This window comes from Dryobates pubescens, chromosome Z (assembly GCF_014839835.1).
Source record: "Dryobates pubescens isolate bDryPub1 chromosome Z, bDryPub1.pri, whole genome shotgun sequence".
NCBI lineage: Eukaryota > Metazoa > Chordata > Aves > Piciformes > Picidae > Dryobates > Dryobates pubescens.
The window spans coordinates 131,734,265-132,310,980 of NC_071657.1; the positions used below are offsets into that span (position 1 = coordinate 131,734,265).

The window sequence follows — 576,716 nt, forward strand, 5'->3', positions numbered from 1 at the left end:
AACGCCACTACTTAAAGCAACATTCAAGTATACACTTTTAGAGGATCCTGTAGGCTCAGCTGGGCATTCTTAAATGATTTGATATGTGATATTTTAAGGTTTAATGAAATGAAATTAGATTACATTTTTATACCTTCAGTGTTATTGTCCTCTGTAGTATTTCTTTTGTAGAATAGGATAGGATAGGGTAGGATAGGATAGGATAGGATAGGATAGGATAGGATAGGATAGGATAGGATAGGATAGGATAGGATAGAATAGACCAGGTTGGAAGAGACCTTCAATACCATCGCGTCCAACCTATCACCCAACACTATCTAATCAACTAAACCATGGCACCAAGCGCCACATCCAGTCTCTTCCTAAATATCTCCAGTGATGGTGACTCCACCACCTCCCTGGGCAGCACATTCCAATGGCAAATCACTGTTTCTGTGAAGAATGTTTTTCTAACACCCAGCCTAAACCTCCCCTGGTGCAGCTTGAGACTCTGTCCTCTTGTTCGGTCATAGGTTTTCTGGGAGAAGAGACCAGCCCCCACTTGGCTACAACCTCCCTTCAGGTAGTTGTAGACAGCAATAAGGACTCCTCTGAGCCTCCTCGTCTCCAGGCATTTTGGATAAGTGAGAATAAGATGTGCTTCTGGAATCTCCTGATTTTGATTTTCATCACTTTAAAATAACTTCAATAAATGTATTTGGTTTAATGAAAAGGTTTAATAAATTGGTTTAAGAAATTCTTCATAGAGAGAATGATTGCCCATTGGAATGGGCTGCCCAGAGAGGTGGTGGAGTCACCATCACTGGAGGTGTTTAGGAAGAGACTTGATGGGGTGCTTGGTGCCATGGTTTAGTTGATTAGATGGTGTTGAATGATGGGTTCGACATGATGATCTCAAAGGTCTCTTCCAACCTGGTTTATGCTATTCTATTCTATTCTATTCTATTCTATTCTATTCTAGGTTGTTTTTTTTTTTAATGCAATAGCAATTCCACTTTGCAATGCATCTCACTTTCAAAATAATTAACTTTGCAAACATGTTGTCATGTGGAATTAGTCAGGAATAGCTAATTTCTTGTGTTATCACGCTCTGATGTAGTTTCACAGCTCCCATAAGGCACAGGGAATATTATCACCTTTGCACAGATGGTGAATTTGTAGGAAAAAAACAAGGGAAGATAAAGTCATTGACATGACTTGAATTAGGGCTCCAGATACTCATACATACACACTTGTGATCAACTATCCCACTTCTCTCCCTTTTAGGTATACAGTCTACCACTGAGGAAAGTGATGAAAAACATCAACCAACCAAAAAACCCTAAATATCAAAAATCATGTGACTGAAATTAAAAGATTTCCCATCAGTAGAAAATTGTCCAATTGTTATATCACACTAGACCCTACCAAATTTAGTTATTGGCTATTTCTAACCAAAAAGAGTTTCCTATTTGGAGCAATTGTTGCTTTACACACAGAAAATTCAATAATGCATAAAGATTCTGATTTGGATTGGCATCACAGATGTATACATTTCTGAAGACAAGAAACCAGTGGTGGTTGCTAACATATGTAGCTACATATTCTTACCACATACAAAATTAATAGTCACACCATAATCATGCTGTGGGGAGAGTAGCTTCCCACAAAATCACAGAAATAGTCAGGTTGAAAAAGACCCTCAGGATCACCAAGTCCAACCAATAACCTTTCTCTACAATGTTCACCCTTAAACCATATCCCCAAGCACCACATCTGAACACAGAGAGACTTGTTAGCCGTTGGAGTCACCGTCCCTGGAGGTGTTCAAGAGGGGATTGGACGTGGCACTTGAAGCCATGGTTTAGTAGTCATGAGGTGTTGGGTGACAGGTTGGACTTGATGATCTTTGAGGTCTTTTCCAACCTTATTGATTCTATGATTCTAAACGCCCTAGGGGGCTAAGCCAGGGTCAATTCTGAGTATGTATATATGTCCTTTTGTCTTGGTACCATTTGTATTTGATTTGCTTTTGTAAATAGCATTTCTATTTAACCTCCAATTCTTTGCAAGTGTTTTTTCTTTACTCCTTTGGGGTACATTCATTCTGTCCTCAGTCCGTAGCTCTTTCAGCTCAAACCAAAGACGTGAAACTTATCTATGTAAAAAGAGTAATCATAAAAGATGTCAAAGTGTTTTACAAATACTTTTGACATATAATAATAAATAAAAACACATTTATGTAAATAGAGGTCAGTAAATATTAGAATAAAGGCAAATATTTATGCTAAACAAATAACTTTATTAGAACAAAGGTTTATTACATGCTAATGTCTCTCTAGGATTAACAATTTATTGTATTTTTTTCTTTCCATAATTCAACAAATTCTTAACCTCAAATGTGGGGAAATATCACAAATTTCTTTAATCTCATTGATATTATTTTTTTTTCTGGTTTTAGTTAGAATTAAATCTAAGTATGGGTGTCCTCTTTATTCAGATGGCAGTTACTGTACTAGAGCAAGATCAACAACTTCATCAGAGCAGACAGTACAGCAGTTTCACTGGCACCATGCAGTACTCTGAGTGCTAAACCTCAAATTCCTTAAAACAGTGCATAACAAATCCATTTTGCACAGTAACATCCTTTTGTGTTCATTGGGATTGCTTATATCATTAAGTGATATGATGAGTGAATAAGGAATCAAAAATCTGGCCTTAAGAAACCTCATTAAGGCTTTCAGAAGGGAGAATGGGTGGGAAAACATAATGAAGCATCTCTGTGTCCATACACACAAACAAACATTAACTTCCCTGTCTGCACAAACTACAAGACATTTGTCCATACTGTGGGAGCAAATCCTTTGTAGTTCACTCCACAGAATTCATTGATTGCTTGAGACTGCATTATTACATGAATGGTAAGTAATACTAAGCCATGTGAATGGAGTCACTGATTATCTAATTGTATCTTGTTTCCTTGGGTAACTGAGGGGTTGAAGATATTCTTTGGCACCTGCTACTAGTAGTCTAACCTTTCACCCCTGAAAAGATGAATTCAAGTCAAGCTGAGACTGGCTTTTGTCCCTGTGCCCAACAACACAGTTTGGCACACAGATTTATAAAACTTGTGCAGAGCAGGACAAGGTATGCTAGCCTTGCCCTGAGGAAATAAATGGCAGCTCTCCTTTTGCTTTCACTGGCCAGGCTTTCCCCTAAGGCAAAGAATATAAAAGCATCACAAAAGATCTGCCTGAACTTTAGCTTCCTCTTTGGCTCACTCACATCCTGGCAACGTTTCCATTTTTCTTGGCCAGCTCTCCAAAACACCAGAAAAGAGAGGACAAAAACACAAAACCAATATTTCAGGATGCTGCTTGCTCCTTAAGTTGCATCTGATTTGATCTATTCTTTCTTGAACCAGCCAGAATAATCCCTTTGGGACATTCTCCTGGCTCAAGAGCCCAGAAAATTTTGGGCCCCTTTCCCTTCAGACCTGGCAAATCCTCTACACCAAAGGGCCAGCAGGAAGTGACCTACATTCAGTAGTACTATTGTTATGCCACCCAGAGGTTTACCTATTTAGCGGGAATATTGGTACAGGGTCATTTAAATGGCTATATACTTCCCAGGTGGTTTTAGAGAGAACTGTGAGAGAACTGCAAGAGAACACATCAGAAACCTTGTTAAATAATCTCAGGGTTCATTCTCATTAGATCTCAGCCTAGCTGTTGGCATTTAGCTGTTGTTTGCAAGTGGAAGTAAAATCAAGTATCTGTGTCCTTTGTCACATTCCAACCTATTCCTGAAGGTAAATAATCCTTATCTTTCAATTCCTTCCCCTCATACCCAGGAGTGTGTATATTGTTTCACAGCCTGTCTAAATCGTGTTAAACTTGTGTGTTATGGAAACTCCTTGAGATCACCCTGTGTGGACTGGCATCACGTTGATGTATTGGGTTGCTTCTAGAAACAGTGAAACTGCACTGGTGCCATACTTGGCCAAGAAGGCCAATGGCATCCTGGCATTCATCAAGAACAGTGTGGCCAGCAGGAGCAGGAAAGTCATTGTGCCTCTGTACTCAGCACTGGTTAGGCTATACCTTGAGTACTGTGTCCAGTTCTGGGTCCCTCAATTTAAGAAGGACATTGAGACTCTTGAACATGTCCAGAGAAGGCCAATGAGGCTGGGGAGAAGCCTCGAGCATAAGCCCTACGAGGAGAGGTTGAGGGAGCTGGGGTTGCTTAGCCTGGAGAAGAGGAGGCTCAGGGGAGACCTTATTGCTGTCCAGAAGACATTCTGTCCTGCAATTAAAAATTGAGGCAAAGAAGGTGTTAAGTACCTCTTCCTTTTCCTCATCTTTTGTTACAACATTCCCCTCCGTGTCCACTAAGGAGTGGAGGTTGTCCTTGCCCCTCCTCTTGCTATTAATACATTTATAGAAGGATTTTTTGTTGTCCTTCACAGCAGAGGCCAGTCTAAGCTCTAAATGTGCTTTTGCCGCCCTAATTTTCTTCCTACATGACCTAGCAACATCCTTAAACATTCCATGGGTTGCCTGTATTATTCCCTGTCAGATTTTTGTGGCCTCTCTGATCACACTTGCGACTGAGCACTTAAATTCTTCCCTACCTCTCCACTCAGCTTTTGGGGTTTTTTGATCCAGAGTCCAGTAATAAAGCCTTACCATGAGGGAATACTTCAGCTTGGTATTTCTAGTCGTACAGATGAAACTTTGATAAGAGAAGGGAATTAAAATGGAGAAAAAACAAATATTGAGGAAAGAGATTTACATGACTGAAATAAATTCAGCAGAGTAACTAAATCTATGATATCAGGAATGGTAGGAAAGTATCAGGTACAAAACAGGTCACAGTTACAGCTGTGGAGACATTCATTTGTGCTCACTCAGGGCTTACATGTGGTTTGGCTCGGCACAGAGACAGAGAGGGCTAGACCAGAACAGAGAGACTTGGCAGCATAGGCTTGGCCAGAAACATAGAATCATAGAGTCATAAAATCATAGAATCATAGAATCATAGAATGGTCTGGGTTGGAAGGGACCTCTGAAGGTCAACTAGTCCAACTCCCACTGCAGTAAGCAGCAGCATCCTCAACTAGATCAGGCTGTCCAGAGCCCTGTTGGGCCTCACTTTGCATATCTCCATCCTAGAACAGATCCCACAGGAGAGCAAAAATTTCATCATAAAGAGGGAGGAAACATTTCTAAAAAGACTGTACCAAAAAAAGATGACAGTCACCCATCATCTCATGCAAAGTTAAAGGCTAATTTCAAATTAGTGAAGTTTATAAGCCATCCATGAAAAATTAAACCAATCATCAATGTCAAAATGATACCTAGATTTGTTCTACCCTCCTCAAAAAAAAAAAAAGGTCTAAAAATAATGCACATCATTAGTAACTGCTCAGCCTAGAGCACAGGGAATGGGAAAACATATAGAGAAGTTGTACTTTCATGGGAGAAATTCTGTTCTTATTTGTACATGGTTGATGCCATTTATCCAGGAAGAATTTTATGTAATGCTTTTAGAAATAAATAGAAAGCAGTCAATTTTCTTTGCCATTTTCCCTTAGCATGGCATACCAACTAAGCATTCTGGAAAACTGAGAGTCTCTTTAGCATTTGCTTACTTGTCCAAGCATTACTCTTAAAGAACTGTCAGTGTTCTTTCTTTCATTTTCCTGTTGTCAAGGGCAAACTGCATGGATTCCTCTTCTGAACTTCCTCTTAAGATCGGACTTGTATTGCCAGGCACACATCATGCTCTGTACTTGGTTTCATTGCCTGTAGGATTTTGTCCTATGATCTCCAAGAAGTGCTAATGACTGACTGAAGGGGAATTCTCTGCTGCCAGTGGATGCTCCTATCTCTGCACAAAGCAAATGCTGTTTCCACTCAATGAAAGGTGCAGTGCTGTGTGATCTCAATTTGTCATCACAGTATGCAATCAGTGACAAGATAAAGATATACTCTTGGAAAAAAAAAAGGGAGCAGAATTTCAGAGGGAAAACTCTACCCTCGTTGAGCATGCAGTCAGTGTGATTTGTAATAAAGAACACAATGGTACTCTTTCTTTGCATAAATAATTTAAATGCAGCAACTGCTGTAGCAGCCACACAGAATATAAATTGCTAATTCCAGAGAATAAATCCCCTGATTTCAATATCAAACTGTTAAGAGGTTATATTAGGCAGACCACAGCCAGCGCTTACACGGCAGAACTCAGAGAAACTAATACCCATTCTGCATTCAAAAGGTAATTACAAGGAGTAGAAAACCAACCCCTCCTTAAATCGTTACCTAAAAATGTTCACTTTTCTCATAAATAAATAAAACAGCCGCATTTTTAAGGCAGCACTTTTGAACTGCCTGTACAACTAGAGCTAACCATTTTGCGTGGACATTGTGAAACATTCCTCTGCGCTCTGCCAAATCCACTCGTTGGAGCAGACAGGTCACTGCGGTTTACAAGAGTCAGATCTCCCTGAAGAGACATTTCTGCCTCCTCACAATGGCTGAAGGTTGGTCTCCAGATGAATCTGATGCAGTAGGGAAGGACATGAAAACATACCCACGACAAAACTATTTTTTGGAATTAAAGGTTTGTTGAAAATAAAATATGCACGTGTGGAAGAGTCCAATGACGTGGAAAAATGCTAAGTCTTCCTGAAAATTGCTGGTGCAAATGGAACTATCAGCTCTGGTTTTTCTGTATGTACAGTAGCTTTTAATTTTTTTTAAAAAAATATCTTATTTGATCAGTTCCTTTTAAAGCAAAACTTCTGACAGCACACTGTCTACTCAGCTGGTTATCTGTCCATCCCGAGTGAGGATTGCTTTGTCTTTTTCAGCCATATAGAATACATAGAATAAACCATGTTGGAAGGGACCTTCAAGATCATCGTGTCCAACCCATCAACCAATCCAACACCACCCAAACAACTAACCCATGGCACCAAGCACCCCATCAAGTCTTCTCCTGAAAACCTCCAGTGATGGCGACTCCACCACCTCCCCAGGCAGCCCATTCCAATGTGCAATCACTCTTTCTGTATAGAACTTTTTCCTAACATCTAGCCTGAACCTCCCTTGGCGCAGCCTGAGACTGTGTCCTCTTGTCCTGGTACTGGCCACCTGGGAGAAGAGACCAACATCTGTCTGTCTATGACCTCCCTTCAGGTAGTTGTAGAGAGTGATAAGTCACCCCTGAGTCTCCTCTTCTCCAGGCTAAGCAACCCCAGCTCCCTCAGCCTCTCCTCATAGGGCTTGTGTTCCAAACCCCTCACCAACTTTGTTGCTCTTCTCTGGACTCGTTCCAGCAAGTCAACATCCTTCCTAAACTGAGGGGCCCAGAACTGGACACAGTACTCGATATGCAGCAGAATAGGCTTGGTTAGCTCCACTGCTCACTATTCTATGCAATTTTATTTCCTTTTTAATGCCAGTTGGAAAAAAACTCATAAAGTACCACCAAGATACCTTTCCAATATCAACCCCTTACATACACAGAGAGTTTACTTTTAAAAAGACTTTTCATGCTTGTACTGGATGCAGCCTATAAGGAACAACAACAAAAATTAAACTCCCAGCTTGAAGGAATATTACTTCCACTTGAAAGCAACTCTTTCCAAACAGTCTGGAAGGAAGGTTTTTGTCATTCAAGCACGTGAGAGCACTGAGAAAGAATTTTCTTGGATCTAACTAAATCTATTTTGGGGTGGGTTTTTGTTGCAGGAAATCCAAATATCTCCATATATTTGCATTTAGCATCAAGAATGAGATATAGAAATATTCTGCATCCTCAGTGGGAACAGGGTACTCTAAGTCTTAGCATTTCGTAGTAACATTTACAAGAGACTGCTACATTAGAGTGACTTCCACAGATGATTATACACCTGTGTGCAAAAATGAAGCACCAGAAAATCTTTATCCTGCATACTTCTGAAGCACAGAATCATTAAAGCTGGAAAAGACTGGCTTAGCAAGGATCAAAGGCTGTTGATGTTCACAGACATTGTGGCCCTGATTACTTTCCATTTGAAAAAATGCAATAGTTCGATCCACTTAAAATTCATCTAAAAGTTGTTTGGATATGGGGTTTGGTTGGGGGTTGGTTGGTTGGGGTTTTTTTTTGGGTGGTGGTGGTTGTTTGTTTGCTTGTTTTCTTCTTTTCCCTGAAGGATCTGGGTTTTATGTTTAGGAAAAGCCAAGCAGCTTTGTGTGTCTGTCTTTATTTGACACTTGGCATTATGAGATGGGTGGCAGAACTGATATGGATTTGAGTAATCGTAAACAGTAGCTAGTGACAAAGTCCTCACTTAAGAAACAGCATCTCCACAATACTCTATAGAAAATATAAGTATCTGTAACAAAACAATGCATTAGATGGGAAGACACAGTCATTACTAGATTAAGCAGCTTAATAGGCTAAGATACTGTCTCCATTGTACAACTCATTATACAAACTCCATTGTTCCTGATCAGGGAAACAATTTTTGGACCATACAAACTGATAAAATCATTCTCCAGCTGGCAAATTGAGCAATCAAAAATAGATGTGTCCCTAATCTACATTATATTCCCAGGAAAACTTGAAAGAAGCAGCTCTTCAGAATGGTAAGTGGGTGTAGACTGTTTACACTGGAATAAATCATCTTCTTTTATAGAATGATAAACATTCCTTGACCACTCTGGCTTTTGCATCTGAAAGTGAATAATGTGCACAGCTTCCCTTCACTCCAAATGTATTTGGTCACATTACAGCTGTACAACATTTTAATACTCATTTCTATCCATCCATCTCAAAACCAACTAAAGAGAAGACAGAACAAGGAAAAAGATCCTCATCTGAGAAAAGCTCCAAACCAAAACACAAAACCCCACAGTATTAAAACCCAGCTTCTGCTATATCCATTTTCACTGAGTGTTGCTTTTATGCATGTCTGGAGCCTACAGTGCATGTTTTTTTAACTGTTTTAGTTACTAATCTATGTTTTTAAACTACATTAAAAACTATTACTCTTGTAAGTTAAAACAAGTGAAGCTGATATTTATCCCTGTGATGGGAATTCCATAGTTACACCAAGGCTATATTCCCCTTATTTCTGTATTTTTCCATGTCTCATCTTTCTTTTTATTTCTATTATGAGATACATAGAGTAAACAGCATAAAGATTTCTGTGCTGTCATATTCAGGACAATTGCAGATTCTCATTCACGTGTACTAAATCCTTGGAAAATGAGATCTACATTCGTATAAAGGCATTTGTTGGTTTACTGCTGAAATTCAGTCTGTCAGTTTCATTGCCTGTTAATAGGAAAAGAGAATAGAAACAAAATGGGGGAAAGTATATCATCTGCTCTTGACAGGTGTTTTAGCATATTTTAACAACCTGAGTAGATAGTTCTCTTTCAGCTGCTTTAAGTAATGAAAACGACTAAAAAATTCTCACACAATAGGTTTTCAACTGCCTCTAAGCCACCCCACCCTCCAAGAAAAAAACCCAAAGAAAGCCAAATCTTAGGTGGAGTTGAGCTAGAAACTGTCCAAATGATCAGAGAAGTAAAGTAAATGGAAGTGGGATTCTGTTGCAGTAAATGGGCAGATGAGGAAGATAAGGAATCACAGTATCACAGTATCGCTAAGGTTGGAAGAGACCTCAAAAATCATTGAATCCAGCCTGTCACCAGAGACCTCATGACTAGACCATGGCACCAAAGGAAGTGAAGACAATGCACAAGGTGGGGAAAGGAAATGCATAAGAAGATAATACAAACTCAGGATGTCATAAGAGACATTTCTTTTGGAAGAAGCAGGATGTGCTGATCCTTGAGGTCTCTTCCATCCTTGGTGATTCTGTGATTCAATGCATGGGTAGCTATGGAGTCCATCTACTGGTTTTCTGAAATAAAAGGCTACCAAAAAAGTCCAACATTATAACTAATATAGAGCATTAATGTATAGACGTTTTTAGCATCTAAATCACTTAGAAAACAAGTCTTTTATGCGTAAAAGTTCTTATTATTTTAGTTGTAGTCACCTGAAAGGTGGTTGTAGCCAGGAAGGGGTTGGTCTCTTCTCCCAGGCAACCAGCACCAGAACAAGGGGACACAGTCTCAAGCTGCACCAGGGGAAGTTTAGGCTTGAGGTGAGGAAAAAGTTCTTCACCGAGCAAGTCATTCATCATTGGAATGGGCTGCCCAGGGAGGTGGTAGAATCACCATCCCTGGACGTGTTCAAGAGGAGATTGGACATGGCACTTGGTGCCATGGTCTAGCCATGAGGTCTGTGGTGACAGGTTGGACTCGATGATCTTTGAGGTCTCTTCCAACCTTAGTGATACTGTGATACTGTGATACTGCAAAGTATATTAAATGGGATTGCAGACTTATTTTTTTGCTAAACAGCAGCAGCAAATTGCTAGCAGCTCCCTGCTCTGCACCATTTACATAGTCTGAAAGATCTCCCATGCCTTTAAATAATACACAAACACTATTTGGAAGCTACCTAACTGAAATTATTAGAAATTAAATAACCACAAAAAATAAAGACTTTTTATCCTTCCTATTTGAGCTGTTTTTTTTCATGCCTATTTGCTCATTACAACTCTGGTTTTGCAAACCAGGTAATATATTGCTTGGAAGCAGCTTGCATGCATTCATCATTTTTGGTAATTCACATTCATTAATCTCAAAACAGGGAAACAGACTGAACTGAAAAAAAAAGAAAAAAAGAATGAGATTCTAAAATTGCTACAGGGACTTGAGGGGATTTTTTTTTTTTTCAGTAAAATAGTTAAGTAATTTCAGAAGTGCCCTCACCAGTTTCCTTTGCAATGCTCTAGCAGCATAAAATGAAACTCCAACACAAGGCTAATTAACCCAACACCTACAGTCATGAATAGAATAGAATAGAATAGAATACGAAAGAATTAACCCAGTTGGAAGAGACCTTCGAGATCATCAAGTCCAACCTTATCATCCAACACCATGATGTTAGGAAGAAGTTCTTCACAGAAAGAGTGATTGGTCATTGGAATGTGCTGCCCAGGTATGTGGTGGAGTCACCATCACTGGAGGTGTTTAAGAAGAGACTGGATGAGGCACTTGGTGCCATGGTTTAGTTGATTAGATTGTGTTGGGTGATGGGTTGGACTTGATGATCTCAAAGGTCTCTTCCAACCTGGCTTATCCTCCCTTCCCTTCCCTTCCCTTCCCTTCCCTTCCCTTCCCTTCCCTTCCCTTCCCTTCCCTTCCCTTCCCTTCCCTTCCCTTCCCTTCCCTTCCCTTCCCTTCCCTTCCCTTCCCTTCCCTTCCCTTCCCTTCCCTTCCCTTCCCTTCCCTTCCCTTCCCTTCCCTTCCCTTCCCTTCCCTTCCCTTCCCTTCCCTTCCCTTCCCTTCCCTTCCCTTCCCTTCCCTTCCCTTCCCTTCCCTTCCCTTCCCTTCCCTTCCCTTCATCATGCAGCTCTCAGCACTCAGTGTACTAGTGTGTGCTTCAAAGCATGCTTGTACCTACTTTGGGAACTACTTTGGTTTAAGCCTTTGCAGCTCAAGACAGGACATAGAATTCACCCCAAAGGAGTAAATAAAAACACTCGCACAGAACTGGAAGTTCAATAGAAATAACATTTACAAAAGTAAATATAGTACAAAAGGCACCAAGGTAAAAGGTCCTCAGCTAGGTCTCAATTAGACCCTGAGCTAGGCCTCAATGAGGCAGCAGAAAATATCCCCCAGCCAGCCAAACCTCCCCCATGCTGCAAATGATGGCAAAAGAAATATGTCTGGAGAGAGAGAGAGAGCGCTGACCAGAAAGTCTGCTCCTTATATAGGGAGATACAGGAAAAGAGAATAGAATAACAAATTACAATATCCTGTGCCACCCTCTGGGACTTTCTAATCCCCTGGAGGACTGTTATCTTTATAGTTTTACAATTAATCCTTAACCTACAACAGGAACTTATTGATATCAGTAGTGACAGCACACTGGTTCAGAAATCTTTCAGGAAAACTGGAGTCTACTCAATTTGCTCTCTAATACTACCAGTTCCTGCTGGAGGCTCCAAAACTGGAGTTCATTATTAAGATCTTTGAAAAGCACAACAATCAGGGTAAATGTCACTTTCATTGATCACCTTCCTAAATAGACAAAGCAAATATTATGACTGTATTAACTCTGATTTCCTGAGAAAACTTTGCAGATTATGAAGATCAACACCACATCTGATTGATTGCTAAACAAGAAAGAAATATGCACTCACAAGAAACACTGTGTGAGGTATGGGTAACTTACTTCACCACACCTCTGATAACCCTAGAGGATCAAGTAATAAGCAAAAAGGTAGGAAGAAAAATTACATATTCTATTTCACATAAAAAAGCTGAAAGTATCTTTGCTTTCATATCATGTGCATGAGATGTAAAAATCAGAGTTCATCAAGAAGTTTAGCCAAGTAAATATGCACCAAAATAGTCCAGGAAACAGGCTGGCTCATGCATTTCAGGGAAGTATAAACAGACAGTGTTCTCAGTGTAACCTGGTCTCCAAAATGGTTGAAATTGCAAGAGAAGAGTGAGCTGTCAGCAACTAGGCACAGCAGCTGGCAAAGCCAAGTTACACATCCCTTTATATAATTTTGGAATAGAATAGAATAGAATAGAATAGAATACAATACAATACAATACAATACAATACAATACAATACAATACAATACAATACAACAGAATAGAATTAACCAGGTTGGAAAAGACCTCAGAGATCATCGAGTCTAACCTATTATCCAACACTATCTGATCAGCTAAACCATGGCACCAAGCACCCCATCCAGTCTCTTCCTGAACACCTCCAGTAGCAAAGGAGTGCTTGGAAATAAGCACCAATCTGTACTTTATGGAAGAACAGCAGTGTAGTTCTGATAACTGATGTGGGAAGAAGGACTGAAAAACAGGGTGCTTCACTGAATCATCATTAGCTGCTCAACAGTCTCTGATTTTGTCACAAAAGTATTTCCTTCTCTTGAAGCACATCCATACCAAAGGTAGGGAACTGAGATCCCTGTATGGTAAACAGAAAGCAGGTGATCATCCCACTAGTTTGAGTAATGGAGAAATCTACAGCAGACTTTTACTCTTTGACAAAGTGCGTGGAGAATGATTCCTCTGTCTAACCACCAACACAAAGCACAAAAATTGCCTATTTCATTAATGGGAAAAAAGTTTTGGGTGTTGATGTCTTCCGATGAATTTTTCTGCCTGCTGAGAAGAAACCCCTCAGTCTCCTGGTATTGCTTACTATCTAACACCTCAACACACTTAGAAAAGGCAGTTTCTATATGATAAATTGTGGTAGATCACAGAATCAGAGAATGTTAGGGGTTGGAAGGGACCTTGAGAGATCATCTAGTCCAATATAATCTGTCACATTTCACAGCAGCACTGGGAGAAATCTGAATGATAACGTGAGAAAATGTTAAGCAGCAGCTTCAGTAAACCACACTGACAGTAGATGCTTAGAACATCATTACTTTGATTGACAGAAATATAGATCTTTGTGCATATGTGCATGTGCTGAACCTCATGTACCTGTTCTGTCTTCAAAACAGTAGGAAGCAGGCAATGCATGCATAGCAGAATTAGAATTTTCACTGGAGTTTCCAGAACTATCCACATTGATGTTCTCAAGCTTCAGATACTTTTAATGGCACACAAACCCTCACATTTCAATCACTCAGACCCTCTGTAATGTGGATTCTGAATGTGAACAGCAGAAATAACCTTTCCTCTCTGCAAATAAAATCCACACATTAATTATGCGGTGCACATTAGTTCAATTCAGATAAGAGGCAAGCAAAATGTTAGCAGAAAGGCAGAGGGAGAGAGGGGAGGGATGTTTAAGGTATGAGTGGCCAGACCATGCTGGTCTCCATGGGCTTTTCAAGAATGCAGGGAATAATGATTTCTTGCAAGCAGCACAGAAGCAATACTGTTAAGGTGAATAAATTAAAAGTGTGTCAGATATGATGAAGCATCAATTCTTTGGCCCATGTAATTGTAACCTTAGAAGCTTTACAGTAAATGAAAGTGAAGACTACTGGTTTCAGTGCTAGTGCAATGATATTGACTTATGTTAATGCTGATTGTTGCACTACAAATAAAGCAGTGCATACTATACACATGAAAGTAGTCAGGGTCCCAAACAGTACTCCCAGGGGCTATGCAATGTGATGAAGTAACCAGCAGACATGAAAATATCAACACACAGTGCTGTAAAAATAGCTTACATTCAAGTAAAGGAAAAACGACTCCGAGAGCCTCACATTTTCTCCTTGGCCAAGATGAACAAGTCAAAGCAGAGGGGTTTATGGCTGTGTCAGCTATGCAGCCTGCTTCATGCTAGTCTGCTTTTCACTGAATCAAAATTTGCCTCTGAACTGCTAAATTCTCACAAACTATGATGTGTTTCAATGCTTTCACTTTATTCATAACCCATTTACCATAACAGAGGGGACTGAAGAATTCCAATCAAACGCCTCTTTGCTTTCTATGCTGATTAAAAATCCAAAGTTGCAGTTATTTACTTGGCACTTTTGTGACAAGCTTGTAAGGTCAGCCAGGAAAGATGATCAGGGTCCAGCTGAACATGACCACTGTCAGCTTAGTGGCACGGAAGAATGCTCATCCTCCCTTTCTCCTGGTGTGTGATATGCACACATGGGATTGCTTTTTACTATTCCTACTCTCCTTTGGCTTGCCTGATGTGATTTCTAGTTCTGTCTTCCCTAAATACATTTCATCTTCATTTTGCAAATGATTTCTTCTGAAAACAACCCAAAAGTTATTTTCTTATTATTATTGCAAACTTCATCACTACAACCCCAGGGCTGTAAAGGAAGGACTTAAAGAACTTACAAAGCAGCAGCTGCTGAATCCAGCATCTTTTCGCCCATGGTTTTCCTACGTCATTTATCCTCTCATCCTCCTGCTATTGTTAATTCTTTTAAGACTATCCTGAAATCATGATGATTGTTAGAATAGAATAGAATAGAATAGAATAGAATAGAATAGAATAGAAATACAATAGAATAGACTAGAAATACAATAGAATAGAATAAACCAGGTTGGAAGAGACCTTCGAGATCATCATGTCCAACCTATCATCCAACACCATCTAATCAACTAAACCATGGCACCAACCACCCCATCAAGTCTCCTCCTAAACACCTCCAGTGATGGCATCTCCACCACCTCCCTGGGCAGCACATTCCAATGGCCAATCACTCTTTCTATGAAGAATTGCTTCCTAACATCCAGCCTAAACCTCCCCTGGCACAGCTTGAGACTGTGTCCTCTTGTTCTGGTGCTGGTTTCCTGGGAGAAGAAACCAACCCCCACCTGGCTACAACCTCCCTTCAGGTAGTTGTAGAGAGGAATAAGCTCTCCCCTGAGCCTCCTCTTCTCCAGGCTGAAATGTTGATGTGTTTGATTTCCTTTTCAGCATTTTTTCCACACATCTTAACATATGAATCTCTAGTTCTCCTTTTCCTCTGTCTCCCCTTCCCTCCTCCCCTCCTTCCTTTTATTTTTTTTCCCCAGGTAGAGGAAAGTATAATAAATGCAATATATGAATTATACCTCTAGAATACCCACGGGGGTCTTCAAAGTACAAACAAATGTTATTTTCCACTTCGTGCAAATAAACTTGCTGTGGTGGAAATAGATCATTTATTTTCCCAGGGAAGTATTGATTTAAACTGAAATAAGTTACAATGGTATTGGAAAAAAAAGAAAAAAAGAAATACCATCTGGCTGCACTAACAGATGCATTCCTTACCCAGCTGAAAGTTTACAAAAAGTATTTTTAGTTCTTCCCACAGCATTTTCTGACCTGTGGAGCGATGTAGTTTTGAAACAAATAACTGATGATGCTCTCTATAACTTCAATGTTCTCCCTTCTGCTGCCCAGGGAGGTGGTGGAGTCACCATCCCTGGAGGTGTTCAAGAGGGGATTGGACGTGGCACTTGGTGCCACGGTCTAGTCATGAGGTCTGGGGTGACAGGTTGGACTCGATGATCTTTGAGGTCTCTTCCAACCTCAGTGATACTGTGATACAACCCATTTTTGGGACACAGTAAAAACATTTCTACACTGCAAGCTCTGAGATAGCTTAGTGTTAGTCCACTTAGGGAAAAAAAATAAATTAGATTTGCTTCTTAAAAGGGCAAGAAAAGACTTTAGAGATTCCTGATCTGCACTAAACCCCTTTTGTTTCTCCAACCTATAAATAGCCAGTAGACAGCTGTGTATGAAATCCAGGCTCTGCTCCTAAGTCTTTATTCAGCAACCCTAATCCATTTACTTGAACTGTTCTGCTTTCCATAAATAATTAAATCTCCTTTGGAGTACAAAGAATAAGATGAAACCAAGGATTTTAATCAAGGTCTGCCACATCCTGCCTAACCACTGGACCAGTCAGGAATTTTCCTCGACAAGAAACTCCAGACAGATTTTTTCAATTTTTATTTGCAGTTATACAATTCTAGTAAAAATATTAGCCTTGACACACCAGCATTTTGGGGAAGTATTTGCTCAAAGATTCCTGACCAGATTCTCCCAGAAAGGTGAACATCCATTATTAGCTGTTTTGGAGCTCTGAAGTACTGTCCCAAACTATATTGTGGGACCAGTGACCACCTGTGGGATCAGAACCCTCCAGTAGAGGCAGACCCACAGGGAAGCCTCAGAGCTGTGAACAAACAACATTTTGGTTTGGATTTGGCCAGACTTGATTTTGCCTATATAACTCTAGTCTAGAAGTTTGCTAGCTTTTCATGTCATTATGTCTCTGTCCAGAGAGGGAAAGAGACTCAGTTCTTTTGAATGTTCTTGTGTTATGAAATTAGAGGCACAAACAAGACCAAAACATCAACAGTGAGGCTATTTATTAACAGAATAAAGTGGATGGATCAGGAGAGAGAGAGAAGAGGAAAGGAATTATATTACCACGTCCCTCACCCCCCAAGACAGTTTGTGTCTGTGGAGGAATGGTGCTGTCACTTTGGCATGGAGGAGATATTGGGTCTGTGGAGGAAGGCTGTTGCAGCTTCGGCATGGAGGAGAGACCATCCTTGTTAGCTGTGCTGTCCTCCAGTGGAGGAGGGGAGGAAGAGATTCCCAAGTCCAAGTCCAAGCCCTTTTCTGAGCAGCCTCTTCAGCTCCATGAGTTGCAGCAGGCAGAACATAGGACACGGAGAGCATGGTGATGTCTCTGTCCTTTTCTCTCCTGTTATTTTCTCCAGAGTGGCATTGCCCAGGTGTTTTCCTTCTCTCCAGCTAGTATTTGTTCAGATCTTTTATACAGTTTTTAGGTATGTGTGCAGGTGGAATATGCATATTCCAGAGAGTATGGATAGCAGTGGCCTCTGCCCATTATTTCCAGGGCAGCTGCAGTCTGGTGAGCAATCTTTATCTGTGCACATTCCAGAGAGTCGTTGTCCAATGGTGTCTCCCCAATACCCATCAACTATTGTCTGGGCCAGCAGCAAGGGTGATTTTACCTTTGTTGAGTCACATCAAGAGAGACAAGATTTAGTCTCTCACACACTATTATCTTTAAGGCAAACATAAGATCATTTGCTCTTGAAATACCATTCTGAAGCAAAACTTGATCTTGAAGCAAACCTCGAAACAATTAAGTTTTAAACTGACAAAATAAAACTATTAAAAAAATATTTCGGGGTTTTTATTATTGTTGTTGTTGTTATTACTACTATTAGTCATGAGATTAAGCATAAATCCTTAGAAGTTTTTCCCTTTGACCAATGTCCACGTAGTGATTTGCACATCTAGCAGAGTATTTGCTCATGGAAAAACAGTGTAGCTGTTGGCATTACAGGAAAATATTATGCAAAACTATTGACAAGATTCAAAGAACCTGCCCATCTGAAGTTCAAATGTGGACAATTCTTCTTCCTGCTGAATTAAAATGTGACCAGGCTGTAACTTTCCAATGTCATTAAACTTGGGCCACCTTCCACTGCAGCATTTAGGGCCTGGCAGCAATAGCAAAGCATCATTCCACTAAAATATCTGCTAGGAACCCTTAAATAGTGCCTTCCGTGGTAAGATCTGGGATGTGCTAGGAGGTTTTTATTTTCTTTCATACAACAAATTTCTTGCTGAACTAGGTGCTTTAGAAGGAGGTTTTATGGGCACAATTCTGCACTTGAAATAAATGTAGCACCAATTGCATTGACACATTCTCAATGCTTAGTTAGATATACAAATGCTGACATTTGCCCTAACAATTAGCTTGTGGAGATAAAGCTGTAATCACAGAGCAGCACACTGGCTTATACTCACTTTAGCAATTAACATCACAGCATCCCAAAACTCCTTAATTCCTGGCTAGAACCACTCTTTCTGCACAATCTCCTGACAAGCACAGGAAGTCAATTAGTCCTCCTTCTAGGCTGCAAGATTTAATACATCCTAAGTGTCTGAACTGTTTCATCGCATCGTACACCTCGAATAATAACTGGATTTATGCAATGTTTTTTTTGGCCTGCAGTTGAGTTGCAGATGTGGAAGCAAGTACAAAGGGCCCAACTGGGGCTAATCTGTACTAGTCTTGCTCCTTAAAGTGCTTGTTCACTGAATGATTACTCGTTCAGTGAACATCCCTGCAGAAGCTGTAGGAGTCAACAAGATCAGCTCATTAGCTGCCAGTTCTGCTTACCTCCATTCTGGGAAAAGCCTCAACCATCCCATCCGACAGTGCCATTTTCAGCATTCACTAGTGAGCAATATGCTACATTTCTGATAATAGCATATCTGAAATGACAAGTATAAATATATATACACACACACACACATACAAAAAGGCAAGTATAGACTTTATTCACATGCAATAGAGTATTAGTTCCTCAGTGTGAACCATAACATTAGGCATCCTGCAGAATTTCATTTAGTTTAATTTAATTTAGTGTGATTTAATTTAATTAAGTTAAAGCTTTAGACCAAAGTTTCTCTGGAAAGAATTGCTTCAGTCAGCAATTAGCTAAACTGTTTCACTCATTTTCATGTCATTAAAATGCAGGTTTACTATCTAAGAAAGCAGAATACAATACTAAAATTGCATTTTACTTTTCTCTGAGCTTTGTATTTAGTTGCATTTATGACAGGTGATTTCATTTTTTTCCTAAATATTTGGTAGTTATTCTTCTTAATTAATTTAAAACTGCAATATAGTTATGGGATGAACACACACACACACACCCCTCCCCCCCCCCCCATGTAGTATAGGGGAGGTTTAGACTGGATATTAGGAAGAAATTCTTCATAGAGAGAGCGATTGCCCATTGGAATGGGCTGCCCAGGGAGGTCCATCACTGGGGGTGTTTAGAAGGAGACTTGGTGCCATGGTTTAGTTGATTAGATGGTGTTGGACGATGGGTTGGATGCGATTATCTCGAAGGTCTTTTCCAACCTGGTCTATTCTATTCTATTCTATTCTATTCTATTCTATTCTATTCTATTCTATTCTATTCTATTCTATTCTCTACATATTCAAACTGCAATAGTTTAAAAAGTAGAAGTCCATAAAGAAAACCAAACATCATATTTTCGATGTAAATTGTGTGTCTAGTTCTAGAAACTAACAGGAGGGAGGCTGCCATAGCACTCTATCACAGTCTTACAGAGAGATGACAAAGGACAAGAGGAGAAAAGTCAGATATGTTTCAAGAATGAGAGGAAAGAAGGATAAGGCGTAACACAGACATGCAATGAAATCTCTCTTTTCCATTTAATTCTAGCTATGCTGCCATTCACAGAATCACAGAACACATCTGGTTGGAAGAGACCTTCAAGATCATCCCATCCAACCTTTGACTCAGCACTGAGCAGTCAACACTAAACCATGTCCCTAAGCACCAGGTCCACACACCACTTGAACACCCCACGGGGATGGTGATTCCACCACTGCCCTGGGCAGACCATTCCAATGTTTGAGAACCCTTCCAGTGAAGAAGTATTTCCTAATAACTAGCATGAATCTCCCTGGTGCAGCTTGTAACCATTTCCTCTAGTCCTGTCACTTGTCAGCAAAGCAAAGAGGGTGGCTCCCTCCTCGCTTCAATCTCCCTTTAGGTAGTACCAAACAGGTGGGTTTTTTTCCTACTTTACCACCACCATTATTCAAACTCCAGGTTGCTGCTGACACTAAAATCATTTCATATTTAATCTCATTACTGTGAACTGTACAATGCATATGACATCTGAAATCATATGCTCCAGTCAGACTAACCTCTTGAGCCTGGGAGTTTATAAGGTGGCAAAATAATTGCATTTTCTTTGCTGGACTGCTTTCATCATTTCAGACTCTAAATTTTCAACTTCATGTCACATACTCAGGAGTTATAAAGGAAAAAAGTCTCCTTTTTTCTTTTAGAATACATAGAATAAACCAGGTTGGAAGAGACCTTCAAGATCATCACGTCCAACCCATGAACACATTTTCCTTTTTCTCTTTTTCTTTCTTTTTTACTTTTTCTCTTTTCCTTTTTTTTTCACTTTTCCTTTTCCTTTTTTTCCTTCTTTTTTTTTCCTTTTTCTATTTTCCTATTCCTTTTTCTTTTTCTATTTTCTTTTCCTTTTCCTTTTTCTCTTTTCCTTTTCCTTTTCCTTTTTTCCTTTTTTTCTTTTTCTCTTTTTCTCTCGTTTTTCTTCTTTTTATCTTTTTCTCTCCTTTTTCTTCTTTTTCTTTTTCTTTTCTTTTTCTTTTCCTATTTATTTTTCTAATTTATTTTCCTTTTCATTTTCCTATTCTTTTTCTCTTTTCCTTTTCTTTTTCCTATTCCTTTTTATTTTTCTCTTTTTCTTTTTCTCATTATTTTTCTTTTTCTCATTATTTTTCTCTTTTACTTTTCCTTCTTTTTTTAATTAATTTATGGTGGACCAAAGCTAAGGAGTTTTCTCCTGCATTCTCCAACTCTGTAATCCCTCTAATTTTATCCTTCAAATAAAAAGCAATAGAAAGCAAGAAGAGTGTACCAGGATAAACTGAAGAGCTGTCTAGGCTGTCACCCTGCTGTCAACAGTAGCCGTATATGCTTATCTAGCTGTTATAAGAGCAAATGATACCTCTCCATAGCACTTAAAACTCCAATCATTTTGAAGCTGTGGGCATACTGATCTAGAATGAGGTTCCTATGTACATAGTAACTCTCAATATTTCTTTTTGCATGTCTTTTTTGAACTTAAGACTGTCCCTTTTTGAGCACCAGCTAAACTTTAAGCATCCACATTACTCTTGGTAAGAGTCCTGCTGTTCTGAGCCCATTGTCATCACTTTTCTTTGATCTGCCCTTCAGTCTTGTGGTAAAGAGAATTAAATCAGTGGAGCCCCTGCATGCCACTAAGGGGTCTATAAATGTGTATTATTTCCCCTCCCCTCCATCAAGTGTATCTTTTCCAGACTGATGACTGCTAATGTTGTTGCTCCTCATGCAGAAGTCATTTCATAGTCTTGATGGTCTTTGTTTGCCAGATCTGGGTTCAGATCAGAATGACAGAGTGGTTCATTTAGAAGCTTTCTGCAAACCTTCAGTGACATTACTTGCATTTGCTGTCATCAATCATGTATCCATACTGTGAAACAATAATTTAGAAAACTGAGAAGCGGTGTCACTCTGATGAGAGCCTAGGAAATAACTCATTTAAATGATGTCATGAGTGTGAGGGATTCAAAACTTAATGAGACAGGCAACTGGATTGCAACATTTTTGGTCTGCAAGGTTGAATAGTTGCTTGCTGTGTATTGTAAGGGCCATGAGAGCATTTCCTGATCCTGGAGGTTTCACTGCTGGGGCTCAGGGACACCATGGCAACAGCAGAGCCAAGAGTTGCCCCATCCTGGCTGAGACCTCTCATTCCTGGCACTACCCTGCATGAATCCCCACCAGTCTTGGCAAGATGGGGAAAGAAAGGAACACAAAATAAGTCAGTGGAGGTGATGGGAAGGACTTGCCTCAGAGGGAAATTGTTTCCATCTCATGGAAAAAGAATAAAATAGTTTAAGTACTAATGGATAGTAGCGTGGGAAAACATAATTACATACAGAAGAATAATCTGGGCTAAAAAATGTAAGCTAGATGGTAATTTTCATTTGGCTCTGTTCATTTTTCCCTCACCTTTGCAGAGTCAACAACAGCCAATGACTTCATATAGCATGAATTATACTTGCAGAAGAGATTGTATGCAGGAATTGCATGTAACACATAGATTTACTAAGGATCATGGGGCTGTGGTGACTGCCTAGAAGAGCAGACCAAGGAAAGAGTTTAGCAGACACAAATCCAAGCACTGTTTGTCTAAATATTAGGCTTATACACGTGTTTACACGTGTTTGCTTATTTAAGACTTCTGTCACTACTGCTCTGGAAAACACCACATTTATCTGTGCCTACAGCATTGTTTGGAAGAAATTTATACTTGTCCTTAAATGAGTTTTAGGGACAGTACTTATCAGGGACAGGAGATAAAAAAGTTCATCCTCACCTGAGTTTTAAAGCCCCAAGAATCAATAGGTATCACTTTCCTCTTTGTGCTGAGCATGGTGGCAGACTGCCAACATTGAGCCTGGCACTGCTGGGATGTGCAGGGGAGCAATCTGGATGGTGCTGGGGGCAGGGAGGGAGGCTTCACAGGCAAAAAAGCTCCTGATGGGCTGTATGCCTTGAATATACAAGAGGGGGAATTATTTTGTTGGCTTTGCCAGGGTCTTTTATTATCCATATTGCTGACTTAAAACATTAACATTACTATTAAGAAAAATGAAATAAATTTTAAAAAGACGTTTTCTAGACTCCTGCTCAAAAAAATAAATCAAAGCAAAGCTACCTCATCCTGCATCTGATATTGCTTACAAGCCTTTCTTGAGTGCTGCCCAGTATTGCCTCTGCCCAAACAATTCTCTCTCCAAAAAGGAATCAGTTTTAAAGGTATCTTGTTTGCTTCTTCCTTTACCCCAAAAGCACATAGCTCCTTTCAAAAGAAGGGCACAATATCAATCTTCTGGCTGTGACTCAAAAAGGAGAAAAGGCTAAGAAATTCTCCATAGCACCATGGAACAGATGCTCATTCAGAAAACTCCAGGTGTAGTTTGTTCTCTTCATTCCTTCACATCACACTTCAGGTATTTGGCAGCTTCCCAGGGGCCATGCTGAGTGGTTTGGATGACATGCTGAAGAACTTGACTCTTCCTGTGCATTCATTATGGAGACTGAGCACATGAGATGGAGTTCTTCTATACACTGCCTTGATCAGCCAATTTTCCCTCTACACAATGTGGCCTGAGCAAGATCTAGGCATAGATGAAATTATGCGAGACCATAAAGAGGCTGAAAAGAAGAGGGGGGGAAAAATAACAAAGCAAACACACACACACACAAACAAACAAAACAAAACAACCCAAACCCAAGTTTATCCAGGGCACATAATTCACAAGGAAAAACCCACAGCAATGAAAAATTGGCTTGGTTTTAGAAAGTGATAAAATAACATTGAGGTACAAGCCTCTCAGTTACTGCATGAGATGATTCAGACCTCAAAATTGGTGATATTCAGTATAACATTAATTTTGCTGGAAATTTCACAAAAATGGAAGTAGCCCAATGAGCAAATGACAGCTCCTTAAAATTAAGAGCAAAGACAATGCTCTGTAAAATCAATCTGTCCTAAAGATACACAGGAAAGAAAAGAAACTACAATGAGTTGCTGGATAATCAGAAGGATATAGTCTCAAGCTGCACCAGGGGAGGTTTAGACTGGATGTTAGGAAGAAATTCTTCATAGAAAGAGTGATTGGCCATTGGAATGTGCTGCCCGGGGAGGTGGTGGAGTCACCATCACTGGAGGTGTTTAGGAGGAGACTTAATAGGGTGCTTGGTGCCATGGTTTAGTTGATTAGATGGTGTTGGATGATGGGTTGGACATGATGATCTCGAAGGTCTCTTCCAACCTGGTCTATTCTATTCTATTCTATTCTATTCTATTCTATTCTATTCTATTCTATTCTATTCTATTCTATTCTATTCTATTCTATTCTATTCTGTTCTGTTCTATTCTATTCTATTCTATTCTATTCTATTCTATTCTATTCTATTCCTGTTCTATTCTATTCTATTCTACTCCTATTCTATTCTATTCCATTCCATTCCATTCCATTCCATTCCATTCCAAATAAGAAACTACACTGAGTTGTTGGATAATCAGAATACCTTTTCATATCCTAATGTGAAAGACAATATTTACAACAAACAGACTAGAATGAAATTAAGGAGCATTAATGTGAACATTGTGCCTTTGTTTTTGTCTCACTGCCCATTAAATCAAGCTTAGTCTTGTAAGCTGCAACAAGAGAGAATAGCAGCGTGAAAAGGACAAACTGGGAATGTACAACTCATCAATGAGAAGTAGATTTCACCAGACTGTTGGCAAATACAGCATGCTTTTGTTAAATGAAGATGAATTCCTGGTTTCCTTTTTGTGCTTTTTCTTCACCCTTCTAATCTGTCTGTAGGGCATGGTTTGTTTTTCCTGACAGTTTGAGATTTCTGAGCTACTGCAATACAGTGCCAACACACACTGTGCACAGTAAGTGAAGAAGAAACAATCTGGCTGTTGTTTCTTGCTTTGCAAATAGCAATTTGCTTCTCATGCCTGTATATTAGATCCTGGTACCAGAGGCTGGCTTTTGAAAACCTAAATGCTTCTGCCCCACTTTTGTGTGTTTATTGCAAACATTATCCTGATGCAAAATGAAGTGAAGATAACAAAACCAAACCAAAAAACCCTACCAAAACCAAGCATATAAAATACTAAACTATGCAATAAAACTGCTGTAATTACAGAATTAAATTAGAGTTAAAGTAACTGTTTCTACTTACTAGTGGTCGTGGTTTCCTGAGGACCCAGGCTTCCAACATTGAAGGGCTTCATCAAAGTGAACAGAGCATTAGCAGCTCATTCAACTAAATTTCAATCCAGAAGAAATTTTAAAGCCTTAATTTTTATAAATTGTTGTGGCAGTTTGAGGCTGTGGCTGCCTTTAAAAAACACAAAGTTACAGACCTTCAGAGGCTAGAGAGGTCCAGGAGGTGGACCAGAAGGGATTTCATACCCATAAGTCCTGCTTCGCTATAAAACCCACTGCAAAATCAATTTTCTTCCCTTTTCCCTCCTTCTCTCCTCCCGGGAAGGACGCCCAGGCTCTTATCTCTCTTGGCGGAGGAATGAAGCCTGGTGTCAGCCTTGGCAATGCTGCCAATCAGGCCTGGAGCAGCTTAACTGGGGTCTGGAGCTGCCTAGCTGAATTTTGTGCTGTGTCACAATGGTGTTGGTATGGAGGGTAGAAAGGCTTGGTAAGGAGAGGGCAGGAAGGCCTGGGTTTGTTGGCCTGGGTTAAAGGGAGGGTTTGTGAAGCTTAATGGGGTTCTGTGTTAAACCCAGATTATGGATTTTGGTGTATTCTATATGCTTTTCTATGCTTTGTACTGTTGTGTGTAGTTGTGAACAGCATTTCCATTTAACTTTTCAATCCTATCCAATCCTTTGTGTGAGAAGTTTTCTTTTGCCTCTCCTGGAAGAGGTAAAAGAGCAATCTGCCCTGCTCTATACCATGACAATTGTACTTCACTGTTACCTGCTATTTCTAAGAGATATGCCAATCACCCCTTAGTCTATTTAGACATCCACTGGCTGTGGTTAAAATTAATCCAAATTTCCAACAACAAATTTCAGATCTTTTGCCAAATAGTAATGATATCATGTCAAGAACTTCCTAGAACAAATAGTGCTATAAATCATATGCCATGTGCAATTAACTATACATTTCATTTAGATTTAATAGGCTATTTACTTCATGATCTTCTCATGTCATAAATTATCAGAGCTCTGTTGAAGTCAATGGAGCCTGTTTACACCAGATGAACATCTTCTCCTTACTGCCAGATGATTAATGTTGCTTTTTAATATGCAGTAGAAAAAGATGTCGTGGTATTGAGAGACATCAAGAAGACAACAGGCAAATAAACATGAGAACTGCTTTGGGACTTTTCAAAAGATGCTGAAAGCAAGCATTGGGAAGAAAAATAAAAGGACAAATCTCATCCTAATTGGTTTACAAGACATTCTCACTACTTTATTTGCAAACCTTTAAATTAAGTCCCAGGGAGAAAACGGGGGGAGAGAAGAGAGCAGTACTGAAAATGAGTCCTGATTAAAAGTAATCATTAATCACACATGTGAGGTAAGCTGACTAATTGCCTAATCTACAGATTATTGAAGATCAGACTGATTCTGCAGCAGCAACCAGTCTTAAACTCTGGATTATGTTGAATAACCCAGAATAATCCAGTTCAACACTTTGTCTCTTCAAGAATGTGAAAACTTAGTTTGCAAATGGTCTGTCTAGTGAAGAGCATCCAATGTTCACACACATCAGTATTTGTTGCTCAGTGCCATTTTGCCCATCGAAGTAACACATGCTTTTTCTTCTACTCCAATAACCCACTTCACTGTAGTTATGTTTCCAAAACAGACTGAAGACATAATGACCTTTACAAAGTAATTAAAGTGATAATTCTGGATTATCTCTTAATTAAATCACAGCTTTGAAACACCCTTTGTGATTCTATCAACAACTGATTGGAGATAATCTTGAGATAAAACAATTAATCTTCTTTCCTTTTGATTGCTTTCCTTGATCCCTTATCTGAAAGTAGTTACTAACATTATTTGCCTTCATCATAATCTGTCTGTCTGAGTATTTAGATTTAGATTTCTTTCAGGTGCATTCTCATGTTTTCAATGGATTTTGCCACCAACATTTAGGGCAAGGTATTAGGGACTCTCTCATTCTGTTCTGCCATTCAGCAAGGGTCTTCACACAAGTAGAAGCTCCACATCAGCCACATGAGGCTTTTCTTGAGTTAAACTCTCAGACAGGTTCCTGAGAGCAGTCATGTTTCTTGTCTCCATTTCAGAGGTCTGCTATATAGATCCATCAGTCACAGTATACATTGTGACAATGTCCAAATAGCTACTGCCAAGTAGCCAAGAGAGTAGTGGTGTGTTATGGAAAGGACAGGACATGTTAAGGAAATTTAATTTCACAGGATTGTTTTAGTTGCATTACTTAATTAATGGGAAAACACTTGACATCTCCAGAGGTCAATAGAATTCCTGTTACATTCTACGTGTCCCTGCCCATGGCAGAGGGGTTGGAACTAGATGATCCTTGAGGTCCCTTCCAACCCTAACAATTCTATGATTCTTCTGTGTTTTGGGAAACTGAGCATCTGCCATTGTTGGATGCAGAGGTTTTTGTAATGGTTCAGAAAAACAAGACCTACTTAAGACTTTTGCTGAAGAGGCTTGCACTTTTATTAGTGTTCTATGTCTCTTTTATCCCTATCAGTCTCTCTGAGGGTTGTTCATAAAGGCCAACATTATCCCAACAAGGCTAATCTCTGCCTCTATAGTGCATTCAAAAGAAGCAGAGGGTCATTTAGAAGAACTATGTCAGGTCTATCTTTCCTGACTAAACTGAAACAAGAGTCCAGGGAGTTTTATGCCATCCTTTGTGAATACCCTTCTCCAAAATTTTCCCATGTAAAAATAACTGTAAATAATTTCAGGCTGTTCCCTGTAAACTACAAAATAATTACAACTGCCATTTCTCTTTCTCTTCATACATTGTGTGGTATTCAGAAACACACTAACAGCAAAACAGCAGTTGATTATTAACAGACATTGCAGGGCTAAATAAACAGTTTTATACCGAGCTGCAACTCAGAATGTACCAAGTTATAACAGACCAAGGTCAAGACCAGTAAATCAGGGAGGTTGGACCCGATGATCTCTTGAGGTCTCTTCCAACCTCTAATGTGCTGTGATACTGTGATACTATGAAAGAGGAGTAGGTAGAAATTATGTCTCTCTCAGCAGCTGTGGGTAGAAAGTAGATGTGTTGCAACTTCCCATGAAAACATCATTGTCAAACTGGTGAGTGAATTTTCTTGTTGGCAAAAGGAAATGGAAATTTTGGTTACATTGATACAGAAGTTCTAAGGCATAGACATCGAAAGCTTCCATCTTCAAGTTGCCCCTGGCTTTGATGTAACTACATGAAGAAATTTGTTGAGATGACAGAAATATCTGCAGCACTATCTCAAAAATCTCTGAAATATGCATTCATCTACATTTCTGATGATTATCAGTAGGGAGTAAAATCAACAAATCATCATATTTCAAATTGAATTTCTGCATGCAAAATACCCAAGGAGTTTAAGGACTGCTGAGAATAACTGAAATGCATAACTGTGTTGTTAAGTAGATTTATTGTGCATTAAAACCATCATGTTACCTCTGAAAATCAACCTATGATTTTAAATGGAGTAATAAATTCCTGCAAACATTAAATGCATTGTTTCATACCTATGCTTTATAGGCCATGAATGATATCAAAGAAGGCTCCCAACCTGTAAGAAAAGGAAAAAAAATAGAATGGAATGGAATGGAAAGGAATGGAATGGAATGGAATGGAATGGAATAGAATAGAATAGAATGGAATAGAATGGAATTAACCAGGTTGGAAAAGACCTTCAAGATCATCAAGTCCAACCTATCATCCAACGCCATCTAATCAACTAAACCATGGCACCAAGAGCCCCATCCAGTCTCTTCCTAAACACCTCCAGTGATGGTGACTCCACCACCTCCCTGGGCAGCACATTCCAATGGCTAACAACTCTCTCAGTGAAGAACTTTCTCCTCACCTTGAGCCTAAACTTCCCCCAGCACAGCTTGAGACTGTGTCCTCTTGTTCTGTTGCAGGTTGCCTGGGAGAAGAGACCAACCCCCTCCTTTGAGTGTTGTTTCCAAAGACGAGCCCATTTCCAACACAAAAGGATTTTCACAATTCTGTCATCTTTCCCCCCCTACACTCATTTATAAGCACAATAAAATAACAAAGGGATCAGAATTTTCCAACTCCATAAACTGCCAGCTGATGGTAAGAAAATAGCCTCAGGTTTTTATACAAAGTTAGTACATATTTTAGGTAACAAACACACTTACACCTGAAATCCACTGGGCCTGCCAGCACCAGCTGAGACTGGCAAACAGAAGCCATCTGCCAAACAAACAGGCAAAGCTGTCCAAATGACAAGAATTCAAATAATAATTCTCATTGCTTTCACCTAATGTGTGGGTTTGTTTTGTTCTGTTTTCCTTCAAGAGATACTGCTGGTAATGAGCTAGAAATGCAAACTCAATCAAAATATTCAGTATAGCACAGGAAAAAGAACCTCTCCTTATCTTAGACATGAAAGAAGGGAAAATGTTGTGCTTATCTCTCAACATTTCCATGTGTGACAAGAAATAATTTTATTTTGTGGTCAGCTATATAAATTTTCAATGAAAAAGTCAATATTAAATGGCCTTTCAAGAAAACACTACACTGAGTCTTCTTAGCGAACTGACTTTTATGCCTGTGCTTGTTCAGTCATGATTTTGACGTGCATATTACAGATCACAGAATCAGCAAGGTTGGAAGAGACCTCAAAGATCATCAAGTCCAACATGTCACCACAGACCTCATGACTAAACCATGGCACCAAGTGCCACATCCAATCCCCTCTTGAACACCTCCAGGGACGGTGACTCCACCACCTCCCTGGGCAGCCCATTCCAATGGCGAACAACTCGCTCGGTGAAGAACTTTCTCCTCGCCTTGAGCCTAAACTTCCCCTGGTGCAGCTTGAGACTGTGTCCTCTCGTTCTGGTGCTGCTTGCTTGGGAGAAGAGACCAACTCCTTCCTGGCTACAACCACTCTTCAGGTAGTTGCAGACAGCAATAAGGTCTCCCCTGAGCCTCCTCTTCTCCAGGCTAAACAATCCCAGCTCCCTCAGCCTCTCCTCGTAGGGCTTGTGCTTGAGGCCTCTCTCCAGCCTCATTGCCCTTCTCTGGACACGTTCAAGAGTGTCAATGACCTTCTTAAACCGAGGGGTCCACAACTGGACACAGTACTCAAGGTGTGGCCTAACCAGTGCTGAGTACAGGGGCAGAATGACTTCCCTGCTCCTGCTGGCCACACTATTCTTGATGCATGCCAGGATGCCATTGACCTTCTTGGCCACCTGGGCACACTGCTGGCTCGTGTTCAGCCAGCTGTCAATCAGCACCCCCAGGTCCCTTTCTGTTTGGCAGCTCTCCAGCCACTCTGATCCCAGCCGAGAGTTCTAAAGAAATATCAGCTACAGAACATTATAAGTTAACTTCTGGGTAGGCTTAACTTAAGCTGCCATACATTAATCAAACCTTTTCTGATTAATTTAATTATTTTTTAAAAAATATTTGTTTTGTTTTGTTTTTGTCACATATATTGCTAAACCCTGCTGAGAGGTAAGACCATAAATTCGCAAGCTCCACCCAAGAGAATAATGTATGGCAAGATACCTTTCTTTTTTCACCCAGTGTGACTTTGAATGCTCTGTATGAAGTTTTCCATTTTTCATCTCCTTATACAGAACACAAAATACTTTACAGGACTAGAATTTGCTACTCATTCCACTTTTCCTTTCTACATCTTCTCAAACCACTGCCTAGGATTTCAGACTGGGATTTCTTCTGAGTGACTGAGAGGTATTTGAACACCGCTGTCTCTTCTAGTTAGCCTAGAGAGGCTCCTTAGAGAGGGAACTGTGTGAGAAAAGCACTGAACATACCTCTTTTATAAGTAACAAAGTGACATTTTCCTTTGTCTGTCACTTTGCATAGCAATAACTTGTGTTTTATTGTCCCTTTCTTGTGCTGAAGGAAGAAAGCTGATGTAACCCAGAAGCTGAATCAGGAATATCTAGAAGATGACCAATATGAAGACCTATTTAGATTAAAATTGTTACTCCATTTGAATTGTCCCAAACTGATGGCTGATGACTCTTTTTTTCCCCCCTAAGAAGTCAGTTGATTGGTTTCTAAGAGGACAGTCCAGTACTACCAAAGTAAATGAGAAGACTGTAAGTTACTTCAGAAAGGTGGGAATTGAACTCTGTGAGAGACTGAAGAGCTATCACATTGCTTAGCTGTTCTTCTCCCAGCTCCCAATGAAAATTTTTCACCTTCAAGGATGAAGAATGTGGGCAGATGGTGTAAGTCTAGTGTGCCTGCAAATTGTGAGGCTTTAAACAGAAAGGAGGCACAATGAGCCACAAGTGGTTCACAGATCAAAACAGATATATGGTGAAGTAATTCACCCACCGTGGCTCAGAAACTTACATCCAGCCCTTCCGCAATTTCAGCTCAATCTGTATGTACACAATCACACAGACAATTAGTGTTCTACTTTCAATATCTTGCATTATAATCACACTCTGCAGTTCCTCTTTACTCAACAGACACAACAAAGGAAGTCGCTGAGCTGTACCCAGACAACTATCTGCAAAGACTGAGAGAATGCATGCAAAAAAAATGGCATTTGCTCTCTTTTCTAACTTCAGACGGTAAGTAAAGTAGGCTGTGCCATCTGCTGAACAATTTGCCTCCACGCTGTCTCGTCTGCCACTTGTTTAGCATGTAATGTTGTATGTCACTCTGACAGGAAGGCAACATTAACGGGGCCTAACAGGGGATGTCTCTCAATGGGATGACAACTGATGTTGACTCTGCCTCTGAAATACTGCCAGTTTCATTTCTATCCTCCAGACACATTTCTCAAGATTATTAATGATAGTTTGAGACTAAGTTTGCAGCACACTGAGTTTAGCTCCTGACAATTACTCCCTGTCCTTTCCAGAAGGGAGGCCTGTGGGTGTTATGACAATATCATTTTATTCTTTTAGTTCACATCTTTTTTTTCCTCTGTGTTTTTATCACACTCACTCTGTCATCCTCCTTGCCTTTTTATGTGATGGGATTTTCTTTTTAACTTAGCATTGCCTCCTCCTAAAGAAACCTCAAGCTTCTATGCTCAGTCTCTTCCTCCCTGCTGTCCATTCTCTTGGTAAAGAGATATGCAGAGGAATCACTGTGACTGGGTATAGGACTTTTGGACTCTGCATGGCTCCTCTGAGTGATGCCTGCTTAAATTAATCCAGAGCACTAAATTAGATCTTGCAGCCATGTCATACAATGCTAAGATCCTTCCAGATACAAAACTATCTATTTGATCCTTGAGGTCCCTTCCAACCCTAACAGTTCTATGATTCTATGATTCTATTATCACTAGCTGTTTTATCAGAACAACTGTCATGGTTTATCTTGCTTTTGTATACTTCTACCAGACCAGGGGCTTGTGTAAAATGTTAGGGGTGTTTTCACCTGTAGACTCAGAAGCTGATAAAACTTTCCAAATAATAACTTTTGAGCACTTTTCAGGTCTAGCAACATATAAAACATTTCATGCTTTCTCTCCTTGAAAACCAGTGATTTGTAGTCCTGTTGAAATAGACTGTTTTATATAGTAGCTGGAACAAACCATGGGAGCAACTTCATTAAAAAAAACCCCAGTTATAGAGAGGTTATTGAAACAAAAGTAGTCCTAGCACTGGTAAGGCTTATGAGCTGCAGCACAGCAACGTATTAACATGTCTTTATGGCTTCCAGGCCAGAGCTGGCTTCCATTCAGACAGCTCAGTGTGCAAGCAGATCAAACGCCTGACTGTCTGCACCCGTCTGTGCAGACAAAGCCTCGGCTGCTTTCTCTGACTCATCCTGCTTAGGCTGGTTTTGATGCTCCCCAATGAAAACACACTAAAGCCATTAAAAGTACTTATGCGTGCTCTCCTGAGGCCGCAAAAGCTGTGTGCTGGTGGTCAGAAGAGCTTCCATCTCTTTCTTGTTGGAAGGGCTCTGCTAAGTAATCAGACTGTAAGCCGAATGCTCCTTCAAATACATAGAACATATAAGCAAAAAACCACCAGTGACTGATAAAGACTCAGTACTGGCTTTAGTAAAGACTTATCTTACTGTATTTTACTTACAAGCAGAATTAACCACATTTTTTAACTCACTATAGACTCAGATTATCATAGCTCAGGTTTGATCCGGGAAGAGTATTCAGAACTGAGCATTTCATAAATCAGACCCATAACTGAGACATGCTACCTAATGAAAGTGATTTTCTACAGTTCCCAAACTACAGGAAAAGGCAATGATCTTCATTTTATCAAAAAGGCTCATTGCCACATGCTGCTATCACACTGCATCTGAACAACAACATAGCAACCCTTGCTTCTCCTGTTCTGGAATCACCATCCCTTACTAATACTAAACACTCATGATCTACTCAGAGCTATAGTCTTTGGCTTTCTACAAGCTGCCACTATTTGCCAGATTTCAGATACCTATGGCTATCATAAAAAATGTTTACATCAACTCTTTGATAAAAATCATGGTATACAACTTTGCTCTTCTAGCACAACAAAGCACTTGAAAGGAAGGACAAATGTTGCCCAACCAAGAGATGCACCCATGTTTTGCCCTAACAAAACTGCCACAGGCTGGTCTGAAGCTTTTTAACAGATTTCCTTATGAACAGTCCAGAGTGTTCACTGGCTTCCATTTTGAGTGTAAGATGATCCTTTTATACATCTTCCTGTGCCAAAGATGTCCAGCACAACAGGAAATATTTTTAATAATGATAATAATAATGATGATAATTATGATAGTCATTGAATCATGGAATTGTTAGGGTTGGAAGGGACCTCAAGGATCATCTAGTTCCAACCCTTCTGCCATGGGCAAGGACACCTCACACTACATCAGGTTGCTCAGAGCCACATCCAGCCTGGCCTTAAAAACCTCCAGGGATGAGGCTTCCACCACCTCCCTGGGCAACCTGTTCCAGTGTCTCATGAGCAAGAACTTCTTTCTAACATCCAATCTGAATCTACCCATTTCTAGTTTTGTTCCATTCCCCCTAGTCCTATCATTACCTGACACCCTAAAAAGTCCCTCCCCAGCTTTCTTGTAGGCCACCCTTCAGATACTGGAAAGCCACAATAAGGTCTCCTCGGAGCCTTCTCTTCTCTAGACTGAATAGCCCAGCCCCAGCTTTCTCAGTCTGTGCTCATAGGAGAGGTCCTCCAGCCCTCTAATGGTAATGATGATGATACTACTACTACTACTACTACTACTACTACTACTACTACTACTACTACTACAACTACTACTACCACCACCACTAACAATAACAACAACAATAATAATAATCTATTAGAACAATAACTACAAAGCAGATTGTAACCAGAAATTGAAGTCATTCACACAGACTCATATTCCCTGGGAAGAAAAAGAAAATTAACTACAGGCCAGCTTTTCAGCCTGCAGTTTATGAGCTACTGGGACATACTTAGATGTTATTGTGAATAAAGTCATACACAAAAATCATAGATAACAGAGTAGCATTGCCAATGCTTAAAGCTAGACTTCATAAACATGCTATTAAATAGTGAGGGTGCATGGTCCCACTGCATCTATACTGCATCTCTCAAGCAGCTGCATAAAATAAGGAGATCCCAATTTGTTGTGATTTCAAATATTTTGGGGATACATTAAGACAAAAGATACAATGTAAAGATAATCTATTACTGGGTGGCCAGTTCCTAGTTCACTGCTTTTGACATTTTGTTCCTTGATGTTAGCTTCAAAATACAGTTTCATCAACGGGAAGGCTTTTGTTATAGCACGTTTCACTGGTCCCATGACCTCCCTTGATCTCCAGGAATCCTGCATTACAATAGGAAGTGGTTATGCTGAGCAAGCAAATACCACACACCACCTCAAACACAAAGCTATCAATCAGGAAATTTAACAGGCACTCTCTGTTTCCAAGAAGAAATGAGACACAGGGTCTTCTCAGATGTGGTTTCCAAAGACTTTGTGGATCTTTGGTAGGAGAATGGGGTGCTAATCTCACTAACTTTTACGATTTCTAGCCAGCTAATTGTATCTTCCTGGCCCATATTCCTCTGGCAGATGAAATTGGTTTTAGTGCAGTTTCTCGATGAATATCATAAAGTGCCTTTAAGAGCTGCTCTGAAGTGTTAAATACTGCTTTGTTTTCCTTCAAAGGCATTTCTGCCACGGGAAAGTTATTACTCTAAGACCTTTCTGTATGTTTCCGGAGTGATGGGATGTTAAAACAGCCTGATAGCCTCAGGAAAAGGTAGTAAGGAATACATCAGTATTAATAAAATAGTGAGCTGTGTCTTAAATCTCTCTTTACATTGGAGCTTTTAACGTGGCACTGAAATCTATGGAACACAGAGTGCACACGTGAACTGCCGGCATTCCCCAGCTTGTTGTACAAGAAACGTGAATTTCAGAAACAACAAACACACAACTTTTTTACTTCTCAGTGGAATTTTCCTGCAGTGCTGGAAAACAGGTCCAAAACACCATGTCTTCTACCCCAAACCATGCACCCAGATTGAAAGTCTCAGAAAAGAAAAAGAAAAAAAAGACAAATTGCTTGCACAGCTGAGCCCCTTTACATTAGAAAAACAGTCCTGTGGGCTGCACAGCTAATGAGGCTTGGTTTCCTATGGGTTGTTTCTAAATGGTAAGATCCCCTGATGTCTAAAAAGGTGCAAGCTCCTGTTTTCCCACATTGAGGTTCTCACTCTCCAGTATGGATTTGTTTTCAACATGTCTCTCCCAAAAGAACTGGGGGAGGGGAAGGATGGTGGAAAGCACAATAACAGCCTTTTTCCTGTATCCTGCTGCCTCTCTTCAAGCTAGTAACAGGACAGCTATATGTACATCACTCTTGGTTGAATTTGAACAAAAATGATCATGAGTTGGTAGGTGTGAAATAGAGGCAGCACATAAGCCTCATCTCACTGAAAGAGAAGGTAAACTGCATCCATATCCCTATATTTTTAGAAAATTAAAAACAAACCAAAACCCAGATAGTTTATGCTGCTCTTCCTTAACTGCTGTTTCTATTTAGATCACTGCTCTTCATAGGATGTGACTCAGCTATGCCCAAGAACATAGCCCCTTTCATATATAAATGTTTCCTTATGCAGAACTATTGATGAGGCAAGGAAGCAGTTGCTAATTGCATGCATGACAATAGAATAGAATAGAATAGAATAGAATAGAATAGAATAGAATAGAATAGAATAGAATAGAATAGAATAGAATAGAATAGAATAGGCCCATTTGGAAGAGACCTTTGAGATCATCATGCCCAACCTACCATCCAACACCACCCAGTCAACTAAACAATGGCACCAAGTGCCTCATCCAGTCTCTTCCTAAACAGCTCCACTGATGGTGACTCCCACCTCCCCAGGCAGCACATTCCAATGACCCATAACTCCTGTGAAGAACTTCTTCCTAACATCCAGCCTAAACCTCCACTGGTGCAGCCTGAGACTGTGTCCTCTTGTTCTGTCGCAGGTTGCCTGGGAGAATAGACCAACCCCCAACATGGTTACAACCTCCCTTCAGGTAGTTGTAGAGAGCAAGAAGGTCTCCCCTGAGCCTCCTCTTCTCCAGGCTAAGCAACCCCAGCTCCCTCAGCCTCTCCTCATAGTGCTTGTGGGCTGAACCCCTCACCAACTTTGTTGCCCTTCTCTGGACACGTTCCAGCAACTCAACATCCTTCCTAAACTGAGAGGCCCAGAACTGGACACAGGACTCAAGGTGTGGCCTAACCAGTGCAGTGGACAGGGGCAGAATGACCTCCCTGTTCCTGCTGACCACACTATTCCTGTTAACAGCTGTTTTTCTACCCAACTTTTGCTACTGTCCACACTTGTGGACATTTTTTTGTTTGTTTGATATGCTTGTACATTGTGGTGTTTAGTGTTGTTTTTTTCCCTCCTCTCCCTTTCCCACACTTTATATTTCTGTCAGCGCTGGATAGTCTCTGTTTGGGTAAGTTCAGTTGTTCTACAGAACTGCAATTCCTTCAACTTCACCTATTCATTTAAAAACAAGGTAATGGCATTAAAACATGTAATCAATTTGTTAAACGCAGAAGCTCAAAGACAGGTTAAGCACAAAAGACAGAATAAAATCTCCCCTGTCAAAATCACAGCTTCAGACTCTATTGTTAGAGGCTCCTGATTTAGTAGTAGATGTAAATAATTTTCTCAGTCAATTGAAATCAGTTAACGTTACTCAAATGGAACAGAATAATGATTAGCAATCTTGGTGCTTTAAAGTAATAGATTGAACATAAACTTCTTAAAGAAACATATTTGTTGAGTTATTTTAGTTAGAGAATATCTTCAAAATGTACCATTTCAGAAATGGATTGCCCTTCAATTCAGTCAAGGGAAAACCAAAATCTATCAAGAGTGGTTTCATAGTCATATTACAGTGCAGGATGGAAGGGACCTCCAAAGGTTATCTAGTCCAACCCCCTCTGCAGTCAACAGGGACATCCCCAACTACATCAGCTTGCCCAGGGCCTCGTTGAGCCTCACCTTGAATACCTTCAGGGAAGTGTCCTCAACCACCTCCCTGAGCAACCAGCTGCAGTGTTCCACCACCCTCATAGTGAAGAACTTCTTCCTGATATCCTTCTCTTCTCTAGTTTGAAACCATTGCCCCTTGTCCTGTCACCATTGGCCCTTGTAAACAGTCTCTCCCCATCCTTCCTGTAGCCCCCTTCAGGTACTGGTGGGCTGCTATTAGGTCTCCCCAGAGCCTCCTCCTCTCCAGGCTGAAGAACCCCAGCTTCCTCAGCCTGTCGTCATAGCAGAAGTGCTGCAACCCCCTGGTCATTTTTGTGGCCCTCCTCTGGACCCTCTCCATCAGGTCCATGCCATTCCTGTGTTGAGGGCTCCAGACCTGCACACAGTACTCCAGGTGAGGTCTCACCAGAGCAAAATAGCAGAATCATCTCTCTGGATCTGCTGGCAACACATCTTTTGATGCAGCCCAGGATGTGATTTTCCTACTGGGCTGCAAGCTCACACTGCCTACTCGTGTCCAGCTTCTTATCCATCAGCACCCCCAAATCCTTCTCCACAGGGCTGCTTTCTATCACCTCATCCCCCAGTCTGTGAGGATTGTTCCAGCCCAGATGCAGAAACCTGTAGTTGCTCTTGTTGAACTGCATGAGGTTCATCTGGGGCACACCTCTCCAGCTTGCCCAGGTGATGATAATACGCTAAACATAAAAGTATGACAAAAATTCTCAGTGTATTAAAGACTAAATTAAACATTAAAAGATGAAGCATCAGATAAACAAAAAAGCATCTAGACAATCTAGAATATTTAACTCATTTGAAAACAAGTCCTATCTATATTAGGTAACACTGAGAAGTTACAAGCTTTGTCATGGGGACAGTAGTGCTTCCTCTCAGCTCTCTTACTGTTAAAAATGGTCTACTTAGTATCCCCCAAGCTGGAGACAGAAGTGAGGCTGTTAAGTATCAGTACTAGAGCTATCCCTGAGATGCAGCCCTGTTAGCAGAAAAAAATCCATTCTCAGTTCAGAAACAACATTCATACATGACCTTCAATCTCAATTGATTGTGTGGAAAGTCCAAAGTACAACCAACTTCAAAAAAAGAATTGAATCAAGTGGTACTCCTCTGGACTGTGTGTTACTATGCTTTTTAACAGAGAGATGAAGTCAGGTACCATTAAACCACACAAGAAGAGTAGGTCTGTGGGTGAGATCAGCTCTGCTCTCACTCTGAAATAAGCACTTTCCCTAAAGGGTAATTTTGACAGACTCACCCTTGTCGTGAAGCTCCATCTCTGGAATGGATCTAGCTAGCACCAAAGCCAGGGTGTACTTCAGCTATGTAGTCTGTGTAGTCCAGCACCAGCCAAAGTATCTTCTACATTTAAGGTATACATGCTTAACCTTTACAGTGTCACAGGAATGCTCCATAAAAGTCCACAAATGCTCCATAAAAGTCCACTCCTGACTTTGCCAGACCTACACGGAAGGAAGGAAGGAAGGAAAAGCCATGGGACTGTGAGAGTAAGGTGCAAGTTAAGCCCCCCTAACCTGAGAGAACCTGAGGGATAATCTACCTGAAAAACATTTTATCAATGCATTAAACCTGAAGATTAGGTAAGATCAGAAGAGTGCATATTTTAAAAGACCTTACCTAATAAGCAACATGTGTCATGTATTAAAAAAAAAATAGGCAAGTTTCATGCTTCAGTCATTTCTCAACTAAATCTTTCAACCCAGCTGAAAAATTGTTTGCTTTGCCTTGGCCTGTAAAAGTGGAATCTGCCAGATGAGTGGTTAGCACTGTGGCAAAAAAGTGCTTAGCAAACAACCCTGAACCTATTCAGGAGGAGGGAGGTGAGGCTGTTAGCAAAATCAGGGAGAGTGATAATGCTTGTAGAAAAATCTACTGAGTGTGCAATAAATCGCAGCTGTGACATTGAAGGTAGAGCTGAACACAACCATGAGAATCTAATCACTGAAAAAAGAAATTAGCACAGAAAAGGACATCCATTGCAGAAGCTATCTTTGGATTTTCTGTGGCAAATAAGTTCAGGTGTGATTTATTCATTAAAAGTTAACATCATAAAAAGCATTAGTATTTCAGAGGAAAAATGACAAAGAAAGCTAATTATTGATGTACAAGAGTTATTATAACTGGACTTCACAAAAGAAGGACCATAACAGGCAGGTCCAGAGGAGTGCAATGAGACTGGTGAAGGAACTGGAGGGGAAGTCTTATGGAGGGATTGTTTAGCCTGGAGAAGACTCAGGGGAGACCTTATCACATTCTACAACTACTTGAAGGGAAGTTGTAGTAAGGTGGGGGTCAGGCTCTTCTCCCAGGCAGCTTGTGGCAAGATGAGAGAACATGGCCTGATGCTGCACCAGGGGAGGTTTAGGTTGGATGTTAGGAAGCACTTCCTCACGGCAAGGGTAATTAGAGACTGGAATGGACTGCCCAGGAAGGTGGTGGAGTTGCTGTCCCCAGAGGTGTTTAAGGAAAGATAGGATGTAGCACTTAGTGACATGGTCTGGTCAATGTGGTGGTGTTAGGGCATAGGCTGGACTTGATGATCCCAGAGGTCTATTTCAGCTTCAATAATTCTGTGATTCTGTAACGAAGACTGAATGTAGATTTTACCCTGATCCTCATGAGAAGCTATATGCAGAACTATATTCTTTGGTTTATACCAACTAGAATCTGCCCATTTTAATAGGAACTGAAGGTAACAGGAACCCACATAACTTCAGGAAGCTTTATTAATGGTCTGGGTTGCATTTTTCTTTTCTATATTTAATTTTATTTATTAATTTCTATTTTTTATTATATATATTATTTTTATATTGAATTTTATATGTATATTTTTGTGTTTCAAACACCAGTAAAAAAACCTCACTTACCTTTCAGAAATTACAGCTTTTAATTTCATTTTGCTAGAAGAAAAATACATTTAAGGCTGAGATTCCCCTCCCCCCTCCCCTTGATTACTTACCTTTGTCCTATCAATCATGATTATCGTCCTGCTACATTAATTACAGTTTTTAATCAATTTTCAAGCAGCATTGCTCAGTGAACTGTGAAGTGCAGTTGAAGCCCATCATAAGAATGGTCATACTGAAAACCACCAGAAATAATGCTTTTGCATATTGGGAGGAGGGATTATTCATGGGAATGACAGAGAGATCACCCCTTCTTACCAGGCATTAAAATTCATTCAGTGCACCACTGAAATAATTATAATTGTGCACCTGGCAAACAGAAACACAAAGTAGTTCTCAGCTGGAAATTTCAGTTGCCGTAATATCAGAAGCTTTCCAGGCATTTGGAGGGAATCTGTCTTCCAATAAACTGTGTTTTCCTGAACATACAAGGAATATATTCCTTTTGCATCCCTGCTAAAGTTTGATAATGTGACCATGCACAGTCAAGCAATAACTCACCGCTAGCAACCAGCACTTCCTCTGCTCCAGCACTGGTGCATTTAAGCACCTTACGTCATGATCATAGAATCCTTGAACTGTCAGGGTTGGAAGGGACCTTAAGGATTATCTAGTTCCAACCCCCCTGCCATGGACAGGGACACCTCACACTAGATCAGGTTGCTCAACACAGCTTCACGCTGCCTGAGTGAGGCAGTAGGCTCTAAGAGAAACACCGAGTGGCCTCGAGGCATTTCTCATGCAAAAATACCTGAACAAAGTATGTGTAAGAGCAATTTTTATTCTCCTGGGAGATCAGCAAAATCATCAGAGGAACCAACATATAAAAGCAAACAAGCCCTTGGTCCCAAACACTGAAAATTTCAGTCACAAGTCAATGACAAAACTGATATCATCTTCAGCTGGGAGAAGATTTCCTCTTAACAAGCCAGATGACAGGGGAAAAATAGGGCTACATTGTCTGAAAAGCCCAACAAAGTGTAAGGCAACATGATCTGTTGGTTGGGAACAGGCCTCCAAGGAGAAGGACCCTTGGAAAGTTTCCTGTTTGAAACAGTATGTTTGGTGGTTTGTTTTTTTCAGGTTTGTCACATCCAGTTCTATGTCTTGTTCTGTTTAGATTTTGTTAGTAAGCAAAACTTCTCTCCTCAAGAGTTTGATTTATTGCTCCCTCCTCGTCCCAGTTTTCAACGTACCACTAAGACAGAAATGGCTGTCAGGGGAAATTACTACCAGAAAACTACCGACATATTAAAGCATTTATTTAAAAGACATAACTACCTGGACCTTTTCCAGCATCTCAGTATTTCAGACACAGGATATACTGTATCTAATACAGATGGATCAGAGTGAGTCGTTGCCACTGAACTTTGCCGTCAGCGCGACTGCACTAAGCCCCCCCTCCCCCTTCTTTTCTTCTAATTGGGTATCCAGCTTTGTGACTCAAGTAGACTCCTAGGGCTTAGCTATATGCACAGAGTTATCAGCCCCCTTGTAGCAGGTCTGTTCTACATGTTCGTAGTAATCATCAATGTTTAATTTAACAGATGGTTGGAGCCTGTACAACTCCTCTTAAGAGGTATGGAGCATGGTTATATGATTCCCAGTGTTGAATTGAAAGTAGAAATCCAAACCCAAGTGATGCTGCTTATTCACTGTAAGCCAATCCATCATTTCTACAGCTTTCTAAGTCTCTGGTTTGAAATGTTTGAGGCAATTTTACATTTTAAGTATTACTGCCTTTTCTTGTCAGTTAAGAGGCAGAGAGAGAGGTGTGGTATTAAAAATCTATTAACCCTGCAAATAACTAATTTGTATAAAAGTTAGATTTGCATACCCTCTTGTTCTTACTTATTCTTACCCTGAAAGGGCCAGGACAAAAAAAAAACCTAATTACTTTTATTTATACATTCCCATTAGAGTATTTTACAGCCAACTAGAAGAAACAAACCACTGCTCTCAGAACAGCGCTGCCTGCAATGAATACAGCAGGGACAAGAGCCAAAGGTAGGAGTGGGGTTATGAGAAGACCAGGGCTTGGGAAGTTTGAGAGATGATCTCTTCAGTTTGTCACTTCCAGAGATTCTAAGCAGGAAACAGTCAAGAGGGGTGTGACAATTTGGGATCTAACAAAGGATGCCATGCAGTTCCATTCAACCCACATTTCAGAAAGCCCAAATGTGAGTTAGTATTTTTACAATAAGAAATAACAATGGACAAAGTGATCAGCTGCAGTGCAGCCTCCCACATCATCTCCCAACCTTTTTTCCCCCCTGAAGTAGTAAAACTTGTCCTCAGAAATCATAAATTATTAGAAAATGTAAAATCCTGTATTCTTTATTAAACTGCTGCTCTTCCTCTTGGTTTGCCATTGAATGCTTTCCTTTCTGCAGTTTCTGTTGAATTTAGATTCAGAACCCCACATTTCTCCATCAGGAGCCTTTTGCCAGCTAAATCAATTTCTCATTAGAACTTGAATTAAAATGGCTTCGGCTCTCACATCAGATTACACAGACTTGCTCGCAGAAATTTGTTTCTTTCTTTGTTTTATCCTAAGGGCTAAGACTGAAATGGAGATTTCTTCCCCTGCCTTTTAAAAGCTGTTAGTGAGCTGTGATAGCCACTTCTCAATTTTGAAGGTGAGAAAAAAACCAAACCACCCCCCCTCATGAAACATGTCTTTGAACACTCCAGCAAACGAGGGCAGTAGGTTCCAGGGTCTGATCTACTGCAAAGCTTTGCAAGGTAAAAATTCTTGATACAAGTCAAGAGGCCTTTTACATTTTCACATTTTGTTTATGAATGCTTTCAGGATGCTGTTGTGCAGCTTTGCTCTCATTTTGCATTTTGTGTCCCTCAGACCTAATAAGGGCCCTGGAATTCCACTTCTGCGAAGCACAATATTCACATAATCAAGGCAGGTGGTCTTGCTCATATTAGATTTTTTGAATAAGATGGATGAAAACCACGTATAGTTGCCAACTTGCATTTGTTTCTCCCTCCTGTGTCACTGACCTTTCACTGGGGGACTAGGGAGGTTCAGTCTGCTTTTCCCATCTCAGTTTCTCCCTTCTGTCACTTAACACTTGTCCAGTTTCTAGAGGTACTTACAACAGAAATCGTGCTTTTGCAGTCCCTATGCATCATTTCCAAACATACCAAATCTTCAAACACACACAACAAATCACAGAACATTATGGGTTGGAAGGAACTTCCAGAGATTGCTGATCTACCCTGCCAAAGCAAGATCACCTAGGGAAGGCCACATAGCAATGAATGTAGGCGGGTTTTGAAAGTCTCCAAAGAGGGAGACTTCACAACCTCTCTGGGCAGCCTGTTCCAGTGCTCTGTCACCCTGACTGTAAAGAAGTGTCCCAGTGTTGAGGTAGAAACTCCTGTGTTCTAGCTTGTACCCTTTGTTCCTTGTTCTATCACTGGACACCACCTTCATCTTGACACCCACCCCACAGGTATTTATAGACATTGATAAGATCCCCTCTCAGCCTTCTCTTTTCAAGACTAAACAGCCCCATGTTCTATTCCAGGAAAGTACACATTTCATTTCACACTGTTTGACTTCTTTTTCTTCTTCCCATATGAAATAGAGCAAAGTTTCCATAGTGATCAGAATAAATCTTATAGTAAAAAACTTACTAAAACACAACTGAGTAAATGCATGCAGCGCTGAGAAGGAAGATGCTCAGAAGAGCTGTGATGGTACCAATGAGAACACGCAGGTGTACATGGGAATAAAGTATGTCTGAAGCAAGATGAAGTGCAAAGATTGGTTGTAAGTCAATCATGCAATTATAGAATGGTTTGGGTTGAAAGGGGCCACCAAAGATCATCCAGTTCAACTCCCCTGCAGTGCACAGGGACATCCGCCACTAGATCTGGCCTTGTCGAGCCTAACCTTGAATATCTCCATGCATGGAACCTCAACTACCTCCCTGAGCAACCTGTCCTAGTGTTCCACCACCCTCATGCTAAAGAACTTGTTCCTAACATCCAACCCAAATTTTCTCTTCTCTCATTTCAAACCATTGCCCTCATCTTGTCACTGCAGGCCTTTGCAAACAGTCCCTCTGCAGCCTTCTTGTAGGTCCCCTGCAGGTACTGGAAGGCTGCTATTAGGTCTCCCTGGACCCTTCTCTTCACTTAACAACCCCAGCTCCCTCAGCCTGTCCTTGTAATCATAATCCCATGAGAAAAGCTTGCAGACAGCACTTGCTAGAAACTTGGACTGGTTTGTACCATTTTTTAGCTTTGCATTTAAGTAGTTTTATTGGAGTTTTAGAACTGATTTCTAAAAAAACCAGTAGGAAAATACTTGATGGCTTTCCAGTCACAATGCTGCAGGCAAAGAAGTTCGTCCCATCTGAAGAACTGGCTGAGATACATCTGTACTTAGGTTGATCAATGAAAGGCAGCAAAGGCAGAAGAGATACAGGCAGAAAGGGGACTCTTACTAGAACAGCCAACACAGTTAGAAAAGGTGGATGAGATTTTTAATTCAGGAATCTTTAGTAGTAACAGACTCAGTGCTTCCGTCTTATGTATGGTTACCTTACCTGCTTCTGAAGATGTCAGGGAAAAATAGCTTGTGATGTTGTGGTGGAACTGGTGGGAGGAGTTAATTCCCCCTTTGGACTCTTTCTAGCTGAAATTCTCTACTGTTCATTAAGAAAGGCAACAAAGCTGGTGAAGGGTTTGCAGAAGAGGTCTGGTGGAGAGCAGCTGAGGGAACTGAGGTTCAGTCTGCAGAAAAGGAGGATGAAGGGAGGCTTTCTACATCTCTACAATGCCTTGAAAGGGAGTTGGAGACAGGGAGGTCAGGCTCTTTTTCCTAGTATCAGGTGATAGAACAAGAGGAAATGGCATGAAATTGTGCCAGGGGAGGTTTAGGTTGGAGATTAGGAACTATTTCTTTCCTGCAAGAGTGGCCAAGCATTGGAACAGGCTGCCCAGGGAGGTGGCGGAGTCACCGCCCCTGGCGGTGTTCAAGAAACATGTGGCCATGGCACGGGGGGACATGGTTAATGACCATAGTGGACTTGATGATCCCAGAGGTCTTTTCCAAGTGAAACAATTCTATGATTTTATAGTTTACAGTCCTTGCAAAAAAAAAAAAAAAAAGAAAAAAGAAAAAAAAAAAAAAAAGGAAAAATACCAAAGGAAAGTAAAAGGAGTTTTATTTCTTTTTTAGCATCTATGGTTAGAAGGCACAAAACTGGTGTGGAAGCTCAATTCACACCCAAAACAGTTCTCTGCTTTTAGCTTCAGGGAAAGCAGTTCCTCTTCTACTGTCTAAATCATTCATAAAACTAACAAAGCACAACCAAAAGGGAAAACAATTATTCAGTGCAAGAATACCCTAAAGACTTCTTCAACTAATGAGAACAATCAGGAGAATTATTCCAATATCTTTTTTTTTTTTAAATGTAAAAATAAAATAAATTTAAAAAATGAAAATCCAGAAACACAAACAGATCTACAGTTTTATAGTTAAAAGATTAATTGCCACTGTAACTTCATGAAGAAACTGCATTTCAGAGGGAGGAACACAGTAATTAAAATAATGTATTTCTTATGACAGAGCCACTGTGCTTAGTCCATGAATGCTATGACAAAAGTGCCATTCATAGAGCTCTGTTGTTATTTATTCAGAGAAGGGCAACGAGGGTGGGGAGAGGCCTCGAGCACAAGCCCTGCGAGGAGAGGCTGAGGGAGCTGGGGTTGTTTAGCCTGGAGAAGAGGAGGCTCAGGGGAGACCTCATTGCTGTCTACAACTACCTTAAGGGTGGTTGTAGCCAGGAGGGGGTTGGTCTCTTCTCCCAGGCAACCAGCACCAGAACAAGAGCACACAGTCTCAAGCTGTGCCAGGGGAAGGTTAGGCTGGAGGTGAGGAGAAAGTTCTTAATTGAGAGAGTCATTAGCCATTGGAATGGGCTGCCCAGAGAGGTGGTGGAGTCTCCGTCCCTGGAGGTGTTCAAGAGGGGATTGGATGTGGCACTTGGTGCCATGGTTTAGTCATGAGGTCTGTGGTGACAGGTTGGACTTGATGATCCTTGAGGTCTCTTCCAACCTTGGTGATTCTGTGATTCTGTAATTGCAAAAGACTTTTATCACTGAGGAGAAGGAAAGGACAAGAAATGCTCTGAAATGATCACAGCTGAGAAGAAAGATCTAATTCTACAGCAGAAATAGGACATGCTCACTACCATGCCACATCTTCATGTTGTCATACAAAAATATTCACTGGCACAAAAGAAAGAACAATGCTGGATTGCAGAAACTGTGGGTGTGCACAAAGTGGCTCTGTTGGGATGGTTGGGTTTGCATGTTGGATAGAAACCAGAAGAGGGAATTGATTCAATATAAGGAACAATACACTGCATTATATGCTCATGTACTGTAGAGAAACTGATGGCTGTGGTTGCAGCAAGCATGACAAAATAATGAATAAATCAATTCTATGTACATTTAATATATTATTGTAATAAAGGAAAATACTGGGTATGCAGAAACATCTGTTTGACTGAAAATGAGAGGAAAATAAATAAATATATGTCTCCAGCCATGGACAAAGGATGCTTTTCTGACAGAAAGAAAATATGTATCTAGAGAAGAAACAAACAAAGCCTCCCAATCTCTGCCACTGGAGATGGCTTGGCACAGCAAGTACCCACAGAATTATTGGGCTGAAAATCTGCTCACCTGGGTTAAATCATTCCTGAAATCAAAACCGAACTCAAGTTTAGCCATCAACACCAAGTTATGTTTCTGGCTCAAAACAGAACCTGTGGGCTCAAACTGTTCAAACTCTGCAGGAACACTGCTTCAAATGATCAGGTTCAGAGGGTCAGGAAAACAAAAATATCCATGTGAAAAATAGAATGGCAGGAGCTAAGGCACAGGTGCTGCAGGGAATGATGGGCTTGTGCACAAGATCTATCAAATAAAGAAAGGCAACAACCCATAATTGTTCTCATCACACGTGGCTTCCACATCTGTTCCTTCAAATGGAAATCTTACTGTTTTGGGTTTTTTTAACATAAACTTGTGCTCAAACGCACACAAGTTTGTAAATATATACAACAGTTTAATGTTTCAGCCTTGCACAGTTGCATCTGTAAGCTCAATTAATCTCTGTAAGTGCTTACACTTTGCCACTGACACTATACTCAAATGCATATATAAGAAGTATGCACTTGCAGCCCAGAAGGCCAAACACATCCTGCATCAAAAGATGTGTTGCCAGCAGATCCAGAGAGGTGATTCTGCCAATTTGCTCTGCTCTGGTAAGACCTCATCTGGAGTACTCTGTGTAGGTCTGGAGCCCTCAACACAGGAAGGACATGGACATGATGGAGCAGGTCCAGAGAAGGGCCATGAAAATGATCAGGGAGTTGGAGCAATTCTGCTCCAAGGACAGGCTGAGGAAGCCTGGAGAAGAGGAGGCTCCAAGGAGACCTAATAACAGCCTTCCAGTACATGAATGGGCCTACAAGAAGGATGGAGAGAGACTGTTTACAAAGGCCTGCAGTGACAGGACATGGGGCAATGGCTTCAAACTAGAGAAGAGCAGATTTAGCCTGGATGAAAAGAACAGGTTCTTTACTGTGAGTGTGGTGGAACACTGGAACAGGTTGCCCAGGGAGGTAGTTGAGGCTCCATGCATGGAGGTATTCAAAGTCAGGCTCAACAAGACTCTGGGCAACCTGATCTAGTTGAAGATTCCCCTGCTTACTGTGGAGAAGGTTGGACTAGATGACCTTCAAAGGTCCCTTTCAACCCAGACTACTCTATGATTCTATGAATGATTGAATCAATTTTATCTTACACCATTTTAAAGGGTCCACTCTGATGTCTCTGCCTTCTGTAATGCTTCAGCAGGCTCAACTCAATCCATGGCACTCATATGTAACTCTGAAAGCTGTTCAACTCTATGATCGTGGCACCACCAAAGAGCCATTGCACAATGACAGGGTAAATAGGATAAAATCAAGAACATATGGGAAGGGAGAAACATCAGTCTGAAAGCTGAACACAAATGCAACTGTCAAAGTTTTATAACCAAGTGGCATAACTTGAGGCACACAGTCTTTCAAGGTATTGGTATATGCTGAACTCTATTACACTGTCTTCTGAGGCCAGTAGTTCTACTAGGTAAAGTTTGGGTTTGATTTATTATTGTACCAAAAGAACTTAGAATGTTTTTCAATTCTATATAGATTTTAGGGGTTTCTGTTTCTTTGCTTGCTTGCCTTTTCAGTTTACTGTTGCATACCTTTTCTTGTGGTTTATCCTAACATAACTTCATATTGGGGTTCTTTGTTGTTAAAATAAAGCCTGTCCCTCTAAAACCCTCACTCATTTCCACAAAGACTTCTTCATCTCCTCCCTGACACCTCCCTCCCCACACCCCCATCACATCCAAGAGAGGAGAAGAGAGGAGAAGAAAGGAGAAGAGAGGAGAAGAGAGGAGAAGAGAGGAGAAGAGAAGAGAGGAGAAGAGAGGAGAAGAGAAGAGAGGAGAAGAGAGGAGAAGAGAAGAGGAGAATTAACCAGGTTGGAAGAGACCTTCGAGATCATTGACTCCAACCTACCATCCAACACCATCTAATCAACTAAACCATGGCACCAACCACCCCACCAAGTCTCCTCCTAAACACCTCCAGTGATGGTGACTCCACCACCTCCCCAGGCAGCACATTCCAATGGGCAATCACTCTCTGTATGAAGAATTTCTTCCTAACATCCAGCCTCAAATACTCTTCTTTTAAACACATTCTTCCAGTGTCACACTACTGAATCTCAGAGATTAAAATGTTCAGTATCTGGGTGAAGCAAGGCAGGGACTTTTCAAACTGCAGGCTCAGTCCAGCTGGAGTGTATGTAACATCTGAGTGGGGGCTCCATTTTATCTGAAAGCACCAGAAATAGAAGTTTCCAAAAGGTAAGTTGCTATATGGGTTTCTGTTACAATTTCCCACAATTTATTTCTCATCTCCAGATGCTCTCACTAAAACCTCTCCTTTGCAACCCTTCAGAATGCAGCAAAATAAATGTAGCAATTCAGCTGTCAGTGACTGCTCTCATACTTGAACGAGAGGCAAAGTCTCTCTCATGCTACCTGCATTCACCTGTGTCAGGCCAAGCTGCTATGGGATTGCCAACCACAGAGAGACTCAAGACAGATCCAAAGGAGCTGGTATATTTACACAGAATAATTTAGTGCCTTACCTTTAAACCAGTTCAAATCCCAGAAGTAATACAGCCATCTGTGCTAGCTACAGAGAGTAAATTCAGAGGTGCCTGTATAAGATGGCAGGACTAAAAAGCCACCTATGAGCTGCTGTGCACCTCCTTCAGAAATGGAAATCTATCAGGTATCCACTGCCCAGTAGGTGTGATGCTTGGAGGAACAGAAACATCAGAAGCACAATACAAGTCAGACAGAACAGGATATTGAAGAGTCATGGGATAAGATGCCAGGGCAAGAGTTCAAGCACATGTTCAGGCTCTATTTCCATGAAAAAGGAGTGACACAGATCAGATTATACTTTGCATATTTCATATACAGGATCACAGAATTGTCAGGGTTGGAAGGGACACTTTCCATTAGATCAAGAGCCACAGCCAGCCTGGCCTTAAACACTTTCAGAGACGGGGCTTCCACCATCTCTCTCTGGGCAACCTGTTCCAGAGTCTGACCACCCACATGGGGAAGAACTTCCTGAAATATAACATAAATCTCCCCTCCTCTAGCTTGGATCCATTCCCCCAGTCCTGTCACTACCTGATACCCTAAAAAGTCGCCAGCTTTCTTGCAGCCCCCTACAGATACTGGAAGACCACAAGAAGTCCTCCTTGGAGCCTTCTCTTCTCTAGACTGAACGACCCCAACTCTCTCAGTCTGTCCTCATAGGCGAGGAGCTCCTGCCCTCTGATCACCCTTGTGGCCCTTCTCTGGGCATGTTCCAGCACATCCAAATCCTTCCTGTAATAGGGGTTCCAGAACTGGATGCAGTACTCCAGGTGGGATGTCACAAGAGCAGTGTAGAGGGGGAAAATCATCTCTCAACCTGCTGGCCACATTTCTCTTTATGCAGCCTTTTCATCAAAACTTACTTAGGCAAAGAATGACCACATCTGAAGGTGAGGTCTGGCTTTTGATAGAAATAAGGCATGACAGTTGAATTTGGAAGTCATTGACCCAAAGCCTCTGTAGTGCTCTGCTTATGTCCATCAGTATTTTTCAACCATAGTGCAAATGCACAGAACCTGAATGCAACAGGATTAGGAAGGTATGAGACTATTAGTGCTAGGTCCACTGAGCTAAATAGGGCTCATCCACAAAAGATTAAGAGAAACCCAAAAGGTCAAAGAATTATGTCACTTCACAGCATTTCCTGCCCAGGAAGGCAGCAGATTTGAAACTCATCATATGACATTGCAGCATGAGAGAAAGGGGATGTCAAACATTAAAATGACCAAGCAAAATCTTCTAGTATTTATTACTGGCATCATATTTGTATGTAAATCTAATTCATAAGTATATTTTATTTATGAGGTTTTGTTCCCAGAGTTTAGAAACAACCACCAAATATACCAGTTACCATCATGCCTTGGCTAGATTTAGTGTGTGTACCATAGAATCACAGAATGCCTTACACTGGGAAGTGACCTTAGAGATCATCTACTTCAACCTTCCTGCCATGGGCAGGGACGCTTCCTAACTAGACTCAGATGCTCAAGGCCTCAGCCAACCTGGCCTTCAACACTCCCAGGGAGGAGGCAGCCACAACCTGCCTGGGCAGCCATTTCCAAAGTCTCATCATCCATACTCTGAAGAACTTCCTACGACCCAGTCTAACCCTACTCTCCCCTCAGCTTCAAACCATTCTCCCTTGTGCTATTGCTAGACACCCTTATGAAAAGTCTCTCTCCAGCCTTCCTGTACGATTCTTTCAGGTATTGGAAAGCAGCTATAAGGTTCCCCTAGAGTCTTCTGTAGGCTGAACAAGCCCAGCTCCCTCAGCCTGTTCTCATAGCAGAGGTGCTCCTTGGATCATCTTTGTGGTCCTCTTGTGGTCTCACTCCAACAGCTTCTTATGATGGATGGAACTGAATGTGGCATTCAAGGTGGGGCCTCATAAGAGCAGAATAAAGGGGCAGAGTCACCTCTCTTGACCTGCTGGCCACACTCCTCCTGATGCAGCCTAGGACACAATTTGCCTTCTGGGCTGTGTGAGCTCATGGTGAGCTTCTCATCAGAAATATTACAAATTCTTTCCAGAGAATCATTTTGAAAGCTGAATTGTGATAAGGTATAGAAGACACTCACCTGTGATAGGCTGAATGCTCCTTGTGCTGTATAGTTCTCCCATATCACAGTATCACAGTATCACTAAGGTTGGAAGAGACCTCAAAGATCATCAAGTCCAATCTGTCACCACAGACCTCATGACTAGACCATGGCACCAAGGGCCACATCCAATCCCCTCTTGAACACCTCCAGGGATGGTGACTCCACCACCTCTCTGGGCAGCCCATTCCAATGATGAATGACTCTCTCGGTGAAGAACTTTCTCCTCACCTCGAGACTAAACTTCCCCTGGCGCAGCTTGAGACTGTGTCCTCTTGTTCTGGTGCTGGTTGCTTGAGAGAAGAGACCAAACCCTTCTTGGCTACAACCACCTTTCAGGTAGTTGTAGACAGCAATAAGGTCACCCCTGAGCCTCCTCTTCTCCAGGCTAAACAATCCCATCTCCCTCAGCCTCTCCTCACAGGGCTGTGCTCAAGGCCTCTCACCAGCCTTGTTGCCCTTCTCTGGACACGTTCAAGTGTCTCGATGTCCTTCCTAAACTGAGGGGCCCAGAACTGGACACAGTACTCAAGGTGTGGCCTAACCAGTGCTGAGTAATATGCATATGTAAACCAGCCAACAGACCTCATTAAATTAGAATATTATTTAGGTGTTAGCAGTAACAGATAAAGGAATGCACAGTGTATTAGTTATCAATGCTTTATTATTGAAAACAAAATCGAAATTGTCTTATCTGGCACATAAACAATTATTTCTACAAAAAAAGGAAAGCCTACAAATCTGATCATTTATACAAATAACAGTTTCTCAAAAAATAAAATTTTAATGTAGTAAACTTGTCTTGTGCTCTTTTATTATTTTTATTTATTTTATTATTTTATTTTTTTTTTAAGCACTGTCTGAAATAATCCACCATAAATCCCTGAGCAGAGAGAGAGAGAGAGACAATATTTTAAACATGTTCTAAATTTCTCTCAAAAGAAGAAAGTTATCAAGCCAGGACCTATATTAAAATAATGTATTCAGGGACATTCTTGTGAAATTTATGCTAGTCCTCTTTTTGTTTGTTTGTTTGTTTTGATTTTCTTTTCTTTTCTCTTCATTCTTTTCTCTTTTTATTTTTTTAAAGAAACAAACAAAACCAGTTATCAATGCAAGCATGACACTGCCTCACAGGAGTGCTCCCCCTTTCCCTCCCCCTCACCCCCCACCCCCCCCTGTTTTGTGCAATGAATAAAAATTGCTAAAGAAGAATGAGTACAAGTCGAAGGAAACAAATAACATAGTGAATGGTTAAGACCAAGAAGCCATCGAAGTTTGATAGCTGTTGAGCAAATAAAGCTGCAGGATACCACAGTTTGATACTGAGTTCAGTTATAGTCACTATCTAACTTACCTCTATACTTTTTCCAGAAAGTGAGTAAAGCAGGAGAGTAAGTTCAAGCTACCATTATATTCTAACACTGATTTCAATCATGAAGGAGAAACTCAACTTTTGATCCTTCAGTTTTGCTTTTCAACCACAACATTAGTTAAGAAAACCTTGACAAGCTCCACAAAACCAAATCTTGCCCCTCTGGCCCTTCCAGTAGGCCGGCTGTAAATTTAGCAGCCTACAGTATTTTAGTGAGCAAGAGGAAAGCAAAGGAAACACAAGCTACTACAATTATTTACTATACTGACTTTGAAATAGCTATTCCCCAATCTATATCAATAGAGATTTAGAATCCAAGTGTAAGGGGAGAATGACCAAGAAGGTAAGAGTAACTCAAACGTCCCCTTCCCTATTTGGTAATGCACACTAACCACAAGGAAAACCAAGTAAAAGGAATAATAACATTTACAGAGTGTTGTGTAGTGGTAGGCAACATTGCTGCAGTCAAGTAATAAATAAATAAATACAGCAAAGTATTCCTCTCTACAGTTCTGTTGGAATGGTGCTCAACAGTTAGAAAGAAAACAACAACAACAACAAAGACAAAATAAAAAAGACCACTGAAAAACCCAACCAAACAAGTAAAAAATACAACCCCGGACTCTTTCTCAGTAAAAAAGAGTTTTTAACAGAATTTCCTGAAGAAGCTTCAGTTCAAGGTGCTCTACCACTTTAACATTATATCCACCCTTATGAAAAGAACACTGAAGCAGATACCAACGGGTCATTAAATGAACAAGTAAAGGTGGGGGTTTTTTTGCAAGCAAAAATGCCTATTGCAAAGAAAGCAAGCAGTTAACAAATGGTCTGGGAAAAGGAAGAAAGAAAAGGGAAAAAAAAAGAAAACAAAAGCCTAAAGCAATTAAAAATAAATTATTTTTACATTTCAAAAGCTGCAGACTAAGCCAATAACTAGGCCAAATAAGTCTGAAACAGAAATCAACTGAATCTCACCAAAAGCATATTTAGACCTCTGACAGCACTGCTGCTAGTACACGTCAGAATGCAAACAGATGCTAATAGTTGGTCAGAATCTGAAGAAGTGATTCTTTCCTTAAGACACCACCACTGTGGAAAATAACTGGCAACCACTTTTACAGATTTCTCTTGATCTGCACGGTTTTCAGCATGATCTAATCCAGTCCCTTCAGTTATTTGCTAGCCTCACCAATGTATAACATTCCCTTTTCTCTGAGTTGCTCATCAAGTCTCATTTGTAATCTACTTTCGAATTTCACTTGGTTGAGTCGTTGCAAAAATGCTGTATGCGGAGTCCAGTTTAAAACTGGACTTATCCCATAGCAATGTAAAGAGAGTCAAACACATTGTTCTATGCTACTCTTGTGTTTTTTTTTTCTCTTAGGATGACACTTTTATCACACTCAGGGCAAACATCAGTCTTGCTTCTGTTGCTAAAAGACAGCTCTGGATCTGATGTTACTTGCTCACTCTCCCTAGCCCACAGCCATTTGACTGCGTATCTCGAGAGAGCGGCATTAAAACTTAACAAGCTGAAAGACTAAGCATACTCTCAGGAAACAATTTTGAATGCTGTCATTTAATCACAGCATACAGGTTTGGAAAAAAAAGCTAAAGTAAAAATTGGCCATATAAGCTGCAAGATTGGTAAGCAAGCGGTCCTAAAGTGAGATACAGCAGCATTAAGACAAACTGCAAACACACTGGATTTAGTACACGTTTTAATGAGTTACAGTATCAGCAAAATACTTCAGCCTCCTACTACCACTTTTACTCCCATATGGCTTAGTGTACACTGTACAATTTTCCCTTAGTATTTCTAGACAGCACACATTTCAAGTACCCATCCAAGAGCAAACAATATGGGATTCGCAATGATTTTATCAAATGTGCCAAAACACCTTCCCTCAAGTGTTAGGGGTTCTAAATATTTTTGTGGGGTAACAAGTCCTTCATGAGTATCTCAAACTCTCCCTTTTTCTATTTACCTAGAAAAAAAAAGAAACAAAAAAACCAACCAAACCAAAACCAAAACCAAAACTTTTGCCAAAAGAGCAGAATAGCTTTTCCTAGCAGCAATTAAGACCTCTGATCCTTGCAGTCAAGTCCAATGAGTTCTCTGACTGGACCACTGTGTGGAAGTTCTGCTTTGTGGGTTTAGTTAAGTTCAAGGAAATAAAAGCTCAGGGCTTTCTTCATCATCATGTTTTGGATGTCTTCAAACCTTGCTTCTCCATGATATTCCAAAGTTTGCGAAGATTGGATTGAGTGATGGCATCATCAGGTTTAAGTTGAAGAGCAAGGAGGTAGTTTTCTTCAGCCTCTTTCAGTTTACCATTCAGATGGAGAATGGCTCCAAGGTTCATAAGGGCAGCTGGATACTGGTATAAAAGAAAAAGGAGGAAGAAATATTAGGAATATTTCCCACTTTTCTGACGATCTTCTTTCACTTACACAAATTATTCTCTTCAGTTTGAGACTTTTCATGGAAGCAATTTAAGCAAATACAGATAACAAAAAAATGTTTCTGAAGAGCTGCTGAATAGAATAGAATAGATCAGACCAGGTTGGAAGAGACCTTCAAGGTCATCACATCCAACCTATCATCCAACCCGCCCAAACAACTAAACCATGTCACCAAGCACCCCATCAAGTCTCCTCCTGAACATCTCCAATGATGGTGACTCCACCACCTCCACAGGCAGCACATTCCAATGGGCAATCACTCTCTGTGAAGAACTTCCTAACCTCCAGCCTAAACTTCCCCTGGTGCAGCTTGAGACTGTGTCCTCTTGTTCTGGTGCTGGTTGCCTGGGAGAAGAGACCAACCTCTGCCTGTCTACAACCTCCCTTCAGGTAGTTGTAGACAGCAATCAGGTCTCCTCTGAGCTTCCTCTTCTCCAGGCTAAGCAACCCCAGCTCCCTCAGCCTCTCCTCATAGGGCTTGTGCGCCGAACCCCTCACCAACTTTGTTGCCCTTCTCTGGACACACTCCAGCAACTCAACATCCTTCCTAAACTGAGAGGCCCAGAACTGGACACAGGACTCAAGGTGTGGCCTAACCAGTGCAGTGGACAGGGGCACAATGACCTCCCTGCTCCTGCTGGCCATACTGTTCCTGATGCAGGCCAGGATGCCACTGGCCCTTTTGGCTGCCTGGGCACAGTGCAGGCTCATGTTCAGCCTACCATCGACCAGTACCCCCAGGTCCCTCTCTGCCTGGTACACTTTGTGCTTTAACCAGGGCAAGCTCCTGTGTTGACAGAGACTTTTCTTTTTAATGAGAAAACGCAGACCTCATAAAGCTTTACATGTGGTAATGTCAGCATAGCACAGTTTCTCAGGGAAAATGGAAGACACCCAAGACTGGATTAAAGACAGGAGCTGGACATTAATTCAATTTATTGCCAATAAAGAGATTATAATCTTTGAGAATAGTTAAAGACACTGGAACTCATCCCTTTTTTCCTCTTTGTCTTAATTATGACTAGTAGAAAACGCAATCTGTTCTCAGATTGTATTCTCAGAAGTCTTAAGATATCCATTTAAATTCAGGCTGTGGCAATTATTTGTTAATGAGTGAGTGAATAAAATTAACACCAGGGGAAACACAACAAAAATGTAAAAACTTCAAAAGAGATCCATTAAAAAGCTTCTTATGTTACTAAACAGTTTTCCATCTTTAGCTACAACAAAGTGTTTCTCTTTTGTTTGTTGGGGTTTTGTTTTTCAATCTTCAGATTATTCCATTATGAAATAATATGTTGTTCATGATATTTAGACATGCCTGGTTACTGGAGTTAACAAATATTACAAGAGTGGTAAAGCAGACACAGAATCATAAAGGCTGGAAAAGGCCTTTAAGATCATCGAGTCCCACTGTAACCCAACTACCGTGACCACTGAACTGTATCCTGAACCACCACATCTACAACTTCTTGAATACCTCCAGGGATGGTGACTCCACTGCCCCCCTAGGCAGCCTGTTCCTTCCCTGGCACAACTTAAAGCCATTTCCTCTCATGCTACTGCTGGTTACTTGGGAGAAACAATCAACACCAGTCTCACTCCAACCTCCTTTCAGGCAACTGTAGAGAGCAATAAGATCTCCCCTTCTCTTCTCCAGACTAAACAACTACAGCTCCCTCAGGTGCTCCTCATATGACACACTCCAAACCCCTCACCAGCATCATTGCTCTTCTCTGGACATGCTCCAGCCCCTCAATGTCTTTCCTATATTGTGGTGCCCAGAACTGAACCTAGTACTGAAGCTGTTGCCTCACCATGACTGAGTACAAGGGCACCATCACTTCCCTACTCCTGCTGAACACACTGGGTTTGATACAGGCCGGACTGCTGTTGGCCTTCTTGGCCACCTGGGCACACTACTGACTCATTGTTCAGCCAGCTGTCAACCAGCACCCCCAGGGTCCTTTTCCACCAGGCTGCTTTCCATCCATTCTTCCCCAAGCCTGTAGCATTGCTTGGGGTTGTTGTGACCAACATGCAAGACCCAGTACTTGGTCTTGTCAGACCTTATTCCATTCACCTCAGCCCATTGATTTAAGCTGTCCAGATCTCTCTGGACATGAAGCTGAAGAGAACAATCTAACCTACATTTTTGCACGTAGCTAAAGCATTGAGAGCATCGTAAAGGTCATCTGCCAAACCAGTAGCTTGCATTTTAAAGAAAAAGGGGGAAAATAGCACACAAAGTTCACTATGGTTCCCCACCTCAGGTCACTCTCATTACCAATGAGCCTCAGAAAGACTTACTTTTGAAGTCTCATGCTTTTGTCTTAGGGGATCAGTGTTTCAAGACACCACTCGCTAGTGTTCTGATCAAAATGAAATACTCAAAATGTGAGGCCCTATGGAAACTCAGCTTCAGAGAACCAGCCATATGTGAGTATGCTTTAGAAGCACTTAAATGACAACAACTTCAGGAAAATATGATGGATAGATGGCCAATAAAAAATATGCAGTAGAGCTTATCTGCTAGACTGATGCAGTAACAGAAAGTGGTTAGGATGAGGAACATGGTCTGTGTATGGTCCTAATCAAGTACTCTAAAGACCATCATATGTATAAGGCTATAAACCCAGCTAAGAAATATCTTCTGCCATCATGTCTTTGTTTGGAGGTACCATTTCACTATAGCAAGCCACCAAAACATTGCTAGAAAACAACCTGAATGTCTTGTAACTGAAGGTGAAATTTTCCTGGAGACCAAACACATTTTAGACCATTCACGCTCAAAAAAAACAACAAAAAAAACCAAAAAAGAAAAAAAGTATGCATGGAAAATGTGACTTGATAACTCATTTTGGGTCGTGCTGAAAGTTCACAGAATCACCAAGGTTGGAAGAGACCTCAAAGATCATCAAGTCCAACCCATCACCACAGACCTCATGACTAAACCAAGTGCCATGTCCAATCCCCTCTTGAACACCTCCAGGGATGGTGACTCCACCACCTCCCTGGGCAGCACATTCCAACGGCTACAACTCTCTCAGTGAAGAACTTTCCCATCACCTCGAGCCTAAACTTCCCCTGGCACAGGTTGAGAATGTGTCCTCTTGTTCTGGCACTGGTTGCTTGGGAGAAGAGACCAATCCCCTCCTGGCTGCAACCACCCTTCAGGTAGTTGTAGAGAGCAATAAGGTCTCCCCTGAGCCTCCTCTTCTCCAGGCTAAACAATCCCAGCTCCCTCAGCCTCTCCTTGTAGAGTCTGTTCATTCCATCTCCTCCATGTTTCAAATGGGAAGTGCACAGTATCTCAGAAAAACTGCTCCCTAACTTTCTAAGGTATCAGCCACACCAGTATTTATGGTGTATTGTAACAGTTGCAAGAATTTTGGGGTGAGTGCAAGCCCATACATCAGTGCCATCACTCTCTTGACAGTTATAAGTGATAGTCTGAGGACATGAGAGCAACAGACATTTACTACAGTTTTTGCTCATGTGTATGTTCTTATATTAAAGACAGCTGATAAAACTCTTCAGTAGGTTAACAAAGGCAGTCAGCAGCTACCAACGCAATAACATGGAACTTGCAGCACTGTATAACAAATGACACCACCTACTACTTCAGAGACTTGAAAGGAGAAACAGGCCTGCCTTCATTTCCTTTTGGAGACAGATGCTTTACATCAAAAAAGCTGACGGGCGTTTCTATCGGGGTTATAAACGCTGTCTTTTACGGTCTGTTGGGAATTACTCCCTTTATTAGCATTTCTATCGTGGTGTGCTTGTTTCCTTAGTGTTTTGGGGAGAAGTGGGGGTAGGTGCTCCTGGGGAGGAGGGGAGATGAATAACAAAATAGCAGTTGGCATGCATTTAGTTGCCTGAGGTGGTTTTGGTTTATGTGGATGACAATTCTTTCCAACTTCCTCTATACTACACCAAAAGAAAAGGAGAGCCTTTGGGGCATGCAAAAGTGTTAACATAAATAGAAGTCCTCTCTAGGAGGGAGGGAGTTGTGGCTATTCAGTCTGGAGAAGAAGGGGCTCCGAGGAGACCTTTTTGAGGCCTTCCAGTATCTGAAGGGGGCTACAAGAATGCTGATGAAGGACTTTTTAGGGAGTCAGGTAATCATAGTATCATAGTATCAGTCAGGGTTGGAAGGGAACACAAGGATCATCTAGTTCCAACCCCCCTCCCATGGGAAGGGACATCCCACACTAGATCAGGCTGGCCAGAGCCTCATCCAGCCTGGTCTTAAACACCTCCAGGGATGGGGCCTCAACCACCTCCCTGGACAACCCATTCCAGAGCTTCACCACTCTCACAGTGAAGAACTTCTTCCTCACATCCGCCTGAATCTCCCCACCTCCAGCTTCATTCCCTAAATGATAGGACAAGGGGGAATGGAACAAAACTAGAAATGGGTAGATTGAGATTGGATGTTAGGAAGAAGTTCTTCCCCATGAGGATGGTGAGACACTGCAACAGATTGCCCAGGGAGGTAATGGAAGCCCCTGGGTTGGATGCCGTCTTGGAGGGTGGGGGAGTTGTTTTATGCCTAGCTGCTGCTTCTGCTCTGCTTTTCTGTGAACTAGGCTTAGGTAATTGTACATTGGATCATCTCTTTAGACTTCTTATTTCAATCCAGTTTTGGGGGGTTTTTTTTGTGTTACTTACCCTCCCATCTGTGTGTGGAGGGGCTTGCTTATGAGAGCAGGTTGTCTTAAACCAGGACAGAGAGAGAAGATGAATCGTTATCATAGAATTGTCAGGGTTGGAAGGGACCTTAAGGATCATCTAGTTCCATCCCCCCTGCCATGGGCAGCAACACCTCACACTAGATCAGGTTGCCCAGAGCCACATCCAGTCTGGCCTTAAACACTTCCAGCGATGAGGCTTCTCTCACCTCCCTGGGCAACCTGTTCCAGTGACTCACCATCCTCACAGTGAAGAACTTCTTAGTATCAATCTGAATCTACCCATTTCTAGTTTTGCTTTATTCCCCCTAGTCCTATCACTACCTGACACCCTAAAACATCCCTCTGAAGATACTGGAAGGCAACAATAAGGCCTCCTTAGAGCCTTCTGGTCTCCAAACTGAACAGCCCCAACTCAGTCTGTCTCTGGTCCTCTGATCATTCTTGTGGCCCTTCTCTGGACATGTTCCAGTATGTCCATATCCTTCTTGTGGTAACTGTTCTTGGTCATCATCTCTGGCTCCATATGTAGCAAAGACAACTTTTCTCCTGTATATGCCTAAGAAGTTATGGAGACAGAAACAAATACACAAACACTTAACCCAGCTCAAAAAAAAACTTCTTTCATGGCAGACAGCTGTGAACAAACAACAGCCCTAATACAAGCAATTAAATCTGAAGTTGTTCTCCTCAAAGCTCTGCTTACAGATGACCTTCTCTGCTCCAAACCACAGAGGCCAGGGGCAGCAGATTCTGAAATGAAAATGCATTTTATTGCCACCAAGATACTTATGAGGCATGGCAATTTTTAATCTAGCAGCGGCACAGATGCAAGCTACTTCCCACCCATTCAAAAAGGTCACTGAAAAGATGTTGTCAATACTAATTTTGCTTTTGGTGGACTACTCTAATGCACAATCTTGTAGATGTTTCAAAACAACCCCAGGACTCTTTAATGAATGCTGTAATCATCATGGCCAACCCACCAGAAACACAGAGGCTAAGTGTTCTGTTTCAAAACAGTGCAATTAAGGACACTTGCTCTTTTAAGAGCTCCTGTTGAATACAGCCCATACTTAAAGGAGTAGACAAAATGTCATTCACACCTGAATGTTTCATTCCAGCACTTCTAGTTAAATACGGTGAAGAATCCAGGTATTTCTCTTTGAAATCTGAAGATACATAGGAGGCACAATGACTGGGTAGTGAAGCAGCAATTAGTTAGCTGTGCAATGGCTCACTAAGCACAAGAGCAAGCTTGGTGAACTGCTTCATCTACTCAATGACCATGGCGTAATGTGCTGTCATGCCTTTTTTCACCTTGCTACAGTGATGGCAAGAATTTTCACTTGAACTTTTATTACTGGTGCTATTGCTGTACCACAGCACAGTATTTTCTGAAGCAATCAAAATGTCAACACCTTTTTTATTTTTTATTGCTAAAGATAACTATGGACAACAGAATCATTTCAGCAGTGGCACTTGCTTTTGACAGACCTTACAACTCCTGAATAAAACCATGGCCTAGGAGTTGTCCCAAGATTTAAGCATGCTAGGGACAGGCGGGGGCTGGTCTCTTCTCCCGGGCAACCAGCACCAGAACAAGAGGACACAGTCTCAAGCTGCACCAGGGGAGGTTTAGGCTGGATGTTAGGAAGAAATTCTTCATAGAGAGAGTGATTGGCCGTTGGAATTGGCTGTTTGGGGAGTTGGTGGAGTCGCCATCATTGGAGGTATTTAGGAGGAGACTTAATGGGGTGCTTGGTGCCATTGTTTAGTTGATTAGTTGGTGTTGGATGATGAGTTGGACATGATGATCTTGAAGGTCTCTTCCAACCTGGTCTATTCTATTCTATTCTATTCTATTCTATTCTATTCTATTCTATTCTATTCTATTCTATTCTATTCTATTTAAATTAGATGTTAGGAAGAAGTTCTTCATAAAGGTAGCTGGAACAGGTTGCCCTAAGAGGTGGTGGAAGTCCTAACCCTGGAAGTTTCTAAGGCCAGGCTCGATGTGGCTCTGGGCAACCTGATCTAGTGGGAGGTGTCCCTGCCCACGGCAGGGGGATTGGAACTAGATGAACCTTGAGATCCCTTCCTTGAGATCCCTTCCAACCCTGACAATTCTGTGATACTTTAAAATATGGAGGTGGGTGGAGCAGGTGGAAGCAGGGCAGGAACACACAGTGAGCTGGTAGCTGCAACTGGAAATTAAAATCCAGTGCAAGTACATTAACAAAAGTGTAAATTCAGCAGCAATACATGGCAGCAGATCTTTTTATAGAAGTGACTTGGTGATGCCAGATAAGCCAAATGCTAGTTACTCCTTCCAGAGAAATCTATTTCTACCTGGTACCTATAAGGCTTCATAAGACCTGTGGTTTGCATAATCTATGTCTGATATTTCGTTCCAAACAGCACACAAATTGCAAGCAAGACCCTGAGGTCCAATAATTTGGCTAAGATAGAAGAGTAAATTGCCTAGGGACAGGTATCTTGGTGCAGAAAGCACTCTGGAATGAGACAACAAGATGGATGGCAAAATATTATGGATGAGAGAGAACAAAAAAGTATAAAATTCAGAGTTGAGAGGGTTTCCCTGTGTCATCAGCTCAGACAGCAACGCATTCAGTTCTGCTGGAAAACAAAACAAAATAACCCTAAAAAATCAGCATCTGTGCACACTCTTAAAATGGAAGAATCTTCTTCTATGACAGTTAAGTACATTATTTAAATTGCCAGTCTGCTCAGGAACAATTTTGGTAAGTATGCTTTTGTCTCAACAATAGCTTTCAGCTTAAATAGCAAAGAGGGGGCATGGAGAGAAAAGCATTCTCCCTGCAAGTGCTAATTTGAATAAACATTGTAGAAAAGCACGGTTTCCACAGTTGTGTTAGTCAGTCCTAAACATCTCTGCTACAAAGGGAGCCTGCATCCTCATCTAATTACCTTAAGACTGACTAAAATACATAGTGATACAAATCTAACTGAAAGCAAGCCCAGGTTCTACAAACTAGTGTATAATCAGAGTCAGTCATCATCTTTAAGAGTAATAGGTTGTTAATGCTGAATTGTTATTTACCAATATGTCACTAAACAGAGATTTCATTTAGTTCTCTACTCATATTTTGTTCACCAACCTAACAAATTATTAATCTCCCCATAGGGGGGGGAAAAAACCAAAAGAACAGAAAAAAAAAAAGAGATCCAAGAAGAAAACACAGAAAACAAACAGGGAAAAAGTAGTTTCTTTTGGCTCTATTTATGTAATGTTCTCAGGACAATACATCAAGTTAATTTATGAAGATAATAAGGCAGAAGAACAGCACAGTCACTTTAGCAACTAATGAGAATATAGAACTGTTATGGCATGAACTTCTTTCAAATTTCCTTTTAAAGAATCCCTTGTTATTTTACATTTGTACACTCTCATTTGGACATTCAAAACAGATGAAACTTTAACCTGCCTGGTGAAAGGAGAATAGGTAAGGAAATTGCCCTTGTGGCCAAAAAGGCCAAGGGCATCCTGGGGTGTATTACAAGGATTGTGGTTTGTAGGTTGAGAGAGGTTTTTGTCCCACTCCTACTCTGCTCTGGTAAGGCCACATCTGGAATATTATGTCCAGTTCTGGGCCCCTCTGCACAAGAAGAACCTCAGAGAACTGCTTGAAAGAGTCCAATGCAGAGCCACAAAGATGCTGAAGGAAGTAGAACATCTCCTTTATGAGGAAAGGCTAAGGGAGCTGGGGCTCTTTAGCTTCGAGGAGACTGAGGGATGACCTCATTCATGTTTATAAAGATGTGAAAGGCAACTGTCAGTAGGACAGAGCCAGGTTTTGGTCAGTGTCAGGGGGATGGAGCCAGGCTCTTCTCAGTGGTGCGCAGACATGGGGCAAAGGGTGCAAGCTGCAGCATAGGAGGTTCCATGTGAACACAAGGTAAAACTTATTTGCTGTTGAGGGTGACAGAACACTGGAACAGACTGCCCAGAGAGGTTGTGGAGTCTCCTTTTCTGGAGACATTCAAAACCCACTTGGATGCATTTCTGTGTGACCTACTCTAGGTGATCCTGCTCTGGCAGGGGGGCTGGACTAGATGATCTTTCAAGGTCCCTTCCAGCCCTTAACATTCTGTGAGTCTGTGAAAAAGCATGTATGTATGCATCTAACAATCATAAGTGCTTTCAAGAACTGGAGACTATCCTGTCTAAAACTGCAAGCTACAGGTTAGGCACATTTAAAACAAGTAATTAAAAATGGATGGAAGGTTATTTTAACAGCTTTTTGATTTATGGGTGGCAGAGTTTTCATCCACAAGCACGCTGTGATGTCTGGTTTGCTTGCAGATTGAGACATCAGCATCATTAAGGAAGTCTACAGCTGTGAGGGAAGAGTTCTAGACTTGTCATGGACAGAAAACATCAAGCAGTGTATTTTGTTTCTCAAATTGTCACATCAATGGGGGATATCTTAGCATCAATGTTCTCCAGCTAGCAGAGATAGTTTTCATAGCATCAATTCCAACTTAATCTCAGTGATTGCTCAGAGTTTAAAAAACATAGTTATCCAAAACCAAACAAGCATATATAGAGAGACATGCTACATCATGCTGCTGAAAAGCTATATACCACTGGCCTTTATATGAATTCAGAGCATACTGGCTTAGATGAAAGTCAATAAAACCATGTGTTACAACTGGTGGATGCTGCAGATCAAAACAGCAGCTGAGAAAGTCCCACCAAAATGTATTTGTAATTGTAATTTCTGTGGAACTAGATTGTTTCCCCAATAGCCACGCATCAATTGCTTTGATTTAGGCTTAAAGTACATCCTAGTGATCGCTCTCACTTTATACAGAAACTAGAATGGATGTTTGTAGATGACATACTTGTATTGCTGTAGTAAAAGCTGAACACAGAACCCCAGAATTGTCAGTGTTGGAAGGGAACTCAGAGATCATCCAGTTCTCACCCTCCTGCCATGGGCAGGGACACCTCACACTACATCAGGTTTACTCAGAGCCCCATCCAGCCTGGCCTTAAAAATATCCAGGGATGGGGCTTCAACCACCTACCTGGGCAATCTATTCCAGTGTCTCACCACCCTCATGGTGAAGAACATTTTCCTAACATCCAGTCTGAATCTACCCACTTCTAGGTTCAGATTGGACGTTAGGAAGAAGTTCAACAACATACATTATGAGTATTGAATACTATGATTATATTAACAAAAATAAATAAACATTTTCCAGGCCTCAAAATAGTTCTAATTAAACTTCCTTAGTCATGGGGTCTGTGGTGACAGGTTGGACTTGATGATCTTTGAGGTCTCTCCCAAACTTGGTGATTCTGTGATTCTGTGATTCTTAGCTTTCTAGCTCAAACGTTGTCATCAGTATAGTATATGATAAGCTGTCCTGGTTTCAGGCAGCTTGCTCACACAAGCAAGCCCCCCTCCCACAGATGTGAGGGAAAGTAACACAAAAAAATCAACCCCTCAGTTGAGATAAGGAGTTTAATGAGATGATCCAGAGTACACTTACCTGAGCCTATTTCACAGAAAAGCACAGCAAAAGCAGAAGCAGTAGCAGAAGCCAGTCATTAAATGATCCCCACTCATGCCTCAAGCCCTCAGCCAGCCCAGCAGAAAAGACCAACACCCCAAAACTGAAAACCAGAAGCAGCAACCAGAAACAGGAAGCCTCTCATGTTACAATCTGAACTACAAGCCCCAGGATACCTTTCTCCAGCCAGCAGTTTCATGTTGGAGCTGGCAAGATGGCAGCATGGTACATTCAATTGACTAGAGCATTTGTCCAATTTTTCTTACTGCTTTCAGATATAATTAAAAACCCCACAATCTTCAAATTACTTAACTTTTATTTATGTCAATCTAACTGTGCTCTGATGTCTACAATTTGGTGATTTTAATTGATAGCTGTGCTTACATAATAAAACATGTAACAACTTCTTTACCTTAACCTAACACAAGTATGTGCTAGTTGGAAAAAGTTTGTACTCCCAGCAGTGGGAGAAACTTGCTGGATAAAAATGTCATCTGTACGATCATGCTGACAAATAAATTGCCCCAAATGTTCCAGTAACAGAATTCTGAGCTATTAAGAAAAAGTAAAGAGTTTAAAAGAATTAAATTCAGTCTGGGAGGAAGTGCATTTTTACAGGCACTTTCCTTCTAAACTTTGGAAAGCAGAAAAATAACTTCATGTTCCTGCCTAAAGACAAACTCTCCTTATTTTATTTTATTTTGTTTTATTCTTAAATGAAAGAAATGTCAATTTTTTGAGAGAAAAATGAATAGACCCTACTTCACCCAGCAGCCTGCAGGCAGGGCCGGTTACAATCGCTGTCCGTATTAACACGATCAAAAACTGACTAATCCTCAGAGAAAACTCTGATTAATAGACCAGCTGGGATTATGAGCACCATTATGCTCACGCTACACAATACTCAACATTTTTAGTTTTTGTCCAATAAAATACAATGTCTCTGGAATATAAAAATGTCTGCTGAGCAGGAATGCATCATCCATCTATTTTTTCGCCCAGATATTGATCAAATGCATCAGCACCCAGAGAAGGCTGTATAGTTTTTCAAGATGCTAGTCAGAGGCAGATAAAGTGTGGCATTAGAGCTTCTATTTTTCGAGCACAATAGCCAGCTACTGAAATTTCAGAATGAAGTCAGGTAATGAGGCTGGGGAGAGGCCTCGAGCACAAGCCCTACGAGGAGAGGCTGAGGGCGCTGGGATTCTTTACCCTGGAGAAGAGGGGGATCAGGGGAGACCCTATTGCTGTCTACAGCTACCTGAAGGGAGGTTGTAGCCAGGTGGAGGTTGGTCTCTTCTCCCAGGCAACCAGCACCAGAACAAGAGGACACAGTCTCAAGCTATGCCAGGGAAAGTTTAGGCTGGAGGTGAGGAGAAAGTTCTTCCCAGCAAGAGAGATTGGCCATTGGAATGTGCTGCCCAGGGAGGTGGTGGAGTCACCATCCCTGGAAGTGTTTAAAAAGAGCCTGGATGAGGCACTCAGTGCCATGGTTTAGTTGATCAGGTGGTGTTGGGTGATAGGTTAGACTGGATGATCTCTGAGGTCTTTTCCAACCTGGTGAATTCAGTATTCTGTGACAGAATCCTAACAGCAATATGCAGATCTGACCAACATTGTGGGGCATTTCCCCCTCTACACAATTACCTAGATGCACTCATAGATGTGGGGAGGGTGGGCTAGAATACCAGCTGGATCAAAACTATCTTGTGAAACACAGTTCTCCAGAAATTGTGGGGAAAAAAGAAAAATCTAATAGGACCAACTCACAACTAAAAGTCATACCTAGAATGAGAAATGTATCAATACTATAGATTTAGAAGTAAATTAGGAACTTATTTACTGCAAAACATCCTATTGAGAATGTGTTGTTGCTGTGTTTATTTAATGAGCATTAAAACCACTTCTTATCAGTCCTAATTGCATATAAATTCATAAATTCATTGCATTGTTTCCAGAATCAGCAATGGAATACTCTATTAGGAAAAAAAAACCCCACTTGCTAGAATCTCTTTTAATTGAGTTCAAACAGATGGTTTAATTTCTGAAATGCTAATCTACTGCTGTGAGTTCTGTATTTCATGGCACTTTATTTTTGATTGACACTGAGGGCTACATTTGCAAGGTAAAGCCAATCTTGCTCTCTCCAGGAATTGATGTGGGAAGCAGAGCACCCTCTGCCATGTTACTGTCAGACTCTGAATCACAATCAAGTGCATAAATGTGTCCATGACACATCACCATCACTTCCATAATTTCACCAGAGACTGCATTTTTACAAACTACTGCCTGCCATCATCTCCAAGCACAGTAACTCATTTTATTTAACTCAGTAGTACAGATCTAGGCTGTGACTTTTTATTAATTAGCTTTGCAAACTCTTGCCATTATTTTCATGCCAAAAAGTAATAATTGTGGGTGGAAAGTTATGTCTTTAGTAAGATGTGGATGAAAAAACACTAAAATGCTAGATGAAACAAATTTAAAACTATAGAATCACAAAATAGTTTGGGTTGGAAGGGATCTGCAAAGGTCATCCAGTCCAATACGCCTGCATGAAGCAGGGACATCCTCCACTTGATGTGGTTGATCAGAGGCTTGTTGAGGCTTACTTTAAATATCTTCAGGGATGGAGCCCCAACCACCTCCCTGGGCAACCTGTTCCAGTGTTCCACTACCCTTGTGGTGCAGAACTTGCTCCTAACATCCAATCTAAATCTAGTGTTCTCTAGTTTGAAACCATTGTGCCTCATCCGATCACCATAGGCCTTTGTAAACAGCCTCTCTCCATCCTTCTAGGCCCCCTCCAGGTACTGGAAGGCTGCTCTTAGGTCTCTCCGGAGCCTTCTCTTCTCCAGGCTGAACAACCCCAGCTCCCTCAGCCTGTCTTCATAGCAGAGGTTCTCCAACCCCCTGATCAGTTTCATGACCCTCCTCTGAACCTGCTCCATCAGGTCCATGTCCTTCCTGTATTGAAAGCTCCAGAGCTGGATGCAGTTCTCCAGGTGAGGTCTTACCAGTCTAAGAGACAGCACTAGCTGACCTCAGACACTTTTTTCTTCAAGTAATTTTGGTGGTGACTGAACCTATCTGTAGATCAGATAAAGATTTCAGATCTACATAGTGAATGTACATATAAGAAATGGAAGTGCACGAACACTAAGATTTCCATTCAATTGAGGCACAGTACGACAAAATTTCTGACTCAGGGTCTTAACAATAAAATGACTCAAGTATTGCTTGGTATGAGAATTTATGACCTAGCCACAGGTCATCTACTGGGACTGCAGGAACAGTGTCTGTATCTAGGTAAGTGCCTGGAAAGCAAACAGAACCCATACATTAATCCTTGGGTGCTAAACTTCTTTAGGAAACATCCCTGGACTAATCATAAACATGCATCATTTTTGTGAAAACCTGGGGTTTTTTTCAGATTTAATCATGTCAACATTCTGAACACTGTGGCAAACAGAGCCTACAGTGGAGGAGGGGTGGGGAGGAAAGGTGCCTAGAGCAAAATATTCTTGTATGTGTGAAATAAAGGCAACAGTGTCCCTGAGCACGAGGGAGGTGATTCTGGCCCTCTACTCTGCTCTCGTGAGACCCCACCTGGAGTAATGTGTCTAGTTCTGGTGCCCCCAGCATAAGAGGGACATGGAGCTACTGGAGTGGGTCCTAAGGAGGGCCATGAAGATGATCAGAGGGCTGAAGAACCTCCACTATAGGGACAGACTGAGAGAGTTGGGGAGGGAGAAAAGAAGGCTCAAGCAAGACCTTATAGTGGCCTTCCAGTATCTGAAGGAATGTTACAAGAAAGGCAGCAAAGGACTTTTTACAAGGGCCTGTAGTGACGGGATGAGAGGGAATGGCTTTAAATTTGAGGAGATTAGATTGAGACTAGATGTAAGAATGAAATTCTTTACAGTGAGGGTTTTGAGACATTGGAACACATTGCCCAGGGAAGTTGTGAATTCCCCCTCCCTGGAAGCGTTCAAGGACAGGTTGGATGAGGCTTTGAGCAGCCTGGTTTGTTGGAAAGTGTCTCTGCCCATGGCAGGAGGGTTGGAACTAGATGATCTTCACGGACACTTCCAATTGAAACCATTCCATAAATCTATGAATATCTGTATAAGCTGAAGAAGGGCCAATGTATTTTCATTTCAGTCATTTACAACTTGCACAGACAAACTACTTTTGTATTGATTAGGATATCAATGCACAACAAATTATTCTAGATGGAAAATAAACAGTAACTTAAAGGCATTTTAATTCAATTCCAAAGATCACTGAGTGTGCCAATTGATCTCAGAGATTCCCTTATTTAACTGCTTGTATAACCAGAAGAGTACAAATGAACTCCTCCTAATCTAACTCTCACAAAACTGAAGCTGAGAACTGTAGTGACACAATTTCCAGCTTTCTCCCATGCATCTCACAATACCAGAACCAGATTTCAGTATTCCATCATCACCCAAAAGCATGTTCACCGAGCTGCTATGATGCATGAGCAAACACACACCGAATTTTCTGGGGTAAAGCTGTAAAATATTCTCATGTATTTCCCAAAGGAAATTCAGTGTTTTCCACAGCTGAGTAAATTGGTTTTCAAATTATACACCTCATCCTGATCCTCTGCTTCTGTATTACAAGTATAGCCTGCATGCTTTCTTTGTCCCCTGATGGAGTTCATAAGGATGGAAAATAGATGGGGGTTTCTGTTTGCTTTGTCTGTTGGTTGTTGTTTTAAGGTAGGAGGCACTAATCTCTGCTGAAGTAGGAATACTCTAAGATTCAGACCAACAGTATATACGTAGGCCTGTCTTGAAGCTGACAGCTGTGCATGACAGAAGAACTAAATGTGTCCTTAAAATGTTTAAGAGGATCATAAAAAACTGCAACTGCAAATACAGAAAGATACATTTTTGTTCAAAAGATTAAGCAGTTTTCCCCAAACAGCTGGACAGTGATAGCACATCTGCCTTGAACTTAGCTCCAGCCACGAAGGATGTACTAAGTATAAGGATGTGCACGGGGTGAAGCAACAACAAGAACAGAAAATTGAGCTGGGGGCCCAATTTTGATTTGAAAGCTTTCCAGCTGAGAAGGGGTTGAGAGAGCTCATGCATGGATAAACTCTTTCTGTGGAGAAGCGCTGCTATTTGTGTGCAAACACTGAAGAGCCTTTCTGCCTGAAATGAAGAGCAGCTTGTGTTCAGTTAATATTCATTTTCTTGAATTTCTCTATCCTGTGCAACCTTTAGACTAGGTCAGCCTTCTACTAGGCAGGCTGAAAAATGTCACAGCTATTTTGATATCAAATCTGAACAAGTCTTTTATTGCCTGTAAGCAGGGAAAGTCGACCCAATCTACAGCGGAACCAAGAAAGTGCTCTCTCATCCTTTTGAGAACAGAGAGTTGTGTTCACTTTCCTCAGAGGACACAACTCTATCTCCTCTTCCAGTGGAGATTATGCACGCCTAAGCCTCCCTCCCCTGTATCTGCCTGAAGACAAGACAAGCTATTAGAAGTATGGCATCAGGAAATGCAGTTCACATCAGTCATGCCTGTCTTCTCATTTGGAAGCCACAGCACCTTTTTCAGTCCCTAAAAGTCCTGGTTGCCCTATGACAATTGGTTCAGTTTTTAGAGCAGGAAGAGAGGAAGAACCAGATCCTGGGAAGTTTTCTTATTCCTCACACCTTCACTAGGGGAAAAGAAAGGAGGTATTCTCAGGAGGCCAAGAGTGCTGCTGGGCTGGAAGGAATCCACAGCTATTCATATCACTGAGGCGGAAAGTTTGGCACACTTGAGAGGAAGCCTTAAACAATGTGAGGCTTAGCAGCGGACAGTGCTGGTAGTGGGAAGCTGTACAAGTCCTGATGCAGGACACAAGAAGCTGAGAGCAGCTTGGAGGGTAGGCAGGCAATCAGCAGATGCTCCACCTGCCCCACAAGGCCCACTTTTGTGTGTTTTGTCAAGGCAGACACAAGTAATGTAAGACCCTTGAACAGACAAATCTGCTGAATGCTAACTAACTGAAAATACAGCTCTGTGGTCATTCCCTGGCACCGATATGTAGAGATGAAAGACTGACACATATTCCTTGCTTTGAATGAACAGGTAAACAGAAAGCCATGTTAAAACAAGGACTCTCAACTGGAAAGTGGCAATAATACATGGTATAAAAATCATATATATCTACTGTTTCTCTAGAGGGCTGACTATGTCAGCTTTATCTGCTCCAGAAGTATTATGGTAAAGTGCTCCAGCTGGGTTTAGATAACAGGGACTAGGCAGACCTGCTGCTCAGAAGAGTTGCAGGAGCAATAGATTCACCATAGATGAGGGATCTGCAGTACCCCTGCAGCACTGTAAGGATGACATTGGATCCAGTGAAGAGTTGAACAGTGCCATTTTTTTGTCTGTTTTGTCTCAGCAGCTGCAGACAGTGTAAGAATCACTGTTAACCCACGCATTGCTACCATCAGCAACAGCACTACCATAGCAGGAGCTCTTGAAAGTTTTATGAAAATCCTCCCTGGCAATACCAGGCCATGCCCCTAACAAAGCTGGCAAAATACATTAAGGCTGTCTTCCTCACAATTACTCTTAACCTGCTAAAGCTACATAAGAGAATTACTGAACAATCAAGAAAAAGTCAAAGAGGGAAATTTGGCAGGGAAACACCTAAGGAAAAAAAAGAAACATAATAAAACAGGCCTTGGAGACAGGTGTTTCAAGAAAAAAAAAACAACATCTAGTTTATTTTTTAAAGATGTATGCACTATTGAAAGTATATTATTGCCTTGAATAAACCTCATCTATTATGAACACTTTCCATGAGGAGGCACTGAAAGCATTATATCTACAAGATGGCTATAAAAATACAGTCAACAATCTGGAAGACACCAGCATTTTTTTTCTTTCAAATGTTAGATAGCTTGAGGTAGAACTTATTGCAGGCCTGGAGCCTTTGACATGAAATCTGTATTAAAGCACTGGGGGAAAAAAATAATAAAAGAAGCACTTGCAGAAACTGCTTTTTAAAATGATTGTGTGTTAACTGATTACATAAATCTTTCAAGTCAAGAAATGGTTTAGTCCCCCACATCATGATTAAACCATCTAGTGGAAATGATATTTATTTTGCTTATAGGTACATTTCTCCTTTCCCCCTCACTCTATGTGTGTGTCTTTATGTATGTTGTTACAGCAAGACATTTAATCAGGGCCCTTTGAAGTGGTAGAGTGGAAACAGCTGTTTCTGACAATGTGCTGATGACATGGGGCTTAAAGCTGTCATGAGCTTCAGATTGCAAGCAGCACTAATATGTGGTTGGGACAGTAGTGACTTGCAGGTCATGGCACCTCCTTGAGGAATGCTTCTAAGCCAATCAGCTCAAGGTGGTGGCTCAAAGTCTTAAGTCTCTGGTGAGCTCGCTTTCATTTAATACTCCTGAGGTTACACTTCAAAGTGCCCTTTCGTCTCAAGAGCCATTTGCCATATGTGGTGGTTCTAGAGCAGCCTTTTAAAGATTGGTTGCTTCAAGCTCAGACTTAAAAAATTAGAAATGCAGTGCTATTACACAAATGATGTCTTAAAATTTGAATAAAAGCTGAAGCTTAAGTCAATATATCACATTCTTGCAAAGAATGCCAATTTAAAGAGAGTTTCTGGAAGACTGCTTTTTCCACAACAGAGTGTGCTTAAAGCTCACATTGGAGAGTGCGTAACAACTTGGTTAAACAATTTCCTGGTTTGTGAACATTACAAGATGTAGGGCACCTAGAAACCATCTCTAAATACAGCTTTTCCTCAGCCGTGCTTCTGCTTAGGATAATTAATGCACAAATGTCTTGCTCTCCAAGAAACTTACACTTTCATTTCTTCATGCAGCTGAATTTGTTAAAATTAGACTAATGTGATTAACATCCACCCAAACCAACACTGCGAGAACAGACACATATGTGCTTCTCATTGATGTGTCATTAAAATGATTTTGTTTTGATCACAGTAAATACATAATGTAGGAATGCTTTTTTTTTTTTTTCATTGGATAGTATTCAAAAAGATCCAGGGGCTAAGGAAGTTAATCTCCTATAGGCTTGAAGGAGGAAAAGAGTCCCATAAGAAATGACTGTCTCAGTTTGGAGGCAGACAGATTGTTCTTTTACCTCTTCCAAAGGCAAGAAAAAACCCAGAAAAAATGCTCACACAAGGGATTGAAGTGGAGAGTTTAAATGGAAATGCTATTCACAACTACATACAGCAGGACAAAGCATATAAAATACACAAAAATCCACACTCTGGGTTTAACAGAGAACCCCATTAAGCCACAGCTTCACACAAACCTCCCTTTAAACTAGGCCAACAAACCCAAGCTTTCATGCCCCACCCCCCCCATCCCTTTGCCTCTCTAACCCTCATACCACACCATTGTGATGCAGTTGAAATTCATCTTGGCAGCTCCAGGCCCCAATTAGGCAGCTCCAGGCCTAATTGGCAGCATTGCCAAGGCTGACACCAGGCCTCCCCTTCAAGAGATAACAGCCTGTGCATCCTCCTGGGAGGAGAGAGGGAGGGGAAAAGGGAAGAAAACTGACTCTGCAGACAGTTTTATAGGGATGCAGGACTTAACGGGAATGAAATACACTTCCTGGTCCACCTCCTGGGCACTCCCTAGCCTCAAGGTCTTCAACTTTGTGGTTTCTTAAAGACCCCTACCACAGTGACTCATAGCAAATAAAAGATTCCTTCTCTGAACTGTTTCCTGTATTCACAGAATCATAGGATGTTAGGGGTTGGAAGGGACCTCAGGAGGTCAGAGCAGGACCATAGAATCTAGCACAGGTCGCACAGGAACACATCCAGATGGCTCTTGAAAGTTTCCAGTGGAGGAGACTCCACAACCTCTCTGGGCATCCTGTTTCAGTGCTTTGTGACCCTCACAGTGCAGTTCCTCCTCATGCTGAGGATGAACCTCCTGTGCTGTAGTTTATATCCATTACCCCTTGTCCTGCCACAGGGTGCAACCCAGAAGAGCTTGACTGCTCCCTCTCGACACCCAGTCCTCTCTCTCCCTTGGCTGTCCAGGGAAAAGTCAACTCTGTGAAGCCTATTTAGACAGCAACAAGGCAAGAGGAAATAGCTTCAAGTTGTGACAAGGGAAGTTTAGATTGCATAGTAAGAAAACATTACTGAGAGAGTGGACAGGCTTTGAAACAGGCTGGCCAGGCAAGTGGTGGAGTCACCATTCCTGGAGGTGTTGAAAAAATGTGTATGTACACATGCATCTGTATATCACATCCCATCCCATCCCATTCATGCATCTAGTAGCCTGAATTTGCTACAAAGAAATGTTTCTGTTGTTTAGGTGGGTTGGATTGGTTGATGGGTTGGATGTGATGATCTTGAAGGTCTCTTCCAACCCGGTCTATTCTATTCTATTCTATTCTATTCTATTCTATTCTATTCTATTCTATTCTATTCTATTCTATTCTATTCTATTCTATTCGTGACTGTTTGACACTGTGCCTTTAAGGACAAGCAGTGCTGAAACACACTGGCAAAATGTTTTCGGTACTAGAACCAAAACATTCTGATATTCTAAACGAATTTCATTGGTTGATAGACAAAAATGCAGCTTTAGATTGTAGAGCAGTTGGAATTTTTTTTTCCTCAGTTCAGTTTTGTCGGGGAGTTGGGGAGTTTGGGTTTTCAGCCTGTTCTCCCTGCCTGCTTCTCTGTGAACTGCTGGAGTTGGCCTTCAGATAAGCAAAAACTAATCCTGCATGGGCTTTTGAAGCTTACTAACAACTCTTCTCCTTAATAACTTGCCTTTCTTTCTCTCTAGCCCCTTTTTGGGGAAAAAGGGAGGTAGGGGGGGAGAGAGGGGGTTCCAAGGAGGGGATCTCTCCCTCGGGGAGGGATTTTTGTTGTTATTTCTCTTTGCTGTATATTTCTGTGTATATATTGTAAATACCTGTATATATTGTGTTATATATAACCTGCTTTCCATATATGCTTGTAAATATATAGCTTGCTCTTCGACTGGGCTAGTTGTGGTTTCTTACTCTGTGGAGGAGGGAGAGCTAAGCCCTCTCTCAACCTACCACACTATTCTATTCTGGATCATTAGTGACAGATTTAAAAACATCCTTCAATACTATAGTTTTCTTAAGGATGTCTCATTAACATCTTGACTAACACGATTTTGTTGATCCTTCACATTTGTCACACAGTGAGAAGATACACAGGCTATAACCAAAATAACAAATTAATCAGCATTTTCAAGCTGTGTGGATGGTTCCTACACAGCTCTGGTGGACTGGGCCACTACAGTCCCTCAGACAGCACCTGGGCACATTCTGAGAAGCCAGCTGGATCAGCACTGTACACTTTTTACAGCTGTCAGACAGCTGATGCTGTCAGTGAAAGCAGGCACCATTTTCCCACTCTGCATCATTAAAACTCTTTTAAGAAGCCATGAACCGTATGCACACTGTGCTTAACCAGAAAGTTAAACTTTATCGTCCAGAACATTAAAGCAAAATTACCTCTTAAAGAAAGCCAAATAGCAGTACTTATTAGATATTAACTTAAAATAACCAAAGATGTAAGAAAGTTGCTATAATAAGACTGCTCTGATGATCTTATCCTGGACAAAAGGATACTTTGGTTTTAACATACAAACTTCTCAGCCAGAATACCTAACTTTTATAGTACCATGGCCATGAGCTAGAAGCTCTCAGTTACCTCCAAAGCTGTCTGAGAAACAATCATATTTATATATTATTATATAAGAATAAACATGTTTTTCAGTTTCTGAGAAACATTTTGAGAGTACAATTAACCACAGAAAAGAGGGATTGTACCAAATTTGAAGCAACTGAGGAAATTCTTTCAACATTATGAGATCCACTGAGACACACTGGCCACAGCAAACTCAGACAGTGCTACAGGTGGGGTCAGAGTGGTTGGAGAGCAGCCAGGCAGAGAGGTACCTGGGGGTAATGGTTGATGGTAGGCTGAACATGAGCCTGCAGTGTGCCCAGACAGCCAAGAAGGGCAATGGCATCCTGGCCTGGATTAGGAACAGTGTGGCCAGCAGGAGCAGGGAGGTGATTCTGCCCCTGTCCACTGCACTGGTTAGGCCACACCTTGAGTCCTGTGTCCAGTTCTGGGCCCCTCAGTTTAGGAAAGATATTGACTTGCTGGAATGTGTCCAGAGAAGGCCAACAAAGCTGGGGAGGGGTTTGGAACACAAGTCCTATGAGGAGAGGCTGAGGGAGCTGGGGTTGCTTAGCCTGGAGAAGAGGAGGCTCAGGGGAGACCTTATTGCTGTCTGCAACTACCTGAAAGGAGGTTGTAGACAGGTGGGGGCTGGTCTCTTCTCCCAGGCAACCAGCACCAGAACAAGAACACACAGTCTCAAGCTGCGCCAGGGGAGGTTCAGATTGGATGTTAGGAAGAAATTCTTCACAGAGAGAGTGATTGCCCATTGGGGTGGGCTGCCTGGGGAGGTGGTGGAGTCGCCATCATGGGAGGTGTTTAGGAGGAGATGATAGGGTGCTTGGTGCCATGGTTTAGTTGATTAGGTGTTGTTGGATGGTAGGTTGGACATGATGATCGTGAAGGTCTCTTCCAACCTGGTCTGGTCTATTCTATTCTATTCTATTCTAAAAAATGTCTTGCATCTCGAAACATAAATAATGGGAAAGCTGAAATTATTGTGTCTCAAAGAAAAACTTTTTTTTCTTCCTGACTGAAGTTTCTAAGTTTTATCCTCAAGTTTGGCTCTTGTAGACCTCACTGATAGGAACGTGCTCTAGATTTGACTTGATGCATAGACAAAGCATTAGGTATTTAAAATAAATTCTACACCATTTATATTCACAAAAGTTTTTTTCCCCCGAATATGAAGGTAGTTGAAAAGAAATAGAACCCTGAGTATTAAATGGCAAAAAGAAAATCTTTCTTTTTTTCCCCTTTAGTTCCTGATGCAGTAACATTGGAAATGAGCTTTTCTTTTTAAAAAAGGGTCTGTCACATAGTCCTGCACATTTCTGCTTCAAGGAACAAGCATTTCTTTGCCAATATACAACCAGCCTCAGAGGTAAATACCTCTGAGATAAAAATCATGATCGGTTTGTGGAACATTTGCCAAGAGTTCATGACAGAGGAAAAGGCACAAATGTATCATTTAAAATGCTTTGAACAGTGGATCACAGAATAGCTTTTCATTCTCCTTTCCTAGTGAAAATAGATGGAATTAGGAGGGCTTTCCAAAATTAGCACTTTCAAATGTAGATGGATTAATCTGTATCTAGAAAACTTTTCCAAGTATATTAGCCAAGTAAGACTTGTTGCTAGCACACATCACGGAGGTAACTTCACAGTATAGGAATTGGTTTGACAAATGAACAGCTTTATCCAACTATCCCATAACTAGCCATTAAAAGAACATAATACAGGCCAAGGGATCAAATGCTCCAGCAAGAAGTTTCTCCTCGACACAAAGGGTTCAGCATTCTGGCAGACTCAACTCAAGTAATGGATGTCATTAAGCAGGTACTTACATTAGGTCTTAATCCTGCTGCCATTTCATAATACTTCTCAGCTTCTTCGTTGAGGCTGGCTTGTCTAGGAGGACAGAACAAGATCAATATAGTTACACTCCATATTTTCTTGGGCTACCAAAGATACCATACTAAAGAAGCACAGTTAAAACCAAAATAATGATTGAACTATTAGCCTCAGAAATGCACAAAATGCATCCATCTAAAAGATTATCAGTTTTTAATAATTCAGAATCTTCATTACCACAAAATCCTCTTTGCCTGCCTCACTTCTTTTTTAGTTCTGAAATTACATTAGTACACTCTGGAGAGAAAAACAGAAGGCCAAACACACATCTGAGTTGCACCAAACCTTGCCACAGGAAAAGCTGTTTTTTATTGGTTGGTTGGTTGGTTTTGGTGGGTTTTGTTTTTTTTGGTAATTAGCCATACTATACAATAATGCAGTTCACTTCTTTTTGCCTCCCCAAGAACACTGAAATTCTAGAAAAAAATAAAAAAAAACAGAGAATATAATGAATTCTCAAAATTGGGTTTCCATGATACATGGAATTAATTTAACAAAGAGTGTTCTGATTTGTGTCCAGTTCTGGGCCCCTCAGTTTAGGAAGGATGTTGAGTTGCTGGAATGTGTCCAGGGAAGGGCAACAAAGCTGAGGAGGGGTTTGGAGCACAAGCCCTGTGAGGAGAGGCTGAGGGAGCTGGGGTTGCTTAGCCTGGAGAAGAGGAGGCTCAGGGGAACCCTTATTGCTGTCTACAACTACCTGAAGGGAGGTTGTAGACAGGTGGGGGTTGGTGCTTCGCCCAGGCAACCAGCACCAGAACAAGAACACACAGTCTCAAGCTGCGCCAGCTGCAGTTTAGGCTGGATGTTAGGAAGAAGTTCTTCCCAGAAAGAGAGATTGGCCATTGGAATGTGCTGCCCAGGGAGGTGGTGGAGTCACCATCAGTGGAGGTGTTTAGGAAGAGACTGGATGTGGCGCTTGGTGTCATGGTTCAGTTGATTAGATAGTGTTGGATGACAGGTTGGACTTGATAATCTCAAAGGTCTTTTCCAACCTGGTTAATTCTATTCTATTCTATTCTATTCCAGCATTTACTCACATCAGTCTGAGAGGACATTAAAACTTAGATCTCCCATGCCAGGGGAATAAGCTGGGTTTCTGGGCACCTGAATCACTATTAGCTCATCTCATTTTCTTTTCCTTACTAATACAGATGGCACCTACATTCTATTAATAGTTTAATTTTTACTTTTTTTTTTTTCTTCTAATTTTCCACTTTAATGCTTTCAAATGAAAATGGAACACAGTACCAAAGAAATCCCAACTATATATTTTTTTCTGAACAGGCATTGTTCTTTCCTCTCAGACTTCTCCTTTTTGTCTCCACCTTCTTAATTTTCCTCCAGCTATTTACTGTGGCTGCTGGCCCAGTGAATATCAGTTGATCACATAGATGTCTTGAAAAAGTTGGTAAATATGTAAGAAAACCCAAGTGCTACTATCAGGCAGGCCACACATCTTCTGCTAAAGTAATTTTCCTTTTTGTCTGTGAAAAGTTAGGTCCCTTCATAGAAGACTTAGGACAGGAGAACCTCAGCATACTTGTGTTTGTCTTGTGATTACAGAAGTGTTTCTGTGATACACAATGGAAAATTCAGAAAACAAGGATAATGCTGACTAAGGTTTGTTGAATTATTTTATTGGTTTTTTTACCCTTCTTATTCTGATGCTGAGAACAGTTTCTAGTTCAAAGTGTATCACTCAACTGAGATTGGATCTGGAGATTTTACCTTGTTTATTTCATGAGCTTTTATATGCTTTGCTATTCAGTGATCTAGCTGTGTTCTAATTTTATGTTCCCATCCACCCTAATTTTAACCATTAGCCACATCAGGCATGCTACTTAATCCCAATCAACACATTGTGACAGTTGTTGGTCTTGGGAGGAGAAAGGGAGGAAGGATAATCCCTTTGATGTTTCTCACATAAGCGGCATGCAAGCTGAAACCATTTCCTGACTCACAACTTGCCAAGTAGAACCTGCTTTATACCTGCTAACTGGTTTAAATTATATTGCACATAGATCATCGACTGAGTGACTGCAGTGGTTAGGAACGATGGAATGTCTAAAAATACCCATTTAACCTGCTTCAGAATCACTCCTGATGGGCATTAGTAGCACTCGAAATGACTGGGGGACAAAAAGAATAAAAATAAATCTCAGCCTTTCCAATTTCAGGATTTACTGTAAGGCACATAAAATGAAACATGGCACAGAGGGTTTGTGTTTTTTTGTTTGCTTTGTTTTTCCTGTCTGCACAAAGCTGTGAGGAAACAAAGCATTTTTGAATGTGGTGAAGTTCTGTGCAATAAACAAGGTGCCTTACCCAGGAGGCAGATACAGAGGTATACTTCACCTTCAAAAAGTGTTCTTGGCATGTGAACATGGAACAAATTAAAATCTTGTCCTCTTTTAGCCCAGTGGAACTACATGGTTTGCTCTCCTCCCACATGTACATCTTGAAACATGGATCATTAATTCCCAAGTTGAAATCAGTTTGAATTTATAGTTCTCCATTAAAAACGCTTTATAGAAATTAATGTGCACCACAATAACTTGGTCAGGAGGAAAGACAGTTCCATTTCTGGGTTATTCAGCAATAGCTCCTTTAGTTAAGATACAGCAGAATTCTGGCTCCCATTTTCACTGGAAATCTGCACCAGGAATTCATTATGTTAAGCTCTGGAATGGCTTTCCCCTGAGCAAAATTAAAGGCATAAAGGTAGGAAATTGCAGTAACCGTATGCCACTGAGCAGTAAAGGGCTCTGGATCAATGTCAAACAACTGAAGGACACTACTAAAGGAAATATAATTCATATTAGAATAAACCATTAGATAAAATGCTGATACTAAACCAGAAAGGAAGGAAAGGAAGAAAAGAGAAATGGGGAAGACAGAGCCCTTTTCATAGTTACAAGCTATATTTCATTCTCTCTGCTAAATCTCTTCACAAGGACTGACCTTCACAACACTTCTGATTTCCCCTACTAACATCTAGCATTCAATCTCCTCCTTTTATTCTCTCATATCTCTTGACCTGAGCCTCCAGATCTATCAGTTCCCTGTATTTTTTTCCTGTTGAGTGCCAATAAAACCTCATAAATGTGCTTGACAGAACATCATTCTTAGGTTCTTCTAACACCCAGTTATATTCAGCTTGACTTCATTTTGAATATTTATGTTGATCACTGGAAAAAGGTACTGCTTTAAGAGATAAACAACACCAGTGCTGACTGCTTTACATATATAAACTCCTGAATTGAAGAGAGTTGTTTTTAACCTGCTATCACTTGGCATAGGCTTCTGACTGTTCACAGGATCACAGGATGTCAGGGGTTGGAAGGGACCTCTGGAGATCATTGAGTCCAACCCCCATGCCAGAGCAGGAACACATAACCGTATAATCTAGCACAGGTCACACAGGAACCCATCCAGATTGGTCTTGAAAGTCTCCAGAGGAGACTCCACAACCTCTCTGGTGAGCCTGTTCCAGTGTTCTGTGACCCTTACAGTAAAGAAATTCCTCCTCAAGGCCACACATTGACTTCTGAGTTTGGTTTTGGGCCTCTCACTGCAGGAAGAACACTGAAGTGCGGGAGAGGGTCCAAGAAAGGACAACAAACCTGGAGAAGGGTCTAAAGCACAAGTCTTGTGAGGAATGGCTGAAGTAACTGGGGCTGTTTCATCTGGAGCAAAGGAGACTGAAGGAATACCTTATTGCTCTCTACAACTACCTGAAAGGAGGTTACAGTGAGGTGGCTGGTGGTCTCTTCTCCCTAGTAGCAAGTGATAGGAAGAGAGGAAATGGCCCCAAATTGCACCAGGGGAGGTTTGTATTGGGTAACAGAAGGGTTATCAAACACTGGAATAGGCTGCCCAGGGAGGTGGTTGAATCAACATCCCTGTAGCTGTTTAAAAGATGCACAGACGTGGTGCTAAGGGACATAGTTTAGCGCCAGATGGTAGTTAGATAATGGTTGGACTTGATGATCTTAAAGGTCTTTTCCAACTAAAACAATTCTGTGAGTGTTTCCCAAAAGCCCCACTTACAGAAGTGTGAGGGGGAAAAAAAATTCCTATAAAATGTGCTTTTAAGAAAAGCTCTTCTTCCTATGCTTGTTTTCATTTGGAAACAACGTGAAGCTCTTCTCCTGTTTCTAATTACTATGGCAGTGTCACCACACTGCCATTCCTCATTCTGAAAGTAATCATCCCCTAGATCACTGGAAACTTCATGGCAGCTCACCTCAGTATTAAACTCACCACTGTGAATACATGACTCAGTCACTGAGGCTACAGCCACCATATGGCATTACAAATAGATGCTTTCAGCTTTGCTGAAAAGATTCAAACTGCTGTAAGCAAGAACACAGCAAATCCTACAAGAGTAAAACACATGACCGGTTGCTGTTTTAAGAAGAACCACCCAAACAGCAACACGACCCTGAAATGAAGCTGTCTGGAAAACAAATTTGTTGAGCAAACAAATTTTACAGGCAAAGTATTATGCAAGTTAAAAGTTACCAGGCTGTTGCAAAGAAATTCATTACATTCATCCCACATCTCACCCCTATTACAGCTGACTTGTTTCATCTGGTATTACATTATCAGGATCCTACGCAAGTCACGTAGGCAAAAAATTAATATCTCTGTGTGATTAGGAACAGGGAGGTATCTGAATAATGCAAACACCACTAACTCAGATGATTTTTCTTGACTTCAGCTGCAGATTGAGTCACAAGGAGAGGAAGTAAATAGTTAAGTTTAAGGAGCAAGACAGGCTCTTTAACCCTTTTCAAAGGAGCTAAAGAAAACACTCCCCACAGGATTGGATAGAATAGAAAGTTGAAATGGAAATGCTCTTCATAAATACATATTACAGAGTGAAGCATAAAAAATACACAAAATCCATAGTACACCTTGGCCAGGGATGGCCAGAAAACCTCCTTAGGCCAACACTTCCCACCACCTTCCTCCAAATCAGGCAAAAACCTAGGCCTCAAATGCTCCCCCCAGTCCTCCCAACCCAGGACTCCTATACCAAACCTGAGTGATCCAGCTTAAAATTTAGCTTGCCAGCTCCAGGCCCCACTCTCACTCATAGCAAGCATAAGGGAACCAGACAGGAAGGGAGGGAGTGAGGGAGAAGAAGGGGAAAGGACAGCTTGCGCTGTTCCCTTATAAATGGAAGATGCAGGCATTCTGGGAATGGAATAAGGTGATTTCCTGTGTCCACCCACTGGGCTGGATTGTTCAGCTCCCTGTACCCTCTGGTACTCTGGAAGAATCATCTCCAGATGGTTAGGACATAGACCTCAAAGTGTAACAATAATGCAGGAATACCTGACAGGAAGAGCAGAAGTCTTTCTTGTGACTGCTAAAGTGAGAACAGGCTATCTATAAATATAGCTACTGCATTTGGACACAGTTAACAATTCTGTTGCAAATTCTAGTTCCATATTTTGAAAACCTGTGTATGTTTATTTAGGTTGCATTTCAATTTAAACATTTTTCTCCCAGAGTGAAAAGATTTTTTAGAAATGGACAAAATATTTTTTTCCCTAGAGTAGAAAAATTAATTGGACTTGGAAGGATTATTGGGATTTGTTTTCTATTCAAAGCATCTTAAACCCAAATTTGAAAGAACTTGCCTGCAATTCAGAAGAAGTGTTTACATGCTTCTGAATTTCATGGCACTCCTGTGGGCTAGGGGTGGAAGCAGGAGTATGACAGGAATAGAATAGAATAGAATAGAATAGAATAGAATAGAATAGAATAGAATAGAATAGAATAGAATAGAATAGAATAGAATAGAATAGAATAGAATTAACCAGGTTGGAAGAGACCTTCAAGATCATCGAGTCCAACCCATCATCCAAAACCATCTAATCATCTAAACCATGGCACCAAGCACCACATCCAGTCTCCTCCTAAACACCTCCAGTGATGGTGACTCCACCACCTCCCCAGGCAGCACATTCCAATGGGCAATCACTCTCCCTATGAAGAATTTCTTCCTAACATCCAGTCTGAACCTCCCCTGGCACAGCTTGAGACTGTGTCCTCTTGCTCTGGTGCTGGTTGCCTGGGAGAAGAGACCAGCCCCTGCCTGTCTACAACCTCCCTTCAGTTAGTTGTAGAGAACAATAAGGTCTCCCCTGAGCCTCCTCTTCTCCAGGCTAAGCAACCCCAGCCAAAAAGGCAAAAAAAGGAGGGAAAGAAAATTCCTCTCTATTCAACAGCATATCACTGGGTAGAACACTTGGTCTGAATAAAATTATTAGAATTTAGAGAAAAATCTAAGTTACTTTTATTGCCTCCTAATAATTTTGGAAACCTTGCATCATCCACACCAGTATCAACTCCTGTCTCTTAGTACACAACACATCTTTCAACAGTATCCCTTCTCCTGTCTCACAACAATCAATTCACTTCCATGCCCTGTGAACTTCTAAAATGTATTTTCTACATCTGTAGTACCTAAAGAGTGGTTGGTCACCTACAGGAAACTCTGCTCTTTAACAGTATGCCAGACTGAGGACTCCCTTCTTTCCTTCCTCCTTTGTATCTTGGTGTCTGCTTTTCCCTTGGAATCATCTCAGCTCTCCATCATTCTAAGTATCCTGAAAATCAGCTTCTTCTGAAGTCCCACAGAGGCAAGATGGATTTGTAGCTGCTGTGATTTAATTTATGAATAGACATTCCCCTTACCCAACAACTGTCATGTAAGCAACATAGTGAATAGATTGCTAAGGAAAGCAGTGAACAAAGGCAGACAACAGAATCATAACCTTTTAGCAGAAATCAGTCAGATCATAAGACACGTGGTTTAAAGCAAATATTTGGCGGCAATGAACTTAACTTTGCCACCCTGACTCTTGCTAAATCCTCCAGACCACCTTAAACTCCCAGAGCATATTAGGAAGACATGACAATCTTCCACAAAGAAAGCTGAGTAGTTAAGTGAATAATTAGTCCAACAGGGAATCCCAAAGGAACACAGTTGGATTCTAGCTAAACTAAACCATCAAGCCTTTTTTTTTTCTGTGTGTGTGGTGTGGTGTTTATTTTTAAGGGTTTTGGTTTGGTGGGTTTTCTTTTTTTCCTCCCCTCTCTCTTTTTTTTTGTCTTCTTTTTAAGGTTTTGGCTTTTTGCTTACAGCTAAAACAGAGAATGCAGTTTAGAATCACTGAGCTTAATGCTAGTCAGAAAGTGCCTCCCCAGAAAGTGCCCACTCCCAAACAGTTCAAGTAGGGTAACCATGGCTGTTGCACAGCACAGCTCTTACTCCAAGAGTGAAAAAAAAGACTCACATGCAGAGGCAAAGACATGTGTCTTCAAGAGCTGGGATGCTTTACTCATGCTCACAGAGAAAGCAAGAGCTTTATAAAACTTCTACTCAAAATAGCATTGATCTATGCCACCACATTTTAAAATACTGTGGTGGTTTGGCCCCTGGCCTGGAGGCCAGATGCCCACCAAAGCCGCTCTACAACTTCCCCTCTTAAGTGGACAGGGGGGGAGGGGGAAAAAAATGTAACAGAAGCCAGTAATAGGATAGGAGCAATTTTAGTAACATTAATAAGCAAACAGCAATAGACCATGTGGAAGCAAAAAGCAGAGAGAGAGAGATATGTTAGTCTCTACCTCCCATCAGAAGGACGATGATCAGTCTTGGGAATCAGGGTGGTTACTTGGGAGGATAGACCCCATGGATAAATCCCCCCACTTCCTTCTTTCACTTCATTCTTATACCTGAGCTGATGTCATTTGGTATGGAATACCTCTTTGGCCAGTCTGAATCAGCTGGCTCAGCTGTGTCCCCTTCCAAGATCTTGCCCACCCCTCAATGTACTCTTGGGGCAGGGAAATGTTGAAAGGGCACAGCCAGGATACTTATTCAACAGTAGCCAAAACACTGCTGTGTTATCAACTGCTGCTGCAAAAAACCCCACAGCATTAGAAAGATGCTGTGAGGAGAATTAACTCCAGCTCAGTCCAACCCAATACAAATACTCACAAGAACACCATTAAACCATCTTCCACAACACATTCACTGAAATCAGGAGTCTGACATGCTCCATACCCTTCTGGATTCAGCTTTCATGCCTAATTTGCTATGCTTCTGTTTGTGAATTTGTTCCATTAATCTAAGTGATTGAAATTACTGAATTCTCTCTTCAGAGATATAATTCAGAAAGTGAAAAGGGAAGAGTCCCTAAAATAGCTCATACACATGTGGTAGGTAAAATTATTGTTCACCAGTGAGCCATCTGTCTTAGCTTCACAGAATCACAGAAGAGACCTCTAAGATCATCAAGTCCAACCAATCACCCAACCCTATCTAATCAACTAGATCATGGCACTAAGTGCCTCATCCAGGCTTTTCTTTTTCTGAGGGAGCTGGGATTGCTTAGTCTGGAGAAGAGGAGGCTCAGAGGAGACCTTATTGGTCTCTACAACTACCTGAAGGGAGGCTGTAGCCAGAAGGGAGTTGGTCTCTTCTCCCAGGCAATCAGCATCAGAACAAGAGGACATAGTCTCAAACTGTGCCAGGGGAAGTTTAAGCTCGAGGTGAGGAGAAAGTTCTTCACAGAGAGAGTTGTTAGCTGTTGGAATGTGCTGCCCAGGGAGGTGGTTGAGTCACTCTCCCTGCAGATGTTCAAGAAGGGATTGGATTTGGCACTTGGTGCCATGGTTTAGTAGTCATGAGGTCTTAGGTAACAGGTTGGATTTGATGATTTTTGAGGTCCTTTACAACCTTATTGATTCTATGATTCTATGATTCTTATACACCTCTAGGGACGCTGACCCCACCACCTTCCTATATAATCTACAAGCAGTGTTATTTCTCAAAGGATGTTTTGGGACTGGTTTCAAAATGCTGATACGACAAGAGGGAATGGTTTGAAGCTGAAGGAGACTAGGTTGAGACTAGATCTTAGGAAGAAGATCTTTAGTACAAGGGTGGTGAGACTCTGGAATAGGCTGCCCAGGGAGGCTGTGGATGCCTCCTCCCTGGGGGTATTCAAGGCGAGGTTAGATGAGGCCTTGAGCAGCTGAGTCTAGTTGAAAGACATGCCTGTCCATGGCGGGAAGTTGGAGTAGACAATGTCTAAGGTCCCTTCCAACCTAAGCCATTCTCTGATTCTATGATATAGAAGAAATCTTAATTTTGAAACATAGGTCACTTATCTGAAGCTCATTCTACCTTCTCTTTAACATAATTATTCCTTTCGTTTCATATTCTAAACATTCGAAGTACAAACAGACAAGGCAGGCATCCTCGTCAGAGAAGCTATCTCAACTCTTTTGTACTAATACAGTGTATTTTGTATTCCCCTTTTCCTGCATTTTCCAAGCACAGATACAATCTAAATGAAATCAAGTATCCTCATAGCTATTAAGCGGACAATAGGCAATAATTAGATAGTTATGCTAGAAATAACCATGGAGGATACCTATTACAGTAATGTGAGTTTAATGATAATGTTCAGGCAGCAGCTTAATGTTACTGAATATTCAGGTCTGACAGCTTTAAAAGGGAAAAGGAAAAAGAAGTCTAACATTTTATTCTATTCAGATAGGAGAACAAAATTAAATAGAAGACTACATTTTAAATCACAGCTTCTGATAATATCACTAAGTGCTCCTATGAGTCTCAAAGTCATCATTAGCCTGGGAATATTTAGATTTTTTAATTACCATAGTGTTCCCTACTGATATTAATACAAAATGTGATATTTTCAATATTCTTCAGCTATATTCAGATCAGAAATACGGGCTATTATTTTTACAAATCAAGTGAAAGGAAATCCTGCAGAAGGTGCTCCACAAAAGAAACACTTGCTCTTGGATGCAAATAAAAAAGGATGACCTGCTTGTGAACAACAGCAGTTTTAAAGGTAAGAAATTACAGAAATCATAAGAATTATGGAAGGTTAGAAGTACAGAACACAGAATACAGAATTAACCAGCTTGGAAAAGACCTTTGAGATCATCGAGTCCAACCTATCACCCAACACCCTCTAATCAACTAAACCATGGCACCAAGTGCTCCATCCATTCTCTTTTTAAACACTTCCAGTGATGGTGACTCCACCACCTCCCTAGGCAGCCCACTCCAATGGCCAATCACTCTTTCTGTGTAGAATTTCTTCCTAACATCCAGTCTGAACCTCCCCTGGCACAGGTTGAGACTATGTCCTCTTGTTCTGCCACAACTAAGATCAATGAAATGGAATGTATCCTCTTACCTTAGGGTCTTGTATTCTCCATGTTAATGCCAAACCTGTGGCATCTAACCAAATAAATTCCTGCTTTTCCTCATTATTTATCACTGTGCACATCACTGAAACTCAGACAAAGTGCTAAATCCTGCCAGTTTCACTCCAATTTTTAACATCTTACTAGCAATACTGAATTACTCCAAAGAATTCCTGGGCTTTAAAAAGAGCCTGACAAATGCACAGGCTGTAAAGATTTTTTAGCCTCCAAAAGAAGGGAGGAAATCAAGCGAGGTGGATGTAAAAGGACTAACCTGAGCATATGGGCTGCATTGAAAACAACATCAAATTCTGTGTTATCGAGTTCAGCTGCTTTTTTTGCCATCTCAGCTGCTTCTATCAGGCGGGATTCTTCCAGGAGGAACTGACCTGCAATGGAGTGCACAAACATGAGCTCACAGAAAACAACTGATAGATAATACTGCAGACTGCATATTTAGGGAGGTCTCTCAGATTCAGTGAGACTTAACATGCAGTAAACACAGAAAAAAAAACCCCAAGCAATACACATGACAGACTAACTGCAATATGTGCAGAACACATTTATGAACACTGGGAACAATACAGCAAAACAGCCCTCATGAAACAATATTCCTAATCTCCAAGCAGCCTGCCATTTAAGAACTTACCCTTCAAGCCTATACACTGACCTTCATTTCCTCAAAAGAAAGCAAAATAATAGAAAATAGCATCCACAAATTAAATGTTTCCATTTAAAATGTGTATCTCAAAATAACATTAAAAACTTGGTGTGTATATATATATTCACATTTCATCTTTACCATTATAAATGATACTTTGCTTTAAAATGATTATATATATGTATACCTTGATGGACTGCTATTTTCATAGAATCATAGAATGGCTTAGGTTGGAAGGGACCTTGGAGATCATCTACTCCAACCTCCTGGCCATGGGGAGGGATGCCTCTCAATTAGACTGGGCTTCTCAAGATCTCTTCCAACCTGTCTTTGAACACCTCGAGGAAGGAAGAACCCACAACTTCCCCAGGCTGCATTTTGCAGAGTCCCACTACCCTCATACTGAAGAACTTCTTCCTAAGCTCCAGCCCAGATCTACTCTCCCTCAGCTTAAAACTGTTCCGTCTTGTCCTATCACTAGCCACACTTAGGAAAAAGTCCCCTTCCAGCCTTCCTGTAGGATACCCTCAAGTACTGGAAAGCAGCTCTCAGGTCCCCCCAGAATCTTATCTTCTCCAGGCTGAACAACCCCAGCTCCCTCAGCCTATCCTCATAGCAGAGGTGTTCCAGCCCTTGGATCATTTTTGTGGCCCTCCTCTGGATGCGTTCTAACAGCTCTGTGTCCTTCTTATGATGGACAGAACTGGATACAGCATACAAGGTGTGGTCTCACAAGAGCAAAGGAGCAGAATCACCTCAACTGACCTGCTGGCCATACTCAATGCAGTCTTTCTGGGCTGCATGAGCCACTACCAACTCATGCTGAGCTTCTCATCAATCAATACAAGTCTAGTCTCTTTCTTCAGAGCTACTCTTAACCCACTCTGCACCCAGCCTGGATGTGTGCCTGTGACTAGCTTGACCTAGACACAGGACTTAGCACTTTGACTTGTTGAACCATGTGCGGCTGGCACTGGCCCATTTCTTCCATCCTGTCAAGGTCCTTCTGGATGGCATCCCTGCCCTCAAGTGAGTCCACTGCAGCACACAGCTTTTTTATCATGTATTTCAGTAACAGTATGATAAGCACAACAGGTAGCTCTTCACAAGTTTCATACATGATACTTGGCTTTCATGTAAATAGACAACAGCTAAAATCAAGTGACTGAATTTTTACAACTGACAGTTATCATAATCACCAATCCAAACTAAAACTGAACAGAAGAAATCACAGAATCACAGAAACATTCAGATTGGAAAAGACCCTAAGGATCACCAAGTCCAACCCACTAACCCTACTCTACAACCATATTCCCAAGCACCAAAACTAAATGACCTTTAAACACATCCAGGATTGGTGACTCAACCATGTCCCTGGGCAGCACCAATGCCTGACCACACTTGCTGTGAAAATCTCCTTCGTAATGTCCATTCTAAACCTACCCAGTCGCAGCTTGAGGCCATTCTTTCTTGTTCTATCACTAATTACCTGTGAGAAGAGTCCAGAACCAGCCTCTCCACTATGTCCTTTCAGGCAGTTGTAGACAGCAAAGAGGTCTCCTCTCAGCCTACTCTTTTCCAAACTAAACAGCCCCAGCTCCTTCAGTTGTTCCTCATAAGACTTATTTTCCAGGCCCTTCCCCAGATTCATTGCCCTCCTCTGCACTGGGTCCAGCACCTCCACATCTCTCCTGTACTGAGGTCCCCAAAACTGGACACAATACTCAAGGTGTGGCCGCACCAGAGCTGAGTACAAGGGGACAATCACTTCCCTGCTCCTGCTGGACACAGCATTTTTGATACAAGCCAGGATGCCACTGGCTTTCTTGGCCACCTGAGCACCTTGCTTGCTCATATTCAGCTCTTATGGATAAGAACCCCCAGGTCTCTTTCTGCCAGACAGCTTTCCTGCCACACTTCCCCAAGCCTGTAGTATTGCTTGGGGTTGTTGTGACCCAAGTGCAGGACCTGGCATTTGGCCTTGTTGAAGCTCATCTTATTAACATTGGCCATGAATCCAATCTATCCAAGCCCCTCTGTAGAGCCTCCCTACCCTCATGCAGATCATATATATAGCATTAAACAAACTGTAACTAAATAGGTACAGTACTTTCAAAACAAAACACATAACAACTAGTAGAACTCTATAAAAACGAGTTTTCCTTAGATGAAGAGAGCAAAGAAAGCACATTTTAGAAAGTACTCAAACCACTTTGTTCCATTTAATGATTTTTTCACACTCAATTTGTCAAATGGTTTCTTTTTTGATCAAGGACTTTTCAAAGGGTTTCAACCATCTAGACTCTGTGTCTATGTAACTTTATAGTTGGAAACCCTGTCTTGAAGTATGGTAGTTATATATTCCAGCAACCCATCTGTCATTTTTAACCTGATTTTGTAAAAGTAAGATCACTCAACCAAGAGTCCACCAAACCACTACTGGCCACAAATATCCTCAGAAGCTACATGCCATGAGCTGAAGATTTATGGTAAGGGATTTTCTTTTCCTTGTGTCCTTTCTTCATACATTTCCTGTTACTTACACGTTCTTTGTATGCTTATTCAGAAAATCCGCTTAACAATGCACACATTTGCAAAAGGAATTATATCAATAGAAAAAGTGATGAAAGGCAGCTTCCCAAGCCTTTCTGCTTTCTCTGCAGCCACACTTCAGCTTAGCAAGAGATGGAAGATTATTTACTCAAGCTGTATCTTTTCAGATTTGCAGAAATATTGTAAAACATTCAGGTGCTGTTACAGTTTTAAGATGGATCTCTAAATTTTCCAGAGAATTTGAGTATTAGGGATGGACAAAGAATGATGCAAGGTAAGTTCATCTTATTTCATTTTATTGCTGAACATGACACTGTATGGTCTGGCATATTCCTTTGGCCAACTCAGGCACCTGTGCAAGCTGTGCCCCCTCCCAATCACCTGCCCATTTCCAGCTTACTTGCTGGGGGGGCAGAGTGGGAAAAAGAGAAAGCCTTGACACTGTTCAGTAACAGCCCAAACTGGGCTGGTTTAGTCACAAACTAACAACAGCAGACATGTTGGAGGGAAGCGATGCTATCCAGAGGGACCTTGACAGGCTGGAGAGGTGGTCACAAGACAACCTCATGAAGTTCAACAAGACCAAGTGCAGGGTCCTGCATCTGGGTCGAGGAAATCCCAGGCACAAATCCAGGCTGGGCAGGGACTGGCTGGAAAGCAGCCCTGAGGAGAGAGACTTGGGGGTGTTGGTGGACAAGAAGCTCAACGTGAGATCTCAGTGTGCACCTGCAGCCTGGAAAGCCAATCAGATCCTGGGCTGCATCAAGAGAAGTGTGGCTAGCAGGTCGAGGGAGGTGATTCTCCCCCTCTGCTCAGCTCTGGTGAGACCCTACCTGGAGTACTGCCTCCAGTTCTGGAGCCCCTATTACAAGAGGGATATGGAGGTGCTGGAAGGCATCCAGAGAAGGGCTACGAGGATGATCAGAGGACTGGAGCACCTCTCCTACGATGACAGACTGAAGGAGTTGGGGCTGTTCAGTCTGGAGAAGAGAAGGCTCTGAGGTGACCTAATTGTGGCCTTCCAGTATCTGAAGGGGGCCTACAAGAAGGCTGGGGAGGGACTTTTCAGGATCTCAGGTAGTGATAGGACTAGGGAGAATGGAATGAAGCTGGAGGTGGGGAGATTCAGCCTGGAGGTGAGGAGGAAGTTCTTCCCCATGAGAATGGTGAAGCCCTGGAGTGGGTTGTCCAGGAAGGTGGTTGGGGCTCCATCCCTGGAGGTGTTTAAGACCAGGCTGGATGAGGCTCTGGCCAGCCTGATCTAGTGTGGGGTGTCCCTGCCCATGGGAGCGGGGTTGGAACTAGATGATCCTTGTGGTCCCTTCCAACCCTGACTGATACTATGATACTATGATAACAGAGGTAACTCTATGCCAGCCGGACCCAACTTTCAGCTGAGAATTGCTTTGCCAGGTTCTCCTAAAAGTCAGACGAATTTTATTCACACACCTACATTTGATTTAAAGCATCTCAGTAGAGATAATCATGTTCTGAAAACATTAGCTGCTGTTCCTTTTAATTGGATATACTGAATTCTTAGAAGAATGAACTGGACTGGCAGCTTACTGCACACTTCCTTCATTATAAAAAAGCAGACTTCTGAACTTTTCAGAAGGTCTGATCCACAAGGCCCTGGATCCAGGAGCCACTTGTGTGGGTCTGAATTTACATGCAAGATTTTAATCTCTGACAGGTAGCTGGCAAACGACATGATTTATGAGACACTGCCCAATAGCACATATGGAGCTTTCTTGTTACAGGTGTCACAAGCCCAGCTCTTGCCAATAGCATAAATTATGGTAATCTGATTGATTTTTGAGAACCAGTTTCGAGAAAATAGCTTTCCAGCAGCTCTGAATAACAGCTTTTCCTTCTTCAAAGGAATCACATCTCTCATTACTATTCTTCTAAAGCAGGAGTGGGAAATCCACAGCCCAGGTTCAAGCGTGACCTTCAACCACGTTGTTCTTTGCCTGCGACAATGTATTTTCCATCTTTCTTAGTAGACAGTAGAGAACTGAGTGTAAATGTGTCTAGGCAAGAGCTTTTAAAGACCTTTGACCGCTGAGACCAGACTCAATATTTCACTCTCAGTAATTTTTCTCTAAAGCACAATATCTAAAGATTAGAAATAACACCAAAGCTGACAAATTCTGTACCTAAAGCCTTGTTCAAATTTACTTCTTTCTTGCAAATTGTCAACAGTGGTTTTGAGTCTGACAAAATTTTGGAGGCAATATATGCAATCCACTAGAGAAGTTGAGATAAAAGCCTATGTGTCATTTAAATAACAATATTTTTACACTTTTTAGGAGCTGAAAAAAACAACCCCACAAACAACAAAACAAAGCACAAAAAAAAGGCCTTACTTTTGTCTTCTGTCTTCAAACAAATATTTATCCATAGAGATAAAAGCATACAGCTCTCCATCCAACATAACTGTCATTCTAGAATGATTATGAACATGGATGTGGATCTGGGCAACCTGATCTAATGGAGGATGTCCCTGTCCATGGCACGGAGGTTGGAACTAGATGATCTTTGGGGCTCCTTCCAACCCTGACAAATCTGTGATTCTGTGATTTGTAAAGCAGTTTGTTAAGACAAGCACCAACACATTGGAGGTTTTCAGGAGAAGACTTGATGGGGTGCTTGGTTCCATGGGTTAATTGTTTAGGTGGTGTTGGATTGGTTGATGGGTTGGACGCGATGATCTTAAAGGTCTCTTCCAACCTGGTTTATTCTATGTATTCTATGTATTGTACCACCAGTTAAAAATACATCTGAATACATATACATCTGAACTGGTAGTTCTGTTGCTTCATTGTAATATGAAAGGTATTAATTGGTTGGGCTATGCCTATGTGTAAGAGCCTTTTATGTTCAGAGCACAAAGGCATTAGTACCTTCCCCTAGAACAGGCTCAACTATTCCTACAGGCACTATGAGCTTTTCTTTTACTAGATAAAAGTGTAACTTTCACCAATCTCTCTCTTTTCTCACTGGCAAGCATTCAAAGGTATTTTATACTCCAACTGAGTAGGTTTCTGAAAGAGCTCATCTTGCTGCTGCTGCTTTTGAAAAGAAGCATTTTGAATGGTCTCAGGATGTTGTTGGCTCTGCACTTACTCAAACTTCAGTGACCTATGCTTGTGTCCTGATATCTTTAGTAATCCCAGCAAAACTGAGCAAACTGCCTTTTGAATAAGATGGAAAAACCCCTACTAATCTCACCATAATAGGGAGTAGTTAGGATTTGTTTCTTTTAATATAAATTTGTCACCAAGTCTTCTGCATCTTATCCTCTTCAAAAAAAGCTTTCTTGTTCCCTGGCATAACTTAAACAACTCCATTAACATGAAAATGGCTATATCAAGACCATTAGACTCAACTGAACAAATCTGTTTATAATAAACCCCACTAGAAGGTCCTTCAGCACATCTAACATTGAGGATTTGAAGCTGAGACTCTGTTAGTGCTTTAAAAGCATTTCAAGTTTCAACAGAAGCCAGAACAGGGATCAGGTTCTGGCTGATCCAATGCATTGTGTCTTGTCTTTGAAGCATAGAGTAAGGCTACAAGATCATGCCTTGAGACGTGAACTGTGCTGAACTACACTCTCACTGGCATGAACAGAACCACCACTGAAGTCACCATCAAAGCTGCTGTGGCAATGAAGAGCAGAAGAGCAGAGGGTTCAGAATGGAAAATTTCAACAGCATTCTGTGGAAGAAATGAGAGGAGAGACCTCATCCTTGAGTTGATTTCCAAAGCTTTTCAGGTGATGAATCAACGTTGCAAGACATCGAGTCAACAGACATGACCTAATGCAACTGCTTCCTTTAAGAGTTTCAAAACAGATTCATTGGCTGCGAATGAGCAGTTCCCAGAGCAAGGGAATGTTTGCTTAAAGATCCTGCTTTCCAGGCCTGTTTAGACAATTTCTTGTGTAGGATGTGACAGGGGAAGAGAACTTATATCAAGGTCACCTAGGTGGTAGCAGCATTCCATTTCTTATTTCTTTTGCTGCTCCTTATATTCTGTTGCATCTTTATCTAAAGCTCTTCTCTGGCTTTTTTGCTGGAAAGGCTTTTAAGGAGTTCAACCCCTCAATTAGAGAAGATTATTGCATGGAAATAAAATCTATAGAATGACTACATAAGCCAGTGGGTGCTGCAACAATAATATATACACTGGCTTTGAAAATTATTATTTTATTAGCTTTTTTTTCTTTGTCTGACAAACTTCTCTGCTGCAGTTGTGCTAAATATACCATTGGATGTCATCCAATGCATGACTAGAGATAAGAGAGAAAAAATTAAATTGCAACCCTTTGGGACATGATGACTGAACTTGTGACCACATCTGGATCACTGGAAGCCCTCACTGAAACAAAAGATTTATGATGAATACTTATAATGTGGAGGACCTCATGTTCTACAAATACTAAGGAAGATTCTGAGCTCTCTTGTCATTCCCCAGGCACCTGGTGATGTATAAGGTTTGGAAAAGTGAGAGGTTCTCCTCTCCCTCTGTTATCTGGTGAGGCTGCATCTGGAATATTGTGTCCAGTTCTGGGCACCTCAGTTCAAGAAGAACTGCAAAGAACTGCTTGAAAGAGTCCAGTGCAGAGTCACAAAGATGCTGAAGGGATCTTTCTTTATGAGGAAAGGCTGAGGGAGCTGGGGCTCTTTAGCTTGCAGAAGAAGAGCCTGAGGGGTGACCTCTGCTCAGTGATGTCCAGTGATATGACAAGGGGCAATGGGATGGGTGCAAGCTGGAGCAGAGGAAGTTCTGCCTAAACATAAGAAAATGCTTTTGAATTGTGAGGGTGACAGAGCCCTGAAAGGCTGCCCAGAGAGGTTGTGCAGTCTCCTTCTATGGACACATTCAAAACCTGCCTGGATGCACTCCCATGTGACCTATTCTAGGTGGTTCTGCTAGCTGGGGGTTGGACTAGATGATCCTTTGAGGTCCCTGCCAACTCCTAACGTCTTGTGATTCTGTGATTCAGTGATTCAGCTGCACTTTTGTAGGAGTTCCACGCTATTTCTTCAAAAATGCTCACAATGAGGTGGCACTCATAGATCAAAACACACAGTTATTAACAAAGAGGTCTCCAGGGTTGTTCATGCCACAGGATTTTTTCAGTTCCTGCAAAAACTTCAAATTATGGCAACATGAAAGACACACAAAGTCACATTCTCTCTGATCTGCAATTTCTATACCACATACCTAACACAGTCTAGTATGAATATATTGAGGAAGGAGAGTCAATCATGCATTTGGGATGTCAGAATTCTTAGATTAAAGGACAAACTCAAGAGAAGAGCCAGAAATGTGGAAATTTCACAGCATTTAGGGTCGGTGACCTAGCTTGTTTGGAAATACTCCATTGCATTCCACTTAAGTGATTTGTTCTAAAGGGAGTTTGGAATAAATAATTACTAGAGCGATTTGCAGTATCTTCTTTCAATGCTGTGTGCTAGCAACAGCCTAAAGAAAAACAAAAAGGACAATTTATATAGAATAGAATAAAACAGGTTGGAAAAGACCTTTGAGATCATTGTGTGCAACCTATCATCCAACACCCTCTAATCAACTAAACCATGGCACCAAGCACCCCATCCAGTCTCCTCCTAAACACCTCCAGCGATGGTGACTCCACCACCTCCCTGGGCAGCACATTCCAATGGCCAATCTCTCTCTCTCTGAAGAATTTCTTCCTAACATCAGCCTAAACCTCCCCTGGCACAGCTTGAGACTGTGTCCTCTTGTTCTGATGCTGGTTGCCTGGGAGAAAAGACCAACCCTGCCTACAACCTCCCTTCAGGTAGTTCAGGTAGTTGTAGACAGCAATAAGGTCTGCCATGAGCCTCCTCTTCTCCAGGCTAAGCAACCCCAGCTCCCTCAGCTTCTCCTCATAGGGCTTGTGCTCCAAACCCCTCACCAGCTTTGTTGCCCTTCTCTGGACACGTTACAGCAAGTCAACATCTTTCCTAAACTGAGGGGCCCAGAACTGGACACAGGACTCAAGGTGTGGCCTAACCAGTGCAGTATACAGGGGGAGAATGACCTCCCTGCTCCTGCTGGCCACACTGTTCCTTACACAGAATCACACAGAATCACTGAATCACCAAGGTTGGAAGAGACCTCAAAGATCATCAAGTCCAACCTGTCACCACAGACTTTGCACAGTCATCACTCACATGTGCCAAGGAAACTGCAAACAAAACTTCAGATTGGTATATGCTTCTTATATCCTTCTTAATACTTCAGCTTCTGATGTGTTTTTTCTTTTTTTCTCAGTTTCAGTCTGTCTCAATAGTAGCTGCAGATTTTCTTTAAGTTATTGGAGCAAATTCTGGCAGCAGAAAGGTTGAAAGCTCAATGAAAGCTTTCTGCAACCCAGTTAAATCTTCCTGGTTCGGATCTAGGAATAATATCTTCCTGATATTCACTGGTATTTTAGGAGGAGGTATAAGGCATAGTCCAAAATCAGGATCTTAATTTGATGGCACTGTATGCTCAATACAGAGAGACTCTTCCTCCAAAGAGTGTCATTTGAGTATCAGAAACTTGTTCTGTAGTTTCCCTTCAAAATCATTATATATTTAACATTAGAATTTCCAAAAGATTTTAAATGGCAAAACCCCCTTAATTTGCTGAAAGGCTCAGAAGTGCATATTGGGAAGGCTGGCAAAGAGACTTAGAGATGGATATACTACATCTGGTTGGCTTTGACCCTATCTCAACAAGGAATTTAATTTCTCAATACATAATCACCATGTAGCATCTGGTGTTCCCAATGGAGCAGATCCATGCACTCTGTTGTATTTATCATTTGGCATACACTGTATTTAGGTAACCTGTCAGTCAGAAACAGACAAGTAATTCAAAGGAATTATGGACTGTGAAGTAAGTTTTATTCATTTCACTGACAAAGATAAAAGCTGACCTTCCAATGGACTAGGGTGATATTTCTTCCCTGGCATAAAACTCTCCTGAAGAAATGAGTAAGACTTCATTACCAGGTCATGCTGGATATTTCTCTTTCTTTCTTCTCATCAATACAAGTTTGCCTTTTTATTTTTCATCATTAAATTGCTTCCTTCATGAGATTTTTTTTCCCCTTAAATATTTGTGAGAAAAATAAAGCTTTCCTGACATGCTCTTCAGGCAATGAAGTACACAAAGCCCCATCACTGTGAACTGTGTAACTACACAAGTATATTATTAATACATCACAACTAAGAAGAAAAGCAAAGGCACATCTGTAAACATATGTAAATTTTCACACTTCCTGGCATATGTAAGTGTATGACTTAGAGACTGAAACAAATGGTGCTTGAAAATCCATTTCTATCATATTTCAATGACATTTATTTTGAAGCTTAAACTGCAGAAGTTCCAATCCAGTTTTCAGACTGGGACTTAGGAGTGGCGAAGCAGTTATCTCTAGAGGCAAGACCAACACAAATTGTTCACAGACTCACGTGAAAATTTAGATATCAAAAGGGGCTAAAAGATCTGTGCTGAAACAATCATAGAATCATTCAGGTTGGAAAAGACCTTGGAGGTGTTTAAGAGAGGACGGGATGTGGCACTTAGTGCCATGGTTTAGTCATGAGGTCAGGTTGGACTTGATGATCTTTGAGGTCTCTTCCAACCTTGGTGATTCTGTGTGACCCTTGAGATCAACAGGTCCAACCATTAAGCCTACTCTACCAAGTTCACCACTAAACAATATTGCTAAGCCTCACATCTAAACCACCTTTAAACACAACCAGGGACGGTAACTCAATCACCTCCCTGGGCAGCTTGTTCCAATACCTGACCACTCTTTCAGTGAAAAATCTTTTTCCTCATGTCTGGCCTAAACCTACTCTGGTGCAGCTTGAGGCCATTCCCTCTTGCTCTACCATTAATTAACTGTGAGAAGAGACCAGGAAGAGAGTGAAACAAACAAACAAACAAAAACCCAGCAGTAACAAACTTCTGTGGAAAAACCCCAGATAATATGAGAAAAATATAGAAAAACAGTTCAAAAGTGAAAGATAATGGGGGGTAAAAATAGTTAGAATGCTTGGCAACACGTTAATTTGTTCTTTCAATTAGAGTACAGCTAATATGCTTCAGTTTCACCTAGTATGACAGCATCCTTTCCATTTTGTTTTATATCTGTAAGAGGGAATGCACTGGAAAAGGCAGATGATCAATGTGAATTGCCTAATTAAGTGAATGTATAATTAATGTAATGAGAATAATCCATTTTTATAATGAAAAAGGAATCGTTAAACAATTTAGAGTTATTAGAAACAATGTATTATTCAAAGGGAGCTGTTCTAAAAGGAGGTCTCAGAGGTGATTAATAAAACAAAGTTAATTTTAACATCCTGTTGGGCTCCAGACTTCCCCGTTCCAATTAAACCGTTGCAAATGTATGGGAGTAGGGACCTCTGAAAGCTCGCTCCTCCTTTCTCTTTCTTTCTTGCCTATGCCCTATCTCCACTATGCTGGAGAGAGACCACCACATGCAGTTTAAGAGACACAGTAGCAAACCCTGTTTTGAGCAAACAAGTAAAATGAAACCTGCCTTACTGGTAGCTTGGTTTGTTTCACCTTTAAACAGCAAATTACAAAGGATATAAGACAGTTTTGGAGGTAAAACATTAGCATGATTTGAATTTCACTGTAGATTTATCGGTTTGCTTGTTTGCTAGTTCACTTGGTTTTTTCAAATGAAAGCTTGTACAGAAAGCCTTCAACACCTTAATACTCCTTGAATACAGTGCATTCTACTAGCCTTCTCAATGAATAGCTATGAACAATTTATTTTTTGTTTCTTTTCAAACAGCCAAGCACTGACCTATTTCGCTGTTTGAAGTTCATCTCATCTCTGTGCATGGATAGATTTTATACAGAGTCTTTCTTCAGCTTCACCTAAGAGAGACTCCATGCAGGCAGACACAGAAGACTTCCAGAAGATTTTAATTCCTTTGTGTGGTGGTCAATACTCTATCCAAAACTAAAGAATCTCTGAGACATAATGGCATAGCTCTGACCTGGCTGAACATTCCCAATTTTGGCACATTTGCTACTAAATCTGACTTAGTAAAGTCATTAGATATCAAAACATTCTTAAAATGCTTATATGAAAATTGCTTTGGACTTGATTGGATTGTGGTTTCTCATATTGACACTTGGATTTATCCAACTTGACCACAGGCATTTAACTGAGGCATCTAGGTTAGAATGGGTCTGCTCTATGGTCAATAAAGACCACCTCAACTATGTCATCAAACTGTTGACCACAGAAGCCACCACAGTCCTGCAGGATCCAAAATGGCATATTCGACTTAAATGTTCAAAGTCAAGTGGGATGCAAGAGAGTCAATATTCTGAGACAATGTGGCTAAGGTATTTTGAGGAAAACTTCTTCCCAGAAGAGAGAAAGATCTAAATTAAAAAATAAGTAAGTATTGATTAAGATCAACTTCATTTAGTCAAAACAGTTCACTTTCATTCTTCTTTAAAAGCAAAGTATTAAAAATATCCAATTAAAGGCCTCAAACATTGTAGAAGGCATTCAAGACCAGTATCTAAAATCATCTTCTACAATGTTTTAGTTTACAGATTTGTAGTTGGTGCCACAATTAATGTTTTCATTGCCAGAGAATAAAAAAAAGAATAAATTAAACATTATCCTGGTGCTTCTGCACTCTTTCCTCTGCCATTTTTCTTCCTCCCTGACTCACATGTATTTTCCCTCTTTCATCTGCTAAGTGTTTCTGGTAGCATGTCATGAGTAACTTGTAGCAGACTACTCATAAGACTCACATCTGGAGCCCTCAGTACAGAAAGGACATGGACCTGATGGAGTGGGCCCAGAGGAGGCCCATGAAAATGATCAGGGGGTTGGAGCACCTCTGCTACAAGGACAGGCTGAGAGAGCTGGGGATGTTCATCTTGGAGAAGAGGAGGCTCTGGCGAGACCTAACAGCAGCCTTCCAGCACCTGAAGGGGGCCTACAAGATGACCTACAAGACTGCTTACAAATGCCTGTGATGATAGAACAAGGGGCAATGGCTGCAAACTGGAGAAGAGCAGATTTAGATTGGATGTTAGGAACAGGTTCTTTACTATGAGGGTGGTGGAACACTGGAACAGGTTGCCCAGGGAGGTGGTTGGGCCCCCATCACCGGAGATATTCAAAGTGAGGCTGGACAGGGCGCTGGGCAGCCTGATCTAGTTGAGGATGTCCCTGCTGACTGCAGAGGGGATTAGACTAGATGACCTTTGGAGCAGGACCATTCTATGATTCTATGATTCAAAAAACAGAGGTTTGCATCAGGCTCAGATGTTCATACAACTGACGGATAGTGAAAAAAAAAGGGAAAATATGGACAGGTGAGCAGCTGCCTGAATACCAGCCCAAGAGGGGACTGCCACCCTCTCTGGTCATTAGAATAAAAGCCACTTCCCCTTACATCCAATGAAGTGGCATCATGTCAGCAGCATGCAGGGATTTATACCTCTTGACTTTTTCCACTAGTTTTCCCTTCAGGCATCTCCAAGCATAATAAATTTGAGAAACACTGCTTTAAACCTAAATCCACTGACATCCAAACCCAACAACTTACCTATATAGAACTAATTACAAGACTGGCTAGTTCAGAGACATGTGCTGCGATGGTCTTACCCCAGAAGCAACCATGACACCACTGACCTCTCTCCAAATTATCATGTAATCAGAGGATTTGGTGCAGGATCACTTGATCACATGATTTCCACTAAAATAATTGAATTAAAGCACATTATAATAAAAATGCAAACCTCTTAAAAGCTACAGCATATTGACTTTTTTCCCTGATAAGTCAAAAAAAGAATATCTGCACCTCCTGGGAGCACAAAATGTAAGTGCATGCATCCATGTGAAAAGAATCTTCAGTTCATTTATTCCCGTTACTCCATCAGAACGCTATAGTGTCCCAGCTGACCACACATTTCATTTGTCTGTTTTGTGAGATATGTGTTTTTTTAGGGCTGATGCCAACTATTTCCATTCTGTTTCAACATCTTTATGCTGAGGGGAAAAAAAAAAGATCTCCAAGACTGACATGCAAAATAGGGATGTATTTCCCCATAGTTTAACTTTGCAAATAAGAGATAGACTGTACCTGTGACAAGGTACTGAAAGAAATTAATGAGATGCAGAGATAAGGATTAAAAGTATTCACTGGGGATTCCTGTGTAATACTTGGAATGCTTCTGTTCACACACACTACAGAATCCTGATCAATACAAGAAATAAGTGGAAGGGAAAAGGGAAAAGCAAGGAAAATTTGTTTAAAAATTTACAAAGTCCTGTGCTTGAAGTGACACATATGACAACCAGAAGTAAACTATATCTGAACAATGTGCTATTGTGGCCAAGAAGACCAACACCATTCTGGGGTGTATTAGAAGGGCTGTGGTTAGTAGGTCATGAGAGGTTCTCCTTCCCCTCTACTCTGCTCTGGTGAGGATGCATCTGGAAGATTGTTCCCCATTCTGGGCTCCTCAGTTCAAGAAGGACCTCAGGCAACTGCCTGAAAGAGTCCAATGCAGAGCCACAAAGATGATTAAGGGAGTGGAACATGTTCCTTATGAGGACAGGCTGAGGGAGCTTGGGCTCTTTACTTGGAGAAGAGGAGACTAAGGAGTGAACTCATTCATGTTTATAAACATGTAAAGGGTGAGTGCCAAGAGGATGGAGTCAGGCTCTGCTCGGTGATGCCCAATGACAGGACAAGGGGCAGTAAGTGGAAGTTGAGGCATAGGAAGTTCCATGGAAACATGAGGAAAATTTTTTTCCCTGTGAGGGTGACAGAACACTGGAACAGGCTGCCCAGGGGAGCAGCCCTCTCTGGAGATATTCAAAACCTGCCTGGATGCATTCCTGTGTGATTTGCTGTAGGTGATCTTGCTCTGTCAGGGAGGTTGGACTGCATGATCTTTCAAGATCCCTTCCAGCCCCTAACATTCTGTGATTCTGTGATGTCCTTCTCATAGCTACTTTGATTTAAACATGGATTAGCATCACTTAATTTGGTGAAACTCTCAGAGCTGAGAGAGAAAAAGGCCGAGACCTGTAACAAAACAGGAACAATCAGAACTTCACTTGCCCTACATTTTTCCTTAACTAAGATAAAATTTCTCACTTCTTTCTGTATATTCCAATTGGGACTACATAGCTTGCATTTCCAGATTTGTCTATTATCAGCGTTAAAATATAGTAATAATTAGTCCATAAAGTGAAATAATTTTGGTTCCCTGGGACTAATCACATCTGTAAATATTATTTGCACATCTAGCAAGACCAATCCAAAATAGCTTCAGATTAGCTGTGTGCTTTATGCATGTGTGGTTTAGTATGACAAAGACACAGCCCATTTGTCAAAACCTTTTGTAATACCTATCCATTTTAACCATGAAGATGCTGGGAAGGAAGTAAATGCTAGATCTATAAATCTTCAATGATAAGCAGACACTTTGATAGACAGAACTCATACACACTAAAGCGTAGCTTCTAGTTACCCACCCACCGGCAGCCAGTGAAGTTAGGCCAAAGCTGTTAATAATATTCCAGGCCATGAAATTCTGACACATGGCAATAGTCACCTTTTTCCTTTCCCAGAAAGGCAGCAATACTGAAATTTCTGTCTCAGGAGGAAAGTTATGCAAAATATGAAAATCTTCACCTCTCCCTCTGCAGTGATTAACAAGTTGAAACAGAGTTGAAGTTATACGTGGTAGATTAGTTTCTTTCCTTGTAAAGAAGACATTTTGCCAGTAGCACTTTTCAAATCCTTAATCACTTGGAGAGATTAACAGCAAGCCTGGAATATGTGTGGAAACCCTACCTATCTGCAACGTACCATAATGCATGTAGCAGTTTCCTTTGGTAGGATCCAGCTGAATAGCCTTCACGAAGTACTTTTCTGCCTCACTCTTGCGTCCCTTTAAAAAAACAAAGCGGGGAGGGGGGGAAAGGAGGAAACATTATTTTAACAGTGTGTCACCGTGGAGTGATCATGAACAGCTACCATTTCCAAATCCCAGGCATGAGAGAAAAACAACTACTACTATCACTAGATTTAATCTAAATAAATATGAGTGTAACAGTGTTAAGAGTAAATTTTGTGGTCAGCTACTTTATGCCGCAGATCTCCAAGCTGAGGAAGAAATGTGGCCAACATCACCAATGTCCAAGAAGTAAGGAAGTGGTAGAAATGTACTGCAAAAAATGCTTTGGATGAACATCAAGTACCATGCTACTTTTCTGGAAAGGCATCAGGAGAAGCATTATCCAGATCCAAGATAAAATCAGAAGGAAAGGTAGGAAGGAAAATCATCACAGGATGTTAAGGGTTGGAAGAGACCTCTGGAGAGCTTTGAATCCAATCCCCTGCCAGAACAGAGCCATAGAATCTAGCACAGTTCACACAGGAACACATCCAGACAGGTCTTGAATGTCTCCAGGGAAGGAGATTCCACAACCTCTCTGGGGAGCCTGTTCCAGCGCTCTGTGATCCTTACAGTAAAGAAGTTCTTCCTCGTGTTGAGGTGGAACTTCCTGTGCTGTAGTTTATATCCACTGCCATTTGTATTATCCCAGGGCACAAGTGAGAAGAGTCTGTCCCTTCCTTCCTGACATCCAGCCCTCATCTACTTATACATATTTATTAGATCCCACTTGGTCTTCTCCTCTCAAGACTAAACAGCCCCACGTCTCTCAGCCTTTCCTCATAAGGCAGTGCTACATCCTAGTAGCCCTCCGTTGGACTCTCTCAAGCAGATCCCTGTCCCTGTTGAACTGGAGAGCCCAGAACAATATTCCAGGTAGTGCCTCACTAGAGGGGAGAAAAAAATTAACAGAGATAATTTATAAAATTTAAAAAAAAAAACAACAAAAAAAGCTTTGTTTCTATGAAATCATAGAATCACAGAAAATTTTAACTTGGAAGGGACCCATAAAGGTCACAGAGTCCAAGTCCAACTCTGTGCTCCTCAGTGAGCTACCTAAAACTAAGCCATATGACTAAGAACATTTTCCAGACGCTACATAAACCCTAGGAGGCACGGTGCCCTGATCACTTAATTGCCTGGAAAGCCTGTGCCAGGGACTGACCACCCTTCTCAATGAAGAATCTTTTCCAGACTGAACTTCCCCTGATACAGCTTCATTCCATTTCCTTGTGTCCTAAATAACACTATATACACAGCCAACAGTAAAGTCACCACAAACAAAGGTACATAAACAGAAAATATTTTGGATTTTAATGTAGGAAATAAGATTTAATCAGAAATAATTTCTGTCAACCATAAAACATCACTGAAATAGAAAATGTAAATGTTAAAGACAAGGTTCAGTGGTATGAAAAAATGGTCAGCAACAAAAACCAAACTAAAGAAATCATAGTAAAAAGAAGAGACCTGTTCTAAACCACAGATTTTCTCATCACTGAAATCACTGAGCCACTAAAGCTGCATTAAGGTATACAAGTGCCAAAGCAGATCCATTACTGTTCATTACTCTTTTCATGAAGAAAACAGCGATACTGCCAAACACAAATCACCACCAGCTCTTCAGCGGGATACCTGTGACCTGTTTATCCCTACTCCCACAAAATTAGTTGCTGTGGTTTGTGTTATAAAATAGAGGGTGTCTGGAATAAAGAACAGGTAGGCTTAACCTCTATGGAAGAAAGGCATCACGGTCTGCAGCGCTCAAGGTTGCTTTGAGTGTTATTTCATTGATATCACTAAAGAGGCTTTCTCAAGTTTTTGTGGTCTGGAAACGGATATCCCATGCATCTTGCACTACCCCACAGCTTAACACAGGAATAATACCAGGGTCTGTTCATGATTACAGATGCTCCAGATTGTTAGTATTTTCCTCAAGGGCCTTAGATGCAATAAAAGAGAGAGAGAAAGAAGTTTTGCAGCACACTAACAATGATATCAAGACCACAATCCATCAAAACCAACACACAGGCTATATTTCATAGAATCATAGAACTGTTAGGGTTGGAAGAGACCTCAAGGATCATCTAGTTCCAGCCCCTCTCACACTAGATCAGGTTGCCACATCCAGCCTGGCCTTAAAAACCTCCAGGGATGAGGCTTCTACTACTAAACTGTGCAACCTGTTCCAGTGACTCAACACCCTCATGGGGACAAACTTCTTCCTAACATCCAATCTGAATCTACCCATTTCTAGTTTTGCTCCATTCCCCTCTAGTCCTATCACTACCTGACACCCTAAAAAGTCCCTCCACAGCTTTCTTGTAGCACCCTTCAGATACTGGAAGGCCACAATAAGGTCTCCTCAGAGCCTTCTCAGTCTGTCTTAATAGGAGAGGAGCTCCAGCCCTCTGATCATCCTAGTGGCCCTTCTCTGGACATGTTCCAGCACCTCCAGAGCCTTCCAGTAGTAGGGGCTCCAGAACTGGACACACTACTCCAGGTGGGGTCTCAGCAGAGAAGAGTAGAGGGGGAGAATCACCTCCCTCAAGCTGCTATTTCCAAGAGATCATCCTTGCAGAGATGCAAGCAGACTTAATACTTACAGTATTCCATTTTCACAAAACAAATGTTCATTGGAGAGAAGAGTTTAGCATTATTATTTAGTAAACTTTCTTTGGTAGAGCTGTACACCTTAAAACTATATCTACACAGCCTTCCACTTATCTGAAGGGGTCTACAAGAAGGCTGCAAAGGGACTGTTGACAAAGGCCTGGAGGGATAGGATGAGGGGCAATGGTTTGAAATTAGAGAAGAGTAGGATTAGATTTGATGCTAGGAACAAGTTTTTTACCATGAGGGCAGTGGAACACAGAAACATGTTATCCAGAGAGGTAGAGGAGGCTCCAGCCCCGGAGGTATTCAAGATCCGGCTCAACAAGGCCAAAAGAGCATGACCAGGAGGATGAGGGATATGATTCTCCCATTCTAGCCCATGGTGTTGAGATCCCACTTTGAGCACTGCATTTAGCACATGGGCCCTAATAGAAGAAGAATATGGACCTGTTGTGGGTCTACAAGAGGGCCATGAAGATGCTCACGGGGCTGGAGCAATTCTCCTATGAGGACAGGTTGAGAGTATTTGCGTTGTTCAGCCTGGAGAAGAGAAAGCTCTGGGGAGATCTTATAGGAGCCTTCCAGTACTTAAAGGGGCCTACAAGAAAACTGGAGATGGGCTTTTTACAAGGACATGAGGTAATGGCTTTAAACTGAAAGAAGGTAGATTTAGAAGCTCTTCACTGTGAGGATGGGGAAGCACTAAAACAGGTTGCTCAGAGAAATTGTGGTTCTATGTACCCCAGACTGCTTTTTCCTCATCTGCTAGCGCAGTAAAGACACATTTACAGAGAAAATGCCTTTTTATGCTTGGTTGGGGTTTTTTGGTGGTCTGTGGTTTGTGTGTGTATTTATTGTTTGTTTGTGGGGTTTTTTTGGTGGTTTATTTTTTTGGTTGTTTAGTTGTTTAATACAACCATAGTGGAGAATGCAAAGGGAAGACAAAAACAATCTCCAGCTGAAAATACAACATAAATTTGTGTCAGTATAAAATAATTATTCAAATTAAAGTAAGGGGTGGGGGAGAATATGATACTTAAACACTGAATTTTGCACGTTCAAATCCAAAGTTGGCATTTTTGGTGTGATAAAAGTTACCATGACATATGTAAGCTCAGCCTTGAGGCTTCAAAATGACAGGCACCAAGCATATGTATTGCTAATAGTGGCAGAATTAATAATATGCAGATTTTTACATCACAGCCTTTCTCAATAGGCTAACACCATTAGTTTTAACTGGTTGCACTGTCTCTGTGTCTGTGTCTAGAACACAAAAGGACGCTTCATTGTATACAATCACAAAATACGTAGCTTCTGCCTACACAACTATGACTGTAAGGCCACAAACATTTGTCAAACATGATTACTTTTTATTTACTGAGGTCACCAAAAACACACAACTGCTCTCCTCTCTGGCATTTCCCAAACAGCATATGGCACTCAAGTTCAGGCCAGTCAGGAGACCGTGTGTACATAATGATGATGGGTGCCAGCATACATAGCATCAAAGGAATGACTGTGCTATTCACAGGCTAGAATACTCACGAACAGATAAAGAGCAGAAAATTTTACATTATAATCTTACAGCTCTGTGGAGAACAACCTGGGAGTCCTGGTGGACCAGATTACCAAGAGCCAGCAATGTGCCCTCACAGCCAAGAAGGTCAATTATATCCTGGGGTGTATTAAGAAGAGTATAACCAGCAGATCTGACCCCTCTACTCTGCCCTGGTGAGGCCACATCTGGAGTACTCTGTTTAGTTCTGGGCTCCACAGTTTAAAAGAGACAAGGAACTACTGCAGAGTCCAGTGGAAGGATGGTTTGAGGTCTGGAGAATGTGTCTTACTAGGAAAGACTGAGAGACCTGGTTCTATTTAGCCTGGAGGAGACTAAAAGGAGATCTTATCAACACATAAATATCTAAAGGGTGGCTGTCAAGAGAATAGGGCCAGACACTTTTCAGTGGTCCCTAGTGATAGGACAATGGGCAACAGACAAAAACCTGAACACAGCAAGTTCCATCTGATCATATGAAAAACACTTTTTCCTTTGAGGGTGCCAGAGGACTGGAACAGGTTGACCAGAGCAGCTGTGGAGTTTCCTTCACTAAAGATATTCCAAACATGTCTGAATGCAATCCTGCGCACCCTGCCCTAGCAGAAACTGCTTTAGCAGAGGGTTTGGACTACATGATCTCCACAAGTCCCTTTCAACTCCTAACATGCTGCAATGCCACCCAAGAAATAAAATGATCTGACCACTGAAGATCAGCACAGCTCCAAAATTAGTTTGATTAGTTTGCTCCAATGCAAAAATGATTAGTTTGCTCCAAAAACTAATCATGCTCATGCTGACCATCACTTTCATATACGCACATCTTACATTAAAAACAAACAAATAAAACCCCCCAAACAATCCAAACCCTCATTTTATTGCAGAAGAACGCTTTGAGGAACCTCGCACCACACCATCTGAAAATGCCCATTCTGGAGCTGACTCTCTGCTTCTAAACCATCAACAACTCAGCATAGATTTGAAACACATTGCTTTAGTGTAAATGACATAAAAATCCAATCTCTTGACAGAATCAGGCTTTTTCCACAATTAAAATTAAGCACTCAGTAGCTTTTTTTCAACTATCAAATGTCTATCTTAACTATCAGAACAGAATGTACATCCTGTGTATTTAGATTAAGATGGCAATCCCTGTCATTATCCCTTCCCACTCTGTGTTTTCCCTTATGCTATGAAACATGTGGCATAATGGAGTAAAATTCTAAATTTTAAAGTAAAACCAAATAATTGTTTGAACAGCTGAAAAATATTGATTTGGGGCAGGAAGGCATTTTGTGTATTGACCTATACAAATGCAGGCATTGAATGCCCCTGGAAGCCTCCCAATTTCTAGCAGCAGGGTGTGCAGTTGTGTATGTACAATCACATGCTTTGGCAGTGTTACAAAGCCAGACATCTAAGCTCACAACTGCATGGGAGCAGACTTACTTAAAGAATAAAAAGCTTATTCATAAGGCTTTAACAGAAGGACTTGATGGCTCTGAGGATTACTAACAGGATACAAAATAACCTTTCACCTGTTGAGCACTAGTTCACATCCAGTCCAGGTCAGAAGTCAGTGAAAAAGTGCTATCCTACAGCTACTGGTTTGCTCAGGAGAAATGACTGGGTGGTCCTAGCCCAAGCCCTAATGGAGATCCTCTGACCAGACTCACTGGTACATTATGGCCTTTGAGTGTAGAGACCAAGTCAAAAGTCATAGAACAATAAATGACCATCTCATTGCACAAAATCCAAAGTGAAGATACTCTAATAAAGGATAAAGAGCAGGTTGAGAGCTTGTGTGTAAGGATTAAGGGGCAGACTAATGTGGGAGACACTGTTGTGGGTGTTTACTATAGGCCACCTCAGGATGAGTAAGCTGATAAGGCCTTCTACAGGCAGCTGGAAGTAGCCTCAAAATCACAAGCTCTGGCTGTCAAGAGGGCCTTCAATTACCCTAACATTTGCTGGGAAAACTACACAGCCAGACATGTGCTGTCCAGGAGGTTTCTCCACTGACAATTAACTTCTTGACACATGTGGCGATATTCCCCTTACTGGACCTTTCTCTACAGCTTAAAATGAGGACAAACTTTCAGTAGTTTCCCATTAATCAAGGAAAATTCATTTTTTCGCACCCCTGCAGCTAAATAAAGATGAATTGTGCACAATGAAATGATTCAGTGATTATCACCTTCCAGCAATACCAGCAAATTTCACAGGGGGAAAAGTGAAGGCACGTGACACATGGCTCTTACCTGGCACAACAGTTGTCCTAGATTGCAGATATACTCAACTCTCCACAGTCATGGAGATTTCAAAGCAGAACAGCTGGTTGCTTAAAGTTGTGGAAGCCAAAAAGGGGGGTGAGGGGGGATTGTTGAGTTTTTGTTTGTTTTTTAATACAAATTCAGCAGCTTGATTTTTAAGACCAGCTCTTTATAGAAACTGACTATAAGGGGGGGGTGGGGTGGGGTATTAGTTTGGTTGATTCGTCCCTAGAGGATAGGAGAATGTATCCAACCTTGCTCATATGGTCAGACACAACAAATGAATCACAGAATCACCAAGGTTGGAAGAGACCTCAAAGATCATCAAATCCAAGCCATCACCCAGCACCTCATGACTAAACCATGGCACCAAGTGCCACGTCCAATCCCCTCTTGAACACCTCCAGGGATGGTGACACCACCACCTCCCTGGGCAGCACATTCCAATGGCAAACAACTCTCTCAGTGAAGAACTTTCTCCTCACCTCAAACCTAAACTTCCCCTGGCACAGCCTGAGACTGTGTCCTCTTGTTCTGGTGCTGGTTGCCTGGGAGAAGAGACCAACCCCCTCCTGGCTACAACCACCCTTCATGTAGTTGTAGACATCAATAAGGAGAGTTGATGCATTAGTAGAAGATTCTGTAATTATCCTGAAAATATTTTAAAAACCTGAGGACAAAACTACCTATTTTATATCAGCTTCATTTTTTCCCCTCACTCTGCTGGCAAACTGTGCCAAATGCCTGTAGAGGCAGCTTTTGTATGTGAGGCTGCTGGAGCACCAAGGAGCCTGAGATGGTAGTAAAACTGGGAAAGATTAATACAGCTGAGCAGCTCTGAAGAACTGTCTTGTGGAAACTATGGTGGTAGCCAGCAAGTTGTTCAACAAATCAGGGGGTCTTTTTAAACCAACATTAGATTTTGTAAATATTCATCACTCTTAAAAACCTGCAAAGGCTTAGCTGGTAGAAATTTTACTCTTCAACACAGTTTTACTTGCTTTAACTGGCAATAAGGTGATTGTATAAAAAACTCAGTTGATTGTCATTCCCCACATCTGCTCTAATTTTTTTTTTTCCCCAAGCATTCACATTTTTAACAAAAGACAGTTAATTATGAAAGGATTTCTCATGGAAGACTGATTCAATTGTGGACACTGAATACAGAAAAAATATTATTTGTAGTATTCTCTAGGACATTTTAAAGCCACAGAGAGACTACAGAAGGATAGTGAAAAGGTATGAACTGAACCTATGACTCCATTTCACAAAGTTATTCTAGATCTGCTTCTCTTTTTCATAACAAGTTTCTTTTGTCTTACAAAAGTTTTGACAGGATAGGCAAAACATAATTTATAGAATCCTAGAATCATGGAATCAGTCAGGGTTGGAAGGGACCACAAGGATCATCTAGTTCCCAACACCCCTGCCATGGGCAAGGACACCCCACACTAGATCAGCCTGGCCAGAGCCTCATCCAGCCTGGTCTTAAACACCTCCAGGGATGGGGCCTCAACCACCTCCCTGGACAACCCATTCCAGGGCTTCACCACTCTCATGGGGAAGAACTTCCTCCTCATGTCCAGCCTGAATCTCCCCACCTCCAGCTTCATTCCATTCCCCCATGTCCTATCACTACCTGAGATCCTGACAAGTCCCTCCCCAGCCTTCTTGGAGGCCCCCTTCAGATACTGGAAGGCCACAATAAGGTCACCTTGGAGCCTTCTTTTCTCCAGACTGAACAGCCCCAACTCTTTCAGTCTGTCCTCACAGGAGAGGTGCTCCAGCCCTCTGATCATCCTTATGGCCCTGGTGTGATAATAAGACTAATAGTGATAAAGCCTTCAAAGGTTGTACTTAGCTGGACTAATAAAACAGCAACTAGAGAGTTTCATCTTACTATGGGGTTACCAACATATGCAAGCTCTTCCTCTAAATATGAATACTGAAGAATAACTTTAGTGTCTAGTATTTAGTAGCTAAACCAATTCTTTCTCCCTTATTTTGCTGTTATTTCTGCAACTCTTCACTTAGAATTATAATGTGACTATCTTGCATCATAGTTTCCATGTGAAATGCTAGTCCCACTGAAATACATGACACTTGCATTATTCACATCAAAGGTCCGAAGTTTGTCTCAGTCTCAATTCTTCCATTGCAGCAAAGTGGTAAATCTTGCCTCTTTATTACAATCACAGAATCACAGAATCACCAAGGTTGGAAGAGACCTCAAAGGTCATCAAGTCCAACCTGTAGCAGGGACACCTTCCACTAGACCAGATTGCTCAAGACCTGATCCAACCTGGCCTCAAACACCTTCAGGAAGAGTGCATTCAAGACCTCCCTGGGCAACCTGCTCCAATGTCTCACCACCCTCACTGTAAAGAATTTATCTCTAATATCTAGTCTAAATCTGCCCTCCTCAAGCTTAAAACTGTTCCCTCTCATCCTGTCACTACAAGTCCTTGTAAAAAGTCCCTTCTGGGCTTTCTTCTAGGCCCTCTTCAGATAGTGGAAGACCTTCTTTTCTCCAGGCTGAAGAACCCCAGCTCCCTCAGCCTGTCCTCATAGGGGAGGTGCTCCAGCCCTCTGATCATCTTCATGGCCCTCCTCTGAACTTACACCAGCAGCTCCATGTCCCATTTATGCAGAGGACACCAGAACAAGATGCAGTACTCCAGGTGGGGTCTCACAAGAGCAGAGCAGAGGGAGAGAATCACCTCACTCGTCCTGCTGGTCGCAATTCTTTTGATACAGACCAGGACAGGGTTGGTGTTCTGTGCTGCAAGTGCACATTGCTGGCTCACATTTTGCTCTTGCATTGTACTGATCCTCTCAAGTTTTGGCCCCTTGATAACTTTAAGGATATGAGCATATTATTTCTCTTTGTGTAATAATATTAATTGTACTGTATGGGAGCAAAAATTGGATTACCTTGGAGGAAATTAGGATATAAATCTCTATCCACAATAACTCACCATATACTAATCTGTACCTTATAGCAAATGAGGCAACTTTCTCATTATTGTCCAGTGTGACACTTCCACATACCCTCGGCTCTGAGGTCAAGACTGATGTTCTCCTTTCCAGTTATGTCATTGGATCAGGGACCCTTCATGTACCTGAGTCTCTGCATACTGATTCTGTAACTCAGTAAATTATTTTTAACAAGTAAGTCCTGGTATGAGGTGGTTCATTTCCATCTAAATATGTATTAGTCCTCCCTCAACCACAGGTGGAGTTTTGTTACCTAAAAATTCATCTACTAGTCTGACAGATTCTACCAATGGGCCAAGTTTATTTTTGAGTAGTAAGATAAACCAGGTTCATGAGTCTACCTGTACAGGTAATGGTATGACAACCTTGCAGCTGAGATTTAAGCACTACCCATTGACTTTGGTGGGGCTGAAGCTGAAGTATTTTTGAATGTGACATGCTTATACATAACTGTAGGAATTTAAAGCACAGCTCATAACTTTAGTGGGTTGGGGCACAATTCAGAGCCTATTGAGGTGCTATTTTCTTCAAGTAAAGCAAAATGTATCTGATTAATCAGTGATATATTACAGGTATCTGATATCCATTCTGCTGGCATGAGTGCCATATTGAAGAAAAAAAATAATACTGCTTTATTAAAGCATCCAAAATTATATAGGAAAGAATGCAGGCATAAAATTTCCTTCTCCTTGTAAGGTTTTTTCCACCATTTTGTTTTGTTTTGTTTTGTTTTTTTAAATGACTAATCTTAGGCCTTTCTTTTAGGGCAGCTTGAAGCCTAAAAGGAATTTACTTCATGCTTCATCACTGTTAACACCAAGACAAACAGTGTACAGTCTTAAGCAAACTTTTAAAGAATAGATTTTATTGCATACCTTGCGATTTATTTACTGTGTAGATCCATACTGAAATGTTCACTTTGGTCATTAAGAATTAGGACATTTTATATCAAGAATATGTAATGAAACATGGAATAAATGTCCACGTCAGGCATTCTCTTTTCCATTCAGTCTTAAGCCACATTTTATATTTTTTGATAAAGTAGTGTATTAATATCTACTCATATTTCACTGGCCAGTCAGTAGGCTATAAATCTGCTGTCTCCACATAACTATTTGCAGAGTCCTATCAGTTTCTTCTAAGTTGAATTTGGCTATATCATGCATTTTACTTTTCTTTATTTCTATGATTACTGACAAAAGTACAACACAGAGAGTAATTACAGGTGGCTGGTGGCTCTAGTCAACCACGCAGCAAATCAAAGAGATCTCTTTCTTTCACAAAAGCAGTTCATCCTGTGTTGGTGATGTTTCCTACAACAAGCTTTAAATTTATGTTGAGTGAAGCGAGAAATTTAGGGCCCCTCCTTTTCCTGTCTGCAGGAAGTTAAGAAACAAGATACAAAAGATGAGATCCCTAAAGGAGGTTAGTGAGGGGTTATGTGCCTAAATACCTGTTCCAGAGTAAATTGCCAAGTAGTTAGACGGATATGTTACATTAAAATGAAAATACTCCGCTTCACAATTAATTCTGTTGCATTTGGCTTGCAGCCAAGCATATGTCCTAAGGGGGCTGTAAAGTATATCTATGGATGCAATACTTATGGCATGTAGCCAACCAGAGAAGAAATACAAGCTCAGGAGATGTCAGCTATTGAGATTTCTGTAGTTCGGAAATCCTGACTCTCAGCCTGGAGGTGTTAATGCTCCAGATACACCAGATAACCAAACACGGGGAAAACAACAACAGAGGGCACAGGGTTCTGAAGCCATTAAACACGACTTTCCATGCTGAAGGAGGAAACCTGCTCCTCCCACCCCCTACAAACAAATTAGTTGTAAACAAAAATGGAAACAACTTCTGACATGTTTTTTCAAATTTCAGAACTAAACCCAGACTTGTGCCTGGATCACTTTTAGCCCTCAAGGGGATTTCATGTGGCGAGAAAAACTGCAGTGTCTGTGTCAGGCTCCAAAGACAAACCAAACACGTGACATAAAAGCAGCAGTGGCTATTGCTTCGATTAACCTGGTTTCTTAGGAAGGGCCTTCTTGATGTCATTTCCACATTGTTATGGTGGGACTTCAACTGAAATACCCAATTTCCATTCAAAAATTCTTCCTAGAAGCAACACTAACAGTCAAGAGATTTAAGTCTCCCAAAATGAAATATCTAGCAGCTTTGCTGGTCTAATTAATTTCACTCATTCAGAAAATGCCTTTTAATAAATTAAAGATGTATCCATGTGTAGGCATTTACTTATTCTCACAAGAAGTATTGCTAAAAATACATTTGCTTGTTTTAAAGGACTTGATCACTAAAATATCAACTGTTCTAGAAAATGACACCTAAATTTAACATAGAGCATTTCAATTGCTATGTCTTCAAAACAGTCACGATACTTTTGACATCCTGAGCGTTCTAGCTCATCCCTGCTTTCTTCCAATTGCTGGAACATCAAAAATAAGTGATTGCAGAAATAGCAAATGCTGAATTAGTCTATTCATTACTGCACTGTGTTTCCCTTTCCCCCCTGCTGTCCCATTTCCTTCTGTTCTTCCTCCCTTCCTTTTATTCCTACGTTGTTATTCATCTTTATTTTCAAACCATTTAGAAATGAGATTTTGAGATGACTCTCAAGGACTACACTGATTATTGAATGCAGCAGGGTATTCGACAGTGGGGCTGAATAATTTAATGACCAACCAAAAATGGCAGGACACCTCTCTGGCCTTCTCTTTCTCAGGAGTATGTGCAACAAACAACTGCAGGCAAAAAGATGGCCAGCCACTGAGGAGGGTGTATTTTGAAACTTAAAAAGAAAAAAGAAAACTATTTAACTTCAGAGTTGATACTTGAATGTCACAATCCTGTTTCTTTTATTCTAATCCAAAACACTACCACTCTCTATCATGTCTGTGTCTGCTGTATCCACAACTCCCTTTGGAGAAAACATTTCAAACAAAATATTTCAGATTTTAGGCAACCTTCTAGGGGTGATTATTGCTGAGTTTAATACGGTTTGGAACTGTAACACAGAAATTTTACAAGCCAAAGTACATTTTTCTTACAGCACTTTGGGTGATTTTCCAAGCCAGTAAAAAATAGGAGATTAACAGCGCTGTATGGTGCCGTGTAAAACGCAAGAAAACACTGTGCAATTTTTTCCAAAGAAATACAGCGACGCCTGTAATTCCTAGATGCAGCACACTAAATGTTACAATATGGGGCAGGCCCCAGTTACTTTAGGAATTGCAGGCACTACTGCAAGCTGTGTGGGTTGGTTTGTGGGCTGAGGTTCACTCAAAACAGATAAAACAGAACTTCAAAACAGATTTATTTGTAATTGAAATAAAGCTTCTCGGAATGCCACGCTACTATAACAACCATCTGCTGCCTGATAGCAGAGAGGACGGTCACTAGGAAGAAGGGTTTCTTAGTCTTCTCTGTAAGGAGACTAGAAGTAGAGGAGAGGGGGAAAAAAAGTAAAAAGACTTACTTATAAATTATTTTTTTAGCATGACAGCCAACTTTTTTTTTTTTCTCTTCTAGGTTTGCTCATAAAATGGAAAAATGAATTACAGCACATGTTCAAGGCTTCACCTGGCCCTGTCATTTTTGACAGACCCATTTTTATCTTAGAACTGGGAGCACTGCAATTTTAAAGCCTTTTACAAAAATTATGTTTTCCTTTGTGTTATGGAAACAAATTCCCTAATAAAAAGGATGAGTTTCATATGCCAGGGTACCAAACTCCTGCGCTATGAGGAGATGGGCTAGGTCAGCCAGCCAACGTCACACTGACAAAGGAAATTTGTCAAGTTGAATAGAATAGAATAGAATAGAATAGAATAGACCAGACCAGGTTGGAAGAGACCTTCGAGATCATCACATCCAACCCATCATCCAACACCACCTAATCAACTAAACCATGCAACCAAGCACCCTATCAAGTCTCCTCCTAAACACCTCCAATGATTGTGACTCCACCACCTCCCTGGGCAGCCCATTCCAATGGGCAATCACTCTCTCTGAAGAATTTCTTCCTAATATCCAGTCTGAACCTCCCCTGGCACAGCTTGAGACTGTGTCCTCTTATTCTGGTGCTGGTTGCCTGGGAGAAGAGACCAGCCCCTTCTTGTCTACAACCTCCCTTCAGGTAGTTGCAGAGAGCAATAAGGTCTCCCCTGAGCCTCGAAATTAAAGACATGAAAACCATTTCACACTAAAGCACTGCAGTCCTAAACAGCTAAACATTGTTTCTGAAAAACAAATAATAAGAAAAAATAAAAGTACAAACTTAACCTCCAGACAACTGGCTATTTTCCAGTAACTCCAGTAGCTGAGCTACTAATCATTCTTTTCAACCACGGAATTATGATGGCCTCATATATTTTGAGGAAAATTGTAGCTTAGTGAGTTGTAATTTTTAGATATGAACATATAATGTTATCCAATATAGGGGCTATGAAATACTTGTGACTTATAGTATTAGGTAAAAAGGCTGTAAATTCATTAGCTTTTCTTTTGGAGCTCTTAAGCTGCTCTGTGGGGTATTTTTCCCCACATATACAACAGAATGCTAAGTCCACCTGGCATGAGAGCTAACAAACCTCAAGACAAATATTTGCATTGCAGTAAAATCCAAGAGAATCATTTTAATACTATTAAGTAATTTTTGAGTCCAAAGGTTTTACTGCATGTAAATTAGAACTGCACTACTCATGTATTTCAAGAATCAATGGCAAATTAACAACGGCTTTGGGGTTGGATTTTGTTTCTTTGATTGGATTGGTTTGTGTCAATGTAAGTTACAGATAATAGAAGCTGAATAGCATACTCTGAGTTGTTTAATGTATTTGTAAAGTTTTTCAAGAAGTAAAATTTACTGAGAATAATTTTGTGAAGAAATGCCATGTTCAGTATACAGAATTATTGCTGATGAATAAGAGAGAATGGTCAACAACACTGACTCAGCACTGGTCAGGCCACACCTTGAGTCCTGTGTCCAGTTCTGGGCTCCTCAGTTTAGGAAGGATGTTGACTTGCTGGAACATGTCCAGAGAAGGGCAACAAAGCTGGGGAGGGGTTTGGAGCACAGCCCTATGAGCAGAGGCTGAGGGAGCTGGGGTTGTTAGCCTGGAGAAGAGGAGGCTCACAGGAGACCTTCTTGCTGTCTATAACTACCTGAAGAGAGGTTGTAGCCAGGTGGAGGTTGGTCTCTTCTCCCAGGCAACCAGCACCAGAACAAGAGGACACAGTCTCAAGCTGTGCCAGGGGAGGTTTAGGCTGGATGTTAGGAAGAAGTTCTTCACAGCAAGAGAGATTGGCCATTGGAATGTGCTGCCCAGGGAGGTGGTAGAGTCACCATCATTGGAGGTGTTTAGGAAGACACTGGATGGAGTGCTTGTTGCCATGGTTTAATTGATTAGATGTTGGGTGATAGGTTGGACTCAATGATCTTAAAGGCCTTTTCCAACCTGGTTATTTCTATTTCTATTTCTATTTCTATTTCTATTTCTATTTCTATTTCTATTTCTATTTCTATTTCTATTTCTATTTCTATTTCTATTTCTATTTCTATTTCTATTTCTATTTCTATTTCTTATTTCTATTTCTATTTCCAGAGGCTGTCCATGCCTCAACCTTGTCAGTATTTAAGAGGCTTTCCAGCAAAGCCTTTAGTAACAGCCCTGATCTGGTCAGGCAGTTGGACTAGATCATTGTAGGTCCCTGCAACTGGAATATAATGTTCTATTGTACAGCATATCCAACCCCCCCCAAAAATAACACAAGCAAAAGTTGTTCATTTAACCTTTTGAAAATTGCAAGTTCAAAATTTCAATTGCCCTTCGGAACAGTAGTGACATTAGTTACATGCAAATTGGAAAGTGGTTAAAATCAACCTGAGATGATGACATGAAAGAGTATCTGTCACTTACAGCATGATTATTATATAATAATCACAGTAGATGAATTGTGATTTACCTTTACAGTGCTACATGCCACTCATGACTTTGCAAAAGATAACCTGTTCTGGTATAAAGCTAATCTTTCTCCAAAATCTCTTTTCAGTAAAAGAGGATAATAAGAGTTAGTATTAAATACACTCCTGTACCTCAACTGTGATCCAAAATCCTGCACTTTAGTAAACTGGAACTATCCTTAGCTTGAAAATAAAGAAAAATCTATAGAATCTGTCATGGTTGGAGACTGGGTTCCCTTAAGAAACCATACGGAGAACCTCCAGGAAGTCCAGATAGGTCCAGGAGGTGGACCAGAAAGTGCAATTGTTATTTCATTCCCAGAATGCCTGCATCTAGCTTTTATAAGAGGACAGTACAAGCTGCCTCTTCCCTTTTCTCTTCTCCCTGCTTCCCTCCTGAGGCAGATCCCTTATCTCCTGTTTGGTATGGGGGAGGGTTTCAGCTTTGAGCAGCCTGCTAGTGGCCTAGGCCAAGCTAATTTTAAATTGCTCCATTTTGGGCCTGATGTAGGGGGGGCGGTAGCAGGAAAATTATGTGGGGGAGGGGGCATTCAGGCCTGCAATGTTGGCATGGTTGGAGGGAGGTTTTGTAGACCTGTGGCCCCTGGATTTCTTTGTATGTTATATGCTTTACACTGTAGTATTAGTTACGAATAGCACTCCCATTTAGTCTTCCAATAATATTCTGTATGTCTATCCAGTCCATGTGTGGAGTTTTCTTTAATTCTTTTGAGAAGAATTAAAGAGCCTGTCTTGATCCCTTCAAACCCAAGACAGAATCACAGAGTGATTCACGTTGGAAAAGAGCTTAATGTATCATTCTGTCCAATCCCCTGCTCACAGCAGAGTTAACATTTTGTTTAGATCAGACTGCTCATGCAGGTTTGCAGGTTATTGTTCAATTTGGACATAATGATTAAAAAAGCCAAACCCAAACCTGTTTTTAATTGCTAAGCTGATAAATTCAAGTAGTATATGGTAACTTTACTTTAAGTCTGTTGTACAGTTCAATAATAAAAAGGAAAAAGGAAGGACAGGTAAAGGTCATTGCAGAAATAGAAAACAGACAGAATTCGTAGTCTGTGTATGACAAAAGCAAGGCCATATAACATGAACAAACTAAACAGCTTATACTCCAGAACACTCATTTGCTTCTCTGTCCCTTGTTAGGAAACTCTGAACAGCTTTTGCTGAAAGTTAGGCAAGGACACCAGGCTGTAACAAGCAGACAACTTTGCAATCTCCAGTTCATGTGCTGGCATAGATCACTCTCACTGTTCCTTTTGGGAAGGCAAAGAAAAGAGAAGGTACAAGAGGGCAGTCCAGCTTGCCACTAAGGTATTAAATGAATCATGTAGTGAATAGAGTGAAATGGAGGGCCACAGGGATGATCAGAGGGCTGGAGCACCTCTCCTATGACGACAGACTGAGAGCGTTGGGGCAACTTAATTTCTAACATATGAAAAATAACTGAAGTAGGTTTTTCTCTCTCCTAAATATAGAGATTGTGAGAAAAAGTATCATAAGACATGTAGCAAAGTTTAACATAAGAATAAGTTACAGTGGTACCTCAAGTTAGTAATGAGCTGAAAAAAATATGCCAAAGAGAGCAGCTCGAATGCTACTGCATGCAGACTTCCAGGAAGCATGTTAGTTACAGCAATCATGTATTTGCAATGTGAACAGATCAGGATACCAGGATCTAGACAATATGTGAATCACTGAGCAGATGGTAGGCTGCAAAACTTATTAAGGATAAGTGACCAATGTGGAGACAAAAATCCATATACTACTGCCAAACCCCTTCATCACCCATTTTCCAATTGAATGTCTTTTCAGACTTTGTAGCTGAAAGAATGAAATTAAATAAACACCTAATTTCAAGAACAAAGCTAAATTAACTTTTTTCTTTTTTTTTTTTTTTTTTTTTCCCCATGAATGAAATAACCATCTGAAAGATCTCTAACATCTCTAATTACTTTGTCATCAACGTGTTGCTTTGTTAAGTCTTATGTCACTACAAGCCAGCAGGATGTCAGCGCCGTCTTTTGAGCTTATGCAGCTGTTAATAGAGTGAACACAAGCCCTATCTGTACATATTGCTATGAATAGGAGAAGAAGCTATAGTAATACCAGCAACAAATGTCAAGACATGATGACAAACAAATGTTATGAGAATAAGCTATAATTATGGCAGGGAGCAAGGGTAGGTAAACAAGTGTACACTGAAAAAGTACAAGAAGAGTATTTTTATTGCCTATGATCATCATAGAATCATAGAAAGGACCTCCCAAGGTTATCCAGTCTGACCTCCCTGCAGTCAGCAGGGACATCCTCAACTAGATCAGGCTGCCCAGGGCCTCGTCAAGCCTCACCCTGAATACTTCCAGGGAAGGGGCCTCAACCACCTCCCTGGGCAACCTGTTGCAGTGTTCCACCACCCTCATAGTAAAGAACTTGTTCCTGATATCCAATCTAAACCTGCTCTTCTCTAGTTTGAAGCCATTACCCCTTGTCCTATCACCACAGGGCTTTACAAACAGCCACTCTCCATCCTTCGTGTAGGCTCCCTTCAGGTACTGGACAGCTGCTATTAGGTCTCTCCAGAGCCTCCTCTTCTCCAGGCTGAATAGCCCCAGCTCCCTCAGACTGTCCTTGTAGCAGAGGGCTCCAAACCTCTAATCATTTTCAAGGCCCTCTTCTGGACCCTCTCCATCAGGTCCATGTCCTTCCTGTACTGAGGACTCCAGACTTGTAAACAGTACTCCAGGTGAGGTCTCACCCGAGTAAAGTGGCAGAATCACCTCTCTGGATCTGCTGGCAATGCATCTTTTGATGCAACCCAGGATGTGATTTGCCTTCTGGGCTGCAAGCTCACACTGTCTGCTTATGTCCAGCTTCTCATCCATCAGCATGCCCAAACCCTTTTCCACAGAGCTGCTTTCAAACACCTCATCCCCCAGTCTGTATTGATAGTGAGGGTGGCAGCACACAGTATTCAAAGTTGTATATAGCTCTTTTTGCTAACAAGGCATATTCCTCCACAAACATTTCAGATCCTCCAGGCACAACCAGCACAATCAACCCTACATGTATCTTCTATTTACCTCTGGAGAAAAGTGAACAGGTCAACTCTGCTATAAGGATTTGAGGCTCGTCAGGGCTCTGAGCAAACTGATCTAGTTGAGGATGTCCCTGCTGACTGCAGAGGGGGTTGGAGTGGATGACCTTTGGAGGTCCCCTCCAACCCCAACCATTCACATACATATAATCACAGAGTCACAGAATCACAGAATGTTAGAGGTTGGAAGGGACCTCCAGAGATCACTCAGTCCAATATCCCTGTGAGAGCAGGATCACCCAGGGTAGTCCACACATGGATGCATCCAGGTGGGTTTTGAAAGTCTCCAGAGGAGACTCCACAATCCCACCCGGGCAGCCTGTCCCAGTGCCCTGTCACCCTCACTCTAAAGAAGTTTCTCCTCATGTTAAGGTGAAACCTTCTATGTTCAAGTTTGTGTCCATTGTTCCTTATTACTGTGCACCAGCGAAAAGAGATTGGACGCCTCCACTTGACACCCACTCCTGCCTTTTTCAGCACTTCTTTCCTAAAGTTGGAGTATGCCACTAGTGTTTAATTCTATACATGAACTTTCATAATCAAGAGCAAAAAAAAAAAAAACAACCTGTTTTTAGTGGCTCACAATGTTTTCAGTTATGAGATTTGAAGGTTTCATTATTTTGAAGAAAACTAGGATATCTTATTTCCCAGAACAACTACAAGACTTCCCCTAGCAGCCCTTATATTTCATGTACTCAGCAGTTCAGAAAATGTGCAAAAACAACCAGAGGACTACTGGGGTGGAATAGAAAAGAAGCAAACTAGAAATAAGATATTTGGATTTTATTTAAGAACCCTTTTTTTTTTTTTTCCCCCACAGCAATTCTAATGAATTAGAACTTCTGTGTCAAAGATCTGCTAAGGAAGAAACCAATAATGCTGAGTTTCTCCTCTTATCCTTAGGTGCAGGCTATGAAGACACCTGCCAGGAAAGGAAGGCAAATTAGGAACTTTTGCTGTATAACCTACTTGTAGTTCTATCCCAGAGGAAGATAATCAGGGAGTACATGTATTTGTCAATATTGAAGACATTTTAACTGTAACTGGAGATTGTAGCAAAAACCTGCTTTTCCAGGGCCTGGAACTCGTGGGCAGTAGGAACATAACACTATCATCTCAACTTCCATTACAAGCTAAAAATTCCCATCCATGTAATTTTTAAACCAAACTCTGTATTTGGCATTACATGGCAACACTGAACAATTTTTAATTCCTTCTTATGTTGACACTTGTACTCATATAGAACAATTCAGTTCTATTTTCTTCCCCTTTTCTAAGTTTAGAGTAGAATGGAATGGAATAGAATAGAATAGAATAGAATAGAATAGAATAGAATAGAATAGAATAGAATAGAATAGAATAGAATAGATTTAACCAGGTTGGAAAAGGCCTTTGAGATCATCAAGTCCAACCCATCATCCAACACCATCTAATCAACTAAACCATGGCACCAAGCACCCCATCCAGTCTCCTCCTAAACACCTCCAGTGATGGTGACTCCACCACCTCCCTGGGCAGCCCATTCCAATGGCCAATCACGCTTTCTGTGAAGAACTTCTTCCTAACATCCAGCCTAAACCTCCCCTGGTGCAGCTTGAGACTGTGTCCTCTTGTTCTGGTGCTGGTTGGCTGGGAGAAGAGACCAACCCCCCCCCCCGGCTAGAACATCCCTTCAGGTAGTTGTAGACAGCAATAAGGTCTCCTCTGAGACTCCTCTTCTCCAGGCTAAGCAACCCCAGCTCCCTCAGCATCTCCTCACAGGGCTTGTGCTCCAAACCCCTCCCCAGCTTTGTTGCCCTTCTCTGGACACGTTCCAGCAAGTGAACATCTTTCCTAAACTGAGGGGCCCAGAACTGGACACAGTACTTGAGGTGTGACGTAACCAGCGCTGAGTACAGGGGCAGAATGACTTCCCTGCTCCTGCTGGCCACTCTGTTCCTGATGCAGGCCAGGATGCTATTTAGGTATCTTTAGCAGTAATGCATCTGTTGAAATTAATTATTAGCTATTTTTCTTCACTGGATCTCTTTATCATGTGTTCAAGGACAAGTTTTGCTTGAAGACTAAGCAGGCGTAAGCAATGTCAGAGTAAAAGCTTATACCTACTTGAAAAGTTAAGGAAGATATTCAGACTGAGACATAAGGCCTGAAAACCATACAAAAGCCTATCAATAGAGCATAGAAAGGAAATATGAAACAGCTGGGGTGAACAATAAAAGCAAATGCAGAGGAGATAAACAGGAAAGAGGATATGGTCATAAAAATGTGAATGAGAAATGGAAAACATTGAAAAGCAATTTTAAAACAGAATAATTTTAGTGAATAAAACAGAAATCCATTTTCATCTTCAAAATGTGTGAAAGCCACACAAGTCTGGCACTCTGCTCTAACTATCATATGAGGCTAATTTAGCTGGAGATGAAAGCTCATCTGAACTCAAAAGGAGAAGGAAATTTTGAATAAATAAGGGAAGTCCAAGTCTTCTGAGTTTTAGAACTAGCTCTTAGTAGTTGAGTAGTTCTTTTCACAGGCTCAAAGAGTTACACCTAAAGAAGTGTCACTTCAAAGCACAAAACATGCAATTTGCAAAGTAAAGATCACACCTCTAGCTCTGCCATGGGCTGCTACAATAATCATGGATCAAACACTGATAATCTTTTTGAATCAATATCATTACTTGTGATGTAAACTACTTCCAATAAAGGCTTTTTCAACCAGAGAATGATTTCATACCTATTATAATGTTCCTACAGCATTTTAACTGTTTTTTTTTCTTGCACAGAGGTGGTCCTACTTCAGGAAATGGATGAAATATTTCACAATCCTTAATTAGAAGGCATGACTGAAATGGGTGACTAAAGAGTGACAAATAGGGCAATAACCAATTTTCAGACCAAATCCTTCCCATCCCTTTACCTCATCTATTTGAAGGCCTTGGGACCAGCTCCCAGGAGCTGCTGATTAACTCACCGTCAGAGCCAGCAGTTTTCCATAGGTGAGATGGGCTGGGATGTGGTCGCTCTTGGATCGCAGTGACTCCACGTACCAGTGCTCTGCTTCTGGCAGCCGACTCATTCTCATGTAGGCTTCTCCTGCAGGGTGAAACAAATGCTTGTGAGAACATCCAAAATTGCTCAAGGCTTCCATAATTTATTATCTCATGTATAATTTGCTATGTAATAAATGGGAACAGATTTTTTAAAGGGTGAAGTGCTTTGAACACCTGCAATGACACACATGCAAAAAGACGCCTTACAGACACTTGAGTGTGGAGACTGAGTTATTATGGAATCATGGAATGGTCTGGGTTGGAAGGGACCTCTGAAGGTCATCTAGTCCAACCCCCTGTGCAGTCAGCAGGGACATCCTCAACTAGATCAGGTTGCCCAGAGCCCTGTGGAGTCTCATTTTGAATACCTCCTGGCTGCGCCAGGGGAGGTTTAGGCTGGAGGTCAGGAAGAAGTTCTACACAGAGAGAGTGATTGCCCATCGGAATGGGCTGCCCGGGGAGGTGGTGGAGTCACCATCATTGGAGGTGTTCAGGAGGACACTTGATAGGGTGCTTGGTTGCATGGTTTAGTTGATTAGGTGGATTGGATGATGGGTTGGATGCGATGATCTTGAAGGTCTCTTCCAATCTGATCTATTCTATTCTATTCTATTCATGGGGCCCCAATCCCTTCCCTGGGAAACCTGTTCCAGTTTTCCACACCCTCATAGTAACAAATCTGTTCCTAACATCCAATCTAAATCTGTCCTTCTCTAGTTTGAAGTCATTGTCCCTTGTCCTATCACCAGAGGCCTTTGTAAACAGTGTCTCTCCATCCTTCTTGCTAGGCCCCTTACAAGAAGGCCTTATTAGGTCTTAAAGGGCATGATTGAGATCAAAGTCTTTCTGGAACAAAATTCCAAGAGAGTGCTCTAGCTGCTATGCTTCAAAGTCTCAAAATAACAGATATTTTATCAAACCTACTGTAGAAAAGTTACTTTTCCATGGAATAGTAGGGAGAATATGGAAAGTATTTGCATTTAATCATAACACAAGAACTAGAAAAGGTTAAGAAAACAGTCCTGAAGATGTATTGGAGGGAGGGGCAAGATATTAAAAACCCTAATATCTGAACATAGTTATATTAGGTCATCTGCCACAATTAGTTTTAATTAGAATATAACATCCATAATTTAAAAATTGCTAGTCTTAAGTAGTTGAGTACAAAATGACCAAACTTGGACATTTTACAAAGTGAAATCCTTTACTGTGAGAGGCTGAGGTAGGCAATGTTGAACAACAGATGAATGTGAATACTGTGGTACAGATAATTGTAGTCTTAACATTTGTGAGAAAGAATTCAGTGTACAGAGAAAGACAGGCTCTTTCTCCAAGAATCAAATCACCAAAGTTCTCAAAGGATGGAAAAAAGCAGTATTGAACAAGTATGTAAGAACATCACTCTTCAGAGTAATACCCTGCATTTACACAGCTCTTTCACAAGGGCTTTAGATGTGTGCCCTTGCCCAAACCCATGACAGATTGAAGACGCCTACAGGGCAGTCAGGATTTCATCATCTCACCAGGTGATTCATTCCAAATACATGGCTAAGTATCTTTCCAAAATTATGAAGTCATAGTTTATCCAGTGTCACCACTGGAGGATCAAGTGAGAACTATAGCAGTATAGCAAGTTGGCTAAGGCTGCCTCCAGGTGAGTCACTGCCCCCCATTATGCATTACATGGAAACTAATAGCTGTGAGGGCATCAGGGAAAGAGAGAAGGATCAACATTCTTTATTCAAGCTTGAAGCCAACTAATACAGACTCAAAACTCTGAGAAAAAGGTGCCACCTACACACTCAAAGAAGCGAAACAGAAGGCACTCTTCAGTAGTATGGGAGCTATTTTGAGGATTTATAGGGACTATGGAGGATTTTCTTTGTAAAAGAAATGTGGTTTAGGTCCAGGTTTTCTTTTTCTTTTTTCTTTTCTTTTCTTTTCTTTTCTTTTCTTTTCTTTTCTTTTCTTTTCTTTTCTTTTCTTTTCTTTTCTTTTCTTTTCTTTTCTTTTCTTTTCTTTCTTTTCTTTTCTTCTTTTCTTTTCTTTTTTCTTTTCTTTTCTTTTTTCTTTTCTTTTCTTTTTTCTCTTTTCTCTTATTTTCTTTTCTCTTCTTTTCTCTTCTCTTCTCTTTTCTTTTCCTTCCTTTCCTTTCCTTTCCTTTCCTTTCCTTTCCTTTCCTTTCCTTTCCTTTCCTTTCCTTTCCTTTCCTTTCCTTTCCTTTCCTTTCCTTTCCTTTCCTTTCCTTTCCTTTCCTTTCCTTTCCTTTCCTTTCCTTTCCTTCTCTTTTCTATTCTTCTCTTTTCTATTCTTCTCTTTTCTTCTCTATTCTTTTCTTTTTTATTTTCTTTTTTTTCTTTCTTTCCCTTTTCTTTCAAATACTTTGTCCAGTTATGGTGCCTCCAGTATAAGAAGGATGCAGAGCTGTCGGAGCGAGTCCTGAGGAGGGCCATAAAGATGATCCAAGGGCTGAAACATCTCAGCTATGAGGAGAGGGTGAGGGAGCTGGGGTTGTTCAGCCTACAGAAGAGATGATGCTGGGGGGACCTTCAAGCTTCATTCCAATACCTGAAGGGATCCTACAGGAAGGTTGCAGAGGGACTTTTCATAAGGGTGTCTAGCAACAGGTCAAGAGGTAATAGCCATGAAGTGTTGAAAGGATGGAAGAAGCCCAAAGTCAAGCCATATGCTCCTCTCAACAACTCTCCCTAGTTGCAGGCTTTGTGGTAGAATGTTTAATTCTTTTGATTGTGTACTAGTTTTCCCATAGGCCTCTGCTTCATTTCCCATACAGGAAATGAGGAATACATGTTGGCCTTTTCTTTTCATTAAGTGGAAAATTCCAGCCCAACCTGTTACAGCTTGGCAAAGTTTCAAGCAATTAACAAGATTATTTTAAAAGTGCTGTAAGCAGCCTCAGAGTTATTATCTGCTGGTAGTATACACTGACTGCACAGCCAAATTTCAAAAAACATCCAAGCTTCTCATCTATTTTCCATGATGGATTCCCTTATAAGAAGAGATTAACATCTTTGGAGTACTGTCAAATTCAATTTTTATAGGTTTTAAGAGCTCAACTACTTTACAAGCTAACCCCTTAAAACTTTAAGGGTGTTTCTGAGTAGCACATCTAGAAATGAAGCTACAATATGTCAATCTAAATGCCAAACTGTAGAGAAAGGAGTTTTATTTCCCTGAAGACTTCAAAGGGAACTGTCTAGAGCTGAAGAGTCGTATTTTCCCCATAAGCCTCAAATCATCAAGAACTCATACACACACACACACACACACATACACACATATATATATATGATAAATAAATAAATAAAAGGAATATGAGAAATTAGAACATGTCCTCAGTAGGAAAGGAAGTACTGTTAGAGGCTCTGCTACTAATTTCATCTTCTAAATGATTTATAATTACATTCCTATCTGAAAAGAAATTCACAGAATCACAGAATTGTCAGGGTGGGAAGGGACCTCAAGGATCATCTCGTTCCAACCTGACTGCCATGGGCAGGGACACCTCACACTAGATCAGGTTGCTCAGAGCCACATGCAGCCTGGCCTTAAAAACTCCCTAGGAATGGGGTTTCTACCACCTCCCTGGGCAACCTGTTCCAGTGTCTCACCACCCTCATGGTGAAGAACTTCTTCCTAACATCCAATCTGAATCCACCCACTCCCACTTTTCCTCCATTCCCCCTAGTCCCCTGACACCCTAAAAAGTCCCTCCCCAGTTTTCTTGTAGGCCCCCTTCAGATACTGGAAGACCACAATAAGGCCTCCTTGGAGCCTTCTCTTCTTCAGACTGAACAGCCCCAACTCTCACAGTCTGTCTCCATAGGAGAGGTGCTCCAGCCCTCTGATCAAGTAATTCAAGTAATTTGAAAACTGGCAAAGGCTCTGCCACCATCATATTCAAAGACATGAGTAAAATCTAGAAACTGTTAATTGAAGTGTTAATTCAATCAAGTGATTTTATGTATTAGAGCAATGCAATTTTAATAAAAGCTATTCCATCTTAAGAGAGTTTTCCAACAAAATGACAGGGAAAAGATGTACAGACTGAGGAGGAGCTGGCTGATGCTCTTGTTGTTCCACTGTCTATCGTTTCTGAAAAATCATGGAAAACAGGAGAGGTGCCTGAGGACTGGAGGAAAGCCAATGTCACTCCAGTCTTCAAAAACTGAGAGATGAAACACTTGGGCAATTACAGACCAGTCAGCCTCACCTCCATCCCTGGAAAGATGATGGAGCAAGTCATTCTGAGGCCATCTCTAACCACATGAAAGAAAAGAAGGTTATCAAGGGTAGCCAACATGGATCTAAGTAAGGGGAAATCTTATTGACTGAGAGGCAATGGAAAAAAGAAAAATAGATTCAGATTGGATGTTAGGAAGATGTTCTTCACCATGAGGGTGGTGAGACACTGGAACAGGTTGCCCAGGGAGGTGGTAGAAGCCCCATCCCTGGAGGTTTTTAAGGCCAAGCTGGATGTGGCTGTGAGCAACCTGCTCTAGTGTGAGGTGTCCCTGCCCATGGCAGGGGGGTTGGAACTGGATGATCCTTGAGGTCCCTTCCAACCCTAATAATTCTATGATTCTATGACCTGGCAGCCTTCTACAAAGGTATGACCAAATGAATAGATGAAGGGAGAGCAGTGGATATCATCTTCCTTCAAGGCTTTTGATACTGTCTGCAATCACATCCTTATAGGGAAACACAAGAAAAGTAGATGATTGGACTGTGAGGTGGATTGGTAACTGGCTCAAAAACAGGGTTCAAAGAGTTGTGATTGGTGGCACATGGTGAGTGGGCACAGCTCAGAGTTAGATTAATGTGGTTCCAGGTTTACTAGTCAGGACTTTCTACTTCAGTTCCTCTAGAGGTCCCTTCCAATCCCTAACACTCAGTGATTCTGTGATTTTGTCATGCAAGATACATTTGTGTGTCTGAGACTTAAAATAAGAAATTTGCCATTTACAATCATAGGTTTTTATGAACTTCAAACATGAATGATTTAGTCATAAAAGTGGGTCCACTGGCAGAACACATGCAGACCAATGGTACATGTGAGCAGATTGCTACATACACTTTAAGAATTACTAAATATGCAAGATATTTCAACATTCAGCTTAAAAATCTGACAAGTCACACAAATTTGTAATGAAACTTGTGGGATCTATAAAATTCAAGAGAGCTGCATTCTACTTTGACCTCATTACTGTTTATAAAGATGTAAAGGGTGAGTGCCAAGAGGATAGAGTCAGGCTCTGCTCGGTGATGCCCAATGACAGGACAAGGGGCAATGGGTGGAAGCTGAGGCATAGGAAGTTCCATGGAAACATGAGGAAAAAACATTTTCACTGTGAGGGTGACAGAACACTGGAACAGGCTGCCCAGGGGAGTTGTGGAGTCTCCCTCTCTGGGGATCTTCAAGACCTGCCTGGATGCATTCCAGTGTGATCTGCTCTAAGTGATCCTGCTCTGGCAGGGGGATTGGAATGGATGATCTTTTGAGGTCCCTTCCAACCCCTAACATTCTGTGATTCTGTGATATTTTTCTATGGAAGGTAAAAATAGAGAAAGAAATTTATGGCAGCAAAAGCCTTAGGACAACTCTGCATCAACATGCATCCACGTACAGTGGTGGCAAGAAACTCCACAGGTTAACTGGAGTAAAAGGAGACAGATTTGTCATTCATTTTTTTTTATCATTTTTACACTTCATATTTTCTGTTATTTATGATCCCAGTTCTTAGCCTATTCCAAAAGCAGGAACAGGGATTTAATTGTAACTCTCACTTACTGATGTAATACAAGAAAATACATTAATATGCAATTGAAGCATTACTTAGAGGAGTGTATACAGAGTTCATTAACACCTCCATTAATGCTTCAGGACAAAGGCATGAGAAATAGAGGCACTGAGCTCACCTTGGGTAATTTCATTTTCATCTTACAACAGATGTGCATACAGCAGGAACTGATAAGAGTATGTACTGAAAATCCATAACTAAACAAGTGATTTTACTCTTTTCTTGCCTTTTGCTTCAGTTACACATATTTGAAAGAGTATTTTTTCCTGTCAGTCAAGCACAGACATTATGCCAGTACAGGTTTCCTTAAAACACTCTTAATAGAAGGACTTCCCATTAGAATCATGGCTAACTGGGTTCCCTGTAGTCCCATTTCAGTAGTGGACCACATTTTTGTATTAAAAGGTTACAACTTTGCTGCTTTTGTTGTGTTTGTTGGTTTTTTTAATACAAAACTCCATGTTTATAACACAAAGGCATTTCAGGCTTAAGACTCTCTTTTCTTCTCCCCCCCCCCCCCAGATATTGCCTAAGAAAACTCAGGTATTTCACAAGAAATTATAGATGAATAATCCAAAGGGATAAAACAAAGAGAACCTCAGAACCTGGTCTCAAATACCATGTTCACTACCCTCTCAGTAATCAAATGCTATAACCTTCATACCCAGCTTGACTCCATCAAACAAAACAAAGTGAAAAGCAAGAGACATTACAATCAACCCAGAGATTTACAGTCAACTTTGGACAGCAGATATAAACTACCATAAAAGCCTCAGAGGGGGAAGAGTTAAAGTAGCAGGATGGGAGCGGGGGGGTGGAGAGAAGGAAGTAGAGTCTTTTATTCCTAGCACCACTGGGGTGGACTCCATTCTTATTTCCATAGAACATATAATAAAACAGACAAATGGAAGGAGAAAAATGATACTTTTTTTTTTTTTTCAGTCAAGCTAGTTCTGAAAGAAAAAGGGTTTGTAATGTAGATTTAGTAAGAAAGCTTCATGAGATGCATAGGAAGCACCCTGATGACTGGAGCTCAGACAAATGCAGGTACCACGTACTGCATAAGTTATGATGTGAGATATGTATTTCACAGCTTAATCATCTTTGGCTCTTATACAGTAAGCCTTGGACAGCATGAACTGCAAAAAGTACACCAGCAAAAATGTTTCTTGGTGTTCTAACCAATGTTAATAATTCAATAAAAATACATTTAATGGGAGCAAAGGGCAAATGGGATAGGAGCCTTAACATTATTAACAGGTTTATATAAACAGCCACATCACCCAAAAGCATAACCCAATAAAGTGATAGTTGTGTTATAATCATCAACACAGAAAGCCTCTCTGCATGTTAAGCCTTTGTACTTATCATGCAAACCTCTGCAGCAGATGTAAAATCTGGCTCCTTATTCCTGTTCTGTACCTGGCTGCCACTCGCGATGATTTGTTTTCTGTCCGTGTGCAGGGCAGCAGACTGGGAAGGAGAAATCTAAATTCTAATCTGTGCATCATTAACTGCATTCACACCTCGTATTCACTCCTGCAGTGCTGGCTTATTTTCTAACTTGCATTTCTCATCAAAATTTTTTGCATTAAATGCATTCCAAACCAGACCTTCAGATGCTAGCTGGCAAGGGCAGATGAACTGCGATCAAGACATTTGTCTTTCTGACAGTATGTTGCCAATTGAAACCTGAACAACGCCACCCCAACATCTTTCTTGTTACTGTTCAGAAGCAAAACAAAAACTCCATGGTCCACCTCACACCACTTAACTGTCAGGAGCAGGAATTACTGTAGCAGGTGGGCCAGTGTGGTTTTGAAAGCAATGTAATACAATCAGCTGCACAATATCAGATTTCACGGGACGCGAAAGACATCCAGAGCAGAGGCTGATCTTTAAGCAATCCTAATATTGGCATTAAAGTGTTCAAGATCCCACAGGGACCATTTTATCTTTTGACCCCAGGTTTTAATTGAAACTTTAAACAAATATATTACCTATTTAATGCAGCTGAGCTGGACTCTGGCCTTTGTAGTGCACGTTGCCATGCCAAGTAAATTAATCTGTGTAACCTTAGCATCTACTTTTTAATTTACATCAAAGAAATATGACATAGGGAAAATAAATACCAAGCCAACCCTATGCAGCTTGTTGGATAATTATTTTGACTCTAGCTTTAAATTTTTAGCTGCTTTGTGTTCTTTTAAGGGGAAAAAAAAAAAGGGGGGAAAAAAAAAAATCTGAAAAGGTTTTACTTCTTGGTACAAAGCCAGAGAAACATATGGTTTCTTTAGCTGAGTTGTTGCACACCTGGCAAAATAAATCACAGCAACAGGAGACCAAAATCTACCCTGCAACTTTTCATATGCACAAACACAGTACATCTGATGCTGGTCTTCTGGCCCTGTCTATTGTAGCATGCATAAAATGCAATGTCAAATGAAGGGCTTTGCTTCTTAAGGCTCAACTTCTACCTTCCAGAAGCAAGCTGCTTAGTTTTAAAGAACGAGGCTCAGTGAGGCAGACTGGCAGCCCAGAGCAGTGAGTCATTGAGCCTGTCACAGCAAAAGGCCAATAGAAGCAAGTACAAGGAAAAGAAGTGCAGCACAAACAGGGAAAGCAGGTGGTGTAAAGGCTTAACACCGCTGGAGTGTTAATGCTACCCTATCTCACTCCAAATGCTGGAGTTCAAATCCTAATTCAGTTTAAACAGTTTGTCTCCTGTTTTTTCTCTTTTGAGTATGTCATGTACACAGGATCACAGAAACATACATGTTGGAAAAGACCCTCAGGATCGTCAAGTACAACCTATAACCCTCCTCTATAAGGTTCACCCCTAAACCATATCCCCAAGCACCACATCCAAGCCACCTTTAAACACATCCAGCGCTGGTGACTTAACCACCTCCCTGGGCAGCCCATTCCAATGCCTGAGCACTCTTGCCCAGAAGAATATTTTCCTAACGTCCAGTCCACCATACAGGGACAAAAGTCTTGAGAAAATCTTGAATGATATGACCGAATAATCATTAAAAATTAGAGAAAGCACTCGTTTCTTACATCACATGCCACTATGTGGCAATATATGTGCCACTAAATCAAAGAGTGATTGCCAGAGACTCAGAATACAATAATCACAATGACAACTTCAGCAGATAATCCTCAAAGTGCAACTATTTTTGGATTTCATAATAAGCCATGAAGACTATTTCCACATGTAGAGAAACAGGGAAGGACCCAGAAGGGAAACAGCCCTGTTTCTTCCCCTTCCTCCCGCAGCAATGAGCACATGGTGAGTGGGCACAGCTGAGTCAGATTGATGAGGTTCCAGGTGTACAAGCCAGGACTGGCATATTTCAGGTCCTCTAGTGTACCTCTTAAAGGTGAAAAATAGGCAGACAAGTTATGCAATGATGGAAGAGTTAGAATGAATGTGTTCATAATTCTATCTTGAACATCAAAACAGAAATAAACCATCCAGTCAGCCCTCTGAGGCTCAACAACATGGTATGAGCTATGTAGTGGATGAGCTTCTGATAATGGATGCAGTTGCCTTGCTCTCCTGTCACACCTGATGCAAGGAGATGACTGAATAGGTGTTTAGAATTTATCTCACCCAGCTCAAGTCGGCAACTCTTAGCTAGTCACCACAGCTCCTTTTACAGGACAAGCAGAAGGAGACAGCTCGGGGGAGAACTTATTGCTGTCTACAACTACCTGAAGGGTGGTTGCAGCCAGGTGGGGTTGGTCTCTTCTCCCAGGCAACCAGTGACAGAACAAGAGGACACAGGCTCAAGCTGTGCAGGTGGAAGTTTAGGCTTGATCTTAGAAAGAAATTCTTCACAGAAAGAGACTGCCCACTGGAATGGGCTGCCCAGGGAGGTGGTGGGATCAGTGTCCCTGGAGATGTTTAAAAAGAGACTGGATGAGGCACCTAGTGCCAGGGTCCAGTTGACTAGCTAGGGTTGGGTGATTGATTGGACTTGAAGATCCAGGAGGTCTCCTCCAACCAGGTTGATTCTAGGATTCTGTGAAGGATGCTTGCAGGACATAACCTGTACAGTCTAAAATCAGATGGGCTTAATTAGACAGGCAGAGGTTGGTCTCTTCTCCCAGGCAGCCAGCACCAGAACAAGAGGACACAGTCTCAGGCTGTGCCAGGGGTGGTTTAGGCTGGATGTTAGGAGGAAGTTCTATACAGAGAGAGTGATTGCCCATTGGAATGGGCTGCCTGGGGAGGTGGTGGAGTCACCATCATTGGAGGTGTTCAGGAGGAGACTTGATGGGGTGCTTGGTGCCATGGTTTAGTTCATTAGGTGGGTTGGATTGGTTGATAGGTTGGACGCGATGATCTTGAAGGTCTCTTCCAACCTGGTCTATTCTATTCTATTCTATTCCTCCCCAGAGGTATCTTTTTTCTTTCCATGCTATGAAGAGAGAAGCCCTGCTGTTAATATCACTGCACTGCATTCAAGTCACTACCCAACTCTTTATGTAGTCTCTTGGATTGCCTTTGCAGAACAGCCAACAGGCCACCCCTCAGCAACTAGTGAGGAGGAAGTTTTGGTTTCCCTGCAACAGTTGTCATCACAACAGCAACCAAAATACAAATATAGGCTGCATTAATGATAAGTTCCACTTTCCAGGGCTTCCTAATAGCCTGTTCTCTTTGCAACAGGCTGAAAGGGGCTAAGGTAGTCTTAGCTGACCCCAACTTGTTAGGCCATTAGGGCATCCATGACGTGTCAGCAGCTGCCTAAAGGAAATAGAAGCCAAGACCAGTCAAAAGACTGAGCTGGTCTCTGTGTTCACTTTTGCTTTGTGAGTTAATAAATGCAAATCCCAGGAACAGAGCGAACTTGGACATCATACACTGTGTTTATAAAGGAAGCTGAGAAAGGCCTCCTGAACCTGAAAAAGTAACCAATGGGCAAAAGAAGTGAAAAGCTAAAGAATCATACAGGCCATGGTAGTTCTTCAGGGAGCACCTATTCATGGAAAAAGAAATAGGGTGGCACAGGCCTGCTTTGTGATGGAACAACCAGAATCACAGAATTCACCAGGTTGGAAAAGACCTTCAAGATCATCAAGTCCAACCTATCACCCAGCACCATCCAATCAACTAAACCACGGTACCAAGTGCTTCATCCGGTCTCTTCCTAAACACCTCCAGTGATGGTGACTCCACCACCTCCCCGGGCAGCCCATTCCAATGGCCAGTCACTCCTGTGAAGACTTTCTTCCTAACACCCAGCCTAAATGCTAGAAACAACACTGGTTTACTTTTTCCATTTTCTATACTTCTGAGGAGCAATTTTCTCAGAATGCAGAGATGTGTATCTGCACTAAAGAAAGCAGTCAAACTTTGGAGGGTTTGCTGAGGCCCTGCAGTACTCCAACAATCACTATAGAACACAGAGAGTAAACAGAGGCTTAATTCACAGAGTGGTGACTGTTGGTAATCCCATCAAATGCTGATAATTAAGACTGATAAAAGCCTAGTTCAGCTAAGACTCCTTATGAAGGCAATAATCAGCTTGTGCATTTCAGGGATCTTACTCATTTGCATTAATCTGCTAAAGGTCAGCATCCAGGCAGAAGCAATTTGTCTGCTGAACTCCATGAACTGTTAAGGAAGTGTTTATACTATTATTGACATGAGACACTTTGTCACCGTGACATCAGAAATACTCAATATAGCATTTGCAAATGTGCAGCATCTGTTACAATTAGAGAATATTTTCCTCCTATGCCCCAGCACTTGTAAGGAGCTACGGGGCCTTTCCTAAATAAGCAGTGTGTTGTGCCTCCCTGTGTCAAAACAATTTCTATCAACCAATACATTCTCCGGTATTTTAGGCACAGGGAAGGGAGAAAAAAAGCCACAAATGCCCACATGCTTCCTGTTGATCTTAATTGTCTCTCTCTATATTTATAATTGCTTTACATTGAACTATTTTAAAGGCATCTTACATTCTTTTCTGTACCAGACAGCAGTTCATAGAGTCTACTGGGCAGGAGCAGGGAGGTCATTCTGTCCCTGTACACAGCACTGGTTAGGCCACACCTTGAGCACTATGTCCAGTTCTGGGCCCCTCAGTTTAGGAAAGATGTTGACTTGCTGAAACGTGTCCAGAGAAGGGCAACAAAGCTGGGGAGGGGTTTGGAACACAAACCCTATGAGGAGAGGCTGAAGGAGCTGGGGTTGTTTAGCCTGGAGAAGAGGAGGCTCAGGGGAGACCTTACTGCTCCCTCTACCTGAAGGGAGGTTGTAGCCAGGAGGGGCTTGATCTCTTCTCCCAGGCAACCAGCACCAGAACAAGAGGCCACAGTCTCAAGCTGCACCAGGGGAAGTTTAGGCTTGAGGTGAGGAGAAAGTTCTTCACTGAGCGAGTCATTCATCATTGGAATGGGCTGCCCAGGGAGGTGGTGGAGTCACCTTCCCTGGAGGTGTTCAAGAGGAGGTTGGATGTGGCACTTGGTGCCATGGTCTAGTCATGAGGTCGGTGGTGACAGGTTGGACTCGATGATCTTTGAGGAATGGAAATTTAAGCTTCAACACCCACACTAAATTTAATGCCACAATCAATCTCACTCTATTTTCTATGAATTAAATACAATTTCTTCTTAGTTTTGAAGATGATTCCTTGCCCATGGCAGGGGGATTTGAAGTAGATGATCCTTGAGGTCCTTTCCAACCCTATAATTCTATGATTCTAAGATGAGTAAATGTGAGATTAAAAGAAAATAAATCCTGTATGATTGCACAAGAGGTCTCCAAGACAGTGGGTGAGAAATTCTGGAGGCAGAGAAAAATTGTAAACATACAAGTGCTGCATAGACATCATTAAAGCTATCCAGTATCTAATAGCCTCATCATTTGTTATCCCTTATCCAGTACTGCTCTTGGTGGCATTTAAGCTTTGAAACTGGTTGGGCTTTCATCCACTGATGACAATTATTTTGGGTTTTATTAGATAATTCATTTGAGCACCAGCTGCCTGGCTAAGTTCTTTTGTTTTACCCTGCCTCAAGTGCCTTTCTGAAGCACTCACAATGCACTTACCCATCATGTTGTATAAACTCTGTGGTGCAAACTGCCTTGGCATTTTCTGTATTGCTTCTTTGTAAACCATAAGGGCATCCTGAAAAGAAACACACAAGTGGGAGACATCATTAGTAAGGCACCAATTTCAAAAGCAGCCTTTCACTCACAAAGTATAAATCAAACTATCTTCCTTCCCCAGTCTTTCAAGTATGAAGTAAAACTAAATTATCTTTCTTCCCCAAATGAAAGGTGCAGAGAGAAAGAAAACATATTGGTGTCAAAAATGTCACAGATAGTTCACATTTCTCCTTTTAAAAAGGTTTACCAAATTCAGGGAAGACAAAGCACTATCTGACATCTGAGATGGAGTAAGTGACCTAAAAATAAAGAAATCATTTTTTACTGCCAAGTAATAACAAAACATAATCCTCACAGCTGAAGCATGCTCCACAGAAAGAGATGGTCTACAATGTCAACAGTGCTCAAAATTGGATTCCCTTCACAAATATGCTGTGCCTTGAATCACTTGATGACTCACTCAGCACTTAGGATGCTTACTGGTCAGTCTGTTACCTCTGCAGCATTTTCTACATCAACCCACTGAACAGCTGCAGCTTGTAAAGGCTGAAATATGCTTGAAAATAACCCAAAGTGTATGATCAAACCAAGGCTTGGTCAGACTGCAATGACCACCAGGCAGAAATCTGATGAATTACATTGTTAAGATCCCTCGCACCTCCCAGGTACTGTGCTCAAACTCTATCAGTCTTGCAGATAACATGCTGCTGTTCTCTTATCTTTATGGATGTATTAGCTGCCTGTAACTGTTTTAACTAATTAGTAACTGCCACCTGGTAGAGCTGGATTCAGCAGACAGATGACAGAGAATCCATAGAGTTTGTGCATGCCTAAACTTAAACTCCAGAGGTAACTGTCACAGAAAGGGAGAGGTGTATGATTGAAAACCATGTGTAACTCCTGGCAATGCAAAGAGAGAATGACTTTCAAATTCTGCTGAAGGTCAAACTTCAAGTGAATGCCCAGGTTTAGTAATTCCATCAGGGAAAAAGAGAAATCACAACAGTCACATCTGCACACATAAATGAGATTGGGATGGCTTGAGTGCAGCCTACAGTTACACCAAGAATATCTCCAGATCCTCCTTAGAGTCAGCTCTTATTTTTGGAAACCCAAACCCAAACATAACTTTTTTTGCCATTTTTTTTTTTCAGCTAAGGATGGCCTTATTCTATTTGAAATTGAAAAGCCAGTAGACTTTAGGTCAGCTGGTCTGTAATCAGGCCATATCCTTTGCATACCACCCATGGAGACAAAGCCAAACCCAATGAATTAACACATAACAATGCTGACCATTGTTAATGTTGATTCTGACATCAGAACATCACCCTGCTAACTGACGTCCTCACACCTCTGGCTGTAGATTGTAAATACTCTCTGTAGAGACTGCTAATCTTGATTTGGTGGAATTCAGTCCATTTGCCCTCTTGTATTTTTTTAAGTCTGGTTGGAGACAAAAGGTATTACTTATGTACGAAGGTTTTATCATGACACTGTAGACAAATCTAGAGTCTTACCTCATAGTGTCCTTGTTCATGAAAAAGCTTTCCTAAATTATAAAGGCAGCTAGTAACAGAGCTTTTATGAGCATGAGGATCTTTTAGATTTTCATCAGGGATCTCTGAACACTTCAGGAAAGTCCTCCTGGCTTCCTCTGTCTTCCCTTGGTTCATCAGGATGATACCAGTATTTAAATAGGCAGCTGTAGAGAGGGAAAGAATATTACATTTTAATGAGGTTCCACTATGTTCTACCTAATCTTTGTTTTACTTCAGAGTAATCTGTTACTTAATTTAGCTTTTATATAATATAGATCAATTATTAGTGAGGAGTATATGAGGCAATAGTTCAGAGACAAGGACAGGAGAAAGAGGCTATCAAGAGTGAGGAAGGAGGGAAGAGAACACTGGTGCTCCATTTTTTTCCTCTTATAGGACTGTATCAAGCATACAGCATCACTGTTTGAAATGTAACAAAAATATATACATATATTTCCACATAACTTGATACATGTATAGAATAGAATAGGAATAGATCAGACCAGGTTGGAAGAGACCTTTGAGATCATCGAGTGCAACCTATCATCCAACACTATCTAATCAACTAAACCATGGCACCATGTGTGTATATGTACATACAGAGAAAATTTAATAGCTACAAAAAGAAATCTAAAAGGGCCCACTAAATTTTGGAACCAACTGCCGGCTGAAATTAATCCTATAAATTATTTCTCATTTCCCCAAGGCAAGAATGGAAACATGAAAGGACTTCAAAAATATTTGGATTATTCACTCACACCACATACCATAAAAATCAGGTACTAGCTGTAACAGAAAGCCCCTGCTTCTGTCACTGCTAGAAACAGAAAACAGGAGCCTAAAAAATTTGGGTAGCAGTTAATGGCACATGATCCCAGATCAGAAGATCTCTGCACCACATTAAATACAGTTGTTGGCTAATAAACACTTGTTCTCAACTGCAAAGTGCAGAATTTCACCTTTTACATTCAGAATGAAAAACTGCAGGAAATAAATAAATAATTAAGCTGCTAGGAAAGAGTAGGAACATTTCATTAAAAACACTATAGAGTAAATATTATGCAAAGCTGTATAGCTGAAATACTTACAAGCAAGTGTGGGTCTGCTACCAATTGCCAGTTTATAGTAATGCAACGCCTCTGAAAACCTGCTGTTTTCCTGAAGCAGTAATCCTCTGCAAAAGTAAAGGGAAAAATAAAGAGGGAGAGAGAGGGAGGTTACTGAAAAGGGTAAGTTCAAAATAAATATTCAAAACAAAACTATAAGCTGACTGGTGTTTAAGAGATGTAACAACTCCACATGTTACTAACAAGGGAACTGCTCCAAAGAGTCCAGCACAGAGCCGCAAAGATGCTGAAAGTGGTGGAATGTCTCCCTTATGCGGGAGCTGGGTCTCTTTGGCTTGGAAAAGAAGAGATTGAGGGGTGACCTCATTCATGTTTATAACAGTGAAGGATGAGTGTAAGGAAGATGGAGCCAGGCTCTTCTTAGTGATGTCCAATGATAGGACAAGGGGCAATGGGTGCAAACTGGAACAGAGCAGGTTCACAGAATCATAGAACTGTCAGGATTGGAAGGGACCACAAGGATCATCTAGTTCCAACCCCCCTGCATTGGGCAGGGACACTTTCCGCTAGATCAGGTTGCCCAGAGCCTCATCCAGCCTGGCCTTAAAAACTTCCAGGGATGGGGCTTCCACCACCTCCCCGGTCAACCTCTTCCAGTCTCTCACCACCCTCATGGTGAAGAACTTCCTAATGTCTCATCACCAAGGTTGGAAGAGACCTCAAAGATCATCAAGTCCAACCTGTCACCATAGACCTCATGACTAGACCATGGCACCAAGTGCCACGTCCAGTCCCCTCTTGAACACCTCCTAAAATCCAATCTGAATCTACCCACTTCTGGGTTTGCTCCATGCCCCCTAGTCCCATCATTACCTGACACCCTAAGAAGTCCCTCATTGGCTTTCTTGTACATCCCCTTCAGATACTGGAAGACCATAGTAAGGCCTGCTCAGCACTTTTTCAAATTGAACAACCCCAACTCTGTCAGTCTGTCCTTACAGGAGAGGTGCTCCAGCCCTCTGATTATCCTTGTGGCCTTTCTCTGGACATGCTCCATGTGAACATAAGGAAAAACCTTTTCACTGTGAGAGTGACAGAGCAGTGGAACAGACTCCCCAGGGAGGTTGTGGAGTCTCCTTCTCTGAAGACATTCAAAACCTGCCTGGATGTGTTCTTGTGTGACCTATTCTAGGTGATAATGCTCTGGCTAGCAGGGTTGGGTTGGAGTCAATGATCTTTTGAGGTCCCTTCCAACCTATAACGTTCTGTGATTCTGTAGTGGGCAGATTATTCTGTGCAAAACCAGGATTCTTTCACAGACATCAGGTGCATCCATATGGCTTTAACAAAGCAGATGCTAAATGCAATATTTTTGGCTTTCTTGAAAACCAGATATTTTTATTCAGTTGAGAAAATTCATAGACTCTGAGACTTTCTAAAGCTGATGGAGCATGGTGGATTTATGTGTAAATATGCATGTTTAGTCTGTCATCTTTTCTTGACTTGAAATAAGCACATCCTTTCCTAACACCCAATAAAGTTAGCCACATAACACAGTCCCCTTATTGAGTAATTTCAATGGATTATTCACTTCACAGCTAAGAATCTACATCAATTCAATCTTTTTTCCTGTCTTTCTGCTCCAAACAAACTTACTTCACCAATAGATATCACAAATGATGCCAAAGACTCCCGGTTCTCAGTCAGTTTGATAATCCTCACCCTTTAACTCAAGTCTTTTTTAAGAAAACCATCCTTGTGTATTACAATTTCCACAAATCACACATAAATTTATGAGAATTAAGTGGTCTGGATATTACTGACATGAGCCTGCAGTGTGCCCAGGGGGCCAAGAAGACCAATGGCATCCTGGCCTCTATCAGGAACATTGTGGCCAGCAGGAGTAGGGAGGTCATTCTGCCTCTGTACACTGCACTGGTTAGGCCTCACCTTGAGTCCTGTGTCCAGTTCTGGGCCCCTCAGTTTAGGAAAGATGTTGACTTGCTGGAAGGTGTCCAGAGAAGGGCAATAAAGCTGGTGAGGGGTTTGGAGCACAAGCCCTATGAGGAGAGAGTGAGGGAGCTGGGTTTGTTTAGCCTGCAGAAGAGGGGGGCTCAAGGGAGACCTTATTGCTCTCTACAACTATCTGAAGGGAGGTTGTAGACAGGTGGAGGTTGGTCTCTTCTCCCAGGCAACCAGCACCAGAACAAGAGGACACAGTCTCAAACTGCACCAGGAAAGGTTTGGACTGGATGTTAGGAAGAAATTCTTCATAGAGAGAGTGATTGCCCATTGGAATGGGCTGCCCAGGGAGGTGGTGGAGTTGCCATCATTGGGGGTATTTAGGAGGAGACTTGATAGGGTGTTTGGTTGCATGGTTTAGTTGATAAGGTGGTGTTGGATGATAGGTTGGATGTGATGATCTTGAAGGTCTCTTCCAACCTGGTCTATTCTATTCTATTCTATTCTATTCTACTCTACTCTACTCTACTCTACTGTACTCTTCCCAAAGGTCTAAACTGGAAAAAACATATTCAAATATATTAAAATCACCAGATTTAAACATCCTTAAAAATTAGTACTTTCAGAATGGAGACTCAGATCTTGTTATTCAGGGGTGGAAGTCTTGTTCTTCATTTACCTCAAAACATGTAGGAAAAAAAGGAAATGTAGCAATTTCTTTTAGGTGGGAGGGTTCCCAGGTCTACTTGCAGTTTCCCTAACACAGAGAAATTTTCTCTTCTTTGTTTATACTTTTATTTGCTGATAGCTTTTTGAACTGCCAAGAGCCTGGACCTCATCAATGTGTATAAATATCTGAGGGGTGGATGTCAAGTGGAAAGGACCAAGCTCTTTTCAGTGGTATGCACTAATAAGACAAGAAACAACAGGTTCATGATTTAACATAGAAGGTTTCATCTCAACATGAGGAGAAACTTCTTTCCTGTGAGGGTGACAGAGCACTTGAACAGGCTGCCCAGAGAGGTTGTGGAGTCTCCTTCTCTGGAGACTTTCAAAACCCACCTGAATGCATTCCTGTGTGGACTACCCTAAGTTATCCTGCTTTGGCGGGGGTTGGACCCTCATTTCCTGAGCTTTTCTATGAGGATGTTATGGGAGACATCATCAAAAGCCTTACTGAAGCCAAGGTATATGACATCCACTGCTCTTCCTTCATCTACCTGTTTGGTCATGGTTTTGTAGAAGGTTATGGATTCGTCAGTCTGTGTTGGCTACTCCTGACAACCTTCTTTTCTTCTGTGTGGTTAGGGATGACCTCCAGAATGAGCTGCTTCATCATCTTTTCAGGGATGGAGGTGAGGCTGACTGGTCTGTAGTTATCTGGGTCTTCCTTCTTGCCTTTTTTGAAGCCTGGAGTGACATTTGCTTTCTTCCAGTCTTCAGGCACCTAACTGCATTATTGCTCACTATTACTTCCTCAGCTCTACTGTTTTGTTCACAACACAGAAGGAATATAAATGAGCAATAATATTTGCTTCTGTTTCCAGTTTACACAAATAAAACACTGCCACCTTCCTATAAATATTTGCCTTTTGAGCAAAATACACAATAAGCCCCTGGATGAAATGACAAAGTTCTGTTTATTTCAGAATTAGTTCAAGAAAATCTGCAATTCTTCAGGTCCTATATTCTTCTTTCCATTGCTGTATTCAGAGCATCTAAGCCATTTCCAAGACAAAAATCACTCTAAGTGTTACATCTGAGAGGCAGACACAGGATTCTGAACAGCAGTGCAGTTCAGCTTTGATATTACATTGCTAAATTAGTGAACCTAATCAGTGGAGACAGCAGAGTCAGAGAAGGAATAGCAGCCCAAGGGAAAGGCCCTGGGTGCAGAGCAGGGATCTCATTCTCGAGGCTCTTTCCAGCCACTCCAGCAACATTCAGTTCAGGCAGCAAGTCCCATGGGTGCCTCTGAAAATGGCTGCCCCTGAAAATTTTTCACCATTGTCAAGACAAACATGAAGCAAACTGACATGCTCAAGTGAGGAATATCTGAAGGGTGCATGCCCTCCACCACATGACTACAAAGAGGTCATTAGGACAAACGCTACCCAAAGGCTCCTTTCAGGATCTGAGGTTCTTCCCAAAGAAACTGAGAGGTTGAACATATTTAAAGTTGCAGTCTGTTAAGTTATATCAACAACACTTCAGCACGCTTCAGCTGGAAGACCGATTGTGTCTTTTCTTCCTGCTTCAGAAAGTGGTGAAGTGTGGGATATTTTGCCACAGAAATGCCTCCATTTTCATTGGAGTTGACTTTGCAGCCCCCATCTTTTCAGAACAGAGGCCAAAGCCTTGACAGCAAAGTTTGATGCACTTCCTATGTCTTATCTATCTTATCATTTTTATATTCCAGCTAGAGAATTTCAATCAAAGATACTCAAAATCACTTTAAAATAGCTAAAATTAAAACTTGGAATCACTAAAAATAAAAGTGAAGCAACTTTCTAAAGATACTTGAAATAAAGGGGTTTATTCCAATTCAACTAGAAAAGTGCAAAATATCCTTCAAGCAAACTGACCATGGTTGAACACAAAAAGTTGTGGTACCAACCTTGGAACTAATAGACCCATAATCACCATAGTAACCTAAGCATGCAAGAAATAAGCTGACTCACTACAGAGCAGAGGAGCATTCACAGAGGCAGAGAAGACTTAGGCTGCAATAGTCAAAATCCAGGACCTTCTTGAAGTTCTTAGTACATGTTTGTTTAGCCCCATTTTGTTAATTCATAGGTTCATAGAGAGGTTTAGGTTGGAAGGAAGTTGCCTGCACTGCTTCTAGCTAATTTTACTATGGAGTGTGCATTATTGCTGTCTACAACTAGCTGAAGGGTGGTTGTAGCCAGGAGGGGGGTGCTCTCTTCTCCCAGGCAACCAGTGCCAGAACAAGAGGACACAGTCTCAAGCTGCACCAGGGGAAGTTTAGGCTCGAGGTGAGAAGAAAGTTCTTCACTGAGAAAATTGTTAGCTCTTGGAATGTGCTGCCCAGGGAGGTGGTGGAGTCACCATCCCAGGAGGGGATTGGACGTGGCACTTAGTGCCATAGTTTAGTAGTTATGAGGTGTTGGATGACAGGTTGGACTTGATGATCTTTGAGGTCTCTTCCAACCTTATTGATTCTATGATTGTATGATTCTATTCTATCTATGAAATGGAAGATATGTGCTGGATGCTTGGAAGAATAGTAAACTTCGCCCTGTGACTTAGGAAGTATTTCAGAATCCTGTTTGTCTAATAAGAAGAAAAAAGTGAGAAGCAAGTTCTGGCTATATAGAAGTCAAGCACAGAAATTGCTCATTTAAATATGTTCAGGGAAACATTTTCCCCTCCTGTTCTTTGCAACCAGCCTGAATTCTTTAAGTTGCCAACTTCTACCTATCTTGCTTGATCAACAACTCTGTTGTAGTCCTTTTAAAGCCAGTTTGTCTACATACAAAACAAGCTCCTCTGTGTCTAAAGCTTGCAAAAACAGATGAAGTACAATACATGGGAACCATAACTGCTGTCAGGGTAAACATGGATGTTAAATGAATTATTTATAACATTTTTTAAGCCAGGTAAAATGAAGAGTTTAATTAATTTTGTTTACTGTTGATAATACAGGGCCTGTTAGCTATTATTTTGCAATGACTGAAGTTTACCCATGCCTCCATTTATCCCATTCATTTCAGGTGGGATTATCTACAAAGAACTGTATTAACCCAAATGCTACACTGGCAAAGAAAGAAAGAAAATGAAGAAAATCCTCTTTTATTTCCCACACAAATGTGTCTCTAGCCATACAGCTGCAGAGGAAGCACTTTGCCTGTGGCAACTCTTTTGCTGTCATTTGCAAAACCAATGGGTAGAAAGACAGGTATGGATGCTACAGCAGTACATTAAACCATTAAGTATGGTCCTTAATTAAGGTTGTTTTGTTTTGTTTTAAGTAATCCATTTAGCTACTCGACCAAATGAGTACTAACCTTCTGTAAGAGACTACAATTAGGTTTCATTAACAAGAAAGCTAATCATTAAGGAACAGCACAAACAAGCAACATGTTTAATGTTTCCCAATAACATCCCACTAGCAAATATGTAAATGGAACATAAATTCTCCTTTTTTTTTAATCACAAAGAACCTAAACATCCCCAGTAGGCACTAACACAGAATGGTCATTCCCTCTGTAGTGCTCTCTGGGAACAGCCATCCATAACCCCATGAGTAAAAAGAAAAAATCAAACCCAAACAATCAGCCCCAAACAGCATAGACAAAACTCTGCCATGTTGTCCCAGCTCTAGGGAAGAGCTTTGGAAATGGAAGCATGTTGGTCTGCAAATGCAGTCCTGGTTTATTTACTGTTACTGGGGCAGTTAGGTTAGAACTACCATTTCAACACTGCGTCAACTCTCACAACCTTTGTTTCTTTGACAGAGGGAGAAAAGGCAACCATATGGATGATAAGTGGCATTGCTCCTGTCTTTCTCCCTCCTTTGGACACTGGCCCAAAAAAGGTTGTGGAATATCCTGCTCTGGAGACTTTCAAAACCTGTCTGTATGTGTTCTTGTGTGGCCTGTCTGTGATCCTGCTTTGGCAGGGGCGTTGGACTCAACGATCTCTGGAGGTCCCTTCCAACCCCAACCATTCTGTGTGTGTGTGATGTCTCAAATGAGACATCTGTTCCCTGTGGCATGCCCCAGAAGTCAACAAAGATTGTGTTTCATAATTTTATAAAATGGAGAAAGCTTCTGTAAGGACCATGAATCATCAAAACTTCAAATATTGACACAGGAAATTGAATAGCTAGGTCACTGAATACATTTCAAGTCTCAGTCTTCCTTACTAAAATATCTTCACACAGGCCTTACAAAGAGTTCCAGAGCAGAGATCTGCACTGCTGGACACCATCAGTCACCTAAGTGACCTTTGGGTACTACCTCACAAGCTGCTCTCACGATCCAGCAAGATTTTACCAATACATCTTTGGGTACAGTAAGACACAGAGGAGTAAATAGCTGGCAATGCAGAGATTACTTCCAGACAGGTTTGTAACTAGTTAGCATTCACAGCTGAGAGAAAAATAAAAGATAAAAAATCAATTACATAGCAGAAGACAAATCCTCTTTGCTTTTTAGTTCAAAATCCTGCACTATAAAAACTTCTGAGCTATCAAGAAAGAGGGATCATAACCTTGACTCATTTCTCACTACGTGAAGTGGTGCAGCAACTTCATCTGGGGCAGGTTCAAACACAGTGCAACATTAAGTTTGTGGGTTAGCCTGCTTTTAGAGCATTCCATCTTTGATAGCTCAACAAAGGAAATTTTTATGCTAGTACCCTTAAAAGGCAGGAGAGGACACCATTTCATGTTATGTATGGTAATAGAAACAGATGAGTTAAACCTTTGCTCATATTGATTTTTTTATCCAAGGATAAGTAGTTAAACTTTGTGTATAAACCAGTTCTGCAATCCCAGGCTTTACAGAACTAAAGTTTTGAAGACTTCACCTAAGAAAAAACTGAAATAGTCATCCATTCTTGACATAATATCCTAAGTTTGCCCCAGTAAATTTTATGGAGATTCATGCTTCAAAATTATTCAAAGGAATTAAATTATTAGAATAATAAACTTGTACTTCAGCCCACTATCACTAAAGGCAAAATGAGGGCTTTTGGGAGAGATGAAAGGGGATGGCTGCTTGGTAGAAATTCACAGAATCATTGAACGGCTCAGGTTGGAAGGGACCTTAGAGATCATCTACTCCATCCTCCCCACCATGAGCAGGGATGCCTCTCGACTTGGCTGATCAAGGTCTCATCCAAAATGGCTTAAAACACTCCCAGGGAGGAGGCATCCACAATCTCCCTAAGACAGCCCACTCCAGAGTCTCTCCACCCTTGTACTGAAGAACTTCTTCCTGAGAACCAGTCTGAACCAACTCTCCCTCAGCTTAAAACCACTCCCTCTTGTCCTATTGTTAGACACCCTTACGGAAAGTCCCTCTGCAGCCTTCCTTCAGCTATTGGAAGGCAGCTACAAAGTCCCCCCCAGAGACTTCTCTTCTCTAGGCTGAACAACCCCAGCTCCCTCAGCCTATCCTCATGGCAGAGGTGTTCCATCTTTTATAAGGCATTGTATACCCCCAAAATACAGCATTTTAAATTAAGATAATTTAAAAGGAAGATTCAGCATTCATGTGAAATTGCAAACATCCTTAATATTGCCTGAGAAACTCAAGGCAATGGAGATTACTGATACGGCTCAAAAAATCCTTTAAGCCCAGTTAGACCTAAATAGAAGTCTTTTGACTGATAAGCTATTTTTACTTTAGGCATTCATTAGAAGCAATTTGAAACAATACCAAAAACACCCCCATGAGCTTCAGGTAACAACCACAAGGAAATAAGAACTGAAAAGACAAAATAATCCAAAAATAGTTTGCTTTTAATGTGCTGATTGTTGCCTAGTTTGGAAAAACTAGTTTTGATGTATAGCTCTGTCCTTGGTACTTCATAGTATTAAATACATGGATTTCTCATTTGAAAAAAAAACACAAAACCAAACCCCAAAATAACACAGAGAGAAATTCACTTTATGCTGATTAGCAGCCCAGTGAATTCTAGCTGAAATCAGCAGAGCTCCATAGCTGTGAGAAGCTGGCTTTGAGATTTATTTATAAAAATTACCTGCAGTGCAGTAATTGCAAGCAAGATGTCAGAGAAGTTATTTATAGGGAGCTGCTTTATATGCATTTCTGAAGTTCAATCTACCTTATTAAAGTCATATTGTAATACATTCTTCATTTGCAGTGTAAGACAACAACTGGAGTCCTTTCTGCACTGAAATTGCTGTGAAAGTCTCAAATACTTTCAGAGTTGCTAGGAACTTCTTCAAGGTTTTCATGGGAGTTTCAGAAGACAAGGTCCTAAACAAGAATTGAAGTCAAACATCAGGTTTCATAAATTGTAGGCCACAGATCATATCTTAGTATCGAAGAATCAGTCAAGGTTGGAAGGGACCGCAAGGATCATCTAGTTCCAACCCCCCTGCCATGGGCAGGGACACCCCACACTAGATCAGCCTGGCCAGAGCCTCATCCAGCCTGGTCTTAGACACCTCCAGGAATGGGGCCTCAACCACCTCCCTGGACAACCCATTCCAGGGCTTCACCACTCTCATGGGGAAGAACTGCTTCATGTCCAGTCTGAATCTCCCCATCTCCAGCTTCATTCCATTCCCCCTAGTCCTATCACTACCTGATATCCTAAGAAGCCCCTCCCCAGCCTTCTTGTAGGTCCCCTTCAGATACTGGAAAGCCACAATTAGGTCACCTTGGAGCCTTCTTTTCTCCAGACCTTCATGAGAGGCTATGTCACAAGCTAGCTTAAGGTATAAACCAAGCACAAGTTTCACTCAAGAGACCTTCAAGATCATAGAGTCCAGCCTATCACCCAACACCATCCAATCAGCTAAACCATGACACCAAGCGTCTCATCCAGTCTCCTCTTAAACACCTCTAGTTATTTGGACTGGGGAAAATGTCAACAGCACACACTTATTTTAACCCACACCTAAAGTTGTGAAGGACCTCCAATGCAGTATTAATGTTAGGCAGAGCTTTTATTCCCCCCACCCCACACCCCTGTGTTTTTTGATATAAAAAATGTTTCTGATGTCTCTGAAAGTTTAGGGATTTGTTTAAGGTTACAGAACTGACACATTTGAACAATAGGGGAAATCATGTGCTCAGAATCAGACAAACCTTCAAATGGACATTCTGTAATTATGTAATCTAAATAAATGCAGTTTGCATTGGCCTAAGAGGCAAAATCAGCTGCAACTCAGAGCCATAAGGTGTAAATCAGAAAACAAAACTGTATCATTAAAACCAGCTTCATAGCCTACATATTCCAAACAGCATTTCAGTTCAGTTCCTTGTAGAGAAATTCAGTAGAATTGCAGAAAGTTTTCTGTTCAACAGAAAAGATGGTTTGTAGGCATAGATTTTGTATACTGGTGGGAAGCTGGAAGATTACCAGCTTCTTCTGAAAACAGCACAACTACTGAAATCTCACATCTTTTACATCCCTGCCTGTATTGCCCAACACCCTTCCTGTTCCCCCAATACTAACTTCAGTTTCCCTCCATGACACTGAGAGTAAGAGACAAAAGTACTGTACGGGCATACAAAAACAACCAAACAGAAAAAATCATAGCTGCAATTTTCACCCCCAAAATGAATGGCATATGAGAAATGTAGGTGTTATCAGTCTCACCACCTTTTCCCACAATCTTCTGCTGGGCTCAGCACTTCTTTTTTTTACATGTGAGCAGAAGGAGTTTCGTCTTCAAAATATGCTTTAACACTTTCCACTGCCTAACAGACAAATGAAAAAAGAAGTGCGTGCATGCATGTGTGCCAGTGCATGATGATTAAAACAAGATACATATTTTGGACTGGAAATTCCACCATTCAATTATTTTGAGTTGGCAGTATGTTTAAATGTGAGCAAATTAATGAAATGGACAACTTATTCCTTGTTAAAGAAGGAAAAAATAAGCTAAAGTCTATTGTAGGCTTAGTTTTCAGAATCACAGAATTGTCTGGGTTGGAAGGGACCTCAAGGACAATGTAGTTCCAACCCCCCTGCCATGGGCAGGGACACTTTCCACTAGATCAGGCTGCCCAGAGCCACATCCAGCCTGGCCTTAAAAACTTCCAGGGATGGGGCTTCCATCACCTACCCAGGCAACCTCTTCCAGTCTCTCACCACCCTCATGGTGAAGAACTTCCTAATGTCTAATCTAAATCTCCCCTCCTGCAGTTTGCATCCATTCCCCCTAGTCCTATCACTACCCAACACCCTAAAAAGTCCATCACCAACTTTCTTGTAGGCCCCCTTCAGATACTGGAAGGCCACCAGAAGGTCTCCTCGGAGCCTTCTCTTCTCCAAACTGAACAACCCCAACTCTCCCAAGCCTGTCCTCAGAGGAGAGGTGCTCCAAATATAAACAACTGGTCTTACAGGTAAAACATTGTTTATTTAGTTATTTAGTTAAAGAAGCTTACTATCTATGATTTTATTAGCATTTAGTTTTTGCACATTGTTCCTCTCACATATGTACTTTTCTGCCACACATGGAACATTATTTTCCTACTACTACTTAATGCATGGCAGTCACCTGGATTTTGTTCTCTTCACACACCAAGGAGGTGATAAGCCTGTCTCACGGCAGAGCCACACCCTTGAGGCTTGGACTGAGTGGTGATGGCAGGAGGGGAACGAAGGATGAGCACTGGCAAGATGAGCAGTGCTGAGCAGGGAGCAGGTGGACGCCTAGCCCAGGCACCCAGAGAATCAGCTCCCTCCCAGCTGGAGCACTCATCACGATCACGCCTCAGTGAGAAGCTGAGCATGATGCCAACTTCACTGTTCATGATTTGGTACCTTAATGAGCTGGGAAATCTTTTTCTCCACTGCATAATTATTTTGATGCCCATGCTATTTATTCTCTTACTCACCTACAACGGGATTATAGCAATTAAACTTTCTCGAATCTACACTGATCTAAAGTCAGTCACAGGAGAAAAGCAATTTGCTTGCCTTAACATTTCAGACCTCTGGAGCTAACCAATGGGTATTGGCTTATGCTAGGAAGTGCTTACATCCGCTCCCCCTACCGAGTGTTATCCAGACTTTAAAAAGAAGTCTAAATAACACCTCTCTCTTTTAGCTCAGCCAGAAACAGATGGAGTGCTACTGTTGCCAGATCATCTATTTGTACCTTCTTCAGTGTGGGTTTGCATGTCTTCTTCCAAAGCACAGAGATTTTTAAGTTTACCTTCTCCATACCCAATACATGAATACATGATCATGTCCTGTCCACCCCCGAGTTTAAGGAGTACTATTAAAGAGACCACCATTACAAAGCGACGGCAAACATCATCTCCATTTCCAGCGAGGAAATCAATAGCTCCATTCACAGCAGGTTTCACAGCCGCTCCCAGCCCAGCAAAGCCACCCATACTTACAAATTATAAAGCATATCAGCCATGTTGCTGCGGTAGTACAAGGCATTTCTGTAGGCGCTTTCAGCTTCAGAAATCTTGCTCTGGCTCTTGAGAACATTTCCGAGGTTACCCCATGCTGTCAAGAGGAGAAAACAGTATTCAGAAAGAGCTACAATCCAATTACACATGACAGAGTATCCAAGTACCAGGAAGTTCCTCGGGGAGACAAACTCCACAAAGAAACTTTTTATGGAAGAGGAGCGGCAAAGGCCAATTGTTTCTTCCCACCCCCCCCCCCCCTCCATTTCCCTGGGTCTCCACATCTTGCTGTGAGCCTCACATTTCATAGTGGTGATTTGCATACACTCGGCATACATAGAGCTTTGGGGTGGGAAAAGGATCCTTAAGAACGAAATATGCCTCTGTGCTTTAGAAACTGCTACTGCAAAAAGGAAAGGACCAATTGTTGTATATCACCTCTAAATAAAAAAGAAAATAATCAAAATAAAATGCAGAACTGGGCTAGCTTCACAGTTTTAGCCTTTTTTTTTTTTACCTCTGAAAACCAAGAAATTTTCCTAACTGACATAGCTCTCACTGTAGTATGAATTTTATCCATATCAGTAATCTTCATGGCCTTGAGTTTCTCAGGTGATATTAAGGGTGTTTGCAATTTCACATAAATGCTGAATCTTCCTTTTAAATTATATGAATTTATAATGCTGTACTTTTGGGGTATGCAATGCCCTATAAAAGATAGAATACATCTGCCATGAGGATAGGCTGAGGGAGCTAGGGTTGTTCAGCCTAGAGAAGAGAAGTCTCTGGGGGGGACCTTGTAGCTGCCTTCCAAGAGCTGAAGGGATCCTACAGGAAGGCTGCAGAGGGACTTTCCATAAGGGTGTCTAACAATAGGACAAGAGGGAGTGGTTTTAAGCTTGGGGAGAATAGGTTCACTTTGGTTCTCAGGAAGAAGTTCTTCAGTACAAGGGTGGTGAGACTCTGGAATGGGCTGCTTTAGGGAGATTGTGGACACCACCTCCCTGGGGGCGTTTTTAACCATTTTGGATGAGGCCTTGAGCAGCCAAGTTGAGAGGCATCCCTGCCCATGGTGGGGAGGATAGAGTAGATGATCTCTAAGGTCCCTACCAACCTGAGCCATTCAATGAAAACTGACAACAGGCACAGGAGTTGAAAGAATGGTTAAGTAAGCAACCAGGATTAAAAATATGTCATATGGATAGAAACACACTACAGAGATCACCAAAAATGCATGCTATGTTTTTTGTCTCCTTGGAAAACATGTGGTTCCTTTCCATACAATTTATTATGCTATACAACGGGCTTTTATATCCCATCTATAAAGGACTTGAGGTAAAAAAAAAAATAATAAAATATTTAAGCCTCCACATATGTTCCCTTTTTTGTTGAGTGGCACAAAAAGTGTACTTACAAAAGAAACTGGAGCTAACATTTTATAGAAAACACAGCCCCACGTTATTCACAATTTAGGAAGCTAATTTACCTGGCATTGTAATTATAGTCTATGGGCACACATGAAAAAAAAACACCCCAACAAATTAGGCTTATAAATACAAAGTTGCTTCATGAAACAGTTCTATTTTCACAAGTATTTCCTTTTATGAGCCAGAATAATGAAAAGATGATGCATGGCCTTTCCACCAAACACACAGTATATGGCAAGCTGTTCTTGCCTCCAGATGTACTACCCATAAACATTAGCTCCAGTAGCAGTTAAACTCTGCTGCTTCAGTTACTCAAGCCCTTTCTTTATAGGAATTTTTATCAAACCTGAGTAATGCAAACTTTCAATGAAGTTTTAACATAATGCTGCTAAACAGCCTGATAATTATTTCAGATATGTGGTTGGGTTTTTTTTTTTCCCCTTGGAAAATGCATTGCTTTCAAGCTGCTGTGGTTTGATGCAGAAGCATCCTCCCATGGGGACGGAAATAGCAGCAAACACATTATTTTCCTCCAAGCAGAATAAACTAATCATTGCTAGGAAAAAAAAAACACCCAAAAAACCAAAACAAACAACTGATGGAATCCTTTTAGGATTCACATAAATAATATCATCCAACTGTGCACAACATATTTTGTAAAGACAAAAAAAAAACCCAACCCAAACACAATATTTCAATGAGAAAAGAACCTATCCCCCTTCTGTGAGTCACATTAGCTGAGTATTTCTTAAAATGAGAAACAATTCAAAAGTTATTTAGCACTAAATTGAGAAAAGTCATACAAATGTTCCACCATTCCCTTGTTTAATGAAATAAAGCTGCTAAAAACATTCTCAGATTCACTCAGTGTTAAACTCTTTATTAGCATACATGCAGAATTCTGAATTTATTTCCCCAGTCATAGATTCATAGAGTGGTTCAGGTTGGAAGGGACTTCAAAGATCATCTAGTTCCAACCCCCCTGACATGGGCAGAGACATCTTCCACTAGACCCACTGAGGCCCCATCCAACCTAACGCTGAACACCTCCAGGGAGGAGGTATCCACAACGACCCTGGGCAACCTCTTCCAGTGTCTCACCACCCTCACTGCAGAGAATTTCTTCCCTAATCTCCAGTCTAAATCTATCCTCTTCAAGTTTCAATCACTACAACCCCTTGTTAAAAATCCCCTCTTGGCTTTCTCATAAGACCCCTTCAGGTACTAGAAGGCCGCTATAAGGTCTCCTTGGAGCCTTCTTTTCTCCAGGCTGAACAGCGCCAACTTTCCCAGTCTGTCATCATAGAGGAGCTACTCCAGCCTTCTGATCACCTTCATGGTCCTCTTCTGGACCCACTTCAGCAGCTCAATGTCCCTCTCATGTTGGGGACAGCAGAACTGGACACAGTACTCCAAGGAGAGTAGAGAGGCAGAATCATCTCCCTCATTCCACTGCTCACTCTTCTTCTGATGCAGCTCAGGACACAGTTTGCCTTGTGAGCTGCAAGTACACAGAGCAGCTGCTACTATTCTTTTTTTTTTTTCCTTTTTTTTTTTTTTTTCAGGTAGAAGCAGTAATTAAGGTGATTAGCTGGTTTGTCAGCATTAATGCTTGTAAGAAAACACATCCAGAAAGAAAAAAGCTAAAAATCTCATTTGTGAAAACACTCTGATATGACTTCTGCAGTACACAACCATTCACTGTCCTAGAATTCTATGTTCCATATCTGTACCTATGTGTGTTTTCACTCTCTTCTCCCATAACAGAGCATTACAACAAATGACCCTTGGGACTGCTGATAGCAATTTCCAGCTGGTTACTTGCTCCCAACCACTTTGAAGCTCAGTAAATGAAAAGATCTACAGAAGAATTATTCAGTTCATCTTTTCATCTGTTAGACTGGAAAAAAATCCTATTAGAATAGAATAGAATAGAATAGAATGGAATTGAATGGACTAGACTAGACTAGAATAGACTAGAATAGAATTAACCAGGTTGTAAGAGACCTTTGAGTCATCAAGCCCAACCTATCATCCAACACAATCTAATCAACTAAACCATGGCAACAAGCACCCCATCCAGTCTCTTCCTAAACACCTCCAGTGATGGTGACTCCACCACCCCCCCTGGGCAGCCCATTCCAATGGCCAATCACTCTTTCTATGAAAAACTTCTTCCTAACATCCAGCCTAAACCTCCCCTGGTGCAACTTGAGACTGTGTCCTCTTGTTCTGGTGCTGGTTGCCTGGGAGAAGAGACCAACCCCCACCTGGCTACAACCACTGTTAAACGTAATAGTTTCTCCTCTACACTTCATTTCATGCTGTATATTCTGTTATTTCTCTGAGTTAATAAAGTTTTTAGCCAAAACTTTATTTTTCATTTGGCAAGACATTCTGTGTCTAGTTTTTCATGTCAATCAATAGTTAGCATGCATTATTTTATTTGAAATGCATTCCACTTAGACTTTTGTGTAAACTTGTAACTTACTATGACATACTAGAAGTGATAGTAGCATAAAAGAGCAAACCTAAAACACAATACTCTCCCAATTCATCATTAAAAGAAACATGAAAACCAAGCTCTTTGACTTCTCCAAACTATAAAAGCTTGGTATAAATCTTCCCGTCTATTTAAAAACAGAAGATTAACGCCCAAGCTCTGGCTGGAGATGAAGATACATGGAACTTTTTGTAGAATATATCTGGTTTTGTAGAGAACATACCCACAGCCCTGGAACTTATGAACTGCTATTATCTGCAGCGACCACATCCTCCTGGTTTTTGGTATATGAAGGAAAGAAACAAAGGATGGTCTGCATGGAAAAGAGGCTACACAGCTGCTAAAGGCATTTTCACTCCTTTTCTGTCTGAAGTAATGCAACTAACCTGAGGAAAAGCAAAGAATTTTGATTATTAAGTACACTGCTGGCATCCAATGTCTCAATCTATATCTCAAGACCAATTTCTCCTGCAAAACAATTTGGTTCAACTCTGTGTGCATGCAGGAACAGAAAGAAAAATATACTCAAATGGAGCCACATACCTATTAAAAACATAACTTATGCCTCCAACTAAATTTCAGCACTCAACTATTTTCCATCTATATATAGTGAAAAAATAAAAATCAATATTCTTAAAAGAAAAATAAACTAGTCACCATCACTGGAGGTGTTTAGGAAGAGACTGAATGGGGCATTTGGTGCCATGGTTTAGTTGATTAGATGGTGTTGGATGATAGGTTGGACTCAATGATCTCAAAGGTCTTTTCCAACCTGGTCAATTCAATTCAATTCAATTCAATTCAATTCAATTCAATTCAATTCAATTCAATCCAATTCAATTCAATTCAATTCAATCCAATTCTATTCTATTCTATTCTATTCTATTCTATTCTATTCTATTCTACTCTACTCTACTTGATCCAATAATTTTATCAAAGATAACTCAAAGTTTAATTCTATCTGTGCCTTTGCTTTCCTAACCTGATCCTTGGCTGTTTGGACAACAGATATATTGTCGCTGCTCCGATTCAGCTCCCTCCTACTGAAACTGCAGGTGCTAAAGTGGGAATTAAGAGGCACATTATGTTCCCAGCTCTGTCACTGGTCTGTATTTTAGATTTGTTGTTCAGACAGCTTCACATCTTGATGCCTTTCTATTTGTACTCTTGGCATTTGTTACTATGATACTGTGATACTCCTCCATTAATTGCAATTTCTTTTCAGACATGGATTCACAATGGGTTTGCACCGTGCCTACTGCAACAGTGCAGCTAGACACTAGTGAAACACAAATGCACAAGAAGCACTGGAGTAATTAAGTACAGGAAAAGGTAGTGTTCTTACCACATAGAAAAGACGCGTAAGGAACATTTGCCCATAAATAGAATAGAATAGAATAGAATAGAATAGACCAGGTTGGAAGAGACCTTCAAGATCATCGTGTCCAACCCATCAACCAATCCAACCCACCCAAACAACTAAACCATAGCACCAAGCACCCCATCAAGTCTCCTCCTGAACACCTCCAACGATGGTGACTCCACCACCTCCTTGGGCAGCACATTCCAATGGCCAATCACTCTCTCTGTATAGAAATTCCTCCTGACATCCAGCCTAAACCTCCCCTGGCACAGCCTTAGACTCTGTCCTCTTGTTCTGGTTCTGGGTGCCTGGGAGAAGAGACCAACATCCGTCTGTCTACAACCTCCCTTCAGGTAGTTGTAGAGAGTAATAAGGTCACCCCTGAGTCTCCCCTTCTCCAGGCTAAGCAACCCCAGCTCCCTCAGTCTCTCCTCATAGGGCTTGTGTTCCAAGCATTCTCACAAAAAAGAGGGTCAGGAAAACTCAGTTACTTATGGCTTAAGCACTGTGGGAACACTGTTATTGATGTGCACATTTTATATTTTGATCTATGTTCCTGACTTCTATTCAGAAGGGTCATCTTCCCTAAAACAGATCTGGGAGTAGACAAAGTTTGTGCTTGGATAAAATAAAAAGAAAATAATAAAAGCCATAAAATTCCTTTGGGGATGGTCTACTTCATGAGAAAGAAGTTGAAACATCAAGATCAATGTTTGCAAACAGGGCCCCACTCCCAAGCATAGCAAAGATAAGGGAGCCAGCCAGGAAGAGAGATGCAGGCATTACCATTGAGTCCAACCTATCATCCAACATTATCTAATCAACTAAACCATGGCACATAGTGCCTCATCCACCTGCCCCCAGCTTGGTGTTGTCTGCAAACTTATTGATGATGGACTCAATCCCCTCATCTAGATCATCGATAAAGATATTAAAGAGCATGGGGTCCAGTGCTGATCCCTGGGGGACACCACTAGTATCACAGTATCACAGTATAACTAAGGTTGGAAGAGACCCCAAGGATCATCAAGTCCAACCTGTCCCAACAGACCTCATGACTAGACCAGTGACTGTGACTAGTGACTGGCTGCCAGCTGGATGTGGCACCATTCACCACCACTCTCTGGGCTCAGCCCTCCAGCCAGTTCCTGACCCAGCACAGAGTGCTGCTGTCCAAGCCATGGGCTGACAGCTTGGCCAGGAGTTTGCTGTGGGGGACGGTGTCAAAGGCCTTTCTGAAGTCCATGTGTATTTTATAGGTATGAGAGGTTTCCCCTGTCAAAATACTGAAAGCTCAGTTGCACACTCAAACAAACAAACAAACCAACCCCAAAACAAAAACAGCCAAAAAAACCCCAAAACAAAACAAATAAATGAAGAGAGTTTAACATTTTAAATAGCTTTTCTACAATAGAAACTCACTATGTCTCACAAAGATACTCAGTAGATCAATCAGATCATGTCTATTAAGTGAGAAGGCAAATGCTAAAGGTGACTACTTTGAAAGTGCAACGGGTGTTGCATATGTTCTGCACTAGGGCGTGTATTATTATTCCAAAGAAATAGTATATTTTTTCAACATATATCATAAATTATGTCATAGAATTTGCAGTAATTTTCCTCTAAAACCCTCCATTATTAACAGACACATTTTTATCAAGTTACCTCATTTTGCTAACTCAACAGCAAAAGTGCCCCATTTCTTGTTTCCTCAAGGAATAAATGGGTTTATTACACCCATAATTTAGAGGTTAATCTATTTCATACATTGATTTTTCTTTTATATCAGTGGGTATGTGGCAACGTTCACATAGACTGTTTTAGAGATTTACCACCTCCTAACTTTAATATATTATTCCTCTTTTCATTGAGTGTTATTTATACAGTTTGTTCAACATGCTGTTGATCCAGGGCTTTTGGAATGACAGCAGGTGAAATAAAAACATAATTGAAAGTTATTGCAGGCCTCTAAAAGCTATCCAGCTTCACGTCAGCGTGGGTATTGAACCAACTGGCTTTTGGCTGGCAGCGCTTCAGGTTTGCTTCTTAGTTTTGAAACCCTGATGCATGGTGTGAGAGACTAAATCTTGTCTCTCTTCATGTGACTCAGGAAAGATAAAATCGCCTTTGCTGCCTGCCCAGACAATAGCTGATGTGTATTGGGCAGATGCCACTGGAATGACTCTCTGGAATGTGCACAGATAAAGATTGCTCACCAGACTGCAGCTGCCCTGGAAATAATGGGCAGAGGCCACTGCTATCCATACTCTCTGGAATATGCATATTCACCACCTGGACTCATACCTAAAAACCGTATAAAAGATCTGAGCTCAGGAGAAGGAAAACACAGGAGAAGGAAAACACGGTGAAGGAAAAGGCCTGGACAATGCTGCTGAGAAGGAAAACATGAGAGAAGGAAAAGCCCAGGGCAATGCTGCTCTGAAGAAAAATGGAGAGAATACCAGGAGAGGAAAATGACAGAGGCATCACCATGGAGCCTGGAAGAAGCAGACCAAGAGGAACCCTCTCTCCATGTCCTAAGTTCCACCTGCTACAAGTCATGGACCTGAAGAGGCTGCTCAGAGGACAGCACAGCCAGCAAGGACAACATCTCCTCTATGCCAAAGCTGCAGCAGCCTTTCTCCACAGACTCAAACTGTCTTGGGGGGTGAGGGGTGTGGTAATATAATTCCTTTCCTCTTCTCTCTCCCTATTCTCCCTCTCCCTCTCTATTCTCTCTCTCTCTCTCCTTCTGATCCATCCAATTTATTTGTGTAATACATAGTCTAGCTGTTGATATTTTGGCCTCGTTTGTGCCTCTAATTTCATAACATGGGAATATTCAAAAGAACTGAGTCTCCTTCCCTCTCTGGACCAGGACACATGGGTATGAATGCAAGACACTCTCTACTATGCTCATCATCACTGCCTGACAGACCCACTCCACTTGCTATGTTACATAAAATTGTGTTCTCCTCAAAGGAAAGTATAGTGGCTCTGCCAGCTCATTGAACTTGAGGGCAGAGATGGAGGAGCTTGTAAAGTGTTCTTAAGGCTTTGCCATTTACTCAATATCATCTAGAATATGGGCTTCCTGTTCTGCATAGGATATGCTTGCAGATTTTGGTAATCCAATTAGCTTTAATGAACCTAATCTTTAGCATGTGAGGGCTCCACTCTCTGACTGAAGAGTAAACATCACATTAACAGAGTCTTCAGTGAGCACCCAGAATAAAGCAAGCCATTAAAGAAAAGTGACAGGCACACTCACACTTCTCCTAGATAGTCTGATTCATTACATATGTCAGACAGTCTTATGAAGAAATTCTCAGCAGTACCTTTGTCTGAGGCGCTACAGGATCAAATAACACTTCCTTACTGTGCTTAGTTGTGTATCAAGAATGTGCAGCACAGCCCTCACTCTGTATTAGTCAACAGACAAGTTCAGGAAGAAACATGTCTTCCAACTTCAAAGTTGCAAAGCAAATCTGAAGATACCCTGCTTAAGCTCAAACCACTGCAAGACCTTGATGACAAGAGGTTTCTACCTTTCAGTATGTGCTGGCACACTCCAATGTATCAGGAAATAGCTTTTCATCTGCCAGAAAGACTGATAACTATAGATTATATTTTATTTCAGTGGAAATCTTGCTCTCAAAGGAGGTAACTGCCAGAGTTTACTTCAGGGAATAGGAATAGAATAGAATAGAATAGAATAGAATAGAATAGAATTAGAATAGAATAGAATAGAATAGGATAGGATAGCATAGCATAGCATAGCATAGCATAGACCAGACCAGACCAGGTTGGAAAAGACCTTTGAGATCATCGAGTCCAACCTATCATCCAACACTATCTAATCAACTACACCATGGCAACAAGCACCCCATCCAGTCTCTTCCTAAACACCTCCAGTGATGGTGACTCCACCACCTCCCTGGGCAGCCCATTCCAATGGCCAATCTCTGCTTCTATAAAGAATTTCTTTCTAACATCCAGCCTAAACCTCCTCTGGTGCAGCTTGAGACCGTGTCCTCTTGTTCTGGTGCTGATTGCCTGGTAGTGTTTTGATATACAGCAGCTCTGCCATTCTAAGGAATTCCTACACCGACCACCCTCCATGCAATTCACTTCTGCCACCCCATCCCTCAAGCTAAAATGATTTTTGGAAAGGCTATCCTATGAATCAGATGATTCAAACTGATGTTTGCTGAAGAGCAGAGTACCTTTAACATCTCATTTAGTCATTGCTCTGTTCAGAGCACAGCCCAATCACACCTTTGTTTGCACAGCTTCCATAGCTATGCGTGCACTGCAAGCACATGAACACTAAGCCATTACTGCTATCAATAAAGCTTCACAAGGGTCAGAAAAAAAGCAGTGAACGGTGCTGACCTGAAAGTCTCATGACACAAGGAATTGTATTTTGTAGAGGTGATGAACTCAAATCATGCAAGAAAGTGAGAGGAGGTCAAAGGAGAAGAAAAATACAAGTGGAAGAAGAGGAGAACTCTGGATACCCCAGACACTTCAGGATTAACCCTGAGGAACTCTTCAGAGCACTAAACTGCCTCAGGCAAGAAGAGGACCAGGATAACTTTTCTAACAGCAGGCACAGTTCTACAAAAAAATTATCTACCATGTATTTCAAAATTATCACTTACATCCCAAGCAGTGACCTGTAAGCCAGTCTCCTGCAGAAATGGAAGCGTGCACTTAACCAACTGAAATTTTAGCCCTGATCCTCAAATCTCAAAGTAGATGGATGGTGTTGGCACCTTTTCAGGAAAGGAGAACAAAGGGGACTGTAACCTGGAAACATGCCAGAGGAGCTACAGCAGGGCAGGAGGGAAATCAGGGCACGGGTTTGACAAAGCAAGGGAATTGTCAGTGTGCTCAAACGAGGTACATCGGACTTGGAAAAGGCAAATTAGTGCATACCCAGGAAGCAGCCTTGCAAGACACTTCAAGGTTTTGTTTGTTTTGTTTTAAAACACTGATCAAGGCAAGACAGAGCCTGCTAAGATTTGCCAGGCAATACATATCTACACTAGTATGGAAATAGAGGAGGCAGGGAAGAAGAGTGATAAAATCTCTTTCTTCAGCTTTTCACAGAATCACAGAATGGAAGGGACTTTCAAAGACCATCCAGTCCAACCCCCCTGCCAGAGTAGGATCGCCTACAGCAGATCACACAGGAACACATCCAGATGGGTTTCGAATCTCCAGAGAGTGAGACTCCACAAGCCCCCTGGGCAGCCTCTTCCAGTGTTCTGGCACCCTCACAGGGGAAAAAAAAAAATTCCTCATGTTTCCATGGAACTTCCTGTGCCTCAGCTTCTACCCACTGCCCCTTGTCCTGTCACTGGGCATCACTGAGCAGAGCCTGGCTCCATCCTCTTGGCACTCATCCTTTACATATTTTAAAACATTAGTGTGATCACCCCTTAGTCTCCTCTTCTCCAAGCTGAAGAGCCCCAGCTCCCTCAGTCTCTCCTCATAAGGAAGACTTTCCACTCTTCCGCTGTGCTGGATTCTCTCAAGCAGCTCCCTGAGGTCCTTTTTTGACCTGAGGGGCCCAGACTGGACACAATACTGCACATGCAGCCTCACCAAGGCAGAGTAGAGGGGAAGAAGAACCTCTCTCAACCTACTAACCACAGCCTTTCTAATACACCCCAGAATGGCATTGGCCTTCTTCCCCTTGTTGAATTTCATTCAGTTTCTCCCTGCCCAACTCTCCAGCCAAAGTCTCACTGAATGGCAGCACAACCATACAGTGTGTCAGCCACTCCACCCAGATAACTCTAGATAACTATGGCTGGACATTTATTTGGCAGCTAGCTTAGCAGGGGTATTACACTGTCATAAAAGTGGAGAAGTTTTAATACAATAATGAATCACCAACACCAACTTTTATTTTTTAAACAAGCACCTCTAATGAAAATAGGCAGAATAAGTTGCTTCCAGAGGGAAAAAAGAGATTGAAGTGGCTTGTTCAAAGGATAAAGAGGAGCTCATTAGCAAACTTAAAGCAAACTCAGAATCACAGAATTAACCAAGCTGGAAAAGACCCTTGAGATCATCGAGTCCAAACTATCACCCAACACCATCTAATTAACTAAACCATGGCACTAAGTGCTTCATCCAATCTTTTTTGAAACACTTCCAGGGACAGTAACTCCATCACCTCCCTGGGCAGCACACTGCAGTGGCCAATCACTCTTTCTGTGAAGAACTTCTTCCTAACATCCAGCCTAAACCTCCTCTGGCACAGCTTGAGACTGTGTCCTCTTGTGCTGGTGCTGGTTGCCTGGGAGAAGAGACCAACCTCCACCTGGCTACAGTCTCCTTTCAGGTAGTTGTAGAGAGCAATAAGGTCTCCCTTGAGCCTCCTCTTCAGCAGGCTAAACAAATCCAGCTCCCTCAGCCTCTCCTCATAGGGCTTGTACTCCAGTCCCCTCACCAGCCTCTTTGCCCTTCTCTGGACACATTCCAGGAAGTCAACATCTTTCTTAAATTGAGGAGAATACCTAATTCTAGATGCTATACTTAAATTACTAATACTTCCTAACAGTGATAAAATGCAAAACTTTTATGCATAGTAATAAACTTTATATATCTGCTGGTTTACAGCAATCTGTGCACTGAGTTTACTTTCTCTCTCAAGCCTTGTTTTTCAAAACCAGCATTTTCCATTCACTGCAATGTTGAGTCAGACCTTTACCACTTCAGAGTGATTTTATTATTATTCAAGTGAAATGAACCAAAGAAGCAAGAAATAATTACTGTGCAGAGTGATATTTTGGACTAATGGCCCAAAGATGACTTTGGGTTTTCCTGCCAAGTTGCATATAAAAAAAGAATATATGCATCAAAACACTAAAATGCAATCCCAAATGCTCAGAGTATTTTAAAATGTCCAATGTGGTGTTAAAAATACACAGTGCTCTACTCTAGGAGACATAAAAAACAGTGTGGTGAACAACTAGCTGTGTGTCAGAGAACTAGTACACAGTCTCAAGCTGCGCCAGGGGAGGTTTAGGCTGGCGGTTAGGAGGAGGTTCTACACAGAGAGAGTGATTGCCCACTGGAATGGGCTGCCTGAGGAGGTGGTGGAGTCACCATCACTGGAGGTGTTCAGGAGGAGACTTGATGGGGTGCTTGGTGCCATGGTTTAGTTGATTAGGTGATGTTGGATGATAGGTTGGACACGATGATCTTGAAGGTCTCTTCCACCTGGTCTATTCTATTCTATTTATCCTATCCTATCCTATCCTATCCTATCCTATCCTATCCTATTTCTAGTTATAGGAAACAAAGCTCTAAAGCTATTAGAAGAGAAGACAGCTTCTTGTCAGCATAATGTAGGTTTTATAAGAAGAATATTCAAAGACACACACAGAATCACAGAATCACCAAGGTTGGAAGAGACCTCAAAGATTATCAAGTCCAACCTGTCACCATAGACCTCATGACTAAACCATGGCACCAAGTGCCACGTCCAATACCCTCTTGAACACCTCCCTTCAAACAGTTCTTGGGGTTCCTCAGCCTTCAGAAGAGAAGACTCCCAGGCAACCTTATAGTTGCCTTCCACTATCTGAAGGGATCCTACAGGAAGGCTGGAGAAGGATATTTCATCAGGGTGTCCAGCAAAAGGACTACGGGAAATGGTTTGATGCTGAAGGAGAGTAGGCTTAGACTGGATCTTAGGAAGAAGTTCTGCAGTACAAGGTTGGTGGGACACTGGAATGGGTTGCGTAGGGAGATTGTGGTTGCCTCCTCCCTGGGGGTGCTGAAGGGCAGGTTGGATGAGGCCTTGAGTGGCGGAGTCTAGTTGAGAGGCCCATGGAGGGGAGGTTGGAGTAGATGATCTCTAAGGTCCCTTCCAACCCTCCAGGCTTCTATGCCTCTTATCCTTTCATCATCTTTTATCGCTCCAACACTAGTGATACAAAAATATTAATAGTGGAAAACACTATTTTCCATCATTTTTGTCTGAGGGAAACATGGCTTCTTTACCCAGTTTGCTAACAAGGCATTATAACTACTTTTTGCTTGCTGCACTATTAGAGTTGGTATTTTCACTGTCTGCTGAAGTGGAGGGTCCTCTTCCTGACAGCTACTCTTAGCAAAAAATCATTTTCTAAGAGCAGATAAGGGTAACAACGGCAAGCTGTCAAATCAGATGAAAACAGATTCTAGTATCTACTTCTGTCCAAGTGCACAGGACTAGAGCATAGAATCTCTACAACAGCACACATGGAATTTTTGATTATTTTTTTTCCCTCTCTCTTTCTTTTTCTCTTTTTTTCCCCCCCAATCCAAAGCAGCAGCTGTTGGGTGAGAATAAATTTAGATGCCTTTTTGCCAATAATAAATCCATGTCCATGGAACCGAACTAATTAATATGGCTTTTTTTCCCCCTTCCTTTACAATAACACCTAAGCCAGTTGGTATAGCAAATACATTTGCTTGCTGCATTATTAATGGTAGAATAAAGGGGACATTAATGCTACAAACTATTCAACACAGACAACAAAATGAAATTGGGTGGCTTAAAAAAATATTAAAACCAAGGAGTGTGTCTTTTATCATTTCAGATTGAATGGCAAGTATTGTGCTATACAGATTAAATTAAATAAGCCAAATTCACAGAATCACAGAATGGTAGAGGCTGGAAGGGACCTCGAAAGATCATCTAGTCCAACCCCCCTGCCAGAGCCAGATCACCTATACCAGATCATACAGGAATGCATCCAGGCTTGCTGGAATGTGTACAGAGAAGAGCAACAAAGCTGGTGAGGGGTTTGGAGCACAAACTTTATAAGGAAAGGCTGAGGGAGCTGGGATTGCTTAGCCTGGAGAAGAGGAGGCTCATGGCAGACCTTATTGCTGTCTACAACTACCTGAAGGGAGGTTGTAGACAGGTGGGGGTTGGTCTCTTCTCCCAGGCAACCAGCACCAGAACAAGAGGACACAGTCTCAAGCTGCACCAGAGGAGGTTTAGGCTGGATGTTAGAAAGAAATTCTTTATAGAAAGAGAGATTGGCCATTGGAATGGGCTGCCCAGGGAGGTGGTGGAGTCACCATCACTGGAGGTGTTTAGGAAGAGACTGGATGGGGTGCTTGTTGCCATGGTGTAGTTGATTAGATAGTGTTGGATGATAGGTTGGACTTGATGATCTCAAAGGTCTTTTCCAACCTGGTCTGGTCTGGTCTATTCTATTCTATTCCATTCTATTCCATTCCATTCCATTCCATTCTATTCTACCAGGCAGGTCTTGAATAGCTCCAGAGAGGGAGGCAACCACAACCTCCCTGGGCAGCCTATTTCAGAGTCTCAGCAACCTTGTACTAAAGAACTTCTTCCTAAGAGCCAGTCTAAATATACTGTCCCTCAGCACAAAACCATTCCCCCTTGTCCTACTGCTAGACAGCCTTATGAATAGTCCCTCTCCAGCCTTCCTGTAGGATCCCTTCAGGTACTGGAAGGCAGTGGTAAGGTCCCCACAGCATCTTCTCTTCTCCAGGCTGAAGAACTCAAAAAAGGACAACAAAACCTGATTCAGGACGTGACTGAAGCACATATGCACATCCTCCTGACCTCCCCAAGATGTGAACATTAACACTAATACGGATCAGAAGAAGGGCAAACATCAGAACAACAGGCAAAACTGGTTCTGAAGCCAAAAGCTGTTAATGCCATCTTAAATCAATGTCACATGTGAGACAGGGCTTATCAGATGGTGTATAGCATCACAAGAATGTGGCAGCACTGCTTTTGAGAAGCAGCCTAGCATCTGCAAAAAGAGTAGTCGCATCACGAAGTAGCAAGACTTGAATGTATGGTTCAAGTCAAGCACTCAACTTGGTGTAAAAGGTCAACTATTTTCAGGAAGGAAATTGCTTGCTTACAAATGTCACGGCAAACAGTGAGTCTAAAGGTCATCAGTAAATATGACCTAGCAACTAACACATCCGCAGCAGTCAGGAGAGCCTTTCTAATGGGAGAGATTTTCTAATTACTCAAATAACGTGCCAGGCAATGACCCTCAATGATCCTTAATAGCCCTGTCCTTGTCCCTTCTGGAAGCTCCAGGCCAGACCTGTTCATTGTAGGTTAATTGACAAAAGGAAGAGTTCTGCTGTAAGTGGGAATCTGTCTTTTCCTTCAATTGATTCCTTTACTAACCCACTGCAAGGGCGCCAGGGAAAGGTCTGTAAGGGACGCTACACTGGAAGGAGCTCATGCAAATCATCACCATCTCTCTATGTAAATTGGGGGTGCCACCCCCACACCCAAAGGGTATAAAGGGACATCAGTATTTTGGGTCCAGCACAGAAGCCCTTGCTAGACTGGCACTCACCACTAAAGAATACATAGAATACATAGAATAAACCAGGTTGGAAGAGACCTTCAAGATCATCGCGTCCAACCCATCAACCAATCCAACACCGCCCAAACAACTAACCCACGGCACCAAGCACCCTGTCAAGTCTTCTCCTAAAAACCTCCAGTGATGGCGACTCCACCACCTCCCCAGGCAGCCCATTCCAATGGGCAATCACTCTTTCTGTATAGAACTTTTTTCTAACATCCAGCCTGAACCTCCCCTGGCGCAGCCTGAGACTGTGTCTTCTTGTTCTGGTACTGCTTGCCTGGGAGAAGAGACCAACATCCGTCTGTCTACAACCTCCCTTCAGGTAGTTGTAGAGAGTAATAAGGTCACCCCTGAGTCTCCTCTTCTCCAGGCTAAGCAACCCCAGCTCCCTCAGCCTCTCCTCGTAGGGCTTATGTTCCAAACCCCTCACCAACTTTGTTGCTCTTCTCTCAAACATTTGGACTGATCCCATGAGATATTGCTGGATCCAAGGGTGGATCTCACTTTCCCTTTTCTCTCTTCCATTTCTCTCTCCTTTCTTCTATTTCCCTCTCCCTTCTTTTAAACCTTTCATCCTTAAGGCATAAGAGACCAAGAAATTTTCATATAACACTCCATGATTCAAATAAACCCAACTAATCAACCATTTTGGTGTTGGGTCACCTTAATTTACTCCAAGGGAATGTTTGAACCTAGCTCAAATCCCCACTGTCCAGGGTTGGCGTGGCAATCAGGTTGTGACACAGCCTAGCAGGCTAAGCTTCTATTTTCTACTTCTTTAATCAGTGCCTATAATAGTGTAGCAATTATATCTGAACATCAAAGATCATTATGATGTGGACTGCAAGGTACAAAATGGCTTGGAGAAAAAAAGATTGTGCTTTTTGAAGCCTACTCTTGGCACTACAGGGGAAAGTAGGGATAATAAGATGTAATGAGAACAATTATTTTGTGTTTCATTATAATTTTGTATTAAACACAAGGTAATCATCACCACAGAATGACTCAGCTTAACTGAAAAATATGTGATGGCTACCACCCACTTTTAACTTTGTTTGTTTTTACATTTTGGAAGACTTCCTTCACTATAAAGAGCACTCAAATAATGTGAGCTGTTTTACATCACTTGGGCTGCTCATTAAGTGGAAGGCAGCACAGACAAACTCTTGCAGCTTTACCTCCCTAGTGTCAAAACACATATACAGTCACTTCAGGATTCATAAAGTACATTAATTAATCTTGCCTATTTTTCCATCAAGTGCTGACAAACTGTAATGAGGCAGTGCTCAGATCACTTTAAAGATATTTGAAATACTAGTCATAAGCAAAACAGTAGAAGAACAGACCCAGCTAAGGCATCTCAAGTCCTCATTGTGACTCCATCAGCCAAGAGCCAGCAGCTGCCTGCCACACAGCGGGGACTGTCAGGAAAGCTCAGAGGCTGCACTGTCACCTTCTACTCACTTCACCTGGTACCATGGTTTAGTCATGAGGTCTGTGGGGACAGGTTGGACTTGATGATCTTTGAGGTCTCTTTCAACCTTGGTGATTACAGTATCACAGTATCACAGTATCACAGTAACTAAGGTTGGAAGAGACCCCAAGGATCATCAAGTCCAACCTGTTCCAACAGACCTCACAACTAGATCATAGCACCAAGCGCCACGTCCAATCTCCCCTTGAACACCTCCAGGGACGGCGACTCCACCACCTCCCTGGGCAGCCCATTCCAATGACGAATGACTCGCTCAGTGAAGAACTTTTTCCTCACCTCGAGTCTAAACCTCCCCTGACACAACTTGAGACTGTGTCCCCTTGTTCTGGTGCTGGTTGCCTGGGAGAAGAGACCAACCCCCACCTGGCTACAACCACCCTTCAGGTAGTTGTAGAGGGCAATGAGGTCGCCTCTGATCCTTCTCTTCTCCAGGCTAAACAATCCCAGCTCCCTCAGCCTCTCCTCATAGGGCTTGTGCTCAAGGCCTCTCACCAGCCTTGTTGCCCTTCTCTGGACACGTTCAAGTGTCTCGATGTCCTTCCTAAACTGAGGGGCCCAGAACTGGACACAGTACTCAAGGTGTGGCCTAACCAATGCAGAGTACAGGGGCACAATGACCTCCCTGCTCCTGCTGGCCACACTATTCCTAATACAGGCCAGGATGCCATTGGCCTTCTTGGCCACCTGGGCACACTGCTGGCTCATGTTTAGGCGGGTGTCAATCAGCACCCCCAGGTCCCTCTCCGTTTGGCAGCTCTCCAGCCACTCTGACCCCAGCCTGTAGCTCTGCATGGGGTTGCCGTGGCCAAAGTGCAGCACCCGGCACTTAGACTTATTAAATGCCATCCCATTGGACTCTGCCCATCTGTCCAGTCGGTCAAGGTCCCTCTGCAGAGCCTTTCTACCCTCTAACTGACTAACATCTGTTCCCAACTTGGTGTCATCTGCAAACTTGCTGATGACTGACTCAACCCCCTCATCCAGATCATCAATGAAGATGTTAAAGAGGATGGGGCCCAGCACTGATCCCTGGGGGACGCCACTGGTGACTGGCCGCCAGCCGGATGTGGCACCATTCACCACCACTCTCTGGGCTCGGCCCTCCAGCCAGTTCCTAACCCAGCACAGAGTGTTGTGGTCCAAACCACGAGCTGACAGCTTAGCCAGCAGTTTACTGTGGGGGACGGTGTCAAAGGCCTTGCTGAAGTCCAGATAGACTACATCCACAGGCCTCCCCACATCCACCAGACGGGTCACCTGATCATAGAAGGAGATCAGGTTGGAGAGGCAGGACCTGCCCTTCCTAAATCCATGTTGGCTGGACCTGAGCCCTTGGCCATCCTTCAGGTGCGCAGTTATTGCCGCCAGGATAATCTGTTCCATCACTTTCCCTGGCACTGAGGTCAGGCTGACTGGTCTGTAGTTTCCAGGTTCCTCCATCCGTCCCTTCTTGTGGATGGGGACCACATTGGCCAGTTTCCAGTCACCTGGGACCTCCCCAGTGAGCCAGGACTGGAGGAAAATGATGGAGAGCGGCTTGGCCAGCTCATCTGCCAGCTCTCTCAGCACCCTAGGATGGATCCCATCCGGTCCCATGGACTTATGGGTGTCCAAGTGGCTCAGCAGGTCCCGGACTAATTCCTCATGGATTTCTGGGGCATTACACTGCTCCCCGACCCTATTACCCAGCTCAGGAGGCCACTCATCCTGGACTCCTACCTTGCTGTTAAACATTGAGGCAAAGAAGGCGTTCAGGACCTCAGCCTTTTCCTCGTCTTTGGTCACCATGTTCCCCTCCAGGTCCAGTAAGGAGTGGAGGTTCTTCTTGCCCTTCTTTTTAGCATTGATATATTTGTAAAATTGCTTTTTATTATCTTTCACAGAGGTGGCCAGCTTCAGTTCCAACTGGGCCTTTGCCTCTCTAATTTTATTCCTACATAATCTAACCACTTCCTTAAACATACCTCGAGAAGCCTTCCCCTCCTTCCAAAGGTGATACAGCCTCTTTTTTTCCCTTAAATCCTTCAGGAGCTGCTTGTCCATCCAGGCCGGTCGCCTTCCCCGCCGGCTCATCTTTCGGCACATGGGGACCGCCAGTTCCTGTGCCTTCAAGAGCTCCTGTTTGAAGTAGGTCCAACCCTCCTGGACCCCTCGGTTCATGAGGGTTGGTACCCAGGGAACTTTACAAATAAGTTTCTTAAAGAGGCTGAAGTTTGCCCTCCGGAAGTCCAAGGTGAAGGTTCTGTTGGTACTCCTCCCTATCTCCCTGCATATTGAAAACTGCACTATCTCGTGGTCACTGCACCCTAGGCAGCCTCCCACGGTCACATCTCCCACTAGCCCTTCCCTATTGGAGAGCAGCAAGTCAAGCAGAGCCTGTCCCCTGGTAGGCTCACTTAACAGCTGCGTCAGGAAGCAATCCTCTATCCGCTCCAGGAATCTTCTGGACTGCCTTCTCTCTGCTGAATTAAGTTCCCAGCAGATATCCGGCAGGTTGAAGTCCCCCACGAGGACAAGATCTGATGATCTTGAAACAGCTTCCAGTTGTTTATAGAATAATTCATCAGCCTCCTCATTCTGGTTGGGTGGTCTATAACAGACTCCAACCAGGATGTCAGATTTGTTGGGCTGCCCTCTGATTTTAACCCACAGGCTCTCAATTCCCTCATCTTCCACCTCGAGTTCTGAGGCAGAAAGTGTCTCCCTAATATACAAAGCCACCCCTCCTCCTCTCCTCCCTCGCCTATCCTTCCTAAAGAGCCTGTAGCCCCCCAGTGTAGCACTCCAATTGTGCCTGTAGCACTCCAATTGTGCCTGTTCTGTGACTCTCCCATGGTGCACTCTGGGGCTTTTTGAGAGATAAGCTAGGCACCATGCTTTGGAGTATTTTTTCACAGAATCATAGAATGGTTTGGGTTGAAAAGGATCTTAAAGATCATTTAGTTCCAATCTCCCTGCCACATGCAGGGATGCTTTCTGCTAAACCAGATTGCTCAAAGCCTCATCCAAGCTGGCCTTGAACAATTTCAGAGATGGGACATCCACAAGTTCTCTGGGTAAACCATTCCAGTGTCTCACCATCCTGACAGCAATTAATTTCTTCATTAATCTAAATCTACCCTCTTTTGCTTTAAAATTGTTACCTCTCATCCTATCAATACAATGCCCCAATCTTTCCTGTTAGGCCCCCTTTAAGTACTGAAAGGTTGCTATAAGGTTCACATGGCCAGTGACTGACAAGAACAGCATGAAGAAATGTAAATTGTAGGAAGGCTGTGGTTGCCTGCAGGGGTAGGAGCTTTCTTATCTGAAGCAGAACACTGCTTCTGTGCCTACAGTTTGCAAGGTGCCCATGAGCAGGCCAGAACAAAGTGCTGTCGAGGTGTTTATCTATCACTGTATCATCACACTGTGGATTGGAGACCAAGAAGTCACTGAAAAAGTTTGCTTGAAAGTCTCACAGCAACAGAAGAGATTATATTCTTATATGGATTACAACGCAGAGGACCTGATTAGAAGCCATCAACATGTGAGACAACTTCATTTCTGAAGCAGTTCAGCCACATTAGTACAAAAATGCACCTGCACTGATAGCTTGCCTCTCAAATAATCTTATTAGTACAGCTCAACAGCTCAATGCTGTTGCACAGCATCCAGCCACAGAGCAGCTTTCACCCTGCTAGGCTAGAATACAGATGGATCTGGAACAAAATACTAGGCTCCTTGCTGCAGCAAAGCTGGTCTTCAGAGATTTCTTTACCTGTTCCCACATGAGGGGTTTTTGAAGGGATCCCTCTACTTTTTAGCCTAGCACAGAAGAAGCTGCTGTTCAGAAACTCTTTGCAGGAGAAGAGAGGAAAAGCAGAACCATCAGGGGAAATGATCCTGCTGCTCAAAAGTGATGAAAAGTAAGATAATACTCATGAGAAGGAGTAGCTAGAAGCTGAGGAAAACAGCGAAATGAGGACAGTCGGCCTCCTCTTAGCAGCATAAAACGATGGAAAACACTTCTCCACTCCACCATTTGACTGAGGAGTCCATTGTTTCACCTTCTGAATAGCCTATTTATCACTACCATTCACAAAACTAGAAGAGGCAAACAAAAATAAATTGTTTTTCCTACGTCAACCTCATTTAATTACTGAAGCGTAGTTTGAATTGTTGGTCTCCTAATGCTTTGGCAGGACTGGCAGCCAGTCTAGTCCAGTCAGGCTTGCCTGATTGTCTGAGAAATAGAAAATAAAATTAGCATAGTCAAAGCCAGGGATAATCTAGGAAGTATTCACAATAATGAATAGAGTTGGGTGACAGGTCGATTTAGCTGGGAGTTTCTGATACCCAGCCGCGTTACAATGTGTGTGGCCTAGTAAATATTCAGCAGAAGTCTAACAGGATATTTCAAGGAGATTTACAGTCGGTTCAGTCATGTCTGCATCATCACACTGACACGCTGTCTTTGCTTTTGCATCTCTTACAAGAAACTTAATGTCAGCTTATAAGGCAAGAAACCAGACAATCATACATACAGAAGTCTCTGCATACAGAGATTTGCACAATGACAGTGACTCTCCTTGTCTCCTGGGAACATAATACCCAGCAGTCTAATTCCCAGACAACACCGCAGCCAAAAACTAGATTTTAATTATTTTTTTAATCACAAAACCTGGCTCAAGCCAAGCAGACAACGATTAATGCAGTCTGAGCTATCTGGGGCTCTCTACTAAGGAGCAAAATGGAGCACACATAAACTAGTTAATCAAACGCACGCACGCTTTTCTTTCCAAGGTGTGCCAACATTTTAATGAGAGCTCCGCACCGTCGCTAAACTGCTAAGTCTCACAGCATCACATAATCACACTGGTGTGCTGTGTCACTCCTCAGTTACTTCATTTCTTGCATTTCTACATTAGTTTGGGGGGGAAAAAAGAAAAGGAAAATAAATGGGACATGCTTGTTCACAGTCAATGGAAAGTCACTAACTGCAGCAAGTTTAATGATTTTACCTAAGGGGACAAAGTACCTGAAGAAGAATAGGATAGGATAGGATAGGATAGGATAGGATAGGATAGGATAGGATAGGATAGGATAGAATAGAATAGAATAGAATAGAATAGACCAGACCAGGTTGGAAGAGACCTTCAAGATCATCGTGTCCAACCTATCATCCAACACCACCTAATCAACTAAACCATGGCACCAAGCACCCCATCAAGTCTCCTCCTGAACACCTCCAATGATGGTGACTCCACCACCTCCCCAGGCAGCCCATTCCAATGGGCAATCACTCTCTCTGTATAGAACTTCTTTCTAACATCCAGCCTAAACCTCCCCTAGCGCAACCTGAGACTGTGTCCTCTTGTTCTGGTGCTGGCTGCCTAGGAGAAGAGACCAACCTCCACCTGTCTACAACCTCCCTTCAGAGCTACAAAATCAGACTGATGATTGACAAGATACTATAATACTGCTTTGCAAGGCATCTTATCTGCCCAATCTACTTTTCCTTCCCTTATTAGCTCCCAGTAATACCTGCATTTGCCTCTTACTGTTGCAGCTACTGACATCATGTAACTGTCTAACCAAGAAATACACCTCCGACAGCATCATCCGACAGCTTCTGAGCAGAGAACTGGAAAAACTCAAGTACAGTATATTCAAGTGCTGTCAAAATTTTCTTTCACAGGCGGGCAAAGCAATCATAGAATCATAGAATCAATAAGGTTGGACACCTACAGGGACGGTGACTCCACCACCTCCCTGGGCAGCCCATTCCAAAGGCTAACTACTCTCTGAGTAAATAATTTCTTCCTAACATCCAGCCTAAACCTTCCCTGGTGCAGCTTGAGACTGTGTCCTCTTGTTCTGGTGCTGGTTGCCTGGGAGAAGAGACCAACCCCCTCCTGGCTACAGCCTCCCTTCAGGGAGTTGTAGAGACCAATAAGGTCTCCTCTGAGCCTCCTCTTCTCCAGGCTACACAACCCCAGATCCCTCAGCTTCTCCTCACAGGGCTTGAGCTCGATCAAGGGATTGCTTCTTACTTCTGATGAATTGTGAATAGCAAAGACTTAGTCGATGCCTACATATTGCACTCACAGGTGGTTACTTGGACTGGTCTCATGTAAGCTTGCTCATAGGCCAGGAGCAGTATGGCCAGGTAGCATGGAATTCAGGATCCCAGATGGATCTGCCACATAGGCTGAAATCACATTCCCACAGCTAAACATTGGTCCCTAAACTAGCCAGTTCATTGCCTCTTTGGATTTGTTTTGTAGTCACACTTTGCTATGGCAAAGGTACAACCTTAGAGAGAAGTAGCTGGGCAATGTTACAGATACCTGACATTTCTACATTAACAGGAAGGAGCAAGTATTTGACAATAACCCTTTATAGCACTTGTATGCAGGAGGAACTACAGTAAGCTCCTAGGCAAGAACATGACCCCATTTCCTCATTTTTATTACGTGGTACTGATGTTATTTGCATCACGGGTTGGAAAAGACCTTTGAGATCATCGAGTCCAACCTATCACCCAACACCCTCTAATCAACTAAACCATGGCACCAAGTGCCTCATCCAGTCTCTTTTTAAACACTTCCAGTGGTGGTGATCCCACCACCTCCCTGGGCAGCACATTCCAATGGCAAATCACTCTTTCTGTGAAGAACTTCTTCCTAACATCCAGCCTAAACCTCCCCTGGCACAACTTGAGACTGTGTCCTCTTGTTCTGGCAAAACTAAGATCAATGAAATGGAAAGTATCCTCTTACTTTAGGGTCTTGTTTTCTCCATGTTAATGCCAAACCTGTAGCATCTAACCAAATAAATTCCTGCTTTTCCTGATTATTTATCAGTGTGCACATCACTGAAACTCAGAAGGATGTTTCCTAAGGTATCCCCTTTAAATACAACAGATAAAATCAGGCAATTCAAAGACAAATGGGCATACATAAAACAGTTGCCATAAAAAAGTTAAAAATTACCTTTAGCAGGGTTTACTTTTATCCCTGACCTATACAGCATCTCCTCATTCTGCCAGTCCCCATTCCTGACAACAGTCTTGAGTCCAAAGAAAACAATTAATGCAGCAGTGGAACAAAAAACCAAGTTCTTCAGAAAGCGCTTTTGGGCTTTGATATAAAGGGCCCTGACACCCACTGTAACCAGCAGGCAGAAGCCCATACTAGGAACATACAGCACACGCTCTGCTATTACAAAGCCAACGTAGAAAAATAAGTTTGTGGCAGGAACAAAGGGCATTATTAACAAAGACAGAGACAGAATGACAATGTTCTCCGTTGAAGGAAGCTGGAGTTTCTGCATTTCAGGCTTTTTTATACCATTCTCTTCTTTTGATGCAAAGCTTGACTTTCCCTCCAGTGTCTTGTACTCCATCTCTGAGTGGCAGCTGTGCCCATTAGCATTCTGCTTGCCGTTCATTACAGTTCTCCCATTGCACTCTCTCTCATTGCTGGAGCCCTTCAAGCTAAAGTAGGCAAGGATGAGGAGTCCACTATAGAAGGCCACAGTGTGTAGATTCCTCCAGTCACTGACTGCTTTCAGCAGAGGTACAGCATCCATAGACCAGTCAAAGCTGAGGGTATCTGGGCACAGCAACAGCCAAAGGTTCTTGGTTGGCAGGTAAAAGAAGGTCAGCGTACGTGTGAGAAAACTGTCAGAGTCAGCTGCTGGATTGTCAGAATTGGAAAAGCTTGGGGGCTTGTTGCCCATCCAGTACAAGCGGACACCCAGCAGTACAGTCCCCCAAAAGGTCAATAAACCAATGCTGAAGAAGAGGGTCAAATTCTTTCTCTGGAAAAACAACAACAATAAAAAAAATGACATCATCAGTATAAACCAAAACACTGCAAATTAGAAACAAAAGGAACAGAGAAATATCTGATACAACTTATTTCAGTAGTAGAAACAAGCACTACAGATCTTGGCCTCTGACACTTGGATCACAAAATGCTGGCAGATGCTGTTGACAATGCTATTTCATTTAAGCTGTACCAAGCCTGCATTAGAGTCAAGCCTCCAGAGATCTTAGAGTTGTCAATCCTTGCTTTAGATCTAGCTGTTTACCCTTTGAAAACACTATTTTAGAGGAATTTATGGAATCTTACAATGGTTCCTACAAACTCTCCCTAATCCTTTCTTTGCTCATGGTTGTGGCCAAAACATCCAGTCTGCCTTAGATCTAAAGTTTAAAGAATGCTGCAGTTCTGTTTTCCCTAATGAAAGTTTCTCCTAAAGTGAGAGAGTTGTGGAGTCTCCTTCTCTGGAGACCCATGTGGATGCATTCCTGTATAACCTGTGGTAGATTATATGCTCTGGCAGGGGGGCTGGACTTGATGATCTCTGGAGGTCCCTTCTAACCCCTAACATCCTGTGATCCTGCGTTTCATCTGAGAACTAAATAAACTTCCCAAGAAGGCAAGAGAGGAAAACGGACACGGATTCCATGTTTAGATGTTCCAGCTCCTACCTACAGGGATCATTTGGAACTTTCAGATCTGCTTTCCACTGAGGCCCACTTTATTTTTCATTTCACAGACAAATATGTTGTTTTTATTTTACACATATCATCTTAAATATGCACACAAAAACCTTTCACACCTGCAAACTCATCTAAATAATATTAAGTAAAGCACGCAGCTGCCCCCACCTACCTACATCATCATGCCAGCAACTGGAAGAACCTCCATTTATTTATGGGGTAACTCAACACTTGCCATCTGGAACTGCTTGTTGGGTTCCCCCTGCAGCATCCCAAAGCACTTGCCTATTCCAGTGGTTGCAGAACATACCACTGCTGCCTAAATGAGAATCAGGACACAGTATTTTCTCACCGATTTCTAGAACTGATGAGCTTAAGTTCTGCTCTCAATTACAGGGGCACCCTAAATGAAAGCTGGTTTGGATTACTGTTTCTTTGCAGAGGAATCTGTAAAAGCTAAAATATGTTTATCTTTATATTTCAAGTTCTCAGCATGCTTTTTGCATGAAAAGAGGAACTATTTGTCAAATAGCTCCAGATACAGCGTAAGCACTTTGACAATCTTTTCCCCCACCATTACAAAGAATTATTTGTCAGTCATTTTTCATTTTATTAGGTCTGGGTTTTCCATCTCACACTACACATTCCTGAGATGGTTATTCACTGTTTCCTCAGCTATTCAGAAGCAGGACCTCACACTGGAATGTTTTATCTTACTTCCTTCAAATGGCTCATGTTTCTGCTTTGTGGGGGGACGCTCTCCTTGATATCATGAAATACAGATGATTGTGCTGCTCCATTTTAGGTCAACTACTAATAGCTTTTTGCCATCAGGTTACTGATGTTACAGTGACATAATGTGGTCTAGTCATCATACTTTGTCTGCTTATCTCATGGAGAAATCTAATCCTTTTCACTTTCCCGTAATTTCTCCTTGGGAAGTCTAAAATATTAAACGGCAGTTGGATTCATTCATTGGATTTTGAGGCAATATGGAGGAATTCAACAGAAGCATTAGTAGGAAACAAACAAATTTATAGTGAAAGTATCTTTGTACTCATATCAGAATTACCTGCAAAACACAAGGACTTTTTATACATGAAGTAAAGCCATATTAATATTCCTTTTGCCATATTAATTCCAGCTTGATTTATTAGATTTTTCTATGTTTCCATAGCCTGGAAAAGCAACTTTTTGTTTTTCCCCCTAAGAAATTAATCAAACCCCACATCTACACTTTTTGATGAATACATTCCCTGGAAAGCCTGCTGTAACAACCTACTTTTATTTGTAAGCTGGATCATGCTTTGCAGCTCACCTCAGATACTGTTTCATCCCTACCTGCCAGGAGCGTTTAAATGTGTTTAATGTTATAAAGCTGTATAAACTGTTTATCACTGAAACTAAGTTTCTGCCTGGAATCAAAAGATCATTCAGATTTCATGGATTTGTATGCATACCCTCATAGTAAAACCTTATGTCCCTGCTTCAACTTGTCCTTTCATTCCTGGCATGTTTTGCTACATGAAAATTTTTCTGTCCACTCCCCTGGCTCACTTATTTTCAAACTCATGCCTTCGAACATGTATGTAAACAACTCTCAAATGCTAAAAGTGACTTATTTCCCCCCCCTCTTTTTCTACACACTTCTACAGTCTCTTACAGGGAGGCTACTTAGAAAAAGCTGGGAAGTGGAATATGGGGGAGTTGGGGGGTGGGTGTTAGTTTATGTGTTTTATTTAGAAGTTCAGAGCAGGTCTTTGCTGGAAGACTATATACCACTAGGAAGATTAAGACATCCCAAGTACTAAGCATGGAAGACATTTACGAGTTTTCATGGACTGCTCAGACTGCTTTGTTATTTTGTTAATACTGAACAACTGGAGGAAACTCTCCCTTTCATAAAGATCTAACCATTCCACTTTTCAATTAGATGCTGAGGAAGTTCACATTACAAAGCTCTGACAAAAGAGCCATTCCTCACGGATGCCAGTGAAACCTGCTAAGAACTTCCAGATCCTCATCATACATCATAAAACTGTAACAATGAAAAGCTTGCCTCTTGCTCCAAGAAATGCAAACAATCTCTACCTCAGAGCTAGTCCATCCTCCCAGCTGGACTAACTATTTGTACTCTCCCTTTTAAGTTTAAATTTAAGATCTGTAAGGTCTGGATCCTCACACTTCTCAGTTCTGTGAAGAACACAGCTTATCTCTATGTAGTATTCTGTTTCATGCTCTAACAAAAACTCCTTCTTTTTGTGCTGAATATTTTACATCCATGTAAAATAAAATACCTATGCATTCACTCATGGAGTTCAGAGATATGCGAGGAGGAAGTTTGCCACACCAGTGTATGAATTTATCATGCTGTAAAATACTAGTTAACCAAAGAAGGAGGTCAGGTGGATTCTTTAGCTTAATTAATTGACTACAGAAATAGAGTGCAAACATCTTGTTGCTGTAGACACAAATGCTTTGCAATCTTCCCCAGAAACTACTTCAGACAGGGATCTTTTCAAAAGGCAGTAGCTTTATATCCTTTAAACATTAACTCCATGTTAACTAAAGCTGTCAATCACCTGTGTAACACTGACATGCCATTGTGACTGTTCAGATTTTAGACAATATCTCACCTCAGTCTACAACCATGACTAAAACTGCTCCTAACACTTAAAACTTCTTTACAGAAATCTAAGTAGGATGTCTTTCCTTTTTCCTTTTCCCTTTCCTTTCTCCTTTCCTTTTCCCTTTCCTTTCTCCTTTCCTTTTCCCCTTCCCTTTTCCCCTTTTCCCTTTCCCCTTTTCCCTTTCCCTTTCCCCCTATTCCCTTTTCCCTTACCCTTTCCCCCTATTCCCTTTTCCCTTTCCCTTTCCCCCTATTCCCTTTCCTCTTTCCTTTTCCCCTTTTCCCTTTCCCCCTTTTCCCTTTCCCTTTTCTCCTTTTCCCTTTCATTTTCCTTTCTCCTTTCCTTGCTCTTTTCCTTTCCTTTCTTTTTCCTTCTTTCTATCACACATAGTGCTAGCTCAGAAGGGGAACGACAAACTCATTCCACTTTTTTTTCCCCCTCTCTCAACATTCACAACTTCTGCACAGACTTTATCCCTCTGTACTAATAATATAGTCAGGGATAACTAGAAAGGTTTAGTTTATATTTTGGCTTTACTTTCTTCCAAGCTTTTTGCAGGAAGCCAAAGGGAAAAACAAACAAACAGGCAAACAAACAACTGGTTACAGCAATTTATTGACATTTACTACACCAAAATCAGTTCCCCAGAAGACTTTTGCCTACAAAGAAAGTGCTTTCAAAATGAACTATGCTCATTCAAGCACTTTCACCGGCAATTCTTCCCCTAAGCCTCCTGACAACCTGTACTCCTCTGACTACATTTAGTGTAGCCCAGCAGCAGCAGGGAGAGATCCTCTGTAATGCTTGGCAGAAAGGATTTGGATTACTATACTCATGACTCTTAATCCACCCCATCTGCCATGTGCTTTGACACCCCCATAAATCCTCTAACCTTTCATAAGTAGTCATTTTCATCCAGGGAAAAAGTGAGCACTGATTTAGATCAGATTTAATATCTCTCCTGCCTGCTAACAGTCAAGTACCACCACAGCAATTTTAGTGTTTGTGACTGCAGAACCCTTTTTCATCTCACTACCAAAATCCGTCCGTATGACCCACCCACATTGCACATTTCCTTTGCATTAAATCCTAATTCCTCACCCATTTTACTGCTCTTAAATAAGGCATTGCAGCAGATTTCTTGATTGGGCAGCCCCTGCCAAAGCTCAGTCATCACCTAAAGCAGTATCCAAAGCATTTTCAAGACACTGTTCTTTTAACCTCACCTAGGCCCTTTCACAAAGCAGCATTAAATATGGCACATGGTTGAGACAGCCCAGATAGCAAAATCACTGAGGCTAACCGCACAAAGTCTTATTTTTAGAACTCAGGAAATGCAGAAAAGAGAATGGGTAAGTCACCAGGCATTACTCACAGGAGTTTCTTTTTCAAACATTGTTACTTGAGAATACTTTGGGGTGTCCCAAAGTAGTAAAATGCTGCCAATTCATTCGACTGACGGTATCTTGTTCCCACAATAGGTAAGGGCTCCCGGATCACAGCTCAGCCAAGTTTGAGCTGAACTAGAACTCAAAATATATCCCCACCAGAGACAAAGCTATTTGCCACAACACCTGCTGGGTCACAGCACTGAGCTGGAAGTGGCCTTTACTATTCCCTTTCCACCTGCCCAGTTTGTTCCTGCTCCCATGACTCACTAAATGAGGTTCACGCATTTACAGTGGTGATACAAAAACAGCTGGCCTGAAGGTCTGTTTTACTGAGCTGAAGCTCTGTCTGTAGTTTATCCAATACTGTGATCAACAGTACGTATTTGTTGACATTTACAACTAGTGTTATGTAACCACACAGCTAGTCCTCAACACTGCATTCATAGATCAGCTGAAGAGTATGTGTACATATTTTTACTACAAATAGCAAGCAGTACAAGCTAAGCAGTCCTTACTGCTAACCTGACTTGCTAAAATGCAGATTGAGGTGCAAACACTGGCTTGTAAAATTCTCCACGTTCCTCCTCTGAAATCTTTATTACGTTTAAATATGAATCTTTCCATTCAAAACAAGCAAATACAAACCTCTAACCTCTCAACTGAAAAACTATTGCATTGGGAGCAAGAAATCTATGAATGACTGGAGGTAGTACAAAGGCAGAAGGAACTACATTAGGTTGATAAATGTGTCAGGGAGGTTGTGGAGTCTCCCTCTCTGGAGGTATTCAAAACTCGCCTGGATGTGTTCCTGTGTAATCTGGCGTAGGTGATCCTGCTCTGGCAGTGGGGTTGGACTAGATGATCTTTCAAGGTCCCTTCCAGCCCCTGAAATTCTGTGATTCTGTGTGTAGACACAATCAGTGCAACAGAGAAGGCTTCCTCTGAGGCTGTCTACACAGTCAAATACGGCATAACAATAGCGACACTATGGATATCTACCCGGAGTTAATCCATCTATCTGCAGCAGGAAGAATTTAACACAGGAGATTAGAAGCCCAATGGGACTACATATTCTTGAACTGCCAGACTGCTCAGGAATGCTGTCCAGCACTATTGTTACCACTGCACAGGTATGTAAGGGGTCCAACAGTCATATCTGTATTTCATTTACCATGCATTGTCTCATTCAAGAGGTTTTAGAGTGAAGGAAGAGTGCCTCACTTACTGCACTAGCCAAAAAAGTGGCGAGCTCACTGAAATGGAATTTATAAAACAAAGAAATGCTCAGAAAAATAAAGCCATATACAAAAGGCAGGGACAACTCTGACTGCTTAAAGCAGGTATGAGATGTGGAACAAGTAGCTGGCTCATCTTCAGAGAAGTGTCAGGGACTATCACAAACAACTCTTTTAAACCACTGCTAAAAAGGTAAACATTGTACTACAACCACAGATGAAAGCACAACCTCCAAGGTATGTGAAGTAATCCCTACTCTCTTCTCAATGCTAGTAAATCCTATAACTGTCTGGCTACAGCACAGAACTTCCAGGAATAAATGAAGGAACTGGATAGAGCAAGGTGACAGCAATTCATCTATGTTCAAGGGGAGCCAAGGGAAAATCCCAGCTGTGTGAAAAAGCACCAGTTCTCCTCTGTCATGTGGAATACAAAGAAGCTGGACATGAGTGTCACAACTGAGGTGAGCTGCACAGCTCAGCACTACACTTGAGCAACTTGCTGAGTAGGCCTGAAGAACCTCAAGGAGAAAGGAAGCTTTTCCCTGGACCTACTGGTAAGGCAAAGGCTGTACATGCTGTACAGCCAGGCTGTCCTCTTGAGCAACAGGCACACCTGAAAACAAACATCCGGAGCTGAGGCCCACCCTATCATTTATCCCCTACACCATACTAAGTATATCTGACCTGACAGTGCTTCTGAACTATTTATCCTATACAAAGTGCTGGCAAGCTACATGAATGGATGGATATACAATCTTTTCTTTTAAAGGAAATTTGTTCTGCTCTTCTGCACAACATACAGGCATGCTTAAGAGAAAAGCAATCTGAATCCTGCAATCTGAACTATAAACCTACCACCAGAAATTATTATGGCACCTTCCACATGTCTTCTGCACTAATAAGATGGTAATAAATGAAATCCAGAACCTAAGAGCTGGTTTAATATATAGTGGGAGAAAAACACATGCTCTAAGAACGTAAATAGACATATACTTTTTAACTGACTAACACAAACAGAAAAGGATTTTATCAGTAAAAATGTCACTAAGCCTCTGGAAACAACTAAGCAACTTTATTGATTCAGTAGATGGAAGTCATCAACAATCAATTTCTGTGCCTGGGATAAACAGCATGTTGGCTCAGGTTTTGACAGAACATCCTGTCTAGGTGTAACAGAAATCTATCAGACAGAAGCCCATTGAGCTACAAAAGTCAGCTGCTACAGTGGATAACAAGTGGCATCTCATGAGGGGCTTTAGTTTTGTCAACTGACAAAAAAAAATGAGGTGCTTTGTTTGTTTTATTTGTACCTTAAAAGCATAAGAAAAGGACAAGCACCAAAATTACCTTGAAACTACACTCGTGACAAAGAAAACACATAACAAATTTGAACATCTGGTTGTCATTCTTCCAGCAAAGCTTAAACATCTGCAACATTTTCAAAGGGAAACACAGATAATATTGAAAATCCACATGAAACACAGAACCTGTTTATCAACTCAGAAGGTGCTGTGTGTTACCAGGAAAGATTCATTTAAGGTAATGCCAATGGTAATTTATTTGTTTGGAAAATAAATAACATGCAAAGCTGGTTTTGGTGCACACATTTTATTTTCAGACCTACTGAAGCAAGGAAAAATGCAACAGCAATATAGGGGGAAAAAAATTCTTGCTTGATTCACAACCTGTTTGTGTGACAAACTGAATGCAGGCTATGTTGTGGCTGCAAAAAACACATTAAAAAAAATTCCACTCCCCCTCTACACCTTCTCACCCACAAAATTATGAGGTGGTACAAGAGGATGGCCAAAACACACTCCCAAGTAGCACAGCTGTTATGCTTGAAGTCTGTACCGTAGTAAGTAGGAAGAAATTTCATCCTATCAGCCCCTTAGTAGTCATTTATTTCAGATGCAGTCTTATTACAAATAACAGCCTAAAGAACTTCTCCTATTTGTGGATGCAATCTCTGTCTCATTTCTACACTAGTAACATGTTTCAAACAGTGGGAAGCACAAAGAACTTGGAGGAACAAAGAGCTTAGATGTTTGACAAATGGCACTCTGGAGGGGAATAGAACCAGCACGACTGTCATGGGTTGAGATGAATCTGCTGCTGCTATTTGATGCCATGATAATGCCATGATAATGCCATGATAATGCCTGATAATGCCTGATAATGCAATCTGCTGCTGATACTTGATGCCATGATAACGCCATGCCAGCTTCAAAATGAAAGTGTTGGCTGAAGCATGGGGCTTGAAGTTCTCTACAACTCTACAACTCCCTGAAAGGAGGCTGTAGTGAGGCTGGTGTTGATCTCTTCTCCCAGGTCAGTAGTGATAAGATAAGAGGAAATGGGCTTATGTTCTGCCAGGGGAGGTTTAGATTGGACATTAGGGAAAATGTCTTTACTGAGAGAGTAGTGAGAGTAGTGAGTAGGTGGTGGAGTCACCATCCCTGGAGGTGTTCAAGAAGTGTGTAGATGTGGCACTTTAGGACATAGTTTAGTGGTCATGGTAGCTGGGTTATGGTTGGACTCGATAATCTTAAAGGTCTTTTCCAGCTTTAGTGGTTCTCTGATTCTATGATTGGCTTCCTGCTCCAGTTGCTGTTTCTGGTTTCCACGTTTGGGGTATCGGTTATTTTCACTTGACTGGCTGCAGGCTTGGGTGGGAGGGGGAATAGTTTTATGGCTGTGTTCTGCTGCTGTGTGTGGAGGGCGGGGGGGTTGTGCGAGCAAGCTGCATTAACCCAGAACAACAACTTACAAAGAAATCAAATGAAAAACCTTTGCAAGGCCTGACCTGTAAGTACTGCAATCTCAGAGAAGCCAGACTGGGAAAATTAACATTTTAATAACAATTTGATTTGTTCCTCTTTTTAATTAGATCAGGTTAGTCTCTTACAGAATTGGTTATGCTTAAAGACTAATTTGAAGAAGAGAGAGCTTTCTTGTTAATTACTGGGGAAGTTTTTGTAGTCATTCCTTATTGATTACACTAAATAGACATGGGAATGAATATCTATTATAAAATTAAAATAGAGAGAACAAATTAAACTTTTTGCAGCAAACAGCACTGACTAGCTGCTTCAGTTATCACCACCTAAAGCCAGCAAAGAGTGTGGCAAAGACACCACAGAAATAGAAATAGACAAACACAAGAATTATAGAATCATAGAATCAGCAAGGTTGGAAAAGACCTCAAAGATTCATCAAGTCCAACCTGTCACCCAAGACCTCATTACTACTAGACCATGGCCCAATCCCCTCTTGAACACCTCCAGGGACGGTGACTTCACCACCTCCCCGGGGCAGCCCATTCTAATGGCTAACAACTCTCTCTGTAAAGACTTTCTCCTCACCTTGAGCCTAAACTTCCCCTGGAACAGCTTGAGACTGTGTCCTCTTGTTTTGGTGCTGGTTGCCTGGGAGAAGAGACAACCCCCTCCTGGCTACAACCAGAGACCTTCAAGATCATCACATCCAACCTATCATCCAACACCACCTAATCAACTAAACCATGCAACCAAGCACCCTATCAAGTCTCCTCCTGAACACCTCCAATGATGGTGACTCCACCACCTCCCTGGGCAGCCCATTCCAATGGGCAATCACTCTCTCTGTGTAGAGCTTCTTCCTAACCTCCAGCCTAAACCTCCCCTGGTGCAGCTTGAGGGGTTTAGGGTAACCTGAGGGTAACCTGTTCCAGTGTCTCACCACCCTCAAGGTGAAGAACTTCTTCCTAACACCCAATCTGAATCCACCCACTTCCAGTTTTTCTCCATTTCCCCTAGTCCTATTGCTACCCAACATCCTAAAAAGTCCATCACCAGCTTTCTTGTAGCCCCATTCAGATACTGGAAAGCCACAATAAGGTCTCCTCAGAGCCTTCTCTTATCCAAACTGAACAACCTCAACTCTCTCAGCCTGTCCTCACAGGAGAGGTGCTCCAGCCCTCTAATCATCATTCTCATGGCCCTTCTCTGGACACATTCCAGCATGTCCATATCTTTCTCGTAACAGGGGTTCCAGAACTGGACACAGTACTCCAGGTAGGAAGCAGTTGCCAATTTCCTGTGAACCAATACCAAGATAGTTCTGAACTAATCTATTAAAGCATGAAGTACTTAAAAGAGATCAGTTACTGGTACTGCAAGAGGCACCTTAACCAATTACATCCAATTTACTTAAAAGTCTTCACAGTTATCTTGTTCAGCTTAAAATAAGATCTTTAATATTACCTGCTAGGTAATGATCTATGGTCAAATCAGTTTAGCTGTAAAACAACCTAGCTTTTCTGAAGGAAATTAAAATGCATATATTCTTCTAGAAGAAAATGAAACTACTTTTTTGTTGTTAAATAAATTCAGTATCCTCATCACAATATTTGTTTTAAAGCAGGTTTTCAGCTTTTTGGCCAGAACAAAGGAGGAAGAAATAAGAAATGCTGCAAGTGGAAATAATTTTGTCAGCACATACTCATCCACAGTCACAAACACACAGAGCCTTCCTTATTAAATTCCTGGATTCTAGGTCCAATGCATTGCATACATGTTTCAGGAATCAAGGACGTAAACGTCAGCCTTTCCTTAGCATGCCTCTGGTGCAAACAGCCAGTCATTATGAAATTCATTCCAGTCTCATTAACAAGTGAAGTTTGGAAGCACAGTATTTTGGAGTCATAAAGAGATGATTTATAATGAGACTTCACTCAGTAGGAAGGCCGAAGCACAGCAATTCTCTCTCCAAGTTATTATCGTGGAAAGCTACTTAATGAGTGTGGGATTTCTTCAAGAATTAAAAAAATAAAGGGAAAAAGGCAAGATTTGGTAGAGGATGTATTCTATTATGCAGACACCCACATCACTGAACATTTCTGCTACAGTAAAACCAACAAAATAAAAATCCTCAAAGTTGTTCTTATTTTGAGCTTTCGGCTTGTTTTTAATAAGCGCTTTCAAATGTAAAGCGCAGAGCTGTAGGGATTAGCAGATAGATATCATTCAGTATAAAAAAGTTAGCAAGCTTTAGTGAACCAAACCAGGTTGCCTAAGGTCAGGCATTCCACAGTGCAAACGAGAGAAAAAATGAATTTTGATGATGCTGCCTGGCAAAGCAACAACAAAAGGGTAGAGAGGTAACTTCACTTGACAAGTCCAGCAGAAGTCTGCCACCTTGCAGCACTCTCCCCTCCCAGCAAGCGCTGAGGACACAAATGCAATTACACACAAACCTGAGTCCTCCCCTTAATACAAGTCCAGATCAAAGCTATCTTCAGCCTCCAACGATGATTTAAAAATAAATAAATTTCAGTAATACATATGCCATAATTACAGAATGGTCCAGACTGGAAGGGACCTCCAAAGGTCATCTAGCTCGACTTCCCTACAGTCAGCAGGGACATCCTCAACTAGATCAGGCTGCCCAAGGGCATTGTTGAGCCTCACCTTGAGTATCTCCAGGGAAGGGGCCTCAACCACATCTCTGGGCAACTTCTTCCAGTGTTCCACTACCCTCATAGTAAAGAACTTGTTCCTAACAGCCAATCTAATCTTTTTCAGCTTACAGCCATTGCCCCTTGTGACAGTTTAGGCTGTGCCTTTAAGAAAAGACAGCTGCAGAATTCTCTAGCTGAATGTTTGGGTGCAAAAAGGAAAACAAAGATTAATTCTAAATGAATTTCATTGGTCAGATGTGAGATGTACAATAGCAAATATCTCTAACATTCTTTCTCTCACTCTCCCCAGCTTCAGTCTGTTCTGACTTTCATTTCATGGTCAGAGTGCATGCAGCTGACCCTGGACTGAAACTGATAAGACAAGAAAGCTAACTTCTTGACAACTGCTTTGAGCTAACAGATTTCCCTTAATTAATATCCTTTTCTCTCTCTTTCTCCTTTTTGGTCTAATTAACTAGAGGGGAAAGGGAAGGGGGCAAGACATGGGGGGAACCTGAGGTGGGATCCTCCTTGGGAAGCCTTCATTCGCTTCTCCGACTGGGTTAGCTGTGCTTTATTGTTGGTGCGGGTGGATTAAACCATCTAAACCACCCCTTGTCCTGTCACTGCAGGCCTTTGCAAACAGTCTCTCCCCATCCTTCCTGTAGGCCCTTCAGGACATGACTAATTTCCATGTAATGAATTCCAAACTTACTTTTTTTGCATAGAATTCTGGCTCAGGAGCTATCGGCATGGCAAGCTACCCAGGACTTTTTAGCCTTTTGCATCCTGAGATGTCCCAGAAAGGGACTGACCACACTGAATTGATTTCCAAGACAGCAGTTCAGCAGCAAAATTTAGAATTTGTTAATCATTTATGCACTTCTCAACTTTGCCAATCAATGCAGCAAATACTTTTCTTGACTTTGCTGGGAGGAAAAAATGAGCCTAACCTTTAAAGACAAGGAGTACTCACACATTATGGATTTATCTGGCTAGCAATATTCATTTCAGTGATGAAAAATTTAACTGAAAAGTCTAACATTTAATGAAACTTGGAGGCATGCAGTTTTAAAAAATGCCTTCTTATCTGCACAAGAACATAAAAATCATTAAGCAAAATACATGCAGAGAGAGAAATGACAACTGCTAAATGTTTCAGGAGTCTTCCTAAAGGAACTTTGATAGGTTTCCAGTTATTAGAAATTGTCTCCTCCACAATGCACATATTTAAATAGGAACTAAATTGTAAAGACTACCCTGCACTGCTTGTTTATACTTCTCTGTACAGTACAGCAAAATTGTTTCAAGCATTGCTGGGTTGTTTGTCTGAGGTGATTCCTGAGATTAATCTTTTTAATATTAAAATGATGCAAATTCTGAAAATGATAGAAACATCACAGTGTTGGAAAATCCACTGACTCCATTTTTCATCACCTGCCAGTTTGGAAGCATCAACATCCTTAAATGTTTGTAAGTCAAATGCCTTACGGCCTGGAGTCCTGAGAAAGCAGCACTCTGGGTGAAGTCATGCCTAAAGTAGTCTCTAAGTTCCTGAGAAACATTACTCCAGTCTCAGTTTCCCAAACAGAAGAATTAGGGAGAGAAAAGCCACATAGCCTAAGACTGTCATTTCCTTCTTTAAAGGAGATTAATTCTGTATGAAATGATTAAGTCCTCAGCTGAAAATAATGGGTATTAACTTGGGAGCTCCCCAGTTCAAGAGGGACATGGATCTACTCAAGAGAGTCCAATGGAGGGCTATGAGGATGATTAAGGGATTGGAGCACTGCCTTATGAGGAAAGGCTGAGAGATCTGGGACTGTTTAGTCTGGAGAGAAGAAGACTGAGAAGGGATCTAATAAATGTATATAAATAGATGATGGCTGGCAGGCTCTGCTCAGTTGCATCCTGTGATAGGACAAGGGGCAATGGATATAAACTACAGCATAGAGAGTTCCACATCAACATGAGGAGGAACTTCACTGTGATGGTCACAGAACACTGGAACAGGCTCCCCGGAGAGGCTGCAGAGTCTCCTTCTGTGGAGACTTTCAAAACCCATCTGGATGCATTCCTGTGTGACCTGTGCTACATTCTATGGTCCTGCTCTGGCAGGGGGGTTGGACTCAATGATCTCTTGAGGTCCCTTCCAACCCCTAGCATCCTGCAAATTAGCATGACCTGAGTCCTTTGTTTTGCAGGAGACCTGTACTGACTAAGTATTAATTTAGCATCTATTTGAGCACACACTCATTGCTCAGAGCTCACAAGATACATGGCAGCTTTAGTGTGCTACAGAACAATCAGGATGAAGCACTCTGAAATCCTGATGGCACAGAAGTGGAGTGCTATGTGCAGATCCATACAGGCTATATAAGTGCTCAGCACACAAACTTGTCAGTGTGTGCCTAAAAGCAGCTGCAGAGGACTTAAGGATGGTGTCTAGAGATCTTATTCAACTGCAGATGACAGATGAACAGGACCCATATATCCACCTTTTGGACACAGGCAAATGTGACAGTCCAGGATTAGCTGTACCCCTAGCTCCCACTTTGCACCTTGACCTAAATACTCATGTGAAAGGTTTATGTACTTACTACATACTACTACATCCACGAAGGTGGATTTAAACCAACAGTTAAATTATGAAGAACATCCCCTACTGCCTGCAACAGACCTCCCTCAGACAAGAACATTAACAGCTGGGGCTGACCTCACTTCTTTCAAAGACACAGTCAGCCTTTGAATCTTATCACAGAAATAAATAGAAGGCTAGAAGACCTAGTTCACTTCAGTTTTTGTTATTTGCTTTCTGAAATCCCAGATTAAAAAGGTTTACATTTTTAAGCACTAGCCAAAACCATGAGGACTCTGTGTACTGGTTTGAGGTTTTGGTTTTTTTTCCATGAAAGCTGAGATTCTCACTGGGACAGATGTTACAAGTGTCTAATTCGTTGCTCACAGTTTACAGTATGTGTATGTTTTACTAAAAGGCTGTGGCTTGTCACAAGAGCATTAGACTGACTGCTTTTCTTACCAGGCAGTTACACATTGGTTCAAGCAGGATGTTGGGAAGGCAGAGGGAGCTCACTCTCAGAAAGCACCAATCTAGGAAATGCTGTTGTTGTAGTGCAGGGAGCAGGGAAAGCTGTGGGAAGCTATGAACCACGAGAATGAGAACAGGAGGCTTGAGAAGGGTAGAGAACCAAGTCTCTGCAACAACAAGTATATTTTTCTAGAGATGCAGAGGAGACCGCAAAGATCCATCTAAACGATGAAAAAAAAGAGGCCTTTGTTTTGCAATGCCAACATCTGCTTTCTAGCATGATGGTTTGAGTACACATCACCTCAAACCTGTTCTCTCTCTTCCATGAGGTTCTGCTTTACTTTAATATTTGTATTTAAAAAACACCAACTATGAAAAATTGTTGGTGTATTCTGTTCAAGGAAAACTGTCCAGACAGCACATACCTCAGACCTCAGTCTAAGATAACCTATTAAGGCTTAAACAAAATTAAATATTTTAAAACTGATATACCAAGTAGAACTTCACAAGATACTATCTTGAAGGTACTGACAATAAATTATTCTTTTCATACAGAGGTTCACCTTTGCTCTACAAGAATGTCACTGATCCTGACAGAAAGAAACCTTATTGAATAAAAGGACAAATTCTCTTTGCATTAACTTAGATTTTTTTCCAAGGGGAAAAAATCAACCACAAAGAGCATTTTACTAGCATTTTTCTATGGTCAGGAGGAAAATCAATGTAGGAGGAAATCTGGCTCTACACTGAATAGAGAAGAGATTTAAAAGCATAACTAGAAAGCTTAACTGTTGTCCTGAAGGGTCAAACCCCCAAACATGCCCTTGCCCAGACAATGGCTAAGCACCTGCAAATGTGCTTGCCTGGACAGCTCCTGGGGTCCAGGTGGTCAAGGTGAATGTACAGCACCTGTGATTAACCTTGTAAGCACCTGTGAATGTGCAAACCTGGAGACTTCCTATGGTCCAGATACACGTGTGATTAATTTTGTGACACAGCTGTGAACTGGGTGTGCCCCTGGCCATGTTTGGATATGCCCCATCTCACAGGTCCAGTTATCAGGGTTCTGTGTTACCAAAGGGCATTAATTGTCTTGTCACAGTATTAAAACCAGCCAAGAAGTCAGGCAACTTGCCTTGTTCTCACCCAGCAAGCAGCTAGAGCCAAATGCTGCCCGAGTAGCAGCTGAGGGCCTGCTTATCACAAAGAGACAAGAGCCAAAATGCCGCCCGAGTGGCAGCTGAAGAACCTGCTCTAGCAGACCAACAACTTCATCCAGGCCTTGCACCTGGACCAAGGCAGAAAGGGGAAAAGTTCCAAGGAAACTGAATCCCAGAAGAGGCTACAGAATAGTGACTGTGCATGACAAGAGAGAGGCTCCCTAGCTCTCTCCGAGCCAAGGACTGCTCAAATCATAGCCACAGCAACTGGGAAGATAGCAGACAGAGGAACAAGTTGTGAGTACCTGGACATTCTGCCACAGAATACCATTTGTGAGAAGCCCACAGATCATAGCACCTGTATTCCCAATTTGAATTGCAGCACTGGAAGTATTAGATCTGTGCTTAAATCATTTAACTGCCTATATGTGGAGCGTACAGCCCACAACCAAATAATTGAACCTCTGAATACATTTTGTAAGTCATGGTGGGGTTTGAAGATACCACTGCCAGGAAATATTAATTATAAAATATATAAAAATACACAGTTTCATTACAGCTGTCTTTGCCTGGGATCTAAGCTAGGGTACAGTCCTGAAGGGGTTTCCTCTACCTCAGGGCTGTAACATGAGTGTGTAGGATGTTAAGTACACTTGGCTCCCACATCAATTACTACTTTGTAGTAATCTCCTTTGAGGACAGGAACCTGATACTCTATTTGGCTGTGTAGAACCCAGCTTCACAGAACAAACATACAAATAAGTACAACTAGGCAGATCTTTAGATAAATGTCTCATTTGTTTACTAGTGGTTCAGCATGTAAAAGAATTAGTTTTAAAACTGCATGAGTGGCAACATTGGAAGCTTTATGAGGAGGTAGGTGGTGAGGCAGTTGAAATATACATGAAGGTTCTGCAAGTCACCATATGTAAGTATAGAATAATACAGGATGTCTAAGGATTTTGCAGGAACAAAGTTCCTTCCTGGAAAGGAGCACAGATGAGGAAAAAGTTCTTGAGCTTTGCTTTTGGAATGCTACACTTTGTGGTCATATTTACCCTGAAGGTGTTCAAAAGCAATTTTTTTATGGCAATTCATCTGTCTTTTGAGTAACTCCTAACCACTGACAAAGCCAGACAGCACTGGATACCCAGCAGGGTAGTATTTTCTGATGATGCAGCTACTATTCCTGGAACATCTGTCAATTTCTTGGAGAGAATTATTTCTCTTTTATCCCACAACTGCAATTCAAGCAGAATTTGCATTTTACAATGTCATTCATGCTAAGCATGTTGTCCTTCTATAGCGGTACGCTGGAAGAAAGTTACTTTACAGATCAGTGACAAAGGTATCCTTTGTATGTTAAAATATGGACTTTCAAATTCTGAAAAGAAATAAAAATCATTTTAAAAAACCCCAACCCAGAACATGGCTTGTAAAACCACCAGCACTGTTTATCTCATGTTGTCCTTCTGTGACAACATAATCAGGCTGTGTGAAAAGGCTTGTGAAAGCAAGAGCGTGCTTCAAAGAAAAACAACGTACAAATGGAGACTTACAGATAGATATATAGATAGATATAGATATATATGTAGAGACAGACAAGGAAAAGCAGCAGCTAAGAGATACTTTATTTCTGAAATGTCATTTAACAAAGACTCTGCTCCAAACAAGTCACTTTAATAAGGCAGCTCAAGTGTGTTTCAGTGCCACCTAGCTAACACTCAAGGCAACTTGCATCACTGCATGATTTGTTTTTTTCCCTGCAAATATCCTTCAATAAAAACCAAATGGAGAAGTGGCACATTGCTTCAGTGTGCTGAAGCATCAAAAACTTGGCTTGCTCTTGAAATACCTGAACTTTGATGTATTTATGTGAGGAATGTTAAAAATGTAACCCTAAACCCCTTTATGCTGTGACTGAGTTCTTGATCTGGACAGATCCACATGACTGAGTACTTCAAATCCTGCTCTTTCAAGTATAAACATACAGGGTGTCATTATGCAACCATTTTGTTCCAATTCCTTTGTGCCATATATTAATGGAAGGGTTGAGACACATAAAAATAAATTAAAAGAAAAGAAAAGAAGAAGGAGGAAGAGCAAAGAAGAAAAAACATTTCAGTTTGCTTTAATAAATGTAAAGCACATTGGTATCTAAAGGGAAAAAAAAAAAAGAGGAGGTGAAGAGTGGAACCATGTACTTAAATCCTCTGAAACTTCACTTGGCTTCCTCCATAGGATGAGTTTCCAGATAATAAAAGACATTTGCAGTCCTGACCATGTCATTGTTACTGTGTTAACACCAACTAAAATTATGAAAGCTTCTCTGAACTTTAATCACAACTCTCAAGATTAAAATAATTTCATAGTCTAATACTTCTCCTTCCAGCACAAAATAGATGGAAGGAAAAAATGGTTTCTTCTGACTCAGCAATGTGATTGCATATTCTCTAAAAATCATAATTGAACCATAACGGCCCAGCTTTAAATCTTCTGGTTTGAAAGTATACCCTTGAAACATCTTCAGAACTACCTGAACAGGCAGGATATACCTGCTAAGGCATGCCATTGACAGTCTCAGAAAATAGAAACATAGAATCACAGAATTGTCAGAGCTGGAGAGGACCTCAAGGATCGTCTAGGTCCAACTGCCATGCTATGGGCAGGGACCCCTCACACTAGAGCAGGTTGCCCAGAGCTACATCCACCCTGGCCTTAAAAAGATCCAGGGATGAGGCTACCACCACTTCCCTGGGCAACCTGTTCCAGTGTCTAAATCCACCCACTTTTAGTTTTGCTCCATTCCCCCTAGTCCTATCACTACCTGACACCCTAAAAAGTCCCTCACCAGCTTTCTTGTAGGCCCTCTTCAGATACTGGAATACCACAATCAGGTCTCCTTGGAGCCTTCTCTTCTCCAGACTGAAGAGCCCCCAACTCTCTCAGCCTGTCCTCACAGGAGAGGTGCTCCAGCCCTCTAATAATCCTCGTGGCCCTTCTCTGGACAGATTCCTATAATAAATATATGACTGAAATCATGCTTGCTTTCCTCTATATAATAATTGCATTTTGGACTGCAGATTTTGAGAGCATATTGGAAGATGAATACCCTTCACAAAATGCTAGCAATTCCAAAACTCTGCTAGTGGAAAAAAAAAAACAAGGCAAAAAAACCAACCAGCACCCAACCAAAAACCTACAAACAAACAAAAAATCAAACCAAACCTAGAAAGTTGCAAATGCACAAAGTTTGTGGTGGTGGAACATTGTGCCAAGGCCAAATATAGCCACTAGATAATTCATCAGCAAAGTTACTCTTTACTTCTCCTGTGCCATAATCTTTCATTATTTAATCCCTTTATCTCTATGTTCTTCTTGGCTGACATTTAACTAATTCCCCTAAACACACTTAGTACAATTTCTCACCAATAGTTCAGTAGTCAGATTTCTCAAAGCTCACTGCAAAATGCTTCAGGTATTTTGAAGAACAAGAAATGACACTGAACAAAAATGGGTAGGATTAAGATATGGTACAGAAACTTGCTCCTGCGACTCACTGTGTTTGCTTTAGTTGAGCACAAGTAGCAGTTGAAGCCCCAGCACACTGTCTTTCCTTGCCTTTCCACGTCAGGCTCAGCTCTTCCTTCCTTGATCACTTTGACTCTCACTGAGATACAGAGCCCTCATTTCTCCTCACCCCTCCCTTCAGCTGTCCCATGTTAGAACTCCCTCTTCAACAGCCGTCCAAGACACCTCTTTTGGTTGCAGATCAGTAGCGAGTAAAGGAAAAGAAGAGCAGGACAGTAGTAAGCAAGACATGGCTGAAGGAGCTGTGCAAGGCACCTGAGTGACAGTGAAACATTGCCTGAAATGAACCTAAGAAAAATGAGCTAGTAAGTGGACTTCCAGTACCTGAAGGGGGCCTGCAAGAAGGATGCAGAAAGACTGTCTACAAAGGCCTTCAGTGATAGGATGAGGGGCAGTGGTTTCAAACTAGAGAAGAGTAGATTTTAGATTGGATGTCAGGAACAGGGGGTGGTACGACATTGGAACAGGTTGCCCAGGGAGGTAGTTGAGGCCCCATCCTTGGAAATACTCAAGGTTAAGCTTGACAGTGCTCTGGGAAACCTGATCTAGTTGAGACTGCCCCTGCTGACTTCAGAGGGGGTTGGACTAGATGACCTTCAGAGGTTCCTTTCAACCCAAACTATTTGATGATTCTATGACTAAAGAGGAGCTGTTTATAGCAATGACATTTGTGACAGACCACCCTTTTTCTGACTGCAGAAAAATTCTGGATACTGAAGGCAGGGAGAGCACACTCATGTAATGAATTGGTAGTCAGCTGCTATTTAAGCACTCTCCCATTCTGCTAGAAACACAGAATCCTAGAATGCTTTGGGTCAGAAGGGACATTTAAAAGTCATCTAGTCCAACTCTCCCTGCTACTCACAGGGACATCTTCAACTAGGTATAGAGAATCTCTACAACACATAGAAAGACTGAGTAACTTTTCCTAGACTGGGAGAGAGGGAAGTCCTTGTAAAGGGAGGGGAGTCAGTGTTTGCTTGGGAGTTGTGGGGTTTTTTTTTATTTTAACCATTACAATGCTAAATTTATTTAGCTGAATAAATCAACAGTTCCTCAGACAACCAAGGTAGTTTCCATCTGACAATAAACACTGGCTTACATAAACTGATCTCCTTTTGTGAATTAACTACCTTCATTGTTTCATTAATGTAAACTGCTTAGGGATAAGCCTGTAAATTTCCAGCAGAGTCTAAAGAGGGTTAAAACCACTTTGAGAAATCCAATATTAGCTTTTGGGGAGGATAAACAAATGAAGAATGAAGATCTCTACTTGGAAGTATTTTTGGCTGCCTAATCGTCTTTACGTTATCTGAAGTCTAAAACTTCCCCTAAGCCTTCATTGGTTTGTGTCTGAACTGTAAAGATACTGATAAATAAAAAGTAGCACTGAATATGCCTAACTGCTGCTTTTTCAGCCATATTCAGATGCCTTTTCCATAGCCACACCCATAAAAAAAAAAACAGATCTTAAAGGATGTGAGCAACTGGAAAATCAGAGCAGTGCCAACCATTCACTCAAAGACAAAGCTGGTGTCAAATTTCTTCCATGTCCCTCCACTGCTCCTCGAAGAAACTAGACAGTGAAGAACATAAAGAGCAAACTGGGTACAATTAATGTGTGTTTGACATGCAAACACTGGAAGTTACTCAATGTCTACAAGAATTGCACTGTTTAAAGGCAGCCTCTTACACCTCTCAAATACCAGTCAGCTGTTCCTACAGGCTGGGGACAGTCTCTGGAACAGTGATGGGTCCAGCTTTATACCTAGACAGAGATATGCACATTGTGCTTGGTCATGGAGCAATGCTCATACAGTGCTTTACCCTGGAAACAAAGTTCAAACAGAAATACGAGCCTGGAAAGTGTAGCATCTACATCTCTGGGAATCTAAAGCCTATTTTAGGAATTTCCTGGTTTTCTTACCTTCCATCTCGGATACTACTTTGTACAGCCATCCAGGCAGCTAGAAACAGCTTACACAAAAACTTGCTACCTGCCAAAAAAATTGATCATAACAATCTGCTGGGGGGAAAATACTGTCTTGAATAACTTAAAGCAATGCTACACATATACTTGTTACTACACCGTGGAACAAGTATTTTGTGTGTGCTAAACGAGGGCCTGAGTGAAAGCCTTAAGAAAAGACTAAAAAAAGAATCCCCAGAAAATGTTTGGAAAGTGATCTGACCCCATACAATTTTTGCTATGTGTTAATTATGCTGACAATGCTAGCACTCCAGCAGACACCTTCTTCTCTGCCATACAAACCTATGAGATTAGACAACTTGTCCAGTGGATTAGTGTAATTGTATTAATTCCTAGATAAATATGTATAGCAGGAATTCTGCCTGCTATGGCCATTATAGTCCAGCTGAGGCACTTCCATCAAGCTGTCAGTCACCTCCTGACAGGCTTTTGCCACTCATGACCCTGCTGAGAAATGCTGGGTGGTGCTTTATCAGGTGTAGAGCTTGTACAGAGAGCAAGAGGAGGGCAGCAGCAGGAGAGATTCTGGATAAACCAGTGGAATCTGACCTATCGCTTTGGGCACCTCCTCAGACTCTGGCCTTGCCCCAAGTGGTCATGCTGTTGTAGAGAAATCTTTTGTTAAGGAAGCGTGAAGTGTTCAGTGTGAGTTCCTAATGGATTGCACATCTGACAGAATGGGCAAACAGGACCCATGTGAGGCCAGCAAGGAAGCCTGTACAGGCAGGAAAATACCACCACATTGTGTTGTCCTTTCCTAGTCACCTTTCCTAGTGAGATAAAAATTTCTCTAATTACTGAGAGAAGAAAACAAAATATTTGAATTACATCAAAACATTAAAGCTTCTGCATTGTTGCAGATGATTTTCAAGAATAATCTCCTCCAACTACAATCATTACCCTTAAAGGAAGAAAAAAATAGGAAGAAACATTCTTTGAAAGCTCTGAAGTAGCTTTAGAAAACCTGCAAGGGATTGAGAACTCTGATCAAGTAGCCAAAGAGAATAACAACAGAGAGAGTTGTTAGGCATTGGAACGGGCTGCCCAGGGAGGTGGTGGAGTTGCCGTCCCTGGAGGTGTTCAAGAGGGAACTGGACGTGGCACTTGGTGCCATGGTCTAGTAGGCATGAGGTGTTGGGTGACAGGTTGATGATCTTTGAGGTCTTTTCCAACTTTGTTGATTCTATGATTCTATATAGAATAGAATAGAATAGACCAGGTTGGAAGAGACCTTCAAGATCATTGCGTCCAACCTATCAACCAATTCAACCCACCTAATCAACTAAACCATGGCACCAAGCACCCCATCAAGTCTCCTCCTGAACACCTCCAATGATGGTGACTCCACCACTTCCTCAGGCAGCCCATTCCAATGGGCAATCACTGTATATGATTCTATCTCTTAAATAGTATGGAGGGACAAAAAAGAGGGGAAAAAAGTAACAGTTGTCAATGATTTAGGACAAGAGGAAATGGCCTAAAGTTGCACCAGAAGAGGCTTAGAATGGATATTAGAAGGAACTTCTTCACTGAAAGGGTTATGAAACACTGGAATAGGCTCCCCAGGGAAGTGCAGGAATCACTATCCTTGGAAGTTTTTAAAAGATGCATAGAGGCAGTGCTAAGGGACATGGTTTAGCACCAACTTGGTAGTTAGAGAATGGTTGCCCAGGAAGGTGGTAGAAGCCCCATCCCTGGAGATTTTTAAGGCCAGGCTGGATGTGACTCTGGGCAACCTGATGTAGTGTGAGGTGTCCCTGCCCATATCAGGGAGGTTGGAACTGGATGATCCTTGAGGTCTCTTCCAACCCTAATGATTCCATTATTCTGTGGAAAGAAAACACTGGTTTAAATTCAAGTGTTCCTACAGAATAACTTCCTACTTCTGTCCGATAGCAACTGGTGAGTAGGAATATTACATAAATGTTTAAAGCTTATTTCTGGAGGAGTAAGAAGGAAAGAATGAAAAGAGTAAGATTTTAAGCAATCTACACACAATTAGATTCCAAGCATTATCACTAAAGAAGCCTGCTTTCCACTGAATGAACAGCCCATGACCAAACTCTGTGTCTGATATAATTTGTTCACAGAAGGTGCTGCTGGCTGCTTGGGACTTTCAGTTATTTTCCAACCAGGGCAACTTAGAAGAGAACCATAGAATTGTTTTGGTTGGAAAAGACCTCTAAGATCATCAAGTCCAACCATCCATCTAACACCACCATAGCCATTAAACCATGTGCCAAAGTGCCATGTCCACACTGAAGACCTCCAGGGATGGTGACTCTATCACCTCCTTAGGCAGCCTGTTCCAATGTCTGACCACTCATGCAGCAAAGAATTCTTTCCTAATCACCAACCTAAACCTCCCCTGGCACAATTTCAGGCCATTTCTTCTTGTTCTATCACCTGAAACTAGGGAAAACAGACCAACCCCCACCTCATTCCAAGCTCCTTTCAGGGAGTTATTGAGAGCAATGAGGTCTCCCCTCAGCCTCCTTTTCCCCAGATTAAACAAATTAGGGTGAGAAGCATTCCAAGAAATGCATACTGTGTTCCCTAGACAGACAAACAGAAAAAGAACTTCTGCAACTCAAGAATCCACATCTTCTTCCTCACATGTAACACCCATAAAAGCTGCTCCATACACACACACACACACACACACGTATACATGTGTATTCTTGCACAAACACAACCCAAACTGCCACAGTGCCTCTGGTGTTGTGGGAACATAAACTGAGGATATCAAAGGTTGTAAACCCCAGGATAGGCCCTTAACAAACCCCAAGCCAAAATCTGCGCTACAACCTGCCACTCCCACTTGAAGTCTCTTCTCTATTGTGTTGTCCAATTTTAATGAAGCCAGTAAGTGTTCCACCTCCGAGAATATTGTTCTTCTGTCAAATTCCCTTCTCCTTGACTGACAGACACTGAAGCGAATGAGTAGAAAGGGAGACAGAATGATAATGTGAGCTGTGTGTCTTTTAAAATAAGCCTGCACTAAAACACCACTACTAGTTTCTGATCACAGAATGTAAGGGGTTGGAAGGGACCTCCAGAGATCATCGAATCCAAAACCCCTGCCAAAGCAGGATCACCTACGGCACAGCACCTGGAATGATCCAGGCAGGTTTTAAAGTCTCCAGAGAAGGAGACTTCACAACCTCTCTGGGCAGCCTGCTCCAGGGCTCTGTCACCCTCACCATAAAGAAGTGTATCCTTGTATTGAGGTGGAGCCTCCTGCGTTCTAGCTTGTACCTGTTGTTGGAAGTGACCTGCTTGTAGAAACTACTTCAGAAGGATACTGTGAGGAAAGTTCCAACAATGTTGCTTTGTTGAAGGAGCAGGGAGAAGTTAGCACTCAGAATGGAGTATTATCAGGAAGAGTTTTGAAATTAAATTCCCTCTGGAGTCCAAAACAGAACTTGAAGAATTAGAAAAGGAATACAAATGGAATGAAAACCAGTTATGCTAATCTCCTAAGGCTGGCATACATGGAGTTTAATACATTTCTGTTTCTCTGCTTCATAGCAAATGATCTTCCAGTACTTGGCATCAGGCCTTTGTTTCTGATCTGAGTGCAATAAGCTCTGAAACACATCATCCCCTTGCCCCCTCCCCAGCACAGGACAGTGGTGCCGAACCAGCTCATTCCCTTGGCTGCTGAAGCCCTTAATGTCACGTCTGTGACGGACACGCTGGTACCCACTACAGTGCTGGGCTGACAAGATTGTATTTCCCTGGTTCATGCCTGGAATGTGCTACTAGGAGTCAGCTGTGCAGTTACGGATTAAACACTAAAACTGTCAGCTTAAGACTTATCTTTTCCCACTGGATGTTTCCTAAGCCATTCCAGTGATGCAGATCTCAACAAGCTTTACTCTTGCTTAATAATTGAGTGGCACCCTGGGGCCTGAAGACTCCATTATAAATATACTGACTGATCAACTTTCATTAGTGATATCACCTTCAGACTGACAAGTTTGGTTGCAGGTGACATCAGACAAAGTAGTTCATAAAGCAGAAGGCAGAGGACTTCATGTTTCTGTGAAAATGCATCATAGCATTCACTGCTTGGGAGGAATTTTATTTTCCCTCTTGGGTGTGATGGGTGGAGAAAGTGAGGACTCACTGGTGCTTCACACAAATTTTTATGATTATTTACTTGACAGAGGAGAAACATGACAGCATAACCTTCTGAGAGACTGGCATTTCCCAGAGATACATGACACAAAAATATGCTAAAAGCTCTTCAGCTTATCCCATGAACTCAAAAAAAAAAAGCTGTCACTCAAATGTCTGAGCTTGCTAATCAGTTGTTGTGGAACTTTTATCTGAACAATAGCTGATAAAAGAAAAAAAGTAAGATTGGTCAAATGCATTTTTAAATCCTTCCCCATAATAAAAAAGTTCAACTGGAGCTAGGGAGAGACATACACACCACTCGGTCTCTCTGGCAAAGTGTCTCTTCAACATGGTTGATGGACATGCATGGACTTACTAATAAGCAGGTATTTCAGGTTCAGCAATTTTCATAGAATCAACCAGGTTGGAAAAGACCTCAGAGATTATCAAGTCCAAACTATTACCTAATACCTAACATCTCATGACAGCTAAACCATGGCTTCAAGTTCCACATCCAATCATCAGGTCCAACCTGTCACCACAGACCTCATGACTAAACCATGGCACCAAGTGCCACATCCAATCCACTCTTGAACACCTCCAGGGACAGTGACTCCACCACCTCCCTGGGCAGCACACTCCAATGGCAAATCACTCTTTCTGTGAAGAACTTTCTCCTCACCTCGAGCCTAAACTTCCCCTGGCACAGCTTGAGACTGTGTTCTCTTGTTCTGGTGCTGGTTGCCTGGGAGAAAGACCAACCCCCACCTGTCTCCAACCTCCGTTCAGGCAGTCATAGAGAGCCATAAGGTCTCCCCTGAGCCTCCACTTCTCCAGGCTAAACAACCAAACCATTTTTTGCTACTTCATTTTGCTACTCAAGTATTAAATTTACACCTTTAGGTTATCACTGATAACCTTCAAAAACCAATACTGAACAGTTGTGTCCTTGGGACAGTACAGTGTTAACATGAGAGCAATTTGGTTTCCTTTCAATAAAAGAAAGCCTTCTGTGGCAAATTTTCTGCCTCAGTGTGTATCAAGGATGTCTAGTTTTGGTGTGTATGATGTTCTTATTCTAAAGCAAAGGGCAATTTCACAGCAACTAGTTGAAGAAAAGCCTTCTTTAGCTCTTGGCTCAACATATTCTCTAGTTATGGCAGAGTCTGGTGAGGAGAAAGTTCCTCACTGAGAGAGTCATTAGCCATTGGAATGGGCTGCCCAGGGAGGTGGTGGAGTCACCATCCCTGGAGGTGTTCAAGAGGGGATTGGATGTGGCACTTGGTGCCATGGTTTAGTCATGAGGTCTGTGGTGACAGGTTGGACCTGATGATCTTTGAGGTCTCTTCCAACCTTGGTGATTCTGTGACATGCATTTTTATAGGACATGTTTTTTTCTGACAAAGCACAAAGGTATAGGTAAGATTTTAAGAAACCAGATAATTCACTATGCATTGATAACATGTTCCACTTCCACAATTTATCTACCTTTTCCCTCCTGATTATACGCATTTCCAATGTAACTCTGTTCATACCATAGAATCACAGAATCACAGAATGGTAGAAAGGGCTTCCAAAATTCACACAGAATCACAGAATCACATCATCCAGTCCAGAGCAGGATCACCTAGAGTAGGTCACACAGGAACACATCCAGGTGAGTTTTGAATGTCTCAAAGGAGGAGACTCCATGACCTCTCTGGGCAGCCTCTTCCAAAGATCTGCCATCTATACAGTGAGAAAGTTTTTCCTTACATTCACAGGCAACCTCCTCTCCTCCAGCTTGAACCCATTGCCCCTTGTCCTATCACTGGACATCACTGAGAAGAGCCTGGCTCTGTCCTCCCAACACTCACCCTTCTTATCTTTATAAGCACAAATTAGGACACCTATCAGCCTCCTCCAAGCTAAAGAGCCCCAGCTCCCTCAGCCTTCCCTCATAAGGGAGATGTTCCACTGCCTTCAGAATCTTTGTGGCTCTGTGCTGGACTCGAAATTTCAAGAATTTCCTGTCCTTCTTGAACTGAATAATAGAATCCTGTTGTTAACTCAAACAAACATTCCAACAAACTGGTACAAGAGAGGCTCAGTCTTTGCTAGTGGACATGAAAATATAAAGAGTCCCTCCCTTAAAGCATTGTATATTTATGATTCAACTATTTACAAATTAACACCCAACTCTCAGACTACACAAATCTTCCCTTATATTTTAAAACAAAACAACAGCAAAAAAAAAGAATTCAAATCAAAGCATCTAGCCACCTGACTTTCTGATGTTCTTATCTGGTTTCTGAGGTTTTTCTACTGATAATAGGTGATCCTGCTCTGGCACCGGGCTTGGACTGGATGATCTTTCAAGGTCCCTCCCAACCCCTAACATTCTGTGATTCTGTGAATTACTTCATGTGGAGAAAATTCTAAAACTGTTTTGAATTTTAAATAGCAAAACATGACATTAAAAGGAGTAACTTCTTTCCTGCATTATAGCAGAACAACATCAGCCACAGAATCTATTTCTACAATAGTTTCTCTCCTACCACAGCACACAGAAATTCAGGTTAAATTCACCACACTTTTATCATAGAATGGGTTGGGCTGGAAAGGCTCTCCAAAGGTCATCTAGTCCAATGTTGCTGCAGTGAGTGGGGACATCTTCCACTAGATCAGGCTGCTCAGAGTCTTGTCAAGCCTGACCTTGAATAGCTCCAGGGATGGGGCCTCAACTACCTCCCTGGGCAACCCGTTCCAGTGTTCCACCACCCTCATGCTAAAAAACTTGTTCCTAACATGCAATCTAAATCATCTTTAGCAAGATATGATAGGACATTCTTCCACAACTAATATCTTCAGATTATTCCTAACATCTGGTTTGTATTTTCTAACACAAGCACACGAAGTTTCTTTACACAGCTGGCCATTCTTTCAGACCAATTCCCTGTGTTAGCTAGAGCTTTTTTTCACACGCATTTTCATATCCATAGTTCTATCCATTTTTGGTAGCAGTTCCAAAATAGTTACATGTATCCTTATAAATTACAAGGCCCTTTCTAATTCAATAAAAAACCAAACCAAAACAAAACAAAAAACACTCTTCTGGAGTAATAGTTAATGGTATAAGTTAGCAGCACTCTGAAATGTTCAATGGAAGATAGGAACGGCAAGGCTGTATCCTAATTTTACATATAGTAATAATTTCTTCTACCTGAGTGCACATATGTGATCATTAGTTTTAGATTACCATTTCTTACAAGCAGATTACTCTAATCTCCTAAAGCCACTTTGAAATTTCATGTAATTAAGTCTAGATCTAGCCATCCAGGTCCAAATGTACAACGGAGTACCTATTAACAGAGTACCTGGCAACACAGAAATCACAGCAGATGGGCAAGATGCAAATTACAAACTTCCTTAGTGCATTTTAGAGGACTCTTAGTAAATATTTACAGAGACATGAAACAGTACAGGCCCATCTCAGTGCCGGGTTCTACACATTGGCCACAACAACCCCATGCAGTGCTACAGGCTGGGGTCAGAGTGGCTGGAGAGCGGCCAGGCAGAAAGGGACCTGGGGGTACTGGTTGATAGTAGGCTGAACAGGAGCCAGCAGTGTACCCAGGGGGCCAAGAAGGCCAATGGCATCCTGGCCTGCATCAGGAGTAGTGTGGCTGGCAGGAGCAGGGAAGTCACTATGCCCCTGGACTCAGCACTGGTTAGGCCACACCTTGAGTCCTGTGTCCAGTTCTGGGCCCCTCAGTTTAGGAAGGATGTTGACTTGCTGAAACATGTCCAGAGAAGGGCAACAAAGTTAGTGAGGGGTTTGGAGCATGAGTCCCATGAGGAGAGGCTGAGGGAGCTGGGGTTGCTTAGCCTGGAGAAGAGGAGGCTCGCAAGAGACCTTATTGCTCTCTACAACTACCTGAAGGAAGGGTGTAGCCAGGAGGGGTTTGGTCTCTTCTCCCAGGCTACCAGCACCAGAACAAGAGGACACAGTCTCAAGCTGCACCACGGGAGGTTCAGGGTGGATGTTAGGAAGAAGTTCTTCACAGAAAGAGAGATTGCCTATTGGAATGGGCTGCCCAGGGAGGTGGTGGAGTCACCATCCCTGGAGGTGTTTAGGAAGAGACATGATGGGGTGCTTGGTGCCATGGTTTAGTTGATTAGATGGTGTTGGGTGATAGGTTGGACTCCATGATCTTGAAGGTCTTTTCCAACCTGGTTAATTCTATTCTAATCTAAATATAATCTCCTAACATCCTGGTTATTTGTGACAAAATCATTTATACTCCTAAGCCAATCTGTCAGCTACCTAGGCTTCAGTTCAGGTGGAAATAGTCTTGATGAAATCAATAAGAATTATTTTTAAAGCAAAATTAAGAAAACCAAAAAATATACTAGAAATGCATAATCTGAAATTCTCATTTGGAATTCTTGAAACTACAGGAAAGAATTTGTGGGGTGTGTTTTATTTTTTAATTGAATCATTTTAATTTAAAAATTCTAAATTTCTAGGTAAAAATGAGCCACTATCCCCTTAGAAATTTACAGATTGCCTTGGGTTGGAGGGAAATAAGCAGGGACCCCTCCAACTAGAACAGGCTGTCCAAACCCACATTGAGTCTGATCTTGAATGTCTCCAGGGATGGAGCCTCAATGACAGCCCCAGGCAACATGTTCCAGTATTTTACCACTCTTATTGTAAAGAACTTCCTCCTGATGTCCAACCAAAACCTACCCTGCTCCACCTTCAAACCAGTGCCCCCTCCTCATAGAATCATAAAATCAACCAGGTTGGAAAAGACCTCAGAGATCATCAAGTCCAAACTATTACCTAATGCCTCATGACTAACTAAACCATGGCTTCAAGTGCTACATCCAGTCTTTTCTGGAACACCTCCAGGGAGAGGCACTCCACCACCACCCTGGGCAGCACATTCTAATGGCCAATTACTCCTTCTGTGAGGCACTTTCTCCTCACCTCAAGCCTAAACTTCCCCTGGTGCAGCTTGCGACTGTGTCCTTTTGTTCCATTGCTGTTTGCCTGGGAGAAGAGACAAACTCCCACTCCAAGCTCTTCTATACAGTCCTTCCCCAGCCTTCCTGTAGGTCCCCTTCAGATACTGAAATGTAGCTCTAAGGTCTCCCTTAGAAGCCTTCTCTTCTCCAGTCTGAACAGCCACAACTCTTTCAGCCTGTCCTCGCTAGGAGAGGCACTCTATCCCTCTGATCGTTTTTGTGGCCCTTCACTGGACCCACTCCAGCAGGTCCCTGTTCTTCTTGTGTGGAGGTGTCCTACAGCTGGACACAATACTCTAGGTGAGATCTCACCGGAGTAGAGGGACAGAATCACCTGTCTCGACCTGCTTTCCATGCTCCTTTTGATGCAGCCCAGGATGCAATTTGCCTTCTAGGCTTCATAGTGTATGATCTGGCTACTAAATGAATATGCATTCATTTACATTCATCATATAAATACACACATGTTCTTTTTTGGCTACTATGACTTCTACCAAGTGGAAAATGAAAACATTAAAGCCTGAGATGCAATTCAAACTGAACTCAAGATTCAATGGCGTCATGAATTTATGTTTTTCTGATTAGATTCCATTCCCTTCATCACTTTGCTTTATTTTAGCATCTTTTTCAACAAATTAAATTAATGCATGTTCTTTTTGCCTAGATGATCAAATTGGGTTGTTAGTCCTAGAAAGTTATTTTACTAACTGTCTGCATCCTGCTTTTGGGTGGGATTTTTTTATTTGGCTTTGTTTCTTTCATACCCTCCTCATTATCTCTAATGAAATTCCTCCCCTTCTCTGCTGCTATGCCTCTCTCATTTCACTCTTTTTTCCCAACCATTAAATCATTATGGCTTTCATTGCCTTTGGGCTTCTGGTGAAAAACTTATCTGTCCACATACTCTTTTATTTTCCTTTTATGAAAGCAAGGTTGCTTGTTATTAAAAATGTTTCTTAACTTCATGAGAAAATGCTGCTTGGGCACAAAATCATGTTCTGTGATTCTGGTATTTCCATCACTTACCCACAACTTCCTCTCATCTTTAAGCAGCCCCATGACAATCTGCAACATATCAAATCTGTCCCTGACAGGCAGTTCAAATAGGCTAAAGCAGCTTAACTGTGATTCAGTAGTAGGAATTTTGACTTTGCATCAAGCATTTCAATGTGATCTTCCTACAAATGGTTTTGTGCATGCTTTGAAAAAAACTATCATAGCTGTTTAGGGATGGGGATAAACTTTAACAAACAAATCTGGACTCCCAGACTAAGGCAGAGATACAACAATCCCATACTTGGGTATCAGGGAAATCTTCTAGTAGAACAGCCATTTTTCAAAGTCCATCGCTGCTGTTAACTACAGATGGCAAATCCTTAGTGTCCAGTAGGCTCCCCAACTGCATGTGGAAATTGAATAACCAGACTTCAGTGGCAGCCATCACTGTATTTACATTTCCTGCCTGAAGTAGCTGTAGGTAACATTCAGGATTTATTTACCTGTATTACCCACCACCATTGTGTGTTTTGGTTTTTTTTACCACCCAAAAGGCACAAGTTTCCAACTAATGAAAGATTTTCTCTCTGCATGATAGAGAAAAGCTACCCAAAACACGGTCATATTTCCCTTTTCTGCTATTTCTCCAATAACTCACCAAACACTAAGAGAACTTTGATTCAGATGGACTCCGAACACCATGCATTATCTTGTCATAAAACAAGGTCTTTTTACCAATGCTTTCACAATTTATATCTAGTTTAACCAGCATCTCATTTGGAGCATGTCCAGAGAAGGGAAACAAAGTTGGTGAGGGGTTTGGAACACAAGCCCTATGAGGAGAGACTGAGGGAGCTGGGGCTGCTTAGCCTGGAGGAAAGAAGACTCAGGGGTGACCTTATTGCTGTCTACAGCTACCTGAAGGGAGGTTGTAGACAGGCTGAGGTTGGTCTCTTATCCCAGGCAACCAGCACCAGAACAAGAGGACACAGTCTCAAGCTGCACCAGGGGAGGTTTAGGCTGCCGGTTGGGAGGAAGTTCTGCACAGAGGGAGTGATTGCCCATTGGAATGGGCTGCCTGGGGAGGTGGTGGAGTCACCATCACTGGAGGTGTTCAGGAGGAGACTTGATAGGGTGCTTGGCTGCATGGTTTAGTTGGTTGGGTGGTGTTGGATGATAGGTTGGACGCGATGATGTTGAAGGTCTCTTCCAACCTGGTCTATTCTATTCTATTCTATTCTATTCTATTCTATTCTATTCTATTTATTTTGGGGGAAGCATCTCTAGATACTCCCTCTTCAGGCCCACACATTTGTGGCCTACACACCAAGAAACCATGGTCAAATAGCAACCAAAGCACAATTCATGAGATCCATCATAGAATAGAATACATAGAATACATAGAATACATAGAATAAACCAGGTTGGAAGAGACCTTCAAGATCATCACGTCCAACCCATCAACCAATCCAACTCCGCCCAAGCAACTAACCCACGGCACCAAGCACCCCGTCAAGTCTTCTCCTAAAAACCTCCAGCGATGGCGACTCCACCACCTCCCCAGGCAGCCCATTCCAATGGGCAATCACTCTTTCTGTATAGAACTTTTTTCTAACATCCAGCCTGTATCTCCCCTGGCGCAGCCTGAGACTGTGTCCTCTTGTTCTGGTACTGCTTGCCTGGGAGAAGAGACCAACATCCGTCTGTCTACAACCTCCCTTCAGGTAGTTGTAGAGAGTAATAAGGTCACCCCTGAGTCTCCTCTTCTCCAGGCTAAGCAACCCCAGCTCCCTCAGCCTCTCCTCGTAGGGCTTATGTTCCAAACCCCTCACCAACTTTGTTGCTCTTCTCTGGACTCGTTCCAGCAAGTCAACATCCTTCCTAAACTGAGGGGCCCAGAACTGGACACAGTACTCGAGGTGCGGCCTAACCAGTGCAGTGTACAGGGGCAGAATGACCTCCCTGCTCCTGCTGGCCACACTGTTCCTGATGCAGGCCAGGATGCCATTGGCCCTCTTAGCTGCCTGGGCACACTGCAGGCTCATGTTCAGTCTACCGTCGACCAGCACCCCCAGGTCCCTCTCAGCCTGACTGCTCTCCAGCCACTCTGACCCCAGCCTGTAGCTCTGCATGGGGTTGCTGTGGCCAATGTGCAGAACCCGGCACTTGGATGTGTTAAATCTCATGCCGTTGGACTCTGCCCATCTGCCCAGCCTGTCGAGGTCCCTCTGCAGAGCCTCTCTACCCTCCAGCAGATCAACTCCTGCCCCCAGCTTGGTGTCGTCAGCAAATTTACTGATGATGGACTCGATGCCCTCATCCAGATCATCAATAAAGATGTTAAAGAGCAAGGGGCCCAGTACTGATCCCTGGGGCACACCACTGGTGACTGGCTGCCAGCTGGATGTGGCACCATTCACTACCACTCTCTGGGCTCGGCCCTCCAGCCAGTTCCTAACCCATCTCAGTGTGCTCCCATCCAAGCCATGGGCTGACAGCTTGGCCAGGAGTTTGTTATGGGGAACGGTGTCAAAGGCCTTGCTGAGGTCCAGGTAGACTACATCCACAGGCCTCCCCACATCCACCAGGCGGGTCACCTGATCATAGAAGGAGATCAGGTTGGTCAGGCAGGACCTGCCCTTCCTAAACCCATGCTGGCTGGGCCTGATCCCTTGGCCATCCTCTAAGTGTTGCGTGATTGCACTCAGGATGACCTGCTCCATAATCTTTCCTGGCACTGAGGTCAGGCTGACAGGCCTGTAATTCCCTGGCTCATCCAACCGGCCCTTCTTGTGGATGGGTACCACGTTGGCCAGCTTCCAGTCAGCTGGGATCTCTCCAGTGAGCCAGGACTGATGAAAAATAATGGAGAGTGGCTTGGCCAGCTCATCTGCCAGCTCTCTCAGCACCCTAGGATGGATCCCATCTGGTCCCATGGACTTGTGGGGGTCCAAGCTGCTGAGGAGAGCTCCTATCACTTGCTCATGGAACACAGGGAAACCATGCAGCTCCCTGGCTCCCTCTGCCAGTTCTGCAGGCCAGCTGTCTGGTAGACGTTCTTTCCAGCTAGTAAAAACTGAGGTAAAGAAGGTGTTAAGTACCTCTGCCTTTTCCTCATCCTGTGTTACAACATTTCCTTCCATGTCAACCAAGGAGTGGAGGTTGTCCCTGCCCTTCCTCTTGCTATTAATATATTTATAGAAGGACTTTTTGTTGTCCTTCACATCAGAGGCCAGTTTAAGTTCCAAATATGCTTTTGCCTCCCTAATTTTCCTCCTACATGCCCTAGCAACCTCTTTAAACATTCCATGGGTTGCCTCACCTTTCTTCCACAGATTATACACCCTCTTTTTTTCCCTTAGTTCTATTAAAAGTTCATTACACAGCCAGGCTGGCCGTCTGCCCCGGCGGCTCCTCTTCCGGCACATTGGCACAGCCTGCTCCTGAGCCTTCATCAGCTCTTTCTTGAAGCAGGTCCAGCCCTCCTGGACCCCTTTATTTTTAAGGGCTTTCTCCCAAGGAACCCTCTGAATTATTTCCTTGAGCAACCTGAAGTCCGCCCTCCGGAAGTCCAGAGTGGAGGTCTTCTTGCTGGCCCTCTTAGCTTGACTGAATACTGAAAATTCTATTATTTCATGGTCACTGGCCCCTAAACAGCCTCCGACCACCACATCACCCACCAGCCCTTCCCTGTTGGTGAAGAGGAGGTCAAGCATAGCCTTGCCCCTGGTAGGCTCACGCAGCACCTGGGATAAGAAGCTGTCCTCCATGCAGTCTAAGAACCTCCTAGACTGCCTCCTCTCTGCTGTGTTGAGATCCCAGCAGATGTCAGGCAGGTTGAAGTCGCCCATAAGGACAAGGTCAGGAGATCTTGAGACAGCCTTAAGCTGTCTATAGAATGCTTCGTCGACATCATCCTCCTGGTTGGGTGGTCTATAACAGACTCCAACCAGGATGTCTGCCCTACCGGTCTACCCTCTAATTCTTGCCCACAAGCATTCAACCTGATTGTCCCTAATCTCTAGCTCAATGGCATCTAGTGCCTCCCTGATGTACATGGCCACCCCTCCACCCCTTCTTCCTTGTCTATCTCTCCTGAAAAGCCTGTAGCCATCAATTGCAGCACTCCAGTCATGTGAGCTATCCCACCACGTCTCCGTGATGGCAACTACGTCATAACTTTCCTGCTGCAACAAGGCTTCCAGCTCCTCTTGTTTGTTTCCCATGCTTCGTGCATTAGTGTACATGCACCTCAGCTGGGCTGCTGGTTTGGCCTCTGACCCTAGCTTACTGCCCCCAGACTCTTGCCTGAGGGGACTAGTTTCAGCCCCTCCCCCCTTCGAAACTAGTTTAAAGCCCTGTCGATGAGAGCTGCAAGTTCCCTCCCCAGAATCTTTTTACCTTTGGGGGACAGGCCATTCTCATATACTGTGACCTTTCCCCTTCTTTGGGACAGATGTACTCCATCTGTTGCCAGGTGGCCTGGTGCAGTAGAAATTTTACCAAGATCAAAAAACCCAAAATTCTTTTGTCTGCACCAGCCTCTAAGCCACTTGTTGATTATGGCTGCTGTCCTGTTCCTTGTGGTATTCCCTCCTGCAACTAAGGGTATTGAGGAAAAAATTATTTGAGCACCTGTCCCCTCAACCAGATTTCCCAGGGCCCTGAAATCATTTTTGATAGCCCTGGGAGTTCTGACTACAACATCATCATTCCCTATCTGCATAAGTAGCAAGGGATAATAGTCAGAAGGCTGTACCAGCCTGGGTAGCCTTCTATGGTTTGGGTTAGAAAAGACCTCCAAAGGACAGCTAGTCTAACCCCCCTGAAGTGTGCAGGGACATCCTCCACTAGATCAGAGTGCTCAGAGCCTTACACTTATAAGGAACTTGGATTGTTGGGGTTTTTTTGTAGATAAGCAAGAAAGAATAATTTTGGAACCAGGTGTTTTGCAATCCTTACTTTCAACCAGAATTACCCACAAAAGGTCAAACTCTTAGTCAGACTCAGATCAGAAAAGGTAAAGACATAATAGTTTAAAGAAACAAAAATAAAAGAAAGTAAAAAAGAAAAAAGGAAAACCACACTACAACATTTCTAATACTGATTTTCCACAGATTTCAAATTACAAGGAGCCAAAAATCATTAAGTAGTACAAAGAAACAAGAACTACAGTTAAAAAAAGAAATTACATTGCTTCTATTTTAATACTCCTCAGAGACATTCTGTGATGTTTTGCCACTTCTAATAATGTCTTTTGGAGGAGAAGAGGGATGTGGACATGCTGGAACGTGTCCAGAGAAGGGCCAGGAGGATGATCAGAGGGCTGGAGCACCTCTCCTATGAGGACAGACTGAAGGAGTTGGGGCTGCTCAGCCTGGAGAAGAGAAGGCTCCGAGGTGACCTAATTGTGGCCTTCCCGTAACTGAAGGGGGTCTACAAGAAGGCTGGGGAGGGACTTCTCAGGATATCAGGTAGTGAGAGGACTAGGGGGAATGGAATGAAGCTGGAGGTGGGGAGATTCAGGCTGGACATGAGGAGGAAGTTCTTCACCATGAGAGTGGTGAAGCCCTGGAATGGGTTGTCCAGGGAGGTGGTTCAGGCCCCATCCCTGGAGGTGTTTAAGACCAGGCTGGATGAGGCTCTGGCCAGCCTGATCTAGTGTGGGGTGCCCCTGCCCATGGCAGGGGGGTTGGAACTAGATGATCCTTGTGGTCCTTTCCAACCCTGACTGATACTATGATGATACTATGATAGAAAAGTCTCCAAGTAAGACTATCATAAACATGTTTTGAAGATAACCTGCAATCTCACCATCCCTTCTAAAGTAACACTGCTGTTGATGCAAACTTCATTGTTCTCTACAGCAGTACAAGCTGCTGAGGATAATTTTAAAACATGCAGAATAAAACATGCAAAAAATTTACCCCTAACCCCCAAAGTCCTGTTTTCTGGGAGAGAAAGAATTTATGGAGAGTCAATACAATTCTACTCTCTCTTTTCCTCTGCTCCCTCATTGCCTTTATTAACTCAGTATGCTCCTACACTCACTTTAAAGATTTCGTTGCTATGGGAATTTATTTCCAGATTTTTATTGTCAAGGAGAAAAACAAGGTTTTGGTGATTAAATATTACAGAAGCTCTGACTTTTGCACAGCCCAACCAAATGAAAAGCCTTAGAAGTAATCTGTGTATGTGTTAAAGTCCTACCGCTCTGATCATAAAAAAGTACATACGCTCTACTTGGCATTTAAGTGCCAGGTACACAAATTCTCACTCCCTTCCTCCAAAGGCTTCTGGACAAGATTAACCTAAGTTCCTCACGTGTATTTTCAATTGGTTTCCTAGAAACTTAGGAACAAAAACTATTTTGTTTTCCCTCTCCTCCCTGTGTAGATTGTCCACAGCATCAGGGGATTCTGCTCTTTTCTAAGAGGCATTCAAATTAGTGGGGCTAGAAATTTACCTCTTAACAACTGACCCATAAAGTCAGCTATAGGATTGCAAGACTGGGTTCCTTCCCTACCCATACCTAATCTACATTGCAGCTGGAAGAAGAAATACAGCCATATGTACAAAATACCATTCGGTTGCTCCAGTAAATATGCCAGAAAATGTTTGCTGCCTTCTATCACAACTGGCTGTTTCCACTGTAAATCTCATACATTTTTATTTCCCTCCTTTTTAATACTGTAACTACCTACAGTTCCAGGCCGGAGAGGTGAGCCCAAGCCAACCTCATGAAGTTCAACAAGACCAAGAGCAAGCTCCTGCATCTGGGTCAGGGTAATCCCAGGCACCAATACAGGCTGGGCAGGGACTGTCTTGAGAGAAGCCCTGAAGAAAAGGACTTAGGGGTGTTGGTGGATGAGAAGCTCAGCATGAGCCACCAGTGTGCACTTCTAGCCCAAAAAGCCAAATGTACCCTGAGGAGAAGTGGCCAGCAGGTTGAACGAGGTGATTCTCCCCCTCTGCTCCAGGCTGGTGAGAACCCACCTGGAACACTGAGTCCAGTTCTGAAGCTCCTTTTACAGGAAAGATACTGGCATGGTGGAATGTGTCCAGAGAAGGGCCATGAGGATGATCAGAGGGCTGGAACAACTCTCCTATGGAGACAGACTGAGAGAGTTGTGGCTATTGAGTTGGGAGAAGAGAAGGCTCTGAGAAGGCCTTATTGTGGTCTTGCAGTATCTTAAGGGGGCTTACAGGAAAGCTGGTGAGGGACTTTTTAGGATGTCAGGTAATGATAGGACTAAGGGGAATGTAGCGACACTGGAAGTGGGCAGATCCAGACTGCATGTTAGGAGGAAGTTCTTCACCATGAGGGTGGTGAGACACTGGAACAAACTGACCAGGGAGGTGGTAGAAGCCCCATCCCTGGAGGCTTTTAAGGCCAAGTTGGATGTGGCTCTCAGCAACCTGATCTAGTGTGAAGTGTCCCTGCCCATGGCAGGGGGGGTTGGAACTGGCTGATCCTTGAGGTCCCTTCCAACCCTGACAATTCCATGATTCTATGATGATTCTATGATTCTGTATAGGCTAATGTTTAAAGTCACATAGCTTGGGGGAAAAAAAGTGTGCATGCTATCATTAAAAGCTAGTACAAAGAGAAAACTCTTCATTGTATCTCATGGTTTGCATATGTTCCTTCTCCTTCAAAACATGTTTCCTAGGTCTGGAAATCAGAGCTTGTGCTCATGTACCAGGAATGATGTTCTCTTATCTAGGAGTCTAGGAAGACAATCATCTTTGAGAAGAGAGTTTTATTGAACAGATTCCGGCTTTCCAAGCAGTACAGTTCTGAAACTTAGGTGAGTACAACTAAGATGCTCAAAAAAATCTCAGCTGTGTTATCTTTCCTGGAAGTGCTGGGAGTCAGAACTCCCAGTATCAAGAAACTGCACCTGCTCTCTAATCTATTTGACTCTGGTTGGGGACATACAGGTTTTTCTTTCTGACATCTATTAATACATGCCCTGACTGCTGGGAGCAGACAGTCTAGCTTGCTATTTAGCTGTGATCAACGAAGTGCAATGGATTCATTCAGTGCAGTCCACAAGGAGCTACAATCAATTCAGTACTTCATCAAATCAGGACATTTAGGTACCCAAACATGACATTAGGAGGCTAGTGCAAAAGACTCATGATTAAACATTTGCATGCAAGGTGCAGGTGTAAACTTTCTGTGTGGCATTTAACAAACACAAGGGATACAAACTTGATGACTATGATCATTAATGAATGCATTTTAGCCCAGACACCAAAATGGGTTTAAGGAGAAAGGCATAACCCCTGACACAAATCCACACAGAAGAGATTACACCAGGTCTTATTTATCTCATTGAGACACCATTTAGCTCTATCACTGCACATTGTTTTTCCCATTTTGTGGCCAGTACCCAGACAACTGACTCATAGTAGAAACAGAGCTGGAGGGGAAAGGGACATGGCTTTTGAGCTCATGAATGGAAATGGAAAGTAGAAGATGAGCCACAGCTGCATATATTTCTTATCCCTCAAAGTTCACAGGTCCCCAGGTCCCCTCATCTCTGCATAAAATACTGAATATGCTTCTCCCAGCCAACCACCAACAGAACAAGAGGACACAGTCTCAAGCTGCACCAGGGGAGGTTTAGGCTAGATGTTAGGAAGAAGTTCTTCACAGGAAGAGTGATTGGCCATTGGAATGTGCTGCCCAGGGAGGTGGTGGAGTCACCATCACTGGAGGTGTTTAAGAAGAGACTGGATGAGGCACTTAGTGCCGTGGTTTAGTTGACACCCACCCCCCACCTGGCTACAACCTCCCTTCAGGTAATTGTAGACAGCAATGAGGTCTCCCCTGAGCCTCCTCTTCTCCAAGCTAAGCAACCCCAGCTCCTGCAGCCTCTCCTCATAGGGTTTGTGCTCCAAAGGTCTTTTCCAACCTGGTTAATTCTATTCTATTCTAGTCTATATAACATATTTTCAAATATGTTTACCATCCTTACAAAGAAAAACAACCCATGAAATTTAACCGTTCTTTAATACTGCTACCTTACACAGGAAAATTGTCAGGTGTTAGGAAAACAGCTTCACAAAGCTGCTTCAGTAAGGCAGCTAAAGTAATCACCAAAACTAAGAGACATCAACACCTGCAAATGTTCCTTATGTGCTGAAACACACTTGTTACACACTGTGGTAAGCTTGATGCTTTCACTTGATTCATTAAATGTTTTGGAGACATTAAAAGCTAGGAGAGCAGCACTGTCAGACTGCTATTATTTGCAGGTGTTTTGTAAACTGGTGAGCAGCAAGTCCCCCAATGCCCTGTAATGAAACACCACCATGAAAACTCCACACTCTTCTCAATGGAAGTAATTGGCATGCAACCTCAGGATGAAAAGTAAGTGCTGAAAACAACTGTGCAAAGCCCCTGGAAGATTTTTCATCCTGTGCCTCCAAAGAGATCCCTTTTAAGCCAGGAGGAAGAATAGAAAACCAGAGAGTCCTTTGCATGCTATCATGCAGCATAAATCTTATGCAAGACTGAAGACTGTGATGACCTTTCTGTAGCAAACCAGCCTCTCTGTTAAACTGAAGTTTTTTCATGTCTTCACAATCTCTGTCAATATGAAGAGTGTCTCTTTTTCTTTTTTCTTTTTTTTTAATTTACTTGCTCATGCATTAAAGAAACCTTTGCCTTTTCCATCTTTCCACAGAAGCACAATCAAACATAGTCTGCAAAATCTTATTGCAGAATTCACAGAATCACAGAATCACCAAGGTTGGAAGAGACCTCAAAGATCATCAAGTGCAACCTGTCACTACAGACCTCATGACTAGACCATGGCACCAAGTGCCATGTCCCATCCCCTCTTGAACACCTCCAGGGATGGTGACTCCACCACCTCCCTGGGCAGCACATTCCAATGGCTAACAACTCTCTCAGTGAAGAACTTTATCCTCACCTCGAGCCTAAACTTCCCCTGGTGCAGCTTGAGACTATGTCCTCTTGTTCTGGTGCTGGTTGCCTGGGAGAAGAGACCAACCCCCACCTGGCTACAAGCACCCTTCAGGTTGTTGTAGAGAGCAATAAGGTCTCCCCTGAGCCTCCTCTTCTCCAGGCTAAACAACCCCAGCTCCCTCAGCCTCTCCTTGTAAGGATTGTGCTTGAGGCCTCTCCCCAGCCTCATTGCCCTTCTCTGGACATGTTCAAGTGTCTCAATGTGCCTCTTAAACACATTCCAGCAACTCAACATCCTTCCTAAACTGAGGGGGCCAGAACTGGACACAGTATTCAAGTACAGTGCAGAGTACAGGGGCACAATGACTTCCCTGCTCCTGCTGGCCACACTATTCTTGATGCAGGCCAGGATGCTGTTTGCCTTCTTGGCCACCTGGGCACACTGCTGGCTCATGTTCAGCTGGCTGTCAATCAGTACCCCCAGGTCCCTTTCTGTTTGGCAGCTCTCCAGCCACTCCAACCCCAGCCTGTAGCGCTGCATGGGGTTGTTGTGGCCAAAGTGCAGCACCCAGCACTTGGATTTGTTAAATGTCATCTTGTTGGACTCTGCCCATCTGTCCAGTCGCTCAAGGTGCCCCTGCAGAGCCCTTCTACCCTCTAACAGATCAACATCTGCTCCCAACTTGGTGTTATCTGCAAATTTGCTGATGACTGACTCAATCCCCTCATCCAGATCATCAATGAAGATAATAAAGAGGATGGGGCCCAGCACTGATCCCTGGGGGACACCACTAGTGACTGGCAGCCAGCTGGATGTGGCACCATTCAAGTGGGTAGGCAAAAGTAATGCAGACTTCTAGCAGCAATTCCAATAAAGACATTACACATTTAATATTAAAAAAACAATCTATTTTAAGCCAGGGACCACAGTAACACAGCTTAAAAAAAATAAATACAACATTTGATACATTTGCCTTAGGATGCTGCATTTATGCTGCATTTCTCTCATGTGGGATCTCTTTCAGCGGTTTAATTCATCCCACTAAAACATGTTCATGAACCAACAGCTATTTTTAACATATTGATGTCCAATTCAGTACCACTCCACTAACATCACAGGGACCTGCAGGAGATCAGTATCTCTGAGAAAATAGATAGAGGAGGCCAATCTTGCTTTTCGTGTCTCAGGATCAAAAGGAAAAGCAGCAAGGAGCTGTGGGATCTACAGGAAACGCTAGTATTAGCTACTTGAAATCGTCAAGAAAGAAGCATATTGCAAAAAGCTTCTTTTGTCTAGGAAATATCTGCTGTGAGAAGGGGGAGAGATGGTCAAGACCATACTGGCCTCATGCTGCTGCCATCCAGCAGAGTGAAGAGAAAAGCACCAGGCTGGTTCATCCACAAATATGAGAGATGCATGTGCAGGCACATTACTCTCAGCATTTCCACAACTCGGTACAGGCTTCAAGCTGACAGAAAAATTAACCCCCAGCTGACCACTGCAGAATAAGAGATCACAGCTAGGGAACAAAGTGGGCCCCAGCTGGCAATGGAGCTCCCAATCTTTTCCTCAGCTCTTGAAATGCAATAGGTTACTCAGCACACAAATGCCACATTTAACAGCTTAGTGCACTTGAATATGCAGCTCCTGTTAGAGAAAATGAACCTGCAAGAGGTCAGGTCATCATGTTTTGAAGCTGCAAGTTATTTATTATTTTTAACTGGGCCAAAAGCAGTCTCAAGGAAAAGTATACTTACTAAATATCTGACTGCAAGCATGAAGCCTGTCGTGCCAGGCAACAGCTGCTGCCCTAACCATCTAAACACTGCATTTCAAAGGCACAAGGCTAAGGCTTGGCCATACCCATGCAAGTGTTTGAGAGAAATAACTTACAAAGTAATAGCAATAGCAGTAGTAATAGCAATAACAATAGCAATGGTGATAAAATCTGACAAAATATCCAGGCTTGTGGGTAGGTTCAAGCCTAATGAGATTCCTTAGATTGTAGACAATAAACCATCCAAGTTACATTTTGAACAGTGATCAAACACTGCTGCAAAATTGCATGACTTGTAGATGGGAGAAGAGGTTTTCCCAGCAAGACTGACAACTACATCACTAAGGCTTTAGAGCTCCTCAGAAGAGAAGAATAAAGCTGCAAATTTAAACCAAGTGCAGCCTTTTATTTTGGAATTGCTTTCCAAATCATGATAGTTCTAAAAGTAGCAACTTCAAAGAGAAGGGGGGGAAAAATGCAGAAAGTGGCTTACTTCAAGTTTAGAGTGTTCTCAAGAAATCAGTAGCTTTATCTAATACCCAGCAGGTCCTATTTTGAGTAGGAATCATACAATCCTCCCACAACTAAGGCCATAAAAGAAAGTAGTGTTTTATAAAACTTGGGTTTGGCGGTTGACCGTCTCATCCATGGAGGCCCCAGGTTTGCACCATTACCTTAAATAAAGTATAGGCCTCCAATAAAACTGCTTTTCACAAAACCAATACTGTTATAACAGCACAGAAAGTTAGACAATGCATCCTCCAATCCAATTTGTGGCTCATGTTAAGCTACAGATACCAATAACTAATTCCACATGTTAGACAGACATCCCGGAGGGAGACTTTAATCAAATAAGTGATGGGAAAAGAGAGGTTTCCTTATTTAGTATAACAAACCCTCTGTACTAACAATATGTTGATCTGGTAAAATGTTGTTGCACCATAGCAGTGAAACATTAGTAAAACATACATCTGGTTTAGTTGTTTTTGCAAGGCAGTTTGTGTGCATTACCAAAGAAAAAAAAAGAAAAGATAATACAAAAAAAAAAAAGAAAAAATCAGAGCAATAAATATTTTATAATCACTCTGATATCAAAAATGAGCTTTAAATGCATTGGCTCCATCGTTTTTAGCTGCTGATACTGTCCAGCTCCATTTCCACTACAAGAAAAAAAGAGAAAGGGCAAAGTTTATATTAGCTTTGTACTATTAATTGTATTAATTGGACTGCAAAAATTGATTAATGGGTCTGTTCTCAATGGTGGTTCTACTTCTCCAAGCACAAAAGAATTAGGCATCTGAATTTGCATATTTTCTATAATTGCATGCTTGATCACAGCTCTCTCCTGCATTTAGGTTCCCCTCTCCCCCCACCTACAAATCTGGTGGTTTGACTTGAGCAAGATTAGCTGCTGAGCGGTGCAATCATCTGGTACCTATCGTACACAACAACTCAATCAATCTGAATACCCACAACACAATTTACACTGGAAAATGACTCAAGGTCTAAAATGCTGGGGGGGTGGGAATCAAAGAAAACTCTAATTTTCTTCCACAAGGAACACTTTGTCCCAGTAGAACATCATTTTACTTTTTTTTCCCCCCCTAATTGTTCTCACTCCAGACAACTCATTTATGACCTCAATAAACACACTTCCCTCAAAATCTGCTGACTTAAAGGCAGCAAATACGTTCTCGTCAGCCAGTCAGACAGAATAAAACAGAGCTAACCAAATGAAATGGGGTGCAGACCAACAGCTTTGCCAGCCAGAGCGAGAGCATCGCGGGCAGACGAGAACACAAGGCTTGGCAAAAGGGAAAAAATCAGCAGCCAAGTTCTACTGAATAACCAACACGCAGATGACAGAGAAAAACTTGATAGTTCAGTAAGTAGCTTCAATATACATTTTTAAAGTGTATTAAGAATAGCTTCTAAATAAGGGGTAATAGTCATCTGCTCTGCTTGTGGTCCTGCTCTGCAGCTGCCTTGCTCAGAAGCCCTGGCAGTCAACTCAAATCACACAGGGATGCTGTCACGGACTTGATATGACAGATCAGGACTCTCATGATAATAGATGCAAGCTCAGTAAACAGCTACTGCTCTTGTGTAGTAGCCACTATTTCATATTTTTTGGACACACAGTCCCAAGATAAGAATAAAATGGGGAAAAACCATCAGGCTTGTCACCCTAAGCATTTTTAAAGCTGCTTTTAGCACCTCAGCTTTCACTGTCCATCCTGAAGAAGGTCAGTGATTTTACTGTTCTTGAAACATAACTAATCCTGTCGGTTTCCCCAGTGGTATATTCTAAAAACACCTTATAGAAGCTGAAATCTACAGTCTGGCAACAAACTCGCCCAGGTCCTTAATCACCCATGCCCCCCAAATGTTTGCTCTCTGTTCCTTGTCTTTGTCCCTAACCTCAGCTTTCCTCTCAGTATTAACCAGTACAGCTGTTTGTAAGACAAATGATGAGGACTGGATACAACTGAACTGATAGAAGATGTATCTGGGATATCTGCAGGGCTAGGAGGAAGCTTAAGGGTTATTTTTCACCTGCATTTCTCTTGATTCCAGTTTGGTGCACAGCCTGGGAAACAATTGTGTCAGCTCAGCTAGACAAAGTTTAGCTTAAGGTTAGGTAGATTGAAATGGGTAACTTCTTTCTACCATTCCATTTCATAGCATTACTGCTTACAGCCAACAGCCTCTTAAAATTATTCTCCTTTCTTCCTTGGCTCCACTCTACACATTTCCCCTTCCATGCACTACAAAAGACCATAACTTTTTCCTAGACTGCCCTTTTTGATGTCTTCTTCCCCCCTTTTCCCTGCAGTTGCCCACCCCCAGTATGTATTCAGGGAAAACACAAAGCACAGATTCTAGAACAGGTAGATGGACACCAATTTTATTCTATTTGCCTAGACATTCCAATAAAGAATCCTCTGACACGAATGGGGGTTTGTTTGGTGGGAAGTTTTTCCTTTCTGTTTAAACCCCACTCCTGTTTTTTAGATGCCTGAAGCTGGTTGGCTAATATGGGGATGACTCGTCTGTCATAGGATGGTCTCATGGAATTTGCAATGCAGGAATGTCTCTTCATGTAAGCAAAAGTCTAGGAAACAATATTAAAGAAATAAGCCCCTTAATCAAAAAAAGGTTGATTTTGTTTGCTTAAGGAGATTTTAGTTTGCTCTTGGAGGAAAGAATTTGACAGTTCTCACTAGGGACACATTTAAGGCCAAAGTAGCAGCAAGAAAAAGGCAACAGTCAAATGATCCCAAAGAGATACAGAGCTGAAAGATTTCTTCATTTTCATGCAAGGGCTTTAATCCTGCATCGTGCAAAAATTAATCTGTCAGCCACACACTTCAGGGGGTTGACTATTTTAAATATGGAACAAGAAAAACCAAACCAAAAAGTAAACCAAAACCAAACAAAAAAACCCCAACCCATTGTATATATAAACACATAGAATCAAAGTAAAACCAAAGCATTTAGTAAGAAAACTTGGCCCTCTTTTATTAATTATTCCAGAAGACTCAAATGACCACTTTAAAATGTCAACCCTGCAATTAAATAATCTTGAAATTATTTGAAACCAAACCTAAAAAGTAATTTCAAGTCAATAGAACAGTATCCAACCTGTCAGGACTTGTCAAATATTGGTCAGATACTCTGCAACCAAACCCCAACTTTCCCAAGGCCACGCGCACTTGCTCTACCCAAACCACTCTTATCAACTAACCAGCATCCTTTGAAAACCATTTCCAGTCTTCAGAGGGAGCAGGCCAGAGGGAGTCTCACTAACCTGCATGTTCTCTAGCCAGTATTTTCTGAGGAAGAGTAAAACACAAAGACCAAGGGAAATACAAACAAAGGGGAAAAAGTGCTTCAGAAAATACTGACTGAAATGAAGGCAATGCACCAGGATAATTATTTTCAGTACCTTTGTTTAGATTATTTGCAGTGTTTTTATTGCCCTGAAATGATTTTATCGCACAATGTGAAGCTCTCCAGAAGGCTGAAGCATTTCCTCCAATTTCCTTCTGAAGAGCTACCTTTGTTCCAATTTCATACACCTGTCTTTATGCATTTCTTTTGAATATACAGTGATTAGCCTTACAAAAGGCTTGTGTTTAATTCCTTTATTTCCCATGGAGTGCCTGGGAACAGGAAACTGTGATGCTAAAGGGAGAGGCCACGCAAAGTCACGAGCACAAAAGACTACACAGACAAGTACTTCAAAAGAAACACTTCTCATAAGAGGCTAGGTCGATGAAGACATCCTTGGCATCCCAAGCCCTGCAAGATGTAAGTTCTTATGAAAATGTATGTAATTTGTGAGTGCTGTTTGTGGAATATTAGCCAAAAAAGAGCCTTACTGAAGATATTTGATAACTGAAGCTGCTAACTGAGCTCCTCATCGCTGTAAATAAATGAACAAAGACTTGCTCAGTCTTCTAGTAAAACCTGGTCAACAGCACTCAACCTAAACAGATACACAAGAAAAGGCAGCCTGGTAATTTAGTGAGTGATGAAATGCACTTCTGGCAGATTAAGCTAAAATATTCCTGATTTTGTTCACCATAGTCTTTTCCTATAAAATTCTCTCCAGCTAAAATCCAACCTCCATAAAGGTTTGTCCACAAAGCAAAGAATTATTATTTCCATTGTTACAGCTGGGGGAAAAAGAAAGTCACTGACACTAGTTTGCTGTCCAAAACAAGTCTGATGCTGGATAGAAACAGCTGCACAAGCTAGGTGTCCAAGATGTAGAGCTCCCCAACCAGCAGGAAAGGCTTTGTTTTCAGAGAGTTAGTATGTGGAAGCTTGCATTTCACCTATGTTACTTAGATCTCTTCTGGACCATGGCCCTGAAGTGTAAAAGGGGAAAAAAGAAAAAGCTTTTCCCCATGAAAAGTTCATCAGATACATCTACAAAGGTTTTGATTTTGAACCATAAGCGTTCTGCAATAAAAAAACTTCCTGACTATCTTAATTATTGCAGGCTGCAATGAGAAGAGGCTGTGAGGAACACTGATTTAGATTTGGTCATGCAAAAGATGTTCAGAATTCTCTGCGTGCCATAAGAATGTTTCTATTACTGCTTAATTCTAGAGCGTAGGCTACAGAGTTATGAACCAAACTCCCTGAAGCACTTTACAAAATCTCATCCCATCATTTTCAGACTAAAGCTTGCTTTTACAGATGCACTTAAAAAAAACAACCCACAAACTGGATTAGTGCACTGTTTGCTTCCACTCAGGGCTAAGTGTAGCACGTAACATACAGTACTTGGCTACTGACACTCAACAGGCAGCTTAAATGCTCCAATATCTGGGAGTTAAAAACAAAATAAAACTCATTCCTTCTTTTTCAGTTTTCTCAGAAAAGACCATGATCATAGAATCATAGAATCAGTCAGGATTGTAAGGGACCACAAGGATCATCTAGTCCCAACCCCACTGCCATGGGCAGGGACACCCCACACTAGATCAGGCTGGTCAGAGCCTCATCCAGCCTGGTCTTAAATACCTCCAGGGATGGGGCCTCAACCACCTCCCTGGACAACCCATTCCAGGCTTCATCACTCGCACAGTGAAGACCTTCTTCCTCACGCCCAGTCTGAATCTCCCCACTTCCAGCTTCATTCCATTCCCCCTAGTCCTCTCACTACCTGAGATCCTAAGAAGTCCCTCCCCAGCCTTCTTGTAGCCCCCTTCAGATACTGGAAAGCCACAATTAGGTCACCTTGGAGCCTTCTCTTCTCCAGACTGAACAGCCCCAACTCCTTCAGTCTGTCCTCATAGGAGAGGTGCTCCAGCCCTCTGATCATCCTCCTGGCCCTTCTCTGGACACGTTCCAGCATGTCCAGATCCCTCTTGTAATAAGGGCTCCAGAACTGGACGCAGTACTCCAGGTGGGATCTCACCAGAGCTGAGTAGATGGGGAGAATCACCTTTCTTGACCTGCTGGCCACACTTCTCTTGATGCAGCCCAGGATCTGATTGGCTTTCCAGGCTGCAAGTGTACACTGAGAGCTCCTGTTGAGCTTCTCGTCCACCAGCACCCCCAAGTCTCTCTCCTCAGGGCTGCTTTCCAGCCAGTCCCTGCCCAGCCCGTATTTGTGCCTGGGATTGCCTCGACCAAGATGCAGGACCCTGCACTTGGTCTTGTTGAACCTTAAAGTCATACCACAGCTGTTTAAGCAGGAATTACCAGAAATTACCAGGATTTTTTACTGGTTTCCTTGTGGACTACAGATACACATTTTACAAGCAGAAATTGCTTCTTTATCAAAATCTACAATTTCTCATAAATTTGAGTGGAAAAATCAGCATTTCTAAATCACAGAAGCACAGGATGTTAGGGGTTGGAAGTGACCTCTGGAGTTCTTTGAGTAATTCTGCCCCTGTACTCTACACTGGTGAGGCCTCACCTCGAGTACTGTGTGCAGTTCTGGGCCACTCATTTCAGAAAGGACCTTGAGGTGCTGGAGCAGGTCCAGAGGAGAGTGACCAGACTAGTAAGGGCGCTGGAGGGAAACTCTGATGAGGAGAGGTTAAAGGGAGCTGGGGTTGTTCAGCCTGGAGTAGAGGAGACTTAGAGAAGACCTTATCACTCTCTACAACTGCCTAAAAGGAGGTTGTAGTCAGGTGGGGGTCAGGCTCTTCTGCCAGGCAACTTGTGACAAGACAGGAGAACATGGCCTGAAGCTGCACATGGGGAGGTTTAGGTTAGATATTAGGAAGCACTTCCTCACAGAAAGGCTGATTAGGCACTGGAATGGACTGCCCAGGGAGGTGCTGGAGTTGCCATCACTGGAGGCCTTTAAGAAAAGATTGGATGTGGCACTTGGTGGCATGGTTTAGCTGATGTGGTGGTGTTAGATCATAGGCTGGACTTGATGATTTCAGATGTCTATTCCAACCTCACTAATTTTGTGATCCTGCCAGAGCAGGACCATAGAATCTAGTGCAGGTCACACAGGAACACATCCAGATAAGTCTGAAAAGTTGCCAGAGAAGGAGTCTCAACAGCCTCTCTAGGGAGCCTGTTCCAGTGCTCTCTCACTCTTACAGTAAAGAAGTTTTCCCTCATGTTGAGGTGGAACCTCCTGTGCTGTAGTTTACATCCAGTGCCCCTTGTCCTATCACAGGCTATAAGAGAGCAGAGTCTGTCCCTTCCTTCCTGACACTCAGCCCTCAGATATTTATAGACATTTATTAGATCCCCTCTCAGTCATCTCCTCGCCAAACTAAACAGCACCAAGTCTCTCAGCCTTTCCTCATAAGGCAGTGCTCCAGTCCCTTCATCATCCTTGTAGGCTTCTGTTGGACTCTCTCCAGTAGATCCCCGTTCCTCTTGAACTGGGGCACCCAGAACTGGACACAATATTCAAGGTGTGGCCTCACCAGGGCAGAGGGAGAGAAGAACCTCCCTCAATCTGCTGGACACATTCTTCTTAATGCACCCCAGGATCCCATTGGCCTTCTCGGCCATAAACCATTTCGAGTTAGATTGAAAGCCATGTTTTGTTTTACAGCTTTCTCTAAGTTATGTCTCACTGACAAATGTTACAACACACATCCCTATGAAACGTTTTCCTACTGTCAAGTCAGTATTTTTTGAAAGAAAGCCATTTCACTGAAAATTTAATTACATATATGTAGCTTACTCGTTCATACAGCAACCAATGCAAATGAGACTTGTTTTCAGCTGGGGTTTCTGGGTACCAGTAAAATATATGTGGGTTTGAGGCAGAGAAGTTAGGGGGTTTTGGTGGACTTGTTTCTTTCTTTTTCTTGCCTTTTTTTTTTTTTCCTTAGGAAATAAGTTTTTAAAAGGAGAAGTATTTCTTTTGCTAAGGCTAAATAATACATACGAGTTATAGCTCCTACTAGGGAGAGAAAAAAGTACATGCCACAGGCAGGCAGTCAGGTTCTGTGCACCTCTGTTATACCAAAAGAGTAAGAGCACTACCTTCGCCTCAGGGAGCCTATAGATGATATCAGCATTTGCACATCAAACTAAGCTGAGTTTGCAAGACACAGGTGGCTGAGAGCATGAATGAATTCTTTACAAAAGACAGACAGATATCCAGTGCTCAATGGTAAACAGAATGAGGAGGGAGCTGCTGGAAGCAAGGAAAGTAATTGGGGAAAAAAACAACAAAACATCCCCGTTGTGAAGTAATAGCAAGGATTGTTTAAACAAAACGTACAAAAAAAACCTCCACATACTAAAGTGCTTTAAATGTTCTTTCAGCATTAGACAGCTGTGCTTGTTTCTGGGACTAAACTATGAAGAATTATTGTGTACTTGAAAACTCATTTAGCACCTGTTTAACAGTGATCGGTACCTTACGAATAGCTTAAAGGAAAGAAGACTCACCTTGTACAAAGCAGGGATGACCTGAGGCATTTTCAGTCGATGAAACACAAAGATATCGTACACTGCTGAAATGGCCAGAACAGTCACTCCTTGCTCCTTCCACAGCATGCTGCACCCCGCACACAGCCCTGCTCCCAGGATCCAGCCCCAGGTACTCAGTGAGGAACCCCTGGTAGAGCAGTGCTTCACGTAACACATCAGGGAAAGCAGAAAGAAGAGGCAGGCTCCAATGTCCGCCCTCCCCACGATTCCCGCTACGGCTTCTGTGTGGATGGGATGAGATGCAAACAGCAGGCCTGCTATCAAGGTCCAGTACCCATCCCCAAAGAGGATCCTGGAGAAGTTTGTGAAAAGGCCTGTGACTGCAGCATGTAACAGAACGTTTACAAGGTGGTAGCCCCATGGGTCCATCCCTCCAACAGCGTGGTTAATGCGAAAGGAGAGCGTGCAGAGAGGTCTGTAGGACTTGTGGCTCCCACTGTGAGTTAGCAGCGTCCCCCAGAAGTCATTGTAGAAGATGTGGGTCCACGGCGTCTCAGGAAGAAGGTCTTGGTTTGTCTTGATAGCCCGACTGTAAAAAACAAGTAAAAACTTCATTTCAGCAGAAGGAAAAGGGCAAAAATGAAAGGCTGTGAAAATGCAATCACACTGCTACCACCAAAAAAAAAAGAATGGCATTGGTTTGCTGCTGCTTTAATTCAAGTTTTGAGTTCTTACAAGAGGTGTTAGAAAACTACATATCCATTGACTTCCCACTAAAGCAAATTTCCATATAAATTGGCTTTTAAAACATTAGAAACAGATGTTATGCAGCTTCCATTAAATTAAAACACCCTTCAGTGGCAGTCTTCTGAGTCTAACCCAGGAGTAATCGGTTAAGATTTGATGAGTTATAATTAAAATGTAGAAGAAATATGAAAAATTGACAAACATTATTGTTGAACCAACAAATCCTCCAGTAATGCAGAACTAAAACCCCAACTGGCCTTTTATACTGAAATTTCAATTTACATGTAATGAATCTCACTGACATGGAGGAACAATAAATACAGAAGTCAGTAGGAGCATGCAAATACACACTGCTGTATGAAGCACTTCTACAACTGTTTCAGGCATATTTTCACTGGCACTTTCTGCTTAACACCTTGTTGAGACAGACAGCAGAATGTTTTACAGATTAAAACAGGTCTTCTCTTTAAATTTCACAGTATCACAGTATCACCAAGGTTGGAAGAGACCTCAAAGATCATCGAGTCCAACCTGTCACCACAGACCTCATGACTAGACCATGGCACCAAGTGCCACGTCCAATCCCCTCTTGAACACCTCCAGGGATGGTGACTCCACCACCTCCCTGGGCAGCCCATTCCAATGATGAATTACTCTCTCAGTGAAGAACTTTTTCCTCACCTCGAGCCTAAATTTCCCCTGGTGCAGCTCGAGACCGTGTCCTCTTGTTCTGGTGCTGGTTGCCTGGGAGAAGAGACCAACCCCTTCCTAGCTACAAGCACCCTTCAGGTAGTTGTAGAGAGCAATGAGGTCACCCCTGAGCCTCCTCTTTTCCAGGCTAAACAATCCCAGCATCCTTGCATTCAATCCTTGCATTTACAATTCGGGGGGGGGGGGAAACCACAAGATTTTTAGGTTGCATTAGCTTATGAATTTAGTTTGATTGGGAAAAAAAAAAAAAAAAGGAACTAAAACAGTGCTGTGGCTTTCAGCATTTATGTTTCCAACCACCTTGGCAAGGACTGGTGCCAGCCATTAGCTATCTCCATGTCTAATTCAGTAATGTAGAAATCTGTCCCCTATGATGATTGTACAAATCCAATTATGTGCATTTAAAATTTACACTGTGGGAGAAAACGCGAGGCCAGCTTAGTGCAAAAACATGAGCAGAATGTCCTTAGTTACTTGCCTTCATAAGCAAAGTTGTATTTAAGCAATCCTTTAAAGATGCAGTGTTACTGCTGAGCTTAAGTCGTTTAGCATTTGTCTCTTGTTGACAATTACTTCCACATCTATTGACAGTCAGCTGCAATGTGAACAGCACGGAATGGAATGGAATGGAATGGAATGGAATGGAATGGAATGGAATGGAATGGAATGGAATAGAATAGAATAGAATAGAATAGAATAGACCAGACCAGGTTGGAAGAGACCTTTGAGATCATCAAGTCCAACCTATCATCCAACACTATCTAATCAACTAAACCATGGCACCAAGCACTCCACCCAGTCTCTTCTAAAACACCTCCAGTGATGGTGACTCCACCACCTCCCATTCCAATGGGCAATCACTCTCTCTGTGAAGAACAACTTCTTCACCAGAGTAATTAAGAAATCAGCTAGCTCAAGAATCTTCTATTAAAAACAATAAACAAGAGACATTATTTATATCTAATTCTTGACCCATTCACTCTTCCTGTCTTTCCAATAAATATCTTCCCATAATTAACAATTCTCAGTTCAGATGAGAAAGGCGGGGCAGGGAATGGTGTGAAACTCAGGTCTGAAATGCACAACTCTAACTCATACAGCGAGACTCCCCTCACACTCTCTACTGCCTTGGAACCTGTATCCAAATAATTATTTTCTTTTTTTAAATGGTATCAGTTTTAAGAATGTTGTCTGCCTCAACACTGATACACTGTGCCACAGAATCTCCACGCAAATACCCTGAATACCATGGTGCTCAGCATTTCCATTGTCCAGAGCACACTGCTGCAATGCTTTCAGATGTGATTCCTTTTGGCACGTCCTTTTGTCTCTGAGCCCATGGAGGTTATGGAGAGGTCAGGTTCAATCCTTTAAAGATCTCATGATGCTTTCTAAAATACTTGAACATTTTCATTTTGACTTCTGCTTATGCAGTAGATCAGGTTGCTTGTATTTGTTTTCCCAACCCCACATGCATTTTTCTCATTTCAGCCCAGTCTCACAAGAACACTGGAAGAAAACAAGATCTTTGTTTTCACATTATTTATCTTGTCCCTCCATGTAGTCCTTTCCTGAAAACTAATTCCCCTGTTTGTGATTTCAGTTTGTGGTATCACTCTCAGAACCACTATCAGAAAGCTAGGAATTCTGCAAGAATAAAGCAGGTGTTAGGCTAGGGGGGGTGAAAAAAAGAACTTTCTCTGAGAAAAACATACTGTGTTAGATTAACAGACCCCTGCATGCTAAGCACAGCTATCAGATATCAGGATTTAAGAGCTGAAACCTTGAACTGCAGAAGTGCTTTTTCTTGGGGGAAATACTAAGAAAAGAAGTGGCAGTAATATTCTCAGCATAACTACCTTCCCCTGAGGCAGAGCATTTTGCTATGAAGAGCCTAGATGGTACACAGGTCATTCCCAGGAAACAGTAACTTTTATTGTAAGACAAGAGGATGGAGTCAGGCTCTGCTTGGTGATGCCCAATGACAGGATAAGGGGCAATGGGTGGGAGTTCACGCATAGGAAGTTCCATGGAAACAGGAGGGAAATTTTTTTCCCTGTGAGGGTGCCAGAACACTGGAATAGGCTGCCTAGGGGTGTTGTGGACTCTCCCTCTCTGGAGATATTCAAGACCTGCCTGGATGCATTCCAGTGTTGTCTGGTATAGGTGATCCTGCTCTGGCAGCAGGATTGGACTGCATGATCTCAAGCTGCGACAGGGGAAATTTAGGCTCAAGGTGAGAAGAAAGTTCTTCACAGAGAGAGTTGTTAGCCATTGGAATGGGCTGCCCAGGGAGGTGGTGGAGTCACCATCCCTGGAGGTGTTTAAGAGGGGATTGGATGTGGCACTTGGTGCCATGGTTTAGTAGTCATGAGGTGTTGGATGACAGGTTGGACTTGATGATCTTTGAGCTCTCTTCCAACCTTATGGATTCAATGATCTTTTGAGGTCCCTTCTAGCCCCTAACATTCTGTGATCCTTCTTATATCACTTCAAAAAAACAAACAAAACAAACAAAACCAAAACAAAACAAAAAAACTAAAAGCAACCAACCAACAAAAAAACCAAAACACCCCAAAACAAAAACCCACAACCCAACCGAACTGCAGCTATCAGTACCCATGTATAAAACAACTCCACACTAGGCTCCCTCACTTGTTAACAAAGGAGACCAGCCTTCTCCCTCTAAGACAATCATTTTCATGCAGCACACACTCATCTTGGACTATTCCCCACCAAAAGAAAATTGCTTTTCTCCAAATCATAGAAAAGCCTCTCGTACATTGTGAGGCGTTAATTGAGCCAAATTTTATTTACAGCCTTTGAAACACACTTGGTGCAACCCACATCATTCCTATTCAGTCCTCTTCATATTGAAAACATTAATAAAAATCCTCACAATAAATACATAATAACAACTATATTAAAAAGAATTAATTAAAAAAACCCCAGAACAACAAACAAAACAACAACAACAAAAATAGGAAAACTGCAATATACAGTATTGATCAGCCTCTATTTGGGTATGGATTTCAGCCAGTAATTCTGTAATGATGCTAGTACATAAATTCATAGAATGGTTTAGGTTGGAAAGGACATTAAAGATCATCTAGTTCCAAGCCCCCTGCCATGGACACCTTCCACTACACCAGGTTGCTCAAGGTCTCATGCAGCCTGGCTTTGAACACCTCTAGGGAGGGGGCAGTAACAACCTCCCTGAGCAACCTCTTCCAGTGCCTCACCACACTCACTGTAAAACAGAATTTATTCCTATTCTGCAGTCTAAATCTATCCTCCTCAAGCTTCAAATCCATTCCCTCTCATCCTATCACTACAAGCCCTTGTAAAAACTCCCTTTCTGGCTTTCTCGTAGGCCCCTTCAGGTACTGGAAGGCTGTTTTAAGGTCTCCCTGCAGCCTTCTCTCCAGGCTGAACAGTCCCAACTCTTTCAGCCTGTTCCCATAGGGGAGGTGCTCCAGCCCTCTGATCATCTTCATGCCCTTCCTCTGGACAAGAAAAAAGACCCAGGAAACAAATAACCAGTCAGCCCTGACCCCCATCCCGAGGCTCTCTCACCATGCCCACTGCACAGGACCCCATGTCACCCTCCATGACGCCACATCCACCCCAACCCCAGTGGCACAGCAGCAGGGCCTGTCTCCAGCTCCCCACAGCCCTGCCCTGCCAAAACATGCGTCCCATCGAGACAGACCCACCTGTAGGCCCACATCTTCCCCTGGGCCTCCACGCCAAGGAGGTGGCCCAGTCATAGGCAAGGTCATATTTTTCTTTAGGTACTAAATTACCAAGCTGTTAACTCTACTGTGGCATTGATGCTTAGCCACCAATTGCAAGAGCAATTTTGAAAGCAGTCCCTCTTCACAGCCTGGCAGGTAGTGTTGACATGTGCTTTGTAAAGCCTCCCTCTCTGGCAGCCAACAGGGCTCACTGCAGATAGAAAATAATATTAATTGCTGGCTCCAGGAAAGACTCTGGGATAAAGGAAACTACAAAATGCCTTATTAGCCTTGTCTTCTCCTTCACTCACAGTTTACCTTCAGGTTACATCCTGCAGATTAGTCCAATCTTGCTAATGGGCATAACAAGGGAAACTCTCGAAGTGCACTCATCACTCAAACACAGCTGTAAACTCTGCTCTTGCTAAAAGGCAGCAGGTCACCAGGGAAAGTCATTTTTCAAAGCTCCGCCACAATCGGCATTTTTACTTTCAAGCAGCCTCAGATAAGGGCTTCAGACTCCGTCAGGGAACTTGCTTTCTTCAATTTTTAATGTCTGCCCATTTCACACATCCCAGGAGAGTGGGATATCTTATTCAGTGTACAACAAATGGATGGGTTTGAGAAGGGGTGGGGGGAGAAGGGAATCAGAGCCAGCTATCAATTCTTCAGAAATGGAAGTCTGAAGAAAGGCAGAAGCTGTAAAAGCAAAGTTGCAATTTCTAACCAACTCTAATTGAATACTTCTGTCTCCTGCCATAAACCCACTCATTTACCTACCTACTTACATCCCTTTGAGAGCAACTCAGTGAGATGCAAACTCAAGAAAAATGCCAGAGATCCAACAGTTAATATATGCACATATACATGCACACACACACAGACCCCCATATGTTTTTAAAATTAACAATTATATATGTCCTAAACTTCTGCACTGGTGCTAAACTGATCCAGGTGTTAACACCAGGATAAAAATCAACACACACACCAAAAAAAAAAAGTTGGGGAGGGGATGTGATATTCTAAAGTGATTTAACACCTTAAGCCTTGTGTCCAGCTTCAGCATTGCTAATGGTCCCCATATGCTGCAAACCAACATCACTATTTGAAGCAGAGAACATATTTTAAAGGGAAAGGAGAACTCCCAGGCGTGCACACAGGAAGCCATCCAGCAGCCCTCTCTCTCCCACAAAACAGATAGGCAGTAATGGACTGGCAAGTCTCTACTTGGAGGTTCTTCGTTGTTTTACCTCCAGATCATTTTCAACTATTATACTTTTGCCCTTTTGTTTTTTCATTAAGAGTCACGGGAAGGCACCCTAGAGCATTTCTACAGTGGAGCTGAACGAGTTGTCTTAAGGATGTTTTCAAGATTGCATGTTACTTGTAAGGACAACAAGGCTGAAAACGCTGCCAGAGCCTGCATTCTGGAGCACAAACAGCTTTGCAATCCCAAAATGTACAGCTGCTGAGCCAAGCCTTCAACCTGCTCTTTATAGGCTGTTAGGCAGGTGTGTGGTCAGAAGGCACAGAAATAGAGCTTGTCATATTTTGGACAATTCTCAGATCTGCCCACAGGCTACAATATGCACATAGCCTGTACCAATAGGCTAAAGAAAAATCACAAAGTACTAGCTAGTATGTATAGATGTCTTAAAGTAATAAGCATAAGTAGATGAAAACACATTCATTTAAATGTTTAATTACAGGCTCAAAGGAATTGGTCACCATTCTGGTAGATTTCTGGTCACAGTTATGTCTTACATATGAGGAGCGGCTGAGGGAGCTGGGGTTGTTTAGCCTGGAGAAGAGGAGGCTGAGGGGAGACCTCATTGCTGTCCACAACTACCTGAAAGGAGGTTGTGGACAGGTGGGGGTCAGTCTCTTCTCCCAGGCAACCAGTGACAGAACAAAAGGACACAGTCTCAAGCTGTGCCAGGGGAGGGTTAGGCTGGATGTTAGGAAGAAGTTCTTCACAGAAAGAGAGATTGGCCGTTGGAATGGGCTGCCCAGGGAGGTGGTGGAGTCACCATCACTGTAAGTGTATTCTGTATTCAGTTATATGATTAATTACACATTCAGTATTAAATTTCATTCCTTCTCAGCAGTTGTGAGAAATGCAATTTATCTACTAATCCAACAGGCAGTAAAGTTTTATCCATGCTGCTTCTCAAAAAAAAAAATCCCTATATTGTATATAACAACTAGGGAGAACTGCAGGACACCACATGCTGTGTATGCTTTGTGTTCCAAGTTGCAGCTTTAAGTTTCTCTCAAGAACAACTTTTCCTAGGTGAGTCTCTAAGGAACAGCTAATAACTCAGCTGTTTTCATATGGGAAACAGCTACCTAAATGATATATGTATGAGTTTACAGAATACAGAATTAAGCAGGTTGGAAAAGACCTTCGAGATTATCAAGTCCAACCTATCATCCAACACCATCTAATCAACTAAACCATGGCACTAAGTGCCTCATCAAGTCTTATTTTAAACACCTCCAGTAATGGTGAGTCCACCACCTCCCTGAGCAGCCCATTCCAATGGCCAATCTCTCTTTCTGTGAAGAATTTCTTCCTAACATCCAGCCTAAACCTCCCCTGGCGAAGCTTGAGACCTCCCCTGGCATAGCTTGTGTCCTCTTGTTCTGTCACAGGCTGCCTGGGAGAAGAGACCAACCCCCACCTGGCTACAACCTCCATTCAGGTAGCTGTAGACAGCAAGAAGGTCTCCCCAGAGCCTCCTCTTCTCCAGGCTAAGCAACCCCAGAGCCCTCAACCACTCCACACAGGGCTTGTGCTCCAAACTCCTCACCAGCTTTGTTGCTGGCTAGGCTCTAAGAATAGGATTGCACCTGAAAGACTGAAGAAAACACCTAGGTTCAAATCATATTTTAAGTTAATTAAAGGAAAAGCTAACATCACAAAAGGGAAATAAAGTTCTAGGACACTATTGCTTAGTTAATTTCCACTGATAGTATGGTCCTTTCACTGCATAGAAATGCTTGAATGCATCACACTATGAGCTCAAACACTGAATATATATATTTCTAATGGAATAGTCCTCTCCTTTGTAACTGCTAGTGAAATTGTTACATGAATATGGAGTTAGTACAAGGCCTCAGGAGAATATACTAGCAAATCCTAATGGTTTTTCTAGATTTCAGTGTCCTATAGCAGTAATTGCAGGTGGTATGTGAATCATAAAATGCTCACATGATTTCAACCACTGACAAAAATAAAGACACAGAGAAATAACAAAAACAAACAAAAACACTCCAGAAAACAAACACAGAGAAGATTATGAGCTTGTACCACAGTATGAAGACACACAGGCTTGCTAAGATTTTTCTGTGCTGCACAATGCCTTTTAAAGGAATTGATCCTTGAAAATGAGCAACATAAATTTGCAGAAAGAGGGGGCAGACATCTAAGCAAGGTAGCTTGTTCCCTGTTTATCTCCATGACACTGTGAGCTTTGGTATGACTTTATCCACCAGCAAGCTCTAGTCCAGCAGTCCATCAGCTGCATACTTCTAGACATTCTACATTTGTGTGCCCAGTGTGCCCAGGTGGCCAAAAGACCAATGGCATCCTGGCCTGCATCAGAAACAGTATGGCCAGCAGGAGTAGGGAAGTCATTCTGCCCCTGTACTCAGCATTGGTTAGGCCACACCTTGAGTCCTGTGTTCAGTTCTGGCCCCCTCAGTTCAGGAAGGATGTTGAGTTGCTGGAATGTGTCCAGAGAACAGCAACGAAGTTGGTGAGGGGTTTGGAGCACAAGCCCTATGAGGAGAGACTGAGAGACTGGGGTTGCTTAGCCTGGAGAAGAGAGGGCTCAGGGGAGACCTTATTGCTCTCTACAACCACCTGAGGAGAGGCTGTAGACAGGCAGGGGCTGGTATCTTCTCCCAGGCAACCAGCACCAGAACAAGAGGACACAGTCTCAAGCTGCACCAGGGGAGGCTCAGACTGGATGTTAGGAGGAAATTCTAGACAGAGAGAGTGATTGGCCATTGGAATGGGCTGCCCTGGGAGGAGGTGGAGTCACCATCATTGGAGGTGTTTAGGAGGAGACTTGATGAGGTGCTTGGTTGCATGGTTTAGTTGATTAGGTGGTGTTGGATGATGGGTTGGACATAATCTTGAAGGTCTCTTCCAACCTGGTCTATTCTACTCTATTCCATTCCATTCCATTCTATTTGTGCCTGAAGATACAAGATGTTATTCAGATGAAGGAAGCAGTAGTAGTAGTTACATGCTAAACACTGTTGGGTACAGTCTTAACTACACTGAGGTGTGCTGCATGTATTGATTTTCTTATTGACTAAAAAGCACTTTGAAAACTTTAAGTAACTAGAGGTTCAAAACATTTTTGTTAAAAGAAGGTTGAGATGGTCTGAAAAAAATCTTTTCCACCCAGAACATAAATGTTTCAAAAGCTAACTATAAAGTCTTTGAACTGTATCTTTCTGCACAGTGTGAGCCTTCTCATTTCTAAGTGTGTCCTCACATGCTGGAAGAATCTGGCCATTATAATAACCCTACATGCATCTGGCAGCCAGTCACCAGTGGTGTGCCATTATAATAACCCTACATGCAGCTGGCAGCCAGTCACCAGTGGTGTGCCCCAGGGATCAGTACTGGGCCCCTTGCTCTTTAACATCTTTATTGATGATCTGGACGAGGGCATCGAGTCCATCATCAGTAAATTTGCTGACGACACCAAGCTGGGCGCAGGAGTTGATCTGCTGGAGGGTAGAGAGGCTCTGCAGAGGGACCTCGACAGGCTGGGCAGATGGGCAGAGTCCAACGGCATGAGATTTAACACATCCAAGTGCCGGGTTCTGCACATTGGCCACAGCAACCCCATGCAGAGCTACAGGCTGGGGTCAGAGTGGCTGGAGAGCAGTCAGGCTGAGAGGGACCTGGGGGTGCTGGTCGACGGTAGACTGAACATGAGCCTGCAGTGTGCCCAGGCAGCTAAGAGGGCCAATGGCATCCTGGCCTGCATCAGGAACAGTGTGGCCAGCAGGAGCAGGGAGGTCATTCTGCCCCTGTACACTGCACTGGTTAGGCCGCACCTCGAGTACTGTGTCCAGTTCTGGGCCCCTCAGTTTAGGAAGGATGTTGACTTGCTGGAACGAGTCCAGAGAAGAGCAACAAAGTTGGTGAGGGGTTTGGAACATAAGCCCTACGAGGAGAGGCTGAGGGAGCTGGGGTTGCTTAGCCTGGAGAAGAGGAGACTCAGGGGTGACCTTATTACTCTCTACAACTACCTGAAGGGAGGTTGTAGACAGACGGATGTTGGTCTCTTCTCCCAGGCAAGCAGTACCAGAACAAGAGGACACAGTCTCAGGCTGCGCCAGGGGAGATACAGGCTGGATGTTAGAAAAAAGTTCTATACAGAAAGAGTGATTGCACATTGGAATGGGCTGCCTGGGGAGGTGGTGGAGTCACCATCACTGGAGGTTTTTAGGAGAAGACTTGACGGGGTACTTGGTGCTGTGGGTTAGTTGCTTGGGCGGAGTTGGATTGGTTGATGGGTTGGACGCGATGATCTTGAAGGTCTCTTCCAACCTGGTTTATTCTATGTATTCTATGTATTCTATGTATCTCACTCCCTCTTAGTTTAAGCTTGAGCCTAACACAATAAACACTAAAAGATGGACTATGTGAAATTTGAAACCCTAATAACAAATACCTGGTATAGCAGGGTTTGATTATTCATGCACAGGTTAATAAATAAACCACAACAAAACACTCTGGAAATAATAAGAGAAATAATTAGTATTTTCTGACATTGAACAATATGATACCATCGCTTTCCTCTCAGGTGGGAGCAGATAAGAACAGAGGACAGCTCTTATCTTTGTGTCTACTCCCTGAATTTCTTAACCACAGGTCTGTGAAAAACAAACAAACAAACAACCCACCCAAACCAAAACAAAAAAAACCCAACCAAACAAAACCACTTAAATGCCTAAACCAGAAAATGCTTTCTGCTAGTCTCACAGTTAGCTTCTCTCCCATCTACACTATAGTGTAGATATATATATATATATCATAGTAGTATCAGTCAGGGTTGGAAGGGACCACAAGGATCATCTAGTTCCATCCCCCCTGCCATGGGCAGGGACACCCCACACTAGATCAGCCTGGCCAGAGCCTCATCCAGCCTGGGCTTAAACACCTCCAGGGACGGCACTTCAACCACCTCCCTGGACAACCCATTCCAGGGCTTCACCACTCTCATGGTGAAGAACTTCCTCCTCACGTCCAGCCTGAATCTCCCCACCTCCAGCTTCATTCCATTTCCCTAGTCCTATCACTACCTGAGATCCTGAGAAGTCCCTCCCCAGCCCTCTTGTAGCCCCCTTCAGATACTGGAAGGCCACAATAAGGTCACCTCAGAGCCTTCTCTTCTCCAGACAGAACAGCAACCCCATGCAGTGCTACAGGCTGGGGCCAGAGTGACTGGAGAGCAGCCAAGCAGAAAGGGACCTGGGGGTACTGGTTAATAGTAGGCTCAACATGAGCCAGCAGTGTGCCCAGGTGGCCAAGAAGGCCAATGGCATCCTGGCCTGGATCAGGAATAATGTGGCCAGAAGAACCAGGGAAGTCATTGTGCCCCTGGACTCAGCACTGGTTAGGCCACACCTTGAGTCTTGTGTCCAGTTCTGGGCCCCTCAGTTTGGGAAAGATGTTGACTTGCTGGAATGTGTCCAGAGAAGGGCAACAAAGCTCGGGAGGGGTTTGGAGCACAGCCCTGTGAGGAGAGGCTGAGGGAGCTGGGGTTGCTTAGCCTGGAGAAGAGGAGGCTCAGGGGAGACCTTCTTGCTCTCTACAACTACCTGAAGGGAGGTTGTAGACAGGTAGGGGTTGGTCTCTTCTCCCAGGCAGCTAGCACCAGAACAAGAGGACACAGTCTCAAGTTTTGCCAGGGGAGGTTTAGGCTGGATGTTAGGAGGAAATTCTTCATAGAGAGAGTGATTGCCCATTGGAATGTGCTGCCCAGGGAGATGGTGGAGTCACTATCACTGGGGGTGTTTAGGAGAAGATTTGATGGGGTGCTTGGTGCCATGGTTTATTAGATGGTGTTGGACGATAGGTTGGTCATGATCTCAAAGGTCTCTTCCAACCTGGTCTATTCTGTTCTATTCTACAAAAAATTCTATTGCTCTGAGACTCCAAGATACTTGGTGTTTACCTGGTAATATATTATTTTAAATACACATTCAGACTTAGTCTTTAAAATTTTCTTCATTGATTCTTTAAATTTTTCTACAGTGATAAACTACAGCCTGGCAATAACTCAAGATTTATTATTTTACCCATTTTGCATAGATAGATAGATAGATGATATAGATAGATAGATAGATAGATAGATAGATAGATAGATAGATAGATATAAACAGACAGATAGATAGATGAGATACTGGTTTCTGAATCATGCCCAGAACTCATAGGTGGAACCTCTGCTGCCCTTTTCAAACCTATTTCATATGATAAAAGTGGGCCCAGCAGGCTTTATTAGATTTATTGTTCTGCAGTAGAATATGGCACTACAATATTTCTCTACCCCACTTCCCTCTGAAAAAATAAAGCATAAATATTTTTTGCCATTTCACCATACAGTAACTCACATGAGCAACAGGATAGAAATTTTAAGGCTGGAGAGCACAATAGTCAGGGTAGACACAGATTCATAGAACAGGTTAGGTTGGAAGGGACATTAAAGATCATCTAGTTCCAAGCCCCCTGCCACAGGCAGGGACACCTTCCACTACACCAGGTCACTTGAGGTCTTATCCAGCCTGGCCTTGAACACCTCCAGGGATGGGGCAGTCACAACCTCCCTGAGCAAGCTCTTCCTGTGTCTCACCACCTTCACTGAAGAATTTCTTCCTAACCTCCAGTCTGAATCTACCCTCCTCAAGCTTCAAATCCATTGCCTCTGATCCTATCACTACAAGCCCTTGTAAAAAGTCCCTTCCTAGCTTTCTTTTAAGTCCCCTTCAAGTACTGGAAGGCTGCTCTAAAGTCTCCCTGCAGCCTTTTCTCCAGGCTGAACAGCCCCAACTCTTTCAGCCTGTCCCCATAGGGTAGGTGCTCCAGCCCTCTGGCCATCTCCATGGCCCTCTGGACCAAATCCAGTTGTCCCTCTTATACTGGGAGCACTAGAACTAGGTGCAGTACTCTAGGTGGGGTCTCAAGAGAGCAGAGTAGAGGGGCAGAATCATCTCTCTCATCCTGCTGGTCACACTTCTTTTGATGCAGCCCAGGACATGGTTACCTTCTGGGCTGTAAGTGCACACTGCTCATTCATGTTGAATTTTTCCATCACCTGACACCCCAAAATCCTTCTCTTCAGTCACTCCTCCTCAAACCTGTATTTGTGCTTGGGATTGCCTGGACCTAGGTGCAGGACCTTGCACTGGGCCTTGACATGTTGAGTTTCTTAACCAGATCAATAGTATATGGTATTAAACCACTTTTTCTTGATAAGCCACCTTCTGAACCAAGTCTTTCCAAGCTACACACATACTGTACCATTACAGAGTTTATCAGTCATGAATCAGTCCCCTGACAATCCCCAGTTCTTTTGAGTATGTGGCAGACTACACTAACAAACTCAGTCATTCAGTTTTTGAAAAATTACTATTTTTTTTCCCCCTTCAATGTATTTCTGACACAGAATTTTCAGAAACTTTAAGGAGATTGTACAGAATTATCCCTAAACCCGCACCTCTTCTGTACTCTGTACAGAACTATGCCTAAACCCCACAGCTCTCCTGCACTCTAAGGACTTGAAGACTTTTTTAGTCAGCAGCCTTATTTTCAGTGAAGCATTGAAGAGAAATCCCAGGAACATGTACACACAAATATGGAAATAATAAGAGAGGTGAGACCACTGAACCACAAGGCAACTTATCCAACACTCTCCTTTTTGGTTTGTGTGTGTGGCTTTCTTGGGTTTGGTGGTTGTTGGTTTGGCTGCTTGCTTGCTTGCTTGCTTTGGTTGGTTGGGTGGGGAGAGAGTTGTGGGTTTGCTTTTGTTTCTTTTTTTTGAGGGGGATGGTGGGGTGGTTTGGCTTGGTTTCTTTAATTTTATGTTTGGTTGGGTGTTTTTTGTGGGGGAGGATAAGAAAAGCATTGAGTTATTTTGTGTAAGTTTCTTTCTCCAAGTCTTTTATTTCAGCACCCAAAAAACTACCTTTAGAATAAGAATAGAATAGAATAAACCAGGTTGGAAGAGACGTTCGAGATCATCACGTCCAACCTACCATCCAACACCACCTAATCAACTAAACCATGCAACCAAGCACCCTATCAAGTCTCCTCCTAAACACCTCCAATGATGGTGACTCCACCACCTCCCCAGGCAGCCCATTCCAATAGGCAATGACTCTCTCTATGAAGAACTTTTTCCTAACATCCAGCCTAAACCTCTCCTGGTGCAGCTTGAGACTGTGTCCTCTTGTTCTGGTGCTGGTTACCTGGGAGAAGAGACCAGCCCCCACCTGTCTACAACCTCCCTTCAGGTAGTTGTAGAGAGCAAGAAGGTCTCTCCTGAGCCTCCTCTTCTCCAGGCTAAGCAACCCCAGCTCCCTCAGCCTCTCCTCATAGGGCTTGTGCTCCAAACCCCTCATCAGCTTTGTTGCCTTTCTCTGGACATATTAACGTACTACAAAAGGTACTTGATTTTTAGGCAGCAGCTTCCAAATAAAGAGGTAAGTGAAAACACAATGCTTACATTTTTTCTTTCCTGAAATAAGTTTGGTCTACGGAACCAAACAGATGCCACTTGTCCTCAAAATCCCAGTCTGATTTATCAGCTTCTCTGATATGCAGTCACAGGTGATTGGGGTCACAGCCCTATTTATGGCCTGCTCCTGCATAACATTAGGAGGGCAAGGCAATCTCTGAGGATTTAAAAAGTCAAAATAAGCAAATTTATTCTGCCTCAGCTCCAAAGTCCAGGTACACAACCATGAACCAAAAATGACATCCTGCCATTTCAGTGAAATAGTCTGAAAAATAAGAATAGGAAGAACAGAGCAAGTAAGAAACATTAACATGTACCTGAGTTAAAACCCAAGGCTTATATTTCTCTGTGATGATAGTTTACTCAACAATGAATCAACCTAAATATTTAAAGTACCTTCTTAGATGATTCCAATTGGAAAGGAAAAAAAAAACAAGTGCAGGAATTTCCCTTCTCAGATCCTATCAAGCAAAATTCCTACAGAACATGCAGCAGGGCTGAAATGGAAATCTGGCTGGAAAACATTTTCAGGAGTTATTTATTTTTTTTTAGCATAAAAAAAAAAACAAACCCCAAAAAAAACCCCAACACAGAACTTGCTACAGACTTATGTCAAAATCAATCTTTATGAAAACTAAATTCTACAAAAACAACCCAGATCATTAAAACCAATATTTGGCCCCACAAAGATCTTTTAACAACTTCTCGTGAATAGAGTGCCTGTTCAGCATAGTTCTGCATGAATGAACTGTGCTATTTCCAGCTCTCCAACATCTATGCAGGAGCACTCTAGGATGCCCTTCATAAATACACTTAAACACGGCAGACTGGCACCCACTCATTTGGAAGGTGTTGATCCCACTTAAAAAAAAACCAAAAGGCTGAAAGAGTTTTACTAATTTGATTCAGTTCTGGGCCCCTCGCTACAAGAAGGACACTGAGGTGCTGGAGTGTGTCCAGAGAAGAGCAACGAGGCTGGAGAAGGGCCTGGAGCACCTGGGCTATGAGGAGTGGCTGAGAGAGCTGGGGGTGTTCAGTCTGGAGAAGAGAAGGCTGAGGGGAGACCTCATCTCTCTCTACAAGTACCTGAAGGGGGGCTGGAGTGAGGAGAGGGCAGCCTCTTCTCCTTGGTGTCAAGTGACAGGACTAGAGGAAATGGTTTCAAGCAGCACCAGGGGACGGTAGACTGAACATGAGCCTGCAGTGTGCCCAGGCAGCTAAGAGGGCCAATGGCATCCTGGCCTGCATCAGGAACAGTGTGGCCAGCAGGAGCAGGGAGGTCATTCTGCCCCTGTACACTGCACTGGTTAGGCCGCACCTCGAGTACTGTGTCCAGTTCTGGGCCCCTCAGTTTAGGAAGGATGTTGACTTGCTGGAACGAGTCCAGAGAAGAGCAACAAAGTTGGTGAGGGGTTTGGAACATAAGCCCTACGAGGAGAGGCTGAGGGAGCTGGGGTTGCTTAGCCTGGAGAAGAGGAGACTCAGGGGTGACCTTATTACTCTCTACAACTACCTGAAGGGAGGTTGTAGACAGACGGATGTTGGTCTCTTCTCCCAGGCAAGCAGTACCAGAACAAGAGGACAGAGTCTCAGGCTGCACCAGGGGAGATTCAGGCTGGATGTTAGAAAAAAGTTCTATACAGAAAGAGTGATTGCCCATTGGAATGGGCTGCCTGGGGAGGTGGTGGAGTCGCCATCACTGGAGGTTTTTAGGAGAAGACTTGACGGGGTACTTGGTGCTGTGGGTTAGGGGAGGTTCAGGCTGGGTCTTAGGAAATATTTCTTCACAGAGAGGGTTCTCAAACATTGGAATGGTCTGCCCAGCGCAGTGGTAGAGTCACCATCCCTCAAGGTGGTTAAGCAGGATGCGGACCTGGTGCTTAGGGACATGGTTTAGTGTTGCCCCTTCAGTGCTGGGTCAAGGGACTGGATGATCTTCAAGTTCTCCCAACCAGATGCATGGTGTTTGACCTTTGTACCTCAGAACCTATCCAGATAGAGGGATCCACTGATGAAAACCAAGTTTTGTGGCATGGCATTGCATTTGTGAAACACTAGAAATTGAAACCACAGCAATACTTAGAATAGAATAGAAATAGAAATAGAATAGAATAGAAATAGAAATAGAATAGAAATAGAAATAGAATAGAATAGAAATAGAATAGAAATAGAAATAGAATAGAATAGAAATAGAATAGAATAAGAAATAGAAACAGAAATAGAAAAGAAAAGAAAAGAAAAGAAAAGAAAAAGAAAAGAAAAAGAAAAGAAAAAGAAAAGAAAAAGAAAAGAAAAAGAAAAGAAAAAGAAAAGAAAAAGAAAAGAAAAAGAAAAGAAAAAGAAAAGACCAGGTTGGAAGAGACCTTCAAGATCATCGAGTCCAACCCATCATCCAACACCACCTAATCAACTAAACCATGGCAACAAGCACCCCATCAAGTCTCCTCCTAAACACCTCCAATGATGGTGACTCCACCACCTCCCCAGGCAGCCTATTCCAATGGGCAACCACTCTCTCTATGAAGAATTTCTTCCCAACCTCCAGCCTAAACCTCTCCTGGTGCAGTTTGAGACTGTGTCCTCTTGTTCTGGTGCTGCTTGCCTGGGAGAAGAGACCAGCCCCTGCCTGTCTAGAACCTCCCTTCAGGTAGTTGTAGAGAGCAAGAAGGTCTCCCCTGAGCCTCCTTGTCTCCAGACTAAGCAACCCCAGCTCCCTCAGTCTCTCTTCATACAGCTTGTGTTCCAAACCCCTCCCCAGCTTTGTTGCCCTTCTCTGGACACGTTCCAGCAAGTCAACATCTTTCCTAAATTGAGAGGCCCTCTTAATTCCTTGTTTAAGAGAACCCAGATAGCAGATAACAGTTTAGCAGTGACACTGAAAGGACTCATCACAGTAATTTTGTGAAATAAAATATGGATTTTATAGTTGTCATCATATGCAAGTCTGCACTGTGAGGATTTTACTGGATGCTGTCAAAGACTGAGCTAAAAAGCCACAAAATGACAACTTTGTTGAATTTTTTTTTATCAGAACACACAGAATCAAAGTCTGAGTTTTACAATCAATTGCAACTGGCATAAGCTTTTAATAGTCTTCCAGCAGACTTTTTAGACTTCTAAGCACAAAACCAAAACCAACCAGAAACCATTCCTTCCTGTGTTTTAGAGCAGTTGCTGGGAGGCAGGCAGTAAGTGAAATGGATCTCAGACAGCAAATCAGGTAAACTGAAGCCATTACCAGAATCACATACCCAATCAACCTTCCTGATGAGATCATTACAGATAAGTCAAGTCAAGCTGAACTACGAAAAGCAGCTAGCACTGAACTGAAACACTATCAGATTTTCAAGTCTCTCCAATTCTATGCTAGCCAGCCACTTGCACTTTTCTTCACAAGTGATTTGCATTCTATTTCTTTTCAAGCATCTTTAACTTTCCTAAGAAGTATCCTTTTAAAAACTGAAGGCCTGATGATCTACTGCAAGATCAAACCAAGATTTAAATGCTAGGGCTACCGTCCCCACAGTAACATTTAAGTCCAACCATCCTTGACACCAACACCAGAGAGGACTGCAGTTTTCCTGGTAGCTGAGTGCCACAAAAGGTTAAGGTATTTCCTAGCTCTGGCTGACGTCTTGTAGAGCAGTGACAGGTAAAAGGACCTGGAAGACCTGGTGAACAACAGGAGGACCATGAGCCAGCAATGTGCTCCTTGTGGCCAAGAGGGCCAGTGGCACCCTGGGGTGTATTAGAAGGGCTGTGGTTAGTAGGTCAAGAGATTCTCCTCCCCCTCTAATCTGCCCTGCTGAGGCTGCATCTGGAATATTGTGTCCAGTTCTGGGCCCCTCAGTTCAAGGAGGACTTCAAGGAGCTGCTTGCAAGAGTCCAGCACAGAACCACAAAGACTATGAAGGGAGTGGAACATCTTCCATACAAGAAGACACTGAGAGAACTGGGGGTCTTTAGTTTAGAGAAGAGGAGACTGAGAGGTGACCTCATTACTTTTTTTAAGTATGTGATAGGTGAGTGTTGGCAGGGTAGGGCAGGGCAGAGCCAGGTTCTTCTCAGTGACATCCAATGACAGGAAAAGGGGCAACAGAGGCAAGATGGAGCATGGGAGGTTTCACGTATACATAAGGAAAAACTTTTTCACTGTGAGGGCGGCACAGGCCTGGAACAGGCTGCCCAGAGAGGTTGTGGAGTCTCCTCCTCTGGAGACATTCCAAAGCCACCTGGATGAGTTCTTGTGTGACCTACTCTAGGTGGTCCTGCTCTGGCAGCTGGAGTTGCATTCAATCTTTGGAGGTTCCTTCCAACCCCTAACATTGCATGATTCTGTGAAATCAGTATGGATCAGGGATAGCTTGTGGCTCATGAGAGGCACCAGGAGACCAGTGGAAACCCCAAACCTCACCATCAAACTTAGCAAAACTCTGTGTGCTGAGTCTAACTGAGAAAACACAGCAGCGCTGAGTACGAGGACCACTTCACATGACGGCATACAACTTGAATCTCAAATGGCAAATACTTAACCATCTACTCCTGAAAAAGATAAAATGGTATTTCTAGAGACACAAGCTTCTGTTATTTTAGAATTACAGGCCAACAAAACAGATGAAAGTTTAAAAGTCACTTCTGTGAGCTGATATTCCACAATTTTATGTAAAAGTCAAGCCAGGTGACTTATTTCCAATAGCTATGAAAACAGTAAAACTGGTTTCAATGACCTCAGAGATATATATGCTTATTTGTGGTTGTGGCCTCAGGCAACCCTGAAACCAGCTATTCCATTAAGTCAGAAGCATGGCACATAGCCAAGCTCCTGTAAGAGTTAAAGGTCTTGCATATAACTTTCTTGGTGTGTTTATTTGAATAGAATGGTGACTTTGGGTTTGGGGCCACCCATCACTTCATAGACCTCCCATAATATTTAAAGGAACTGTTCAGCTGAATCTTAGCATACACTAATCAGCCCTGGGATATTAGCTCTTTAAACAAGATGTAAAAGCACCAAAAATTGAAGCAACAGGAAAAACAACATCGAAACAGAGTTTATCTGGAGTATATCATTGTAATGTGTATTTTCCTATACAGAGAGTCATGCAATATGTTGGGTGCAGTTTAATTACTACAACAAGATAAAGAATCTAAAGGCTATGACAAAGCAAACAAAAGATACAAACCAAAAGCCCAACTGTCTGATGCAATAAAATACGAAATAATGTTGAAAATTACAAGAAAACAAAGAAAGTACTTCAGGCCACTATACTGTAAATCTAATGCAAACATAAATAAAAGCTCCTTTTGTCTTTTTCCTATAGAGGTCACAAAAAGAAACTGTAACAGCTGACTCATAACCAGGAATATCACCATGGTGTGGGGACGTCAGAAGCAAACTTTGATTTAAGAACGTTCAAAAATAACTGGCAGTAGCCACCAAGTTTAAGAACACAGTTCCTCAACCTGGGCTCCAGAGCCATGAAAGAATTGAAAGAATTCATTAATCACATTTTTATGCAGAAGCCTCAAATATTTGGTTTGGGGTGCTTTGTTTTGTTTTGTTTTCTTTGGTTGGTTTAATCGAGGGAGGTTTCCATAATACTCTTGTACATCAGTGTGTCCTCTTTCGCCCTATACAGCTGAGCTCTCTTGAGTAAGACAAATGCTATGCCTAGCCTTGTTAGCATATATAACACAAAATCTCTACTTACTGCTGCATTTTCTTGTCAGTGGCACTGTTTTTGACTATAAAAGGCCTTTCTCATAGACAGCAAGTGTTAAACTGAACAAACTCGCTAACAGTAGTCATACTGATCCATCCTGGAATTCATGGCCCCATATCTACATCTGAAATTGTAAACACTGAACAGTATTAAGTAGCAAGCAAAATGCTCTAAAATAGGGACCAGAATGACAGAAACATTCAGGGTGGAAAAGTCCCTCAGAATCACCAAGTCCAACTAATAATCCTACTCCACAAGGTGCACCCTTAAACCATAGGCCCAAGCAGCACATCCAAAACACCTTTAAACACATCCAGAGCTGGTGACTCAGCCATCTCCCTGGCCAGACCATTCCAATGCCTGACCAGTCTTGCCCTGAAAAAATGTTTCCTAATGTCCAGACTAAACCTACCCAGTCACAGCTTCAGGCCATTGCCTCTTGTTCTATCACTAATTACCTGTGAGAAGAGACCAGCACCAGCCTCTCTACAACATCCTTTCAGGTAGTTGTAGAGAGCAAGGAGTTCTCTCCTCAGCCCCCTCTTTTCTTTGACCAGGTACCACCACAAGAAAGGTTGGCAGGTAGCAAAACCCAAAGGTACCACTTCCAGCCTGGCCAGTTACCACTTTGAAGAGTCATAAACTATACAACTGAGTAACTATTTACACTGCAATTTGGGAACTGATGCAGTAGAAAGTTGCTAACATCTATAGCTCCACATTTGTCTCCCGCAACAGAAAAAGGTACAAAAGCCTGACTGATCACTAAATGCCAAGAAAGGAATCCAATGCACCTCTTAAAATAGTGAAAATCAATTAATGAATTTGTAGAGCATTATTCTTAAGTGCTCATTTCTTTATAGTCTTAAAGAGAGGAAAGCATTGCCAAGAATAGCAGAAACTCTTGAGTTCTGCCACTCCACCTTTCCTGGCGTCCAAAAGATTGCTAAAAGATTTGTTGCTCTAGCCTGGATTTCACACAGCTACTGTCACCAAGTGAACTAAGTCAGACAGGAAAGTTGTTCATTAAACACAGGGTAAAGGCAATGCATACAACCAGTTTGAATCTTTCCAATCAAAAACTGCATCTGAGTTAATCCTGACAGGTAAAAGTGGATAGAAACATACAAAAACATGTACGTTCCATATATAACCGAATAGAATAGAATAGAATAGAATAGAATAGAATAGAATAGAATAGAATAGAATAGAATAGAATAGAAATAGAAATAGGAATAGAATAGAATAGAATAGAATAGAATAGAATAGAATAGGCCAGGCCAGGCCAGGCCAGGCCAGGCCAGACCAGGTCAGAAGAGACCTTCAAGATCATCGCGTCCAACCTATCAACTAATTCAACCCACCTAATCAACTAAACCATGGCACCAAGCACCCTATCAAGTCTCCTCTTGAACACCTCCAATGATGGTGACTCCACCACCTCCCCAGGCAGCCCATTCCAATGGGCAATCACTCTCTCTGTGTAGAATTTCTTCCTAACATCCAGCCTGAACCTCCCCTGGCGCAACTTGAGACTAAGTGTCTAAAACAGAAACAAATCCAAACCTGCAGCAAGGCATCTACTACATGAGGTAGAGGTGGTGGGTCCTGCAGCTTGTAGCACACCTGCCAGCTCACTTCATTCTCTCCTTGAAGCTAGTACAAGAAGTAGTTTGCAGATACCTCCCTGAAGCATGACACCCCACTGTGCTGGTGACACAAGGCTTCCTTCCCACCAGGCGTGTTTTGCCTTTGTGGAATTAACTTAAAGCCAGGAACAACAATCCACCCTTCCTCTTGGTATTTGTTCCATGGCTTCTTACTGTCTGAAGGATGCTGATGTCTCTTGGATGCAGTTTTGTAATTTTTCAGAACTCATTTTAGATGCTGTGCAATTACTTTCAAGCTGAAGTTTCATGGTGGTGTTTTCTCAAGCCCAACTGATTAGAGCTTGTTTAATGGATCTTGAAGAAAATATATTATTCACCTTAATGAGAATTTATGCAAATCACTGCCACCAGCTTCTGCAGAAAACCTTTTCAATTAATTATAATTAGGCTTTTTACTTTTAGGCTCATCAGTTGTTTTTTTTCTACTAGGAAATTACAAGCATGGATTACTTTTTTCTTTTTAATTGTGGGAGATGAAGAACTGTGTTGGTGTCTTGAAAACAGACTTCTAAGTGCAGAGCCTTTTTCATCCCTGCCATTCTGATCAGGTCTATCACAGTATCACAGTATCACAGTAACTAAGGTTGGAAGAGACCCCAAGGATCATCAAGTCCAACCTGTTCCAACAGACCTCACAACTAGACCATGGCACCAAGTGCCACGTACAATCTCCCCTTGAACACCTCCAGGGACAGCGACTCCACCACCTCCCTGGGCAGCCCATTCCAATGACCAATGACTCGCTCAGTGAAGGTCTAAATACAGACCCCTAAATATCCCTGACTGGAAAGAAGACACCATTGGTGTTGATATACACATTAATTACTCCTTGGTCTAAGAAGACTGATTTTACAGGAAAAATTAACTGAGTATTCAGATATTTGTGCCCCCCAGCACTTCTGAAACTCTCAGAAATACAGAATCATAGAATGAACCAGGTTGGAAAAGACCTCAGAGAATGCTGAGTCCAACCTATCACCTAATACCTAACACCCCATGATAACTAAACCATGGCTTCAAGTGCCACATCCAAGCCTTTTTTGAACACCTCCAGGGAGGATGACTCTACCACCTCCTCGGGCAGCACATTCCAGTGGCCAATTACTCTTTCTCCTCACTTCGAGCCTAAACTTCCCCTGGTGCAGCTTGAGACTGTGTCCTCTTGTTTGGCCACTGGTTGCCTGGGGGAAGATACCAACCCCCACCTGTCTACAACCTCCTTTCAGGTAATTGTAGAGAGCAATATGGTCTCCCCTGAGCCTCCTCTTCTCCAGGCTAAGCAACCCCAGCTCCCTCAGCCTCTCCTCGTAGGGCTTGTGCTCGAGGCCTCTCACCAGCCTCGCTGCCCTTCTCTGGACACTTTCAAGTATCTCAATGCCCTTCTTAAATTGAGGAGCCCAGAACTGGACATAGTACTCCAAGTGTGGCCTAACCAGTGCTGAGTACAGGGGCACAATGACTTCCCTGCTCCTGCTGGCCACACTATTCCTGATACAGGCTAGGATGCCATTGGCCTTCTTGGCCACCTGGGCCAGATCTCTCTCTAAAAATGATATTGCACAAGTAGCTTTTTGGATGTATTTCATGGCCATTTCAGAGACTTGCCTATATAAAACAATCCTTGTCTACATGGACGAACAGGTCTTTGTGAACACAGCCAGAAATATTCCAGTAGAGAAGTTGCAGCAACTCAGGAAGAACAACGCATTTCCCTGTACTAACATTTGAACTATTTTTACAGATATGGATTTAGAGTGGAGAAAATGATGTAATGCTCTGTATTGCAAAGATAAAGAACTCTGAGGTTATTACAAATAATTAGATCATATAGTAAGAAGCTTTCATGCAAAAGTGAAATCCTTACTGTTTTCCAACTGATTTCCTTAACTGAGGTGCTTTTAGTTCTTCTGAAAAAAAAGCTACCTAGCACCACTTCAGAATTCATTTAATCAGCTGACAGCAGAGAGGGTAGGCAGGAGATTTTTGTTACAGCCTTTCTAATGGAGAGCCTTAATTTTGGAGAACAGCACAAGTCTTGCAGGTTCTCATGGGGAATGCAGTCACTGCTTAGTTTCCACCCCTGATCCCAAAACTAATCCTGAATCACTCAAACTTTATCTATTCCCTTCATCAAACTCATGTTTAACTTGGAAGAAAGACAGACAAGATGGGAAGAGGCTGTGAGGTTGTTACAATTCAGGGAAGGTTGTTTCCTTCTGCATCTGCTTCTTCTCTTGCTGAGCCACTGGATTCCAGTCCTAGAACACTTGTGTTGTAACAGCATCCCTCTTTAAAAGCAGTCTAACAACCCTTCTGCTTTTCTTACCCTCATGCTGAATCCCAACAAAGACAGAAACTAGCTAAAAACTAATGACTGTCTGAGGCAACCCAACTCTACAAACTTACAGCCACCCATTCATCGATAACAGTTCCCTTTATGTCACTTTTTCAGGTTCTCAGGCATGGCCTGTTTTCAAGTTCTAATACACACCAATGGCTGCAATCATAGCTCCTGCTCATAAACCAGAGGAATTCATAATTAGGCATAGATATAATATTCCCTCACCTGTCCCAGCTGTTTAATTACATATCATTTAATCAGAAATGAAAGAGCGCTTCCTCTTGGGAAAGCGACTGTATGGTTCTAGGTTTATAGCCTTCAGATCCAGATCAAATGTGCTCACACACAAAAAAAGTTGCCACTCTCCAACTGTTAGCTCCACAAAGTCAACGAAAAACCTGCAAAGCCCTTTTTTGAGGCTTACATTGCCATGGCTCAGGAGTAGAAGTTTGGTGGGCTAATTGCAACTGCAGTGACATTTTATGTAACGGAGATCTCAACAACATGAATAGGAGTACATCTACTGTGCCCAAAAACACCAACACTGAAAATTTATGTACAGAACAACCATTTTCACATAATCACAGAATCATTTAGGTTGGAATAGACCCTCAGGATCATTAAGTCCAACCAATAACCCTACTTTACAAGGTTCACCCCTAAGCCATATCCCAAATCACTACATCCAAACCACCTTTAAATACATCCAAGGTTGATGACTCCACCAGCTCCTTGGGCAGCACATTCCAATGCCTGAACACTCTTTCTGGGATTTTTTTTCCCCTATGTCCAGTCTAAACCTACCCAGTCACAGCTTAAAGCCATTCTTTCTTGTTCTATCTCTAATAACCTGTGAGAAGAGACCAGCACCAGCCTCTTCACAACCTCCTTTCAGGTAGTTGTAGACTATGAGGTCTCCCTTCAATCTCCTCTTTTCCAAACTAAACAGCCTCAGCTCCTTCACTCACTCTTCAAAAGATGTATTCTCCAGGTCCATCCCCAGCTTTGTTGCCCTTCGCTGCATTCACTCCAGCACCTCCACATCTCTCTTTGAACCAAACTTCCACATCTCTCTTTAGGAATAGACCAGACCAGGTTGGAAGAGACCTTTGAGATCTTTGAGCCAAACAAAAACAAGAGTAAGGCTTTGGAGCAGCAAGCAGATTCATTACAAACTAAAAGGCCAAGCAGAATATTAAACAGCCACATAAACAAGGTGAAATCATACTGTGGCTTTTAATTTGCAAGCAGAAATTCATTAGCAATTCTCTAGGTGATGTGTGAACCAGTTCAGCTTCCTGTGACTTCATCTGTTCTGCAGGACTAGCAGTAGTAAAGCTGACATAGTAGCTAGATTCATAGAGACAGAGAATGCAACTTTCCAACGCCCTCAATAAAGCGATGTGGCTTAGTTTTTAAGCAGTCACTTAGCCCTGTTGGAAGCATGATTAAGGTCAGATGACAGATATCATCCTTTAAACTTCATTTATTGCTTCCAAGGGGATATTATGATGCAAACTCACATCTCCTTGGTTTGCCACTAATGCTGTCTAATCTCTGAACTTCTAAGACACAGAGACCTCGCCTTACAGCAAAATAACTTATATGCATTGGCGGGGGATTGTTTTGGGTTTATTCTGGCCCTAAGAGCTAAAATTTTCACCAATATCCTAGCTCTGATTTCTAGGAAAAGGTACAGCCACTAGAAGCTGGTACTCAGGACAAAACCTCAGATTGGTTCTTTTGAAAAGATCTTTAGCTCATGGGATAAAATTCCCTCGTGACATTGCAAGAGAAATATTCGTGTAAAGATCTTGTTTGATATGAATGATGGCTTACTGGCTGATTTTCTTTAAGAGTTGTCTAGCCAAACAAAGATAATATAAAGGAAGATAATTACAGCAACAGCAGGAATCTAACATTCAGTAACATTATTCTTTTGTAAGTGATGCTTTCATGCACAACTACATTCGATACTGTAATGGCACAAACTGGATTTCAGCCCTGTAATTTTGAGAATTACAGTTTCAGAGCCTCAGCTATTTTGCTGCTGTAAGGTTTCAAATTTGCTCTGCTCTAAGCAGCTAAACCTTCTAACGTTTCTGCAGTTCTACATCAGATTAGAAGACATTTTCTCCCTCCTCCAGCTTGTTTTTCCTCCCAGCTTCCATGTTCTCCCATTTCCATCTAAGAATGTGTGATTACTAAAACATATTGAGGGAGAGAAAAAAAAAGGGGGGGGGAGGGAGAAATATCACAATACAATCACTTTGCCCTGCTAAAGAAATGAAATTTCAATACAAATACATTAAGTTGTCCAATTATATGGTGGTCTTAGTTTATATATCCATTCTATCCAATAAATGTTTGGGGTTTTTTAGATTACTTTTTTTTCTTCAAATCCCTTATTTTTAAAATAAAGTTTCCACCTCCCTTTTTTAAGTTTTGCTGACCCCACTGAGTGAAATCAGCTAGTCTGAAAGAAATTGCACACACATGCATGCAGCCACAGATGCCCATACTCATTTCTCTCAGCACAATTCCCCAATTTAGCCAACCTGCATGAGTCCTTGGGTTCTGATGGCTCTCACAGAGCTCTCTGATGGCTTCTCAGAAGCTAAAGCTTGATTATAAAATGGTCAAAATTAAGCAGAATCACAGAGTTGTCAGGGTTGGAAGGCACCCCAAGGATCATCCAGTTCCAACCTCCCTGCCATGGGCAGGGACACCTCACACTAGATCAGGCTGCCCACAGCCACATCCAGTCTGGCCTTAAAAACCTCAAGGGTTGGGGCTTCTACCACCTCCCTGGGCAACCTGTTCCAGTGTCTCACCACCCTCATGAGGAAGAGCTTCTTCCTAAGATCCAATCTCTAAATCTACACATTTCTAGTTTTACTCCATTCCCCCTAGTCCTGTCACTACCTGACACCCTCAAAAGTCTCTCACCAGCTTTCCTGTAGTCCCTCTTACGATACAGCAAGACCACAAGAAGGTCTCTTCAGAGCTTTCTCTTCTCCAGACTGAATAGCCCCAACTCTCTGTCTCTGTAGAAGAGGTGCTCCAGCCTTCTGATCATCCTCATAGCCCTTCTTTGGACACATTCCAGACTGTAAACTGGGAGAAGATGCCTCTATGCCATTTGCCTTCCTTGCAAAACTATTCAGAAATAACTACATGTAAACTTCCTTTTAGTCAACAAAATGATGCTATACTTCATAGCCTTCCTGTGCACCTTTAGAAGCAGAGGAGGAAGTGGCTGCAAGAGTCACAAATCAGCTCAGAAGGAAAAGAAATTATGTGTCGGGAAACCTTTCCCTGATAAATTACACAGTGACTTCCTCAGCCCAAGAGGTCAGAAATAAATCTACCAAAAAAAAAAACCCAAAACAGTATGCAGCTGCCTTTGATATTCACTGCTATTATCACCTTGCTCCACAGAGAGCTACCAGGTAATATTTCTAGGAAAAAGTCTTCATTTTAGAAAGAGGATAGTTTAAGAAGAGTAAGGGCCTGAATAATTGAAATTAAATGTCAGACAGGCTTTCCTCTCCACTACTAAAACAGGATTTTTCCTTCCCCTCCTTAGCTTCCTTAATAGCAAAACAAACAAACAAAACCCCACAACCAGACCCAAAGACATTTTAACATAACTAAAATTTATTTTTTTAAATTTTCCTCATTTTTTGTCCTTTTTTATCTTACTTTGTGCTAGTGGTGGGTTTATACAACTGATCACAGAATCACAGAAACATTCAGGCTGGAAAAGAGCCTCAGGATCACCAAGTCCAACCCAGAGCCCTACTCTACAAATTCACCCCTAAACCATATCCCCAAGCACCACATCCAAACAACCTTTAAACACATCCAGGGTTGGTGACTCAACCACCTCCCTGGCCAGCCCATTCCAATGCCTGACCACTCTTACCCTGAAAAAGTTCTTCCCACTGTCCAGTCTAAACCTAACCAGTCACAGCTCAAGGCTGTTCCCTCTTGTTCTATCACTTATTACCTGTGAGAAGAGACCAGCACCAGCTTCTCCACAACATCTTTTCAGGTAGCTGTAGACAGCAGAGTAAAAGTTGGTTTGTTTATAACAGATGCTGCAATAATATAGGAATTAATCCATTTACAGGAAAATAATGTTTTCTCCTCCTTGACCGTGGGAGTGAGTGATAGAGGTGCTGCCCTCTCTCACCAAGTACTGATTTAAGATGCAGCACTGGCTCTTAGGAATTAACCATTCTTAAGCAAGTGATCCAAATTTCAAATGCTTCCACCCTTTTGGATGGTCTTAGCTTTTAATAGCCTAGCTAAGAATTTCTTCATGCCAAGGTCTGAAGTTTTGCTCCTAAATGCAGATCAGAAAACCTCAAAAATTATCAGCTTCTGTGAATACATACCCCCTTATTTTTCTCCTATTGCTTCAACAGGACTATCATCAAGCACATGGTTGGTTTCTTTATTAACATGCATGTGAACTTCACTTTCCAATGTCCCTCTCTGGGAAGGATGCTATTAAATATATTTGCCCAAAAATAATTAGGGAGGGGGAGTAAAGAAACATTAAACTGTTTCTTTCATACCATTGGTCCCATTATGCCAAGGAGGGTCAGGAGTCTTAAGAGCAAGCACAGTCATCTACTGTTCTGCATGAACAAAAGTTGGAGTTAGGGAATTAGGGTAAACTAAATTAAAGTGAGGTTTAATTTAGAATGTTCTTGTTCAGTGGGGGTTTTTTACACCCTTGTGGGGACATTTACAGTACTGCTGATGGGCATTTAGGCAGCAAGTCTCTCACCTACAGTACTGTACATTGGTGTTTTGAAAATTAAATATTGTTAGTACAGCACTTCAAAGGTATGCAATGCTATGTAAATACTAAAAGCATTCAATGCTAATAAGAGTAGTTTAACTAAATCCCCATTCATCATACCAAAGGTAAGCATTTTCTAATTGTTTTAAGTTCAGAAACTGCCTATAAAAAGCCTGACAAAGAGTTAATAGGCACTGAGTAACACACTAAAAGCACAGACAGACCCAACTTGTTCCCATAATTGATTTTGAATTAAGCCAACTCTGAGCAATCACCTCAAAGGAAAAGGAAGCCCACATGAAATCACAGTTCCTAAATGAAAAGGGCAAGGACTCTGCTGCTGCCATGACCCAAAAAACCACAGAGCATAATAAGATTGCTTTAACTACTGTGAACTTTGAAACATGTTGTAAAGGTCAACAATTACTAGCTGAGTAACAAAAAAACAAAAGCTATTATCTTAATTACCCCAAATTTTCATTTCAATAGGAAAAGCAGCTCTTGTACTAGCCCCTCAGTATCTCCCACCTGTGTTGTTTTGCTTTGTTTTTGTACTGTGCTGTAAAAATATCTAAGTCCTAAAGTGTGAAAAGACCACCTGAAATAAGCACACATTGTGTTGTACCTACACTGAATCACACAGAATCTCACAGAATGCCAGGGGCTGGAAGGCACCTTGGAATATCATCCAGTCCAACCCCCATGCCAAAGCAGGATCACCTAGCGCAGATCACACAGGAACTCATCCAGGTGGGTTTTGGATATCTCCAGAGCGGGAGACTCCACTGGGCAGCCTGTTCCTGTGTTCTGGCACCCTCACAGGGAAAAAATATTTCTTCATGTTTCCATGGAACTTCCTATCCCTCAACTTCCACCCATTGCCCCTTGTCCTGTCATTTGGGATCACCCAGAAGAGCCTAACTCCATCCTCCTGGCACTCACCCTTTACATATTGATAAACATAAATGAGGTCACCCCTCAGTGTTCTCTTCTCCCAGCTAAAGAGCCCCAGCTCCCTCAGTCTCTCCTCATAAGGAAGATGTTCCATCATCTTTGTGGCTCTGCGCTGGACTCTTTCTGTGTGGGGGCCAGAACTGGACACAATATTCCAGATGAGTCCTCACCAGGGCAGAGTAGAGGGGGAGGAGAACCCTTCTCAACCTACTAACCACAGCCTTTCTAATATACCCCAGAATGGCATTGACCTTCTTGGCCACATTGCTGGTTCACAGTCAACCTTTCATCCACTATGACCCCCAGGTCCTTTTCCCCTTCACTGCTCTTCAACAGGTCAGTCCCCAACCTATACGCATCCATGGGGCTGTTCCTTCCCAGGTGCAAGACTCTGCCCTTGCCCTTGTTGAATTTCATTTGATTTCTCCCTGCCCAACTCTCCAGCCTGTCTAAGTCTGGCTGAATGGCAGCACAACCCTCTGGTGTGTCAGCCACTTCACCCAGTTTTGTGTCATCAGCAAACCTGCTGACAGTGCTCTCTGTGCCCTCATCCAGGTTGAACTGGTGAGGCTGCACCTGGAATACAGTGTTGAGGTTTGGGGTCCTCACTGCAAGAAGCACATTGAGGTCTTGGAGGCACGTCCAGAGAATGGCAATGATGCTGGTGAAGGGCCTGGAGAACAGCCTTATGAGGGGTGGATGAGGGAACGCAGATTGTTTAGTCTGAAGAAGAGGAAGCTGAGGGGAGACTTCACTGCTCTTCTCAACTACCTAAAAGGAGGTTGTAGTGAGGTGATAAATGATAGATGATATAGTGATAGAACAAGATGAAATGGCCTCAAGTTGTGCCAGGGGACATTTAGACTGGATATTAGGAAAAATGTCTTTAAATAAAGGGTGATCAAGCATCAAAATAGGCTGCCCAAGAAGGTGGCATCACCATCCCTGGCCCTGGAAGTGTTAAAAATCATGCAGACATGGCACTTTGGGACATGGTTTGATGGCCGTGGTGGTGTCAGGTTGATGGCTGGACTCGACCTTAGATGTCTTTTTCAACTGAAACTGAAAATCCTGTGATTCATTGCACAAGCTGGTCTGAAGCTACACAAGAGAGTTCACCTTTATCAAATCAGCATTAAAAAAGAAGAAGAAAAATCACACCTTACATATGCATCCTTAAGATCTGTAGGAAACCAGCACAGTTCTTTGTTACCACTTCCAGACTACACAAATCAGCCCTTTTGCACTCATGAAGAAGTTGATACATTTCAGAGTTCAAACGTCTGGTCCTACTACAGCAATGTCAAAGTTTGATGCAACTTGCACAATAAAAGGGTTCCTGGCATTCCCATTTCATTTAAATCTCTAGTTCCAGATGCTTGGCTTCAACAGCAACATTTTAAGAGAGTCATGACTTCATTTCAGAACATCATTTCTGGTCTTAAGACTTTAGTAGCAACTTTCACCACTAGTGAGTTTTATGTTCATAAGAAGGCAGCACTGGTCAGTCAGAGGTAGGTTTAGGGGCCCACAGGAAAAAAAAAAGACATCTGAATACACACTGGACCCCTGCCATCAACACTCACACATGTACACCATTACTTGTTCCCAAAAGCAATGCTATGTATGTACCCAATTTCTACAGCCCAAATAAACCCACTACTTCTGATGGGTCCCATTTTATTGGCAGCTCTGAGCCTCCAGGGACTTCTCACATTGATGACCAAATCGCAGTCTGTCAGAAAGAACACTGTTAACTACAGCCAGGATAGAGGGCCAAAAGTGGTGAATAACCACAAGGAACATAGCCAATCTTTGGTGGGTTTTTTTTCAGAGTAAGGTTTCCCTTTAAAAAATGAAGAATAAACTAGATTGCTAATCTGAACAATTTCAGCACATGGTGAGTTTACTGTATTCTAATGGCACTTAGTCTGCTCCTAGAATACTATAGCTAGAACGTTTCCCACAACACTACATCACTCTATGGCTTTCCACATGCATACAATTTAAAAAATAGTAACAAATTAAAGCAGCAAAATACTTGGAAAATTGAATGTAGTAGAACCCAAAAAGTCTATCTCATCACTGATAAGGCTTTTCTTTTAGGTTATTAAGCTACAACTAAATTCACTTTACAATGGTGGTGAATGGTGCCACATCCAGCTGGCAGCCAGTCACTGGTGGTGTCCCCCAGGGATCAGTGCTGGGCCCCATCCTGTTCAATATCTTCATTGATGATCTGGATGAGGGCATTGAGTCCATCAGCAGTAAGTGTGCAAGCTGGGAGCAGGTGTTGATCTGTTAGAGGGTAGAAGAGCTCTGCAGAAGGACCTTGACAGGCTGGACAGATGGGCAGAGTCTAAGGGCGTGAGATTTAATACATCTAAGTGCCAGGTTCTGCACATTGGCCACAGCAACCCCATGCAGTGCTACAGGCTAGGGTCAGAGTGGCTGGAGAGTGGCCAGGCAGAAAGGGACCTGGGGGTACTGGTTGATAGTAGGCTGAACGTGAGCCAGCAGTGTGCCCAGGGGACCAAGAAGACCAATGGCATCCTGGCCTGCATCAGGAACAGTGTGGCCAGCAGGAGCAGGGAAGTCATTCTGCCCCTGGACTCAGCACTGGTTACATCACACCTCGAGCACTGTGTCCAGTTCTGGGCCCCTCAATTTAGGAAAGATGTTCACTTGCTGGAGCATGTCCAGAGAAGGGCAAAAAATCTGGGGAGGGGTTTGGAACACAAGCCCTATGAGGAGAGGCTGAGGGAGCTGGGGTTGCTTAGCCTGGAGAAGAGGAGGCTCAGGGGAGACCTTCTTGCTCTCTACAACTACCTGAAGGGAGGTTGTAGCCAGGTGGTCTCTTCTCCCAGGCAGCTAGCACCAGAACAAGAGGACACAGTCTCAAGCTGCACCAGGGGAGGTTTAGGCTGGACATTAGGAATAAGTTCTTAATTGAAAGAGAGATTGCCCATTGGAATGCGCTGCCCAGGGAGGTGGTGGAGTCACCATCACTGGAGGTGTTTAGGAAGAGACTGGATGGGGCGCTCAGTGCCATGGTTTAGTTGATTAGATAGCGTTGGTTGTGATGATCTCTGAGGTCTTTTCCAACCTGGTTAATTCTATTCTAATGTCATTTAAAATTCCAAGGAAAAACCAAACCAAACCAAAACACCCACCACCAAAAAGCAAACAAACCAACCCCCGTATTTTTAAATCTCTGAAGAGTTCCTGCTTTTTAAAGCAAGTATTTTGATTACTGCTGATTGAGTAATGCTGCTATTCTGACAGTAACCAACAGTTAAATGCATCTCCCCAGGTTTTTTACAAGGCCAGCGCCAAAGAGAGAAGTCAAACAGCTTCAGATCCTCTTATTGAAGCAGTTTATCAGTCCTCAGTCAAGGGTTACCTCACTCTCAGTTTCCTTCTAAAAATATCAAGGACAGGCCTTGGAATAAAGCAGCATGCAAGAGGGGATAAATAAAACCCTATAGCTCACAAGACAGAAAGAACAGTGCAGGCCACACTTTACCACACAACAGTACAGTATTCTTTCCTTACTCTTCAAGATTTTTTACTTTCAGAATAGTTGAAAGCAAGAATGAAATTCCAGGGCCAAGAATGCAATAATTATACTAACAATAACAACATAAAAGAAAAAGGTTACTGTGATTCCTTGAAATATCTAATCACAAGGATATGCCTAGGGGCAGACTTGTTCACTTGGAGACAGATTTCATTAATTAAGATTCTGTGATGAATGGCACAACTATTTAATTTGTGGCTGGTTCACTGCTTAAATAATGTGTGATGCACATTTTGTTAGAGAGAGAGGTTATAAGGTTGTCTCTTTACATCGGCTGATTGCTGCAGCGCTAAGTCTCATGGAACCATCCAGAAAAGCGGGAAGTTATGATTCCATGTCCCAAAACCCAATAGAAGCCTCACAAGTGGGAGAAGCTTTTGGAGATGCCTTTTCCAAACACATTCTGCCACTCTACTCTGCTCTGGCGAGACCATCTCACCTGGAGTACTCTGCCCAGCTCTGGAGCCCTCCACACAGGAAGGACATGGACCTAATGGAACAGGTCCAGACGAGGGCCAGAAAGATGATCCTACAAGGAGAGACTGAGCAAGCTGGGATTGTTCAGCCTGGAGAAGAGAATGTTCTAGGGAGACCTAATACCAGCCTTCCAGTACCTGAAAGGGGCTACAGGAAGGATGCAGTGATAGGACAAGAAGCAATGGTTTGAAATGAGAGAAGAGTAGATTTAGATTGGAAGTTAGGAACAAGTTCTTTAGCACAAGGACGGTGGAACACTGGAAAAGGTTGCCCAGGGAGGTAGTTGAGGCCCCATTCCTGGAGATATCCAAGGTCAGGCTCAACAGGGCTCTAAGCAACCTGATCTAGAGGAGAATGTCCCTGCTCACTAGAGGGGAATTGGACTAGCTGACCTTTGGAGGTCCCTTCTAACCCTAACCTATGATTTTGTGATTACCTGTGTGGTGTATATAAGAGTGTAGAGAATCAGTACCCACCAGTAATGTTTGTCACACTCACCTCAGGCAACGTGGTTTCACCTGACTCAAGTTAGCAGATGCTTAACACCTACTGTACTCATTGAAACATGCAAAGAAATTCCTTGGGAGTCTATCTTTACGAAGTTTCTTGACCCATAATTCTTTGGGTTTTTATTGCTGTTCTGTAGCTACTATTCACCTTGCTGTGATGAATATTACAATGACTGTGAAGAGCTCAAGTCCTGTAGCGATAGGACTACACATACACTGTTAACAGGAAATTCAGTTTCAAGCACAAGTAGTAAAATAAAGGCAGAACAAGCAATAACTTACTTGAAAAATGAAAATCATTATAAATAGCCCTACCTCCTCCCCTTTTCCTTTACATATTTTCTTTGCAAGACATTAGTTTGATGGAATGGAGGGGGATTACATCACTAGTGGGAAGTATACATGCAATATTGCTAAGGCATTATATATGGGTTTTTGCCAGTAGAGAAGAAAAATAGGAGTTCAGTGTTTGGGCCTCCACTTGAGCTCTGTGCTGAAGGCACTCATCACCTTTTGGGAGTTTTCCCTCTCCTGTTGTGAGTGGAGGGGAATGAAATCCTGCTTATTACCTAAGAAAACAACATAGTCCTGGAAGAAAAATATTAGGTGTTAAGATTTTTACTGAACAACCTTTCAGGGCAGAAAAATTGACAATATATGTAAAGGAACTTTTAAGATTAAGTGCATATCTGGATCTCGTATCACTGATGGAAACGGGATTTTTGACGACGAGTTAGCCTCAGAAAGATCTGGATTTATGCTACTAGCCTAGCAGGATGAAAAATCAAAGATCAGCAATCAATCAGCTAGTTTTGCAAACAATCACATTTCACACCAAATCCTCCTTTCAAAGACTCTTTGCATCCTCACAGCACATGAAGTAAGATATAGGCTTTAAAAATACCATATGTAATGCAAGAGTTGCTGCTCTGTGCCTACAATTCTGACCAATACAATAACTAAGTGTCAATACATTTAGGCTGGGGGTTAGGAAGAAATTCTACACAGAGAGAGTGATTGCCCATTGGAATGGGCTGCCCGGGGAGGTGGTGGAGTCACTGTCATTGAAGGTGTTGAGAAGGAGACTTGATAGGGTGCTTGGTTGCATGGTTTAGTTGGTTGGGTGGTGTTGGATGATAGGTTGGACGCGATGATCTTGAAAGTCTCTCCCAACCTGGTCTAGTCTATTCTATTCTATTCTATTCTACTCTATTCTATTCTACTCTACTCTACATTACCCATGAATGTCTTTAAACTCTGCTTTAGCTGATAAAAGTTTGGAACAGGTTGCTACTAAGCAAATATGTCTGATGCCTGCTTGTGTGTACACAGGCTCTGTACATACAGAAGCATTCTTTCTTCATGCCTTATTTGTAAATATTGCACTGTACATTACTTACAATACCCAAATTTCACCTCTATTGGTAGAAAAACAAATCTTATTTGCCCCATTCCATGCCAACTACCTGACATGCTCACGTTTCACCAGCCACTTGAAGTACCATGAAATCTGCAATTATCAAGCCACTAGTGTTTTAACGGCAGCCCAAAAATCATTTTAAGCATGAAACAAGACACCTGCATTTTTCATGATGTTGAAAAAGTGTCTGTAAAAAGCAGCAGGTGGAGAAACGCAAAAGCTTTCCAATCATCAAAATTAAATGTACTGAAAGCAAAACAGAGCACTGCACATAATGACCTATCCTAATGATCTGCATTTGGAAGTAGAAGCTATCAATACGAGCTCCCTTCTCACAACTCTCTGAGCTAATCAGCATCAATTATGTCTCCAACTGCTGAAAATTCCTGCTTTGTTTTTATAAACATTCTCTGAAGTTTATTCCCTATCTATGCTGATTATGAAGCAAGTTGCAGCTTAGCACTTTCTGAATAAGCAGTAAAGACATCTCTGTTCAATTCCTTCCTAGATTAGCTCGAAAGGAGTTTTACCCAAATGATTTCATACAAAAGTTAAATGTCTGCAGTTCTTAGACATAAAGGTCTAATACATCACTCTATGGAAGCAGCATCCAGGGAAAAAGGCTTCTATTCACAGGACAAGCACGCACTTGTGCGTGGGTTCACAACACAACCCATGCAAAGAGTCGGGAGGCTGTTCTGCCAAAGGCAAATCAGACCCCGTGAAAGGCAATGCCTATTTATAAAGCTGGTACCGAGAATCTGTTTCTTGTAACACATTTTGCAAAGCGTAACAGAGCTCCTCTGTCCCTCCCACATTTCTGGACTATACACCAGCAGATCAGTGCAAGGTCACATAACTGTGAATCAGCTGTGTTTGATATGAGGCGGAAGCAAGGCTGTGTAGTCAGAGCTTGAAACATTTGGACCACAGCAGGAGAGCATGCAGCGAGGGCCAAAGGAGTAAGCTTATGCTGAGCACATAAGACATAACAGGTCTGTAAAAGTAATGACTTCCAGCCTTCAAGAAATACTCTGTGGCATTCCAAATCAATATAGCAGCGGCTCTTTTCCTGCCCTGACCTGTAAGATGTCATCCTCTAACAAATGACCCGGAGGACTATATGCTTTTCATTTTATTATGAGAATGCAGAATTACTTTTTGGCCAGAGACATGGGATGATTTAGGTGTGAATAAGCACACCCTATTGAGATCTTTCACCAGAAACAAAAGTATGAAGCAAATTTTACAGTGACAGTATGTGAATAACAGCAAAGGCTTTGCAGAAAGCATGCCTGTCCGGGAAGCTTTTAACAGCTGAACAAAGGAAGCAGCAGTGCCACTGCCCAACACACACTCCTCCCAAGCTCAAGCTTCCAGTTACTTGGAACTACAAAGGCCTAATTATCTTCCTTGAACAAGGACTTCCCAAACAACTGGAAAGACCTGCATGGCTACCTTTCCTTGATACCAAGAAGCCACAAAAGGTGAGGGTGAGAGAGAAGAGTAGGAACCATGAACCAAGTCTTAAATAAATAAAGGCAGAAAGAAAAAGGAAATTATTTGTTTGCAATTGTGATGAAGGAAAATCAAGACCTAAAATTGCCTTTGGGCCTTAAGCAGAGTAAGCAGTGTGAATGTGCCTGTCCAGAAGGACACCGTGGCCCAGGCTGATCAGTCGTACATGTTGCAGATTAGTGTCTGCAAGCCCATAGGGATTCCCAACCCTACTGTTAGGCTCCCACCACAATAGGGAAGAAAATCTCTCATGACTCTCCTCTAGCTTACTTCTTGGGTATTCTGAAGGGGCACTTGAGAACATCACTGATTACACCTATCATTCACGTCTACTGCATACACCAGCTCTTGTACAAAGTAAGCTGCCTTCTTGTGTTACAAGAAACAGGTCAACAAGATCTGCCCAGATGAAAATGGTAAATGCTGAAGAATAGCATTACATTCCAGAGGGGGGAAAAAGGAGGGGTGAGGAATAAATAATTCAGTTTGCACTAATTTGTCCCTTTGTTTGGACAAACCTCTTCAACACAAGGTCTTTCTCCCCTGTGTGATCACACCAGCTCTCAGCTGGCACCCCCAACTATTCCAGAGCAAGTACAAGTGACAGAAGACTGACTACCTCTCTCTGTTCCTTTCAATTAATGAGAGGTTGGATGTTTTCAGCTAGAACATGGTACCTCAAACAGGAGGAACCAAGGAAGAGTGACAAGGAACAACTCAAGCTTTAAGAAACTAATTCTTGTGTAGAAGAACAGCTCTGTATCTCTGCCCATCCCATTGCTCAAGCTGCAGATCAAGATGAAAAGCAGTTGCATTCTATCCATGGAAACAATCTGCTTACTCTATCACCTCCAACACCCTAAATAAATGGCATTACCTAAGTATTTCCCAAAGGAACAGTGAAAAATTAAGCATATAAAGCCAAAAGACAAGGTCTTCAGCTTCCCAGTAGCCTTCTGACATTTAAATTTATTGTCAGGTTATTGATAGAACTGGACACCTCCCTCTGCAAAGCTATTTTTGCCCCCCACACTCTTCAGGGAGGAATCCATCATAGTATTTAGTATACAACCATTTTTCTTCTGCTTTTAAAGTAGTTTTCTAAATAAAAGTCAGCATTGAGTGATCCACACACTTGTATCCCCCTACATAACCATGTAATTAGCACAACAATTAACTTCAATACTGAAACTAGGATATATTCAAATATACCAGCACATGATCTGGTTACAGATAATCTTCCCTTCATCCACATTATTTTTTTTTTCTTACTCCAAAAAGATTGTAATTAGTGGAGGAAATAAAAGTATGTAATAGATGCAACATGCTTTAAGATATCTATGGCTTGCCCCAGAATTGTCCAAATTTCTATGTACTAAACCAGTAAGGGAGCTGGTAATTTGTGCTTGAAGCCCACTGCATCCTGGGCTGTACCAAAAGAGGTGTGACAAGGAGGGGATTCTGCCCCTCTACTCTGCTCTCGTGAGACCCCACTGGGAGCACTGCATCCAGTTCTGGTGCCCCTAGTATAAGAGCAACAGGGAGCTGCTGGAGCAGGTCCAGAGAGGGCCAGAAAGAGGATCAGATGGCTGGAGAGTTGGGGCTCTTCAGCCTGGAGAAAAAAAAGGCTCCAGGGAGATCTTAGAGCAGCATTCCAGCATCTGAAAGGGGCCTACAAGAAAGATATGATGGGACTTTTTACAAGGGCTTGTAGTGATAGGACAAAAGGAAGTGGATTGAAGATTAAGAAGGGTAGTTTTAGACTGGATATTGGGAAGAAATTCTTTACAGAGAACTGGCTCCTCAGAGATGCTGTGGAGTCTCCTTCTCTGGACACATTCAAAACTCACCTGGAAGCATTCCTGTGTGGACTACCCTAGGTGATCCTGCTTTGGCAGAGAAGTTGGACTGGATGATCTCTGGAGGTCCCTTCCAACCTCTAATGTTCTGTGATTTCTTACAGTGAGAGTGGTGGTAGACTGGAACAGGCTGTCCAGGGAGGATTTGAATGCCTTTTTCCTGCAGGTGTTCAAGGCCACATTGGATGGGTCTAGTGGAAGATGTCCCTGGCAGTGGGACTAGGTGCCTTCCAACCTAAACCATTCTATGAATCAATGATTTGCATATGGCAACATTTAGTCTATGAATAAACACCAATTTTGTGATAGCAGAGCTCTTGCCCACAATGTACGAAGCACCAATGTGGCAGATGTCATTGCAATTTACTTTTAAAACAATGTTTACATCAAATTAGAATAGACTGAAGCCAGAATTTCGACAGGATTGAATTTAAAGTGACAGTGGAAACACTGAAATAATTTTGACATAGATAAATCCAGTTTTGCTTTTCTACACACCATCTACGGAACCTATTACATCCATGCCCACTGCTAAACAAAAAAACCTGCTACTCAGCTAAACCAGGCAAGCAGCCTGCTTAGCTCTCACACTTGAGAGAACCAGGAAGAAGTGTGAAATGGGGCGACTAACTCAAAAAATAGCAACTATGTTAACTGCTGCAAGAAGTCAAAAGCAGAGAAGGTAAATTCTAAGCCAAATGGATAACTAAATACCACATAAAAGAAACACTGTAATAACATCAAATTAAAAAGAAAGTCATTTTACAGTTTCTAATATGCTCAGTTATGGTATATAGGAAGGAAGAATCTCTCTTATTCAGTAGAATAAAATCCTGTAAATTACCTTCAGGATGCAATTTCACTCTTACTTCACCTGGGCCAGAGCACTCCTGACAATCAATACAGACTGGGGGATGAGGCGATAGAAAGCAGCTCTGTGGAAAAGGACTTGGGCATGCTGATGGATGAGAAGCTGGACATGAGCAGGCAGTGTGAGCTTGAAGCCCAGAAGGCAAATCACATCCTGGGCTGCACCAAAAGATGCATTTCCAGCAGATCCAGAGAAGTGATTCTGCCACTTTGCTCTGGTGAGACCTCATCTGGAGTACTGAGTCCAACTCTGGAACCCTCAATATAGGAATGACATGGACCTGATGAAGAGGGTCCAGAGAAGGGCCTTGAAAAATGATCAGGGTGTTGGAGCACCTCTGCTACAAGGACAGGCTGAGGGAGCTGTGGGTGTTCATCCTGGGGAAGAGGAGGATGCTCTGGAGAGACCTAATAGCAGCCTTCCAGTACCTGAAGGGTACAAGAAGGATGGAGAGAGGCTGTTTACAAAAGCCTGCAGTGACAGGATGAGGGGCACTGGCTTCAAGCTAGAGAAGAGCAGATTTAGATTGGATGTTAGGAACAAGTGTTTCAGTATGAGGGTGGTGGAACACTGGAAGAGGTTGCCCAGGGAGGTGGTTGAGGCCCCTTCCTTGGAGATATTCAAGATCAGGGTCAATGAGGCCCTGGGCAACGTCATCCAGTTGAGGATGTCCCTGGCTGACTGTGAGGAGGTCAGACTAGAGGTCCCTTCTGGCCCAGACCAGAGATTCTATGATTCAAGCAACCAAATGTATACATTTTACCAAAAAACAAAAAGGTTAACTGAAAAACACACTTAAGCAGATATAATTTCATCTTCCCTGCTAGTACACATCAGAATCAAGGGACTCCAGTGGAAAACATCTACCTGCATCACTCCTTACTGCACACCATCAACTTGAATTATGATTTTCTGCCTACCTCCTTTCAGTGAAAGGTAAGCTGTAGCATGCTTAAAAAGGAGAAATAACTGGATGCTGAGGACCATGAGGTTGAATTTACATGGAGATATAAGGCATTTTGATGAGCATTACAGAGATGAAAAGAAGCATGTACCTTACAAATAAAATACTGCCTCTGTCTGCTGTTAGAACTCTTTGGAAGAGTAAAGAAAAAAGCCCTGAATGCAGATTACATGTCCTACATAAGAGGCGGTTTAATAAATAAATAGAGCAAAACACAACTTTGGTAACCACAGAATGAGTAGTAAAGTCCTGCCATAGCCTGAAAGCTGGCCAACAGGTAGGAAGCAAAGGAGAACTAATAAAAGGCTGTGGCAGTTTCAGGCTACGCCTTTATTCATTTGTGGCAGTTTTGTTTGCTTCTAACTGAGTTAGTCCATGGTGAGTTAAGGCTGGGGGGAAAAAACTTCAGCCCACCACAATGACCAACTCTCAGAGCAGAAAGAAGTTAACAGTGACATATCCTGGGCAGCTGTGCTGAGACTTATACTGTTCCATGTATTTATTAATGACCTAGAGGAGACAGAAAAAATGCTGATGGCAGGAATTTATGTAGGTCAGCCAAGATGAAACAGCACTGTGAGAAGTTCCCAAGCAGCCTAGCAAAACTAATTTAGAGGTAAATCGTCCTGAATATGTAAACAAAGCACATGTACCTTCATGAAGGACAAACTGTTAGAATCATACAATCAATAAAGTTGGAAAAGACCTCAAAGATCAAGTCCAACCTGTCACTCAAGACCTCATGACTACTAAACCATGGCACCAAGTGCCACATCCAATCCCCTCTTGAACACCTCCAGGGATGATGACTCCACCACCTCCCTGGGCAGCACATTCTAATGGCTAACAACTCTCTCAGTGAAGAACTTTCTCCTCACCTCAAGCCTAAACTTCCACTGGTGCAGCTTGAGACTGTGTGCTCTTGTTCTGGTGCTGGTTGCCTGGGAGAAGAGACCAACCCCCACCTGGCTACAATCTCCTTTCAGGTAGTTGTAGAGACCAATAAGGTCTCCCCTGAGCCTCCTCTTCTCCAGGCTAAACAACCCCAGCTCCCTCAGCCGCTCCTCATAGGGCTTGTGCTCGAGGCCTCTCACCAGCTTCGTTGCCCTTCTCTGGACACATTATCTCCAAAATCTGTTACCACCATGTGTGGTGCAGGAAAGATGATCAGCCTTCTCATTTTAATTTGTATAAAGTGGTAGTAATCATTTGTGCTCATGAAAATTCTGATATAAAATTTAACTGAAGGAGAATCAGATCTTCAATAGAAGAACAATATAATAGAATTAACCAGGTTGGAAGAGACCTTTGAGATCATCAAGTCCAACTTATCATCCAATACTTTCAATATGAGGCCAAATCACAGAATGTATTGAATTGGAAAGGATCCTCAAAGGTGATCTTGTTCAACCCCCTTGCACTGAGCAGGGATACCCCCAACTTGGTCAGGCTGCCCAGGGCCACATCAAGTTTGACCCTACATGGCAGGGATAAGGCCTCAACTACATCCCCAGTCTGCCCGTTCCAGTATTTTACCGCTGTAATTGCAAAGAATGTGCTCCTTATGTCCAACTTAAATCTACCCTGCTCCAGTTGAAAACCACTGCCCCTCCTCCTATCCCTACAAGTCCTTCTAAACAGTCCTTTCCCCAGCCTTCATGTAGGTCCCTGCTTCCTATGGGGTTCTAGTGATTAACTTCTTAAGGAGCTGGAAGTTTGCCTTCCTAAAATTCATGGTCCTGACTATACTCCTTGCCTGTACCATATCCCTTAGGATGGTGAACTCACTGCAGCCCGGGCTGCCCCCAGTCTTGTCATCGGTGATGAGTTCACTTGCATTTGTGAACATCAGATCCAATACTGCATTCCTTTGGGTAGGGCTGTCTATTACCTGACTCAAGAAGTTATCATCAAGGCACTGCAGAAGTCTTCTCGATTGCCTACAGCTTGCTGTGCTGTTTTTACAGTGGATGTTGGGGTAGTTGAAGCCCCAGCAGGACAAAAGCCTACGAGCGTGAAGCCTCCTCCAGCTGGAGTAGGAAGGCTTCATTGGTGGGCTCCCCTCAATCAGGCAGCCTGTAGCAGATGCCAACCACAAGGTTCCCTTTGCTGCTTTTGTCTCCAATTCTTATCCACAAGCTTTCAACCTGTCCATGGCAATTCTTCAGGGACACTTCTTCACACTCTATTCATTTCCTGACACAGAGGGCAACGCCCCCAACCCCTCCATTCATGCCTGTCCCTTCTGTAGGCACCAATAGCCACACTCTTCATATGATTCAACCCACCATGTTTCAGTGATGGCTATCAGGTCATAGTTTCCTAACACCACAGTAGCTTCCAACTCCTCCTGTTTGTTGCCAGTGCAACAGAAGAAAGTTTAAAATAGAAACATGCATGTATAACAATGCTAAGCAAACAGAAGGTTTGCTTTCATCTTAACAGATTAAACTTTGATTTCTTCTAAGAAGGCAGTGAATTTGCACTACCTTCCACTGGGTTTTGCCAAAAGGCCCAAGAGCCCAATGGTAACATGTAAGGATGGAATTAATAGAAAATGGACTTTCCATTTCAAACATGGCAGGTTGAACAAACACATCACCTTACAAAAGGCTCAGCATAAATCCTTAACGCCCATCACAAGGTCTTTAGAAAGATCCAGAAAGCACCTCTGTTGTTCCTCATAGTAATAAGTACTTGAAAAATAGGAGTAGGGGAAGAAGGGATTACCACTGAACATTCACCATTACTGAATCCTACTCTACTCTATAGATGTGTATATATTAAAGCAGATGGTATCCTGAGTGTATACCTTGGCAGCAAATAATGGACCTTGACCAAGCTATTGCCCATGAAAAATTCTCAGAAGTTAAGATACTCTCAAATCTGACTTTTATCATTCATTTACCTTAAGTAGAATACAAGGGTATTATCTCATAAGGAAGAAAAAAATATATGGCATTATCTCATGCTATACTCTTATGGGTGCCCACAATTATTTGTTTCTCTGTTTCAGCCCTCATGCTCAGTTTTGTTCTGCTTTTCCTCAAAAGGAAACTAGACAGAAAAATGATGAATGTATTTCACAGAAGAAGCAGATAACCAGGCTGAGATCCTTCAAATTGGAAAAAGAAGATGACAACCAAAAAAAGCCACAGGACAGAGATGTGTAAACATCTGATGGCACGTAGGAAGTGAAACACAAAGCGAGCTCTCTGCTTTGCTGTTTCTAACACATGCTCTAATGGGTATTCAGTGCAGATCCAAAAGACAGATTTGGGGTATTAAGGTTCCAAACAAGTGTTTTCCTCTGCTCTCCAACACACCTCTACTCACCTGCTACTCAGTTCCGTGAACAAAATAAGCAAGCTAGATGAATAAGCAATTTGTTCTACTACAATCACTCCTGCATTCTTATTAGAGAGAAAAAAGCTTATGATCAAAGAACATTGGGAACATCATTAAAGAAATGACAGCTTAGGAGTTAGATTTTCATTGAGATAGCATTAAAAAGTGATAAACTGCCACATACAATAGCCTTCCAGCTTTTTAAGTGGGATAGTATGAAATTTAGTGTCAACATGAGAAGCCTTTAAAAGTCCAATGTTGATGGTAATTATTATTACAGAACTTACTCTCAACTTAAGTGGCTTATTCATCATTTTAAACACAGCCATACAAAAGGCTTCACAAATGATGACTTAGAGACACAGCAAAAAAAGATGTCCATCCAGAAGTCTGCTATCAAAGAAAAGGTTCTGCTACACCTTGAGTTTGACTTCTCTCTGCCTTGCATTGTGCAACAGCGTAAGTGTTGGTAGAAAAGCCAAAGAGAAATTCTAAAACAGTGCCAAATTAGAATGTAGTGGTCTATACCTAGCTTGCAATAGCTTGAATAGCTGCAAAGTAATTGAGCATTAAGACCTGATTTACTGTGAGAAAAAAGGGGATGGAAACTGCCCAATTATTTAATGACCTTTTCCAACCCCATTCGACTGGAGAAATACATAAATAAATAAAACACTCAGAATGAAGTAGGACTAACAGAACAATGCTCTTAGACAGAAAATAGTGGGGGAAGAGAGCTCTCTAATTTAGAAGGGGAAAAAAAGAGTTTTCATAGTAGAAGCAAGGAAGTGGAGTAGGTGGAACCCTTGGAGGATACTGGCTCAAATACTTTTAAGACTATAAAACACTAGCAACACAGATAAGAACAACATCCACAGCGGCAGTAAAACAGAATCAAATTACAAAGCCTATCAGTACTCAAGTTCCAGGGGTTTTGTTTCGTTGTGTTGGGGGTTTTAAAAACAATTTCTACATAGGCTATCTTTATATTTAGCTCACAAACCCAGAGATTTTCACACCAGTCTTTACATAACTTTGCTCACTGTTAGAGGAACAACATTGGAGTACATTTTGCCTATAAGTAGAAGACAAGGTTTTTGAGTGACCTGTTAAGCCAGCCCTTGCACCCAATTATTTCAAAGCTAATATGCTGATGGAAACACTAAAAAGTATTTTATGTTTTATAAAAGTATTCAGATAATAGAAAACAAAATTACATTCAGAGAGTCACAAGTTCTAAGCAGAGGGGAGCCTAGCTCTGCTTTTCTCTTTAATGGACTAAAAATGAAGCTGTTTGGAAGGAAAGTCGAATTTGTCAGAAGGATATCTGTAAACCAGAGAGTGATAAAAAGGTGAAAAGCTCCATGCTGCTTTAGGAAGAGGAAAGCAGTGCTGTGATTAAAAACACCTGAAGAGACCTTATGTGTCATGGCATTTTTCTATATTACAGCTTTCCTCTTGTTCACTTAATATTAAGCTATCTTATAGCTATAGTTACAGACAAGGTACAAGCCAAATATATAAGCCAAAGCACTCTTATTTTCAAAACAATTGGACAAAGATTCCTGTTTAAGAGCAATCTGGGGCTGTGATAGAATCAGAAAGCACAGCAAAGATACTGGAAAGAAAATGCAGACACATGAAAACTATGATCCTACATTACAAGCCACAGATGTATGTGCTAAAAAGCATTTACTCCTATAATTTTTCTTCTATGTAGTAATTTTTCAGTTTGATGAATAAATAAGATGACTCCAGACCAGGAGATGAGGTTTTCCATTCCCTTAGAAATCTAATTATCACAGTATTTCTCAAAAACAAATCACAGAATACATCTGGTGGTAAGAGACCTCAAAGATTACCCAGTGCAACTTTCAGCCCAGAACTGAAGGGTCAGCACCCCCAGGAATGGTGACTCTATCACTGCCCTGGGCAGACCACTGCAATGTTTGATAACCCTCCCTGCGAATAAGTATTTCCTAATACCCAGCCTAAACCTCCCCTGTTACAGCCTGTAACCATTTCCTCTAGTCCTGTCACTTGACACCAAGGAGAAGAGGCTAGCCCCTTCCTCACTCCCTTCAGGTAGTTGTAGAAAGTAATGAGGTCTCCCTCTCAGCCTCTTCTCCAGACTGAACAACCCCAGCTCCTTCACATGCTCCTCATAGCCCAGGTGCTCCAGACCCTTCTTCAGCCTCCTTGCCCTTCTCTGGACATGCTCCATCCCCTCAATGTCCTTCCTGGAGTGAGTGGCCCAGAACTGAATACAACACTCGAGGTGTGGCCTCACCAGTGCTGAGCACAGGGGGATGATCACCTCCCTGTTCCTGCTAGCCACAGTGTTTCTAATACAAGCCAGGATGCCCTCAGCTTTCTTGGCCACCTGGGCACACTGCTGACTGAAGTTCAAATACATCAACAAACTTTTAACAACTTAGCCTGCTGCAAACCAGGCTGCTATCTGCAATTTTAAAATATACTCAGGAAGAAATTAAGTTTTCCATCACAGCTGACTGGATCTCACAGCATTGTCTATCGGCTCTAAATAATAACACCCATAGTTCCAAATTACAAGTGATGTAATAGTCCTCTCTGCTCACAAACTTCATTCATAAAAGCACTGAGGTCTCACCAACAAGAATTTCTGGAAGTAAAACTTACAACATTTTCCAACTTTTTGCAGACTGTTTCCTTGACTGAGTAAACTTTGCTTACCTGCAAGTACACAAACAAAAAGCAGTTGCAGCTGGGTTTCAGTGGAAGCATTGGAATTATTCATTTGGTGAACAAAGAATAGAATAGAATAGAATAGAATAGAATAGAATAGAATAGAATAGAATAGAATAGAATAGACCAGACCAGGTTGGAAGAGACCTTCAAGATCATCGTGTCCAGCCCATCATCCAACACCATCTAATCAACTAAACCATGCAACCAAGCACCCCATCCAGTCTCCTCCTAAACACCTCTAATGATGCTGACTCCACCACCTCCCTGGGGAGCCCATTCCAATGGTCAATCACTCTCTCTATGAAGAATTTCTTCCTAACATCCAGTCTGAACCTCCCCTGGTGCAGCTTGAGACTGTGTGTTCTGGTTCTGGTGCTGGTTGCCTGGAAGAAGAGACCAGCGCCTGCCTGTCTACAACCTCCTTTCAGCTAGTTGTAGAGAGCAATAAGGTCTGTCCTGAGCCTCCTCTTCTCCAGGCTAATCAACACCAGCTCCTTCAGCCTCTCTTCACAGGGCTTGTGTTCCAAACCCCTCCCCAGCTTTGTTGCCCTCCTCTGGACACGTTCCAGCAAGTCAACATCTTTCCTCAACTGAGGGGCCCAGAACTGGACACAGTAATGCAGCCTTCAAGACAACAGAAAGCAAGTTTTGTGCCTTTTCTAACTGAAAAATTGCTTGGATTTTAAAACTGATTCTTCACTTCTAATGGGCTATTAAACAAAGTTTATCACTGCATTCCTACTACTGACCATGAACAAAGCAGGGGGAGGGGGAAAGGCAAAACAAAACAAAACAAACAACAAAAGAAAGAAAGAAAACAAAATAAAACCCAAACCACACACAAACAAAAAACCCAAAGAAACAAACACCACAAACCAAAATCAGAAGGGAAAAAAAATCACCCAGAGCTGCTGCATTTTCTGCAATACACCATCAGTGACCTTCCTCAAAGCATTCTGAATTTGTGGCACAATGAATAATCCAGAAAACTATTAGCAGAAGTTTTTGTCGACTGGCTTTTCAAGCCAGGAACTCCATATGTACTTGCAAAGACTGTACCTACCCTACTCAGACGGACCTGGGCATGTTTATTTTCTAGCAGCACTTTTGCTGCTGGATTAGTGCACCTAGCAACATTATAGCAATGATTCAGACATCCAAATTTATATTGTTTAAACAGGTTCTCTCGACAGAGGATTAATAGAAATGGGATAATTGATACATTATTTTTTGCTCTACTTGTGTTAATCTGTGAAAGCCTGCCACCAAACACCTATTAGTTCCCCTGGACTGCTTTTTAGGAGGCATGCAAAGGTAGCCCAGTACACAAAAAAGTCTTGAACTACTTTAATCTCCAATATAATGTCTTTTCTCTAGTATTCTCATTGTTTTGAACCAACAGCTATGTTTAAAACAATTAAAGCAGAATGTGAGCACAGGCAGGCAGGACACGAGGGTACCCTGTAATGAATGTGCTGTCTAGCTTTTTGGAGAGCGTGGCAATGCTACAGTGTTTGAGCACTTGGTATCTTAACCTCATCACTTAATAACTACATAATGTGTCTCATATGGTAAATGCTCAGAGTACAGGCATTTAGGGCAACTGGGAAAATGCTCTGCATCACTGTTTGAGACCACCAATGTGGTCTTTGGACAAGATTCCGCTTTCAGGAGGACAGGACTGAAAACAGCTCTCTAATTAGCATCAGACAGGCACAAGCCTGAGCAGAAAGACAAGGGTCAACAGACTGAAGAGTGGGTCAAGCTACCAAAACTCTATAGGACAATACACAAGCTACGGAGCAGCAAAGCTTCTCGTCTATGTAGACAATAAGCTATGCTAAAATCTCTAAACACTCCTCCTCCCTTTCACTCCCTCCCCCTTCCAAAGGGGGGAAACAAAATTAAATAGGTCTGTTGTCAGTGTGACATGATCACTAATTAGCAGTTACAATTTTCTGAATAAACACAAATAAGCAGAGGCCAAGTCTACATCGCCTGCAGCCAAAAATGTTTATGTTGTATATAAGGGCCCTATTAGCCAAGCATGCAGAAAGCACAAACATTGCCTCACTAAATTTCACACTTCTCATCATACAGAGGACAGAAAATATACATCACAGTTGCTGGGATAGGATCAATTTTACATATTCAGCCACTCTGATTTCTTTTGTTACAAGGCCCTGATGCTTTAAAATAAAACAAATAAATAAATAGAAAGGGCACTTAAAAATCAGAAGGTTTGTTTCTCACACCCCAAATTACTATTGATTGTTTCTCTCTGAGTAAACAGTCCATATCCCCCCAAGGGATTCTCCAGTCAGATTATACCCTCCAAACTTTTCAGCGTCTACACTTGACAAATAAGCAGTCGTCTAAATACTTTTAACAGTGGCTTTAAGGGAGCCATGCCCAGAGTGCCTATTTTTCTCCACTGCCTTCGAAGGGAACCCAGAACACTAAGCTTAGATCTTGAGATATAACTTGGACCTTTGTTGGTGGATTTCTTTTTTCCTTTTCAAATTGCCTTTGTTGGTAGATTTCTCTTTCCTTTTCAAATTAACCTTTGTTGGTGGATATCTCATTCCTTTTCAGATTTCATCAAAGAGTGAGGTAAACACACCATTGTCTGATTGGATTTGCTAAACTGTTGCAATCGAGGTGTTGCATAAAAGTCACATCTTCCTTAAACTTTGACAAGATGTTTGTCTCTTTTCAAAATGGTCTAATTTCCCAGTGGAAGAGTAAACAAAATGGTTGCTCTGATCAGAGAGCCAAATTTTCCTGCAGCTGCTCTGCTCAGGAGCAGCTCAGGAACGCGCTGTCAGCGGCCAGTGAGACCGGCACTTCTTATGGCTTCCCTGGCATCAAGACAAACTACTCTAAGCCAAATGGACCAAACCTCAATATAATGCCCAGCAGAGGCAGGAAACGACAATGGGAAATGAGTGTGTGCTGGGGAGATTTGGAGGGGGAAAAAACAGGTTTAGAAAAAAGGGAGCAGAAAGCAGCTGAGGCAGCAGGAGACCAAGGGGAGAGCTGGGCCTGTGAAGGACAGAGGAATGCAGAGAAAGGAAAAAAAAATATTACTAAGAAAAAAAATTAGTAAGGGGGAGGAAAAGAAAAGAAAAAGAAAAGAAAAATAAAAAGAAAAGAAAAAGAAAAGAAAAGAAAAGAAAAGAAAAGAAAAGAAAAGAAAAGAAAAGAAAAGAAAAGAAAAGAAAAGAAAAGAAAAGAAAAGAAAAGAAAAGAAAAGAAAAGAAAAGAAAAGAAAAGAGAAGAGAAAAGAGAAGAGAAAAGAGAAGAGAAAAGAGAAGAGAAAAGAGAAGAGAAAAGAGAAGAGAAAAGAGAAGAGAGAAGAGAAGAGAGAAGAGAAGAGAGAAGAGAAGAGAGAAGAGAAGAGAGAAGAGAAGAGAGAAGAGAAGAGAGAAGAGAAGAGAGAAGAGAAGAGAGAAGAGAAGAGAGAAGAGAAGAGAGAAGAGAGAAGAGAAGAGAGAAGAGAAGAGAGAAGAGAAAAGAGAAGAGAAAAGAGAAGAGAAAAGAGAAGAAGAAAAAACAAAATAAATAAAGAGAAAACAAAAGAAATAAAAAGAAAACAAAAATAACCAAAAAATGAAGGGGGGAAAAATGAGAAAAAAGAGAGAGAAAGAAGGAAAAAAATACAAGAAAATAGAGGAAAAATAAAACAAAGAGAAAAAGGTAAAACATGGTGGGAAGAAAAAGAAAAAAGGAAAAAGAAAAAAAAAAGAAAAAGAAAAAAGAAAAAGTGGGGAAAAGGGGGGAAAGGGGAAAAGGGGGGAAAGGGGAAAAGGGGGGAAAGGGGAAAAGGGGGGAAAGGGGAAAAGGGGGGAAAGGGGAAAAGGGGGGAAAGGGGAAAAGGGGGGAAAGGGGAAAAAGAAAAAAAAGAAAGAAAGTGGACAGGAAACCAACTAAGCAACTGACATCCAAAAGGGATTATGAGTACTGTCATATGTAGTGTTTTATATCAGTTATTATAAACATATCACAGAATAAAAATTATCTTCCATATGTTAACTGGAGGAAGAAAACACTTCCCAGGACTCAAATCTTCCTAACTGGCTAAGGAGCTGTGCTGAAATGCAAGTCATCACATCATTATTTCAGAAGGTGCACACTGCATTGCTATTCCTGCAAGCCATACATTTATACACAAATGGGAAAAAATGATTTTCACAGAATCATAGAACTGCCCAGTTGGAAAATGCAGTAAGATCATTGAGTCCAGCCACAACCTAAGATCTCCCTGTACACAACTGCTGCACCTCATTGAAACATCTTTTAAAACACCTCCAGGGATGGTGACTCCACCACTTCCCTGGGCAACCATTTCCAATGTCTGATGACCCTTTCAGTGAAGAAATATATCCTAATACTTAATCTAAACCTCCCCTGGTGCAACTTAGGGCCATTTTAGGTTAAAAGGATGCTTTTTTCCATATTTTTGGAGGCTTCAGGAATTACCACTCAGTATGTTTTACAAATATCCAAGTGACTAAATGATGAGACCCCTGAAAATAGGATGAGACTCCTGAAAACAGAACAAAAGCACCAGAGAGTGAACAGGTGGTCTCCCTTGCAAAGACAGTAGAAGGGTGGGCACAAACAAAGCCAAAGCTGAGTGACCAAGAAGAACAGATCAAAAGACTGAAGTAATTCTTACACTGAATTCATAAGGGGAGGTAGGAAACAGACCAAAACCTTGGGACAGCTGAAGAAAGTCTTGGTTTTAAGAATTAGATGTGAAGTCCTCATTCAAGCAAAATGAACCTCAAGGAGGAATTTCAGGCCAAGTCATTACGAGACCTAACTAAATATGGTAGGCTTTAGACGACTTCAAAACCTAAAAATTTAGGGCAACAGATGTTCCAGAGTAATACAGGTCAGGAAGAGCAGTTCAGCATGTTAAAAATAAATCACTGCTTTCATATTTGAGTGTTGTTTACAAATTGGAAAGGGAATAACCTTGCCAAACAGAACAATGCAATGGGACCTCTCCTAAACCAACATCTGCATGTTAACTACTTATGAACTGACTTATTTTGTGTATTACCTGTTTTAACCAACCTACAATGAATGCTCTAGAGATTGTGACATTTAATTGCAGATCTAGATTCCTATTGCTTCAAGTTAGGAATTTAAGAAATGCCTCACAGTATGAGGTGTATGATTAATCATCACCCTCAGACACAGTATGTGATTATTCATACAGTACACTGAATCTTACAGGAAATTTTCTTCCAAGAAGGAAAAGCAGCCCAACTTACTCTCACAGTACTGCAGGTGTCTGATAGATGCCACATGTATAAATGTGTTGAACACGTATTCAGTCCTTATTTCAGTCTTAGATAAGAATTACTATAAATGTCATTAACAGTTCCCATTTTCACAGAATTGTCAGGGTTGGAAGGGACCTCGAGGATCATCTAGTTCCAATCCCCCTGCCATGGGCAAGGACACCCTCCACTAGATCAGGTTGCCCATTCTTCCATCATGAGAAAGGAAGTTGGTGTTTTTTAAACATGCATGCCATTTGTTTTTGATAGCTTCTCCTTTTAGGAGCAGCTTTGGAGGTAATGCAGCAAAAATATAAAAACAAAAATTGTTTTTCTGGTTGCTTATGTGTAACTCATTCTGCTGTAAATGATGTAGGAGAAATTAAACTTAAGGAAAAGCCCACCAAAATCCTTTTCTCAGGGTCTACCATTGAAGTCAAAAGACTGATTGTTTTGAAGATTCATGAGATACTTGTTTTCAGGAATCTCTAGACCAGAAAGTTAAGTAAAGCTAAGGTGTGAAAAAAAGCAAGGAGGTGGCAATCAATTGTAAAGTTATCTATGATGAGCAAGTAGCAAGTTGGGTCAATCCAAGAAATAAAGGAAGGAATGTTCTAACAGCAGAGTATTCACTTTGTGGTTTTAGCAATTCATCAGCACCTTTCCAAACAGCAGTCTGGGATATGATTGAGAGGGAAGATCATGGATTTTAAAATTAACTTCAGAAATACCCCTATCAATATAAAGGAAAACAATTTACCCTCATTTTCTTTATAACAGCTTTTCCTATTTTCTGTTACTTGACACAAAAAGTGACCATCTTTATAATTCGCTGCAATTTAGAAACCTACAAACTCGCTCTATTTTTGTTAGTGGTCATGTACACCACATACCAAAATATCCCAGTACAAATTCTCATCTGCAGTTCCATTCTTAGACCTTTTATGTATCTGGAGAAGGTCAAACAAATGTATTATTTTAGGCTGAGCTAAAATTTCACTCCACAACACCTGCATTTAAGATATGGAATAACTCCATACTCCAGTACTTTGCGGGGGGAGTGGGAAACTGTTGTTGAAACTTTTGTTACAGTTTGGACTTGATGATCTTTGAGGTCTTTTCCAACCTTGTTGATTCTATGATTCTATGAAAAACAACCAACCAAACAAAACTAGCATTTTTAATATAACAAACTCAAGACCTTATTCCAATTAATTGATTTGAGAGGGATTCATCTAGGACAGGTGTTCTCTCTGAGGCATTCCTCATCTTCCTTATCCCACATAGAACAAAACGTAATCTTCTTGCCTTCTAAGTTACATATAAAAACTTTTTTACAGTATTACTGCACAGTTTGCAAGGGTACAGCTTGGACAAGAGTTCAGAGGTTTGCAGAACCAGTTTTGAACACTTTGGTTTTCATAGATAAAAATCATAGGTAGTGCCATATCCCAACTTCTCTAACAACAGTTTGATCCCATAGGGCCACTCCTTGCTGACTTCAGTGCAGAAAACCTCTGAAGCACTAAGGAATAAGTGGCCAAAACTGTTCCACACCTGTAGTTACAGAATTCCTGCCTTTTTAAGGAATTGCAAAATAAGGATTGATTCATCTCCTTTTCCTTCCCCCCTTCCCAAACGAGACAGTTTAAACGTGACCTGGCACATCACAGCTAGCTGGAATTTGATGCTATTCCCAGCACTGATCAATCAGGACCTCAAAGTTAGATGGATGTATTGAGGCCCAGTAGATTTTAAAGTATAGACTTCAGTTTGTACAGAGCTGGCAATGGTTTCATTCTCCCCTATTGTTCAGCAATCCACAGAGAGTTCTTACAGATGCTGAAAGTTATACTGCAGTGAAATCAAACCTTTAAAAGAGTAAAAACAGAATGTGATTGAATGAAGCTGCAAACCAGAGTGAAGACAGCCTTTAGCAATATTCTCTGAAAAGGAAAAACAGGCTTAGTACTTTGCAATGATATAAAAAACCCTCCACAAAGTTGAGAATTTTCTTCCAGAAGACTTCATGAATCTGGACAGAAGCCTGCTTTGCACAAGCAAGATGAGTATCAGCATACTGATCTAAGCATTTCCTCATCCCTCACCTGCCAGTTTGCTGACTGTCAATATTTTAAGTTCTTCTGAAGCATAGCTCTGGTTGTAAAACACAACAATTCAAATGACCATGTACTGCAAGAGTAGCCTGTCTTTCAGAGAAGCTACACACTGGAATAGGCATCTACACTGTCCTCTACAACACTATTTCATTACCATATTGACATATTATGGTGAGGGGCAAACGGATTCCTAAGTGCTATTTAGAAACTTAACCAGAGTATTTGCTTGGCTGTAGCTATCCTCACAGTGCCTTCATCAGGGCACTCACTCTGCATGTTAAGTGATGGAAGGCATCAGTAGAGTTTCATAGCTGAATTTACAAGCACCATGTAATAATTACTTAATTACTTAATTCTTTTCTCCCTCATGCCAAGCAGAGTACAAATTTTGTTCCTATACTTCTATTGAGACTAAGGGCCTGGGATAGCTCAAGGCCCAGTAAAAGCAGGTGCTGGATAAGCATGAGAGAGCTTTGCCAATATGCCTCACTCCTCATCTACAATTACCCATCAGTTCCACTGCTGAGCCTCTGTGGAAGACAGGTTGCCAACGCTGCTACAATATATGAAGTTTCTCTGATGCAGACAAATGTCCCTGAGGGAACAGGATGAATCCCATGAACTCTATCTCACTTGTGAGTCACGCCAGAAGGTCCACGTAAGAATAAATAAATAAATATTTTAAAGGCAGCTGTTCAATGTTAAAAATTATAACAACATGAATATTTCTTTTCCTTTTCCTCTGCACCATGCCAAAAACCAGACAGAAACCAAAGAGAGACTTCCCCTTTTCTCGTGTTGGTTTTTTTTAAACTACCCAAGCAGCTCCTAGCCAGTAGGCGTCCAAGAACCTAAACCACACATCATCAAGAGGAAAAGAAAAGAATAACAACCAAAACTAATCCATTCTTCAAACAGAACACAAGCCATTAATATCAAACTCTAATAATAAAGCCCTATACTTCAGAGGGAAAAAAAAATACAACCCAGTCCCAGAGTTATATGTGGTTATGAATGCTAAAAATTTGATTCTCTGATAATGACACGGGGAATAAGCAGACAGTCCAACAGCTGTTAGTATTTCATATCTGTACCCCCAAGAAGAGATTAATGCTCCACAGAAAATGTTGTATCCCGCTATTTTCACCCACACCTAGGAGAAATGCACATTATTCTTCTCCTTTTAAAGCCTGATCCCTCAAGTCTTTCTACTTTAAGCTACTGAGCAGTTCCAACACGAGCACTGTCTTAAAGCACTGCAGTTGCTCAAAAATTCCAGGTGAGTGTGAAGAGAAAAATGCATGCTGCAAAACTTTTGCTGAAGCTCTTGAGAGAAAGAAATTTTGTTTCACTTTGAGAAGGAAGCATCAAAATACAAGAACTTTACTTTGAGCCACAGACGTCAAGGTACACCGGCAGGGAAAGCACCGCTCAGCACACTCATGACCAAATTGAAGATTTCCCTTTTTCCTGCTCTGCTTCTCGGGTCTCCCCAGGTGCCTCGCTTCGAGGTCTCAGTTTAACACAGTAAAGAGCAGAAACAATGTCCTCCTTCAGCACTATGAACCTTCAAATGCGGTTATCATAACACCACCTGCACTGGCCTGGATGAGAACAGATGCCAAAAGCAAGAGGCTTTGGGAATGCCATTCACCCTTGCTCAAACTCCAGCCTTTCCTCAAACCAGTAGGGCAGGGCTGGTACTGGCTCTTGTAATAGTTTTAGTGCAATACTACAGGTGGACATCTTAATGGGTATATTTCAAAAAGAAGAAGGGTTTTTTCAGCTCTCTGGGAAATTCATGCCCCCAAACTGGAAACAGGAATCCAGAGCTGAACTACTGGTAGAAGTATTCTGTCAGGCTCTTACACATCTGACAAGCTCTTTCCTTTACAGCCTCTCTTAGGAGGCTCCTACCTGCTTACCAGCATTGCCAATTTGCTTATGCTGGTAGTTTCAAGAGGAACTCTCTCCCAATTTACTCAAACTCTGTCATCTTAGTGCAGTGAGAAAACTGATCATGGTCAATTTCACTTCTTCCAGTGAAGACACAGCTTCACTAAAGTTGCTCAAACATGACTCTCTCCTTCTCATAATCAAGTGGCACACAATACCAATGGTGGTGCTATGTAAAGCTACAGCTACAAGTTGTCTTTTATACTTAGCATTCTGATTTCCATGAATCAATCTAATAGAGCAGAAAAATCAGTCAGCATTTGCAACAAAGTTTCTTACTATGTTAACATTAATTTTCCTTAGCTCACAATTCCCACAATGCAACTTCTAACGCTCTCTGTTGTTGTGGCAGTTGCTCATGACATCACCACATAACTAGGATGTGGTATCTATCAAAACAAAATGACAAAGGTCTCCAGCAGTACATCATGAGAAAGATACATAACAAGACTACAGATGTTTTATTTCTGGAAAACCCATTTCTTAACACATTTTGGTGCATATTTTCCAAGGAAATTCTTACATTCTACACCACCTGGGTTAGGAAAAGCAAGGAAAAGACAGCAAACAATATGTCCAGTGATACTGTGAAAGCTGGCAATCTTGTAGGTAACTTAACACTGCTAAGAGACTACTGACCACACAGAACTAATATCCATGCAAAGTCCCACCAAAGCCCTGTAAAAGCTGCAAGTGCTGAAGTGCTAGAGGTGGAAGAAAATGCAAGAACAAGCTGATTAAAAGTTAAAGCCAAGCTACTCTGGAGAGAACACAGGGGCTCAACTCTCGAGAACAGCTTGAAAAGTACTTCCAGTACTAAAGGGGGGGAAAAATAAATAAGCAACAATCAGAAGCTGCAAATACTTAATGCCCCTGTGCAACTGGCAGTCAGCATGCCATCCAGGGGAATAAGAAAAGTATTTAATTTGTACTAACATGTTTCTCTTAGTTAAGTTAAATTTTCCCTGGAGGTCTGCACAAGAAAAATAGCACACAACATTCAGTTAATGAAGAGCACTCAAAATGATGAGAGGCAAACAAGCCGGAGGTGAATCCCATCTTGAGTGCTTCTCTTGAAAATGTTCCCTCTAATCTCAGTTAGTCCTCACCTTTCTTCCATTCAGCCTGCACAAGGAACAAGAATGTGTCTGCAGCAATAGCAATGCTGCGCAAGAAAGCAGCAGTATTAACTCTGAAGCTGCAGAGCTGCTTGGATCTGTTGTTGATGTCTATTGCAGTAACAGCACCAATACAAATTGCCAGGATTCATCCTCTGGGGTAATTGGTTTGAATCAGGCTCTGGTTAGAGTTGAAACAAATTTGTTGGCCACTGCTCAAGCACTGTAAACCAATACATTCCACACCGTAAAACCACCAAATGTTTCTGCAAAAGCCACCAGCATACAAGATCCACCAGTATGAACCACACAGATGACAAATGTTAAGCCACTGGCATGATGTTGGCCACTAAAGGGGTACTGATTGACAGGTGGCTGAACATGAGCCAGCAGTGTGCCCAGGTGGCCAAGAAGGCCAGCAGCATCCTGGCCTGCATCAGGAATAGTGTGGCCAGCAGAAACAGGGAAGTCATTCTGCCCCTATACTCAGCACTGGTTAGACCACACATTGAGTACTGTGTCCAGTTCTGGGACCCTCAATTTAAGAAGGACATTGAGACTCTGGAACATGTCCAGAGAAGGGCAACGAGGCTGGGGAGAGGCCTCGAGCACAAGCCCTATGAGAAGAGGCTGAGGGAGCTGGGGTTGGTTGTTTAGCCTGGAGAAGAGGAGGCTCAGGGGAGACCTTATTGCTCTCTACAACTACCTGAAGGGTGGTTGCAGCCAGGTGGGGGTTGGTCTCATCTCCTAGCCAACCAGCACCAGAACAAGAGGACACAGTCTCAAGCTGCACCAGGGGAAGTTTAGGCTTGAGGTAAGGAGAAAGTTCTTCACTGAGAGAGTTGTTGGCCATTGGAATGTGCTGCCCAGGGAGGTGGTGGAGTCACCATCCCTGGAGGTGCTCAAGAGGAGATTGGATGTGGCACTTGGTGCCATGGTTTAGTAGTCATGAGGTCTTGGGTGACAGGTTGGACTTGAGGATCTTTGAGGTCTTTTCCAACCTTATTGATTCTATGATTCTAAAGTCATCTGTTATTTTTGGGAGTGAAAGATGAAGGGAAATAAGGCAGAGGTGAGGGATACAGATGACTGTCATGTGTAACATTACCTTGAAATTCTTCTTTACTATATGAACTATACTTCATCATCAGTTACCTCTAGCAAATGAGACAACTCCACTGGTGGCACACATGAAGGAGTTCATAGCACCTCCCATTACAAACACACCTCACAACACCTTGAAGACTCTCCAATAGAGTTTGCTACACAGTTTTGCCTGTTTCACCCTAACAGCCACCAAGAACAAAGTAAGTCTGAATTTGCCATGTTTCTAGAGATTTTCATGCAAGAAATATACAGATCAAATCCATCATAAGAAGGCCATTTTGTACATTTTGCTGCAAATACAACTTTACATGGTTCAAGAAGAACTCAGAATCATAGAATCACAGAAACATTCATGTTGGAAAAGACCCTCAGGATCACCAAGTCCAACCGAGAGCCCTACGCTACAAGCTTCACCCCTAAACCATATCCGCAAGAACCACATCCAAACCGCCTTTAAACACATCCAGGGTTGGTGACTCAACCACCTCCCTGGGCAGCCCATTCCAATGCTTGACCACTCTTGCCCTGAAAAATGTTTCCTAATGTCTATTCTAAACCTACCCAGTTGCAGCTTGAGGCTGTACCCTCTTGTTCTATCACTAATTACCTGGGAGAAGAGACCAGCACCAGCCTCAGACTACAGCTGGACTTTTAGTGGGGAATTTTGTTAACTGGTCAATTAATATAGTGTTGTAAATTCCCTTCCTATCTTTGAAGTATCTTATACATATCTATCAAAACCATTTACCTACTGATTGCTACGGAAAACAACTGGAAGGCAATGCTATGACTTTACATGAGTCCTAAGATGTTTTGCTTTATGTGTACGATGATACTTTCACTCCAATATGACAAGATCAATGCCTGGGACCATAGAATATCCTACTGGAGGAGTTATTTCCACAGCACAAATACTGCATTAGTCCCACTCAGCCACTTTATGGCAGAAAATGCACATTTTTAACAGAGTTCCAGGATTAAGAGCTGCAATGGACAGCATAGTGAGTGATGAGGGATTTTCCTGGGAGAGGCAAAACAGCTCTGCTCTACCTCTGCATTACCAGCAAGGAAATCCTCGCCTCTACTTCTTTCAAAACAAGTGATTTTTGCCTGCAGTTGGTATAGGTTTTTCCACACTTCTTTTCTTTTCAAAAAATGGCTTACAAAAGAGCATCCACAACAGAATTATTCAGCAAACTTGACCTGGTGACTCCTCTCACAACACCCAACCTTTTTTCTGAACTCACATTCTGCATCTTCAGGCATAGAGAGAGGCTGAACACAGTCTGTGTTTCACTTCTGTTTTTCTTCTGGACAATGTAACATCCCCTTTTAAAAATCACAGCATTTGCTTAAATTCACGAGGCCTGATTTTCATTAAGCCTCACTGTACTCCTAGAAGTACTCCTCTAGGAAGGAAGTAAATAGTTCCAATCCTTTGTCTTTGTAAATTCAATTCAGGCTAGGCGAGTGTAACCATAAGGAAGTCCGAAAGAGACTGCAGCCCCTAAAAGGAAAATTAGTTGGCAAGTTTCTTAAGCATCCAGGTAGACCAGGTCTGTAATAAAGCTGTAAGATGAGAAATGTTTGCATGATCAGATTAGAGAGCATATCCAGAATCCCCAAGCTATCTTGACAAACAGATTGTATCAATGTAAGGCAAAAGGTTCTGGTTTTGGGGGAAGTTGTGCTGATTTGTTGTGGGGTTTTTTTAGGGGGGGGTGGGTGTTTTTTTTCCCAAGTAGGCAAGTAAAAATTTTATTTCCTTTCACCATTACATTATCCTCAAAGGGAGCAAAATCCTCTATACCCTCATGTTTAGCATTAGGTCTTTTGATTTAACTGACAGCTCTTATTCTGCACGCAAGACGAAGGTTTGAGTCATATTGTTTATGCAAAGCAGTTCCCCTGGATAGCTGAATTTAGACTGGGGACATGAAGATGTTAATTGCTTTTATGTTCAATCCTTCTTATTCATTTAGTAACAGCAAGGAGTGTAACATTTGCATTCAAAGTTTCAGGCACTCTATAAACAGATCAAAAGACATTCCTGTAATGTGCAATATGGTTTGAATTTTAAGTATCAACATAAATTGTAGTTTGTTCCCTAAACACAAGGGGCTGTGCCAACTTGTAGATAATTCTGCATCATCAACATGAGGCTTCAAAAGTTGTATTTCCTCTACCATCAAAATCATTGCCATAAGTTTCTCCTTTTCCAGACATTGCCAGTGTTTCTAACCCTTATCTCCTCTTCAAGGTCTGACAGTTCTTTTAACCTTGTGAGCTCTACTGAGATTGAGCTGAGGAATTTACAGACCAATAAAGGGAATAAAAGAGAAAAAAAGAAAGGAGGAGAAAAAAAAAGGAAAAAGGTGACCTGATGAATACAGCCAGGTCACTATTCTCAGTGGCAGATGCCCTTTTGTTTGCTTTCAGATTTTTTTCTTTCACCAGCAAAATAAAGGAAAAAGGTTACCACTCAGACTGGAAATATTGACAAGACACTGAAACTCACTCAAATTCAAGCCATGAAGAGGTAACAACATGAGTATGCAGGAGTCTTTCAGGTAGCCTGGCTAAACCTTGCCTGGAGAAGAACATCCACCTCTAAGAAAGTCCATTCAGTACTCACCCTTCTCTTCAAATTGCACATAATAAAGAGTTAACTCCTTTTGACTCACCCCCAAGCTCTGTCGAGATCCTCCCAGGCAATATGACATTGCTGTTCATTTCATCCTGTTATCATAAGATAAGCGTGCAGACTTACAGCAAATAAGCAGTTGGGATGCACTCCAGGTCATTACTGTGGCAGGCTTAAACCTGGAAGGAGCTACCTCTGCTGGAGCAATCCCTGTGGAGCTTGCTTGGTCCTTCTGTTTACAATACTTCAACATCAACTGTGAATCCCTCAAGACTTCTTTCCTGGAAGCAAATTCAAAGTGTAATCCTTTTTTTCCCCCCTGATATTTGATGTAATTCATTAAGTTAATGGGCATCTAACCTGCATCTTGGACTTAGATGGGAGCTTCATAAAGTATAATACAATGGGAGCTTCATAAAGTATAATACAATGCCAATTAGTATTAAATCACTTGAGAAGCAGCAAAGAAAGGAAAACTCTTTTCTCTGTGTAAATGGCATTACAACAAAAAAGGACATTTAAAGTTTTTTGAAGAAACTGTGCTGTCCCCTGAGATAAAACATTCTGCAGTCTTTACAGACTGCACACTCACTACATTATCTGTTCCAACCATGCCTTTTTTTCCATTACAATTCATTATGTACTTCTCTTTTAAAGCCTACTGTACACAAGCACCTCATCACACCACGCAAATTCTTTGGTTGTCAGCTTCATTTGTACAGGTGAGCTGCATTAAGTGATGTTGCTTCCCCCACTTGCTAAAGGAGAAGTATTAAAACAATCCACAAGAAAAGAAAAAGAAGCAGAACTAAAAACTAGACAACTTGAGTCTCCTTTTGCAACACTTAACATTTAGCATCACCTCTCTGAGCCATCTAGCAGCTAATAAGGCAAGTTTGTATACCTGGACCAAACAATTGCTCCAAATGCTGCAAAGGTTTTAGTTGACAAAAAGGCTTCATAAAAGTACTTGAAGAGGACAATGACTCTGTGTGTGCATGTGTATTGGGATAGCCCAACTCTCCATTGTCTCAAAACAATACATGTGGCAAGGCAGAGCTGAAAGCCCTTTACCGTCAAATGTCTCACACAAGGTACAACACTACCTGGTCTGAATATACAGGGTGGTGGTTTTGATGGCACTTAATAGCTCTGGAGGAGAGCTTCCAGGTGGGTAGATGACTTAACAATGAAAAGAGCGGAATTTCTGTGGAGGCAGAAATTCCCTCTTTAAAACCACACTAACAGCATCACTGAAAGGCCAAGGGCACCCCTCTGTGCACCCCACCCTCATGTGCACCTTTCTATGTTATTGATGACCTTGAAGACATAGAGTGTGTCATCAGTAAGTTTGCAGATAACACCAAGTCAGGTGGCAGTGTTGATCTGCATCAGGGTAGAGAGGCTCTACAGAGGGACTTGGATAGATTGGATCCATGGACCAATGTTAATGAGATGAGTTTCAACAAGGTCAAATGCCAGGTCCTGCACTTGGGTCACAACAACCCCAAACAACGTTATGGCACTGGGGCAGTGTGGCTGGAAAGCTGTCTGGTAGAAAGGGACCTGAGGGTTCTAATCAACAAGCAGCTGAATATGAGCAAGCAGTGTGCCCAGGTGGCCAAGAAAGCCAATGGCATCCTGGCTTGGATTAGAAATGCTGTGTCCAGAAAGAGTAGGGAGGTGATTGCCCCTTGTCCCCATCAACCACTGTAGAGGAGGGCAATGAAGCTGGTGAAGGGTCTGGAGAAAAAATCTGATGAAAAACAACTGAAGGAGCTGGAGATAGTTAGTTTGAAAAAGAGGAGGTTGAGGGGAGACCTCATTGCTCTCTACACCTACCTGATAGGACATTGTGGAGAGGTTGGTGCTGGTCTTCTCACAGGTACTTAGTGATAGAACTAGAGGGAACAGCCTCAAGATGCAACTGGGCAGGTTTAGAATGGACATTAAGAAAAAACTATTTCATGGCAAGAGTGGTTAGGCATTGGAATGTGCTGCTCATTAACCCTGGATGTGTTTAAAGGTGGTTTGGATGTGGTGCTTGGGGATATGGTTCAGAGGTGAAGCTTGTAGTGTAGGGTTCTGGGTTGGACTTGGTGATCCTGAGGGTCTTTTCCAACCTGAATGTTTCTGTGATACTGTTTGTGACTCTGAGAGAGCACATCCCCTGCCAACGGATATAAAAGAACCGCAGATTCCAGGGTCCACAAGTTGCATTTACCACAGAAGACCTTACTGGAATGTACACCCACCACCAAGAACTTGGACTGTTCCTGTGAAAATCCAAGGAGTGGTGGCATCTTCTTTTTTTCTCTTTCTCTGTCTCTAACAAACTCAGCCCACCAGCTGTTTGCCATCGCTTCACTTTTGTTTACTCCAAGGGAATTTTTGAATCTTAGTATGACCTCCCCTCCTGCCCAGGGTTGGCTCAGGATACTGAGATACATTTCAATTATTCTGACCTCATTTACAGATTCATCGTTTCAAAAAGGTTTGGTAGAGTTGACTTCTGCAGTGCCTTGATGAGAACTTCTTGAGTCAGGTAATAGACAGCCCTACCCAAGGGAATGCAGTATTGGATCTGATGTTCACAAATGCAAGTGAACTCATCACTGATGTCAAGACTAGGGGCAGCCCAGGCTGCAGTGAGCATGCACTGGTGGAGTTCACCATCCTAATGGATATGGTACAGGCAAGGAGTATAGTCAGGACCATGAATTTTAGGAAGGCAAACTTCCAGCTCCTTAAGAAGTTAGTCACTAGAACCCCATAGGAAGCAGGGACCTACATGAAGGCTAGGGAAAGGACTGTTTAGAAGGACTTGTAGGGATAGGATGAGGGGCAGTGGTTTTCAACTGGAGCAGGGTAGATTTAAGTTGGACATAAGGAGCACATTCTTTGCAATTAGAGCGGTAAAATACTGGAACGGGCAGACTGGGGATGTAGTTGAGGCCTTATCCCTGACATGTAGGGTCAAACTTGATGTGGCCCTGGGCAGCCTGACCAAGTTGGGGGTATCCCTGCTCAGTTCAAGGGGATTGGACAAGATGACCTTTGAGAATCCTTTCCAATGCAATACATTCTGTGATTTGGCCTCAGTTGCGCTCAAACCACACGCATAAGACACTTGTGCACATGTGCTCTAGAGGTATCTGAAGGAAGCATGAATTAATTCCCAGCCTCTTACTCCAGGTTCCTAAAATCCTGTTGAGAGCCCATTTACACAGTGTACACCAGAAGCCAATCAAAACTAAGTTTAAGGCTCAAAAGATCAGCATCTGCTTACTGGACCTTTGCACAATAAATGCTGATACTATTTTAACAGAACCATTTTTCCCCATCCCAAATGCAAAACTGAAACTTCTACATGCTGATGGGCACAAGCCCTGCACTTTCAACCATCAACTTTGAAAATATTTTTAACTTGGCAATCATAGTTTTGTGTTTGTCATTCATTAGCTTTTGCTTTTCATTATCAGATACAACCATTATCAAGGCAGGTCAGAACGAGCTGTGAAATGAGGAAAAAGTTCTTCACTGAGCGAGTCATTCGTCATTGGAATGGGCTGCCCAGGGAGGTGGTGGAGTCACCGTCCCTGGAGGTGTTCAAGGGGAGATTGGACGTGGCACTTGGTGCCATGGTCTAGTTGTGAGGTCTGTTGGGACATGTTGGACTTGATGATCCTTGGGGTCTCTTCCAACCTTAGTTATACTGTGATACTGTGAACTGGGGGCAGATGGTTACAAGCACGATTGTGGATCTTCCTTTACAATAGACAGGAACAGTTTAATCTGTCGACTCTTGGCATCAGCAGGCCAACAGCTGTAGAAAACTATTCTTATTTGAAACCTACAAGCAAACATTCTTGCTGTCTCCACAAGCTACATCAATTTGCACAAACCACGACCAAGCTGCTGCAGACAAAGGAAACCTGCTTATGCTCACAAAAGCTCAATGCATGTGACTCAAGTCATGTGTCAGAGCGAAACAATCCAATTAATATTCCATTCGATATTTTCAGGGAGAATAAGTACAGGCAATTTTTTTTCAAGTAATTACTCAGCATAGCTAAGTGCAACTCATGCAAAATGGTGAGAAGCTGCAGAAAATTCTCACCTCTATTTAGTTCAAAACGTTACTAGAATATATTACATGACAGCAAACCAGAAGCTTTCAAGAAGTTAAGAAGTCAACAATTTACTTCTATTTTTGTCATTAAAACAACCCCAAAATATTACAGATACAACACTGCAAGAACTTGCTGTAAGTCACAGAAAAACACAGCAAAAGCAGAAGCAGCAGCACAAAACAGCCATATAAACTGAGACCCGTATCCCTCGAGCCCTCAGTCAGCCCAGCGGAAAAGACCAACACCCCAAAACCAGAAACTGGAAGCAGCAACCGGAAACAGGAAGCTTCTCACATCACAATCTGAACTTCAAGCCCCATGATACTTTGCTCCAGACAGCACTTTAAAGTTGGCATGACCTCAGCATGGTATCAAATACTCATAACTCGTTTCAATTGGCTAAACCTATGATACCCACTCATTCTGATTAATTATCCGGTAGTATAAAAGATTAATTTACAAAACACACAGCTGGATACAATCACTTTTATGGTCTGTTGTGCTATTATCTCACAGAGCCTCAGATAAAACCAGAGCCTACACAGCTCTTCACCAGCTACCCAAGTCCAGCAATCCCTCAGCTTTCGTCTCCTCCAGTTGAGATGATGCAGAAACACATTCCTTCCCCCACCAAAAAAAAAAATCCATTAAAAAATACAGACCATTTCCAGTAAACTTATACATTTATTACTCCAAAATTTTGAAGTCAGATTTATTGAGCAGCTGTAAGGTCCTTGACTAGTCAAACCAGCTCTAAATCACCGGTTCCTGACTTGCAAACACTGCAACTATTTGCACCGTTTCAACCAGTATCAGTGAGAAGATGCTTTAAATGTAGACAGCCTTAATTGTATTCTGATTTGTTTTTCCTCGGTGATCTAACTTTTAAATTAAGAACACCATCGAGGCTGGTTCTCCTCCCCCTCTACTCTGCCCTAGTGAGACCTCACCTGGAATATTGCATCCAGTTTTGGGCTCCCCAGTTCAAGAGGGACAGGGATCTACTTGAGTGTCCAACGGAGGGCTACAAGGATGATGAAGGGACTGGAGCACTGCCTGATGAGGAAAGGCTGGGAGAACTGGGGCTGTTTATTGTGGAGAAGACTGGGAGGGGATCTTATAAATGTTAATAAATATCTGAGGGCTGGGTGTCAAGAGGGAGGGGATAGGCTCTGCTCAGGTGTATCAAGAGATACAGCAAGAGGCAATGGATACAAACTACAGCGCAGGAAGTTCCATCTCATCATGAGGAATAACTTCTTTACTGTAAGGATCACAGAGCACTGAAACATGCTCCCCAGAGAGGTTGTGGAGTCTCCTTCTGTGGAGGCCTTCAAGACCATCTGGATGTGTTCCTGTGTGACCTGTGCTAGTCTATGGTCCTGCTCTGGCAGGTGGGGGTTGGACTCAATCTCTGAAGGTCCCTTCCAACCCCTAACACCCTGTGATCCTGTGATTTGTGTGTACAGCCAAGAAACCAAAAGTCTTAAGTGATTGGAAGTACTTCACAATGTGATTAGCTTCTACCTAAACTTAATAAACTTTATACACTGGACTCTAAAGGAACTTCAGAATACAGTTTGAATTTTGGGAGTTCTATGAAAGGCCAAATATTGAAGTATTACCACATCATCTTTACAACTCAAGCTTTCCTGACGTGCACAAATAACTTCATTACGATCTCACACTGCAGATATCTGGATCGAAGTTTGCCTACTCGGAGCTTCCACTTCAGAAATGCATTGCAAAGCCTCAGAAGCATTGTTTTAATCCACAATGAATGGAAAAGGTATTTCTCTGAGGTAAAGGGAGTTCTAACACCAACAAAAATTCAGAAGTGTTTCATTCACTTTAAATCCTTTCTTACTGTAGGCACTTTTACACATTGGCTGTCACGTGCAACCAGTATTTCAGTGCATACATGTGAGTTGTCTTATTTAGGTTTAAACTAAGAATAGATTGGTTGTTTTTTTTTTCCCCAGATAAGTAATGCCAAATCTACAGATTTGTACTTGCTAAAATGCTAGAGCAAAAATAGCAGTCCATCCTCACCTCTCCCACGAGGAGCTTTGCAGAACAAGTTTCAAACTGAATTCTTTAACTGTTATCTTGTCTGCTTTGCCTCTGGAAATATTTATTACAGAAATTCCAGGTTTTGTGATTGAATTTTTCTGAGTCAATTTTTTTTCTCCCTCCCTTCGATCCTGAAGGATACCTCTCTCATCTCAAAGCTATTCTGGACTCTTCCTATCCTAAGGGCTCAACTATAGGAAACTCTCTTCCTTCCCACACTGGTTATTTTTCTTCCTAATAGATGCCAACAGTGATCCCTGGTAAGACATTTAGTCACTAGGAATTGGAGATGGGTAGAGGGAAGAATCCCTTTAGCACATTTTGACAGATTAAAGGAAAACGCTGATTCAGGCCCAGACCAGTTGTCAGACAACTTTATGCACAGGAAGTTTAATGTTAATAATACCACTTCATTGCTGCTCATTACAATTACTACACATTCTCTTACAAGAAAAAGAAAATACCACTTGCCTTTAGTTATCATGATGGAAAATACTCAAAACTTATCCATTCCATTGGCCAGTAGTAGTTTATTACCTTTGTATTTCCTCTGCATTTCATCAAGTGAGGCACCTGAACATCTCCATGAACATCACAGGATGTTAGGGGTTGGAAGGGACCTCTGGAGATCAAGTCCAATCCCCTGCCAGAGAAAGACCATAGAATCTAGTGCAGGTCATGCAGGAATGCATCCAGATGGATCTTGAAAGTTTCCAGAGAAGGAGACTTCACAATCTCTCTGGGCTGGGCAGCCTGTTCCAATGCTCCATCATTCTTACAGTAGTTTCTCCTCATGTTGCGGTGGAACTTCCCGTGCTGTAGTTTATATCCATTGCCCCTTGTCCTATCACAGGGTGCCACTGAGAAGAGCCTCTCCCCTCTTGACACCCAGCCCTCAGATATTTACAAATATTTATGAAATCCCCTCTCAGCCTTCTCTTCTCAAGACTAAACAGCCCCAAGTCTCTCAGCTTCTCCTCATAAGGCAGTGCTCCAGTCCCTTCATCATCCTTGCAGCCCTCCATTGGACTCTCTTGAGTACATCCCTGTCCCTCCTGAACTGGGGAGCCCAAAACTGGGCACAATATTCCAGGTGAGGTCTCACTAGTGCAGAGTAGAGGGGGAAGAAAACCTCCCTCCTTCTGCTGGACACACTCTTCTTAATGTACCCCAGGATCCCATTGGCCTTCTTGGCCACAAGGGCACATTGCTGCCCCATGGATAACTTGCTACCCACCAGGACTCTCAGGTCCTTCTCCATTGGGCTGCTCTCCAGCAGATCACCTCCCAACCTGATGCAATTTATTATTCCTTCCCAGATGCAGGACTCATTCACAAGATGGTATAGCTGAGGAATGCACTTTTGCTCAGGTTTCTCAAAACCCATTAATGAAATGTGATGATCATTATCGATTTATTGCATCCACTAATATTGCCCAACGTCTGGCTGATACAAAATGCCACAGAAAAAGCATTGCACTGCATGGCAACTTGTCACACTGCACAAAGCCTTGGAGTGTTTGCTCAACCCAAGTGTCACTTTTCCCTCTGCCAAGGCCAGGAAGAAAGAGCTGCAGAGAACAGAAGCAGCAGCCTGACATCAAACCCAGCTGCTGCCCGTGCTGTACCTACACAAAACAACTTCGACCAACTACAAGCACCTTGGAGATTCTACAGAAAAAGGGACTGGCCTTTCTCCCATTGTACATACTGCTTCTAAATCATTCATTACAAGGGCATGTAGCAATAGGACAAAGAGCAATGGTTCTAAACTAAAGCAGTGTAAATTTAAGTTGGACACAAAGAAGAAATCCTGTACAATGACAGGAGTGAAATATTGGAAAAGGCTGACCAGAGATGTGGTTGAAGCTCCATCCCTGGAGACATTCAAGGTCAGACTAGTTGGGGCCCTGAGCAACCTGATCTATTTAAAGATGTCCCTGTTCACTGCAGGGGGTTTGGACAAGATGACCTTTGAGGAATGCATTCTGTGATCCCAAATGCACTCCTGTTCTGCAAGATTATAGAAGAAAATGTAATCATTTTCAAGCCCTCAGCAGAGGAAGTCATTGTACTGAAAGATGAAGAGCACCATGTATGAGTGGTCAAAGATGACTCACTAACTGCATATTTTTGCCAGTTTTGCACCATCTCTGAACCAGAAAAACATTACTCCCATTTTACAATGGAGGCCAGAATAAAGCTGGAGCTGGCATCCATTCATACTGCAGGACACAATGAAACCTATTTAACCTTAGGGCTAAACAACAGCAACACATATTGAAAAGAGATATTACCACTATTTCAGTTGCAGGTGAAGTCAGAAACACTTCTCAGCATCTCTGCTTGAGAATTCTGAACAAGTGAACTAAACAGCAGCTTCTCAATAACCTAAAATTAGCTACAAGTTGTATCAACACTCAGTGAAGTCTTACTACTATTTCCAGTGTCAGCATGTAGGAAAGGAAGTTTCACTTCAGAAGATCTTGCTCTTCTGCTGTCAATATTACTTCATTTTAAACAAGTTCAAGATTTCCTTAAGCTTTTTAAGTTAAACCAGCATGGCAGTCCATTTCAATTTTATCCTTCTTTGCAAAAGGAAGTCACAGCATCTTTAGCTACAACCTTCCCTCCTGCAGACTACGCAGAAGATTTCCTCTAACAGATCTTATCTGACCTCCTTTGACGTAGCCAGAAGAAATGTGTCATTAGATGATGCACAGCATTTCTTGTTTTCACTAATCCAAGGTTATGCTTAGGGGATCAAAGAGATAAAAAGGTCACTTGTTAAAGAGGGGGGAAAAAAAATGTTGAGTTACTAAAACCACCTTCTATAACCCCTTCTTTCTAATGATTATATGCTACTGCATCAAGATTATTGTATAAACCATAATGCACACTACTGCATATACAGTAGACAGCAATAAAGAACAGGGTAATTATGATGTGTGTGTGTGTTAATATGCAAATTCAAAATAATGATAATGAAAGCTATTGGCAATTTGTGTATATTAGCACCAGCTCAGGACAAAAAGCTCAGCAGTATTTGTTAGTCAGTAAAACAGGAGACCAGCAAAGATGATCAATACAAATCATCTCAAAACCACTACTCTGCATCTGGTGCCATCATCTTATGCATTATGGGATAAAAATGCTTTTCAAATAAGCTAACACTTCCAGCAGATTGCATCTTTCCAGGTTGACCTTCAGCTACATTATCCCCCACCCCCATCACCACTGCATATAGAAAAGAAACTAATGGTGGTGCTAGGGACAAGTCTCACAGCACCAAAGCCATGCCTGCCACCACTGATGACCTTTAAAGCCAAAATCAAGGCCAAGGAATTTAACCTCAACCCCCCACAAACACCTGCAAATGCCAGCAATACAGATCTTGTTTCTGGCTAGCCCATTTCTTGCCACAGAACAGCATCAGCTTGATTTCACTTGTAAAAGGCATATTATTGAAGCATCTGAAATACGTAATTGTAGTTGTGACAACTCCCATTTTGGTGTGAAGCTCTATAGCAGGAAAATACTGCTATTACTAATACATTAAATAGGTTATATGCTTTATAACCTAAATTGCATTGCTTCTAAGCTCATGGTCTCATCTGTCCCTGGAAATGCAATTTCTTTTTCTCCACAAGACGGGGAGGGGGGGTGGAAAGTACCATGGATACATTTCAAAAGCAGATAAAGTATAACAGAACTCCATTCCTAATTATATTAAGAGGAAATAGAAAGGCTAGATTGTCTGAGACAACAAAGCACTATGGAAGACCTTGCTAAAGTAGTGCTGGGTGAAATGGGAGGCCTTATCATGCTTCATCCACTGTTAAGCTTTACCTTTTAGCAGTTAAGAGTATTTATCAGCAACAGCATTGAATGAATCTCAGAGCAGGACTAAAGGGCAAAATGTGCTGAAAGAGGCCACAATACACAAGAATAGCTAGCTCTTCACAACAGACTATAAACCCTCAGGACACTCACAATAGGACTACTTGGTAGCTGGGTGCCAGGCTTTTTGACTGGTTTTGGTGAGGTTGGTTTTTGTCTCTTTGGTTTGGGTTTGGTTTGGGGTTTTCTGGGTTGTGGGTTTTGTTTGGTTTGTGTGGTTTTTTGATGTTTTGGGGAGTCTGCTTTGTTGTGGTTGTTTTTTTTCCCCAATAAAGTGCCAAAGAGTGGCACTAGCCTGACAAGAAAGAAATGAGATACAGCACTCCAATATCATCCATTGTTCTCCATCCATGTTAAGACAAAAAGGGGTTATTCTATCATCAATCACATCTCTAGGTACAAACTGATGCTTTTAAAGACCCATCTCACAGTTCATGTAGATAAACATACATGTAATGAGGAAAGGATGTTTGAGTCATTGTATATAGTCTGAGCTACATATACAGAAAGAGCTGTTGGCCATGGGAATGGGCTGCCCAGGGAGGTGGTGGAGTCACTATCCCTGGAGGTGTTCAAAAAGGGATTGGACGTGGCACTTGAAGCCATGGTTTAGTAGTCATGAGGTTTTGGGTGACAGGTTGGACTTCACAGTATCACAGTATCACAGTAACTAAGGTTGGAAGAGACCCCAAGGATCATCAAGTCCAACCTGTTCCAACAGACCTCACAACTAGATCATAGCACCAAGCGCCACGTCCAATCTCCCCTTGAACACCTCCAGGGACGGCGACTCCACCACCTCCCTGGGCAGCCCATTCAAATGACGAATGACTCGCTCAGTGAAGAACTTTTTCCTCACCTCGAGTCTAAACCTCCCCTGACACAACTTGAGACTGTGTCCCCTTGTTCTGGTGCTGGTTGATCTCTGAGGTCTTTTCCAACCTTATTGATTCTATAGTCTCCAATTAGCATTTCAGAGAAAGAGTGATTCAGACCCAGGAGAAGGTGGAAGACGTTGATGAAAGGACACAAGCTCTGGCTTGGGACTAACAGAGGAGATAACAGGACTGCTACACAAGAGACAAAACGGGGGTGGGGGGTGAAGGGAAATGGGGAATGGAGGTGATACTAAAATAATTCATGAGCATGTTTCTCCTCCAATCCCATCCCTCCACACACCCCCAAAAGAACCCCATTTCTTTCCTTAATATCCTGTTGTCCTACCAGGGAGTCTCTCCGTGATTTGGAACAGATTAAGACAATTACAATCACTCAGTTAATTTGAGCTGATATCACCCCTATCACTTTTCAAAGGTGATGCACTGCTGAACAAATGCAGTCCAAGTGCATTTCCCAGCTTTGCTTCCCTGCATGTAGCTCACAGTCAAATGACAAAGAAAATGGCTGTGTCGCTGAGGCACAATTTCACTCAGGCAACTTTGCTCACGGTACCCATTTAACACTGTCCTTTCATCTCAGTAAACATTCAACCCAAGAGCAAAGAGCTACACAAACAGATGGAAAATATAGTAATAAAATCCAGGAACACAGCTCAAATTAAACAGGGCTGGCTACAATAGCTGCTAGAAATTTTTAGTAAAATTCTGATCTTTTTAAGCTCCTTTTCCTCTAAAGAGTCCTTTTCACCCTTTCCCTTCTGTAGGCATATTATTTATACTTCTGTTCTACATAAATAATGCACCTGGTTTGGTTGGCAAAGAGAGAAGGCCAAGAGAAGATGAATTTTTATTCATCTCCTCAATGACAATGGCTGGGGACAGAGTGGCTGGAGAGCGGCCAGGCACTGGTCCACGGTCAGCTGAGAATGAGCCAGCAATATGCTCAGGTGCCAAGAAGGCCAGTGGCATCCTGGCCTGCATCAGGAATAGTGTGGCTAGCAGGAGCAGGGAAGTCATTCTGCCCCTGTACTCAGCACTGGTTAGGTCACACCTTGAGTCCTGTGTCCAGTTCTGAGCCCCTCAATTTAGGAAGGACATTGAGACTCTTGAACGTGTCCAGAGAAGGGCAACGAGGCTGGGAAGAGGCCTTGAGCACAAGCCCTACGAGGAGAGGCTGAGGGAGCTGGGATTGCTTAGCCTGGAGAAGAGGAGACTCAGGGGAGACCTTCTTGCTGTCTACAACTACCTGAAGGGAGACTGTAGCCAGGAGGGGGTTGGTCTTTTGTCCCAGGCAACTGCGACAGGACAAGAGGACACAGTCTCAAGCTGCACCAGGGGAGATTTAGGTTGCATGTTAGGAAGAAATTCTTCACACTGGTGGTTACTTCAACCTACCACACACACAAAGAGTAATTGGCCACTGGAATGCGCTGCCCAGGGGGGTGGTGGAGTCACCATCACTGGAAATGTTTAAAAAGTGACTGCAGTTAGTGCCATGGTTTAGTTGACTGGATGGTGTTGGGTGATAGGTTGGACTTGATGATCTTGAAGGTCTTTTCCAACCTGCTTTATTCTGCGATGCTCTGACATTCTCTGTAAGGCGATGAAAAAGTGCAACTTTTATAGTAAGCTCTTAATAAACTACATAATACATTTGTCTAAGCACATGCAGCTCATTGAAGAGATAAATCAGTTCTGACAGCTATAGCATGTTCTCCACATACAGCAAGGCTATACACTGAACTTGGCTTTTTTAATCTTGGTTCATGCAAATAGCTTCATTCAGTTAATAATCTATTCAAAACTGATGAACCCACAGAGAATTGCAGAAACAAGAGAGCTTATTTTCCAGTCCATCAGTAAAATGAAAGTGTGATCTCTCCCTAGTTCCATGAGCAAATCTGGAGGGACACTGGTATGCAAAATCAATTACCTTTCGTCCCTTTGCTACAAATACCTCCTTCAGTTTAGTAGACTTTAGGGGGAAAGTTCTCATAATTTTTCTTAATCAGTATATGCAAGGCAATTGGAATTAAGAAAATAAATACATAAAATCCTTCCTTCATATGGATATTCATCAAATCATCAAGCACTCCAGGTTGGAAGAGACCTTTAGAGGTTATCTTGTCCAAGCCCCTGCACCAGTCAAGGCTAATTTCAAAGAAAGATCAGTTTGCTCCATACTTCAATGAGTCTACTTACTAAAGACTCCAAGAACAGAGAAACCCTGAAAAGCTATTCCAGTGCTCAACTATTCACACTGGGGATATTTTTCTCACCTTTTACTTAGTCAGAATTTCCCTGCTACAACATGTAACTAAGAAGATCCACCTCCTTCAAATGCCCTTTTTTAGACAGTGGGAGCCAGCAATCAGATCTCCCTTAGTTGTCTCGCATTTCAGGTGAGTAAATCCAGCTTTCTCAGGCTCCTCTCACACTCGTGCCCTTACCCCTAAACCATCTCAACACTCCCCTGCTGGACTTGCTTTCCTTCATTACTCCTTCTTTTGCACTGGGAAGCCTCAAACTGGATGCAGCTCCCTAGATGCAAGCTCTCAGGTACTGAGCAGAGGGGAGCTGTTGTTTCCCTTGACATTCCAGTTGCACTTCTGCTAATGCAGAACAGTATGTGGTTGTCCCTCACTGTCTAAAGGATACAACACAATAACAACCAAGACACTGCAACACAACAATATTTAACCAAAAGTTGCCTAATAAAAGATAGGCTGATAGGAAATTAGGGAAAGGCTTGCAACTATAAGCGTCATGCACTGCTTGGTAACAAAGAACAAAGACTGCACGTCAGTGAACATTGGGAGAACAACTAGCATATTTAAGAAAGAAATAAATTTCATACTAAATAATTCTGTACTTAGTCAGTTAGCCAATATGTCATAATAGTTATACATCAAACAGAATGAAACATTTATTACAGTTAATATTCCCTGCTAATCCAGGTTGCTTTTCTGTGCTATTTTTCTCCAGTTCATACTAGCTGCAGTAGATGTATCCACAGCTTCCAAATCAATTCAGGATGAAGCTTTCAGAGAGGCTGTGTGGCCAGCCTAAGAAATAGCCCCCATAGAACCAGCATACATAGAATACATAGAATAAACCAGGTTGGAAGAGACCTTCAAGATCATCGCGTCCAACCCATCAACCAATCCAACTCCGCCCAAGCAACTAACCCACAGCACCAAGTACCCCGTCAAGTCTTCTCCTAAAAACCTCCAGTGATGGTGACTCCACCACCTCCCCAGGCAGCCCATTCCAATGTGCAATCACTCTTTCTGTATAGAACTTTTTTCTAACATCCAGCCTGTATCTCCCCTGGCGCAGCCTGAGACTGTGTCCTCTTGTTCTGGTACTGCTTGCCTGGGAGAAGAGACCAACATCCGTCTGTCTACAACCTCCCTTCAGGTAGTTGTAGAGAGTAATAAGGTCACCCCTCAGTCTCCTCTTCTCCAGGCTAAGCAACCCCAGCTCCCTCAGCCTCTCCTCATAGGGCTTATGTTCCAAACCCCTCACCAACTTTGTTGCTCTTCTCTGGACTCGTTCCAGCAAGTCAACATCCTTCCTAAACTGAGGGGCCCAGAACTGGACACAGTACTCGAGGTGTGGCCTAACCAGTGCAGTGTACAGGGGCAGAATGACCTCCCTGCTCCTGCTGGCCACACTGTTCCTGATGCAGGCCAGGATGCCATTGGCCCTCTTAGCTGCCTGGGCACACTGCAGGCTCATGTTCAGTCTACCGTCGACCAGCACCCCCAGGTCACTTTCCACCTTTCTGCTCTCCAGCCACTCTGACCCCAGCCTGTAGCTCTGCATGGGGTTGCTGTGGCCAATGTGCAGAACCCGGCACTTGGATGTGTTAAATCTCATGCCGTTGGACTCTGCCCATCTGCCCATCAGCATCCTGTTAGCCAAACAAGCTTTGCTCTAAAAGGCATCTGGCAACAGCATTGTGGTCTCCATTTAATTAATTTATTTTATAAATATAATAAATATTCATTTAATTGTGGACTGAGGACCAGCAATGAAACCCTCCTGACAGATGCCACCAAAAAAAAGCTGAACATACTCTTACAAACCCTCAAATAGCCACAAACTTAAAATGTCATCAGACAAAATATTTCTGGCAAGGCATTTTGTTATAGACTCCCAGAAAAGAGTAAGCCATTTGCTTACTCAAAAAAATCAATCCCAATGAGATTAAATGAAATGGGATAAGTATTGAATGAGATCACAAGAACGGTACTTAGGTGCTGGAGAGCAGTGTTTAGCCAGTGGTTGAGCTCAGGATGATGGGATTTACTATAAAAAATGTGAATTTATCACCATCAATGAGGAGTCAGGATCATTTAGCATACTATCCCAGGAGGGAGAGATGATGAAAAGGAGAAGTGGAAAATCCTTTAAAGATGCATTTTACCAAGTGTCAGAAAGCATTTCTGCCAGTTTCACAGAAAACTGCTATCTGGCAAGTTAATAAAGCAGCCTGTTTACTCATCTGCAAACCCTGGAAGTACCAGTGGGCTAACTTGGCGTTTGAGAAAGACAATGCCATGTCAGTGATTTCCTGTCATCTCAGCACATCACAGCATGCCCACCCACAATCAAACTTCGTTTCTAAGCATTATCAATAAAATAGAAACGTTGCAAAATCTCAGCGTCATACTTGTGGTCGTTGTGAGCTAGTCCCTAACTCAGATACTAATCGTGCATAGAATACATAGAATACATACATAGAATAAACCAGGTTGGAAGAGACCTTCAAGATCATCGCGTCCAACCCATCAACCAATCCAACCCACCTAAACAACTAACCCATGGCACCAAGCACCCCATCAAGTCTTCTCCTAAATACCTTCAATGATGGCGACTCCAACACCTCCCCAGGCAGCCCATTCCAATGGGCAATCACTCTCTCTGTATAGAACTTCTTCCTAACATCCAACCTAAACTTCCCCTGGTGCAGTCTGAGACTGTGTCCTCTTGTTCTGGCACTGGCTGCCTGGGAGAAGAGACCAACATCCACCTGTTTACAACCTCCCTTCAGGTACTTCTAGAGACTTCTGAATATAAGATAAATAATGAAGGGACTGGATATGGAACAATAACAATTGGTAAGTTAATATCACTCCATTGGTGCACTGAAAACCTTGTATCTTGCAGCAGAGTTGCTTTGTGCTTTCTTGGCTGCTGGATCTTGCTTGCTTTGCTTGTGGGATTCAGGCTGTGCTGTCTTCCTCCTGACTTTGGGCCTTTTCTATTTGCTTTCTGCAAGATGTACAAGGGGAAGGGGGAGGCCAAGCTTTTCGTGGGGCCCTTTGTCCCTAAGTGGGGCTCAAGGGGAACTTCTCTCAGCTGTTAAACTGGTTTTATTTATATATATATATAAATACACATTTTACATGTTTATTGCATTTTATACTGTTATATTTAGTATCTTTTGTAAATACAATTCCATTTTTACTTCCAAATTCTGAGTGTGGTGGATCTGCTCTCTGGGGCAGATTTAGCAAAAGATAAATGGTTGGGGGGGATCTAATTCTACCCATAACAATACTGCAGTAACATCTATTCAGCAATGCAGAGGAAATAAAACAGTTATTTTCCACTTCTTTCTGACAACAAATGTTTCTAGCCCTTTTTTTTTTTGGTACTGCTCACTGTATAAACAATAACACTTCCATCCCTTAGATGTAAATGATTTTGATAATTTGGGAGGGCAAAAGGATGGACTACATGGCAGCTGCAAAATGCTGCCAGTAAAATCTATATTCTCTCACTCAGGATTCTCTTCTGGTATTTTGTTTGGTTTCTTTTGTTTCCCTGTGAAACACAAAGTATGAAGCCCTGATTTCGTTCAGTGGCTGGTTCTGGCTGAAAGCCTCGCTGAAATACAGATTCTAGTTCTCACCTAAAATTGCAAGTGATTTCAGCAGACTCTTGTTTCAAAACAGAGAGATGAGAGGCAACATCAGCTAAGTGTCTTTGACAACTGTGTTGTCAAGAACTAAAAACATACCTTGTAAAAGGCTCTACACAGAATTATACAGTAAAAAAGTATAGGAAGCTCCCTCCTTTGTACATGCCTTCAACATTACTTCTATTTTTATTTCCCTTTTTGATTGCAGAGTATTTGATGTGCCCTTATTCCTCTGTGATTAAAAGTAAAGACTAGTCAGCAGCCACAGAGAAATGCAGTTTACTCGTAAAAAAAACCAAGCCAAAAAAACCCCAAACTCACTGCAACGTCTGCTTACATAGCAATGCTGAATTTCACCACTGAAAGATTCCCTTCATCTTCTAAAAAAGACATACTCATTCTTTAAAAACAGTAAAAAAAAATATGTAAAAGGAAAATGAGCTAGAAACCAGTTCAGCTGATAACACCTGCCTTTGCTCTCCTCCACCAATTTCTGTAATTTAATTCACAGACACTTTCCCAGTACTTCAAAGGCTCCTATTACCCTTATTTCCAAGAAATACCTTAGTGAGGAAACTGACCAGAGGTCTCCTGACCAGCCTCACTCACCAGGAGACCATGTGCCAGGGCACATCCTGCAAGTCTACAGAGCCCATGTGGCTTGGGTGGTTTTGGCATCAGGGGATATCACAGAATCAAAGCATGTCAGAGGTTGGAAGATCATTGTGTTCAACCCCCTGCCTAAAGCAGGATCACCTAGAGTAGTCCACACAGGAATGCATCCAGGTGGGGTTTGAAAGTCTCCAGCGAAAGAGACTCCACAACACCCCTGGCCAGCCTGTTCCAGTGCTCCGTCACCCTCACAGTAAAGAATTCTCTCCTCATGTTGAGCTGAAATCTCCTATGTTCAAGTTTGTATCCGTTCTTCCTTGTCTTATTACTGCACACCACCAAAGAAAGATTATCCCCCTCCACTTGACACTCACCCCTAAGATATTTATAGACATTGAACAGATCCCTTCTCAGCCTTCTCTTCTCAAGACCAAACAGCCCCAGGGCTCTCAGTCTCTCTTCATAGAGCAGATCCTTAAGTCCCCTAATCATCCTCATGGCTCTCTGTTGGACTCTCTCCAGCAAGTCTCTGTCTCTCTTGAGCTGGGGAGCCCAAAACTGGACACAATACTCCAGGTGTGGTCTCGCCAGGGCAGAGTAGAGGGGCAGAAGAACCTCCCTAGACCTGCTGGACACACTTTTCTTGATGCACCCCGGGATACCATTTGCCTTCTTGGCCACAAGGGCACATTGCTGTCCCATGGAAAACTTGCTGTCCACCAGCACTCCAAGGTCTTTCTCCGTGAAGGTGCTTTCCAGTAGGGCAACCCCTAACCTGTACCAGGCAGCAAAAGGTGACCCATGCAGGAGGTCATGTACATTATTCTCTATAGCCAACCCAGAAACTGCCTTCAGAGCAGGGCTGACAAAGGCCACTAAGCTTCCTAAATGTTAACAAAAGGGAAAAAATAATTAAGAAGTAAATGCCAATAAAACACTGTCTTTTTTTTCCTTTTTCTTGGTATTCAGTAGGATTACTGAACTTTGCATCATCACAGAAGTGTGAAAATAGTCTGAAAACTCATTGGACACGAGGGCACTTCACAGATTCAAGGCAACAAAACTACCCAAAAGCACTGCTTTGAGATTCTGACACACTTCTGTGGAAATCAGACTTATGGTTGGACTTAGGTTTTGGCCATAAACTGGAAATATCACTGAGACTTGATGCAGTGTGCAATTGGTTTGCTACCTGATATATTAATTCTCCCCTACAGAGTTAAGACTGTGAAATCTTGCTGTCTAATTCTGTTGCTTGGCTTCAATTATTATTGTTAATTAAGTACTTGTGCTTTATATACTGCAACTCTGAAGTCAACTAAATAGAAACCTGCTGTACGTACAAGGGAATTTAACTCCCCTGCTCCCTCTCCCCTGCAAAAGCTGATAAAATGAACCCTGAGGAGCACTTCCAAGAGAAGTGTAAGAAAGACTTATTGGCTCTTCAACTTTTCCCATGGTACAAGCCAGTCCTCGCTGGAGCAAAATCTGGAACAAAACTTGACCCTTCTCTGACAGAGATTAGAATGGCAGGTATAGTCCTCATAAGCACCACTCTTCCTCCTGAACTCACTTCACATCCTGGCAAGACACCTCCCTAATCATCAGTGTCCCAGAGATCACCCAAAATCCTGAGACTAAATTTTAACAGAAGTCAAGAAACCAACTCACTTTTTTTACACTCTACAGGAAGACAGATGAAAAGTGAGGAGGGTGGGAATATTCATAACTGCAGAAATTATGCACTAGGTGAGGCATCGAATACATCTGTCTTAAGTTTGCTAGAAGATACAGATGCAGGCTGCAAGTCCTCATTAAAAACAAAGCCCCCCAAAAATAGCAAAGTACTCAAACAGCAGTGTTGTATGAACCTAGATTACATTTTGATCTCGTAATTTAATATCTTACAAAAGGGAAAAGTAGTCACTATTAACTTTCACTCAATCTACTTCCGATATTAGGATGTTCCATTCTGGCCTTACATTGCAGATTTATGTGAAAATAAGGCTTTATGCTGACTTTACTCAGATAGTTTTCTTGGCTTTGGAAGTGCTTCAGCTTAATATTTACTACCAGAACATGCAGGCAACAGCATACTTGCTCTCCTCTTTTCTTTATATGCTGGACATGCATAACATATTTTTTGGACAACCTTAACGTATTTTTTGGACATCCAACCTTCTGTAGCTGGTACTCCAAGAACAGTTCTCTTGCATCTGTATATTACTTTCTTCCAGAAAACAGTATCTAGGGACCTCGAGGATACAGAAGCCTTTTCCTTCTGTGGGCTAGATTTTGGCATTAAAAAGGAAATGCTGAGCCAGACGTTTCCCTCACTAAGAGAAGTGCAAATTCTAACCCTGCCACCCCTCGAAATAAACCTAATTTACTGCAATAGATCTCAACATCAAAATTAGATCCTCTTATCACCAGCTAATTAGTGACCCTGTGTTTCAATGTACTCAGCATCCCTACGTGCTCAAAGGTGACCTTTTCCATCTCAAATAAACAAATTTCTGGCTGCTCCCACTCACTTCCATTTTTATGCAGCTCTGAACTGATGCCACCACACACTCTCCTTTATTTGACATGTTGCTACAGACGCATCTGCCTCTTTCTCTCTATGTAGGTTGACATTTGTGGTTTACTTTTAAGGAGATAATAACACAGCTATTTCTGAAGCCTGTGGATAGCTACTAGTTCAAAGCTGTGTACCAAACTGAAGTTTTCCAGCATAGTTCTCTCAAGTGTGGGTTCAAACCAATTTCCAAACAAGTGTTTCAGAAAGACTTTAATTATTAATGTTGCTCTCATATTGGTGTAATTTTTTGTGTGAAAGAATGTATCTTAACTGTTAGCTGTCATGTCTATCAGATCTATTGTGTTACCTGCACAGACTCCCTGTACAGATAAATCAATGAAACTCTGTTCAGTAGGATAGGAAGAAATAAAGGAACCAACAGACACAAACACGCCATATCATTTGAAGTACAGGGTAGAAGTGGAATTACCTTGTTCACACCTCTGAACAGAGAATGCTGAGCAAAAGGTTGTTAGTTATTTCAAAACACCTACCTGACCTGCTTCTTATTTCCACCCTGTTAATGAGGCTTCAAGGTATCAGAAAACAGAGAATCACAAGTATACCACTTCTGTCAACAACTTTAAAAGCCTAGTAAAGGGGCTCAAGCTCACTGAAAGGATGGGATGGAGGCCCTAGCACACCACGAGTTCAATGGCAGAGCCATATCAAAAATGAAGAACAGAGTACTTTTATAGATCCATAGAATGGAAGGGACCTTAAAGATCCTCTAGTTCCAACCCTACTGCCATGGGCAGGGACACCTTCCACTAAACCAGGTCGCTCAAGGCCTCATCCAACCTGCTCTTGAACACCTCCAGGAAGGTGACATTCATGACCTCCCTGGGCTACCTGTTTCATTGTCTCAACATCGTCACTGTAAATAATTTCTTCCTAACATCTAGTCTACATCTGCCCTCCTCAAGCTTAAAGCCATTCGCTCTCATCCTGTCACTGCAAGCCCTTGTAAAAAGTCCCTTCATGACATTCTTCAGATACTGGAAGGGCCACTCTAACGTCTCCCTGGAGCCTTCTTTTCCTCCCCATTTCATTTTCACTCTAGGTCAGAATAAACTAGAATGCTGCTTCACATTTGATAAATGTGAATTGGAGGCTCAATAAAATACTGTGCCTCACTCCTTTGGTTCATGCGAATAGTCATCCTTCCAGAGAATCAACAGTGGTTGCCTACCACATGGAGGTTGGGACATGCAAGGGAGGCTGCAGTGCCACAGGACTTGCAGTGACAGGATGAGAGGAAATAGCTTTAAGCTTGAGGAGGGCAGATTTAGAGTAAATGTTAGGAAGAAATTCTTTACACTGAGAATGTTGAGACAACGGAACAGGCTGCCCAGGGAGGTTGTGAATGTCCCCTCCCTGGAGGTGCTCAAGGCCAGGTTGGAGGAGGCCTTGAGCGACCTGGTTTAGTGGAAGGTGTCACTGCCTAAAGCAGTGGGGTTGGAACTACATGCTCTTTAAGGTCCCTTCCAACCTAAACCAGACCCCGGACAGACTCCTACCCCTGTTTTTCTTTCACATTTTGAAACTCAATCTGTTACCTTTCAGCAAAGCACTCTAACTACCAGCTTCAAAGGCTTTCCAGAGGTCAGCAGGGGACAAAGCCTTTCCTGTCGAAACTATTGCCAAAATACACCAAACATGCAGAGTCAGAGGAGAGGGAAAGGAAGGAAGAGAGCTGGGAGGGCTGTCTGGGAGAGCAGTGTGCTTGAGGAGCAGGGTGCCTGCACACAGGACAGGAATCTTGGCTCTGGGCTGATGCTTAGTGAATATATAAATAGCTTTGTTAATCATTTCAGGTAGTTTTATTTTCAAGCAGTAGTGCAGGACTAGAGTCTGCAGCCCAGAGCTGCAAATCCTGTTACTGCTAAAAATCACATTACATTACATTACAACTGCACAAACATTAATAAGGCTAATGCAACTGCATAGCTCAATTAAATCCAGCTTTCACATGAAAAATTCCCATTAAGGAAGTTCAAAAGGGTTAAATAAGAAACATGTAAGATGTCAAAGACACAGTAAACAGCACACATATATATCTTACTATCAGCCTTCCCCATAGCCCCAGAGAGTCACATCTGCACGCAAAAGAAACAACATAAATGTCAACAGACCACTTCAGGAAAGAAAAAAGCAGGAACACTGGATCCTAAATTCTCATTACCTGAGTTACAAAGTGCCATTATTTCTGCTGGATTTCACTGTGGATCAGATGCCTTGGGATGCTGATGCCTATCTGACAGGCTCCAGCTCCTTTTGGTGTCTCCAAGGGCCAGTTATTCTCACATCTTCCACACAGCTTTGCCTAAAGCCTGGAGATATTATCCCCTGTGAACAGTCATGCTGTTTCCAGACTTAGTAACTATTCCAAAGACAACAATATACTTCTGTCCTTCAAAATGCACTCTGGTTTCCTATCAGGTGTAAACCCCTACAAGACAAGGCTCAGAGCCCTGTTTCTGCTTGCTAGCATAAGAGCACAGGAATAAAAAGCCCATCAAAGCCTTCTTTTATATTTTTGTTCTTCTGCATGTATGTTTTTTAAACACATATTGAATTCTTTGATACTGTTCTGTGAACAACAAAGAAAAAAATTTATTTATTCTGCTTTTTGTATTTCTAAGAAAATCCCCAACATAATGTTTTAAACCACTTAACCACTTCAGAAGACTTTATGAGAACTACTACATCCACCCTAAGACTATTTATTTCAAAGATGCAGCAGTTAGCTAGGCAATAGGTGAGCCAGGAGTCCTCTCAGTCAAGAAATCAGGGTCACAGTTTTTAAGAACTGATGATCTGCTAAAAGCTGCCTTTGTAAAGCATTGGAAAAAAAACATACAAATGCCTGTTTTGAAAGAGTGACAAACTATTAAAGTATTTTCTAAGACACAACTCATTAGAACTTCAGAGACATAAATGCTGACCTGAATAATGATTATAAATTTGCTTTCAAAGATCTATCATTAAGTACATAAATTATTATTATTTTTTTGTAATGGTAATACCTAAAAGTAAGATGAACTGTGTCAGACCATGAAAAAACAGGGAAAAGCTTGGTTTTCCTTATCTGAACAGGCTGTGTGACCACCACCACAAGCTGCTGCACAAGCAGATCAGGAGCAGGCCAGGCTCTTTATATATAGAATAGAAGTAGAATAGAAGTAGAATAGAAGTAGAATAGAAGTAGAATAGACCAGACCAGACCAGGTTGGAAAAGATCTTTGAGATCATCGAGTCCAACCTATCATCCAACACTATCCTAACCAACTAAACCATGGCACCAAGCACCCCATCAAGTCCCTTCCTAAACTCCTCCAGTGATGGTGACTCCACCACCTCCCTGGGCAGCACATTCCAATGGCCAATAACTCTTTCTATGAATAACTTTTTCCTAACATCCAGCCTAAACCTCCCCTGGCACAGCTTGAGACTGTGTCCTCTGTGCCCTTATATAATTGTATAAATATCAGTATACAACAACACATCTTTCATTTGTCATGTGCTTGACCCTCATATGCTTTACATGGGCAATAGGTACCAACTCAAGTAACAGCACCACTTTAAAATGTATCCAGAAATATAGGACCTCTGACCCTCACCCAAGCAAACAATCCATAATTGCAGGTCTACATCACCCACAGCAAATTCCATAATCACTCCCTTCACTTCCCAGGCATGGGTGGCTGCTGACATTTGGGAAAATCTTTATGAACTTCTCGGTAAATGTTGCTTTACTCTGCCAGAAAATCAACTGTTTATCCAAATGTGAGCAGGACACTGCTGTAGCCACATCTCCCACCCACCCCAGAAAGCTAGTTACAAGAGCTGACAGCCAAACTGCTGATAACTGGGAACAAGGAGTGATCAGGATGAAATCACAGCATTTTAGGAGGTATTAGCCCCAGCTGGTAGTTGCACATTAGTGTAACTGCATTTGAACCCACAGTTCTGCTGGAGAAACATGCCTTGTGCAAGCTCCACAGCATCCGTTTCCTTCCTGCTGTAGTCATAGGTTCAGACAGGAAAAACATCTTCCCTAGAAGGTAAACACCCTCTTACTAGCAGCCCTCCTCTCTTCCTCCACCAATCCCAAAACCAATATAGCAACAAAAAGTCATAGCTCCTGTTCAGTTATCCCCTCCCATATAGACATGTTCTCCACAACCTTAAATGCTAGAGGACTCTGGGAACAAAGGACTTCTTCCGGAGCTCTTGGTCTCATCCTGCCTTCCCTAACCCACAGACAGCAAACACTGTTGAGGTGGCTACGAGCCATCGTCTCCTACATGTCAGAACAAAACCAGACACCTTTCGAGTCTCACCCTTCAGCAATCACCACCCTCCCACACCTAGGACTGTTATAAGGCTGTGCTAGCTAATATTTCTGATGGTGTTAAATGGTGACTCTGGCACTAATTCCTTTTTTAGGGCTAAGAAGAACCTACTCTTCCACAAGACATGGCAGACATCCCCACCTTCCAACTCTTCCACAAGACATGGAAGATGTCCCTGCCTCCCATGTGGGAGTGCACGGACTGCTAGAGAAGACTCAGGTTATGCTGCCATAGAAAATGTCAAGTTTTCAGTGAAAAAAGAGTTTCCTGACAAATATGGTGTGCCAAACACTAAAAAGAGAATGTCTGGTATAGCAAAGACATGAATTTCTCTCTCAGATTTATCAGATCAGATTTGAATGGAGGCCAAATGAGACTCCTTGACAAAATCTAGAGCCAGCTCTTGAAAACTGAATGCCAGTGAGAATGATTGGCAAATGGCTCCCCAGCAAAAGTTTCATCTGCATCTCCATCTATCCCTATCTATTACCATCTGCAGCTGAGAAGACTGCTGCTTTATAAGGGAACCATAGGCATACAAGGATTCACAGACAGCATTGGGTTGGAAGGGACTCTCAAAGGTCATCTTGTGCAACCCCTCTGCAGTCAGCAGAGATGCCTCCCAACTAGATCAGGGTGCCCAGGGCAACATCAAGACTGGTCAGGAATGTCTCCAGGGACAGGGCCTCAACCACATCCCTAGACAACCAGTTCCAGCATTTTACCACTCTCATTGTAAAGAACTTCCTCCTGACATCCAACCTGAATCTACCGTGCTCCAGTTTCAATCCATTGCCCTTCATCCTATCACTACAAGCCCTTCTAAACAGTCCTTTCCTAGCCTTCCTGTTTGTCCCCTTCAGATATTGAAATGCTGCTATAAGGTCTCCCCAGAGCCTTCTCCAGGCTCCAGTTTTTCAGGATAACCTTGCCTTTGATATTAAGGAACTTGAACTACATAATCAGGAGGGAAGAACATGCCATGACATTTCCTTTTCTTAACCCCCCCCCCCATTCCCCCAATTCTTATGAAAAGCCAAAAATCTACTATTTCAAATGCTTTCTGCTAGGCAGTTCTGACTACTTCCTAATTCAACTACAGTTGTAGGCAGACCCTCATTATGTTGTCACTGCAAGCTCCAAAGGAAAGCACTTTAACTTGAAGCAGCCTGAAAGAGCTGGAAGTGCCACTAAAATTAAAAAGTATTCAGGAAATCAACATTTCTAAGACAAGAAAAAAAAGGGGGGCAGTTTCAGAATGTTTTTAAGGTCCATTTTAACAAACTTTTAGAGTGAGAAATGTTCAACTTTCTCTCTTTTTTTTTTTTAATTACTACCCCTGTAAAGAAGCTGCAAAGCAGAAGTCCCAGATACTGTATGCATAACAACCAAGTACAATTATCCCAAGTATTTTTTTATTCACTATTTTAAGTAAAAAAAAATTTGAAAGGCTTTAAACCATAACAAGCTTTTTATTAACTATATATATATGTATTTTTATGAAGCCAAAAGAGACAAAAAAGTTAAATAAAAAACCATGAACAAAACATACGTGCAACCAACCAAAAAAAAAGAACAACAAAACACCAAACAAAACCCCCAACAGTATCACCAAGGTTGGAAGAGACCTCAAAGATCATCAAGTCCAACCTGTCACCACAGACCTCATGACTAAACCATGGCACCAAGTGCCACATCCAACCCCCTCTTGAACACCTCCTGGGCCGGTGACTCCACCACCTCCCTGGGCAGCCCATTCCAAAACAAACAAACAAACAAATTACTCCTTCATGGATAATCACTGCAATGAATAGCTGCCAATTTTAAAGCAAAAAGGGTAGACAGGGTCACATTTATTGTGCTCATTTTCTCACAGATTGTATTGTTTATTATGCCGCTCAAATTTCATTGCAACAACATCAGCACCCAAATTTCTCAAGAATTAAAACACGATATCCTCCTATTCAAGGTCAGGAAATGTTTTATTAGCCCCAGACTTTTATTCTCAGCAGGAGAGAAGAAAAATGCAGTTTGTGTTCACCAGACTGTAAGCACCTCCATGTTAGCAAAATATCAGGGCAATTGCAGGCACCTCTTAACCAAGTTTGCAATAATTCCAACACAGAACTTGATTACAGAAGGAGTATTAAGAGACCTCTCATTTCACTTAACTCAAACAGTGGTAAAACAATGGTACAAGAGGAAACAGTTTGCACACAACCCACAAACCATGCTAGTACTTAGATCTTCAAATCAGAGGCAGAAGGGAAATGCAAGGATACCTCTCCTCTTGATTGATTTTTAATCTCATTTGACAGTTTAAAAGTTCTTCATTCTTTTTGGCTTCTATATGATTCACTTTCTATTATCATCAAAGCAAGGCTCAGTGAGTAGTAGTGTGTGTTTTTTTTCCCTGGCAATTTTCAGACAGACATTGCCCCAGGTAGGATAAAGTGTGGGAATATATATTTATATATAGCCAGAGGCTCAGTGTTTCATGAAAAGGTTACTGGCTAAACAAATTCTCTTCCATAAGATGTGCTGTTTGCTGGAAACCGATAAAATATACTGACCATTGATAAGAACAGAGGTTAAAAACAGCAAAGTCCACACAACCATCTCTTCCTAAAGTGTGAGGAAAAGAAGGACTTCACAACCCACTTCAGGGCTAATCCTAGTTTGGATGGTCACAGCAGTCAAAGGGTCACATCAAAGAAACTAAGTAAATTCCAAAGTGAAGAAAACCTCAGAATCAAACATCTCCTCACAAGCTCATCAATTTTTGGGTATTTCTCCCACAGACATGTTGAATGTGATGGCCAGCAGAAGACACTCACTTCTGAGAATCGATTTGCAGATTCTCTTGCAGAGTTCACAAATACACACAGCTATTCTTTGCATTTGTACATGGTGGTAGGGATCACCTAGCAATGGTAAGGAATGCCACTATCAAACAAAACCCTCCACACATGTAGCAACTTTGCTCTTTCAAGAGATTTAAGGAGTGCATCAGTCCAGCTGTACAGAACATAGAAATCAAAACCAAAATCCAGATGACCAAACTTGATGACCAAAATACAAAGCACAGCCCAACCAAAAATAAAGGCTATAGTTCATAGAATCATAGAATGGTCTGGGTTGGAAGGGACTTCCAAAGGTCATATAGTCCAACCCCCTTTGCAGTCATCAGGGACATTCTCAACTAGATCAGGATGCCCAGAGCCCTGTCAAGTCTCACCTTGAGTATGTCCAGGGATGACGCCTCAACTACCTTCCTGGGCAACATGATCCGGTGTTCCACTACCCTCATGGGGTTCCTAGTACCCAATCTAAACTACTCTTCTCTAATTTCAAACCATTGCCTCTCATGGCTACAGGCTTTTGTAAATAGTTGTTCAGCAGCCTGCTTGGAGGCCCTAATAGCGACTGGAAGGTCGCTATTAGGTCTCCTGAGAGCCTTCTCTTCTCCAGGCTGAACTACCTCAGCTCCCTCAGCCTGTCTTCGTAGCAGAGGTGTTCCAGCCCCCTATCATTTTCATGGCCTTCCTGTAGATGTCCTCCATCAGGTCCATGTCCTTCTTGTATTGAGACCTGGATGCCGTACTCCAGCTGAGGTCTCATCAGAGCAGAGTAAAGTTCCCTAATCCAAAGGAAACTAGATGAAAATGCACTACTCTAATTCTCTTCACTGTTCTCAGTGTCTCTTGGAAAATCCTACATAAATGCATGCCTTTAGTGTGCTTGCTTTATTTCCAAAGTCTACCAGAGACGTTTCTTAATTGCTTGTGTTCCAAGTATACACTAGATAAGTTAATCAGATCTTTTCTTACCCAGTACAAAACGAGAAGAAAAAAGAGAGGGTGGGAGGTGGGGTGGCAATCAATATAGAGAGACCACTATATACTACTTTTACTAACTACTTGTATGCACTGGCCATTAACAGAGAAAACTCCACATTATTCTCATATACTAACTCCAAATTTGGACAGAAAATAAAGTCTTAGAAATATACAGGATTTGAAGCTTCGACAATCAACACAGGACCCATGTGAACTGGAAGGGCAGCCATATAAACCTCCAGGGGAAGTATGCTGTTATCCCTTGCAGATTAGCCACTCAGGGGTGCAGCACACTTCACTTCTACTCTACATTCTGCTTATCCATATGATTTATACACATGATAGCTATTCATTCTTTTAATGCCTTTGATAAAAGCACAACCTAAGAATGTTAAACCCTACATGAACCATGATGCAGTTATTCATTATGTACTTTAATGCAGCGTGCACTGGAGCCCTCAGATAAATGAGTCTACAATCATTTTTGTACGTTTTTAAGCACGGCCTTATCTCCTCATTTGCTGGTTTCCTTGATAGGAACTTCAAACTGTGAGTAACATGTAGAGTGCACACTATCTTAAGCACCGTATCTACAAGAGGTGAAATCTTACATTCTCCAGTTGACAGTCAACAGCGATGGTCTTTACTTAACAAAATGGAACAAAGCACTGAACAGTTTTTGAGAAGCACTGTTTTTTCCCTCTAAGAGAAAGAAAGAAATAAAGGGCACTGTTTGGACATTCAGTCTTAAGTGTAAATACTCCTGAATGTCTTGCTGAGAGTTTGACTGCCCCTTCAATCTGTACACGGCATAGTAAACACTTTTCTTCAGTTATTTCCTGAGAGTGCATTATTTCTCTTCATTGAGAACATTACTGTACTCAGTAACACAATCTCCAAAGGACAAATGAGACACTACACCATAACAAGTAATTCCTAGTGAAGCATTTTCCAATCCTTCCACAGAGAATAGTGGCAAGGTAATATACTGGCAAGGATTTGTCTTGCCTGTTAGTGGAAAAAGCTGATAAAGGTTGTAACTTTAATTACTTGCAAGGACTTATCCCCAAACAGAGAGTTTAGCAATTCCAAGATTCCTTTGAGCACATAAACCTTTGATGTAACTTCCTTAACTAAAATTTACCAGTTCATTTGCAAGCCTCCTTTGAAGCAGCTGTGAAACTATCCATTTCCAAAGCTGATCTCTGTACCTGCAGCTCAGAACAATCCCCGGAAGCCTAGCATGATGGACAGTGTGATAAAAATCTCTTTGCTCAAGAACTATGCAAGGCTTCCTGTATCAAGGAGGGTAACACTTTTTCTTTTTTTTCCTTTAATGATTAAATCTGCATAATTATTAAGCTGTGCTCATGCAGCTCTGCAAGATCATTAACATTCTAGGAGATCAAGTCTTCTTGCAGAAAAGGCTGTATTTTCCCTGAGTTCAGAACAGAAATTGATTAGCTCTCCACGTTCAAGTCGGATGCACTGCCCACTGGCATAGTACAGATGCGATTTCAAACCCGTCTCAGATTACTGGTGGTGACAATACTGTCAAAATAGCAGAAGTCTATAAAAACAACAGGCAACAGATCTATTTCCAGCATTTCACAAAGCGTGAATTACACCAGTTAAACAGACTTGCTAAATGAAACAGAATAGGAAGAAAATGCTACCGTCTTGTATCAAGGACTCTGAGCCTTAAGCGATACAGAGGAAATTATCTCCGGATAGCTAAGCTAGGAGGACAAATGCTGTGTTTGTGTTTGGTTTTTAAGCACTTTTCTACACTGACAATAAGATCAGAGGTATACCTGAAAGCCACCTGGAAGCATGAATATGAGGCACTTAGTGCCATGGTTTAGTTGATTAGATAGTGTTCTGTGGTAGGTTGGACTTGATGAGCTCGAAGGTCTTTTCCAACCTGGTTAATTCTGTATTAGCATTTACAGACAGGCTTTTCAATTAAGCAATATTTTTACTGAAGGACAAATTACTCTCTTAATACTAGAAATTGATTTCACTGACAAAGCAGTTCTGATGTTAGGTAAAAAGAAGGTTTTGCCTCTAAAGTGCTAAGAGTAACTCAGGAGAGCACAGAAAACTGGAGATTTATGTGGAACAAGAAGCTCAGGTGGAAATCACTTTAAACTTGTTTATCCATGAATCCAAATCAATTACATGCATGACTAAAAATTTCATAGAGTATTTAAAGCCAGATTCTCTCAGGCAAGAAATTAGTTGATTTACACATGTTAATGTAATTATGCAAACATTGAAACTTTCATCATGTCCTGTAAATAGTTTTATTCTTTTGGGAGTTTTATCTACTCAGGTTATTTTTTAAAGTGCTTTTCCTCTCTCAAGTGATTCTCTTCTGTCCCACCTCACCTCCAGGAGGTAAGTAGGAATCAGGCTGCTAGTTTCTCTGCTATCCAAGCACACCTCTTCTGACAGCAGAGAGCACAGACTGTATCTATAATCAACAATGCCTTCAGTCACCAAAAACAAAGGCAAAGCAAGAGAAGATGACAGAAATCTGGGCTGGTCTCCTGATCTCTACTTCAGTTTCCAGATGCTGCAATGAAGATGCAGAGAACAAGATCACCAGTATTTCTGACAACCTGGGCATCCATCCAATGCACATAACACAGATGCTAGAAATGAGCCCAGCCACGAAGTTTGAGACTGGCTACATTTACAGACTCACAGATTGCATTGGGCTGGAAAGGACTCTCAAACCTGTAGCAAACAGGGATACCTCCAACTAGATCAGGATGCCCAGGGCTGCATCAAGTCTGATCTTGAATGTCTCCAGGGACAGGGTCTCAACCACATCCCTAGACAATCCGTTCCAGCATTTTACCACTCTCATTGTAAAGAACTTCCTCCTGATGTCCAACCTGAATCTACCCTGCTCCAGTTTCAAACCACTGCCCTTTGTGGTATCACTACAAGCCCTTCTAAACAGTCTTTCTCCAGCCTTCCTGTAGGTCCCCTTCAGATATTTTAGGAGAATTCTTCAGGCTGTCACTCACTATTAGTGCTCAAAGGAAAATCAAGGATACAAGGCATAATTACATTCTCTGCTAATTAATTAAGCAGCCACATGCAGCTTCTTCCCCACCAACTGTGAAGCTTCAAGGTTCAAGAGGAAGATGCTTACATCAAAAAGGGCACCTTTGTCTTTCTTTGTAACCACATAAGCAGCGTTAAGGTCAAGTGGACTCCTGATGCTATGCACTGCAACCTTCCTTTTCTTTTGCTGCAGAACACAAGCACTTGAAGAACTCTGCCTATCCCCATCTCTCCCACAGCGTACGTCCTCACCCTGCTTTCCCACGACGTAAAAGCAGAAGCCTCATCACAAACCACATTCCTTCATTACAACTTCACACTCCAGGAGAGGACAACAGTGGTTTTACCTAGGAAATAACAAGGCCACTACCTTCAGGATTTTTTTTTCCCCTTCAGAAATAAAGAAATCAAAGATAACAACTCACAGACCATAAGGAATTCCCCTATAGGAGACCATTTTGTAGCAGTCTCAGAGAATGTTGGAGCACTTGTACATCCAATTCAGTTGCTACAACCACTCTGTTTCCATCCCACTGACAATGATTTATGGTAAGACTTTTATCTGAATGAATAATCAAACTGCTTTAGGAGTCTCAGTGTTGTGCTATCATACACAATTATATGAGAGTAACAGCAAAATAAATGTTACCTAATTGGTAGAGGGATTCCCAAATCCTTTGAAAAGAGACTGTCCATAAACCATAAAATTAGGCAGGCCGTGCAACTGCACAGCGACACACAACAGCAATGGAGTGGAAACAAAAAGATCATATTTATAGATGAGATTGGATAAATTACTAAACCAAGAATATTAGATATAGAAGCATGGTTTTAGAAAAATTACTGGAGGCAACAGCATCACAATACAGAAACACAGGCACAGGTAATGCATTCAAAGAGATTGCTCTGCTGCTCGGGAGCTCTGTTCATGGAGGGATCAAACCAAAGGAAAACGATGTACTGCAGGTGAAATGTTATCACCATTTAAAAGCAAACATTTTAGATAGTGCTCAAATGAACACTACCAAAGCATCTGTAATGCTTACCTTATCTTTTTAGCTTAGCCAACACATCTTTTAAACAGCAATGATGACCTCTGTAAATAATATTATCTCTGAATTGAAAAGAAAAAAAGGAAGAAAGTCACTAGGAGTGTTTTAATTCACACTACAAACACACTGACAAAGTGACTACATCCAGCTTTGACACCAAGTATCACAGATCACAGGATGTTAGGCGTTGGAAGGGACCTCCAGAGATCATCGATCAACCCCCCTGCCAGAGCAGGACCATAGAATCTAGCACAGCAATGCATCCAGATGGGGCTTGAAAGTCTCCAAAGACAGAGACTCCACAACCCCTCTGGGGAGCCTGTTCCAGTGTTCTGTGACCCTCACAGCGAAGAAGTTCCTCCCCATGTTGAGGTGGAACCTCCTGCGAGTAAGCTCAAGGAATTGTGGGATAGAAGAACAGACAGTGAAATGGATTAGGAACTGGTTACAAAATAGAGTCCAAAGAGTGGTGGCCAATAGTGCCAAGTCCAGTTGGAGAGAATTTTTGTTGGAAAAGATCTCTCAGATGCCCAAGCCCAAATCAAATCAATGACAATGCAACAGTAGACTAAGAACCACATGAAGTCAGGTTTATGTATGCACAAGCACACCCATGCAACAGCATACTGGTATTGAATCTGCAGAGAACAGACTATTTAGTCCAGTCACACCATCTTTGAACATGGTCTCTGCATATTTAATAGGGTTTTTTTTTCCTCAGGCCAATCTATGTTGCAGAATGAAGAAAGGAAAAAAAAAAGAATACATCCAAAATGCAGTAAGTGCAAGTCAAGCTGTACTTCAGCTTCTTTGAAGATGGGTGTTCACTTAGATTTCATTCCTCTTTCGAATAGTAATGCAGTGATAATCTCTCTTCCCCATGCAGCATTACTGAGGCTTGTAGCTATTGTGATAACATATGGCTGAGAAACAGCTGCGTCTCAGGCAGAGACTTCCATATCAACTCACTTCACAATGTCTGATTGTTCAGATGCAATTTGATTTCCTCCACCACGGTGGAGGAGATGTGCCAGGCTTCTTACACTGCATAGAGAAAGTCAAGCCCAATGAGATATAAGCACACAATTGAAAACTCTTTAAGATGGGAACCTTGCCAATTAACAACAAAATATTAAGGGCAATAAGCAGCTGCTAACTGGTTCCATAGGCTGGAAACAGAAATTACATTGTCCCACTAAGATACACACACACACACACTCTCCAGCCCCAAAATGCTTGTACTGCTGTTTTGGATTTAAGGCATTCTTTTTTGTCATGTACAAATCCATAACTTTCCCAAGAATATTAACTGCAAGGCACAAATTCCTTTTTCATTATAGCTCAAGACTCAGCTTCCTATCCACTACTTGAAATAAAGAGAAAAGCCCTGCAACTTTAGAGCTTACTTGGCAGTACTTACTCTTCAATTTCCTTTTATTTTTTTCATCTGGCAAGCAATTCAAAATTTAGCATGCAAGTTGCACAGACTCAATTCAATCCCTAGATTAGATCGTGCACCTGAGATGTATGAAGCACTTTCAATCCAGGCTCTAATTTGAGGGGCTCTTTGCACCTTGCAAGACTTTGGTCCTGTACAGGTCTTTAAGCCTTGCTGATTTCAAGAAATGAAGGATTAAATATGAAAAGCTAGGGGTTTATCCTCCTTTCAAAAGGCCAATGTCCCTTCTCCTTCCTACCCATTAATACTTCATGTATCTTCTCTGGGGCTGCACCAGGTGGTCTCAGAACATAGAATCAACAAGGTTGGAAAAGACCTTTGAGACCATCAAGTCCAACCTGTCACCCAAGACCTCATGCCTACTAGACCATGGCACCAAGTGCCACGTCCAATCCCCTCTTGAACACCTCCAAGGACAACAACTCCACTACCTCCCTGGGCAGCACATTCCAATGGCTAATGACTCTCTCAGTGAAGAACTTTCTCCTCACCTCGAGCTTAAACTTCCCCTGGTGCAGCTTGAGACTGTGTCCTCTTGTTCTGGTGCTGGTTGGCTGGAAGAAGAGACCAACCCCCTCCTGGCTACAACCACCCTTCAGGTAGTTGTAGACAGCAAGGTCTCCCCTGAGCCTCCTCTTCTTCAGGCTACACAACCCTAGCTCCTTCAGCGCTCCTCATAGGGCTTGTGCTCGTGGCCTCTCACCAGCCTTGTTGCCCAAGGAGGCAGAGGAAGGGCCTGAAGAGGCCAGAAACAGCAGTGGGGGAAAAAAAAAGTTAAAAATCTTTGGAAGTGCACCCATTCTCTCCAGCTGATTATACAGTGGTATCATTGGATAATTGTTGCAAAAGGTTTTCTGGGTCCACTACAATCATGCAAATTCAGTTCAAAATTATTCACAAAGGAGTCAGTAAATGAGCACTGACAGTCTTGTTTGCAAGATTTCATCCCAGCATCCTTCTCCCAATCTTACAAGTATGATAATTGCTGAAGCCTCTGGTACTTCCCCATGAAAAACAAATTAGGCTTTAATGAAATATGCAATCTCATTCCAACATACTGAGGCAGATTCACCCCTGTTTAATATTCCATAGCTAATACCAAGCAGCTCCTGGAAGCCCAGGGAGCCCAAGTAGATGATGCTATCCCAGCAGTACCTGCTTCATGTCAGGGACAGTAGGCATACAAGCAAAAGCATGTGTTTAATGGTGACAAAGCTATCTCCCCAATACAAGCAATGGGCAGTCAGTAACCGATGTGATTGCATTTATGAATACAGTAAGAGAGTCAAAAGTCTTTTTGCTGGTGCAGTTTTAATCACTGTAATTTAGCTTCAATTTATTTTTTTTCTTCCCCAGACCATCAATAAATACAATAAACTATTCATTAGGTACCATCATTTCAGATAAATGATGATGATGGTATGTGGACCTGGCACTTAGGGACATGGTTTGGTGTTGACCTTTCAGTGCTGGGTCAAAGGTTGGACTGGATGACCTTCAAGGTCTCTTCCAGCCATATAAATTCTGTGATTAAATGAGAATGTGAAACAATAGGTGTAAACAAGCAGTCTGCAGTAATCCTATATACCTGCCTTGAAACACCACATTTCAGTTGATTCCTGATGAAAGCTTATCCCATTTCACTTCTTCTAAGTCCTCCAGACTTTGAAGGCGGAAATCAAGTACACTTTAAGAAGAGGCAAGGATTACAAAAGGAGGAAATTTCATATTCTAGCCTTCAGCTACTAAAACTGGACTGAATTTCTGAGCAATTCCACAAGCTGCATCAGATGAGATGATTTCCAAAGAGTGAGTGCTAGCATTAGAATTCATTATGATTATTTTCATTCAAGATAGAGTAGTGGTATCACTTCACACAGAGACCCTCTCCTCCTGTTTTTGTGTTAGGCAAGGCAAATGCCTAAAATCAACGTGTTCATCTCCTCCCTAGCACCTAAATTAAAAGTATTAAAAAAAAAAAGACTCTTTACTTCATGTTGGAGGCAATGATCTTGAAGGTCTCTTCCAACATGGTCTGGTCTATTCTATTCTTTCCTATCCTATCCTATTCTATTCTATATGTGTCTTAAGGCAGTGCACTCCTAAGCAAATTATGGGTGTATTTTTCTAAAACAAAGACATCACAGTGCTTTAAGAGGCTGGGGTAACACTTCACACTTGTTCATACCCTGGTTGTTGCAGTAGCAGACACAAAACCCCAGGAAAACAGCCTCCCAAGTGAGACCACAGTGCGAAGGCAATGTATTCCTAAAGGAAAATGCTGCTCTATCACATTTCCAAACAGCTTTGTAAAGCAAAGCCACACAGAATTAGGCATTATCCAAACACTACTTACTCACAATGTGCTGCGTATTTCTCATTCAAAGTGCTGCTGGAAGGGGCAGAGAGGTCTCTGGTCTGACAATGGACGGCTACCAGGTGGAAACAATTAAGGAAGGAAGCTCTCCTCTGCTGTGCAAATTATTTACTAGCAATCCCCCACTGAAGCTCATGCCATGACCTAATTTAACCACACCACTTGCATCATGTCTCTCTCTTCCTGCATTCCGAGGGTAAGACGACCCTCTGGATTCTACATGTTTCTACAGAACATTTTGATTTCTCTAATCTGTCATAATTGTAGCTGGTTTAAAAAAAACCCAACAACATCAGTCTGCCTTCTTCCTGCATCTGAAAGCTGAAATGAGGAACATCTTTCTTCGCTGTGACTCAGCCTAATTCTGTTTACTAGCTATGTATTAACATACATCAGCTGAAACTGGCTTAGAGCTAAGAGCACTGTGGATTTTTTATCTTGGGGGGGGGGGAGGGATGTTTGGTTTTGGTGGGGGGTTTTGTGGGGTTTGGGCGTTTTAGGCTTTGTCGTTGTTGTCATCATTTTCTCTTTAAAAATGAAAAACGGGGGGAAGGATAACAAGATGATTTTGTAATTGTATTTTTTTTCTACTGACCTTGTTTTAAAAGGACTGGTATTTCTATATACAGTAGATGAGCAATCATGCTAGTCTCTCTGCCTTATTATCTTCACACATGATAGTCCTTTAATGAAGTTTTACAGGCAAAGGAAGATTTTCTTAGAACAAAGGTTAATTTGATACACTCTACATGTTTTAGTCATGCTTTTTGGTCACCTTTGATTTCTTGGTCACCTAGATCAAAAAGTCAGTATCCACTCCTTACCACAAAATGACTCTTTCTAAGGTTTATTAATAGCCATGCTTAAGCTAACGGAGAGAATCTATCGCACCCAGAAAAGTAAATATTTTAAACACCTGATTTAAAATACTTAACCATTATGAATGGAGATAGAGAAGGGGAGAGGCTCTCCCACAAGGAAATCCACTGAGCCTGCCAGAGCTGCCCATGTTTGTTGCCTCTGAGCTGTGCTCTTGTCCCTGTAACTACCTTCAACTAGACCTAAATATTTTAAAAAGACAAAGTTAAGCAAAACAAATCTTGCTTACACTGTGTCATTCAGGCTCAAGTTTTTAAACCAGAAATGGGCTACACTGCAAGAGAGTTGCTGATAGCTTCAAGAGCAGTGCTGCAAGCGCAGCTTGGTAGCATTCACATTCAAAGAAAGGTTCCCTCTTCCCTGCACAGCCACAGGTAACACACGCTGTTGAGACAGTTTTATACATCTGAATGTTCTCCATTAATTAGGTACCACTGAGGACCATCCACCTAGGCATGCACCAAGAACAAGCACAGCAGGACAAAACTAGAATTCAGTTTTCATCTTTATTCAATAAAAGTCATCTTCAAGTTTGCTGGCTTCAAAACGGAGGGAAAAATATCACTTTCTCAGGAACAGCTGGAGGAAGAGGATGAAGATGCACCATCATGGTCTCACTGGAGACACTCACTCCTGACTCTTACAATAATGTTCTGAAGTAGAAGAGGGATGAAAAGCAACCAATATTTGAGCCAACATCATTCTACCATAAGTGCTGACATCCATTTGCATCCTCTTCCTTCCTAGTGCATGAAGTAAAACTGTTACGTCCTATGCCCTTAAACAAGCATCAGTAACTGCAAAAGAGAGAGCAACCATAGTCTCTGGATCTTATTTCCAAAGTACCTGCCTCAACAGAAAAGAGACAAAAATAACACCTCACACTGTGAACAGATAAAGTAGGAACAAGATGGTTATGAATGGGTATACACAGGTAACAGCTTCTCCTCCCAGTGAAGACCTACAACATTGCAGCAGCAGTAAAAAGGAGCAGCAGGAAATGCAGCAGGGAGAACCTCAGCACACATAATCCTCAGTAAAGGTAGCCCAACTCAGAGAGCCTGTGGAGGTCTTTACATCACCAGAGGGAGAGAGACAGCCTAATTACTTGCTGCAATTACTAAAATCCATAATATAGGAGGTCCTTTTCTCTATCCCCTTGAGAAAGGAGTTTAGGGGGGTATATTTATATTTTAATCCCATAATAAACTTTAATAAGAGTCCTTGAATTTTACATCGTCCTCAATAGTTTAACAATTTTAGCCTTGTTCTGGGAATATGAATAGTTAGCAAAACTGTCAGCCCTATAACATAATCATTGCTTTATTTCCTTGGCAACAAAGGAAATGTTTAATGGAAACAGATTTAAAGTACAGAGTGGACATTCCTCTCCAGGCTGTAACCTTTTCTAATAGACTTGAGTTACAATACATCTCTTGAATATCTCTTCTAGAAGGGATTTGAAAGACCAAACAGATCATGTACTATTTAAGAGCTTGCAACATCACTTGGTTAAAAGTACCATTTTACTCTGAAACCAGTAATTCTGCACATGTATTTAGGAGAGAGACCCCACACAGAGAGAGAGAAGGTCCTTAAACAGAAACAGAATTCGAAACAAAGTTCAAACTAAGCATGTGCAAATAACTTCTGCTTACCCACACTTGAGCTGGGGGAAGACAATTGAAAAATCTGAGTAAGCTCAACACCCACATCATGATAAATAAGTAAGCAAATAAACTATGACTGAAACAAGAAAGTAAAGCTGTTGAGAAACTGCTTTTTACTGAGGCTAAGAAGACTTAGCCTCCACTGTACATTAATTATAGGAGGAGTATACAGGAATATAAAAGCTTCAACACTTGGGGAAAGGATTTCTTTGCTGGTTTTCCTTTGTTTCAATGAAATGAACTGTAACTCCTGAGAATTGCCCAGGTAAGAAAAGCCCTTTTCAAAAGCTGAGGAAAATTAAATTAATTACTGCATTTGTATTTCCCTCTTTCTTATCACTTTTTGGAGATGGAAAAAAAGGATAAAAGACAGTCTCCCCTTTCCAATACATAAAGCCACATTTCTGACTGCTTTAAAAGGAGGGAAAAGGGAAGATGCATTAAGGATTTTTTTTTCTTTATTAAGAGGCCATGAGGCACACAAAGGAGTGAACCATCACAAAGGACTCTGTTTCACCCTTCTTTTTCAACACTGATACAACAGTATTCTTATCACTGTGCAAAAAGCACTAATGTACTAATACTTAAAAGATGCACCAGCAGTTCAGGAGCCTCTAAGCAAGTTCTCATGCCCCTATCTGGGGTTTGGGTTGCCTTTCAGGTAGGGCTGCCTGAGATCCACAGCCACAGACCAGGACTCCTGGCTGCTGCCTTCATCCAGTGCTTGTCAGATCAGCACTGCCAAAATAAAATTGCCAAATCAGCCCAGTTGGAAGCAAATCAAGCTACATCTACAAGCAAAACTACAATCTAGAAATATGAAATGCAATGAATATGTCAAAATACGTAATATTTACATGTATCAACAATTCATAAACAACACAAGAACCCCCCTGGACCAAGCCGGGGGCTACCAATAGCTTCCCCCTCCCTCCCAAGACAAGGGAAAGAAAGAGAAAAGCAGAGAGTAATTTGTTACATAGACTAGAATAGAATAGAATAGAATTAAGCAGGTTGGAAAAGACCTTTGAGATCATCATGTCCAACCTATCATCCAACACTATCTAATCAACTAAACCATGGCAACAAGCACCCCATCCAGTCTCTTCCTAAACACTTCCAGTGATGGTGACTCCACCACCTCCCTGGGCAGCACATTCCAACGGCCAATCACTCTTTCTGTGAAGAACTTCTTCCTAACATCCAACCTAAACTTCCCCCAGCGCAGCTTGAGACTGTGTCCTCTTGTTCTGGTGAAGGGACCAACCCCTACCTGGCCACAACAAAGAAACACAGCCAAGGTCAGCAAGGCAGCAGAAGCAACCAGCTAGTACCTGCTAGGGTGAAGAGCTGAGAAAAGAGATAAAATCAGTTTATACAACTAACTTTATGTTAGTTATCAGACCAATATGATTATTTAGACCTTATCTTATCCCTTTACATCCAATGGGAATTTGTTTACATTCCATCACTTTCTACTCAAGATCTGTTTAAAATTTCCTAGGCATCAGCCTAAAACGACCACAAGGACACAGATAAACGCTTTGAGACTAAGTGACTTTGGAGCTTAAAACAGTTTCAGAAAGGAATTTCTGACACTTCAAGGAAAGGTCAAAGCTAAGTTTACACCACCCATATAGTAACAAAGCCATGATTTTGACATTTTAATAGTAACAAAAATCGAGGGAGGAATGTTCATTTTTAATCTCATGACACCGTAAGTCTGTGCAGAAACACATTTGTCATAGATACCCTTCAGCAATTATGCTGGGGTTAACCACATAATGGTTTGGGTTGGAAGGACCTCCAAAGGTCATCTAGTCCAACCCCCTCAGCAGGAAGCAGGGGTGTCCAAAACTAGACCAGGTTGCCCAGAGCCCTGTCCAGCCTCACCTTTAATACTGAACCTTAGGAGGTTAGGGGATCTGTAGGGTGGGTAGGTTATGGCAAATTTCAGCTCCTCAAAGAGTGTTTATAGATTGAAATAACAAAGGATAACTTTGTATCATCCCTCTACATTTCTAGACATTAAAAATCACAGAATCAGTCAGGGTTGGAAGGGACCACAAGGATCATCTAGTTCCAACCTCCCTGCCATGGGCAGGGACATCTCACACTAGATCAGGCTGGCCAGAGCCTCATCCAGCCTGGTCTTAAATACCTCCAGGGATGGGGCCTCAACCATCTCCCTGGTCAACCCATGCCAGGGCTTCACCACTCTCATAGTGAAGAACTTCTTCCTCACGTCCAGTCTGAATCTCCCCACCTCCAGCTTCATTCCATTTCCCCTAGTCCTATCACTACCTGATATCCTAAGAAGTCCCTCCCCTGCCTTCTTGCAGACCCCCTTCAGATATTGGAATAAAAAGGCCACAATAAGGTCACCTCGGAGCCTTTTGTTATTAAACAGAGTGATGTGGAAGCTGTAGAAAAGCAATACCTGTATGCTTTTAAAGGGTTCACATCCCAAGTCCAAATACTGCTAGGTAGATTCAACGGGTTCAGAGTCGAGAAGAAGAAGCAGACTGTGATAATAAAAATTAATCCATCTTAATTTAGAATTAGAACAATATTTTATTTACCTATAGGAAAGCAAATTATTTTAACACATAACCATGTCTGTTTATGAAGTGGAGGCAGTTACTCCAAGCAGTATATGTTAAATGTCTATCAGTTTTTAGGGAATGATTTAATCACCTGAAATGACCCCTGCTGGAGGCCTGGAGCACAAGCCCTGTGAGAAGAGCCTGAGGGAGCTGCTGGTGTTTAACCTGGAGAAGAGGAAGCTCAGGGGAGACCTTATTGCTGTCTAAAATTACCTGAAGGGAGTCTGGAGCCAGGTGGGGGTTGGTCTCTTCTCCCAGGCAATTAGTGACAAAACAAGAGGACAAAGTCTCAAGATGAGCCAGGGGAGGTTTAGGATGGATGTTAAGAAGAAATTCTTCACAGAAAGATGATTGGCCATTGGAATGTGCTGCCCAGGAAGGTGGTGGAGTCACCATCACTGGAAGTGTTTAAGAAAAGAGGCACTTAGTGCCATGGTTTAGTTGATTAGATGGTGTTGGGTGACAGGTTGGACTTGATTATTTCAAAGATCTTTTCCAACCTGGTTAATTCTGTAAAAGACACAAATCCATGCAAAAGCTACAATTCATAAAAGGAAAACTTCAGAGATGTGTTTGTTTCAGGGACAGTGAGACATCATCAAAAATAAGGGATGTTTGTTCCGCTGAGCCTGGCAAACAGCTCCACATAATACAGGAGCAACTTGGCAGCTCTGTATTTTTCATCTCTTTACTCACTAGCCTCCAGCTCCTCCCCAGACACACACTGATGACATACTCTGCAGTAGATCACAACACAGACAGCAGACCCCAATCAAATTTGAGTATAATCTGATCTACAAACACCCACTTTCTCCTTCCAGGTTCCTAAGCAGGAATGCAACCAAAGAGAACTGCTGCGTGTGTATCTCTAAGCATATCGCTAATCGTCACCAGAGCCGCGGGGTCACTGGGGACAGAGCACAGGCAGCTGGCATCACAGGGGATCACAGGGACCAGGGGGAGGAGCGCCTATTGCTCATCTTGGAAAACAAATCCCTAGCATTCGCCTAGCTGAAATAGGGCAATGGCACATAGGGTTCCTTCAGGATGCCGCTGCTCTTATCTCTCTCAGTTCAGCAGGGGTCAGGACCAGGTTTCTAGTGCCCCTGCAGCTTTGCTGAAGCCCGAGGAATAAAAGGGAAACTCTGACAGCTGCTGCAGGATTATCTGAGCAAAGCAGGCAGGGGAAGGAAAAGCTAGAGGCCTTCAACAAGGCCATTGTGCTGTCCTGCAGCAACTGCTCATGGGAGACCAGTGTTATCTTCGGGACTGTGGCAAGAACGCTCCAGGTCAAAAGGTGGCCCTGATCCCTGACAAGAGGAAGACTCTGCTAGCAAAGGTGTCCTGAATGCTGTACTGCAGCTGATGAGCAAAATTCATGAGTAGCATGTGTTTTACATAAGCACCAGCATTTATTATTTTTCTATTTTATGCTCTCTTAGTGTTCAAGAGCTCCATGTAATACAGAAGAGACATCAGCACTAGTATTCACCAATGCAAAATCCTGTCACTTGTCCTTACCAAAGGAAGTGGGCTACATGAATTAGGAGAATCAATATAACAAAGAACAAATTCAGAGAACAGAGAAACAACATCTGAAGAATCCAACTCCTCAGGGAAAATATCTTCCTGTGAGACACTGCACAAGCTTCAAGCAGGTTTATTCTCAGCCCACAGAAGCTACAGTCTAAGGGTGAAATATTAAGGACCATGGAGATATGGACAACACAAGTAAAAAAAAAAAACCTAACCAACCAAGAGATAGAACCAATTATTAACATGCAAGATGAGCTGAGCTTGCATAATTTTCACAGCTCATGGTCTACAATTATATGAAACTGCCTTTGCTTCCAACATATTTTTTTTTTCCTGGTAGATTTGGGGTTTGTTTGTTATTGAAAACAACAATTTTCTGAACACTGGACAATTAGTACTTGAAGATTAAAAGAAAAAAAGGGGGAAAAAAAAAACCACAAACACACACAGAATAAAGTATTGCTAAAGTAATTAAAAGGGAAGAGATTTTGTAAAATGGCACTTTGAAAATATGAAGGAAAGCATCTACCTAGCTAAGGGTCTTTGTTAAAGGTGCAAAATTTATTCAGTAAATGAATGGATGAGCACATCTTCAAATATATCCCCCTGAAGGCTCACATCACCACCTCAGGCAAATCCACAGATTAGCTTGTGGCACTGCTGATTATTCCAAGCTTAAAATCAAAGTAAATAATTATTAACTTTAACCAGTGCATTTTGCTCCAATGATTTAAGAAATAAGTACTGAATCCCCTTTTCTCCTGGAGAGCTACACAGAAGCCACAAAATACAATTCTCTAACAGCTTTCTGAAAGTCAAAAGGAAAGTTAACCAGAGTGTGATTTGTCACAGGTTGAGTTGAATCTGATGATGGATATTCAATACCATGCTGCTGTCATGCCAGCTTCAAAATGAAAATACTGGCTGGAGCAAAGTATTGTGGGGCCTGAAGTTCAGATTGTAGCATGAGGGGCTTCCTGTTCAGTTGCTGCTCTCCACTTCCAGTTCTGAGGTGTTGGGTCTTTTCCACTGGGCTGGCTGTGGGTCAGGGGTTGGAGGGAGGTTGCTGGCTTCTGCTGCTGCTTCCGCATTTTGTTGTGTTTTTCTGCAAACAGGTTAAGGTAATTATGGATTGCATTATTCCCAGTAAAACTCTATCTCAACTCTTTATCTCAGCCCAGGGTTGGGGTTTTTTGTTTTGCTTTCCCTCCTGTCTGTGTGTAGAGAGAGGGGAGCTTGTCAGATTTAAGACTGGATGTTAGGAACAGGTTCTTTAATATGAGGGTGATGGAACGCTGGTGGAGACTGGATGGGGCGTTTGGTGCCATGGTTTAGTTGATTAGATAGTGTTGGGTGATAGGCTGGACTCAATGATCTTGAAGGTCTCTTCCAACCTGGTTAACTCTATCCTATTCTAACAGGTTGCCCAGGGAGGCGGTTGAGGCACCCTCAGTGGAGATATTCAAGGTGAGGCTCGATGAAGCCCTCAACTACCTGATCTAGTTGAGGATGTTCCTGCTGAGTGCACTGGATGACCTTTGGAGGTCTCTTCTGGGCCAGACCATTCTGTGGTTCTGAGATCGGGCTGTGTTAACCTAGGACACTATACATTAAAAAAAAAAGTCAATTTTTAATTAAATGTAATTAGTTTTCATTGTAATAATAACTTATTCAATTATAGTTGATGAAAAACATTGCACATAATTTGTTTTTCCCATGCCAACATTCCAGATACAGACTTCCATTACCTCATCGATACCCATAGTATGATGTAATCAGAAATAAAACATGAACAACATCTCTATGATTTCTGTGCTATTAAAAAAATAAGACAGCCATCCCAATATTTAGGCTTATATAAATAATCTTACTAAGTAAAAGAAAAAATAAGCAGGAGGAGCTATGTTGGTTTTGGGTGGGTTTTTCTGTTCCAGAATAAGGGCCTGAATGACAAGCACTTTAGGTCTGGGACATTTTCTATTGTGTGTAGTTTCTCAGCTAGCAAGGACCCAACTCTAGACAGATCTGACTGCTTCTCAACTCATGTTATGATAATAAATCAGAAAGGATATAGTTTATGTTTTGGAACCACCCGTATTGCAGATAAGGCATGTAGTGACTAAGTCTGGTACTGGTCTCCATCTCAGCTTTCTGGCTACAACTGCCCTGAAGACAGAGCCACAACTCTAGCATATGCCAGAAATATCTAAATCCAACTAACTTGGATTAACACTGAAGCAAAAATAAGACCATGTTTCAGCTCAGACTCCATGAATATATTTAGACCTCAGAGGAATTCAAGAGTATGCAGTGCCTGTATGTCAGCCCTTACCCTGAACAACTGCCTACTTTCAGTCCTCCCATTAGGTTGGACAGAGATTGCAGTTGTCCCTCGTACTTGCTGGACCTCCAAAATTGCAATTAAATCACCTTTAAAATAGAATATTATTGCCACATGGACTTTTAGATAGCCCAAAGAAGAACTTTATGTTAGGAAAAGTATTTGCATTCTTGAATACCCACTTTTTATTTTTACTTTCATATATAACTATATATATAACCATATATATATATGGCAACACTTAGAAGGCAGTAAATTTTATTTATTTCTTTTTACTGCCTTCTAAACAGTGTCATTATAAACCTACCTCTTGAACAGACTTTGCAATACCACCTTGACCAAAAGCTATGGTGAGAGCAGTACTGTGGATCACACAGAATCATTAAGATCGGAAAAGATCTCAAAGATCATCAAGTCCAACCCATCACCACAGACCTCATGACTATTAAACCATGGCACCAAAAGCCACGTCCAATCCCCTCTTGAACACCTCCAGGGACAGTGACTCCACCACCTCCCTAGGCAGCCCATTCCAATGGGCAATCACTCTATGAAGAAGTTTCTCCTGGCCTCGAGCCTAAACTTCCCCTGGTGCAGACTGAGACTGTGTCCTCTTATTCTGGTGCTGGTTGCCTGAGAGAAGAGACCAACCCCCACCTGGCTACAACCTCCCTTCAGGCAACTGTAGACAGCAATAAGGTCTCCCCTGAGCCTCCTCTTCTCCAGGCTGAACAACCCCAGCTCTCTTAACCTTCTCTGCTGCTGTTAGTGGCTCACCTGTGCAAGCAGGCTGTTCCCATGCCATTTGCAGACCATTTCTGCTGCTATGCACAAAACCTGACCTCACCATGCACAGAATATGGACTTCTTATAAGAAATGCCATATCAGCTAAAGGTGAACACAGGCCACAGACTTCTAAACCATTCTTCTCACCTAAGAAAATGTTATAGTTAAAGAATAAAAAAAATTGCTAACATGAAAATCTTGGAGCACTTCCTTCCTCATTTAGGATGAGGGAGGGGAATAGAAGAACCACTGAGTAGGAATGGGGAGAATTATTGCTATTCTATTTTCCAGTGAGAAATTCATAGCAGTCAAGTTACATAATGCATTTCTGACAAGCTCATGCTATCATCAAAAGTCAGGCAGTATGTAGGGAAATGCAGGAAATCTTTCAAAGCTCCATTCAATATTCTTGAGAGCAACCACCAAACATTTCTGTAAAACTCCACATTAACATGGTCTCAGGACACATTAGTTGTGGCTACATTATCAGTTTCAGACCACAAGTCTTGGAGGCCTGGAAGTACAATGTGTCTTTACAGATCACCACTCCTCCATTAATGTAAAAATAAAGTTTTCCTTTGATCTTTAGGGTAAGACATGGCAGGAAAGAAGATCAAGTCCATAAAAGGAAGAGAAATGCCTGTTTACCTGGAAATAAAGATGTATGCTTCTCTTCTAGAACAATAACCTAAGCAAACACAGGGAAAATAATACTTGTTTAATTCATAATATTTAGTCTAATAATGGGGTAAGAAATGAATGCCACATGCTGTACAATGCTATGTTTGAAACTCAGTCAAGTCTCATGTTGAGAGGGATTTGAAAACTTCTTCAGAGTAAAGTATTCAAAGCACAAGGCACAGTGCCACTTTCCAAGAGTTTCCATAGCTTTCTATCTTCTTTGCATATGCAGTCCTAAAAATAACATTGTCTCTGCTGATAGCTCAGCTTGGCCTTCCATCCAAACCACTAATGCCAAGACTGGGTTAAAATCTAACGCTTCATTAGCCACACAGCAGCCTTGGCAAGGCCCAACTCAAAGCACCAATGCTTTGCATTGTGTCTGTCCCAAACTAGGACTCAGTGTGAGGAATAACCAAACAAGGCAGCCACAAAAACACAGCTTTTGCAGCAACCTCGGTTTTGCACAGCAACAGCTAAGCCTCTGTCTTCAGCCACCCTCTTTTATCCATTGTCCTTTCCCCCCCCAAAATAATTATCTCTTCAGTCCACATAGTGTCTTCCCCCCTGAATGGCCCTAACTCTATTAACTAGGCCATTGCTCATTTTTCCTACTTCGGATCCAGCGTCTGTTTTCTATATATGTCTTACTAGCTTTGCATTGTAGGAAACATGAGAGAAGAAAACCACCCAAGGAGACGGGGAACAGGTTAGAAGAGCAAGCTGAAAACTCATGAAAAGGCTGGAGTGAAACCCATGGAGACCTCTCTGGACAGGCTTCATGGGTACCCTCTGACCAGATTATCAGCACTGATTGCTTATATCCACTTACACTACAAGCGGTTACCTCTTTCAGACCTCTTGCCCATGCTGATAGCACGACTGATCTCAGGTGTGTTCCAGTGAAGAAAGTACCCTTGGGTTCAAGAGTTTGACCCAACCTGGCTCACTACAACAGAAACAGTTGAAAAACAGACTCCAGGGCTAATGTCTCTTTCAGCAAACAGCAGCAGCTTTCACACACTGAGAGCAATTTTTCATCTGGTTTGTGTACTTGTTTTGGATCTTCTTCATCCCACAAAACCTAGGACTCACCAAGAGGTACGTCTTATTTCACCCTTCTCTTGTTACGTCTTCTGCCTTGCTTTTCCTGTCCTTCCCTCATGTTTAAGTAGCTCTTGTACCTGCAAACAACATAGCACCACCACACATACACTGCCCTTTTTCCATGCACTGCTCTTCACATACCTTTCTGTTTGAAGCTCCCTGGGACAGAAAATATCTTCCTAAGTGCTCCTGAAAGCACCCTAAAGTATCCCTGCCTACCCAGTGTGATAATGTAACTGCAGTGAATGGAATTGCATCAAGCATCTTATCCCCTTAAATCTTAACAGCTACAAACACTGAGTGGGAAATGCCCCAGACAGCAGCTGAAAGGCTTTGTACTAAGGGTAAACCTCCTATTGCCTCGTGTAACTTTTTCCTACTCACCCACCAGACCAAGTATTCCCTGTCTATTCCCTGTACAATCAGCAGGATAATGAAGTTACTATGTTTCTTCTGTTCTCCAAACACACGGGCAGTATTAGCCTCCAACTTCTGCACCCACCTGTAAGAAGAGAGAGAGCGCGCAAAGACAAAAGGAAAGTTGCAGCCTGAATCCAACCTCATCAGGAGTCATTTTTATCCCATCACTGGTGTTTAAAGCCGTTCAGTGAGGGGAAAAAATAGCCTCAAGAGCATGCCGAAACGAAGTCATTTAAAAGAAAGTAGAGTACCTATTATTTTCTGAAGACCTCAATGTTTCTCTCTTTACACAAGCTCATCACACAATAGAGCAGCTTGAGTTCAAAGGAGAATTAGGCTTCAGCTTTTTTGTATGCTGCAGGTAAAAGGAGTAAGCATGCACAAACATTATGTGCACACACCCTATTGTGTAACTGTTTCCATAGGCACGAAGCACTGTCAGGCTGCCATAAGACTTCATGCTAATTGCTTGGCTGTGTATGTGTTATGAAATGTAAATTAGGACTCCCTCAAAAACCTGGGAATCTCACAGGATTAAGGGGACCGTCATTCAAATAATATTTCTCACCAAGAAACATGAAACTAGGCTCTGCAAAGATGTTCTGCACAAAGAGTGGCAGAGATCTGTTGGTGTATGTGACAGCTGTTTTGCTGCATGTGCAGCTCCAAATCAAATCTGCAAACGCATGTAACATCTGGAGGGGAGAGCCTCAGATGGCAACGAGCGTCACAGTTATGGTAAAACCCACAGCGTCTCTCTACCAAGCATGATATGAAATGAAGTAGTTAATAGACATGTTGATTACAACAGCTGTCATAATTACAAATATTGCATGACTCCTATGATTAAGTGGAATACTAGGTGGGGGGGAGGAAGCTGGCCTGTAACTTCTATTTTACCTCCCCCTTCCAAAAGTAAGGGTCTCCCACTCGGTTCTTCTGAATAACAAGCTGTAATAATGATACCAATTCCTTACGTGCACTTGTGCCAAAAAGATATAAAATAAAAATATATTACAAGAACAGCCTGTAAATATTTTCACTGCTTCATTATCTAGGCCCAACCAAGCGTTTTATGAATTGTAGTTACTTATGGTGTTTTATATTCTCTGTGTTTGTTTATGCCCAAAAGATTCACCTACTTCCTCGCTGCGGCTCTCCCATCACGCAGCAGCGAGACAGGTCAGACTTCAGTCTGTGTCACAAGGGTCTTATTCTCATATCCTTGCAGGCTCTCTATCCTGCAAACACTTAGCCATGTGTTTAACTTTATGTATACAAGCAGCCTCACTGAACTCATTCATGAAATTCTAGCCTTATTTAAACTGCCACAGGTTTTACCATTGACTTCAGTTGGACCCAGATTTCATCTAATGGGACTATTTACATCTGAAAAGCTGAACCCAAGTCCAAGTTTTTGTAAAACTGAAGTCTCAGTGCAAATCCAAAGCATACACTGCCATTTCATCTCCTACTGGCAACATAAGGCCTACAAAATTCTTTGCTTTTATCTTGACCTTAACTAAGTTAGGACACAATAAACAGATCATCACTAAAGGCGATTATTAGGTTGTGCTCTTTTTCCTTTTTGGCTATCACTGCACAGACTACCCACCATCTCCAATCTACTCAATTTTTCCATTCCAAAAAGCATGAGATAGTTAACACACATTCATTATCAGGGGAGACCTTCTTGCTCTCTACAACTACCTGAAGGGAGGTTGTAGCCAGGTGGGGGCTGGTTTCTTCTCCCAGGCAAGCAGCACCAGAACAAGAGGACACAGTCTCAGGCTGCACCAGGGGAGGTTCAGGCTGGAGGTTAGGAAGAAGTTCTACACAGAGAGAGTGATTGCCCACTGGAATGGGCTGCCCAGGGAGGTGGTGGAGTCACCATCATTGGAGGTGTTTAAGAAGAGACTGGATAGGGTGCTTGGTGCCATGGCTTAGTTGATTAGGTGGTGTTGGATGATAGGTTGGACGTGATGATCTTAAAGGTCTCGTCCAACCTGGTTAATTCTATTCTATCTAGGCACAAACATTGACTCTGCTTAGCTGGAGAGTTCATTTGCTCATTTGAACTGCAAAAAAAAGAATACATTTCAAGCAGGTACAAGAGATGAGCAGAAAGAGTGAACTGCAGTTTTCTTTCCATAATTCCAGCAGCAGCAATATTCAACCAATCTAAATTGAATTCAATTAAATCAAGGTTTATTCAGTTCCTGAACCAATAGCTGAAATATAATCTCTGCAGTTGCTTGCTTATTCAGTTTTATTGGGCAGTATGAGGTGATCTAAGTACCTAACTTACAACCTTCAGCAGAAAAAGGAAACCCCAAAACTGCCAAGTCAACAGAGATCCTTTGCTGCAGAAAGTAAAGACATAGAAGTTCCTGCTGCACAAGAATTAATGCAGAAATTCAGAGCAATGACTAAAGAAATAAAGACTGTCTGAATACAAAATAAACTTCTTATTTCTGATTATAGAATCATAGAATTGTCCAGGCCAGAAGACACCTCCAAAGTGCATCTAGTCCAACCTCCCCACAGTCAGCAGGGGCATTCCCAACTAGATCAGGCTGCCCAGGGCCTCGCCAAGCCTCACCTTGAATATCTCCAGTGAAGGGGCCTCAACCACCGCCCTGAGCAACCTGTTCTAGTGTTCCACTACCCTCATAGTAAAGAGCTTTTTCACCATACTGCTTACTAGATGTATGAGCTTAGAAATTCCCAAGGGTATAATGTGATGCTAATTTAATCACTATGTTGGAAGACTCATCGATTGCAGGGTCCATCCTTTCACTCTCTTCATGACCCACAGTGCTGGTGCAGACATAAGATAGGCATAGCAAGTGTACAGAAGATGTTCACCATGCTGCTTACTAGATGTATGAGCTTAGAAATTCCCAAGGGTATAATGTGACACTAATCTAATCCCTATGTTGGAAGACTCATTGATTGCATGGTCCATCCTTTCACTCTCTTCATGACCCATATTGCTGGTGCAGACATAAGATAGGCATAGCAAGTATACAGAAGATGTTCACCATGCTGCTTACTAGATGTATGAGCTTAGAAATTCCCAAGGGTATAATGTGACACTAATCTAATCCCTATGTTGGAAGACTCATTGATTGCATGGTCCATCCTTTCACTCTCTTCATGACCCATATTGCTGGTGCAGACATAAGATAGGCATAGCAAGTGTACATGAGATGAAAAAAATAGGTCTGATACTAAAGGTGCAATTAAATATTTATCTTAATGTAACCTTCCTGTTATGAACAGGGTTCTTTTGCATTTTACAAGACAAAACATAGCATGATAAGCAGTCTTCCTTGAGCAGCTTTTCCTACAAGTTAACTTACTCTTGGCAAAAGACTAACTGATACAATTCCAGGTTCATGCTAGGAATTATTACAGTATCTGCTCTTCCTTAACAGGACTGTGCTCTGCTACTTCACATAAACAAATGGTAAACTAATACTCTCTGCTCACCAATATTTCTTCAGTCACATATAGCAGCACATAAAAGTATTAACACTGTGAATTTTCACACCCTGTAACAGGTGTTTCCCCACAATTTCTTATCTTGAAAGAGGTATGCACAATGAAATGCTCTCAGTGCTCTTGTTCGAGCAAAAATATGCAGCCTTCACTCCCACTGTGCTACACAAAGACTAGATGTCCCTAAAGCCTTGTCCACACTAAGATCCAGTGCAATTTATACTTTAAGCAGAACTGTTTAAACTACAATACAGCAGAAGGAAGTAAAATTTCAGTGAACTGATTTTGATCCCACCCATCACTAAAAATTCTCATCCACATCATTTAGATTTCTCCTTAAATATCTCATTAAAAGAATGAGACCTAAGCATTAATAAAATGTTCTTGATTCTGGAATCCTATAATCTTCTCCATATTTACATTTACCTGTGTTTTAGTTCTTTATTGTCATGCTCTGCAATCATTTTACTTATTCAGAAAGCAATAGCATAATGTCAGGATTCAGTAGTAAGTAAACGAGTTTTAAACCTTTTTCCTCTAAAATAAGCTCCTATACTTTTTTACATCATTAACAACCAGCACAGTGCTAACAAACCAAACCTCCTTGCCTATACAGTAAGTTAGATACAAGAAGCCTCAACAAAACTTACACATTTCAGTCTGCAAGATGTTCAGAATATGCCAAGCACTGAGGCAGGTTTGTAGATTTAAATGTCACACATTGCATGTGGTTTCTGGAAACGGTGCATAAAAGAGTGGTACCTTGCTTCAAGCTACTGCATCACAGCCTCTCAAGATATGTATATTATACACATCACCATGGTATCTGTGGACCTGCACTATTCAATTTCCCTGCTTAGACAAGAAGACTCCTCCAACACTATCCCCAAGGAGCACCGAGATGTAGAGCTGCATAAAGCACATCTTCCCTTCTCATGCAAAACTACCTGATTTCCATACACACGAAGTCAACAGCTCAGAATTACATTACTTTGGGTACACATCTTCAGGTCAGATGGAGAAAATACCACAGGTATTCCTCTACAGACAGTATTTTTATCATTCTTCAAAAGAGTAAAATGTCAAATATTTATACTAACTAGTACAGCAAGCTAGCAGATTAGGTATGTGGCACACAATCAGGTGAAAGCCAATATTCTTTAAGGCCTTTTTTTGGGGGGGAGGCATCTTTTCCCTCCGTTCAGCAGACACCCTCCCAAGCCCCTAAATAGAGTGGCCTTTCATTGTTTTCCAAAAGGATTGCACACATTGATTGAAATTGGAACATTTAAGAAAAAATGAAAGAGCTGACTGTCCCCTAGAGGAAAACAGTTTCCTGCAAAATCTCTCACAGGTTTACTGAGCCACAGCACATCAGTTTTGTTTGCTTATAAACATCACCTTTTTCATTAATATCCCTACATTATTTTCTTTGTCAAGTGCTAGATGCAGGCTCTTAAATCCCAGAGGACTGGCTAGCTTCCTGCTCCCTGGACATTCAATCTTTCTTTTTGCTTTTAACCCTGTATCGGCCAGGCATTAAGTTCCATTACAAATCAGAATAATTCAGGGTTCTGTTGTAGAGGAATACAAACACACCAATTTAACATTAATCAGAACAGAATTAGTGAAACTTCTTTTCACTAAAATGTGCTACGCTGCTACAGCAGATCACACTCAAGAGAAACCATGGCCAACCCGCTCTGATTAAAACAGCATCCAGACATCTATCAATTCTACAGAAAGGGGAAAGCATACAATGCAACTTCCACTGAACTTCTTCAACCCTAAGCCATCATTTTTGAATAGCCAGATGCCCCTATCAAGGCTTAAGCCATGCTGAACCAGTCAGTGCAACAGAGCCTGCTAAAGATGCAGCTTCGGCTGCCAAGAGCCTGCAATCACATTACAAGCAGGAACAAGGAGGGAAGAAGCAGAATGAGTAGAAGATTTAACGAACGATTTGCACAACAGCTCAAGGCACATCCAGATACACAGCCTCAGGCCTGTTTGGGTGGAGAAGGCTTTCATCTTGGGCTTTATCTGCCAGCCATACTCCATAATGCACATCACCACAACAACCATCTCCACCACACTAGCTGAAGCTACATAGTGCTGGTGGCCCAGGATAAGCATGAACGTGTCTGGCAGCAAACAGCAGTGGAGATGGTACTGAGGTGATCCACCTTGGGTTTTGCTCTTTAGCATGAAGCCAGCAACGTGAGGAACCATTTTCTTTGTGGCCTTCTCCTGTATTTAAGCCTTTATCTTCTAAAAAAAAGTGCATTTTGAGAACTCTGCAGAAGCATGATGTTTATTAAAAATAAGTACTAACATTTTTAACAAGCCAACTGTTTTACATACAAGGGACAAGTAATGTACTGTGAAATGGAATGGAACATACAGCTCTGACATTTTACACAAATAGAAAATTTATTCAAGCATACAGGTGTCATAAAGAAGCTATAAAAGAAAAGTTTGTGCTACAAAATGGAAGCTGCTACACACAAAAACGCTATGTTATTTGATTCAATTTCTTTCACCATTCTCAGTCCTTTTGCTTTCAGCAGGCCTTATTTACACAGCTATGCTGCATTTACATATTTTTGGCACTGGAACCTTAATTCAGATCAAAGTGCTTCTAAAAAGCCTACATTTTCTTCTGCTTAGTTACAAAAAAAAAAAAAAATGTAAAAGATCAGAAGTTTAATTACAAATAATTAATTAAAAAGGACACTTTTCTTCTGCAATTAACAGCAATTTGGCAAGACCAATCCTACTTTTCCCACACAACCCAAACCACACCAAAAAAACCTTTAGAAGTTTCCCCAAGTACAATTAAAATTGTTTCAGGAAAATGAAGTGCATGCAGTGAAGCTTCAATAAATTTGTTATAAAGAAAATCTTGCTATAATTTAATATTTTGCAGCAAGGAAACACACAGATAGATGCATACCACACTGAGAAGTATACAGTAACTCCACAGTACGGGGTTTTTTTGGCATAGGAGAGTTGTGGTCAATAGGATAAAGTCTAGGTGGAAGCCTGTGCCTAGTGGAGTCCCTCAAGGATCAGTACTGGGACCAATTCTATTCAATATATTCATAAACAACTTGGATGAGGGCACAGAGTGCGCTGTCAGCAAGTTTGCTGATGACAAAGATGGGTGGAGTGGTTGACACACCAGAGGGTTGTGCTGCCATTTAGCAAGACTTACCCAGGGTGAAGAGTTGGGCAGGGAGAAATTGAATGAAATTCAACAAGGGCAAGGGTAGAGTCTTGCACCTGGGAAAGAACAACCCCAGGGATCAGTATAGTTTGGGGACTGACTGCTGGAGAGCAGTGAAGGGGAAAAGGACCTGGGGGTCCTAGGGGATGGGAGATTGACCATGAGCCAGCAATGTGCTCTTGTGAGCAAGATGGTCAATACCATTTTGGGGTATATTAGAAGGGCTGTGGTTAGTAGGTCCAGAGAGGTTCTCCTCCCCCTCTACTCTGCCCTGATGAGGCCACATCTGGAGTATTGTGCCCAGTTCTGGGCTTCTCAGTTCAAGGAGGACCTCAGGTAACTGCCTGAAAGAGTCCAGTGCCACAAAGTTGATTAAGGGAGTGAACATCTTCCTTATGCGGAGAGACTGAGGGAGCTGGGGCTCCTTAGCTTGGGGAAGGGGAGACTGAGGGGTGACCCCATTCATGTTTATAAAGGTGTAAAAGGTGAGGGCCAAAAGGATGGAGTCAAGCTCTGCCTGGTGATGCCCAATAACAGGACAAGGGGCAATGGGTGGAAGTTGAGGCAGAGGAAGTTCCATGGAAACATAAGGAAACATTTTCTTCCCTGTGAGGGTGACAGAACACTGGAACAGGCTGCCCAGGGCGGGTGTGGAGTCTCCCTCTCTGGATATATTAAAAACCCACCTGGATGTGTTCCTGTATGATCTGCTCTAGGTGATCCTGCTCTGTCAGCAGGGTTGGACTGGATGATCTTTCAAGGTCCCTCCCAGCCCCTGGCATTCTGTGGGAGTTGGGAGGATGCATGGAAGGCCATAGAAAGGGTGGCAGAAAGACAACCATCTTGCTGTAGACTCACAAACCAAACCACCACAAAGTTTCACTAATTACTTTTGAGAGACACCCAAGACTATTCACAATGAAAATCTGGCATCAACAAGGCCATCCAGGCCAATTCAGAGAGACCTAATCCAAGACATTAAATATTTTGCTTATTTTAGTGGTATCTAGAAGGCTGATGTACAGCACATAAAATAAGGCTTCTTAAGATCCTGCCTCACTTCTGAGGATAATTTCTTTATCTTATTAAAATAATGCTGTCACATTAAACAGTCAAATCAAATAAATACAGTATCAAGCATAAGAGAAGGCATGACAGCACCTTCGTGTTCCCTAACTGCTGGAAATAAGAGGATATGACACAGCACAATGTTCCTTCAAATATACTTTTATCTGAATAGAAGAATAAATCCATTTTTAAGAAGCATATGAAGCATGAAAATAGAGTATATAAAAGCTTATAACCTACAGAACAACAGCTACAAGTGGATTCTTCCACCCACTGAAGGCAGTGTGGGCTCCTTCCACTTCAGTAAGGAAAACCCTGTGTTATTCGGGGTTAGGAAAGCTACACTAATGGTCAGAGGTGACTGCAAGCATCTTGTCTCAATTTCCTACTGGACCTAATCCCCTTCTCAAAGTAGCCCAGTACAAGTCCACTCAAAACAAAAGAGCCAGCCAAATACAACTGATCCTGACTCAGGAACTTTGTCAGGCTGTAAAACAAAACCAGGAACATTCCAATGTTACCGTAGCGCTGCAACATCACATAAAGGCTAAAAGCACCAGCAGCAGCAGCCTGCAGAAGAGAAACCACACTGTACTAAACAGTCTATAAAGGCACATGCATTGTGTGCTCTAAAAAGCAGCATTTTTAAGTGTATCACTTCATATGCTGCTTTGCATATTGGGCAGCGAGATGCTCCTGTGACTTCTCAAAGGCCCATCATCAAAAACACTCTGTGAAAATGATGAAATCAAACCACACACACACACAAAAGACAAAGCTCCAGAAGTGGCTGGTGTGTTTTTAGAAAGGACTTCCACTTCAAAGTTTCACGTTAGAAATGGTTGCAGAAAATAAAACTGTTCTGGACTAGGAGTTCTACTTTTCCCCACACTGCCTCCAAAGTGTTAATCTATTACTTTGTAATACAGCAAACTGCATGTTTCATCTCAGAGTGACCACTAAAAGCCTGTCAAATGTATAGACTTGAATATATAAAGAACTTCAGTAGGAAGCTCACCTCCTCACTTAACAGCACTGACAGCAGCTTAAACTCTGAGCACGCTAAAACACACCTCATGGAAACACTCCAGGCTGGAAGACAGGCACAGGAATCACTACAAGACACATGGGTCCAAAACAGAGACCAGCCTCACACGGAATATTCAGTTAAAATGATGATGGGGAAGATTACCTGGGTCAACCTTTGAGCAGCACACCATGCTCATGAAGTCGCTCATTTCTTATTATTAGAATCTGGATGAAGCTATCTCAAGGGGTTCTTTGATAAAACCAGTTTGATGCTGGTTGGGTGGATCTTGGGGCTTGCCTTTAACTGTGACACTCCACAATAAGAGGCTTACTGATGCCTATATACAGACAGGTTTATTTCCCTGGTTCCAGTGTTAATCTCAGAATCATCACAGAATGTGTTGAGTTGGAAGAGACCTTAATGATCACATAGTTACAACCCCCCTGTGTGGGCAGGGACACCTCCTACTAGACCAGGTTGCTCAAAGCCTGGTCTCAAATGCTTCCAGAGATCAGGCATCCACAACTTCTCTGGGCAGACTTACAGTGTCTCACCACCCTTGTAGTAAAGAACTTCTTCCTAATGCCCAATCTCTACCATGCTCTAGTTAAAAAACATTGACCCTTGTCCTATCACCACAAGCCCTTATAAACAGTCCCTCTACAGCTTTCCTCTCCCAACAGCCTTCTCCTCTCCAGGCTGAATACGCCCAACTCCCTCAGCCTGTCCTCACAGGAGAGGGAAAGGAATAGAATAGGAATAGACCAGACCAGGTTGGAAGAGACCTTTGAGATCGAGTCCAACCTATCATCCAACACCACCTAATCAACTAAACCATGGCACCAAGCACCCCATCCAGTCTCTTCCTGAACACCTCCAGTGATGGTGACTCCACCACCTCCCTGGGCAGCCCATTCCAATGGCCAATCACACTTTCTATGAAGAACTTCTTCCTAACATCCAGCCTAAACCTCCCCTGGCACAGCCTGAGACTGTATCCTCTTGTTCTGGTGCTGGTTGCCTGGGAGAAGAGACCAGCCCCCACCTGGCTACAACCTACCTCAGGGCAATAAGGTCTGCCCTGAGCCTCCTCTTCTCCAGGCTAAGCAGCCCCAGCTCCCTCAGCCTCTCCTCATGGGGCTTATGCTCCAAACCCCTCCTCCCCAGCTTTGTTGCCCTTCTCTGGATACATTCCAGCAACTCAAAATCTTTCCTAAACTGAGGGGCCCAGAACTGGACACAGTAACAACATTTAATGTCTTGGTTTGGGATTTCTTACCCCCCACCACGTATTCCTGTCACCTTAAAATTACCACAAACACCAAATTAGTGTTTGAGTAGAAGAGGCTTTCTTACTTCTCTACTCATACATTGGAACTTGTATGTGCTGGGTTTTTTTAATACCAAAGTCAATAACCACTACCAGCTTCAACAGTCACTGAGCAAAACCTAAGAGCTATTTTAAACAGTATCAACTGAGAAATATTCCCACATAGAAGTTGGAAGCTAGATGCTGTCAAGGCATTTCTGATGCATCACAATGTTGGGAGCCCACATACTCCTCAGCCTCCTAAAGAAAAATATCTGATTCACAGAGAGCTATCCAACTCCATGCTACATTTCCTTGCATGAGAGGGAGAGCAAATTCTCAGAAAGGCAATTAAAACCTAAAAATCACACTTCCTCAGAGCAGGTAGCCAAGCAATTGGAAATGCTGTGTATGAGAACAAAACGCTATCTCTAACTTGGGACTGCAGGCACTTACGATGTATCTATCTTTTATTTATGTATTTGAGAGTGTTCAAAGACTGGTCTCTAAGCACAGGTCATTCTGCAGCAATGATGGGGAAGTGGCACACTGGAGCCTACCACCAGTTACTAATTGCAAGGGTGGTGGGAAGGAAAGGCAGGACAGAGATACAAGTAAGGCTTAGGCTGCTGCTGAGTGGGTTTGTTTCCACAACAATTTTGCTCACAGAAGTGTAACCCATTTCAAGAGCCCTTTTTAAGGACTGAAGCACACAAATTATCATGCTGCATGAGAACAGCATCCAGGCAGTGGCAGGGTCTTTACAGTGATAGCTCTGCTACCAATTACTGCGTTGTTTCTCTGAACTAACACCAGACTAGCTGACTGAAAAACACAAGAGTTAAAAATCATACAATCCTCTCATTAGCAAAACAGCCTAGAGCAATGGTAGGTTGAGAAAAATTTATCCTAGTAATAGGATGCTAAACTCGGGGAAAAAAACAACTGTCCTCCCTTGAACCACAGGTCATAGGTCAGGGTGAGATCTTTTGGGTCTGCTGACAGGCTGGTGAATGATACTGGATGCCACAGAGCAGTCCAGTCGTTTAGCAGTAATGGTTTGTACCATTATGTGGGGAAATACTCAATTACCTGTCAGTCTCTGGTTTCTGGGGCCAGCTGGGACCAGAAGCACTGCTGAAGCCAGCGTGCTTAACTCCTGGAAAGAAGAAAGGGCTCCCAGGTGGTCACTGGTGATCCCTGCAAAAAAATTAATGATCCTTTGTGGCAGACTAATGGGAAGTCTGTCCAGCTCTTTGCTGGAAGGCAGATGCCAAAAAAAGACTTGGTCTCAAGTTTTGGGCATACAACAAAAATTCACTGTTCTACTTACTACAGCATTTACTATCTATTTTTAGAGGTCCCTCTGATTTTATTTTTTGTTTTACAGTTCTTGAAGCATGCATATGGGCCATCTGAATGGGGGGAGGAGGGGGAACAATGGAAAAAATTAAGACAAAGACAAAGCAACTTATGCTGAAAGCACAATATTTCCAATAAAACAGCAATTAAAAAGATGAAGTGATGAAGAAAAGAAGGGACATGAAGACAGCAAATGAGCATTATTTACCTCCAATTGAAACCTCCCACTATTGTTAAAACAAAAAATATCTCTTCATGAAGCCAACAGGACAACAAAGGCTGAATAACTGTGTCCTAGGGAATTTAAGGATTAGTATTCAAGGAAGCCACTTTTACTTTTTCTCCTTCTTGAAGCTTAACAAGGCCAGGAACAGCTGGGGTGACAGAGCATCAGAGCATATCAACTAGCAACCCCTGATTACAGAGCATAGGTGGCCAAGTTTCATCAGCTTCAAACGGTCTGATTTACTGTTTGGGTTTTTCTCCCTTGAAGTGAAATAGAGATTGACAGATTACTTGATCCTTAGTCGCTGCCCCAGCAATCCAGCATGTTTCTTTGTTTCACAATAAACTGTCATACCCAAACAACAGCAACTCGGAACTAGCCTGAAGCATCCTTTGAAGACAGAGCCAAAACGCACACCACTGCCTTTGGAGACGCCTGTGACAAGCCATTCACAGGTCCACAAGAGATTTCAACTGTCTTGAAGCAGCAAGCCGAGCAGTAGACTTGACATATGAAGTAATATTTAGGGTGCAATTCCAAAACCCAATTTCCTCTGGCTCTTCAAGTTTCATTCAACAACAGGCTGGCCTTTGGGGGAAAATGGTTTGGTATGGTGTTCTGCAGAGGGTGAAACTGGGAAAGAAATTACAGGATTTACACCTTCTCCCTCTTACTGGGGAGGGACCACCTGTGCAAGCAATAACATAAATATCTCTAGTCTAGAGGGCTGTCCTGAGATTGCAGGAATATGACCTAAGAACCTGATCTAGAAGAAGTGAAATGGAATTCCACCATTCTGATGTAAATACCCTGCCCACAGAACAAGCTCCCATTTGAAAGGATAAGGAGAGTTTATATGATCAGTCACCCCAAGCAGGAAAATACAGGGAGTTCAAAGGTTGCTAGGGCCTCAAAGGCAAACAATAGGCTTCCACAATCTAGAAAAATTCCAACATTAAAAACCTGAGGGCCAAAGTGTCAGAGAACAAAGGACTTCCAGCATTAAAGTTTGGATCTGCAGATAAAATGTTTTTACCTTTCAACCAATTCTTTCAGACAAAAATTAGGGCTGGGGGGTAGGGGGAGGGGAGAGGAAAATAGTTTAAAAAGGTTTCTTCTTCTTATAAAAAGCAACAATAGTTAACCCAAAAGCTGTGTAAAACCTATAAAATATTTAAAATATTTATTTTTTTTAATCAAACCTAAAACATTGGCCCCAAGAAGAGATTCAGTTTTACATAATGAACAGCATCTCTGCCTACAGATTTAGTCTGTTGCTCCAACTATATTTGGAGCAACGTTCACCACAGGTTGCCAGCAGGCTTACATCTACAGCTCCAGCATTGAATATTTCAGATAAAGAAAGAAATTCCATAAACAAGCAGCAAAGTCTGCTTCACTCAACTTCACAGAAAGAAGGGGGGGAAAAAAATCCTAGCAGCCAACAAGGAAGGAAGGGCAAACTTCCAGATGAGGGAAGTAAACGAGCTCTAATTCAGCACTCTTGCAGCTATCAGATGGTTAACAAATTGAGATGAGAGACTTCTGAGCGATTTTCACTCTGGCAAACTGAAAGGATTCTGAAGTGCAGCTGGAATACATATGGGAGATGCTGGAGAAAGTGGATCATTTGAATTTGTAACTCCATTGTGTGCTGAAAGAACTTCCTGCAGATGAGGCGCATCCCGTCAGTGACTCAGGGAGACTCTCCGTCTGCTCACAGTCATGAATTTATTCTCTGAACCAGCTACCAGAAGTGACATGGCTTATGTTAGCTTTATATATGCAACAAGAATCTTAAAATCAAGCCTGCAGGGACATAATTTCCTTTTTTGCTTTTAAAAAAAATATCTCCAGCATCTCCACCCAAGAAAACCACCCCAAAAACACAAACACAACACTTTTCGTGAAACTAAGATTCCACATTTTGATCAAAGTGTTTCATTCAACACAACTTCTTATGCAGAAACACTTCACATCAAAAGCCAAATATATTTTAAGACCATGTTCAGCATTTAAAAATAGAAGGGGTATCATATTAATAGATTATTATAATGCCAGGTTCTTCATATTAGCTAATCAGTTATTGGTTTGCTAGTTTGATGTTCAACCTGAACACTAGGTAAGCACAGTTAATCAGGCATCTTCAGGGATTAAAATCCCTGCTTCGTATGCAAATTATCTTTGTGGCAATTTGAAATGAGTATATATGAGATGTAACAGAAAGGAGAAAAAATAGATAACACTACAGAGAAACAATTCAAGCTTCCCATCTCCCCACTTTCCCTCACTACCACCAGCCTCACCGCTGGAATTCAGAAGATTGCAGCCACCTGCAAACTGGATCTGCAGAAAGCTACTGGGAAAGGTGTACCTGAAGCTGAAAAATTGCAAGCAGATGACAAAAAAGGGTCATAAGCATCACAGATGTAAATTAATAACCAAATATACACACACAACAAGGAGACAGATGGCAAGCAATTTCCCCCAGTGTACTTACACTTGTTCTTCTAGTGCACGTATTTGGGTCACTTGCTAGATTAAATCTCATGTGGCAGACCTAACACAGAGGTACTGTCGAATGTGTACAGGCTGGGCCTATTTTTAAATGATGCAAGGCTGACACTACAGGGTGAAGGCATTTGTCAGGATTTCTTCAGTGCAGTTTGCAGTATTGCCTGGTTACTTTCAAACAAGGCTGTTGGATATTTTCTACCATCGACAAGGCTGCCCCATTGAGGCCTGCTAAATAAAATGCAGCACGAGCTAGAAAAAGTTGGTCATTGCTACCAAATCTCACAGAAGAGCTCTGCACGGAGACAGACAAATCTCTGCATGTTTTCAAGAGAACAAATTCTATCAGTGTGCCACAGAGAAAATACAGCGCTCAAGTTTAAAGACTCATACTAACACTCTCCTTGAAAACATGCCTTTCTTCTGGCATTTGGGAGGAGAAAGGAACACCTCATCCATTGAGTTGCTTTTGATGTGTCAGCTGTAGCAATGCATGACCTCTGATATGCAGAGCACTAAATCTTCCACACCCCAGCTATTAACTGACAGTGACCTGTCTGTTTCAGCACAGGTCACACGAAGCACTAAAACTTCAATGCAAGGCACACACAGGTCAAATTGCCTAGTTTTGAGGAGGCTTAAACGGCAGGGGAAAATAATTACACGGACATGCAAACCTAATTGCAGCACTGGGTTTCCATCCTGCAATACTGGTAGATAACACCATGAAACACGCACTGCATGCAGAGATCAGCCCCCCTTAATCTGGTGAGAAGCTGGATTTAACACAGCGCAACAAGCAAGATCTTCAGTACACCCGCAGGATAGAAACTGCATTTCTCCCTACCCTTTGCTATCAGTTCCAAGATGATTTTGCTCAGCAATAAATAAACCTTTATAGACAACCAATGCGAGACCACTGAGGCATTAGACCAACATCTAAACATTCCTCCCCCACCTCTTCTCGCATTCATCTCTTCTTTTGGGTTACTGCATGGAGCTTCAAATAAAATAAGCAGCAATAAGAGGGGGGGAAATAATTATTTGTTCCTAGGTTAACAAGGAGGTTTTGAGTTGGGGAGGAGAATTTCCCTCTAGTAATCTACACATGGGACTAGGAAATATCGCAGCTGTTAGTAAGACTCTCAGTAGCAGAGAACAGAGGGGCAAAAGCTTGTGTTGTCTAGGTCCATGTTCGCACTGATTCTGTGCGTGCCACACATCTGTCTTGCTAGAGGGAAACACTAAGTTAAGCAGCCTAATGCTGAAAAGTAAGAATGTATACATTTGCTTACTCCTTCAGGCTTTAAACTCATTCAATTTCAGTTTAATTGGGTGAAGAAACAAAATATTGAATCCTTTGACACAGTTCTAAAGACCAAACTGCAAGGCAAGTCTGTTATATCACTGTCCATACAGTCATTGGTTTGGTGCTGTGCTGCTGCTAAAACACTAAGTTTTACCATTGGAAAATTGATTTTGCTATAAGAAGTTTTTATGATGCCACTTAATCTTACCCAACCCACATTAAAAAAAAAAAAATTTACAGAAAGCAATTACAGACACTCTTTATATAGTAAGCTTGATCACTATATTAAAAAAAGAACAGTCTGTTGTAATATCAACATAATGGCAAAGGAAGCAGAGAAAGTTATGGCAATGTGCTACACTCCTGAAACAAAACATTGCAGGTTGCCAGTTTAAATGCACAATCTTGATTCACTTAAAATTAGTAGCAGGATCCATCTCCCACGTGGAGGGCTGCTGTCCTGCAGCTCCAGCATCGACCCCCTTTTTCTAGTATTAGGTTTCAAGCCAGCTCCTGCGGGGCAGTGAGATCCTGTGATTACAGTTTAAAAGAACACTTTGGGTCTGAGAGCCTGCCTCTGAATACATAACCCTTTCTAGTTCAACAATTACTAGCATGCAACAGCCATTTCTGCCCTGCCCTCTCCAGTGCAGAAGTTGAAAACATCCTAAGTAGATGACCCTGCTTAAAGAGATGCCATTAGCTGGCTTTCAGAACACTAGCACATTCCTGAATCTTAGCTACTATGATGAGAAGTACTTTACTTAGGAGGTAAGCACATAAACAAAGCAGTATTTTAGAACATGTTTTAAACAGTCTGAGATTAGTAGTAGCAAAGACGGTGCTTAAGTATCTTTTCCACTCTTCCCAAGATGACACTCAAACATCACTGTTTTCCAACTGCATTAAAGCACGCTCAGGCAAAAAAGCAGGACTAACCTTGACCTCCACATGATTAGCACCAGGTAGTACTTCAAATTGCTTTCAATGCTTAGCTAATTTGAACTGGCCTGCCAGACAGGCTTATAAGCATGTCCTTAAACAACCCAGTTTTGCCTAAATATTGCAACATATGCTACTTAGGGTTATGTAAATATTCCACAACTCCTGCAGTTCTTAACTGTAACAAGGGGAGTTTTAAACAGTGTCAGTGTGTCAAAATATTCACTACTTGCTATTGATCCGACTCAGACCTTGCATTTCAGAATAAAAGCAGAGGCTTTTTTTTTCTCTTTCTACCCTTTATGAGTTCTATTTTGAGACGTTAAAAAAAGGTTTAAGAAAAATCATTTCGGGTAATTGGAAGGCTCACAGAAAGCTGAAAAACACTTAATTGCTTCACAAGGCTTCAAGTGCATGTAAATGATCTGAAGGACTGATGCCCGAATCGCCACATTCTGCAGCAGACACTGTTCCCAGCCAGAGACCTGGACCAGGACTAACACTTGGCATTTACTTTCAGTATAATAGGTTTAGTAGTACCAACCCTTGAAACCAGAGAGGGTTTGTTCTGGAAGTGGTGACAGACCCTTAAAGGCGGCAGGTGCACCGCAATACGGCATAAGGGAGGAAAACTCTTAAGTAACTAATTGACTCCAGGACAGTCAGGTTATTTCCCAAGGAAAATACCTCATCACGGACAAAACTGTCCCTTTCACATCCCATCAATGCGCCGGGAAGTTCAGCCCATCCAGCAACATTTCTCTGCTCAGGCGCATCGCTTATCCCACCTCAGCACGCTTCCTCCCCTTCCTCCTCCCGCACAAAAAGCTCCAAGGCACTACTAACCCTGCTCGGAGAGTTGGCTGGCCGGCACCGTGAACTACACGGAGGGGCACCGGCACACACCCCCTTCCCTCTCCCCCACCAAGGCCGCCGAGCCGGGCGGCGGCGGGACGGCCGCTTGCCAGCGCCGCGTGGCCTGCGCCGGCAGAGCAGCTGCCCGCCGCACCCGCGGGAGACGGGCGCTCGCCACCGAGGAGAGGGGCTGACGAAAAGCTGTCAAAGTCAATCCGTGCTCACTTTTTGGATGGTTTAAGTCCAATGGACCATGAAACACCCCAGAACGGTTAATAAGTTTAGCCAAGCGTGTTGTTCGCCCTAATACATTTTAATTACGCATCTGTTTTAATTGTGATCAGATTAAGTCACCGGAAAGGCACTAATGGGAATTTTCCCCGACTGCTAACAGCGCCTTTCAGGAGCTTCTCAGGGCGGGGACGTTCAGGACAGAAGCAGGTAGGACCTCGGCTCAAGCTGGCGGCGGCAGCTGCCCGGTCCCCGCGGCCACCCGGAGGTGCTCGACAGCACACGACGACTTCCCGAGTGGGGTTCGGTCCTGGCACAGAGGGCACCCCACCACCCCGGCGACACCGCGCATGTGGAATCAGCCCAGGACCTGCGAAGTTAAAGCAGTAGGACCCATCCCACTGGGAAGCGCCGGAGTGGACCAAGACCGCGTGGGAGCTGTCAAAGCTCCGGGAGAGGCGGGCGCCGCCGCGGTCACCAGGATGCGTGGAGCCACCGGTACCCTCCGGCACCGCCCCGGGTACCCCAAGAGGGGCGGCTGCTGCCCCGCTCCCTGCAGGTGGGCAGTCCCCGCCCGCCCGGCCCTGCCACTCCCCACCCTACCTGTCATCGTAGCAGAAGTCGGCGCCCAGGGTGTTGAGGTACAGGGCAAGCCCCAGGGCGCTGCTCAACAACTCCGCGATCATCTCTCCGCCTGCTCTTGCCGCCGCCGCCGCGCTCGCACCGGGGCAGTTCCCCCTGACCGGCCTCCCGGGCCAGCCCCGCCGCGGCTGCCCCTCGCGCCCCCCAGCAGTGCGGAGCGCCGCTCCGTGCTCCACCGGCGGCCGCAGCCTGACGCCGTCCCCCCGCACCTCCGCCGCCCCCTACCCCATGGCAGCGGGGCGAACGGAAAAGACAACGAAGCAAAGCGCGGCCGCTGCCGCCTTCCTCCCGCGGAACCTCGGCAATACCGCGGCTCCCACTCACGCCCGGCCCGCGCCCCCCTTGCTGCCGAGCCGGGCGCCGCCGCCGAGGCTCTGGGAGCGCCCGCGTGGGGCGCCCCGGGTTCCCACCGCGCCTGCGTGCGGACCCGCCCCGCGACCGCCTCTCCACGGCCGCCCCGCCCCGCGCCCCTGCCCCCGCCCCGCACCCCGCGCTGTCCGGGCGGCGCTGCGCCGGCAGCGGCTATGGCAGCGGCACCGGCGGTTAGTTCGCCGGGCAGGGCTTGCCCCGCTAACCTGGTACAACCCTTCGAGTGTGGGTTTTTTTTTCCCCCCCTTTTCCCTTTCATCCGTTTTATTTTTGTCTGACTCTTTTCTTTCCACCTTCTTTCTCTCGTGTTTCTTCTTGGTTTTGGTGGGTTTTTTGAATTCCATTTAACTTTCTTTTCCTTTTTTTCTTCATTTTTCTCTGTACCACTTTCTCCCAGTCTTCCTTCTTCTCCTGTACCATTTTCCTCCTGTTTTCTTCTTTTTGTCTCACCCGCTAGGACGGGTCAGATGGAAACTCATTTGTAGGAAAGAGGGGGCCCGATTGGGAGTGGGATGCCAGAGCAGGGGGTTCCCTGCTCCCAATTGCTCTTAGCCTGGTATTCCCCTCACTGTCAACATGGACATCAACGGGGAGCTCTTTGCTTCCAGTCAATCAAAACCTAATTAAACCACTGAAACTTGGAAGAAGGGGGCTGGAAACAAACGGGCTCCAAGACAAGGAGCTATGCAAGCTGAAGCTCCCTCAGGGCATGCAACTGGGTGCTGCCCGCTAGGGGGTGAGGGGGGCATGGCCTGAGCCGAGCGGTGTGAGACAAATAAAAGCACCAAGAGCGGGGCAGGAGACCCAGCTGTGGGAAATAATGCACAGAAAACATTTTCAATAGTTTGTGGAATATAGAGGCATGAAATTATGGAAAGAGTTTGAGTCCATCAAGCTGATTGTTCCCTTTTTAAGAGAGTTTTTTAAATGTTGCCTCCTTTTTCTGCTAGCCAGCCCTTAGCGTAACTGTTTCCTCATGATTTCCATCAAGTGGCACATCATGCTGTCCCAGAAGAATGGGAGTCTGTATAGCAAGCTGTGCCTAATAAATCGGGGGAGGGGAGTGCTAGCATGTTTTCTTTCTCTTCTGTGTGATTATTTAACACTGTTCTTTGCAACCTCGACATATATTAAGTGCTTTAAGACCTCTTTCAAGCAATGCTTAAAGTGCTCCTGTGAAGTGTGGCCCGAGTGTCACAAACATCTCAGCTGCTTTTACTTAGATTCTAAGTGTGTTATCGCCATCAGTGGCAGTAATTGCAGACATGGAGGGAGGGTGCATTTTGTTCAGAATATTAAAGCTTTGAGGGGCCTTATTGAAGCCATTAGCGGATCACATTGATCTGGCATTAAACTTTCCAGCCTGAAGCACAGAACACGGTAACCTAGATTTTAAAGAGTTAGTACACTTTGTCAGGAGAACTGTGATCTTTACTTTCGAACTCTGATTCTCAATGTGTTTCTGGACCTGCTGCCAAGATCCTGGTCATTATGACTTAATCCTTGCTGCAGCAGGATTGCTGACTTTGTGCACTAGGTTTGCACAGCTTCTTCTCTGGAACATCCTAATAAATTCTGAATAAAAAGCAGGATAATTGCTGCTGAGTCACAGTGGCAGACGTCTCTTGTTCTCCATCAAAAGCATATGGGTTTTTTCTTCAAAGAAGCAGGACTAATGTCTGGTGTAGATGAGTCTGACACTGACTAGTGAAACCAAATGTCAAGAAAGGGTGGGATGAAATGTGTAGCCTGTGGAAAGTGCCTGCTCTGCTGAACATTCCTGGTGCTCCAGGGTGGCTGCAGGTAACAGTAGGGCTGCACTGACCTGTCCGAGTGGATTTAGTTACACTCACAAGAGTCTACAAAACCTGCATCTTGTAGAAATGTTTCTCTGTATAAGCAAAGGACAAGTTTCCTCCCAGCGGCAAAAGCTTTCTCTGACAGAGAAAACCTGGAATAGATGGCAGCATGTGCAAGCACCACCTCGTCTGTCAGCTCTAGGACTCCACACACCAAGCCAAGCTTGGGGGCAGCGGGTGTAAAGAGCCAGTGTAGAAAGCTGGAGACAAGTTCAACACACAAAAAATTATCAGCCTTCTTAAGCAAACAACACTGCAGAAGAAAACAAGAGGCTAGAAATCAAAGCATGATAGGGGAATTCCTTCTCTTCTTTCATTAGGTAAAAGCACTGGAGTTGTGAGCAAAATAGTATTTTATTGTATCATCTGGAGATGTCAGATAACATTCTGACTCATAGCACATTTAGCATGACGTACAAGTAATCACATAGAATCAAAAGAGGTAATTTAGAAGTTCAGATGTGTCACTAAGCAGACAATTCCAAAATAACCTTTAATTCCAGAAAGTCTTTGTCACAGACTCTGGTATCAGAGAAAAGGGAAGAGGTGGAGGGTTGTAACAACATGTAATAGTAACAGTAATTGTAAAGATCACTAACACTATGAAGCGTAACAGCTGCTCCATTGTGTATAGCTTAGTACACAAATTCACATGCTTTGTTACGAATATGACAATCAAATTGGTCTGTTTTAATACCAGTCTGGAAATTTCTTCATTAAAGGCTCTGAATCACTCTGCTACAATATACTTCACCTAAACCGTGCCTCAAAGATTAAGTTGTGGCACAGCATGTGGCACAGCATAGAAATATATGTCTGTCACAGTGACAGATTTGGTTAACCGGTCACCGACTATGAGACCTTAAATGTCAGGGTGATGCATGTGGTGCAGATCCCTCAACAGATTAGATTAGACACTTCAATTTCTATACACCGGGTTCATTTGCTGAAGCTTGTAGAAAATATTTGTGCCAACTTCCTCAAATCATCTGAGAAAAGAAAGGCTAACCACCTGAAAGCTGCTGGTGTTTTCTCCTAGAATGAGATAACTGAATATTAGATGTTATTATAGGAGTAGCCAAGTGTGATTTATTCTTTTTTCTTTTGCCTTTTTTCTCCCCCTCCTCCCCCCCCCCCCCCCCCCCCCCCAAGTTTTTACACTCTGATACCATCAAATAAATATGTGAAAATATTGTGAATAATTGTGAATGCCCTAAATTACATCTGAAGATGTGACTTAATGAGCCTTGGAGATGTAAACTTTGGCGCAGTTCAAAACACTCCCACAGACGCTGTTAGCAGTCAGGTGTATGCTGGTGTTACCTGAGGAAGGAAATCAAGTGAGTTCAATACATGAACAAGTGGCCTTACTTTATCAAAAGAGGGCAAAGTGGAGTAGAGAAGAATGTTTCAGGCAAGAGTATCTCTCAGAATTACTCAGTGATTCATAGAGGTAAACTTCTTTGATTTTGCAGACTAGGATCTGCAGACTGCTGTTTTCCTGTCATGCTGACAAGTTCATGTTAATTCTCAAAGAGACAATATTTTATCTTTCTCTAAGAAATAGTTTGTTGTTTTGGTTGTTTGGGGTTCTTCCCCCCCCTCTCCCCCTTTTACTAGTGCTGTGATAATAATAATATCAACAATAACAACCAAAGTCAGAATAAGTTGCAACTGCAAGACAATGAAACCCCGTGGAAATCTGCGTGAAATAGGACAGTAAAAACTAAGCACACACAGAAAAGCCAAGCACATGCACGACTTTCATCGGTACTTGGAAGAGATTTTAACTGAACACATTTCTTAAGGAAGTACATTCTGAGGAGACACCAATTCCTACTTTAGATCAGTCAGGGGAGCTAGAGTATTGCTGCAGAGCTGGAGAAAGAAAGGGGAAAAAAAAAGAGAGAGAGAGAAAACCAATGCATTTTAGCTTGACCTAATCTAATTACACAGACTCTATAGGAAGAAAAAAAGACAGTTATAGAGAACTTTTTCCTATGCACAAAACAAGAACATTTGTGTAATTCACAGGTGAGCATATCTCAAGGAAGAGGATTACTCCAAACGGTTGTGGTTAAAAAATGGTAACATGTGTTGTGGAAAATTGGTAGGACTCAAACCTAAATCCGTGAAGGGACTTGGAGATCCCGTTCTTCAGGAAATTCTTCTGTGCCTTAGATGTAGGTGTCAGTGGGGGGATTGTGTCCAACTGACATCAGAAAATCCCAATTTTCAAATTCTTCACAGTTAAAGTCTCTGTGTATCTAAATGGTCACTTAATGTTTTCAGAGCCACCCCCCCAAAAAATGCAGTTGTGTTATTTAAAGGTTTAGTATATCCTGATGCTATACCATCGTTACCAAAATGATTTTTTCCTTCCCTCTCAATGCCTGTGAGACCTGAGATAGGAGTGTGCAAACCAGCATGCAGATGATTCTGTGATCCCAGTACAGAATAGTGGTCATCCTGCTGGAAGGCAGCTCTGTCAAGAAAGACCTTGGAGTCCTCGAGAACAGCAAGTTCTGCATGGGACAGCAATGTGCCCTTGTGGCCAAGAGAGCAAATGGTATCTTGGGGTGCATCAAGAAAAGTGTATCCAGCAAGTCTATGGAGGTTCTTCTCCATCCCTACTCTGCCCTGCTGAGACCACACCTGGAATATTGTGTCCACTTTTGTACTCCCTAATTCAAGAGAGTCAGGGATCTGCTGGAGAGAGTCCAACAGAGAGCTATGAGAATGATTGCAGGGCTTGAAGAAAGATGAGAGACCTGGGGCTGTTCCGTCTGGAGAAGAGAAGGCTGAGAGGGGACCTTATCAACACTTATAAATATCTGAGGGGTGGGTGTCAAGATGAAGGCGTCAGTCTCTTTTTGGTGGTGCCCAATAATAGAACAAGAAACAATGGGTACAAGATAGAACACAGGAGGTTCTATCTCAACACAAGGAGACACTTCTTTCCTGTGAGGATGACAGAGCACTTGAACAAGCTTCTTAGAGAGGTTGTGAAGCATCCTTCTCTGGAGACTTTCAAAACCTGCCTGGACGCATTCCTGTGCGGCCTGCCCTAGGTGATCTTGCTTTGGCAGGGGGATTGGACTAGGTTTCTGGAGGTCCCTTCCAATCCCTAACATTGTGTGATTCCATGATTCTGAACAAAGGACACGAGAGACATAAGATATCCTTGCTTAATCTGGAGAATGGATTTGAGCTGAAATGTTTCTCTGAAGTTGGCTGTGCCAACATCAGGCAGTCTATGACAGGACGCTTTCCTATCCAAACTGTTCCACTTTCCTCCAATATTCATTTATTCATTGTATGCAAGAATAATTGCTTCTACACTGGCAATTAGGACATTCATGTAGTGTTTGTGCAATCTGGAATCGGATGACTACTCCAAATCAGGAAGAGAAGGGCAGATTGCGAACACTGGCAGCTCTGGTAAAGAGCTTTAAATTATAAACCATTTGTAACGAGGGCCAAGGGAGCTCCCTCCTAGCTGATTACTTTTGCGAAAACAAACTAATTTATATAGTCACCTACTTCCAAAATGTGTTCACTGATAAAAATTGCACAGAAAAGGGGGTAGTTCCTTGCAGCTAAATTCTTGTATGAGAGCTAACATGTATCTTCCCCATGTTGGAGAACTTTTTGGTTTAATGACACCTGCTATAGTCAAGGAGAAAATTGTTCAGATTAGGTTCTGCCCTCTGTGATTAAAAAATTCCAGCTATTTAAGGGAAAAACTGAGATTTATTTTTTTTCCTACTCATTACTGTAGATGTAACCTTGCTGTCCTCTGCCAATTCCATTTTCAGATGCCTGAGACTTCATATTTAGGAATATCTACTAAACCACTTGACTATATGTGTGTTCTCTTCACTCATGTGCAGCAGGAAACAACGATGCATCTTACATCTCAGAAGGATGCTCCAGTTTTCCATAACATACCAATTGTCAATTAATTTGCTGACTCATTTACTGATTTCTGGTGGTGTGGTCATTAGTGCTTGAATTAAAGGAGCAATGGCACAGCAAAAGTTAGTTCTTAGTCTCTGATGGAGTTTCAAGGATGATTTTCTTATATGTTACTGCATTCTAGACTAATCCTAGCCTGCTTTACATATTTATCTCCCGTGTCCTTTGAGATAGCTCAAAGTGAGATCAAAAAGAGTTTTTAATCCTTGTTCAGAGTAAGTTGACAGTGCAAAGTTACTAATTGCAGACGTGTCAACATGTCATCTGCCAGAACATGAGGCCTCTTTACTCTTTGTTTTTCCATACTTTATAAAAATAGCAATATACTAGTTGGGCTTTTGTTGTTGATGATGGGGTTTTTGGTTGTTCTTTTGCTGTTTTGTTTTGTTTTGTTTTGTTGGTGGTTCCTTTTATCAAAACAGGTCTGAGAAATATACATCCTTAGAAGATGACTGTAGATGTAAATTAGAAGTAACCTCATTTTACACAACAGGTCTGAGACACACACACATCCTTAGAAGATGACTCTAGAAGTAAATTAGAAGTAACCTCATTTTCAGAGGCAGAACTTGAGGCAACTGTCATTTATGTTGGTTTACCCAGATCATATGGGAACACTATGGCAGAAGAAGAATCCATCTGAGATCTCAGCCATGATTCCCAGTCATTTATTTGCTTTCATCATGAGATCATCCTTCCGTTCACAGTAATTGATATTTCCTTAGACAAAACACAATGGAATTATCCCAGGGATTAATTTGGCCTAAGGCATTAATTCTGAGAAAAGTCCTACTTGACAGATGGATGCCTGCAACATAACCAAGAAGTCTGTAGCATGCAGCCTGGATTTTGTGCAGGTGGAGGAAAGAGAGTGTGAGTGGTATATCATATCCTGCCTCTGATCATTTCTTGGCAGATGTATTGCCTAGTAGATGGAAAAGCTTCATCAACAGCTGAAAATCTGTTTCTTGTCATCTTCCTTCCCATAGAAAGAAGTGAGTCATCATTCTGTCCATCAGTCCTCTACTTTTCAGGGTACTGACATTTCCCCTGTGATGTAGATGTTGAAAGACAGTTTAATTTTAGTCTAGATCTGTCTACTTCTACTTCATTTGTCCTTCAAATGTACAGCCTGGGATACAGGCTGTGAAAATTGAACAAAAAATGATACGTCTCAGTGGCAGCAACATCAGACCTTCATCCCACAGTAGAGCAAAACCAGCCAAAGATGCAAGTGTAATTTCCACCTCAATCCCTGCAGATTTTCTACAGAATAACCTAATTTACTTCTTTGCTTCAGTACAATCTTGGCTTCCTGCTGTAAGAGCATGAAGTAAAGCCAGGAAAACCATGGTTACTCTTATTTTAGAGAGCATGTGTCAACGTTACCAAAATATATCTAACACCAGGACAAGCACAATTCTCAAGAGTTAAATAAACAAGGAGAAATTATTACAAGGAGTAATCCCTCTAAACAGTCAGTTTGATTTTTCATAATCATGCTGGAACCAAGTGATGTTTTGTACTGTAATGTAGACAAGTCCAGAGAGGACAGACAAGGCATTCTAGGTTCTTAATGAACAATAAAGCAGAAACATTAACTAAATTAGCGGGAACCGAATTGTTATGTCTCCTCTGCTCACTCACTTTGAGAATATCTTGTCTGTATACTTGAAAACCTGAGTGGAAATCTCACATGGCCTCTATCTCTGTATTTAAAAAATGGTTAACACATGTCAGCAATAAAGTCACATTAAATATAATACTTAAAGCCATTACTACATTTTTAGTGGATTAAAGACATTACAACTTTGATTTAGAGCTAAGGCAATTGCTTCCTTTTTTGGGGAAAAATACAACATTTGAGAGGGTTTTTCTTGTGCACATGGTTTGTAGCAGAAGTTTAATCAGTTCAGTGGAGCATTTGAAGCTTTTAACTGATTGTAGTGACTCGGGATATGCAGGTGACCTAGATTTCTCTCCTGCTGTGTCACACAGAGAGATATAGAACTGTACACTTCCAGTGATCAGTGAGTCAATTGTTTGGCTGCAGGCTGTTACACAGAGATGCTGCATTTCAGATACATCAGTGTGTGCAACAAGAAGTGAGTATTATTGTTTTAGACTGGACATTAGGAAAAAATTTTTCACGGAGAGAATGGTCAGGCATTGGAATGGGCTGCCCAGGAAGGTGGTTCATTCACCAGCTCTGGATGTGTTTGAAAGTTCTTTGGCTGTGGTGCTTGGGGGTATGGTTTAGGCATGAACCTTGCAGAGCAGGGTTCTGGGTTGGGCTTGGTGATCCCGAGGGTCTTTTCCAACCTGAATGTTTCTGTGATTCTGTGAGTCTGTCTCTGGTGTACACATCAAAAATAAAATTCTTTGAAGATCGTACCCAGGCACTTTTCTCCCATGTGCATTGACACAGGAGGAAGAATTCCCTGTGTTTTGCTAAGTTGTTTAGCTAAGTAGCAGCATTCTGATTTAATCTTTCATTAGTTTTTCTGCTAGTAATGTTTGCTTACTTTATTTGCTTGGGAAAATACACCTGGCTCTAGCTCCCATAAACCTTACTATCACCAATCTAGACCATTTATACCAAGGTCATTGTCCACTGGTAACAGCAAACTTGGGACTTTAGCAAACCAAGATTAGTTTTCATTATCATTTATGGATAAAAGTGGTAAAAGGAATGTTGTGCTTTTCGTTTCCATTAGCAAACCAAAAACATCTTATTGAATACTTCTTATTGAAAATATTGACCTTCTCTATTAAGCTTTCATTTGGCTTTATGAATTCTCTAAAAAGTGAAGGAAGCAACTTGCTCTGTCAACAAAGAATATCACAGAATCACAGAATCACACAGAATCACCAAGGTTGGAAGAGACCTCAAGGATCATCAAGTCCAACCTGTCACCACAGACCTCATGACTAAACCATGGCACCAAGTGCCACGTCCAATCCCCTCTTGAACACCTTCAGGGATGGTGACTCCACCACCTCCCTGGGCAGCCCATTCCAAGGGCCAACAACTCTCTCAGTGAAGAAGTTTCTGCTCACCTTGAGCCTAAACTTCCCCTGGTGCAGCTTGAGACTGTGTCCTCTTATTCGGCTGCTGGTCGCCTGGGAGGAGAGACCAACCCCTTCCTGGCTACAACCACACTTCAGGTAGTTGTAGACAGCAATAAGGTCTCCCCTGAGCCTCCTCTTCTCCAGTCTAAATCCCATCTCCCTCAGCCTCTCCTCATAGGGTTTGTGCTCAAGGCCTCTCCCCAGCCTCGTTGCCCTTCTCTGGACATGTTCAAGTGTCTCAATGTCCTTCTTAAACTGGGGGGCCCAGAACTGGATGCAGTACTCAAGTTCCTATATGCTGCCTACCATGTGGTTGAAACCATTTTTTCTAGCATAGGTACCTTGTCAGAGGTTTTGGATCATATTTGCAGCTGGTATAACTTGTCATAGCTTCAGCAGAGCTGTCACAGTTTCTATCATCTAGTGTGTATTCCTCAATACTTAATAGAGAGGGAGGCATGAAAAGAGATAAACAGGTCTAGGGAATGTTGACATTATAAATTCCTTCCTACCCTACTTTGCACAAGAAAGAGCATTACATTTGGCTATGTAAATAGATCCCAGATTTAAAAAAAAAAAAAAAAAAGGAAAAAAAAAGGCACAAAACACCAAACAGTTTCTTTTCTGCCTCAAGGAGAAAGAAAGATATAAACCAGAATTATTGGCTTTCTGTAATATTTTATATTCAATTTTCTCTTGTTACGTCCGTGCCATGTAATTGTGTGCACATGTGTACATGCGTGGTCCTTGTTGTACAGGGTTACAGCCAGATTCTTGTTTGAGTGCCAGAGCTCTACCAGGGGTTCAGGGAGTTGCTGAGCACTCTCCTTTATTCTGTGCATAACAATGAGTACTCCTTCCTATATCTGCCAAACGCATGGTTTCATCCCAACGATATCCATTTGGCATCAGGCTGTTATTCACTAACCCTTCACCACAGCCATTAATCACATGCACATGGGAAGTGCTATTTGCAAGGGGTGGGTTCCCATGTCTGCTTTGTTGTCTCGTGTTATTAAAGGCTCTAATACCCCTCTTCTGGCCTAGTATTTCTCATCAGTCCGTCACTGAAATACACATCCCTGAGTGATTCCCAGCACCCACAACTTATAGATCCATCGATACAGGACACATTTCAGCTGTGTCCAGGAAACTGTCCTTTCCATGATCTTGGACTTACTCTTTTTTCCCTGGTCTCACTCTAAACACTGCACTTCTGTGGGCAACTTTGCAAAAAATCACCCAGAGTGACCCATTTTAGAATGCCATTTTGAACATTTAGTTGATTGCAAGTTTGGTCTCAGTGACCTGGTTAATCTGTGCCAATTTGGACAGTTCCCATTAGCAGCATCAAACAGTAGGTGGTTGAAATGTTACTGTGACACAGTCCTCTGTGTGTACAAATAACCCACAAACAACTCACAAAGTACTTTCTCTCCCCCCTGCCCCCCCCCCCTCCCCCCCCCAGCTGAAATCAGGTAAGAAAAAGTTTCATTATTTGCTGTTCCATCCCTTCTTAAATAAAAGGTTAACTTTGAAAGAGTAGAAAGTCATGAATGCTGACAGGTAAGTATTGCCCCAGGGCTGCAGAGCAGCACCAGCCAGGCAAAAGAGCTGCCAAACAAGACTCAGAAAAAGTTGATAGCAATGCAAGAGTTTTACCAGCAAAAAGGACCTGAGCCATGAGCCTGATTTGATGAACACAGGGTCAAGTCCTTAGCTCACTTAAGTCAGCATTGCTTTGGTAAAAAGACACAGAGATTAGGCTGAGTGTCTCTCCCAGGATGTCTGTAAACATTTGTCATCCCATCTTTGCCCTGCACTCTGTGGGGGAAACTGCTTTAGAACTATTTACACAGGAAAAAGAGAAATTTACATATTGTTTGTCATATATTAGAACTTCACAGAATCACAGAATTACAGAAACATTCAGGTTGGAGCAGACCCTCAGGGTCACCAAGTCCAACCCAGAACCCTAGTCTACAAGGTTCACCCCTAAACCATAGCCCCAAGCACCACATCCAAACTACCTTTAGACACCTCCAAAGTTGGTGACTCAACCACCTCCCTGGGCAGCACATTCCAATGCCTGGCCACTCTTGCTCTGAAAAAATGTTTCCTAATGTCCAGTCTAAACCTACCCAGTGGCAGCTTGAGGCCATTCCCTCTTGTTCTGTCACTAATGACCTGTGAGAAGAGACCAGCACCAGACTCTCTTCAATGTCCTTTCAGGTAGTTGTAGACAGCAATGAGGTCTCCCCTTAGCCTCCTCTCTTTCAAACTAAACAGCCTCAACTCCTTCAGTCACTCTTCATCAGATTTATTCTCCAACTTGGCTTTAGAGAAAACTTCTGTTAGTCTTTATAACTTATGTTCTAAAAGCAAACTTTCAGTGGCAAAACCTATGGAATAAAACATTATTTTTCAGTAGGAAAAATAAACTCTTGTCACAAGGACACATTTATCTGATTCATATTCCCTAGTGATCAATTTTATTAAAGCTGTTTAAGCTAAATGGTTTAGTCTGAGATTATGTTTTCTGATGTTCAAAGTTTGGCAGTGGGTAGACAAAAAACACACACATAGCAGGGGAATGTGATGGGAAAAGAAAAGGGAACACAGAGCTGGAGTAGGCTTCCTGATATGCTGAGCTCAGGGTACTCCGGCTGTGGATGGAGCCCATACCCTTTATACCCAGTACTTTGTTTCCCAGTTATGTCATACCATCACAAAATCATAGAGTGGTTATTTGAATGTATCTGTAAATACTGTCCAGTTTAAACCCTTGCAGTGATCCCTGACTGGATCAGTTTGCTTAGAGTCTTGTCCAACCTGACCTTGAATGTTTCCAGGAATGGGGCATCTACCACCTCCAGGGGCAACATGTTCCAATGTTTCACTACCAGCGTTGTAAAATATTTCTTCCTTATATCTAGTCTAAATCTGCCCTCTCAGAGCTTAAAACCATTACCCCTTGTCCTGTTGCAAGAGACCTTCCTAAAAAGACTGTCCCCAGCTTTCTTATAGGCCCATTCAAATACTGAAAGGCCACAATAAGATCTACCCAGAGCCTTCTTGTCTCCAGGCTGAACAACTTTCTGTCTTTCTTCATAAAAGAAGAGTTCCATCCCTGTGATAATTTTTGTGGCCCTCCTTTGGATCCACTGCAAGTGATTCAGGTCCTTCTTGTGCTGAGATGGACACAGTACTTACTCCAAATGAGGTCTCACTTAATTCCTTTTGAGATGTTCATATCACAGAACCCAGTGATTTGAGAGCATTTGGGTAGCTCAGAATCAGAGAAACAGATGGCAAACACCCTAACTTGCTGTGTAGCTGTTACAAATGTTTTCTTAATCCCGTTGTCCATATGGAACCAAGAAGATCTTTGCCTAGCACTTTCCCCAGCCCACTTCCCTTATGAAGCAGTGAAGTGTTTGAGAAGGCCTACAAAAAGCTGGACAGAAAGCTCAGCTGTGCATCCCCAACCAAATATGCTCTCAGCACCACCAGGAGAAAGTAGCTACTTGCTGCTGTACTTTCAGAAGATTTTTAATGCCCAGAGCACTGCACTGCAGCAACAACTTTTTTCTCCTTTACATAAGAAATAAATATATGTGAAGAAGGAAAACTTACCTAGGTCTATTTAAAAGAGTGTGAGGAACTTAAAAATAGCACAGAAAAGCAGCAATAATAATAAAAAATAACAGTACTCCTGCAAAAACTAAGCTTTACTCCAAATGAAGAGGAGTGGAACAGTGTGGCAAGCAGGAGCAGGGAGGCATTCTCCCCCTGCACACCGCACTGCTTAGGCCACACCTTGAGTCCGTCTGGTTCTGGGCCCCTCAGTTTAGGAAAGATGTTGATTTGCTGGAACGTGTCCAGAGAAGGGCAACAAAGCAGGGGAGGGGTTTGGAGCAAAAGCCCTCTGAGGAGAGGCTGAGGGAGCTGGAGTTGCTTAGCTTAGAGAAGAGGAGTCTCAGAGGAGACCTTCTTGCTGTCTACAACTACCTGAAGGGAGGTTGTAGACAGGCGGGGGCTGGTCTCTTCTCTCAGGCAACCAGCACCAGAACAAGAGGACAGAGTCTTAAGCTGCGCCACGGGAGGTTTAGGCTGGATGTTGGGAAGAAATTCTTCATAGAGAGAGTGACTGGCCGTTGGAATGTGCTGCCCAGGGAGGTGGTGGAGTCACCATCATTGGAGGTGTTTAGGAAGAGACTGGATGGCGTGCTTGGTGCCATGGTTTAGTTGATTAGATGGTGTTGGGTGATAGGTTGGACTTGATGATCTCGAAGGTCTCTTCCAACCCGGTCTATTCTATTCTATTCTATTCTATTCTATTCTATTCTATTCTATTCTATTCTATTCTATTCTATTCTATTCTATTCTATTCTAACTATGCAGAGGCGAGGGCATGGCTGCCTAGCCATTGCAGTAATCCATTCTGCTGGAAAGGTAGAGGGGAACACAGTGGAAAGGCACTAAAGTCCCAGGCTCACAAGTCCTTGTTGTACAATGCAGCATGATCTCAATTCAGTAGAGAGTCACAGTTCAATACCACACTGTCAGATCTTATTTTGTAAGTATATAATACAATGCATCAAGAGAGAAGCATGTTATTCTTTCTAAATCACAGGGACTGAAAGGTAATAATTTCCTCTGTCTTTCTTTCTTTCTTACTGATTGCAGCATTCTCTCTCTTCAAATCCTAAATAAAGTCACAATAAAGCCAATGGTTTAGAGAGACTTCCAAAATGCCTTTGAAGGATTCATGATGCATTGAGGAAGGAGTTTACTTTCAGGTGGTATTTTAAGTTAGAGACATTTCCTAACAAAAGGGGACTGTGTTTGTTAGCAGGTGCAAAGGATAACTGTCTCTTTTCACTTAGAGACACCCCATCTATTTTCAATCTGCTTTCAAGTTTCTCTGAGATTATTCTTCTAGTACAGAGAGTTAGGAGGCTTTAGAAAATGTGTGTTCCTGCAGTTTAGAATATATATTCTTGTTTTCAGGTTTGAGACCAGTGGAATTTGCAGACATATTTCTTCTCTTTCACTGTTTGTCCTGTTCTTAATCTGCATTGATTTTTTCTTCTCCCCTATAAAGCAGAAAAGAAAAAAAAATCAATTTTCCATTATGTTTTTTAATCAGTCATAGCAAGAGTTAAACAATCCTGGGCATTGCATGAAAAAGAGCTGATAATCTGTTGGGAAGTTATCTCATTTATTGCTCTGAGCTGACAGGGGGTTAAATTCTTCCCTTGGCATCATGGCTAAGGCAAGCGGAGCAGTGTGCCTCGGATCCAGGTACAGTGCTTGCCAGAGCAGGGTTCTCCCCAGATACTGTGCCAGGTGATGTGCCAGAGATGGGGAAAGCTGGGGTAGCTTGACCTGACAACTGCAATATCTACAAAGAAAGAAACAGAAAGAGGCAGCAGCCTGCTGTCAGCAGACTTTAAGGTCAGGGAATTATTCTCCAGTCTCAGCATTTGTTAGTTGCTGGCTGGGAGACCTTGATCCACTGCCACATTGTAGAGGCAAGACAAGAAGTGCTGAGACCGGAGCTGCCCATACAGTGACTCAGGGCCTGAAGCAGCTTTCCTTAGAATCAATGGGAGCCTTTCAATTGGCTTTGCAGCAGGAGTTTGTTCAAGTCACCATTGCATGCTGCAAACTATTTGTCCACTGGAAAGTGTAATTAAAATAAAGGGGGCTGGGGGAGGGAAGCATACCCATCATCCTTGATGGATAAGCAATGAAAAGACTCTGGTAAAATAATGCGGTTCCAATCTGCAAAAGAGACACTTCAGGAGTCTGATGACTAGGATAAGCAGATCTTTCCTTTCCCTGATTATTAAAGTACAGGGTCTGGAGACTTCTCTATGTAATAACTCTCTGTGGTCACAGCTTCAGTTTCACTACTATGAGTCACCCTGGATTGCTCTTAGGTAAGTGCCAGAGGCCTTCTTATTGCTCTCAAGCTTCAGTTGAGCAAAACATGTAAGCACACGCCTAAACACTTTTCTGAATAACAATAGTCTTCACACTTACTTAAAATTCAGCACATACGTCAATGCATTGCTGAATCAGGGCCTTCCTGCTCAATACAGGTGATTAAGGATCATAATCTAATATGTTTTGCCCACAATGTGACTTAATTTTTCACCATGCCGCTATAAAATATAGATAAAAGCTCAAAATGAAATTAGGGACTTTCTTTAAACTAGCTAAACATTGTGGTACTGGAAAAAAAGAACACAACCAAACAACAAACCCAAACCACAAAACAACAAAATGCAGGTTCAGGTCTCTGTTGGAAACAAGGGAATTTAATTGGCCCATTAATCACACTTTTACACTTCATCATGTCTAAGTAGGAAATATTGATCAATGGGACTCTCCATTTCTTGAACTTCATGGTGTTAGTCAGGGCATTTTGCATGTCTTCTCCAGACTCTGTGAACTCTCTGCTCTGTCCCCCCCTAACTAAGAAGCCAGTGCTGAGCACTCTCATGTTGACTGGCACCTACAGGCTCTCTGGGCCATTTTCACAACTGCCGCTTTACTTTGAAGTATCTGAATGGGGATGTAGGAATGGCAGGGCAGCAGTTCTTACAAACAACATGACAAATCTGTTAGGAAAAGGCTGCCCCTTGGTGGTGACTCCTTCCTTTTCACAGCTGGTGGGCACAGAACTGGTTGCTAATGCTTGTCTCTGTTTTCACCCTGTTTTTTCCACCAAATCCAGACAGCTTCCACCACTTCTCAATGTCAGTCTCCTCTCTGACTTGCATACAGATTTTGATTTCGCCTCCATGGCACTCTGGGTACATTGTAGAGGTATGTGTGAAGCACAAAGAGAGGTAAATTCTTCCAAGCAGTCTGGGTGTAGCACCCGTTCCTTCTTGGCTTGGCAAGACACCAAATGCTTCTGCTGCGCATGGTTTCAGGCAAGACTAAGTTGCTAGTGGCAATCAAAACTGGCAATGTTTTTCTGCAGGGATGTTCTGACAGATCCCACACTGCAGCCTTCCAGCCACTCAGCCTGCTCAGAAAAGATGCCTAGAAGTTAATACCATTAGACTAACTGCATATACTGGCACAGTGGGGTTATCTAAGGCTTGTACAACAATGGTTACGTATTTAACATTTTCCTCAATTTTGCAATGTGTCAGCTCTTATCAAAAAAGCATGCAGCACTCATAGGTGCTCTAAGTTTATCTTGTGCTCATCCACCTGTAGAGTCCTTCCACTCAGGTCCATGCAGCTTTTAGCCTGCTCCAGTCTGTGGACATCTTGGGAAGGGTTGTTCTTTCCTCAGGCATTGGTCACCAGGCTTGTCTGAAGCCAGATGCGGTTGGACCACTCTGGCTCTTGTCCAGCATGACCCTCAGATTTTCTTATTCATCACTGGGTGAAGATTCTGTAACAGTGAGGACCTACAGACTTCAGTTGCTTTCTGTCATAATCCCAAGAACTCCTGTTTTCCTTAGCTGGCAGAAAGCCTGTAGCCAGCTGCTTTCCTTCATAAGGTCATTTGTCGGACAAGCTGTTTTCAGTCCCCAATTGATCTCGCAGACCATTTTGTGTGACAGAAGCTGTGGATTGAATATTTTTATCTGACTTTCTGTCCTGCCACTCTGCTTTTTGCTCCTTGCATATACTCCTCCAGGGATGTTACTTTCACTGCTGGCTTCTCTCCTGATCAGTCCTTGAGCACACACAGCCAGGGTCGCCCACACAGTTCCTGGTGCTATGTGAGGAAGCGTCTGGGTCCCTTCTGGACATTGCTTGGCCGTCACAGTGAATTTTCAATCTCAGGCACTTCCTCTCTGCCAGCTTCTGCTCAAGCAAGAAAACATTGTGGTTTCCTATATTTGGCCATTGGTCTTGACCACATGAACTCTTCCTATTGTTTTGGTGCCTGCTTTAAGACCTTCTGCTAAGATGCACTTTTACCACACCCAGACTTGCTGACACTCTTTCAAGTCTTCTCATATGATCCTAAGCTGCAACAAATCTTTCCTCCAGGCTTTGTTTGTGCTTCTTACCTCATGCTTCCTGGTTTTGCATTGCTCTCCCTTCAGCCAGCTATGAAACTATCTTTATTTCTACTGCTTGAATCCAGTTCTGTGACCCTGCAGCTCAGCACCTGCTACTTGGGTAGGCTGAGGGTGCCACAGGCATAAACTGGATTGTCTCTATGACATATCAATCCAAACTGTCAGAACATCATTTTTTTCAGGCCCAAATTAATCTCACTGTTCCAACAGGCAGTTTTCCCAAGCAAAGCCATATGATTTGTGGTTGCTTTGCAGCACAGTTCAGAGAGTACCCATAGGGTCAGGCAGTCCAGTGAAGCTCAGTCATTATTAACTGGCATGTCTTGTCTGACTTGCAGGCTAAATGGCATTAGACATTCTCTTCTTGAAACCACTCTAAGAACAGATAGACAGAGGTATTCCAGCTTCCAGTCTTCCCTGGCGGAATGTGCAAATCATGTAGACTGTCACCTACTGTGACACCTGTCTTCCCAGTCCACACTGGTCCTGACCTATGCAGTCTGGGATGTCTTTACATAGGACTGCAAGAACTGTTTTCAGATCATCATATCAGCACTGTAAAACAGTTAGGGCAAGCAGGGGAGAAGATGATGGTGATGCAGGCAGATAAAAATTAACATACTCCAGTGGCAGATATAACCTGTCACAGGCCAGTGTTTCTACTAGGATATGACTGGGCATCCCTTGCTGCTCGGTGCAGCACAGCATTGTTCTCTTTTTTTCTCCTCATGGGCCTTTTAGCTGATTTTTCAAATATCACTATCTTCCAGAGTGAGCTGGCCATGTAGAAGCTATAGTCACTTTAATATTAATTTAATCACACATTCACACACACAAAAAAGCCTCTGTCATCTCTCCTGGATTGAACTCCCTGAACAATCTTCATTCCCTCGTAAACAGTAATGCAGTAGGGGAAAAAAAAAAAAGAAAAAGAAAAAAAGTAGGGTTTTTGTTTGTGTGTTTGATTTGGTTTGGGTATGATTAATTTTACCTAAGCTCAGCTTAAGATGATTTATTTTGACAGCCATAAAATCCTAACACTAGCTCTCAGGTCTCCTTTTCCACAGGGCGATCTGATAGACAGCAACCTGTTTGAGTTTTTGTCCCAGTGTGGTTCAACTATCAGAGACAAGAAGCTTAACACAGCTCTGTTCCTCTCCATGTGCAGATATCAGATGAGTAAGTGTAAGTATGTGCACAAGGGCTAAATAAGAGTGGCTCCTGTGAGCTGTGGACATTGTGAGAACCAGACTGTCCTTTTTGGGAGGGGGAAGGGGGAAGGCTGCTAATGATTTTCTGATGTGTATGGCATGTGCACATCTCACTTACTCCTAAAACACCATCAATCCAATATCTGTGCATTTAATATGTCAAGACTGACAAACAACAACCTGGACCAACTCTTCAAGGTTCCTCTTTCCATGACAATTATCAATAAAGAAGTTATTGAACATTAAAGTATGGTGGTAGAGGCTTTATGGGCCTCTGGGGCATGGCAGAAGTACATGTCCAGTTCTACATTGCATGGTGTTAGTCCATACCTAGGAAAATCTGAATGTCCAAACTGACAACTCACTTTCTCAGTTAAAAAGCAAGTAGATGGAGTATCTCCTCTTGTACATACAGATCTACTGGCAGTAATGAAAGACATCGTGTTTTCTAAGGACCATGGTTCACTGTATTGTTATTTCTGGAGTCCCTATTACAGGAAGGATCTGGATGTGCTGGAACATGGCCAGAGAAGGGACACGAGGATGATCAAAGGGCTGGGGCTCCTCTCCTATGAGGACAGACTGAGGAAATTGGATCTGTTCAGTCTGGACAAGAGAAGGCTCTGAGGAGACCAAATTGTGGCCTTAAAGTATCTGAAGGGTGGCCTACAAGAAAGCTGGGGAGGGAATTTTTAGGGTGTCAGGTAATGATAGGACCAGGGGGAATAGAACAAAAATAGAAATGGGTAGATTCAGATTGGATGTTAGGAAGAAGTTCTTCCCCATGAGGGTGGTGAGACACTGGAACAGGTTGCTCAGGGAGGTGGTGGAAGCCTCATCCCTGTAAGTTTATAAAGCCAGGCTGGATGTGGCTCTGAGCAACCTGCTCTAGTGTGAGGTGTCCCTGCCTATGGCAGGGGGGTTGGAACTAGATGATCCTTGAGGTCCCTTCTAACCTGGACAATTCTATGATTCTATGGTTATTATTATAATTAATACATTTTATACATTGTCTAGTATATATTATATTTTTTTACATATTAGATATAATAAATTTTACTTGCATCTCACTTTTCATCTAATATCTTCTATTTTTTTTTCACAGTTCTCACTCCATTTTATTGCATTGCATAAAAGTTATTAGCAAAACATTATTTTAAAGGGTATTGCTATTATGTATTGTATTAGTAACACACTATTTTAAAGTGACAAGTGGTGAAACATGCAAAAATTCTCAGAATTTCTATCTTAACTCTAATGTTGAATTTATTTAACAGAACAAAGCCCAGGCTATGCAGTGTTAAAATCTTTTGAACTCAGTTGCACAGTGAGAGAAGAATGCAATGCTGCCTAAAAATCTAGGTCTTGTCTGTTTTGCACCGCTTGTTTCAACTTGAAATATCAAATCCCCATATTTCCAAAGGTTATAAAATGCACATCAAAGCTCAGTCATCTGTGATTATCAGAAAATCCTGTAGCTTTGTAATTTACACACAAATAAATCAGTTTATTAAGATATAATAGCTGTAGTACTACTTATATTTTTAGATGATGCCTTCTTCCTAGGGGTGTCCAAGGCCAGGTTGGATGATGCCTTGAGCAGCTGAGTCTAGCTGAGAAGTGTCCCTGCCCACTGAGGGGAGTTTGGAGTAGATGATCACAGAATCACAGAAACATTCAGGTTGGAAAAGACCCTTGGGATCACCAAGTCCAATCCCGAACCCTAGTCTACAAGGCTCACCCCTAAACCATAGCCCCAAGCACCACATCCAAACCACCTTTAGACACATCCAGAGTTGGTGACTCAACTGTATCCCTGGGCAGCACTGACCACTTGTCACCTGAAAGTTTTTTTCCTAATGTCCAGTCTAAACCTACCCAGTCATAGCTTGAGGCCATTCCTTCTTGTGCTATCACTAAATACCTGTGAGAAGAGACCAGCACCAGCCTCTCTATGACATCCTTTCAGGTAGCTGTAGAGAGCAATGAGGTCTCTCCTGAGCTTCCTCTTTTCCAAACTAAACAGCCTCAGCTCCCTCAGTTGCTTTTCATCCGATTTATTCTCCATGCCCTTCCCCAGCTTTGTTGCCCTTCTCTGCACTGGGTCCAGCACCACCACATCTCTCTTGTATTGAGGTGCCCAAACTGGGCACAATACTCAAGGTGTAGTCTCACCAGAGCTGAGTACAAGGGGACAATCACCTCCCTACTCCTGCTGAATACAGCATTTCTAATCCCAGCCAGGATGCCATTGGCTTTCTTGGCCAACTAGGCACACTGCCGGCTCATACTCAGCTGCTTGTGGATTAGAACCCCCCAGGTCCCTTTTTGCCAGACAACTTTCCAGCCACACTTCCCCAAGCCTGTAGCATTGCTTGGGGTTGTTGTGACCCAAGCACGGGACCTGGCATTTGGCCTTGTTGAAGCTCATCCCATTAATGTTGGCCATGGATCCAATCTATCCAAGTCCCTCTGTAGGGCTTCCCTACCCTCATGAAGATCAGCACTGCCACCTAACTTGGTGTCATCTGTGAACTTACTGATGACACACTCTATGTCTTCATCAAGGTCATCAATAAAGATGTTAAACAGACGTGGTCCCAACACTGCGTCTTGAGGAACACCACTTGTGACTGGCTGCCATCTGGATTTCTAAGGTCCCTTCCATCCTAAGCCATTCTAGGATTCTATGATATACTTGTTCTCAATTGCTTTCTGAGGGGATGTTTACATGGACAAATATAGGCATTCTAAAAAAAGGTTGAGCATAACTCTTGCCCTGTCGTTCTGAAAGTGGTGAGCAGATGTAGGAATAGGGTGATTTAGCAAATCTGTGCAACGTAAATCCCAGATGCTTGTCATATGAACATCTTTTATGTCAAACACACATACTGCATTTCCCCTGATCCAAACAAATTCCACACTCTAGCTTGCATTTTTGGTGTTAGGATCACCAAAACCATTTGATGCGGCCCCAAATCTTTTGTTTGATGAATCCAATTAACAATTATTACCAGACTTGTAAATGGACTAATAATAAATCTGCCATGCACAGATGTGTGTCCTTTGCATAGAGTCATAGAATCATAGAATTGTTTCAGCTGGAAAAGGCCTCCAAGATCATGAAATCATCAACCCAATAGAATAGAATAGAATAGAATAGAATAGAATAGAATAGAATAGAATAGAATAAACCAGGTTGGAAGAGACCTTCAAGATCATCGTGTCCAACCTATCATCCAACACTACCCAATCAACTAAACCATGCAACCAATCATCCTGTCAAGCCTCGCCCTGAACACCCCCAGCGACGGCAACCCCACCACCTCCTCAGGCAGCCCATTCCAATGGGCAATCACTCTCTCTGTGTAAAACTTCCTCCTAACCTCCAACCTAAAATACCCCCATGGACACTAAACCATGTCCCCAGGTGCCCCCATGGCCACATGTTTTTTGAACACCTCCAGGGATGGTGACTCCAGCACCTCCCTGGGCAGCCTGTTCCAATCCCTGACCACTCCTGAAGGAATGGAATTGTTTCTAGTACCCAATCTAGTTAAACTGCAGTGCAAGAGTTCCTTGAAGAAACCCAAGCAAGGCACTACTTATAAGGAGCTCTAGGTTCTCATTAACCAAGAGCCTAACAAAGCTTTCAGCTGAAAGCTCAGATTGGATATTGTGAGTGATTTGTGGTCAATTCCTGCTAAAAGATTTGATAAATTAGCGTATAAACACACACAAAAGAAAAGCACAGAAGAATCTCTCTACTTTATGTTTCCCAACATCTGTCCTCTGAACTCATCTGCCAGTTGTACTTTCTCACTATCCTGGTTCTACTATAGGAAACCAGCTCCATCCATGGCATTAGCAATGACTCTATTCTTGAGCTTACAGAATCTCTTTTTTTTTTTTATGATCTTGGAGTCAAGTCTTAATTTGGTGTTAATGAAAGTTAATGTCTAAGTAGCATCTCAGTAAGGCCCATGCTTTGGATATGGCCAAGTTTCTTTTAGCAATTAATAAAGTACTATAGCTACAGTACTTATTTACACAAAAAGGGGGGGAAAAAAAGTCAGCAGGCATCAGCAGGCAGCTGTGTGGAAAAGAGGATGGGGGAGAGTCAGTACTGGCAGTACTCATTTTCCATCTCTCTGGCCCTGATTCAGCAAAGCACTTAACCACATGTTTAATTTTAGGCGCATGAGTAATCTCATCTCTGCAGAGCAAAGCTTGTGTTTCGTTCTCATTGATTTTAATGGGGCTGCTCATAGACCTGTCAAATCTTGCGTGCTGTGTGTGACACTTTCACAACTGCTTCCACCTTGCTCACCCCTGCAGCGTGGTCTTTGGTCTGAATCTTTACAAAATGCCAGAGTCACTCTTACTCTGTGATCCCATGAGCCTTATGGCCTTGCTCCACCTAATCGTGCTCTGGTAGCTGTATCTGGTGTGTGCAAATACGGACTGGGAGTAAACTGGGAACCATGTTATTTATTCAGAGCATTGCCAGACCACCATCAACGTAATTTCATTATTCAGTTCAAGTGCTCTGCTGAATCAGGCTCCTTGATTCTAACCATCTGAGAAGATTTCTTGTGATGATATCCCTTGATCCACTAATTATCCCAAGGCTGGATAAATATATATTGCTGACAGACATCCCCTACTCAGGAAGGATGCTTAGAGCAAAATAGGTGAATGACTAAGGCTTAGACACACACAGTTCAGCAAGTCCTATTTAAGAGTATGATTCTGCAGTCATGGAAGTCAGTGAATATTTCCAATAAAAATGGAACCAAGGCAGTAGGCCTTCATTCAGCTAAACATTTAAGCAGATGCTTACTTTAAGAGCGAGATTAAGCCTCTTTGAACTCACTGGGAATGAAACACATGCTTAAGTACTTCAGCTGGATAAGGGACCTTTTCCAGCATTGAATCCACAGTGCTGGAAGGATTCTACAAGAGCAGTCCATCAATTTGCTGTTGCTGTCTGCATCTCACCTCTGCTTATTTTGGTAAACACAATATTCTTCTCACTTCAATAACTGTTTTATTCAATAGGGAAAGCAATATAAGTATGTAATCATTCCTGGACTATTTATGTTTTGGACTGATTGCATGCATGGAACCTGAAGCTAGTTTATTCCACTGCAGCCTTTCTTTAGATTTTTTTTTGCACTGGCTCATTGATTGAATCATGACAAATGATTTCTTGAGCATGCTGACTGCATTCAGCTCTGCTGACATTTCCAAAAGCCTGCTTGTGATGGCTGATTTAATTTTCAAAACTTGCAAGGGTTATTTATGGAAAAACAAAAGCCCTTTAACAGACACCTAACAATGCATTTGGCTAGTTAGTTCTATTACTGTGCAAAAAAGGACAATCACTCAACAGCTCTTCCTTCATATGTCCTCTTACAGAATACCACATTTGAGTTTGAGTCATCTGCATATCAATCTCTTGTGCCAAACTGGCTTTAGAGGTAAAGACCTAAAAAACCTTTATCACAGCGATTGTGCAGTGCCAGTCAAAAAGTTGCTGCCACAGAAGGAAGCACTTTTCTCCCATCAGAATCGAAAGTAGACTTTTTGGCTTAGAGCTGGAGGGGCTCTTGAAACATCCAGGAGATAACAGTCAGAAAAGCCACTTTAGAATAGGAATAGAATAGAATAGAATAGAATAGAATAGAATAGAATAGAATAGAATAGAATAGAATAGAATAGAATAGAATAGAATAGAATAGAATAGAATAGAATAGAATAGACCAGGTTGGAAGAGACCTTCAAGATCATCGCATCCAACCCGTCACCCAACACCATCTAATCAACTAAACCATGCAATCAAGCCTCCCATCAAGTCTCCTCCTAAACACCTCCAGTGATGGTGACTCCACCACCTCCCCAGGCAGCCCATTCCAATGGGCAATCACTCTCTCTGTGTAGAACTTCTTCCTAACATCCAGCCTAAACCTCCCCTGGTGCAGCCTGAGACTGTGTCCTCTTGTTCTGGTGCTGGTTGCCTGGGAGAAGAGACCAACCTCCGCCTGTCTACAACCTCCCTTAAGGTAGCTGTAGAGAGCAATAAGGTCACCCCTGAGTCTCTTCTTCTCCAGGCTAAGCAACCCCAGCTCCCTCAGCCTCTCCTCATAGGACTTGTGTTCCAAACCCTTCACCAGCTTCGTTGCCCTTCTCTGGACATGTTCCAGCAAGTCAACATCCTTCCTAAACTGAGGGGCCCAGAACTCTGTTGGAGGAAGCTCAGTCTGTGTTATTCTAATGTCAGATGTACAGGAGTGCAAAACACTATACAGTACCTTGAAAAACTTTTCCTTCACTTGTACACAGTTGGAAAATAGCTTGACACGGAAATGAAATCTCTTGATCAACATCAGAAATACTTGGCATTTTGTTTGCAAAGTTATTGTGTGTGGACATACACAAGAGGCAATTGCTTAAAGTAAACACAAGTGACTTAAAGTCAATAAGTGCCATTTCCAAGGCTGACAAGGACTCGAGTTTTATAAAAGGAAAGATGTCTATTAAGTGTAGCAAAAGCTCTAAAAGTTAGGGATGGATGAGATCATCCTGTTTCATTTCAAGCACTGTGTTTTTGGTTTGAATGTTCCAGCCTTCACAGGGTTTCTCCTCCAGCTTATTAAAGTTCATGGGCATAAAAGGAGCAGAGACTGAGAGAGATTTAGAGAATTACACCCCCCCTAAAAAAAAGTACATTGTGTACTGTATGTGCCAGCCTAGCCAGGGCATATGGCCTCCTCCTAGCAAAACAGAAGTGCATGTTGTATAATGAAAGGGAGTTTTTCAGCAGAAACTCTCTCTTCCCCTCACAAAAATACCCAAAACATTTCAGTGATGAGATAAAAGATTTCTGAATGTAAACACATTCTTCAAGCCCAATAACCCATCTGTGAGCTTAGTTACATTGAGGACAAACAAATCTATTCAAAGTGCTTAAACAGAAAACAAAGCTAAAAAATTGGTGGACAAAGTTCTGGTAAAGACAGGCAGTTTGTGAATAAAAGTTCACAACAGCAAGACCACAAGCCAAGGCTCTCCTGTCAAAGCTAATATAAATTTGAAACCTCATGCCCAAATCATTAAGATATTTGTGTGCCTCATAGTCTGTGACATTAAGTGGAATTAGGTGTCTGGATGCTTCTAAAAGGCAGTACAAGATTCAAAGTCTGATGTCTAAATGGCATTTAAATTCTATTATATGCACAGTTCCAAATAAGAACTTCAGGTTCCTGAAGAGGAGGCTCAGAGGAGACCTCATTGCTCTCTACAGCTACCTGAAGGGAGGTTGTAGCCAGGTGGGGCTTGGTCTCTTCTCCCAGGCAACCAGCACCAGAACAAGTGGACACAGTCTCAAGTTGCACCAGGGGAAGTTTAGGCTGGAGGTGAAGAGAAAGTTCTTCACAGAGAGAGTTGTTGGCCATTGGAATGGGCTGCCCAGGGAGGTGGTGGAGTCACAATACCTGGAGGTGTTCAAAAAGGGATTGGAGGTGTTGGGTAATAGGTTGGACTTGATGATGTCTGAGGTCTTTTCCAACCTTATTGATTCAATGATTCTGTGGTTCCTCTGTTATTCATTTAGGTGTCTTTTAAAAGAGAGTCTCATAAATATTTTTTTCCATGTATATTTTTTTCATATTATCTGACTCATATCTTCAATAAATGCAGATTTTAGCAATTCTAAAGATGGGAGAACGTCATATTTGTCCTTACTAGGTTCAGGGCCAGCTTTAAGTATAAACAAGAAAGGCCGCTTCCTACTGCATCAGAAGCCCTATTGTACCTTGGTTAGAGGATATGTATTGGCTGTTGCAAACGAGATGTAGTTCAAACCACCACCTCACAGAGAATCTGTTTCTGCTTTTGCCTCCTCACCCCATCTCTCTGTGGTGGCAGCAGCAGGAATAAGCAGCCTTGCTGGTCAGGTATTCATAGAACCATACAATCAACAAGGATGGCAAAGACCTCAAAGATCATCAAGTCCAACCTGTCACCCAAGACCTCATGACTACTGAACCATGGCACCAAGTGCCACGTCCAATCCCTTCTTGAACGCCTCCCTGGACAGCCCATTCCAATGGCTAACACCTCTCTCTGTGAAGAACTTTCTCCTCACCTCCAGCCTAAACTTCCCCTGGCGCAGTGGTCTCAGTGTTTTATTTGAGGTCTCTGAAGGCTGATGGTCTGAGGGTGAAAGTGTGTTTTTGAAATCAATGAAGAAGAAAGGCCCCTGAAGCAAGGTCAGCTGGAGAACAGAGAGAGACCCACAGTTCTTCTCAAAGTGTCCTAGGATATCCAATATTGTCCTAACCACTCCCCTCTCATTGGAATGCCTATGGCAATAGACATTGTGCACACACTGAGCTCATTCTCAACTCACAGGCTTTGTTTAGAGAAAGCTGGCAGGACTGGGACTATCCTATTTTAAATTGTCTTGTGGTGGAGGATGATATAGTGTGAATGCCAGACAAGAAGGCTTTCCAAAAGTGCACTGAGTCAAGACACACAGACGTGTTGTCAAATGCTAAGTTTTTTACTGTCTCCTTACCAAAAAAAAAAGCTGTTGGCAATATGCAGCCCCTGAAAGCTGGACCAAAAATAACAATAATACATAGACCCTCTGGCCACAGAATACTCTATGAAATATAGAGACTATAAATACTAGCATTCCAGGCAAAATGCTGACAGATATATACAGGGAACATAAAGACAGCCTCTTTCATCATTTCACTCTTTAAAGTAGTGTGACAAACAAAAAGTTTGCTTAAAGCACTAGGGTTTATTTGGAAACAAAACAAGGCCTAGCAAATGACTGTAGTCCACTCCATGGCAGGAACGAAGATTCAGGAATCAGGGTTGCACATCCTTTAAAATTTAACCTTCAGAGTCTAGGGCTTCAGCTTGAGAATTTCAAGGAAGAGATACTTCCACACTTACCCTGTGCTGTGCCCCCCGCTCAGTTTGAACATGCTTGCAGCAGTGCAATATGTATGCCTGCTTGCAGTTTGTAAGTGAGGATGGCAAGATGCTAGGGAGACAAGACAGCTGAGGAATACCCCATCAGCATGTGAAGGAGGTATTGCAGGCAGCTGTAGGAAGGATGGGAAACTGTGGTTGTAAGGATGCAAAGACTTTCGCAGTTGTCGTTGATCATTAATGTTTTGTGACAGGAACACCTCATCATCCTTGGGCAAATACACAGTACAGCAACTTGGCACCTCCGTCACAAAGCTCTCAGAGTTTCCCTCACTGTAGAGTCTGCCTGGGGAGGTGGTGGAGTTGCCATCATTGGAGGTTTTCAGGAGAAGACTTGATGGGGTGCTTGGTGCCATGGGTTAGTTGTTTAGGTGGTGCTGGATTGGTTGATGGGTTGGATGCGATGATCTTGAAGGTCTCTTCCAACCTGGTTTATTCTATGTATTCTATGTATGTATTTTCTGTCCTTCTTCATGGTCCTCTGTCTGAGACACAGAGATGCAACCAGAGCAGATCTAAAGAGGGGAATCCCATGTGGACCAGATTCTGAGTGGAGAATAACTAACACAACTCTACATTTGTAGACTCTGGATATCTTTGTCTTTGTAGAACCTAATCTGCTTATCCACTTCCCTTGGAGTCCTTTCTCGGGACAAGACCTGTGAATTGATAGCCCTGGTCTGAACACATTCAACCAGGAAGTGGCATCTGAAAGAAACCTTTGATTTCTGTGCTGATCTCTGGACATGTTGACTAGATGAGAAAAGGAGAGTGATCCATTCTAAGAAGAGGTGGCATAGACTTGGATCACAATGAATGATTTGTGGACTTAAGTAGCTTGTCTGGTGAAGGTGGTGGTGGGTATTGATGTCTCCCATGTAACCAGAAGATATCCAGACTGTGTCATTGGTGTACTACTGCCTGCTTATAACTTCCATCATGCTTCTCTCTCTCCAAAGTGTGAAATCAAGTGGGGCTTTGCCAGATCCTCTCAACTGTAGAGTCAGAACTATTATAGGACCTGGTTTTCCAGACCAGGCTTGGTGTACCCTGGCATTTTATGGCCTTACTTCAGTTCCCATGGTGTGAGAGCTGGGTGTGTTTTAATGATTCTCAGCTTGAATACAAGCTTTCAGGAATGTGCAGGAACTGTTAAAGTTCTTGTTACATGAAACATTTTCCTATGTCCCTGCCTAGGAGTGGGTGAATATCTGGATAGCAAGAGACAGTTTGTTCAATCAGGGTGTCAGGCTCCCTGTAATGAAAGTGGAGAAAAAGGACCCTTCACATGGAGTAATGATGGGAATTGACATTTCAAGGCATCTGTAAACTTAGTAAGGACTCTCCCTCTCTGTTTTAGGCAGCTCCTTGTCAAGAGTTTGTCCTCAGCTGGGCTGTCTGAACCATTCCCCATGGTTGTAACTTTCCCAAGGACTAAAACACGCAGAAGAAGACAATAGGCCTGTGAGGGAACTAAGCAAGTGGACAGGTGTGAGAGTCTGGTGCAGAACCTGGGGATGGACAGCTGCAGGTCCCAATCCTGTCAGAGCTGAGGGCAGAGCACAGGACTGCTGTTGATGCTGAGAGATGTGTCAGAAACAGAAAGTGTGCAAACAGCTCCCTCAATACATCACTTCTGCCATGCCACTGCAGTCAAATTTGGCACTAGCAGGGGCAGTGAAAGACAAGGTACAGCTCTGGAGACAAAGAGCACTCTAGGAGTTTGGTCAGAGACTGTTCTAAACCCATTCTTTCAAAAATCTACAGTAGATTAAAAACTTTGCCAGATATTCCTATACTGACCAACCCTGACTGGTAAGAGAAGAGTGTTACTGGCTCTTCCAGTGGGATTCTCACAGCGCTGGGAAAGGGGATCCCTTTTTACTGCACCTGGAGAAGGGCAGTGACATTCCAGATTCATCTGCAGGTGATTACTAGGCAGACATTTTGAATCCAATAAATAAAAATGATTGTTCAGAAGCTGAATCCAACTGAGGAGCTCACAGAAAGAGGGGAGGAGAGTTTGTGACTGTGCAAAAATTAGTCTAGAGCCTAACTGATGCAAGACACTTCAGTCTGTACCCTTGCCCAGAGAGGTCCTTGATGAAGACCCCTACAGTAGAAATCCCTGTAAAACTAGTGGTGGGTATCAGGATAGGGACAATGAAGTATTCAGAAATATTTTATTGACAGATTAAGCCTGTACCTGATGCTAACCAAGACAGTTTTCAATTAAATATGCATGCTATTAATTTATTGTTTCATTATATAATGCACAAGGAGTATTTGGACTGACTTCAGAAGGCTGACAGTGAGAAATGCAGCTGAAAGCTAATAATGTGCAAACTAAGGTTTATAAATGAATGCATTCAAAATGCTAATCAGAGGGCTTTTGGAACTGGGAAAAGAATCCCATAATCTTCTGCAATCCCCTGGTGTGCCCTAGAGTCTAGTTATTAGAAATAAAAAGGTAAAGTCTTAAGAGAACTATGTGTCAAGGCTAAAGTGTACCTGCCAGGTACAGAAACAGCAAATAGCTGCAAGTCACCTGGAAGACATCTGTAGAAAGTTATCCACTCATCTAGATTGAAACTGGTTGAAACAGCTCCCTATTAATCCACAAAGGGTCAACAATGGCTGCAGGTGACCACATAGTCTTTTTTTGTCCAAGCTTATTTTGAGACAGTTTTGATGGCAGCACCAAGACCACTTAGCAGCAAGCCTGAAGGCTTGGTCCAACAAATCCATGTTAGGCTTTCAGTACACATCTGGTTTCCTGATGATCATGCCCCTAACTGGCCAAAGACACAAAGACACAAAGCCAGAAGATGCACAAAGCCAATGCTTAACAGCAATGCAGTTGGACATCTGCCCTCCACTTTCCCTTGGCCAAAGATGTTCAGGTCACTCAAAAAGGAGGGAAGAAGTCCCCCAAAAGCAAAAAGACTTTAAGCTAGTGCTGAAGCACTAATATGGCTAGAAAACATCCAAGTGATGGGGCTTGGTATACTTAAATGGATTGCCAAGTTCAGAGGGTTCAGTCCAGATATGATTCTGGGCCTGTGTCCTTCTTGAATAGCCTGGACAGGTACTCAGAGAGTAATATGAAGGTTTCCTAGTTTATACTAAAGTGGGAATAGAACCTTGATCCATCCCACTCCTACCAGTTTGATGCCAGTGCCAATAACAGATGCCTGGAGAGGATTCACAGGTCACCAGAAGGGCAGCTGAAGAGCAGCATGAAGGAATTCCAGCCACTCAAGCTTGTAAGTCAGCTTCCTCAGAGACCCAGCTTAAATGTCTCTGTGCAAACACACACATCATGGAGAATAAACAAGAGGAGTTAGAAATGTGTGCACACCTACAAGCTATGATCTTATTCACATCACTGAGGCATGGTGGGATGGCTCCTGTGACTGGAGAATTGGGATGGAAGGGTACAGGCTTTTCAGGAAGGACAGGCAGGGGACACAAGGAGGAGGTGGCGTCATGCTTTCTGTTCGTGACCAGGTGGGATGCTGTCCATGGACCTCTGGGGATGGATAAAGAGCTGATAAAGACCTTATGAGTCAGGATTAAAGGGCCATCAGGGACAACTGACATGACAGGTGGGATCTGCTATAGGCTACCTGATCAGGAAGACTGAGTGGATGAGGCTCTCTATAGATGGATAGGAACAGCCTCATGTTCACAAGCCCTGGTCCTCATGTGGAACTCCAACCAACCTGATATATGTCGGAGCAGGGCAGAAGCAATCCAGGAGGCTCCTGGAATGCATTGATGATAACTTCCTTCTCCAAGTGATAGGAGAACTGCTATGCTGGACATTGATCTACTCCTCCATCTTGAGTCTCCACCTGGAGTACTGAGTTCAGCTCTGAGGCCCCCAACATAAGAAGACCATGGACCTAGTGAAGTGAGTCTAGAGGAGGTCAACAAAGATGATTAGAGGGCTGGGGCATCACTCCTATGAGGACAGGCTGAGAGAGTTGGGCTTATTCAACCTGAAGAAGAGAAGGCTCCAGGGGCACCTTGTTGTGCCTTTGAACAACTTGTCACGCCTTTGAACAACTTGTTGCGCCTTTGAACAACTTGTTGCAGTGGAAGGTGTCCTGGTGCATATCAGAGGGGTTGGAACTACATGATCATTAAGGTCCCTTCCAAACCATTCCACAGTTCCTCACGAAAGTGTAACTGTGGCTTTGCAATACCTTGTAATGCAATTTTGCAGTGCCTCTGTGAAGCACTTTCTGCTGATCTCTGAGGTTCCATAGCTCCCCAGTCCCTCTCACTGAAATCTTTTTCTCAACAGAACAGTATTGTTTGATACAGTGTGAACTGCCTGAGGCTATGCTGACTGAAAACACAAGAGTGGCCCTTGTGCAAGGAAAAACAGAAATGAAAGAAATTAAGACAGCTCTTTCACTCTGGACTCTCTCACAACAGATTCTTGACAAACCATAACTACCAGGACTGTTGGAGATCTGAGATGCATACATCCACACTGACATCACAGACTGCAGCATAATGTTGAAGTGGGCAAGCTGACTTTAAATTAAATAGTGCAGATACTGGTGTAGCATTGATCATGAAGCATCACCATCTTCCAAACAAACTCTTGACAGGATGCTTGGTTGTATGGTTTAGTTGATTGGGTGGTGTCAGATGATAGGTTGGACACGATGATCTCGAAGGTCTCTTCCAACCTGGTTAATTCTATTCTATTCTATTCTAAGGAACTGCCGGATTCAGAGGAACTGAATCTGGTACCGAACTTGGCACTGGTGAGGCCACACCTCGAGTACTGTCTTCCGTTCTGGGCCCCTTGCTACAAGAAGGACATTGAGGTGCTGGAGTGTGTCCAGAGAAGAGCAGCAAGACAGGTGAAGGGCCTGGAGCACCTGGGCTATCAAGAGTGTCTGAGAGAGCTTGGGATGTTCAGTCTGGAGAATAAGAGGCTGAGAGGGGACCTCATCACACTACAACTACCTTAAGCAAGAAGTGGGCAGCCTCACAGTCTCAGGCTGCGCCAGGGGTGGTTTAGGTTGGATGTTAGGAAGAAGTTCTATACAGAGAGAGTGATTGCCCATTGGAATGGGCTGCCTGGGGAGGTGGTGGAGTTGCCGTCATTGGGGGTTTTCAGGAGAAGACTTGATGGGGTGCTTGGTGCCGTGGGTTATTTGTTTGGGTGGTGTTGGATTGGTTGATGGGTTGGACGCGATGATCTTGAAGGTCTCTTCCAAACTGGTTTATTCTATGTATTCTCCTTGGTGTCAAGTGACAGGACTAGAGGAAATGCAGGCTGCAGCAGGGAAGGTTTAGGCTGGATATTAGGAAATACTTCCTCCCAGAAAGGGTTCTCAAACATTGGAATGGTCTGCCCAGGGCAGTGGTGGAGTCACCATCCATAGAGATGTTCAAGCAGCCTGTGGCCTGGTGCTTAGGGCCATGGTTTAGTGTTGACCCTTCAGGTCTGGGTTGAAGGCTGGACTGGATGACCTTTGAGGTCTCTTCCAAACAGATATGTTCTGTGATTTTGTGATTCTGTGACCAGAATAAAATTAGCAGTTTTGCATCTCAGTTGCTTTCCCTTATTGTTTCTTGATGTTACAGCTAATGGATATATAACACCATGCTCACTTTAACTCTTCTGTGTTCACAAATTAAACAAAACCAAAACCAAAACCCACCAACCCCCCACAACTAATTCACACTCACTAGAGAGACAACGTAGCTTTCTAAACTCTATTTTTCTCCAGTTAGTGGAGCTGCTTCAGTGCAGCTAAAGGACTGATTTTTCACAGAGGGATCAATAGGGCTATTCCCCCTGCATCTGAAGCCTGGCTTCTTTGCTGTGGCATTCTCCCTGGGACCTTAAAGCTGCCTTCTGCATTCCTAGAAAGGTACCATGCCAGGCCAGGGAAATCTAGTGGTCTGCAGTTGGTATAATCCATCTGTGGCTGTACAACAGTGTGGAGTCACAGTGTCAAGTTGTGCCATCCATATCAGACCAGTCTGTGTTGTCCAGAGCAGTGTCAGCCCCTGTCCCTTTGTGGTTACTCCAATAACTACAGCTTTTAACTGAGAACACAGAACAGGCTTGAACACTGAGAACAAAGCACATTTGTTTCCTTATATTTAAACAGTGTCATGTAATAATCAGATAATGTGTGTAGCAATAACATGAATGACATTTGAGAACCTAATTTTTCAGTCCAGCTATACCCTTTATATTAGCTCAGTTGCTTTACTAGATTCTGCTAGGATTATCATTAACTTGTCATTTTTTTAAGGTGGCTGCAATGGTGCAGGAGTAGAAATTTAGGTCAGGCCTAGGTCAGTGGAAACTCATTCTCTAGACACTATGAGAAAGTGAAGAATAAAAGTGGAGAGGCTGGTGCTAGTCTCTTCTCACAGGTCATTAGTGACAGAACAAGAGGGAGTGACCTCAAGCTGCCACTGGGTAGGTTTAGACTGGACATTAGGAAACATTTTTTCAGGGCAAGAGTGGCCAGGCATTAGAATGGGCTGCCCAGGGAGGTGGTTGAGTCACCAACTTTGGAGGTGTCTAAAGGTGGTTTGGATGTGCTGCTTGGGGCTATCATTTAGGGCTGAACCTTGCAGAGTAGGACTATTGGTTGGACTTGGTGACCCTGATGTTCCTGTGATTCTGTGTGACTGTGGAGTCACACTTAGCAACTCATGCAGCTCATGGCTTCCACAGACTTCACTGGAGAAGATTTTAATTAATGCTTCAGACTATTCTCCACATGTTCAGAAAAGAATGATTCATGCAGCTTATCTCATATCAGCTCCTTGCTCTTCAGGATCGTTATGGCATGTGAAAAGGGACACAGGGTCACAACTGCAGCTCTACACACGCTTTCCTTTCCTTCCATTGTTCAAAATACCTGTGCTGTGTTCTGCCACTCAGCTGGAGAAGGCTTGCCTGAGTAAATGTCTGAATATAGCCAAATAGAAACCACAATGGGAGTGGAAATCAGGTCTTCATCAAGGAACCTTTCAAGCATTTTTCCTCCAGCTCATCAGCCTGACAACCAAAAATTTAGAATAAAGGCTAAGATAATCACATAAACTTTATAAGGTCTATTACAAAGCAACTCAGTCAGATCTGCTGACATGAAACACACTGGAGGTGCCAAAGCCCTTAATGAATGGACCCCCCTGATGAGATTTACAAGAGCTCTTGATCTGTCATCATGCTGGTTGCATCTGTCACTTGCACCTGGCATGAATATCTTAGTTAGCTATCACATATCACTTTCATATGGGCCAGCAGGACAGCTGGAATTGCTTCACCTTTGTGTCAAGGCCTTTCATAGTAAAAGATGTTTTATAAGACTGGTTTGTGCTGTTGCTAGCAATGTTTAGTGCTGGATTCTCCTAAAACAGCAGGTCCACAGCAATCTCATCTGTTGGTGACGCACAGCTCACAACCCAGCATTGTGAAACTGATTTGAGTTTCTTTCCTCCCTTTTTACAGGCTGTCGTGCTCAGACTTGATTCTGCAAAAAGCTATCATCTGGGGACCCAGTTCAACCATTATCTGAAGCTCACCTTTGATTTAAGCACTTTATAAGGATCTCTTTGTGGGCCACCAGCATTTTACAGGTGTTAGGCTAGATCAGCACATGACTTGAGATTTTCTTTGTGTGTTATTTTCCCTCTATTCTGATGCTACTGTTCGCACAGATGTGTGTTTGCTAAGGTGCTTTTATCACATGTCACTACCCTGAAGCAACAAAACTGCTCTGTTCCAAAACCATAGTAAAGCCTGGATCAGCCCTTCCTCAGTGGCAGCTCTGTCTCCTAAAGGCTATCAATGTCTGTGTGGAAGTCAGGAGGCTGGTGAAGTGACTCTTGCTCAGATGTGATCCAAAGGAGAGCAGTGCAGACAAGAGGAGTTGCACAACTCCTTGTTTCAGAACAAGAGGACACAGTCTCAAGCTGCACCAGGGGAGGTTTAGGCTGGATGTTAGGAAGAAGTTCTTCATAGAAAGAGAGATTGTTCATTGGGATGGGCTGCCCAGGGAGGTGGTGGAGTCACCATCACTGGTGGTGTTTAGGAAGAGATTGGATGAGGTGCTTGGTGCCATGGTTTAGTTGATTAGATGATGTTGGATGATAGTTGGACTCGATGATCTCAAAGGTCTTTTCCAACCTGGTTAATTCTATTCTATTCTATTCTAAAACATAATTTTTGAAGGAATGTGAAGAAATGTGCAAGTGATTTAGAGCCACCACGATTTGTACTTCATAGATAATTGTACTGATTAGTTGATTGTGAGTGGCATGCCTGGTAATTTTGTTATGTTGAACTCTAAGTACTTCATAAACCTGTGGAGTCAATTGTGGTGATGCTACTCTCCCAAAATCACAAACTGGGAGACTTGTTAAAAATTTGTAAAAGTTGCTTCTCCAGCCACTCTGACCCCAGCCTGTAGCACTGCATGGGGTTGTTGTGTCCAATGTGTAGAACTTGGCACTTAGACGTGTTAAATCTCATGCCCTTGGACTCTGCCCATCTGTCCAGCCTGTCAAGGTCCCTCTGGAGAGCTCTCCCATCCTCTAGCAGATCAACACCTGCCTCCAGCTTGGTGTCATCTGCAGACTTCCTGATTTTTGCATTCTTGCTGGGGTTACTTAGCCTGGAGAAGAGGAGACTCAGGGGTGACCTTATTACTCTCTGCAACTACCTGAAGGGAGGTTGTAGACAGACGGATGTTGGTCTCTTCTCCCAGGCAGCCAGTACCAGGACAAGAGGACACAGTCTCAGGCTGCACCAGGGGAGGTTCAGGCTGGATGTTAGGAAAAAGTTCTATACAGAAAGAGTGATTGCCCATTGGAATGGGCTGCCTGGGGAGGTGGTGGAGTCGCCATCACTGGAGGTTTTTAGGAGAAGACTTGATGGGGTGCTTGGTGCCGTGGGTTAGCTGTTTAGGTGGTGTTGGATTGGTTGATGGGTTGGACGCGATGATCTTGAAGGTCTCTTCCAACCTGGTTTATTCTATGTATTCTATTCTATGTATTCTAAATGTTATTGAAATTCTTTATCTAGAAATACTCTCAGGCAAATCATTTTTCTGCACTGTGTTGCACACTAGGTCGCAGTCTAATAGCAAAAGATTAAAGGCATTATTCTTCCAGGTAAATAACGACCTTACCATGTTCCCTTTTCCCATATTCTTTGCTTTTAATAATATTCCTTTAAATTTATGCTGCCTCAACATAAAATCTTGATTCAGTCCTCCATGTAGCGTTATAAACCAGCCTGTGAGAATGAAGTGCAGATTTTTTCCCTTCCTAATGGAGTGGTTTTACTATTGCTTCCCAGTTTGAATTGTTTCAGCATCTCCTGTCTTCCTGCACCCTAACTTAGTGAAGTCAGAAAAGGGATTTAGGGAGTATTTTCACTTCTGTCATGCCTTGTTCTAGCTTGCCTTGTTCTTTCCTTGACTATTTTTCCTCCTCCCACTGTCTCTTATGTACAGTACTGGTATTCTGTTTTATTCACACAGTGAATCCTTTATTTGCCAGGGGAAACAAAGAAGTGTTTGTGTCAATGAGAACAAAATCTTCGGTGAGAACAAAGCACAAGACAAACAGAATGGGAGGAAGAGGAAACTGAAGAAAGTGGCAGCTTGAAGCAAAGGGTGAGCTGTGAGGGGAGGCAGCACTCCAGGAGGTGATGGAGCGCATGGGCCCAAGCACAGCGAGGACGACTAGAATGGGCAAATCTGGGTAAGGCTGGCTGGTTTCTGTGAGCTGAGAAAAAAGTGGCTGTGGCTGGAAAGAGCCCAAGAATAAAAGTCAGGATAGGTGGAAGAGGTGGGGAGAGGGAAGAGTGATGACAGTGGGCGCGAAAATCTCCCACTAAAGCTCTTGGCTGTGGAAGGGTCTGACTAACCCCTTCCATCCTCCCACCCACGTGGGCTGATCCTGGCTCTCTTTTCCAGCTGGCCTTTTGCATTGGCCAGAAGTTTTATTGAGAGGAGTAGTCTCCACATTAAGCCTTGTCATGAGTAATTTAAATTTAATTTTCAAGACATCTCCCCCTTATCTCTCTCCAAAGAACATCCATGAAAGAGTGAACAAACTCCTTGATGTACATTTCATTAGGAAACCTACTCACCTCACAGTCAACATCAAAGGAGAAGATCCATAAAATTACAAATGTCAGTGTAATGAGGCTCAAGGAAAGTGCATTGAATAAAACAGCTTGGGCCACAGGTGAACTGAAGGAGGGAAAAGGAAGCAAGGGTAGTGCCATAATGCACTCAAGAATCCATAGAAAACATGTGCAGCTCAAGAACCTGCATGCAATAAGTCTTCATAAAAGGGATATTGTGCAGCTTTACTGAGTGCTTCTGAAGCATTGGGGAATGATAAATGATGAAATAGAAAGGAGGAAGAGGCATCCATGCTCCAAATGGTTATAAAGCTGACAATGTTATATCACTACAACGCTGAGAACAGGAGGAAAAGAAATCAAAGAAAGAAGAAATTTTTCAAGGAAGCTATAGTGAGCTCTCTTAAAACTATTCATGCCCAGTTTCCACAAGTGGAGAAAATTAATGAACTGGGACCATTTTCATCTCCAGGACTCAAGCAGGATATTGTGGTATCCTTCAAGCTTAACTTGTAGGAAAAGAAAAAACACATGACCCCAGAAAACCTAGTGAAGAAACCTTAACAATGAAAAGTTATGAAACTTATCAATATGTAAAGGGTGAGTGCCAAGAGGATGGAGTCAGGCTCTGCTTGGTGATGCCCTTTGACAGGACAAGGGGCAATGGGTGGAAGCTGAGGCATAGGAAGTTCCATGGAAACATGATGAAAACATGTGAGGATGACAGAACACTGGAACAGGCTGCCCAGGGGGGTTGTGGAGGCTATCTTTCTGGAGATATTCAAGACCCACCTGGATGAGTTCCTGTGTGATCTGGTATAGGTGATCCCGATCTGGCAGGGGGGTTTGGACTGGATGATCTTTTGAGGTCCCTTCCAACCCCTAACATCCTGCGATTAACATGTCAGTATGCTTCATTTGAAGAGAATAAGAGATATTCACATACTGGCCATCCAAATAAATGGTTATTAAACAGAGCCAGCTGCGAGGCTACTTTTTCCACAGCCACTTGTCTTTTTAACATACCACACTGAACTTCTCCAGAATGTATGTATAGCAATTCTTATACCCTCTTATTGAAAAGATTAAAAAAAACTGATAACAGGATGACTTCTAAAATGTTGCTATATGTAATAATTTAGTGGGGATCAAGTAAATGAAATGGAAGCATAGCTACTGACAAACTGAAAATATTTTTAATAAGGCTGTATTTGAAAACTGGGCCAAAATTATTACTGCATGAGCAAATTGCCTCTTAAAATGTATAACACGTGTATAAATTACAAAGAGTGTGTCAGCCCCCTTCCCTTTAGGCCACACTTGCATGTCACACTTCTTTTCTTCTAGCTCTTCACCAAAGTACTGCAGGTATCTCAACTGACAGCAGTTACCCACACTATAAACCAGAACAGAACAGAATAGAATAGAATAGAATAGAATAGAATAGAATAGAATAGAATAGAATAGAATAGAATAAACCAAGTTGGAAGAGACCTTCAAGATCATTGCGTCCAACCCATCATCCAACACCATCTAATTAACTAAACCATGCAATCAAGCCTCCCATCAAGTCTTCTCCTAAACACCTCCAATGATGGTGACTCCATCACCTCCCCAGGCAGCCAATTCCAATGGGCAATCACTCTCTCTGTGTAGAATTTGTACCTAACCTCCAGCCTAAACCTTCCCTGGCACAGCTTGAGACTGTGTCCTCTTGTTCTGGTGCTGGTTGCCTGGGAGAAGAGATAAACCCCCACGTGGCTACAACCTCCCTTCAGAGAGAGCAATAAGGTTTGCCCTGAGCCTCCTCTTCTCCAGGCTAAGCAACTCCAGCTCCCTCAGCCTCTCCTCATAGGGTTTGTGCTCCAAACCCCTCACCAACTTCATTGCCCTTCTCTGGACACGTTCCAGCAAGTCAACATCTTTCCTAAACTGAGAGGCATGGAAACTCTGTGTAGCCACTGTAAATAACAGTCACAACAAGCAGGAGCAATAATATTTCTCAGAAATTAATTAATTAATCTTCTAAACTTGGATAGAATTTTGCATTTGAGTGGCAAAAGAGAAATGGAAAAATAATGACTATGACGAGGGTTTGTTGGTTTTTTCACCGAGCCAAGTAGGAGTGGTCACTTATTAAAGCAACACCTTCAACAGCTTTGCTGAACTAGTAAGCCTGGCAAACTTTAACAACAACACATTTTCCCAAACCCTCACAGATCTAGTTAACTTGTTAAAAATTACTTCCTTTCTATAAAACACAGAACGACAGAACATGTCTGACTGGAAAAGACTTTGGCGATCATCAAGTCCAACCCTCGACCCAGCACCAAAGGGTTAACGCTAAACCGTGTCCCTAAGCTCCAGGTCCGCACACGGCTTGAACACCCCCCAGGGGTGGTGTCTCCACACATACAGCTCCTTATCAAAAAGATTTCAAAGTGCATGCATTCTCCAGAGCTTTTTCAATACCTAAGTAGAAAAATAGTCTAAGAGATTCCAACTTAAGCCCCTTGATCCATGATTTCAGCTAGAGGATAAGAGCAGCTCTGCGAGCAGTTTTCTTGCCGCAGAAACACAATGATGAAATGTGATGGCAGGGAGAGTGGTTCTGTTGTGTCAGAAAAGATTAAAATGTGAAAAATATAACTATCCTGAAGTCTTTTGAAATGTAGGTCTCTCTAAGATTTCTTTTTTACCATTGCTAGGAGATACCTCCTCCCTGAGTAGCTGCATTTGATTCAAATGATACTTTGGCTCATGCTTTTTAAGACTCACACTAAATGCAATGTACCTTCTCTTCCAGTGATACAGCTGGGAAATTAGCATAAAAATCTGTCTTCTGAAAAGTAGAGCATTCAAGCATTAGAGCACTACTGGCAGCTTTGGTCACTTTCTACAAAGAAAACACTTTTTACCAAAAACTGGTCCTATGGATAGGCAGGCTTCTTGATTCTGAGGTCACCTTATTTTTCAGCCATACCACATAGGCTGCTAAAATGGAAAAGACACCTGCTGTGCCCAGCATAGAGGTTTGCTCTCTTTAATGACCTGTCTCCAAGGCACTGTGAAAGTCCTTGGGTTCACAGGATTCCAGGCCAAAAAGAAAACTCCAGAATTAGCAATTCTCCTTTGGATCTTTTATTTCATGTGCCTATCCCTGGGTCAAACCAAGTAACTGCAGCTTGACAGCAGCCTAACTTGCAGACACTAATTTCTCTTGTGTTTACTACTTCTGTTTTCAGACAAAAAGGATACACAAAATAAGAGCCAATTTCCCTATGATACTCACCTCCCTCTCCTAACTAGAAGAAAATGTCAGAAAGAAAGAGACAGTCATTTAGAAAGCCACAGGTGAAGAGATGATGATTTTCAAAGTGTAGTTTAAGGAAGTTTCCCTTCTAATTCTACTCACAGACTTGCCCAGTACTAAACCTGCCTCTGTGGATTTGAATTAAAGCAGACTAAGTCATAGAATCACACAGAACTGTCAGGATTGGAAGGGACCCCAAGGATCATCCAGTTCCAACCCTCTTGCCATGGGCAGGGTTACCCTTCATTAGATCAGGTTGCCCAAAGCCACATCCAGCCTGGCCATAAAACATCCAGGGATGAGGCTTCCACTACGTCCCTGGGCAACCTGTTCCAGGCACTGAGTGGAATTCTTCCATAGTGCAAAGGATTTTTTTTGAAATTCATTTTGCAGATGTATATAGTGACAATTGAAAAGAGAGAAAGTGTGAAAGAGAGGAGCACTCTGGTGCATTCACACTGAGTAAATTGCTGGAGAGAATCCAATGGAGACCCATAAGGATGATTAGGGTACTTGAGCACCTCCCTGATGAAGAGAGACTGAGAGCCCTAGGGCTGTTTAGTCTTGAGAAGACTGAGAGGGGATATGATCAATATCTATGAATATCTGAGGGGTGGGTGTTAAGTGTGGGGGGGGGCAAGCTCTTTTCAGTGGTGCACAGTAATAAGACAAGGAACAATGGATACAAACTTGAACACAGAAGATTTCACCTCCACATGAGGAGAAACTTCTTTACAGTGAGGGTGACAGGGTGCTGGGACAGGCTGCCCAGAGAGGTTGTGGAGTCTCTTTCTCTGGGGACTTTCAAAACCTGATGCATTCCTGTGCAGACTACCCTAAGTGATCCTGCTTTGGCAGGGGAGTTGTACTTGATGATCTCTTGAGGTCCCTTCCAACCTCTAATGTACTGTGACACTGCAGGTATATATGATTATCTTTGTGGTTCTAGTAATTTATATAGGACTAGAAAGATGACCTAAGTAGGAAGGATGACCCCATAGGAATGGACACAGAAGAAATCTCCATCAAAATGAAAATGAGTTGACAACAAGGGTGCAGTTAAAAGACATAAGCAAGGAACAACTGAATAATCAGCCACTGTTTTCAAGCATGATATGTAAACCCCTTTTCTGTCTAATGCACATATTTAGTGTTGTCAAAAACACAGATTTCTTCTTCTTCTTCTTCTTCTTCTTCTTCTTCTTCTTCTTCTTCTTCTTCTTCTTCTTCTTCTTCTTCTTCTTCTTCTTCTTCTTCTTCTTCTTCTTCTTCTTCTTCTTCTTCTTCTTCTTCTTCTTCTTCTTCTTTCTTCCTTCTTCTTCTTCTTCTTCTTCTTCTTCTTCTTTCTTTTTTTTTTTTTTGTTTTTCCCAAGGTCTAATGAAATGTAAGGGCTGTGAGACCAGGTTCACACAGTTATTGTGCTCATCTAGATCACAGAGACTTATCTGGGATATTTTCACTAGGGAAACAAATTTACAATGGATCCAGGTCTCTTTTTTAATTAAAAATAAATAAAAAAGAAGAAGAAGCTTAGGAGACTGCCATGCTCTCACCCAGGTTTGCTCAAAAGTTTTATTCTGTCTCTTCTTCCATTTTTTCTCCTGAGCCCATTTCGTTTTCCTGTTTGACCTTTGACACCTTCTTGGTTATTACTTACTGATCTTTCTTTATTTTTGTGTCTCGTCACAAAGACACAGGCAGACAAACAGGTACACAGAGTTGTAATTTGTCCTGTGTCACTCCCTTCTCCCTCTTCCCAACTTTTTAGATTTAGGCTCTCCTGGACCTGCCCAGAGTAGCTTTCCATTGTTTCTTCTTTTTGTTAGAGGGAAAACCAGGAAGCTCATTTATTCATAAGAGGATGTAGTTTTCCTTCCTGAAGGTTTCAGCATAGCAATATAGAAGAATAAAATAGAATAGGATAGGATAGGATAGGATAGGATAGGATAGGATAGGATAGGATAGGATAGGATAGGATAGGATAGGATAGGATAGAATTAACCAGCTTGGAAAAGACCTTCAAGATCAAATCCAACCTATCACCTAACACCACCCAATCAACTAAACCATGGCACCAAGTGCCTCATCCAGTCACTTAAACACTTCCAGTGATGGTAACTCCGCCACCTCCCTGGGCATCACATTCCAATGGCTAATATCTCTTTCTGTGAAGACTTTCTTCCTAACATCCAGCCTAAACCTCCCCTGGTACACCTTGAGACTGTGTGCTCTTGTTTTGGTGCTGGATGCCTGGGAGAAGAGACCAGCCCCCACCTGGCTACAACCTCCCTTCAGGTAGTTGTAGAGAGCAAGAAGGTCTCCCCTGAGTCTCCTCTTCTCCAGGCTAAGCAAACCCAGCTCCCTCAGCCTCTCTTCATAGGCTCCAAACCCCTCACCAGCTTTGTAGCCCTTTGTTAGGGTTGGAAGTGACCTCAAGGATCATCTAATTCCAACCCCCCTGCCATGGGCAGGGACACCACACACTAGATCAGGTTGCTCAGAGTCACATCCTGCCTGACCTTAAAAACCTCCAGGCATGGGGCTCCTACCAGCTTCCCAGGCAGCCTGTTCCAGTGTGTCACAAATATGCTGCCCAGCATCTCCCAGTGCTGAATGCATTGCTTCCCTCCTCTAAGTTGGCTGTAACTTTAGGGACCTTAACTGCATTGTGGTTTCTGTCTGATGCTAATTGATTAAAATTATTAAGAAATGGAGCTATTAAAATAAGCTTTGTTATATCTTTAAAACAAATGTCTTGAAATGCTACAGAAAAAAGCTGGTTTAAGATAATGATGAAGTGATAACATGAAGATGAAGGTACCCCAGTTAAAAGGAACCAGAAACCACCATGTCCTTATCTTATGTAAATGCTACACTGTGCAAATCCTCTCAGGCTTAGTCTGACTTAGCCTGTGTAACATTTCAGCTGTTATATTTCAACTGCAATAACAAGCAGAATGTAATCTTAACAGATCTTATCAAATCACCACAATCCTTTCACACTCAAGGACACAATAACTCCTCATCAGTGTTATGTGCTCTATATGTAAGGGGTTCTTCTGGGGTTTGGGACTTTTTGTCTTTGCTTTCCTTCCTTTTCTGAAGGAACAAAAATACTATTTGAAAAAAAAAATGATAATAATAATAATAATAAAATAGCCCAGTCTATGTTCCTAGGAGCCTAAGAACCCTGTCTCCTTGTGGATTACAGCTGGCAGCTGTGAGGTGTAAAGTTTTACAATTTACAGTGCTGGGATTTCTTCTTGTTTCTAATCTCTGCTACTCAAAACCCCGTTCATTTTCTTGGCGAGCTGTGAAACTTTAGATTGCTGGTTAAAGAGAATGCTCTGCCTGCAAATACTAGACTGTAACTATAGATGGGCTAGAGGGAGTGCATGGCAAATGAGTGCACAATGTCAAAAGATTGACGAGTTTGGGAAGAAAGGGTGAGGCTATAGGAAATTTTGATCTCATTCATGTTTATAAAGATGTAAAGACTGAGTGCCAAGAGGATGGAGCCAGGCTCTGCTGGGTGATGCCCAGTGACAGGATGAGGGGCAATGGGTGGAAGCTGAGGCATAGGAAGTTCCATGGAAACATGAGGAAAAAATTTTCCCTGTGAGTATGACAGAACACTGGAACAGGCTGCCCAGGGGGGTTGTGGAGTCTCCCTCTCTGGAGGCACTCAAAACATGCCAGGATGTGTTTTTTCAGTCTGGGGAAAAGAAGACTTCGAGGTGACCTTATTGTGGCCTTCCAGTATCTGAAGGGGGCCTAAAAGAAGGCTGGGGAGGGACTTCTCAGGATATCAGGTAGTGATAGGACTACGGGGAATGGAATGAAGCTGGAGGTGGGGAGATTCAGGCTGGATGTGACGAGGAAGTTCTTCACCATGAGAGCAGTGAAGCCCTGGAATGGGTTGTCCAGGGAGGTGGTTGAGGCCCCATCCCTGGAAGTGTTTAAGACCAGGCTGGATGAGGCTCTGGCCAGCCTGATCTAGTGTGAGGTGTCCCTGCCCATGGAAGGGGGGTTGGGACTAGATGATCCTTGTGGTCCCTTCCAACCCTGACTGATTCTGTGATTCTATTCTATGATTCTATGTGTTCCAGTGTGATCTGCTCTAGGAGATACTGCTCTGGTGGGGGGGTTGGACTGGATGATCTTTCAAGGTCCCTTCCAGCCCCTAACATTCTGTGATTCTGTGAAATTTTAAGCAGCTACAAGAACTGTCATAAGGATGAAGAATTATTTAAGATAAGAATGAATCTCTTTATTTCTGGAAAAATTCTATTGTAGTCAGTATAAAATTAGCATACACTTCTAGCAGAATGGGCATATTTCTCCATTTAATTCTTTAGATTGATTTCAGGTATCTTTAGAAATTAATTCTGTAATCTTTTAAACTACTAATTTTTGTCAGAAAGAGTAATTTCATTTCCATGGCACTCCACTGCATTTGGCCCATTAAGGTTCATTATCATGTTTTAGGACGGCTGGACCACGTCATTCCCTTCAGTGCTACTGTCCTCAGAAGAGTTCTAGAAGATTAAGTCTTGATGAGGACCTAACTGCAGCAAGGCACACTCTCCCACTGGAGGGCCCAAGCTCTCCTCAGTCAAAAAAGGGCACTGTACTATTAATTTGTTCATATTCTCAAGCAGCTGACTTTGTCTATTCCTCCTTGCTTTGGCCTCAAACAAACCTCCTGGCTTATTGCAACATTGCTGCATTGTACCTGTGCTGTGGGGGATTTCCTCTGGCTCTGCCTGACCCTAATAAAAGCCCAAAGAGGCAGAGCAGAAATAATAATACCAGAACCCTAAAGCAATTGTGGCTAGAATGGATGCTTGCCATTCCCCTAAGCCCCATCCAATTCACTCTCGTTTTAGCCCTGTCTATCTTTCCTTAATCCTCATCTAGGAATCATGTTTCCTCCTGTCAACCTTGTCAACAAATGAGTGTGTAGGATAACTTATTTGTTAAAGAGCAATGCCTCTGTGTGGAGATGCTTGCAGGTATCCAATCAGAGCTTTTCAGTGGAAAAAACAGACAGGTTGCCTCCACACCCCACACCCCCCCGCCTCCCTTTTTTTTTTCCTTTCTTTTTTTTTAGGAGAGAAATCCCACTAGCTAATTTCTACAAGTCTAAACTGATTGTTAACAGACTTTGTGCTGATCCCAGCTTTACCTTCATTTAAAGGAATGTTTCAGCAGCATGCAACCTGGGCTTACTTCAATGGCCAAACAAAAAACACCAAAGGAAGACAGAAGCAGAATGTTGCCCTCCATTAGGTTTTGCATCCTTCTCGTCTCAGCCACAAAACAGATAAGAAGCAGTCACTGTCTTTGGTAAAACAAACCACAAACACAGGACTTCTTTAAATTAGCCTTGGCTACAAACCTCAGTTAGTTTCTGTGTCTCTGCAACCACTCACTCAAGGGGCCCCTCACTGACATGTTCTTGGTCACTCCCTCTTCTTCAGCCTCTCTGCTGTGTTTCTGTGCCAGTGTCAAAACACAACATAGCCTGAGGACAGAATTTCAGCTGTACTTGAAATTTCCTCATCTTTATGAGATGATGCCATATCTTGACTTCAGTTTAAAGCTGGACTTCTTTCATCTTATGCTTGCTTGAAAGACAAACAGAGAAGCCTTTTCAATCAGAGGAGTGAGCAGACACTGCAGACAGAATCATAGAATCATAGAATCAATAAGGTTGGAAAAGACCTCAAAGATCATCAAGTGCAACCTGTCACCCAACACCTCATGACTACTAACACATGGCACCAAGTGCCACATCCAATCCCCTCTTGAACACATCTAGGGATGGTGACTCCACCACCTCCTTGGGCAGCACATTCCAATGGCTAACAACTCTCTCTGTGAAGGACTTTCTCCTCACCTCGAGCCTAAACTTCCCCTGGCACAACTTGAGACTCTGTCCTCTTGTTCTGGTGCTGGTTGCCTGGGAGAAGAGACCAACCCCCTCCTGGCTACAGCCTCCCTTCATGGAGTTGTAGAGAGCAATGAGGTCTCCCCTGAGCCTCCTCTTCTCCAGGCTAAACAATCCCAGCTCCCTCAGCCTCTCCTCATAGGGCTTGTGCTCGAGGCCTCTTCCCAGCCTTGTTGCCCTTCTCTGGACACATTCAAGAGTCTTAATGTCCTTCCTAAACTGAGGGGCCCAGAACTGGACACAGTACTCAAGGTGTGGCCTAACCAGTGCTGAGTACAGGGACACAATGACTTCCCTTCTCCTGCTGTCCACACCATTCCTGATACTGGCCAGGATGCCATCATGCCATAATGCTTCACTCCAGTCATTTCAGACAACATGCCTCTTGGGTAACATAGTGTTAACAGCATTTTCATGAGCATTGCATTTAAATTACTGAGTTCCTTCCCTCAAACAAAATTTAATGAAAACAGTATAGATGGCATTATACCTTAGCAACTGGCATGATATCAAAACAGGGAAATATTACATATTGTAAGACTAAAGGAAATAAAGCACAACTGCAGAGATTTAACCTTCCTTTTCTGTTCACTGTTTCTTAAAATTGCCAAACTCCTTTTACCTAATTTTAGGGGGGGAAATCTTTCTATGCTCAGACTTGCTCAAAGCTATGCAAACTTGTTGAGTATGTGCTTCAGCCCATTTCCATGGTACCACAAAATGCGTTCTGATGTCGAAATAATGACTCTGAAGGGAGAAAAGAAGTTTCATACAAATGCATCGTCCATGCAAAGAGTAAGGTTGAAATTGGAGCGCTGTTAATTTGGTAAAGCTTCTGCTGACTTCAGAACAGCTCAAGGTTTGTTTTTATAGATAAACCTGCATTCTTTTGCAATAGTTATGGATGTGACAGCCTCAAAGCACAATTTACAATGGAAGGTATGAAGGCATGAATTGTCCTTATAATTTTTAGATATATTAAAGCCCTATGGGTTACTCTTGTCCTTAGCTTGAGAACATTTAGAATAGAATAGAATTAACCAGGTTGGAAAAGACCTTCGAGATCATCAAGTCCAACCTATCACCCAACACATCAGTATCCTCAAACATCTTTGCTTGCCCAGTAGCATTGTCAATAGAATGGAGTAGAACAGAATAGAGTAGAGTAGAGTAGGATAGGATAGGATAGGATAGGATAGGATAGGATAGGATAGGATAGAATAGAATAGAATAGAATAGAATTAACCAGGTTGAAAAAGACCTTTGAGATCATCAAGCCCAACCTATCACCCAACACCATCTAATCAACTAAACCATGGCACCAAGCACCCCATCCAGTCTCTTCCTAAACACCTCCAGTGATGGTGACTCTGCCACCTCCCCGGGCAGCCCAATCCAAAGGCCAATCACTCTCTCTATGAAGAACTTCTTCCTAACATCCAGCCTAAACCTCTTCTGGCACAGCTTGAGACAGTGTTCTGCAGACTATCCATGAAAATATCCAAACGTAGCTGAGTGCCTGATGCTATTAACAGGAAGTTTTAGGCTGTTTGGAAGACAAGGTACAATGGGAGAAGTAAGTAGTTTAAGACTTTTCAAGTATATGTACCAGTGAATATATCTTACCCTCTTCACATCTGTACTTAGCACCATGTCAGCTCATGTATTATTTGTAACTGTGCTCAGCATGGAGCTTTAGCTTTGCTCCAGAGCTAAAGTGAACGCATTTGGATTTCACTTTATTATTAATGAGTTTTAAAGGGCATGGATCAGCCATTTTACAATTTCTTTCAGAGGCACTGAACAAATTACAGGGACTAGTAGAGGGTGATTTGTTAAGCAGGGTAGTTTCCAAAACAGTTCCAAATTCGTGGCGAGCATCTTGAAATGATTATAAATTACAATTGCTTAAATGTTTGCATTGCTTTTCTTGAAGCCAGCTATTGCCGCAGCTCTTGTAATGTTCCTCCCACCATATGTGGCCATTTGCTGCCTAGAACTCTTCGGGGTTTAGATCAGTCTGAGGCAACGCGGCAGCGATCGATGCCCAGCCCAGATCCCGGCTGAAGCGCTGGAGGCTGGTGGAGCTGGGTGCACGGTGACCTCTGCTGCTTGTGCAGTGCTATAGTCCTAGAGGGCTCGATAAAAGCAGAGCGCTCCAACTAGAAGCGTTTCATCATGGAAATATAGATACAATACCTTTTCTGCAATGCTGGCTTGGACTACTTTGGGCAGTCTCAGAGAAGCAGCTGCCCAATGAGCCACTTGAGCCTAGAGAAACCAGCATATCTCAAAGGGTTTATTAACGGTGCTACATAATTTCAGCTGAAATCCCATTTGTTGTAAATCCAGATGTTTGGCTACAGCTGCTGTTTACCAGGATGAAGGGTGTGCATATTAATTGAAATATGCTATCTCCTGTTTAATTTCGTGGGGGAAAAAAAATGTTATTAATTTCTAAATGCCAAGATTTAGCATGCAATAAGCTATAGAAGCATACTAGAAAGTATTTTCTCCCTGCAGAATGCTATCAATACCTCAGCAGCAACCTGCAGATCCTCCATACAACCTTTACTCTCACTTCACAACATTTACATGGAGAGAGAAGTGTATCTGTACAAAATCAGGACACCAAGGGCTAATACAAAGTCTTATACAAAGCAAGGTGACGCTTGCCAGATCTGTGACTTTTTCCCCCTTGTTTTAAGTGACAAATGAGACAATCAAGGGAGCCAGGCAAAGAAAGAGGAAAAAAAAATATACGAGAATTTCTAAATCCTGAGCCTCACAGCCTGGCTGATAGCCTGGGGTGCATGAATGCATCCACAACTCGGTTGCAAGTTAGTCCTTCATTTGTGCTTCAACTCCAAACCCTTTTCATCCAGTACTAAACAATCCTCAAGAATTACAAGGGAACATCAGGATTGTTGTAAGACCCCAAAGGAGACTTCAAATGGGCTGCACCTCTAAAGAGCCAATAAATGGTGTTTGGGACAAAGTTGCATCCCGCAGATGATCCCAGGCTGCACCATGATTCATGGGAAAGACTGTGGTGTTTTGGCCCTGGCTGTGGGCCAAATGCCCACCAAAGCTGCTCTCTCACTCCCTTTCTTAGATGGACAGGGGAGAGGAGAAAACATAATAGCCTGTATAAAATAGGAGCAATTTCATAATAATGATAAGCACAAGCAAAAGCAAAAGCCAGGAGAGATGTTAATCTCCACTTCCCATCAGCACATGGTGGTTGGTCACTCCTGGGTAGCAGGGTTCCAACATGTGTAGTGGTCACTCCGGAGAACAGATGCCATGGATGAATATCCCCACACTTCCTTCTTTCACTTCATTCTTATATCTGAGCTGATGTCATATGTCATGGAATATCCCTTTGGTCAGTTTGGGTCAGCTGGCCTGGCTGTGTCCCCTCCCAAGGTCTTGCCTACCCCTCAGCATAATCTTGGAGCAGGGGAACGTTGGAGAAGCACAGCCTGGGTGCTCGTTCAGCAGGAGCCAGAACACTGCTGTGTTATTAGCTACAGCACTGCAGAAAAACACACTAGGAAGATGCTTTGAGGAGAATTAACTCCAGATCAGCCAAACCCAATACACTGAGCCCTGGCTTTGTGCGTGCTAAGCCATAGCCTACTCAAACTCTGTGTGCTATGGCATACCTGAGAGACCCAGGGCTGACAGCATATAGGACAAAATTTCTGGGTGTGTAAGGTATCCAGAGTTTGTGGTTTGTATTTTTTTTTTTCATTTGTTTTGCTTTCTTAAAAAGAAATGTTCACATCAGGAGAGAGATAAAGGTTCTGTGTGGAGACCTTAGAGAAATGTTTTAGGCTATGCCTTTAGATTTTGTTCACAGATCTTGGATAGAAAGTAGTAAAATGTAAATAAATCACTATTGGGTGTAAAAAAGGAAAATAGAGATAATTCTAAACAATTCCACTGGAGAGATAAGGAACTTTAGCTGGTTGTACCAAAATAATCCTTTGTCTCTTCTCAATTCTTCACTCTGGAGAGATACTAACTTGCTCCTGCTTGACTTTGGCTGCATTGTTGTGGTGTTAACATCCCTCTGCTCCTCTCTCCCTTCCTTCCCCTTGTCTTTGACCAGGGAGGGGTTCTTGTGCTGTTTATTAATTGCAAATACCTGTAAATATTGTAAGTCCTGTATCTTTTGTACATATTCATTGCATTCCATTGTAGATTGCAGTTTTGCCTGCAAATACAGCTTTCATTTGCTTCCACCTGAGCTGGTCTGGCAAAGTAAATGTTGGAGGGGGGAAATTTCAATCCACCACATTACAAGAAAGAAAATAATCTTTGCAGCACTTGCTGCCCACACACCAGGCATACACAGTGTATATCACATTGTGAGAGACAGAGAGGGAAAAAGGCACATTGCACTGATACAGAGGTATGACTGGGAAGAAGCTGCTCACATCAAGATACCCTCTGAACAGCAACTGGAAACCAATTGAAAAAAAACTTGGTTTAGTCAAACTTACTACAAATGTAGAATCATAGAATCATAGAATGGTCTGGGTGGGAAAGGTCATCTAATCCAACCTCACCACAGTCAGCAGGGACAACCTCAACTCGATCAGGTTGGCCAGGGCTTTGTCAAGCCTCTCCTTGAATATCTCCAGGGGAAGGGGCCCCAACCACCTCTCTGGGCAACCAGTTCCAGTGTTCCACCACCCTCATAGTGAGGAACTTGTTACTAATATCCACTCCAAATCTGCTCGTCTCTGGTTTGAAGCCATTGTCTCTCATCCTGTCACTGCAGGCCTTTGTAAACAGTACAGTGCCACTACTAGAGGGCAGATAGTTGAACCAGGATACAGGGTAAAATTATGTATGATTGTTATTACCCCTGTCTTTCAGAACAGAAGTCAAAGTCCTCCAGGCCTTTGTGTGAAACACTGTACAAGTTAGTGGAAAAGCATTTCCCCAAGACACTGCAGTTGTTTTGACTAATAATCTGCATTTATATGTTGAACAAATGGCAATAACTTTCAGTAGTGAAAAAAAAAACCCACCACCATAATACAAGTGCTCATGGTCAAAGTCTGTCTTAAAGAGCATTTTAAGACAGGTTTTAAATAATAATTTATTTAAAAAATGATAGCAAGCCTGTTCCTGTTAAGTTTCCCATTCAGAGTTTCTCATGTCTGCTACTGTTTAGGCAATGAATATTCATGAACATAAACATGATTTGTAACATCTGTACAGCAGTGGTAGAGTGTTAGCAGGACATTTACACTCCTTTGTTTGGGATCTGTAATGTATGCAAAAGAGGCAGAATTTCCCTTGTGATCTTCTCCAGAAATGATTTCACAGTCCAAAGTCTGGCCTTAAAAAATTATAATGTATATCATATGATTCTGTGGAAACAGAAATAGAAGCAGAGTGTCTCTCAGCCCACAGCCAAACCCTTCTAGCTTGCCAGAAAACAGGAATACAAGTTTAGTCTGTGAATCCCTTTTGTGGGCTTCACTTCTCTCGGGGAAAAAAAGAGAAAGAAAAAGAAAGCTAAAAAGAGAAAGAAAAAGAAAACTAAAAAGAGAAAGAAAAAGAGAAAGAAAAAGAAAACTAAAAAGAGAAAGAAAAAGAGAATGAAAAAGAGAAAGAGAAATAAAAAGAGAAAGAAAAAGAAAAATAAAAAGAAAGAAAAAGAAAGAAAGAAAAAGAGAAAGAAAAAGAAAACTAAAAAGAGAAAGAAAAAGAGAATGAAAAAGAGAGAGAAAAAGAAAGAAAAAGAGAAAGAAAAAGAAAACTAAAAAGAAAAAAGAAAAAAAGAAAGAGAAAGAGAAAGAGAAAGAGAAAGAGAAAGAAAGAGAAAGAAAAAGAAAAAGAGAAAGAAAAAGAAAAAGAAAAAGAAAAAGAAAAAGAAAAAGAAAAAGAAAAAGAAAAAGAAAAAGAAAAAGAAAAAGAGAAAGAAAAAGAGAAAGAGAAAGAAAAAGAGAAAGAGAAAGAGAAAGAAAAAGAAAAAGAGTAAAAGAAAAAGAAAAAGAAAAAGAAAAAGAAAAAGAAAAAGAAAAAGAAAAAGAAAAAGAAAAAGAAAAAAAAAAGAAAAGAAAAAGAAAAAAAGAAAAGAAAAAGAAAAAGAAAAATTAAAAAAAAAATAAAAGAAAAAGAATAAAAGAGAAAGAAAAAGAGAAAAAGAAAAAAGAAATCACAGATTGCATCTCTGTTTGTCAATATGTATAAAACCTCATTTTCTGAGTTAAAATTTCTCTTAAATACGACATTCTTCATTCCTGTTATCCCAGCTGAGTAAGATAGTGGCTACTGGTCAGCTGGTGGCTGGTCTCAAGTGGTGTTCCCCAGGGTGCAGTAGTGGGCCAGTTCTGTTTAATCCATGATTTAGATGAGGGGTTTGAGGGCACCCTCAGCAAGTTTGCAGACAACACTCAGTTGAGCAGGAGTGTTAGTTGGCATGAGGGTTAGGAAGGCTCTACAGGGAGAGCTGGGCAGGTGAAATCAATGGGCTGAGTCCAGTGGGATAAAGGTTAACAAGACCGAGTGCCAGGTCCTGTATTTGGTCACAACAACCCCAAGTGATGCTCCAGGCTTGGGACAGAGTGGCTGGAAAGCATCCTGGTGGAAAAGGACCTAGGGATGCTGGTTGACAGCCAGCTGAACATAAGCCAGCGAGTGCCCAGGTGGCCATCAAGGCTAACAGCATCCTGGCCTGTATCAAACCCAGTGTGTCCATCAGGAGTAGGGAAGTGCTGGTGTCCCTGTACTCAGCCCTGGTGAGACCACAGCTTGAGTAATGGGTTCAGTTCTGGGTGCCACAGTATAGAAAAGACATTGAGGTCCTGGAGCTTGTCCAGAGAAGAGATTGGACTGAAGCTGGTGTTGGTCTCTCCTCCCAGGTAACTAGTGATAGGATGAGCTGTAATGGATTTAAGTTGTGTCAGGGGAGGTTTAGACTGGAAAAACTTTAGACTGGAAAACTAGGAAAAACTTTACTGAGACAGTGGTGAGGCATTGGAACAGGCTGCTGAGGAAGCTGGTGGACTCACCATCCCTGGAGGTGTTCGAGAAGCTGTAGATGTGGCACTTCAGGATATGGTTTAGTCCTCATGGTATTTGGGTTATGGTTGAACTCCATGATCTTAAATGATTTTTACAACCTTAATGATTCTGTGATTTAAGGAGGTAGAAGGACTTGTCATAAGAGAAAGTCACACTGATTTTACTCAACCATCCTTACTTTAACAATCACTTGTAATCCATCTAAAGTCTATTATTTCAGCTTCTCACTCCTTGCTTTAGTTCATCTTAAATTAACCCAAAATTGTGAACTTAATCCAGCATTTTAAATTAAGGCCTACCCTTTAGTGACAGGTCCCACAAGCTTACATTTGGACTTTCAGTTAAACTAAGATCTAAGGTAGAAATCCAATCCAATCTAGACCAATTTGCTAGCTAGGAAGGGTGGTTGTAATACTGTGTGAGGGGTGGTGAATACTTCTAATAGAGGCTGGGAAAGCAATCCCCTGTGACCTGACCACAGTATCTTTTGGAGCATCTGATTTCCAGCTAAACCTCTTAGTAATTTTGTCAGCCAGATAGTATCCTTCCCAAATGTAGGTGTGGTCAGTTAGGTAATATCCTTCCCAAATGTAGGTGTGCATACACATAATTGAACATCTTTAGTTGGCTAAAGCTACTGGTCCGTAACAGGAGAGCTGCATCTTGCTCGGTCACAGGATCACAGGATGCTAGGGATTGGAAGGGAACTCAGGAGATCATTGAGTCCAACTGTCCTGACAGAGCAGGGCCACAGAATCTAGCACAGGTTACACGGGAACACATCCAGATGGGTTTGGAAAGTCTCCAGAGGAGGAGACTCCACAACCTGTTTGGGGAGCCTGTTCTAGTGCTCTGTGACCCTTACATTGGAGAAGTTTCCCCTCATTTTGAGGGGGAACCTCCTGTGCTGTGGTTTTATATCCACTGCCCCTTGTCCTATCATGGGGTGCAACTGAGCAGAGCCTGTCTACTCCCTCTTGACACTCAGCCCTCAGATATTTATGAACACTTACTAGACCCCCTCTCAGTCTTCTCTTCTCCACACTAAACAGCCCCAGATCTCTCAGCCTTTCCTCATAAGGCAGTGCTCCAGTCCCTTCATCATCCTTGTAGCCTTCTGTTGGACTCTCTCCAGTAAAGCCCTGTCCCTCCTGAAGTGGGAAGCCCAAAACTGGACACAATATTCCAGGTAAGATCTCACTAGGACAGAGTAGAGGGAGAGGAGAACCTCCCTCGATCTGCTGGACACGCTCCTCTTAATGCACCCCAGGATCCCATTGGCTTCTTGATCACAAGGGCATATTGTTGTCCCATGCAGAACTTGTTGTCCACCAGGTCTCCAGGTTCTTCTCCACAGGGCTGCTCTCCAGCAGATCACCTCCTAACCTGTACTGGTGCAGTTTATTATCCTTCCCAGATGCAGGACTCTGCACTTATTCTTGCTGAACCTCATCAGGTTCCTCTCTGCCCAGCTCTCAGTCTGTCCACGTCTCGCTGAATGGCCACACAGCCTTCAGGCGTCTCAGCCAAGCCTCCCAGTTTGGTCAGATCGGTGGCTTCAACTTTCTTCCCTTCCGGTCATGTTGTAATTATGTTGTAATTATGTTATCATGTTCCTCTGCTCTGTTTGCATGTAAGAGTATAAATTATTTTGACAAACCTTTTTCTCCAACATGCCACTTTTTCTTTCTCTCTCTTTTTTTTCCTTCCCCCAGATAATTGCATATTCGTGTAGCACTTAAGCTTCGCATGTGGAAATTGAACTGGTCCTGAGCGAGCTGCACATCTCAGGTTCCTACCCTATAAAGAGATCTTTACATGTAGGTCACCCAGCAGTTCAAAAGAAGCTTTAATTTGTTTATTGACTTTATCAGTTCAATTCCTAGTGTGAAGGGAGTTGGTAATTAGAAGGCAGTCACTCAGCTGGCAATCTTCCCTGACTCAGAAGTGTCTCTAATTCAGGAACCATAGTAATTGAAATGTATGGACTTATAAAATACTGATGGCCAGAAGGCTCAGGATTACAGAATACTGAAATATTTTTTATCACCTGCCTGTTATCCTGGTTACACTGAGACAGAATCATAGCCTAGACATGGTATGGAGGCAATTAACAGTTTTGAGTGAGGCTGGCCAGCTGAGCCGAGCTGGTTAGCAGGTGCATCCCATACCATAAATGTCATATCCGCTACAGAGGGGTACATCTGCAATGGAACCAAAATAGAAATGGGTAGATTCAGATTGGATATTAGGAAGTTCTTCACCATGAGGCTGGTGAGACACTGGAACAGGTGGCCCAGGGAAGTGGTAGAAGCCCCATCCCTGGAGGCTTTTAAGGCCAGGCTGGATGTGGCTCTAAGCAACCTGTCCCTGCAGGGGGGTTGGAATTAGATGATCCTTGAGGTCACTTTCAACCCTAAAAATTCTATGATTCTATATAATCTGCTGAGCATTAAGACCTTCCTCTTGGGCTTTTTCTGTTAGGGGTTTCTCTTGATCCTCTTCCTATTCTTCCTCCTGCTTTCCCCCATCTCTGGAGAGGCTTGATTACTGTTCTGTTCCCAAGGACTGCTTTCCCAGTTACTGTGGCTGCTGTGCATTTACTGGGCCCAGTATAACTTTGTGTACTTTATATTTGCATCGGTTTTGTTGGACGATTGACTAAGATGCTACACAAGATAAAGACTTGAATATATTTGGCTTGGGAGGGGAACAGTCTTGTGACCAGAGGAGATGGCATATGGGTTGCTGGAATGATACCCTTTTCTCTTGCTAATTACAATGTGAATACCCCACCCCTTAGACAATGCATTGTAAAGAGGAAAGGGGTTAACAAATGCTTCAGAATTCACAGCCAGGGTGGGTAGTGGGAGGCAGTATCACACCTCGGTAAGCACCAGGTTGTCCTAAAAGATTAAAAAGTAGTCTTTCTGTATTGTTTTAGGGTTGTTTGTTTGTTTGGGGGGTTGGAGGTGGTGTGGTGTTTTGGTTTGTTTATGTTGCTTGGTGTGTTTGTTTTGCAAGCCAAACTATGCCTTGTGGCCTGCGATGTGATTATGCAGTCAGTACATCCTATAACCTATCCCATTTCTTTGGAAAAACAATCTTTATTGAGCATTAATCTTCAATCAGTATCTAAAGCATCCATCTTCTGGGACAAAGGCTGTTGCCGATGTGCTTGAAAATACCATTACATATTTCATCTGTCGTATTCCTAAATCTTAATCTCAGAAATTGTCCCATTCAGACTTCTCAGTCAGCAGGAAAACAGTCCATCTCAGCCTCTGAGTAGATAAGAGAGGCAGGCTTCAGTGGGACTTGATATCTTTTTCTGGCCCTTAAGTGTTGCATCAAGCAAATTACAGATTCTTTGCTAGATATAACTACATGCTATGAACAGTTAAAAAGCTCCAGTTATCCAGTGTCCACATTTCAGACTGACTCAAAACTCCTCTTCTGGAAAGCCTGGAAGAGAGAGATTAATGGCAAATAGGAAGCTTTAGAAAACAGACATCTGGAAGTGAAGATATCATAGTGGTGTAAGCCACAGTGGAATAAAACATTTGTTTAATTCAACCTTTAGTCTGTAAAGCCAGTTAATAGGGAAAGAGAGCCAAGGATTTAATGGCACACATTTGTTTGTGTAAGGCCTGCTCTGCAGAAAAGCCATCCAATTTAGCTTGCAAACTCTCCAAAACATCAGGTGCTGGGTGTGCTGAGCTGTCAGAGCACCCAGTTCCCAGGGGTAACTACACAGTCATCACTCACATAATCCTTGAACCTCTTTGTCTGGATGATGATCTTTATCATCTGCATGAGCCCTTTCTTGCTCAGCCTCTTGCAAGCCGTGCAAGGCCAAAAAGTGGCAGGGAGGAAACCAACAACGCTGATTCCACAGGGACGGCCACATCTGCTCCCCATTCCTACCCACCACAAATCCTGGAGCACATCTCATCTGGATGTGCAGCTGCTGCTCTGTGGCAGTAGCTGGCATAGGTTGCTGCAAAAATCCAAGTGTGGATGAGCAATAAGGTTAATATAAAAAAGTTATTAGTTTTGAGTATTGTGAGCTGTTTAGCTCGTGATGTTTACGTTTTGCTGATTTTAATTTCCCACTCAGCAGGTTGAAATATTTCCTTCAACACTGTTTTTTTTCCCCCCTCAATCATAAAGTCTGTTTCTAATTGAAGCTGATATTAAAATAAACTGGCTTCCCCCCCCAACCCTTAATGTGTTTTCCAGCAGCACATCAGTATTCTCAAACATCTTTGCTTGCCCAGTAGCATTGTCAATAGAATAGAATAGAATAGAATAGAATAGAATAGAATAGAATAGAATAGAATAGAATAGAATAGGACCAGGTTGGAAGAGACCTTCAAGATCGTGTCCAACCTATCATCCAACACCACCTAATCAACTAAACCATGCAACCAAGCACCTTACCAAGTCTCCTCCTGAACACCTCCAGTGATGGTGACTCCACCTCCTCCTCAGGCAGCCCATTCCGCCTAACCTCCAGCCTAAACCTCCCCTGCTGCAGCCTGAGACTGTGTCCTCTTGTTCTGGTGCTGGTTGCCTGGGAGAAGAGACCAACCTCTGCCTGTCTGCAACCTCCCTTCAGGTAGTTGTAGACAGCAATAAGGTCACCCCTGAGTCTCCTCTTTTCCAGGCTAAGCAACCCCAACTCCCTCAGTGTCTCCTCATAGGGCTTGTATTCCAAGCCCCTCACCAACTTTGTTGCCCTTCTCTGGACACCTTCCAGCAAGTCAACCTCCTTCCTAAACTGAGGGGCCCAGAACTGGACACAGTACTCGAGGTGCGGCCTAACCCAGTGCAGTGTACAGGGGCAGAATGACCTCCCTGCTCCTGCTGGCCACACTGCTCCTGAAGGAGGCCAGGATGCCATTTGCCCTCCATCCACTCCGACCCCAGCCTGTAGCTCTGCATGGGGTTGTTGTGGCCAATGTGCAGAACCCGGCACTTGGATGCGTTAAATCTCATGCCGTTGGACTCTGCCCATCTGCCCAGCCTGTCGAGGTCCCTCTGCAAAGCCTCTCTACCCTCCAGCAGATCAACTCCTGCCCCCAGCTTGGTGTCGTCAGCAAATTTACTGATGATGGACTCAATGCCCTCATCCAGATCATCAATAAAGATGTTAAAGAGCACTGTAACAGAACAGCTGTACATACATTTCTTAACAAACCAGGGGTTGCAACCAACATTGCTCCACGAGGAGAACCTCTAAACTCCTTTGCACTGTGTGATCCTTTAGTGAAGAACCAAGGTTCAGCTCAGTATTTTTTAGGCTTTCTAACAATGAAAAGACTTTATCTGCTAGATGACTTGCTAATGCAAAGTACATTAGATCATCAATAAATCACACTGATAGATGGGACCTTGTCAACTGCTGAATTTATCTTGTGTTAAACTCAATTTGACTGTGTCAGTAGGCAAGGTTGGAGAGACCAACCATTAATTACCAAATATTGGTTACAATGCAGTGAGTGACCTTTACTTTCACTTAAGTCATTTTATGTCAAAAGTATTTAACTTGGTACAGAACTCAATGATAAGAGGAAGAATTGCTCAATGAGGAAAGGAAAGTAACTGTTGTATAATAAACACACAGGAGTTTCAGGGGTTTAAAATTCATGAGTCCTTTCAAGAAGACTCAAGACCGTGTTGCATCTTCCCTATATCCCTTTCAGTTATGACATATTTCTATCACAAAAGTCTTTATTTACTGTCAGAGAAATAGAAATATCCCCTTTCTAAATCTGTAGCAGTAGCTATTGTTCCTCAGTACTGTAAAATTCTGGATCAAAAGATTATAGCCATCCTGGTGTCTTCATATAATGAAAGAACCAGAAGAGTTTCTTTTTGAGATGAAGATAGAATAGAAAAAATAGAATAGAATAGAATAGAATAGAATAGAATAGAATAGAATAGAATAGAATAGAATAGACCAGGTTGGAAGAGACCTTCGAGGTCTGGTGGCTCCACCACCTCCCTGGGCAGCACATTCCAATGGGCAATCACTCTATGAAGAGTTTCTTCCTAACATCCAGTCTAAACCTCCCCTGGCACAGCTTGAGACTGTATCCTCTTGTTCTGGTGCTGGTTGCCTGGGAGAAAAGACCAGCCCCCACCTGGCTACAACCTCCCTTCAGGCAGTTATAGAGAGCAGTAAGAACTAGACTAGTCCAAGGTTTTCTCTTGCAAAAGATGTCCATCATGCAAACTAGCATTTGTATTTGTGTGAAATCCTACAGCAGCCAGGGAGCATCAGTTCCAGCCTCACAAAGCCAATGGCAAGCTTATGAATGATTAAGATAATTTGTAGTGTGGCTAATCTGTGCTGTCGGCATTCAGGTTGGGAGGGAGAAAGGGTACAAGTAGACAGGAAGTATACAATAAAATTGTGGGGGGGAATGCTGGATGAGCAGTGGTTTTCTAGCCTGAAGTTTGCAACAGGACCTAACAAAAGTCAAGTGTAAGCATAAGAGTGCAATGTAGAGATAAAAACATCTTTTCCTTTGCTCAAAACCCTCCCAGTTAATTTGACATTTTTGCTCTTATTAATTAAATCAGAAGGGGGAAAAAATTCGACTACCAGTAGCAATTAAAGAGTTTTATCTGAAAGGATGAGATTAAATTATTATTTCTTAATTTAACAATAACATTTAATTCCAGCATGTGACAGAAGAAGCAAGTGGCAGGAGAATAACCAGATTTGAAACTTATTAGGATGGATTTTACAGGATTTGTTGTTTTACATTGAGCAGTGGCAGGTTTCTCATGTCATGCACTCAGAAATAAGTATATCTTTTACCTCTCAGCAGCTACATGCTTGCTTGAAGCACTGATTGAGCCAGTTTGGTGGAATTTCTGAAAGAATGAAGCAGCAATTTTTTTCTCCTGAGGCTTTATGTACACTGCACACTTCTAGGGGGAGCACATGGTTACATTATAAGAACTCTCTGTGCTAACCATTTCTCCGAGAAACAGCCTAGGAGGAATGTGATACATTTCCATTTTAAAGGCTCCAGAATCTCTTTGGTTTCTCTTTGCTGAAAGGACAGTCTTCACCCTCATGGGGAGACTGTGAAACAGCTCACAACAAATGAGTTGCTGTCTTTCCTGGTGTCAAGCAGTCAAAAAACTTATCTTGGAAGAAAGTCAAAAGTGCACTTGGGCATTACTTATCTAAGCCATGAAACTCACTTTCACAAATCTGGTCTTCTGGGGTTGATGGGGTACATCTTTCAGAGAAGGGGAAATACATCTTTGACCACAAGTTTCCAGTCCAGTGGTGAGGGCTTCAAACGAGGGTTGCTGGGGGAAGGGATCCTCAATCCATCCCACTTCAAGGCCAATGACATTAATAGGCACCCTGGGCCTGGAGCTGAACCCCAGGCTGGGAAGAGAGCACCTGAAGTGCAGGATAAGGGAACCCCAACCCCAGTCAGTAAATCAGCTTCAAAATAGGCTCAACTTAAAAACCTGTATGCTAACAAACAGAGCTTGGGGAGAAGCAGGAAGAGCTACAGATGTGCGCATGCCTGCAGGGCTGTGGTGTGCTGGCTTTACTGGGGCATGGTGGGATGGCTCTCAGGACTGGAGCATAGGATTAGAGGGATATAAGCTCTTCAAGAAAGACAGGCAGGGGAGGAGGGGAGGGGGTGTTGTTGTATCAAGGACCAACTGGAGTTTGCCACCTCAGGATAGATGAAGAAGTGACAGAGTGCTTAAGGGGAAGGCAAGAGAAAGAGGCATCATAGTGGGGGGCTGCTACAGTCCACCTGACCAGGACGACTGAGTGGATGAGGCCCTCTATAAACAGACAGGAGCAGCTGTGTGTTCACAAACCCTGGTCCACCTGGGAGATTTCAACTACCTGGATATATCTGTTGGAAGGACAACACAGCAGGGCACCAGCTAAGAGGTTCCTGGACTGTATTGATGATAATTTTCTCCTCCAAGTGGTAAGGGAATGCACAAGAAAAGGTGCAATGCTGGACCTTGTCCTCACCAACAAGGAAGGGCTGGTGAGTGATGTGAACTTAAGGGCAGCCTTGTCTGCAGTTACCACAAAATGATAGAGTTTAAGATCCTCAAGGAATCAAAGAAGGTGCAAAGCAAGCTCACTACTCTGGATTTCAAGAGAGAAGACTTCATCCTCTTCAGGGATCTACTTGGCAGAGTTTCATGGGATAAAGCCATGGAGAGAAGAGGGGCTCAAGAAAATTGGTCAATATTCAAGGATCATCTCCTCCAAGCCCAGGAGCAGTGTGCATCCCAAGGAGGAAGAAGGCATGAAAGAGTGCCAGGGGGCTGGCATGGATGAACAAGGTGCTCCTGGACTTACTTGGGCCAAAAAAGGAGGGTCTATAAACAATGGAAGCAAGAACAGTCCATGTTGGAGGACTACAAAGAAGTTGTCCAAACAGCCAGAGATCAAGTTAGGAAATCAAAAGCATAGATAGAATTAAACCTAGCTAGGAACATAAAATGGAATGAGAAGAATTTCTTCTGGTACATCAGTGACAAAAAGAAGTCTAGGGAAGGTCAGGGACGTCTGCAAAAGGAAGATGGAGACCTTCACAAGGGATACAGGGAAGGCTGAGGTGCTCAATGACTTCTTTGCCTTGGTGTTCACCAGCAAGGGCTCTAGGTGCACCATCCAATATCCAGAAAACAAGGGTAAGGAAGATCAGGTTCAAACTATCTAAAGAACCTGAAAGTGCACAAGTCCATGGGGCCCAGTGAGAACCACCCAGGGGTTCTGAAGGAACTGGCAGATGAAGTTGAAAAACCACTGTTCATCGCCTTTGAAAAGTCATGGCAAGCTGGTGAAGTCCCTGCAGAGTGGAAAAAGGGAAACATAACCCCATCTTCAAAAGGGTAAACCAGGAAGATCTCAAAAACCATAGTTCAGTTGGTCTTAGCTCTGTGCCTCACAAGATCATAGAGCAGATCCTCCTTCAGGCTTTGCTAAGGCAGATGAAAAATAGAGAAGAGGTTATTAGTGGCAACCAGCATGGCTTACATAGAATACATACATAGAATACATACATAGAATAAACCAGGTTGGAAGAGACCTTCAAGATCATCGAGTCCAACCCATCAACCAATCCAACACCGCCCAAGCAACTAACCCACGGCACCAAGCTTCACCAAAGGCAAATCATACCTGATGAACCTGTGGCTTCTTACAATGGAGTTACAGCATCAGTAGATAAGGGAAGAGCAACTGATGTCATGTAGCTGGACTTGTGTGAGGCATTTGACACTGTTCTGCCTGACCAGATTAGAAAAGTATGGTCTTGAGGAGTAGACAACTCACTGGAAAAGGAATTGGCTGGATGGCTGCACTCAGAGAGCTGTGGTCAAGAGCTCAATGTCCAAATGGAGACCAGTCTTCTTTAACATCTTTGTCAGAGATATGGACAGTGAGATTGAGTGCACCCTCATCAAGTTTGTGGATGACACCAAGCTGTGTGGTCTGGTTGACATGTTGGGGGGAAGGGATTCATCCAGAGAGACTTAAACTTGAGAGGTGGGACCAAGACACTCTCATGAAATTCAGCAAGTCCAAGTGCAAGGTCCTACACCTGGGTCAGGGCAATTCCAAGCACAAATATAGGCTGAGTAATGAGTGGCTCAAGAGCAGTCTCAAGAAGAGGGACTTGAGGGTATCAGCTGATACAAGACAACTTGAACCAGCAGTGTGCACTTGCAGCCCAGAAGGCAGATGTGTCCTGGGCTGCATCAAAAGAAGTGTGACCAGCAGTGTGAGGGAGGTGAGCATCTGCCCCTCTACTCTACTCTCATGAGACCCTGCCTGGAGTACTGGGCCCAGTTCTGGTGCCCACAGCATAAGAGGGTCATGGATCTGCTGGAGCAGGTCCAGAGGAGGGCCAATAATATGTTCAGAAGGCTGAAGCGCATCCCTTACAGGGACAGGCTGAGAGAGCTGGGGCTGTTCAGCCTGGAGAAAAGAAGACTCCAAGGAGACCTTATAGCAGCCTCCAAGTACCTGAAGGGAGCCTACAAGAAAGCCAGGAAGGGACTTTTTACAAAGGCTTGTAATGATAGGATGAGAGAGAATGGATGGAAGCTTGAGGAGGGTAGATTTAGACTAGATATTACAAAGACATTCTTTAAGGTAAGGGTGGTGAGACGCTGAAACAGGTTGTCTAGAGAGATCATGGATGCCCTCTCCTTGAGAGGTTCAAAGCCAGGCTGGATAAGGCCTTGAGCAGCCTGGTCCAGTGGAAGGTGTCCCTGCCCATGGTGAAAGGGTCAGAACTAGATGATCTTTACGATCCCTTCCAATCCAAACCATGCTATGAATCTATGATTCTATGATAAATCAGATCATTGCATTATATAATCTCAGAGGAAATGTTACAGCTGATGAAAAGCTCAGGCTTTATCTCCTTACAAAGACACAGTAAGTAGATTCTCACCCCCAGAAACACATTTCTCACAGAAGTTCAGCTGAGACTGCTGGAAACTAGAAAAAGTACTGAATACATTTAGAAATTATTTTTAAACTTCCTCTTGCTTCATTTCCCTTCTGTAACATTTCTATCTGCATGAAAGTCTTCCACCATCTCTTGAGAGCTATTCTTGAGCTTTATCTTTCCAGAAGTGCTTATATCACATGCTAATTGACTTAATTAACTACAAGTCATAGCTCCAACAAAAGCATTTCCTATCTAGTCAATGTGACCATTAAAAAGTGATTTGCTTTGCATTTGGAATACCAGACGCTTAGCTTGTGAAAGGGGCTAATGAAGCATTTGTTCTGGGCACACAAATCAGGTGCTAGAGGTGTAAAAAGCAACGGCACAATTCCTTCAAAGAAGCAATTTAAAAGACTTTAAATACTGGTTTCCCAATAAAGACTGACACAAACGTTTTTTTGCAGCGATGAAATAATTAAGAGAAATGACGAGCATCTTCCTCAAGCAGTTTGACGATTATATGAAGAAAAAAAAAGAAGAAGATGCAGTCTTTATTTGTGGTAATTCACTGAAGTGATTCAGCAGCTCAGGAAGAGGACACAGTCTCAAGCTGCGCCAGGGGAGCTTCAGACTGGATGTTAGGAAGAAATTCTTCACAGAGAGAGTGATTGCCCATTGGAATGTGCTGCCCGGGGAGGTGGTGGAGTCACCATCACTGGAAGTGTTTAGGAGGAGACTTGATAGGGTGCTTGGTTGCATGGTTTAGTTGATTAGGTGGTGTTGGATGATGGGGTGGATGAGATGATCTTGAAGGTTTGATAATAAACTTCAAGAATATTTGTGTTGTATAACTCGTAACCCTAGGTTTAAAACCCGGCTTGAGCACACTGATCAATTGCTATCTTTGTTTCAAGTAACAAAATCCTGAGGACTAATCTTGTGAAAATATGAAAGGCTTAAATTGGGTACAGAGTCAGTGTTGCTGTAAACTGGGATATTCTGTGTGCTGAAACCAATAAAGCTGATTTATTGAGAGTGACAGGGCCCTTTCCCAGGCTGCCCAGAGAGGCTGTGGTGTCTCCTTCTCTGGAGAGATTCCAAACCTGCCTGAATGTTGTGATCCTGGGTACCCTGCTGTGAGTGACCCTGATTTAGCAAGGGGCTTGGACTGGATGATCTCCAGAGGTCTGTTCCAGCCCCCACCATTCTGTGTGATTCTAGTCTCTTCCAGCCTGGTCTATTCGATTCGATTCGATTCGATTCGATTCGATTCTAATCTATTCTGCTGTGGTTTTTTTTCCCTCTGTGAAAACAGAATTTGGAAGAGTGTTCAATTGTTCAAGTGTTCAATTAGAATACATACATATAGAATACATAGAATAAACCAGGTTGGAAGAGACCTTCAAGATCATCGCGTCCAACCCATCACCAATCCAACACCACCCAAGCAACTAACCCACAGCACCAAGCACCCTGTCAAGTCTTCTCCTAAAAACCTCCAGTGATGGCGACTCCACCACCTCCCCAGGCAGCCCATTCCAATGTGCAATCACTCTTTCTGTATAGAACTTTTTTCTAACATCCAGCCTGAACCTCCCCTGGCGCAGCCTGAGACTGTGTCCTCTTGTTCTGGTACTGCTTGCCTGGGAGAAGAGACCAACATCTGTCTGTCTACAACCTCCCTTCAGGTAGTTGTAGAGAGTAATAAGGTCACCCCTGAGTCTCCTCTTCTCCAGGCTAAGCAACCCCAGCTCCCTCAGCCTCTCCTCGTAGGGCTTATGTTCCAAACCCCTCACCAACTTTGTTGCTCTTCTCTGGACTCGTTCCAGCAAGTCAACATCCTTCCTAAACTGAGGGGCCCAGAACTGGACACAGTACTCGAGGTGCGGCCTAACCAGTGCAGTGTACAGGGGCAGAATGACCTCCCTGCTCCTGCTGGCCACACTGTTCCTGATGCAGGCCAGGATGCCATTGGCCCTCTTAGCTGCCTGGGCACACTGCAGGCTCATGTTCAGTCTACTGTCGACCAGCACCCCCAGGTCCCTCTCAGCCTGGCTGCTCTCCAGCCACTCTGACCCCAGCCTGTAGCTCTGCATGGGGTTGCTGTGGCCAATGTGCAGAACCCGGCACTTGGATGTGTTAAATCTCATGCCGTTGGACTCTGCCCATCTGCCCAGCCTGTCGAGGTCCCTCTGCAGAGCCTCTCTACCCTCCAGCAGATCAACTCCTGCCCCCAGCTTGGTGTCGTCAGCAAATTTACTGATGATGGACTCGATGCCCTCGTCCAGATCATCAATAAAGATGTTAAAGAGCATGGGGCCCAGCACTGATCCCTGGGGCACACCACTGGTGACTGGCTGCCAGCTGGATGTGGCACCATTCACTACCACTCTCTGGGCTCGGCCCTCCAGCCAGTTCCTAACCCATCGCAGTGTGGTCCCATCCAAGCCATGGGCTGACAGCTTGGCCAGGAGCTTGCTATGGGGAACGGTGTCAAAGGCCTTGCTGAGGTCCAGGTAGACTACATCCACAGGCCTCCCCACATCCACCAGGCGGGTCACCTGATCATAGAAGGAGATCAGGTTGGTCAGGCAGGACCTGCCCTTCCTAAACCCATGCTGGCTGGGCCTGATCCCTTGGCCATCCTCTAAGTGTTGCGTGATTGCACTCAGGATGACCTGCTCCATAATCTTTCCTGGCACTGAGGTCAGGCTGACAGGCCTGTAATTCCCTGGCTCATCCAACCGGCCCTTCTTGTGGATGGGTACCACGTTGGCCAGCTTCCAGTCATCTGGGATCTCTCCAGTGAGCCAGGACTGATGAAAAATAATGGAGAGTGGCTTGGCCAGCTCATCTGCCAGCTCTCTCAGCACCCTAGGATGGATCCCATCTGGTCCCATGGACTTGTGGGGGTCCAAGCTGCTGAGGAGAGCTCCTATCACTTGCTCATGGAACAAAGGGAAACCATGCAGCTCCCTGGCTCCCTCTGCCAGTTCTGCAGGCCAGCTGTCTGGTAGACGTTCTTTCCAGGTAGTAAAAACTGAGGTAAAGAAGGTGTTAAGTACCTCTGCCTTTTCCTCATCCTGTGTTACAACATTTCCTTCTATGTCAACCAAGGAGTGGAGGTTGTCCCTGCCCTTCCTCTTGCTATTAATATATTTATAGAAGGACTTTTTGTTGTCCTTCACATCAGAGGCCAGTTTAAGTTCCAAATATGCTTTTGCCTCCCTAATTTTCCTCCTACATGCCCTAGCAACCTCTTTAAACATTCCATGGGTTGCCTCACCTTTCTTCCAAAGATGATACACCCTCTTTTTTTCCCTTAGTTCAATTAAAAGTTCATTACACAGCCAGGCTGGCCGTCTGCCCCGGCGGCTCCTCTTCCGGCACATTGGCACAGCCTGCTCCTGAGCCTTCATCAGCTCTTTCTTGAAGCAGGTCCAGCCCTCCTGGACCCCTTTATTTTTAAGGGTTTTCTCCCAAGGAACCCTCTGAACTGTTTCCTTGAGCAACCTGAAGTCCGCCCTCCGGAAGTCCAGAGTGGAGGTCTTCTTGCTGGCCCTCTTAGCTTGACTGAATACTGAAAATTCTATTATTTCATGGTCACTGGCCCCTAAACAGCCTCCGACCACCACATCACCCACCAGCCCTTCCCTGTTGGTGAAGAGGAGGTCAAGCAAAGCCTTGCCCCTGGTAGGCTCACGCAGCACCTGGGATAAGAAGCTGTCCTCCATGCAGTCTAAGAACCTCCTAGACTGCCTCCTCTCTGCTGTGTTGAGATCCCAGCAGATGTCAGGCAGGTTGAAGTCGCCCATAAGGACAAGGTCAGGAGATCTTGAGACAGCCTTAAGCTGTCTATAGAATGCTTCGTCGACATCATCCTCCTGGTTGGGCGGTCTATAACAGACTCCAACCAGGATGTCTGCCCTACCGGTCTTCCCTCTAATTCTTGCCCACAAGCATTCAACCTGATTGTCCCTAATCTCTAGCTCAATGGCATCTAGTGCCTCCCTGATGTACATGGCCACCCCTCCACCCCTTCTTCCTTGTCTATCTCTCCTGAAAAGCCTGTAGCCATCAATTGCAGCACTCCAGTCATGTGAGCTATCCCACCACGTCTCCGTGATGGCAACTACGTCATAACTTTCCTGCTGCAACAAGGCTTCCAGCTCCTCTTGTTTGTTTCCCATGCTTCGTGCATTAGTGTACATGCACCTCAGCTGGGCTGCTGGTTTGGCCTCTGACCCTAGCTTACTGCCCCCAGACTCTTGCCTGAGGGGACTAGTTTCAGCCCCTCCCCCCTTCGAAACTAGTTTAAAGCCCTGTCGATGAGAGCTGCCAGTTCCCTCCCCAGAATCTTTTTACCTTTGGGGGACAGGCCATTCTCATATACTGTGACCTTTCCCCTTCTTTGGGACAGATGTACTCCATCTGTTGCCAGGTGGCCTGTTGCTAATAACCTGCAAGGAAAATTCTGCACAAAGACAGGGCTCTGCTCCGAGGTGCAGTAACAATGAAGTGCTCAAGTACCAAAAAAGGGCACTGTTTCAAGTGAGATTTAGGTCACCTCTAAGTGCCAATATGCAAAGATAGGATACTGTAAATCTCCACACAGCTGCTAACAGACCTTGGACTTCTTTTAAGCTCTGCAGACACTCTTGTTTTCAACACAGATTTTCCATCCATGTCTGTAGCTCGTTCTTGGCACGTGTATATGCATTTCATGTTGGCAGGGCCGAGCTGTTTCGCCCGTGCCTGCTGCTAGATCTAAATTAGGATTAGAGGGATGGGATTCGGAGGCGCTGGCACTGGTTTAGGAGGCATGTCTGAAATACCTGCAGTCCACAAAGGTGAATGTGGTAGCCTTAGGCTGTGCCTAGGAAAATTTCCCACATATCCTGAACAGAAAGCGGTAGAATGTAAATAAATTACCTTTAGATGTAAAAGCAAAAACAATAAGGTTAAAGTAATCCCCTTGGTCTGATATCTAACATCAACTTAGTTGTGTACACTAACTCTCTTGTCTTCTTGGCTTCCTTGGTCTAGCTGGTGCTTCTGCTGGCTTGCTGACCTTGACTGTGTTCTTTGTTGTGGTTAAGTACTGCCAGCTCCTCTCTGCTATTCTCTCTCCTTTACCTTGTACAGGGGGGAGGGGAGCAGGGAGGGAGAAGCTATTAGTAGCCCCCTGGTTTTGTCCAGGGGGTTCCTTGTGTTGTTTATAAATTGTGAATACATTGTAAATATTGTGTATTTTGTACATATTCGTTGCATTCCATATTTCTAGATTGCAGGTTTGCTTGTAAATACAGCTATGTTTGCATCCATCTGAGCTGGTCTGGCAATTTTATGTTGGAGGGTAATCTCAACCCACCCCAGTGAAGAAGGAAACCACCTCAGAATATGGGCAGCAGAAAGAAGTGTTTAATTGTCTCCCTCTCCTCGTTTTGGTGGTTGTCACAGTGCCACAGATGTGAGGAAGGCTAGTCTGAATTCCTGCCACCTCTTATGGAAGTCAAGCATTCTGACCTCTAACATTATAAATGGAGACTGCTTCATCAGATTTTATCTGACTTTGGTGTTAGCCCCACTCTGGGGACAGCCCTCCAGAGGTCCCTTTCAGCCTGAATTTTAACAGGATTATATCATCTGCTACTCACATTTGAAAGGAAAAACGGCAGTTGCCCTTGCTAATTTTCTGCAAGAAAAACAGTAGACTTATTTTGTGAGGTGCATCTGAAATGAATGAGGGATAAGTATCAACAAAGACTAAGGAAGAATAAGGAAATTAAATCCTTTTCCTGGAGTTGTTGCTTTGGTTAGCTACAGGTGGTACACTGGGCATGTGGATCTATGATTCAGATATCCTTTAGTTTGCCCAGGTGCTGTTTGGTACCCAGAACTCCTAAATTTGCTCATGACCCAAAATTTCAGTCCCTAAAACTGAGACATAATACCAACATGACTGCTCCTGTGAAAGGGAACTCTGGCTCTGGTACCAGCTAATGCAGCTCAGTTTCTCACAGAGATCATGTATTCAGGAAATCTTCTGATTTTGCAGAGAAGAAGTCTAACAGACTTCTCTGGTTCCCTCTCTGATCCCCACACACCTCTGGCAGTTGCAGGGGACTGACAGTGCCTTGCAAGGCAGTGCCAGGAAGTGCCTGTGTGCTTTACCGTGTTCATTTCTTGTTTCTCTTCATGATACTCAGCTTAAATTTAAATTAGGAGGGTTTAGGTCAGTATCTTTGGAAGCATCTGGGGCAATACAAAGCTTCTGGTCTTGCTCATGTGTTTATTTCTTCGGCTAAGTCTTGCATGGATCCCTAACAGTAAGCAGAACTTTGCTGGAGGTGTGAACTGTCAGTTCTGGCACATACTCCTTGGAGAAATCCATTGTCTTCTGGAAAGCATCCTTGAACTCTTCTTCAATATTCTGTTTCTCCCTCAACAATGCATCTTCCTGAGAAGATCATTTCAAAAAGGGGAAAGAATGCTGCTTTCTTTTTTATTTTTCCCCAAGAAATCATGAATTTTCTGAGTTATTTTTATCTGTGTAGATGTTTGCTTTGCTTTTTGTTCTCCCTTTCTTAATAGGGGAAAGAACACTGCTATAAAAATCTGAATCTAACCATTTACTTTCTACTAGCTGTGGCTTTTCTTTCAGTGATAATATCGTGGTTTCTGGCAGCACTCAGGCTTGTGCACCTGTGTCCAACTTAAAATTAATAAATGTTTCATTTGCTTTTGGACTGGTGGTTAATTTATCTTCTGTTGCAATGGTGTCCAGAAATTCCTATTTCTTCATTCTCTCTTCAGACTCTCCTGGCACTGGTAAACTCTTCGAAAGTGATGTAATTACTTACAGTTTCTCCATTTTCTGCTGAAGACCAGGCAGTGCATTGTTTATTGCAGTGCATGGAAAAGTTTCAGATCTGCTGATTTGAATCTCCATGAATTTTCCTCCTCCTTTATTGTGTTAATTAATCTTCTTTTGCACCTTCTGTGCCAAAATTGTCTTCATCCCTTCATGCAGCTCAGACCAGATGAGATGATAGCTGTGCAGGCTCAGTTGAAGTCAATATCTAAGTAAATTTTTAGAGTTGAAACTGGGGTCTGATATTAATTGCTGTCAGATTTCAAACATTATTTGCTATACAGAAACCTAGCCTCCATGATATGAGGTGTTTCAGTTCTCTGTAAATCAGAAAGTTTTAGGGGATTGGATGTGGCACTTGGTGCCATGGTTTAGTCATGAGGTCTGTGGTGACAGGTTGGACTTGATGACCTGTGAGGTCTCTTCCAACCTTGGTGATTCTGTGATTCTTTTTTCATTCTGTGATTAAAAACACCTCTCTCATTCCACATACCACAGAGCAGACTACTCCTCATTGTGAGTTTCAGAGCTTGCCTTCTTTGTCCTGGGTGTTTGTCAAGACTGTCAATATCTGTGCAAAGTACTCCACATCTCTCTAGGATTTCAGATATTTTTACATCAATCTCTTGATTGTTCAAGCAGGTTTTTTTCAGTTTGCTTCCTTCCTGGCATCTTGCATCAATCAAGAATCATCAAAATCCAAGTGTTTGACAAATATCAGACTTACCCTGTAATGTATCAGTCATTAACACTTCACAGAATTACAGAATGTTAGGGTTTGGAAGGGACCTTGAAAGATCATCCAGTCCGATGCCCTGGCCAGAGCAGGATCTCCTACAGCAGATCACACAGGAACATATCCAGGCAGGTTTGAGTATCACCAGAGAGGGAGACTCCACATCCCCCCTTGTCAGCCTGTTCCAGTGTTCTGTCACCCTCACAGGGAAAGTTTTTTGACTCATGCTTCCATGGATCTCCCTATGCCTCAACTTCCACCCATTGCCCCTTGTCCTGTCATTAGGCATCACTGAGCAGAGCCTGACTCCATCCTCTTGGTACTCACTCCTTACATATTTATCAACAGGAATGAGGTCATGCCTCAATCTCTTCTTCTCCAAGCTAACTAAAGATCCTCAGCTCCCTCAGTCTCTCCTCATGGAAGATGTTCCACACCCCTAATAATTTTTGTGGCTCTGCACTGGACACTTTGAAACAGTTCCCTGAGTCTTTTCCTGAACTGAGGGGCCTAGCACTGGACATAATATTCCAGATGTGGCCTCAGCAGGGCAGAGTAGAGGGGAAGGAGAACCTCTCTAAACCTACTAACCACAGCCCTTCTAATCCACCCCAGAATGGCATTGGCCTTCTTGGCCACGAGAGCACATTGATTGATTCATTTCCAAATCACCCAGTAACATACTTGTTATGCAGATCAGGTGTGTACATGCAACTACTGTTTTGTAAAATTAAGAGCATGCAATGGGTGTTGATGCTACCTTTACACTACAGCAGTTTTTATCTTGTACTGCAGCCTCTAAACCTGACTTCAATGTGTAATCAGATCATGACCTCGGCACTTGAGTGGTAAGCTAAGAGCTCTGTGTAATGTGAGCCTCAGCAGAACACAATGCATTCCCTGTGGCGTTTGCAAGGGTATCTAGAGTCTGTTAACTCCCCACTAGTTAGGTGAGTTACACAAAGGAGCTATGGTCAAAGGTCAAGATGTGTAGCAGTGTATTTTTGTCAATGATCTAGGAGTTCTTGATATTAAATGCAAACCTTTTACATTTTTATTCTATTCCCTACTATGTTAGCTGCATGTCCATTTTTCCCCCTATGTGTATATTTCAGACTCCAGATTCATATCATCAAAATAAGCTTTGGGTCTTGGTGACAATTTAAATCTGCATTTAATGAATGTCACTACCTATCTATCTATCTATCTATCTATCTATCAATCTACCTACCTACCTATTTATCTATCTATCCATCCATCTATCTATCTATCTATCTTCCTATTTATCTATCTACCTACCTACCTATCTACCTACCTACCTATTTATCTATGTCTGTCTATTTATCTATCTATCTATCTATCTATCTATCTATCTATCTATCTATCTATCAATCTACCTATTTATCTATGTCTGTCTGTCTGTCTATCTATCTATCTATCTACCTACCTACCTACCTACCTATCTGTCTATCCATCCATCTATCTATCTATCTATCTATCTATCTATCTATCTATCTACCTACCTACCTACCTACCTACCTACCAACCAACCAACCAATGGACTTTCAAGCCCAAATAATTAAAATGGTCCTTAAGTATTCTTTCCTGTGAGGTCTGCCTTTAACTTAGATTGTAGCTTTAATTTATGAAACCATTGCTGTACATGGGGAACAGGCTGCAGGTTTACCAAAGAACATTTTATTTCAGGAATCCTAACTCACAAAAGGTGAACATAATTGCCCTGAAAATAAGTAGCTGACATATAGGAGGAGAGCATCTACTTCTTCTTTGCCTTTTCTGCAGAGCACAGTTTATTTGTCTCCATGCTCTCATTTGCAAAACAGGTATAGAAATCTATTTGAATGTGACCCTTTAGGGTCAGAATCTGGAAGGAAACACCTAAGATTTGTATTATTTATATCACTATGAATTCCAGTACCAGCCATACATCATAATTTGCCTAAGTCCTTGGTGGCTGATTGGGGAATTGGAAAGATTTGAAACATGACATTGTGGAAATTGCTGCTTCCAATTCTGACAAAGGAAATAAAACTTCTGGAGGATGATACACTGGGACACAGACAGAAAAATATGGATTTGGAAAGGCTGTCCAGGGATCTTTTTTCTCATCTGTTTGTAGTGAGAGAAGGTCACCCAGTCTAATAGACTTCAGATCCAGATTTCCCAGTGTTGTGCTGGCTCCATATCAATTTATCTCCTTCAGTGCCATCATTTTTGCATACGATCATCTTAATGCAGTGGCACCTGAGTGTCCTTGGATGTGTGGGGGTAGGTAGTGGATTCAGTTGGGGATGAAGAATGAAGGGATAGAAGTGTTATGTGTGGAGGGAAAGTGACAAGTGGGAAGAAAAGAAGAGGTGGAACAGGTGAACTGGAATAAGGAGAAGCAAGCACCCACCCCATCTGCCCACTGGCATTGTGCTTATGAAACTGATCTTTGGAAGGCTGTATGCTGTGAGTTACTGTGGACAAGACTGGAAGACAACCATACAAAACACAGGATGGGAGGTATGGAATGCTGAAGCTATGGAACCAGATTTTATGTAATGACATAGGAGCCCTGGGGGTAGGGTAGAAAAAGCTGATTGTCTGTGATGATCAATGATCTACTGCATGCCTCACTACAAAAATCATTCCATCTGTCCCCTGTCAGATGATCCTGTAACATCTCTCTTCTTTACTCTCAGAGGACAGCTCTGCAGGCTTTATCTGAACTTTCACAGGTATTCTGCCTGGATTTGGGGGAGAGAATTTGTGGATTTTGAACAGGAAACTTTCAGTTGTGAAGTAAATCCATGTGCAAATGCTGCGGGAAGCTAAATAGATTTCCGAGGGAAGCTAAACAGATTTCTGAGGTCTGTAAGCTTAGAAGACTGGAAAATTGCCAGAGACCTAGCAAGGTGACATCATCATTCTGCAATTACTGTGGTATAACATAATCTAAGTTTTCTTGAGAGGAAAACAATCCAAACTGAGCTTGTACAATAAGCCTCTGTCAAGCACTTCCATTTTTGGGAAGCTACAGTGCAGACAGTGCTTTGAACTGGAGTAAGCCATGAGGTTAACAAAGGTCTCCATGGAACCAGAGACTGTATTTGAACAAATTCCAGTGCACCAAGAGCAACCTCTAGTTCAACACTTTGAATTCATAGTTTCCATTTTCAGTAAGACTTTTAAAGTCCAGGTAGGACTTTTAAAATATCAAATAATACCACACATTGTTACATGTAAGTAGGCACAAATGTAAAGTCTGAACGAAGGAAACCCTAATAAATAGAATCTAAGCTTCTGTAAGGATTTCACTTTGCTTTGGAGATAACTGGAGTCAATGGGATGGAGTCTAGTTGGAGGCCTGTATCTATTGGAGTCCCTCAGGCATCAGTATTGGGGCCAGTTCTATTCAATACATTCATCAATGACCTGGGTGAGGGCACTGACTGCACTGTCAGCAAGTTTACTGATGACATGAAACTGGGTGGAGCCAGCCTCTTCTCGGTGATGCCCAATGACAGGACAAGGGGTGATAGTGGGACTTGAAGCATAGAAGTTCCATGGAAACATGAGGAAAAAAAAATTCACTGAGAGGGTGATAGAACCCTGGAACAGGCTGCCCAGGGGGGTTGTGGAACCTCCTTCTCTGGAGGTATTTAAGACCTCTTTGGATGCGTTCCTGTGTGATCTGCTGTAGGTGATCGTGCTCTGGCAGGGGCATTGGACTGGATGACCTTTCAAGGTCCCTTCCAGCCCCTGACATTCTGTGATTCTGTGAAAATTGCAATGCATATTGTCATTCCCAGGTTGCCTAGAGGACATCATTAAAATGAGCCAATAAATAAATAAAGAAACCAAATTTCTGTTCTGATGGGTGCGTATTATCATGTGTGATAAATCATAACCATCCCCCGTTGTTGGCAGAAAAGCACCTTGGATGTACACTATCTTCATTATCACTACATTTGCATTCTGACTGTCCTCATCAAAATGAAGTGCTCTTTAAAACATGACCTTCACTCTTGAAACATTTCCCCAGGGAAACTCTCCTTTTTCAATGATAAATGTCATTTTTGTTTTTAACCACCACGGACTTTTCACCTTGTTCTTTTTGGTTTGTTTTCCTCAGTTGTGTGATGATGCAGTATCGGAGAGAAGTACCAGTTTCCATTTGAAGTTAAAATTTGCAACATGTATTTTCAGGTAATCTAAATAAACTTTCTTATAGAAGACAAACCCAAATCTTGTTTTGTAAATGTTGAGAACATCTGTGCCTGTTGCAAACAGTGTAGGCTTACAAAGTTCCAAGGCCAATACCTGCAGTCTCTTCAGTTTATATGGCTTACCAAAGCAAGATGGGGTAACATGAATTGCAGTGGTCCACTCCCAAAACCTGAGATAACTTATTCTATAGAGGCCATTTTATGTAAGATAAAATTTGCCAGTGGGTGGCAGAACAATGGAATAGGCTACCCAGGGAGGTTGTGGAATCTCCTTCTCTGGAGACATTCAAAATGCACCTGTGTGACCTGCTCTAGGTGATCCTGCTTTGGCAGGGGAGTTGGACTGGATGATGTTTCAAGGTCCATTCCAGTGATTCTGTGAATGAAAACCTGAAATCCTAATGTTTGTTAGGTTAGACACAGAGGTTAGGGAGTTAGATACAGCCCTATTCACCTGTAGTGAGCAAGGACATCCTTCATTAGGTCAGGTCACCCAGAGTGCTGTTGTGCCTGACCTTGAATATCTCTAAGGATGGAGCCTCAATTACCTCCCTGGGCAACCTGTTGCATTGTTCCACCACCCTCATGCTAAAAAACTTCTTCCTTATATCCAATCTAAATCTGCTCTTCTCCAGTTTGAAGCCATTGCCCCTTGTTCTATCACTACAGGCCTTTGTAATCAGTCCCTCTCCATCCTTCACATAGACCCCTTCAGCTACTGGTTGAAAGTGATCTAAGAAATGTTTACATTCAGTTCCTGCAAGATTCTCTATTTGTTTGTGGTCTTATCATGCCTTTTGTTTGTTTGTTTGTTTGTTTCAGTTCTGTGATTTATTGCTAAGAAGATGACCCAACATGCACACAGGTAACAAATTACTTCTTGTAGCAAAACAAGCCTGCTTCAGTGAAGACTATCAGAAGAATATCACAAAGCATTCCCATTTTCTGGATCGAATGCCATCTTCCTTGGCAAGACAAAGGTTTTTCTCGGAGGGTGAATGTGCTACATGGAAGAAGAGAAACACATTGTGACACATTAATTGATTAACTTTTTACTTGGTGAATCCTGCTCCCTGGTGTAAAATAAATGAGCTGCTTATATCTAATTTAAACCGTATTTCAGGAGCTAAAAATAAGCTTGCAAGATGCCTACCTGAGTCGTGCTTGCTGCTGAGGTCCTCCTGATGTGAATTGAACTAGCAGATCATATTTTCTCTCTTATTTGTTGTCTTGAAATACACAATCATTTCTTCAGGGAATAACTGTTGGCCTGCAGATGGTTCACAAATGGTATGGAGTCATTATTTATGTTTTCCACTGCCTTGTTTTCGGACTGGGTGATTTCTGCAGCAAAAATATGTTCTGTTCCAGCAGACATTGGGTCATCTGCTTAGCCTCCCTGCTCTAGTCCTGTGTAGGTCATAGCGCACTTCACTGTAGTAGAGAATAAGTGGAGAACATCTTAAAAGATCATGAACAGCAAGAGTGGTGAACTTAATGGGACATTAATGATGGAATGTGAATTATGCACTCGATTTCTGGCAACTATTGGAGCATCTGATGGAAATTAGCAGTTGTAACTACTCATCTAATGAAGATCATTTATGAAAGCATTTATGGAACTTGTGCGCAAAATAGGCACAACCAAAGCCAAAGAGTTATGGTTTAAAAATGAAATCAAGCAAATGCTTCTGAAACATATTTACCCCAGACTTCTCTGCAAGACAAATGGGGTATGCATAATATGCACATTTAATATTTATATCCATATCATCATCAAATTTGTATGCCATGAACCAATAACAGAGTGGCTAGGAAGGAAATTCAGACATTTGGATGCCAGAAAGAACATTGCATGACATGCAGGCTCAACAGTCAAAGCAAGTGCATGAAAAATACTGGAGATCATAGAATCACAGAATCACCAAGGTTGGAAGAGACCTCAAAGATCAAGTCCAACCCATTACCACAGACCTCATGACTAAACCATGGCACCAAGTGCCACGTCCAATCCCCTCTTGAACACCTCCAGGGACAACGACTCCACCACCTCCCTGGGCAGCCCATTCCAATGGCTAACAAGTCTCTCTGTGAAGAACTTTCTCCTCACCTCGAGCCTAAACTTCCCCTGGTGCAGCTTGAGACTGTGTCCTCTTATTCTGGTGCTGGTTGTCTGGGAGATGAGACCAACCCCCTCCTGGCTACAAGATACCACAGGATGTTTTAGAAGCAGCAACAGCAACAATGGAAATGTTTTAGACATTGTTTAGCTAGAACAGAAAACAAAAACAAGAGTAATTTAATTAATTAATGAAAATAAGATGTTGACCATTTGGAACACAGCAATTGTAAACCAAAATAATTGAACAGACTGGAGAGGAGTATTGTTTCCAGTTAGGGTATCTATTTTTACACACTGTATGCTCAACACACACAAAGTTTCATAAATAATTGTCTCTGGTGGGAAAACGCCAAGCCAGCTCAGTGGGTGTGAGGCAAGAAGTTTGACTCAAATCTGCTTGAGTATCATGTTTGATTTACAAAAATTATTGTGCCTGTACTGTGTATGGTCTACAAATACATCCTTTGCAGCACGATGCTATGAACAGCACACAATGATGAATCTCTGCCATTGATTCTGCTGTGTCTAGATGTGTATTTCATGGCTTTTATAAATGCCAGGGTTTGATGAAAGCTGCAATTTAAGCAAAGTCCTTGAAATGCTTCCACTAACTTTTCCCCATGTTTAGAATAGAATAGAATGGAATGGAATGGAATGGAATGGAATAGAATAGAATAGAATAGAATAGAATAGAATAGAATAGAATAGAATAGAATAGAATAGAATAGAATAGAATAGACTGGAATGGAATGGAATGGAATGGAATAGAATAGAATAGAATAGACCAGGTTGGAAGAGACGTTCAAGATCAGCGTGTCCAACCTATCACCCAACACCATCTAATCAACTAAACCATGGCACCAAGCACCCTATCAAGCCTCCTCCTAAACACCTCCAATGATGGTGACTCCACCTCCTCCCTGGGCAGCCCATTCCAATGGCAAATCACTCTCTCTGTGTAGAAGTTCTTCCTAACCTCCAGCCTAAACTCCCCTTGGTGCAGCTTGAGACTGTGTCCTCTTGTTCTGGTGCTGGTTGCCTGGGAGAAGAGACCAACCTCCACCTGGCTACAATCTCCCTTCAGGTAGTTGTAGACAGCAAGAAGGTCTCCCCTGAGCCTCCTCTTCTCCAGGCTAAGCAACCCCAGCTCCCTCAGCCTCTCTTTTCATGGGGCTTGTGCTCCAAGCCCCTCACCAACTTTGTTGCCCTTCTCTGGACACCTTCCAGCAAGTCAACATCCTTCCTAAACTGAGGGGCCCAGAACTGGACACAGTACTCGAGGTGCGGCCTAACCCAGTGCAGTGTACAGGGGCAGAATGACCTCCCTGCTCCTGCTGGCCACACTGTTCCTGAAGGAGGCCAGGATGCCATTTGCCCTCCTCGCCGCCTGGGCACACTGCTGGTACATGTTCAGCCTACCATCAACCAGCACCCCCAGGTCCCTTTCTGCCTGACTGCTCTCCAGCCACTCTGACCCCAGCCTGTAGCTCTGCATGGGGTTGCTGTGGCCAATGTGCAGAACCTGGCACTTGGATGTGTTCAATCTCATTTCTCCATGTTCTTTTTTAAAAAAATTATTTTATTTCTGGAAAAGAGTCACTTTGTTTTTTTTTATTTCATTTTAGTAAATATTCTCACTGTTCTCTGTGGAATATGAGGTGAGGTAGTACTGCCAGGCAAGGAATACCTTCTCAGTTTCAATCCATTACATCAATCATTAGCACGCATATAAAAAATAATTACACAGTAGCTCCAGGAGCCTTTTTTCTCCCTGTTTCACATCCTATTATGCAAGCTTATTTTAATATTGGAACACTCAGGGAAGGAAATCCTTGTTTGGGTTCTCTTAGAATGCATTTCTGTCTGCTCTTGTTAACATGTCTATGTGCCGAGTCCTATACATTGGCCACAACAACCCCAGGCAGTGCTACAGGCTGGGGACAGAGTGCCTGGAGAGTGGCCAGGCAGAAAGGGACCTGGGGGTACTGGTTGACAGCTGGCTGAACATGAGCCAGCAGGGTGCCCAGGTGGCCAAGAAGGCCAGTGACAGCCTGTAACAGGAACAGTGTGGCCAGCAGCAGCAGGAAGGTCATTGTGCCCCTGCACTCAGCACTGGTTAGGCCACACCTTGAGCACTGTGTCCAGCTCTGGGTCCCTCAATTTAAGAAAGACCCCCATGTCCCTTTCTGCCAAGCACCATTCCAGACACTCTCTCCCAAGCCTGTGGCATTGCATGGGGTTGTTGCAGCCCAAATGCAGGACTGAGCACTTGGCCTTGTTGAAGCCCACAGGACTGGACTCAACCCATTAATTCAGCCTGTCCAGGCCCCTCTGAACAGCCTTCCTACCCTCCAGCAGATCAACACTCCCACCTAATTTAGTGCCATCTGCTAACTTGCTGAGGGTGTACCCAATTCCCTTGTCCAGGTCATTGATAAGGATATTAAAGAGAACTGCCCCAAATACTGAGCTCTGGGGAACACCTCTTGTGACTGGCTGCCAACTGGATTTAACTCCTTTCACCACCACTCTTTAAGCCTGGTCATGCAGCCAATTCTTAACCCAGCAAAGCATCCACCCATCCAAGCCATCTGCAGCAAGTTTCTCCAGAAGGATGCTGTGGGAAATGGTGTCAAAGGATTTACTGAAGTCCCCAGAAACAACATTGACAGCCTTTCCCTCATCCACTAAGTGAGTCAGCTTGTTGTAGAAGGAAATTAAGTTTGTTAAGCAAGACCTGCCTTTCATGAACTTGCGCTGACTGGGCCTGATCATCTGGTTGCCCTGCACATGCTGCATAATTGGCACTCAAGATGAACTTCCCCAGCACTGAGTTCAGACTGGCAGGTCTGTAGCTCCTTCTGTGCTTCTGGGTAGATGGGTATTGTGTTTGACAAACACCAGTTAGCCAGGTCTGCTGATAAATGATGGAAAGTGGCTCGGTGAGACCATCTGCCACCTCACTCAGTACCCTTGGGTGCATGCCACCAGTCCCCATAGATTTATGTACATGTAAGTGGTGCAGCAGGTCACTAAGCATCTCCTCTTGGACTGTGGGGGCTTCCTTCTGCTCCCCATGCCTTCCAGCTCAGGGGGCTGGGTATCCAGTGAACAACTGGTCTTACTACTAAAGACTGAGGCAAAGAAGGTGTTGAGTACCTCAGCCTTTTTCTTTCTTAGATTTTCCTTTGCTGGTATGAAAATCAAACACCAGCCAAGTAATCAGCGTTCCTAGCTATATTCCTACCAGTCCAGGATTTCCTGTACAGCCTACTCAAAAGGAAAAGTTGAATTGATGAGGACATAGCTCTTCTCATTGTGACCTATAAACTCCTTTACTCAGTGGAAAATGCAAGAAGTTTTCCTGATCTTGCTACCTTTTATATGGCACATAGCAAGGACAAGATTACACTTTCTATTGCAAACAATTATCCACAGCCTATTCTGGTTCTCATACATTTTTCACAGGAAGATAAGTAAAGGACCTTTTTATTATTATAATTTTTACATATATAAAAATGTCCCTTTAATTGCAGTAATAAGGAGAGGAAGGGAAAAAAAGGAAATCATCTCACTGCACAATATATTTTTCAGTATAGTAAACAAATTTTGAATGTCAGAGTATCAAGCTTTCAAGGCATCAGCTCTTAGAGTCACCACCCCACATTAACTGAGGAATCACAAAATGCCAGGGGCTGGAAGGGAGCTCAAAATATCATCCAGTCCAACCCCCCTGCCAGAGCAGGATCACCTACAGCAGATCACACAGGAACACATCCAGGTGGGTTTTGAATATCTCCAGAGATATTCAGCCTGTTTCAGGGTTCTGTCACCCTCACAGGGAAATACTTTTTCCTCATGTTTCCATGGAACTTCCTATGCCTCAACTTCCACCCATTGCCCCTTGTCCTGTCATTGGGCATCACCCAGCAGAGCCTGGCTCCATCCTCTTGGCACTTACCCTTTACATATTTATAAACATGAATGAGGTCACCCCTCAGTCTCCTCTTCTCCAGGCTAAAGAGCCCCAGCTCACTCAGTCTCTCCTCATAAGGAAGATGTTCCACTCCCTTCATCATCTTGGTGGCTCTGTGCTGGACTCTATCAAGCAGTTCTCTGAGGTCCTTCTTGAACCGAGGGGCCCAGAACTGGGCACAATACTCCAGATGTGGCCTCACCAGGGCAGACTAGAGGGGGAGAAGAACCTCTCGCCTACTAACCACAGCCCTTCTAATCCACCCCAGAACGCCATTGGCTCTCTTGGCCACAAGAGCATATTGCTGGTTCACGGGCAACCTCCCATCCCCTAGGACTTCCCAGGTCCTTTTCCTCTTCACTGCTCTCCAGTAGGTCAGTCCTCAACCTATACTGATCCCTGGGGTTGTTCTTTCCCAGGTGCAAGACTCTACCCTTGCCCTTGTTGAATTTCACTCAATTTCTCCCTGCCCAACTCTCCAGCTTGTCTCAGTCTCACTGAACAGCAGCACAACTGTCAGGTGTGTCAGCCACTTTCAATGGCAAGCCTGTAGATTCGCTGTTCAAGGGAATCACTCTAGTTCAAAAAAACCCATGACACTCAGAAGAACCAGGAACAGTACAGCACACCGTATTGCAAAGTGTAGCATCACTCCTTCTAGAACACAAAGTAAGACCTGCAACAATATTCTTGGGAAATTAAAAAACAACAATTAGAAATAACAGAAAAGTCATCCATTCTTTGTAACGAAAACTTAGCAGATTTTGGACAGTCTTTTAATTGAGCACCTAGAAGAACTCCATGCACATACTTTAGTCTTGGTAACACATGATAGACTTTACTTTCCTAGAAGAGTCCTTGTATTTTGCATACTGAGCTCTAGCTGTCACTGCTGATGTACAGTAGTGCTCATATTCTTTCCTACATGAGGAGAGTAAGCACAAGAAATATGAAGGAAGCAAGAAGAGAAGAGAAGAGAAGAGAAGAGAAGAGAAGAGAAGAGAAGAGAAGAGAAGAGAAGAGAAGAGAAGAGAAGAGAAGAGAAGAGAAGAGAAGAGAAGAGAAGAGAAGAGAAGAGAAGAGAAGAGAAGAGAAGAGAAGAGAAGAGAAGAGAAGAGAAGAGAAGAGAGGAGAAGAGAAGAGAAGAGAAGAGAAGAGAAGAGAAGAGAAGAGAAGAGAAGAGAAGAGAAGAGAAGAGAAGAGAAGAGAAGAGAAGAGAAGAGAAGAGAAGAGAAGAGAAGAGAAGAGAAGAGAAGAGAAGAGAAGAGGAGAGAAGAGGAGAGAAGAGGAGAAGAGAAGAAACCAGGTTGGAAGAGACTTTCAAGATCATTGCATCCAAGCCATCATCCAACACCACCTAATCAACTAAACCATGCAACCAAGCACCCTATCAAGTCTCCTCCTAAATATCTCCACCACCTCCCCAGGCAGCACATTCCAATAGGCAATCACTCTCTCTGCGTAGAATTTCTTCCTAACCTCCAGCCTAATCCTCCCCTGGTGCAGCTTGAGACTGTGTCCTCTTGTTCTGGTGCTGGTTGCATTAATGAGAAACAATCTCCAAAATGAAAACTGGAGTAGGGGTTCTTAAACCCTTATTTTCCAAAGGACACAACCAAGAATGTGTATTCATTCAGCCTGAATTCCACCCATATGTTCCAGGAACAGAGTATTTTTTTCTGATACAAGACTTTGTTTTAGTTTTAGGGATGGAAAAGAGATCTGATACTCAGACCTGGATAGCATTCTAATTGAAGGCATTTGAGTAAGACAAGGAGCCTTTAGATCACCAGAATCTTTATTATGGTGTATTTGTGTTTCTCTCTACAGTCTTTGACTACCCTCCCACCAGCTGGACCCAATCACTTGCATGTATAGAGGGAAAGGATAAAAAAAAATGAAAAAGAAAAATACTGGCAGGTGAGTATGAGAGCTGCTCAACTTTCCAGACCTTAGCAACAGCGTGCCAAAACTTTCCTGGAGCTGAGATACATAAAACCCAAACCAACCTCTACATGAGCTGGGAACAGACATAGGGTGGAGAAGTTCACAGTGGAAGATGGGAACAGCTCCCGAAATGACTGACTGGGCTGCATCAAGAGAAGCATAGTCAGCAGGTTCAAGGGAGGTGATTCTTCCCCTCTACTCCACTCTGGGGAGACCCCACCTGGAGTACTGCATCCAGTTCTGGAGCCCCTGTTACAGCAAGGATCTGGACGTGCTGTAATGTGTCTGGAGAAGCGCCATGAAGATGAGCAGAGGGCTGGAGCTCCTCTACTGCGAGGACTGACTGAGGGAGTTGGGGTTATTCATTCTGGAGAAGAGAAAGCTCTGAGAAGGTCTTATTGTGACCTTCCAGTATCTGAAGGGGACCTACAAGAAAGCTGGGGAGGGACTGTTTAGGATGTCAGGTAGTGATAGAACTAGGGGGAATGGAACAAAACTGGAAATGGGTAGATTCAGATTGGATGTTAGGAAGAAGTTCTTCCCCATGAGGGTGGTGACACACTGGAAGAGGTTACCCAGGGAGATGGTAGAAGCCCCATCCCTGGAGGTTTTTAAGGCCAGGCTGGATGTGGCTCTGAGCAACCTGCTCTAGTGTGAGATGTCCCTGCCCATGGCAGGGGGCTTGAAATTAGATGATCCTTGAGGTCCCTTCCAACCCTAACAATTCTATGATTCTTCTGCAGTAATAAGGTTACTTCCTGCAATGTCTGGACATGTCAGGTACACATCAGGCTGACTTGCTCACTGGAATTACCCAGCACTTGGTGGCAGTCTCTCTCAGATACTAATCATGTGAAACAGCTCTACAGGAGCCATGCTTGACCTGCTCATCTACCACATGAATCATGCCAGCTGTGCATTGCTACCCTTAGAGGGAGAAAACTTAGTACACTGTGCTTGAGGATGTAACACAAGCAGTGGGTGGGAGAACAGAAGTAATTCTTTATTCCTGTAGGCCATGATCCTGTCTCAGAAACTTAGCCTTGATGCTCAGAGAATAGGTCTGCTCCTCCCCTGGCTCATGGGGGAGTACAGCTGTATCAGGGCAGCAATCCACCAGAGTCAGCTGTTGCTGCAAAGCGTAGAAATAATTTGGGGTAATACCATACTAACGGGCTTATGTGGCCTCTGGGACACAAGGCAATAATATTGCAGTTTTATATGATGTAAAGCAGAGCTATCTTTGCTTTCCTGAGCTGGAGAAGCAGAACTTAGAGCTGGGCTCAAACATCCAACTGACTAAAACAAGCAGCGATTTAGGTTGACATTAACTTCTGAGGACAAACTGGTAACGAAACTAAGTGTTTGCAATCTTCTCTTGCATGTGCTCAGATTTGTTTTGGCAGCTGCTTTTAAGGGAGAAACACAACGTTATTTACCACATCACACCACTCCTGTTTCATTCAGCATAACTGCAGAACAGCAGTGTGTTTAAAAAATAGGCATGTTCCTAGATTTGTTCTCCTGGAAACGTAGGCACACAGTTTGCCAAGGAAAAAAATAAATTAGCAACAGATGAAACTGCAATATTTTGATCACAAACCTGAAATCAATGAACAATTGGGGCACATTTTGCACACAATTTATGTTGTCTCAATGCTAAATGCTAAATCATAACAAGCCCCTCTACTCAGCACTGGTTAGGCAACACCTTGAGTCCTGTGTCTACTTCTGGACCCCTCAGTTTAGGAAAGATGTTGAGTTGCTGGAACGTGTCCAGAGAAAGGCAACGAAGCTGGGGAGGGGTTTGGAGCACCAGCCCTATGAAGAGAGGCTGAGGGAGATGGGGTTGTTTAGTCTGGAGAAGAGGAGGCTCAGGGGAGACCTTCTTGCTCTCTACAACTACCTGAAGGGAGGTCGTAGCCAGGTGGGGGTCGGTCTCTTCTCCCAGGCAACCAGCACCAGAACAAGAGGACACAGTTTCAAGCTGCACCAGGGGAGGTTTAGGCTTGAGGTTAGGAAGAAGTTCTACACAGAGTAATTGCCCATTGGAATGGGCTGCCTGGGAAGGTGGTAGAGTCACCATCATTTCGAGGTGTTTAGGAGACTTGATAGGGTGCTTGGTTGCATGGTTTAGTTGATTAGGTGGTGTTGGATAATAGGTTGGATACGATGATCTCAAAGGTCTCTTCCAACCTGATCTATTCCATTCCATTCCATTCCATTCCATTCCATTCCATTCCATTCCATTCCATTCCATTCCATTCCATTCCATTCTATTCTATTCTATTCTATTCTATTCTATTCTATTCTATTCTATTCTATTCTATTCTATTCTATTCTATCTTGCTACAAAGATTCTCTGTTGAAGTAGTGTATCATATATTCCTTTTTGAAGAATTAGGGCTAAATCTTACTTTCCTTATTCATAAAAAAAGTTTGAATAGAGTTCATGGGAATTATACTGCTAGCTTTAGTGATAGTACAGGCCCTGACACTTGAGTTATTCCTGGGAATAATAAGTGCCATTTAACTCTGTATCACTGCAATCAGTCCTCTCATTGTTAAGGGACAAGTGAGTGGAGTAAAGAAAATCCTGGGAGTTTAAATGTGTTAAAAACATAGTATCTGAAGTAAAAAAGACACAAAAAGTCATTTGAACCTTCTCTTACTGTAGGTTAGCAAGATTTTAATCATGATAGTTTCTATACAGCTCAACTTGAATGCATACAGATAAAGCAAATGTACACAAGCTCTTTGCCTTCTCAAATGTAAATTTGGAACTGTCTTTGTAGAAAGGATATTTGAGCACCCACACTTTTTGTCTTCAGCAGATGCTTTTGCATCCAGCCTGCTCCCACGGGAATCCACAGAAATCTGCCAGACTCAAATGAAGATGACCCAGGGCTTCACCATGTCAGTCTATGTAATTGATTGGTTTGTATTAGTATCTGCTAATGTTTGATCTATGGACTTTCAGTGTGATGTTGAATGCTTGAAATTGTCCTTCTTTCCTTTAAAGGCAAATTACACTTATTCAAAGGACATCACTTTTCTTCAGAAAAGTGATTTCAATTTCAATGCTAATTAAATGTCTGATTTAGGAAGTTCCCTTTTCTCCATAACTCATGATTTCAGTAACTGATGTTTAGATAGATGACACTAAACTTGATTCATCTGGATGCATTCCTGTGCAGACTGACCTAGGTGATCCTGCTTTTGGCAGGGGGGTTGGACTCAATGACCGCATTGCTGTCTACAACTACCTGAAGGGAGGTTGTAGCCAGGAGGGGGTTGGTCACTTCTCCCAGGCAACCAGCACCAGAACAAGAGGACACAGTCTCAAGCTGCACGAGGGGAAGTTCAGGCTCATGGTGAGGAGAAAGTTCTTCCCAGAGAGAGTTGTTAGCCATTGGAATGGGCTGCCCAGGGAGGTGGTGGAGTCACCATCCCTGGAGGTGTTCAAGAGGGGATTGGACATGGCACTTGGTGCCATGGTTTAGTAGTCATGAGGTGTTGGGTGATGCTCAATGCCAATGGCATCCTGGCCTGCACCAGGAATAGTGTGGCGAGCAGAAGCAGGGAAGTCATTGTGCCTCTGTACTCAGCACTGGTTAGGACACACATTGAGCACTATGTCCAGTTCTGGGCTGCTCAATTTAAGAAGGATATTGAGACACTTGAACGTGTCCAGAGAAGGGCAACAAAGTTGGTGAGGGGCTTGGAACACAAGCCCTATGAGGAGAGGCTGAGAGAGCTGGGGTTGTTTAGTCTGGAGAAGAGGTGGCTCAGGGGAGACCTTAGTGCTGTCTACAGCTACCCGAAGGGAGGTTGTAGCCAGGTGGGGGTTGGTCTCTTGTCCAAGGTAACCAGCACCAGAACAAGAGGACACAGTCTCAAGCTGCACCAGGGGAGGTTTATGATGGATATTAGGAAGAAATTCTTCATAGAGAGAGTGATTGCCCATTGCAATGTGCTGCCCGGGGAGGTGGTGGAGTCACCATCCCTGGAGGTGTTCAAGAGGGGACTGGACATGTCACTTGAAGCCATGGTTTAGTTAGTCATGAGGTGTTGGGTGACAGGTTGGCCTTGATGATCTCTGAGGTCTTTTCCAACCTTATTGATTCTATGATTCTATGATAAGGTTAGCAAATGGCACGTTTATCCAAGTAATGCACAGCTCATTCTACACTCCTGAACATCTGTGTGTCCTCTTGATAACTTCAGCCTTTCTGAGATTAACCAGTGAATTTAGGATTTGTAGTGGAGAAACAGCGTGACTGCTTCTGCTGAGCCTTTATTCATTAATAATGGGAGGTGATAATAAACAACAAAGATTTACAACTCTAGAGTTTAATTATTGCTCCTGAAGGTTTATGTAATCAGGAGAGGTGATCACTGCTCCTTATGTGGAATTTTCTCTTTGGGTGCCAGACTCTACTGAACTATTCAGTAAGCAGACAGCTTTGCTCTTTTCATCAGTGATTCATGAAAGGGTTGACAGCTGGTGTGTTAAGGCAATCTGAGGTTCAGTCTAACAATCTGATTTGTTGGCTCAGTAGATTTACTGCCTCTTGATTTTGTTGATAAATTCCACGTGAAACCCAATGCCAGCTGCCCTGACAACATCTTTATCTCCATGAATAAGTTCATACCGGTCCAGATGCAAAGAGAAAGAGACTGAAATGAACCTGAGAACTTTGTAATGAAAAGTTAAAGCTTGGCACAGAAATTTTTAATGCACAGATAAACTCTTGTCAAATCTAGAGGACTTTTGGAGAGTCGTCAGTAGTTGTAGGCGAAGATATTAAACAGGTGTGTATAATATGTGTTGCATGCAAGAGGATGGCTGTTCCTACAGACAGCTGCAAAAGACTCAAAAGAGAGAATTGAATGACAAAATATTAAAAGAAAAAGAAAAAAAAAGGAGGGAAAAAAAGGAAAATGGGGGGGGAAAAAAAAGAAAAAAAAAAGAAGAAAAAAGAAGGGGAAATAGAGAAAAAAGAGAATAGAATAGAATAGAATAGAATAGAATAGAATAGAATAGAATAGAATAGACCAGGTTGGAAGAGACCTTTGAGATCATCGCGTCCAACCTATTATCCAACCCACCTAATCAACTAAACTATGAAACCAAGCACCCTATCAAGTCTCCTCCTGAACACCTCCAATGATGGTGACTCCACCACCTCCCTGGGCAGCACATTCCAATGGGCAATCACTGTCTCTGTGTAGAAGTTCTTCCTAACCTCCAGCCTAAACCTCCCCTTGGTGCAGCTTGAGACTGTGTCCTCTTGTTCTGGTGTTGGTTGCCTGGGAGAAGAGACCAACCCCCACCTGGCTACAACCTCCCTTCAGGTAGTTGTAGAGAGCAATAAGGTCTTCCCTGAGCCTCCTCTAAGCAACCCCAGCTCCCTCAGTCTCTCCTCCTAAGGCTTGTGTTCCAAACCCCTCACCAACTTTGTTGCCCTTCTCTGGACACGTTCCAGCAAGTCAACATCCTTCCTAAATTGAGAGGCCCAGAACTGGACACAATACTCAAGGTGTGGCCTGACCAGTGCAGTGTACAGGGGCAGAAAACAATAGGGAAGCACAGGCCAAAGCAATGGATTACTCAACAGGCACAAAATAGCTTGATTTCCCCAGGTGAGATTGTTGCCCTAAAAAATGCTTCACTTTTGCAGCCAGTTCCTAGATTATTAGGCAAGTTTGAAATCTGAATCTCATGTTTACTGTTAACTTGCTGAAAGTTCATGCTTTCCTCTTGTCCTGGTTTGAGCCTCTGGCTAAGGACAGAATATACTCCAAAGGAGTAAATAAAAACACTTGCACAGAATTGTAAGTTAAGCAGAAAGAACATTACCAAATGTAAAAGAAGTACAAATGGTATTAAGGCAAAATGGATACAGACAACCAGAAGTGGCAATCACAGGCTGTTAGGGATTGGAAGGGAACCCCAAAGATCATTGAGTCCAACTCCCCTGCCAGAGCAGGACCATAGAATCTAGCACAGGTCACACAGGAACACATCCAGACAGATCTTGAAAGTCTCCCGAGAAGGAGACTCCACAGCCTCTCTGGGGAGCCTGTTCCAGCGCTCTGTGACCCTCACAGTGAAGAAGTTCCACCTCATGTTGAGGTGGAACCTCCTGTGGTGTAATTTATATCCATTATCCCTTTTCTTATCACAGGGCACAACTGAGCAGAGCCTGTCCCCTCTCTCTTTACACTCAGCCCTCGGATATTTATAAACATTTATTAAATCTCTCAATCTTCTGTTCTCCAGACTGAACAGCCCCAGGTCTCTCAGCCTCTCCTCATAAGGCAGTGCTCCAGTCCCTTCATCATCTTTGTAGCCCTCTGTTGGACTCTGTCAAGTAGATCCCCGTCCCTCCTGAGCTGGAGAGCTCCAAACTGGACACAATATTCCAAGTCTCACTAGGGCAGAGTAGAGGGGGAGGAGAGCCTCCCTTGATCTGATGTGCACACTCCTCTGAATGCACCCCAGGATCCTTCTTGGCCACAAGGGCACATTGCTGCCCCATGGATCACTTGTTATCCCCCAGGACTCCCAGGTCCTTCTCCATGGGGCTGCTCTCTAAAAGATCACCTCCCAGCCTGTACTGGTGCAGTTTATTATGCCTTCCCAGATGCAGGACTCTGCACTTATCTTTGTGAACCTTATTAGGCTCCTCTTTGCCCTGCTCTACACGATGTAAGCTCTACAGATACCATGCTTTCCTACTCCAACAACACACTTATGTAGAGCAATTTCAATTTCTTCTAAATTTCCTTGGTAGTTCAGAAACCATTTTATTATTTCCTTTCCATCCACATTTCTGAGGAAATGATGGCATGTAGTAGCATTCCACCTGGATAAAACAAAATTACTCTAACAAAGTAACAAACCTAGAAGTAGATCCCACTCATAGCAATAAGTTGAAGTAACAAAACTTACTATAGAATCACAGAATCATAAATCATTAGGGTTAGAAGGGACCTCAAGATCTCCTAGTTCCAACTCCCCTGCCATGGGCAGGGACACCTCACACTAGATCAGATTGCTCACAGCCACATCCAGCCTGGCCTTAAAAACCTCCAGGGATGAGGCTTCTGCCACCTCTCTGGGCAACCTGTTCCAGTGTCTCACCACCCTCATGGGGAAGAATTTCTTCCTGACACACAATCTGAATCTACCCATTTCTACTTTTTTCCATTCTCCCTAGTCCTATCACTACCTGACACCCCAAAAAGTCCCTCCCCAGCTTTCTTGTAGGCCCCCTTCAGATACTGGAAGGCCACAATTAGGTCTCCTCAGAGCCTTCTCTTTTCTAGAATGAGTAGCCCCAATTCTCTCAGCCTGTCCTCATAGGAGAGGAGCTCCAGCCCTCTAATCATTCTTCTGGCCCTTCTCTGGACACGTTCCAGCACGTCTAGATCCTTCCTGTAGTAGGGGCTCCAGAACTGAACACAGTACTCCAGGTAGGGTCTCACCAGAGTGGAGTAGAGGGGAAGAATTACCTCCTTTGACCTGCTGGCTATGCTTCTCTTCATGCACCCCAGGCTCTGGTTGGCTCATGTTGAACTTCTCATCCACCAGCACCTCCAAGTCCTTTTCTTCTCCTTCATATGAGAAAGGTCCACTTGTGTAGCAGAAACCACAGGACAAAATTCTGTAGACCTGTTAATGATTGCCAGTACTGAAGTAGCTAACAGGCTGAACTGATTGAAGCAGTCTGTAAAATGGAGCTCAGTAATGGTATCTAGAGAAATCTATGGATGTTGGACATACCTATTCTAACAGTTTGGTTGCCTTCTAACACCAAGCAGAGAGCCTCCTTCTTTTGCAGATTTCATGAACAGCATCACTGGGCTGGTGAGACAAGTGCCTGTTCCTGTCTGGTTTGATGCAGCCAGCCTCGAGGACACAGGTGTATGCTGCAAAGCTTGGTGTACAGCAGCACATTCCAACCATTAGAGGCAAATCTTCATTACGTTGGTGGCTTTCCTTCTATGTTTGAGCTTAATGATAATGTGCACTCGATTCTCTGCGAAGAAAATGCCTCAGAGCTCTTGCATTAAAGAGACTCCTGAAGAGAAGATATTGTGAATATTATTTTTTAATAACCTATGCCTCTTGGGCTGTCTGGTGCTTATTAATCTGTCTGCTCATCAGGAATTAATTTCAAGGTTTTAAGGGAGAAAGCAACAAGAAGTACCACTGCAGGGTAACTTCTCTGAGGCATCCTAAATCTCAGAAGGATTTTACCCCGTTTCTCAGAGTACTCTGAAATACAACATTGACAAAGGTAACAACCAGGGATAAGCAAATTCAAAGAAACCAACTTATTCAGCAGTTGCCTGGAGGTACAGAATAAAAAGCCACTAGACTGAGTCCGTTATTGCCTGGATCCCAGGCAATAAGGCCATATTCAGGCAGGAAACATGGGAATTTTGGAAACTGCAAAATTTGAATGGATATCAGAAGCCAAATAAGCTGAAGTTACCATTTGTAGGGTTGGGTGGACAATTTATATTCCTGGGTGACTATAGCTCAGTTAGATTTGATTATGGACACTGAAACGCTTCATGGCTCATAGCATAGGATGGATTCCTCTCAGAGCTCTAGTACATACCAGCAACAGGAAGGATATGCATCAGTGCTAAAGTGCATGGGATAAAGAGATTCAAAGATGCTAACAAAGACTGCATATTTATCTGCTTCCCAGAGAAAAGGAAGTCTGAAGCACCATACTGAGCTAGCTGTTTTACATGTCAGCAGGGAAGACTTTCTTGGTGCTAGTCCTATTTTACCGCTTGCCTTTTGTATCAGTGAGGTGTTGTGATACAATGATAGAATCAGGATGGGTTTTAGGTAAAAAGTAAATGTGAGCCAATAAGTACTGATAGAAAACAATACCCCAGTCACCAAGAAGACATAGAGGTGCCACCAAGCCAAAGACATGTAGCATGCTTCACCTGTGCAGATTTTAAGCCATAATAAGACACACAGACTTTGAGTCTCAAGATTCTAACTGCATGTTGCAATTTGAAGGTGGAACTTCAGCCTAGTTCCTAACTGCAAAGGTTTTGAGTTAAAAAAACAAAACAAAAGGTAAACAAATTACCATTGGACACAGAACAATAATATATAACCACAACATTTTAATTTTAAGCAGATAGTTGTTGTGTTACTAACAAATAATGTCAAAGAAGGAGATCATTTGCAACAAAAAATACTTCATATTTCATCATTAAAAAAACCCCATTGGAACTAAAATCCCAGAAAATCAAGCAGAACAACAGTGGGTTTTTTTGTTGTGGTGTGACATTCTAAAGCATGAATCAGAACTGCAGAATTATTGTCACAAAAGTAGGCTTGAAGATCATAGGACTACAACATACTCTTGGATATGAAGGTTGCGCACAAATCCGGTACATCACAGCGTCACAGAAACATGCAGGTTGGAAAAGACCCTCAGGGTCACCAAGTCCAACCCAGAACCCTACTCTACAATGTCCACCCCTAAACCATAACCCCAAGCACCTCTGAACACATCCAGGCTTGGGGACTCAACCACCTCCCTGGGCAGCACATTCCAATGCCTGACCATGCTTTCTGCAGTCTAAGCCTGCCCAGTCACAGCTTGAGGCCATTCCCTCTTGTTCTGTCACTAATTACCTGTGAGAAGAGACCAGCACCAGCCTCTCCACAACATCCTTTCAGGTAGTTGTAGAGAGAGATGATGTCTCCCCTCAGCCTCCTCTTTTCCAAACTAAACAGCCCCAGGTCCTTCAGTTGCTCTTCATCAGATTTATTCTCCAGGCCCTTCCCCAGCTTTGTTGCCCTTCACCACCACACCTCTCTGGTATTGAGGTGCCCAAACTGGACACAATACTCAAGGTGTGGCCCCCCCCAGAGCTGAGTACAAGGGGACAATCATCTCCCTACTCCTACTTTTGTTCCTCCACCCAAGAACAGGTTCCAGCCCTAAGGGAAATAAACAAGCCACTCCAAATCTGCTACACAATGCATAGCTGTGCCACCTACCGAATCAGGCAAAGACCTAAGGACAAGCAGGTATATTCACTGTTCCTTAGGGAGCATATCAAGACAGATAGCTCTCTGACACACTGAAAGAAAATGGAGATTATCTGATATCAAAAAGGCTTCATCATTTTTTAAGGATATGGTTTACATCATGGATGAACTTCTGGCAATAACCACAAAGAAAAATCATTTTACTCATCCTAATTACTGCCAGGGATTTTTCCATTACATAAACAACAACTCATAGGTATTCAGGCATCCACAGCTTCAAAAGAGCTTTGAGAGCAGACAGGAACTGACTTTGCTGAATGAAAACTTGTCACAGAAACCTCTTGACAGTTATTATTCTAAGAAGCCCATTGCCTCTGCCTTTGCCTGCAGAGACTACAAAGTGCATGAAAAGTACTGAAAGAGTCTGAAAAGTTGCTGGGGGGCATGCAAATTTATCCAGACCTTTTGGAATCAGTGGAAAAGAACTTGGGCTAATCCTGGAGATGTGCTTATTACTCTAAACTGTTGCAAATGTCTTCTTAAGACAGAGATAAAAACTTTGAATTTAGACAGCATTACACTGTGATAGGACAAGAGGGAATGGACTGGAGTTTGAGGAGGGTAGATTTAGATTAGATATTTGAAAGAAATTCTTTAAGGTAAGGGTGGTGAGACACTGGAACAGGTTGCCCAGGGAGGTCATGGATGCCTCTTCCCTAGAGGTGTTCAAGGCCAGGTTGGATGAGGCCTTGAGAAACCTGGGCTAGTGGAAGGTGTCCCTGCCCGTGGCAGGAGGGTCAAGACTAGATAATCTTTAAGGTCCCTTCCAATCCAAACCATTCCATGAACTATGATTTACACACATGAAAATACCACACAAAACTAGCAATAGCCTATACACCAATTGCAATTTGAAGTGTGTTCAATTTGAGACAGCTGAGGCTTGCTGAAATGAATACTTTGGGGCCTCAACCTGATGTTTTTAAGCACTTGCTTCCAGCGTGAAACTCTGCTTTCTTTGTTTGGACATCAGATATGCCTGGATTTTCATTTTTTCCCCTTTTTTGGGGGGATGGGGTAGGGTGTATTTGCTGTTTGGTTTTTTTTCTTTTCATTTGGTCTGAAAAAGCACAAGAATCAATTCATAACACTACAAAGGCAATTTCATCCCCAAGTCAATTTTTCCAACAGCATGGGCTCTCCAGAGAGGTTGTGGAGTCTCATCTGGGGACTGTTTCCACCCTCCAAAGGCTTGCTTTTGACAGCTAATAGTGTCCAGGAGCTTCCTATTCATCCATGCAGGCCTCCTGGCATTCTTGCCAACCTTCCTCTTTTTTGGGATGCATTGCTTCTGGGCTTGGAGGAGGTCATCCTTCAGTATTATCCAGCTTTCTTGGGTCCCTCTTGTCTCCAGGGCTTTACCCCTTGGTACCCTATTAAGCAGGTCCTTGAGGAGTTAAAGTCTGCTCTCCTGAAGTCCAGACTTGCTAGGCACCCCCCTTGTTGTCCTAAGGCTCATCAATGAAACCATTTCATGGTCTTTGCAGTCAAGATTACCCATGAGATCAGCTCCTCCTCATTGGTGAGAACAATGTCCAGCACAGCTTGTTGGCTCCTCTGCCAGTTGGAGGAGGAAATTATTATCAATGTATTCCAGGAATCTTCTGGACCTCTGATGCCTTGCTGTGTTGTTCTTCCAACAGATATCTAAGTGGTTGAAGTCCCCCATGAGGATCAGGGCTTGTGAAGCTGTTCCTATCTGTCTACAGATGGCCTCATCCACTTGTCTTCCTGATCAGGTGGTCTGTAGCAGACCCCCCATAATGACATCACCTACCCCTGCTTTCCCTTTAATCCTGACCCATAAGCTCTCAGACAGTTTTTCATCCTTCCCCAGATGGACTTCTATGGACTCAATCTGGTCATTGATACAGAGGGCAACACTCCCTCCTCTTCCCTCCTGCCTGTCTTTCCTAAAGAGCTTGAATCCATTCATTCTCACCAGGAACTTAGAAGAGAAACCTTCATCCTTTTTATTTGATGGAAAATCTGCAAGTTTAATTAGGCAACCCACTGAGATAAAGGCACCAACGAATAAATGTCCCATTCAGGAGTGCAGTACAGCCAAGGAGAAACTGCCTAGCAAGTTTCCATTCACTTGGGTATCGAATTATTTATGCCTTACACACTTGGGCCAGATAACAGCTTTCTGATTACAATCCAGAGTGAACCCTAGCTGGGCAGCTGATTCTTCAGCACTGGGAAATCTCTCCCTGAACTGAACAGTTATGTTTTTTTTCTTTCAGAGCAACTGTCAACCAGGAAGATACCTGAAGGAAGAAGAGGTTAATACAAAACTGCTTTTTGAAGGTAATTACTACCTAAGCTCATCCAGGTTGCTCTCCCTTCCAGAGAAGGGCCACGAGGATGATCAGAGGGCAGGAGCTCCTCTCCTCTGAGGACAGACTGAAGGAGTTGGGGCTGTTCAGTCTGGAGAAGAGAAGGCTCCGAGGTGACCTAATCGTGGGCTTCCAGAATCTGAAGGGGGCTGCAAGAAGGCTGGGGAGGGACTTCTCAGGATCTCAGGTAATGATAGGACTAGGGGGAATGGAATGAAGCTGGAGGTGGGGAGATTCAGGCTGGACGTGAGGAGGAAGTTCTTCCCCATGAGAGTGGTGAAGCCCTGGAATGGGTTGTCCAGGGAGGTGGTTGAGGCCCCATCCCTGGAGGTGTGTAAGACCAGGCTGGACGAGGCTCTGGCCAGGCTGATCTAGTGTGGGGTGTCCCTGCCCATGGCAGGGGGGTTGGAACTAGATGATCCTTGTGGTCCCTTCCAACCCTGACTGATACTATGATACTATGATAAATAAGCTGGTCCTAATGACCTGGAGAATAGGGAAGTACAAAGATCCTATTTAGTCTGTGAACCTCCTGTTTACAGTGCAGGTTATTTTTCTCTTTAAACCAGCACCATCTGAGTGCAAGAAGAAAAAGCTGAGGCCAGCCTGAGACCGCTGGTGCCAGCCACTGGCAAAAATTGAGAAGGTATCATCTTGTGAATGAGAAATACTGAGAGAAGGGGTATTGATACATAGTATAACACCTTTAAAAGAAGGAACATTAAAAATGAATTCAAAATAATGATCACATAATGCAGGTTGTAACTCTTGTAATGACTCCAGATGTTCAACATGGTTTAATAACTGACATAAGGAAGTATTTATGAAGGAGATATTTATTTCTCATGAGTCAAAGGGTCAATGCACTTTTCACTTTTGCAGCTGACAAGCAGTGTCCTTGAAAGGATCAATGAAAAAGAAATCACAGGATGAAAGTGAGGAAACAGCAGTATCAGCTCAGGGCTTTCAGCCTCTCTGCAGTTTGCTTCTCCTTAAAAACACGAGCGTTCCTTCAGAGCAATAACTGCGTAGCATCTGGGGGACTTCACCGGATCAAATAACTTCACAAGTCCAGACCAGGCAATGCTGTCCTGTAAAATGATGTAGGCTTGAAGTACATAAAAATTCATTTGACTTAAAAGCTAAGATATGGTAATTGGCCCACGTTTTGAAACACAGAACTGAACAAAGAAAAAACCCCAAACCCCACCACCACCACCAAAAAGTCCTTAATGCAAAGCAGGGAAACACATTTACCTAAGAAGAAAATCACAGGAAGTTTGTTGTGGAAAAAAGGACACCCAAACCAGGATGTATTTTAAACTCATTACATTATTTCTGGCACTGTTAAATGATTACCACCCCCTTCATCAATACAGCTTTTTGCTTTTTGCTTTTGGTTGAACCAGAGCAAAGAAATTTAGGATCAGGTCCCACTCATTTTATGCAGCACATTCTACTACTGAAGCTAATCAACTGACTTCAAATGAACCAGGCCAGCTGGATCTGGTCTTCATGTTGCATATGGCTTTTATAATTTCTAGGGTTTTTTTTTTTTCCCCCTTCCTTAAATCCATTTTGTTGAATGAACCAGCACAAGATTAAATCAATGCACATATTACATTTAGGAAAGGTAAATTAGTGCTAAATGCAGCAAGTCTGATCTCCTGGGTTAGAAACCCTGCAGATCTCTAAGTGATTTGTAACTTGTTGGCATTTGGGAAAATACAGCCTTATTTAAATATTATTAAATACATCATTATTTAACCATTTCAAATTGCCCTTCTGTAACAATACCAGGGAGAACAAAAGCATACATGCGCTACAGCTCAGTTGTTCCAAGAACAAAGTGCAGTTTTACCTGTGGTAAAATGAAGCTGCTAAAATGAAAGGTTTATGGTGGAAACTCCAGAGCTATTCACACAAATGGGTTTAATCTTTATTTCAGCATATGGTTGCTTAGCCTGGAGAAGAGGAGACTCAGGGGTGACCTTATTGCTCTCTACAACTACCTTAAGGCAGGTTGTAGACAGGCGGAGGTTGGTCTCTTCTCCCAGGCAACCAGCACCAGAACAAGAGGACACAGTCTCAAGCTATGCCAGGGGAGGTTTAGGCTGGAGGTTAGGAGGAAGTTTTACACAGAGAGAGTGATTGCCCATTGGAATGGGCTGCCTGAGGAGGTGGTGGAGTCACCATCACTGGAGAGGTTCAGGAGGAGACTTGATAGGGTGCTTGGTGCCATGATTTAGTTGATTAGATGGTGTTGGATGATAGGTTGGACACGATGATCTTGAAGGTCTCTTCCAACCTGGTCTATTCTATTCTATTCTATTTTTCTTTTGACTTTGGCCCAGAGCAGAATCAGGAAGATGCTACCATTTCCTCCTGGCAAATGTTTGTTTACCCCAAAAATGTTTAAGGGTGCTTAGAAAGTGTGACTGCTGCTTCTGAGTTAAACAGGCCAAGCTGAAAATGAGTGTGAGAAGAAGTGCTGCAACATAAATCATTATGGAGTAAATGTGGAAGCAGTTGCTTATTACATCCCAGGTCTGTACTTGTGAAACACATCCATACTGCATGCTAGTCAAATACACCCCAGCTGACCCATACAGTTGGAAAAAAGTGCACCCTCTCTCATCATTGATCTTAATTAACAAACAGTAAAAGGAAACCATAAACATTTTGGACCTCATTCAAACAATCCTTGGATTACATGTTCTAGCACCTATTGTTTGGAAGCATCTAACTCGTAGAGCACAATGTTTGTTCAGCATGTCTAATACTGTTTTTAATGGTTAAATATAACAATCTGTTGGATAACATGAGAGCTGTTGCATATTTAATTATTTTTTACTGCCTATTGACTGGCAATTACCATACAATTAAAAGGACATAAACTTTACTGTTGCTGCTTTGCTGGAAATCAGAACATCTGCCTGGCATATGTTTATGCTAAATGGAATGAATGTTTACACTTTTGCAAATATGATGAGAATAGTAACTCTGCAGCAGAGACTTCTGGTCTGCACAGCAATAAATGGCCTGAAATAGTCTCATTTCACTGCTGCAGCCTTTAGGTATCATAAAAACACAAGGCGAAAAATTACCTGCTCCTTGAGGTAGCAAAGACGATCCAGAAGTATCAAAACTTCTATGCAGGGAGCCAGAACAACCTTCAGCTGAAAGGAAGATCAGATGCTACCACAAATTCGGGGAAGACAGAAAACACACTTCCAAATGGTTACACTTCCACTGAGAACCCCAGGAAGGCTCTGGCGGGCTGATCTAGTGTGGGGTGCCCCTGCCCATGGCAGGGGGGTTGGAACTAGATGATTCTTGTGGTCCCTTCCAACCCTGACTGATACTATGATACTATGAAGGTCAATCACTTTCCAGAGGTCCTGTTGTACAAATGTTACCTTGCCCATTTTCCCTCTGGGATGGACATCTTCAAAACAGATTATCTTTGAGATTAAAAAAAAAAACCCAAAACACATGGAATGCCATGAAGAGAGGAAATGATGTTATTTAGTTGGTTTCAAGGCCCTGTCCAACAAGAAAATGACATTATGGGAAGCAGAGCAATTTTAAAAAGGGAAATAATGAATTTCAATGAAAAAGAATTTTTATGAAATAACTGCATGGAGACCAGTCTGGGTTTAAAAGGAGACTGATATTTCATTTTGCAGCATAATAGTCCCTCTTGAAAAAGAATCTTCCATGTGTTCACTTTATTATTTTACTGACACCTAATATAGTTTTGGCATAGGATATGCTCCAAAGTTTGGGAAGGGGGAGCTGCTTTGTTTTGGAGATTGCATACCATGGAGGAAGACAGTCCACCTCCATGTAAAAACTTAACAGGGCTTTGTTCTAGACCAGCACCTACATACAAGGCAATAGTATTACTCTTAAGAAGTTTTACCATATTAAAAGCTTCGAGCTCGATCATTCTGTGCTTGTAGTTTTCATAGTAATCCATTATACAGCTGTCTGAAAGCTGCAAGACATTAGAGAGAGAGAGAGAGAGAGAGAGAGAGAGAAGGTATCACAGCTATTCCAGCCACTTTTTGAAGGCAACTTTAAAATGAAATATTTATTTGCCTAATTGAAAGTCACCCTACACAACTGAAATCCACACTTTGTTTTGGAAATTAGTTACTTTCTTAGGGTTTTTAATGATTTATCCAATAGCTGTTTCTCAGTTCTCATTTACAGTAACTGCTCTTCAGACAGCATTTTGCACTGACATGAAATACTGGGATGCATTCATTATTCAGAAAGCTCCAGCCATTCTTAAATGAGTATTACACAGTAAAGTGGAGATAATGTTCCCATTTCCTTTTCCATGTATATTATCCCCTCCTCACCCCTGTCTCCAGGAGATTTACCTAAATAATTGAGGAGTGGCTTCTGGTGTGAGAGTAACATGCTTCAGTCAGGACTTCTGGATGGGAATTCACATGACTCAGTCATTCAATTATAGAATGGTTTGGGTTGGAAGGGACCTTCAAAGGTCATCTAGTCCAACCCCCATGCAGTAAGCAGGAATATTATCAACATCAGGTTGTTCAGAACCTTGACAAGCCTCACCTTGAATGTCTCCAGGGAAGGGGCCTCAACCTGTTTCAGTGCCTCATCACCCTTACTGTAAAGAACTAGTTCCAATCTAAATCTGCTCTTCTCTCATTTTAAACCATTGCCCCTCATCCTGTTACTGCAGGCCTTTGTGAAAGGTCCCTCCACAGCTTACTTGTAGGCCCCCTTCAGGTACTGGAAGGCTGCTATTAGGTGTCCCTGAAACCTTCCCTTCCCAGGCTGAACAACCCCAGCTCCCACAGCCTGCCCTTGTAGCAGCGGTGTCCCAGCCCCTTGATCATTTTCCTGGGCCTCCTCTGGACCTGCTCCAGCAGGTCCACATCCTCTCTGTGTTGAGGGCTCCACAGCTGGAAGTGACCTCAGAATTATTACTCATTGTCACTGAGAAGTTCTCAAAGATGGTATGTCAGCCAGCTAGTATATGCATGTCTTTTATTACAGAGAGTGAGCTAAAATCCAACACACTGAAAAAGAAAGGTGAAAAAATTTAAAACATGGGAAGATAAGCAGATGAGTAATAGTCAACATGAATTTTTCAAGAGCAAATCACAGGTCAGTCTACTTTGCTTGCAAGGAGGGTGAAAGAATCCATAACAGTGGAAAACAACTGGTTGTGATATATCTGGATTTCAGCAAGGTTTTTGGACACTATTTCATATAATAATTTCTCAAGCAAATTCAGGAAACAAGGTTTAGATCAAAGTATTCTAAAGTGAAAAACTGTTCCAATGACCATAACCAGAGCAGTTATTAATGAGTCTTTAAACAACAACAACAAAAGAAGACCTGCTAACTGGTGGTCCCTTACAAAATGCAGTGTTTGTTAAGAACTCAGACAATAGCACAGAAACCACATTAACCAAGCCTACAAGTGTGCAACGGGAAAGCACTGCCAGGACTTCAAATAATTTTCATAAACTGGAGAATTGCTCAGAAAAGAGGTTTGAAATGCTGTACAGAGAAGCAGAAGGGGCTGCACTCAGGAGAGGGAACACCAACTGACAGTCTGGGAGATGCAGCAGATCACAAGCTGAGAGAGAGCCACAATTTGTGCTACTGCAAAAAAAAGGCAACCGCCGTTCTGTGACATGCATGGGAGAGCAGCCTGCAAAGCAGAGGAAGCAATCCTTCAACTCTGCTTGGCAACAGCAAAGCTCGAGCTGGAATACTGTATCCATCATGGGGCATCAGATTTCAAAGAGAGAAATGAACTGTCTGAAAAAAACCCTGAGAGAAAAGGGAGATCAGAGCTCTAGAAAACATGACCTGTGAAGAAAGATTGAGGGAGCTGGACCTGATCAGGCCAAATTGGTGAAAATCGAAGGTAGGCATAGTAACGGTTTTTAGAAGCCTATCATCAAGAAGCAGAGAGAACAGTTTGTTCACGTTGCCTGCAATGGACAGGAGAAGAATTAATGGGCTTGCATTACAGGGGAAAAAAAAATCAGCCCAAAACTTGAAGAAACTTTCTCTGAATAGAGTAGAATGACAGATTCGCCAGGTTGGGAAAAACCTCCGAGATCACCAAGTCCAACCTATCATCCAACACTAATCAACTAAACCATGGCACCAAGTGCCACGTCCAATCCCCTCTTGAACACAACCAGGGGTGGTGACTCCACCTCCTCCCTGGGCAGTACATTCCAATGGCCAATAACTCTTTCTATGAAGAACTTCTTCCCAACATCTAGCCTAAACCTCCCCTGGTGCAGCTTGAGACTGTGTCCTCTTGTTCTGGTGCTGGTTGCCTGGGAGAAGAGACCAACCCCCACCTGGCTACGACCTCCCTTCAGGTAGTTGTAGACAGCAAGAAGGTCTCCCCTGAGCCTCCTCTTCTCCAGGCTAAGCAACCCCAGCTCCCTCAGCCTCTCCTCACAGGGCTGTGCTCCAAACCCCTCCCCAGCTTTGTTGCCCTTCTCTGGACACCTTCCAGCAACTCAACATCTTTCCTAAACTGAGGGGCCCAGAACTGGACACAGGACTCAAGGTGTGGCCTGACCAGTGCTGAGTACAGGGCAGAATGACTTCCCGGCTTCTGCTGGCCACACTGTTCCTGATACAGGCCAGGATGCCATTGACCTTCTTGGCCACCTGGGCACACTGCAGGCTCATGTTCAGCCTACCATCAACCAGTACCCCCAGGTCCCTTTCTGCCTGGCCGCACTCCAGCCACTCTCTCCCCAGCCTGTAGCACTGCATGGGGTTGCTGTGTCTGTTTCAGGTTAATTAAGGAAAAGGGAGGCTGTGAGTCGCCATCACAAGAAGCTTTAAGGAGGTTTTGGGGAAGTGTTTATAAAGAATGACACAAAATTCTAACTCTACCTTAAAACAAGGGGATTGGGTTAGAAAAACCTTTGTAGTCTTTCAGGCACATTTGTTTTTTTAATTTAGAAAGTACCTTTTTCCCAACTACAGAGGCAAGGCTGAGTAGCTAATCTGGCAGTACCAATGTGGACTAATAGAACTTTTTTTTGGTCTTGTTGCTGTTTGATTGTCAGTAAAGCTGTGCAAATATCTAAGGGGGTTGTTTCTCATTTGTTTCTAAGCTTCTCCTCTAAAGAGTCTAACCAAGCAAAATATATCAGTCATGAGATAAACAAAATAGCTTATTTAAGCTCTGAGAGAGTCCTCTCCTGTACATGTAAATCAACAAAGATAAACCCACCTTTGCTCACCAGACAGTAGCTGCCTGGGGAGGGGTGTGGTGGGAGACCCTTGGAATGCAACAAAGATAAGATCATCTCTACCCATCAAGACCGCAGCTACCCTGGAAGGGGGACATGGTGAAAAGACTATGCATGTAACACATCACCTCCTGGCCTGAGAAGCACAGGGATGTGGATTGGGGTGTGGACAGGTGGAAAGTAAAGAGGAGGTGGAGGGCCGCCCCAGTGCGGACCCCTGCAAGCACACAGAACTCCCTGGAGGCAACACCTGGAAGACAATGGGACTAGGGTGCAGGGCCAGGGGGCAACTGAGGTGAAAAGGACTTGAATAAAAGCCCTGAGCTACACCAGCTTATGGGGGGGGAACATCACCATGGCTCAGCCTGGAAGCAGCAGTCCAGGAAGTCCCACCACCACCACCAAAGTACACTCTGGAGGCTGCTCAGAGGGAGGGAAAACCATTACAGACTTCTTTCCATCACTCCTTCTCTAGCTGAGGACAGCACAAGCCAAAACACAAATCCTGGGACATTTCTCTTTACTTCCCCTCCTCCAGCTGAAGACAGAAAAGCGTCTGTGGGGATGATAAAATAATTCCTTTCCTGCTCTTTCCCTCTGTTTCTCCATTTTCCATCTCCCTCTCTCTCTCCCTTTTCTCTCTTTCTCTGTTCTGTTCACTTTACCCTTTAATAAATACCTTCCCTTCTGACATTTGGCCTTGTTTGTGCCTTAATTTCACACAGGGGGATGATATAAAAAGGATCAAGTCTGTCTCCTCCTCCAGTCTGAGACAAGCTCTTCCCGTCAAGACTTTCATTTCAACTGAGAATTAAAAGGGCTTTAGTACAGTGGAGTTTTGAAATTACAGGCTATTTAGAATTAAAACACAGAGACCAGCATTTGTAAACCCATGACCATTAAATCTTTTTGCTTTTGCTTCCTTTGTGGTCTCAACTTTTCAAACTGAAACATTCAAAGCAAGAGAAAACAAGTTGTGAAATGTCTGGCAAACAAAAAGCTGGGGCAAAAATGTCTCAAGGGTGTTGTCATACTTGAGTACCGATCCCAAACACTTTGTCACTCCTTACTTACTACACATTCCTACTGAATGCACCCTGCTGCCATGGACAGATGAGGTCCTGTCCCAAACCCTGACCCATTTAAAAGTTTGATGAGTAATCGATCCAATACAACAGCCCAGCTGGACAAGAACGTGCCCACAAAAAGCAGATCAAAAATGGCTTGAAAAGGGTAACTGGCAGCCAGATATGAGGTCAGTTTATTGGAAGACCAAAACCTAGGTAACATTGGCTTTGCCTGAAATTGTGACAGCTTGACACCTGGATTCAGTTCTTAGAAGGTACCCAGCATAACCTTCAGCTATCCTTCCAAGGTGCAGTAGGAGTACATTTGTATTTTCAGGAACACAATTGTACTTACACATGCAAAGCAAGCTCTGTTTAGCCTCTGGAGTTGCCCATGCAGCTTCTAAGTGTGCAAAACACCACGCTCAACATTTCTCCAGACAGTATTTCGCCAGAGTTGTGTCTTTCCGTGGGCTAAGAGTGCTCTGACTGACTGAAAGTCACACTGCACACATCCTACATAGGAGAGACAGAACCTAAGGATGTTCTACAGTCTGTTTAAGCAGATGTAATTCCTTTGCTGCCTCAAAGGGACTGCATTCCCCTGCCTTGGCTGCACATTTCTCTGGTTCTTATCTCTCTTTCTGTACCAGCATTATCATGCATGACTACAAGAGAGCAGTGAGGCCACCCTTTTAGCAGAGCGGTGTCTTGGATCAGTTCAAAACACTTAGGAGACCATACTGTGCAACTGGTTACAAGTTTCCCATGACTAAGGTAGTTACAAATAATGTAAGGTAACATAGTGCAAAATTATGTAACAGATCATGAAATTACTAAGACCCCTAAGTTTATTTGGACTTTAAATTAATACACATTTTGAATGAATGCAACCAATATTAACTATATCACAGAATACAGAATTAACCAGGTTGGGAAAGACCTTTGAGATCATCAAGTCCAACCTATCACCCAACACCATCTAACTAAACCATGGCACCAAGTGCCTCATCCAGTCTTGTTTAAAACAATTCCAGGGATGGTGGCTCCACCACCTCCCTGGGCAGCACATTCCAATGGCAAATCTCTCTTTCTGTGAAGAATTTCTTCCTAACATCCAGCCTAAACTTCCCCTGGTGCAGCTTGAGACTGTGTCCTCTTCTTCTGTCCCTGGTTGCCTGGTAGAGGAGATCAACTTCCACTTGGCTACAACCTCCCTTCAGGTAGCTGCAGACAGCAATAAGGTCTCCCCTGAGCTGCCTCTTCTCCAGGCTAAACAAATCCATCTTCCTCAGCTGCTCCTCGAAAAGCACATACCTCAGACTGGGAAACTGTCAGTAGTGGAACTGTGTCATACAGTAAGACATGAACCAACCTGAAGGTATACAACTATACTGAGAACTATAAAGTAGAAATGTCTTGGAAATTTGGAGAGAGGGGGACTTTTAACCTGAGATTCCTTCTAATCTTAATGTCTACCCTGCACTAAATTCAGTGCTGACTTGTTTAAATCACACAGAATCACAGAATCACACAGAATCACAGAATGCTTGAGTTTGGAAGGGAGCCTCCAGAGATCATGGAATACAACCCTCTTGCTAAAAGAAAGATCAACTAGGGTAGTCTACACAGGAATGCATCCAGGTAGGTTTTGAAAGTCTCCAGAGAAGGAGAGTCCACAGCCCCCCTGGGCAGCCTGTTCCCAATGCTCTGTCACCCTCACTGTAAAGAAGTTCCTCCTCACGTTGAGGTGAAATCTACTATGTTCAAGTTTGTATTCATTGGTCCTTGTTTTATTACTGTGCACCACAGAAAAGAGCTTGGTCCCCTCCACTTGACACTCACCCCTAAGATATTTATAGACATTGACGAGATCTCCACTTAGTCTTCTCAAGACTAGATAGCCCCAGGTCTCTCAGTCTCTCTTCATAGGGGTGACGCTGAAATCCCCTCATCATCCTTGTGGCTCTCTGTTGGGGTCTCTCTACCAGATCCCTGTCTCTCTTGAATTGGGGAAAATGACAGTGATTACCTCAGACTGGTTGGTCTTTGCTAAGATTCTTTCTAATTTTGATGGGTTTTATTGTGTAGAGCCACTGGGCAAACATGAAGCCAAAGCCAAAACAATACTCTTAGCTGATCCATGGATACCAATACAGCAACTGATTGAGTCCACACTGTCAAAGATGAAGGCAGTAAATAAATTTGCAAACTTCATGCATTTTATAGCTCCTTAAGAGCTGACTTTCTCAACTGCTTTCTTGGACAGAAGGAAGTCCAGCTCACAGATTTCCTGGGTGGGTCTTGGCAGGGGCTTTGGACTCCATGATCGCTGGAGATCCCTTCCAACCCCTAACATTCTGTGATTCTGTGGTTAGTTAGGGAAATGTTGAATGAAGGCTCATGTAATGCTTTCACTGCATCCTGAAAGTTGTATACATTCAGGTTGGTTCAAGTCTTATTGTATCACACAGTTCCACTACTGCAAATTTCCCAATCTGAGGCATGTGCTTTTTGAACACTTTTAAAAACAACAGCAGAATTAAGCCACACGCTAAGATTCTTCCTCTTACCTCCCTTACACCTTGAGTCCTGTGTCCAGTTCTGGGGCCCTCAGTTTAGGAGAGATGTTGAGTTGCTGGAACGTGGCCAGAGAAGGGCAAGAAAGCTGGGGAGGGGTTTGGAGCACAAGCCCTGTGAGGAGAGGTTGAGGGAGCTGGGGTTGCTTAGCCTGGAGAAGAGGAGGATCAGGGGAGACCTTATTGCTCTCTACAACTACCTGAAGGGAGGTTGTAGCCAGGTGGGGGCTGGTCTCTTGTCCAAGGTAACCAGCACCAGAACATGAGGACACAGTCTCAAGCTGCACCAGGGGAGGTTTAAGCTGGATGTTAGGAAGAAAGTCTTCATAGAGAGAGTGATTGGCCATTGGAATGTGCCGCCCAGGGAGGTGGTGGAGTTGCCATCATTTGAGGTGTTTAGGAGGAGACTTGATGGGGTGCTTGGTGCCATGGTTTAGTTGATTAGGTGGTGTTGGATGATAGGTTGGACTTGAGGATCTCGAAGGTCTCTTCCAACCTGTTCTGTTCTATTCTATTCTATTCTATTCTATTCTATTCTATTCTATTCTATTCTATTCTATTCTACTTTGCAAACTGCAATTTATCATGTTCTACTAGTCATTGCTGAGGAGATATTACAAGCCAAGGGACACTCTATGTTAAGCTAAAAGATAGACATCTCCATTTACCCAATATCCTCTTCTCTGACATACTGAAGTAAGCAGTTATAAAAGAATTGTGTTGTATGAAACACTGACCAAAACTGCATGGCTGCCTTTTCACTTATTCAGCACATTGATTCACATTATATCAGTATTCAGATTTCAAGTCAAGTGTAGAAGCAGGATGTACTACATGATCTACAGATGCTTGGACAGATCCAGCACAGATCCCATAGGACAGACAGAGCAATCTTATTGCATTACCAGTTACAAGATCCTTTTCCTCTTTCAGTATTGCCCCGGGATGACTTCACTGCAGTTTGAGAGGTTTAAAGCAGTGAGGGTTGCAACATATTAAGTTAAAGTGGGCATTTTATTAACTTTAGAACAGAGAACAGTGCAATAATGTTTTTAAAAGTCAGTGACAAAGTGCAAAGAAGGGTGAAGGTGCTCTGAAATGTTTTGTCATAGCAGAAGAGCAGGCCACCCTTTTCGTGCTAGCAACAGTGTTGTCTACATGTATAACAATTTCACTTCCAAGAAGGTACTTTTTTTTCAATGCAATTTGGCTGACAGAAATGTAAAAAAAAAAAAAAATAATTAAAAGCACACCCAAAATAAAATCAATTCAAATAAAAAAGAAAGAAAATAAAATTGAAATAAAAATCAAAATAATAGCATAAAATAAAAATGAAATAAAACAACATAACATAAAAAAACAAAATAAAATGCCATTGCAAACCACTTGATATTTCACTGCCAAGAAAGTAGCTTTTTTCAACAGAATTTAGCTGACAGAAATGAAACCAAACCATACCAAACCAAACCGCTCAAAATAAATTAAAACAAATTAAATTAAAACAAAACAAAACAAAATAAAAGAAATGAAAAAAAGAAGAAAAGAAAAGGAAAGAAAAGAAAAGAGAGAAGAAAAGAGAAAATAAAAGAGCAGAAAAGAGAAGAAAAGAAAAAAAGAAAATAAAAGAGAAGAAAAGAAAAGAGAAGAAAAGAAAAGAGAAGAAAAAAAAGAGAAGAAAAGAAAAAAAGAAAATGAAAGAGAAGAAAATAAAAGAAAGGAAAGGAAAAGAAAAGAGAAGAAAAGAAAAAAGAAAAGAAAAGAGAAAATAAAAGAGAAGAAAAGAAAAAAGAAAAGAGAAAAGAAAAGAAAGAACAAAATAAAAGAGAAGAAAAGAAAAGAAAGGAAAAGAAAAGAAAGGAAAGGAAAAGAAAAGAAAAGAAAAGAAAAGAAAAGAAAAGAAAAGAAAAGAAAAGAAAAGAAAAGAAAAGAAAAGAAAAGAAAAGAAAAGAAAAGAAAAGAAAAGAAAAGAAAAGAAGAAAAGAAAAAAGAAAAGAAAAAAGAAAAGAAAAGAGAAAATAAAAGAGAAAAAAAGAGAAGAAAAGAAAAGAAAATAAAAGAAAAAAAGAGAAAATAAAAGACAAGAAAAAAAGAAAAGAGAAGAAAAGAAAAGAAAAGAAAAGAAAATACCATCACAGAATCATAGAATCAATAAGGTTGGAAAAGACCTCAAAGATCAAGTCCAACCTGTCACCCAACACCTCAAGATTACTAAACCATGGCTTCAATTGCCATGTCCAAACCCTTTTTGAACACCTCCAGGGACGGTGATCCCTTGATTATATTTAACTTCCCAGAAAGTGGTCTTTTTCAATGCAATTTAGCTGACAGAAATGAATAAACAAACAAACCCACTCAAAATAAAATAAAACAAACAAATTTTTAAAAAGAGATAAAATAATAAAATAAATTAAAACACCACCATAAACCACTTGAATCTAGGAAGCAAAAGAAATTCATGCAAGAGGGATCTGGAGGTGCTGGAAGGTGTCCAGAGAAGGGCCACGAGGATGATCAGAGGGCTGGAGCTCCTCTCCTATGAGGACAGACTGAAGGATTTGGGGCTGCTCAGTCTGGAGAAGAGAAGGCTCCGAGGTGACCTAATTGTGGCCTTGTAGTATCTGAAAGGGGGCTACAAGAAGGCTGGGGAGGGACTTCTCAGGATCTCAGGTAGTGATAGGACTAGGGGGAATGGAATGAAGCTGGAGGTGGGGAGATTCAGGCTGGACATGAGGAGGAAGTTCTTCCCCATGAGAGTGGTGAAGCCCTGGAATGGGTTGTCCAGGGAGGTGGTTGGGGCGCCGTCCCTGGAGGTTTTTAAGGCCAGGCTAGATGAGGCTCTGGCCAGGCTGATCTAGTGTGGGGTGTCCCTGTCCATGGCAGGGGGGTTGGAACTAGATGATCCTTGTGGTCCCTTCCAACCCTGATTGATTCTATGATCCTATGATAAAGAACTCATATTGGTGCCGAATTTAAACTTAGCAATTCTTCACTCAGCTAATCCTGTGGGAAAGGTTTAGAGATTGCCATGCTCCTTTGGTCAAAATCCTGTAAGGTCAGTAACTCAGAAATTCATAAGAAAAACAACTTCTGCTTGCAGAATTTTAAATGCATCATCTGTATTAAAGGTGGAAGAAGTAAAGAGCAATCTGTTACTTCAGAATGTTCTTACATGGCCGTGGAAAACTTATTAAGCATTTTCTAGGAAGGATGGAACTGCCCAAACACCTCATTCTTAAAAATGTGCAGCTTTCTAAACATTGTAATGCAACTTGTCCTGACAAGCTCCATAACCACAGAGGCAGAATAGAATAGAATAGAAGAGAATAGAAGAGAATAGACCAGGTTGGAAGAGACCTTCAAGATCATTGCGTCCAACCTATCATCCAACACCACCTAATCAACTAAACCATGGCACCAAGCACCCTATCAAGTCTCCTCCTAAACAACTCCAATGATGGTGACTCCACCACCTCCCTGGGCAGTGGATTCCAATGGGCAATCACTCTCTCTGTGAAGAATTTCTTCCTAACATCCAGTCTGAGCCTCCCTTGGCGCAGCTTGAGACTGTGTCCTCTTGTTCTGGTGCTTGTTGCCTGGGAGGAGAGACCAGCCCTGCCTGTCTACAACCTCCCTTCAGGTGGTTGTAGACAGCAATAAAGTCTCCCCTGACCCTCCTCTTCTCCAGGCTAGGCAACCCCAGATCCCTCAGCCTCTTTTTATCATGTCCTAGGCTGATTTGCTCATTCAGTAGCTCATTCAACACTTCACTTGCTCATTCAACATTGCTTATCAACCGTGTGTACAAAGCACAATGTTTCTTAATTACATGCTTTAAAATGATGAAAAAACCCGCACAACATTCTGTTCAACATATTTTGACATAGTTATGTACAGTGACTCAGAAGAACATTAGAACATCTGAATCACAGCTGGTGTAGGCCCAGACTAGGAAATATGTGTGATGAATTGCAAGTGCTATTGTATGAGAAGCACAGATGTGGCAATGGGAAGGAATAGTACAGTATCACAGTATCACAGTATCAACAAGGTTGGAAGAGACCTCAAAGATCATCGAGTCCAACCTGTCACCACAGACCTTATGACTAGACCATGGCAGCAAGTGCCACGTCCAATCCCCTCTTGAACACCTCCAGGGATGGTGACTCTACCACCTCCCCGGGCAGCACATTCCAATGGCGAATGATTCTCTCAGTGAAGAACTTTCTCCTCACCTCGAGCCTAAACCTCCCCTGGTGCAGCTTGAGACTGTGTCCTCTTGTTCTGGTGCTGGTTGCCTGAGAGAAGAGACCAACTTCTCAAAGCCTACTCACCATTACATGAGCAGAACCTGTTGAGGGAGTAAAACCAGGACAGCTCCTAAGACAGGTTGGACTGAAAACTAACACTGGGGGAACAGGGCTTCCACTTGCATGTTCCTCAGAGGGACTACAAAGTTTGTAAAGACTTGTCAAATGGCTCCTGGTTTTGTTTTGCTGGAAAAGGGAAAAATATGATCGTAGGGATGGATCCCAAAGAACTCAAGTGTTCCAAACATCTTCCCAGCCACTGACTGTGAAGTTACCTGCAGTGTTCATTTACCACTGCATTCTCACAAAGCATGTATGGAACCAGGACACCGGAGCCTCTTAGCAGGAGTCTTTGAAAGTCCTGTATTTAAGTTCTTGCCTGTGCAGTGCTTTAACTGTTTCCATCTAATATTATATGGGTCTGAACAAAGCAAACCAGCATTATGTGGGAATTAATTTGAAAGCGAGCACCATTATCATATAAATAAATGCAGGCAAGCACAGCATAATTTATGCCTGCTGAAAATTAATTCAGCACCGATCCCAAAATATTAAACATAGGTTTAGCTAACTGCTTCATCTTAAAATAAGAGAAGGCATCTCCTTAATCCATGCTCACTCTGCCATCTGAGCAATTACAAAAGGAAACATATTAGCTCTGCAGTTCCAGAACAGTGATAAGTCACTGAGACCTGTAACACAACCATATTTATGCTCCAAGTGTAAACCCAGTTATTTTAAAAATTAACATAACCTTATCTCATTAAAAATCAACAGAATAATTTATTTTATTAGCTTGAAAATCTCAGACCTTCAACTTTATTTTTTCCTTGCTAGTTATAGAACTGAGAGCAATTAATTAAGCTCAGCTACTTAGTTTTAAGTCTTGAAGTGCATGCTAATGCTTTTGGTATGCATTCACATCATCAAAATGAAAGCAAAAACATCCCAGATGCATGCTGTTGTGTGTCCTTTAAAAGGGATAACATTCAAAAATAATCACTACTTCTATAGGAAATATATCTCATCTATTATAGGATCATAGAATCACAGAATTAAAAAGACTGGAAAAGACCTTTAAGACCATTAAGTCCACCCATAACCCAACTACCATGACCACTGAACCATGTCCTGAAGCCCCACGTCTACAGCTTCTTGAACACCTCCAGGCATGGTGACTCCACCACCTCCCTGGGCAGCCTGTTCCAACCCCTCACCACTCTTTCAGGAAAGAAATTTTTCCTAATATCCAATCTAAACCTCCCCTTGGCACCACTTAAGCACATTTCCTCTTGTCCCGTTGCTATTTACTCAGGAGGAGAGACCAACACTGGACTTGCTCCAATCTCCTTTCAGGTAGTTGTGGAGAGCAAGAAGATCTCCCCTTAGCCTTCTGTTCTACAGACTAAACAAACCCAGCTTCCTCAAGTTGCTCCTCCCATGACACCCTCCAAACCCCTCACTAGCTTCGTTTCTCTTCTCTGGACAAGCTCAATGTCTTTTCCTATACTGTGGCACCCAGAACAGAACCCATTACTCAAGCTGTGGCCTCACCAGGGCTGAGTACAGGGACACCAGCACTTCCCTACTCCTGATGGACACACTGGGTTTGATAGCGGCCAGGATGCTGTTGGCCTTCATGGGCACCTGGGGACTCACTGGCTCATATTCAGCTGGCTGTCAACCAGCACCCCTAGGTCCTTTCCACCAGGATGCTTTCCAGCCACTCTGTCCCAAGCCTCGAGCATCACTTGGGGTTGTTGTGACCAAAGTGCAGGACCTGGCACTAGGTCTTGTTAACCTTTATCCCACTGGACTCAGCCCATTGATTTCACCTGGCCAGCTCTCCCTGTAGAGCCTTCCTACCCTTGAGCCAGCCAACACTCCTGCTCAACTGAGTGTTGTCTGCAAACTTGCTGAGGGTGCCCTCAAACCCCTCATCTAAGTCACTGATTAAACAGAACTGGCCCAGTACTGCATCCTTGGGAACACCACTTGAGATCAGCCACCAGCTGGATTTATCACAACCCTTTGGGCCCAGCCATCCAGCCAGTTTTTATTCCAGCAAAGAGCCCACCTGGCTATGCCATAGGCTGAAAGTTTCTTGAGGAGAATGCTGTGGGAGATGGCATCAAAGGCTTTACTGAAGTCCAGGTGGATAACATTGACAGCCTTTCCCTCATCCACTGTGCAGGTCACCTGGTCATAGAAGGAGATTAGATTGGTCAAGCAGGACCTGCCTTTCATGAACCCATGCTGGCTGGGCCTGAACTCTCCATTATCCTTCACTTGCCGTGTGAGCACACTAAAGATGAACTGCTCCATATCCTTCCCCAGTACTGATGTGAGGCTGACAGGCTGGGAGTTCCTCGGATCCTCCATTAGAATTAGAATTAGAATAAGAATAAGAATTAGAATTAGCCAGGTTAGAAGAGACCTTTGAGATCATTAAGTCCAACCTATCATCCAACACCATCTAATCAACTCAATCATGGCACCAAACGCCTCATCCAGTCTCTACCTAAACATCTCCAGGGATGGTGACACCACCACCTCCCCAGGAAGCCTATTCCAATGGCCAATCTCTCTTTCTATGAAGAACTTCTTTCTAACATCCAGACTAAACCTGTCCTGGTGCAGCTTGAGACTGTGTCCTCTTGTTCTGGTGCAGGTTGCCTGGGAGAAGAGACCAACCCCCACCTGGCTACAACCTCCCTTCAGGTAGCTGTAAACGGTAATAAGGTCTCCCCTGAGCCTCCTCTTCTCCAGGCTAAGCAACCCCAGTTCCCTCAGCCTCTCCTCATAGGGCTTGTGCTCCAAACCCCTCCCCTGCTTTGTTGCTCTGGACACGTTTCAGCAAGTCAACATCTTTCCTGAACTGATCATCTTTCCAGATCTGGTCACAGTACTCGAGGTGCGGCCTCACCAGTGCAGAGTACAGGGGCAGAATGACCTCCCTGTTTCTGCTGGCCACACTGTTCCTGATACAGGCCAGGATGCCATTGGCATTTGGACTTTTTTGTAGATCAGTGTCATGCTGGCAAGCCTCCAATTGCCTGGCATCTCCCCTGTCAACCAGGAGTGCTGACAGATGATGGACTTGAATTTCTCTTATGAACATAAATGCTATGGTGATGAGTATAACAGCTCATGGAAGGGTCCAGTGCCCTTTACTGGCCTGCTAGTTGAGACTTGACAGCTGTAAATCTTTTTGGGATGCTCTACTTGAAGCACAAGACTGGAAAAGACACACAGGCAGCAGTTATTTTTAATGAGTCTGGTCAGGATTAGAGTGAACAGAGATGGTGGAAACCAAGCATTAACTATTTGATTATTGTTGCAGATCTCATCTCAGGTGGTTAGGTGGGGCATCCACCAAATAAATGACTTTTTCCAAGGGAAAAGCCTCAGCAACATCAGGTTATGTGCAGACACTAGACTGTTGAAAACTGAAATACACCAGTCACAGGAGACTTGGGAGCTTGGTTAAACAAAGCCAAGTGAATCTACACCAACACATTTGGGCACATAAACTTCTCCATGTGTGAAAGCTTAAGATGACCCTACCCCTGAAATTGATATTGTATGTCCTTTGCATATGCCTACATGTGAAAGGGCCAAGTGATTTGTGAAGTGTTTTGACTAAGATAAAATAACTACCTTCTATGCTATTAGCCCATAGCAGTAACTATAGCATGGACACAGCAGGACATGAAATCGAAGTGACTAATAGCTTCTCTTTGTGGATGTGACAGGAGTGTTTCCACCCCTGTACATCTTCCTGTAATCCAGATATGGCATTAAATAGCATTCTCTCCTTATTTCCAGACTGCACTTTACAGGAATCCTGACCAGCTTCCCTTTGTTAAACAGCTCCACTTACTGAGGCGCTCACTTAGCAGCAGAAATGGATCCTAGCTGGGTCACAGATCATAAAGTCTGCCAGCCATGCATCCAGGGCTTAGCCTTGTAAACACTCTCTTCCTTGAATCACCCTATGAAAGATCTTTTGCTAATCTACCTCAATAAGTACAAGACAGCAGGCAATTTAAGAACATTTTGGGGGTTTTCCCTTCAAAGACTCTAGAAATGCACAAGTATGTCTGTACTTTTATGGACTTCTTTTCCAGTGCAATGCAATTTGCAGAATTTACTGTCTTAAGCAGCAACCAAAAGTATTAATGAAGTGGCTTAATTTTAAATCCATCTGCAAGGTGGCTACAGAGCTGAAATATGTTCTGCTGAAGAGGAAGGAGTGATTGCTCTTGCTCTTTGAAAGAAACAAGGTTAACAAGGGTAAAAGTGGCCAGCTCCTCTAGGAAAAAACAGGGACAAATGCTACATTCCCTTAAGTAAGAGGCCACAGTCATGTTAAACTAGCTAAAGCAGTGAATAGAAAGGGAAAGAAATCTGACAGCAAGGATTTCACTCATGTGACACTGAATGCTCTTCCCATACCAACATAGCCACAACAACCCCATGCGGCGCTACAGGCTGGGGTCAGAGTGGCTGGAGAGAGGCCAGGCAGAAAGGGACCTGAGGGTACTGGCTGACAGTAGGCTGAACATGAGCCAGCAGTGTGCCCAGGTGGCCAAAAAGGCCAATGGCATCCTGACCAGTATCAGGAATAGTGTGGCCAGCAGGAGCAGGGAATTCATTCTGCCCTGTACTCAGCCCTGGTTAGGCCACACCTTGAGTCCTGTGTCCAGTTCTGGGCCCCTCAGTTTAAGAAAGATGTTGAGATGCTCAAATGTGTCCAGCAAAGGACAACAAGGCTGGGGAGGGGTCTGAAGCACAAATCCTATGAGGAGAGGCTGAAGGAGCTGGGGGGTGTTTAGCCTGGAGAAGAGGAGGCTCAGGGGAGACCTTATTGCTCTTCACAACTACCTGAAGGGAGGTTGTAGACAGGTGGAGGTTGGTCTCTTCTCCAAGGCAACCAGCACCAGAACAAGAGGACACAGTCTCAAGCTGCACCAGGGGAGGTTTAGGCTGGATGATAGGAATAAATTCTTCATAGAAAGAGAGATTGGCCACTGGAATGGGCTTCCTGGGGAGGTGGTGGAGTCACCATCACTGGAAGTGTTTTAAACAAGACTGAATGAGGCATTTGGTGTCATGGTTTAATTGATTAAGTGGTGTTGGGTGATAGGTTGGACTGGACGATATTGAATTTCTTTTCCAACCTAGTTATTTCTGTGATTCTGTATAGGTACTGAGCTAGGAATAAAATATTACCTTGGGATTGTATCCAGACCAATTTCTAAAGCACTGTGCCAGGATCCTTGGCCCACAGAACATTAGTGTTGAACTAGAAGCAAGATAACCATACCTGTTAAACATCAAGCATACACCAAAAGACCTCTCTCTGCCTTCAGAAAATCAGAGTATTTTGTAAGACATTCAGTAGTCATGGTGTATGTCTCAGTTATGCTACTGAGGTGGAGAGATGTGTAAAAGGAGTGGTCTTGTACCAAAAGGTAGAAAAAAACATGTTAATTTGCATCTAAGTGTTTAATCTGGACTTGATAAGCTCTTCCACACTGAAAAAAACCCAACCACAATAGATGAAATTATATTGGCTAAGGTATATAGGCAACCTCAGCCCCCAAACTAACTTGAAACAATGAATGGCTCCAGGTGACTGAGAAATGCTATTCTGTGTTTTTTTTTGGTAGAAAAATTATGATACTATTTAGTCTCACTCTGACCGAATTCTGATGATAAAGGGCCTGGTTCTTACTTCAAATACACAATGATCTTCACATCTATTTCACTAATGAAAGAGGAAGAAGGGCTTGTTCACATGAAGATTTGGCAGGATTAAAGAACTTTACTGAAAAACAATAGCAAAAATTAGCTCACTGTTTGGCTATTTATACCTAACAAGAGTCTTCATCAGTTCTGTATTTAGCCATAGGCACACAGTTTAAATAAATGAGTATCAAAGCAGGTGTTTTATGCACTCACACTCTTTATCCTGCCTCCACATCTGTCCAGACTGGAAAATTACCAGATTGCAACAGGGCTACCCCTCCATAAGGAACAGAGGAATTGGTGTGCATGAAGCGAGCAGCTGTGATGCTTATCATGAATCATGAGCTTGAAAGGGTATTTATGTCCCACAGTCCAGATCCAGCCACAGTGATCAAAAGCATCCATGACTTTGCTATACAGGCCAAGCCACCAAACCTTGGCAGTGACTCCTAAAAACCTTAGTGCTGCTAGGCCTCTGCTCTCAGGTATATTCATTATCATGCAGAGATTAAGCTCTCCTAGATTTTCTGATAAGCATAGTTGAATAGAATAGAGTAGAATAGAATAGAATAGAATAGCATTAGAATTAGAATTAGAATTAACCAGGTTGGAAGAGACCTTTGAGATCATCGAGTCCAACCTATCATCCAACACCATCTAATCAACTAAACCATGGCACCGAGCACCCCATCCAGTCTCTTCCTAAACACCTCCAGGGACGGTGACTCCACCACCTCCCTGGGCAGCACATTCCAATGGGCAATCTCTCTTTCTATGAAGAACTTCTTCCCAACATCTAGCCTAAACCTCCCCTGGCACAGCTTGAGGCTGTGTCCTCTTGTTCTGGTGCTGGTTGCCTGGAAGAAGAGACCAACCCCCACCTGGCTACAACCTCCCTTCAGGGAGTTGTAGAAGCAAGAAGGTCTCCTCTGAGCCTCCTCTTCTCCAGGCTAAGCAACCGCAGCTCCCTCAGCCTCTCCTCACAGGGCTGTGCTCCAAACCCCTCCCCAGCTTTGTTGCCCTTCTCTGGACACCTTCCAGCAACTCAACATCTTTCCTAAACTGAGGGGCCTAGAACTGGACACAGGACTCAAGGTGTGGCCTAACCAGCGCTGAGTACAGCGGGGAGAATGACCTCCCTGCTCCTGCTGGCCACACTGTTCCTGACACAGGCCAGGATGCCATTGGACTCACAGTTTTCTGACTTCTGTTTTATAGAAAATATTCTTGCACACATAAAACAGTGACTCAGGGGCAAACAGTATTTTCTCACAGTTCTCTGTTTGTATTACATGGTGTTAGTAAGCTTTAGATGCTTTTTAAACATCACCTAAATACATTCATGCATGAAGACAATTACTGCCTCCCTTTGTTTTTGCTGAATGATGGGCACATTTTGGATTGTTCTGGAAGTACCCTTCATATATGCTTATATTCTTCCCAAGGCATTAATTTTTGGCCAATGCCAGAGACAGAGTAGACATTTGGTCTATGCAGTACAGCTGCTCTTTTGTTCCTTTTTAAAAACAGAGCTGGGAAACAAATTCTGCATAAATTTCTCTTTGATTTTTGTTGTCTTTGAGAGGAAATGATTAAGCTTCATCACATTTCTAGCTATGTAAGTATTTCTTTTTCCTGAAGAGAGGCATTTAACATTCTCCAATGCTTTGTAGATACGGTGCTGACTTCACCACGAAAACTGCCGTGTCAGAACCACTGTTGAAGAAGCAAGAACTTTCCTCTCAGTGGTATCAAAATACCACTGGTTTTGTGCTGCTGCAAGTCTCAACATAGCTGGGAAATAAAAATTAATGTTGTTTACATCAGCATAAAATTCAGTCTTCAGTGTGCAGCCAGCTGTACAGTCAAGTGAGGAGAAATATAAGCAAAAATGAGCACTGACTTGGAATCAGGTCTTTAGCAACCACACAAACATATGCAGCTTGAAGTAGTGTTGACAGACACCTTTGTCTCAGGGCAATCTGAATTTGCCCTAAACCCTTTCTAGCAAAAGGCAGCTAAAATCCAACATATTGACACAATGTCTCCATGCTTACTAGTTTTAAAGCAAAGAATTTACAGCTCACTACCTAAGAGTTTAATCGATGATTTAGCAAACTGATTATCGCACAAACAATCCATTATTGCTTTGGGGTGACTGTACCTATACTGAGGAAGGCACCATTTTACTTTCAACTCGGGTAAATGCATGAAGTTAGTATCTATTTATGTAGAAAAGCAAACAAGTAACTCAATTTGCAGACAGAATTTAATACAGCCACAGAATCACAGAATTACAGAATGTTAGGGGCCTTGAAAGGTGATCCAGTCCTACCCCCCCTGCCAGAGCAGGATCACCTGCAACAGATCACACAGTAACACATCCAGACAAGTCTTCAATATCTCCAGAGTGGGACACTCCACAATCCCCCAGGGCAGCCTGTTCCAGTGTTCCATCACCCTTACAGTGAAAAAAGCTTTCCTCCTGTTTCCAAGGAACTTCCTAAGCCTCAACTTCCACCCATTGCCCCTTGTTCTGTCATTGGGCATAACCCAGCAGAGCCTGACTCCATCCTCTTGGCACTCACCCTTTACATCTTTATAAACATGAATGAAGTCACCTCTCAGTCTCCTCCAAGCTAAAAGCCTCAGCTCCCTCAGTCTCTCCTCATAAGGAAGATGTTCCACTGCCTTCATTGTCTTTGTGGCTCTGTGTTGGACTCTTTCAGGCAGTTAACCTGAGGTCCTCCTTGAACTGAGGGGCCCAAAACTGGACACAATATCCCAGATGAGGCCTCACCAGGGTAGAGGGGGAGGAGAACTTCTCTTGACCTACTAACCACAGCCCTTCTAATACACCCCAGAAGGGCATTGGCCTTCTTAGCCACAAGAGCACATTGATGGCTCATGGTCAACCTCCCATCTGCTAGGAACTCCGGGTCCTTTTCCCCTTCACTGCTCTCCAACAGTCCTTTAAAAACATAGTGAGTTTCAGGCATGTTTTTTTCTTCATGCTGTAAAAAGGTTTCCAATGCCATTTGCATTTACTTGCTTATTTGGTTTTGCATTTTTCTCCTAGTTCATGCATGGTGTGGCTGGCAAATTTCAAAGTGATTTGACAAATTTTAAGCACTGCTTTACCAAAGACCACCACAACATTTACCTTAAATATTTTACATACTTGCCACTTCTACCTTTTTATCTGACTTGTACTAAATTTGTTAATAATCTGTCTAATGCTCTTCAGTGTCTCCTTTGCACAACTTGTTTTCACAGTGTTCTTGTGAGCTTCACACATATTCTGTGCCTAATGCTATGTTGCCATCTGTTGACCAATTGAGCAGCTGTAATACTAAGGCAAGACACTTAAGAACAGAACAGAAATCTCCCCCAAATTTTATAAGGTAAAATGTCAATGTTGTAGTTACTTACTTAAAAAAATCTCAACATTCACCCTTAACATTTATTAATTTAAAGGAAAAAAAAAAGTATTAATGGTTCAAAGATGTTCAAAGGCTACCTAAGGAGTCTGCCTAAAAGCTAAACTAAATTGGAACATGCTTTGAGAGCTAAACTGTAAGCGAAACACAGTGCATGGATGGAAATATCTATCCTGCTATAATGTTATGTTTCTCAGTTTCAACAGATGTCCAAAGGGATCAAGATAATATTGCTGCAGAAAAAAAAAGGACAATAAAAGGGGCCAAAGTGTCTACTATGTGATTAATTTTTCCATGGTTTTTTGGATCATGTAAGTACAGACAAAAAAGCAACAGGCCGGGCTGGATGTGGCTCTGAGCAACCTGATCTAGCGTGAGGGGTCCCTGCCCGTGGCAGGGGGGCTGGAACTAGATGATCCTTGAGGTCCCTTCCAACCCTGACAACTCTATGATTCTGTGTTTGCATAGGACAGTATTTCAGTTGGATTTAAAAGGGGTGCAAGAGTTCCTTTTATCAGGATGTGTTTTATCAGCATAGGCAAGAAGCTCTTTACTGTGAGGGTAATGAGACATGCATGGATAAATTGTGGACACCTCAGCCCTAGAAGTGCTTATGACCAGCTGGATAGACTTTGAGCTACCTGGTCTAAGAGGTGACTCTATCTATATCAGTGGGGGTTGTAACTAGATGATGATTAAGGTGCCTTGCAGCTCAAGCCATCCTATGTTTCTGTGATTCATGCCTCCTTCACTCAGCATCTGAAAAGTATATTTACCTCTAAATGACAGCAAGTATAAAATAGAGCACATGTTACATTTCTTTTCTTCCTCAAAGGGGATTTATAGGATTAAATTCAGAAATACCAGAAAGGCTTAAAAAAAAAAGTAAATCTAATCCTAAGCACCATGTGTAAGAAAAGGATTAGTTAAAAAATCATTAGAATAAAGTAACTTAAAATCAAAATCTTGCAGAGAATTTATGCATGGAAGTCTATTTCCAAAAATCCTCATGAAAAACACCAACTTTCATGTGTTGGTCTTTTTTTAATACATAAAAATAATTATGGATTTGCTCTATTAATAATAATATTGCATCAGGAACAGTATGGTCAGCAGAACCAGGGAGGTGATTCTCCCCCTGTACGCTGCACAGGTTAGGCCACACCTTGAGTACTGTGTCCAGTTCTGGACCTCTCAGTTTAGGAAGGATGTTGACTTGCTGGAGCATGTCCAGAGAAGGGCAATGAAGGTGGTGAGGGGTTTGGAACACAAGCCCTATGAGGAGAGGCTGAGGGAGCTGGGGTTGTTTAGCCTGGAGAAGAGGAGGCTCAGGGGAGACCTTCTTGCTGTCTACAACTACCTGAAGGGAGGTTGTAGCCAGGTGGAGGTTGGTCTCTTCTCCCAGGCAACCAGCACCAGAACAAGAGGACACAGTCTCAAGCTGCACTAGGGAAGGTCTAGGCTGGAGGTTAGGAAGAAATTCTACAGAGAGATTGGCCATTGGAATGGGCTGCCCAGGGAGGTGGTGGAGTTGCCATCATTGGAGGTGTTTAGGAGAAGACTTGATGGGGTGCTTGGTGCCATGGCTTAGTTGATTAGATGGTGTTGGATGATGGGTTGGACACAATGATCTCAAAGGTCTCTTCCAACCTGGTTAATTCAGTTCAATTCAATTCAATTCAATTCAATTCAATTCAATTCAATTCTAGTCTATTCTATCCTACCCTATCCTATCCTATCCTATCCTATCCTATCCTGTTCTATTCTATTCTATTCTATTCTATTCTATTCTATTCTATTCTATTCTATTCTATTCTATTCTATTCTATTCTATTCTATCCTGTTCTATTCTATTCTATTCTATGCTATGCTACTCTATTCTATTCTATCTCTTGAGGTCCCTTCCAGCCCCTGAATTCTGATTCTGTGATTCTGTGACTTCCACAACTTCCACAGACATTAATGTTTCCCACTGTCTCTGTTCAGTGACTCACCTTCGAACCATCCAGTTCCAGCTTTTTCAGAGACTTCCTGACATAATCGATGAAGGAGGATGATTTGGAGAAGATCTTCCCGACGTGCCGATCGCTGCAAACACAGCAGCAACATGCAGGCTTTTATATGTCTCCAGCAACAGCAATTAACACCTTTTGAATTCAGTTCTTAGTTGAGGAGAAATAGAACAGTCAGACAGCTACAGCTGCCAAGTTAGTAACCATTTTCCTTCTCCCTCCTTCTACTTAAAACAAACTAGCTAATATTCAAAGAAATTTCTAGATACAGCAATGGAAGAGTTGTACTATGCTTATAGTACAGTTGTTATTTCACCTAAAAAGTTGAAAGTTGGGTTTTTTTTTAAAGTTTGGGCTTTTTTTTTAATTTCTCCCCCAATCTTTTTATTTCCCTATATGACTGATAAAATTCTTTTCTCTGCTGATGCTGAGGGCCCTGAGGCTGTTTAGTCTTGAGAAGAATGAGAGGGGATTTAGGTGTTCAAGAGGAGATTGGACGTGGCACTTGGTGCCATGGTTTAGTCATGAGGTCTATGGTGACAGGTTGGACTTGATGATCTTTGAGGTCTCTTCCAACCTTGGTGATTCTGTGATTCTGTGATCTTGTCAATGTGTATAAATATCCGAGGGGCAGGTGTCAAGTGGAGGGGGCCAAGGTCCTTTGGTGGTGCAGAGTAGTAAGATGAGAAACAACAGGTACAAGCTTGAACATGGAAGATTTCACCTCAACATGAGGAGAAGCTTCTTTACATTGAGGGTGACAGAGCCCTGGAACAGGCTGCCCAGAGAGGTTGTGGAGTCTCCTTCTCTGGAGACTTTCAAAACCCGCCTTGATGCATTCCTGCGTGGACCACCCTAGGTGATCCTGCTTTGGCAGGGGGGTTGGACTGGATGATCTCTGGAGGTCCCTTCCAACCTCTAATGTACTGTTATACTGTTATACTGTGATACTACCTTCTATGATGCTAATATAATTTGCTGTAATGATGTTGTAATGTATTTACCATCAACCACTGGACCAAACAAATACCGAGCTGGAGTAATATTTCACTTCTCCTTGTTACTTTGTGTTCTTATGCTTGCACTTTTTAGCTCCTTAAATGGTGCCAGAACTTTCTCCTGTTTACAACTCAGTGGCCTTGCTTTTGAAGCCAACCAAAAATGTGGGTTATTCAGAAAACATGTTAAAATAAATCACATAAACTCACCAAAAGAAAAAAAAGATAAATAAATAAAATGTATAGGAAGACTGAATCCTAACAGGCCACTTAGATTTGTTCTCTTTTCTCTGCTTCAAGTATCTTGGAGAAACAACAGGAAAAGTTTTTTGTTGGTCTGAATTTGCTTTCTTAACTGTGCCCCAACATAATTAATTTTCCAGCTGTGTAGCATAAGAATTAAATTTTCAGCTGCAGAATTTTCATCTTAGGAAGGAATACACTCACCTCCTGGCCCCACCCAATGAAATACTGAGTAGAAAGATCTTAGTTTAAAACTTTTTCCTCCCTTGATTCTTAGTAAGAAGATCCCAGGACCTCCACGTAACAGGGTAGCCCAGGACTGTGTTGACTTTTTAGTGATTTTGCTGTCAGTTTTCTGGTGAAGATAAGTTTTACAAACATATCTAGGATCAAAGAGGACTTACGTCAGCTCTGGGTAAAGGAATCATAGAATCACAGAATCAGTAAGATTGGAAAAGGCCTCAAAGCTCATCAAGTCCAACCTGTCACCTAAGACTTCATGACTACTAAACCATGGCTTCAAGTGACATGTCCAATCCCCTCTTGAACACCTCCAGGGATGGTGACTCCACCACCTCCCTGGGCAGCCCATTCCAACGGCTAACAGCTCTCTCTGTGAAGAACTTTTTCCTCACCTCAAGCCTAAACCTCCCCTCGTGCAGCTTGAGACTCTGTCTTCTTGTTCTGGTGCTGGTTGCCTGGGAGAAAAGACCAACCCCTTCCTGGCTACAACCACCCTTCAGGTAGATGTAGACAGCAATAAGGCCTCCCCTGAACCTCCTCTTCTCCAGGCTAAACAATCCCAGCTCCCTCAGCCTCTCCTCGTAGGGCTTGTGCTCGTGGCCTCTCCCCAGCCTCCTTGTCCTTCTCTGGACACATTCAAGAGTGTCAATGTCCTTCTTAAACTGAGGGGCCCAGAACTGGTCACAGTGCTCAAGGTGTGGCCTAACCACTGCTGAGTACAAGGGCACAATGACTTCCCTGCTTCTGCTGGCCACACTGTTCCTGATACAGGGCAGGATGCCATTGGCCTTCTTGGCCACCTGGGCACACTGCTGGCTCATGTTCAGCCAGCTGTCAATCAGAAGGGCAATACATTTGTGATGTGGATTTAGGATGAACTAATCTATCCTGCATTTTAACACTGATAGGCATATGAAGTCTGATAAGCCTGATCCTTGTGCTCTTCTGCTTTCTAAGAAATTCTTTCTCTGTAGAACAGAGGTGAAAAAAAATGAGATCTTTGGTTTGTATTCTGTGAATTCAGAGCTTTCATACCTCTTGGTGACACCATAAATTTCTTCTATAATAACCTGAAGAACAGCTCGATAAAACAATGATTCTGTAGGCAGCTGCAGAAAAGAAATCACAACAGCAAGGATTTAAACTTGGCATTGGAATTAAGATAAGAGTAACAAAATCAGTATTGGCCTCCTCAACTACTTACTGGCATCTATTCTTTACAATCAGTCCTGGCAGTTTTAAGAGGACAATTTACTAATGCCCTTGTAACCAGTTAAGATTACATTTTGGGGTCAGATTCTAACATAACTATGAACAGAAGAAAGAAAATGAAAAGGAAACACAAAGAAACCCAAAATCTGAAGTAAAAGTTGAAAGGTTGGCAGAGAGAGAAAGAAACCCAAACAAACAAACAGAGGGAAAATGTATTGATTGTGATCCAAATTCTACAACACAAAACAAATCTAACAATTTACCTAAGCTGTTTTAAAGGCAGCAGGACTAATTCCCTAGCTGAATCATCATGCACTGTAGTCTGAATCATGCAGTAAGCACCATGCTCATAAAAGCAGAATACAGTGAAAACTTCATAACTTTGTGTATGAAAGATGTTTGCATAAAAATAGTTCATGCTTGCCAACAAAAATTTCACTGCAAAATGTATTTACAGTACTGGGGTCAATGGGCTTATATTAAAAAAGAAGAGGTCTCTCAGCTTTGCCTTTTATATATTTGAACAGTTACTGTCCACCATTCCCCAAAGGATAACTTGCACAACAGCAATTCAAAGTATTCACGGAGGAAAAAAGAATATAGAGGTATTTCATAGTATCATAGTATCAGTCAGGGTTGGAAGGGACTGCCAGGATCATCTAGTTCCAACCCCCCTGCCATGGGCAGGGACACCCCACACTAGATCAGCCTGGTCAGAGCCTCATCCAGCCTGGCCTTAAACACCTCCAGGGACGGCGCCCCAACCACCTCCCTGGACAACCCATTCCAGGGCTTCACCACTCTCATGGCAAAGAACTTCCTCCTCATGTCCAGCCTGAATCTCCCCACCTCCAGTTTCATTCCATTCCCCCTAGTCCTATCACTACCTGAGATCCTGAGAAGTCCCTCCCCAGCCTTCTTGTAGGCCCCTTTCAGATACCGGAAGGCCACAATTAGGTCACCTCGGAGCCTTCTCTTCTCCAGACTGAACAGCCCCTTAAAATGAGGATGATGTTTCTAGCAGATTCAAGCTTTTGTCATAAGAATTTCTATTTTTTACATTAGTTGATAAAACACTGGGATAGAGTGATCCAAACCAGAGATATCAGAAGGACTTTCATACTGAATTTATGTATTAGCAGAAGGTGAAAGTTAGGAAGCATAGTTCAATGCCTTACATTTTAAGGCGCGCTTTTTTCCCCCAGACTCTTAATTATCAGAAGAAAGCAGATACTCTAAGTACAATCACAGCAATAAAAATGTGATTTCTTGATGACACATGCTATCTAGTCGGGGTTTCATGCAGCCCATGCTAGTGCTTTAGATTCTAGAAATGCAGAGGTTCAATAAAAGGTCATGGATTAAGAACATTCAAGGGGGGGGAAAAACCACATTTTATCTTAGAATGGCTAAAATAAACAATATCACTTACCATTTGGCCAACTGCAACTCGCTCCAAAGCCTTTAAAAGTGAAGGAATTAAGTTGCTGATATGTTTATTCTTTACCAGAACATTTTATAAACACATTGTATAAAAGTCAGAGGACATGACATTTTAAAAGATGTGTGAAATAACACAAGCTTGCACACTTGGAAGCGTTAATACCTTCGGGGACTCATAATCAGCTCCTCCGTGTTATTTTTGTTTATTTATAGGAGTAGCAATGACAACTGACTGTACAGAAAGAGGCAGGAGATTTGTTTGTTTTTCCTAGCATTGTAAAAAAATTTCAGAGGATTGCTTTCTGTGAAAGTGCTAAAGAGAAACACATTTTTCTTTGGCCTGTTCCTACTGAAATACAAATAATTCACTTTGCCTATTCAACTATTTGAAATTAAATAATAGTTCAATGCACAACATCTTTAAATACTTTAAATACTCTAAAATTCAGATAAATGTAGAATAGAATAGAAGAGAAGAGAAGAGAATAGAATCATAGAATCAATAAGGTTGGAAGAGACCTGTAAGATCATCAAGTCCAACCTATCGAATAGAATAAACCAGGTTGGAAGAGACCTTCAAGATCATCGTGTCCAACCCAACATCCAACACCATCTAATCAACTAAACCATGGCACCAAGCACCCCATCCAGTCTCCTCCTAAACACCCCCAATCATGGCTACGCCACCACCTCCCTGGGCAGACCATTCCAATGGGCAATCACTCTCTCTATGAAGAATTTCTTCCTAACATACAGTCTAAACGTCCCCTGGTGCAGCTTGAGACTGTGTCCTCTTGTTCTAGTGCTGGTTGCCTGGGAGAAGAGACCAGTCCCTGCCTGTCTACAACCTCCCTTCAGGTAGTTGTAGACAGCAATAAGGTCTCCCCTGAGCCTCCTCTTCTCCAGGCTAAGCACCCCCAGCTCCCTCAGCCTCTCCTCATAGGGCTGTGCTCCAAACCCCTCATGAACTTTGTTGCCCTTCTCTGGACATGTTCCAGCAACTCAACATCTTTCCTAAACTGAGGGATGTATGTAAATGCCTAAATACCCTAATATACAGATAGATTGTACTTATGCATGTAAAGTTAGATAAAATAAAAGCCTGAGAGAGACTGAAGTTTAAAATGCTGTGCAGTATCTTTCAACAGATTCTTCACATCATAAACCCTGATGGAGGTGTGAGAGTATTTGATTTTTATGATGCATAGCGACAAAGAATGACTGATAATTAGAAGCATGGAATGTTTTGCCACAGCTGGAAAGATACTGTGCCTCAAAAAGTTTCAGCAGAGTTATTAAAGATCACAGCAGAATCAAGGCAAAATTTCAGTAAATTATCTAACACTACAACAAATTAGATAGCGACCCCAAAATCCCTGTCCACTTATGGGTCATTGTCACCTTTAGTCCACAAAGTCCAGCACACCAAATAAGACTGCTTGTTTCTGGATTACCCACTTTTCCTTCTCCTCCTTTCACAGTTGATCTTGTTTTCTCCCAGCCAACCAGCACCAGAACAAGAGGACACAGTCTCAAGCTGCACCAGGGGAGGTTTAGTCTGGATGTTAGGAAGAAACTCTTCACAAAAAGAGAGATTGGCCATTGGAATGTGCTGCCCAGGGAGGTGGTGGAGTCACCATCACTGGAGGTGTTTATGAAGTGACTGGATGAGGCACTTGGTGCCATGGTTTAGTTGATTAGATAGTGTTGGGTGATAGGTTGGACTTGGTGATCTCAAAGGTCTTTTCCAACCTGGTTAATTTTATTCCTTCCTATCCTATCCTATCCTATCCTATCCTATCCTATCCTATCCTATCCTATTCCATTCCATTCCATTCCATTCCATGCCATTCTTCAAATATGATCCAAGTAGTTGCAGTTTCTCTGCTCATGGCTTTGGCTGACTTAAATTTGACTTGTGCTGTATATGCTAGAGGCCTCATTACAAGCACGTACCTGCTGCTGCTTATAAGATGGATGTGATGTATTCTAAGAGACTGAAACTCTTGTCCAGAACCTTTGGCCCTTGGCACATCTGAATGATGTGTAATGATGAACATTAGCAATAATGTTGAGTGTCATTGCTCAGCTAACACAGTTTCTCCTAGCAAGCCAGCATGCCTAGGAAGATGGATATCTAGGTGCGTTGCACTGTCTCCTTCATACCCCCTAGAAGGTAAGGAAAACCCTAGTTGTGAGAACCCCATTGAATTGCAAACACAGTAACAGGAGAAGTATCTAATGACACAGTGGAGCCATTTGGCTTATGTGAATGTTTGGGGAAAAAAAAAAAAAGAAAAAGTTTTTTTCAGCTGCCAATTTTTTGTGATTCCTGTGAAATCCAAGACAGATATATATGGCATGATCAGTACTGTCTCTTGGGGGTCATTTGGTTACAAAATTTATCTTACTACCATTGTTAAAAAAATGCCCCCCCCCTTTTTTTTCTTTCCAAAAGAAATGGATGTTGCTTTAAATCCCCTTACAAAGAGTGCTTTCTCAAAGGGATTTGCCTTTTTTCCTTGTTAGTGTCATACAATAACAATTCTTTCTCAGCTGATACATTAATTATTCACAGGATCACAGGGTGTTAGGGGTTGGAAGGGACCTCCAAAGATCATAGAATCATAGAATTGTTAGGTTAGGAAGGGACCTCAAGGATCATCTAGTTCTAACCCCCCTGCCATGGGCAGGGACGCCTCACACTAGATCAGGTTGCCCACAGCCACATCCAGCCTGGCCTTAAAAACCTCCAGGGATAAGGCTTCCACCACCTCCCTGGGCAACCTTTTCCATTGTCTCACCAAGATCATCGACTCCAACTCCCCTGCCAGAGCAGGACCATAGAATCTTGTGCAGATCACACAGGAACACATCCAGATGGGTCTTGAAAGTCTCCAGAGAAGCAGACTCACAACCTTTCTGGGGAGCCTGTTCCAGTGCTCTGTGACCCTTACAGTGAAGTTCCTCATGTTGAGCTGGAACCTCCTGTGCTGTAATTTATACCCATTGCCACTTGTCCTATCACAGGGTGCAACTGAGCAGAGCCTGCCCCCTCCCCCTTTACACCCAGCCCTCAGATATTTATATTTATTAAATCCCCTCTCTTCTCCAGACTAAAAAGCCCCAGGTGTCTCTTTTAGAAAGCACTTCTTGTAAGAGGATTTAAAGCAACATCCCTAAATGAACAATTTTTTTCTTTTACCTTGCCAAGAATAACACATTCAAGCTCTATGAATACTGCACTACTGTCCTCCTATACTTTCTTCTGAGACCACTGAATTACTAGACTAGTTCAAGTTTGCATAACCATGATACATCAGGCCATACTGAGTCTTCAGTCTACACTGTTCTCCATAATGGAGGTGCAGAGCTAGAATTAGAATTAGAATTAGAATTAGAATTAGAATTAGAATTAGAATTAGAATTAGAATTAGAATTAGAATTAGAATTAGAATTAGAATTAGAATTAGAATTAGAATTAACCAGGTTGGAAGAGACTTTTGAGATCGTCAAGTTCAACCTATCATCCAACATCATCTAATCAACTAAACCATGGCACCAGGCACCCCATCCAGTCTCTTCCTAAACACCTCCAGTGATGGTGACTCCACCACCTCCCTGGGCAGCACATTCCAACGGCCAATCACTCTTTCTGTGAAGAACTTCTTCCTAACATCCAGCCTAAACCTCCCCTGGTGCAGCTTGAGACTGTGTCCTCTTGTTCTGGTGCTGGTTTCCCAGAAGAAGAGACCAACCCTCCTCACCTGGCTACAACCTCCCTTCAGGTAGTTGTAGACAGCAAGGTCTCCCCTGAGCCTCCTCTTCTCCAGGCTAAGCAGCCCCAGCTCCCTCAGCCTCTCCTCACAGGGCTGTGCTCCAAAGCCCTCACCAACTTTGTTGCCCTTCTCTGGACACATTCCAGCAACTCAGCATCTTTCCTAAACTGAGTGGCAGAGGCTAGCCAGAACCTGATACCAGGAATTTAAAATTACTAGAGATAAGGAAGAGTGGCCTTCTAACTGAAATAGTGCCTGCTGTTTTCAGTATCCATCTGTTTTTTCCCAAATTAGACAACAGTTTGTCACTCTGTCTTGATGAGAGGTCTTTAAAAGGACTTCGTCCCTCGGTGCAATGTTACAAAGACGTTTCCAATATCTTAAGCCTCGTGGATTTCAGAGCTCTTCTAATTTTTGGACTAGGAAGGTTTGTTTAGGTTTTAAACAGTTGGAGCATTCAATGTTATGAATCATTAAGGCATTGGGGGAGTAACTGATTGCAGCCCTTCTACAAATACCTTGCTCCCCAGTAAGTCTTTGGCCAGGAACTATTACCCCCAGGGGTTACCTCGTTTAGGTTTCAACAAAGGTTTGACCTTTCTGTCCATTCTTAAAATACATATCTGTCAATACTAACCTTTTTCCATGCCTTCAGCATGTATGAAATATATCAAGCTGGAAGGTCAACACTATTTTTTTTTCCTTTTAGCTATAATTCATCATGCTTACAACATTAATGATGTTATTCTGTAGAGTCTTGGACTAAAGTCATGGCTTTAGGATTAGAAGCCAAAGGCAATGAATCTCATAACATCTGGATAAAGCTCTCAGTAAGAAAAAATGAGAAGGAGGGGAATCATACCAAGCATGCTGACATTCTAGCATTGCGACCACAGCACCAGCCCTTGTCCTTCAAGTATTGACACATGGGAAATCCCCACACTTCCTCTGGATATTCTGCATAATGGAGAGAAAAAAACCAAAACCAACACTAAAAACCAGGCACAGCTTTCATCAGCTATTTTTCCCCTCACTTATGGAATTCACAATGTATTAAACAAGATGAACAGTAGTTAATGGCAACAGAAAAACTTAACTCTACTAGTCCAGCACCAAAACACACACTAGTGGTATTAAAAACCTATTTTTCCCCAAAACAGATGGTTTTGGTTTATGCTGGATTGCTGATAATTTCACAATTTCCCAAGCACTTTCAAGTGTCTTTTATGAAAGTCCATTGAAAAAATGCTCCAAGGGACAAGAGAAGTTTGCAAATCCCCATGGCACCCATACCATGCCATGGGTCACAATATAGAATAGATTAGAATAGAATAGAATAGAATAGAATAGAATAGAATAGAATAGAATAGAATAGAATAGAATAGAATAGAATAGAATAGAATAGAATAGAATGGAATAGAATAGAATGGAATAGAATAGAATAGAATAGACCAGACCAGGCTGGAGAAGACCTTCAAGATCATCACATCCAACCCATCATCCAACACCATCTAATCAACTAAACCATGGCACTAAGACCCCACCCAGTCTCCTCCTAAACACCTTCAGTGATGATGATTCCACCACCTTCCTGGGCAGCACATTCCAATGGCCAATCACTCTCTCTATGAAGAATTTCTTCCTAACATCCAGTCTAAACCTCCCCTGGCACAGCTTGAGCCTGTGTCCTCTTGTTCTAGTGCTGGTTGCCTGGGAGAAGAGATCAACCCCTGCCTGTCTACAACCTCCCTTCAGGTAGTTGTAGACAGCAAGAAGGTCTCCCCTGAGCCTCCTCTTCTCCAGGCTAAGCAACCCCAGCTCCCTCAGCCTCTCCTCACAGGGCTGTGCTCCAAACCCCTCCCCAGCTTTGTTGCCCTTCTCTGGACACGTTCCAGCAACTCAACATTTTTCCTAAACTGAGGGGCCCAGGACTGGACACAGGACTCACCTCCCTGCTCCTGCTGGCCACACTGTTGGTATGTATTGGGTTGGACTGAGCTGGAGTTAATTCTCCTCACAGCATCTTTCTAGTGCTGTGTTTTGCAGCAGTAGTTGATAACACAGCAGTGTTTTGGCTAGTGTTGAATCTAGTATCCAGGCTGTCCCCTTTCAACATTTCCCTGCCCATTGAGGGGAGGGCAAGATCTTAGGAGGGGATACGGCTGAGCCAGCTGACCCAGACTGGCCAAAGAGGTATTCCATACCATATGACATCAGCTCAGGTATAAGAATGAAGTGAAAGAAGTAAGTGTGGGGTTTTGTCCATGGGGTCTATCCTCCCAAGTAACCACCAAGCTTAGAGAGCCCTGATTCCTGAGACAGAGCATCATTCTGCTGATGGGAAGTAGAGACTAACATCTCTCTGCTTTTTGCTTCCATGTGGTCTATTGCTGTTTGCTCATTACTGTTAATAACTTGCTCCTATCCTATTACTGTCTTCTGTCTTGTTTTTTTCCTCCTCTCCCCCTGTCCACTTAAGAGGGGGAATGATAGACTGGCTTTGGTGGGCATTTGGCCTCCAGGCCAGGGCCAAACCACCACAGCTGGGCAGTCATTCAGTGTAGCAGGACTTCAGCATTGCTTCTCACTGGGTTCTGCTCCTATCATAAACATCTTTTGAACGTAGCACAGCACAATGTGTATTTGTTTATTTCAGTCCTGAAGGCCCACGCTTTGCTGTGAAGCAGAATGTTTGTTTTCCAGAAAAGAGCAGCTGCAAAGGCTCTTGCTGTGTCTTCAAAACACTGAGAAGCATTTGCATCACAATCTGTCCTCAGTTTGGTTTAGCACTATTTATATTTCAACTAGCAATACCATTCTTCGAGTTTAACATTGATACAAATGTGGGAGAATTAAAGTACGGGGATTATTTTCATAATGCCCAGGTTTAAATGGAGAAAAAAAAACTCTACAGTGTTTTGGATATTTATTAGCATATTTGTCAGCTGATTTGCTTTTTTCTTTTTTTAATATGAAGCTGAATGAGAGTTACTACATTCTTGAAAACAAAACCCCACCAAGTTGGCTAGGATCCTGGCTTTTCAGCACAAAAAGATGACTCAGGCATATTTAAAGATAAATCATGTAATGGGGTGAAAAAAAGGACAGCAAAAGTACTGCTCTTCAAATTGACCGACAGTCTGAGACCCATAGCATCATAGAATCAAGAAGGTTGGAAAAGCCCTCAAATGCACACATATAAGCAGAATTCATTTCATGGAAGTTAAGCAAAAAAAAAGGGGAGGGCAGGGATTGAGAAACTATAAAGGATATGACCCCACTCCCCACAGTGAAAGCCCTGATTTCCTAGCAGTAGTTCCCAATCTTAGCTGATCTGTACAGAATAAGAGCCAGCAGGTAATCTGCTGCAGGCAACCTGACACTTAGCTCTCCTTTTATCCCTGAGAAATGTCAGAGGCTCCTAGGGGATGAATACTGGTTTAAGGGTTTTAATTCTAGATAATTTGCAGCAGGGGGAAGAAAATTCCTTTAGATACACAGATGAAGTTTGTGAAAACAGTTTGCCACTGGTTCCAGCACTAGGAATGCACTAAATGTCTGGTGACAAACTATAAATCATTAATTATCTTCAAGCCTAATTATCAAGTACATGGAACAAAACTGACTATTGCCACTGCAGCAGGGTAGGTAATGAGAACTTCTAAAATATATATTTTGCAAGAGAAACAACGTCTGCCATGGTTTCTAGTGCATGAGTCACACTAAGAAGTCTAAAACACATACTAAAATATTTCCAAACAAAAAAAATTGCAAAGAAAGATGAAAGCATTGATCTTTTCAATAAACCCCTTCCAATTTGCACCCTGTCCTCTAGGCAAACTAATCATCCATGCAAGTTAAAGTTACTGCCTACTGAGCTACAATCTTAATAGTGGTTCATAGCATTCATGCTGCTGAAGGGCCTGGAGAATAAATCTGATGAAGACTGACTGAAGGCCTGGAGAATAAATCTGATGAAGAGTGACTGAAAGCTTGGACAATAAATCTGATGAAGAGTGACTGAAGGAGCTGGGAATGTTTAGCTTGGAAAAGAGGAAGCTGAGGGGAGACCTCATTGTGCTCTACAACTACCATGAAAGGACATTGTGGAGAGGCTGGTGCTGGTCTCTTCTCACAGGTAATTAAAGATACAACAAGAGGGAATGGCCTCAAGCTATGACTGGGTAGGTTTAGACTGGACATTAGGGAAAAAAAAAATTAGGTAAAGAGTGGTCAGGCATTGGAATGTGCTGCCCAGGGAGGTGGTTGAGTCCCCAAGCCTGGATGTGTTCAGAAGTGGTTTTGATGTGCTACTTGGCGATATGGTTTAGGGGTGAACCTTGTAGAGCAGGGTTCTGGGTTGGACTTGGTGATCCTGAGGGTCTGCTCCAACCTGAAGGTTTCTGTGATTCTGTGATAATACTTATGACACTTTTGAAAAAAAGTAATTAGGCAAAGCACCATCTTCATTTAAATTACTGAAAGAATAAAGCAGGAGAAAAAAAGAGAGAAATGAATGCTCTACCTTAGAATTTCTTACGCGTATCCAAAGCTGACCACAGATCTACAATATTGCCTTGAATTCGATTTATTGTTCCATATCCATTTCACTTACAAGCACACTGATTGGACAGCAATGTGCTCTTGTGGACAAGAAGGCCAATGGGATCCTGGGGTGCATTAAGAAGAATGTGTCCAGCAGATTGAGGGAGGTTCTCTCCCTCTGCTCTGCCCTAATGAGACCTCACCTGGAATACTGCATCCAGTTTTGGGCTCCCCAGTTTAAGAGGGACAGGGATCTACCAGAGAGAGTCCAACAGAGGGCTACAAAGATGATTAAGGGACTGGAAGACTGCCTTATGAGGAAAGGCTGAGAGACCTGGGGCTGCTTAGTCTGGAGAGGAGAGAGTGAGAAGGGATTTAATAAATGTTTATAAATATCTGAGGGATGGGTGTCAAGAAGGAGGGGAAAATAATTCTTTACTGTAAAGGTCACAGAGCACTGGAACAGGCTCCTCAAGAGAGGTTGTGGAGTCATCTTCTCTGAAGACTTTCAAGACCTGTCTGGATGTATTCCTGTGTGACCTCCACTATATTCTATGGTTATGTGCTCCTGCTCTGGCAGTGAGGTTGGACTCAATGATCTCCAGAAGTCGTTTCTAACCCCTAACACCCTGTGATCCTGTGAACTGTAGAAATATCCCAAACCACTCAAGCAACATTTTCAGTATGAATATCCTGTGGAAGATCTCCCAGCAAACAGTTCAAGCGTTCAATAGCACATGAGGCAATAATGTTATAATTCAGCATACAGGAGCCAAGTAGACAGAATTCCTTCCATGAAAATTTAACAAAATGGGGAAATCCATTTGATGACCTGAACTGAACCTATGCTGTGGTATAACCCCAGAACCTATGAGTTAAATAGCTATCATTTTACCTCTACATTAACCCCTTAAACAGACCTAATCACATGAATTGTAAAGAAATAGAAAGCACAACAATGATATTAATGATTTATTACTTAGATCAACTACAACTTCTCTCATTATGATTTTAGTCCCTCTGGGCACAGAGACAAGCTTCAGGCAAACCTTATTGTTGTTATCATCCTATTCACAGGTCCATGAAAACCCTTACTGGCTCAGCAGTGTTTCAAAGACATTTTCTAAAAGACTTGCTTAACTAACAAAATAATTAAATGTAGCTAGGAAATAGGATTTCCAAAATATAGAACACTGAGTGTTTCCTACTTAGTTTTTCTTTGGTTGGTTGGTTGGCTGGTTGTGGTTTGGTGGTTTTTTTGCTATAGAAAAAATATCTGGCAGCAGGAGATGAAAGGATTTTTAGGGACACAAAAATGATGAAGGGGTTTGAACGCCTCTGCTGTGAGGACAGGCTGAGGGAGCTGGGGTTGTTCAGCCTGGAGAAGACTCCAGGGACACCTAATAGCAACCTTCCAGTACCTGAAGGGGGCCTACAGGAAAGATGAAGAGAGACTGTTAACAAAGGCCTGTAGAGATAGGACAAGGAGCAGTGGCTTCAAACTAGGGAAGGGCAGATTTTATACTAGATGTTAGGAACAATGTCCAGCTGATTCCTTTCTGATGTTTTAGTGTCTCACCTTTGCCCATCTTCACAGTCTGTACTCCCAGTTTTCAAATTCCACTACAGTTATGAAGTATAATTCCCCAATTTGCCTCTCTACTGCAGTGCATGATTTAAGTATTTATGATAGTAATTCCCACTGATTCCTGGAGCTGTTTTTCAAAGGTTTTATTGATTTTTTTTTTCTCCCCCCCATTTTCTCTGTTTCAAAGCATGAGAAACCTGGAGATCAGGCACTTATTAATTCACTTCAGTTGTATTTTTGTACTTCACATCCAGTGCACTTCAGTGTCTATGATCTCTTTCTGTGATCATAAAAGAAGAAAAACAAAGATGAAAATAAAAGAAATGCAAGACTGTGTGAAGGCTGCATTTTGAACCACTAGAGAATACTCAAGGCAAAAAGAAAAGCAGTGCCAACTGTACAGAAAAAGCACAATTTACTGAAGATCAGAAACAGCTGCCAGTATGAGGTAATTGTGCAAGAACTGCCAAGCACACTGAAAGCTCTCTGTATATGTGTGTATATGGCCAACATATACCTGTTGGCCAACAATGCTTTGGCATTCTTGCCAAAGACAAGTAGCTGAGACAGGTAACATGACGTGGCTGAATCTGCAAGGCTGGCACTGAGATCTGCTTTTCAGCTGTTTAGTTCAAAGAGCAGCACCTGAGAGATAACAACCACAGGAATCACATCCTTGCTTGGGTACTTCCTGACACAGTGATGGTCAGATGAAAAAATGCAATAATAGACAGGACTAAATTATCCCCTTTCCTCTTGTTCCTAATTATCCTCTGCCCCATCACTGCTCTTTTAGTAATTGAAGTTGTTAGAAAATCAATGTATTCTTAGGAGTAAAGTATCCCTAAGAGCAAACAGCCAAATTGCATCTCTACCCATCTAAAGAGCTGTGATCTAAGAAGCCTTGTACTTCCTTCTGTCTAAATAGAGTCTTCTTTCTTCCAAGGAATATAGCCAGAATTCTTAGCAGTGTAAAACTTAAAGAAAAAGGAAAAAAGACAACAAAAACCCCAAACTAAAGCAAACCCCCCCCAAACAAGCAATGACAAAAAACCCCAACTAACCCAAACAAAACACCAAGAACCAAAAAAACCCCAAGCAAACCAGGGCATATTAGAGAACTGTAAATGACATTACAAATGTAAATTCATTTCCCTCCTTGTCTTCAATATTTTGATCTCAGATTCATTAAAGAATCACAGAACTCCTGAGGTTGGAAAAGACCTTTCAGATCATCTAATTCAGTGCTAACTCTGTCACATACACCACTAAATCATGTCCCTAAGCACCACATCTATGTACCTTTTAAATGTCTCCAGGGATGGTGATTGAACCACTTCCCTGGGTAGCCTGTCCAAGTTCATGATACCCCTTTTGGTGAAGAAATCTTTCCTAATAGTCAAACCTCCCCTGGCACAACTTGAGGCCATTTCTTTCCCTATCACTTGCTACTTGGGAGAAGAGATCATATCTACCTTGCTACAAACTCCTTTTAGATAGTTGCAGAGTGCTAAGATCTCCCCTCAGTCTCTTCTCTCCAGGCTAAACAACTCCAGTTCCCTTAGCTACTTCTCATGAGACTTATTCTCTAGACCCTTCACCAGCTTTGTTTCTCTTGTCTGGACCTGCTCCAGCAACCCAACGTCCTTCTTGTAGTGAGGGGCCCAAAACTGAATGTGGTACTTGAAATGCTTCCTCACCTACTAATAACAGAAAATGATCACTGAAAACTAAAAGAAAATATTCATGGCAACACCAAGTGAAAGATGAACAAGCAGTTTCTGACAGTTTTATGTCAGTACTGGCATTTCAGGAGGGGGCACAGTAAGATAGGAAGGGATTCCCATTCTTCTAGACTGCTGCTTTGAAGGCCTGGAATGACTTATAATCCACCCAAATCACAGATGTAGATTGAGGACAGAGACAACAAGCTCAGAAGTTGCTCAGTGAAGAGGAAGCCTGGACCCCCAGACAAAACCAGAGTTCATCCTAGTCCTACCAACAAACCCAGTAACTCCCATAAAAGTTGAGGCTAATAGCTGTGAGAGGAAATTAAAACAAATTCTTTTCTAACCCTGTATTAAAATGTTGCTTTTCAGACCTGTTACCTAACTCCAGGAACTTAGCAGTAGTCATATAAAAATTCAACAACAGAAACATGAAACTCCCACTCCAACAGCCAGCAAACAAGAAATGAAGACAGCCTTTAATTTGGACACATACGTGGTGTATTAAACACTAGGCCATTTCCACTTGCATGATGATTCAAGAGCCAACAGCAATTTCCCAAACCCCATTATATTCTGGTACTGAAAATGATAACTATAATATTGAAAATGTTACATTTTTGCAAAGTGCTAATTACACCTCCATTAACAGGAAAGGAAAAGGACCCCTATTTTTTTGAATTAAATTACCTGGCAAAAAAGTAATAATCTCATCTTTACTGGCAAACATGGTGAGTGCACAAACCCTCTTCAGTGCAAAAATAAAACACACTTATAGGATACACAATCCATAGGATCACAGAATATATTTGGTTGGATGAGACCTCAAAGATCATAAAGTGCCCTGAAAATGTATAAGCTGAAGACAGAATACTTCTATGAGGAGAGGCTGAGGGAGCTGGGATTGTTTAGCCTGGAGAAGAGGAGGCTCAGGGGAGACCTTATTGCTCTCTACAACTACCTGAAGGGTGGTTGTAGCCAGGATGGGGTTGGTCCCTTCTCCCAGACAACCAGCACCAGAACAAGAGGACACAGTCTCAAGCTGCACCAGGGGAAGTTAAGGCTGGAGGTGAGGAGAAAGTTCTTCATTGAGAGAGTAGTTAGCCATTGGAATGTGCTGCCCAGGGAGGTGGTGGAGTCACCGTCCCTGGAGGTGTTCAAAAGGGGATTGGACGTGGCACTTGGTGCCATGGTTTAGTTATGAGGTCTGCAGTGATAGGTTAGACTTGATGGTCTTTGAGGTCTCTTCCAACCTTGGTGATTCTGTAATTCTGTAACTGCCCTCCTCCCAGTTGCCATTAGCTGGCAGATTTATGCATTATCTTAGTGGAAACAGGTCTTCTGTAATAAACATGAGATCTGCCTACGTAAGCAGCATGGGAGTGGATACACCATTATTATAACAGAAGTCTTCTGCATGACAAACCCTGTAACATCCAAGTTGGAATTAACACTAAAAGGTCACACTGTACATGGAATTTTCTCACAGAAGCTTTGAAACTGCAATACTCAGTGTAGAATGTCATGCTTAAAAAGAATCCTGCTGAAATCATTCAAATACAAGAAGGACCTGGACATGCTGGAATGTGTCCAGAGAAGGCCCACGAGGATGATCAGAGCTCCTCTCCTATGAAGACAGACTGAGAGAGTTGGGGTTTTTCAGTTTGGAGAAGAGAAGGCTCCAAGGAGACCTTCTTGTAGCCTTCCAGTATCTGAAGAGGACCTAAAACAAAGCTGAGGAGCGACTTTTTAGCGTGTCAGGGAGTGATAGGACTGTGGGGAACGGAGCAAAATCAGAAATGGGTAGATTCAGATTGGATGTTAGGAAGAAGTTCCTCCCCATGAGGGTGATGAGACACTGGCACAGGTTGCCCAGGGAGGTGGTGGAAGCCTCATCCCTGGAGGTTTTTAAAGCCAGGCTGGATGTGGCTCTGAGCAACCTGATGTAGTGTGAGGTGTCCCTGCCCATGGCAGGGGGGTTGGAACTAGATGATCCTTGAGGTCCCTTCTAACCTGGACAATTCTATGATTCTATGAAATTGTGTAGCCTACTTATATGCTGTAGACAGTATATAAGACAAGGACATCTTCAACTCTATATATATTTTCCTCATGCGAGAAAGATGAGTAGAAAGGCAGCATCCTAAGACTTATGAAAAACAATCATTGTCCCCAAAAGTGTGGAGATACATTAAATGACTTTGCAGAAACTCTATTTCAAGACTGAGACCTAAATTTTCTGAAGTTCTATATTTGAAAATGGCCTTTGACCTCAAAAGACCTTTTCTTCCCTGTCTTGTTTTATTTTGAAAGCTCTTTTTTATTTGTTCTCCCTTGTCAAATGAGACAATGAGTTCATTTGCCAGTTTTGGTGTAAACTGCACAATGGAAGAGGTTTGAAGCAACCAATTCTTTTTCTACTTCAAAAAAAGGTAAAATAGACAATAATTTGATAGTTTATAGTTTTCAGAATATTACCATTACATTCCTGCAGATATTACTGAAATAAATACTGAAGTGTTATATTGAACACGTGTAGTTCATCATTTTCATGACATTTTATTTCCACAGAATTCATGGTAGAGTCCTCAGTAACTGCTGGGAAAACAGGCATTAGTTCACATACCATTATAGAATCATAGAATCAGTCAGGGTTGGAAGGGACCACAAGGATCATCTAGTTCTAACCCCACTGCCATGGGCAGGGACACCTCACAGTAGATCAGGCTGGCCAGAGCCTCATCCAGCCTGGCCTTAAACACCTCCAGGGATGGGGCCTCAACCACCTCCCTGGACAACCCATTCCAGGGCTTCACCACTCTCATGGGTAAGAACTTCCTCCTCACCTCCAGCCTGAATCTCCCCACCTCCAGCTTCATTCCATTCCCCCTAGTCCTAGCACCTGAGATCCTGAGAAGTCCCTCCCCAGCCTTCTTGTAGGCCCCCTTCAGATACTGGAAGGCCACAATTAGGTCACCTCAGAGCCTTCTTTTAGCTCCTTGCCATTGACAAACAAAGGCTGTCACTAAGCACAGACTATTCTTACAGGAGTCAGGGAAGGAATTGCCCTATTCAGACCAGTAGAAAATATGCAGCAACACCGTATCTCAACTGTTGCCATGCAAAACAAGAAATTGAGCTTTCTAACCAAGGATTTATAGCTTTATTAATTCTTCTGCTGTCAGTCTAATTAGTCTTTTTGTACTAGACCTCAATAGTAGTCCTTATAAAAAAAAAGTGATTTTTTTTCTTTCTACTCACTATATAATTTTTATTATGTTCTAAATATTCTGATTCCATTTCAGAGCATGAAATTGTTGAGGTATGAGTCTGAATCTCCTTGAGAGAGCACAAGCTATTTAATTCTGTTCTGCATGGTGATAGCAAGGAAAAAAAAAAGCTTATTGCCATATAATTTTCTTAGGTCAGTAGTGTAATCATCACAGGCAAACAAAACATTTTGCTTTCAACACTTCAAAGAGTAAAAAAATTAATTTGCATAGACCTCAATTTTTTTCTTTAATCTGAAAAACTCTTTCACTTTTGGCAGCTATCTGAGAGCCCCCAGATTTCTGTATAGATAGCAGTTATAGGTCTACTGTCGTAACCAAGCTACAAAGGATTGCTCAAGGAAATAAAGCTGGGGTAAAAAGCTAAATGCTGTTCTTAAGCCACAGTGCTGCTTCGTGGAAGGAACTCACCACATGAAATAGCTAAAACTGAAGGCTCCCCAGAAGAAGATACAGGAAACTAGATGCTGTAAAACAGATGAAATGACCAAACTGTGGTGTGCAACTGCACTGTTCTTTGGTTCTAGAGATTTCGAAAGCAGGTAAAGTAATATTAATGCTTATGAAAAGCTCAAGGGAAGCTCCAGGGAGCTTCCAGAGAGGAAGCCTCACATTTATATGGAAAAAAGAAGTATTAAAAAAAAGAGTAATTGGATACATGAGCAGATGTGTATTTGGGAAGAGTGAAGGTGACTTTCTCAAAGGGAAGTCATGCCCCACAAACATATTGGAATTTCTTTTTGAAGGCTTCAAGCAACACTCAAACATGAATAATAGAGTGGGTTTCCAAATAGCATTCAACAAGACAATTAGAGAAACTATCAAACCACAGAACAAGATAAAAAGTATTCCTATGGGCAAGCAATTGACAGAAACAGAGGATGGGAATAAAATACATTTTCTCATGGAGGAGAGAGATCACCAGCAGAGGCCGAGGGAGATTTGTGATGGCACAGATTGATGACAGAATCCACAAATAGCCTGAAAAAGTTAACGAAGAATAGGACAAAGTTTGCTGATGATACTGTGGGAAATAAAAATTAGACATGAAGTGGCATATAAAATCCAATGCAGATGAAAGTGCATCCAGTTCTGGGCCCCCCCAGTTTAGGAAAGATAATTGACTTGATAGACTGTGTCCAGAGAAGGGCAACAAAGCTGGGGAGGGGTTTGGAGCACAAGCCCTATGAGGAGAGGCTGAGGGAGCTGGGGTTGCTTAGCCTGGAGAAGAGGAGGCTCAGAGGAGACCTTATTGCTCTCTACAACTACCTGAAGGGAGTTGTAGCCAGGACAGGGCTGGTCTCTTCTCCCAGGCAAACAGCACCAGAACAAGAGGACACAGTCTCAAGCTGTGCCAGGGGAAGTTTAGGCTTGAGGTGAGGAGAAAGTTCTTCACAGAGAGAGTTGTTAGCCATTGGAATGTGCTGCCCAGGGAGGTGGTGGAGTCACCATCCCTGGAGGTGTTCAAAAGGGGATTGGACGTGGCACTTGGTGCCATGGTTTAGTCAGGAGGTCCGTGTTGAAAGCTTGGACCTGATCTTTGAGGTCTCTTCCAAGCTTGGTGATTTTGTGATTCTGTGATTTTGTGAAAGCAAAGGCCCGAGAATGGGATATAAGTAATATAGACACTAAAGCTATATTCTCACGTCTACCAATGTAGCAGACAGTTTGAAAGCAAGGTAACCATTAACATATAAAGTGTTTGTGTGTGTATATATATATAAATAGTCTATATATAATAGTCTATATGTATTTATATGTAAACCCATATATATTTATAGATAAAAATACATAAAATATAATATATGTAAACATACCAAGTGCACTTTGATAGCAAAGCAAAGAACTACAGAAATTCATTACCTGCAATAGTGGAGACAAAACACAGCCTACAAAATTCTCAGCTATTTCAACTATTTAAGTACCTTGAAAAAAAAATCAGTGAAAGATGTTTCTAATCTAACATCATGAGCATGATGAAAGTTTGGCCCTTGTTTAAAGGTTGGGAGTATCTCAGTGGATTTATGCCAACGCAAACTAATTGCTTGTATGCTTTGTAGTGTGTTCAATCACAAAAATAACAGGGAAATTATGTCATCCAATTTTTTCATTCCGCCATTAATATTAATGAACAACTCTGTATTCAAAAGTGTTAAGCCTGGAGCATAACCAAGAACAATTATTTATCTTCAGCAATTCTGAAATCTTAGTGGACTCATACTGCAAAGTGATACCAAAACCTTGTGTGCACTTTCCAATGCTAAGAGAAAGAAAGAATAATTATGGAGTAAAGACTATTTAAGATCTGTGTAAGCAATTCCAAGTGACATAAAATTCCTGAGAGTGTCTTCTGAGATTCTAATTAAATGGGAACAAATGCCATTTCCTCTTCTCCTGAGATTTTTCAGTGCAAAGAAATCTTCACTACCCTCATCAAAACCCCAGCTAGTTTTGTCACAAACTCATGGAAACATGCCCTGTGCAGCAATATCTAAAGATCCCTCAGAAAGTAAACCAAGCTTTTTGATCTTCTGCTTGGAAATGTTTTCCTGTGTTACCATGGTATCAGTGATAGTTATTTTAAGACATTGCCTGTGGAGCATCTTTGAGAATACACCTAGGCAACACATAAATCATCTGTACTCTAATACTTCTAAGACAGTAACTAATCTTCCCATATTTCAGGGGAAGAGAGTGATATGAAGCCATTATGTTTGCGTAAGGAATCCTTTAGAAAACTCAGTTTTGAAGTTTTTGTCTGCCTCACCCACCTTATTCAAGGCCTTTTCAGTTTTAACAAATCTAATAAATTCTGTATGTGGATTTTGACTCCTCTTGCACTTTCAGTGCCCTTAATTTTATTCACTAGCTTTTAGAAGTGAGAGCTTAGCAAATATAGTCTAAGTTTATATTTGCGGAACTTGAGAGTTCAAGGCTCTTATTTATTCTGCAAAAGGTTTACTGACTTCTTCCTTACTTAGAAGCTACTCTGCACAGCTTCCAGGGTGGCTCTAGAACTCCTCTGCCCAGCATGTATCTTCTTCCTAGACAACAGCTAGCAGGAATTTACCAGAGACTGACCAACTTCATTGCTATGTGTATGAGAAGAAGGGGAGTGCATAGACATAGTTTACACTTACTTTAGCAAGACCTTCAGCAAGATTTCCATAGTATCTTTACAGACAAAGATATGACTCAGACAGGTGGACTGTAAGATGGATAGAAAATTCACAGGACTCTGAAGTTTAGCAGGTCAGCCTGCAGTCTAAGGGATGTGATTATTCCCCTGTTTCAGCACTCGATGATCTCAAAGGTCTTCTCCAACCTGGTCTGGTCTATGCTATGCTATGCTATGCTATGCTATGCTATGCTATGCTATTCTATTCTATTCTATTCTATGCTATGCTAAATTGGTAATGCCCCAAAGCACTGCACTCAGATGAGTGATTTGTGTGTGTGTGTGTAGTAATTCACATTGTAGGGACTTAATTCCACTCCTGGTTGTATATGTACAACTCAACATAAATGGATGCTGCGTGCAGGCAGCCAAAGGCAAAATCTGGTACAAAAATAATTCAAAAAGATGAAAACAAGCTGGACTAAAAAAGGTCTCCACATTTTACAAATGAAGTAACAGAATAAAACCAGCTGTATTCATAATCACACAAAACATGAATGTCCCTAATTTCAGTAGGAATCTTAGGAATACTCTGTGTGAATGACCCACATAACGTAATTAAAAGCAGTACTGAAGGAGCCACTGGAAAGGAACAAACACAAGGAGGTTATTAATTAAAACATGTATTACTCTCAACATGCAAACTCTCAGCCACAAGTTAAGCTCAGAAGACTTACTTTCTTGGTTTTCAAACTGTTCTGACAACAGATGGTAGCAGCAGCCTACGCTGCACACTGCTTTGATTTCAGGCTTGGCAGTAAAAATGCGTAGGGTATTTGCAGCAAGATCACCACATGTATGTAGCCCCACCATCACACAGTCCTAAGGAAAAAAAGGAAGAAAAGCAACAATAAAGCTGTTCACCTTCAACCCTCTTCACCTGCAAGGGCATAAATAACACCTACAAACTCTTGAGACCCAAACATGCTGCAAATGGTTATGGAGCTGTAAGTTTTCAACACACAAACTTCATGAGGACTCCTACTGTTCTGGTGTAAAATTTTTCACTGCAGAAGAGAAGGACTTCAGTGCTAAGGAACTGAAAGACCTGGGGCTGTTTCATCTTTAGAAGAGAAGGCTGAGAGAAGATCTTACCAAGGTCTATAAATATCTGAGAGGTGGGTGTCTAGATGAAGGTGCCAGTCTCTTTTCAATGGCCCCCAGTTGATAGGACAAGGAACAACTGGGTACAAGACAGAACACAGGAGGTTCCACCTCAGCATGAGGAGAAACCTCTCTACTGTGAGTGTGACAGGGCACTGGAACAGGCTGCCTAGAGAGGCTGTGGAGTCTCCTTCTCTGGAGACTTTCAAAACCTGTCTGGATGCATTCCTGTGTGGCCTGCCCTATGTCATCTTGTTTTGGCAGTATGGTTGGACTTGATGATCTCCGGAGGTCCCTTCCAACCCCTTAACAATCTGTGATTCTGTGAAACCCCCATGCATTGCCTCTGTGGAGAGACAGATTGTCATGGCTTTGTTCAGGTCAGGAACTACCCATCTCTGCACTCTGCCTTCACCAGCCATTAAGGAAGCAGAAATTCAAGACTGTGAACAGGAGCTGCTTTATCTACATGGAAATGAACATCTATGAGGTGACTGAGCACAGGTCATTGTCTCATCTCAGCTTTCCTGTCATTTTTATTAATGACACTGCTACTTCTTTTACTTTAGATTTGCTGCTGTAAATCTGGCTGGACCTATCTATGGCATTTCTACTATTTTAAATTGCAGAAATCAAACCCATTTTGTAAATAATGTGAAAAGCAGGCTTTGTTGCTCTCAAAACTGCAGTGCTGTCACAGCTTTACAGTGTGCTTACTACTATTCAACAACAAATGTTCATTTCCTTCAATAGCACAAATTAAGAACCTTGGCTTCAGATGATCTGTTCTTCTATTTTATTTTCTGCTTTCCTGGTTTCCCAAAATTTCCTTTACCCCTCTGTTTTCCCCTCCTTCTCCTTACCATTCATAACCTTCCAGCATTATCAGTTGGAATGTATATGAAATTGCTATATGTTGTTGATGTTTCAGCCTTTTTCATGAACAAGGTTATCAACAAAGAATTATCAACAAGAAATTATTTAGCTTGGAGGAGACTGAGGGGCGACCTCATTCATGTTTATAAATATGTAACATCTCAAGCTGTGCTGGGGGAGGTTTAGGCTGGATGTTAGGAGGAAGTTCTTCGTAGTAGGAGAGATTGGCCATTGGAATGGGCTGCCTAGGGAGGTGGTGGAGTCACCACTACTGGAGGTGTTTAGGAAGAGACTGGATGGGGTGCTTGGTGCCATGATTCAGTTAGTCATGAGGTGTTAGGTGATAGGTTGGACTTGATGGTGTCTGAGGTCTTTTCCAACCTTGTTGATACTGTGACTCTGTGATTTTCGCTGCTATATATTTTCTCACCTATCTGCATTATATGACACATGTATGTGTGAAACAGTAAAACCTCCACTTCTCCTGTTTTGATTTTAGGTTTTTTGGTTTTGTTTTTTTATATCTTCCTGTCCTCTTTCTCATCCTTCCACTTTGTACTGCTTCTCTCCTCTTGCCCTCTCCTTGTCTTGGGATACCAGATTTTTAGGTGGCAAAAGCACAATTTCAGTCCAGTTTAGTTTTTAAAGACTTTTTTTCCTGTCAGTCAGCTTTAGCTCACCATTTCACAAAGCTTTCTTCCACATGCAATTACAGAAATAGTGGAAGAGGATTAAAGTTTGGAAGCTAAGGGAAGATGTGCACTTGCAAGGACAACATTTAAAGCCCAGCACAGGAAAAATCAGAGAGATTCTTTCAGGACAAAGCTAGTGCAAGATGGCTTCCACAAGCAAAAGAGAGGAAACACATTACAATGCTCAAAATTTCTGGACAATACATGGGCAGTCTGTCTATGTCAGATACACTTTTGGACCCTCACTGACATCAGCAAGGTAGCCTCGGGATAACTGACAGCACTTTCTGGATCACTGGCTTAAGTGTAGCAAAATTTGATATCTCAGTGTTGGTCCTGGACTATACATAAGCAAGCATTCATAGAATCATAGAATGACTTAGGCTGGAAGGCATCTTAGAGATCATCTATTCCAACCACCCTGCCATGGGTGAGATACCTCACAACTAGACTTGTCCCTCCCAGGAAGGAGGCATCCACAACCTCCCTGAGCAACCTATTCCAGAGTCTCACCACCCTCATAATGAAGAACTTCTTCCTAAGATCCAGTCTAAACTTACCTTCTCTCATCTTAAAATCACTCCTCCTTGTCCTATTGCTAGATCCCCTTATGAAAAGTCCTTCTCCAGCCTTACTGTAGGGTCCCTTCAGGTATTGGAAGGCAGCTCTAAGGTCCCTTCAGAGTCTGTATCTATATTTCATCAGCAGACTAATTTCAGGACTTACAGCATAAATCAGTGAATGCTAATTCCCCATTTGTCCTCATCTTAGGAAAATTTGATTAAAAACATCAATTCATGGTTACAACAACAACAACATAATTGCTCATATTTGTAAAATGATGTATTTTGTTTTCCACCCAAAATTGTCAAAATACCTGTAATACCTGTAAAGGATTGAATGTTTCCAAGTTTCTAATGGCATGCATTTGTCACACCTAATATGCACTTTAGATATGGCTATTTTTTAGCACAATAAAGTTTTTACCTTTGCTGACAGTAATTTGTATTTTCTTTTACAAAGAAAGGCATTGATATAGGATTTTTTCCACCTTTTACATCACACAAATTATGTGCCAAGAGGATATAAAATCCAACTGTGCAAATGTAAAGGCATATGCTTCATCAACAAAACCCTGCTGCTAAGACAGTCTTTTTGCAGACAGGCATGAGCCTGTCTGCATGAAGGTTGGTCTCTTCTCCCAGTCAACCAGCACCAGAACAAGAGGACACAGTCTCAAGCTGCTCCAGGGGAGGTTTAGGCTGGATTTTGGGAAGAAATTCTACACAGAGAGAGTGACTGCCCATTGGAATGTGCTGCCCGGGGAGGTGGTCGAGTCACCATCATTGGAGGTGTTTAGGAGGAGACTTGATAGGGTGGTTGGTTGCATGGTTTAGTCAATTAGGTGGGTTGGATAATAGGTTGGACTCTTCCAACCTAGTGTATTCTATTCTATTCTATTCTATTCTATTCTATTCTATTCTATTCTATTCTATTCTATTCTATTCTATTCTATTCTATTCTATTCTATTCTAACCTTAGCTTGCTCCTGACATTCTCACTCAGTAGCATTTATTATCTCAAGTTATAGGTTCATCAGCACAAACCTGTGGTCCTGAATCAGAAATTAATTACACCCTTGAATATAATAGCTCAATCAGTACTGAACACAGACAAGCCTTCATCTTTCCATAAAAGACAGTATGTATCTATCCAGATAACCTACGTTAGCTCAGACATAGGAACTGATCAGCCATACAGCTTCTGGACTTGTGGCAACTGATTTGTGCAGACACAATTTCCACCAGCTAGTGAATTACTAACTGAATTTAAATTAACTCTGAAAAATCAAAAGACAAAAATTACTTGCAAAAAAGGCTCTTTACAAACACTTTATGTGGAGTACTGTAAGCAGTAGATCGTCCTATGCCTTCTAAGTTTAACTGAAAATACAAAAATATAAAACTTTAAAAAGAAAGAAATTCCAGGGATTAATATATCCATCAACCTGCTCAATATAACCCTTTTCATTATAATTTACAGTTGTAAAATGCCTGGTTGCATATTCAAAATAACCACACAGTCACAGAATGTTAGGGGCTGGAAGAGACCTTGAAAGATCATCCAGTCCAAGCCCCCTGCCAGAGCAGGATCACTGACAGCAGATCACACAGGAACACATCCAGGCAGGTTTTGAATATCTCCAGAGAGGGAGACTCCACAATCTCCCTAGGCAGCCTGTTCCAGGGTTCTGTCAGTGTCACAGGGAAATAATTCTATCTCCTGTTTCCATGGAACTTCCTATGCCTCAATTTCAACCCATTGCCCCTTGTCCTGTCTTTGGGCATCACCCAGCAGAGCCTGGCTCCATCCTCTTGGCACTCACCCTTTACATCTTTATAAACTTGAATAAGGTCACCCTTTAGTCTCCTCTTCTCCAAGCTAAAGAGCCCCAGCTCCCTCAGTTTCTCCTTGTAAGGAAGATGTTCCACTCCCTTAATAATTTTTGTGGCTCTGTGCTGGACTCTTTCAAGTAGTTTCCTGTCCTTCTTGAACTGAGGGGCCAATCCCCAAAGAATACATTAAAAGAGAAAAGCAATCTGAGTTGCTAGACATACTTCTGCTAACTGGCTGAAAATTGGTGTTGGGCCAGAATATTCACTGACACCACTGACACCACTCTACATACACTCAGCAAACATTATCTACATATGACAATGTAAAGACAATGGACTTAAAATGTTAGTGAAACAACCTCCAGATCCATGATGATGTCATTGAGTTCTGTTTCTGCAGTGATGCACGAGGTCAGTGGGAGATACAGGTTTGATTCACCTGACCTGCCTGCTTTAGCCTTGAGAGATTCCATTTTTCTTTGCACCTTCTCCTCTTCGCAGAGTTCCTCACAATTACACTGAGATGAAGAAAAAACTTCTACAGCATCAGCAGGTAGAACATTCAGAATAGCAAGAACCTCGTCAGAAAGTTTGCTCTCATCAGATTGTGTCTGGGCCACTAAATCAGCTTCAGTTCGTTTGTTGGTTTCAGATACAACTGTTTCCGTGAAACCACAAGAAGGAACTACATCTTGGATTGTCTCTTGGTCCTGACTTTGAAGACTATTGAAGGGCTTTTCCTTGATTGCTTTATATTTAATTTCACTTTCCACTGGCCTGTCATTTGCTTCTTCCAACCTCTGGCTTTTGAGGCTTGCTCTTCCTCGACTCTGATATGCTTTCCAGTGTTTCTTCAATTTTCTGTTCCTTTCATGAGCACCATTAGTGTTGGTGTTTGAAGAGTCAATTCCATAAACTTGTAAGTTATACTGCATGGACAAAAATGAACTCAGATAGCCTTTTCCAGAACCTATATCAATCACCTAGATAACAGGGGTGAAAAAAAAAAAGAAAAAGAAAATTTGCTGTATTAATGAGCAAGACACACTGCAGTCAAATGCAAAATAATTCTGAGAAGTTCATAGAATCACAGAATCAATAAGGCTGGAAAAGACCTCAGACATCATCAAGTCCAACCTGTCACCCAACACCTCATGACTACTAAAACATGGCACCAAGTGCCACATCCAATCCCTTTTTGAACACCTCCAGGGATGGTGACTCCACCACCTCCCCGGGCATCCCATTCCAATGGCCAACAACTCTTTCTGTGAAGAATTTTCTCCTCACCTCAAGCCTAAAGTTCCCCTGGTGCAGCTTAAGACTCTGTCCTCTTGTTCTGGTGCTGGTTGCCTGGGAGAAGACACCAGCCCCCACCTGTCTACAGTCTCCCTTCAGGTAGTTGTAGAGAGCAATAAGGTCTCCCTTGAGCCTCCTCTTTTCCAGGCTAAACAATCCCAGGTCCCTTAGCCTCTCCTCATAAGGCTTGGGTTTAACAGCATGGATTCAACAGCTACCTTATCAGTATTATCCCTTCTAACACAGTTAGCTCTTTTGCTTTGTTGGCTCCCTTTCTGACTTAAAAACACAGAATTAAGTCTTATCTGACACTGTAATGATTATGTGATCTATGTTCCCTGAATTTCTGGGAAAGACTTTCAGTGTATTTTTTGACACAGAACTTCCTTCTGCTGAAGAAAAAAACCTACAAACCATCACAACACCACCTACCCTTGCTAAACTTGGTCAGGATATAGAGTTAGCAATGAAAGCATTCACAGCATGGAGCTTTAGACAGTTAACTTACAAGAAAAAAGCAGAGTGGCATTTCTCTAAGGAAAGAAAATGGTGATGATTGATTCTGTTCAGGTATCTACCAAAATTATATTGATTAGAGATAATGGCTCATTGATAGATGTTCCTGAAAGTGATTCAAGAGCATCTGTGTCTTGGTTTTGGCCTGTCACATGTTCATAAGAAAGCTTATGCTGATAATTGTAAGTCAAATTAGCAGCATATATTAAGTGGATCCATCTTAATCTCAATTGCGTTGGTTTTTTGCCAGGTAAGAATACTCAGTACAGCAATACTCTTACTACAGAGGAAAAAGAAAGATTTATTCCTTATTTTAAGCTAAAGATTTATACAGCCATGCAATTAGAAAGTAAAATGTGAACCAATATCCCTGAAGACTATGTAAAACAGTGGAGAATCCACACTATTACATAAAAAAATTTCAGCTAGGCTGCATGTGGCTCTCTCATCTGCATTCAGCATGTGATATTGCTGCACATTTATTATATAGGTATGTTACAATCATCAAATTTCTTGAATGAAATCAGCAGAGGAGTGGATTTAATGAAACAGAATTGATATAATCTAAGCAGACACTTTTAAAACTTCATTTGCCACATTTATCCCCACTGTTCTCCTAGATTACTTAAAAGTGGAGGAAACAAAATGCTCAGGTAATAATTTTAGCCACTATTTTATGCAGCTGATATTTCTGCTCTGCAGAATCTGCCTATTTCCACAAGGTTTGGAATTATTTCTGTGAAAGGCAGCACGTGGGGAGAAGCCAGCTAGAGAATTATTCCAAACTCCTATGGGTGACCTCCAGTGGCTACACAGCCAAACTGCTGCTTGAGTAAGGGTTTTCAGTTGTTTCCAAGTGAAAAGAAACCAGCAATAAATTGTTAAATTAGCACTTGGAGAACAGCTTTAAAACGAAAGGAAAACTTGACTGAAAATAAGCAGGCAACGATCTTGTGCTGAACAAACAGACGACATTAAATTAATCCCTGCTTTACCTTTGATTGATCACATAAGGAAAGGTAATCAGCAACCCACAGCTTATCTGCCAATCATGAGCCTTTAAAATGAAATTTCCATGATATAATGAACTCCAAAGGCCTGGTCCATAGTGAGTTGGGTACTATGTTTAAACACATTTTCTGGAAGAGCACAGGGAAGAACTTCGTTTCAACAGCATTCCAACTTTTCCCAGCACCAAATTTAATGGATGCTGAATCCAGAATTCCCACCAACATTACACTTTTGCAACTCCTGATGAAAATGCTGCAATTTCCAAGCGAAACTTCCCCAAATACATTAAAGAGAAAGAATGTGCATTTAAGCAAAGAGAAATCATCACTGGCTTCTTACAAGACTCTGAGGGGACCTTACAGCTCCTTTCCAATACCTGAAGACATCCTACAGGAAAGCTGGAGAGGGACTTTTCATAATGATGTCTAGCAACAAGGACAAGGGAGAGTGGTTTTAAGCTGAGGGAGAGCAGGGCTAGACTCGATCTTAGGAAGAAGTTCTTCAGTATGAGGGTGGTGGGACTCTGGAATAGGTTGCACAGGGAGGTCGTGGATGCCTCCTCCCTCAAGGCGTTTTAAAGCCTGGTTGGATGAGGCCTTGAGCACCCAGATCTAGTTGAGAGGCCCATGGGGAGGAGATTGGAGTAGATGATCTCTAAGGTCCCTTCCACCTAAGCCATTCTAGGAGTCTAGGATTCTTTGCAGAGTTTAAGCAAGAGCTTCTTTACAAAACCACAGTTCCACTTGTACAACATGAGCGACGCTTAAAAGGGGCAGTAAACAACCGAAAAAACCCCGAACAACAACAAACCCTTCAGTTACTTAGCTTTAATGTTTTAATTCACATCATTAAGTGGAGGTGATTACAGTAGTAATACAATTTTTGCTTTTATTATCATTTTACTACTTATTATACTACATTATAAAGTACCACAGGAGACCAGTATCCCCTACCACCCATTATACGCCATGGGTACGGAGGTGAAACAAAGGGCATTTTTCAAGTGGTCGGTGATCCGCAATACCTAAAAGAAACACCCTGAGGACACGTGCTGTTGTAAAACATGTGTTGTGCTCTCATAGCTCTGGAGTGTTTTAATTAAATGCTGCATTTATTTTGTTTTGCAAGAAGGATAGGGTTGGGGGGGGGGGAAGGGGAGGGAAATCAATAACGAAAAAACTCTCCTAAAACTTTATAATTCCTATTTTTTTTCTTTTTTATTTAAGTTGAAAGGTAACCAAAACAAAAGGAGTTGCTTTTTAATAACTGAGAAGGAGGCTTTTCTTTTCTTTTCTTTACTTCTTTTTTTAGTAACTGAATGTAATGTAACTGGAAAGCTCTTTTCATATATTAGGGATTTGTAACTTTGCACAAATAAATTTCGTTACAGCGTTATGACCCAAATGGAAAAAGTTAATATAGAGCAGTCAGCATTTCATACTCAGTGATAGACTGCAATAATATTTTTCATTAAATGCTACAATTTTTTGCAAAATAATAATAAAAAAACCCCAAAACCCAACAGAAAATAATCCTGTGCATAAAGACGCTCCAAGGCCTCTGATAAAAGTGCAGAATCGCTGGGTGAAATTGCAGCATATTGACAGATACTTAATAACGAGTGGTTTGAGATTTTATTAGTAACTAGCTAGACTGGGACTTAAGTTGGGTCATTAAGGTGGCTCTATTTTTTTTTTTTACCCTCTGAACTTGGATTTTTCCTTTCCTTTCATTCATGAATCTCACAGGAACAATTTAAAACCTAAATGAAAATGCAATATGAAACACCACCTTCCAGAAAACACAGAGAACATTTAGCATTGCATTACAAGCAAACTACATTCTCCTACTGCTTTTTTTCCCAGTATGTGAAACTCTTCAACACTTCAACAACTAATACAAGCCTGAAGCAAAAGGTAAGCAAGGCGAAAAAACCCACATTAATGATAGAATAAATTGCTTTCACAAATTTGCTGCTGCTGTACTTTTATTCTTTACAAAGCACATCCACTTTATGGCTGTTGAGGGCACCCACACTTGTCACCATGGCTGGGTCTTGAAAGAGCTGCTAGAGAGACTGCCTTCCATCACTGTAAGTGATCACAGATGCTCACAAATTGTCTCCCCCAGTAATATTTGGCCTTTATTGAAGCTCTCTGTTTACTTGGTAATCCCTGTTGTAAGAAGATCACCTAAAACTTTGCCTTCCTAAGTGGTTCCTCACAAAACAGATGGCTAGGATTCAGAATTTTGATCTGTTTCCAAGGATGGTATAGGCCTACTATGTCAAGAGTACTGAACCATTTACATTACCAATGTTAAGCTCAGCCTGAGCCAAATAACTTCCTAATCAACATTCAGTATCAGCAACTCAGAGCTGAATCCATGTTCTAGGGCCTGACCTTTGGTCTACGGTGGCAGTTAGAATAGAATAGAATACATAGAATATACATAGAATACATAGAATAAACCAGGTCGGAAGAGACCTCCAAGATCATCGCGTCCAACCCATCAACCAATCCAACACCACCCAAACAACTAACCCATGGCACCAAGCACCCCATCAAGTCTCCTCCTGAAAACCTCCAATGACGGTGACTCCACCACCTCCCCAGGCAGCCCATTCCAATGGCCAATCACTCTCTCTGTATAGAACTTCTTCCTAACATTCAACCTATACCTCCCCTGGCACAGCCTGAGACTGTGTCCTCTTGTTCTGGTACTGGCTGCCTGGGAGAAGAGACCAACCTCTGCCTGTCTACAACCTCCCTTCAGGTAGTTGTAGAGAGTAATAAGGTCACCCCTGAGTCTCCTCTTCTCCAGGCTAAGCAACCACTGCAAAGGTCTAAGACATGGATTCTAACAGAAAAGGCTTTCACAAAAATATTACATGTATGTAAACTAAGGAAATGGTATTGGTGTATTTTTGTCTAATAAAATGTGAAAATGTGAAATACTTGACTCAAAAGAGTCAAGTATTGATCCATAAGTAAACGTCTACAAGGTTTTAATGCACTGTGCAACCATAGCTACATGGGGGGAAAAAAGGACTAAGTTACAAACAAATTTGAGAAAGGATGAGCTTGCCATCTGATGTATGAAATGACCAATTCATGGTGTAATCACTGGGTGATAAAGATGTGATAGAACTAGGGGGAATGGAATGAAGCTGGAGGTGGGGAGATTCAGGCTGGACATGAGGAGGAAGTTCTTCACCATGAGAGTGATGAAGCCCTGGAATGGGTTGTCCAGGGAGGTGGTTGAGGCCCCATCCCTGGAGGTGTTTAAGACCAGGCTGGATGAGGCTCTGGCCAGCCTGATCTAGTGTGAGGTGTCCTTGCCCATGGCAGGGGGGTTGGAACTAGATGATCCTTGTGGTCCCTTCCAATCCTGACTGATTCTATGATTCCCTGATGTCAGATGTCCACATGTGTTCTATCAAATGTAGTTTGTGCACACTCTGCTACATAAATCTTTTCTTGATCTGGTCTCTCTTCAAACTAAAAAAGCCATAATGAAACTCCTAATTGATATACCTCAATCCATGTTAAACAAAGGTGAACAGAATTAAACAACAGAAAACAATTTATATTTCCTGTGCCAGAATAAGATTTTGTGTTCTGGTCTCTATGTGGCACTCCTGTGTGCTTAACAGGAGAATGGAGGCTTGCTTTCCTGCTGATGCTTATGGTAAATTGCCAGCAATCTAAACCCGATAAACATGGCATTACCTGTGCATAGCAAAAAGCAGCACAATTTGTAGCTGCTCATAGCAGAAGTTGATAATCATTTCTTGAAATTTTTCACAAGTCATAAAATGATCATGACTCACTGAAAGGCAGCTCCTTTGGAGCAATGCATTTGCAATCAAAATTGTCCTTCAGCTTGGCCCTAAGGACTGGCGCTCAGCTATAGTTATTTACAGGAAAAATCAGAGCAGCAGTGGCAGAATATCAAAATGATGTATTCAAACACAAAAAGGAGAATAATTTGGAAGTTACACAGTAACATACAGTAAAAAGAGAAAAAAAGCTTTCTTACCTGTTTTATACCACAATAACTGGCTATATTGTCTACCAGCTCTGACATTACCTGCACTTCGTGTGATTTCTTATTATTCATAAACTCATCAGTTTTGATACCTGTATCAGAATAAAAAATACATACATGTTAACACAACCCATAATAATAATTTGTGAACAATCAGGGGGAAAAAAAATCAGCCTAAAAACATGCTAGAGTATTTTTATATTTTTAGGATAGTCATTTTGATTTTAAAACTCAGTAAATTATTACAAGAATAGACTTCTCAATTACAGATGAATCAGTAAACTCCAACACACTGTAAAACCACACTGACCAGATATTAGACAATAGCTACTACTATAAAATGAGAATAGAGCAGAATAGAATAGAATAGAATAGAATAGAATAGAATAGAATAGAATAGAATAAACCAGGTTGGAAGAGACCTTTGAGATCATCACATCCAACCCATCATCCAACACCATCTAATCAACCAAACCATGCAACCAAGCGCCCTATCAAGTCTCCTCCTAAACACCTCCAGTGATGGTGATTCCACCACTTCCCTGGGCAGCACATTCCAATGGCCAATCTCTCTTTCTGGGAAGAACTTCTTCCTAACATCCAGCCTAAACCTCCCCTGGCACAGCTTGAGACTGTGTCCTCTTGTTCTGGTGCTGGTTGCCTGGGAGAAGAGGCCAGCCCCTGCCTGTCCATAACCTCCCTTCAGGTAGTTGTAGAGAGCAGTAAGGTCCGCCCTGAGCCTCCTCTTCCCCAGGCTAAGCAACCCCAGCTCCCTCAGCCTCTCCTCACAGGGCTGTGCTCCAAACCCCTCCCCAGCTTTGTTGCCCTTCTCTGGACGCATTCCAGCGACTCAATATCTCTCCTAAACTGAGGGCCCCAGAACTGGACACAGGACTCAAGGTGTGGCCTGACCAGTGCCATGTACAGGGCGAGAATAACCTCCCTGCTGCTGCTTGCCACACCACTCCCAATACAGGCCAGGAACTGTAAAATTTCTTTCTGCTCACTAAAAAATATTTACATTTGTTTTGTTTACCACATTTACCTTCAAACACAGTAAGTGTATAGGCAGGGTCGATTAATAATCATACAGTACAACTTGTTAATTCTGCAGATTTGCCAACACTGTCAAGTGGGATATATCCCAAATGAAATTGATGAGTGAAACTGAGGAAATTCCAATAGCAGCCTTCCCGTACCTGAAGGCGGCCTACAAGAAGGCTGGAGGGGGGCTTCTTACAAAGGCAGTGATAGGATGAGGGGCCATGGTTTGAAATGTGAGAAGAGCACATTTACATTGGGTGTTAGGAACAGGTCCTTTCCATGAGGATAGTGGAACACTGGAACAGGTTGCCCAGGGAGGTAGTTGAGTCCCCATCCCTTGAGATATTCAAGGTATGGCTGGACAAGGCTCTGAACAACCTGATCTACTGGATGATGTCCCTGCTGACTGAAGGAGGTTTAGACTAGATGACCTTTAGAGGTACCTCCCTTCCAACCCAAACCGCTCTATGATTCTAAGATGCACTTTATTTACTCCATGGATGTGTTATAGAACTGTTACATCTTCATGGCATAAAACCATTCATTTCAGTGTTGCTGGAGAATGTGTTAATGAGATAGAGTCAATCTCTATCACATGTTCACTGCTTGTGGAGAGTACTGAGCATCTACTTGCTAATCTCTGTATCTTCCAGTCAAAGGAGTAGCTCAGAAGTTGCTCACTGAGGAGAAACCCACACATTTCTCTTATGCAACCAACACTACAGGGGACTTGGCTCTGGACAACCTGATGGAAAGTTTTTTAGGTGTGTGTGAGGGTAGAAGAAACTGTACCCTTATTGACAAGCATGCTCCCAGAAAACAAGACTTTCTCTACATGACTAGGCAGACTAATACACTTTCCAGTTCTCTACTTTTTGCACACTATGCATTCATCTGTCCAGAAACTGATCATTAGGCAAAAAAAAAACTATGTTCATTCCTTGATCAAATTATGCTGGGAACAGAGCCAAGAGTGTAACTTCTTTAAAAGAGAGTGGGGAATTGAACTGAGCTCATGAGAAATCTAGTGTTTTCTCTGTTTTTCCTGAAACCCACAGGATCTCTCTATTTCTTAAACATCTGGTTTTTTTATAATAAACTGTTATGACCATACTTAAAATCTAATATAGAGTCTATGAACTGAAAAAACAAAAAAAAGACTAAAAGACTAAGGAAAACAAAGAGCAGAAACAAATGTTTGCCATTTCACTAAAGATCTTCCTTAATTTTAAAATCATCAGCGTCTACATAATGTCCTAAAAACTTTAATTTATAAACATTTCAAATAAGAGGGAAAAAAAAAAAAGACATTAAAAAAAAAAATAGAAGTGTCTCTACACTTGAAACATTTTTGTGTCTGGACAGGCTCATCAAAAGAAAGCAGAATGGGAACAGGAAGAAACAGACATTTTAACTTGACAGAAATAAAAGTTGTTTGACTGTTCTCTGAAGCAGTGCTGTCACTTTGAACTATTACCACATATTGCAACTTTTCTTCTTTGTTATAGTATAAACTCAAAGGACTGGATTGGGTAATGCTGTGTGAAGGACCATTTCAGAGACTGTCTAGGCCAAATTAAGTATTTCAAACATGGCAGCAATCCAGAAATCCACAAGGAAGACACAACTTACAAAAAACTGAAGTGAGGAGAAAGTTCTTACTAGAGAGAGTTGTTAGCCATTGGAATGGGCTGCCCAGGGAGATGGTGGAACCACTGTCCCTGGAGGTGTTCAAAAGGGGATTGGATATGACATTAGCCTGGAGAAGAGGAGATTCAGGGGTGACCTTACTGCTCTCTACAACTACCTGAAGGGAGGTTGTAGACAGGCAGATGTTGGTCTCTTCTCCCAGGCAGCCAGTACCAGAACAAGAGGACACAGTCTCAGGCTGCACCAGGGGAGGTTTAGGCCGGATGTTAGGAAGAAGTTCTATACAGAGAGAGTGATTGCCCATTGGAATGGGCTGCCCGGGGAGGTGGTGGAGTCACCATCATTGGAGGTATTCAGGATGAGACTTGATGGGGTGCTTGGTGCCATGGGTTAGTTGATTAGGTGGGTTGGATTAGTTGATAGGTTGGACTTGATGATCTTGAAGGTCTCTTCCAACCTGGTATATTCTATTCTATTCTATTCTATTCTATTCTATTCTATTCTATTCTATTCTATTCTATTCTATTCTAAGCACATTGGAATGGGCTGCCTGGGGAGGTGGTGGAGTCGCCATCACTGGAGGTTTTCAGGAGAAGACTTGATGGGGTGCTTGGTGCCGTGGGTTAGTTGTTTGGGTGGTGTTGGATTGGTTGATGGGTTGGACGCGATGATCTTGAAGGTCTCTTCCAACCTGGTTTATTCTATGTATTCTATTCTAAGCCATATTTCAGTAGTCATGAGGTCTTGGGTGACAGGTTGGACTTGATGATCTTTGAGGTCTTTTCCAACCTTATTGATTTTATGATTCCAGGCACAAATATCAGAGTTTGTTTATATCTACAGACACAAAGTATATTTCACCTTAGCTACTAAAGATGCTTAATCCTTTTTAGACTTCTTTTTCCTACTTTTTTGCAGAATGAACACCCTCTTTATATTTCAGCTCAGGGAAAATGACAGTTTGCAAATCATTACAGATTTTTTTTTTACACATTTTATTATTGCTGTATTTTCTTCACATTCTGGCAGGTTTGCATTGTTTTGAAAAAGAAGCAGGCACAATCTTGTACTTGAGGACTGTTTTACATTGCCAAGACAACTGCAGATTGGAAAAAAAAGTAATAATGTAGACTGGTTTTAAACAAACTGCAAATTAATTCTGCTGCCACAAAATTACTTTCTTGAAACAAATAATTATACTTGTAGATTTCCTTATTACAGGTATGCAAGCAGAACAAATCCAAATTTGAAAGACCATCAGAAATCTGGAGATCCATTTCCTTTTGTGATGGAAAAAAAAAAGAAAGAAAGAAAGTGAACTTTGAATATTTCACAGAACTACCTTGGATATAATAGAAAGCTTAGCTACCAGTTTGATCTGGTGCTGAAATGTTGCTTATTTCCATTGTGAATCCCTAGCACAGGTAGCTGCTTTGCCCTTGAAAAACATCTTCTTTTCTATAATGCCATCTAACAAATTGAGGATAGACTTTCTTTTACACAGGGCCAAAGCAGATCTTCCTAAGATCTCCCACAGCAGAGTGCAGAGGTTCTATAGCCCAGCTCCCTGTGGAGCTGCGCCCGGGGAGGTTTAGGTTGGACGTTAGGAAGAAGTTCTATACAGAGAGAGTGATTGCCCATTGGAATGGGCTGCCTGGGGAGGTGGTGGAGTCACCGTCATTGGAGGTGTTCAGGGGGAGACTTGATGGAGTGCTTGGTACCATGGCTTAGTTGTTTAGGTGGGTTGGATTGGTTGATGGGTTGGACGCGATGATCTTGAAGGTCTCTTCCAACCTGGTCTATTCTATTCTATTCTATTCTATTCTATTCTATTCTATTCTATTCTATTCTATCAGATACACCAGATTAAAGAAAGAAATGCACACTCCATACCAGACAACCCCACCTATACAGAAGTTAAACTACTATGATTTAATTCCATAAGACAGAAGAAGTGAGAGATCTTTATACAAAAAACCCTCCCAAAACAACATTGAGGCAGTGATCATCCAGTACATGGAATTTAAAGATGGACTTGTTAACAGTCTCTGCCTATTATCTTGCCATAAACACATTGCAAAGGGAGGGAGCCCTCCTAATTCAATACTCTAGCAATTATCATTTCTTACATCAGATAAAACCTTTGTAGTAGGAGAAATTCTCCCTGCTGGCTTCTTCCCCTCGGACCACACTCTTCTACACCCCATGTGTTTAATGCAAGCAATCTGATGGTGCATAAGGACCACAGCAACCTTCATTAAGAAGTTAAGAAAACCCTTTAGACTCCAAACTCCATTCTGAGTAGCTGGGTCCACTAAAAATGTTTGTGCTTACCAATGATTCCAGGGAAGGACATCAATGTGACTACATTAAGATGGTGAAGAAATTAGAGAACTATGTGTGGGAATAGGCTCATAAGCATGTTCGTCTTAGAACTTGAAAATACATTAAAAACATCTGAAACATAAACAAAATCATCCTGATGCATGCTTTTCAGAATATGAGCAACACCACTGCAAAGTTTCCAGTTTTCTCAGACTTGCAAGCAGACTTGTACATCAAAAAGTTAATATACTTTCTGAAATACAGAATTAAGTCCAAAGTATCTAAAATATCTTAAAAGTTGAAAGTGTTTCATTTGTCAACTTGCACATTATGAATCCATAATTTGGTATTTTGCTTATGGCAAATGCTTAACAGGAACTTCAATTAAGTTAATTTAACTGATACTTGTTGCCAATTCAACACAAAGGTTTTGAATTATAATACCACTGTATACATTTGGAACATGCTTTATTTTTCCTGGGAGGTACAATTTAGAATTACTGCATCACAAACCCAGGCCCCAGTTACCCAGCTGAGCAGCACTCCCACAAGACACAGAACAAAATTTTCAGCAATTGCCTCATTCCTGAAGCTCCATTCTGCAGGACAAGTAGATGAAAGCCTCCTTGTAGTTTTAAGGAAGTGAATCCATATATGAACACAAGTACAAGTAAAACAAGGTAGAACTAGAGGGACCTCAACAGGCTGGACAGATGGGCAGAATCCAATGGCATGAGATTGAACACATCCAAGTGCTGGGTTCTACACATTGGCCACAACAACCCCATGCAGAGCTACAGGCTGGGCTCAGAGTGGCTGGAGAGCAGCTAGGAAGAAAGGGACTTGGGGGTACTGAATGACAGCTGGCTGAACATGAGCCAGCAGTGTGCCCAGGTGGCCAAGAGGGCCAATGGCATCCTGGCCTGCATCAGGAACAGTGTGGCCAGCAGGAGCAGGGGGGTCATTCTGCCCCTGTACACTGCACTGGTTAGGCCACACCTTGAGTACTGTGTCCATTCTGGGCCCCTCAGTTTAGGAAGGATGTTGACTTGCTGGAGCGTGTCCAGAGAAGAGCAACAAAGTTGGTGAGGGGCTTGGAGCACAAGCCCTATGAAAAGAGAGTCTGAGGGAGCTGGGGTTGCTTAGCCTGGAGAAGAGGAGGCTCAGGGGAGACCTTATTGCTCTCTACAACTACCTTAGGGGAGGTTGTAGACAGGCGGGGGTTGGTCTCCCAGGCAACCAGCACCAGAACAAGAGGACACAGTCTCAAGCTGCACCAGGGGAGGTTTAGGCTGGATGTTAGGAAGAAATTCTTCACAGAGAGAGTCATTGCCCATTGAAATGGGCTGCCCAGGGAGGTAGTGGAGTCACCATCACTGGAGGTGTTTGGGAAGAGACTGGATGGGGCACTTGCTGCCATGGTTTAGTTGATTAGATGGTGTTGGATGATAGGTTGGACTTGATGATCTCTAAGGTCTTTTCCAACCTGGTTAATTCTATTCTGTTCTGTTCTGTTCTATTCTATTCTATTCTATTCTAACTAGACTAAGCAACAGACAGGGAATAGGAGCATAATAAAAATGAAAGATCTAAGAGGCGAGCAGAAGATAAGCAGTGCACAGTTGTCAAACACACACACAAAAAAGGGCTTCAGATGGACAAAGAGCAGAAGGAAAGAAGCCAGAAAGAAGGAACAATGCACACCAAACCATTAAGGGTATCTTAGCTATGGCATTTTAGTATTTCTGAAGAAATGAAAAACTGGAGAGGCAACCACAGAAAACGGCAAAATTGGAAAGGGAAAATTGCTGTAGAAAATGGGAGAAGTTCCCAACATTTATATAATGGTTCTATCACTTAGGGTAAGAAATGTCAGAGTTTTAATGTATTATAGGAGATAAAACACTAGAAGGCAGAGCACTGCTCAGTCTGTCTCTTAAAAACTAATAAGAGCTCTGACAGACAGAGGCAAATCTTTTATAAAGACTGGGGACTCCATGAAGAGCACATTTTCAGTGAAAATTGCTGTAGTCTAAGTGAGTATAAATGCCAATCTATCATCTGATATGAAAAATACAATCAGGGCTCAGGTTTCCAGTATTCAACTTGATGCCAGCTTGAGAGTGTTATAACTCATTTTCTTTAACTACAGAAAATGAAGTTACTTTAGTTTTATGGCATCTAATTGGCATTTGTCCAAAACACACAGAATAAATAAAGCGTTTGGGCCACATTCAGCTAAATGCCAAATCACATATTTAATATTGAACAACAGATACAACAAGAAAACCCATTTACCAGGTATTAGGATGAAACTTTTGAAGAAAAGCAAGCACAGGAACCAGGGAAAAGAAAAAGAGAAGCAACAAGGTATCTCTAATAGTGGTATGTCTGCTTCTTTATTTTATCCCCTTTAAAACTGAATTTTAGGATGAATGTGTAGGTACTGAATGCTGTGACTCCTCTGCTCAAATTTTGGCAAGGGAATAAATTTTCTAAACAAAGGCAATAGCATAGCATAGCATAGCATAGCATAGCATAGCCCAGGTTGGAAGAGACCTTCGAGGTCATTGTGTCCACCCTATCATCCAACACCACCTAATCAACTAAACCATGGCACCAAGCACCCTTATCAAGTCTCCTCCTGAACACCTCCAATGACGGTGACTCCAACACCTCCCCAGGCAGCCCATACCAATGGGCAATCACTCTCTCTGTGAAGAATTTCTTCCTAACCTCCAGCCTAAACCTCCCCTGGCACAGCTTGAGACTGTCTTCTCTTGTTCTGGTGCTGGTTGCCTGGGAGAAGAGACCAACCCCCACCTGTCTACAACCTCCCTTCAGGTAGTTGTAGAGAACAATCAGGTTTCTCCTGAGCCTCCTCTTCTCCAGGCTAAGCAACCCCAGCTCCCTCAGTCTCTCCTCATAGGGCTTGTGCTTCAAGCCCCTCACCAGCTGTGTTGCCCTTCTCTGGTCATATTCCAGCAACTCAACATCTTTCCTAAACTGAGGGGCCCAGAACTGGACACAGTACTAACAGAAACTATCTAAGAATAAATGAAACCAAAGCAAGAAGCCAAACCACTCTCCAAAACCAAATCAAGAAGAGTAAAAAATACAAATACAATACAACTAGCAAAAATGTAAATACAAATATAAATATACCTGCTATTCCTTGATTCTCTCCTCTCAGTGCTTCAAGCATTTCTTGTAATGGGGTGCACACACCAAGACTGGACAAGGAATAATACTTGGCAGCCAGGGCAAACAAATGTGCATCGATAAGCTTGCTAGAGTTTTCACAAAACACAGTGGAAAATGTGTCATCATCTGCACAGAACATAAAAACAAAAGGTTTCTGTTAGTAGTGCTTAGCATCTCTCTAATAGAGCTTACTGTGAAATAAAAGCAATAAAGACTTGGTATCAGAGAGAAGTAACCGTTCATTTTGCTTCCTTAAGTGGGAAAACACATTCATTCTTTCTCTTCATCTGTATTCTCCTTTCAGAACCAAGGTCAGATTTTGCTCTTAGCTGAACTTGAGCAAATGTGGAAAAAATTCTATTGTTTCAGCAGAGCTTCATTACTGTAATTCAGTCAACATGATGGCTTCTTTCTTGTGTACAAACTTGTCATGAAACATTTGCTAGCCACCTTTTCTGACAATACACACTCCTGGATTTTTTAAGAACTGAAGTGGTTCAATATATGAAACCTTTTGATTTATGGTCACCATACTCACATACTTTCCAAGATGCTTTGTAGCTGGTGAATCTCCTGGGAGTATTCAATTAATTTTTATTGCCAGTCAGGTGTGAGCCAAAGTTAAGATTCCAATGCATATTTTGTTTGACTCAGGATGAAATGCTTCAGTTTGGTATTCTTTAGCTCTTAGTTTCAAAAATGTACATTTCACACATTTAAGCTGAACATTTTAGTAGGAATCATTTAGTAATTCTGAGACTGACAGAATCATAGAATGGTTTGGATTGGAAGGCACCTTAATGATCTTCTAGTTCCAACCCCCCTGCCATGGCCAGGGACACATTTCTCTAAACCAGGTCACTCATGGCCTCATCCAGCCTGGCTTTGAACATCTCAAAGGTCTTTTCCAACCTGGTTAATCCTATCCTATCCTATCCTATCCTATCCTATCCTATCCTATCCTATCCTATCCTATCCTATCCTATCCTATCCTATCCTATCCTATCCTATCCCATCCCATCCCATCCCATCCTATCCTATCCTATCCTATCCTATCCTATCCTATCCTATCCTATCCCATTCTATTCTATTCTATTCTATTCTATTCTATTCTATTCTATTCTATTCTATTCTATTCTATTCTATTCTAACCTTCAGGAAGGGGGCATCCACAACCACCCTGGGCAATCTGTTCCAGCATCTCACCACCCTCACTGCAAAGAATTTCTTCTCATATCTAATCTAAAACTGTCCCCCTCAAGCCTAAATCTATTGTCCCCCCATTCTTTCACTACCTGCCCTTGTAAAAAGTCTCTTCCCAGCTTCCTTGTAGGCCCCTTTCAGGGCCTATTTTATCAACAGGGATTAAATTGTTTTGGGTTTGTTTTTTTCTGCTGATAGCTACCAAAACAGTTACCAGACAACAAAATTGTCCCTGTAGATATTCCACACAAGACAGAATGCAAGGCTCTTTAGAAATTCAGCTTTTCAAACTATTTTTGACTGGATTATTATTTGCCAAGGACTCAAACAGTAACAGTTAAAACTATTTGTGAATGAAAATGTGATAATAATGTCTAAATATTTGTAATTAAAAAAAACAAATCCAAACATATAAAAACTAAAACCAGTCCAGCAACATTAGAAAAATTTAGAAAGTGTCTCCTGTTTTGGCCTTTTTCTCAGGAGATAGGGTTGGACTTGATAATCACAAAGGTCTTTTCCAACCTGGTTAATTCTCTATTCTGTAAGCACATGCATAGAACAGAACAGAACAGAACAGAATAGAATAGAATAGAATAGAATAGACCAGGTTGGAAGAGACCTTCAAGATCATTGCGTCCAACCCATCACCCAACACCATCTAATCAACTAAACCATGGCAACAATCATCCCATCAAGTCTCCTCCTAAACACCTCCAATGATGGCGACTCCACCACCTCCCCAGACAGCCCGTTCCAATGGGCAATTACTCTCTCTATGAAGAATTCCTTCCTAACATCCAGTCTAAACCTCCCCTGGCACAGCTTGAGACTGTGTCCTCTTGATCTGGTGCTGGTTGCCTGGGAGAAGAGACCAACTCCGTCCTGGCTACAACCTCCCTTCAGGTAGTTGTAGACAGCAATAAAGACTCCTCCGAGCCTCCTCTTCTCCAGGCAAAGCAACCCCAGCTTCTTTCTCAGAATTCCTGAAAAGCTTATAAACCCAAAGTGTGCCTCCTTTCACTTTTTCTATACCTGGCACAGTAAAGGATATTAACATTCCTTACAAATCTCACCTAACTGAAAATAAATGCAGTAATACCCATAGTCTGTAACATGCCTTAATGCAATTACCTGAAAGAAAAACACAAAGAGAACAGGTAGCATCTTACTCAAGACCACTAGTATATCGTCTGTAACAACACTCCTATCAAATTTAAACAGCTGTCCTAGCTTGCCAACTAAAACAAAAAAGGCAAAGCATGACTTCAAACCATGCAGTGGCAAGTGTCTGACTACATAGTATTCAAGAATGTTCTAAAAATCTTCATTTTCTCCAAATGCTTCTATGTTGGCTGCTCCCAAAATTAAATCTGCTGTCTTTTAAGCAGGCAGTCCATACAAGTGCAAACAAATTTTCACATTTGCAAATAAATTTTCAGAGGGAAACATATGTAAGAAAAAAAAACAACCAACAAACAACAACTGACAACCAATCCTGGAATTGTAGTACAAAGAATAACTTAGAGTCAAATGTGAAAACACTTAAGCGGAGAGTTTTTTGTGCCTGTGTCCAATTTGCAGCAGTGACGTGATGAACGAGACGCAAGAAGGCAAATGTCAGCTTTCTGATGCATGAAAACACAAACCAGTTCTCTCTACCTAAAACTGGATCTGAAATTTTTCTGTAGGGTACAACTGAAAGCACGGTTTTTACTCTTTATACAGTCATTATAATGAAATCTGATGAGCATCTGAAAATATTCTTTGCAACCAATTTACAGAACAGGCAATGCAATGGGCTGTAACATCACTAGCTTGGCTGGAAGTCCAGATGGAGATCAATAACAAGTGGTGTCCCCCAGGGGGCTGTACTGGGACCAGTACTGTTTAATATTTTTATCATTGATGTAGACAGTGGGATGGAGTGCATCATCAGCTCCTGCTGGCCACACTGTTCCTACAGGCCAGGATGCCATTACAGGACACAGTCTCAGGCTGCGCCAGGGGAGGTTCAGGCTAGATGTTAGGAAAAAGTTCTATACAGATAGATTGATTGCCCATTGGAATGGGCTGCCTGGGGAGGTGGTGGAGTTGCCATCATTGGAGGTTTTCAGAAGACTTGATGGGATGCTTGGTGCCATGGGTTAGTTGTTTAGGCGGTGTTGGATTGGTTGATGGGTTGGACGCGATGATCTTGAAGGTCTCTTCCAACCTGGTTTATTCTATGTATTCTATTCTATGTATTCTATGTATGTAGCCTTCATGGCCACCTGGGCACACTTCTGTTCAGCCTACCATCAACCAGTCCCCCCAGGTCCCTTTCTGCCTGGCTGCTCTCCAGCCACTCTGACCCCAGCCTGTAGCACTGCATGGGGTTGTTGTGGCCAGTGTGTAGAACCTGGCACTTTGATGTGTTAAATCTCATGCCCTTGGACTCTGCCCATCATGCCAATCTGCAATAATGTTCCTTTTTAGCTTCACACCTACGTCAGTATGAATTGACAACTTTTCTGATCAGTTCTGTCAAATGCAGCTCATGTTTCCCTAGAATTTAATTTGGGAACCCTATGCCTTATTAGAACAGATTCTAGAAAACTTTTCCTAATAGCTTGGAAACTGTGGATGTATAAATGCAAAACTTCTCAGACTCTTAGAAAGCAAAGGGTTTACCATGTGAAATCAAAACTACATTTTACACGTCTTAAGTATCTGGGGTCAGTTAAGCATGCAAAATAAATCTATTTTTCTAGCCACACTCCAAAAAAAGGGTAGTTTTATAAATGACAGCATGCTTTGTAAGATGTTTAGTACCCCTTTTGAGGTAGATATAAATAGCAGCAACGGATGTAAACTACAGCAGAGGAAGTTCCACCTCAACATGAGCAAGAACTTCTTCACTGTGTGGGTCACAGAGCACTGGAACAGGCTCCCCAGAGGGGTTGTGGAGTGTCCTTCTCTAGAGTCTTTCAAGACCTGTCTGGATGTGTTCCTGCTGCATAACCTATGCTAGATTCTATGGTCCTGCTTTGGCAGGGGGTTTGGAGTCGAAGATCTCCAGAGGTCATTTCCAACCCCTGATATCCTGTGATCCTGTGTATAAGTTTGAAGAACAACCAGCTAGAATTTCAGAGGAATATAAGGAAGATTTAAGATGGGTTTCAGGACCTCTAATGGTTGGTTTCTAATCTCTAGTGCCATTAAGTTGTACTAATGCACTCAGATAAGCTGATATCAAGTCTCCCAGTCCTACTTTTAATACAGGCTACCAGTGCATTCATTCTCAAATATAGGCAGATGTTTACAGTTGTCTTGAGAAACTCATATTCTACAGGATGTATTTTCATCATATGAGCAGATGGACAGATACCAGGCAGCCAAACAAGTCAGGCAGGCATGAACCACCACATCAGCAAGCATGTGCCTATTCCATTACAGTGTCTCCAATTTAGCCATGGTATCAGAGGAATGTCGAGTGTCTCAAAACCTTCCAAATACAGTATACTAGAATTTGAGTCCCTACAGAAAATAAAGAATTGTTCTGTTTTAGCCAAAATGTGAAGGTTTCATGCCCTTCTAAAACACATGCCTCACTGGCCACAAGTTGGGTGTTTTGTTCCAGTAATTTCTGTATCAGGTTCTGTAAGACATATTTTGAATATAGATCATTAAATGATTTGGTGATTTTGAAATCTATAAAGCACTCTCCCTTCCTGATTTTCTTCTCTACAGGCGACCACTTCAGTGTTTGAATCATTTCATGGGCTTTCCTGTAGAAACAGGAAAGATCAGGGTTATTTTTCTTTACTGTTTTCTTTGTGATGACTTCATCTAATAATTGTGTTCCAGCCTCTACATTTCATTTTATGACCCACTGCTCCAAATCAGTTCTGACTCTAACATTGTCAAGACCAACCATTCTTTCTTTGCCTGCTTCCCAATACTTCTGCTTGCTGCCTAGACCAGTCTTGTTTCCATCTGTCTCCCAAATTCATAATCCAGCCTTTTTTATGCACAAATAAATTGTGTGTGTGTGTGTGTTTTTCCCCAGATAGATCAATCCTTTGAGTCTTACAGTTAATATTTTGGAGGTCTTTAGATCCATGAGAGAAATGTTACAAGTGATGCAGTAACTTACAGCTCTTCAGCCTCCTTCCAAATCCAAATCATTATCTTTGTCTTCTATGCCAAGAAGTGCACAGCTCCACGTGCTACTGTGGATCCTTCTATCACACTCAACATGCCTTCCTGTCCCCTGCGTCATTTAATATAGCCTTTCAGAGCTAATGCTGTGTGAGAGCTATCTACACTCCATCAGCTTTGAAATGACACAGGTTTTTTCTCAGCCAAGGGCTTTGTCAGAGATTTCACCTGAGCTTGGAAACCGATCTCCTTGCTTGGGCTCAATCCCTCTCCCCAAATACCATGCCTTTCAGATGCTTTATCTTCATTTCTGTGCCTTGTCTGAAAGCATGTTACTGCTATGCTTTCCTTCTGCTTGGATTGCAGTAAATTCAGTAATACAGTTTCAGAGCTGGCCTCCACCTGAGTTACTTGAAAACGACCAAAAATATGAATTGCTTCTTAAATAGATCTTGTCAGAAATAAAACTGCTTTCTGTCTTCCTCTGCCAGACACTCATTATTACAGACACAGAAAAGTGATGTTCAAGCCCTTTCCAGCTGCCCTCCACATTTCCAGAGTTTCAAAATCCGGAGGACTTTTACATCTTTAAACACTTGTGGAGAGGTCCTTTCTGGCTCATTTTATGCTTTCAGAAGTTAGTCAGAGAAGGGGTCTGACGGTTACAATTTAGATTTCATTTCTAAGGGAACGGGATGAAATTTATAGGATGCCACCATCGCCACAGCTGTCACTAGCAAGAGCCTCCCAAAGTGCAATTCCTCCCACCACGGCTCCATTTCATCTCGACTGCGGTCGCTCCAAGTTAGCCGGGAAAAGATGAGCGTTGCTGGCGCAAAGAGGGGCGCGGAAAACCTAACAGGGCTTCAGCTGAATGCAGACCAAATGGAACAACCAAATGGAAACGGGCACAGGAAAGGAGCGAGGGAAGGCGCAGGGTACAAGAAGGCAGCGCAGCACAGTGGTGTGAAACTCTCCTGGTTTAATAAGGCAAGGAAAATGTTTGTTTGGTTCTTTTTTTAAGAGGAGGACGATGAGGAGGTTTTAAGATGGAAAGAAGAAACCGGTGTCACCTACAGAGCATCAGGCAGCTGGGAAGAGAGGAGACAGTAGAGGCTGACAGGTGGCCCCAGCAGCCTAGGGACAACGGGAGACCGTCACACCTCCCTGAGCAACGGTGCCGTGAATGCTACCGGCACCGTACGCCGACGGCTCCAGCCCCCACCGCAGGGACCCTGTGGGCCCGCTGACCCTCGAACCCCGCCCCCTCCCCGGCGGAGCGGCCGTCCCGACTCACCCCACAGCGCCGCCGCACCGCCGGAGGCCTCCGCGAGGGGGCGCCGCGACGCCAGCGGCCCGGCGGCGCGCAGCGCCTCCAGTACGTCGGCGGGGCTCGGCGCCACCAGCCGCTCCCACAGCCCGCGCGTGTAGAACTCCACCGTGTGCGCGCGGCACAGCGGCAGCGCGCGCTCCAGGAACCGCGCCACGCGCCGCAGCGTCTCCGCCGCCGCCGCTGGCGACGGCTGAGGCGGGAGCGCGCGAGGCGGCCGCGACATAGCGCCGCGGCCTCCGCTCGCCTCGTCGAGGCTGCCGGCCGGGTCGCCGCCGTCGCCTACGGAGGCGAGTAAATAGAGCGTCGAGCGACGGCGGCGGCGAAGCGCGGTGACGTCGTCTTGCTGCGCGACGCCAGGAGAGCGATGGCGGCTTCCCGGGACGGCGGGCACCGCACGGCGGCTGCCAGAAATGCAGGCGCGGCGGCCCGCGGTCCGCGCCGAAAGCGGCAGTGGAGACCTGCCTTGCTGCGCGACGTCATGGGCAGCGTCCAGGAGGGTGAGTCGGCCGTGGGGCAGCGTGAAGCGGCGCCCTGGTGGGAGAGACTGGGCTGATGAGGGCTGCGTTCAGGAACAGTCAAGTAATGTGGACATCTACAAATCCATGGATCCTGATGGCACGAACCCAAGGGTGCTGAAGGGGCTGGCGGAGGTCATTGCCAGACCACTCTCCAGCATCTTTGATAAGTCATGGCAGACAGGAGAGGTGCCTGGGGACTGGGGGAAGGCACATGTCACTCCAGACTTCACAAAGAGAAAGAAGGAGGATCCAGGTAGCTATAGACTGGTCAGCCTCACCTTCATGCCTGGAAAGGTAATGGAGCAACTTATCCTCGGCACTGTCCTTAGGCATATGAAGGACAAGAGAGTCATTAGGAGCGGTCAGCATGGTTTTACCAAGGGGAAGTCATGTCTGACCAAACTGATAGCCTTTGATGAGGACATAACCAGGTGGACAGATGATGGTAGAGTGGTGGATGTGGTTTATCTTGATTTCAGTAAAGCATTTGACACTGTCTGCCACAGCATCCTTGCAGCTACACTGAGGCAGTGTGGTCTGGATGATCAGGTAGTGCGGTGGATGTGAACTGGTTGAAGGAAAGAAGTCAAGAGAGTTGTGACCAATGGGATGGGGTCTAGTTGAAGGCCTCTATCTAGTGGAGTCACTGAGGGGTCAGTACAGGGACCAGTAGTATTCAGTATATCCATCAACGACCTGGATGAGGGCACAGAGTGCACTGTCAGCCGGTTTGCTGATGACACCAAACTAGGTGGAGTGGCTGAGACACCACAGGGTTGTGCTGCCATTCAGCTAGCCTTAGAAGCCTGGAGAGTTGGTCAGGGAGAAACTGAAATTCAGCAAGGGCAAGGGTAGAGTCTAGCACCTGGAAAAGAACAACTCCATGGGTCAGTATAGGTTGGGGACTGACCTGTTGGAGAGCGGTGAAGGGGAAAAGGACCTAGGGGTCCCAGTGTCTGGAAGGTTGCCCATGAGCCAGCAATGTGCTGTTGTGGCCAAGAGGGCCAGTGGTATTCTTGGGTGGATTAGAAGAGCTGTGGTTAGTAGGAGAGAGGTTCTCCTCCCCCTCTATTCTGCCCTGCTTAGTACCTGGAATATTGTGTCCAGTTCTGGGCCCCTCAGTTCAAGAAGGACCTCAGGGAACTGTTTGAAAGAGTGCAGCACAGAGCCACAAAAATGATGGAGTGGAATATCTTCCATATGAGGAGAGACTGAGGGAGCTGGGTCTCTTTAGCTTGGAGGAGAGGAGACTATGGGGTGACCTCATTCATGTTTATAAAGATGTAATGGGTGAGTGCCAAGAGGATGGAGTCAGGCTCTGCTCAGTGATGCCTACTGACAGGACAAGGGGCAATAGGTGGCACTTGAGGCCTAGGGAATTCCATGGAAACATGAGGAAATATTTTTTGCCTGTGAGGGTGACAGAACACTGGACCTGGTTGCCCAGGCATATTGTGGAGTCTCCCTCACTGGAGGTATTCAAGACCTGGCTGGATGTGTTCCTGCATGGTATAGGTGTTCCTGCTCTGGCAGGGAGTTTGGGCTGGATGATCATTCAAGGTCCCTTCCAGCCCCTAATATTCCATGATTCTGTGATACCATTATCACTCTCTCCTTCAGACTATATTTAGGATTCATTTCTAGAATCCATTTTGATGTTGCTTGTGAAGTTGTCAAAATCTGGAGAGCACTGACACATTAATTTACCTTTTCTCCAGATTTGAAAGCTATGGCAGAGGTGCATGCTGCAGAGTGTGCATTGAGTGGTATGTTTGCAGCGCTGTGTTCTCTCAAGGGTCCAGGCAGTAACTTTCAGTAAACCCACACCAGCTGCAATGCTGCAGTAAGGAACAGCTTTCTAACAATATTTTTTCCTTCAAGTTTTGATTAATCTCTAATAAAAAATCAGGAACAGTGTGGCCAGCAGGAGCAGGGAGGTCATTCTGCCCCTTTACTCAACACGGGTGAGGCCACACCTTGAGTACTGTATCAAGTTCTGGGCTCCTCAGTTTAAGAAGGACATTGAGACTCTTGAACGTGTCCGGAGAAGGGCAACGAGGCTGGTGAGAGGTCTGGAGCACAAGCCCTATGAGGAGAGGCTGAGGGAGCTGGGGTTGCTTAGCCTGGAGAAGAGGAGACTCAGGGGAAGCCCTGTTGCTCTCTACAACTACCTGAAAAGAGGTTGTAGCTGGATGGGGATTGGTCTCTTCTCCCAGACAACCAGCACCAGAACAAGAGGACACAGTCTCAAACTGCACCAGGGGAAGTTAAGCCTTGAGGTGAGGAGAAAGGTCTTCACAGAAAGAGTAACTGGCCATTGGAATGTGCTGCCCAGGGACCCTGTCCCTGGAGGTGTTCAAAAAAAGGCTTGGATGTGGCCCTTGAAGCCATGGTTTAGTTGTCTGGAGGTGTTAGGTATTAGGTGACAGATTGGACTTGATGATCTCTGAGGTCTTTTCCAGCCTGGTTGATTCTATGAAAATTAGCAGAAGCATTGGCTTTTTCTATTCTACAAGGAAAAGAGATCGAAGTGGTCCTGGTAACGCCGAACTGCGCCGGCTTCCGGGCAGGTGCGTTTGACTCCCGTTTCCCCTTGTGCTTTCAGGACGAGGATTTGCATTTCGGAGAAAACAGAAGATCGAAAGGCAGTACAAGAAATTCTTGAGAAGGGGAAGGAAGGGAGATCCACAACAGGACGATCAGTTTACCGAAACCTATCCAGAGCACTTGAAACATCTTTACCTGGCGGAGGAAGAAATGCTTAAGAAACGGCGCAGGGCTCCGGATGACTCACGTGTATCAGAAGGAAAACTGGATAAAGCAGCAGAGTGAGTGTTTTAAATTGGTCTCTAAACCCACGTACTTGTTACCATCATTAAATAGTTCAGGTCTTACACTGGGACTTAAGTATGATGGTTTGTTTTGCTAAAAGAATGCTGATGGATCCCAAGAATTCTTCCTAATTGTTAGAAAATGTAAACATAAGCTTTGATGAGTTTGCATCAGAATCAGAAAACCGGGGTTGGAGTGGCTGGAGAGCAGCCAGACAGAAAGGGCCCTGGGGTACTGATTGACAGTAGGCTGGACATGAGCCAGCAGTGTGCCTGGGTGGCCAAGAAGGCCAATGGCATCCTGGCCTGCATCAGAAATAGTGTGGCCAGCAGGAGCAGGGAAGTCATTGTGCCCCTGTGCTCAGCACTGGTTAGGCCACACCTTGAGTACTGTATCCAGTTCTGGGCCCCTCAATTGAGGAAGGACATTGAGACACTTGAACGTGTCCAGAGAAGGGCAACGAGGCTGGGGAGAGCTCTGGAGCACAGTCCTATGAGGAGAGGCTGAGGGAGCTGGGATTGTTTAGCCTGGAGAAGAGGAGGCTCAGGAGAGACCTCGTTGCTCTCTACAACTACCTGAAGGGAGGTTGTAGCCAGGAAGGGGTTGGTCTCTTCTCCCAGGCAACCAGCACCAGAACAAGAGGACACAGTCTCAAGCTGTGCAAGGGGAGGTTTAGGCTGGATGTTAGGAAGAAGTTCTTCATAGAAAGAGAGATTGGCCATTGGAATGTGCTGCCCAGGGAGGTGGTGGAGTCACCATCCCTGGAGGTGTTTAGGAGGAGATTTGATAGGGTGCTTGGTGCCATGGTTTAGTTGATTAGATGGTGTTGGATGATGGGTTGGACGTGATGATCTTGAAGGTCTCTTCCAACCTGCTTAATTCTATTCTATTCCATTCTACTCCATTCTATTCCATTCTATTCTATTCTAACCAAAGTCCCTAACCCAAGGTAAGTATTGCTCAGAGTGGCTGTTTTTTATACTCTTTGTTATCAATCACTTTTAATCAGTGAAATGCAACCACATATATAAGCTAAATTTTTTTCCCAATATGAGGTGCCAGCATGTCAAGGAGGTGTCTTCTGCAGCATGTTCCAATCAAAGGGTTTCAACGTTAGGATGTTGTTCCTGGCACACATGGATTGTTATTGTTTTGCTCTATGCAGCATGCAGCTGGTCAGCTTGAAAGTGTTTTGCAATCCCATGCACTCTTCACCCCTCCTGCAGCTGCCCTCAGAACAGTGGTTGCAGGAGTTATCCTTTTGTGGCGTGGCCTAGTTTGGGGGAGAGGATTTTAATGATGAACTTTAAAGTAATATGAAATGGAGGGTTTGGTAAAAAAGTAATAGGGATGTCATGATAATTTGACGGTGATGCTTGGGGTTTGGTGTGGTTTGTCTTAAATTCATGTGTAATAACTGGGAGAAGTCAAATGGAGTTTCATTGTTTGTGGGCTAATAAGTATCAGACAACTTAAACCATTTTTTCCCTGTGTGACAGTAATTGCCTCTGAAGTCTTGGTTAGATATGTCACTGAAATGAAAAGCACAGCCACTCAGGTCTAACACTGTCATAGCAGTGTTTTCAAACAGCATTCAAGTACAGTCACTGAAATAATGCCCTTTTGTACTCATTGCAAGGAGTGTAATAAGTCTTTCAATTTACTGAGAAGGATGCCTGGGAGAGGAGAAAAAGGCAGTAGGATCTAAACCCAGCAGTAGGATGAAAAATAGTGTTTTGTCTGGAAAAGGCAGCTGATTTGTGAGGATGTCAGAAATAGAACTGATATTTTTTTGACAGGAGAGTGTCTTATTTTTTATCTTGAGTTTGGCAATTGGATTGCAAACCAGAAGTCATAATTCTGCAAGAGTGTGACTGCTAATCCGTGAGGGGCTGTGGTGAACTCTAGTCTGTGAAACAGACTTCAGTGTTCGATGGGGCTGTAAAATGGCAACAAAGGACTGTGATACTGTGATAAGACTTCGTTAGGTAATTCTGTCTTTAGCAAAGGTCGCAATTTAAGTAGCTTGGGACTGGAGATGGCGAGGTGTCATTGCAGGGTATTACCACAAGGTGGAGCTGAGAATACAGCAAAGATTTTTATTCTCCCTAAGAGTATTTCTAAACGAAAGTAAGAGCAAATGTTCAAGTAAGAGCAAATGTTCTTTTCTCTTTCCTTTTAATCGTCTGTCTCAAAGTTCAGAGATGGTGATGGCTGAGTTTCAACTTTTTGTGCTGTAATACAGTAGTCAAAAACGTGTTTTGTGGACAATTGTTGAATATTTAGCAAGGCTTACATTTTTCAAGTGTGAAATGTCTTTGTGGCCACGCTGTTTATTTACTGGCTTTAGTGTGATTCAGAAAGGAGAAAACAAAAAAGGAATTGAATAACCAGAAAAATCCACTCAAAGCAGTGTGACAATAAATGCCAGGAACATGGCACTGGTTTTCTTTTACTGCTTTAATTAATGGAAGATACCTGGGTGGTTTCTTGCTTTGAAACTTGGAAGGAACATGAATTGAGATTCTAATTTCAGAACATTAAGGACAACAGTATGCCATGTCCTCCAAGAAGCAGCAGCTTTCAGAAAGGCATCATTACTACAGTGCTTTTCCACTTTGCCATGTCAGCCTGACTTCTCTGGCAGGGAGTCTGCTAACAGTGGGCTGTCCTCCTGTCTCTGCAGTTGTATCCATATGCTGAAGCTAGAAGGAGATAGTACAGCTATAAACTAGTGCATTCATTATTTCACTAGCTCTCACGAGCCCATATGATGAGGGGAAAAAACTCTCTCTCTTTAAACTCTTCAAACTTCACAAAACACCATCCATTTGAAGATCCAGCAGATAAAGTATGTGTGTTACTAAAAGCTCTATGCAGTCCAGTCTTTGCTATACCCAGCATTGGAAGAGTTTAGTTTGCTGTGTTTCCATGCCAGCTGCTCATTACATGCTGTATAATGGTCTTGAGTAGAACAGAATAGAATAAACCAGGCTGGAAAAGACCAAGTCCCACCTATCACCAGCACTATCTAATCAACTAAAACATGGCACCAAGTGCCCCATCCAGTCTCTTCCTAAACACCTCCAGTGATGGTGACTCCACCACCTCCCTGGGCAGCCCATTCCAATGGCCAGTCACTCTTTCTGTGAAGAACTTCTTCCTAACACCCAGCCTAAACCTCCCCTGGTGCAGCTCAAGACTGTGTCCTCTTGTTCTGGTGCTGGTTGCCTGGGAGAAGAGACCAACCTCCACTTAGCTGCAACCTCCCTTCAGGTAGTTGTAGACAGCAATAAGGTAAGAGTAAGAGTGAATGCAAATAGGTATCCATCCAGTGTAGAAGGGTGAGCCTTCTGAAAAGTGTATTTCTGATTAATGTCCCCCAAAATGCAAAAAAACCCAAACAAAAACCAACAGTGGAAGCATGGAAGACTGTGCTCTTATTCTGCAGTCACTGTGAGATATGTGGTTATGTCTGCTTGGTGATAGTCCACATCTGAGGTGCATGTGCTTTTTCTTACAGGTCAGTGAAAATTGAAAGGAAGTTTAAGAAGAAAACAGCCAACCAGAAGGCAAAAGAAGAATATGAGAAAATACAGGCTGAGCGTGCTAGAAAGAAAGAGGTAAACATTAAATGGAGATATTTCTTGGCTGTAGACAATGACTGTATTAATACCACTTCTGTCAAGTTCTTCATCTGGAGGAGGCCCAGGGGAGACCTTATTGCTCTCTACAGCTACCTGAATGGAGGTTGTAGACAGGTGGGGGTTGGTCTCTTCTCCCAGGCAACCAGCACCAGAACAAGAGGACACAGTCTCAAGCTGCGCCAGGGGAGGTTTAGGCTGAATGTTAAGAAGAAATGCTTTATAGAGAGAGTGATTGCCCATTGGAATGTGCTGCCCAGGGAGGTGATGGAGTCACCATCACTGGAGGTGTTTAAAAAGAGACTGGATGAGGCATTTAGTGCCATGGTTGAGTTGATTAGATGATGTTGGGTGATAGGTTGGACTTGATCTCGAAAGTCTTTTCCAACCTATTCTATTCTATTCTATTCTATCTGGACCCAAACAGGACCATAGGAAAGGAAGAAAGGTATTGTTATTTCAGTCTGTTTCAACTTGACAGTAGTATCCAGGCATACAGGTGTTCAAAGTTGTCATTCTCTTTGTTCTTACTGTTTTTGTCTTGCAGTTGCTGTTAGCACAATTCTGTTAGGTCAGTTGGTACATCAAGAAAACTTAGAGCTTGATCTGTGTATCCCAGTGGATTACTCTAGACTTCTTCAATACTACAGAAGGAAAAGTAATAGCAATACTATCATCTTGCAATGAAAAGTGAAATATCCTTCCTATATAGGAAGGATATTTCCTTCCTAAGAATTTATTTCCTTCCTAGGAAGTATATATCACAGTATCACCAAGGTTGGAAGAAACCTCAAAGATCATTGAGTCAAACCTGTCACCACTGACCTCATGACTAGACCATGGCACCAAGTGCCATGTCCAGTCCCCTCTTGAACACCTCCAGGGATGGTGACTCCACCACCTCCCTGGGCAGCACATTCCAATGACGAATGACTCGCTCAGTGAAGAACTTTCTCCTCACCTCGAGCCTAAACTTCCCCTGGTGCACCTTGAGACTGTGTCCTCTATCCTATTTAGGAAGGATATTTACACTAGACATTAGGAAAAGTTTTTTTCATGGAAAGAGTGGTCAGGGATTGGAATGTGCTGACCAGGGATGTGGTTGAGTCCCCAAGCCTGGATGTGTTTAAAGGTGGTTTGGTTGTGGTGCTTGGGGCTGTGGTTTAGGGGTGAAGCTTGTAGAGCAGGGTTCTGGGTTGGACTTGGTGATCCTGAGGGTCTTTGCCATCCTGAATGTTTTATGTGATTCCTTATGGTGTTTCTCTAGTGCTATCTTATTTTGCACTTTGACCAACAGTGAAACAATTAAATAGTATTCACAGACAAAATATTTAGTAATTTTTATCTCCTTCAGGCTTAATGGGACTTACAGGGCATATCTTAGTATTATGGTTGAATAGCACAGTTGAGTTACTAATTTAAGACATCCTTATGTAACAGGTTCTATCCTCTCCCAGCAGGCTATTGCAGTGAAAATTGGCAGATATTGTGACATTGTATAAGTTGTTGTTACATCTTGCTGACACACTGTGTTTCAGTAACTCCTGTATAAGTATTGTATAAACATAAAGCTGGACAAAGCATCACTTCTTCAGTTTAGCTGCATTGAAAAACTAGAGTAGTTTTGTGCAAGCTGAGCTGTGATTCTGGGCGAGCTACATGCTTGTTGAACTGAGAGCTGCTTTTATGAATATTAGATAAAGATCATGCTGAAAGAAATCAGTGTTATGTTCAGCTTACTTAGAAAAAAATAGGAACAAGCAAAAACCAGCAAGCCTGTAAGGAATTTTCGTTCAGCAGCATGTGAGACTCTCCTGAGGGAGATGTCAACAGCTTCAGTCTTACTTGATATATTGAGGCAGTCCAAACAGTAGCTGAGTACCACAGTAATGGTAATCATTTGTGTGGAACAGTGGTATGATGATCACATACTTTTTACCCCCATGATGCCATCCAGAGGGACCTTGGCAGGTTGGAGCGGTGGGCCCATGCCAACCTCATGAAGTTCAGCAAGACCAAGTGCAAGGTCCTGCATCTGGGTCGGGGCAATCCCAAGCACTGACATAGGCTGGGCAGCGACTGGCTTGAGAGCAGCCCTGAAGAAAAGGACTTGGGGGTGCTGGTGGCCAAGAAGCTCAATATGAGCTGCCAGTGTGCACTTGCAGAAAGCCAATTGTATCCTGGGCTGCATCAGGAGAAGCATAGCCAGCAGGTTGAGAGAGGTGATTCCCCTTTTCTACTCTACTCTGTTGAGACCCCGCATGGAGTAGTGTGTCCAGCTCTGGAACCCCTATTACAAGAAAGATCTGGGTGTGCTGGAATGTGTCCAGAGAAGGGCCACGAGGATGATCAGGGGGCTGGAGCTCCTCTTCTGTGGAGACAGAGAGAGAGTTGGGGTTGTTCAGTCAGGAGAAGAGAAGGCTCTGAGGAGATCTTATTGTGGCCTTCCACAATAAGGGGCCTACAAGAAAGCTGATGAGGGAGTTTGTAAGGTGTCAGGTAGTGATAGAGCTAGGGGGAATGGAACAAAAATAGAAGAGGGTAGATCATATTGGATGTCAGGAAGAAGTTCTTCCCCATGAGGGTGGTGAGACACTGGAACAGGTTGCCCAGGGAGGTGGTGGAAGCCTCATCCCTGGAAGTTTTTAAGCCCAAGCTGGATGTGGCTGTGAGCAACCTGATCTAGTGTGAAGTGTTCCTGCCCATGGGAGGGGGGTTGGAACTTGATGGTCCTTGAGGTCCCTTCCAACCCTGAAAACTTTATGATTCTATGATGATTCTATGAGTCTACATAGGCTAGTGTTTAGACTCACTTAGCTTGTCATTGGAGGAGAAAAGTGAAGGAGCTCATTTCACAGAAATGAAGCAGTATATATTTTAGCTACAACCCTGATTGTAGGATGTTCTGCCAAAGAAAAACTTGTCTCTTCTCTTGAAGCGTTAGGCAATGCAATGTTTTGATGCAGTATCTTTGATTGCCAGTATCTTTGCAGAAGTCATTTTTATTGCTTATAGACAGCTTCATAGTTAACAGGAAGTATTTATATTATGAAAGTCTTATATTATGATTTCATCCTTGTGTCTGTTTAATTTCAGGAAGCAGAGAAAAGAAAGCAACAAAGAGAAGAAGCTCAGCGGTTGTACAAGCAAAAGAAAATGGAAGCTTATAAAATACTGAGTAAGAAGACAAAAAGAGGACAGCCAAATCTCAACTTGCAAGTGGAGTTTCTGCTTCAGAAAATACAGCAAAATACATAAAACTCTGCATATGTTTTAAGTGCAGGTTTTGAGTTACCTCTGGACAGTTTATTAAATTACTTTTAATAAATAATGCCTTGCCTCTATATGGCTTTTGTCACTGGCTTGACTTATCCCATCAGTCCAATACTGGAGGATATTTACCCTGAAATATGTGTGCTGTGCTGAGAGAGAGGGATCTGGGACCTTTGTAATAAACGATCTGTATTTCTAAACTTAAAGTCTATTAACTATGTAATATCCCAGTCCTAATACTAGAGTCTAGTGCCCTCTGAACATGAATCTGCTCACTGTAAAGAATGTTTTCCTAGCTCCTAACACTTCCCACAATTGTGACTACTAAAATTATGCTTACTTCAGAGCAGTAAAATGAACTGCCAAGGCTAGGAGTGTTTTGTGTGCTGTTGGATAGGATTTTGCCCATAAAAACAAAGAGCACAGACTGTATCACAGTATCACCAAGGTTGGAAGAGACCTCAAAGATCATCAAGTCCAACCTGTCACCACCGACCTCATGACTAGACCATGGCACCAAGTGCCACATCCAATCCCCTCTTGAACACCTCCAGGAACGGTGACTCCACCATCTCCCTGTGCAGCACATTCCAATGGTGAACGACTCTCTCAGTGAAGAACTTTCTCCTCACCTCGAGCCTAAACTTCCCCTGGCACAGCTTGAGACTGTGTCCTCTTGTTCTGGTGCTGGTTGCTTGAGAGAAGAGACCTCCTCCCTCCTGGCTACAACCCCCCTTCAGGTGGTTGTAGACAGCAATGAGGTCTCCCCTGAGCCTCCAGGCTAAACAACCCCAGCTCCCTCAGCCTGTCCTCATAGGGCTTGTGCTCAAGGCCTACCCCCAGCCTCGTTGCCCTTCTCTGGACACGTTCAAGAGTCTCGATGTCCTCCTTAAACTGAGGGGCCCAGAGCTGGACACAGGACTCAAGGTGTGGCCTAACCAGTGCAGAGTACAGGGGCACAATGACTTCCCTGATCCTGCTGGCCACACTATTCTTGATACAGTCCAATATGCCATTGGCCTTCTTGGCCACCTGGGCACACTGCTGGCTCATGGATGACTTTTATTTATCATTCTCCACCAAGAATAAAACCCGCCAAAGGTCCAAAACTGGTTTGAATGTACAGATCTTGCAGCCTTTACACATACCCTGTCCTTGGTGATTTACAGTTCAGTGATGTATTTTGTTCATAAACTGAAGTATGGCATTCTGGCTATGATGGGTCAGGTAGATGGGCTGAGGTTTTGGTGTGCTGAGTGTACCAAGTCTCTGATGTTGGTTCTTTGGAACATTAGGAAAAAAATAAATCTTTCAAACCTTCCTTTGGATGTGTACCCCATGTATCAGTATAGGTTGGGGACTGACCTGTTGGAGAGCAGTGAAGGGGAAAAGGACCTGGGGGTCCTAGTGGATGGAAGGTTGACCATGAGCTGGCAAGGTGTTCTTGTGGCCAAGAAGGCCGATGCCATTCTGGGGTGGATTAGAAAGGCTGTGGTTAGTAGGTTGAGAGAGGTTCTCCTTTCTGCATTTGAAATAGGTATTTTTTTCTCTTGTGTTGAGTGAAACCTTTATTAGCAAAATATTCCATATACTTGATTATTGCTGGATAACAGGCTCATTAATATGAGCTAGTAAGTTAATTACCTTTATATATGTTTTTCATTCCTCCTTAGCAACAGGAAGTCTCAGTTCTTGATTAATGGAGAGCAGAATTGTGCTTAGAAAGGAAGTCTATTTTTTCCCCTTTTATGTTATTCTCTGGGTCATTCAAATTTACCTCTTTCTAACTTTAATTGTTGCCCTTTGCTTTAGTCTTTCTGTTCTGTATTCTTGCTGATAGTTAATATGACCAAGTTTATCTGATTTTCCCGAAGAGACATCTGAAATTGCCTTCCTCGTCCCCCAGTGCTTCAGAAGACTTCATTGGGCAGAGCATGTAATCAAAAAAGAGCATGGTGTCTGACCTTAGCTCCAGCATTGCTTGACTCAAGGAGGAGAGGGATGTTCTGTCATTTCTCCATCATTTTCTCTCCTCCATCACTTTTATCTGATTTGAAGATAAAAATGGGCTATGGCTATGCCCAGCTTCTCATACAAGAGACTTTTTATGGACCAAAAGTTAATTGATAGAACATTTTTTAAATGAAGAAGTTAAAATCATGTATTTCCTCACACTCTCCTTTGCTGATGGGGTAGCAGCCCAGGACAGCAGTCGTGAAAAGCCTGTGCAGTCCCCTGTTTCCTACCTACACCAGGTTTGGGTTTATTTCCTGATGGCAGGACTGCTGTTGTGGATTTCCAGGGAGGCATGGAAGTAGCTGCCCTCCACAGATGGCCCTCTCATTGGCAGGAAATTAATCTGGTCTCAGCATTTAGGATTTACTGTGCAAATACAAACTCTACATTCAGTGCACACACAGTCTGATCTGGCCCAGATTCACCAGATTTATGAGAGGAAGCTTTACAGCTGGTCTATACAAATACTGCATCTAGAAATTGCACTGCATGTTTACATACATGGCACAAAACTGGCTCGCTCAGGATCCCTGGCACTTGGCAACACAGCTTTCCAGCCTGCATCCATGCTACTGGGTATTTAAAAGTTGTGTGATAATGTTAGGTTATCAAACTTCATCAGACACCATTACTGAACACAAAAAGTTCACTAACACCAAGTATTTCATAATCATCTCTGTAAATAAATTAAAGCTGGGGCTCTTAAGCTTGGGGAGGAGGAGATTAAGGGGTGACTTTGGCCAATGGCATCCTGGCTTGCATCAAGAGTAGTGTAGAAGCAGGGAAGTCATTGTGCCCCTGTACTCAGCACTGGTTAGGCCACACCTTGAGTACTGCATCCAGTTCTGGACCCCTCAATTTAAGAAGGACATTGAGACTCGTGAATGTGTCCAGAGAAGGGCAACAAGGCTGGGGAGAGACCTCAAGCACAAGCCCTGTGAGGAGAGGCTGAGGGAGCTGGGGTTGCTTATGAATCTATGATTCTAAGTCAGTGTAGATGATTGACTTGTTTGCAGTTTGAATTATTAGCTAATATGTTTGGGTTATTCCTACTCCACCAAAATCTAATTTGTACTGAATACCTCAGATTTTGAGTCTCTAAAAGCTTGCAGATTAATTACAGGCTGGAAAGATTTTCATTATCCTTCAATTTCATTGTCTCTTAGTTCCATTTCTATGGTAGTATTAACAAATCATAAAAGGTTCTTTGCAGCTAGTAGCAGGGCTTTCTTTACGTGAAGGAAGAGATATATTCTGGAGTGGGTTTTGGTCAGGTATTAGAATGTGCTGCCCAGGGAGGTGGTTGAGTCACCAACCCTGGATGTGTTTAAAGGTGTTCTGGATGTGGTGCTTTGGGATATGGTTTAGGGGTGAACCTAGTGGGGATCTTGGTTGGACTTGGTGATGCTGAGGCTCTTTTCCAACCTGAATATTTCTGTGATTCTGTGATGCTAGATGTAGGGAAGAGACTGTCATTAAAGTGATGGGGAATCAGAGAAGTTTATTTTTCACCTCTTGAATCACCATAGAGGAAAAGACCTTGTTCTTCTTCCTGGCTTGGGACACTTGAAGGTGTCCAGAGAAGGGTAACAAGGCTGGGGAGAGGTCTGAAGCACAAGTCTCATGAAGAAAGGCTGAGGGAGCTGGGGTTGTTTAGCCTGGAGAAGAGGAGGCTCAGGGGAGACCTTCTTGCTGTCTACAACTACCTGAAGGGAGGTTGTAGCCAGGTGGGTTTTGGTCTTTTCTCCCAGGCAACCAGCACCAGAAGAAGAGGACACAGTCTCAAGCTGCTCCAGGGGAAGTTTAGGCTTGAGGTGAGAGGAAAGTTCTTCACAGAGAGAGTTGTTAGCCATTGGAATGTGCTCAGATGAACCCAACTGTTCTTCCTTTTCTGTACTGAGCCACTCTTTTACAAAATACAGTGCACACAATTATAGAATCATTGGATAGCTGGAAGGGACCATCATGAAATAACTCATGTGATGTAAGAAAAAAGTTCACACCTACAGAAATTGTTTTATTCTAAGCTTTTTAAGGTCTATAGCCAGGATATTTCTTTCAGTTTATGACAGGGATGCTACTGCAAGTAGCTAACCTCGTGGGGGGGGAAGTAGAAAACACTTTTCTTTAGTTTAAGTGTGGAGAAGAAGAGCTACAATGCAAAGGGTTATTTATTCCCAAATGCTAGTTTTGTAGTCTGTTTTGTATTTATTTTGAAACCTGAAACTAATTTCAGGGGTGTGGATTTAAAAAGAAAAGCAAAACAACAAAAAAACTCTGTAATTTAAGTTTAGGTTTCCAACTGGATTTGGAGGTTTTCTGCTGACTGTTGCTATAGCAACAACAAACAAATGATGAAGGTAATATTAAAACCTTTTTAAGTGTCTTGCATTTGAGGTTATCTAGCTTCAGGCAGGTAATGCCAAGTACCTGTCCACATTTCAACTGAGCCACTCCATAGAAAAGGAATAATTTGCAGCACCCATGCTTCCCCTGATACTGCATGTGTGGGACGCACATTACAGGGGCTCTTTTTGTTCTTGGTTGAGAAAAGCCCACTGGGTGGAGGCATGGAGCTGGATTTCATCAAGATGCAGCAATTCAGAGACTAATGAATGTTAAAAGAGAAAGAAGGAAAGAAAGAAGGAAAGAAAGAAAGAAAGAAAGAAGGAAAGAAAGAAAGAAAGAAAGAAGGAAAGAAAGAAAGAAAGAAAGAAGGAAAGAAAGAAAGAAAAAGAAAGAAAGAAAGAAAGAAAGAAAGAAAGAAAGAAAGAAGGAAAGAAAGAAAGAAAGAAAAAGAAAGAAAGAAAGAAAGAAAGAAAGAAAGAAAGAAAGAAAGAAAGAAAGAAAGAAAGAAAGAAAGAAAGAAAGAAAGAAAGAAAGAGAAAGAAAGAAAGAAAGGAAGGAAGAAAGAAAGAAAGAAAGGAAGGAAGAAAGAAAGGAAGAAAGGAAGAAAGAAAGAAAGGAAGGAAGGAAGGAAGAAAGAAAGGAAGAAAGAAAGAAGAGAAGAAAGAAAGGAAGAAAGAAAGAAAGGAAGAAAGAAAAGAAAGAAAGAAAGAAAGAAAGAAAGAAAGAAAGAAAGAAAGAAAGAAAGAAAGGAAGAAAGAAAGAAAGGAAGGAAGAAAGAAAGGAAGAAAGGAAGAAAGAAAGAAAGGAAGGAAGGAAGGAAGAAAGAAAGGAAGAAAGGAAGGAAGGAAGAAAGAAAGAAAGAAAGAAAGAAAGAAAGAAAGAAAGAAAGAAAGAAAGAAAGAAAGAAAGAAAGAAAGAAAGAAAGAAAGAAAGAAAGAAAGAAAGAAAGAAAGAAGGAAGGAAAGAAAGAAAGAAAGAAAGAAAGAAAAAAGAAAGGAAGGAAGGAAGAAAGGAAGAAAGAAAGAAAGGAAGAAAGAAAAAAGAAAGGAAGGAAGGAAGGAAGGAAGGAAGGAAGGAAGGAAGGAAGGAAGGAAGGAGTAAAGGAAGAAAAGATAGGGACATCCAGTTTAAACAAATATATATACACGCACACACTTTTAAAATGAAGTCTGTAATTATATGAAGTTGCACATACCTTCCTTAAAACCTACTGAATACAATTCAAAATAATTTCTGGCATTATAGAGTCCATGGAAAAGTTGTGAGAACTGCTCAGATGTATCCCTTATTTTTTTGCTTTATGTGGTTCCATTACAATTTTGGCCCTACCTTGCTCTAGCTTTGCCAACTACACAAACAATGCTGTAACAGTTGCATAAATATTTATGGTTCCTAATCGAAACCCCAAAGCCTTGCAGTATACTTTAGCAAGCTTTTGTCTTTTCCAATAGCTAATTGCTATTTTCCTGTTAACAAGGGCACCACAGCTTAGCAAGGCTAACTCTTCCACAAGCCATTTTTGGTTGCAGAACACCTTGTTTTCTGCTATGTTGTAACACTTCCTCTGTGCTACTTAAAGAGACTTGGCCACAACTGCTCAATTTCTCATCTGATCTTCCTGCCCAGTTACTAGCATCAACAAACAGCCCTTCTTGAAACAGAAAATGAGAGCAACAGCAGCAGCAGCAGTGGAAGCTAATCACAACTCCACAGCTCCCTGAGCTCAGCTTTCTCCCACAGGTGCTGCCAGCTGTGGCTGCACATTCTGATGGCCCCAGTGTCACAGGCAACTCAAATGCCCTTAGCCAGGTGAGCTTCTGCTCCTTGAGGCCAACCTGAAATGACACAGAGTGTAACTGCTTTCCACTGCTGTGGTTCAGGTGGAGGAATTCCTTCAACAGGGCAGGTGTGGTGACAGACTGGTTGTGGAGAGCCAGAAGCAGTCAGTTGACCAACACCCATTTCATACATAAATACACAGAGATTTTTCAGAGTGCTGTGAGGTGCTAGAATTTGCTAATCTCTGCCTAATACAATTTCCTGAGCCTTGGACACAGTTTCAGTCCAGGGCCTCTATCTGCTAACTTCATGGAACTGTGTGAGAAGGGAAAAACAAAACAAAATCAATGAGACCTAGTTAGAGGCTTGACAAATATCCTCATAGTCAGCTCTGGTTAAAGTAGGAACAAGTACCACAAGGTCAGACTGTAATTTTGTCTCTAGGTGCCTATTCAGTACTCCTTCTTCCTGGAAAATGCTTGGAAAAGGTCTCCAGAGGAATTGTAATTAGTAAGTGGAGTCTTGACAAATATTGACCCATCTGTGATACAAAGCAGTGCCAAGATTAACCCAAGTGACTGCTGTGCTACTGCAGTGCTGTTATGGCTTTTTTTAGGGTTGCTTCATTCAGACATTTTCAGCCAGGCACAAAACCAGCCTGCAGTCAGGATGTGTGCATCTCTGAACTACAAAAGCAAAAATTTGTTGGTTAACAAATAAGAGATAGCTAGGAGTTAATGAAGTGTTAGCCTAAGCATCAGTGTGTCTACCAACTCTACTGTGATTAATCTTTGCTGAGAGGCAGGCATCAGTCAGGGTTGGACACAACTGCACATCCTCTGTGCCTGAAGTTGTTGTCTGCCACCACATGCATCAACCCTGAGGACACTGACAACTTGACTCCATGCTTCACAGCTAGTTCCCAACTAATCAGAACAGCTTGACTAGCCTCAATGTGTTTTCCCCTCCCATTATGACTTTAAACTTTTCCATGCTGGTGTTTTCTCTCTTTTATCTCTGGAGCTACTAATGATGCTATCTCAGCAATCCTACCTGTGGCTGAGACTTTTATCTTTTCTATCTCTTTACAGATGGTTTCTCATGGCAACTTCACAACAGTCTGAGCCAAGGTTATTCTACTGTGTCATGTGAGAGCTGGGTCTTAAGTGTCTGGTCCACTAGAGAGAGTAGAGGCAGACTTCAGAGGGGGATATGGAATAAGGATTTCAACCTGTGCCTGACCCAGGGAAAGGTAGGCAGGAGTTCATTCCTCTAGTAAGTGTGGAGTTAAATTAATGTTTCTGATTCTACTCTGCTGCAACCTTTCATAGACCAGTATAAATTCCAAAAGACTGGACATTCCTTGCTTGAAGACTTTTCTTGATCATGGAAGAGGAGACTGGATGAGGCACTTGGTGGCATGGTTTAGTTGATTAGATGGTGTTGGGTGATAGATTTGGCTTGATGATCTCTGAGGTCTTTTCCAATCTGGTTAATTCTATTCTATTCTATTCTATTCCATTCCATTCCATTCCATTCCATTCCATTCCATTCCATTCCATTCCATTGAAGCAGCATTTCCATCAGGTCAGGGCTCTCTGCATTCAAGTTCAGGGCCTAGACCTGAATCACAGCCCTGCCTTTGAGCATGTTGATTGGTATTTGGGGTCCAGGTCACTAAGAAAGATATTGACAGGTCCCAAACAGATGCTGTGGTACTCCACTTATCACTGGTTCCAGGTAGAGTCCTATGACCCCTTGAATGCAGTCATCCATCAGCTTTTCACCCAGACTGTAACCTGTTAAGTAATAATTTCTCAATGGGAAATATACAATGCATATCTCAATTTGCTTTTTCCTTATGTGCTGAGTGGGAATATTTGTGTGGCCTTTATGATAATATTCTGTTTATCAGTTTGTTCCTGAAATAGCATTGACAGGATTCTTCTTGTCTTTAAATAGGCCTTAGGTAAGTTTTATTTTCCTTGCTACCAGCCATAGAGCTCCCTTTTAATCCTTTAATTTCCCCTATTGATTTTCTGCAATTTCTTATTAATATCCATTTCACTGTGATCATTTTTTGTAGCTCTCTTGAACATAAAAAGAAATTTTTTTTTCATTAACCTGTACCGCTCTGTGATGTATATATGTAATAAAACCCAAAATGCAGAAGCACTAATTTGTGTGCATAAATTCAGCTCCTTTAGTGTTGCTGAAAATAAGGAGCATGATAAAAGAGGCAGTGAGCAAGAGCTGTTGAAACAGTCCCAACAATCCTGACACACCAAGAGTATTTTCAAAAGTATTTTATTTTTACTGTTTTCTAAAAGCCACCATGTCACCCTGGAGACCCCTAAATGCATAGTATCAAGGCAGGGAAAGAGTCCTTTCCAAAACAGCTGTTGACAGCAGTGTTATCTGCTGTATCAAGTGTATTCTAAAATATTCAGAGAAATATTTTGGAAGTCATAGAATCATAGAATCATGGGGGTGGTGTTGGGTGATAGGTTGGATGTGATGATCTCGAAGGTCTCTTCCAACCTGGCCTATTCTATTCTATTCTATTCTATTCTATTCTACCCTATCTATTATATTCTAATCTATTCTAATCTATTCTAATCTATTCTCTGTAGCACTGCACCATCCGTGATCTTCAACACCACCACAGTTTTGACCTGCAAAGAGAGAGATAGACTAAAAAGGCACTGCATGTCTATGTGTATGTGTGTACATGTGTAAAATGTGATGATGTTATATATTCAGCATTGTTACATACTTTCCATTGTCTGGTTTTCACAGAATCACAGGAGCACAGAATGTTAGGGGCCAGAAGACACCTTGCAAGATCATCCAGCCAAACCTCCCTGCCAGAGCAGGATCACCTAGAGCAGATCACAGAGGAAGGCATCCAGGTGGCTTTTGAATATCTCCAGAGAGGGAGACTCCACAACCCCCCTGTGCAGCCTGTTCTAGTGTTCTGTCCCCCTCACAGTGAAAAAGTTTTTCCTCATGTTTCCACGGAACTTCCTATGCTTCTACTTCCATCCATTGCCCCTTGTTTTGTCATTGGGCATCACCCTAGATCCATAAAGTGATAAATCTTCTTTAAGAATGATCAGTTCCAGAGAAGTAATTGTATTCTTTACAGAAGAGATAAGATTATGTTTTAAAACAGATCTTAAGCAGCTATAATAGAGTTGAAGCCGTGCCATGCTACTGATGTACTTGATCTCCTTCTTTGCCCTTCTGCTTCGAAGGCTGTTATAATTTTTGTTGCAATACTCAATGCCAATAAGGCTGAGGCACTTTTACTGAAGTGACCTGTGTTTTCAGCATGCTAAACTTCCTGTTTCTTTTGTTAACTTTTTTTTTGCACCATTCCATTTTTGGGGGTGTTTAGGAGGAGACTTGATGGGGTGCTTGGTGCCTTGGTTTAGCTGATTAGATGGTGTTGGATGATGGGTGAGACATGATGATCTTCAACCTGGTCTGGTCTATTCTATTCTATTCTATTCTATTCAGGCCAGCAGGAGCAGGGAGGTCATTCTGCCCCTGTACACTGCACTGGTTAGGCCGCACCTTGAGTCCTGTGTCCAGTTCTGGGCCCCTCAGTTTAGGAAGGAGGTTGACTTGCTGGAGCGTGTCCAGAGAAGGGCAACAAGGTTGGTGAGGGGCTTGGAGCACAAGCCCTATGAGGAGAGATTGAGGGAGCTGGGGTTGCTTAGTCTGGAGAAGAGGAGACTCTGGGGTGACCTTATTACTCTCTACAACTACCTGAAGGGGGATTGTAGTGAGGCAGAGGTTGGTCTCTTCTCCCAGGCAACCAGTACCAGAACAAGAGGACACAGTCTCAGGCTGCGTCAGGGGAGGTTTAGGCTGGAGGTTAGGAGGAAGTTTTACACAGAGAGAGTGATTGCCCACTGGAATGGGCTGCCTGAGGAGGTGGTGGGGTCGCCGTCGCTGGGGGTGTTCAGGGCGAGGCTTGACAGGATGCTTGGTTGTATGGTTTAGTTGATTGGGTAGTGTTGGATGATAGGTTGGACATGATGATCTCGAAGGTCTCTTCCAACCTGGTCTATTCTATTCTATTCTATTCTATTCTATTCTATTCTATTCTATTCTATTTCTTGAAATGAGAGAGTTTGGAGGTTTGATCACAAGATGTGATAGATCTTGTGGACCTCAGTCCTTACTTCAGTGACCCAGTAATTTTCAAGTATGTTCCAGTTGAACATATTTTATCTTTCTCTTGATGGTGACACCAACACTGTGTCTCAAGACTTTGCTGTCTCTGTGATAGAGAACAAACAGTTTTTTGTGACCTCAAAATAAAACACAGCCAATAGATGTTGAACCACTGATTTCCCATTGCATCCCTCCTTTTCAAACAGGTGCAGATAGAAACTTCCTCTGCTTGGAAGTGCACAATAGTGTAGCACACCCTGTAACGAGCATAAGTCACCTTTTCCTCTCGTGATGAGGAACAAATGCCTCACTTCAGATGTATACCCAGGACCATGTCTTTGAATCACAGAATTGTCAGCATTGGAAGGGACCCCAAGGATCAAATACTTTCAATCCTCCCTGCTGTGGGCAGGGACACCCTCCACTAGATCAGGTTGCCTAGAACCACATCCAGTGTGGCCTTAAAAACATCCAGGATTTGTGGTATCACAACAGTAGAAGAAAGCTGCTGCTTTCATGCAGTGCACAGAGAGCACTACAGAAAGAAGATAAAATTCAACAAAATAAAATTCAAAAACTCCTAACTTTGATGCTTTCACTTTAGAGGCAGATCAATGAAACTTTCTTGCATCCTTTACAGAAACAACAAAATACAATATTAGCGGAAGTCATATCATAGTATCACAGTACATTAGAGGTTGGAAGGGACCCCCAGAGATCATCGAGTCCCAGCCCCCTGCCAGAGCAGGATCACTTAGGGTAGTCTGCACAGGAATGCATCCAGGTGAGCTTTGACAGTATGCAGAGAAGGAGACTTCACAACCTCTCTGGGCAGCCTGTTCCAGTGCTCCATCACTGTCACTATAAAGAAGTTTCTCCTCATGTTGAGGTGAAACCTTCCATGTTCAAGTTTGTATCCATTGTTCCTTGTCTTATTCGTGTGCACCACTGAAAAGAGCTTGGCCCCCTCCACTTGACACCCACCCCTCAGATATTGATACACATTGATCAGATCCCCTCTGTCTTCTCCAGACTAAATGGCCCCAGGGTTCTCAGCCTCTCTTCATAGGGGAGATGCTTGAGTCCCCTGATCATCCTTGTGGCATCCTTGTATGGTTCCAGTTTTCCTTTGCACATCCCGAACAACATATTATTGAGAGACAACCCATAATCTCACTTCAAAGCACCATTAACCAACGTATAGTCTGAACAAACATGCCTCTGAATTCAACCACTAGGTCAATAAAATATTAACAAAACTCAGCTCTAAAAAACAAGCTGCAAACTTCTGCAGAGGCAGCTCAATACTTACGTAGTTACTAACATTGCTACTTCATGGATTTAAATTCACCAATGGATTTCATGCTAGTGTAAAATGAAGCACAGGTTCAGCCAAAACTAGTAATGTATTTAGTATCATAGTATCAGTCAGGGTTGGAAGGGACCACAAGGATCATCTAGTTCCAATCCCCCTGCCATGGGCAGGGACACCCCACACTAGATCAGGCTGGCCAGAGCCTCATCCATCCTGGTCTCAAACACTTACAGGGACGGGGCCTCAACCACCTCCCTGGACAACCCATTCCAGGGCTGCACCACTCTCATGGTGAAGAACTTCCTCCTTACCTGCAGCCTGAATCTCCCCACCTCCAGCTTCATTCCATTTAGGTTATTTATATACTCTGATGTCACAATTTTTTAGTTATAACTAAAAAGCAGGGTGTTCCATTACAAGGGGTGTCTAGTTCTGGACTACATGAATTTTTCTGGTGATGACATCAAATATTTCAGGTAAAAACCACCAGACAGATTGCTGCATAAGAATATATGGTCCTCATTTTTAATGTCTTTTTTAGTTCTTAAAGTAATATTTCTTAATTTCCTAGAAGTAGTTCATGGAACCTTGTGACCAAGTTAAAAAGCAGTGTTTACTATTGAGCAATCCTACCCATAACTGGGGTCTGAATGCTAAATTTCAACTGAGGGCTTGAAACCAGCAGCTGCAAATCACATTCAGAAAGGAGGGAAAACAATCAGTCAGGACAAACTTAACTACATCTTTTGCCTGCAAGCCTTTCTTCATGGATCCCTTTTAAATCAGACTTTTCATAATGTAGTGGTTTCACAAACAGGATTTTGTCCTAATACAGCAGTCAGAATTTTCTGAGGAGAATCCATTTAAGTCACCTAGAGCAGGGAGAGACACTTCCAGGTAGGAGGATTTACTTACAGGCATTCTCATGAAGATGATAAAGAAGAGTCTAAGGATAGCCCCACCCCAGATGCTTGGTTTTAACATGCTATATTCAAACAGAGGTACACAGCATCCTTAGGTGCTGTGGATTGCACAGCCTGAAGTGGTTAATCAGGCTTGTGTGTCCCTGTAGAAGATATGTGCTGGCATCACATTGGTAATAGTGATCCAGTGGTATATGTTCCGTATCCTTCTTATGAAGGCAACCAGCAACAGAGCAAGAGGACACAGACTCAAGATGTGCAGGGGGAAGTTTATGCTTGATCTCAGAAGTTCTTCACAGAAAGAGAGATTGCCCATTGGAATGGGCTGCCCAGGGAGGTGGTGGAGTCGACATCCCTGGAGGTGTTTAAGAAAAGCCTGGATGAGGCACTTAGTGCCATGGTCTATTTGATCAGATAGGGTTGGGTGATCAGTTCGACTTGATGATCATGGAGGTCTCTTCCAAGCTGGCTGATTCTGTGATTCTGTGGTATGTTCTAGGAGTCCTTCCTCACATCAGGAAATACTTTGAGAAGTCTAAGATTGCTTGTGAGGAAACATAATGCATTACTTTTTGCTGAAGAAGGAGAAGAGTCTGTTGCCTCATACATCCCTCCAGATTGCTTTACCTAAGAATCTTCCACCATTTGTGGGGACCATTTCTCTCTACTTAAATGTTCAGAGGAATTTTTTTCGTTGAAAGACCTTTCTAAGCTGCTATATGATACTTGATACTCCCCCTCTCTTGACAAAGCATTTGATTTCCTTTTTCTGGCACCCAGCAAAAACTCCAAGGACCCAAGAATGCCATGCAATATCAGGAAACAGAACTTGTGGATAACTTCAGGCTTAACAGATTTGAATTTCTGTGCAACTGATCTGTGTTTATTCTGAAGCAGGAAATGCAGGCAACATTGCAAGCAATACATTTACTGCTCAACAACAGCACTGGGCTCTCAATGTTTCTGAAGCTGTCTTAATAAGACTATCTTCATGCCATAAAAAAAAAGAGAACTGTTCAGTAGTTATATGTGAAGACTGTGAAGAATATAACAATGTCCTACAAGATCTGATTCCATCAGGATCACTGCTAGTGTGACCTTTTAAAATCCATAGAAGAATTTGTTTGGAACCAAATCCTGAAACTGGATATTAATGTATTATGGTATTGCATTTTAAATGGTGATAATAGGGAGAAATGCTTCTTAGAGGATTTTCTGCTTACATTTTACAATTCAAGTGTTCACAGTGGTTTGCATCTTCTCTTGCCTTGCCTGCATGTGGAACACAGAGAGAAGTAATGAAAGATATGGAAAGCATGCCAGATTCTTCACTGCAATAATGCCCTTCCTAAGGGGATACTTTTCCAGGTCATTGACAAGGAAACCTTGGTTCACTGTCTGTATGTTTATAACAAACCTGATCTGGGCCTTTAGACAATTACTTTCCTTTGTGTGGATTCCTCACATATAGCACATAAGCATAAACAACCCTTAAACCCAATTCTGAGCAGAACTTGAGGCCTTACTTAGTAATAAAAAGCTGCAATTTTAAAAGGTGATATTTCCTATTGTAGTGAGAGATCAACAGTACTTTCAGTCAGTGACTGGGGAACTGCAGAGTTCTTCTGGATGCTGAGTTTTAGGCAGAAAAAAAAATGAACAAAACTATTTCTTCCTGACCTTACAAATATTTCTTCCTTAGTAAGAGTTCGAATCATGTCATATTTTGTCACAGAAAACCAATAGAAGGGATATCAGTAACATAAGTCAGTGAGGTGGGAATGGAGAAAGCACTAATATAAGGCTCAGTAAGTGTTCCTCACAAAATACACCCTGTTTCCAAAGAGGGGCTTGGCTTTAATTATCTTTGCTTCAGATTTCATCCTCTGAATTATGAATTTCTTACAAGAGACTTAAAAACATAGGGTCTCACTTCTTCAGGGAAAACAGCAAATGGTCTCAAATAATGAGCTGCTGGATTTCTGGAATTGCCTCCTTTGTTGTCATGGCAACTAAAGTTATAAAAAATTGAATGGAAGAAGCTGATGATGCCTCCCATCGGTTTTCTGTAACTCTTGGAGCTGTTAATGTTCCTTAACACAGAGAATTATTTGTAAACGCTTTGGAACACAGGATGGAACAACATGGAATTTTGTTGGGGGTAGCTGAATGTTTATGTGCATAACTGGTGCATACTAAAGCTTATTAATCAGTATCCTGCAGAAGAATATTACAAGTTGTCATCCCAGTGTTAGTTAGTCAAAATTCACCAGTGAAAGCAGTAGGAAGAGAATTTAATCCAAGTGATGAGGATTTATCATTCTAAAAATCCCGGGGAGTTCCCAGCATTGGGAATTAGTCTGAGTGTAAAGGTTAATTTGGAATAGAATAGCATAGAATAGCATAGAATAGCATAGCATAGAATAGAATAGAATAGAATAGAATAGAATAGAATAGAATAGAATAGAATAGATCAGGTTGGAAGAGACCTTCAAGATCATCGCATCCAACCCATCAACCAATCCAACACCACCTAAACAACTAAACCATGGCACCAAGCACCCCATCAAGTCTCCTCCTGAACACCTTCAATGATGGTGACTCCACCACCTCCCTGGGCAGCCCATTCCAATGGGCAATCACTCTCTCTGTATAGAACTTCTTCCTGACATCCAGCCTAAACCTCCCCTGGCGCAGCCTGAGCCTGTGTCCTCTTGTTCTGGTACAGGCTGCCTGGGAGAAGAGACCAACATCCACCTGTCTACAACCTCCCTTCAGGTAGTTGTAGAGAGTAATAAGGTCACCCCTGAGTCTCCTCTTCTCCAGGCTAAGCAACCCCAGCTCCCTCAGCCTCTCCTCGTAGGGCTTGTGTTCCAAACCCCTCACCAACTTTGTTGCTCTTCTCTGGACTTGCTCCAGCAAGTCATCATCCTTCCTAAACTGAGGTGAGTGTACAAAAGCCTTTCAAAAATAAACCCCCTCAAAGATCTGCCTCTCATTTGAACAAAACCAAGAATGTGATTTTTTTTTTTGTTGTTTTTTTAATGATTTCTATTTTTCTAAATTACAATCTTGTGGGATCAGGCCAGCAAAATCCTCTGGGTCAATTATTCTATCCAGTGTAAAGCTATGGTTTTAATTATATCTAGTAAACATCTAGATCAACTTGCTTGTTAAGAAGGTGTCTTGTATCATCAGTGGCTCAGTCAAATTAAAAGTACTTGCAGCCCAAAAAGCCAATTGTATCCCGGGTTGAAGCGAGAGAAGCACAGCCAGCAGGTCAAGGGAGGTGATTCTCCCCCTCTACTCCACTTTATTGAGATACCACCTGGAGTACTGCATCCAGTTCTGTAGCCCCAATTACAGGAAGGATCTGCGCATGCTGGAATGTGTCCAGAGAAGGGCCATGAGGATGGCCAGAGGGCTGGAGCAACTCTCCTATGGAGACAGACTGAGAGATTTGGGATTGTTCAGTCTGGAGAAGACCTTATTGTGGCCTTCCAATATCTTAAGGGGGGGCTACAAGAAAGCTGGTGAAGGTCTTTTTAGGATGTCAGGTAGTGATAGTACTAGGGGAAATAGAGCAAAACTAGAAGTGAGTAGGTTCACATTGGATGTTAGGAAGAAGTTCTTTACCATGAGTGTGCTGAGACACTAGAACAGGTTGCCCAGGCAGGTTGTAGAAGCCCTGGAAGTTTTTAAGCCAGGCTGGATGTGGCTCTGAGCAACCTGATTTAGTGTGCTCACGACAGGGGGTTTGGAACTACATGATCCTTGAGGTCACTTCCAATCCTGACAATTCTGTGATTCTACTTTGCACCTTAAATACCATAAAATCATAGAATCATAGAATGGTTTGGGTTGGAAGGGGCCTCCAATGGTCATCAGCCCAAATCCTAACTCTGGTTTACTGTTTCTGGTTGATGTGGTCCCAGGAAGCTTTTGAATCAAATCCTGGACATTGCAGTTCTGTTTCCTTCTAAGAAGACCACCTCCCAACACTGATAGACTGTCAGCAAAATCTAGTTTATTACAATTGTTATTTTAATAATGTTAGGAGATCTGGGATTTATCTGGGCATTCTTTACAATTATTCTAAAAATTATTACTTAAATATTTACAGTTAAAAAAAAAAAATGAAAGAAAGGATACATGAGAAGGAATATATGCCCAGGTATCAGCACTGCCTGTCTGAGTTTGGTAGTGACAGTACTTTCAACCATCTCTTTCAACAAATGTAGTGCTACATGTTTTCACTACCTTAAAAACTGATAGGTCATAGCAGTTAAGAATCAGTCATGATGAACCTCACCTTCTACAACACACCAGTTTGAGATAAAGCCTTTCTCTTTAGTAAATTAATGGTTAGATCCCTGGATGTGTAGCCAGCATCTTGAGTTAATTATCTTCTTCCACTTAAAGTAACTCAGATCTAAAATAAGATACATTCTGCACAAGCCATTTAAGTCCTAGTTTAGAGGTTGGGTGAAAATACCCTCGAGTTTTCTCTTGAAGCTGTGCATTTTGCCTGGCCTGCATCAGGAACAGTGTGGCCAGCAGGAACAGGGAGGTCATTCTGCCCCTGTACACTGCACTGGTTAGGCCACACCTTGAGTACTGTGTCCAGTTCTGGGCTCTTCAGTTTAAGAAGGACGTTGACTTGCTGGAGCGTGTCCAGAGAAGGGCAACAAAGTTGGTGAGGGGCTTGGAACACAAGTCCTATGAGGAGAGGCTGAGGGAGCTGGGGTTGCTTAGTCTGGAGAAGGGGAGGCTCAGGGGTGACCTTATTGCTGTCTACAACTACCTGAAGGGAGGTTGTAGACAGGAAGAGGTTGGTCTCTTCTCCCAGGCAACCAGTACCAGAACAAGAGGACACAGTCTCAGGCTGCACCAGGGGAGGTTGAGGCTGGAGGTTAGGAGGAAGTTTTACACAGAGAGAGTGATTGCCCATTGAAATGGGCTGCCTGAGGAGGTGGTGGAGTCACCATCACTGGAGGTGTTCAGGAGGAGACTTGATGGGGTGCTTGGTTTCATGGTTTAGTTGGTTGGGTGGTGTTGGATGATAGGTTGGACACGATGATCTTGAAGGTCTCTTCCAACCTGGTCTATTCTATTCTATTCTATTCTATTCTATTCTATTCTATTCACTTTTTGTTCTTCTAATTGTGAACAGACAGTAGGATCATGGTTTAAAGGTTATTGGTTGGATGTTCCCATGTGAATGCTTAATCAAAGATTTTTACTCTCCAATCACTGACTCCATTTTTCATTAAAAAGGTTTTGAACATACGGCAGGAGAAGAGGAGGCCTCTAGCCACAAGGCACACCTCTGCTGTTTAGTTGCTGTGCTAGAGTCTTTTCCTTCTGCCTCCCTATTAGACCAAAGAGCTCTCTGCTGACTGTGCTGGCTCAAAGGACCAAAATTCTGTCTTAGGTTAAGCAGTGGAGAAAGCAGTGGAGGAAGACAGGCTCTAAAATTACTCTCAAAGTAATCAAAGAGGACTCCACACAGGATTGGATTAGATAAACTTATAGAATATTATTGGAAGATTAAATGGAAGGTGCTATTAATAACGACAAACTACACTGCAAAGCAGTGCAAAAGCATATGAAATACACAAAAAAAACATAGTCTGGATTGAACACAGACCCCTATCAGGATGAAGTCTTCTCCAAAACCTCTGACAAATCAAACCAAACCCCAGTGCTCTTTCTTCCCCCCACCATTACTAGGCTGGTTCAAGCTGGTTAGACATGAACTGCCTCCCTCCACCCCACCTTTTTCTCATTCCACCAGGCCTAAGCTGTCAGTGAGCAGTAAAAAACAGCAGGAGATAAGAGAGCCTCCCAGGGAGAAGAGAGGGAAGGAAGAGAAAGAGCTGGCCTGGCTGCCAGCTTAAATAGATTAAGATACAGATATTATGAAATGAAATAAGAGGTGGAATGTCATGGGTTAAGGCTTATGACTTTTAGAACTATGGAGAGCAGTGAAGGGGAAAAGGACCTGGGGGTCCTAGTGGATGGGAGGTTGACCATGAGCCAGCAATGTGCTCTTGTGGCCAAGAAGGCAAATGCTGTTCTGGGGTGTGTTAGAGGGGCTGTGGTTAGTAGGTAGAGAGAGGTTCTCCTCCCCCTCTACTCTGCCCTGGTGAGGTCACATCTGGAATATTGTGTCCAGTTCTGGGCCCCTCAGTTCAGGAAGGACCTCAGGGAACAGCTTGAAAGAGTCTAGCACAGAGCCACAAAAATGATTAGGGGAGTGGAACATCTTCCTTATGAAGAGAGACTGAGTGAGGTGGGGCTCTTTAGCTTGGAGGAGAGAACACTGAGGTGTGACCTCAGTCATGTGGTGGAGTCACCATCCCTGAAGGAGTTCAAGAAGGCACTGGATGTGGCACTTGGTGCCATGGTCTAGTAGGCATGAGGTCCTGGGTAAGAGGTTGGACTTGATGATCCTTGAGGTCTTTTCCAACCTTGCTGATTCTATGATTCTATGCTTATAAAGATGTAAAGGGTGAGTGCCAAGAGGATGGAGTCTATGATTTGTGAATTGCTTAGGTACTAAATTGTGATCACCATAAAAGTGAAGCAGATCAGAATAGATTAAACAAGACAATAAAATCTATCATTTCAATTACTGAATCTTAAAAATGAATCCAATAAACTAAAAATCCCCTAAATGGTATTCTCATGCAGTCCATGAGAACAATATTTCACATGAAAACACAAATGTTAGTACTAGCAAATAAAATATAGGAATAATAGTGCAAAAAAGTTAATTCCTTTTCTATTAATTTCTTGTAAAAAGAAAAGGTTGTTAGGAAAATAAATATACTGAGTGCAAAAGAAAGTAATAAATTGATACCAGTGAGGCTTTTGTGTTCCTTTCAGAGAAGTCAGGATTTTGCTTTGCAAGGTTTTTCTTCAACTTCACTCTGATTTTATTTAGAGTTACAGTATCACAGTATCACCAAGGTTGGGAGACCTCAAAGATCATCAAGTCCAACCTGTCACCACAGACCTCATGACTAGACCATGGCACCAAGTGCCACGTCCAATCTCCCCTTGAACACCTCCAGGGACGGTGACTCCACCACCTCCCCGGGCAGCCCATTCCAATGGCTAACAACTCTCTCCATGAAGAACATTCTCCTCACCTCGAGCCTAAACTTCCCCTGGCACAGCTTGAGACTGCGTCCCCTTGTTCTGGTGCTGGTTGCTTGAGAGAAGAGACCAACCCCTTCCTGGCTACAACTGCCTTTCAGGTAGTTGTAGAGAGCAATGAGGTTACCCTTGAGCCTCCTCTTCTCCAGGCTAAACAATCCCAGCTCCCTCAGCTTCTCCTTGTTGCCTTGTTGCCCTTCTCTGGACATGTTCAAGTGTCTCAACATCCTTCTTAAACTGAGGGGCCCAGCTGCCCGTCCTGATCCAAACCAGGCTCAACTTTAACTCTCTGTCATTGAAACTTAAAGCCAGGAGTACTTGAAGGACATGATTGCGTGCTTTCTTTAAATCAAACAAATCTCCTGGTTGAATCACATAGCTTTTCCAGAACTATCTCCTGGATTTGTGTAGTTAAGTAAGAGCTTCAGCTGCAAGCTTTTTTTCAGTGTGTCTTCCTTATTAAGCACACTGTCTAGATAAAAAGTAGCAAATATGACCTAAAAAAACCCATGAAGGAACACATTCCAGAAAACAAATAAAAACAACCTCAAATGTTTATTTTTGTTTTAACAGGTGTTCTTTGTGACGTAGCATCTGTGGTACCATCAACATCTCCACACCTGTGTGTTTCAGTCCAGAGAGGGAAAGAGACTCAGTTCTTTTGAATATTCCTGTGTTATGAAATTCGAGGCACAAATGAAGCCAAAACATCAACAGCTAGAGTATTTATTACACAAATAAAGTGGATGGATCAGAAGGGGAGAGAGAGAAAACAGGGAGTGAGAGAGAGAAGAGGGAGAGAGAAGAGTAAAGAAATCATATTGCCACACCCCTCACCCCCCAAGACAGTTTGGGTCTGTGGAGGAAGGCTGCTGCAGCTTTGGAAGGGTACTGCAGTTTTGGCATCCAGTTGTGCTGTCCTCCGAGCAGCCTCTTCAGCTCCATGAGTTGCAGCAGGAGGAACTTAGGACACAGAGAGAGCGTTCCTCTTGGTCTTCTTCTTCCAGGCTCCATGGTGATGTCTCTGTCATTTTTCCTCTCCTGGTATCCTCTCTGTTTTTCTTCAGAGCAGCATTGCCCCGGGCTTTTCCTTCTCTCTTGTTTTTCTTCTCAGCAGCATTGTCAAGGTCTTTTCCTTCACCGAGTTTTCCTTCTCCTGTGTTTTCCTTCTACTGAGCCAGTAGTTGCTCAGATCTTTTATACAGTTTTGTAGGTGTGTATATTCCAGAGTATTGATAGCAGTGGCCTCTGCCCATTTGCAGGACAGCTGCAGTCTGGTGAGCAATGTTTATCTATGCACCTTCCAGTGGCGTCTGCCCAATACACATCAGCTGTTGTCTGGGCAGGCAGCAAAGGTGATTTTATCTTTATTGACTCACATCAAGAGAGACAAGATTTAGTCTCTCACACTGTGTTTTTCAAGACACATAATGTTGTTTCAGTGAAACACAAAAACTTTCTGAGTTTTGCATATATATATATATATACACACACACATATATATATACACACACACATATATATATATACATATATATATATGTTTTTCATTATAAAAGCAAAGAAAGAAGACCTGAAAAGTGCTAACTTAGGTTATGACCTGCTTATAATTTGCAATTCTCAGACAATTTATGGAGGTAGCAAATTTAAACAGATATTCTTTTACCTTAGGTAATCTGCTTATCCATTATCCAAAATGTGCATAGTGTGTGCCTAAACAGCTTTAACAGTATAATAATATCACTAATATTGATAATTGAAGAACTAATAGTTTGAGAGCTTGGAAAGCACACCTTTTTTTTAGAGAATAAAAGGAACAAGAGGGTTTTTAAACATTAACAAGGCCAACTTTCTAATCTTTCTTCTTTCTTTGACATAGCATTTCCCTCTGTTCTGAGGTGAAATTAAACTAAAATACATACCAATACATCTAAACAGAGACATATCTCAGATCAGATGAGGAAGCCACATTTAACCACTGGAATATATTACAAAAGCTCTTTCTCCACCATTGTAAGCTTCAAAGAGGATCCCTGGAAGAATTGCTCCTTAGCCCCACACCTAATATCTTTTTCAGTACTTGAAATTCAGATTCATCACTAACTCACACTTTGAATTAGAGGTTGTTTTGCTTTGTTTTGTTGTCTCTTGTTTTTTTAAAAAGCCAGATACTACTATGTGATAAGATGGACAAATGAATTCATAGCATCAGCCAGGGTTGGAAGGGACCACAAGGATCATCTAGTTCCAACCCCCATTAACTAATTAAACCCTGTGGACTGGTACTGTGACTCTGAAAACTGGAGGGGGTTCCTTCAATCCAACTTTCAATTTCTTTAAGTTTGGCACTTAGTCTGAGGTAATTGTTTAGGATTCCTCTATATCCCTTGAAGAAAATAGTTAACACCAAACACTGGGTTGTCCTGCTGTAAGACAGTTGTCTAAGGCAGTACAATTAGTATGCTTTCTAGCAATGCCTCTCCCTCTCTCCCATGTTTGACTATGTTGGTACCTGGTGCTGAGCATTAAGCAGATGAGGCTGAAGTTTTTATTGGTATAATGAAGGGCGATGAATCTCATTTTGTAGCAAAGTTTATCATCATAGCATTTAAAAGCCAGGAAATTCAAATCCTGTGAGGCATGTTTCTGTTCTGTATCCCAGCACAGGCAGCAGCATCCTTCCTAGCTCCACAACTCTTCCTTGCTGGTGTTCCTACCTACTATCCTCCCTGCTAGCCAGCAACTCCCAGCTCTCTACTTCTGCCACAGTTTGTGGGGTGCTGCTTGCCTCTGCCAGGTGTCAAGCAACAAACTCACTGCCTCAGAGGAGCAACTTGCTGCATATCACAGAGTAGCACACTGTCAGGGGTTGGAAGGGACCTCCAGAGATCATCAAGTCCAACCCCCCTGCCAGAGCCGGGTCACCGAGGGAAGGTCACACAGGAATGCATCCAGGTGGGTTTTGAAAGTCTCCAGAGGAGACAACTCCACAGTCTCTCTGGGCAGCCTGCTCCAGTGCTCCATCACCCTCACAATGAAAAAGTTTTTCCTTATGTTCACATAGAATAAACCAGGTTGGAAGAGACCTTCAAGATCATCGCGACTCCACCACCTCCCCAGGCAGCCCATTCCAATGTGCAATCACTCTTTCTGTATAGAACTTTTTTCTAACATCCAGCCTGAACCTCCCCTGGCGCAGCCTGAGACTGTGTCCTCTTGTTCTGGTACTGCTTGCCTGGGAGAAGAGACCAACATCCGTCTGTCTACAACCTCCCTTCACATGAAACCTCCTGTGTTCCAGCTTGCACCCTTTGCTTCTTGTCCTATCACTGGACATCACTTAGAAGAGCCTGGCTCTGTCCTGCTGACACTTGCTCTTTAGATATTTTTACCAGCAGGATCTGAGCAGAGAGCATCAGCCTACTGTAACTTTGATCTGAACTCAAAATTATGCCAAATTTAACAGGAAAAAAAAATTACCTCCCAGAACTGATGGAATAACACAAACTCAACTCCTAAGCAGTCATAAATAGTCCCTATGGGCAGAGGAAAAATTATGGAAAGGCCAAGAGAGAACCTGAAGGAAAAATCCTGGCATGAAATGGAGAATCAGGAAAAGGACAGCTGTAGCAAAAGAAATGCAATGTGGGACTTCATTGTGCATGCCTAAATTCAAGGTGGTTATTAAAGAATCACAGAGGAAGATGATGTTGGAAAATGGAAGGAGGCATAATTCAGATGTTATTTTTATGTTGGACTTCAATCCCCTTTGAACAGCCTGGCTCGTGAATAGTTAAACTGAATCTCCTCAATAACCTATAGAGTGACATTTGTTGCTATAAATTATTCACTGAATACCTACAAATAACAAACTCTGTTATTGCAGCTGTCTTGCAAGCAAAAGAAGAAGAATGAAAAAAGAATGAAATTCTCAATGCATTATTTAAGCATCTGGAATTCAGATATGTTTTCATGTATGTCAGCTACAAATAAACTCGAGGTGTTATTACAAGTGTGATAGACCAGGCATTTCCTTTGCATCAAATGTTATTGATTGCTGAGCTTAGAGAGCCATTGTCTGCTGAAAATGTAGAGTATTGGAGCTTTTGCCAGTTTCTTGTTGCTGAGCAACAGCATTTGTCCCTTCCAGTTTCATGTGTATGTAGCTTGTACATATAGATTAAACTGAATGTAGAGCAAAAACTATCTTAACTGTTCAAGGATCACATGAAATATCTCCTCTGTTTAAAAAACAAGAGCTGCCAAGCAGTAAATTTGCTGATTTTTCCTGCACAGCTTGGGCTAGAGAGAGGACATACATGCTAGGGAGCAGCCAAAGCATGGAGCGGGAGTAGGGAACCTATGAGTCCATGTGCCAGCCAGGCAAGACAGAGCTCAGCCCCACAGCCAAGCGAGGGAACAGGACAGACCCAGACCTCACATCCAGGCCCAGCCAAGCACCCAGATCATAGCATGGTAATCTGGTGATGGGCTGGGCCAAGGGAAGGCATGTCCCTGGAGTTGTTGGGAAAGGACATAGGGAGGGCAAAGGGCTGAAGCCAGACTAGGACATGGGCCAATGAGTTGACCCAGCTTGGCAAGGCCTGTGGAGAGGCAAGGCAGGGCTGTGGCAGGCTGCAAAGTGGCCCTGCTGCTGTGCCACTGGGGCAGAGGCTGATGGCCCTGGAGGGCTGACATGGCATCTTGGGCTGTGGCCGGGATGAGGGAGCCCCTGCTCCCCCCAGGTCTCTGACAGTGGTGTTAGTAAACATCTTTAAGTGAGAGTCACAGGTTGTCACTGCTGTGTCTGGATTATTCCATAATGTGGAATTTTTTGGCAAAAAAGTAAAGACCTTTTCCCACACTTTATGCAGTGTCTGCAGTTTTTCATTCCATAACGACTGTGCAAGCAAAAAAAATTAGTATTCATTAACAATGAGCAAGGACCATTAACAAGACAGTCTGTGAGATCCACAGACAGGCAAAAGTGGGATTCACAAGACAGTGCTAAAGATTATTTTGACCTTTTCATCAGTCACCTGGAAATGTCAGATATTTTCAACTGACTATGCACAGCACCTTCAGCTCCATTAGGCACCTGTTTCCTATCTGATATTTTAAGTTTTACTAACGAGTTCATATAGCTGCATGTTAATTAACACAACAAAAAGTAATTTCTCTTGTATTTCCAGATGGGAAATCCATAGGTAAACTGAAGTTCTCTCGTAGTCGAGTATGAAGTCATCACTGACCCAGCTTCCAGCTCTTCTGTCTCCTGTGAGGTGCACAATGCTTAATTAGAGTACTTTCACAACTCATCGATGAAGCTCAGCAACAAACACCGTAGGCATGATGAGAAACAGTCACATTGTACTGAGTAACTCATATCTGAAACTGCTTTCATCAAATTCTGATTTATCTTTTTGTCATTCCAGCAGTTGCAGCTCAAGTCTTACTGGTGTCAGCAGTGCAACGTCTGCTTGGCAGCTGAAAAAGTAATTAGTAATAGTGCAGCAGGTGAAAACTAATATAGAGTAGATCTGATTTGATAACTGAATAGAAATATTGGCTTAAATTTAAACTCTGAAGAGCTTTTACACATTTCCATTAAGAGGTAAGGTTGGCTCAGGAAATGCTGGCTGTCATTTTCTCTCTACATTAGTGCTCTCTACATCAGTGGCTGCTGTCTCCAACAATAATGTTATGTGTACATGCCATGTAACTTTACAGTTACAGTACTAGCCCATTGTGCATCCCCTCTCACTGACCCTGGCACCAGTGTCAGCGATAAAAGCACTCCCTGATGGCAGAGGCAGCATGCCTAGATCATAGAATCATAGAATTATCAGGGTTCAAAGGGACCCTAAAGATCATCCAGTTCCAACGCCCCTCCCATGGGCAGGGACACCTCACACTAGGTTGCTCACAGCCACATCCAGCCTGATCTTAAAAACCTCCAGGGATGAGGCTTCTACTGCCTCCCTGGGCAACCTGTGCCAGTGTCTCACCACCCTCATGGTGAAGAATTTCTTCCTAACATCCATTCTGAATCTACCCATTTCTATTTTTGTTCCATTACCCCTAGACCTATCATTACCTGACACTCTAAAAAGACCCTCCCCAGCTGTCTTGCAGCCCCCCTTCAAATACTGGAAGGCCACAATAAGGTGTCCTCAGAGCCTTCTCTTCTTCAGACTGAAAAGCCCCAACTCTCTCAGTCTGTCTTTACAGAAGAGGAGCTCCAGTCCTCTGACCATCCTCGTGGCCCTTCTCTGGACACATTCCAGCACCCCCAGAGTCTTCTTGTAATAGGGGCTCCAGAACTGGATGCAGTACTTCAGGTGGGGTCTCACCAGAGTGGAATAGAGGGGGAGAATCACCTCCCTCAACCTAGATGTTCCTCTTACGTGTTTTATATCGCAGCGCAGGTTGTCCCTGTTTCTAGGCAGTGTTTAACATGATTTGGAAGTAACAAAGTCATATGTGTTTAGCATGTATTTGTTTTTTTCTCATAAGCATATCAAGAGATGTCAACTTCAATATTAAAATAGCAGTTAACTAGGCAAAGATCTTTGTTTGGGCATGCGGCCACCAAAAGCTGCTTTGAAATTGGGTGTTTATGTTATTTGAGCCCTGCTCCATCAGCTTTAGCCAAAACCAGGGCCATCTTACCTTCATAAGACTTCCTTCTTCAGCTCTTTGGCAGGCCAGCTTTGCAGGTCTTCATTTAATCCAACACCTGCTGACCAAGGCCTTGGTCTTGAAGTGTGGTAAATCAACTTGCCTTGCTGTACCACAGCCAGCTAGGAGGTTTCACAGCAGAGTTGGTCTTCAACAGGTCATCACTGAGCCTATACTGATACATGGCTTTGTTCTTCCCCAGATGCAGCACTTTTCACTTGCCCTCAGTGAATTTATTAGATTTATCCTTGTGCAGCTGTCTAGCCTGTCTAGGTCATGCTGGATGGCAGCACAGTTTGGCACCATCAGCAAATTTGCTGAGGGTACCCTTTATCCCTTCAACCAGATCATCAATGAATGTATTGAATAGGGGTGAGCCCAGAACTGACTCCTGGAGGACACCACTAGCCACAGACTTCCAATTAGATTGCCCTTCTATCTTTCAGCATCCCATCAGGGCCCATGGACTTGGGGATGTTCAGTTTGCTTAACCAAACTCTTACCCAATCCTCTTCAACTAAGGCAAAATCTTCCCTTCTCCTAACTTGATCTGTGGTCTTCAAGGTCTGGGACTACTGAAGCCTATCTTTAGCAGTAGTGAAGACTGAGGCAAGGTGGAATTCAGTAACTCTGCCTTTTCTTTATCCTCAGTCACCAGAACACCCACTTCAATCAGCAGGGGCCCACATTTCCTCTAGTCTTCCCTTTGCCTCCAACATACTTGAAAAGGCCTTGTTGTCCTTGATCTCCCTTGCCACATTTAGTTCTAAGGAGTCCTTAGCTGTCCTTGTCACGTCCCTACATTCTCTGATAACATTCTTGTATTCCTCCTAAGTGGTTAGCCCCTTCTTCCATGTTCTCTATACTTCTTTCTTCCACTTAACTCTATCCAGTAACTCCCTGCCCAGCCATGCAGCTTTTCTATCTGTCTTACTGGATTTCTTAGTCTTTGAGATGCTCTGATCTTGAGCTTGTATAAAGTAGACATGACTGTTTTAAGAACCTGCACATCTTTGATAAGCCTGCATTTGTAAGCAACGTCATTGAAGGAGCAGTCTAAGAGGAAGCCCCTGCATTTTATTTTGGGTTTGGAGGCAATATCACAAAATTCTCTTTATAAACAGAGTAAACTCCAAGTTTGAAAATCCTGAAGCTGTTTAACTCCCATTATAGCTACAGGAGAGTTACTCAGGAACTGTACCTCAGCAGGAGGCCTTCTAAATTCCAACCAAAATTTATTCATGGCCAGTTTGTTTCCATTTCAATGTTATCCCTTACATTAAATAGTTGTTAATCCTTTCCCTTGTTTAGCCCCAAAGTGTTTATAGAGACTGTCTGTATTCCCTATCAGCTTTTGTTGTGCTAGGCTAAACAAGGCAAGGTCTGTTGGCAGATGGTTGGCCAGAACCCAGTCAGGCAAAGCTGACACATCAGCTTCAGAAAGCCAAGTGCAGTTACTCCTTGGAGGTTACCTCCAGACTAATGCAACCCACCAGAGATTTGGGAGCAAATAAGCATTCTCTTGTGCTGTTGTTGTTTCATTCTTCCATTCCCCAATTATCAAAACTCCATGAACTAATTTTATGATTTTTTTTATTTAACAGTTATTTAACTGTCAATCAGAAGCTTGAGCCCTTTTGTAGGCATGGAATGGTAATTGCAGCCTGAGTTGGCATAATTGGACTACTTTTAATCGAATTTGTACACAAAATTAAGTGAAAGTCTGAAGAGAGGGCAGTAAAAAGCTGTCATGGCTCCTGAGTGCTTATGTCATGGTTTGAGATATGGTGGTCTTTGTTAACAATTATTGCTTCCTCTACTCAAGATGAACTTTCCTACACAGACTTGTGTGGCAGGCACACTGGTAGCTGCTGTGTGTACATATTTCCCCCTGATCCCGAAGAGAGTATCCTTTGAATGCCTGTGGAAAACCACAATTGTACAGAAACCATTGACACATCCTGGATATTTCCCCCTTAATTTCTTTAATATGGACCTGGCAACAACAATCAATTTCTTCTTTCAAGCCACAAATGCCGTGACAAAAAAAACTGAATTAAGCCAATTATGTGCTGCCAATATAGAAAAGGAATTGCTTGTTGCAGATCTCAAGTCACTCTCTTTCCCTTATCTTACAAATATTTTGCAGTCATGGGGTGGCTTCTTACCAACAGTGCTGGCTGCTTCTCAGAATGGGTGAGGTAATCCTTGCACACAGTGCTCAGTCTGAGGAACTGGCTAACCTCCAGGCTGTAAGAAGGAATAGGTTGGGCTGTTGCAATAGGCTTGGAAAACTTGTTCCTGCAAAACCTACTTGGGAAAAATACAGGTTGTGTCACCTAGGGATAGTTTTAAGGCCAAAAAATCTGTCCAAGATTTGTCCCTTGTCCATGTTTTGCTTTTAAAGAAGTCAACTCTAAAAGAAGGGTTTATCAGGACCAATGATTCATATTTGGCTATCTGCTTGCATCCCTTCCTCCCTCCCTCCTGTTGTTGATTCCTCCCATCCTTTTTTCCTTCCTCTTTGCTCCCTCCCTCTCTTCCTCAATTCCTCAATCCCTTACCTCTTTCCAATCCTCTGTCCATTCCTTAAGTATCTTATCACACACCATGGGATGATTTCTGTGGCTCAAATGTTTAAATAAATCAGGGCCATAATTTTCAGTGCCAAGGTAGGTCCAGTAGCACTTTTTCTTCATTTATTAAGATATATATAATCTAATTACTTTATGTTAAAAGTGTCTATGTTCAATTTATCAAATTTGTTATTTTTCAACATATTTTTTCTTCCTTAATTCTGAATTTTCCCCATTTATCTTTGATTTCTTGTTAACATTATATTTAAGGGAATTGGAGAAATCTGAGGACTGGGGAAATACATTCCACTGGACACTGCTGACACTTTGTCTGCATGGCACCTTCGCTGTATTGCATCCTTCATAGGAGTGAGCATGATTAAATCCTGCATTCCTTATGCTATTAATTAAAATACTACAATTTTTATCAATAAAAGCCATATTCATAGGTATTCAAGCAGCAGCCTTTGGCCATGAAGACTTCAATATTTGCAAGAGCAATTTTAAAATGAATTCCAATTTTATTTGGACAGTGACTGGGCAAGGGAATCTTAGAACAGAATTGTAGAATCAACAAGGTTGGAAAAGACCTCAAAGATCACTAAGTCCAACCTGTCACCCAACACCTCATGACTACTAGACCATGGCACCAAGTGCCATGTCCAATTCCCTCTTGAACACCTCCAGGGATGGCGATTCCACCACCTCCCTGGGGAGCACATTCCAATGGCTAACCCTCTCTGGGAAGAACTTTCTCCTCACCTTGAGCCTAAACTTCCCCTGGCACAGTTTGAGACTGTGTCCTCTTGTGCTGGTTGCCTGGGAGAAGAGACCAACCCCCACCTGGCTACAACCACCTTTCAGGTAGTTGTAGACAGCAATAAGGTCTCCCCTTGAGCCTCCTCTTCTCCAAGCTAAACAACCCTAGCTCCCCCAGCCTCGTTGTGCTTCTCTGGACATGTTCAAGAGTCTCAATGTTCTTCTTAAATTGAGGGGCCCAGAAGTGGACATGGTACTCAAGTTATGGCCTAACCACTACTGAGTTTAAGACATTCATTAAAACATGTTGGCTTGACATGCCTGCTATCTTTAGTGCTCTTGTGAGTGTGGGGTTAGGGATTTGTGCAGAAAAGGGATCTCCTACCAGCAGAGAAGAAAACACAGGAAAGCAATGGGAGAGGAGAAAAGGAAAGCAACGTGTCACAATAAAACAGCTTCTCATCAGCATCTTCAGAGCAGTGAATGGCTGGAGCTGAGTGCCACAAGAAACTAGGATGAGGATGGATGTATATATACAAAAAAAAGTCCATCAGCTGCAAGAGAGCAGTGCTAACTTGCCTCTCTACTGGTTGGCAAGCACAGTGACTCAAAATTATTTCTAACATACCAGGTTTCCACAGTGCCACCATACACTTAGTATTCCTTCTTTAATGTTTCTCTTTGCCTGACTGGACTTCCATATGTTGTGCTCTGCCTTACTGCCATATGGTGCGCTGAAACGTAACAGCTTCTAAGCCGAGTTGTAAACAACGTGTTCCTTAATCAGGTACAGGGAGACATTGCAGTCTTCTCTTTGTGAGTAGCCCTGTCAGTTTCTGAATGATCATCTAATGTGGTTTTTATTCTATTTACCTTGGCTGCAAACAGATATTGCATACTAACAATGTTCCTTCCCATTTGTATTTTGAGTGGTTCCTTGGAAGTCTTCAGCTCTCAGGAGGCTCCTTTGATTTCTTATTTTTGGCCATTGTTTCTGGTGGATTTTTTTAATAGCCATTAGGATCTATTATTTTAATCTTGATTCTTCACAATTATAATGTTAACAGTGTGGTATGTATTCCATTGTTTAATATTCTCCAGTGGTGAGGTTTAAGAATTTTAGAGATCAATTCTTGATTGCTACCATTTTACACAAACATGTTATTTAAAAAATGAATAAAATATGGGTTGGACACAATGATCTTGAAGGTCTCTTCCAACCTGGTTTGTTCTATTCTATTCTATTCTATTCTATTCTATTCTATTCTATTCTATTCTATTCTATTCTATTCTATTCTATGTGGGGGGAAAAATTAGTGAAGAAATGTTTGGTTACTTGGGTATGGCTGGGTTTTTTGGTTTTCTTTGATTTGGGGTTTTGTGTTTTGGGGCTTTTTGTGTGTGTGTGGTTTCATAGAATCACAGAATCAATAAGAATAGAATAGAATAGGATAAACCAGGTTGGAAGAGACCTTCAAGATCATCGCGTCCAACCCATCAACCAATCCAACCCACCTAAACATCTAACCCATGGCACCAAGCACCCCATCAAGTCTCCAAAGTTGGAAAAGACCTCAAAGATCATCAAGTCCAACCTGTCACCCAGCACCTCATGACTACTAAACCGTGGCACCAAGTGCCACGTCCAATGCCCTCTTGAACACCTCCAGGGATGGTGACTACACCACCTTCCTGGGCAGCCCATCTCAATGGCTGAAAACTCTCTCTGTGAAGAACTTCCCCCTCACCTCGAGCCTAAACTTCCCCTGCTGCAGTTTGAGACTGTGTCCTCTTCTTCTGGTGCTGGTTGCCTGGGAGAAGAGACCAACCCCCTCCTGGCTAGAACCTCCCTTCAGGTTTTGGTTTTGTTGTCCTGTTTTGAAATTTATTTGTTCATTTCATTTTGGTTTGGTTTATTTTCCTTGACTTAAAACTTGTTCAGGACAGCTCTGTACACCTCTACCACACATTCTGTCATGCATATATATATATATATATAGAGAGAGAGAGAGAGAGAGATAATCACAGTATCTTCCTCCATGCTGTCACTAGGAGGAACATGCCTATAGGCAAGGGCATTGTGTAGTTATTCCTGTAGAAATAAGTGCTACAGGTAAAATTCCTTCCAGAAGCTTCCTGAAGGTGATATAGCTCTGTTTAATAGTGGGTTAAGTGTTTTTGCATGCAAGAAGACATTATTCTCCACTAAGCTGCCTCTTGAGTCTGTCCAGGGATGAAACTGAGTCATTGACAGAAAGACCTTACTTCCAAATCAATTCTGTTTTGATAGCTCAAAGCCAATATTAAAACAACACAAATCTGCTTCGACCATCAGAGCACGGGAAAGGGAGTATGGCTCAGGGAAAATATGAGCAGAATATTTCTGTGCTGTAGATAGTCCTGAATTATTAACCTTTATGCAGCTCTGAAATGGGTTACTGCTATTAGTGGAGGAGGAAAAAGTAAAATGGCAAGGTTTTAAGACTTCTGTTTTTTCAGACTTGCATTCATTATGTTTCATCTTGACTGTAAGTGTGGTGTACAGGGAAGAAAAATACCCATTTCTTGTTGAAATCATTCTGCAGAGAAGAGAATTTTCTTCCTGCTCTTTCTTGTTTAGAGCTGATAAATTTAAGTAGTAATCGATTTTTCATATTTAGTTTTGCTTTTCTCTGCTACCAGATTTTGCCTGTATCTCTCATTGGGAATTGGTTTGCTATACCTCTCTCAGTGTTTGCTCTATGTTTATATTTGAGCTTATCTTTTTCAAGGTATAAGATGTTGTATTAGGATGACATGTTTTGCTTGACTGATATGCTATGTTCTTATTGCTAGTTTTTTAAATTCAGTGAGTAGCTTATACCAAAAGTTCATGTTGCAAAGTCTATATATTGCTGTGTTTGTGTTTGAAGAGCTTTCTTATGAAAGATTTACTGTGCCCAGTTCTGGGCCCCTCAGTTTAGGAAAGATGTTGAGTTGCTGGAATGTGTCCAGAGAAGGGCAACAAAGCTGGGGAGGGGTTTGGAGCACAAGCCCTACGAGGAGAGGCTGAGGGAGCTGGGGTTGCTTAGCCTGGAGAAGAGGAGGCTCAGGGGAGACCTTATTGCTCTCTACAGCTACCTGAAGGGAGGTTGTAGCCAGGTGGGGGTTGGTCTCTTTTCCCAGGCAACCAGCACCAGAACAAGAGGACACAGTCTCAAGCTGCACCAGGGAAGGTTTAGGCTGGAGGCTAGGAAGAAGTTCTATACAGAGAGAGTGATTAGCCATTGGAATGTGCTGCCCAGGGAGGTGGTGGAGTCACCATCACTGGAGGTGTTTGAGAAGAGGCTGGGTGAAGCACTTGGTGCCATGGTTTAGTTTACTAGATAGTGTTGGATGATAGGTTGGACTCGATGATCTCAAAGGTCTTTTCTAACCTGGCTAGTTCTGTTCTAACCTGGTTAGTTCTATTCTATTCTATTCTATTCTATTCTATTCTTCCATTCTATTAAACCCCCCAAAACAAACAAACAAAAAATCAGCACCAAAAGAACATGACAAGGAGACAGATTAGTTTCATTCCACGGTTGTTTTGGGTCTGTTTTGGTCGGTTGGTTTTTTTAAATTGTTTGCCATATGTCACTGACATTTTTTATGTACTAAACTCTTTCAGACAATTGCTAATACCTTTAGCTTCTAACATGATATGCAGCAGGGCTAGAACTTTTAAGAAGATTGCTCTAAGGTTGCTCCTGCTAAATTCTTTACTTGCAAACCCCAGAGAGCTGCTATTCAGTATGGTTTCCATTCCTGTTCTATTAGTTGGGCTATTGCACAAAATCCCTGCCCCTTGCCTGCTTGTAACATGGCATTTTCAAATAACAGTGATTGTGAAGATGCTGCATGCATTTCCTAAAAGTGGACAAATTTATCTCCAGGAGGAGGTGGAAAACTGTGAAGACAGCTCTGCAGCATATTCTTTAGCAGATGTTGCTGCATGATAGCCATTGCTCCACAGGGAAAGCCCCAGGAATTTCTTTGTGAGCTGAAACAGTTCTTTGTGAGCGATAAGAAATGTTCCTGTTGAGAGACAGGCACAACCCAAACTGTATAGTGTGTGTGGGAAACTGATTCTCACAGATAAATAAAAAAATTAAGAAGAAATAAAAGGTGGTAGTGATGCCTGAAGTTGAGCATATATTGTTCCAGAAATCACAATTCAACGTGTTCTTAAGAGACAGAGCCTTGGTTACATCGTTGCTAAGAGCACGTTCTCTGGAAGGCTCTAGCTGCTCTAATGATAGCATCTGGCATCTGGTTGAAAGCTTTTCATACTTTTTGAATCAGTTGGTCCTTAAAATACACAGGCTGGCTCTTTAAAGTTATACTAATGACTTCAAAGAGAGAAGCTGATGAGCCTCTCGATGCACACAGCTCTGATAATATTTGGTAAAGTGTCCTCACTGGGGATCTCAAGGTACAAATAATAACATGTTTTAGAGAAAGAAGTGAAGAAAGAAAGGATTTAGGTTGTTTTAGCTAGATTTTAAAATAGGCCATTTTTGTCTGTATATCTGAGCTGCAGCATATCTCAGAACTCCAAAGTAACTATAAAAAGTAATGGTCTTGAAGCAACTTCACAAAGCCAATATGTTTAACATGTTGTTATAGTTGTTGCAATATGTCTGGTTGGGGTTTTTTTTGTCACTAGTTCTTTGATACCCATAATCTGTCACAGCAGTCACAATCAGCTTTCTGGAAGTAGTAATATGGAGGTGGTGGAGTCACCATCACAGGAGGTGCTTAGGAAGAGACTGGATGGGGTGCTTGGTGCCATGATTTAGTTGATTACATAGTGTTGGATGACAGGTTGGACTTGATGATCTCTAAGGTCTCTTCCAACCTGCTCTGGTCTATTCTATTCTATTCTATTCTATTCTATTCTATTCTATTCCATTCCATTCCATTCCATTCCATTCCATTCCATTCCATTCTATCCCTGAAATTTAGAAGCAAAAGATCCAAGAATTCCTGGGGCCTTTTGCTGAGACATGTCATGTGTACAATACCAACATATATAACACAGAATGTCTTGGTGAAGTAGCTGGAAGGAAGGAGAGATCTAGTTTGTGGGGGTTTGTTTGTTTGTTGTTGCTGGTTTTTAAGAATCTTGGGGTTTATTT

General features: G+C 42.4%; 3 protein-coding genes across 4 annotated transcripts; 1 reads left to right on the plus strand and 2 right to left on the minus strand.

Moving 5' to 3' along the window:
• Positions 1–55,210: 55,210 nt before the first annotated feature.
• On the minus strand, positions 55,211–359,578 carry TMTC2 (transmembrane O-mannosyltransferase targeting cadherins 2). Of its 2 annotated transcripts, XM_054178580.1 has the most exons (12): positions 359,137–359,578; positions 230,672–231,242; positions 178,414–179,242; positions 154,243–154,357; positions 142,220–142,305; positions 141,111–141,295; positions 139,534–139,612; positions 126,564–126,685; positions 104,958–105,039; positions 89,098–89,212; positions 78,491–78,554; positions 55,211–55,564 (listed from the first exon to the last, which is right to left on the minus strand). In XM_054178580.1, the coding sequence occupies exons 1-12, from the start codon at positions 359,217–359,219 to the stop codon at positions 55,385–55,387; spliced, it is 2,511 nt and encodes an 836-aa protein (XP_054034555.1). In that variant the 5' UTR covers positions 359,220–359,578; the 3' UTR covers positions 55,211–55,384. The 2 variants fall into 2 exon arrangements, with proteins under 2 accessions (XP_054034555.1, XP_054034556.1); XM_054178581.1 differs by lacking the exon at positions 230,672–231,242 and having other exon boundaries at positions 359,137–359,217.
• Positions 359,579–456,732: 97,154 nt separating this feature from the next.
• Positions 456,733–531,767, minus strand: METTL25 (methyltransferase like 25). The gene is given in 13 exon segments (XM_054178471.1): positions 456,733–457,097; positions 459,114–459,185; positions 459,932–460,006; positions 478,413–478,528; positions 482,427–482,524; positions 484,968–485,041; positions 486,577–486,606; positions 491,229–491,323; positions 505,372–505,516; positions 510,122–510,745; positions 516,630–516,730; positions 524,823–524,987; positions 531,505–531,767. Coding segments are annotated over 13 exon segments (1,953 nt in total). The 5' UTR covers positions 531,764–531,767; the 3' UTR covers positions 456,733–456,998.
• A 137-nt stretch (positions 531,768–531,904) lies between these two features.
• Positions 531,905–541,944, plus strand: CCDC59 (coiled-coil domain containing 59). The gene is made up of 4 exons (XM_054177864.1): positions 531,905–532,037; positions 534,664–534,886; positions 538,414–538,513; positions 541,631–541,944. Exons 1-4 carry the CDS (start codon positions 531,905–531,907, stop codon positions 541,790–541,792), a joined length of 618 nt encoding a protein of 205 aa, XP_054033839.1. The 3' UTR covers positions 541,793–541,944.
• The last annotated feature ends 34,772 nt before the right edge of the window (positions 541,945–576,716 follow it).

Bases quoted from the DNA above. Each gene is read 5' to 3' on its own strand.
- TMTC2 (XM_054178580.1), bottom strand. From the start codon at position 359,219: ATGATCGCGGAGTTGTTGAGCAGCGCCCTGGGGCTTGCCCTGTACCTC. The intron at 231,243-359,136 runs GTAGGGTGGGGA...TGTTTTTTACAG, and splicing joins GACTTCTGCTACGATGACAG to TCGGGCTATCAAGACAAACC. The intron at 139,613-141,110 runs GTAAGACTCTAG...GTTTCTTTTCAG, and splicing joins ATGAACAAGGACACTATGAG to GATGCCCTTATGGTTTACAA.
- CCDC59 (XM_054177864.1), top strand. From the start codon at position 531,905: ATGGCGGCTTCCCGGGACGGCGGGCACCGCACGGCGGCTGCCAGAAAT. The intron at 532,038-534,663 runs GTGAGTCGGCCG...TTGTGCTTTCAG, and splicing joins CATGGGCAGCGTCCAGGAGG to GACGAGGATTTGCATTTCGG. The intron at 538,514-541,630 runs GTAAACATTAAA...GTTTAATTTCAG, and splicing joins AGCGTGCTAGAAAGAAAGAG to GAAGCAGAGAAAAGAAAGCA.